The sequence below is a fragment of the Aethina tumida genome, chromosome 7 (genome assembly GCF_024364675.1).
Source record: "Aethina tumida isolate Nest 87 chromosome 7, icAetTumi1.1, whole genome shotgun sequence".
Classification (NCBI taxonomy): Eukaryota; Metazoa; Arthropoda; class Insecta; order Coleoptera; family Nitidulidae; genus Aethina; species Aethina tumida.
The window spans coordinates 16133423-16594425 of NC_065441.1; the positions used below are offsets into that span (position 1 = coordinate 16133423).

The 461003-nt window shown below is 31.0% G+C and overlaps 21 protein-coding genes and 1 long non-coding RNA gene across 33 annotated transcripts; 13 read left to right on the forward strand and 9 right to left on the reverse strand.

Annotated features, from left to right (window-relative positions):
• The first annotated feature begins 76034 nt into the window (after positions 1-76034).
• Positions 76035-76768, forward strand: LOC109609418 (uncharacterized). Its single transcript, XM_020026079.2, has 2 exons — positions 76035-76338; positions 76390-76768. The coding sequence occupies exons 1-2, from the start codon at positions 76152-76154 to the stop codon at positions 76632-76634; spliced, it is 432 nt and encodes a 143-aa protein (XP_019881638.1). The 5' UTR covers positions 76035-76151; the 3' UTR covers positions 76635-76768.
• Positions 76769-76806: 38 nt separating this feature from the next.
• On the reverse strand, positions 76807-127867 carry LOC109609380 (polypeptide N-acetylgalactosaminyltransferase 2). The gene is made up of 9 exons (XM_049969405.1): positions 127598-127867; positions 97058-97332; positions 82687-82785; positions 80121-80188; positions 79848-80035; positions 79162-79329; positions 78540-78710; positions 78330-78490; positions 76807-78272 (listed from the first exon to the last, which is right to left on the reverse strand). The coding sequence occupies exons 1-9, from the start codon at positions 127685-127687 to the stop codon at positions 77792-77794; spliced, it is 1701 nt and encodes a 566-aa protein (XP_049825362.1). The 5' UTR covers positions 127688-127867; the 3' UTR covers positions 76807-77791.
• On the forward strand, positions 83576-85531 carry LOC126266167 (glucose dehydrogenase [FAD, quinone]-like). Of its 2 annotated transcripts, XM_049969407.1 has the most exons (3): positions 83576-83869; positions 83926-84453; positions 84517-84628. In XM_049969407.1, coding segments are annotated over exons 1-3 (603 nt in total). In that variant the 5' UTR covers positions 83576-83796; the 3' UTR covers positions 84519-84628. The 2 variants fall into 2 exon arrangements, with proteins under 2 accessions (XP_049825364.1, XP_049825363.1); XM_049969406.1 differs by having other exon boundaries at positions 83926-85531.
• LOC126266168 (glucose dehydrogenase [FAD, quinone]-like) lies at positions 85818-87144 on the forward strand. The gene is made up of 4 exons (XM_049969409.1): positions 85818-86013; positions 86063-86278; positions 86334-86704; positions 86808-87144. Exons 1-4 carry the CDS (start codon positions 85842-85844, stop codon positions 86811-86813), a joined length of 765 nt encoding a protein of 254 aa, XP_049825366.1. The 5' UTR covers positions 85818-85841; the 3' UTR covers positions 86814-87144.
• Positions 88285-90347, forward strand: LOC109609379 (alcohol dehydrogenase [acceptor]). The gene is made up of 3 exons (XM_020026039.2): positions 88285-88476; positions 88526-88741; positions 88800-90347. The coding sequence occupies exons 1-3, from the start codon at positions 88305-88307 to the stop codon at positions 90242-90244; spliced, it is 1833 nt and encodes a 610-aa protein (XP_019881598.2). The 5' UTR covers positions 88285-88304; the 3' UTR covers positions 90245-90347.
• On the forward strand, positions 90809-92961 carry LOC109609429 (alcohol dehydrogenase [acceptor]-like). The gene is made up of 3 exons (XM_020026089.2): positions 90809-91125; positions 91183-91398; positions 91450-92961. The coding sequence occupies exons 1-3, from the start codon at positions 90960-90962 to the stop codon at positions 92892-92894; spliced, it is 1827 nt and encodes a 608-aa protein (XP_019881648.2). The 5' UTR covers positions 90809-90959; the 3' UTR covers positions 92895-92961.
• A 1224-nt stretch (positions 127868-129091) lies between the features above and the next one.
• LOC109609393 (protein fuzzy homolog) lies at positions 129092-130759 on the forward strand. The gene is made up of 7 exons (XM_020026052.2): positions 129092-129230; positions 129290-129411; positions 129461-129608; positions 129664-129789; positions 129846-130043; positions 130100-130299; positions 130352-130759. The coding sequence occupies exons 1-7, from the start codon at positions 129153-129155 to the stop codon at positions 130740-130742; spliced, it is 1263 nt and encodes a 420-aa protein (XP_019881611.1). The 5' UTR covers positions 129092-129152; the 3' UTR covers positions 130743-130759.
• A 74-nt stretch (positions 130760-130833) lies between these two features.
• LOC109609394 (KRR1 small subunit processome component homolog) lies at positions 130834-132069 on the reverse strand. Its single transcript, XM_020026053.2, has 2 exons — positions 131214-132069; positions 130834-131157 (listed from the first exon to the last, which is right to left on the reverse strand). The coding sequence occupies exons 1-2, from the start codon at positions 131988-131990 to the stop codon at positions 130900-130902; spliced, it is 1035 nt and encodes a 344-aa protein (XP_019881612.1). The 5' UTR covers positions 131991-132069; the 3' UTR covers positions 130834-130899.
• Positions 132070-136185: 4116 nt separating this feature from the next.
• On the forward strand, positions 136186-196586 carry LOC109609428 (lutropin-choriogonadotropic hormone receptor). Of its 2 annotated transcripts, XM_020026088.2 has the most exons (19): positions 136186-136457; positions 176693-176764; positions 181487-181558; positions 184027-184098; positions 186423-186566; positions 188726-188797; positions 189858-189929; positions 190185-190253; positions 190398-190541; positions 191799-191939; positions 192001-192066; positions 192171-192314; positions 192373-192444; positions 192744-193027; positions 193091-193474; positions 193526-194306; positions 194359-194631; positions 194982-195278; positions 195339-196586. In XM_020026088.2, the coding sequence occupies exons 1-19, from the start codon at positions 136270-136272 to the stop codon at positions 195604-195606; spliced, it is 3615 nt and encodes a 1204-aa protein (XP_019881647.2). In that variant the 5' UTR covers positions 136186-136269; the 3' UTR covers positions 195607-196586. The 2 variants fall into 2 exon arrangements, with proteins under 2 accessions (XP_019881647.2, XP_049826090.1); XM_049970133.1 differs by lacking the exon at positions 186423-186566.
• On the reverse strand, positions 196495-198651 carry LOC109609427 (uncharacterized). Its single transcript, XM_020026085.2, has 3 exons — positions 198375-198651; positions 197180-197298; positions 196495-197121 (listed from the first exon to the last, which is right to left on the reverse strand). The coding sequence occupies exons 1-3, from the start codon at positions 198400-198402 to the stop codon at positions 196903-196905; spliced, it is 366 nt and encodes a 121-aa protein (XP_019881644.1). The 5' UTR covers positions 198403-198651; the 3' UTR covers positions 196495-196902.
• A 1372-nt stretch (positions 198652-200023) lies between these two features.
• Positions 200024-319284, reverse strand: LOC109609423 (uncharacterized protein CG43867). Of its 10 annotated transcripts, none has more exons than XM_020026082.2 (16): positions 319077-319284; positions 296778-297654; positions 293375-293594; positions 213612-213674; positions 206535-206840; positions 205703-206044; positions 205107-205295; positions 204939-205053; positions 204583-204747; positions 204304-204527; positions 203975-204151; positions 203540-203920; positions 203287-203487; positions 201675-202026; positions 200761-201620; positions 200024-200706 (listed from the first exon to the last, which is right to left on the reverse strand). In XM_020026082.2, the coding sequence occupies exons 2-16, from the start codon at positions 296843-296845 to the stop codon at positions 200242-200244; spliced, it is 4128 nt and encodes a 1375-aa protein (XP_019881641.2). In that variant the 5' UTR covers positions 296846-297654; positions 319077-319284; the 3' UTR covers positions 200024-200241. The 10 variants fall into 10 exon arrangements, with proteins under 10 accessions (XP_019881641.2, XP_049826081.1, XP_049826085.1 ...); XM_049970124.1 differs by having other exon boundaries at positions 203257-203487; XM_049970128.1 differs by having other exon boundaries at positions 201675-201927; positions 204583-204756.
• Positions 240501-242256, forward strand: LOC109609426 (probable cytochrome P450 6a13). Its single transcript, XM_020026084.2, has 3 exons — positions 240501-241640; positions 241694-241945; positions 241998-242256. Exons 1-3 carry the CDS (start codon positions 240530-240532, stop codon positions 242159-242161), a joined length of 1527 nt encoding a protein of 508 aa, XP_019881643.2. The 5' UTR covers positions 240501-240529; the 3' UTR covers positions 242162-242256.
• Positions 255410-256071, forward strand: LOC126266307 (uncharacterized). The gene is made up of 3 exons (XR_007548723.1): positions 255410-255492; positions 255556-255815; positions 255878-256071. It is a non-coding gene; the product is annotated as an uncharacterized LOC126266307 (long non-coding RNA).
• A 472-nt stretch (positions 319285-319756) lies between the features above and the next one.
• On the reverse strand, positions 319757-321737 carry LOC109609402 (uncharacterized). Its single transcript, XM_020026063.2, has 2 exons — positions 321244-321737; positions 319757-320631 (listed from the first exon to the last, which is right to left on the reverse strand). The coding sequence occupies exons 1-2, from the start codon at positions 321561-321563 to the stop codon at positions 320250-320252; spliced, it is 702 nt and encodes a 233-aa protein (XP_019881622.1). The 5' UTR covers positions 321564-321737; the 3' UTR covers positions 319757-320249.
• A 206-nt stretch (positions 321738-321943) lies between these two features.
• On the forward strand, positions 321944-323623 carry LOC109609388 (60S ribosomal protein L10a). Its single transcript, XM_020026048.2, has 4 exons — positions 321944-322044; positions 322181-322336; positions 322832-323153; positions 323387-323623. Exons 1-4 carry the CDS (start codon positions 322040-322042, stop codon positions 323555-323557), a joined length of 654 nt encoding a protein of 217 aa, XP_019881607.1. The 5' UTR covers positions 321944-322039; the 3' UTR covers positions 323558-323623.
• A 5449-nt stretch (positions 323624-329072) lies between these two features.
• LOC109609401 (cuticle protein 16.5) lies at positions 329073-332407 on the forward strand. Its single transcript, XM_020026062.2, has 3 exons — positions 329073-329158; positions 330285-330476; positions 331701-332407. Exons 1-3 carry the CDS (start codon positions 329144-329146, stop codon positions 332307-332309), a joined length of 816 nt encoding a protein of 271 aa, XP_019881621.1. The 5' UTR covers positions 329073-329143; the 3' UTR covers positions 332310-332407.
• Positions 332408-333593: 1186 nt separating this feature from the next.
• LOC109609377 (dopamine D2-like receptor) lies at positions 333594-454433 on the reverse strand. The gene is made up of 8 exons (XM_049970201.1): positions 453477-454433; positions 348813-348922; positions 343853-344105; positions 342439-342701; positions 340589-340627; positions 338186-338356; positions 336210-336400; positions 333594-335949 (listed from the first exon to the last, which is right to left on the reverse strand). The coding sequence occupies exons 1-8, from the start codon at positions 453930-453932 to the stop codon at positions 335735-335737; spliced, it is 1698 nt and encodes a 565-aa protein (XP_049826158.1). The 5' UTR covers positions 453933-454433; the 3' UTR covers positions 333594-335734.
• Positions 350937-353712, forward strand: LOC109609430 (venom carboxylesterase-6). Its single transcript, XM_020026090.2, has 8 exons — positions 350937-351136; positions 351204-351370; positions 351965-352250; positions 352303-352824; positions 352880-353058; positions 353112-353268; positions 353323-353449; positions 353503-353712. The coding sequence occupies exons 1-8, from the start codon at positions 351100-351102 to the stop codon at positions 353675-353677; spliced, it is 1650 nt and encodes a 549-aa protein (XP_019881649.2). The 5' UTR covers positions 350937-351099; the 3' UTR covers positions 353678-353712.
• LOC109609375 (transient receptor potential channel pyrexia) lies at positions 360221-372935 on the forward strand. The gene is made up of 11 exons (XM_020026036.2): positions 360221-360390; positions 367516-367720; positions 368785-369012; positions 369068-369280; positions 369377-369490; positions 370461-370666; positions 370719-370842; positions 371098-371237; positions 372160-372433; positions 372535-372750; positions 372811-372935. The coding sequence occupies exons 1-11, from the start codon at positions 360361-360363 to the stop codon at positions 372852-372854; spliced, it is 1794 nt and encodes a 597-aa protein (XP_019881595.2). The 5' UTR covers positions 360221-360360; the 3' UTR covers positions 372855-372935.
• LOC109609421 (uncharacterized) lies at positions 385102-385707 on the reverse strand. Its single transcript, XM_020026080.2, has 3 exons — positions 385633-385707; positions 385495-385567; positions 385102-385446 (listed from the first exon to the last, which is right to left on the reverse strand). The coding sequence occupies exons 1-3, from the start codon at positions 385685-385687 to the stop codon at positions 385167-385169; spliced, it is 408 nt and encodes a 135-aa protein (XP_019881639.2). The 5' UTR covers positions 385688-385707; the 3' UTR covers positions 385102-385166.
• Positions 386125-386715, reverse strand: LOC109609419 (uncharacterized). The gene is made up of 3 exons (XM_049970208.1): positions 386656-386715; positions 386524-386596; positions 386125-386475 (listed from the first exon to the last, which is right to left on the reverse strand). Exons 1-3 carry the CDS (start codon positions 386708-386710, stop codon positions 386190-386192), a joined length of 414 nt encoding a protein of 137 aa, XP_049826165.1. The 5' UTR covers positions 386711-386715; the 3' UTR covers positions 386125-386189.
• Positions 389437-390088, reverse strand: LOC109609420 (uncharacterized). Its single transcript, XM_049970207.1, has 3 exons — positions 389993-390088; positions 389852-389924; positions 389437-389802 (listed from the first exon to the last, which is right to left on the reverse strand). Exons 1-3 carry the CDS (start codon positions 390045-390047, stop codon positions 389517-389519), a joined length of 414 nt encoding a protein of 137 aa, XP_049826164.1. The 5' UTR covers positions 390048-390088; the 3' UTR covers positions 389437-389516.
• Positions 454434-461003: the final 6570 nt, after the last annotated feature.

Here is a 461003-nt window from a genome sequence, read left to right on the forward strand (position 1 = left end):
TCTTTTTTTTAGATTAAATCCACCAATCGAGAAAATTTTTAATGATTTTAGAGACATTTTAATGAGATATTATATCAAGTCAAGTTTTAATTGCTATAAAAATTTCAAATCAATACCCTTATTCGTTCTACATATATTTCTGATGAATAAGTAATGCGAATCACCCTGTATATGTATTTGGAATAACTTATGTATAGAATATGGCAATTTTCTTATTTTAATTTACATAATGTGCAAATATACTAAAGAAAAATAAAAATGAGAAAGTGAAAATAATTTTTCATTTTCGTGAAACTGCTTATGACAATTTTACATTTCTTTTACTACATTAAGATAATTCTGTTAACCTTATTGTAATGTTTACAATATTAAAGTAAAATTTTTGAAATTACATGCTGAATAATATTTAGTAATTTATCTATTGTAAAATTTTCAAAGTAATGACAAATAAATGCATGTTTAATTATCAGAACAAAGCAGTCTAATCCGGATTAAAAATGAAATTAGTCCGAGATTCCGCATGGTATTGCTCATTTAATTGTAAATTCGCTTAATACAGTGAACGATAAACATTTATTTGCGAGGTCGTTTTCACCTTTAGGCCCGGCAAACAGACAGAACGGCCTGAACGGGCGGAGCATCCACAACCAGAATGATTGCCCTATTAAAATTTAACACAGCTCAATTATTAATAGGTTTAACTGAGACCTCCCCTGGCTTTCGAGCTAAGCACCGCTTAAAGCTCCATAATCGTAGACGCTCTAACAGCACACTAGCACACATAAAGTAGATCGTGCGTGAAATACACAAGTTTTAGCGGCTCCTGACACACTGTATAAGCTATACGTTTTACATGTAGACTGAATCTCTGATACTGTTTGACAAATATTGCTTTCACGCAACGATAATTCAAAATTGCTTATCTGCCAGCGATTATTAGAGAAAATCTCGCGTCGACAAACTTTCATTATCCACATTTGTTTGAACAGATTGATAGACGACCGCGTTATTGCTTCGAGGATTTCAATGTAAAAAATTATTCTTCCCACACAACCGAACAATTGTTTCTGTTTAATTTTTCAACAAACTTTTTAAGTAGTTTCCATTTAACATTTTCTTTCTTAGTCTTCCAATGCTGAGTTTCATAAAATTAATTTGGTATTCAACATTTTTTCATATTTTAATTGGTATAACATTTTTTCACATTTATATAATAGTTTTAACACTTATATTTTCACATAATTAACAAATTTATATTCAACAATATTTCTTAATATTATAATTAAATTATTTTTTTTGTTTGATTTTTTTCTGCAATAATCTAACATAATTAAATGTTTTTTATAATTATATTTATGTTATTTATTCCATCTGGCTAAAAGAATATCAAAATTTCTGGAAGAAGACCTTGACTTTCTTTTTCTATAGTTTAATTATTATTTTAAAAATATTATTTATCCTGGAACAATTGTTACTGTATAATATTTCAGTGAAGTTTATGTTCATTGATAAAACCAATTCCTATTATTCCAATAAACATCATAAAATACATTTGATATTTAACATTTTATATGTATAGAATATATCCAGGGCACTATTAAAAATAATTTAAACCGCCGTTATTACATTTTGTTATAAAACCGAACAAAACAATGGATTTGAACCGAATTAAATATTTACAGTCACTGATTTATCAAACCGCAAATAATAACTTGATGATACCTTTTCTGCAAAACCATATGTGATCCATTTAATCACAGTTCGAACAATGGATCAAAATTAATGAACGCGACAAAGAGAACTGACTGGCCAAGCAGTAAAATCGCAATCCGGCGTATAATACATGTACCAATGGAAATAGCGAAACAATCCGGGAAGTGTGAAATTAACTCTCACCCCTTTGAAGTGACAAATTATGTTTCCATCTAAGCGCGGTCGATTATTACTATTGAATTACACCCGCCAGCATACAGTCCTTATCCATATCCAAATGTTGCTACGAATTATTGTTTAAACACACACTGATTTTAACCGATACGGTCTAATAAGCCACACATTAATATTCATATGGAACTCTTGAATATATGCATTATGGCAGCCGACATGAATATTTATAACGACCTGTGCTTTTTAATATACATCGATTTTACTATTGGGATGCGTTTATTATTTAAAAATTTCGTTTATTGGAGAAGATTTACTGGTTGGCTTTATTTTTATGCGTTTTTGCGATTATTTCCATGTTATTTCAATTAATTAGTAATATTTGTGTTGCCGTAATTGAATATTTTATACGAAAATTATTAATTCTAGGCACATAAATGTGTTGCTGATTTAAACTTGATTGTTTATTTATTTATTGTGGGTTTAACTGATTATGGTTTATATTAAAGTTTTGTTTATTAACTTTCCAATGTTAAAAGTGAAGAAATTCGTATTATTATTCTTTTATTTAAAATTCCTTTTAAAAAATCCATGCTTTGAACGTAAAATTAAAAACTATTCGAATAATTAAATATGTACATATTTAAATATATGAATAAATCCTGTCTATAAAATTATAATTATGAATAATCAATATTTGAATTGAATTTCTAGTTTAATATTAATTAAATAATTTTTGCGACTAAAAATATAAATCGACAATAAACTATTTACATGAAGTAAAAAGTACTTGAGTAAAAATTCCCCTAGTACTGAGAATATTTCACATCCGCATCCGCATCCGTCAAATTGAATACAGTTTCGGAAACGGGGACGAGAACGTTGCCGGTAACACGTAATGTCTCCGCCTGTTACACACTTTAAATTGCTGTCGGTGCCGCACGTACATTATGAAAATTTAATAGTGCCGGACAGGAGCCTAAAAATAAAACGAAATTGGATTTTGTCACTTTATTAGCAGGCCACGGGGTTTTATCGCGCTTAACACAAATTTTATGTGTCGAGTGTCCAATTTTCAAATGTGACATCGATTCGATGCACTTATTTTACGATTCGAATCGTTTGATGGGAATCGAGAAGTGTTGATCTAAGAGATTTGTTACATTCGGAATAGCAAATAACTTAAAATTTTTAGAAGATATGATATATACTCATATGTAGAACAACAACATTCATTTTATTAAAAGAATTATTATTTTTAATTTAAATTAATTTTATAATTATTGTCATTAAGTTTTCGGTGGGACACACTGTATATATTTGTATTACACAATATAAAATTACAAGTAAAAGATATTATAAATAAATATATAATTTTAACTGAAATTAAATGAATTTAAACTATCACAATTTTTTAGGAGAACAATTTAATTCTTAATTATAAATGTATAAACATAACATTAGCTTTTTTATCTCTAAAATGTCTTATATTTTGTATAAATAAATATATTATATATAAAATGTCCTAATTAACCAAAATACACTTAATTGTAGAAACATGTGATTTTAATAAATATGATACAAAAACAAACCAATTATGTAAAATTTAATTTTTTAATTAAAACTAGGAGGTAAAAATTATTTAAATAGAACACAATAAATTTAATTAAAATTTCCGTAATATTTTATAAAACATTTTTTATGAAACAAATAAAATTTAATAAAAATATTATACAAAAATTTATATATTAAAAATATAAATTCATTTAAATGAATGATGCAAATAAATTTAAACTTTAAAATCAGGCCTTTTCCAAAGGAGATTAGAGTAATTATAAAAAAAATAAAATTAAAATATATCTACAACCATAAAACATACTAAATTGGTATTATAAATTGTGACATTAATTAAAAATTGTCAAGTTATACACCCCTATAATTAGACATAAATTATTTAATTGTCAATTTTTATTGATCGTTTTCAACAAAACTGGTTTTTATTGTACAATTTTAGGCTCATAAAAGTTAAATGCTCTAATTTCAGTTGCAGTGTTTAAAACAGGCCTGAAACCAGAAACTTATAAAATCAGTATAAGCCTGAATGGGTCTCATAAATCAGGTTTCAACGTAACAATTAAGAAAATCTCACTGTAAAGGAATCAAACGGGGCAAGAAGTTGCCTTATCAAGTATTTACGTACTTCGCAACATTTTACTTCTGTAACTTTTTTTTTGAACGCGATATAATTTAGTCGCGCCACGTAGTTTCCCAACTTGATTCTTTTAATCTCTCGAATCCATTTCATGGCTGGAAGTAGCCGAGAAAAACTAGAACAATATTTTTCTGCATGGCCTACAGTGCACGACACATGTAATTGTGATTTACATAATTTTTTTACCCATTCCAGCATTACCATATTTCATTTTGATCGTTGATTACGTCGGGACTTTGTAATTGGTATCGGATATGATGTTTCACATGTTCCAAATCCCAAATTACATGCCGTCAACTTCGTTCGTGGCTTTTTTTCCTATTGATGCATTATGCATAAAGTATTCCTTGTTATGGATTCATCACATAATGTTTTTTAGACTGGAAATATCGGAAATTCTGCGTCTGGCAATTTTTGTAGGAACGTTCAACTGTAAATAAAATATTGAAATTACAATTGTTATTCGCTTCCACATGTATAAATTTGTACTTTATTAATAAATATTTTTTTAAATGTTGTTGCTAACTTTGAGGGGTAATTTAACATGTAATTGTAATATTTGAGCAATTGTAACGGGTTACCGATGATAATTCAATCGGTATAACCAAAGTCTTTTTGAAAGACTCGTTACAACAGGTTAAAGGGAGCGATTTAAATTTTACACAAGATATTGATGAGGTTAGACTATACAATTCTTACTCTATAATTAATTTCAATATCACTAACCTTTGTTTTTGTTGAACAGATCTTCTTCAACTAAGGTGATGTATTACACTCAATACTCACACCTTTCACCAAACCGAAATATTAGATAATTTCTACTCACTGTTTTATTGTTCTTTAATTTATAGTTCGGAATTAATTAAAACTCAATTTTAATCAACCTAACTATATTAACAAAATAAATGTAAGAAAAACAAAAACAAAACAAATATAAATATAAAAATTGAATGATTTAAATTTACTCAAATACTTGGCAAAAAGGTTGAACTTTGACAAACAGTAAGTAAAAACAACTAAAAGAACTTCGATATTGACACTTGAAAAATTCGGGTAAAATCTTCCGAAATAAATGAAGTTTTATAAACTCGGATTCTAGGAAGGGGGTGAAGTAGGTGGTGACTTAAGACCCTTAAGAATCTGAATGTCTCCAACAACGATCCTACTTCAACCAATCAGATGAACTAAACAAATGTTCCTTTTCTCAACATTGTTGCCAAACTAATTTAAGAGTTTTTCTATATGAAGCCCTAATCTAAATAATAATAATGTACTTGGTCTAAAAAACCTTAATGCAATTCAAATTACAATACAATTCATTGTTTCAATAAAATTACAATTCTGATGTTATTTGCATAAGGAAAAACCATACAAATATTTTCAATCATTTAAAAATCAATTCATTAACTTAAATTTACCAATATCGTAAAAACATAAATAAAAAGAACAGAGTTACAATTCTCTAAAATTTCACGTAAGGGTAATATATTAAACCTTTTAATTAATTAATTTAATTTAAGAATATTTTATTAAATAGTTCTACATAAAGACATGTAGAAATCCAGTCATTTAAATTACGAACCATCTGTGCGACAACATCCTGGCACTTGATGAGGGTTCGAAAGGAAATCCGTTATGTTAAAAATCAAGTAACGTAGACATTAAGATAGGAATATTTTAAAATAAATTTTGTGTGATTTTACGACTATTTTATGGTTAACATATGCAAGATAAGTTTTATGAAAATCATTCAAAATCTGAAAAAAATACGTGAGCACCCAAACCAAGTGGTGGTCTAAAATCCTCCCACGAAGCAATTAAATAACGGTTTTCTAGCTCTGTTACACAGTCACTCGGATTAGTGTTAATGAAAATTGTGTAGTTAATACGTTTATTATTAAACAATATTTGAGCCGTGCATTGCTTGTAACATAAGTGATTGCTTCGTCGATTCTATCTCATCCATTTTAAATCAGCCGCATTATGATAGTACGCTATTAATATTGCATATATCAGCATACATTCAACACAGCGGATAATAATTTACAATTTAAATCCTTACAGGGGGTGAACCGATTGTGTTGCTTACACATGACCCAAATTGGAATTATTGTTCAATTATGAATTTGATTCGAATTCATGGTACATCCGACCTGATACCTAATTGTTAATTAATGACGGAATAAAAACATCAGACGAGTCGAGTGCAATCGATCCACATGCGGTTTGTTGCAATATGCAGGAACGATTTCTGGTTCGACGTTACATGAATAATCTTAACGTTACCCGTTTTTTTTCCAGGAAAAAGTACAAATAATGGAAATGCGACGGAACGCAATGTATGTGATTATGTCCGGAGTTTGCAATGGTGTTAACACTTTTAATATAAATGTAAACGGAAACGTAATTGAAATTTAAACTGCAACTGCTAAATTAGAATTCGATTTTAATTGAATTTTGAGTTTTCATTTCATTGCACCTCATATATCAGTCTAGGTACGATGCGGTTTGTTCTTATTTTAGTTAGTTTCGCACGAAATTTTACCATTTAACTGAAAATGTTGTTGCTCAAAATAAAACGTAAATTATTTGAGCTATTTTATGAGTACAAGTATGTACGGTTCTAAATTTTTAGCGGAAATGCTGCACAATTATTAAAAACTTAACGAATCCATACACAAAATAACTCATTTCAAATTAAAACTACGTAGCTATCTTTCAGTTCATCATACGGTAATAATTAGAACATGCTTTTCATTTTAAAAATACGTATGAACCACGAATTATTGGAATGCATGTGCCGAACACATTTCTAGTTTTAAGCAAAATATTTTTCAGCCAGACAGAAAACAATGGAGTTGAAACTTTTAAGATGTCTGGTTTTCTTATAAATTTCACCGACGCTAAACTCAATTTCGGGATATTAATTAAGAGTTTTAAGTTCGAGCTATACATATTGTTTGACGCTAATAGAAATTTAAATTAGTGCTTTATATGACAAAATTAATTAATACGATTAAAAATTTTCACACAAAAAACTAAAATATAATAGATGAGCCGGTTCGAAAACTTTTAAAGGACATCGATCGAAATAAATTTAGTTGTTTCTCCGGCAGTTTTATGCGATAATAAACCGGACGATAAATCTTATTTTATACACGTGGTGCATAAAACTGTTCTGTGATATATACCATCACGGAGTAACATTTTAATTAGTGGAATATTTTATAGAACATAACAAGGTCTAAAGTATAAACTGTAATTCTTACTTACCCTGCAGATTTTTTGATGGTTTTCTATAACAAAAAATGCAATATAATTAATTTTGAGTCTGATTTTTATAACATGAGGGCGTTTATTTTTGTGCCGCACTGGCCGTAAATTTCAAACAGGTGTAAAATATTGTGCATGGAAAAATTGTGAGTTGTTCAGAATAACCATAAATGTTTTTATAAAATAATTTATTAAATAAATTACACTAAAATTAAGTAAAAGTTTCATAACTTATGTACAAAATATGATATTTAATTAAATTAATTAATAAAATGCCTTTTAATCCACTTTAATTTGTTTTACTTCGTTTATAGTAAACATTCTTTTAGTTATAAAAAAAAACTTAAAAAACTATTAATTTAAAGGATTTTTCACATAAAATGATCTTTTTAAATTTTATATCATTTTTATTATTTCTTGACAATCAGTTTGAAAAATTTATATTATGATAATCTTTCGTGTATTTAATATATTATATATATTTATTTTTTATATTTTATTATACATAAATTTTATATTTTATGTTTTTCTTACATTGTCATAAAATTTTTACAACTTTTTTACGTTTCATATTTCGCATATTTATTATCTTTTAAAGATTTAAAAATTTATATTTAGATTTTTTTTCTATAATATAATCAAAAATGGATTTAACGATTATTTAGCTATATATTTTTTTATTTTATATAGATTTTTATTTGATACATTTAACATTTTTTATTACCTATTGAAATTAAGAACTTTATTTAGAAATTATATTTTCTATTTATATATTCATGTTTTAAAGGTTAACTCATAAATAATAATAATAATAATAATAATAATAATAATATTAATAATTTGTATTTTAAAGTTTGTCCTTAATCAAATTAATATATTATTAATATTTTTGAGATTATTATTTATTAAATTACTTTATTCTTTTACTATTCTCATATTTTATTACTTTTTTCTATATCTTTTATATTATCCATTTCACACATTTAAGAATTTTTGTGTTTTATTTTTGACAGTGTAAATTCATATTTTCTTTTTTTATTTTTTTTTAAGCGACTATAAAATTATATTTACATTATTTTTGATCATATAAATTCAATATATTTTTTACACTCCTTTATTTTAAATAAATTTGATAATACTACTTTTTTCTGTTTATTTATATTAATGTTTTAAAAATTTAACTATTATTAATAACGAATTTGTATTTGGATTTTTTTTTAATTACAAAATACAATTAATGTATTTTTGAAATATTTTGAAAGCTTTTGTATTTTACTTATATTTAACGGTATTTCTCAAATTTTCATTTTTTATATTTATAAGTGATGTTTGAAAATGTAGATGTTGTATTTTTGGTATTATTGTACTACACATTTTATGAAATTCTCACAATCATAGTTTTGACGTTTGTATATTGTTGTAATTATAAAATATAAAATTTATATCGGTAATTTTTAATGTAATTTCATTTTCTTTCTTTTTTTCAAATTTTACATACTTTTTATAATAATCATTAAAATAATTTTTGGTTTAAATTGAATAAATTTTCTACATTCTTTTAGTTTATATAGATTTGATAATTTTGTTTAGTTGTATCACATTTGAGTTATTTTCGTTTATTTCAATGGCTGTATGTATCATTAAAAGCTGCAAGTTAATAAAAACGAATATCACAATTGTAGCTGTAACATAGATAATAATAATAAATCGAAACCCATTCAATTTTTTATATTAATCAAAAATGTCAACAATAATCTGAAAAATTTTGTCATACTGCAGTGTTCAATTTACAATGTCAGGAGTACACAGAATATGTTTAGACGGTAACATTGAATCGGTAGCAACGGAAAATAATCCGGAGTGCTATTCTTACATCATTTCGCAAGATAGGTCCGTAATCCGATTGCCTGGGCCTTGGCAACATTGTATTCCCATTTGACAATTACATGTGAATCCACTCAATGTGTCTAAGGACTTGGCTCGCAATATTCGCAACGGACTCGACGTGTGTGTGTGTGTGTATGTGTTGAGAAATTTAATTCCTCCCCGTTCAAACTGCCCCGGCTACTTATTCGATACGTTCAGTTGAACTTTACAAAGCGATTAGAGTGGCCTTAACATGCCAACCATGGAACTGCTCAATAACCGACAAGAGCCTGTTTAACACCTGCATTAGAGTTTCCTTAATGTTGTTACGATGCATTATTAATAGATAACGTTAAATGTTGAGGTGAAACGTCCTTTTTAACATGGACTGAAGTTATAAAACAACTGGTCGTTTGGGAGATGTTTGTAACACTAACAATTCTCTCGTGTAGATGGGGGTTATTAGTTGTATTATCATTAAAAGCAATTTATTGGTAACTGTTGTTCGTTATGGAAGTTTCGCTTCTTACTTACTAACTTGTATGTCCCAACTTCCGGATTAAATTTACCTTTAATCTATTGACCTCAACATTTACTTTACCTAATTTCCAATCAAACTTTCGACATTCAAGTTTCACTTTGGCTGATAATTTTAATAAATGAAACATTTCACATTAATATAAAACAATATATTTTATTATGTCATATCACAACTTATCATAAAAGTTTTAGTATATTTGTGTCCTGGTTTATGCATTTATAATTTTACATACAATTTATTGATGTAAATTAATAACAAAACCTATATTTTACGTGTCTTCATTAACTAACTTTAATAATTATAAACTAAATCAATATATTCACTTTATAACTCATTAATATTCATGTGCACTTTAAAAATGAAACACAATAATGTCAATTCCAATTTGCTGAATTGCTGATTATGTAGATATACTAATAAGAGAAATGAACTAATTAGGCCAGATTTGTATATTCGGTAATTATATGCAAAACTCCCATAAATAGAATATAATATTACGTGTCACAATTTATATTAATAGAAAAATGAACTAGCCTATCAGGGACAGGAAAAAAGTCGAAAAATAAATTAATTTTTATGAAAATATCCTGTGTGATTTATTAAGTATTTTAGAAAAAACAAATTGAAAAGGGAAACTATTTTATGGCCGAATTATGGTTTGAGGATACGCGTGTGCGAAAATCCGCGACAAAAGATGTTCCGGCAGTCGCGGTACGTAAATCATTAGTTTTACTTTCGACATGGATGCGAAAACGCCGAGTGCACAGGTGTATTATCGCGGAGATGCCGGCGATACGTGATTACCACGGAAAAACACGGCACGAAAGAAAAAAGATCAATATCTTTGGCATGCATTTTCTTTATGTGGCCGTAAAGTTGTGCGAAATGTCTATAGACTGGAAATGGTTGGCAAGTTTCTTTAGAAATATAGGTATAAAGTTGTGTGTGCGGCTCGCCCGAGGCGGGTCACACACAAACTGGGATATCCTGAGACTTTACTCATTTTACCATTCAATTTAACAATGGGAAAGTTTATTGTTTGCACTAAAGCAAACCTACTGGAATTGAACAATAAGGAATCGGTGGGTAATTCGGAAATTAGACCGGGCGCTTTGTTCGATAAATAAATGGCGTGGATCACATACTTATTCACATCCAAATCTGCCATAAAATCAACTTCATAACTTCACCCGTTCAAGAAACACCGAAAAAAATCGTTTTATGTATCGTCATCAGGTTCTGGAGAAATGGCGAGGAAGTATTTGTTTCTGAGTGTTCCCAATGTGTCAACAAGACTAATCGCATATTCTTAATTTCCTGGAATTCAACATCAGTTAACAAAAATTATTATTTTACGTACTGCCCCTCTTCTTCTCTTATATGGAAGTGGAAGAGGACTTCTTTTGCATGGAAATAGTTACAGAAAGAACAAATAATCTTAGAGTCAGAACAGGTAATAGATAGACTGACAACCAGTTTTCAAGAAGTCAACGAACCAACATCAATTTAATAATTAAGTTTTAAGTTGTAGTTTTTCAGAAATTTAATTTATTTACTTATTAATATAATCATTTGAAAAAAGATATGAACACGTATATTCTTTCTTGTTCTTTTACATAGAAGTTGATTAGAAGATATCAACATGTTTTAGAGAAACTGCCCACAAAATAGTAAAAATGTATATTAATTTTCAAAAAGACAACAAATTTAATGAATTAATTCTGATTTCATTTATTATTAGCTTATATTATTTAAAATCTATTAACAGAAAATATTATTTTACGTGTTTACTTTCCCTTGCATGGAAGTGGTTACAGAAACACAGACCAACAGTCTTAGAGAATCAATGCAGGTAATAAAAAGACTGACAATCAATCTTCAAGAAGTAAACGAACCAATTAATTTAATAATAAAGTTTTAAGTGGTTTTCGGAAATTTAATTTATTAACTTACTAACAATTCACGTATATTCTTTCTTGTTCTTTTACATAGAAGATAATTTAGAAGTTATCAACATGTTTCAGAGGAATTGTCCACAAAATATAATAGTAAAACTGTATATTAATTTTCAACAAGGCAACGAATTTAATGAATTAAATGAATTTAATTGTAACTTCTGTCAGTTTTGGAGAGTGTTAACTTATATTATTTAAAATCAATTAACAAAAATATAATTTCCTTCCACTTCTCTAGCATGGAAGTGGTTACAGAAAGAATCAATAGTCTTAGAAAATTAGAACAGACAATTAATTTTCAACGAACCAACATCAATTTAATAATTAAGTTTTTAAACGTAGTTTTTCAGAAATTTACTAACATAATAATTTGAAAAAAGATTTGAATATGAAGTTAAAGAATTATCATCAATTTAATAAACCGATAATCTAATCTGATGATACAATGAATGGAAGAAAAATACGAATTTCCTGAGAAGCAGTCCAGAATATGGCAATTCAATTTAATAAGTTAATATTGTTTATTATATTACTAAGTTAATGAAATAATCATTTGAAAAAAGCTATGAATTTATGGCTGTTCCTTTCTCTTCCATTTCAGAGAAGTGGCTTCCGATGGAATCAGCGTATTTTAGAGAAATAGCCTAGAAAATAGCAAGACTGGCTATTAATTCCCAACAAATGCAACATCAGAACGTACAATAGCCTTAAATTAATATTTATGGTGGAACGGAATAAACACTGGCGTCTCACACAGAGCTCGATAATTTATTGAAGGAAGTTCCGTAACGTTTCAGCATTCGGAGCGCGCTAATTTTAAATGTATGTACATTCACAAAGAGTGAATGCGGTATCTGCAGTACTGGTCCAAGTGTTTTCCAACCCTGGATAATTATGGAAATATTTCGGAATTAAAATTCATAACAATATATTTGGAGCTTTGTGCGGCAATATGCAAAATGGTATCAGCGGCTCTAACGAGTGCAATTCCGACTTGGCGAACGCCAAACACGCCAACCGGCCGGACCCAACCGGACTGGACTCCATTGTTTTTCCGATACTGCCGTTTTCCAATCAACAAAAATTAAATCGTTTATCCGATTCCGTTTACTCCCCTGTTTCCTCTGTTCACGATACATGCCCACTTTTTTTACGAACTCGTCACACATTTATATAGACGTGCACCAAATTGTTTTTACAATTGTTTCCTCACATTCTTGCACACGACTTTTGTTTAGTTCAAATATCGTTTTATTTTGCACCTTTGATATTTTTATATCCGTTAAAATATGTACGTGTAGTTGGAGTAAGTTCAAACGGAATTCAATTTAGTATAGAATTGTATGATTTAGTTTTAAGTCAGTTGACAAATTCAAAAAATATGTTATGGTATAATTTTGATTGTTTATTTTAAAATTGATAATGAGTCTCAAAAAGCAAATTAAATAGTTTTTATTTTTTATCTAGATATGAAGAACAATATTTAGAATTTATATATAACCTGTTTATTTTTTTTAATAAAACTGCAAATTTAAATCTAGGTATGTTGCTGGTTAAATAATTTGTTTCCTGACATTCTCTAAAATGAGAGGTTAAATCAGAAAATGTCAGAAGTGAAAAATGTGGAATAGTTAATACTGCTAGATTTCAGTATTTTATCCACTTGCAAAGTTCAAAGTCTTTCTATTTTTAGAAGAGTTAAAGGATTTTATGGTACGCAATCTACATAATCTATCACAATATTTCTTGTACTTTATAATTTCCTGTTATTTATATTTTCCGGTTCGGCATAGCCTGAACTTTTTATTGAATAATCAATTTCTCATACAGTCAAGAAAACGCAATCACTCAAAACAGTTCAACAATAATACTGTTGTATTATTTTCTAAGTTTGACTAATGACTAAAGTGCATAATGTTGTTTCAAAATTAATCTGGTTTATCTTTAAATAAAAACTAATTAACCCCATTCGAGGGAGACTCGCATAATTACAACAGAAGTGCCATTGTTCGGACAATTTGAATTACAAGAATGAAAACCGATAAAATTACATACAAACTTGCGTGGGTGGATGATTTTGCGTTTTCTCACTTCCATTTAAATGTTAAGAGCGAAGAAAATGCGAGTTGATGTTACTCCCCCTTGCATATTTTCCATTCATGCGTTCGAACAATGGCCGAGAACATTGTGACAGACAGGAACTTTCTTTAAGTGGTGCTTTATAAAAATTAAAATAATTTTAATAACATTAATAATTTTAACTAGTTGGTTAGTTACGCAAAATTCTTATTAGGAGGTTTGTAACGCTACAGGTGCCGGTAATACCTTCGGGGGATGGCGGGTTATTTGTGCTAATCGTAATTACGGGGGGATGATGGTCCTTTTGACAGGCTCCCCGAGTCTCAAAACACCAGTTCTCAGGTGTTGTCTCGTCTGCGCTAATGGCACGCCGAACCGTTTCTAAAATTTCCCCCTTTCCTTACACACCCCCCAAAACACCACGGGTCCCTTTTTGTAATGTTAAAAATATTGGTTTTTGTTGCGAATTTTATTTTCCATTTGTCAATGTTTTCCGAACGGACAAAATTTGTTGTTTCGGATCACCGTATCTTAATCACGTTATACGTGGAATTAAAGCGGGAACAATTTTCAACTAAAAACAGATTACACGTTACGAAACCGTGTTGATGCGCATTTCATGGTAAAATGTTTTTGAATAAAGTGAGTTTATGTGTAACCGTTAAAAGGGTGTAGATAAAACAACCACAGATAGTTGAGAAGTTGGGAGATTAAAAATTTTATTGTAACCATTAAAAATTAAAGGTTACTATAGAAATTACCCACTAGATGTTTTTAAATTATTTTATAGAGTAATTTACTGTGTGGATTTATATATATTTAACAATCGGTTTAAACGTTGGAAACTGTGCTGTAAAATGAACAATATATCAAAATTAATACAAACACCGTGGTCTAAATAAACGATTAGTCAGCAATTAATCCCTTATGAATTATAATCTCTAACAATCAAATGTGTGAATTCGGTGTTAAAGGGAATGTGCACCTATTAATGCACTCAAATAATTAATGATTTAATTGCCATAATTACCTCTTTAATAACATTTTTTAAAGTTTTATAATTAATATACTTAAACTGATTAAAAAATTAAAATCTTATTAATATTATCGCTGTAACATTTAATGAGTTAAAAATTTAAATTAACTTTAAGCTTACCATATCTAATTTTAAATAAGATAAAATAGCAAAGTAGGATAAAATTGGGTTTGAAATATCAGATGTAATTGAAATATTTAAATTGAAATTGATTCACTTGGACTAAAAATAAATTGTCGGAATTCCGAAACAATTAAAAAATAATTGTGCCAACTTAATCTTAATGAATTTATTCTATTCAAACATTCGCAAGCCACTGAAAGTTTACAAAGGGATGAGTTACATTTTCTTTACGTTGTATTACATTATACTTATTTATTAATTTAATATGTTATATTGAACTCTCCAGATATTTGATTAGTTAATATTTGAAGCGAATATTCAACTTAATTGAACTGATTTTGAAATATTACATAATATTGATATATTGAGAATGAATGGATTCATCTAGATTAAAAATAAATTTCACTATTAAAAGTTTAAATCAACACGATTTAATGAAATCTCAATAAATCCATCTCTACAATCACTTCTACAAATTTATTCTTTTTTTCTTTAAAGATGAAATGTAACATTTTGTTTATAATTTTGTGACATATATTAAAAATATGAATTACAATTATCCTTCATTTTTGGTAAATTAAAAACTGTTATTATAAATCCGTGCTTGTATAAAACACGTTTTTTTTTCATGCAAAACTCTACCTTTCAGTTTAGATGTTAATAATTCCCAGTAATTGGTTATATAAATCATTATATCTATTTGTAACAGTTTAATTGGCATAAGCTGCATTTCCATATAATTTCACTGACCGGGTATTATAAAAATTTAAAGCATACAAAACTTTCAAAAATAATGAAAAAATAAAATTTAATTAATGTAGGAAATAATGAAAAATAAAAAAAGTACATTTAGTTATAAAATGTCTATATTATCTTATATTTTGTAATTAATTTAAAAAATTGTCAAATACATATATTAAAAAAAAAAACATAATAACTAAGATGAAATATTTAATGAGTATATAATAATAAAAAATATTAAAATTTTATGTTAATGTAGCAACGATTGTTCTACTTAATACGTAGGTATATTTAAATGATATTACTGTTCCTTTTTATAAATATAAAATTAGTTGAAATACACAAGTTGAACATCCTTAAAAGTTATAACACTCGTTAATGTAACAATATTATGTGCTCAATAATGTTGCTGCATTATTTTTATCTTTTTTATTAAAATTAAATACAAAAAATAGTTAATTTATGAAATACATGTAAGTTATTTATTATAATTTTATTAACAAAACCTACAACTATTTAAATATTTCTTTAAATATTGATTTTCATAATATTAAATGAAATTATAATTATTTCTAAGTAATTAAAAATTTGTTTAGCATTTATGAATTAAATGAATTGAAATTAACCTAACCTTGTGGGTTAATTAAAAGAGTGTTATTGTAAATCCCGGCAACTTGTACAAATCACATTTTTTCGCATGTAAAACTCGGTAGGAAAAACCCTTTAATTTAGCAGTTTTTCCTTTTAACAGATAGAATAAAGGATTCCTGAGTCGGCATAATAACGTAAAACGAAAGTACATGCCATTTGTTTTCGTCAGCGTGGAAAAAAAAATCACAGTAAATATAAAAAAAAAGGTTAAAAATAATTGTAATGCGGGCTGGAAGGGCAGGAAAAGAAAAAGTACGTTACCACCCCGAGCGTCTTTAGTCATAATACATCATTTGCTGTCACTTATAATCCATGTTATACGAAGAAAAATCTAAATTAAACTTTTTCGATAAAAACACTCCCCGTTACATCTATCAAACGTCGCTTACTATTTATTCGCCGATTCCGACGTTTAATAATGCCTTATTTTCGAGAAAAATCGTGTTAGCGTCAAGGATTCGTACACCGTAATTTGATCGGGGCATTTAAAATATCGTTTTTCATCTCCTAATTTATTATCGCACCGTAAACAACAGTTTTCCCCATCGAAAACATCCAGCCGCCCGACTAAAAAATAAACGTTTGCCGGTAATTTGCACGGGACGCTTCTTAATACAGTGTTTCGGCCGAGAATTCGCGGCGGCGGCCATCCAGAGCAATTCCGAAGGAAAATAACTGCGGCAACTAACCACAACTAAACAATTAGCGGTCCGGGGGCGGCTAATGAAAGAATAATACCCCCGCAAATTGGCGTGGATCGGTGGGACCCCGACTTTTATAAAATTTAACGTCGGAACATTAGTTGATTTCACGGGTCTTTACGTTCGAAATCTGTCGGGACCGCAATTTCGGCCGTGTATTTATGGACACGCTCCTTTTTTCTTTTTTTTTTTTCGAAAATCGGCGCGACGATTTGTACGTGAAACGGTGAACGCGTTTACTGTTTCAAGTTCCAGCAATTCCTCTAATTCCCGGTCCGTGTAATTTAGTGGATATTCACGCGTTAATCACGTCTGAAATTAACGTGTAACGTTTCAAAGTTTCGCCTGAACGCGACGATTTTTGAAAAGGTGGAAACGTGTCAAAGTGATCCGTTTTAGTGTGGCTGTTCCTAATTATTATGCGACTTCAAAAACATCATACGTTAACATGTAAAACATTGTATATTGTGGATTATGTTTGTGTAATGTCGTTTTGGACAACACATTCAAACACACAAAGCAGAAACATATGCAAATATACTTGTTTTCTTTTTACGACAATATGTTTCCAGTTTATTATCACTATTATCCCCGCCATTCATACAAACGCAGAATACAAATTTCACCAGCAAGATGTTACACGAACGTAGCATATTGTTGGTTTTAGTGAGACGATTTGCATTGAAAAGTTGATGATTGTGCCACTTTAAAGCAGCATTAAATAAATTATTAAAGAGATTTTTATTTTTGTATATATTTTTAAATAAAAATGATTTGTGTTTATCAAAATGTTTTTAATTCAGTTCACAGATTTGAATTATGTACAATTCTGATCTATGATTCCCAGTAATTAGTAAATCATTATATCCCTCATATTTTATATTTGAACAAAAGCTGCATTTCATAACATTTTTCATAAACAAAATTTTCACAGAAATCTGATAATATAAAAAATATAAAACACATTGAAAATGTAATAAATATTGTATTACATAAATAAAATTTTCATAGAAATATCATAATCCTGCAGGACAACAATTATTTATATCAATACATATAAACTCAAAATTAATTAGTATATATTATATATTTGTTGAAACAATGTAATATTTCAAAATTATAATTGATATGTATAATAATAAAATAAATAAAGTTTGTTTTTTGTTTATTAATAAAATGAAAAATTTTATATTTTTTTAATTAAATTTGTTGAAATACATAAAAAATAAAAGTTTAATAATAACAAAAGTAAAAAGTCTCATTAACAATACTTATTTAACATGTTCATTCAAATATAATAATTTAGTGAAGTTTTATTTAAATTAATTGTCTTCTTGACTTGTTCAATGAGGTAAAATAAATGAATCACCTTCACGGAATTCACTTTACATTATTATAATAAATTAAATCGGGTTTATTATTGGTAAAGTTAATTAAGAAATCCAGTTAGCCATACAAGACGTAATATCTTAGCTAAGTCAAATTAAACATTATCCAAGATTACTGGAGAAATGTGTTAAAATTGCAGTGATTCCGAGCTCGCATACTATTGGGCTTAAGGTATTTCAACCATGCATTCATTGTACTGATATTAAACATTTAATTATTGTTCAAATGTCCCAGATTCCAACTATTATATTATTCGAGAAGCGAGTTGCAAAGTATATTAGAATTTTCTGCATGGAAATAACTTACGTGTGATGCATTATGTAAATAGAATTCGATGGATTTAAATAAATGTTTATTAAAGAGCTAATTTTTTGAATGAATTAATCCATGGCAACAGAAAAATTTTAAACATTATGTATATAAATGTTAAACAAATATTATTTTTAATTAATAAAAAATATTATTCATAGAACAGATTTAAAAATAACAACTATGCAATTTTTTGTTATAATAATATTGTTTCTAATTTATTTGCGTAGGTCAAACAGATTTTTTAGTTTTATAAATTTAACGTTGAATTTTAATGAATAAATTTTCATCGTTAATTTTATTTCCGATAAGAACATGTTTTGTTCATAAATTGTATTATTTACGATGTGCATCTTTTTAAGTACACTATTTTGACAGTTCACAAAACTGATTTCAATTAAAAATTTATTTACTAATTCGACACATCAATTGAAAAATATTACTTATTATATGTTTTTTAAATATCTGAATATACGAATCTACTTTTGATTATAAAAAATAGTATTTATTATATGTATTATTTATTACAAATAGTTTTAACATACAGTTATGTGAATTTGATTTTCGGACTATTATTACACCAACATAAACATGTTTCAGTAGACTGTTATGTTTTAAATAAAGTTGATTAAAAAGGAACAATGGAACGTAACATAGTATAGTTGGTAAAATAACAATAATGGGGGTTAAGTTATGGTTGTGTTCGAGTTGTGTGGAGTTTCTGGGTGCGCCCCAGTAATAATTTAAACAAATTTCGCAGCGAACTGTAGCGTACCGTGCAGGGAAAATTGAATCAGCAATCTGTTTTATCGCGTAGGGAATTTCCAACAAAATAGGCTGGAACAAGCGGCAAGTTCATTGTAACAGGTAAAGTATGTTGTTTTAATATGTTTCCTTGGGTGTTTTAGTGCTTCAGCCGTCAGAAAGTGCTTAGTAAAAGTTGGAAACCCTTTATCTGTCGGGTTTATTAAATAAAGAAAGGCTTCGTTAGGCATTAGGGCACACTAGGATTATCACGTCGCCGATTACATCGCTTTTACTCAGCTTCGATTTCCTCAGTTCAGAAGACTTGCAGGAAGCAACAGGGCAACTACACACGCACGTTCGCGTTCCTGCGGGTGCGACGGAGACGCGACCCGTCACACTCGTCCGCACACTGCGTTTTAAACGCAAAGCTCCAGATCAATGCTTCATCCCTTCAATTTATATACATTGTGATCCACAATTTGAATACGTTTAAAAGTTTCGCCTGAGAAAATTCCGATGTTCCGAAAACCCGTCGCGACAACATCCAACCCGTTTTGATTACGAATTGCTCTTTTTATCTCGGATTCTATCAATGTTTATCGTACTACTTACAAATTTATATTCTATGTTTAAAATTAATTTATTTTTTCTTAAATTATTATTGTGATTAAATTAAAATTGATCATAAAACCTTTATCTAAATATACAATATATTAGATAATTGAGTTTAATCATATATAATCACCAATAGTTAGTCTATTCAAAATTGTATATCTCGTCTTTCGTTTCTGTTTATTTTAAAAATAAGTGAATCTCTTCTTATTTTGGTTACTATCTTTTGTTAATTAATTTCTGCAAATTAAGAAAAATTAAATTTAGTAACTTATTAATAATATTTTTCTGATTATTTTGACGCAATAATTTTTAATATAGTGGAATATTCAAATTTTAAGATACTTTTAATTTATATATTAAAAATTAAATTTTGTAAAATTAAAATCATGCTCTTTAGTAAATTTAATAATTTTTTATCTAATTTGTTTATTATTTACAAGAATCAACAATATATTTGACATGATTTCTAATATTTATAATTTCTAATATTCATCAATTAATTCGATTATTGTTATATATTGAATGTGTTATATTTATTTATAATATCTCTTACTTTTTGATTATTTTGATGTATCACTAATAATTTTTTAGATAGTTGAATTTAATTCATATTTAATTTTCAGAAAGCGTCATTTAATTGGAATATTGTGTTTTTATTTTGTTGAAACAAAATGATTTTGACAAATAAGTGTTATAAATTAAATTTTGTAAAATTAAAATCTTTATTTTTAATAAATTTAATAAATATATTACTATTTTAATATTTATTTTGAAGTTTCAATAATATTTTTTGTATACTTTTTGATTATCTTGATGTGTCATTAATAATTTTTGAGATAGTTACATAATAATTTACAGAAAGTATCATTTAATTGGAATATTGTATTGTATGTATATTGTGGTGTTTACAAATTTATATTGTATATCTCATCTTATTTTGGTTCTTATTTTTTGAAAAAAAAAAATAATTATTTTGACAAATAAGTGTTAAGTTATTGAGTTAGTTGAATTTATAGATAATTCTCAGAAAGCATAATTTAATTGGAATAATGCTTACAAATTTTTATTGTATATTTCATTTTATTTTGGTTCTAATTTTGTTGAAATCATTATTTTGACAAATGAGTGTTAAAAATTAAATTTTGTAAAATTATACAAAAATATACTTTAATTATAAATTTAACAAAAATACTTCAAATTTTTTGATTATTTTGAAGTATCAACAATATTTTTGGACTATATATATAATTTACAATATTCATCAATTAATTAGAATATTGTAATGAATGTACATAGTGGTACTTACAAATGTACATTATATATTTTATATTATTTAATATTCTTCATTTTTTATTATTTTGCGATCAGCAATAATTTGGTATAGTGATAGCTGAGTTTATTATGTACAATTTCCAATTTCAATGTGAATTTCGAGATACTTTTAATAAATTTTTATTGCTTCAGTATTTTGAGGTTAATATAAATTTTTGAGATAATGAAATGTAATTATGTACAATTTGCAATAAACTTCAATCAATTCGAAATTAGTAACAGCAAATAAACATGGAGCACAACTAATATAACATAACGAGATTAAACTTTTGAACAGAATACGTTGTAAATGTAAAATAATCAAATTTATAAGTGGGATAATAACGGTTACACAAAAATACTTCGTTATTCCAATTATACAATCAGCTTTAATTACGTATTCAGTGCGAATATAATTTGGCAGGATTTAGCATTAGGTGCAGAGACAATTTTAGTGTGGCAGAACGATAAATTTTAATTGTAATTCTGATACAGATAATGAAGCGCGATATATTAGACTGTAAATTTCGCACATTAACCTGTTCTAACGACTCTGCACCGCAGACGCACCAATCTTCATTTCCTCGTCTTAATGAGCAGGAGTTTACCAATTTTTTAAGCGCCTTCTACCGTTTACGTTCCACAAGCATTTTTGAATTACGTTAATGATTAATTACACAAAGTTGTGGCGCACTACAATTTTATACAAAGTGGTGTAATACATTTTGAGCATTAATAGACAACCGTGGTCGTAACGTTCGACGTTAAGTATGTTGTTGTTGTAATTATTAAGAGGGTGAGTCACAATGGCAGGTGTGTTTGTTATCGCCATCGAGGGAGATAACCGAATAAAACTGTCTATAAATGGATTTACAAGTCTATTTCGTGTAACTGCTGTTTGGTTCGTGCTCCATGTGTTAACTAATTAGGATTTTGATGTAATTACATTACATAATGCAATTTAGAACAAGGATATTTAATTCGGGTTGTTACACTCGTTTCGCCTCTGTTACAATAGTATCGATTACAATTTGAAATAGTGTGTAGCGTCATAGTTTGCTGTGTACCATTTTTGCGTACACACAAAGTGATGTACACACATTAATTAATGGACATAATTATAATTATGATCTTTATGCGCATAAAGAGGACAGAATGCAATTAAAAACACGTGCTCAAATCTCCGGGTAGAGGCAAAACGGGGACTAATGCCGCGTAATATTTTTAACAAAAGATTTCTTTTGACATGTTTGTCAAGGAGATAAATACAAAAAAATACATATTTCTTTCAGCCCTTGTTTCTTGTTTTTGTATTTCGGACGGGCCCAGAATTTCTAATAAGATCCAGAATCTTTGCAGACAGTTGCGGATCCACAAAAGAACGGCTTACGAAGTAGATTTATAGAATGGCCTAATGCAAATGCCTTGCCGGAAACAAATATTTAAACGTTTTATTTAGAGGTATTTGTCATTTTTATCTCCGGGCACATCTCTTTAACCGCCGCCACCGCCGCCACCGCCGCCTCGTTTCTTTTTGCCACCACATTTTATTTTTTAATTGTATTCGGGATTTATGAATTTATGGCTTTATTGTTTTAATTTATTTTAATTTTCTTTTTGTATGGCCGCAATATGGCTTTGCTGCGAACTGTTAAATAGTTTAGATGGTTTTATGCAGTTGAAACACGAATTTTGTTTATTTTTACACTCCAAGCGTGGCTTAAATTATGTAAAAACATTTTTTTTTTAATAAACTTCACCAAACAAAATCATTCATAAATAGCAAATCTGTGTGTACCTAACATTCTGTTTGTTACGTTGAATAATAAGTTTTTTATGTTTTTGTACAGTTAAAAGGGACTCACCTGTTTATACAATTTTGAATAAATGCAATATACTACGGTGACCAAAAATACCCGAAATATGTTTATTTAAAGTATTTTTTTATTATCCAAGTCAAATTGTTTAACTGCTTGGTTTTGTACTAAAATTATTCAACAAAGGTGTTCGATAAATATAAAACAATAAATAAGGAACAAGATCTATAAAAAACAACAACATTTGGTTGATACAAAATGTTCAAATAAGGCAGAGGATGTTTTGTAATGCGTCAGATGGGGAGTACTTTGAAGGCGATGAAATAGATTTTAAAGAATAAATATTTTATAAAAAGATTCCGGGTATTTTTCACAAACAGTATATTTAATTAATACTCTAACAGCTAAAAACAATAATTAAAATATCAAAAACTTAAATTAACACTTGAAAAAGTTTTACGTTTGACTAATTTTACTCCTTGTTAATTTTTGAACTGTACAATTATACCTTTTTTAGCTTTGAAGTTATTTTTATCTCAATTACAATATATAAAAGCATTAATTATATTAAATAGTATTTAAAATAAAATATCTTATTCGTTAATTAGACTTTTTTAAGTGCACCACAGGAAATGTTTCACATATAAACAGTGATTTCGCTCTTGGAATTGGTTGAAGGATGCTACCAATTTCATAGTTTAAATTATCTAAAGTTAATTGCAATGTGGAATGTATTGGCTATTACCATAATTAAACATTCCTGTTTCAGTGCATATCTTTCAGGCTGACAATGAAACGGTAAGTCTCTTTTGTAAATACAATTAGCGGTAAAAGGGAGCTTTAAAAGTGCTTATTGTTTGAATATAAACTATAATTAAGGTTATCTTTGTTGGTGCTTTGCTTAACTAGAAGCTATTTATGGTTTCATTTAAAGTTATCTTGAAATTCTTTATTTTTTCCTTATTTAATAAAAATTTACTGTGATAATAACAGTTTTCTAGCAGCTGAGACTTATTATTGTAAGGCTATTTACAATCATAATGATATTTTAATTTATTAAAGCGAAACATGTATCAAATTTATAATTTATACAAAAGTGTTTCTGTAAGGTTTGCACGACTAATACGGATTTCACAAACGATTTCAGCAACATAATTAAATTTTCATTTTAAATTAAAACAAGAATGTTTCTTTGTTATTAAATTTTTACCGTACAAATTAAATCTAGACCTTTATCAACTCGGAGCATTTCAATTCCTTTGTATTTAGTTTGTCGCAAACTTAATATAATTTTATGCAATTAGTTTTCTAAGTACGCCGGATTTTACGGGAAATTGAAAACATGGTTTAACATTTTAAATTTTAATTGACAACTTCCCTTTTTCTGGGTTGCGTATTTAGCATTCATGATTTATTCAGAATAAATAAATTCAGTTTGGATTCCTTTAAAATTAAGGGGCCGCTTCAAAATACGCCCCCTCAACAAATATATTTCAAATGGAAACAACTTATCTTTTATTCTCAACACTGTCCTTGTTACATCATCAGAAAGGGAGAAACTCCATTTCCAGATTAAAATAATTTATCAAACCAATCTTCGAGAATCAGGTAAAAACCTGCGCCTCGTTGTTACGGTATAAATACATTTATTATTAAGGTTAGTACACACGGTGGCGTGGCGCGACATAGAACAAACGGTTGCGCTGACTTTGATGCGAAAGAAAAACTTGGCAATAACATAAACGTCCATTTGCGGAGCCCGAGGCCGCGAATGTCGACCCAGGAATTCGGCGGAATAGGTCTAATTTATGATAATTGCCGGGCACAAATTAAGTGGCCCCAGGCAACCGTATTAGCATGCTGACCCTTCGGAGGAAACCCTGTCCTATCTCCTTTTCTTTTCTCGTTTCCAACTCCGAATTTTTGTTCGTAAGAATGTCGACCATTGTCTCCAGCTTTGTGTCTTGATTCTCGAGTAAAAAAAATGTAAAAATGGGATTAGAGTAAATTAGCATTGTTTTCTTCTTAAGTCTCTTATTGTGGTGATTGGAATTGATTTTATTTGGCTTAGTAACAGAGAAAGTGGCAAATTACATGTCATGTTGCAATCTAAACTGCTCCCTTCAACACGTGCACCAAATTTAAAAGCTAATTTGTAAATTGAAACGCTAACAACATAAATGTTAACTAACACGTAAAGCATAATTTTCCTTTTTGCTAATTTATGTTGATTTTAAAGTTTAACAGGAAAACGTTTTATTGGTTTCCTTCATTTATTGGCGCTATTTTCACTGATGACAAATTTACGAGTAGCATATTTTATTTTATTTTACACAGCAATCCTTTGTTCAATACTAATTAATTGATTAGCGATTTAATTGGAACACCATTTTACATAATCACTTGCTGTTCTTTATTTGGTATTTAATTTGTTAATGAGAGTCCTGACAAAGGAAAATCCTTTTCAACCAACCATTCGTTTTTAATTTCATACAAAAACATATAAATCAGGAGTGCAAATAACTTAAAATTTATATTGGTTACTTCCGTTTACTGGTGGTTATTTATTCTTCTTTCTATTAAAATTTTATGTTGACATGTAATTAATTGTCAATTACGCCACATCAAGTAAAAAATCCACCACCATACTAATAATGTGTAGATAATAATCAATAATATTGGTCCATGTTAACACGACATCAAAACACACATAAATCAAGAACGTCATGTGTGATTGAATTATTACACGTATATAAATTCGTCGGTTACACGGAAAAACTTTGTTCTGGCTCGTGGTTTTCGTAGTGGAAAGTTGTCGCATAATGGAATTAATAATAAAAGGGTATCGTTCAATTTTATCTGACAGGCAGGATCAATAAAGCAACAGGGGAAATTTACATGGCTAACATGAGATTAGCCCACAAATTGGACGCACACAAGCAAACATATTAGGCACAATCCGGTATAATGCAAGAACAATTTAAGCACCATTTTCGGTCGATATTTAGTTACCAAAGGAAGATGCCAATTAACATGTTAAATTTCATTAATTATTGGTCGCTTGACCAGGATAGAGATCAGTTTAAGGTGTAATAAGATCCACCTTTCAGCTTCAATATTGATATTGCTCGTCTGAGTAGGACATTGAAACAACAATTCTGTAGGTAATTAAAAAGTTTTAATTAAAGACACGTCAACATATTGAAGTGTCGTTAATATTATTTTCACAAGTGATATATTTTGCCAATTTTCAAGACTTGCAGTCCATTATTATTATTTTTACGAGTGTTTTGAGTTGGACATTGATGAAAGAGCAGGTGCAAGTACAAATAATGAAAAGATTATGTAGAGAAAAAGTCTAATTAACAAGAAGGGAGGACATTTATTTTAAGATGAAATCAACTTATGCTTCATTTGATCGTATTTTTGATGAAATTTATGTATATATCACACTAAATTATTATTCAAACATAGTTATTAAAAAGTATATAAACCAACGAATTTTTATGTTTTAAATTTTATTTCATTAATCAATATTATTAACTACTTTGAGGTATACATCTTGTCAATAATATTAAACATGTAAGGTATGAATTTTGGTGAGAAATTTAACGTACTACATTTACGGAGTGAAACATAGCCAGTTTCATCTTTATAATCAGTATTCATACGAATATATATGCAAATATCATGGTTAAACAAGGTGCTCTCTGAAAATTAGTCCGCACTTCCACACATGCGTTTTAATTTTAGCGACCGCAGAAATTAAACCCGAATCGATTCCTTTCAGTGAATGCGCCGCTAATATCATAATTAAGTTTATTTATTTCGCAAGTACTTCTTCCAGACATCAGAGTAATGGACCTTTTACGGCTAGACATGCTTTTCAAATGGCGAAATAAGTCATGTGTGAGCAGACGTACGTACATTTTCTTTTCAAGTACACTTTCCAATTTGTATTTAAAACAGCAATCGTAGTACATTACTCTTATTGCTACGTTAGCTATGGACCCTCGTTATCTTTTCGCTTTTACATTCTACTTTCGTGTGGCTCGAATGCATAATTTTGCACCTTTTTAATTAGCAAGTTGATAAAAAAACTCGTTAAAATTTTACCACAATTTGTTTTTTATCTGGCGGAATTATGGATATTGGTTTTGGGTTGGACGCAACTTTTTTCCTGAGAGCTTTCAATTTATTGGTGAAATTGACGATATAAACAAACACAATATGCTACAAAATTTTAGTTACAAAAATTAATAATTAAATTGCCCATAACACATTATGAAAAATTCCATAAAATCACGCAGAATTAGAGCTTAATTAAAAATTCTAATTAATTTTTCATCACATTTTAGCAGCATTTTTTGACATGCAGTATTAACCATTTAATAACCATATGAAATATTTTGAATGAAATAGTTTGGAGTTTTAAAATCAAATCCCATTACACACAATATGTAGTTTGTTTCAAATATATAAAATATATTTTCAGTACGATTCATTATAACCAGTAATTTGAATTTTTGCAGCTCTAGACGTCAGTTGATTAATACATTTTTAATCGGTAATATGTGTGTGTAAAATTTCAATCCCATATCAATAAAAATCAATTGGTTATTGAGTAAAAAATATGTTGAGATAGCATTTTGGACATCATTCAAATTTTCAAATGTTTTATCACTAAGAAAATATTGTAGGGATCCGAGGGACCTTTATAAGGTTAATAATTCATTAATTTATTCTGATCGTCTTACACAGTATGCTCTTGCATTGTCGTGTTGAAGAATAATGCCTTTTCTGTTAACAATCGCCGAATACTTTTCAACTAAAGATTGGATCACTCGATTCAATTGTTCAAAGGTCTGCATTAACAATTTGTACAGGTTTCAGCACTTAAGAGTGAACAATTCGGCGAATACTCCACCAAACACACAGAAGCGTCTTTTTGGAATGTAAACCCGGCTTCGTAGTACTTCGAGGTGATTCATTTGGAGAGAGCCACTGCCTTTTGATTTTTAAATTGTCATATAGGACCCATTTTTCATTTCCAGTCATCAAACGATCAAAAAACGGTTTTGTATGGCGTCGTTGAAGCAATAAGTTGCTTGTGATTGATCGGTTGGCTTTGTTCTTCGGACAGATTGTAGAGGACTCAAACACCTGATCTACTTATTTTTCCAATCCGCTGTAAACGTTCCTGGATGGTCGATCAAGCCACCTTGTAGGTAAATTAATTTTAAAAGGGGACAAGTTGTATTAAAAATTATTACAAATTGCATCAAACAGATTATTAAAAATTCTGTAAAAGTGTCTCGAATTAGAGCTTAATGAAAGTCCCCAATTAAAATTTTTATTGCGGTTTTGCAGCAATTTATATTAACGTGCATATAAGAAAATATTCATCATATCCGAACCGCTTCGTCACGGCAAACACGCTCGCCGCGCAATATTCATTTAAATTATGAACCCGGTACTTTGCAGGACTTAAATTAACTAAAACCTTGGGCGCATAATCAAAATTCCGTGCTCGAATCTGCCAAATATTGATCATCCATATTCGGGCAAGTGTTTAAAGTCTCCTGCTAAATTATTGAACCGGTCAGCTTCGGATAGGACTGTTTGAACTCACTAATGGGCTAATAATTAATTTGGAACGATCAAAGAAAAATGCTTATTCGAGGATAAGTTTCTAATGGATTATACTTGTGATTCAGTTCGTTGGATTAACTACAAATGTACATCACTAAAAATATTAAGGTTTGTCATGGTTTAATCAAGATTATTTATTAAAAAACTAGTAAGTAATTCAATAAACACTCATCACATTAACTGCAGAATCCATTAAGAGAATTGAAATATGCAAAATGGAATAAGTAATTGATCGTAAACTACTAAATAATGATTCCAGGTAAATTTCAGGTACACGTGCTATTGCCTGTCAGAACACCAGAAGCAAAATAAACCATGAACAAGCTGTAATTAAATCGTATAATTTATCACATTCCAGTTTCACTTCATATAATTTTTTTGGGGTAAATTGGGTTAGTGCCCAGTAAGACAATGATTGAGCTACAATTTCCGCATAATTATGGCACCGAATCGCCTATTATTTGTTGTGAATGGTAATTCGTTGTCAACTTGGGCTCCATAATTGAATCACACCCTTATTCAACTATAATTTATAGTTGTCTGGAACTTACAAGTAAACGCTTTCATCCCCTGTATAAGTTGCTGTAGCGTTTTCGGCACCGACCATTGTTTGACGCGATTATTAAAGCCACTCCAAACTCGTTGCCTTTATTAAACTTCAACTTATTTGGGTTCTATCACATTTCGACTTAACGATTTTCGTTTATTAATTATCCGGGGTCTGGACAATTTGCAAAAAATAAACACAAATAAAAATTTTTGATGTTATGAGTTATAAATTATTAAATTTAAACTTGATAATGTGTTGTGTTGGATAGTGTCCATTTAACATAACAATTACTTGTATGCGCAATTCTGGGCATTAATGACGGATTTGGAAATAAACCGAATGTTATATGAAGTTAAATTTAATAACAACCAATCCCGCATAAGACTTATTGTCTGTGAATAATTGTGATGGCGTTAACATTTGTATTCTAGTCATAACAGTAATTTAGTCGACATATTAAATTACAGAATTTCATTTTAAATGCACAGGGTTTGTTTATTGGACTTTCAGTTAAACTCATTTTGATACGAACTCATGCCATTTGTTTGTCAAATAAATTTGACCGAATCGACACAATCAATTATACCGAAATAATAAATAAATTCACTTAAATAAACACTGCTCATTATGATGTAACGCCAATCGTACGTTTTAAATTAAACATATTCGAATCGAAAGCCATGATATATTTATTGCCTCAAAATTACATATCAATAAACGAAAATGTTCAGTGATTTTGTCACAAGATTTTATACATTTAATAATTGCTAAATTACTACAATGAAATTTATTTTCATTGGAGCATAATTTTGAAAAATGTTTGGCCCCTGAAATTTAATATTGACGTGATTTAAAATTTAAATCAATTTTTTTTTAAATTAATTCATCCATGATTTTTAAGGTTGACGGGACAGATTTTATAAATTTATTTTGTTTTCAGTTTTTTATATGTTTAGAATCGGAATAATATTGATAATATTAAAATGTCTCAAAACACAAATTTTTCTAAAGTTTTTAATTTCTTTTTTTGAATTAAGGCTAATTCAAAATTTACAATAATTATCTATTATTTTAAATATTGGTTTAAATGAATAAATAAACTAAGAAAATACTCTAAAATTAATTAATTAATTAATTAAATTAAAAGCTTGGCATTCACCTTGAATTTTTCCTAAGCATAATTAATTATTTTTCAAATACATTTTTTTTAATAATTTTTATTACATAAAAGCCTCATTACGCTTTCAATATTTATATTAAAATTTCTATTAAGCTCTTTGAATTTGAAGGTAATTAATATTTCCAATTAAATTGAAGCGCATTCGCATTTTTATAATAATTTTTGAGCAGCTGCTTACTTGCATATAGAATAATGTATATTACATCTTTAGTTTGGTACTCTAAATGAATAAATGAAAATACTTAATACTCCAAAAATATTTCATCACAGATGTGTATCAACAAATGTATTTAATTGTAAATAATAATTAAAGCCAGTCAAAACCACGTACGTTGAAGAATTGGTTCAATAAATGTTCCTGTAATTTTCTTATTTATATCTATCTATCTGTACTTAAAGAAAGTGAAATTGAAAGAATGAAGTGGCCACCACTTTCTACGAATATGAACCCAATTGAGCTTGTATAAAATTACTTATCCAGATTAATTCGGTGCCCTTTAAATACTCCTATGAGTACTGCAGACCTACTACAGGCTGCAGTTGAAGATGGGAATGTAACAATAAAGAATTTCAGTTAAAACTATAGGTTTAATTTTAAAGCTTCAAAATTTATTGGATATATTATGTTTCCCAAAAGGTTTCAAATAATTTTAAACATATTTGGGAAGTAAAACATGAATAAACCAGGCAATATTAGTATCATTTGTAGTTTTGCATTCTTTGTTTACGACTTTAGATAATTGTAAACGAAGCAGCATCTTCTGTGAAATTGCTCAGCTTGTCGAACAGTGAATAAATAATATAAGAAATGTATAGACAAACCATTATCTTATTATTGTAAAAAAATCGCTTCCTTAATTTCTTAACGAGTATTTCAAAAAGACTTCAGGTACTGTTAACTGATTATTCCCTATTTGATATATGTTAAAACTCTTCAGGGAAATTTACAGACGAGGCGAAGGTCTTATAATAGTTTGATAACAACAAATTTTAGTTAATTTTAAATTAAATTATAACGTGGTGCAAGACTGAACCGAGGTTACATTTTTACATTTAATTTTAAGTAAGTAATTAATTTTTAAAATTTAATTTTGACAAAATATAAAAAAATTTAATAAAAGCTCTTGAAACATGCTGAAATACTTTCATTAAAGACAATTCATATTACATCTTTGATTTTGGCTGGATCTATTAATAATATTAGTTGTATAGACTGCACGGATTAAAGGAAACACTTAATCTCATAAAAAACGTCCCATCAAAGCTGAATATCAACGTATTTAATTACGAAACGAACATGTTTATAGTGTTCCGGCTTCGGTTTTTCGCGAGCATAATTAAATGTTTTCCTACGAAAAACCCCATACGGCACTCGAACCGTCCGCGTGTGCATGCATCGTCGTCTTAATGCGATTACGTTCGAGCGTGCATGTGTACATCTGCAGCTATCCTGAATTTCGCTCCGCTTCCAGGCTGGATTTCCAACGTAGGTAACCCTACGGAAGGAACTCGCCTTCTCGCAATTCAACAAGCGGCACAATAGAGCGGAAGACGCGACATCGTGAAATATACCACGGGGGCTTTTGCACTAAACATGATATATAATGTCTATTTTTAATTGTTTATGTCTGTGACGCAGTTATTTTCAACGTTGCGCCTAATTTTGGGACACAGTTTCAATGTACGAAATCAAATTTATTTTAATGGAACAAATACTTAACGTTGAATTTATTTGGCTTTAATAAAAAGGGATTAATTAATATAACAAATTTCATTTTATTTTATTTAATTTATTCGTACACAAAAATTGTATTGTGTATTATTAAAACCATATTTAACCAAATATTTAATTTAATTCAAGTTCAATTTTGTTCAGAATTTTTCAGCATTTATTAGTAATCCCAGTATTATTTTATTTTTATGTTTATTGGCATTACGAATCAGTGAAGAGATTTTCCGATTAATTAATTTCTAAACAAAGATAAATTTTTAACTTTTTTTTGAATGGTTGTGAAACGAAATATATTACATACATATATTGGAGTGGCCAGTTTATTTAGGCATAAGGTAATCGGTTTCAGCATTGCCGTTTGACAGAGATATATTACTCCATGCAGTCATCCATGCAAATGACCTTTCGATTTTCTGTCGTATTTCTAAATTACATCAAAAGGTCTGAACAGTAAAAAGTAACCTATAGTAAATTTATTACTTCTTTGTCCATTTATATTGGATTCCCCTTTTTTCTTCAGGTGGGTCTCTACAAAGTTAGATCAAGCCTAAAATTTCCAAGGGCCCAATAAAAATATCGGAATTTTTATTCATGAGTGAAGTTCCAACAAAATAAATTGTGAATATATTAGTCTTCATAATTATATTGAAATTCGCAAACTCGATAGTGTTTCAAACTTGACTAACATAAAAAGAATTTTGTATGTTGATCGAGTCCGTGATGGAAACAAATTCGCTCGGGAATAAAGTGAAACCACATGGTTTTAAAAGGGGGTTGGAGCAGAAAGTGGAGAGATAAGATCAGGTGGTGTATGCGATAGGGGCGGAGAGTGCGGGCTAAAATAGTGCAACATAAAGTGTATTAAATTGTTAGGCGGATACGGCGGCGATAACGCATGTACCGCCCCTGAATTGTAAGCAGTCTGCTTGTGCTGAACTCAAATCTACTCACATCAAAACTTCAAGAAAAATAAAACACCGCTTTAACCGTCTAAACAAATACTTTTCGAAATTATTAGCTATTGAGGAAATGAATTGCTAATAATCGTGCAGCGTGTTAACAGTTGTAGTTGAAATTGTATTAAACCAAGATTGTTAAACTACAATATAACGTAGAGATTAGAGTAGCAGGAATGCTCTATATAATTTGGAAATTAATATTTGCAAATAGAGGCCTATATTTGTATTCCCCCGTGCGAAAGCCAATTAGTAAGCCCGAAGCATTAGCCGTGGCACAGGTTACATAATATTTCTAATTGAACGGTACACATAATCTGGAATTTTGGACGGAACTGCGAAATGGTCGAATCAACGGCAGAATATCAAAACGCCAGTTGCAGCATCTCATACGCCACGTTTAATGGATCATATCCGGAAAATAAACAAACAATGATATCGGAGCGTCGTGATTAAACGATTTGATTATTTAATTCGTTGTACACACGGATAATCCACTGCTAACTAACGTCAAACAACCAATACCTCATACAAAAACAATCCAGAATTTGATACCTTTACACGTCTGTTTACTGTGAACGTTAATAATCAAAAACATATTAGCAAGTCGTTTTCGGTACTTAATTTTAATGACGGAAAATTTATACATTCTCTAAAATAAAAAAAAAACAATAAAATATGCGCAAGTTAAAATGCACGTTTGAAGGCTTAGCGTACCGGAATGCACAATTATCGGAGACACAAAACGTATGTAACCTTAACGAAGCTAATGTGGCGCTTTTATACACGGCAGCTCGTTAACGTACCAAACTGGCCAGGATTCAAATTAAACCGGCTAATCTTCCTCATTTCAGCCCAGTTTATTTTCTTCGCCGTCCAACTTTTGACGTCGACGTCGTTTTGCCATCGTTTGATATGCTAACGAATTTTTAGGTTTGGCTCGCGTTTTTTAATTAACGTGTCGGTTAATGAAATGTTACCGGCGAACTAATAGAGTCGTTATTTTTGATGTTAATGACGGTGTCGTAAGAGAAATGCTGTTTAATCCATCAAGTTTGGTTTAATGCTCGTGTTGGTTTTATTTTCGAAATGATTTATTGGTAATTTTTAGTGGCCTTTGATCAAATTTATATTTTTATTTTATTTGTAGGTTTCATCAAAACTTTGACAGTCGATTAGTTTACCTCTTCAGGTAAACTTTAATTAAACCATTCTTTATCTTTTCGTACTTCGTTATTAAATATCAAGGTCTAAGAAATTTTAGCAAATTAAAAATAATAATATATCGATAAAATATTATGATTATTAACTTTCTGTAATAATTCTATTATTATATTGCCTATATATATATATATATATATATATATATATATATATATATATATATGGCTACCTAAACACGAAAAATTTTCACGATTAATGGACTAATTGAAATATCACCAATTTTGATGCTGAAGAGTTCATTTTAGGCATACGAGTTAACCAAAGACTATCCTACTCGGAAACATTGAACAAGTTTGACACTTTAAAAAGAAAAATGTTATAGATAGATTTTTAACAATAATAACCCAGCCTTAAAACTTTACTAAAAGTAAATAAGGAAATTCTTGTTTTTTCACGAATAAATAGGATTTATAATCGAGTTGGTAGTTAGTTCAACGTAATTTTCAATTAAGTTCAATAATCCCTAAGCTGCATTTCTTATTATTGAATTTTATAAAAAATATTAATTCATCCCCCAGCTGTATAAAAAACATTCGTTGCGTTGGTATAAATGTAAGATTATGAATGCTTTAAAGATAGTTTAAGTTGACTAAGTGGCCGAATTTGTCACTTTAAATTTAAAGGATTTTTAGACATACGCATATTGAGAAACTAATCTTGAAACTTAAAGTTGCTTTTACTTTAAAGTCTACATCAAATACGGTTATGAAATTGACGATAGTTATATTTAAAGACAAGTAAATTCCCCCTTTTCGCTATTAAATAGAATTTAAACACTTACTCATTCGCCATTTTATTAAGCATAACTGCGCATCCACCATTTTCAAAAGCGCATCCACCATTTTTCAAAACGCATCGCCCAAAAATGTAAACATAATTAAGAGTACATAAAATATTAATTACATCGACTTTTTTATTGTAAATGTTATGGCTCACTTGTGCTAAATTATTCTGGAGTCCGCCGAAAAACGGAACGAGTAAAGCCTCAACGACACAACCGAAATAAAAAACAGTGGAACGCCGCCCCCCATCAAACCCTTGTAATTCGGCGCGAAGAGAAACCCCACCGTCGGAGATTCCGGCGACCTGATGCAATATTCAGCTGCGTCCGCATATCCCGGACACGGTTCTCCGTGCAGGCCGCATCCGCCACGTTTTTACGGACGCCAGTCGAATGCATAAAACATAAACGGGCGCGGGCAGTTTTATCCGTAGAGATCTTTTCATCCAGATTGTTATTGTATTTATATGGCCGTGGCGATCTGATCCCGCGGGCCGCATCAATTTATAAGCCGGACCATCGCGTACAATATGGCTGTGGATTTAAGTGAATCGAACTGGTTTCGGTTTATTTTTCGGGATTTTATCGGTGCGTTTTGCGATTACAGTTGCCGATTTTGAGCGCTTTATTAAGCGTATTGAATATTCGCTTACACTTATCGACTTTTTTCGAAGTAATATAAATAAATTATAGTATAAAAAGCTAATAACATATCAGGTGTCGAATTAATAGGAGACATAATGTTTAAAAGCTTCATTAGAGCTACAAATAACATTGAATAATGGCCACACATTGTAATATTTATGGGTGATCATAAGTGAGAAAATGCACGAGAAAATTGATTTAATGTTTACGGAGGCATCCAGTTTATGACCGTCATAAACGAAAAGTTACAGCATGTGAATATCATTTTACTAATACAGACATTCACTCTCATCCACTCTGTTGTGTGATAATTTCATTCGATGTGATAATATGTAGACAAATGTCCTCTTTGTAAACATATTAAATATTTTGAAACAGTAAAAACATCAAACACAAAATCTTCTTAATTGATTAAATTTATATTTATACACCCTACATCATAAAAAATAAATAAAATATGATGTGATCATTTAATAAGAACTAAACTGATTCTAGTCATATTAAATAAATTTTGATTTAACAAAATATTAATTTAATTCATTAACCAAAACCTTATAATTTAACAAATTTATATTTTTCAACATAGATAAAAACTAAATTAATTCTAATTAAATAATTGTATAGATTGTATATTTTATATTGTAACTACATATTGATTTAAGCGAATATTAAAATTAGGTAATGAAGAAAACTTTTTTATTTTATCAATTTTTCTTAACCTAACCATTTAATAAAATAATTTATAGGGCGCTTCTCGAAATTGATAAAGCTCAGCAGTTCTTGACAATAACTAATTCATCGATATATATCGAAAAGTTTTTATATAATGTGCGCGATATAACTTTTCTCATTATGGCCTTAGATTTGAGTGTGATTGATTAAACTCTGGAGGATCCGTTGAATCCCGGACTTGATCCGGTTTTCCACTATAATTTTATTATAAATGGTTTTCTCTTCCGCTAATCTATACAACGTTCAATCATTAATAAAACATGTTGTTTTCTCGTTCCTGTTTTAACAAGAATTTTGCTTATATTAACTCTCTCTAGTGCGAATTCTAAAAAAACATCCTACTTTATGACTTATTCAGATAAATTTTATTCATACATACAGGACATCTTAAGAAGGTTTTATTAAAGAGATGCAGCATGATAAGCAGAAAATATCAGTGTCGATAAATTTTGATCTTGCAATAAATAGGGCGTGTCGTAAATCTTTATTTGCGGCGAAATTTATTGTGAATATGGACCATGGAAAAGTTTACGAGGTGGTAAAATATGTTTATTTTCTATTCAATTATTAATTCTCACGGTGCTGAACTGATAGTGAAATACTGGAACGATTCATCAATTATCCCTTTGCTTATATTTATATTTGTCGGGTACAAATCGAAATTTACTGGAAAAATCAAGTTTCATCGAAAGTTTCTGTAAAAATTTCTCCTGTCGTAACATACACTTTGCATTGTTTTCTAATAAATCACTGTATTTAATAAAAGCAAAATGTAGGATTGATCACCCTTTTATACTGTGTTAACCTAATGGATTTTACTTCCCTCATAAACTAATATTGTTTTTGCTTGTTTTTCTTGTTCTGGTTTTATGTTCTTCCTGAAATACATACTGAAAATCGATCTTACATAAACATTTTACGATGTTGCATGTTAAAACATACACATATTTTATAAAAATATTTTATTTAAATGCGACATATTTAAAATTCTAATTCACTTGTAAAAATTGGCAAAATCAATCTGACATATTAAAAGTGTCTAATTTACTTCCACGTCAAAAATGATTGTCCATGTTGGAGGTTTTTATTAGGCGGATGTGTTTGATTGACATAAAATTCAAACATCACATATCAAAAAATCATTTATACAACTTTTGTTTTAGGCAATAAATTGGTTTATGCCAACAAAAATCTCTCCATTTCCATTTGTCAAAATAAATAGTCATTTTAAAATTCATCCACAATACAATTTTAGTTTTTTTATTGTTTAGTTAACTCTAAAAAATGTTTTTTCTTATATTTTTGTATACTAATTAAAATTAATAGTTAAAAAATTAAATAGTTATTAATGAAAAAATTGCCAAAATATGCATGCATTTTATATTTTGGTTAAATTTTATTATAAAATAATCAATTTTTAAAACTGGAGTAAAAATAATATTTTTTTAAAATTGTCAGTCAGTGATAAATTAGTATAACGTTTACTAAAGGGGTATGTACGATTGATCACTCCTTAATGTGATGCAAAACTAATGGTTTCCTCCATAAACTTACCTTTTTCTGTTTGTTTTTCTTGTTCCGCCCTAACGTCCTTTCTGAAACACGCAAAATCGATAGACTATAAATACAGTTTGACGAGGGAGCATTAAAACGCATAACACATACAGAAGACGATTCCGAAATCTCCGCACCAATATAAAGTTATATCGTTTATGTAAACCGACACCTTTTAATTAAGATTTTATAATCAGTCACCGGGTATATCCGGGACCCTAAAGTCTTGAAATTAATTCCCACAGGGTAGACTAATTAGTCAACTAAGTATAATTATTCCGAACATGTCTAGGCATAATATGGCTGCTTTACTTTCAACTGTAGTTCGATAATGATATCCTTACAGCATAAAAGCTTTTCCCTGTTTCACTTCTTACGAAACTTCATACACGTTGCTCTGTTTTACTAATTATTATTTTAATTAGTGTTTTCAAAACTTGATACATTCAAGTGTAAAATTAGTTCAGACAGTTAAAATTTAGCTGATCGAACTTGGATCAATTAATTTCAATCCGAATTTAATTACAATCGGTAAATTAATTATTTAATACATTACTGTTTTGATGTTTCCTGCTAAAAGACAGCAGGCTCACCTGTCAAATAACAAATCAAATTGAGGTAGAAAGAAGAAAGGTTAGTTAGTTACAAGAGACGATCTAAACGAATTATGACAATGGAAGGAGTGAAACTCTTGAAACGCGGAGATGAAAAGTTTGATAAGTAACAGAAAACCGAACTCGATGCCTTGGAGCGGTTCGCCGGCTGGAGATGAAAAATAAAAAAAGAAGTAACAGAAGAGCACGGGCCGCATTTATCCAAAGGAACTGTTTTCAGTTTAATAAGCCCCGATGCGAACAAAGCGTTGCCATGTAGATCTTCCGGTGTGCCGAATTCCAGCCACATTGTTGCAAAACGCTGGAAAGAATTCATGAGCGTTTTTAAAATGGCAACTAATTACTTAACAGATCCAGATAAAAAAAGCGGCCCCGTAACGACGAACAATGCGGCATTTTTTAAGAGAATGCCACCGGTTCTTTTTTTTTTTCAGCGACATAATTATGGTTTTTATTGCATTATTTGGGTTTTAATTTACCCCGCTCGGTTTTCGGTCATATTTGCTTACTGGCTATTAAACTTTCTACACATGATGATACTTTTTTGTCCACCCACCGCGACCGTAACACATGGGCATAACAATTACTGTTCTTGTCACTGTTTCATTTACTTCAAATTTTAATTTTTTAATTTGTTTGTCATAAGCATAATTAAAATGTCGCCACGTTTTTTTACTTGGCTAAATAAAATTAATTTTTATTATATTTCCTTAATTTATTTTAAAACTTTGTCTGATTCATAATGAGTTTCTACAAAAAATGTATTTAAGAATAATAAGACGAAATAAAAGAAGCAATATTTTTAACAAAGAAAAGAAAAAAATTCAATTCAATTCTCTGCGATATGGGGTTTTCCAAAACATCTTAAGGGTGCCGTAAGTGAAAACAGTCGTCTTGTAATCATTCTTTCATATTTTTCTAATATTTTCCAAATGATAATGTCTAGGAGAATTCCACAGCTGACCATCATATTTTTGAGATAGGTCGACTTTGGAAAATCATTTTGTCCTATCTTATATCAAGAGTTGTAAAGGTAAATTCAGGAAATTAAATTTAGTGACAGTTATAGGTTTAAACACAGTGTGTTCAAGCACAGATTTAACAAGAAATGAAGTGAGTATTGATTTTTCCATCTTTGAAATGATCTTTGGGGAATGAATCTTGTCAAATTAAAAACTAACGTATATTCAAGTTCTGGAATATAATTATTATTATCATCATTGAGTACAATAAATAATAAATATTTCTTTTCTAGTTAAATGTTTGCAATGAAAATAATTTAATTTAGACAGATTAAATTTAAATCTGGAAATAATTTTGAACGAAGTTGACTGAGTACGGTGAGTCTCAAGTAGGTTTTTCGAGATAAATCGAAAGTAAACTCCGATATATAAACTACTGAGGGCTGGTTGTCGTAGACGCTTTTTCACACGGTATTACAAATGTGTACCCGAGTCGTATTTAAAAAAGATAAACAGAATAACGTTTATTCCAGGTTTATTGAATTTGCTGGGCAAACAATTTTAAACGATTTACGGTTCGTGGGATAAATGGAATCCGTGAAATGAATACTCGACTTCATGTGAACATTAATCTGGAAAGAAGTTTAACTTAAATTTAATTTTATGTGTGCACACAATCAGCTCTTTAGAAAAATTTAATTATGCCACAAGTAAATTCAAATGTTTTCAATTATACGCAAAGAAAAATACAGAATGATATAAACTTTCTTTGTATTTTCTTGTTATTATTCGTCATAAAATACACTTCTTTTAAATTTAATGAACTCCTTCGTTGCAATTTTATCGTTAAAAATAAAAACAAAGAAGTAAGTTTGCTGTATTGTCAACTTCATAAAATTATTTTTGTATTACATATTGCCGAAGCTGAAGAAAATAAATTAGAATCCGATTGTTCCGCACGAAAACATGATGTTTCATGAAACATATCTGCTGTTGTGAAACATAAAGGGGGAACTTTATAAATTATCCTTTATTACTGTGGAAACAACAGTGCTTAGAATAAAGCAGCAAGGAACTTTTACGTTGGGGGTGAAAAAGAATGGGGCACATTCCTCAACTGGGAACAAGTGCCTGCAGAGTTACGAACCGATACGACGGTGAGCCGGTAATTTTATTTAATAGCAATTCTTTACAACGCATTGTTGGATCGTCCAGATATTCTCCAGGTTTTCACAAGGACATTTTTTATAAATTACAATCCGATCTGTTTTCTGGAAGTTTTGCGAATAGATGGAATGGTTGCAATTATTGTTCAAATAAGTTTTTCACTGCGAGTTAGAGTTAGAAAGGGGTGTGTTTAGTGTGGATTTATTAAGTGAGAGAAAAAGTTTTGCGGCCGTATTTTATTGTTGTCCTTTATATCTTGATTAAATTCACTTTTATTAGGTCGTCGGATGGGGTGGCGCTGGGTTAATAAAATATTTAACGGAATCGAAGGGATTGACGGCGACAAACTGAATTCGTAGCTCGTAATCTTTGTGACTGTACACACGAGGGTAATTGAGGACCCAATGTATATTATTATATTTCGAACCCTTCGCATTTTCTCCGTCGTTTCCGACTTGTCAGCGTTTTAACAAATGCCCAACGATTGACACTTGTCACTGCCGTTTCGCGATTTTTTCCTTATTCGCACTGGACGTGGAAATAACAAATTGAGAGGTTAAGGGAAAATTTCACCCCGATAAGGACTGCGTGTAATCAGTTTTTTTTTCTTTTCAATTATACCTTTTCACGCACATTTCACGTGATCCCGACCCCGGGAAATTACCCCCTTTACTAGAGCAACTAATTATTTTGACGGTATGCCAGTTCCAAATAGAAAAACCGATCTAGATCTGATGTTCTCCTTCTTACAATTTACTGGAATGTTGATAACTTAACTAGAAAACTATTAACTTAAATTTATATACTTTTCTCATATTTGATTAAGTGATAAAATACCATTTATTTATTTAATCATTTGGGCCGAAAAGTAAAGGTTTTCTTATTAAATGTTTTTTTAAGGTGAATTTAATTTTATGTTTAATTAGGTTAGAACAAACCAACAGATTTACTAAACTGGTCACAATGAAATAGGTAACATTTAAAATGTAAATACTTCGCCTCTTTTATGAGATAACCCTGTATAATATTGTAAGCATTATTTACACACTACAGTATATTTCAATGTTACAAAAAACTTATTTATTTATTTTTCAATAAATTAAATACAAATTAATGTTAAACACTTTTATTACGGTTGAATCAATATAGTTTTACAATTAATTACAATATATTTAATTAAAAAAAAAACAGCAGAGAAGTTTTAATAATATAAATTTCATTTAAAATTACATACAGTTAAATGTGTAACAGTTATTTGATCATTGAATATATTGTAATATTTATTTTATTCATATGTATTCTAAAATAGATATTTTATTAACCAGCCAAATTTTTCTTTAAAGTTGTAAAATTTTCAACATGTTGAAAATCAATCAGTAATATTTATTACACGAGCTTGTTGACATTTGTTATTTCCTGTCCAATTTATTAAATATGGTATATGGATAGAAAATATAAAAATAGTGCTTGAACTTTTACAGAAACATTTTATTGTTGATGATGTGTCACTCCTAGTGTAAATAAAGTCACTTGTGCTCCAACGTAATTTGCGTCGAAATTCCCGAGTCGTCAAACGAAACTATTTATCGAAGAACGAAATTGGACCGAGAGCATAAATAGCTTTACACTTAGGAAAATTAGCATGTCATGACAATCTCACATAGAACTGTGGTTATTCGACATCTGACAATGCACGACAATACGCGGAAACCAAACTTTGTTGATGTCCGTCAATTACAATACCGGATCACGGTACAAAGCTACATTATTTTAACCGAACCAATTCGCTAATTTGATGAGATCAAGCACAAAAGAAATTTCAGATTTTTGGGACCCGAAAAGATAAGTAGATTATGCTTTGTGGATTGATGGCATAATCCCTTAATGAACGTGTTCATAATTAACTTATTTCTATTAATGTTCAAAGCACCAACGGCAAAGTATAAATTTCGAAGTGGCAATGTTTCCAAACGACTTCCGTGAAACTTCCAACAACTCGCATGTGCAAGTTGAATTTTTACAAGGAATTCCACACCTAATTTCCTTCGTGCATTCGTTCCATATGTACGTCACTTCTTTCTCGCACTGTACAACTTTTTAAACAGGATTTCCAAAGTTTTAAGATCACGACTCATACGTGTGGAATGGCACTCGCAAAAAGTCACTCATGTTCCATCAGGATTTGCTCTTACGGTACGAAACATGATTATGCATGCAACACGGTTTGCCCTAGTATGTATGTTTGTGAAATAAAGTGGAATTCGACCGATTTATACTTTTATTAGGTCCTGAACAAGATGGTGTCTTCTTTATGTATGTAAATAATACTTTTTTTAAAATCAGAGACTGGACATTATCCGATTTTATTGTACATCTATGGTAATCCGGTTTCCTTGCTTGAAAAACTTTTTACCCAGTTGGTGTCGGCACAAAAAACCCTAGGGATACAGAATCGAGTAAAACAAATGATCTAAAAATATAAAGCCAAAACCTGATAAATCCGTTACACCATCTATGAATAATATATGCCCCATCCACATTTTCGGATCGATATTGGACCTTATTTTCGCTCTCGACGTCATATGTAAATTTCTAGGCTTTTAAGGCAACAAGAGCTATTATAAATCACTTTACATATTTCTTTCATTATTAATAAATTTCAAATTCACAGTGTATTTAATTTATCTAATTAAAACATTCCACAACCCACAGAAATATAACTACAACTTAACATCTAAACTGCGATGATAAAAGATAATAATAAAAATGGGAGCACATATAATTGCTTCTAGTCACAGAAAAGCTGACCTGAAAACTTCCACTGTGATCTATGTAAATGTAAATCCAGATACTCCTTTTATAAAAATCGATATATAGGTCACGTCGTGGGTTAAATTCCCTTTAACCACATATGTAATGAAAGGTTTTTAATTTCGCCATTGGACTGATCCCCCGAGCCTTTGCTCCCGTCTTAAATTTCATTCCGTTTGGAATATCAATGGAAATGTACGGTTATGCGGGAAAAGAATTTCCTGTATCGGTTTTATTCCACGTGTACGCCCTTAAATATAATGCAATATAAACTTAATGTGATTTGTCATTAGAGTGCATTCTTGTCAATAAATCACTTATAATAATTTACGGGAGCAACACGTGGATGAAATAAAGAAAAACAATTTGATGGAAGTAGGAAAAAGGACCTTTGATAACCATTAGCAGCGTCTTTTGACGAACAAAACCGACGAAGGTAGGTGAGAGGGGACGCCCCGTTTAGGAATTGGAAAGAATTCATGAAAGTCAGTTCTGATTGGCAATCTTACATCGACCAGGGGACTAAAATAACTCCATCGGATTCAACTCCATTGTTTACCGTACGAGACAATATTTTCAATTGCAGAGCTCGATGCAAGTTTCAATATTAACGTACAACATTTTGGATTATGGTATAAATCCAAACGTATAATCCCATAAATAGAGTCTGGTCATGTTTATTTCTGCATCCAGTTGCACGGGACCATTAATCCAACCTTGCAATATTGCATAATCTGCCACGACACTTTGAGCATAAGTCCTCAAACAAAGATACCAATCGCATCTCTCGTTACGTTTTAGAAACGAGAGAGTTCCGTGCAGGAACAGTTTGCGGCGAATGTGCAGCTTGTCTAATTTAATAGTATATCCGCGACCATCTTGATTAATAACCAGCAACTTCGTTTGACTGCCTCCGGTGCTGATAACTTTGACGAACGAAATCTGCGGACGATTCGTCTCTTGTTTATGTTTTATAACACCACTAAAACTTACGACCATAGGAAACTTTAAAACGACAGTTCACCTTTTTCAATTTTAAGTAGTTGCGAAGTTGGTATAAATGTGTGTTGCAGGCCTCCAGCGACCGAATGAGTGTAGGAAGTTCACTTCAGTTTTAGATAATTATCTCGGATTCACAAGTTTTGCCTTTCAAAACTTGAACCACTGGGGATGTTTGTTGCATTGTTTTTAATTTATTGATTAATTCCGATATGTAAGTTATCGCTACGGTAGTTTTAGACATGAACACTCAATTAATGTTTCAGGCAGGTTCAAACATCCAAACTCAGAGGCGCTTGCATAAATCAGTTTGAGTAAGAGCCCAAAGTGCAAAATATTTCACATTTGAAATATGAGTAGGAAACTGTAGCCTCGTGAAACTTTTATCTGGACCAATACATCTCGTATCGATTCAGTTTAAGTCTTACGTGCCTTACATGGGTCAGTATCTTAATCTTGTTACACGTTACGTCGATTTCGACATCATAAAAGCGAATATCAGTCAGAGCTTTGAAATCATCCAGCCAACGGAGCGCACCACATAACAAATGAAACGTAGACATCAAGCAAATATCTGATACGTAACGGGATATTCGAAGGTGCATCAAATTTACCGGAAACTTTTAACTGTATCAACCCGTAAAAAAACTCTGAGACTGTATTCGTGACGTTTAATTTTTATTGCTCCGCCGATTTCTATAGGTTTATTCCCGTCGGGCCATTTTTGAAATGAGACCGTGGAATGGAGCATCAAACAAATTCTCGGAGACATTTCTTGTGTTACGAACTAAGAAATGCTCGTCTCAGTTGCAGTAAATTTCGAATTTTGTAACTGTAATTAAATTCAGACATTTATCTTTGTCTAGTCTAGTGTAAGTTACTGAGTAGTTTAAATTTACATATGGCCAAACACAAGTGATTCCGCAGTGCACGTCAAGGATTTATCTTTGTTAAACAATTTCAATTTGTTCCAGATTTAAATTTATTCCTTTTAATTCTTCAGCTTCGTTCTGGAAGTATTCATTGATTTGCAAACAAAAAAATATTGGGAATTACGATCGAAACAAAGTTTGTTACAGTTAACTTTTGCATTATTCAAATTTACCCCGTTAAACGAATAGATCTGCGCCAGTACTTAAAGCGTACAATAAACAGTCAGTAACAATGAAACGGAATGTAACTTTTAATTTTTTATATTAATTTTTTTCTTTTCGTATCATTATTGTAGGCTTTTTTAATTATTTGCTTGTTCACTAAATACAGGTTTTAACGAAGTACAGGTTCGTTATTCCTTCATAATTTACCTCGATAAATATTTTAAAATTGATCAGTTGTAATATTTTAAAGTCATTAAGTAAATTAATGATCCTTCGCAATGTCAAGAGTTGTTTAAAGATAGATTAAAATGTAATACAAAACTGCTCTTTTCTCAAATTACTAATGACAAAAATACAACAGGTGTAGCAGAATATCGTTCCTTACTCAGTGATGTACAGAGGTTAAACAAACTGTCAATAATGTGGCAATTTCAACAAATCTTAGTGAAACATCGGGGTTTTATCGACGTAGGAGGCTGGTTTAGGATTTCAATTGCACGGCAGAGACAAAATACCCAACCCGTGGGATTGTTTCCTTAGTTTTTTCTACCACCTGAAGGCTACTTTAACAATGTGGTTACGGCGAACTTTCCCGTTACTATTGGTTTATTTCTCTCTTCAGGATCGGACTGGGCCCAACTCTTTGACATGCAGGGATAAACGCTTTGGACCTACGCAAACTCTATTCTTCTAAGCCATGCAAATTGAACCAGGATTTACTACTGAGATTTTGTTCAGTTTGATATAAAAACACTTCTAATTAACAGATAAAGTAAACTAGTTTTTGGATTAATTCACAACATGCGGGAAAATTGTAGTTAGCTCTAAACATTCGTTAACGACCCACGTTATTGTTATTGTTAATTTGATTCTTTTATTGGAGTGCTCAGTTCTCCCCGGACAATCCCCCTGCACATGTATAATTACCCACTTCTTTACGATATTGCACCGTTCGTGACGTGCCGAATTTACAACTCATACTTGGAGGCGGTGTTTCCCTCAGGTCATTCGGCCACTAAACCAACGAAGCGGTTAACATTTTAGTGCCCTTTTACTGCATCTTTCATCTTTCCTTCAGTCCGTGTATCCATCCACATGCGTCCTTCCGCATCGCATCGCTCACGAACGGACGAGTGTTGCCGTCGTGTCTTTTTGAATGTATATCGCATTTTCGCTAAATAAAGTGCTCCTGGAACGTTTTATTCGGTTGCGGCAAGAGGAATCGGACGTTGGCGGTCTGATATGCAAATTCGGATCGTTTATTTCAACGACACCGCAAAAAAAATTCAATCTGGAGCCACGCAGGAAATAAAACAACAACTGTTTCGTTCCGATTAAATAATTTTATATATTTTGTACATAAAATAACGCATTTTTTAATGTTATCTCTCTCAGTGTTGATGCCATTGTTATTTGGGCAAAGCTATAATAGGTAAAAAGTTGCAGCTTGTTACCTTTAATACTTGAACAACATAATGTTAAATGATTAAATAAGCAAGCCAAGCAAAACACAATGTTCAAAGCTAAACAAACACACTGATATTTACGCTTGGAAAATTCCCATATAATTATTAAATATTGTTAATGTCGTTGTAAACATTCCAGCTTTGTACATGTTTTAAAAATCCCTAAATAATTTGTACAAGGGGTAGTTGGACTCGGCAAATAATATGATTTTATGTAGTTTTCCATAATTTGTACAAGGGATAGTTGGACTCGGCAAATATATGATTTTATGTAGTTTTGCATAGTTTAGAAAGTTAAGTCACATAAATACATACAGTGATGGTCAAAAGTATTTACTCAATACTTTTGACCACCACTGTACATACGTAACAGTAAAAAATATCAAAACTGATATTTAGAAAAATAAAATGAATTTAAATTAAAATATTCAAGTATTCAATAAATTATTATATAATTGAAAAAAAATTAAATAAATAAACTATATCCAAATTTATTTCGTCTTAATGATATTAATCCATACTTGTGTCTGTACCTTACATATATATTTAATAAGAAAAAAGATACAAATAACTCTAATGAAATTAAAAATAAATTAAAATTTATTCCACCACTGTAGTAAAAAATAGCAAAACCAAAAGGAATTTAAATTAATTTAAGTATTTTACAATACGTTGTAGATACGTCTAAAGAATTATTATTCAAAAAAAACTGAATTTTAAATAAATAAACTATATGCAAATTTATTTCAAGTATATGATATTATTCCATGTGTCTGTAACTTTGACCACCACTGTACATATAATAGTAAAAAATATAAGAACACTGAAGAAAAAAAATAAAGTAATTTAAATATTTTGCATCTAATGAATTATTTTTAATTTAAATTTTACAACTATAGGCAAATGGCAAAAATGAAAACAATTTCATTAATTTAATTTAAATGCCATTATATATTTTACAATGTTTCAAACGAATTATTTAGAATACTTTGTTGTACTACTTTTTAAACTTTGATGTTAAATAAAACACTTTTATTTGACTTGTCTGTAACGATGAAAGTCCATTATTCAGTTCAGTTAATCTAGTATTAATTATAAATACTTGAAACAACAATATGGAGATTACTTTGATTAGAAACTCTTTAAAAAAACGTGTATATCCAAAAGCCAACCAATTAACCGTGTATTTCCAAACGTACAGGAAACGTCGAACACGCAAACCAGCAATTCCTCCGGCAACGACAGAACACACGCATCGATATTACAAAAAAAAAATAAACGTACTAAAAATTAACATGTTTTTCCCGGTGAACACACGTGTTTTATTTGCAATGTTCCAGGTGCAATTTAAAGCCAAGCATCCGTGGTTGTTGCCGAAAAAAAATCGGACGTTGCAGTGATTTATGTTTGGGCATCATGCTACTATCATGCAGTCTCATCTCCCTTTCTTTATGCATGCATTATTCAGGGCCCACTTATCAATATTGCATTAGCAGCGATTTGTTCACTTCGCGAACGATTTTCAGACACAGGAGGATCAATTATCGTGTTTGTGTTATTCTTCGGTTTTGCTGGAGTATGGGAAGTAATTAATGAGTGGAAACAATAACCGGCACTTATTTAGGTGTTTCTTGCCAGCCGTAATTTATATTCGTCTTATTATTCCGGCTTGTTCCGGACGTAAATCACAACCACCCATTCGAAATACAATTCTATAATTATCTCGGTTCCATGGCTGAATAAAAATTACGGATGTTTTAATATCTTTAATTAAATCGGTCATTTTAAACGTCGGCGTGTGATTTATCGTTGTTACGATTGCGTTTGAAACGTTAAGAGGTCGGACATGCCGAAAAATTCCACAGACGCCCGATACAGATGGCGGACGAACAATAAATACAAGTGCGACGGTGTAATGGAAAACGACGGAGCAATTATGAATTTTGTCTTTTGCTGTTTTGTGTGTTCTCTCTTCACAGTCCATTTTAAAGTTTCAAACATTTCCTAATCATTAACGACACACGAATATTGTTTCGCGTTTATATATAAGGGTTCTAATTGGTTCTGATAGGGAAAATAAAAGAGAATCCTGAGCTTGACAAATGATACGTTTAGTTTTAAATTCGAAATTGCTTGAATAATGTGACATGTTCATATATCGTAAATGATAAATTTGTAGTCGTGTCTGGTAATTTTTCAATGTCCTTGTAATATATCCTGTGACAAAAACTGAGGCGAATAACAGATATTTAATTTTATTAAAACCTCATTATTCGTAAAATAGGCAAAATAAAATACTGTTGTTTATGAAATACAATAATCCTATTGGTTTCTATGAAATTGCCTTTGTTGATTTAAACTTCTTAGAATAGATAAAATATTTTAATAATAATTTAAATTTTTCATGTAAATATTCAATATTCAATGTTCAATGTTCAATGTTCAAAGTTTAATGTTCAGTGTTCAATATTTAATGTTCAATGTTCAATATTCAATGTTCAATGTTTATTTTTCAATGTTCAATGTTTAATATTTAATGGTCAATATTCAATTTTAAGTGTTCATTATTATTATTCAAAATTCATGTCAGTTAAATATAGACTAAAAACGTCGAAATATTTTATCTAAAGGTCGCTCAGTCGACTAAAATTTATTAAAATGTTTATTAATATTTATCATTTTAATTTGCTATGAAAACAGTCTAATAAACAATTTCTGTCTCTAATAAATTTATAATTAGCAATAAAAATGTTTTAATTCATCAATGAATGTACAAGAATAAACGTACTGAGTGTATGAAACTGCCTTTGTCGATTTAAATACAGTGTTAATATATACAAATCTATTTTTCTATATAAACAAATTTGTTTCATAATTCAACAAACAAAAAACTTGTTAGAATGGTTAAAATATTTTAATTATAATTTAAATTTTTCAATGTTCAATGTTCAATGTTCAATGTTCAATGTTCAACGTTCAATGTTCAATATTCAATGTTCGATGTTCAATGTTCAATGTTCAATGTTCAATGTTCAATGTTCAATGTTCAATGTTCAATGTTCAATGTTCAATGTTCAAAGTTCAATGTTCAATGTTAAATGTTCAAAGTTCATTGTTCAGTGTTAAATGTTCAATGTTCATTGTGCAGTATTCAATGTCCAATGTCCAATATCCAATATCCAATGTCCAATGTTCAATATTCAATGTTTAATTTTCAATGTTCAATCTTCAATATTCAATGTTCAGTATTTAATGGTGAATATTCAATGTTAAGTGTTCAATATCAATATTCAAAATGTTAGTTAAATACAGTACAAACGTGATGATCTTTGAAATATTATATCTAAAGGTCGCAAAAAACAACAAAATTTATTAAAATATTTATTAATATTTATCATTTTAATTTGATATGAAAACAGTCTATATATAATAAGCAATTTATGTCTTTAATAAATTTATAAATAGCAATAAAAACGTTTTATTTCATCAGTGAACGTACAAGAATAAACGTATTGACTTTTCTATAAATAAACTCGCTGATTTTACGGTAGGGTGCGAGTACGATACTAATTTACACATTTCCCATTGATTTTTCCCCCGTGATAAACTGACAAGTCGTTATCCTTTGGCGTAGGACCGATCCAGGTTTTATGCCATCACTTATTTACACGAATTTATTATGAACCGCCGTGAATAATCCATCAGTTCAAAAAGGGAAATGTCCCGTTCTGTTCCAATTTTAGGCATCGTTCGACGGAGGCTGTGTATCACCGTTCCCCAGTATCGATATTTTATTACTGATTTGGGCCTTTAAATGTATGCCAGCCACCCGAAGTAGGGAACCATTTATCATTCAATTGGATTGTGGAAAAATTCGCGTGGTTTATAAATAGATTGGCGAAAGAATTTTTAAAAGAAATTACAAATAATGTGCATATAAATAAAGTAATTTTGTGTTTTAGCAAAAACTCGTTAAAATCCGCGTCCGTGCATAAAAATGCGACGCATTGATTTTGCTGTCGACTGATAAATAGGAGCTGGAAATTAAGAGCGTCAATATTTACTTTATAAATTCTGGAAAACATTGATTTCGAGTGTCATCCAGGATGTGGACCTGTCAGAACAATGTTCAAGCATGGATAGACTCGTTTTAGTTTTTTTACAATTTTCATTTAATTTGTGTCGTTGTCGTAATTGGTTTTAACATGTATTTTAACAGCAATATTAAGTTGAAGAAGTATAAAATTATAATGTATACAAGGAAAAAAATACATAATAATTTAAAAATTAATATATGGAAATTGAGTTATTTACTTATTCGTATAATCATTAAATATAGCTTTGTTTACCTTTAATAAATCTCTTTGTTTATTCATAATATACGCCTCCAACTTTGGATAAAACAAATTGCAATTTAAAACCTTGTACCTATCCAATATGTAGCACTTTAAAGCAGGAATAAACCGTCGGAGCATAATGAGGGTAGAAGAGTGGCACTTCCATCCTAATATTACGTACAATCCCTTTCAAAAACATTGAATAAATCAAAGCTAAATCTGACCAAAAGATGCAAATTTGTCCTTTAATTATTTTTTATTAAAAAAAAATTAACAAGTTGGTGAGAGTAATGAAATTTGAATCGTAATATTATTATATTTTAATTGTAATTATTACAAGACTTGTACTTGACTGTGAAACCTTTTAAATAAATAAACTCCGAACAAAACCACCAAAATCATAATTATAAAAGCAAACTGATAATAGATAGTTTTGCAGTGAAAAAACACAACAAAATGAAATATGCATTAGTTTTGTCCGGGAGAGTACCGAGTTGTTTAGTATTCCTTTGGCATCGAGTTCGGCGCCGTTTCGGCGCGGGACTTTTTATCATTCGCGAATAAAAGTCACGGTCGTAGGTAGTGGAAAGTAATCATGCATGTTAGAACGGGGGTTAAATCCCTTATCACTATAAGCTGCGCCCCGAGACTTTGTTGCTGTTGAAAAAAAAAAACGAAAGATTGTTTTGACGCACGATTCGTTTCGCGTCCTCACCACTCCGAAATGGAAACCGCAAATGTTTTTTGGCGTTGCCGTCACTGTTTTTTGTGGATGAAAGTGAATTTAACGAAACAATACAGCTTTAAAACGTCGTCATAATTTGTTGTAATTAGTCTAAGCGGGTAACCCCCAACAGACGTATTATTGTGCACATACAAGGAGGGAAAAAATTCGAATTTAACATCGCGTGTCTTTTAAAATGGAGTTGTACAGTTAAACATATGTAACATAAAGAATGTTGAATCTGATAATATCGTTCACATAAAAATGAATTTGAACTCGACTTTTACAACTTCAATTGGAATATAACACACGAAATGTACTGTCTTATATAAATACCACTGGAACCTTTTTATTTTGGCTGCATGAACTTCATGAAATATGAAAAAGGTCGTGCACTTAAATTTGAAGCAATGTTACATAAAGTTTGGGCAAAGAGTGTGAATCACGAATAAGTTGGTTCGATCGCTACAAAATGTACAAAACTTAAGCTCCTTTACCACTTTAAACATATCATATGGTCGCAAAAAATCTGTTTTACTCTGTATTGAAGGATTTTATTCAAATATTTTGTGGAAATGAATGGAAATGAAATTCGCAACTTTATTGTCGTATGTCTTTGTACTTTTGTCCTCAAATCTGCACACACCAGATTTATTAGGAAAAAGCAACAAAAATTTATTCATTTATTTATATTTTATTTTTATTCATTCATTATTTTAATTTGTAATTGAAATATTCATTATTGTAATTTCATTAATTAAATAGTGTATTTAATTAAATTTTATATTATTTATTAAAATACCACGAAAGTTTAATTATCGTTTCACGAAGATCTATATTTACTTGTTATTATCGAATTTCATGGAAATCCTTCAAAATACGTTATTAATTAACAGGAAACATTGCAATTTAATGCTTCCATGTATAACATAATAATGCTTCTGAGGTATAAATGAGTACAAAATAATTAGGACAACTCCGGAGTGCATACATAAAACTGAAAGGAAAGTTCTTAGTAATTATTAAAAGTATTTATTATCCCGTATTAATTAATGGAGGACCTTACAGACAATATCCTATTCACATTATTAAATTTAAAGACTATCCGAGAGAATAAATTTGTCATGGAGGTAATTTATTTGAAGGACTTTTCACGATTGTCAATATTATATAGGAGTTTACTCATAACCCGTGGTCCTAAATTAATTACAGTGTGGCTGGCAAATATTTAAACAGGACAGAACACACACAAGATATTGATCTCTTTATTCGTTGAGGAAAAAAGTGTTTTTAATTAATGAAGGCTTTCTTGCCGGTTTCTTGGTGATGTCCGGTGATTGCTCAACTAAATTTTGTTAAATTTATAGGATACGTCCATCATGAATGTGTGTCGAGTAAGGGAAATTGATTTTATTCATGAAATTCCGCAGCATTTGTGTATGTTTATTGACCTCCCTTTATTTGACCTATAAAAACAATCTGGCGTGGAGATCTTTATTCAAACTTTATGTATATTTAGATCGCCGTCCCGATTTTAGAAATGCCGACCGTGTAAAACATGTCGAACATTGTTTTTTTCAGATGTCAACGTACAGATTGGGATTAATTACACGTCGTTATGTTTTTAAGCGTTTTCAATTTATGTTAGTTGTAGTTGGAACAAGTTTTTCCGACAATTTTTTTTACATATTTTCCTCGGAATACAGTTAAGAAACAGTTAAGAAATCCACGTCGGATTTTCCGTTTGATGAGCCAGATCAAATATAAATTTTTGACATTAAATATGTATTGGATTTTGCCCCCAGAAATCCGTATCGAACCGACGTCGAATTTGCATCTATTCACTGCTTTTTTTCTCTACCTCACGTACATTTGTGTAATTCGAAATTCCAATACAATTAGATGAGTTTTTGCAATTCGAATGGCGGAACCGTTTGTTGGTGAACCGCAAGCCAATTATTCGTTGCCGGGCACGTTTCAACATTAATCAAAATTTTTCGGATGCGTTCAAGCACCAGAATGTAATAAGTTAAGTGGTGCAGTCGATTTAACTGAAAAAATACTTGCTGGAAAAAATCTAAACTTTCATTTGATGTTATTTTATGTTTGATAGAAGTTATGCTTGTTACAATTTTATAGCAATTAATATTTATTGTTGCCAATGTAAGTACAAACTATCAGAAGTGCGACAAGCTCAGTAAAGAATTGCCAATTCTAATTGATTTAATCTTTCAAATTTCACTTTATGTTAGTATACACGATATATTTGACGATCAAAATATTTTGTATTAAAACATATTGGTAAATAAATAAATTAAAATAATAAAAATAATAATAATAATTATAATAGATTTTATTTATGTCCAACAGAATAATCTTTAAATTAGTGGCAGAGCACTTGCCTAACATAAAACTGTAGTGATTAAGAGAAATTTTATAACGAACACTTTGATAAATAACACAATATAACACCTGCTCAAATATATTAGAGAAATTACTTAATATTAAGATGTAATTATTAAAATTAGACTTATCACCTTTTTTGAATACTGGGGTAATTTTGGCAGTTTTCCATATAAATGGAAAGATATTAGTTTTCAGGGACAAATTGAAAATAATTTTTAATGTATATTTGCAATCTTTGTTCAAAAATGCTGGTATCTGATCATCCCCTGCAGTCAATACTATTTAGTACATCAAAATACATAGTAAAATTAGATACAGATCAGAGATTTAAATAATATAATATTGAAAATATTTGATTGAAACCTTCTAAAAGCTAAAAAATCAACATGATTATATTAAAAATATTTCTATTCTGTACACCATAAACTAAATTACACATAACTCGAGTAATGTAAATTCTGAAATTTAACACATTTTATATATGTTTTGTGGAGTAATGTTTTGAAATCAAACTTGGAGTCATAAGACTCATTATTGCCATCCACACCTTACAAATTTGATAGGATTTTAAGTCTTAACAAAAGAAGGAATATTACATTGAGAACCTCTTGAAAAATATTTTTTTTCTGTCAATGATTTTTGACTATACTCTCTAACACATATTCATATCTTTTAAATATTCGTGAACATGAATTGAAGCACTTGCAAAATTTGCAACGTCCGTCATAATGTGAATACGGATTAACAAAATTTCGACGATAAAAGAGATAATACCAAAATGGTGTAAAGTTTGAAATTTCCACTAGAACGATAATGGACAGTAAAATTCAGTAAAACAAAAGAGCCGAAGTGATAAGAGTTTGTTTAGCCAACCCTTTAGTTGGGTAGCTAATATCCAGACACCATTATGAATACTTTACAGTCAATATAAACTAAACGCAGCAAAAGTGAAATAGAACATTTGGAGCGTGATTAATACCGTCCGTCAGTTTTTTAAACTGTTTCTAACTTATCATCAGACTTAAAAACAGATTTGTCAAGTCGGATAAACCTTTTCGCAGTAGTTTTAGAATTAATAATAAATAAGGTTTATCTCATACATTGTTACAGAAGCTAGAAACGTGATTTTAGTCCGTTTAAGCATTTATACAGAAATAATCTGTCCTTTGAGCCGAAATAAATTTATAACGAGTAACATTGACGTTCTGTAGGCGGAAACGAATGGATCCCATGATGGGTCGAGTGTATAAAAGAGAAACTTTAAAGGAAAATCAAAGTAGAAATTGAGAGAAACGTATAATAATAACTTCCACTTTCTTAGGTATTCGATATACCAAAAGAAATAGAACAAAGGCAGTGGCAGTGCACCTGATTTTGGGGCGACTCATAAATCTGAAAAGAAAACTTCCACGAATGCCCGAAGACATTTTTCCTCCCTCTTCACATATCTGTGTGTGTGTCTTTATTCAATTATATTTCTGTGGAACGAGTGGGAAAATTTATTACGACGGTGTAACATTTATAACACTTTTTACTCTGTCCCAATGAATGGTTCTCAAATTGAATAGTAAAGGACAATGTAAAAGTTGTGAATGAAGTTTCGTCCGTCATCTTTTAAAATTGATGCCCATAAATAGAAAAAGTCAGAAACAAAAACCTGTAGGAGATTTTTAATAGTCGACATAAAAAGCAAGTGTCGTTAAAAATATGATAAACCTTCATTACGGCCATTGTTCGCCGGTCGACAATAAAAGTAACAAAGTAAATTACCTTTACTGCGACAAAGCATTAGCAGTGCTGCCGTTTTATACGTCGTATCTTACGTAAGTCCTTTTTGAACACATGTTGCTCCGAGTCCGAGCCGAAACTTTTGAGCAGAATGTGCAATACATAATGTCGAGACGTTCGCTCTCATCCCTTTTGAACTCGGCATATGTTTAATGTCCTATAACAGGATGCCCGCATTTCTCTTGATGTAAATACTGAAAAATGAAGCAGCATAAGCATAAGCGTGTTTCAGGAAAAGTCTCGTTCTTCAGAACTAATATCTTACCGGATTCTTCCATACCGTTTTATGTACGGATTCAATTAATGTAATCCATTTTCTTTCTTTATTTAAAGAACCTTTTCAAATATTTTTCAAGATTTTTAATAAGATTAACTTTTTTAATTAATTTCCTCTCCTTACCTAATGCTATTAAATGTATATACCAAAACTGGTTTATCCAATAAATTTTAAGTATCTTAACCAGCAGATAAAGGTGATATTTGAACTGTGTAAACAAGAAAATACATTTTGTTAATTGATAATAGTGTGTTTATTTTATTTTTTTAATTTACATAATTTACCACTAAGATTGTTTAATTTTCGATTGTTAAACTTGTAAAACATGTTGACAAACCTCCTCGGGCCCGTAATTACAAAAACCACTGTATACAATTGCTATTCCGTTTACGTCTAGTAGAAAATCTCTCCAAAACGTTGTTTTTAAGGGAATAGAATTAGTTACAGTTTTTCATGATTTTCGTGTCTTCGAAAAATGGCACGTAGACATTTTTTCGCCATTTCATACGTGATCTAGTTGAGCTTCTGATTTATATAAAGCGCGTTCCGCATCGATTTGTACGCACAAAAAGTTTTCAAAAATTATGAACGTAATTTATTCCGGCTACACATGCAAACCGAGTAATGTTATTATGTTTCAAACTAGGACGTTTCTTTATTACTTAACCTCCTGTTTTTTTGCCATAAAACTGATATAAATATGTTTTACGAAAGGAAATTAACTGAAGGCAAACTTTTTAGTTTCAATTACTCCATTAAAATGAGAATTGTAATGTGATAAATACTTTAATAGGCATAATTTAGTTTTGATGTTAAAACAACGAGAGAAAAAGAACGCGAAACTTTTCTCATTTCAATATTTGCCTTTAAAACTTTTTACATCTATCTTATTCAGATTAATCTCAGTCTTAGGCTTCCCGTAATGATATGCAGGCTTTTTATTGCGCGAACTGTTCCATACAAACACGAAAGTTTCAAAGGGGAAATTTATGTATGTACTTCCATGTGTTTTCTGTGTTTGTCTCCCTGAAACTAAATCCGCGTCTCAAAAAAACATTTAAGTCACTGTATAATTAAGTTCACATCATACTTTGATTTATTACAAGTTTACTTAATAAATACTAATTTAATTATATGTTTCTGCAAAATTTATTATTTCAAAATTATTTAAGAATTTTCAACAACGTGGCCCTGAAGAAACGGTTTGGTCATATTAGGGTTAAATGAAAATCATTAGAAAATTTCTGCCAAATTGCGCTTTCATCATAAAAGTTGAAGAATGTTGTGTGCTAGTTTTAGATATAGTTATTAAAGCGTAGAAATAGTTCTATGTGAAAATTTAATAAAACCGCCCGGAAATGTGAGAAGCTGAAATAACACGAGTTTGAATTTCATAATTTAAGTTAATTAAATTTTCTATTATAATCACATTTATTTAATTCATAAATCATTTAAATATCTTATAACAGAAATATTTATTTATACCTATAAAATAATTTATTTTAAATTGGATATTTTAGATGATATGCAAAAAATAATAATATCCCTTTTATAAAAAATATATATACAAATGAAATAAAGATTTTTCAGAATGAACAGTTTACAATAAAAGAGTTAAAAACACAAAAAGTAATAAAATTTAACAACAATGTATGCGATCAATTCATCCGATAATTGAGGGGCTTCATTTCAATGATATAACAAATTGACTTTACATATTTGTTACTCGTTATAAATTGCTAAACATTTATTTTTTTATTGTTGCGGTATAGTAGTAATAAAAAACCTTGCTATTTTTATAAAACGTTAATTAAACATTTATTGTTCAAAACATTATTTAATATTAAAGGTTGTAGGTAAATCTTAATTAATTTGTTTAGTGTATAATTTGGATAACGTGATTACTGAATATTACAATATTCTGATTATTCAGCTCAATGTTAAAATAAATTAATTATTGTAGGTTTATCAAGTGAATACATAGGTCACTGAAATATCAAATATTTAATTATTTTAATAAAGGCTTAAACTAACTTTTACTTATTTAATAAACTGTGGATATCACAATTGAATTTTAAAACATATAAATAAATAATTATAAATAATATTTTTTTTATTAAAATTAAACAAACAAACATATTTAAATTAATATTGTGTTTTAAATAAATAAATAATAAATATAAATAAATAAATAAATAAAATGAATGAAGGATGAATCTGAAATATTTATTATTATATATTTAATGAATACATAGATCATTAAAATATAACGTATTTAATTATTTTATTATAAGTATTAATTAACTTAAATTAATTTATTTATTGAACAACATTTGAAGATCACAATGGAATTTGAAAACATATATAAATAAAGGTAATTAATTATATTTTTTAATAAATTTTTTAATTAATTATATTTTTGATTTAATAAAATTTATGGATGCGTCTAAAATATTTTTTAACAAATTAATTTTAATCTTTTCCTACAATCTAAAGAAAACTAATATTAAGTAATGTAATCATTTAAAATTTAATTATTTTGCTATATTAATAATTTTTTAAGCAAAGAAATTTTTATTAAAATGTTACAAATAAGTAGTAATTAAATTTTAAATTTATAATTAATAAGAAAAAAATAAATAAAAATAAATAATATAAATTTAATGAAACAGATAAAATAAAATATATTAAAAAATGGCTGTAAAATTTAAACTGCGCATTCGCCATTTATAATAACCTTTGCACCAAGATATCAAATAAATTCTTACCTTTTCCGACGTCAAATCCAAAAATAAAAAAAAAATGAACTCGAAAAACCCACCAAAAAAATCCCGTGGAGTTTCCGCACTGCACTAGTGTACGCAAGGCCGCAAAAATATTAGAATAAGCGTCGCGACGCTCACGCAACCACGCGAACGGAGCGAAGCTGCCGATCACGCGTCAATGTGCGAACTGCGAGTTTCAGCGCGATAAGTTGAAGCTGCGGCACGACGGCGCACGAAACGACGCCCGGCGAAGGACGACGGGACGACCGGATCCTGATTGAGAACACATGAATACGTAATACAATTATCCTTCGTAACGAGTCGCAGTCTTATTGGTTTTATGACGAGTTTTTGCTAATTTAGGATGCGAGTCATTAACAAATCTATGTTCCGGGGACGAACGAGGACGCCGTGATCTGGGGTTGATTAAGGAAGGACTTTCGGGCGCATTCGTCAACTTTTTAAATAGGGAGTTTCACAGTAAGAAATATTTACAGATAATAATAATATTAAGTTAATTAATTAATAAATAACAAAAATCTTAAAATTTGTGATAATCTCCTATCAAAGAAAAAAACATAATTTTAGAAAGTAATGCCACACTTTTTTTTGTTGCTTCAAGAAATGTATACAAGGTGTTTCTAAAATAATTTATCAAAATTTGAGGGCAGATAAAACTCGTCCAACAATAAAGGAATTTAAAGATAAAATATTTTATTTTTAAGTACATTTTTTCATTAACATATGTTTTTTAATTTTAATAAAAAATTTGATTAATGTCCTTTAATTATATGTTTTCAAGGTGATCTTCAAATTTCGTTATTTATTTTGAAATTTAATAAAATATTAATTTAATGTTAATTAAGCCTTTATTAAAATAATTAAATATTTGATATTTAGTGACCTATGTATTCATTTGATAAACCTACAATAATTAATTTATTTTATCATTGAGTTGAATAATCAGAATTTTATAATATTCAGTAATCATATTATCCAAATTATACAATAAACAAATTAATTATGATTTACCTACAACTTTTAACATTAAATAATGTTTTGATGAAAACATTTCATTGCAAATATATGTTTAATTAACATTCTATAAAAATAGCAAAGTTTTTTATTACTATTATACCGCAATAATAAAAAAATAAATATTTAGCAATTTATAACGAGTAATAAATATGCAAAGTCAATTTGTTATATCATTAAAGTGAAACCTCTCAATTATCGGATGGATTGATTGTTGTTAAATTTTATTACTTTTTTGTGTTTTAAACTCTTTTATTGTAAATTGTTCATTCTGAAAATCTTTTATTTCATTTGTACATGTTTTTATAAAGGGAAAATTGAATCAAAATAAAGTATTGTTTTTTGTATACAATCTTAATAAAAAATATCTTATTTAAAATAAATTATTTTATGTAAATAAATCAATATTTCTATTATAAAACAGTAAAATGATTTCTGAATAAACTAAATATAATTATAATAGAAAATTTAATTAACTTATTTTAAATTATGAAATTTAAACTCGTGTAATTTCGGTTTTTATTAAATTTTCACATTAAACTATTTCTACGCTTAATAATTATATCTAAAAATAGCATATAACATTCTTTAACTTTTATGATGAAGCGCAATTTTACAGAAATTTTCTAATTATTTTCATTTAACCTTAACATGTCCAAGTCATTTCTTCAGGGTTCCTAACGTCAAAAATTTTTAAATAATTTTGTTTATAATAATAAATTTTGCTATAACATGTAGAAGTTAAATTAGTATTTATTAAGTTCACTTGTAATAAATCAGTGTATCAGAGGTGAACTTAATTATACAGTGGCTTAAATGTTTTTGAGACACGGATTTAGTTTCAGGGAGTCAAACACAAAAAACACATGGAAGTACATACATAAATTTACCCCTTAAAACTGCATATCATTACCTAAGAAGCCTAAGACTTTCTAAAATAATTTATCAAAATTTGAGGGATAAATATGTTTCTAGAGTTTCTCCTGAAGAAAATACAGCCTATAGTGTATTCACATAAGTTGAAGTTTGAATGGAGTATAGTGTCATCTTTATGTTTTATTTAATTGAACAATACACAGTTGTACGACGATTCACCCCTTCAGCATTTATTAGTACAATCCAAGTAAATGTCAAATACCATGTTACTATAACAGTAAACATACGTGAAAATATTTATCTAATTTACCTATTTATTTTCTTGATTACTCTTAATTATAATCTTTTACCTATATTATATATACCAAATCAAAATTACAAAAAGTATTGCCATTTTATTTTCTTCGTGATTTCATAATTTCTAAATCTCATTAAAAATTCTGACTCTTGTAAAAAGAAACCGAACCTAATTCGAAATAAAGAACAACATAAACGTAGGATTAGGCAAAAATGGAAATATGATAACATCGTCAATGTCACATTCTTGGAGTTATGAACAATAAAGTAGAGAGACTGACATTCCAACATTCTTTTTTTACCTTAATTTATACAGAGGACGAAAATGGATGCATGTACTTTTTATTATAATTTGTCACGACACATTTTCTCTACAGCTTAATATTCTTGTGTTTCAGTATTATTAAGGTCTGCATATCGTTGCTAAGAAATTTAATACTGTTTTTCCATGTTTTTTGCCAGTTTACAGCTTTAGAATTTTAATTAACAACTCCGAATGTCCCCTTTTATTATTTGTAAAATGGAAAATCGTAAATTAACACTAAATCGATTTGTCAATTTTTTTGACAGTTTCCATTTTTTGCATTGTAGCGAGGATTTCCGTAAAATCAAGATAATTGTTTAACCGTCTGTGTCATTTATACCTTGAACAAAATAAATCCATCTTCATTTCGTGCAACACATGAACGTGATGCTATAATAAAATAATTACCATCTGTGATTAGATCTGCTTATTAAAGACCAATCAATTCATCAATTAACCAGCATGGAAACTGAGCTGTTGGATATAATTTAACAGTGCGACTATCGATGAGAATTTCTGTTTGTTGGTACGTGGTTTATTGTTAAGATTATATATTTATTGAATATTATTTAAAATTAATTTATTTTACGTATTTATAAAAATTAATATTATGTGTGCAGTTTAATCACCAAAAAAAGAATTAATCGGTTCATATTTATATCTATTGTATTGTATATAAAGCATTAATAAATAACATGCATGATTTGATAAATGTCCAAATATTTTATTATTTTAAATATGTATGTAGTTTTATGATTTGTATAAATAATAATATAATATTTTATATATTTTAATTTCTGAATTATTAACCAGTTTATTATAATTAATGAAATACAATATATTCGTAAAACAACCATCTATTACAAACTTTTATAATTCATAATTTTACTAGTAAACTAGTTAATTTTTAAACATGCCCGGAATCAATAACACGGAATTTCCTGCTTGAATTATATTTTCCAGTAAATCAGGACATTTCGCGTTTAGAACCGGCGTAACTTGTGTACCGTATCCAAATTTGATTAACCATCAAAGCATTTTTATCAATTAAAACCTCAAAAAATCGGTTTACATTCATAACATCTACAAAAGAGCATTTGATAAATGCAATTTTGCGTTTGTACTAATTATTTATGCCATAAATCACGCCCGTAATTTTATTATCGTTTTGTGAAGTGGCCAACAGTCCTTAAAAAAAGCCGGCCGAACGTTCGAACGGTGTCAGTATGACGAAAATTAAAGTTCAACTGACCGTCAGCCATAAATTCCGGTGTCGTTCCGTAATTACAAGCAATAAAAAAAGGCGGAATGTCCCGCGTCCCGCGGCGCACTCAATAATATCGTGTACGCAGACACGGCGGTAAAATAAAAGGACCACCCCCGTAAGCCGAATAGACCTAAAGGACTTTGGGGAAGTTGCCATTAAATCTGCTACATGCTGGGCAAATTTATTATCCCTTTAGTTATAGATTCAATCTAACTTGAACAAGTTCGCGGAATTAAATAAGTTCAAAACATGGGCAACAACGCAAATATTCAACCTGGCGATTAGAAAACTTTTGTCTCATATTAATTGTTACTTATTAGTTAATTCGGTTGTTCACGCATTAATTAATTTATTAGATTATTAAAAATTAATAAATTTGACACTTTATTTACAGTTAAATATTTAATATTATAAGTAAATCACGTCAAAATGTTTACAAAAATAAAAACATCGTTACATCGTATAAGTTTATGGTGAAACACAAAGTTAAGTGTCCCTGAAATTATAAAATTTAGGTATACTTGGTTATACTTGGTTCTGTAGCTCCTCAAAAAATTTGGTTGAGAAATAGTAAAGAAATTCCAGAGAATCTATGACTTCCAACTTCATATCTCCAAACCTAATAACAAGAATGTGAGATGTAGGAATGGTTCAGTAAGAAATCGAAAGTTATTTTGATTTCTAATTTGATTATAAAAAATATACAGATATCCACGTTTGTAAAAGAAAAATGTTATCAGCGTTTCAAATTTACCTAATTTTTTCTGGTTCTTAGTTGAGAAATTTTAAAGAAATTTATACAACGTTTAAATATTCCATGAATTCCCAGCTTATATCACCAAATCTAATAACAAAAGAATTTTGATTTCTTATTTGCTTAGTCAAAATCATACAGTTTTTCACATTTATAAAGAAAAAAAATTAGCAACGTTTCAAATTTGCCTAATTTGTTTTAGTTCTAAAAAACATAAACCTATAAAGAAATTTAAATTGCCAACGTGTTAAATTTGCCTAATTTGTTTTAGTTCTTCAAAAAAAATTGGTTGAAAAATTTTAAATAAATTAACATTTTAACAATGTTTAAATATTCCATGAATTTCAACCCCATATCACCAAATCAAATGCCAAAAATATGAGGAGTAAGAATGGTTCAGCAAGTAATCGAAAGGTATTTTGGTTTCTTATTTGAATATATAGAAATATACAGGTTTCACACTTCACACAAAAAATATTAACGTTTCAAATTAACCTAACTTGTTTTACTTCCACTTAAAAAAATGGTTACAAAATTTTAAAGCAATTAACTTTTAAACAATGTTTAAATATTCCATTAATTCCAACCCCATGTCACCAAACGAAGTGACCAAAATATGAGGTGTAAGTATGGTTCTGTAAGTAATCAAAAGGTATTTTTTACACAAAAACAAATGTTTTCATCCTTATAAAGAAAGGGTGAATGTATTTTGATTTCTTATTTAATTAAGAAAACATACAAGTTATCACATTTATCATAAAAAAGTTATCAATATTATTTAAAAATTGTGCTCTGAATTTTATACACAATTATATAAATTATATAAAACCTTTAAAAGATTTCTTTCTTCTTTTTTGATTGACAATTTGAATTTTCCTGTGTAATTTAAAAAGAAAGTTTCCAGTTTAAATAAAATAAGTCAATAGCTAATAACTTTAATCACAACATTTAAAAAATAAATAAAACTAATCTGATAACAATATTAGTAAAGAAGAAGAAGACACAAATCGTCTTCAAAGTAGAAAATTGCGCATTGTTTTGCGTTCCGCAACAAAAATGCGAAATAGGATGATAAACTACGGGCGATGCAATCAGGAAAATAGCAAAAACAAACGGGCATCAAGATGAAACAATTCATTATGTCGGTTGGTTGCCTGCCATCAATTGATAAGGTAGGTTCTCCGGCGTTCTCCCGCTCCCGATCTTTCCGGCCGCTCCGGCCATTGACAGGTAAGAGCCACTAGATCTGATTGATGTCTGCGGGGCAGGTCAGCCGGGGTATTACCACCGCCTTAAAAACCCTTCTTCCAATTAACTACGGCAGGTCACAACCCTCCTCCCCATTACACCACCAAATTGACGATCGACCACATATCAATCGCCGAAAATTTTTATAAAACAACCGGATTTTCGTGTTTAAAGTTCGGGGTCGGAAACAATAAGGACTTAAGCTAAACACGTGGCCCGAAATCCTACGGATCAAATAGTTGCGGCCGCACGGCGCAATTAAAATTGAAGTTTCGGGAAACTTGGGGAAATTCCCTGGCAATACATCAGCACGAACCAAAAGGACATTTCAAAGTGTTCCGGTATCCGTTAATCGTGAATTTAAACTTAAATACTAAACTAAAAGTGCTTGATTTATGTAACTTGTACGAGCATGTGAGTTTTATCGCTTTAACAAAAGTTACTGCCCCTCTCTTGTTAGATTTTAGGGTTTATTGAATGGTGGCCATTATAATTTTTATTGCGTCGCAACAACTAAAATAAGAGTATTATAATATACGTTAACAATAATAAGGTGTAACATTTAAATAATTAAATTAAACCATGCTGAAATTATTAGTTGTTTATTAAATTAATTAAATCTATAGATTAATTGAAATTATCCAGAACTAATAAATTATTTTATTAATATTAATTATCTTATTTTTGTTTTAAATTATTTTACGAATTGTACAAATACATTTACAAAATAGCATGTTTATGTTTGTTATGTCATAATTAATTAAATTTAACAACATTAATTACTCAATCGTATTTTGAATTCGCGTAAATGTTACAAAACTTTTAATATGTTTTTCATGTGCCAATTTTATATATAATTAGAAACATAATACACTAACTAAATGACTGTAATTTCCAAAATAAAAAGCAACTAAAATAAATGGAAACAATCGGAGGATTTGGTTACATTTGTAATATAATATTGAATAATGGGATAACAAAAGGAAACGGCTCGGGTATTTGTTATCGACTGTCATTAGGTATTAAATCAAACATGAAACAATGCATTTCCTATACAATAGATGGATTTGTTAGTTCGGTGTCTAGGAAACAGATAATTGTCACGATAAATATCCCACACTTGGCATTCGTTTGATGAATTAACCGTTCACGTGCCTCGTATTTTTTCATTTTCAACCCGTTATTCATGGCGGAATTTTAAATATTTTTTTTTTTTTTTCAGTGCGCTGAAATTACCTTGAATTATAAGTCGAGATTGTAAACGTGATTTATTTACGGACGCCACTTTATCACCTCCGTTATGGGATTATTTATTCTCACTGATACGTCGAGTTATCCTGCAAGAACACCTGAATAATATTATCCTATTACTGAAGCACACATAAAGTTATTGTGTTGTAATAATAATAATAAAAGTGGCGTTAAGCAGAATCACCAATAGGAACCGAAGTAGGAGCATAAAGAGCCTTATAAATATGCATGTGGCCGTAAAATCGGACCGGTCATATCACGGCAAGGTGGCCATACGGGGAAATTGCGACAGTCCATATACGACGTCATAACGTCGTCGGGCGTCCACTAATCATGCGACGCGCCATCCAAAATTAGCCTATCTCTCGCATAAACAAGTCACTTCGTATCACGGGCCGCACTCACTCTCGTAGTGTGCGAGAGTGTTCCCTGATAATTGATACATTTGAAATGGGTGCGACACCTCGCCATGTTATATTGGTTTATGCAAAATTTATAAACGGACGCTAATCCCTCTAATATACTTTTGGGGGTGTGCTGTTTTATTAATTTATGTCTGGGATCAACATTCACGTAGGAGTTTTGCTTGTGTTTTAAAGAGATGGAGCTTGTAGCATCAAGAAAAGTTTAATAATAAAATGTTGTAGGTATCCTGAGTCCTATGTCTTTAAAATATAAAAGAGATAAATGTTACCTTAACAATGATGATGTATTTATTCAAAATTTTAAATTTTCATTATAATATTCACAAATTGTGTGTGGTTTCATATTTATGGCTATATTTATATTAATTACTTTAACTTATAAAGTTTCTGTTTAATATTTATAATATAATTATTTTTTTAATATTATTTAATTAAATAAATTTAATTCAAAAAGCTCTTAAGAAATAATAATTTGAGATGTTACCTGTATGATAAAAAAGAAAGAATTTTTGTCTCCTTTTATTAAACTATCAATTTTCTAACTATATAATTTTCTTTTAAATAAATTTTCATCTAAAGCTCTTTAATTGTTTCTATTATAGTAATTTAATATAAATAAATATAGTAATTTAGTATAAATAAATTAATTTAATATATTTACAATATTTAAATTTAATGTATTTTATAAATATATTATTAAAAGTTAAAATACAAAATTTAGTATTTTAAGTATGTAGCTTCAAATTGTATTTTATTTATTGAATAAATGTCGATCAATTCAATATACTTTTATTTTTAATATTTAAATAACTTTACATACGGTATAATTATAAAAAAATGTTAACTTTTGAATAAATTTTTTGGTATCAAAAAAAGGTTTAATAATAAAATATGGTAGGTATCCTGGATCCGGTTAATTTAAAATATAGAAAAGATAATTATTACCATGTTATATTTATTATTATTCATTAAGTCATTATATTATTCACAAATTTTGGAGATGACAGAATATTTATGGCTGTAATAATATGAATTAATTTAAATTATAAAATGTGTTTTTAAATTTATTTTATTATTAAATTATGTAAATAAGTGTTCTTATTTTTTAATATTAATTAATTAAACCCTGTGAAGTTATCTCTGTAATATAAATGAAAAGATTTTTGATTACATAGTTTCCTTCACTATTAATTTTTTAACTTCTGTAAACTAAACTTAATTCTAAAACTCTTTATTTGTTTCTATTATAGTCATTTAAAAATAGTGTAAATTATTTAAGATATTTAAATTGTATTATATTTATAAACTTATTTCAAAATAATTATATAACAACATTTATTAATACATTTAATTTATTCTATTCTCAATATTTTAAATATATTATTTATAAATTTAAGTTTAATAACAAAATGTTGTAGGTATCCTGAGTCCCGTTTAATTAAAATATAAAAGAGATAGATGTTACCTCAACAATGGTAAATATTCAAAATTTTAAATTTAATTTACATATTTGTCATTATATTATTCACAAATTGTGAGTGGCTATAATGATATTAATTACTTTAAATTATAAAGTTTCTGTTTAATATTTATTTATTTACTTATTTATTAAATTTTTCATATTATTAATAAATTATTTAAAATATAGTTTTAATAATAAAATTTCTATTCAATATTTATTTTTCTCTTCAATATATAATTCTCTTCTTCTTTAATTTATTTTTTTTTTAATATTATTTTAAATCAAATTAATTAAGTAAACTTAATTCACTTTTATTTTGAATATTTAAGTAACTTTACACACAGTATAATTATAAAAAATGTAAACCTTTGATCATCTATTTTGTAGTAAAATTATGATACTATCTCTTTTTTAGTTAATTTTATTTTTATTGTACAATATAAATAAGCAACTATATCAATAAATAAGCATAAAACAAAAGAATAAATCCGATACAAATATGTTTTTAAAGCGAACACAACAATTATGATGGAGTAAAGAACATTCCATCAGAGAAAAGATTGGGAAAATACTGGTTCTTATAGGTTTAGAGTGCCTGAGGGTATCGTAAACTTGCGAAGGATTCGTTCTTGGTTTAATTAGTTTTTGTTAAATCTTATTTAAACATGATATAGTGATTAACTTGGGTTATAATAAAAATTAAGTTGAAGTCTGACTTAATTGTTCTTGCAGTTATAAAACCTCTTCAATTTTAAATTGTTTTTTTAAACTGTAGATTAATCATAAAAATAAATATTTAAAAATGTTGTAGTTCAACTTTTTACCTACTCCAATTAAACTGGTACAATATGAGAAATTTATTTTGTATTCTAAAATTTATTTGTGTAAACTTAAATTAAGACAGAAATGTATTCTTTCCGCATGTATCTTTTGTAGTTTTTTAGTTATATTACTTGGCACAAAAGAGTTAAATATGAAATTTAAAAATTTAATTGTATACTTCAACTAATGAAATATATCCATGACAATTATATTTTATATTCAACAATTTTAAATGCAATGTTTGTCTATTGATAATGAAAGTATTAAATTTATATATTGATATATATGATCCATGATAAAATAACCGATAAAAATGATTACTGCCCAATATATATTTTCGATTATTTATGTCCGCAATATATTCACAGACGAGAATTATTTATATGTTTATATTTTTCATACCGCCAATTAATTAGTTTTTCAAATAAATTTTAATCATAAATTTTTGCATCCACTATCGAAAACTGATTGCACATGCGAGCATTTCATTTAGCGAAAAATTAAAACACAATTTCAATTTTAAACTACACTAATTTTCGAATCAAGTGCATATATTTCATTTGTGTGACAGTATTAATAATTTATTTTTTATATTATTTATTAATATTTTTATGTGCATTAAATTTAATATTCAGTTATAGGGTAATTTAAATTAAAAATCACTTCTGTTTAATTAATTATTGATTAAAATTGTTTATGCATTAAATTTATTGTTTAATTTTACGTTAAAAATCTAATATTTTTAATATCTCAAGTCCAAATTGAATGCACACAGAGCCGCCGAAATATGTAATAAAATTTCAAAAGGTGTTCGAAAGAAGGTCGGCAATTAAACCGGGACAGCGAGGACGGATTGTGTCAGCGAAAAGTGGAACCGTGAAGAGATTGGCAGCCTGTATCCGCCGCTTGGACTTGCACCCGACCGCACCGATACAACTGACGGCCGCGACTTTCTCCTGCAACCGCCCTCTTTTATGCAAGCGCCTAGATCCGCCCGCGTCCGAAGTAAATTGTGTATCGCCGGTTTAATTAAAATGAAATAATTTATGGGCGGTGCGATGTACGCTGGCAGGGAGGATTGGAAAGTTCGGTACGGGGTTTTTTCGGTTTGTCGGAAGTTATGTGCACTAAATTTCGAACAGGAAGTCGGCTAAAGGGCATCGTTCAACTGTGTCTGGTGTATTTGCATCGGGAGCGCCCGAACACTCATAAATAATTGTCTTTCGGTTGTTTTTTTCTTCGCACCTTTAAATTGGCACTGGAAGTTCTTAATGATTTAATCACGAAACTAAATTTGCACACGAATACTCAGTGGCAGTTCAGTATTGTTGGATTTGCAATGGCGACATTCAAGCTGAACGACAGAAATTAAAAGAGACTTAAAATTAATTAAATCCATAAGTTATTCAACAAACAGGGACCAAAATCTCTTGTAATGAATTCCGGACTACAAGAGACAGGACACAGCAGCTTCAAAACAATTAAGTCGCTCGCCTTTGTGCAACTTGATGAATTTGTTGTTGCGGCTTGATTTATCTAGGATTATCTCTGAATTAGGTATTGTATTTTACTCGATTTCGCGAGCACACACTTCTAAACTCTATGGGCTACATTATTTGTCTACATTGCAGGGTGTATGTGTTTTGGGTGACAATAAAACATTGTCGAAATGACCGATCCTTTTGTATAAAATGAGAATGAGAGAATTTAATTATCCTTCGAGGTGTAATAAATTGAAAAACGGAGCATAACACTAATTAGGTTGGAATTCTGTTAAATGTTAATTAGGTTGTTTAGTGTAATATTAATGTTTACATGCCGTAGATAATTTCCTTCAACCCACGTAGTATATTATATTCTGTCAAAACAAATTAAAATCGGTGTCTGCATTTAACCACATTTACATATTCATTATAGTTTGTATTTATTTACGTGTTTAAATTTTAGATCTTTAATAATATTTAAATGAATTCAATTCGTTTATTAATTCATTGCGGAGACACTACTGACAGTGGTTTCTTAATCAGAGTGTCCTGAGAAAATATACATTAAAAAAATATGAGAATTATATTGTCCTTTAAAACAACATATTTAAGACAAGAGGAGTCATTATCAGGCTATATGCCACATGCCATTTAAAAACTAGAAAACTTTTAAGAGTAGCTGGGCACAGAAACATCAAGGTTGTAATGTTCAGCAATACCTGAGTGATAACGTCGAATTAGAATCTGAAGAAAAAGAGGTGTACAGCAACGACTCACTGTTACCAGTAAAGTGCTTTCATATGTAAGAACTTCTTTGGTACATGTTGTTACAATGTCTAGACAAATTTATATAGACCTTATAATTCGAACTATTGTTTAAACAAAACTCATTTTTGTATTTACGGACAACAATGCTCACCCATATCGAACCTAAGAGGTTCAGAACCTTCTTAGAGAAGGCAAAACTGAAAGAATGAAGTGGTCACCACTTCCTCCAGATTTGAACCGAATTGAGCTAGAATGGGATTAGTTATCCAGACTAGTTCTAACTTAACTACAGGCTGCAGTTGAAAAATGGAAAAATGGCCCTCAATAATATATTGATAATCTAATGAGAGGCATACACAATGCTTTATTAAAAAGCAGGGGTGGAAATACGAGAACTAAATTAAACTGTTAACTTATATTTTTATCATTTTTGATGATTCGTTGATAAAGCAGGTATTCTAGTATTATTTCTGTTTAACTTAATTATTTTCCATTTGATAAATGTTAAAATGTTTTAATTATGCATAAAATTTTAATAATAACGTTAATATTATTTAATATTATAGTATATTTTAAAATATTAAATTAAATTTTATGTGATGTAGCAGAAATTTTATTATTACCCAACATTTTAAAATAATTGGATATTTCACAAGTAATTTTTAATCCATCAAACAAATGAAACAACGTTAATGTAATGAATTAACGTACGTAGTGATAGCAGTTTAATAATGCAATCAATAAATTAGATGAGACTAATGAAAAATAAATAACATAATCGAATCGTCTTCGGGGTAGCAAACATTATTTAATTTCGCGCCAATGAATCTTAACAGTGACGTAGAGCGAGATGAAACGTGGGGAATAGATTGAATTAATACCTGAGTTATTAAGTCCCGACTCGAGTTTCCTTCTAGGTCAAATCAAATTTGCTACGACTCGAGATTTAATATCGCAACGTACGGATCCATTGTGAAATAATTGTAAACGGTCTTCCGAATGGACCAACATAAGCTCTGCCCATTAATCCAATTTGGATCCGTTTGAAATTATTTTAGTTTTAAAAGGGCGCAATTGAATCATTCATTTTTAACATCGAATCCCAGCGTCGACTAATTATTTCCAGTAGTAATCCAATTATACGGGACTAATTTTACCTGGATTGTAACGCGAATTGAACTCGAAAAATAGTTGAAAGCTGGCAAAGAAAAGTGTCCACGTAGAGCTGACGTTCGCTACGTCAATGCCTGTACGCAAATCGAATCACATTTTCCAAAGAGAAATTAAACCGTGACGAACGCAAAAAACGTTAATTGACGAGTATAAAATTACATATATCAAATTTCGACGACGAGTTTCTGAACTAAATAGGAGATTCCAAACGTGGAGCGGATTTTAGCGAACTCGAATTGTTTGATGTGGTGAAATTAAACTAGATTACAAATTTGCGGTTTTGTTTAAATTTTTATTATAACATTTCTGAAGGTCTTTCAGGTTACGGCATATTTAATATTGTGATTTTTTGAAGCCTAGAATAAATTTCCCGCAACGATTATAGAAAAATATGAAAAATGTCACAACAAATACTCATTTAAATACATATAATATTCAATTTTATTCATAGCCGAAGCTGAGGAGTATTTCTCGGGGAAGCTTTTATACCGAATCGAGGCAAGAATGACAGGAAACCCGTAACGAGATTTAAGTTGTGTGAGTAAATTCTTCGAGAGTAAATTCGGTAAACTTTGTTATCATCGCAAACTTTCAAATAAATTACCACACTTCAATAATGGCAGCGCTTACATTAAAAGACACTTAGCCCGATACTGGGACATGAAATCTGATTATTAGGTGACTGGCGGCATTTCCATAATTTCCAATTTAATTACGAACCAACCAACCGCAACAGTTATGACGAGTTGAGAGCGGCATTTTTGCCGACGCATCATTCCTATATTGCTAATTAATTTTATTTCCTTAGATTACGCTCAATATTATCCTTAAGCAAAATATTAATAATATTTTGAAATTGATAATCTTCTAAATTCAGTTCATTATGATAAAAGAGCTTTAAGTTATATTCGTTTTTCATAGAATTAATCATGATGATATTAATGCCAAATCATGATTAAAATTAATGAATCATTAGGACGCATTCGCCATTTTCACCACTTAGTTAACTTACCAACAATTTGTACATTTCACTAATAGTTCATCGGGTCTCACAACAACATTCCATCTATTCCCTTGATGGCTGTTCTGACTAATTAAGTTTCCATTTTCACATAAAGCATTAAGCCAGTCCACAATTAAACAATTTACAATATATATTTAATTAATGTTTTTGTTTAAACAAATTACTTACATATTAATTCCGATTAAATAAGTAAAATAGAAACTTTGACGAAAAATCTTATGTTTACCCTTTAAACATAATTAATAACAATGTTGTTTGTTCATGTATTAATTATTTCAAATTATGCAAATATTGATTTTAATTTAAATCATAAGCACATTGCCAATTTACTTCGAAATGTAATCTATAAATTTCTCATCTGGTAATCGAATTATACTAAAAACGTATACCCCCAAATATTTATAGTTAAATAAGAAAACTAATTCAATTTAGATTTACCTAAAATTTGGTACGTGTTGCAAACCTAAAATCGAGATTAGATTGTAAAATTATGTGATATATGGGAGTTGGAAACAAGTGGCCAGTTGCACCAATAGTTCAATCATTTTCACCATTAAACTACGATTAGGTAGCTGAAGTTCGGGAACTCCAGAACACTTATATTTCATCATGAGTCCTGAAGGTCCGTTTTAATAAAGATTTGTTATCCCTTTCCCTGGAACTGAGACAATCCAATTAGGATATAATGTGCGAATCAATAATTAACATTGTAAAACCGATTACAAAGTTTCTTTTGAATTTCCAGACTTTCATAAAACAAATAGATATGGCTTTAGTTATTGCGGTTTTATTTGCTGGATAAGCTTTATTGGGAAATTAAAGCGTCATAGATAAAGACATTAGAGTAAACTACACTTTGTTAAGTAGTAAACGCAAAAAGTTATTTTATTGTTATAGTAGTTTTCCTTTTTCTTAAATTCTAAATAACTAATAAACTAATAATTTTTTTTTAGTTTCTAGTATTATATATTTTTTTATATAACTATCGAATTATATATTTAGAAATAAGTTTGATTTATTGAATAAAACTTAATAGATGAGTTATCTCAATTAATAAGACATAGAGAAACTTCAAATATTAGTGCTTACAGAGTTGCCTAGTTTGCAGGTACTGACATAACTTATGGTGCTTAGTAGAGATGGGAATACCGTTTCCACAAAAATCACCCGCTCCAAGCGACCGCTCCACGAAAATACCGCGACAAAATAACGTTATTTTGTGGAGCGTTATTTTTATAACTATATCGTCTCCGAGTTCGACAGTATGTCGCGATGTATTGTCGCGACAATGCGATCCGTTCCTTGGAATCTCAGCGATTCCGAATGACTTGTTTCATAAATTTTTATATAAAATATATTAAACCAAAGATCTAAACTAAAACTGTGTTTAGATAAGGGCATGTACAGATTTTGAAAAAATCGCCTTCGAGACGTAATTAATGAATGGCCTCTAAGAGTGTGATTTATTTGTATTATATAAACAACACTTGGAAAGATTTTGGGCTTACGAACTTTTAAGACGTAATTTTTAATTTAGATGACTTGACTTCGATCATCTTACCAGAAGTGTACAATAAAACGAAAGAAACAATGAATAATGTAAATACAGTTTTAATTATAATCAAAACTTGTAAATTCATAAGTAATGTTTAATTTTTGTTATGTATTTTATTATTTTTAATTAAATTTTAAATTATTTTTTTTTTAAATAAATTTATTTGTTGAGTCATTGAGTTCTTTTATATTGGTAAATAAAATAATTTAATTTACAAAAAATGTTTTTTTTTTTTCATACCATGAACCATGGTGAACCTATAATTCAATATGTTTTGTTTGAATTTATTACTTTATGAATGTATTTTTATACCGCGAAGTATGAAACGGAACGGTCTGGAACGCGAATCGCAATACTACTCAGTACCTAGTTATTTCGTCGCTAGGAGCGCGACTAAACCGTTCCACAATATTACAGCTCCAAAATCGCGGTGTTAAAATACCGACACATCTTTAGTGCTTAGTGAAGTTGTCCAAAAATTTAAGTGATGTCGACTATTAACGTGAAGCTCAATGTTTCAGTATATTAATGTAGAATTCTGTAAATTAACATCTGAAACGTAAGCTCGGCAACAGACGTCGCAGAATTCCTTAATTGTTCTGTTAAAGCGGCCTCTACAATGTATGCTTAAAACTAAAGTAGTCTAACCTAAAAATTTGACAGCTGTTTTAATGTAAAATCAATAAATAAAAATAGCTTCAAAACAAGATATATTCGATTAATTTTCTTTGTGCAAAATGGTGACTTTTAACAAAGGTTCACCGGAAACTGACAGGTACGAACAATCTCCAAATTATATGGACATAAATGGGCCACCAGACATTGATGACAATGATGAGGAAGGAGTTTATGCTGGCTATGAACCTCTTGGTATGCAAGATTATGAAGAAATGAATGTGGAAAGTGACGAAGAGGAACACGAAGGTAATAACTTGTATTTTAATAACCCCATAATAAAACAATTTTATTGTTTAGACACGCAAGAAGTAAATAATACCCAGGATTCAAGTGTACCTCAAATAGAACCTATTGAAAATGAATTAATAAGAGAAGTTTGGTCTGCACCTGCTTCAGGTGATATACCATTAGATGAGAATAAAATTGATGAAATTAAACAGCTGATGAAGGGAATAACTTTGCCAGTAGGTTCAATGCCAGATTGGGTCAACAATGAGGAAATTGTTAATAGTTTAATACACAAGACAAAACAGAGTAAATGAATAATGATTTTAAGCAATGAGTGATATTTATTGTATATTAGGTTAATTGTAATTCTTAGTTTTAATAATATGTATAAAATATATTAACTAATTTTATTATGTATTATAGAATATTGAATAAAATGTCAAATATATTTAAGTTGCTTATTTTTTAATTAAATACAACATAACATATGATATATTAATTTATTTTTATTTTAAATTATAATACAAAAATTTTTCACATCTATATTTACAAATATATGTATCTATTAAGTACAAAATAACACGTATATACAAAAGAATTATACAACATGAATAATAAAAACAAACTATCATATGGAAGTCTTCATTTAAACATTTTTATTGTCTACCAAACATAATAATTTCAAAAAATTAAAGAGGTGCAAAATTGCGTCTAGATCAATATCTATCTTACACTAAAGCATTTTAAGGGTAGATATATTTTTCAAGGTTATTTTCAATAATAATATACCTGATTTTATTTTTTTATTCAATGGTTTTACTATCAATATAATTAGTTGCCTAAAAGGAAAAATCATTGAATAAAAAGGTTTTGGGAATATTTAACTGGTATTACTGTATACCCGTTTGTAGAACTTTTTTCGCAGATTTACACGAATGTTATGTAAATGTGTGGATAATAAATTTTTTTCGACTACAACACGAATATTCTCTAAAAAAATGTAAAAAATAACTTACATTAAAAGTATATCACAACTTGTATATAAAAAACCTATTTTAAATGAAACAACGTGAAAATGTCACTGGCCATATTGGCTTTGAGTATTATTTCGCTTATAACTATTTAAAATAATTGTGAGGAAAATCAATTTCAAAATTCCTTAATTAAAAATGACTGTTACATATTTCATATATTTAGCAAACTCATAATATGACATTAATATCTAGAAATAATATTACTGTAACAAATAGTTTCATGCAAATAGAATGTAGTTTAAAACAATGTCATTTTGGTTTGTACGGTAACTTTACAATTTTTTTTTGGAAATTATACAGAATATTTGTATTCTTCCAAAAAAAATCAAATCAAATGTCCTTTGCCATTCCATTAATATCAACCTCTAATGACTTAAAGCTAGATCACTGCACATCAGAAATGTTAAGTCTCAGTTTTCCTAAACAAAAGAGTAGTTTTATGATCTGCTATTCAATTGCCATCTTTGTGTCTCTAAATTACTATTGCATCTCTCCGCCGTTATACCCTTGACATCGGTATACCTCGTGTCCAAGCACAACGGATACCTGGAATGTCTCAAAAGACCGCCGGGCTCAATCATGTGCCATTTCTGGTTCTCCGAACCGTCGCAAATCCTCATCACAACCTGCGAACCCTTCATGTAATTCATAAGACTTAAGCACAAGTCGTGATGTTTAATCAGTCCACCGCTTGTCAGGCTCCATTCCTGGTTGCCTCCAGTGTGGTGACATTGATATAAACCGACACTGCCGTCCAGTAGGTGACCCATTGTGTCCAGGCAGTAAATACCTTGTCTCAATTCACCTGTTTTCGAAGCTGTAGAATGGGGAATGGATAGTTCCGGATATACATTTTCTAGGTACCATTTGAAGGATTTACATTTCAGCCGTTCTCTTAATTCCATTCGCTCTGAAATACTATACCCAACAAAATGAGTAATTAATTTGTTCTGTGGTTAAAAATAAAATGCTTACTCTCCAAATGGAACATTTTTAGCTAGAGGCACTGATGCGTAATAGAAATTCTTGTAGTCATCCATCCAAACTTCAGCAGCCCTTCTGGTATTCTTTGCGAAAACGTTTCCGCTTCCTCCTGGGAATGTGTAAGGATGTCTTTTTCTGAAGACGTGACCAACCTAAAAGCAAACCTTTAAGATACGATAAGTGACTGGTTAGTTAACGTACTCTGCTACACGGGATAATTTCTAAACTGCCTCCGCATTGCCAAACTCTAAAGGATATCTCCAAATTTTCGCCACCCCACACGTCCATTTTCATATCGTACTTGCCCAAATGGGCAAAATATTCCTTGTCTATCACAAATAATCCGCCAGCAATCATTGGAGTCCTTATTGCCTGATACAAGAAAAAAGAACATTATTTATATATAAATAATCCTGAATAATTTAAGATATCCTTTCATTTATATTTTAACCACTGAAAAATGTAACACATTATAAATTCAAATGTACTTCAGCCCCTCGTAAATCCGTATAGAATAGGATAGCAAGGCATTTGATCACAGTTTCAGGTGAATTTAACGGTTGCTGAATTCCAGCCCGAGTTAAAAATAATACACCCTCGCTCGGCAATTTATTTCCCCGAGTTTCCGTACACTTACTTTAATCTCGTTTGCGGCACCAATTAAGATTCATAATAACGACTCAGGACGATGTTACGAATCTCTTCAAATGAATGGTACCTCTACATGCTTGTCTATGTCATTTAATGAATATTTTTATGTAATAGAAAAACGTTACCAAATTGTACTGTATTTTTGTATTAACTTGTAAAACTTTATATTTACCTGAGTAGGGTCTCGTTGTCTGTTTTCTCTTTCGGCGTAACTAAGATATTCCCATTTGAAGACGAGATTCCAGTCGAACCCTCCCCTCAAATCTGCCGAAGCCCCAATGTACTGGAACGTGTCCATGCTAATCACATCGATTACTGGACAAACCACTCTGGTCGGATCCTGTAGACAAAAAACGGGACGGTATTCAGATAACTTAATGGAGGATGGGGTGGAAATGGATAAGGGAATGCCATGCTTTGAAAGTTGATTTTAGGTTTTTTCTTTACGAAGAGTTCGACGGATAAATTTTGCATAGATAGGAATTGGGGGAAGCTGAAGGAGGAATCTCATTAAATACGAGTTTGGGGAAACTATGGCGCATACGGCAAATATTAAAATTCAAAATTGCTTTAAAAATAAAATCTCCACCGAAACTGTACAATAATCAATATTGTATGTTACTCTAAAGGTAAATATTTGAGGCGTATTTATTTTCATGCTAGTACTTTTATTATTTTTGTTTCCGGGCATTATTAAAGATTGTATGATTAAAATAGGAAAAATATATTTCGATGTGTAGGTTGAGGTAAAGTCTCGCACAACCCGAAAAACATTTTAGAACGGCCTCACAAAAACCGAAGCTCCGAACCATCCATTCATCATTAAAAATTCCTTTTGGATGTGGTCGCGGAACTCACCTCCGCAACGCGTTCCAGAAGTGGTTCGAGCCAATCGACGTTGCACTCGCAGTGACTGTCGAGGAACGTCAGCACGGAGGCGGTGGCCGCGTCCGCCCCCCGTACCCTCGACCGCATCAGGCCTTCGCGCCGATCGTTCCGCAGCACCCGCACCTTCTGGATCTTCGCCAACTCCTCGCCGTCGGCCGCTGCAATGAAGATTCAGAAACATATCAGAATTTATCTCTGTTGTGCATTTTTAATGGTTGTACAATGCAAAGTATATGTACGTACGATTGTCGCTAAAATCGTCCACCAAGATGATTTCCTTGATGAGATGTTCTGGACTTCTGTTAAGAACGCTGCAAAAGAAAAATTATCTTTGTTACAAAAAACAATTCAGAATATCTATAAACAGTTACTGTCAAATTAAACTGACACAGATAAATTAATTTAAATCGCCAAAATGGAATTTAAAGAGTTCATTAAACGCATTGAAGATAATAATTTTGATATTGATGAAGCTTTGGCGTTGGCGTCAGCAAAATATAAAATAGAAAGTAGTGATGATGAATGGGAAAAACCAAAACCAAAACCAAAGCCAAAGCCAAGAACCAAAAACACTCAAGTTAGAATTACTGCATCAAAAAAACCCAAAACTGAAACTCCAATTGATCTCGAAGAACCCAATCCCAAAAGTGATAATTATATAGACTCAATCAGATGTTATCACAAGGGATTAATGACTCAGGTTCTAAAAGACGTACCGAGAATGAATATGAAACAACTCAGAAAAGCTTTAGTTCGCGACTCATCAAAAAAATAATTACATATTAAAATATAAATTTATAAACGTAAACAAATGAAATAAATTGTTATTGTCAGATTAACTGTCATGTTTTATGTTCGTGGAAAATTAGTTTTTTAACGATGGCGTCATTACCAAATAGGGAAGATAAATCGACTGTTACAAACGTTCCAAAAGACGATAATCCATTAAAAAATGATGCCAGAAATTCACAAGTAAAAAAAATTAAAAATATAAATAAATATTCTCATGGCAAAATGTTGGACGATTTAAAAAATATCAAGGATTATCATGACGAAATTATACTTAAAGTCATGCCAGGAGTGCCAAGATTGAACTTCGCACATGTAAGAAAAGCTTTGGAAGAAGACTGAGTTATGTGGAAAATTATTGTATTTTGTTCGTTTGTTTGCAATTTTATCTATGTATCTGTTTCAATAAATAATTTGGAAAAAGATTACTGTTTTTTTTTTCATTATTTATTCTAAACCTTTGACATTGACATATAAATGTCTTTTTTTCACAATGGCCTCAAATTTTAAAGGAAAATATAATTTTAATAATCCATTAGGAATTAAGAAAGCCCCAAAAGTTGAAAAAACGAAAACTGGTCCTAAAACTGTCAAGAAAAGACCAGGTGTTCCAAAATTAGTGAAGTCTCAGAATGATGTCGCATCTATCCAAGAAACAGAATTTATAAAGAATTTTGGAAGATATCAAGATGAATTATTGCCTGAAGTACTAAAAGACATTCCAAGAATGAATATTAAACGGTTAAGAAGGGCTTTTAACTCATCGATTGCCTTAATAACTGACATGAAATAAAGTTGTTGATTAAATATATTGATGTTTTGATATTTTAAACCATAAACAATTTGTAAATAGTATTGTCAAACAGTTGACATTATCGCGCATCAAGAATGACATTGCTCGAATTAATTAAACGCATTATTCACAAGAATTCCAAAACTAATTTGATTACTGATGAAAAAAATTCAGACAGAAAAGACGATGCGGCGTTTGTCCCTTCGCCCAATCCAAAAATTATTAATTACTTGCAGAATGACTTGCTCCATGAAAATGATGTATATTATCCTGACGTTACAAAATTTGAAGTACCGAAAGACATGCCCATTATGGATTTTACACAACTAAGAGCGGCCTTAATGGAAGTATCACCAAGAGATTAAACATAATATCGAGTAACAAATTATTATATTTAATTTACTATCCGCATTAAAGATTTATCTTAATTAACTTAAAGTTTTTCATTTCAGATATAATCTACCTTTAATGGGAAAAGTTCGTATTGTCGTGATTTTAATTAAAAGACATTGTAGTAGAGTTGCCGCTTAATACAGCCCGACGTCGAACTATTTAAAAACAATATTTCTTGCCTATCGATTAAATAATTTCGCACGATGGCATTATAAAAAAAGACCACTGCCGCCTCGGGCACGTAACTGTATCATTTTATACGAAAATAAACCACCCTAGTAAAATTTATGCTTGTCATGTCCGGACTGTACAACAGCATATTTCATATTTATTATTAGCCCCCGGTTTTCTCCTTTCGGTTTACTTTTCCAAATAAATGCTCCTTTTATTTGTATTAATGCCGGCCTTACAACTTCAAGATACTGTCATTTTTTTCGCTTTATTCCGCCTGTCAGATTAATGATCCCGGCGTGTTATTTAAGCCGCCCAAATGGAAAAATATTGTAGCCAATCGCTTCCTGCTTGACAAAGAAATGCCCGGAAAGAGTAAAGTGCCAGCGTAATACACTTAACGACTCCGAAAATCTCTAAAATAGTTTTCAAAAGGAAGTTTTTCCATTCATTTTTAAACAGAATTTTTTACGTTCGCTCTAGTTGAACAACACTTTTATAATTAAAAAGTTAAAAGGTAAATTAATAGTGGACATTTATAAAAATTCAAAAACACTGAACCTTTAGTAAGTTACACTGTGAATCTAATTGAATCAACTTTCACCGCCCTTTAAGGAATAAAAACTTAATTTAACTTAATTAAACTAATTAATATTTACTTACCTAACGATGGTACGCAGGAGTGTTGATCTAGCTTCATTATGGAAGGTTATAATGACGCTTGTAGCTGGCAAGTCTGTTTTCCAGCGTCGTTTTCTGCACCTGCAACGAAACTCAGGAAATTAACACCGACACTTCAAGACTATGGAGACTAGGAGTATGAATATTTATTTTTATAGGTACGTTTAAATGTAGAGTATGTTCCAAACCTTCCATTAATGGTTTTAATAACGCAAGGAAAGTTTTGTCATTACTAATCTGGAATTATTGGTTATTTTAATGAAACGTTCTTGCTCAAAAACAGGCACGTTTGTATGATAAATTTGTAAAATTATGAAACTTATCACTTGATCTGAAATTTAATTAATATATTAATTTGCTATTTTTCTATAAATAACAAGAATAAGAATCCACGAAAACAACTAGAACTTGCTTCAAATCCTATGAATTGCCTTTAAAACCAATTTAATTTAACATTGTTAACTTTTGGAAAGTTGGATTTTATTTTTATTGAAACTGAAATCATTATTATGGTCGTACAAGCGAAGTAAGTTCGAAAGAAGGAAATGCTTTGTATTATTGAATATATTAAATGATTCAATTCGTTGAACATAATTTCATTCTATGCAATTTACTAGAATACGTAGTAAATATTTATGGTAATAAACAACCTTTAAAATATTTTTAATTATTAGAGGATTGCTTCAAAAACATTCATTGCGATATCTATTCACAACAAAGCATTTAAACATGTGCTATTACGTTGTGTTGACAGTTCTTTTGTGCTGCATTTGTAGTGTTGCTTTGGAAAACGACATTCAAAAGCTTTTACATATTGTGCAGGCAAATATTGATCATGCCAATAACTATAACCTTTCTACTGACAATCACGAAACTCTGAAGTCTAATTCTACGGAAACGATAGGTAAATTTTCTAATTAATAAGACAAATTGAAAATAGCACTTTCAGAGTATGGAGAATTCCATTTTATAATAGTGGGAGGTGGTACAGCGGGGTGCGTATTAGCAAACAGACTGTCAAGAAATTCCAAGTGGAGAATCCTATTGTTAGAGGCTGGGGATGAGGATAACGCGTTTAGTGAAATTCCTGGAATGACGAAGTATTTGCTCAAGTCCAAGATGAACTGGGGTTACTACACCACCCCTCAAGCATCATCGTGTCAAGGTTAAGACGAAACAAATCAATAAATAGACCAAGATTTTAATTGATGTGTTCTTCAGGGATGATGGATAAAAGATGTGCGGTTCCAAGAGGAAAAGTATTGGGAGGAAGCGGCACAATAAACGATCTGATTTATTCAAGAGGATCTCAAGAGGATTATGACTATTGGGAGAAACTAGGCAATACGGAATGGTCTTATAAGGATTTGGAAAAGTATTACTTGGAACTGGAACTTTGGCAGACATACGGCAATCGAAATTATCACGGTTTCCATGGGAGCTTAAATTGTAATCGCACGAAGCCAGACTCCGTGTTTTTGACGAAGTTTTTTGCAGCTCTTGCTAAAAAAGGGCATCGCCAAATTGATTATAATGTAGATCCCAAGCATGGAGTATCAAGGACTGTATTCAATATTAATTTTAACAAAAGAGTTACTGCTTTCACTTCATTTGTTAAAAATATTACCAACAGATCAAATTTGATTGTGTCAAAAAACTCTTTAGTAACAAAATTGTTAATTGATTCAAAAATGAATAGAACAAATGGAGTAAAATTCATAAGAAATAATGTTACATACATAGCTATTTGTACGAAAGAAGTAATTCTATCAGCTGGCTCTATTAATACCCCGCAAATATTAATGCTTTCAGGAATTGGACCAAAAGAAGTGTTAGCACTTCATAAAATTCCAGTAGTGAAAAATCTCCCTGTGGGAAAAAACTTACAAGAACATCCTAAGTTCATAGGATTAATTATTAAAACGAATTTAACAGAACATTATGGAAATATGAGCGAGAACTTGAGGAAATATTTTTATGCGGCTAAACCTTTAACATCAACTTCACCCGAATCTATTGGATTTTTAAAGTTTAAACAAAGTCACAATGACACCCCAGAAATTGAGTATTTAATGAATCCCGCCGAAATCTATGACAATATTACCAAGTTTAAATATAATTTTAATAAAAATATTGATGAGTTTATGACAAAATCACTAAAAGAGAATGCTTTTGTTATTAATTTGATACTGCTGCATGGTAAAAGTAGAGGACAAATTACTTTAAAGTCCAATGACCCCAAAGATTTTCCTCAAATTAATCTAAATATGCTTTCTGTCGATGAGGATGTAAAAATTATTTACCGTGCTATAAAATATTTCATTGACTTGCTAAACACCGAACCTATGAGAAAAATGGCAGCAACATTACTTCCACCAAACACTATTTGCGGAAACTACAAGTCACTGTCCAAGAAGTACTGGTACTGTGTAATAAAACAACTAACAGTACCTGCCAATAATCTAGTAGGTACAACAAGAATGGGACTTTCATCAAATTATTCTGTTGTAAATCATCAGTTGAAAGTTCATGGGATAGAGAATTTAAGAGTTGTTGATGCAGGAATAATGCCAGAGATTATTTCCGGACACACTAACGCCCCGACGTTTGTGATTGCATTAAAAACTGCAGATAGTATTATATTAGAAAATAGTGTATAAAATTATTTGAATAAACATATATTTTATTGATAAACAAAAACATATCTTGTTAATTAGCATATGGTAATTTCGAAGTAAATAATATTCTAAAATTAAATTTATTTTAATTTATGGACATATGAAATAACCCACTTTTTACTAGGTTCTAAAATATCTGATTGTCACAATAAAACAGTGCTATACATAATTTATTTGAGGAAATAAAATAAATTAATGATATTATTGATTAGTTTTATTTATATTACAAAATTTTTTTATTTTTCCAGATATAATTATCAATTTCTTGACTTTTTACTTGTTGATATTTGGAACTATGCAATTGCAATATAGTATTTAATCAACACATATTTTTTTCAGTCGTCTTATCTACTTAAAAACAAAACTTTTATTTCATACAATCGTACATATGTAAATATGACTGGTTGCAAGCAAAATATGTGTTTTAAATTCAAATCCAATGATATACATTAACTAAGAATGTACCATAGTAAACTGTTGTTAAGTTGTTTGTATTTTACATTAATAAATACTGAAAATGAATTTCAGACATTAGTGAACTATGTAACAGAAAACATTAATGAATCCGTAACGTACAATCTTCCTATAAATAACAATGAGTCAGTTTTTACGAAAAGTGCTGAAGTTCAAGGTAAGAAAATTGATTTATTTAAAGAGGGCAGATTTATATTTCTTTTTAGAATATGGACAATTCGACTTTATTATTGTGGGAGCAGGATCTTCAGGATGTGTATTAGCTAACAAATTATCAAAAAATGGCAAATGGAAGATTCTTTTATTGGAAGCAGGAACGGATGATACAAATTTTAGTGACATTCCAGGAATGGCTCCGTATCTTTTAAAATCAAAAATGAATTGGGGATACTATTCAAAGCCACAAACTAGATGTTGTCAAGGTTATTATTATTAACTACATATATATCATATCATTTTCATGTATTTATTTATTAGGCATGATGAACAAACAATGTTTTATTCCGCGTGGAAAAGTTATGGGTGGCTCTAGTACCATTAATTTCATAATGTACACTCGAGGTAACAAAGAAGATTATAACCTATGGCAGCAAATGGGCAATGACGGGTGGTCATATGACGAAATAGAACCACATTTTCGACAATTAGAAAATTGGCAGACTTATGGAGATCTAAATTTGCATGGATTTGAAGGTCCCATCAATTGTAACAGAACTGCACCTGAATCAGCACTTAAGCAACCCCTCTCGGAAGCGCTTCTATCAATGGGTTTGAAAAAACTAGATTACAACGGAAAATCACAATTTGGATTTGATGAAGCTGTGTTAAATATCAATTTTAATAAGCGTGTTAGTAGTTCTTTTGGATTTATAAAGAATATTTTGTCAAGATCAAATCTTAAAATAATTAAAAATTCCTTTGTCACCAAAATTATAATTGATGAAATTTTAGGTGTAGCCGAAGGCGTGGAATTTGTTAAAGATCACGTTCGTTATAGATCTTTTGCTGTGCGAGAAGTAATTTTATCTGCAGGAGCTATAAATTCGCCACAAATTTTAATGTTGTCAGGTATTGGACCCAAAGAAGAACTAGAAAAACATAATATAAAACTAATAAAGGATCTCCCCGTGGGGAGATTTTTACAAGATCATCCAAGATTTGATGGGTTCGTGGTCCGAACTAATATTTCAGACACACGTTATAATTTAACAGAAAGCTTAAGTAGATACATTTCTGCGTCAAGACCTTTGACTTTAGCAAATCCTACTGAAATTTTGGGGTTTATAAATTTACAGTTCCAGATATAGAATTTATAGCCAGTTTCCAAGGAGAATATTCAGATATTGTAAGATTTGTTAATAATGCTGACGTCCAGTTTAAAAATTATTTAACAATGTTCAGTGCAGTTACTGACGTTAAAATTTATATAATTTTGTTACATCCAAATTCAAGAGGAAAAGTTACTTTGAAATCTAAAAATTCCGCTGATTTTCCTATTGTTGATACAAATTTTTTTTCTGACAGCCATAATAAAGATATTAATAATCTCTACAGAGCCATAAAATATTTCGAAAGGGTGTTAGAAACACCAGCAATGAAGGCGATTAATGCTACATTAGTTGTACCAACTGAAATTTGCCACAAGCATAAATTAAAATCCAAAGAGTTCTGGTATTGTATAATTGAATTCTTTACTCAAACGGCATTCCATCCCGTTGGTACTACAAGAATGGGAAAATCTTCAAATGATTCTGTGGTGAATAATGAACTAAAAGTACATGGAATCAAAAAATTAAGAGTTGTCGATGCAGGAGTAATGCCAGAAATCGTTTCGGCTCACCCCAATGCGCCAACAATGATGCTTGCGTCGAAAATATCGGATAAAATAATAAAAGAATATAATTAGTTTGATGATAAATATCAAAACTCAATAGAGTCTCATTTTGTTTATAATGAAAATGTTGATCAATATACATTACCTGATATTCTATCCATCAACGCAGCAAATAGTTGGATGTAGTAAAATCAACAATTTTTATTGTGGAAAGGTATTCAATAAATTGATGTAACAACAAATAAAATTTTTATTTGCTTTTGTTGAATGAATATTGAATTTTTATGTTAAATGTGTGTGGCACATTGACATATCGTATTCTGTTGAACCTCATAATTATTACTTAATAAATTTGATTAGTTTTATTTATTGCTATTATAAAATATTTTGGCTGGATTCCTATTAGAATTATTCATTCATGTTTTTTCACTTGAATGTTGATAAAGTTATTTGTGGAACTAATTATAAAACAATAATTAATCAACATTCTAGTTTTTACCTTATCTATTCAAAACCAGACACTTTTATGAATGTAATTATACATATATAAATATCGCTAGTAACATCCATAATATGTTGTATAAATTCAAATACTATCATAACTTCAGCTAAAAATGTTCTATTACAAACTGTTGTTGACTTGTTCGTGTTTTACATTCATAAGTACTGAAAATGAATTTCAGACGTTAGTGAACATTGTAACAAAAAACATTGAAGACTCCGAAACATACAATCTTCCTAAAAATAACAATGAATCTGTTTTTACGACAAGTGCTGAAGTTCAAGGTAACAAGATCGATTTATTTAAACAGGGTAGATTTATATTTCTTTTTAGAATATGGTCAGTTCGATTTTATAATTGTGGGAGCAGGATCTTCTGGATGCGTATTAGCCGACAAATTATCAAAAAATGGTAAATGGAAGGTTCTTTTGTTAGAGGCTGGATCAGACGACACAAAATTTAGTGACATACCAGGAATGGCTTCGTTTCTGCTAAAATCAAAAATTAATTGGGGGTACTATTCAAAACCCCAAACTAGATCTTGCCAAGGTTACACATTTATTAAATATATATGTTATCATATGATTTTAAGATATTTATTTATTAGGCATGGTGAATAAACAATGCCTTATTCCGCGAGGAAAAGTTATGGGAGGTTCCAGCACCATTAATTTCATGATCTACACTCGAGGTAACAGAGAAGATTATAATTTATGGCAACAAATGGGCAATGATGGGTGGTCCTATGATGAAGTGGAACCATATTTTCGACAATTAGAAAATTGGCAAACTTATGGAGATCTAAATTTACATGGATTTGGAGGTCCTATCAACTGTAACAGAACTGCACCTGCAACAGCACTTAAACAACCAGTTTCGGAAGCGCTTCTATCAATGGGTATGAAACAACTTGATTACAATGGGAAATCGCAACTTGGATTTGATGAACCCGTATTGAATATCGATTATAATAAGCGTGTTAGTAGTGCGTTTGCGTTTATAAGGAATATTTCGTCTAGACCAAACCTTAAAATAAGCAAAAACTCCTTTGTCACCAAAATTATAATTGATGAAACTTTGGGTGTAACCGAAGGAGTGGAATTTGTTAAAGACAACGTACGTTACAGATCTTTGGCCGCACGGGAAGTAATTTTATCAGCAGGAGCTATAAATACACCTCAAATTTTGATGTTATCGGGTATTGGCCCCAAAGAAGAACTAGAACAACATAATATTAAACTAATAAAGGACCTTCCCGTGGGGAAATTTTTACAAGATCATCCAAGATTTGATGGGTTCGTGGTGCGAACTAATATTTCAGACATACGTTATAACTTAACAGAAAACTTAAGAAGATACATGTTCGCATCAAGACCTCTCACTTCACCAATTCCTCTTGAAATTGTCGGATTTTTAAATTTAGATAAAAGGGGTACAGTTCCAGATATAGAATTTGTTGCCGGTTTTCAAGGAGAATACTCAGATTATGTAAAATTTGTAAATAATGCTGATGACCAGTATAAGAATTATTTATCAACTTTCAGTGCAGTTACTGATTTCAAAATTTATTTAGCTTTGTTGCATCCAAAGGCAAGGGGCAATATTACTTTAAAATCTAAAAATCCCGCTGATTTTCCTATTGTTGATCTAAATTATTTTTCTGATAACTGCAACAAAGACATTAATAAACTTTACAAAGCCATAAAATATTTCGAAAGAGTGTTAGAAACACCAGCAATGAAGGCTATTAATGCTACTTTAGCTATACCAAATGAAATTTGCCACGAGCATAAACTCAAATCCAAACAGTTCTGGTATTGTATAATTGAATTCTTTACACAAAGTACATTTCATCCAGTTGGTACTACAAGAATGGGAAAATTTTCAAATGATTCTGTGGTGAATAATGAGCTGAAAGTACATGGAATCAGAAAATTGAGAGTTGTCGATGCAGGAATAATGCCAGAAATCACTTCAGCTCACCCTAATGTGCCAACCATGATGCTTGCGTGGAAAATATCAGATAAAATAATAAAAGAATATGATGAATAACAAAAGCTGACAAAGAGTTTCATCATAAATGCACCTGGTATTATTCTTTTCATTACTATTGATTAAAATACCAAATAAAAGAATGTAAAATTAACAATTGTCATTATTGGAAGATACAAAATAAAATAATGGAGCAATATACAAATCTTTTATTTGCTTTTGTTAAATATATGTTAGATTTTTAATTTAATTATTTCTGCTTCGCTTATACATCGCATATGTATTTTATATATTAGTAATTAATTATTTTGATAAATAAGAACCATTTAGTCTTACGTTAAATATTAAATAAAATATAACTAAAAATTCAATCAATAGGAATAGCTAACAACTGCTTCATTACTTTCTTAAAACACTATAAAAACTTAACTAAATACTATCACTCGTCAAATAACCAATATGCAAATGGTTCTGCTTATCAGACCTGTAACACAAACAGTACATAAACTGATGCTAATTAACCATTTACTGTTCGTGTTCTACACTCATTACTAAATTATACACATGCCAAGACACTTTTTATATTAATATACATTTACGTAGTAGTAATTTAATAAGATTTTTAAAACCGTGAGTATTACAAATTAAGATATTGTTCTTGTCTTGTAGTAATTCGTACAAAGGTAATTGTTTATTTTTGTTTCTAATAGTCTAGATACTCAAAACTCTACTAAAAACTAAGCTTTTATTGTTATGTGTATCGAATATTGGAATCATGTTTCATACTATACTATTAGTTATTTTATCATTTGAAAACATTTCAAGTGAAGAATTAAATCAATTACTTGATTTGGTGCAACAAAATGTACAAGAAGCTGAGCATTATATTATGCCTTCAACAAACAGTGAAATGACTACGACCACATCAGGGAAAATCATTGGTACGTTACTTAATTAATGATGTTATTAAATAATTGAATACAATATTACATTTTAAGATATTGGAATGTACGATTTTATCATTGTTGGAGCTGGAACGGCAGGATGTGTGGTAGCAAATAAGTTAGCAGAAAATAAAAGATGGAGAATTTTACTGTTGGAAGCAGGAGGTGACGATACGGAATTTAGTGATATACCTGGCATGTCTCCATACTGTTACAAGTCCAGAATGAATTGGGGTTATCACACGACCCCTCAAATAACCTCTTGTCAAGGTATTTTGGTCATTAAGTACTTTGACAACATTTTTATTGTTATTATTTTAGGAATGATAAACAAACAATGCACTTATGTACGTGGAAAAGTAATGGGTGGAAGTGGTACTATCAACGGACTTGCGTACACACGCGGTAACAAATTCGATTACGACAGGTGGGCCGAAATGGGCAATACCGACTGGTCGTTCTTGAAAGTCGAACCTTTTTTTAAAGATTTAGAAAAATGGCAAACTTATGGGGATTTGTTGTATCACGGAACATCCGGACCTTTAAATTGTAACGTCACAATGCCGGATTCTCCATTACTGCCTCCTGTTTTTGAAGCACTGCGACTAAAAGGTCAACGTGAGGTTGACTACAACGGAAAATACCAGATTGGATTTTCCAGAACTGTATATAACGTAAACTTTAACAAAAGAGTGAGTGGGTCTACAATGTTTATCAAAAATAAAACGTTCGACAACCTGACAGTTTTAAAAAATGCGTTCGCAACAAAGCTTTTATTGAATCAATACAATAAAGCATACGGTATGGAGTTTATCAAAGGAAACACAAAACATCACGTGAAAGCAGCCATTGAAGTGATCCTTTCAGCAGGTGCCATAAATAGTCCACAAATATTGATGCTGTCGGGAATTGGACCAAAGAATGAACTCAATAAGCACGGCATAACAATTAAGAAAGTGTTACCTGTGGGTAAAAATTTGCTTGATCACGTTGTGTTTATGGGATTTAATGTCAGAACAAACATTTCACAATCTCGTGACAGCTTAGCCGACAATCTCAAGTCGTATTTAAATGCTGCTAAACCTTTAACTACCGGAATACCTGCTGAAACGATCGGGTTTTTGAAATTGAATGAAGGGAATAATGAACAACCTGATGTAGAATATCTCATAAATTTTGCCAGCGAATATGGAAAATTTACTCAATTTTTTGATAACGGAGACAGCAACTGGGTAAAGTATATGAAAGCGTCAACTTTGCCATCTGACTTTTTTGTGTACACCGTTTTATTGCATCCTAAATCAAGAGGAGATGTAACATTAAAATCCAAGAACGTTGAAGATTTTCCTAAAATAAACCCAAACTTTTACAGTGACAGTAATAACGAAGACCTTCAACTCATGCTCAAAAGCATAAAGTATTTTTTAGATTTATTAAACACTGAACCTATGAAAAAAATCAATGCTACTGTTTTGTATCCCGAAACTTTTTGTCACAACTACAACAAATATTCTGACAGTTTTTGGAAGTGCATGATACATCATGGAACTAGAGTAATGTTGCACCCAATTGGTACCACCTCGATGGGTACTTCGGATAAAAATTCGGTGGTGAATCAAGAATTAAAAGTACACGGAGTGAGTAACCTGAGGGTTGTAGATGCGGGTGTTATGCCTTGTTCTATATCGGGCCACACTAATGGCCCAACATTTATGATCGGCTTGAAAATTGCTCAAACAATCATTAAACAACACGCAGAATGTTAATGAGATAATTTGCACCTTCCCTAACGAGAAATTGTATTATCGCTGATAATAGAAAATAGAAACTGAAACCGCATTTTTTTTTGCTTGTACCCAAGGAAATTAAATTAATGTCAACAAACGTCCTCACTGCCATTTCTGAATAATTAGTTCCTCAGTTCACTGATACTTCAAGTGCACTTTCGTTTTAGGTATTTGAAGATTGTCAACTGACGAGACAAATATGTTCGTGTGGATCAATAATGTGTTGTCGCACGCATTTTTTTGCCATTAGTGAACAAGAATTTTCTACATTTATGTGAGATTAAAAATGTGTCGAAAAGGTTTCTCTCAATTACAATTATTGCGCTTTTTGTGTTACATTATTATTCCTGTGTGTAATTGAAAAATATACGTTGAAGTCCTAAAGTTTAATAATTTAATATTGTTAAAGGTTGTATGAAAACTATGCAGGAAAGTTTGCAACCTAATTTCATTTCTGCTGGTTAGTAATATGAAAACTAAATAATTTCTAACAGTAAAATAGCAAGGATTTACTTTTCCAACTAAGCCTTATACGGTGTTAGTTATAAGGATGTTCTCAAATTGCAAAATGAGAAAAAGTCACTGGATTCCACGAAGAAGTGAAAATTTCCAACACACTGCACAACGCCGAACACACATCAGATAAGTATAATACAGCTGTGTTATGTCCTCATCCACTGATTTATCTATCGATTGGAAAGAAGATACCCGTACAAGGAAACCATCTAGAATACAAAAACGAATAAACAAAGAAACTTTCATTGACCCATTTGAAACGGGTCTAATACGGTAGCGGATTAACTCGATAGACGCCGGCTGCGTTTTTATGAATCGGTGAAGTATTACCGGTGTAATCGCACGATTTTTCCTTCGAATCGATCAGATAAAACCGTATTTACACGGGTCCGATTTGTTTCCCTTCGTTAGTCATTCTGCTTGAATACATTTGGACCGTCTATCGAATATCTATAAGTTAGTTGTTCTGATTAACTAATACCTCCATCTGTTTGGAAAACTGCCAAAATAACCCCAGTATACAAACAAGGTGATAAGTCTAATTTTAATAATTACAGACCTATCTCTATATTAAGTAATTTCTCTAAAATATTTGAGCAGGTGTTATATTCTATCACTTATCAAAGTGTTCGTTATAAAATTTCTCCTAATCAGTGATAGTCTTATTAATTTAATTGAGAGTTTTTTTTACGTCAACTCCAACGGATTTAGATAACACACTTACACTGTATCCTCTGGCGTACCGCAGGAGTTTAACTTGGGATCCCTATTATTCCTTTTATTCATCAATGACATGTTGAGTTTGTTTTCAAACTGTAGTCTAGCTTATGCTGATCTGAAGCTCTATTATCAAGTCGACAGTATTAGCCCTTACTCTACAAAGTGATATTGACACTTTGGTGGCATAGTGTCAGAGTAACAACCTCCAGCTAAATGTAAAGAAATGCTTTATTGTAAGTTACACCAAACGTAAATTTCAAGTCAAATTTTCATACAACATAAATGGAATCTTGCTGGTGAGGAAGGATTGCTGTAAAGATCTTAGCGTTTTATTTGACAACGAATTATCTTTCGAGTCTCAAATAATGGAAGTTTCTACATCAGTTTCCAAGATCTTGGGATTTGTCTTATGAACTGCAAATAGAGAAATTCTTAAACTGCATTACAAACTCTGTTTTCTGCATTAGTACGAAGCAAATTGGAGTATTGCAGTATTGTCTGGAATCTCATTTACACTTGCCATCAAATTAGCCTGGAATCTATTCAACGACGAAGGTATTCCCTGCTCGTAACACCGATCACAATCTATTGCTGCAAGAACATTGAATGGACTCACTGCTAGTAAAAAGAGAAAAAACGTCAGCAAAGTTTCTTGTCAATATATTACATGGCAAAATTGACTGTTCTTATATACTAGCCAACATTGGATTTAACGTGGCAAGACTTAATTCCAGAAGCAGCGTTTCTTTCACCATACCAAGACTTAGAACCAATGTTCTATTAGAAAGCCCAGTTTTCCAAATGTGCAGAAATGCTAACAAATATTGCGATGATATTTTTAAAGGAAATAGGGAAAAGGAAATCAGTCTACAGTTTGACAACTCCTTTACATCCTTTAATTAGCTAAATCCACTTAACACAGATTAAAAACCACTGACCCGATAAAAGTAGCTGCGAGCCACTCATCACCCAAGACGATGAAACGTGGCGGTTTATTTACATTTAATCGGGACAATACACATTTAAAACAGCGTGAAACTAGATCCTGATCCGAAATTAAATCCACTCAACGCAAGCGGGCTCGCATTTCCCACACAGATACTCCGGACCAATTTCCCCAACTAAAAGCGAAACTAATATTCTGGGCGACGCTTTGTTTCCGTCTCGGACCGCGGGACAAACACAACGACGCGCGCCCGCTTACATACACAAACGTTGGGCATTGGAAATGAAAATTATTGTTGTAGTGTGGCAGTTTATCAACTAGTTACATATGCAGGTTTGAACTGTGAACTCGTCTGTGGAAGTTTGTTTGTTCTTGTTTTGTTTTGGGTGTGCCGCAGTCAAAAGGGGGTTCTCGTTCTTCATTCAAATGTTAAACAGTCGTTTGAGTTGACAAGAATTCTTCTAAATGTTTGGTCACTTTGCAAGTGATAAGTTGCTTCAATTAAACTACAAAAGCTGGAGAAAGCAAATTTTTTATCGCCTGTTCAATTGCCAACAAAACAATGGACAGAATCGCGTTTATTGTCAAAATAAAAAGAACGTAATCGACATTTAATTTCCATTAGTCATGAAATGGAGACTGGAGTTGATTGAATTATTTAGGGTAATCATGATCCTTTCTCCAAATCGAGACCTTAACAATCTGATCACGTTAATGTTAACGGTAGGAAATATTTTGGATTCGCTCTTTTCTGCACTTTTGCTTTCTAAGATTGGCTCTTCGCTGAGTTAAACAATGCGTTTTGTTCAGTTTTGTGGGTCGGCGAATTTTTATGTAATCAGGAAGTGCACGACATGAGAATTGGTGAATTCGTGTCTATTTATTTAACTTGGATTATTTTACATATTTTTGAAAGTACTTGATGAATAATTTAAATTATTGACAGTGCGTGAGGTGAGTTTTTTCGACAAATTTTATATTATGAAACTGTATAAAAGTGAATGTACAAATACGGAATTATTATTAATAATCAAATATATGATATTTTATGACACTTTCTCATTTATTTTTTTGTCATTAATTTCATTTTTTTTTTTTTTTTGAATAATAATATGATATTAAAATATCTCCCCAAGCTACAGTTATTGTGTTCATAAACCATTAATTAAATTAGAAGTTTGTGAATAGTTTTGTTCAACGTATTGTATAATATAAGTAATAAATTAAAAGAAATTATAATAAAAAATGGCAATTAAAAAAATAGTATAATAAAATTATTAATCAATCTAAATTAATTAGGATTAAAATTTATTTATTAGAATTATAAAAATTAAAACTAAGAAAATAAAATTATTTATTATGTACAGTAGTGGCAGAAAATAGAGCAACTTTTATACAATTCAAATAATTTTTGTTCGGGTTATGTTAAAAAAATGTATATTGAAAATTAAATATCCTTTATAAATTTAACAATTACATAGTTTAACAATAAAAAAAATAAAGAGTTTAATTTTACTGATGATTATTTGTTTTGTTATATTTGTATACAGATTGTTTATAATTGGTATAAATTATATTAGGGCGGTAGCAATTTGTATATTTTTAAAGTTGTTATACTTTCTGCCAATACTGTACATGACAATAAATAAGCATTAATAGATGAAAGCGTTATGTTACTGATGTTATTTGAGCGTCAATTCAGTGTTAAAAAAAGTAGTCTTAATCAACTTTTACGTTATTTTTATGCGCGTGTAGTAATTTAACACTGACCCAATTTCCACATTTTTACATTATTTCTTGTATCATCCGGAATTATTTAATTTAGTTTCGTATTTCTATTTACCGCCGCTGCATCAAAACCATTACCCGAATGCTCCGCAGCATTGTTCAGCTCGACATAAAGTGAAAAATCCAATTTTCATAAAATTTTTACGAAACAATTAAAGAAACAGGAACTCACATTCCGTTCCGTGTGTCGGGGATGTCCCGATTGCTGGGCAAACTATCGCTGGCCTCCTGGTTGAACCTGTTCCTCACGTACGGATCCTCCCCCTCCCTCAAGCCGCCCCTGCTGATGTAGCCCGACTCATCGAAGTAATTCCACGTCAGCCGGCCGTCAGTCGTCTCCAAACTTTGCAGGGCCATCGGAACGTTCGCACCGGGGGCGCCGCCCCCTACGTCCACATACGACGACATGGTCACGCCGTCTTTAAGTCTCAGAGCTCGGTTTTCAGTCTGAAATTCGAAAACAATTTAAATATAATAAATTATAGGAATGTACTATCTGATGTAAGCATGATCAATAATTATAGAAAATTGCTTTAGAAATCCACTATTTTGTAACATATCAATAAACAGTAATTTAGATCTTCGTGTTGAATTCTTGATACATCAAATAACAGACTTTCATATTTTTATTCAAATCTTAAGTCACAAAATAAAAGTACTTGAATAGTTGATTACAAAAATAGTACTCAATCACTATTAATAATCAGACTTGAGCGTAATTTACCAATGGAAGAAGTCTGAGCCAAAGGCATCAAAAGAAACAACCCTATTCCATTCAGTAAATCAATTTTCTGAGCGGCAAAAGTACGGAAAAGTGGGTTTATTAAAAATCGATCCTGGAACGTTCATTTCGTTGCCTTCGGAAAACTGCAATTAGCCTGTTTTGAAACTCAATCAGTGCATTCGAACTGATTTTAACTCGGTTAGGCATTATATGAACCCGAATTGACCGCAACGAAACTCTTTTTATTGTTGTAGAGGTACAGATGGAAAAGACATTTCAATAACAACTTTCCTGTTATCGATGCACATTTAATAAACAGGTTGAAATTGGTTCGTATTTTGTAAATTTTAGATGTTTTTGAAGTGCAAAAATGGTTTTATTCACACACCGTTTGTACCGAATATCTGAACGTAAACGATTTTGATTCTAATGGGCAATTACGTGAATAATATTGGTAATTAGAAAGGATGATGATGGTCAGTTTGGTTTCTAACACACAAAACGTGACTTAAGACGAAATATTATTAAAGCGCCACAATTCTAATTTATATCATGCAACCTGTGAATTGCGGAACTTTCATGTTTGCTGCAATCGATGATTAAAAGAGAATTTAAGTTTTTTTATTGTGGCATTTTGGTGGAAGAAAGTTTGGGGTTAATTAATTAATTTTTCGAATTTGTTACCATCTGTTCTAGTTGCGCAACTCGAGTAATGTTTATTTATTTGATATTTTTAAGAAAGTGTAAGTGACCATTAATCGATGTAACAATTTAACGATTGTTATTATGGATATTGAAAGTGCACATGGAAATGTTGTTTAAAGACGGAAATGAAATCGATTTAATTTATTGTCAGATTATTTAAAAGTATATTTACATATTTTTAGATTAATTTTCATCTCACCCTCATCACACAATTTACTCCTGACTGGTGACGTAAATTGAACAACTGAAAATTAAATTTCATCACAATTTGTTAATTAACGTCCAGGTATTCTTCATCCATGTAATTGATCCAATTAATGAATTTCAAAAGTCAATCAAGTCTCCAATTATTGTTTCCATGTTGCGACATGTCTACATCACATCATACGTTTGATTTTCATGTTTAACAGATAAATAATCGTTTATTACAGTTGAATGTCTCATTTATGCAATATTTCTACTTCTACAGATGAACCCGAAGTACATTCTCTTTTAATATTATAAATAATTTAAATAAGTCATATTTGCATACGCGTTTCTAAATCTTCATACTTCGAAAGGTAAATGATTGATTGATGTTTTAATTTTGTGTGACCTGGATTCATGCATTGTCCAGGATGTGTTGTTTGATATAGATATCAATGCATAGGTATTACCTAATATACATACCTGTATATAAAATATAAAACAATGTTAAAATATGCTAATTGGATAATTAGTGATGATTAAAATTTGCCGATTGTAATGTTGAATGTAATTTAATATAATTTACGTGAATTCAGTTTCGAAATAGATGCATCCTCGAGGGCATAGAATACTAACTAGTTGCAATATGTAAACTTTACCAATTTCAATTTGCAACATTAGTTAATTACAGATTTTGACATTTAATTATTTCGTTGCTATCGTTCAACGAAATTGTGTTTTTTTTTTTTGTTCATTACACATAATACTGGTATTTGGACTAATGGGCGCATCAAAATAATTTACTTTCATCGCTTGAATATGGTGGGAACTTTTGGCGTTTATAAAAAATATTATTTTTAACACAATTACGGCACAAACACGGACAGCACATAACAAAGTGCGAAGGATATGGGATTAAAATTTTAGAACTCACAAAACCGTTGTATGCATTTAAGTGTCGTCAGTTTAAGTTGTCCTGAAAATTAAACCGTCACAGAAGCAATATTGCTGCCATGTTGGTGCTTTACTGCAAAGTATAAACGTTTTATGCGAGAAGTTATGAAAGTTAAACAAAATAAATATTCGGTTTTGCGCTGAACATATTAATTATCTCCAGATTTGCATTTTGGCCATTCGCGGTGCTTCATGAATTTCGCTAATTAGGAGGAATCCTCTTATCGCCGAACCTCATTTTTTAATAAACGTGAAAAAATGTTGTCTAAAGAACATCTTAGCGTGGTGCTATCGATTATCTGTCGGCACGTGAGAAGTTCAAGTCAAAGTTGAATCGCAACTTTGTGTGATTTAGTAATCTGGAACAATCTGTTGTGATTTCTGAAGTCCGGACAAAAGAAACTTTTAACAATGGAAAAAGAACATGTTCCACATCATCGTGTAATTCGCCGACTACATATCGATTAAATTTGAATGAGTTTAACCACCCAGTACATATTTTATTATCACAGATCGGATGGATGGTTTGAAATTCCTTAGAGACACAAATTAATTGGGCAAAAACGTGGTAAACACTCGTTTCAGATTAATTAATCTTTCTGTAATCCGGAATATTGGGACTACTCCTTATGCGGTGCAAATTGTAATTTCAAAACGTTAAAATTCTTGGGCAACATCCTTTCATGGATCGATGTGTTTACCCAATTCGGTTTATGACATAAGTTAAACATGGTGCGATTATTACGCCGAGTTGTTTTAAATAAAGAAGAAGATGTAATATACATCTAATTTAGCACTTACTTTCTTGTGTCACGTTACAAGTTCCTTTGTGACCAACACAACAATACAATCAGACAATTATCATACTAATATGAGCTATGTTTCCGTTTATTACGTTTCTGGAGCACGTTAATGGATGTTGTGACACACGCCGATTTGCAAGCCCTCACTTTTGGTAAATGTTTGAAACGGGACGATTTTTTATGTGACAGCTGCGTCAGCAACTCCGATAGGGCGGAGTTCCAAGTTTTATACTTCGTGTAATATGTAAGGGAATAAATGTAATTCAGCCGTACGCGACGCACTGTCAGGAGCGTTGATAAATTGCTCTCAGCTTCTCAACAGTTTAAATTTGATACACAATTTTGTTTATCGACTGCACCAGTTTCTTGATGTCCTCGCCATCGTTCCCAGACGACTAAAATTGACGGCTTCCATTGCAAACTGTCTGTTTGGACAGGAAAAGTAAATTGGGTATTTTAATGGACTCCCTTCTTGTCGGAGTCTATAAGTTGCCTAAGAGTTTTAAGCTGATTTTGTAACTTATCCGATATTGTATTATGTTTCATCTAATTAATGATCAACATCATCAAACAACGAAACTATTTCGATCGAAATTCCGTTGTTGTAAACGTTTCCCTTTAGAAATTCGTGGGTGAATAGTTGCTAATGAATCCTTTTAAATTGCAGTATTCCACCGGCTCTATTTAAACATCCCATCCGCCGCCCCAAAAACCCTCGTTAATGCCGCAGATCAATTAAACAACAGACATTCGCAGGATAATCTCGTTCCTACGGTCCATAGCTGATCTATATTCGAACTAATCGCGTTCGGGTACATAAAATAGCTCCGGTAATCGTTTCACTTTCACTTCCGCGACTCGAAAGCAAGACGCCCAAATGGTCACGATTAATCTCGCTTTGTAATAATTTCATAACCGGAGGTTTGTACGTTCGGCTTACCGAAACGTGCTCTGAAACCGCTAGAGTTAATTAGTAGTGTGTTTTGGGCCGGTCTAATTGTACGATGATTTAAGACATTCGTTTAAATTCCCATCTACCGATAACCGGATTCTTTCGATACCCTTTCTGCGGCAGTGTGTGCATTTGATGGTTTCGAAGCGATTAGATGCACCGGCTCACCCATTTTAAGATTCCAAGTGAAAGGCCAGCAGTACCATTATACAAATATATTATACCATCTGGGCGTTCACGGATTTGCTCCGGCGAGCCAATTATTCAATCTAAATAATGAAGCGGTTCCCTCCAAGATGGTATGTGACCGTATGAGACCGTATGTGCTCGCTCATTTCAATTGAGCACTGAGAAATGCATTATTATATAACCGGGTGATGTTTGATTGGAATGCGCGGACGTGAGAATTGGAACGGACGATTGTTATAACGCCAGGAAAATAAATCACTTGTGAAAATGGACAATAAATTCCGTTATGCTGGAATTGTTCTTCTGAATTTAAATAATTTTAGTGTAATTAGACACCTTGGTGATTTTACGACGTGTTGTTGTGAATGATCAAAATTTTAAACTTCTACTTCTATATTAATATTAAAATATTTATTTTTCCTTTTTCTGTTGTTTAAATCAGGGTGCAAGGAAATGACATTAAAATTTAAGAGATATTAATAGAATAATTGATCCAGAATAAAAAGCTATTGGAAAACGATAAACTAACGTAATTGTTGGTGACTTTGAACACACCAGGAAATAATGTTGATTTACGATTTTCATATTACTAAAGTTATCAACGTAAGCTTTTAATAACCATCAATATATCGAGTAATTGTTTGGTTTATGTTAGGCATAAATCGTGCTTAAAGTTTATTTTCATCAGATAAAATAGACATTATGTATTGTTGTTACCAGTTATAAATACCCTTTTGCTTTGATATTAATAACAACACAAATTTAAATTTGTGACAATTAACTTAGCTTTTTGTTTAAAAATTAATCAAACATATTATGTCTTTAACAAAGTATTTATTATGCATTTTTAAAATATATATATATATATATTCACATGTAAAATAAAATTATATTATATCATTCCAGTTTTGAACAATTAAAACATTTTCATGAGAATTTGAATAATTTGAACACAAAATGTCTCGACCATAAAAGTAAATAAATTAAGTGTTAATTTATTTAGAAAATTAAATTATGTTGTATCATTATGTTGTATCAATAGTTATAATATATTATAAAATGTAAAATGTAAAATGTAAAATGTAAAATGTAAAATGTAAAATGTAAAATGTAAAATGTAAAATGTAAAATGTAAAATGTAAAATGTAAAATGTAAAATGTAAAATGTAAAATGTAAAATGTAAAATGTAAAATGTAAAATGTAAAATGTAAAATGTAAAATGTAAAATGTAAAATGTAAAATGTAAAATGTAAAATGTAAAATGTAAAATGTAAAATGTAAAATGTAAAATGTAAAATGTAAAATGTAAAATGTAAAATGTAAAATGTAAAATGTAAAATGTAAAATGTAAAATGTAAAATGTAAAATGTAAAATGTAAAATGTAAAATGTAAAATGTAAAATGTAAAATGTAAAATGTAAAATGTAAAATGTAAAATGTAAAATGTAAAATGTAAAATGTAAAATGTAAAATGTAAAATGTAAAATGTAAAATGTAAAATGTAAAATGTAAAATGTAAAATGTAAAATGTAAAATGTAAAATGTAAAATGTAAAATGTAAAATGTAAAATGTAAAATGTAAAATGTAAAATGTAAAATGTAAAATGTAAAATGTAAAATGTAAAATGTAAAATGTAAAATGTAAAATGTAAAATGTAAAATGTAAAATGTAAAATGTAAAATGTAAAATGTAAAATGTAAAATGTAAAATGTAAAATGTAAAATGTAAAATGTAAAATGTAAAATGTAAAATGTAAAATGTAAAATGTAAAATGTAAAATGTAAAATGTAAAATGTAAAATGTAAAATGTAAAATGTAAAATGTAAAATGTAAAATGTAAAATGTAAAATGTAAAATGTAAAATGTAAAATGTAAAATGTAAAATGTAAAATGTAAAATGTAAAATGTAAAATGTAAAATGTAAAATGTAAAATGTAAAATGTAAAATGTAAAATGTAAAATGTAAAATGTAAAATGTAAAATGTAAAATGTAAAATGTAAAATGTAAAATGTAAAATGTAAAATGTAAAATGTAAAATGTAAAATGTAAAATGTAAAATGTAAAATGTAAAATGTAAAATGTAAAATGTAAAATGTAAAATGTAAAATGTAAAATGTAAAATGTAAAATGTAAAATGTAAAATGTAAAATGTAAAATGTAAAACGTAAAATGTAAAATGTAAAATGTAAAATGTAAAATGTAAAATGTAAAATGTAAAATGTAAAATGTAAAATGTAAAATGTAAAATGTAAAATGTAAAATGTAAAATGTAAAATGTAAAATGTAAAATGTAAAATGTAAAATGTAAAATGTAAAATGTAAAATGTAAAATGTAAAATGTGAAATGTGAAATGTAAAATGTAAAAAATCAGGAAAATGTTATATTGAAATTTTGCTATTGATGGAATAATTTAAATAATTTTAACGAGCATAATAAATAAATTACTTGATTAATAATCAGTTAAATTTGTTGCGTTTGCAAAATTGTAAATTCACATTTAAATAACGAATTAAATTATTGTTTTAAATGTTGCATAATACTCAACTAATTTAGCTACTTAAAAATGCATGTACCATATTAATTATTTCCAGTTACACATTTAAAGCTTCCTGTTGTTTAAATAACGATAGAAGGAAATTTCATTAAAATTCGCCCAGAATAAGTAATAATATTGATTTATGATTTTCATATTACCAAAGTTGCCAACGTTTAATTATCATCGTCATAATTATAAAATCGACAATTGTGTTGTTGTTACCAGTTATAAATACTGGTTTACTACGTTATTTAATAAAAACACTAATTGGACAATTAACTTTGCTTTTTTAATTAAAAATTTTATATTTTCAAAAGGATTTGAATAAAATAAACAAACGTAAAATCATTTTTCTCCTATTTAAAAATAAATATGAACAATTAAATTTTTTTTGGTGAATTTAAATAATTAAACAAAAAAATCTCGTAGTTAGTGTTTCTATTTATTTTAAAATTAAATTAAATTACTCCATTAAAAGTTGAATAATTTAAATAACCATAAAAGTAGTTTAAAAAATCTCTTTCTATTTATAAAATATTATTAAATTGTATCTTTCACCCCAGTTTTTGATAATTAATTAATTAATTGCCTGGAAAATTGTAAGATGATTTTATATTTAAATTCTATTTTTGATGGATATTAATTTGTATAATTTTAACAAGCGTTATTAATATAATTAATTGATTCACGGTCTGTTAAATATGTTGCCGTTTGAAAAATTATACATTCGTATTTAAATAACGAATCAAATAATTGTTTTAGATTTATTTACTTAAAAAATGCTTTGATGATTAATGTCGGAATTCCGTTGAACCTACACAAATATTACTCCAAATTAGTTTAAAAACAAAATGGAATTAAATTTTATAGTTAATTAAATAGTTTATACCTCAAAATGATTACGTCTGGTATCAAGCGATTGAGGAGAAGCTCTGATTAAATGCCAGTCAATTGATGAAGAAACTGGGATAATCGATAGCATTCCTATAAACATCCCGCAATTAACCGCCCCGAAAGAAATGATGATAATTTAACCGGTAGCCCCGGGGCGCCGTTCGAAAATTGAAACGCCAGTAAACAAACTCGCTGTACCGATATTAAAGCCGTGGTGTGCAGTTCGGTAGTCGTTTCAGGTCATCTTTACTTTCCACACGGCGTTTAGAATATTGTCGGGTCGTGAAAGAATGTTCTTACACTATTTCAACCTCAACACTCTTTCCTGATGCCGTTGTGAATGTTAATTTATCACCGCAAATTGCACGGTTCTGCGATGGAACATCGCGATATGGATTTGTGTGCGGCTGATCGATCGTTTTCCACTTCCCATGTAAATTCATTCAGTAATGTAGGCCAATTTTGAGGTTATTAATTATTTTTTTATCGGTTATTGCTCTGATAGTTTGCATAGGTAAAAAACTGAACTGCTGTTTATTTGCGGAAGCAGTTTCACACGGAGGATAAATTCTAGCACTTAAACTAACAGACCGAAAAGTGGATTTTCTGAGCAACATGCTATAACGCATAACACGATAATTAATATCTATTAAAACGAAACAAATTATACTTTTATATGCATAGACGATCAATTAACTTACGTTGTGGAAGAAAGCACACTCGTGTATCATCCGGCCAGTAAATATTACATTAGTTTTTTTTTAAATATGATATTCATTGATATCATGAAAAAATTATAATAAATTAATTTGATAAATTAATTAATTAAGTGAAAATAAAATTTCTTTGAATCCAATTTTTAAATCACACTATTTCCTTAAAATTGTTGCTCAAATCAAAAATTTATGTTGTTGTCCAAAACTGGTTAGTAACAGCGCTTATAATTTTTGGAGGAAGAAGGCAAACTTTAATTCCCACGTTAAAATACCAATATTTTCATTTTTTCAGAGCAAATAAAATATATCTGCAACTGTAAGGGGAATATTAATTAATGATTAAAATATTTTAGAGTAAATATAAATAATCCAAATTTTTCAGTTATCACAAAGCAAGGAGGAAATTAACATACATATTTTCATCTAAAGCTCCAACATTCTTAAAATTATTAATCAGGCAGTCACCTGGAGGAAGAAGGAAGATTCTGTATTCCATATTCTAGACCAATTTACAGATGTAAAGCCAGTAAAAGTAGTTAATAAAATATTTCTTAATCTCCGTCCTTTCATTATTTTACGTAATTGTCTGGTTCTCTGTTCAACATGTATTTAAAAAATATTAAAGCAAATGATAAATATATCAGCAATTGTACTGGAAATATTAATTAATGATTAAAATATTTTAATGTAAATATAAATCATCCAAATTTTTCAGTTATCACAAAGATACAAGCTAATTAAAATACATATTTCCATCCAACCCTCCCACATTCTTAAAATTATTATTAATACGAAACAAATTATACTTTAATATACATAGACGATCAAGTAAATATTAGTTTAGTTTTTTTTAAATGTGTATTAGACATTGATATCATGAAAAAAATATAATAAATTAATTTGATAAATTAATTAATTTATTTCACAAGTAAAAATAAAATTTCTTTGCAATCTAATTTTGAAATCACAAATTTTATTCACCATTTCCATAAACTTATTGCTCAAATCTGAAATTTATGTTTTTGTCCACAACTGGTTAGGAACCGTACTTAAGATTCTTGGAGGAAGAAAACAAAATTCCCCGTTAAAATTTCAATATTTTAAACCAATTTATAGATGTCTTTAGGTCCAACAGAAATGTAGTGCTAAAAAATTTAGAGATAAAAGAGATGTTAACTAATAATACTATGTCTCATCAGATCTAATTAACCAATCTTATTTGTGTTTTTCTTTACACATTTACGAACGACTACAAAAGAGAACAAGAAAGCAGTAATTAAAAAACAAGCCCTCCCAATATTGTTTGCTACAAACTATGTTGCTGGACAATCCAATGCAGATTTGATTCAAGAGGTCAATATGTATTTGTGATAATTAAATAAGTAGTTGTCCTAAAGAGGAAGTGGTTAATCAGCCTTTGTAGGGACATGACACTTCTACTTCATTCAGGAGTTAACAGCGTATCTCTTGAATAATCATCTAGACATTCAGAAAACTACCTCATAAGGAACATTGTTTCATTTTTAATCAAAAAATAAAAATTTTAAGCTAGAAAAATATTTAATTAGAAGATAAAACATTACTTGTTGATTGATCAAACCTACGAAGAAATAAAGAGATCAAAATTAAATAATTATTTTAAAATTCTTCAATTTTGTATCAACTGAAATAAGAATAATTTTACAGATATTATTTATCTAGTCAAGTATCTAGTAAGTCTAAAATCTGCCTAAAAACAATTAAATCAGCGGTTAATGATAGTGACAAGATTACAAAAATTCAGAATATTTAAAAATAATCAAATAAATGTGTAAATTAATAAACACTAGATTGAAGTCAATATTCTTTTTTTTTGTAAAATATGAAGATCCAAATTATATAAAAAAATCATCAATTTAGTTCGTTATTTTTTTGTTAAAACAAGAGAACAAGAAAAAAGTATTTAAAGATCCAGTACTACTAAACGTTTTTTGCTACAAAATCTGTGACAAGACAAGATAACCTTTATGAATATTTTAAGGAAGAGGTCAATATGTATTCGTGATAATTAATTGAATTAATTGATTAATCAGTCTTGTACGTAAATATATGACAATTTTCATTTAGAGAAGAAAGCTACATAGAGTGAACATAGATATATACATCAAACAAACAATTATATTAAATTTCTTTACTCATAGCATCAATAGATTTTTTTATAAGTGATCCAGTAGGTGAGTTATGTGAAATAAATGTTAGTTTGATAAAGTAAACAATCTCCGAATTAAACGAAAATAATAAAAATAATAATAATAAAGTGAATAAATTATTAATTTGTTTCTCAATTTATTGTGGCGCCTTTATTTTTGAATCTAACCTAGAATAAATGTCAAATTTTAAATGCCAATAATTTACACAATTCTTTGGAAACTACTAATAAATTAAACCAATTATGAAATGTTTCCCAACAGTCCTTTTTGGATCAGCTTTTTGGGCCATCATTTCAGAAACTGACATAAACATTGATTGATGTCACCATTCATTTTTAACGCGGTAAAACGCCCATTGTCCAAACATCCTGCCCACAAAACAATGTATTTAGCGCTAAGGTCAATAATGCATACGACAGAAACAATTAAATTCTAAACACGACTAGAACTATGTAAACGCCAATTGTCATTCGGAATAAAACCATTTTAATGCCGGCGTAATTAAAATAGTAAATGGTATCGGTTGTGTATGGTTTCAAAATAGCGGCTAACTATGAAAAACTGCATACGAATCAAGGTGACGTTTACTTTTATTTCGCTCAAACCGGAAAACTGTTGTTTGCGGGAAGTCGACCATTTTTCCTGCACATAAATCAATCAGTGCGTTTTTTCTACTTGTCTGTTAATTATTGTCAAGTGCAACAGCATTCATAAATTGAACAAAACTACCACAATCAGAACAAAACCGTCATACCATTAAGTGATTACACAATAAACACCGGACTAAATATTCTAAATACATAAATGGTTCTCGGAGCGCCATTAAATTATGCAAACATAGAGTTACTTCATTGCTTTATTAAAGTAATAAGATGACTTTCTATTAATAAATCACGTTACAAAAGTGATTCACTTTTACTACTTGCACTGCTGTCTGTAACTTTCTTCGGGGTATTATACCATAAATATGACGTTGACCATTAACAAATCAACAATGACTTATTCCTAATTTAGCGTTGCGGTAGAAAATGTTTGTTTTTGTAAATTAACTTGTGATAAATAATTTAATGGGTGATGTGAGTGAATGTAATTTGCTGGACGGTAAATATTAACCTTTGTAGACGAGGTACCGTTACAAATGTTAAGAGGATTGACGTGAATTATATTTCACCCTTTGTTTGAACTTTAAATATTTTGCTCACCGACTATACAATAGAAATGCCACGAGTATATTTTAACAATTGCGGTGAAAATTAAAAATCGATATGAATTTTACGAGGATTAACAAATAGATATTATTTTCTAATGGTTTATAAAATTGGATACAAATAACCCGTATCAAATGAAATTTCAAAATATTTATTTTATGGCACAGAATTTATGAGCAGGATTATCTTTCAAGATGCGCCGGTTTTATGACAAAGCTGTTGCGAATTGATTTCATAAAATACCATTAAGTTGATTAAAAAAAATGTGTTTTATGGACGTTAAAAGCGTGTAATGAAACCGTAATTGTATAATATGAACACAATGCAATCTGATGACCAGAAAAATTTTCAATAACGCCTAGTTCATTTTCGCCCGATTCAAGCTTAATAGTACGCGAAACACGCCAAAAATCACTATTTAATTTGATTTATATTGTTTTACGTTCGTGTACATTTGTCAACAGGCCGGAAAAACTGCGCTGAAATAAATTTAATGTCGCACTAGGCTTGATTTAAATTAAAATGGAATGACAACAATACTTGGGGATTTATGGCGGGTACAAAACAGATACAAATTGCGTCAGCGTTTTGACTAAACACTTTTGGTGAGTAACCACGAAATGACGCTGGAATACACGATTTTTTTGGCAATTATCAATTAGTATGGTGCCTTTTTGGTCATTTTTAAAGCCGCAAAATGTGTATTTGTAAGGCATATAAATTTTTAAAAACATCAAAAAATGTCTTTTTTAATTTTAGCGTAAATATAAATTAATCAAAATGTTCACATCATCACAAAATTTTAGAAGGAAATTACAATAAATACTTATTTTCATATAGCTCTCCAACATAATTAAAATAATTCCTTAGTCAGTGATAGTCATCTGAAGGAAGCAGAAACATCATATATTGATCATATCACATTTGAAGTCGTAGGTTTAAAATGTATTTAAAAACGATTAAAAGAAATGACAAATATATCAGCAACTGTAATTAATGATTACAACTGAAATGGGAGGACCAATCTGTGATCAAGATAAAGAATGTTGAAATACACCATATTTTTAGGGCATTATCAATTAGTATGGCCATAATATATGTACACAAAATATTTTTGAAAATGTCGAAAAAAGTCTTTTCCATTTTAGTGTAGATATAAATCATCTAAATTTTTCAATTATCACAAAGCAAGAAGATAATTAAAATACATATTTTCATCTAACTATCTAACTTTTTAAAATTATTAGTCAGCCAGTCAGTCAGAGACTTGTTAGCTAGAGGAAGAAGAAAAACTCTATATTCCATATTTTAGACCAATTTACAGATGCACTCGAGTCCAGTATAACATATAAATATAATAATGAAAAAGCTAATAAAAGAAGTTAATAATGTCTTTTTAATGTCCACCCTTACAATACTTTACGTCATTTGGGGTTGTCTGTTTAATATGTATCAGGAACTGTAAAGGGAGTATTAATTAATGATTAAAAAATTTTAGTGTAAATATGAATCACCCAAATTTTTCAGTTATCCCAAAGAAAGAATATAATTAAAACACATATTTTCATCTAACCCTCCAACATTCTTAAAATTATTAGTCAGGCAGTGACAGGAATTTGTCACCTGGAGGAAGAAGGAAAATTTTGTATTCCATATTCCAGATCAATTTACAGATATAAATCAAGTGAAAGAAGTTAATAAAGCCTTTTTAATCTCCATCCTTTGATTATTTTACGTAATTAGTGGTTGTCTGTTCAATATGTATTTAAAAAATATTAAATCAAATGATAAATATATCAGCAATTGTAATGAGAGAATTAATCAATGATTAAAATATTTTAATGTAAATATAAATCATCCAAATTTTTCAGTTATACATATTTTCATCTCCCATATTCTTAAAATTATTAATTAGTCAGGTAGTAACAGGGATTTGCCAACAGGAGGAAGAAGAAAAATTCTGTATTCTGTATATTCTGTACATTGGTACAGTTTACATTATGTTTTTAAAAACGATTAAAGCAAATAATAAATATGTCATTTGCTTTAATTTGCAACTGTAATGAGATTATTAATTCATGATAAAATAATTAAAATCTTAAAATCGTCAAGGAAATATGCAAATTAAAACATCACAAAAAGAAAAAAAACAGAAATGAAAATAATAAATAATTTCTTTTTATATGTTATAATTGTTAATTAATTATATTTTTCAATTATATAGATTTATATCATGAATATGCATTACATACCGACATTATAATTTTATTAATGAAAGAAGTTCACTATTTAGTAATTATCCTAGTGTTCCTGTCAGGCCAATATTAACTTTCCGTTACAAATACGCCAAGTCAACTTAGTAAAGTTAGTTCATCAGAAAGCTTTTTAATTAAATTTTAAATTAATCACAAGTTTGGGTAGTATTATTTTCTGTATTAAGGAAATAAAACTATCGTGTCTTTGACAGTTTAAAACGAAACAAATCAATATTGATTAATAGAATGTTTCTTTAATTCACTAATGTTATAGTGTCTGAATACCCATACTATAATTTAACAACGGTAAGAAAGTAACGAAATTAAATGAAAGAACATGTTATTATCTGAAATTACTATTCGATATCACGTGCGACCAAAACTCGAAAATAATATTATTCAAACCGGCCCGAATAAATAATGCAGATGAACCCGATTCTGGGTTTGAATTTCTCATAGAAAATTAGATTGGTTTTTGATATATGGCTACTGTACTTTCTAAATCACGTGGTCTAATCTGATTAAACGGTTTAACTAGTTTCTATGTTCTTTAACTTACAATGTTTGCCAAAGTTTAATTCGGTGTGAAATCAAATGTATGTTTTGTTTAGATTAATTTTTAGTTTTAGCCACTATTCCTCGTTTACTAGATTTATGCGCTTAAACTTTAGCCTAACAAGCTAAAAGTTACAAAACCAGATAATCCCCGCAATCCTTCTTCGATCGATTAAAAGAAACCCTTCAGAATTTATTCCCAAGACATCCGATCTCTGGTTTTCGTATTGTGTTCAGGTATTACGATCATACAGAAAGGTTCAGCTTCACTTGGCAGCATGGCTGGCATATTAACATCAAATTCTAAAGAGTTTTATGATCGTCGAAGGAACGGTTAATTAGGGATGATAAATGCCAATCGAATCGTACTGAACCCAAGTTGAATAAGCTTGTAAAACGCCCGCAATACAACTAACAATCTCTTAATTACTGGGATAATTAGTTTTTTAATTATGACGGGGGAGTCGTAACTTTGGCTTTTGCTTAGTGGGTAATTTAATTTTATTTTCTCCGTCAACGAAAATAAAACAAAAACCTTCTTGAACTGCATTAATAATAATAAAAGCTTCGGAAACCGAAAACAAAATCATTTTTCGAACGGCTAATTAAATAAATTAATTCCAGTCGGCGTTATCCCCGCAGAGAATTCACGAAATTGCCTGCGAAAATTTAATCTTGCATTGTGATTAATTTTTTATTTTGCTCTGGCTGTCCCTTTTGCGTATTCATTTAAAAAGCGGGTTGCGGTTCACAAATGTAATTTCCCAGTGCTAGCTTTTTTGCCGATGGATTCGAAATTGCTGGCTACCAAATTATCGGTTTGCGGAACGGGATTAACAGAATTATTTGAAAATTTCTCGACCAACCGCACCCGAATTTATTTGGTCACCGGATCATACCTGAAACAAATTATTGGGGATTAGTGGGCGCCATACATTATCTAAAGTTCGTACACACAAACAGTAAAATGATTATCCCCTTTTTTTTTTGGGAATTTGTTTTCCGTACATGATCCTTAACGATATAAATAAAGGAGGATACGGATCCCTTATGGTATATTACATGATATAAGGGGCACATATAAACAGAAGCTCGAGGAAGTTGCCGCCGGTTTTTGTATTAACGAGGATGAATGGTTGTTGCCGGACAAAATGACATAAAAGAGGTATAACGTTGGCTCAAAGATGGTTTTAATAAAAGAACAACTTGACCTCTTTCTTTGTATACAGATTATGTTAACATATCTTTACGGTATTTTATAGTATGGCACTTAACAACTAACTAGTGCTGTGGATTTATTACTTTATGGGGGTTCGTTGTTTCATTTAGAAGTTAAATCACAATGTAGCTACATATTTTTCTTGTAAATGGCTTAAATTTTAAAGGTTTAAATCACATTTGCACGTAAATGACTTTTATGTTCTCAAGTAGTTCAGTGCAAATTTTTATACCTGTGTTAAGTTTAAAAATTTCAATATAAAACGAGGCAAAATTGTCTCATTATGTTTTGTTCTGTCGCGACTTTCGACGATTTTAGAACTATAAAACAAGACAGTTGAAGCGGAATCTGGATGAATGTTGCTTTAAATCATTGTAGTAAAATTTTGCAAGATTTAAGTCTTTAATAACGGCAGTTGTTTGCCTTAAATGCACGAATTTTCATCTCGTTGCATTCAGTCCCTATTAGAACAGTACAATTAAAGTCCGTTTATTGTTTCAAGTTTTGGTATAAAAGAAAATAATCAGGAGGTTTTTATTTCTCTTGAAAGTAACCATAAGTTTCCACAACATGTTGCCAACAGTCACTGTTCTTTGCAAGAGTCTTAATTAATTTTTTAATTCAATAAGCGTTGCTTCATCTGATTATTTAACTGTGGACGCTGATTAAAGATCAATATTACCGTTATTACACACACAACTGAATTGATGCAGAAATGAAATTATGTGAACAATTAAGGTTAAATTGAAAATTTTGTGCTGCATCCAAACGTTGCAAACCACGAAACCGCACACTTCTGAAAATAGTATATTTACAATATTAAATTATTTACTGTGTGTTCGTTTGGCCTAAAGCTACACTTGAAACCATATAATGGTTATAGTTACCAACCAACTGTTAATTTTATATTATGTTACATTGTTAAAACTTGTAAAATAATAAACTGAAGCACGTGCGTTTCGGTATAGTGAAGTGAATATCAAAGAGGTTTAATTTCCACATGAAACGCGTATAATCTCACTAGTTATAGAACGCTGAAATTTCAATCAGTAGTGCAAATAGTTTAAGCACCTTAATTAACTGAAATTCTTGCTCCAAATATTCCTTCAGTTAACACTGAATCTCTCTTCATCTATTGTTAGTTAAGTAATTTGATTTTCCCTTTAATTCCGTACGCTATGGGGAATGTTTGTTTTTGTTGTTGCACGTCAAAAATGCCTGAAAGTTTATTACTGGGAGCTCTGTGCTCATAACAAAGCAGTTGTTAATCTCTGCTGTAGCAGCTACATTTGAATTAAGAGTGTGAAAATGAACAGGTGCAGCATCTTAAATATTTCAGGTAGGCTTCATTTGTAAAATGGGTCACCAAACATTATAAGCTCCGTCCTTGGGAAACGCTTTAGATTCAATGACAAAGAAGTAATCCGGCAAATCCGCGTTAGCGGTTCAGTAAATCCCGGGCGAGGCAATCAGATATAAATATTTTTGTGGCTTTAAAATATATTCTATTTCTATGTGGTAAAGTAGTAAGTTCGTTCGGGTTTTACTAGAGGCGAATTTATTGTTGATTTTTTATTTTATTCAAAAGTAAATTTTATGGAGCCCGTTTTGGCCGTAACCAATTTTAATTGGAGTCCCGTGTTTTTACTATAGACACGGCGTGCTTTTTATTGACATGGATTCATATTGTGAATGAGCAAAACAGTCTGGCTGCATCGCAGGACAATTGACAAAGGACAAACATCAAAATAACAAAAAGCATCCCGGTATCAAAAATCACTTTTGCCGTGCACACTGCGAGTTGTTTTCGAGTGAAAATCGCTTTTTGTCGTTGCGTCGGGAACAAAGCGCACCCTTATCAAGTCACATATGGTCGCGTGCACAAGAAACAATATTGTTTCACGTGACAGCATCCGAATAAACAATTTTCGTTGGCGGTATTGAAACGGTGTGAGCTTGTGCATTAACGCACCGCGTCTCTCTATTCGTAATTAAGTGAGATGTCAGAGATTGCGGCGTTGGATTTGGCTGAGGTTGAGCACAGTTTCGCGCTTTATGTTCGCTTCCATAAATCTTCTGGTAAGGGGTTTTCGTCTGTCTGTAGCTGGGGGTTGAACTGTAATCAACTATGTGTTAAGCGGAAGTGCCTTTGTCAATTATCAGTGCGAAGTTTTTAAAAAATAACACTGTATCAAAACTGTTTTAATTTTGATAATTAGACTTAATCCAAATGGACTAATGAAGAGTATCATCATGCTGGAACTACATATTAATGTTAATCGGTTGGGTAAAACAACAGAGCTTAGAAATCTGTAGCCTATTATATCCAACCAAATGTTCCTGATGTCCAGATTCAATTATGCAGTATTGAAAAATGGATTTCAGGCTTGTATTCATTGTACATAACACAGATAAGACAGCTCTTAATGAAGGATTCTCCAAAGAAGAGGAGCAATAACTTTTAACGTGGAAAACATTTGCTCCATTCGTGCTGAAAATTTTTCTTCTGTTCTAAGAGTAGATACAAATCTTGACGTTTCGAATAACACTATTGTTCATTGAAGAAGTATCCCGCAAAATTTGGAAGGAAACTAGTGATAGATAAGCTCTATCAACCCTACTTTTAACATACATCCCTAACAACAGCCATATATTTTAAATTTATTAGGACTTATCAGCTTATTTTGGTCCATACTATTACATCATTAAATATTTTACATTCTTTATTAAAAACTTGTATAAATGGAGACAGAAAATAATTCATTAGAAATTGGAATGCACGCTTCAAATTCACCTAATTTGTTATGGTTTTTTTAAATTTCAAAAAAACTATTAGAAAATCTTTTAAACAATATATGAAAATTTTAAAAATTTTAACACCACCCCTTCAAAATCTAATAACAAAAATGTTATAGATAAATATGGTACATATTTGATAGTTTTAACAAAAAAGAATTCACTAAAAGCATGATCTCAGAATTTTATTTGCAATTCAAAAATATAGAAATATACATACAACATTCCTTTTGAGATAACGAAGTTGTTTTGGTGCTTTCAGTAAAAGTCACACTTTAATTGTAAAGAAACATACAAAATTTGGATATATTTTATTCAAACTACTTCCTTTTACTGAATGTTAGTATTTTTTTAACATTTTTTGATCAGATTCAGTAATTTCGTGGTGTTAGTAGGTCACACTGACAGCCGAACAATTTACTTCAACAACTGCTACATATTTATTAGCACTTTACATAGTTTCATTTCACGTTCTTTGAATCCCGTGAACTAAAATTGCGCACGTGTTGTCGCATTTTAATTGGACTTGACCGAATATGTAGATTTCGTTCTGGTCTATTATAAATTTGGTATCATTTGGAACTTTTATAATGTCGAATTAGCCTCGACATTAAATCTCACACACGTTTTACAAACACAATTGAAGTAAATATTTTCAGAAGCGACGTTTGCACAACATTTCCATTTGTGGTCGGAAAATACCGAAAACGTGGGATGGAACGGCGAAAATAAACAGCGCCAGATAAATATTTAAACTGATCAGAACGATTTAAAAGTCAGTTTTATCACCGAGGCCGTGTTCTTAACGCACCTGCGACCATAATGCATTTGCCACCTTCAGGAAATAGTTTTCCTAACAGCCAATATCGTACGACGTAAGAATTTCAATGTTAAAAATAGGTTTTTGTCTGGAACTTAATCTCCTTTCAATTGACGGCACAACACTGAAATTTTTATCAGACCAAACGGAAAATAGAAGTTGCGGACGTTCGGAATTACGCTGTCACCAGTTCAGTGATTTACCTTCGACTTTATGAGATAACCATTTTTGGAATTCATGCAGAATATCCGGATTCGTATTGGCTTTTCGTTGATAAATAGCTTACATCAGTGGCGACCCCACGTCTTTAAAATGATTCATCGCGTCCATTTTTTTTTGTCACCAGATAATGCGGATTCTAAAAAAACGTTTTTGTGTAATTGCGGTGGATAAAAAGCGGGAAAGTGCTTCCACTTTGATAAATTTAATAGCCCAATACAATAAAGTGGCAAGAAACTCGTCGAAAGTTTGTTGTCTATAAATATCAGCCTGAACACACCGCAGACAATATTACTTCCACACATCCGACCGGCAAGGTAAACACGTCAGCCGTGGAGTTTTTAAGGGCGTCCAGATAAGAAATTTATGCAGTTACACCACCTCCACTAAATTATCCAGAGACGGTATAAATTTAGAGCAGCCCTTACATCTTCACTTAGTTTAAATTTAATGCCGCCGCGGCTTCAACTGTGTGCACTTAACGCTCGGCATAAAAAAAAATAAAAGGAGGGAAAAAGTTCCAGGAAACGAACTGATAAGTACTTATAAATGCGTTTGTTTTCCTTCCCACTCCCGGGAATTCCGAGTTCGGGACGAGACTGTTTCTGCTTTACTTTCGGTTTGTTGCAAACCGACAAACTTTTTTCTAGTTACACTGGCTGTGGAGTTTTGCGGGAGTTTCACTTCATTTTATTAAATCAGTTTTGTATAATTTAATGTTTCTCTTTATTTACTGCTTTGGATTTTTTACATTACCACAATTTTATCAAACAAAAAATCCTTGTACATATGTTTTAATAGTTTCAAATCTTAAAGAGTAAAGTACTGTTTTAACAGCAATAAATTTAACATTCAAAGTAATCTATTAATCATTTCGGGGTCCCTCGAACCCAGTAAATTCGGGCAAAGTGGCTCGTTAATGTTCCCAATTAGTTTGATGATTAAAATCAACAAAACCGTTTAATGTAACAGTTTCTACACCAACGTCCAACACATTATATTTCCGTTTATGTGTTAATTAAAGACAGGGAAATCCTCGTCCAAAGGCACTAATTAAAAATGCCAACAACGAGAATAGCCAATTTTTTAATCCCGTTGGAAAGTTGAATTTTTCAAATAAAAATGTAATTTTCAGCAGATTACCGGGAGCTGCTAATTTATAACGCCAATAATTTTAACTGCCAACACTTCATGTTGTATCACGTAATTTATACAAGAAGATAATAACAACACTGGGAAAGTGAGAACTAATAATTCAATTAGCAATTAGAATTGATGAGGTTTTTGTCCTAGTTGTTACAAAAGACCGTAAGATAATCTAAAATTAACTATATTAAATAATCCGTGTTTCAAGGTTGTTGCAATACAATTCCTGTTTATGTGACGCGAATGAAACTTTCTTCATTTGAATAATAACAGACTTTTTAATGAATCACTTCGGAATTTGATTTTGATTAGGAATGCTGCAACGGTTTTGTCTACAACAAAATGACAATGCAGTGCGGTGACATAATGTGGAGTGCTTTCCAACATCTGGTTTAGAATTAATCTGTTTTAAGTGGAGACAAACATTAGAAGTAAATTGATCTCAATAATTAATAAATAAATCAGCATAATTACTAACGGTTATTTAATAGACAATAAGAATTATAAGAAGAACAATTTACATTAATTAATAAATTATTCCGACAGGATACTTTTACATTTACGTCGTCAGCTGAAGATAATTTTAATAAACTATAATTTATGTGAATGTGTGTCGTCACTTAAAGTTCAAATCTCATTTTTTCCCCCAGATTGGTCGTGTGTGGGACCGTATTAAGACACTGGGGTGGGTTTGACGTCACGTAACTAGAGAAGGTTATTTACGGTTCGTTTTGAACATTAACCCGTTGAAATGCGAGAGACGCGTAACGAAGACCGATCACACTTTGTCCCAGAAACTGGATCGCATCGAGATTTATTAGACTTAACAAAATGGATGCATGTGTTTTCGGTTCGCGTGCTGAGTTATGGCGTTTGTGACGCGATGAGATGTGTAATTTTCATTGGGAGTTATTAATTAATTAGAGCGAAGAGAATTCTTCTTCTCTTGTTTGTATCGTTTTTATCAATGTTCTGTTTTAGAAAATTAGTTCATTGAACAGGATTTCAATGTTTTATGTGATTTGTTCATAAAATTTATTATTACGAATTTGTGAAATTTTTTATATTCCTTGATTTCAACAGAAGGAAAAAGATAAAACAATACAAATCTTAACCACTTTAATAACATTTTTTGATAGAATTGATACATCAAGATAATTATGACTGTTCTATTTTAAGAAATTACTTCGTCTGCACTAGACTTTCATATTTATGGTACATTATATAAAAAAAAGTATTATTTATTGCTCACATTGTCCTTAATTAGTCCCAATATAATGATAAACATTTTCTGTATTCTCAGTATTCAACAAAAAGTAAAATCTAAAAGAATAAAAATATTAACCAAATAATTTTTTTAAAAAAAACTTAACAATTGGTTGAAACAATTATCACTATATTTTAGAAAATTAGTCCACACGTATAAGAGTTTTAATATGTATTATCTAATAGTCAAAAAAATATATTATTTCTTGCTTAAATTGTCCTTAATTAGTCTCAAATTTATTAATATTCTTTATATTCTCAGTGTTCAACAGAAAGAAAAATCTAAAAGAATACAAATGTTACTCAAATAACAATTTTTTAATCGGTTGAGACAATTATCACTATTATGTTTTAGGAAATTAGTTCGTTCACACAAAATTTTAATATTTATAGGAATTACTTAAAAAATACATTATTTGTTGTTTATATTGTCCTTAATTAGTACCAATTTTATGATAATGTATTCTCAATATTTATTTAGAAGGAAAAATCTATAAAAATACAAATATTAAACAAATAAGAATTTTTTAAAAGGACAATTAGCAGAAATAATTATGATTATTCTATTTTAGAACATTAGTTTGTTCACACTATATTTTAATATTTATAGGAATTAATAAAAATATTATTATTTGTTGCTATCCTTAATTAGTCCCACTTTAATCATAATTTTTTTTTATATTTCCAGTATACAACAGAAGGAAAAATCTAAAAAAATACAAATATTAAAATTAAAAATACTTAATTGGTTGAGTTAATTATCTCAGTTCTATTTCAGAAAATTAGTTCGTTTGCACAAGATTTTAATATTTATGGGAATTAGTTAAAAAAATTATTATTATTTGTTACTTATATTATCCTTAATTCGATTCAAATCTGTTATAACATTCTTTATATTATCAGTGTTAAACAGAAGAAAAAATACAAATATTGACCAAATAACATAGAAAATTAGTTCGTTCGCAAAATATTTTAATATTTATTATAATAAAAAATATTATTATTATTATTTATCGCTATCCTTAATTAATCCCACTTTAATGATAAACATCTTTTATATTTTCAGTATACAACAGAAGGAAAAATCTAAAAGAATACAAATATTAACCAAATAAAAATTTTTTAAAAGTACTTAATAATTGGTTGAGATAATTATTACTGTTCTATTTCAGAAAATTAGTTCGTTTGCATAAGATTTATGGGAATTAGCTAAAAAAAATATTATTTGTTCAACAGAATGGAAAAAACCAATATTAACCAAATAACAATTTTTTCAAAAAACTTAACAATTGATTAAGATAATTATCACTATTCTGTTTTAGAAAATTAGTTCGTTCGCAGAAGATTTTAATTTTTATGGGAATTAATAAAAAAATATTATTTGTTGCTTACACTGTCCTTAATTAGTCCCAATTTAAACATTTTTTATATTCTCAATATACAACAGAAGGACAAATCTAAAAGAATACAAATATTAACCAAATAAAAATTTTTTAAAAGTACTTTTAGTTGAGGTAATTATCACTGTTCTATTTCAGAAAATTAGTTCGTTTACACAAAATTTTAATATTTATGGGAATTAGTTAAATAAATTATTATTATTTGTTGCTTATATTATCTTTAATTCATCCCAAATTTATTATAAAATTTTTTTATATAACTTAACAATTGATTGAAATAATTATCACTATTCTGTTTTAGAAAATTAGTTCGCATAAGATTTTAATATCTAAGCGAATTTATAAAAAAATATATATTTGTTTATATTATTCTTAATTCGTCCAATTTTGTGATAAACATTTTTTATAAACATAACTGTTATCTTCTAGAAAGTTTGTACAAGATTTTAATGTTTATAGGAATTAATCAAAAAATGTATCGTTTGTTATCTACTTAAGCAGTCCGAATTTTTTAATTATACAAAAGAACTGTAAAAGAATATAAAACTGAACCGAATAAAAATTTTCTAAAATGGCTTAACAATCGGTTCAGATAAGAATCTGAAGGAAATTCGGGACAATAAAGGAAAGTAACGGATAACTCCCACGGAAAAAAAATTAGCAAGGCAAGAAATTAAATTAATTTGGTTCGTCGAATAAATCTAATTATTCGGACGTATCTTTCACGGAACCGGCAATAAATAAGGAGCTTCCTCTTGTTAAACAATGATTACTATGCGAACCAGTCGAACACAAAGCCCTCGCACATCCATAAGTTCATTTCCAGATTATATAAAATCTACACGGTTAATTTCTCATAAGTCTAATAATGGGAAACTGGTCCGTGAACAATAAATAAATTGTTTGTGAAAAAGCACCATCAATTGTTGGTTTTTGTGTGTATGAGGCAATAAGTTGCGCACCAAAGTGAAAGAAATGTCATAGTCCGTACTTTCTAAATGGTGAATTATTGTATGACCGGGTAGCGATAATGCATCTGGCACAAACGCAAACAAAATGCAATAGAAATATGATCCATCAAACTGAATTATTACCTAAAAATTGTACAATCGACATTACACCATGTTGGATCTTCAATAACTCGAGAATCGATGCTTTTGTACCAATCCTGCATTTTCTAACTAACTGTACTTATGTAACGTGAAATATTCAAGTGGCTTACAATTAAAGTAACAAATATTTAATGATTGCAAAACTCCTGTAAAATTCGTGTCGTTATTATTCTTTTTAAGTGTGCAATTAGTGTTTGAGTGCCCTGCATTTATATAAACGCAAGTGGGAATCCGTCTCGGATACAATTACGAGGCTGATAATGAAGTCTCACATCCACTAACCCAGTTATAATTTCAACAGAAAAAGAAACCAACTAGGAAGAACTGTTCCGGTATTTTATGCTCGTTGATAATTATCTGTAACGTATTCGACGAAATAAGTGAAAGATGGAGGCGTGTCGGTCAGAATTAATTCGGCAATGAAAGTGTTTTATGTTAATGATTATTTTGTGAATTAGTTTTTTCACATGTGTTTAATCCATTGAATTTAGATTAAATTGGCCAAGATTCACTTTTCATTATATTAAAATTTTATTTCCCATATGATAAATTAGAAAACAACTGTAAAAAATATATTTAATATGAAAGTATGACCTAAACGTCTTAAATTTTGAGATAAAAAAACTTTTAATGACTTTTTAATGAAATTTGATGTACAACTATTATGCAAATATATTTAAATATTAATTTTTCTCCGTAAAGAAACGTAGTACCCCAAATGTAAATTAAAAAATTGCTTTTTTTCATAATTATTATAGAAATAATTTTTTATTACAAAAATACAAAATGATATATAATATAATATTATCTAATTATTAATAGTAACTGATGTAATTTCCTTTATTGTAAAATTAAAATAAATAATTAATTATAAATTTTGATTCATACATATGCTAATTAGCATAAAAATATTTTTAAATTAATATAGAAGCAGAAAATCTGGTGTATAAATAAATTAATAATTAATTAGAGACAAAAAATAGAATATTTTTTGTGTGTTGTCCTAGTAAATAAATTAATGAACACTTCATCACCGGATAATTATTGATCCCATGATAAACAACGCCCGTATTTCTAATCTAATTAGCGTAAAAGCCAACACAACACGAAATTACGTTTAATAACAATGCATTAATAAATATTAAACCTATATTGTAACCTGTGTTGCTATTGTTAATAATATTAACGCAGGAATAAACCAATTGCTTTTGATTGAGTTTTAATTGGCATGTACCTAAATGAAGTTAAATAGTATAAAAGGGAGTATAAATGGTGAGCTGGAATTTAAAAATTTAAAAAAAAAATCGTTGTAAAAATGTAGTTCTATACTATAGTGTCACATTCAGGTTTTGTTTTAATGCAGCGAATGAAACAATGAAATTTTATTTTTTAGTAGAGTTCAAACATTTTTTTTATAAAAAGTAAATTAAAAATATGAAAAATAACCCTGCAAATTTTGCGCTGTTGATTTTTTATTTTATTCTGTCAACTTCCTGGCTTGATTATGCTAAACTGTTTGAATTGTTGGGCAGAGTATTTTAATCTCGGGCAAAACACTAAACTTGTTAGCTAAGTTATAATTTTGAATATCTAATAATACGCTTTTCCTGGTTGCCAATTAATTAAAAGAAAAAAAAAAGGAAAAAACAGAACTGAGGGACTTTATAATTGCAAAACGTTCTAATTGCATTTTTGCTTTTGTTTTAGACCTTTTAAAGTTGCTTCGGGTCTTCTACAACTTTATACCGAAGTAATTTTTAGACTGAACTAAAAATAAATCCAATTGGTAAAATTGAACAGTAAAAATAGTCAGACTACCGCTGGGACACAAATTTCCTGGAGTTGCAGAACCTTTAATTTACTAGCTTTGCGTGTTCTGTAACTTTTCACAGAATATTAACTGGACCAGGTCATTAATAATAATCATTTGTTTTCTCCCATGTAATTCTTTACCTAATTAATACAATTAGTTAAAAATTGACATAAAATATACTTATTGATATAAATCTACAAAGTATTTGTACTAGATTAACCTCCGGCATAAATTTATTCAAAACCCCAGCATAGAACAAAGAGAAGATTCATTGGACCTTTCCATTCGTGTTAATTTAAATGCGAAATCTAATATTCTTGAGTCACATTTTGCGTAACACTCGTTCTAAATTCAATCTTGTCGACGACCTTCACATTCATTCACCTGAGGATTCCGCCGTGAAACAGAAAGTTCTCTTAAATGTGGCATTTTTAAAACAGCCTACGGCAGCTTAAATGCTCTTTCTATATTGAAAACGTCCAGTTTAATGTGCTAAAAAAGCTAACAACAAAGAAAGTCCAATTGAACTGCTACGGATCCGATCATTAAAAAACCTTCGTTTTTAAAACAGATAATAATAACCCGCAGAATTTTACCACTTTCTTTTCCGCTTCGGTATTTTTGCGGGCAATAATTTCTTTGCGAAAATTACATCACGGTACGATTGGTTTTTGTTTTTCTCTGCCACCGTAAATGTAGTTCGATCCACGGCTACAATTGTTTCGGGCACCGGACCATTCGGAATAGAACATGCTGGTTTGCATAAGTGGGTTTTCCGCAACAGATTTTAATCACCGGTCATAGAACACGAACTGGTTATCTTAGAAAATAAAAATGAACTTTAATAAGAGTATTTTTATGTCGAGAATTCGGTCAGATTTACTTTCGTTCTTTTGTAATAAGTAATGCAATGCAAGAACCGTCTTTAATGTACACCATAAATTAGGGGAGAAAGCTTTACATTTTTACGAGATGTGATAACAAGTTTACTACGAAAATATGAAGCATTGAAAATCACATAAAATTTGTACTCAAGTTCTTAAGATGACATCAATAAATATATTATAAGAAGACGTAAAAGACCTGAGCAACAGCCTACAAGTATTTTTTTAATTTTTAATGTTTTATAGTCGTAAAGAACAGAAAAGTTATAAAACTGAAAATGCTAAGCCATAACAAGTAATATATTACACCGATAAAAAATTACTAACGTTAACTTAAGAAAATAGGTTTGTTTATAGAAGTAATCTGGCGTCACCGTTGTAAAAATAACAATATTAATTCTGCCATGACATTTCAAGTAAACAGTCACTAAGAACATTCTTTTCTTTAGAAATTACTAGTCTATTGTTGTGCCAAATTCCTTCGAAAATTTTTAGACACTTAACTGGCAATTTATGGTACAATTAAGACAATAGTGAAAGACAACATTTATTAATAGCCGTCCGAAAAACCTCCGCCAGAATATAATTAAAAATAATCACTTTCTCATCAAACGATATAGATTAGCGCGTTTTCCCTTTTTGGGTTAATTGCGCACCCAAATTAATGTAAATGTAACTCGTAAAACTCATTAAAAGAAAGTGTTTTTATCAAATTCAACTTTCATGCCGGTCACATTACCACATAACGCCGCCATAAAGCTTTTATTATTAAATTTTTAATTAATCCGATTAATTTATTTACTTGTTTATAATTGTGTATAATTTATTAATTAATAATGTTGGTTTTGGCTAGTAAGAATATAATATTTTTGATTAAACAGTTAAATTTATTTTTAAATTAATTTTATTTGTTTAACTGGACGTTATATTTAAACATACTTTCATTTTTATTATTACCAAATATTTTACAACAAACATATTATTTTAAAATCAAAATTAAAACAAAACTAACATAATTAATGCTTATATCAACAATAATCTTAAAAAGTCATCTGTTAAATAAACAGATGAGATTTTATTAAATATAATAAAAGCAACACGTGAAAGATAAATGAGTTATCAAGGTCGTTGTATTAAATAAATATACAATAGAATAAGTATGTCAAATATGAAGGTTAAATCGCCGAAATACATATGTTTTATTTGATTTTATAATTCACAAATGCTTCTAAAATTGTTGTAACAGTTAAAATTAAAATTTCCCGAAATGATTCACTTTTCATTTTATAACACGAGTTAGATATAAAATAAAATTGTAAAATCGCATGTTAAAAAAACGCTTCTGGTAAGAACAGATTAGAAATCTTGTTTGTGTAGTAATTAACAATTGTTGTCTAAACGGTCAAATAAAACTAACCTAGGACAGTTTCAGTTTCGTTTTTCGCCTTAAATTTCACTGGAAAAATCGATGTGTGTCAGTTTTTATATTTAATAAATTGGTTTTGTGGAAAAATAATTAATTATGTACAGATTTAATGGTTCTGAATTTAAATATCTTCGAAAATATCACTTAAGATCCTTGACATTTCCTAACTAAAATTATCATAGCAAACGATTTATATTCAGAAAATTATTTTGTGTGAACTATATTTTCTTATTATATGTTTAATCATTTTATTGCAAAATTATCGCAATACGTTGGGCCTAAATGAGATAAATAAATATTAAAGATTAAAAATAGAATGAGTGGGTTTTATTTGATATTCCCGAAGTGAGTCACTTTGCATTTTATAACACGAGTTAGATGTATAATATAATTGTAAAACAGAATCTTAAAAAAACGATAGTGTGAACAGTTTAGAAGTCTTGTTAGTACAGTGATTAAGAATTGTCGAAACGGTCAAACAAAACTAACCTAGGACAGTTTCAGTTTCATTTTTATCTTCAAACCGGGCGGAAAAAGTCGGTTTTGTGAGAAAATAAATAGTTGTGTATAAATTTAATAGTTAATTTAAATCCTTGACATTAAACTTATCGTCATCGATTAAGATTTAGAAAAATATTTTTTCAAAACTATGTTTTGCAGTTATATATTTAATCAATGTCAATTTATTGCAAATTTATTGGTATATTTATTGGATAAAAGTTAATTAATATTTTTTTTTAATTTTTAATGAGTTACATCTTTGCAAAAATAATAATTTCTAGTACAAGTATATAATATAATTATATAACATAGTATAAATTTAGTAATAAGTAATAAAATGTACTATAAATAACTTGAGATTGATTATTAGTCCCGACAAAATTCCTTACAATTAATTCAATAAATTCTTTCATGAATAATAATACGTTTGAATATTTGAGAAAAATTTATATTAAATTTAAAATAAATATAACAAAGTAAAACGATTCAAATTATTCACATTTATTTTATAGTTTAATCATATATTTTTTAATGAAGTTTAAAACTTGATGTAATATAAAATAATATAATTGAATTTATTGGCAAATAATCTGTACAACTGGATTATAAAATATGCAGCGAGATTTAGAAATATCTTTTATTGATAATCTGCACTCCAAACTAACAATATAAACAATAAATCAGATTACTATTTCAATGTAAGTACATTTAATATGTTTTAATACCTATTAATACAGTTTCAAAGATAAACGTATTGATGCTTTAGGTAAAATAAGTAAAGTTTAAATACAACTTTATATTAAATATAATTCTTCTATAAAAGGGAAAAAGTTAATATTTAAAATACTAATTTTTAAGATTTTGTCTTTCGTTATTGACGAGTAATATTTATTTAATAAATAATAATAAGCAATATGGAAATTTAAATAATATTTTAAAGTTTTGAAATTATTCAAGAGTCAAAACTGCCTAAAAGTACTTAGAGTAGTTTAAAGTTAAAAATTCTATTAGTTTCTTTAAAGTTTGCTTTACAGAATAATACAACTATAATAGTTCAGTTGTAAAACTTTGTACCAGACAAAGTTTTCATTTGTGTTAATTCCTTAAATATAAATTCACGTGTTACTGGCGCATCCGCCAATTTCATTTCACCCAACAAAAACCGGCGCAACTCCGACCCTCGCGTGTAAAACCACCCGCGTACACAGTAACCCCTAATTACAACGTAAACAAAACAAACCTTAGAATCGGCGGTCGTTTGCAGATAGTAAACAATAACAAACATCCACGACGCCGAGAACAGCAACAAAACCTTGACGTTCCTCCTCATCGTGGGCCACGCCGTACGGTCCGGACGCCAGTTACGAACAGAAAAACAGTTTCAGTAATGTGCGCCGGCAGTCACAGTCACAGTCATCAATGTGGAGTTGGGGCTGCTGCGTGCGCGAGCCCACCGTCGGCGCCCGTAAACAACGCGTAACTGAAACGCGATGGCTGAAAGCGACGCGGCTCAGACGACCACCGTCCTCCTTTCACCGCGGCGAAGAAACGAGACAGGAGATCGCCGTCGTATCGACGTCGCGAAACGGTCGCTCCGCCGTGTTTCGGAGGTTGTCGCCTTCTCCTAGTCCTCCCGTCAGCTGGGAAATAACTTTGTTTCTTATTAATCTGCTGACTTGCAAAGCAAAATTTTAAATATTTTATTGTTAATAATTATGTCATAACATGGTTTTCTCTATAATAAAATAGAAAAATAAAAAAAAATCTCCAAAATATGTTTATTGTTTAGCTTTTTTTTAATATTCTATTATTTAATATATGTTTAAATACATCGTTTTATTTATTTATTTTTTGTCATACCTAAATTTATTTCCTTCTACTTTAATATTCTAATACTTCACATTTTTATTTATCTATAAAATGATATATTTATTTATTTTATAATAATATGGTTACATATTCTTTTCAAATTTACAGCATACTAATGAGAAAAATTAAACAATAAAAAACTCTTTCTTAATAGTATATTTGTATGCATTTTGTAAAACACGTCTAGAATTACATTAACATTAACGACAATTTATCTAAGTGACATTATGAAAATCCCATGGAATAATTGTAAATCTATTCGTTGCGTGTTAATCACGGTATTTGCAATTAACGAATTGGCTAAACAAATTTACAACGTACAATTAAAACCCAAGGAGAAAATTTACAAATTCTGAAGGTGGTGAAAATGTCGAAACAGATTTACTAAAGATTTATTTGTCCCTTTTCGCTCCTGAAAATTATAGCATGACGGAAATTTGGCAACGGACATAACTGAAACATGAAATAATCAAAAGCGCAACGGTTAATTTGAATTGCATATCCTACGGAAGCCGCTAATAAACTAGCTCAATTACGTTGTGCTCTTTGCATAATTCTGAATCGCATAATTTACGACATATTGATTGTGTGGAAATTAAATCGACGCAACTTTGTGTTTTTTATGTTCACACGCTCTGACGACATCTATTTGAAAGCCATTGAACTAATTGTATTTTAACTATTTTTATTTGATCAATGTATTTAATTTTATGTTACTACAAGTGACAAATAAACTACAATATATTATTAAAGATGTTTGAAATAGTAATAAATCTTAAAAATTAAATTCCAGTCTGTGATTACTTTAAAAAGTTTTAAACTTACAGTGACAACTTGCGGCCGAATAATGTATTATTTACAACAACGAACATTAAATCTTATACAATTTATTAATTTTAATGAAAATTTTACTTTTCAATTAAAGTATGTCCGCTCACATTGTATGTGTTTCGTCTGGAAGCGGACTTCCAATATTTTCGCGTAAAAAAGGCAATACTGAAAGTGTTAGTAAATTTTAGGTTATGTTTACAAAATTGTTTATTTACTATTATTATTATTTTAGCTTCCCTTTTCCACAATAGGTTCATTAAATGGTGTTCATATGTTTGGGAAACCCATGAATTTGGAAATATTGAACACATTGACTGAGGATTATTCTGTTGCTTGGAAGGAGTTTCATGAAAGGTAATACCAAAATATTTTTTAATATTTGGTTGCAAATTGTCGTTTTTAGTGTCATTTTAATTGGAATAGCGAGTGGTTGCTCAGTTGAAATACTCACAAAACTTCTGGATTCAGTTTTTAATTCAGTTGTACTAATTGTTGGTTTGGATGAAATAAAAAATCAGAGAAACATTGAAAGATTGAAAAGAGAACTCAGAGTAATATCTTACAAGAAAAATATACTTTATAAATTATTAAATCATTATATTTAAGGTGGTGTACCCAGTAATAGACAGACTGTTAGATTCTTTAGATTGCAGTGATTCTACAAATAAACATTCCTCAGATTTAGTGGGACTTGCTGAAGTGATTTTGTGCCCAGAAAATCATCTCATTCAAGTAATTTTATTAATAAATTATTTTCTGATAGTTTGAGTGTAATTGTTATATTGTAGATTGTCTTGGACTCATTTACAGAATGTGTTGACTCAATGTTTAGCAGTATTTTAATCCATGGCAAAATTGCAGCAGCCACTGAAAGTTGGTGGACTTTACACCCAGATGAAATTAAGTTACTGGCTGCCTTAGCAATTACTGACAATTCAAACATCTCTAAAGATATTCCAGTATTTCTGCCATACAAAAGCCCCACAGTATGTTTTTTCTTTTTTATATTAATATTTTGTTCATTAAATTGCTTCTTATACAGGTTGCCTTCAGATTCATAGCTCTTAAACTAATATCAGATGTTCAGTTGTGCTGTTTGTGCGGCCCAACGCCGATTTTAAAGGACATCGAACATTCTGCGACACAATGTTTCAAAAGTTCTGCGGATATTTTAACTTCAGCGGTTCAGTGTCATCCTAGGAATTTCCCCAGTTCTTGCCAAGTTGACAATAGCATTTTAGGGTATTTACCAATCAAAAAAATATTAGATATTGTTGTAATAAATTGTTTTCAGGTTACTTCTCTTAAACACATCCCACGGCAAATATATGATGTCGAAAAACCCTCAACAAACAACATCAAAAAAATCGAGTAGTTCGCACAGATTGGACATCCTGAGAACGTTCCTCTATCAAGCTGTTATGAGTTTTCTAACAACTCAGGATTTTGAAATTGAAAATGGAATTGACGACCAAGTAACTCAGAAGGACAAAGAGAACAACGCCGAAGTGAATGTTGGTATCGAAACTTACTGGTGTTCTGAATATCATAAATGTCACGCCATGAAACTGAACGATAACATTTTATGCGTACTATATAATTCGTCAGTACCAAATCCGGCTATGAGAATGATCACTGAAAAAACTCTTAAGTGTTTCATTTCTGATAAACAGATTTGTTGGTAGAAACAAATTGATTATTAAAATATTAATTCCGTCCTTTCTAATACATGAATGTAATCATGTATTATTATGAAATGTTTTTATGAACAATACATTAAATTTTTATTATCTCATTTATATTTATAATAAAACATTTTATTACAACAATAAATTACAATTTTTATTTCTTATTAAAGACTTTAGCACCTTTTCTAGCTTTCATAATTTTATCCTTCAGAGCAGCAATATCCACTTTAGTATCATTATTTTTAGTAGATTTAGAAGTGGTGGGCTCCTCTGGCGGAATAAATGCTTGATTTCTCTTTTCCTCCCTTCTCTTGGCTGCCTCAGCATGTTTGTCATCTTTTTCCTTCTGTTTCTTAACCCTCTTTTGTTCTTTATTAAGGAAATAGTCACCTGTTGCCAATTCTTTATCAACCTAAAAATGGATAATTAGTAAATTCTGTAGCTTTTAAAATATTCAAGATTACATACTTTACTCTCAGTTTGCTGAGGTGGGAACGGTGTGTAGTCTTTTTTATCCTTCTTCTTTTTGGGTTGTTTCCTCTTGCTAATGTTCTTGTTAATGAACTTGGGCAAGAATCTTTCCCAATTTTCATTTTTCAATTTGGGGTCTTTAGCCAGTTCCCTTTTAATCATAAGTGCTTTAATATTATAAATAGGGTGGATATTCTTCATTGTATCCTCTACAATTTTCCTTACTTGCTGTAATCCCCTATATGGTCCCAAAGCAGAAACTGTTTGTCCTTGTACCAAAACATAACAATTTGTTAGCAGTTCTATTGATTTTAAAGTGCACCCATTTGGCCCTATAATTCTCTGTCTCCTCTTAACAAACTTTTCTTTATTTCTAGTTAATTTGCCTATTTTGATAATATCACAACCCACATCATCATTTAATACGCGTTTTGCCTGTTCAAAAGGTACACTTCTAGACAACAATTTAATCATATCCCTGGCCTTTATGATGATGTATGGATCCCATGTTTTTCTCGTAGTTTTCACAGTCATACTTCCCTCTACAACATCCAATTCCGCCTTAACATGATGTTCGTCCAAAGCTTTTTGTACAAGCGGCCAAACCTGTCGCAAATATTGCTCTCTGTATTGCGGAAACAGTGTAGCGAAACTGCTTTCTTCAATCAGTCCATGCGGGTTGTGTTCCGGTTTAAATTCTGGCACTTTTAATTCCCAGGCATTGTCGACTGGTCCTGTGTTTGTTTGTGATTCATCGTCGCTCGATCCACCCATTGTTTAAATTAATTCAAGGAGTTTAGTGATTATTAAAAGCACATGTCAGATCGACAACATATACTAAATTAAATTGTAGGTTAAATTAAACATGTTGCGGAAGAAAGTGTTACTAAAAGCTTAGCGCCATCTTTCGGCTCGATTAAGTTATTACAAACATTGCTTATTTTACAGGTAACTTTAATTTTTGAGGTTAGGTTAGGTAACCATTCGATGGATGTAGCGCTGTGGAATAATATAATTTAGTTTAAGTTATTAATATGCTTCTATTTATTTGGTATGTTATTTATTAAATATACATAATTAAAATTATAAAAAAAGAGTTTTATAAAATTAATTATTTATAAATGCTAATGGTTGTAATTATATAAATAATTTTTATAATTCGATTTGTATATTTTTGTCATAACAACAAATTAACTTAAAATATGTGTGAAAATATAACAAATATTGGTAAAGTTGCAGAATCGGTCACTCTAAGGAACATTATATAGCGCATGCGTCGTAAGGCGCTGATTTCGCGCTTCTTGAACATTTTGAAGTGCAGTGTTGTCGGTTTGCAACGGTCAAAATATTCGAATCATTTTTTATGGTTGAATTATTGTTGTGTTGTTGTGTATGTATTATACTTTTTATTTTTTTGGTAAGTATATTATTTCTTCTAATTTGATGATTATTGCTCATTATTAAAATATTATACTTTACAGATTATATTCTCATGGCGTTTTTAAAAACAATATATTATTCCTATTCTTCTGCTAATTACTTTCTTAATTTATTTGTATGCTCATTTAATATATTTTACTTTATAGATCTTTCTCATTTTTAAAATATTATACTTTTATTCCTTTAGTAAGATTATTTTTAATTTGTTAGCAGTCATATTTTAAGTTATCTTACATTATAGATTATTTGTGTGCTGCATTTATTATTTTTTTTTGTACAATCTTAATTTATTGATACGGGTCGTTAATTAATTAATATATTTTACTATATAGATAATTGTATTGTATTTAATTAAAAATGTTTTTAATTTTTATTATTTTTTAATTTATTCCAATTTATTAATAAATTTATACTATATTTGTATTGAACAATTTTTTTCGAGTTACATAGACCATGACTGTTCCTCGGAAGATCTGTTTCCATCGTACCTCCACGAATTCATATGGAGAAATAAATTTAAAAATCATAATATGTTTATGAGCATTTTAAATTGTATTAGTGAGCAATATCCAGTGGAATAGTTTTTTTTGTTTTAATTAATTTTTTTTTATTATAAAATATATAAATATATCTTTTTTGTTAATTTTATATTAATGTTGTAAATTTACCTAATTATTTAATAAAGAACTTTTAATTAGATAGTTAAACTACCAAAGAAATATAGAGTAAATAAAAAATGAATATACTAATTAATAAAGTGATTTGCCGAATTTTATCTCTTTTCGAATTCAACCACATAAATAATATAAGTCATACATGAAAAACATAATAAATTACATATATATTTTTCTAAAAATCATTTCTCTACATATTTCGTTAAAAATGAAATCTGGCAACTATGCTGTCTAAAATCTCCGAAACAGACGATTTCAAATCCAGTTGACGCATGCGCTACAAATATTCCTTAGAGTGACCGATTCTGCAACTTTACCCAAATATTAATTTAACTATGATTAGTACGTTTTTGTGTTTGTTACCTAACAGTGAAATCATTAGAAAAATAAATAAATAATAATATTCTCTAATTCTTTTGAATTTGGAAGAACTTATTTTTATAATGTATGATGACCAACTTGTGGAAGCACTCGAAAGACAATAAGGCAACAAGAAATGTTCATTATAGGTAACATGTAATAATATGTAATTTAATTAAACAACGATATTAATATTTGGGAATGATTTCAGATAGTAATGTTACAAGTAATTAAATTTAAACTAAGCCTCGAAAAATAAGTGTTAATATAAAACTGAAAACGTAACTAAGAAAATAGATTTCATGTTGGGAGCATGCTCACAAGTTATCTCTCCTGTATCCAACTAAACTGCGATGTTTTATTAAACGTTTTAATCCAATTAAAACAATTAAATTAAATAAACAAAACGATGTAAAATAACAATTAAGACAAAACAACCAATTAAAAATGTTAGAGTTGTTTAAATTCATTATTTGTATTCAAACAATGACTCTTTTTTTATAAATGACTTTAAACCTATTTTTAAATGTATCTTTGTTTATTTTCCTTTTTATAATTACAAGAATCAGTTAACAAATCAATAAAACAAATCTTTGTTTATTTAATTCTAATGTTTACTAGAAATTGAACAGTTTATTTTCTGTTTACTATCAAGAACGACGTAAGACGCACCCATTCAAAAAAATAAATGTAGCTTATAAAAAATATGGGCTACAATTTTTTTGCGCGATTGATTAAATTCTCTGTTTATTCATAGTCGTTTTCTTTTATTAGTATTGCTGAATAAACTTTTATTGGAAGGAAAATATAACGTACATTTCCATTGATTTTTACAAATCAAGATAAGAATTTATTTTGCAATAAAACATTGTTAAATTACCGGTTTCAAATTGATTGATTCAATGGTGTTTGTATTTTTTTTTATGATCACGAAGAAACGGGTAGGTAACAAATGATTAATGCCTGTGATTTATCCTTATCCCTTTCATTTCTAACACTGTCGGTTTCGCATAACTTCTTAATTAAAACTGATGTGCATATCTGCATTTTATCGGTCCGATAATTTCACGCATAGATCGCATGCTTTGTACAAGAAACGGCGGCAATCAATTAATTTAATGGGAATTTTTAATGTTTTTCACATCCTGTACATAATGCGTTTCCAAATATCCCGTTTGCTATATTAGAAATTGATTACGTCTCAATTTGCAAAATCAAGACTGTCGATTGAATAATGAAGATGAATTTTGAACGTTTGTTTAGACGAAGGGTGCGGATCAGAAATGAAAAATTGGTACCCGAATTCCGAACAGAATGTGGTAGGGAAAATCGAACGTAATAATTTAAAGCTTGCTAATAACCAACATGGGGTTGTTATTTCCTCGTTTCATTCCCTTAATGTCTGTATTTGCTGTTTTTAACCGTTTGAATGACATATCACGCAGGTGAAACATAAATGTGATAAATGATAAAGAATTTTTGATAATTATTTATTGATTTTTTATGGAAAATATACGAAATTTTTGATTTTTAATACTAACCACAGTAAAATTAAATGTGTGTTGCCCAAAATACATTTTAAAATTCCATTAAATTTCGGCTTAAGGATGGCCATAACTCAAGTTCAGATTACAAGTAGGATAATTTTCAATTCGATAACACTTAATTGCGTAAATCCGCGAGATCGGATGACTTCATTAATTTTTATTGATCCGGACATATTTCATTATTAAAAGTAGCCAATAAATAAATAATACGTGACGTTTTGGGGCCGTGCCGATATCCGCACGAAAGCGTCCAAAACATCGGTCCTCGTTGATGGTTGTCAACGGCGAATGGAATTTCGCATGTGCATCGGGCCCAAAAAGATCGACGGGACAAGATACAAAAGCGCAAACCTGCGAAAGCCGGTGATTAATTAAGTCGAAAAACGTACACGGTTTTTTTGTACACTTCTCCGAATTATCTTCGAAGGGATCAAGACGATAATGCCTGCGGATTTTGGATGCATCGGTGTTGGGTGCTAAATTTACGGAGATTCCCACGCCATCTTAACGGTATCTATTCACACGGATATTTTAATGATGGTTTTTATATAAATACTTAAATAAAATTGTACGATGAGACATTGTTTTATTTTGAGTCCGATACTTGAGCCAAATTACCGGTCTGGTGTTTATGGAAGGCGGTGATCACACTTAGAAAATAGAAGTAGAAGCTTTCAGTAACAGGATTTCAGAAATATTCATTGTTGAGCATGATGGCATAAATAGAAACTGTGATTTATGAGTAATATTAATATTGTTCCAGCAAGAAAATGGAAATTGGCGATGCATCGGTCCAGAGCGTTCCCGCATGGGAACGAAAGAGACCCAGGTCTAGATAGAGAAGAGTCGTTGGCAGGAGGTGCGCGTGGTGGTCGGTGGCGTGCCTCCTGCGAAACCGGTCGGGCCGCCGTGTGTCTCTCAGTCAGCCGACGACCGATGGCGAAAACATCGAGTTCAGTAGTCCGTGGAGCGCGGCGCGGTGCCCAAGACGACGACGACGCTGCGTAGAGTGCGAGAGTGCATCCAGCCAGCATGGTGCTGCGTGTCCTGCAGCTGGCGGCGGCGGTGGTTGTGGTGTGTGCCCTGCAGGACCAGCCGGTGCATTGTCCGATCATGGGGGCCGAGGGGTGCCGGTGCACGCAGGACCTGCACGAGTTCTACTGTCGGACCGCCGGTTTCAAGAAGGTGCCCGACGACCTGCCCTACACCGTCATCAAATTGTAAGTTTTGCCAGAATTATTTATTAATTTTACTATTTTTCAAGGAAGATCGCAAGATAAACTTGGAACATGTTCTTCTTTACGTTATCTATCATGAAAATAATGCGGGTACCGGTATCTTCTGTTCCTCAGATTGCGCTTCCAACAAAGTCTGGTTAAATTTTATTTTAATATAAATAAATATAAAAAATATTAATCATTTAATATTTTATGAAAATCCAATTTTTTCAATACAAATGGCATAATTTTTTCACTTATATATAAATACAATATAAGATTTGAATTATCTAGTAAGATTATTTATTATAAAATTAATGTATTCATTAACTAAAATTTAAAAATTCAAATAAAAAAAAAAAATATTTAACTTATTAAATTTAGTCCTTTTAGTAATTACAAATAATTATGAAAGACTTATATTTAAATAAAAATAATTATATAAAATTTTTCAAAAAATTATAATAAAAAAAAATAAAATAAAAATATTGAAATATATTAATTTTAAACGTATTTAAGAAAAAATAATAAGAATAAATATTGAATTTAAATAGATATGTGTCTTAAAAAAGTAATTAATTAAAATTTGCCTTAATTAAGGAATTGTAAAAGTAAATTATATTTTTTAGTTTTTTAATAAAATATAATGTTTTGTCATTCTTTAAAAATATTTGTAATTGTATTTTAATTAATTTTACTTTAATTATAATTATTGTTTATTAATAATATTTTGTTATTATATATATAAAAGAAAAGGGATAAAAGCAATTTATTATTGAGATTTTATAAAAATTCATGACTGAAATAAACTGGTATTATTTATTTAAAGGTTATTTGATTTTATATCGAACATATTTATTTAGATTTTTTTAAATATATATTTGTTTATGTAACTGTAAAATTATATTTGCTTATTTACCGTGGTTAATCATTTAATATATTAGTTAATCTTTCAATTTAATGTAATTATCACCTATTTATTTATTTTTAATATATATGTTTATTTGAAAATTTTCAATTTTCTTTTACTGATTACATATAAAACATAAACGATAATTTTTATAGCCATTTGTTGTTCCCACCATAAAAACACAAATTAACGATTAAGTCGAATACCTTTAGCACATAAATAAATTATTCAAATTGCACCACAAATTATAAATCAATTCAACCGCATCTGGCAAGTAAACATTGAAATCTATATTAAATTTTATACGCCAATTAAACAATAATTGATTTAAACTGATCAGTTTCCACATGGTGAAAGATGTTGATTATGGAAATTAGATTCATGTTTATGTGTTATGTTTCAAACTAATTATGTGAAAAAATTAAATAGAATATAAATTTCGAGTCGGATGTTTGGTGTTCGCAAGATTTTAATATATGTATCACTGTTTATATATACATTGGAGCGTTTGATTATTTTCTTGGGCGCCTGTTGAAAGCGGAGCATTAATTCTAAACTGGAGCAATTTGGAAATCATTATCATTAAAATTCACTCAATTAACATGTGTTGATTTTTCTAAAACATATTTTCACAGCACAAAATTCTTTTCGAATTAACAAAAGCACTTGACAGATCTTAGTGTATATTCAAGTTAACATAACAAAATGGCCTGATGGCATAAACAACGATTTTTTTCCGACCTTGATTTCCTCGGAACGGTCCATAATGTGCTCCAGGCCTCCATATTTTATTATCCTCGACGGCAGTTATTTTTAATGGGACCGAAGGAAAAATAAAATAACTGATCTCGCATCCTTTTTGAATCTAATAGTTCCTTAATAGTTAATGTAGACACTTCCAGAATGAACAGATATGGGAAATATGAATAGCGATAAAACTGGCTCGAGGAAATGTTTTCCTTTTCCAAGATAAATAAATGTAAATTGGCTCTATATTTGTTCCTTGAAGGCATTGTTTATATGTATTATTTCCTGAAATTGTGTCAGGCTTAATCAAATTATACGAACGGACCAGAAACGAAATTTACTTGGAACGGTAAACAAATGTACAATTTAATTTTTTGCAGTCTTTAATTATTTTGACAAAAGAAAAATTACAATCATTATTTCGATTATTAACTAGACGTAAAATGGTAATTTTTGTCCTTCAAAATCTTGATTACCATTCGATTATAACAAATAATGTAACGGTACGTTTAAAATGATATAGATTAGTAGTCTTAATGTTTCGGAATTATTTAAATTAGATAAAAAAATATCCATCACTGGTTGAAAATTAAGGCGGATTATAAAATGTTATTACACACTGACTAAACAATGTAAAATCTAACATCTGTTTTTCATTCGTCATGTATTAGAATTTTAAAAGTTTATTATTTTAAATAAATTATAGTGAAAATCGACATTGACATTGTAATGTACAACATTAAGTAGGTGTTCCTGACAATTCAAACCAACTTTATTGACATTTAAATTAATAGAACAAAGGAATAAATGTGACTGATAAAGAAAAGTTAATTTAATATTATTAATAATAAAAATACACTCCGAATTAAAAATCTAATTTCTTTACATTTCACAATTTTTTATTCAATTTTGGAGACTTTGTGAAAAGGATATTAAAAAATGGTTCAATAAAATATTCTATCAGTAATATTAATAAAAAGGTAAAAGGTAAATGAAGTGCATTTCTATATCTTATCGTGTTATATCTAATCTGAACAATATTTCCTAAAATTAATAACGAAAAAAACCGCCTCGTTCATTCATATTGGTGTAAATAGTTATGTCATAAAATGCCTTACAATTATTTTATTTGTGTGTATGACATACTTTTATATTTTCTAATTTTTATCATTAAATAAATATATTGTTATTTAAAACAAATCAAATTACCTCACATTAAATCCCTCAGATTATCTAAAATATTAAATTTGTACTCTTTCCATAACAATTTCACAACAAGACTCAAAAAAGAAATGCATCGATAATTTTAAATTTCGCCGACATTAATTTAATTACACGGTAGAATAATGAATATCGAACCCATTAATCTTGGACTTGCGGCGTCTCAATTACAAATCACCCAAATTGTGGGTTTCTGCAATTTTCTGGGACGCACCGATTTTCCCAGTTGATTGCGATTACGATACAGTTATCTCCATTAACTTTTGTAACATCTTATTTTTCAGCTTTGCCGAAGAATTTCTTTTTAATTTATAATTTGTCGTCTTTCTCTTGAATGATTTCTTTTTGCTGAATCCTTCTGTTACTGGTTTTATTGTGGTGAATTGAAATTAAATATTAAATCAAAAATTCATTTCACGGTGGCATTTCTCAAACACATGTTCAATGCCCAACGCCAAACTACTGAAATTGGTATAAGTAAATACACCGACAAATAGGTGTGACGTTTTATATCAATACATATTTATAATTCATTACGACGCCGAAGTCATTTACCTTTAGCTCCAAGGTTGAGTGCCAAATTCGGAAGGAAAAAAACCTTACTAGATTGAATGCTCTGTAATTTTGTGACACAATTATACACACTACAAATAAACATAATAAGTAACAACCAAACTTGCTTGATATTTGTTGAAAAAATTAAAATTTGAACCAAATGCTAATTTTTATTGTCTTGTGTATTGGATATGAACATGGCAAAGGCAACTTCCGAATAAATTAATTGCCTTAACAAAAATACAAGGATTGATATAAACTTGTAACACATATGGTGGCAGTGCTGCAAATTTGATACACTTTTATGCCGACTTTCAAGTAATTTTTTACGCAACTGCGTTCTTCTTATAAGTAAAACTAGTTTTCGCGACCTGACTAGTGAGTAAACGCGTTGCAGCAATATTTTTAGCCGGTCTGCAATAGAAAACGTTTCATTCATGGTTCTTGGGGATATTTATTCGGACAATTATTTTAGAATTACTTACCTTTATGTATTATGCCTCGTTACCAACTATTTTATGCAGAGTTAACATATTTAAATGGGCACTATGACCAGTTTTTATTGCACCAAAAATTGCCTGCGATAATCTATGGCCGAGCTGGTTAGACAACGGACATTTATTCGATCGTTCGAACGAGAATTTCCTCAAATAAGTTATAAAAGCTGTCTACATGAATCCTGCATTCCTGTTGCGCGAAATTTCTTACCAGTTACATTACAATATATTCTCAAAAGTGTTATTAGTTATTCAGGAAATGTCTCTCTAATGTCTTTGCAGTTATGATCGAAGGAATTCGCCTGAAATTCCATGTTTATTTCCAATCAGTAATGTTATTATTATAATCACAGACAAAAAGTAATTAATGTACTGTTGTCTTTGACGACTACAATTAATATTGTGCTTGAGTTGAAAATATTTCCAAACATTTCCATAATTCGTTAATGAGCAATACGAATTACGTTATTTTTGGCGGAGTTCATTAACTGGACCTCTTGCCGGGCGCATCTCACAAACGAGCGCTCTTGATGAGATACGCTGCGTCACACTTTGGACCGTGATGCGTAAATTTTTTCTGTTACAACTTGTATCGGCGAGAAGTTTATTTATAGACGTGGTTCAATGATGAACTGAAGACATTTCAATACAATAAACCGATATGTTTAAAGATGTATTATTTGATGTATTTAAGTTTGTAAAACGGTTTTAAGATTTTGACCAGAAATGGAATTGGTAAAAAATAACGTAGACTTGTGCACTTTATCATTTGTGCAGTAGCCAGAGTTGCGTCACCTCTTCGCCGTGCACTTGCAAGGAGGTCACACCAGAAATTGTAATGCAAATATTGATATGCAAATACCGGCTGGAATATACGTCAGACTGGCAACCTCTTCCTTCCTACTCAAATCGTACGTACAACCTTCTTATGCCCAATTCGTTCAATCAATCGACGACGTTATTCTAGGGGAATTATCAAAAATTAATTAGTTTTTCAAGCAATCAAAGAGGTGGAAATGACTCGTACACTGCTCCAAGTAATTAACGCATCTCTTATAATTTTATTAATAATTTTTTCTATTTAAGTATATCGTTTGTATTAACTTTGAAACACCCTCGTATATAACATATCTGGAACATTCTTGGGAGACGTTTAAAGACCATCCTAACCGTTCGAATAAATTAGGGGATGTAGGGTGTCTTCTATTCGAAATTTGGAAAGTTTTGGACCAAAATGAAATGCGACTCCAAATTTTGAGTATGAACAGAAGATGTGAGCTGTCATTTGTAGTAGTAGTAGTCATACTTCATATTAAGTTCAAATTTTTATTGGTAATTGTTTAGATTTGCAGATTCACCTATTTTTGCCGAAAACGACATTTTTCATATATTTTTTTAAGTATTTTACTCTTTGGTGTATTAAAGAATATGTTTTGATCAAGTAAAATAAATTAAGATTTCTTAGAGAAAATTCATTTTAAATTTGAAAAAATGCTAATTTTTGCGGTTTTTGTTGGAAATTTTTTAAAAAGTAGCACTTTTTCAGAAAAAAGAAATTGTTGATAACGATAAAATGTTTCATTTTTAGGTTTGATGAAGAATTTGTCTTGGTCAATTAAAAAAAATTAAAATTTCTTAGATAAAAATAAATTTTACCTAATATAACTTAACTGAACCTAACTTCACCTATTTTTTTTTCAAAAAGTATTTACAAAAAAAAAATCAATAACGTAATTTTTCAATTTATTATGAAATGAAATCTTAGAGAAAAAATAATTTTAAATCTAAGAAGTACTGATTTTTTCTTGAAATTTTTATGAACTCATTTCTTAATTCAAACTTTTTGTTTTTTTCAAATTTGTAAATACTGTAATAATAATAAGATTTTCAAATATTTATATAATAAAAATTATTTTTTCCAAAAATATATGATATAAATAGAAAAAACAACAAGCACCAACGGATTTCTGTTGATGATAAAATAGAAATTAAAGTGGAATATTCAAAATTTGAATTTTTTTTTCAATCAAATTTTTTTATAAATTACTAAAAATTAATAATAGGGTAATAGGGTGCTTTAAAAATAGTTTAAAAAAAAACCTGAGAAAAAAATTATTAAATTTAATTAAAATTAGAAAATTTTTAAAAATTCATAAAAGATGGTTAGGTTAGGTTAGGTCTCCATTTCTATTATTTTTTGAAAATATTCTTTTTTTGATATTTTCTGAAAAAAAATGGGGATTTTTTCAATTGATCAAGACAAGTTATTTATCAAACCAAAAAATAGAACAGTAAAAAAATATGAAAAAATTTTGAGTTCAGAAACAATTGAAAAAAAAATTATCAATTTTTAAGAAAAATGCTATTTTTGAAAATAAAATAAGTATATAGTATATAAAAAAATGTTTATAAAAATTTCAAGCAAAAACCGTAAAAATCGACATTTTTACTCGATCGAATAGAGTACAATATTTGAAAAAAAAAATTGTTGATAGGTCAATTTTTCGATTTTTTTTTGGCTGGAAATAGGGGAAGCCGTGATTCTAAATAATTACCTTTCTATTTTTTATATAATATTTAGAAAAACAATATTTTTAAGATTTTTTGTAATAATTATTAATAAAAACCTATTTTTAAATAAATATACAAAGAGTGTATATGTTTATTTTTCCCGTTTTCAAACAATATTAATTAATAATAATCAATTATTATTGTGTTAATTTATTGGAACAGAGTATTTAATTTTGTTTCATTGAATTAAATAATTTCAGTTATTCAATAGAATTCCTTTCTTGTTAGTGTCAATCTGGTCCAGTTTCCGGTTTGTTATAATGACAGATGAACAGTTTTAATTATATAGATGAAAACCGAACGATTCATTACTTTCTATAATATTTTTAACCAGTTCTTAGAACACTTTAATAATTGTCTTGAAAACAATATTAATCATCTCCGAATAAATCAACGAGTGAGACGCTTGAAGTCGGAGTAATTAGTGAAAATCGTTGAAAAAAAAAAACCACATGTATTTTACACCTACCTACAATAACAAACCTAAGCGTTTCTGAGAAGTAATTAGCTAGATTTATGTTTAAAAAACAGTGGAAGTCCAGAAAAGTTTCTATAAAATACCAAGATCAAATACGACCCCCTATGAATACGGTCAAGTGGTGGTTCCAGAGCGACACTTTGCGTGCGAAATAATCGTGTGCCAGTGAAAAGTATTCGTCCCACGTGTAACAGTGGCCCTTTTGAAACGTTTCCGGCCCTCAATCTGGACGAGATTTAAGTGAGGGTATCATTTGAGAAATTTTTATTGGCGAATAAAAGTTAAAGAGGCCGAAATCGTAAAAGGTCCGACTTACGGTTCGTTAGTTTTTCAAGGCAGCATTTTTATTGCCCGATTAAAATTGAAAAAAGCAATAATCTAGAAAAATAATGGGCCAATGAATCCCTTAATTAAAAACAATAAGAGATAAGATCGCGGGTTGTGTCGCATGGCGCTTATTGTGTCCTTACCGATTGCGATCAGCAGCTCGTTTAATATGGTTAATCTGCAATAAAATCAGCGGTACGTCAATAACAGAACATCGTTGTTCGCGCAGCCTTCGGGGTTTTTCTGCATGAATAATGCAGCAGGAGTGCACGAAGGGGTCTTTATTAATTAACGTGCCGTGCATTCGATCATACAATACAAGTTTCGTGGAGCTATATTTATGTAAATTGGAGGATGGAAAACAATCAGAATGAAATGTAACAAATATTGAGCCATTCAAAAATATCCTGCCATCAACATGTAAGATATTACGTTAATAAAGCATTCACTACTTGACAGTTGGTTCGCCATTTCCTTGTATCGACGATAAAAATTCAAATAACTCCCCATACAAAAACACAGTTGCATGCTGAAAGTAGAAAGTTGGTCCGGATGAGATATTTTACAGGAATGAGTCTAGACTCCGCCGCAACTATAACCGTCTGCTCGACCCGTCGTTCTTAGTCGCGGTTATGGAAATAATGAAATTTTCGCCAGTTAAGTGCGAAACCTTTGCACCAAACTTGTCGCCGCTAGAGACGACTCAGCAAAAAATCATATTACGGAGAGGTTAAGCTTCCCGTATTACTTCCAAGAGCTTGTAAATGCAATTCAGCCAATTGCACTCGCCGATCTTGGGAGTTTACGTGCTGTGTTTGTTCATTTTTTTTCGTTCTTTTTGCTTTTAAAGCACGATTTTGCCTTAACTGTCGAAAGTTATTCGCGGTGTTAACGATGCGACCTTATAAAATAATAATGTGCCATTTACTCCGTAATTGTTTCCTAAACACTGTAATCAACATGAACTTTCCAGTAATTGTACTACAAAGATACTTTAAACTTTTTCACAATACTATTGAAGTAAACACGCATTAAACCAGAAGTAATTGTCGGTTTCTTTACAGCTCGCGGGCATGTGATAAAAGGAGTCTAAAACATGTTTACTCCAACCCCCCAATAAAATCCAAATGAGCAATCCGACGAACTTCCAGCAATAAAAACGGGGTAAAGAAAAACCGCCGGAATGTATCATAAAAACGAATCCGTCGCTTTCATTATTATTGCCATTATTTTCAATTTGGCCTTATCATTGCAAAAATGCACCCCGCCATCAAACAGATGAGATTGCGGCGTTAAAAAATCCTGGAACGAACGCAAAACGCATTACGTTCTTGCCCGTATCATAATTTTAACGAGCCAAAGATAGAGGTTTGAATCATTGGGGACATACAAACGCAATGACCGTTCGAAACCTGTACGGTATTAATTAGAAACTGGACCGGCTAATCGTATACATATTGTTTTCGACGGCAATAATTTCGATCGGAGATTGAAATCTCCTAATATATTTACATGAAAAGTTGCAGATACGGTGGGTGTAGTATCGGTATCGGTGAAAGACATTTGTAATTCAGCGTGCGAGTCGAACTGCGATTGCCATTCGTAATCTATACTGTGTTTAAATTTAAAAACCTTGGCCCACAAAGAGTATCTAAGAATGTGCGCATATTGGAAAAATGCTATATGTAACAGTTACACAACTATTTTTTCTACATGTATCTATTTATCGATCTTGTTAATGATCAACTGATTGAATCTGTAAATCTGAAACAACATGTAAAATCTTCCTGATTTAATAACCAGTTTGATTTCAACAGTACTCGTTTTTTTTTCAATCTTTAATCTAACCTTATTTGTTATTTAAGGAATAGAAAAAAATATATAAAGTTATTCTCTTATGAAAAGTTATTCTAAAATTATGACTATTATATATGTTGAAGAAAATTTTCTCCAACTGTTAAGTTGGTCTACAAATTAAATTTAATATCTCTAATAAAAAATAAAATAAATAAAAGAAAAATAAATATAGATTATATTATATTGAAAAAAATTGTCAATGAATCAGTCTTTGAATACTTTGTTAAGATACTTCAGAAGTTGAACTCAATATATTTAAAATAGTAATAAAAATATAAGAAAAATTGATTGTAACTATTGCATTTTGAAGAAAATTTGGCTTTCTAACGAAAGTAACTTCAACATCAACTTTATTGAATTGGTCTAGAAATTAATAATTAAATCTAAAATTTCTAATAAAAAATATTATAGAAAAATAGAAGAAAAATGAATATAGACTATTTTACATTGAAAAATTCTTTGAAAGAAGCAGCTTTAGAATATTTTGTTAAGCTGGTTCAGAAGTTGAATCCAGTATATTTGAAATACTGATAAAAATAGAAGAAAAATTAATTAAAGCTGTTGTATTTTGAAGAAAATTTTGGCTTTCTAACGAAAATAATTCTAGGAATACTTTGTTGAACTGGTCCAAAAATTAAATGAAATATTTTTAATAAATAAAATTAAGTAGATGAAAACTAAAAACAAGTTATTGCATACTGAAAAATTCTCTAGACAAAGCAATTTCAGAATGCTTTGTTAAGCTGTTTGAGAAGTTGAATCCTGTATATTTGAAATACTATTAAAAATAGGAGTATTGATTGAAGCTGTTGTATTTTGAAGAAAAGTTTGGCTTTCCAACGGAAGTAACTCTAGGAATACTTTATTGAGCTCATCCAAAGATTAAATTAGGTTATTAAATTGTTTCAATTTTTCAATTTTATAGTATCTCATTGATCCAGTTCAGAAGTTGGATTCAGTATATGTATCTGAAATATACATAAAAATAGAAGAAAAATTAATTGAAGCTCGTAACTTGAAGAATATTTTGCACTTGCACAATTTTAGAAATACTAATAAAAAGAAGAACTAGGAGAACAATTAATTAAAGTCATTGTATATGAGAATATGAAGAATATATTCACGTTTCAACTCCGAAGTACTTGCTACATTGATCCAAAATGTAAAGCTGATATTTTTACTAATAAAACAAACTATAAGGGAAATTAACTGAAACTATTTTATTTAAATAATATTTTATTCTCTCAACGAGAACATTTCTAGAAATACTCTGTTGAGTTCATCCAAAATTAAAACGTTCTTGAAAAATAACAGAAAAATTTGAAACAACATTTCTCTTTTTTGTTATTAATATTTTAGGTTGTAAAGTCGCAACCTTTCAATACATGCTCATAAAACATCTTGCTTCTGTATTTAATATCTTATATCATGAAATTCCTGAAACTGTTTCTTATAGAACGTGGCCATTGAACTGTTTTAATTAATTCTCAGAGAAAAATTAATTAAACCCATGTGTACTCTGGAGAATTAATATTTCGTCCACAACTTCTCCAAGAAAAACAACAATTTACAGCAACAAAGAAATTTCGTGTGAGTTTAGGATTTAATTAAATTCGCTGAACACATAAAGTGATGATTTCAAAGTGATACACTTAATAATGGTGTTCATTGTAAAAAATCCTTCTTAGAAATTGATTTAAACAAGGCAAATTGGCTATAATGAACCATCTGTTGCTAGTAAAACTGGAGTCGACAAACTTTAATCGCATCTTTTAATGGTTGCGTTTTTTTTTTTGTTCTGGTTGGATTTTTAGTCGTTCTTCTCTGCGGGGAGCATAATTCACTATCATCGGACGTCGGGATGATGAATGAATCATTGAATTTCTGTTATTAGTATTGACTTTACGTCCGGGCAATATTTGTGTAATGTAATTAATGGTGTTCGATTCCGGGATGTAACTGGGGGGTGGGAACGGGACAAAATATGTTTTTCGGGATGTTTGGCGAGAACAATTCACATTGGTTTGACTAATCGTTGTTCGAATATTTTTGAACGATATTCCATTGATCATTCGTCATTGTTTCACCAGTTTTTAACATGAATCAACCATTTTAAACGGGCACCTTGTTTGAATGGAACCATAAACACGAATTTTTTTACAATTATTTTGGTTCATGGTGTGCGCGTGTACATAAAGGTACCATGTAGAACATATGTTCGGCAATAATAAATTTAACAGTGGCCGAATCCCAATAAATCGCCGCCTCTGCCGAGTTTCATTCAACTGAAAAATCCGTTATGGCGTTTTTGCAAAAATGAACAGAATAATCGACCTCGGCTTTGTTCCCCCAAACAGACATTCCGATCACAAAACCCGGTGCCTAATCCCGCTTAAATTACTGAAAATAAACACAATTTCGGCGGATTAGTTCCCGCTCGGATTCCAGTTGATTTCAGCAAACACATTTAATCAGATATAAATTCATTTGCACTGTTACGTTTGCTCCATTTCGCGTTTGTCCGGTGCAAAATGCGCGACAGGAATATTATTAGATATCCACTTAATAACCATCGGTACAATTATCTCTGCTGCACGGCCGATTTCATCTGACACACTCAAATGCATGGCACGTCAGTGTTTCACTGTTTGTTTGTGTTGGGTCCTCCAATTTCAAAAAGATATTGTTTGTAGTTTTATTTTTATTTATACCTGAAGTAAGTTGGAAAGTGAATGTATTTTACTTAATGTTATTTTAAAGATTGTTAAAATTACTAATCAGTCTAATACTTTACCATGTTAACAACAATGTATGTAATAGTTATAGATAACAACTATCAATCATTTTCAAATTGAGGACAAAAGCAATTAACGTTAATTTTTATTACACTCTGAAAGAAATCTTAACACATTAAAAAGTTTTAATTTGTTTTCTCTTTGAAAGAAAAATGAACTTTACTGTTCTCGTTTCAAATTAAATAAGACAACTTTTCATACAGTTTTTTTTTTTCAGGCATTGAATTAATAAATTCCTTCGCAAATAAGTTTCAGTGGAACAATCACATACATGTTCAGTATGTAAACTGTCTTTAAATACCCCTGCATATTTTGTATTAAGCTTGTCGATACCATATATATATATATAAAATCGGCAGCTGATTTGAATACAAATCGTGTGAATTTGCAATAGCAACGACTGAACTGAACAAACACAATCGTAAGACAATGAAATGAGTCTGGTGGATCGAAACAATTTGCAACTTACAGCTTACAAAGCGGAATATATTAAACTTTCTGAAAAAAACATAATAAGCGAAATAATTAACAAATTTCTCAAGATAAATTTAATTTATCAGGACTCGTTCAAACTAGTTTTTGAATTTTTTTGTAAAGACTTGCAGTTCTTGTATTTTAAATGATTGATCTCTAATCAATATGTAGGTGTGAACCTGTCACCGCACCGCTTTGGATGACTTAGTATCTTTTTGGCCTCCCATTGAAATCAGCCATTGAACTGAAGCCGTTTTATGTTAAACTTGACAATGAAAACATCTTAAGCGAAACGATTTGCCTGAGTGTCGCGAAAATTTAATTTTCCGTGCCAGCGGTAAAAATGTCACGATTTCTTAGTGCTATTTTTGGATTTTCGAAATCACCCTTGTGGCTAAAAATAATTCATTCAGATTCTTTAAATTCCTGTTAGATTATTCTATTTAAAGTAACAAGAAGGAACTAGCTTTTAATGCACTTATCGATACTTTGATAGATTGGTGTTTCAACACCTATAGTTAATTTCATAAAGTTTAAATCTCAATCGATCTGCGTCATTAAAAAATCCCCGAAAAGTACTTCACCTTTCCATCAGCATCGGTTAAATTGGTTTCTGCGCCACAATTTTAACGTTGCACAACAGTTTCATTCAGTAAATAGATGTTTTTAGATGTAACCTAAATAACTCACGTGTAATTATTGCGAGTCTTTTTATTAAAATGGTCACTCGCTTAAATTAAGTTAATAAATTAAATGATTTATGTTAAAAAGGAGAATTACGCATGATTAATGAGTCTAATTGCAAACAATTCGATTCTAATTCCCATAAAATTATGGTAATATTAATTGGTTAATTACTGATTACTTAAGTCTCAAGGAATAAGTGGTGCAAAAATTTGCATTGCATTCAAACAGTTTACACTTGTCGTTAAAAATATATAGATTTAATAGAAAAGTTATAATTGAACAAAAACAAACGATATTTGTCTGAACTAGAAGCATTTCGTGTTCAGTTGCCAACAAAAATATGAGACTTCCGTTGCACATTTAGTCAAAAAACTACCCCAATTTCAAGCACAATTAATCTCCACGGAGTTATCTAGTCGGAAAGGCAGGCAACTCAATTTGTGCAAGACACTCGAATTCTAAGACCTTTTATCGGCGCGACATTACGAATTGCCAAACATTACAGAAATAACATTCTTAATTTGTCTTCGTATTTTCGTTTTAAAGGAGGCGACCAATCCGACCCATGTAGGTCACGGCACGTCAATTTGGTGGGTCGTCGACGGCTTTATGTCTTTGTACTGGCAAACCGCACAGATACGCACAATAATTAGCCATTAATTGGCCACACAATAATTAGCAATTAAAATATTGCACATTCAACATAAATCACAGGAATGATCATAAAATTATATGGCCGATCATCGTTTTATGGATGTCTCAAAAATTATGTTTCTTGCCTAAAACTTAATTGTTTTATTGCGCTTGACGGAAGACGTTTTAATCAATTGGTGAGCCCGGCCGAAAAGCTTATAATCGCAAAATAACAAAATTAATGTACTCCCCGAGACAAAAAACAATCCGACTGTATATTTAGGCGGCCCATGACTAATAAATCCACTCGACAATAAAGGCCATCGAAACATAAAGAGGCGAATATGAAGGAACTCCAGTGTTGAAAGATTAACGTCATTTATTAAAAGAAATGATGGCGATGTTCACCGAGTATTACGGGGGATCTTCATGGATAAACAAACCATTAAAAACAAGAGATAAAAGGCTTTTGTGGCCCCGCAGGAATATTTTCGGTGGATTATTGATTATTTTTTTTCGGCTTTTGGCTTTTGGGGTTGCTAAGTGCAGACTAAGCTTAATAAATCTGGGTGTAATTTGCTAGCAAAAAAGTACTTTACATAATATGTAAATGGTTGTATATTATATTGGGTGGCAGCTTTTCGACGGTTTATCCGCAGGGGAAACTAATAATAAAAATCAGAAATTGACTTGATAATGGTTCCATAAATTACAAAAGATTAATATGGTATAGGCAAGTAACAGTGATATTTTAATATTCCATTTAGTTGTACCAGTTGTGCCCATTTATGGAGATGATTTTGATTAATCTAAAAATAGATAATTCTACAAAATGTGTAAACAAAATTAGCTAATCGCATGAACATCGACACCTGTCTAATAAAATAATTAACTTAGTATTTATGGAGATTCAAGTTAAATGAAAATATAGTCTCATTACAAATTTGTTAATTTTAACCTGGAAAAAGGTTTTAGAGAAAACACCATGGGATAAACTCGTTTCAAATACAACCAATAAATATATTTATATGAAGTCGTTCGTTTTTGTTGAAGTGTTGAAGTGCCGGTGTTTTCCCTTGAAAGATTAATGCCCCCTTGAAAAATTAATATCCGACTAAAAGAAGTTTCTCTCGTTGACAGGCCGACACGACAGATGGAAACATAATAAATTACAATTGAATTTAAATTTGAAAACGATTGGCGAACCTTGCGAATTTTCAACGTCCACCCTTCACCTTGTTTTTTATTTGCATTCGACGCGCGACTTTGCTAAATTATGCCGCCGCTCTTTTGTAGGTTACCGTTTATATGGCATTGTTATCCTTTACGCAATTGCGTGCAAATCACTTCTGTAAATTCCATATCCCATTAGCACTCTCAATTGCAACAGTTAACAAAGCAAAGGCGAAGTTATCACTGAAGGCAAAAACCAGACAAATCGATACGATTGTTAGAACTTCCGATGTGCAACTTCCTTTGACTGTCGTAAAAACTGGTGTCCTGTGTCTGAGGATCTGGTCAAACAGCAGTTTTCAATGGGTTTTTCTGTCGGGACTTTAAATCGGATCCTGACCGCTCCCAAAGAGTTTCAGTTGGAAATATTTAAGTTTCAGATTTCAACACAAGAAAATCTATTTTAATTGATGTTTTATGTCTTTGAAACTGTAATCATCCAATTAATTTCAATCTTTACAAGTTTCTAAAATAAGCATCCAGAACATTTATCATTACCCCGAGGCCTGAATAAGTAAAATATTCAGTTAATTACAATACGTCAACACAAAATCTAACAAGGGCGATTCATTCAAAAGTTTTCTACAACTGTTAACTCGAAACTTTTGTAAGTTCCGCGTTATTTCGCCAATAGTTGTTAAAACAAACAAATGAATTGACTGGGAGAAGGTACGATGCTCACTACTCGAAAACTTTCCCGTATATATTCCTCAAATTTGTCGTTTACTGCGAAAGTTTCGAATGACCGATAAGTCGTCCCCCTGAAACTAATGTCCAACTAAAACACAAAGTTTGAAGTTTAAAAATTATTTTTATCTTGGTACATTTGTAGTAACTGTCGGAAATATTCTTATTATTGCTATCGGCTTGCTTGAAGGTTTTTACACAGTTGTTTAACATGAATTGACAACACGAATCTCAATTATTAAAGAGATGCTTTAAAATTAAAACAGGCCCTCCAAAGATAATAAAAAGAAGAGAATTGATACTGGGAAATTGTATTCTTGGCGCTGTTTTACGAATATATATTGCAGAACAAAACGTGTCGAGAATATTCACATGTACTTCCAAAATTACATTTCCACGTCAAGAAAATATAGGCAATTTATATTTCTGGTATTTATTACGTTACAGCTACAATAAAAGGAACGACTTAATTCTTTAAATTTACTAAAGTGAGCAGATTTTCCAAGAAAATCTAGATAAAATCAACAATCAATTAATAGCATCAATATTTCCATTGTGATATGGAAGGCAATCAATCATGATGGGCCGTCAAAATCTGAACTCCTCAATCGATTCCCTTTTTCAGCGTTCACAAGAAAAACCCTGTGGTATATTTAGGAGGCGAAGCTGACCGGTCATCGAAACTGACCATTTATTATGTTTAATGCCGCGTTTCTTACAAACCCATTGCTTGTGCGGCGCTGATACATATTTATTAAGATTTTTAGGGCTTTGTATTTATGTTTTTTCTCGTTGGTCGCGTTCATAGTTGAAATACAAATAAAAGGAAAACACAATGGGAGAAAAAATGATACTGATATCGCAGCGTTTATTGGTAGAACCCCAGCCCATACAAAAATGTTAAGTAATAGAAAATTAATTTAAATCAAATGCATTCATCTAAAAGTCACTCTATTAACCTAGATTTTGTGCGTCATCTGATTAAAATTATATTCCGAATCCGAATTCGATCCTGGTATTTTTAAACAACCGAAGTTATTTTCCATCAAATGTCGACACAAATAAAAAATAATTTCGTTTGGTTCCGAATACGAATATAAACAACAGGAAGCGGAAGGCAAGCCAAATTAGCGAATTAATCTTGAAAACTTATCGATGAACTATAACTTGTCTATTTCAATAAAACAGGAAATGTATCTTCCAACCGGCGGATTCTCTTTATTGCTATTTTTTTGTGTTTGTTTTGCTCCACTTTTTCGTTATCGTCTATGTATTTAATTGAATCCGTATCGGAGTCAGGTTTTAAAACCACTTATTTGTTCCGGATTTTTGCGGGGGGTGTCAAATGAAATTACCTCCGTTTCAACTATCCGGAGTGATAAGATTTGGGGCATTGCATTTCTATAGTAAGTTTAATTTAATTGAATCGCAGCGGGTCAATCGTTCGAAAATGGGGCAAGGTTTTGCGTGTCTTAACCGATTTTCGATGGACTTAGTTGCAAGTGAAACGGGGTTAAAGGGAAGATTTGTTGCCTTTGTGGTATTGGATAAAATTTTGTTATTGTTGTAATTTAAATTACTCTAGACTTACGAGACCCACGTTGGTTAACATCCAATGCAAGGAACAAGGGTTTCGTGGGGTTGGTGCGTGGTTTTATGGTCGAAACATCGTCATAAAGTGGATGAAAAGGCCCCCAAAGTGGGCGAGAGTAGGCCACTCTTATTACAAAGGCAAGGAACTGACTTTATTTTTATGTAGTCTTAGACTAGACATGATAATAATATATCATCGTTTAATGTTTGAGTCTGCCTCAAGCGTTTCGCTGAATGAAATATGGATTGCGAAATACGCACACGCGTTTATTTACGTGATTCACCAGAAATTTTATGATAGTTTTGCCGTATTTCTGGTAACTGCTCTTTTTATTTTTGTAGTGTGCGTCCCAACTGATGTTTACATGTGTTTATTTAATTTGATTTTCAATGATATTTTCATTACGGATTTTATGCTAAAACTATTATTGTCTTAATTATTTTCATTAGATCAGGTGTTAAGAGTTAATTTTATTACCAAAGCAAACAAACAAAACAATATTAAAAGAATTTCGAAAGGCTAAGAGTTTAAATGAAGAGAGAGATGAAAATTAGGTTTCATTCAGAAGCAGAAACAAGTTGCCCTAAAAGGTAAAACGTCTTTAATTAGGTAATATTACTGTTTAAGACATTACCATCGCTTTATTTTGCAACAACATGGGTAATTATTGACCATTATCTTGTACCAAATCGAAAAATGAATACGCTTTGTCATTGCCACGCACATTTTATAGAGAGATTAAATAAATTGTTTAACTACAAATTAATTTTTCAACAGGAAACAATTCCCATCGAATTTATTAGTAAATGTTTGGAATAATTGCAACGGATGTAAAAAATCCTGCAGATTCGCAATCGTATACTTGCATGGGAGAGCGATAGATCAACGTCAAATTCTTATAAATCAACATAAATCCTATTTCGTTATCGCGATCCTGGTAGGGTAAATTTAAGACTGCGCTCTTCGGTTGAGCTAGTTCCATCTCCGAAATAAATTTCATATATTTGTCGTCAAAGGAGAAACTAAAACGGCGATAAGGTTTAAATTTAACTGTAGTTTAAAGTAGTGCGCCACTAAAATACATCGGGAGTTCATACGGACATTGTATGCAACTTTGGAATACAAATATCCTACAATTTGGCCCAGATTCCCTGTTACTTATACGAAGACGGTGCCATAAATCAATATGTGGACCATTTTTAACCACCCCGAAGGTAAATTTTAAGGAAGCAACATATTTATTCGACCTCTTTTATACGAGTTTGCTGAAGTTTTCGGGCGCACCTTTGATTTAGGTACCTGAACTTAACAAACACTATTTGTTTTTGGAATAATAAAAATAGTCACAAAGTTTTAACTACCTAGATTTAAAACAGGAAAGAGATTTAAAAGCTATCGGAACAATAATCTTTTCTTGTGTTAAGTTAATGGTTTCCAAAGAGGAGGAAATTGTGTTTATAAAAATTAGGTTATCAGAAAATATAAATTCTGTTGGTGTTTCTCTCGGCTAAAAATAGCACCATAAACACGGAAATAATCTTAGTTGGCACTGAATTATATTTGAACCTGCTGGGAAACATTTCATCGGCCTCATGTTCTTTTTCTTCTGGCCATGTCTTGGGATTTAGGGAGTTTAAGCTCACCGAAACTAAGAAAAACGGGTATAATAATAATAATTTTCAATCCTCGCTGCTACATTCAATTAAGTACAGTGCACCAACGAGGTTCATTTGAATAAAACGTATCAATAATTCTGTGTGGCGGTCCGAAAAGTAATTTTCTGAAAATTTAATATCGTTTAGGTAATATAGGTTCTAAACTATTCGGCTGGTGCGGCGTCACGCTGGAAATATATTCCGAGATTATGCTGGATAATTTAAAACGTGTAGGACATTTTATGAAGGGGATTAGCTTGTCCTTAATGCAGTTAAACTCCGGTTCTCAGGACAAATACTCGCTATGAGACACTACATTTATGTACATTTCATTTTGTTCACGTCCAAATTACTTTCAGGGATTCCTGCTGAATTTAATTTATTGGCTATTTGTTTTATTTACAAAGTATACCGGGTACAAAAGTAAGTCAGTGATGCTAACAACTTGTTTGAACGTATTTGGGGTAAGTAAATTAGGACAGTTGAACTTAATGAATACAATTTTACTGTTGTTTATTTTATTTGCACAATATATATGTTACAAAAGTAAATCAGTTATTCTAACTAGTTATTTAAATGTTTTAGGATCAGGTGAATTAGATCATACAATTTATTAACTTAAAAAATATTTCTTTATTAATTAATATTATACAATTTATGATCTGTTTATTTTTATACAATATATTAATGTATTGAATATATTATTCAGTTATTTGATCAATATACAAACCAAAGATTGTACAAAAGTATCTGTGATATTATCAAGTTATTTGAAGAAATTTTGGAAGTCTAGAATTTTAAAGATGAAGTTTGTTATTTCAATAGTTTTCTGTGGAATATAATTTATTGCCTATTGTTCAAAGTACCCTAACACAAAAGTTATCTTAAAGTAATCCCTTAAGTTTGATACTCGTGAACATAAACCCCTAAAAGCTCTATGAATTAAAATATTTTCTTCATAAATATCTCACAATGTTTATTTTATTGTCCGAATGAAGAATTGACCAGAATAATATCTTACGTTGTTGCCCACACGTAATAAGCACAGGCAAACAGATATTTTGACAAGTCACGATACACACAAATATAGTTATAATGATCTTTATCGTCGTGAATAATTTTCGAAGCCGAAACATACAGCTTTATTCACATGCACAGTCCGGTTCTTGAAACGCTGAATCACTTCTACCATCTTCACAGGGTCAAAATTTTTCATTTTGCCATTGAAACTAATTGACACTTCCAACAATTAATAAAATGAGGATGATATTAGCCCGAAAGGATTATTTATATCCGGAGGTATCAGATAAACGACCCGAACGGGCTAAATTCATCTAAAGACGTAAATCTATTTATAATCAACCCCCCATTCATGAGCCAGAATAAATTAACGTTACACACTGTCAACCACTTTTCCGGCAAACCCGTCTTTCATAAATTCTAATGCTTATTTTATCCGTTAACGAGCTGCATATTTTAACGTTGTGTTACATAAGTTTTTTGTCGTTATTTACATTAATTTTAAGCCAATCAGCCATGGGTAATTTATGCAGATTGACTGCATATTTAAATATGTTTAAAATATTAATTATTGTAATCCTAGTGTCATGAACTCCAATCAAGAGTTTCAAGGTTAAAGATGAAGTTTTTATAAAGCAAATGAAATTAAATATATTTTCCTTACATTATTGTGATGTTGGAAATTGGAATTCAAGACATACTAAACGGTTAGTCGCTCCGTTCGATTTTCCGAGCTTCGTTTGCATATAACCCCTAATCCGTAAATAAACTGTTATACATTCCAGCATCGATTTAAAGCGAATCACAGAAATATATGTGAGACGAATACTAAATATAGAAATTCAAAGGCCGCTTTGTCGAATACCGCATCTCAGACATCTTAAATAAGTCCAACAATAAAGAAACTTGAATCGGAAATTAATATATTCGTCTGTGAATTTCAATTGGGTAAAATTAGTTCAATATTTAAATCAAATTAAGTAACTGATATTAGACATTTCCAACAAAAATTAGGAAGTTACGAAAGCTTACTCGGTACAACATGTTTAAAAACCATAAAGGATTAAGTTCCTTGGGTGGAAAATGTAGTTTGAAAATTTAATTATGCAAATTCCTGAGCGTTTAACTTCAAATTTCACTTGCTAATGGAAACAGTGCTGTAATTTCAAATTATCCCACCCTCCTGTTGCAATTTTTTGTTAATAATTTAAACATGTGCGTTTATGAGTTTTGATTTCATTGACACCGACTTTCAATATTCCCGATAAAGATAGTCGTGAGTGGTCTGGTCATCATAACACAGATAAACTAATTGACTTTTAATTGTTTATCATTAATTAATGGAAATAAATTTTGTTCTGCAATGTGCTTACGTAATTGGTCGATTATTTTTGCTAACGTGACGGCAAGAAAAATAAAAGTTGCCCATTCACCGACGCTGACCATATTTAGTAAATTTATATAAAATAAAAATAAATTATTGGTTCAAGAGCGCTTTTGATTGCGCAAGACGCATTGCCCAATGATCACAATTTTTTATTACCCACAATTATCCGCGACAATGGGAAAGGACAAAGAAAGCGACGAATTTAACTCACCACCTTCGCCGGCGTTGCTGAGGTCACGGTACGAACGGAAAAGGTAAACAAAGCCGGCGAAAAAAGCACGTGTCAGCCTATTTTCCCGCACAAGATAAAGCAAGAATCCCCTGCCAAAAAAGACTTCCGTTCTGAATGTTTGTGGTAGGCTGTTTGTTAACCAGATATGTTTTATATGTTTTTTATGTTAAACTGATTTCAACCCAATGTGACAAATGGTTTTATTCCGCGGGGGTATTTAGGATATCCGAAGCTGCACTGCTCCTTTCTGAACTTGCAAATATAATTGTGAAGTTGCGGAGATATTCATTCCATCAATTCGTTCCTCAAAACGAAATATTGACATTTAGATCGCGGAATATGTTTGTCTTGCTTGTAGTGAGATGCGACCGGCGATATTCGATTGTGATAGAATGTAACGGTTCCCGTTTTGTACACAACCATGAAACGTTTACTTTATCTCGTGTTTGCTTTGTGTCTTCCGGAAATTTAATAAAGTTTACTCGGGGAATATTTTGACAATGCATTCAGGGAAACACCGATATAAATCATTTTATAAGTGGGAGCCTGTAAGATTTTATTCTACCCATTAAACCATTAAATATGCAAACAAGGACAATAAGAAATAAAGTCATAGGAGTGCAGAAACTAATTCAGTTGAACGGAGTAAGAAAATCATAAATTTGGAATTTCATTAGTCAGACTTTCCGTGATACTTTTATTGAGGCTAGTTTAAGGCTGAAATATGGAATGGGTTATTTACACGGAATCTCTATTAAAGCAATAACTTCTTGCCGGGAATGTTATAAAATTGATTTACTTGCACTTAAAACAGGTTATAAACTATGCATAAGATGCATTATTATTAATAGTTTCATATTTATGCTAATCGCTTTGCGATCAATTTAAAATTAATTAAATTGGATATTATAATAATGAATAATTGAACCGTTTTAATACACGCGTGGGTGTAACAAGATTGTTTTTGTGATGGACTGATTGTGTACTTTTCAACACACTGTTACCATGTAATTTTACCAGCGCAAATTACAATGGAGCGTTTAATCAAATTGCACCATTGTAAAAGTTCCAAAAAGGAACATATGCGAGTTTCCGCCATTTCTTTAGAGCAAACATAATAAGTTTTCACTTTCAAAGATTTCCAGACGCCAAAATAAACTTCAGACATCTACTTCGAAAGTGAATTACATGCTTAAGTTTTTTCAGCCAAAACTTTCAGACACAATGCACAAAACACCACAACTATTGACAGACGGTTGATTTAATCAAATGTTTAAATTACAATGTAAATAACGTAATGAGTTTAAAAGCATTTGGCCAGAGAATGAACTTTTCCGTTCGGGTCGTCGGGGAATAGGGATCCGTTCAAGTGGAAATATGCTTATTGAGATGGGATGAAAATAAAATCCCTTTTTTATCGGAGTTCACACTGAAAGGTGTCTTCCGTTTATCGGGGTATATTCAAATTAAACAATAAATTTCAGTTTTTCCTATCAGTTTAAGAGGTAAAGTTCATGTACCTAGTCGTTCTATTTTAAAACGGGTCATAAATCTGCATTTTTTTGAAATTCCTCACGTCAACAACATTCCTGAAACATCGTTGTGTATTAGTGGAGATTAAATCAGATGTAAACGCCACTGTTATTTTTCTGTCTAGCCACGAATCTTGCACGAACCCCCGAGAGTCATGCCATCGTTATCTGGCCATTTATGATCGCCGAAACAGTTTCGCACTTGTATTCAATTAGCTGTTTATTCGTGCCTTTATTGATTCTGTTGTTGGGCAATGTGTTAAGTGTTTGGTAATTTGTTCGACTGCACGAAACGAAAATAATGGAGGTGCACGTTCTTACTTTTGTCGTAGTTTTTCATTTGGGGTTTTGTTGGGAATGGAAAAGATGGCGGTTTGGTTTGATTTATACGTTTGAATACGTCCAGGTTATTTTAATACCAACAAACTGCAGCACTTTATCACTTAACAAAACAAGTAACTCTCTGCACCTGGCTCTTTTAAATAATTGTCGGGCGGTGATAACAGGCCGCCATTTATGGGCAAATAATCTGGCCATATTTATATTCAAAATAAAAATTTGCACGGCAAAATGCAAATGTAATATTAATTTTTATTGGGTGTTTTATGGTGGTTTTAATAGGGATATTATACTGTTTTAATTATCTCAATTAGTCTGTTTTATAAGTGAGTCTTATGCAAATCCACTTTGAAGTGTGTCGGAGAATAAATTGATATGAAATACCAAATTGTAATTAGTATTTTGGAATTTTTCTTATTTACATCATGTGGCAAATTAACTTTAATTCGATTTAGCAATTCCTGTTTTATTGATTCGTTTCTATGGTTACAGATAAAATTTTAACCCATTAATTTATCTGGTTCTAATTAGAAACTTTTTTGGTGTTAATCGAATTGATATATTTACTCCGGAAGTTGTTTCCTTATCGACTCACCAAGAAATTATCTCGTTATTTAACTCTTCTCTGTAAACAAGTCCGAACATTCTACTTTATTTAACAATTACAACTTTTTATTATACTGTAACTCTTGTTAAACACTTGTAAAAGTCACCATAATATAACTTAGTACCCACAACTGATTTTATAAGCTGGAAATTGCAATAAAACTACAAACGCTGAAGCAAAATAAATAATTCAACAATGTTACATGCATACCTTTAACGTATAACAATTATTATATAAAATTATAATGTTTTCTCAGTAGGTGGAGTAAATTTGCATATTAAATATGTTCCAAAAATTCCTTACAACTTGAGTATGATCTTTAATGGTCGATTTCGAAGTAGTTCATTGATTTTGTAAGTTGTTTAATGATTCTGTAAATTGCAAACACAAATTGAATGTTTTTTATTGATTTTTATTTAAAATGACAAGACATGTTTTTAAATTATCAGATTTTAATGTTAAATAGGTTCAGAGCAAGTTTTTAATGTTGTCAATAATTTCAAATCAAGTTTTACTTCTTAAATTTATTACACAACTTCAAAAATTGTGAATAATTCTTAAATTAATTTATGAAAAAATATTTTTAATGATGTAACGTCATTAAAACAACAAGAAAAATGAACGTACTCAAATGCTAAATATATAAAAGTTCTTCATGTAAAAAGCTACAAATACTTTCAGCTCATTAAAAACAAACCAACATAATAAAATGGTTATTCGAATGAACCCAATAAATATGATTTATGTATTCTGGCAAACTTTCTGTCACACATAAAAGATTACGTCGTTTGTCTAACAATTTTTTAAGCGAAAATAAAAGTGCGACATATTAATCCCCCCGGACCACACAGAAGCTGCGATCGAAACCCGTTTTTTTTTTTTTTAATCGGCTGATGGATCACTTTAATTACATCGACGTTTATTTCTGTGTTCGCAATAAAAATAAATTTCTATAAATATTATTCGATTTAATATCTGCGCTTTGATACGCATAAATTTTCATTTGGCGCGTCGCTATTTTTAATCCAACTCCAGACAAATTTTTAATACGTATGTGACTTCATAAACGTTAACACATGTGGCAGATAATACCGACTGAGTTTAAATGTTGCCCGTTTCCTGTTGCGGTTTACAAATTTTTAAATAACCTGGCGAATCATGTTTGTTTTCCCTTTTTTTTGTGACGGACCAACGTGTTATTTGTAAATTCTCGACTGTTTCTAAAACAAAGCTCGTTATTTGACATTAAACGCGGGTTATTTTCAGTTTCAGTACGGACATAATCATATTTCACAATCAGCATAAATTACATCTGAGAAACTGGGAAAATAAAAGTTACTTTTCGGGTTCTTGACGTTAGTTTATTGGTAATAAATTTGGAAAAAATGTGGATGAGAGAAAATGGACAAGAATATTTCATTGCTACATTACGAATTCTAAAAGCTTTCGTTCAACATAGCACCGTGAAAATAACCTTGAGTATTTTTTGTTATTGTTTGACTTATCGATTCAATGAATTTTAAGGGTTAAAGTAATTATCTATTGTGAGGAGAAGAAAAGAAATAGTTAATCTATTAAAAGGTTCTCCCATTAAATGACTTGACAAAAAATTAAATTACTTACTTAATTATTTCACTTTAACAGCTTAAAGCTAGAACAACGTTGAACTTTGTTAATTGAAAATTTTACAGTATTACCATATACTTTTGTGCCAAATATTTCTAAAAAAATATAGTTCACTGACATTTTTATTCTGTAACATTTTTTAATATTAGCTGACATAAAGCAAAGCTTAAATTTTACGATATCTTATAAACCGTCTTTACGACGCCATAAAATTAATATATAAAACTGCAATTTTTAAATTCACCCTTTTATTATCTATTACTGACTTTACTACATCCAACCAATTAAAAATTATGCACCGTACATTAATTTTTCAGTAAAAAATAATGAATGAAACATTCAGTAACATCATAAAAATGTGCAAGAATTAGAACTGTATTGATTGCTTTTACGAGCTTTCCTACTCGTAAAAAGCATCGTAAAAACTTCTAACGTGTTAAAAGCTTCAGTAAATAATCCCATTAACTAAGAAATAAAGACATAAAACTATACTAATTATGATTTTATTATAACCATCCAGATAAACACACATTTTGACATTTGTTTGTATCTTTGTGTAACACGTATATCTCACAAACTAAAAGGTCAATAAAAAGGTGTAGCAAACGATCTGATTGCGGAAGAGATCTAAAAGAGTAGTAAAAGTTGATGTTTACACGGATTTTCCTCTATTTTCCCTTATGTTTTTCAGATATGTCAACGTAGTTTTTTGTTTTAATGGTTCACAGAGTAACATTTTAAAGTAAAACTATTTTTTAAAATGAACTTTTAAAATTATTCATCTTAGAGTGGTTTAAATAAAATTAACCTGGCAAGTTAATTCCGGCGTGAAGTTTCAAAATGAAAAGGTGTGAAACACTATTCGTGCAACTTTCCACGTTTGCAGTTTCCTCTCCGGTTTTTAAACGGAAATGCAATGCGGAATACGAATTACCTTTAGCCCACTCCTTAGTTGTTGGACATTATGTTAGTTCTATAATTCCCAACAGTTGAAAGACTTCTAAATTCTTGTTGTTTTTACTTTAAAGTTTATTTCAACTTAATTAACGTTATGATTTGTTTTGCGCTTCCAGCACAACATAAAGGGTCGTTAAACGGGTGCATTCGATGTAACGAACGGAAACTCAGTTAGTTTAAAGGATAACCCACTTGAAAGTTAGGAAAACCGCTCGGTGTTTTTAGGCGTGAATGATTGCAAATAATGAGGGTCCTTTGGATACGAAGCGTCACAGTTCAGGGGGTAATTATAAAACCGATCCACGCACGAAAATGTCGTTTACATAATCTTAGACTCCCGATGTGATACCCGATCGTCTCAATCGAAATATTTCATCGGGTTATCGATTTCGAACCAACCCCCACGCTTATCTAAATGGTCCGAATAAATGTTATTGGATTATAATTTTGCCTTTACGTTGGAATTACGGATCGTTCGTTTTATGAATCGTAAATTTAATTATGGGAGACTTTCCGGTTTCCTGGCTCAACTTCGGACATGCTTTATTAGCTGAATCTAAAGTCGTTAGATACATTTTTTTGGCACTCCATCCTTTTGTGACGTTGAAAGGTTAGTGTTTGACTTGGAGTAAGTAATTGTCAATATTTACAACATTATCAGTGAGTATCAAGTAACAATCTACTTGAAACAGTATTTCTTTCAGTTTTCCTAACATGATACCTGATAAAACGTAGTAAATAAACTTAATCTTTAAGCTTTCGACCCAGAATAAAAATGGCAATATTATTTTATAAACCGTTCGACTGGAATAAATTTTAAATTATATTAAATTTACATTAAATAAAAGTGCAGATTTTGTTGTAGTTTGGAGTGGAATATTCAATTAACGAAAATGAATAAATTGCGTTTATAATGCGGCAACACGATAATAACATGTCCACTGTAACTTTATCTCAGCTACATGTAAATACTTTAACCGGCTGCATAATGTAAATTTATACTTAGGCGTTTCACGACATTTACTATTACGTTAAATGCTGTTTAAATATACCGTTTGGCAATTTTGCAACAAAAAAATCTTAATTAACGTTGACATTCATGTTAATGAATGGGATAAAGATTTCGTTTTTGGGGTGAGATGGATAACAATGGTTATAACTCAAAGGTAAATAGGGTAAACTGGTCAATTTGAACGCAATGAAGACCGTATTCACCGCCTTAAATCAAGCAATCTTTTTATTTAAGACATTAGAGCGAATACACTTACAAATCTACCAACAGCAGTGTAAATCACCCCGCTAATCTTCGCGTTGGCGTCCGCGTTTCGTCGGGGTACAAGACAAATCAAAATAAATGACCAGCATTATAAGTGTTAAGTTTAAAATATGATAGGCCTTTAGGCAAGGGTAAACTTTATGGGAATAATAAAAACAAATCGTAAATATTTTTCCTTGCTTTTTTTTTCGGGGGAATATTAAGATCTATGCGAAGTTTAACGTATGTTCGCACGTCTGATGAAGCTCCGATTAAATTAGGGCACGAGGTTACTGAATTGTGGTAATTATAGATTAATGTACGCCCATTTATTGTATCTGTATTAATCTAATGGAAAAGCGGAAATTGAAATTTTAAGATCAAAATTTATATCATAAGCAGTCAAAATTTTATAAAAAATATGAAATAATTGTAAAAAGTGAGAAAAAGCGAAGATTGATATTTTCCTAATAATTATATAAATAATAATAAAAATTGTGTATGTAGAAATTGTTATTTAGTATATCTGTTTTAAATCAAATTTAATTATTTTATAATTAAAATTGTAACATATAATAAGCCTAATTTCCTCATAATTGTATAAATAATTACACAATTAAAGTAAATTAATTTTATAGACAAATAGGAACTGAAAGTTTATAATTGATGTTTTTGTACATAACCTTAATGACAATATTTATAAAAGCTTGAAAAAGAAATATCTTTATGTGTTAAAAACTTTTTAAAACTACAAAAAAAAAAATAGTTTAGTTGTATTGACAATTTGATGGTCCGAAAAAGAGGATTGTCAACATCCTTATTTTTGGTCTTGTAACTTTTGAACAGAATCTGGCCCCATTAATGGCGAATTTAAGACCGGGCGGACAATTATTCACTTTTAACAGGACATTTGATTGAAATTTATGACCGCGACCGAACGGCATAAACGGTCATACGTACTGGATTACGTCGATGATATTTTATAAAAGGATTCGCGATATAGCTTTATGTGGAAAAGTTTTTATTGCATACGCTTATCTTGTTTCATGATTTTTATTGCCTTTATACGTACGCTGTTATTCACTCTCTGAGCTTTCGGTTTTGGACGCGATGCGTTTTTATGGGCTCAAACTAATGAATATAAATGCTACTGTTGCTTTTTCTTATTTATTCCAGATAAGCTTTCTTTCATCGGGTTTTATTAGATTAATGAACGTCATCGATGTACTTCGGCAACAAAAATGATTAAATCAACACTTGAAAGTAATTTAAAGCAGCCTTCAAAGTTGAAATTTACAGCCCTGTTGTTCCGGAATAAAACCAACGTTTAATTCAAGGGTTGAAATTCGTGGTGCACCGAGATCATAAATATTAATAGATTCAGTACACTGTACACATTTGGTATGCAAATCACTTACGGTTGCATCTGATGCCAACTTCTAGATTAATTGTTAATGCTTAAGCACTGTGAACTGCATAAATTGTATAATTATGTCTGTAATTGTTATGGGCGTTATTTTAAAACGGGCAATTATATTGTTAAGCGTAATTAATTCCAGTACTATGTTTATTATTATGCTGCCCTAAGGCATAAAATAACTTTATTAGAATGAACTGGCTACAAAGTAAACACTTCTCGTTTAAGTTTTGATGTGCCAGTAAAATATGTCGTTTGATTTTCTTACAATTCAATGTAAACCAATATCGTGACGAGTAATCGCAAACGTTTCAGTGAAATGACCGGTTAAAATATGTCTGATCGTCTCAGACTTCTCATTTTCTATAACTGCGTTAATCAAATTTTATTGGCCCGTAATCCACTAGTACCCATTTGGCATTATGATTATTGCCTGTCATCTTTAACTTTATTAGTTTGATTTCAAACTTCCACTTCTTGGTTTATTGGATAAGTTTTAAATCGATCGTGGAGTCGTTCGAGAAATGTATTTATGTGGAAATGGTTTCACGAACTCCTTTTTTATATCTTGGGTTTAATAATTTAATAGCTGGGAATAAATAAAACTTAATCGGTTCATGTGAGGTGTTTTAAAATGTCCTGTGAAGTTAATTTGTTTGCTACACAATTAACTCAGCTATTCCAAGAATTTTATCAATATAGTTAGTTGGCACGACAAAAACACTTTAGAACATTGACCTGCACTATTTTCCCCGATTTAACTTATAATATCTTTTCTTTGTGTTATCTAAAAGCTAGGTTCATATAACAAGCAGCCTTTGAAAAGATGAGGGAACGTTTTCGGATGTGTGCAGACAAGAAAGAAAACTAGCATGGACCAAGCAGTTAGAAGATGAACGGTCGGGCTTTCCTTTAAGCTTATTAGTCTGGTCTGGGGAAACGGCTAAGATGCATTGTCAGGGTAAAGGTCAGGATTATGTCGGACAATGTAGCACGACCATCCGAACGTTGTTAGATGTCTGCAAGGAGATAACTTGATTGGAAACGCTAGTTAAGCTCGGAACTATCACATATTGAACGGTCAGTCTGAAACTGATACGCAATATCCGTGACTTTTTGTTGTACGTTTAGTTTTTAATCACGTCATTGTTAGTATTCGACTGAGAGAGGAGAAGCGGTAAATCCTGGCGCGAATTTGAAGCGAACGACCCCCGGAACGTATCGTGATTTATGAATTTTTATAGTTCCACATAAAAACTACTCCGGGATTCCGGGATGATGATTTTATCAAACAAGACCTAAACAACGCGATGACGTCAACAAAAACTTTATCACTACTAAAGATTTTATGTTGGCTTGGGAGGGGTTGTTTCGATTCCAGACGGGGGAAAAAAAGTGCAAACTAAAATTTCGAGGCACGATACACGTTTTTGAACGTTTCGTTACACACTGACCCCGACTCGGACTCGAGACCAGACGTGCTGAGATCAATAATGGCTTTTAAGAGATTTTAGCACCACTATAACTGTTCCAATAAGAACACTAAACAAAAAAAAAATGACCAATTACGAGAGTTTTGTTTAATTTCATTATTTGTGACCTCATGGTTTTAAAAATATGTACCAAATATTAATTAATTAATATTTGATATATTCAAAAATGTATTACAACTAAATTGTTATCCGGAGCAATGAAAGGAATTTCCTGAATAATAAAAGATTGTCAAGATCAATCCTATTAAATAAAATATAAACTCCTTGAGTGAATCTAGGTAACTCCTAAGAGTTACTAGAAAATGGTGAGGAATGGCCAAAACGTATAATTTAAATAATTCTTAAATTTTGTTTATTAGACGTTATAATTGCTTTCATTATATTTAAAGAGAATATATTTTTATATAATTATCAATGATAATTATGAGGGAACCCAGCTGTTGGTCACGTTAGACTTTCCTAAATAATTTGTTTATCTGGGTTAATTAAAAAATAGTTAATGCAATCTTCTAGTAATATTCATAGACTCAAAAAATAATAATTAATGGGATCTAATAAACCATTTAAAAATAACCCAATTAGTTCAAATTCAAGGTAACTCTCTGATAACAATTCTGGCAAGACGTTTGAACTTGACTGCTCCGTTTCGTTTGACAATCTTTATAAACTTGCACAATTTTCTTAGCGTGTTATTATTAATTTCAGCTAGGTCAAATCGTTTTTGAATGATTGGCCTGAAGTGAGCCGGTGTCTCGGGCGATATTTCGGCGCTCGCCGACACTTTCTCTTTCATTATTGTCCATTCATTTAATTTTGCCCATAAACGACCGCGATTCACTGTTGTTCGACCGATTAAATTATTAATTGGACTGTTAAAACCGTCGCAAATAAACTTAAGCGGGTCGAAGTGGCTTTATTAATTGAGCATAAACGGGATTTACACACTGAATTTATGTTTCATCGTTTCCTAATTAAGTTTCGCTTGTCTAATTGTAAAATTTACGATTAATATATGTAAAATAATGAACAATAAATAAAAACACAGAATGAGTTCATAGTTACAAAATGGTTAGTGCCAGAGAACAGAATTTATTCCAAGTTTTATAAAAGGTAAAACGCACAATTATTTTAAAAATAACTTTCCCATTTGAATAAAACATTGTTAGTACATTTATTATATTGTTAAATAAACTAATGGACAATTTAAATAGAAATATATTAGACGGCCTACTTGTACTTTTTAATTGTTTCGTTCATTCACGAATTGAATCATAAATTTTAATAGTCTCGTACCGTCAAACTATTTCGAAATCAAAAGTAATGGATGCCGATAAAACACTATCATAATAAAAATTAGGGCGTATTTGGTTGATAATTCCATTCAAGGTAGTGTTTGTGAAATTGTATATCGTCACATTTTTATCCGCAAACTGTAAATGTGAAATAGAAAAAAAGGAAAAATAAACATGCGAATAAAAATTTGCATTACACGAAACAAGAAGAAGGAGCTCACATATTTGATAAGAGGGACACGGCGACAACAAAAAGCATGTGACGAGTCTTTCGAGATAAGAATGTTCATAAAACTTCCCCATCCCAGAAAGTGTCACACAGATATTTTATTACCGAAAGGACAAACAGTTGTGCCGCATTTTATTACTTGCAGGATATGTACTGAATTTTTGGCGATCGCTTTATTATTTTTTCCTGATATATGAGGAGTAAATTGAAGGATTTATTAAACCAAACATTGACGTTGACAGGGTTGAGCCCAAGGCTGCGGCTGATGAAAAAATAATAAACTTCTCGAAAATCTCATTATCGCCAGCCGCAGAATTATCAATTGATAGTAATTCCACGGGGAAATTTACACATGTAAGATTATCCAAATTAAGATTAATTAAACCAGGTCCGAAACCAAATGAATAATGTAAAAGTTTATTAATTAACCCCGCCGGACATAATTTTTAACGCGACGTCATTCCGGAAACGTTTTTTCATTATTAACCAGCTACTTTTAGTCAGTTATTAATCTCGTAATGTCATACATCATTCCGTGAACTTTCTGCTTGTTTTTCATGGAAACTATTTAATTGAGTTCAGCTGTTATGACATGCAAAACACATGTCACGTGTCCAATCCGTTTTATAAATGCGGACCGCCATTTCAGAAATTGTTTTCAGTGGAAAATTAAGATAGATGGTGGCTGGAATGAAAAAAAGCGATAATTATTTGCGTTATTATGTTAATTCGTTGCGACGGAACGGGAATGAATGGTTGGGTTATTTTAATTTTATTTTTGGACGCTTTTGAAGACGTTTTAATTTATGCCTTACGATGATTTTGTTACAGTTTAATGGAAGCAATATTTTAATAATGGAAAATCGAAGGTGTCCTTGTTATATATATTTCTCTTTTCTATTTGTGTTAACTCATGTTTGATCTTGTACATGACAGGAATACATCAAAGTAAAATGGATCATGAAAGCAATAATAAGAATCGTGACTTTTCGAGATATGGTTAAAGTAAATTTATTGCTTCGCAGGCGAAACAGATCGGATCTTTAAATGGATATTAGCTCTTACTTATCTTTGTTTAGTTCTGACCTATTTTTTCCCTGAATTAAATTAAAACCATGATTTTTTATACAACACACATACGGATATAAAGTAAATAACATTGCGACGTTATAGTTTAATAATTCACGATTTTACGGTCCCTTACAATAAAAGAAACAAAAATCTACGGGCTTAGTGTAATCTGCATCCCGGGCAGCAGAGTGAGTAGTGATTTACAATGTGAATGTGCGTAGATCCCGCGAATAAAGGGAGATTTATGATTTTGGACCTTTTTTCAATTTACAGATTTTATTGCCACTTCGAGTGTAATAATTATTTTTTTATTGTTTTATTGTTTGCTTTTATTCGACTGGAAAACTGCCGGATTAATTACCAGGGTGGTCTCAACTCTTCATATAAATCAAAGGCGTTGAAGTGGTTAAATTTTATACTGACAATCAAATAATATTATTTTCATTATTGTACAATTTTAACTGTACTAGAAGTTTTAATAAATAGGAAAAATAGAAATTAAATTGAAATAATAAAATCTAAAATATAGTAGCAAAATCTATTTTTAATTAAATTTTTATAGAATTTTTTATGTAAATTAATTATTGTTCTTAATATTATTGAGAGTTTTCTGTAACATATATAAACTATAATATATTTATTATAAATTAATTAATATATAATCTGAATGAAAACTTAATAATTTTATTATAGGAATTTAAACATAACTTAATATTCTCTGTAAGAACTAGTAATAATAATTCTAGACGAATATTGTTGTAATTTGCTTTATTGTAATATTGTGTATGGATTATTTTATAATATAATTGTAATTTCTGTAAGAAAGAAATTATTGAATAAAGTACTAAACAGAAAATAGCATTAGTATTAAAAATGAAGCAGAAACTGTGAAATGTTATGACAAATAAAAGCTAATATAATAATTATAAATATCATATTCAATTACTAATTAATATTTCAATTATTACAGTATTCTGAATGCAGAGAAAATTTCTGTATAAAATATCAGAAAATGAAAGTTCATTTAATAATTCACCAAAAATCAAGATGAAAATTGTTGTCATTGGAATTATAATTTTTTTTTTGTTTGTAGGAGGAATTGTGTCTATTACATGAATATGAATTATTGTAATATACTTAATGTAAAAGATTTTTTTGTGTAAAATATTAAAAAAATTGAATTTACTGTAATTATTGTCATATTTAATATATTATTACTATTATTTTGTTTTAATATTGGGCATATACAAGAGTTGAGAAAAATACTCAACAAAAAGCTAAAATAATAAACACATTATTTTATACAAACATTTATTATTTTAATTAATTTAATTAATCTTTCTTGTTAAAAATATAAAAAATAGAGGCTACTATACTACTGTGCCCAAAATATATCCAGAATCCATCTATTTAAACTACGCAGGTAATTGTTTTGTATTTTTTTCTTAGGTTCGTAGCGCCTTTATAGACATCCACGTTAAATTTCAATAATTATTCATTAATATTTGAAATACACTTAGTTTTGTACGATTTAAAAAGTGATTTTTCGATTTTTATAATATCTAAAATTATTCAACAAAGGAGTGCGAAGTTTTCGGAGACCAAGCTCAATCAAGAACAACATTTAATTGGTACAAAAGGTCAAAGAAGACGTTGAAGAAGAAGAGAGTCCCGGACGACCATCCATATAAACGGATTAGTAACAAGTCTGTCAAATCAAGGAAATGGTAGTTGCAAACCGACGATTAATAATAAGAGACCTTGTTGATGATATTGGCATATCAAAAGGATCAATGAATACCATTTTCAAAGATGTTGTGGGACTCAGACGCGTCTAGTTTTGATTGGTCACCAAAAATGTAATGTAGTTCCACAACCACCGTATTTGTCTGATTTAGCTCCGTGTAACTTCTTCTTAAAAGACTACTCCGTGGTTTCCGGAAAATGACTATTTGGAGTGCTTCAAAGAATGGAAGCATGAGGAGGGAGCAATTTGAAGACGATGAAATAGATTGAGAAGAATAAATAAAATTTTTCATTTTATAACAAGATTTCGGGTATTTTTTTGTTGAAGTCTAGGTGAATATTGTCGTAGCCTAAATTAAATCATTTTGAGTGTAACAAAAGTTTTTTAAAACCCTTATAAACGGAGAAGTAAATATTTTTATATAATTTGAGTTTTAATACAGCAGAAATTCTTCTATGATACTAAAGAATCTGTTGAAGAAACAAGAGAGCCTTCGTATGCTTTTGTCCAACTTGAGTAACTAAAGGATCAAGTTTCTCGAGATAAAAGTTGCGCGTATCCGTGCGAACAAAAAAACTTAACGATCAGGAGAAGCAATCCTCTAATCTTGATTATTATTGTCGCATCGACTGCAATTTGTAGACCGTCTAATGTAGTATATGTGGATATCATTATTCAGCCTTATAAAGCAAGCGAATCCAAGACCAACATGCCATGAATTAATGATACATAGCAAATCGTAATCTAACAGCTTTTAAGTAGACATCCTTAATTAATTTAATATGAGATGGCAGAACATGTCGTTGCGTATCGTGTTCGGTCCGCGCACCTCGCAACTGGAAATCATCATTATTATGAAATTCTTCGAAACGGCTCGGGGTCTCTGGAGTTTAATTTGTAAATGCCAATTGAAGAGCAAGATTCCTATTTGGCCGTTGCCATTTTTTTTTTTTTTTTTTCTTAACGTTTCGCGAAACGGCTCTACGTACCGTTTTTATTAATGAAAATAAAACGACACACGGTCATGATTGCATCTAACGACGGTGTGACTGTATTGTACGAAACGATGCGTGTGAATGTGCTCGAAAAACTGCACACGTTTAGTTTCATTGGCGTGACCATGGGGACATGTCCAAGAGCTCTATCAGTCGTTGAAGAAGCGGAAGAAGCCATTAGCAAAAATTAAAACAGACGATCCGAACTATCTTACTATCCGACGCACGTTTGTTACGTTTGCTTTTTAATTCCCCCGAAATCATCTATCACGTGATCCACGTTGTTTCCCTGTCTCTAACAGGGACCATTAATAAAATTGTCGCTCCCGATTTTCGTGGAAACACAGGAAATATGCACGCTTAATCGTGATTCAATTAAACGTGTGTAATGTGATTAATTGAGGCTGCGAAACGGTTTAATTTGATTACGCACGTAAGCGTGCCAACCGCAGAACTAAGGGGCTGAGACAAAACTAGAAACGATGCGTGATGGGGATTATTTGCGTTTTTGTGTGTTCAGCTTGTTTGGATTTAGATTTTGATGTTGCTAATCGCGTTAGGAAGTGAAACACGTAACTGACGACGAAACTAATTGGAAGAGAAGGAGGAAAGCGAAAGTTCCAAATGCACCAGCCAAAAATCCTTAATTTATGGAGTCACCATAAGGATGATAACAAGCAAAGTTTAATGTATGGGGGAAGTTGTGCCGTTTGACATAAATTTCAATAACCGTCTATCGACATATCTGTCCTTTTCGGGAACGGTGGCCCGGGTGGTTTATAGGCGACACACACTCACTCAGGTATGTGTCAATTCCCGAAGACCCTGGAAAACGGTGGGGCATGGATTAGGTGGAGATACAGCGGTGAACGGATATCGTCGCCCATTTATCATTCCCTTTTGTGTCCTGGCCAAGGACGACTGGCAGCAGGAAGAGGAGGAAACGAGTGGCAGGAATCAGGAAAGGTCGTTAACCACTGGCAAACCGGCGGATCCGTATCCCTACTCCACGAGAATCTTGTCGCAGATATGCAAGAACTTACGACACATCCGAATATGCGTGATATATTTACGCAACTTTACGCCCACCACTTTTGTTCTTGCAAAGTCACTCGACCAGTTCGTTCTGTCTACGACGTTTATTTATCGAAGGGTGGTCTATCTGACTCCAACAAAAATTGTCACGGACATATATCAAAATACTATTCTAACGATAGTTCTCACTTTATCACTTTGTAAAATTGTTTTCAAAATGTTTATATAAAAGCATGTGGTTATAATATAATATACTATAATATAATACACTCTTCTTTACTAGGATATGAATGCAAAGCTTTTACTATGATTTTTACTATAAAGTTTGTCTGAAAAATACTAATTTAAAAATACTTAGTTATAGTTGCTATACTGTATATCTAGTCCTGACATTTTAATAGTTGGGCTGAAAAGTGCGTAAGGCTAGCATAGAAAATATCTTTTTTTGATAGAATTTAATTTAATTATTATATTCGATACCATTTTTATAATACAATTTGTCTTTAGTCTCAAAAAAGGCTTCAGTCCACTCGGCTAAGTGTCGGTGGGACTCCAGTGTGAAATGATAGAGCCATGTTTCATCCATTTCACACATCGACACAAAAATTTAGGTTTATTACTATTGAACAGCTCCAAATACTGCTCAGAATCATCAATTTGTTGTTGTTTTTGGTCGATGCCCAAATACTCATTGACGATTTTTCCTTTGATATTTTTAGGGTCTCAGCTATCTTAATCAACTTCACTTTACGGTTATCCGAAATTATTTTGTGGACCTTTTTGATGTTTTCGTCAGTATCAGCCTCTTTTGGGTGTCCACTGCGTGTTCATCCTAGGTGCCCTTTTCGCCTCGTTTAAACTTAACAAACCACTTCTCAACGTTTGATTCACCTGGTGCAAAGTCCGAATAATGTTTATTAAACCATGCTTTGGCTTCAATGGTATTTTTTTCATCAAAAAGCAATGCTTTATTAATACAAGAAATTCTTTTTTATCCATTTTTTCAAACTACTGCTTCTCTCAAAATACTACTTTCAAACTAATAGTACGACAGCTGTCAAATTTATACTCGTGTCTTCTGAAGATTAGGGCTAACTGAAAATCATATGGATTTAATACTAGTAGCGCCATTTATGTGTCAGCCTACGAACTTTTCAGCCTACCTGTTATATTCTAGTATATTTTACTCTTTGTATTAGAATTGTTAATATATATTAATAAAATTATAACAAAAATATTTACAATAGTTAAGTCATTTTTACTTATTACTTAAGTAAAAGTTCTTATACTATATTATATACTAAATATATATAATTAAAATTAACTCGTTTAATCATTGTTCTTTAACTTTGCCAAGCATTTTTGCTAACGAAATTAATTTAGCATGAGAAACATAATTACAAAAGCTGGCTGGAACTGTTAAGATCCCATTTGAATAAGCGGAAGTGGCGTTTTTATCAAAAGAGAAAAAACATAATCTAACTCGAACGTCGCGACGTTCCTTATGAAATTAGAGTCATTAGCACGCACCGACGTGCGTCATAACGTGGCCCAGCTTATCGTTTCCGTTTTTCTTTTAAACCGCAACTTTTTCCCCGCCGCCGCATTCGTGTTATTACTTCATTCAATAAGGGGAGATGAAAGTTGAGAATGTGCGTGGGTGTATTAGGGCCCTTGGGAACGCGTTTCTGCATCTCGAACTGACCTTGAGGCTCCAACTGAATGGGAATTTTAATTTTTTAAATTGATATACGAAAACGTTTTATTTTAAGAGTTTAAAAAATCACTAGTTTTAAATATGGCGAATGCGCATAATTACACATTCTTGCATCCAAATAAAATTATTAAAATGTGTGGAATTCGATATATAAATAAAATATTTGACTTTAATCTATTTTGGACAGACACAAAACGATTTGGAACGGCAATTAAATCCGATAAACCTCAAATATTCGAAATAATTGAATTTCTAGTCGAAGTGACGCTTCCTGCTTTAATGAATTTTAAATCAAAGGCGAACGGTTCAGTAAATGTTTATGGTGGTCTTTACAACACTAAATGGTTGTTTTATTGCTTACATTTATCGATCTATTTATAACTATAATAATGTTAAAGCTCATCTGAAAGTAACGATAATAAGTGATTTTATATTTCAAGGAAGCGATATTTTAGCATTATCGGTATATATTTGTAAGCGTAGGTGGACATTTTTTATATATGACAAGAAACAATAAATCTTACCATAATCAGTTTCTTCAGTTTTCGTGATCGCATTAGCTCCATACCACCTATAAAAGTGACAAGGATATATTATTGACATCAATAGCGTTCTCGTTAAATGAATAAATGAATCCATTATGTTTTTCAGACCAATGTCAATGGCTAATAAACTTGCGAAGCCGTGTTTTTTTTATTTCTCTATTCCCATTTATGATTGTTGTCGACTCGGGAACAATGGAACATTCCTGTATGTTTCAAGTCAGTCATTTCAGCCTTTCATTTTTTGAACTACTTAAAAAATTGTATAGAATAATATCGGTTATAAAATTTATCGAGCAATTTCGCGAGGAATTAAGCGGCAGTTAATTACACTTGATTACATTTTCCAAAAATTTACTGGACTTTCTTGCGACCCGCCATTTCGCAGCGCCGACTTTCATTAAAAACGTTTGATTCGACTTTATGGCCGGTTTCACACATTTAAACACTGTAATTTGCTTAAAACTCTCTCGTTTAATAAATTACAATTTGCGTCAGTTTTAATATTGCAAAGGCATCATTAGAGAATTTATGTTAAGCAATTAGGCTTGAAATTAGCGGTTATCGCGCTTAAAATATCCCCCTCCCGGCTATCTGTGATAACTACCCATTAACTGTTGTGTACCGGACATTTATAACACCTTGCCATGTTGCAAAATGAAAATGTCCGTTTAATTTAATTCGATGTTATTAAATGTACAAATGTGCATGTTCTGTTCCAACCAAGACGCAAATTACTAGTAGTAAACCGTCCGGTTTAAAAAAAAAAATCAAAAACCGTCTTTGGCTGTGAATGCTGGATTAATATTTTGTTTTGTTTTCAGAGACTTAACGAGCAACAACATTACTAGATTGAATGAAAGTTCCTTGAGCCACTATCCACGTTTGGAAGAATTGTAAGTAATTTAGGTACAGTTTGAGCTAGTTATAGTTAATTAAAATACAAATCCTTTAATGATAAGTATCGTTTAATAAAGTTTTCAAAAGTACTGTGGGGTTTTATAGTACAGTTATTGAAGAAGTGTTAAAATTTCCTTATTTAGGCTGTACTTTCTTCCCGTTAAAAATGTTTTATTTATATTTTACTAATTTAATATAATTTTCAAACAAAATTAAATGTGTTATTTTTTATTGAAACTTTTGCCAATGCCCAAGAAATACTTGAACGTATTTCCAATCATAACATTTAACATCCCCTCGTAAAAACTCTCACGGAAACTCTCGTTTTCCCTCTAACAATTTGTGTTCAAGACGCCGCAAAAATAACTAAATCATCCGCATGAGTGCGAGACTAGACAAGAAACTGAGCGGTTTTCGTGCATCCGATCAGGCACAAAACATCGGGACAATATTCGTTCGACTTATGGGCTCGTTTCGTCTGATCCCCGCAAAACGATGAAAGTGAGAAGGTCTAGAACTGCAACTATAACTAAGTAATGCGTCTGCCGAGAGAATGCATAAATACCACAGTGGCGTACTTGTAATTATTTCATTTTTTACTTGGGTAAACCTAAAATAATATTGATTTCAATAAACAAATATTGGAAATCTTGGAATTCTATCTAACGTCCCAATAGAATATCCCGTTTATTATATAGGAAATCTTAACAATTGTTGAATGGAAACAGAACAGTTTACTTTGAATCCTTGGGGAAATGCTTAGGAAATACAGTTATCTTGTTCCCAGGAAAGTAATGGAAGCCATGTAATGGTGAATTTACACTGTCAAATCCTTTTATCAATATCTTCACATACATGCTGTCCTATTTAACTTCCACAATGAAATGAGCTCGGTTTAAGGGAAATTTACATATATACGGATGGCGTTAAAGTAAATACGCGCGTTTTATGCATGTTTGAGTAAAACTCTAAGAAAAAATCATGAGTTTTTGTGACGATCATGATAAATGTTTGTTCTATAAATACAAAATTGACACAGTTAAACATTTACGGAAAGAAACAAGTTAATCCCGAAATTGATGGAGTCGCACTCTGAATTTCATGGAGGAAACAATTATACATTTTGTGAAGGCCGTTTTTTGCGGCATCTCATTAATCATCTTTTTCCTGGGAAAATTGTTAATTACCGAAAGTTGAGGCTAATCAAAAAAGCGATGAGTTTGCGTACGAGACGGATATAAAACGGTGGGTGATCTTTCACACTTCTTAATCATTTTCGGTTATTTATTATTAAGGTTGTTTCGCAAAGTTCACGAAATTTAAATTATCTTTAAACCAATTTAAAGTTTGTCCACAATTATTAAATGCGTGTAATATTCATGAACTGCACATGTGTTACTAATACAATGATAATTGTGTAACTGCTGCAGTTTTCAAATGGCAAAATGTAAAAAGGATTCGGTTTACTTAAATAGGAATCAAACACCGAGCTTTTGCAGACGATTGAGTCATGTGGTATTTCACAAATCGACCGGTTTGCATTTATCAAATACAATGCAAATGTACTTTCATCTGTTCGAAGTCAATGGCGTCCGAATATTTGCTTTCGAAATTTTTATATCTCGATTTAAAAGTGTGCCCCTACGTCACTGTTTCCGATTGCATCTCATCCATTTGCTTCTGTTTATCAAATATTGTCTAGTTTCAGCACGGATTCAATTCCTAAAATTGTCCCCATTCTATTTTCGTGCACAAAATGCATTTCACGGTTGATTTTTGTTTGTGAAGGCTGCGGATAATAAAAGCCGCAAAGTTATTTACTGCACACAACGCAAATTGATCTCTGTTAACGTTTTATTTTTGGCAGGAGAAACGAGGCTTTGATGGATTTATCTGTCGTAAATTTATCCAACGTTTTTTAAATTGTGGCGAATGCGCAGAATTTAATTTACTTGAAATGTTTCATTCATTTATTTTTCTTAGAAGGAGACGTTTGGTAGCGAATGAAATAATGGTGTGATGTGCCAATAAATAATTGACTGTCGGCTTCCAAAGTTATATCTTTTATCGATTATAACTTAATCGCGACGCTTTTTCACAGATCCGTTTCTTAAAAAATGACCCTCTTCAACTGTCTGAAATTGACAAGTTGTATTAGCACTTCATTAATAACTCCACTTTCGCCTCACCACTTTATCTTACAGTTTCCCATCTTATAAAACAATAGAAAACAAACAGACCAGCAAAAAGATATTAACGACACTCAGGTTTTTTTATTAAACAAATTTGTCAATAGCGCGTATGCAAAGTACATAACGGTTTAATGCAAATGAACGTCTAAGAAAGTGGGTACAACGCTCCGTACTTACTTCACTTAGCCCGAAGATAGTGTATCTTTTCCTCGTTGCGATAATCACCTCTTTCCAAAAAAAAAGAGTGGCGGTAGTTGCGCCCCCGACCGTCGCAACAGTACTCGGGTGCAGCAATCCGAAGATAAAGTCCGCAGCCGTTGATTTTATGCAAAATTTACGAGCGGCTCTAATCTCGTGTCTAGGATAACTACGGCGATGTCTCTAGTTGCCGTTGGGATGTTCGGATGTTCCGGCGACTCCGGTTTAATATGGTTCTTCCAATTAACGGTGCAGACGGATCAATGCTACATTGACCCAGAATGTTTATTGAAATTATGGTAGAAAAATCAAATTTAATTTTCAACCAATAAACATTTCTACTAATTTAAGCAGCATTATTAAATCAATTACAATAAATTTGTAAATAGTTCTTTTATTGAAAATTTATTATATTAAGTAAATAACTACTATTTAAATCAATGAATTTTTTAAAATTAGTATTAAATTAAGTAGTTAATGGATTAAATAAATGACAAAATATGATCAAAAATATTACCATGAGTGTTATAAATAGTTCTATTAGTGAATAATTAATAAATTAAATAAATAATAAATAGTATAAAAAGTTATATCAATGACTTTTTTAAAATTTATTGAATTCTTCAAACCACTAAACATTTTTTTTTTAATTTATTGAATTCTTCAAATCCAAACATATAAATTAAATTAGATAGTTAATTGATTAAATAAATGAATATATAGTTCTTTTATTGTATAATTAATAAATTAATTAAATAACTACTTTTTACTTCAATGAATTTTTTAAAAATTATTGAATTCTTCAAACCGCTAATTATTTATATTAAATTAAGTAGTTAATAGAATGAATGAATGATACAACATCATCACGAATATTAGTATGAATGTTACAAAGAGTTCTTTTATTATGAAATTAATAAATTTAGTAAATAACTAATTTTTATATAAATAATTTTTTAAAATATTGAAATCTTTAAACCAGTGAACATTTATATTAAATAAAGTAGTTAATAGATTAATTGAATGAAAAACATCATCACCAATATTATCATGAATGTTAATTATGAAATTAATAAATTAAGTAAATAACTACTTTTTAAATCAATGATTTTTTTAATTTATTGAATTCTTCTAATCACCAAACATTTATATTAAATTAAGTATTTAATGGATTAAATAAATGACAAAATATCATCACAAATATTAGCATATCAAATAGTTCTTTTATTGTATTATTAATAAATTAATTAAATAACTACTTTTTATGTCAATGAATTTTTTAAAATTTATTAATTTTTTCAAACCACTAAATATTTATATTAAATAAAGTAGTTAATAGATTAAATGAATGGCAAAACATCATCACAAATATCATGAATGTTACAAATAGTAAATTAGTAAAATAACTACTTTTTAAATCAATGAATTTTTTTAAATTTATTGAATTCTTCAAATCACTTAACATTTATATTAAATTAAGTAGTTAATAGATTAAATGAATGACAAAACATCATCACAAAATATTATCATAAAGGTTATAAACAGTTCTTTTATTATAAAATTAATAAATTAAGTAAATAACTACTTTTTATATCAATTATTTTTTTAAAATTTATTGAATTCTTCAAACCACCAAACATTTTTATTACATTAAGTAATTAATAGATTAAATAAAATACAAAGCATCATCACAAATATTATCATGAATATTATAAATATTTATTTTATTGTATAATTAATAAATTATGTAAATAACTATATTTTATATCAATGAATTTTTTAAAATTTATTCAATTCTTCAAACCACTAAAGATTTATATTAAATTAAGTAGTTGACTAATTAAATAAATGACACAACATCTTCGCAAATATCATCATGATATTTATTATATATTTAATAAATCAAATAACTTTTCGAATCAATGAAATTTATAAAACTTGTTGAAGTCTCCAAACCAGTATTTAATAAATTAACTTTTTATAAAAACCGCAAACAGAGACAAAAAATCGTCGTTAATATATGTTAATTTTCTCCGAGATTTACCAAGTAATTACCATTAATTAGATTCACCGGCAATATTAAACCTACGTGCGATTTTATAACTCGAATGCGCGGTTAATTTCCAAAACAATTACACATTAATACCTCGTTTGCATTTTATAAATATCTTAAGCCAATTTACGGCCACACTGATAAATATAAAATATGTTGATCTTTATTATACGTTTAACATGGTTGTTGTGTGCGTTAAACAATTTTAATGCAAAATTATTTGTGAATATTTAATGTGCCATATTGTGTTTATACAACATGTTGTTTTGTTGCAGGACTTTATCGGATAATAAGCTGGAATATATTCATCAGAAAGCGTTTTCCAAGAACATTTATCTCAAACATCTGTGAGTAATACCACTAAAATAATTAAAGTAGTCTTCCATTTAAATCATTAGTTTGTTCATTCTGGCCGGCCAATTTGTTTTAATTTGCCCAAGACAACGTGAAGTCGGTCGGCCGACCGAGATGGCGAGGTGTTGTGCAGCAGGAGCCCGCCGCAAACGAGTTACGGTTGCAGGACGCTGCGGGAAGCTTTGTCTCTATCCGTCCCACTTATGAATTTATTATTTTCATATCTGCCGCTTCATAGACGTTATTTAGTGTTTATTGGGTTCCGCGATTTATTCACGAGCGGGAATTTATTAAATTAACTCGTTTACGGACGGTTTCTGCGATTAAATGTTGCCGTTAGTCAAGTTTCACGACTAGGGGAATATTTTCTAATTGCCGTTTTCAGTATGTGTGGACGACAGTTTTTTTGCATGCGCTGTTTTATGTCGAGTGTGGTTTCATGTATGGGTTTTATTTACTGCAACGCGTTCATAAAGGCGAGAAGTTTTCATAAAAATTAATGGTTATACCTAAAAATTCCTTGTATTACAAATAATAATAACCAAATATTTAAAACAGATTGCTAATAATAATTTATTAAGTATTTGTTTTTAATTTATTCAATGGATTTTGTTGTTTTATTGATTTTAATGGACTCTCTTGTTGGATAAATGATTGTCCCTCTACTCTAGTATAAGAATATAAAAAAATATAATCTACCAAAAACGATTCTTTAGAGTGGACTACTATTAAGAACTTGGTTTGTGATTTAATATTTAAAATGAAATACTAAAAATAATGTATGCTCTTAGAAAATAAATTAAACTTAATACATTTTGTAATTATATATCAATTAAAAAAGCTTAAAGTTAAATTAATGATGTTTGTTTCGTTTTTATTAATTTTTTTTTAATCTATTGGTTTTTGATTGATAATTTAAGTTATTATTCCTTTGGTAGAAAAATAGATTGTCATTGTTTAAAGATTTTCTGCAAACGTCAACCTAAAACATTCTCGTGATGAGGGAAAAGTTGGGGACATCACTATTTTATTTTAATAGACATTTTTTGAATAAAAAATCACTATATTATGAACCCTCTGTTTTGGAATATGTAAATCTTTGATGTTAAAAAAACTACCCAACATTTTCACCAGCAATGCACCATAAATTTTAATTTTATCCAACAGATATTTTAGTTTAAAATAAACTGGAATAAAATTTTATTCAATTGGTCTCTGAACCCATTAAAATGTACATATTTAATTATTTTAATCCCCAATATTGTTTCAATTCAATTTGTGGTGGAACATTTTAAAAATAAAACATAAACAAAACAAATTAATTATAATATAAAACACATTTAAAACCAATTCGTAACACTGTAAAATGAAACGAAACAACAAGAAAAAAGTGTTATTTAGGAAGTGACACTAAGACAGTAGATTGCAACGCATCCGCTCTAGTTGTCCCGGAATTAGAACTTTTAAATATGCACTCCGGGTACTGGGATGTTAATTGCGGGACAGCTCAATTTATTTGTTTAATGGCTTAATTAAACTTTGTTCATTTATTAAAAACAGACCGAGAGCTGGAACTCTATCGGGGCCATTGAGTTCACGGCATCCGTTGGCATACTAATATGGGCGAGTACAAAGCTCGATGCAACTAATTTCGATTTTAAACTGATATTAATAAACGTTGGAGTACTTTGGAAAGAACTGCCAAGAACATGGCAAAAAAATACATTTTATCCTTGCTACTGTGCAAAACAAACTTACCAAGGTAAAATTTCGAAAACCGTTCATGATTTCCTTTCAAAATCGTCTCGAGAACTATTTACTGAGGCAAAACATCAACAGCATCTCCCGCAAACACACATGCCGTTCATCTATCTATATTTACACCCGATTGATTTGATGTTTCGCCACGCTCCTTACCAGCCTTCTCCAGTATGTTAACACGTCATTTCTGTCAATAATCGCTGGTTTACGATGCACGGAGCTCCATAAAATTTCATCAATGTAGTATTGCACAAAATTTTATGACCGAAGGTTGGAAACTGCAATAAATTGTCTGATCGTTTCGTTCTCCTTCTGATATATTTTTATCCTTTGCAATAATTATCTCAACAGTTGACCTATTCGGGCAGTTTACACCCGATAACCTGAAGGCAAAAAACGGACTTCGAATCCGGAAAAAGGAACGTGGACGTCGCGACGACGTATCACAATAAATAACCCGACTAGCGGATGAAATAAATGAAATGGCGTAGCGCCAAACAGACCAAGTGAACGGGTTAAATCGTCCCTTATCGTGCTCCACACGTAAATGGGACAAAGAGCGACCTGCATCCACGAAACCGATGCAAAATAAATAAGGCGCCCTCAGAACTGCATCAGGCCATAATAAAACTCATTGATTGCGATAACGGCAATAAAACTGGCACATATTGTTCCTGACTGACGCAATTTTTATTTTCAGGTTACTCCAGAACTGCGGACTTGCGGTTATTCCTAGTGAAGCGTTGCGGCCATTAACTAAGTTACAAACTTTGTGAGTACAAAACACATTTTACGAGTTGCGCTAATAAAAGCCAATAAAAAAACCGGGCTCACTTACTTAAAGCTGTAAATATCGGTCTCTTCAAAAATATTAAAGCAAACTTTTATTCTTTACTGCGCCAGTTCAAACTACCAACTTTTATCATCCATTTGTGGCGAGCTGCACTTATTTCGCCGCAAACTCGATCCGATATCATTAAATTTTGTCTTTTTTTTCCACATACTTCCGTCGTCTTCTAGTCTTTATGGCTGAAAAAGTGCACGGCTCTTATCAAACAGTTGTTTAAAAAGTGCTGCATCGGATAAAACAAAATCGGGGGTGAATAGTAATGAGAATTAAAACAGACGCCGAGGGCTCCACTAAAAGAAAAAAACAAGCAGAAGGGCGCCACTTTAAACTTCCCCGTCTAAAGTGACTGGATGGCCATCAGCCTAAACAAAACTCCGTCTTTTGACTGTTATGAGACGAATTTGAATAAGTTGAGTTTTATTAAAAAAAAAAAGTCAAGGTGAAACTCGACTCTAAAATAGAGATTAATTGGGGTCACAAAGTTTATCTTGATTTTAAAGTTGTGCACGAAAAAATACCATTTGAAGTTTTGACGGGAGTATAAATTAAGGTTTTTTACATTAAACGATTTTAATTGTCAAGTTTTAATAACTTGTTAGCGTACTAAATAAATTGGATCAGGGATGATCACACTACATCAACATCATGTAATACAGAAACCAGCTTGTTAATTCAAAATCGTTGTATATGGAAGTGTTTGACACAATTCTCAATAAATAACTGAGATTAACGTGAGTTATTATTCTCTTATTGACTTTAATTATAAGTTCCAATTACCTAGATAAATCAAAATCGTTGCCCATTATAATTGCACTTGATTCGCCGTCATTACCGTGAATGAAATAACGTTTAATGGTTTTTTAATTAAATTCATAAATCATTTTATGATTTAATAAATTTATTAATGCTTATCATAATTGTACAATATAAACAAAATAGTTTTATTAAGCATAAATCTACCATATTATTGCTAATTGATTTGTTAATAATAAACATGCAACTGTATTAACTGGACACTTACATATTTATTCAAACTAATAAAGTAATATTAATTTCCATTCAGCATCAATCCTCAAGTTTTTAAATTACAGGTATTAAATAAATTAATTTTAGTTACTTATTGTAACTTCAACTGAGGAAAAAAATGTATTAGAGTCAGAATATAAAAAAAACCTAGATTTATAGTCCATATTAAACAAGAAGCAAACTTCTGATAAATTTATTGTTGGTTGAACACAGACGCTGGTAGAATAAAAGTTGTTGGATTATCATAAAATGACCGCAAGATTTTACTTTCAATGGAAAGTTTTCGTGGTCGCCCAATAAAATACCTTGAAAACTAGCTTAATAAATAAAGATTCGGCAAAGTATAACATTTGAATATCACGCATAAAAGTTTTGTGGTTTTTTCTAAATCGCTGTTTTCAGTGCCCTTCTCGCATTTAATCAAATCCTTTCACTTTCGGAGTGAAACTCCGTAGTTTTTATTGAATTTTCAGATAATAAAAGTTTGTTTATACGCCAGATAAGATTTTACAGCTTTAAGAGAGCTTAATAAATTTGTGTATTGTATCTTAAGAAATTAAATTTCAGAATAACTATCAACGTTTTAATAAAATTTTCTTACAGGTCCTTAAAAGTCTTTATTGCTACATAAAACGTGCTTTGGAGCCAAAAAAGTTTATTACTTAATAAATTCAGTATTTTATGTATGAAAACTTTTTTGGTGTTAATAAGCCAAACATTCGCATGGAGTCGTTTCGGCTAATTGTAATTGACTGAACCGCTCCTAAAATTGCCATGCATTACCTTCACATACACCAACTTATCACTATTACATGCCATTTCTGTACAAAATTGGAAGAAAATTTACTCTATTTATTTCATGATACTGAAGCCTTTAAAACATTCCAATTGGACAGAATTTTTAAAGGTTTCTTCTTCCAAATTGTCATATCACAAAATATCTGGACACAAAAACAATCAGGCCTATTAATATGTCACGTATCACGTAAAACTGCATGTAAGTGTTTTCGAAAATTACATTTTGGGTGTGTGCGTTTTGTGTATATGTTCCTTCACTTCGATGCTCATGATCCACTGTTGTCTGCGGCCAATTTCAACGTCCAACTCACCTTAAATTAATTCTGGGGCTTTGTAATTTCTATGAAAATTTGTGATTGGTGGGTTGAGACTTAAAATTGGTCACCTTGTTGTCGACACGCTTGGTTTTTGTTCGGAGACAGACACGTCGGCGGCAACGAGATATGGCGAGTGGATCGAGAGGCGTTCGAGCCGATGCCGGGGCTGCGCAGTCTGCGACTGGACGGCAACCGACTGCGCGCAGTCCCCACACCTGCGCTGACCGTACTTGCGCATCTCGAGGTCCTGTGAGTACAAGGACCCACCACTATGCACCCTTTCTTTCTCTCTCTTTTCTTTTTCGTTGTTTTCTGAGGCTGCACCTGTTTTAAAACTTCACGTAGCTGCCTCAGGATCCACACAATTGTTATGTTTGTTAGTTTCGAGTCTCGTTGTGTTTAATTATGAGCAGCATGTGCATCAATTTTGAAACACATGGCCTTCAACATAAAAAAACATCAGCCAAGAGATTTACGACTAACGATTAACTTGCAGTTAATGGCGATTTCTGCTGCACTTAATGAATATGGTTATTAAACGGTTGGCTAGTTGAATATATGATCGATTAGTTGGAGATTTACGAGCGTGACATCGTGAAGCTTAAGACAAAAATTGGTCTCGTTTGATGTCTTGACTGCGTGGGAGACTAATAAGATTACTCCTTCTCGGATTACCATGAAATACCAATTGGAAACTCAATATATTTCAACACTATTTCAGATTGCCTAATTAGTTTTCTTTTAAAACACATTTTTTTATTGTAAAACTTTTTGAAACCACACGCGTTGTGATGTCGTTCAAAAAACCGTATACACGCTTTATAAATCGATGTAATTGATACAATTATGTAAAGTAACATATGCAACGGAACGAGTTTATTTAATTAAATCACATTCGAGATAACGTAATTGTATTACATTTATCCCACATTTATTCGCTTTAATTAGGCAGATAACCATTTTCACTATAACTTTTGTCCTATTTTTTTTTTGTACTTTGACAGTGAATTAAAATTTGATGAAGGTTTAGTTTTATAATATGTAAAAAATGACCAAGTGTGCACTTAACTTAAAGGTCAACTTTATATTGCACCATAAAATAGTAGTGATAAAAGGGATCAGAAATGTAACTTGCGATTATTTTACATTCAGATAAAATTTACTTGGGCTCCTAATGGATACTTTTCATGCCAGATAAAAACGTCATAAAAACCAAGGTTTATGGAGATAAGAAATGAAAAGGTCCTTTTCTACATATTTATATAAAAATATCTGTTTATGGCTTCTTGAACAATACTATGAATTTAGTGGTTACAAAAGCTTCCAGTTTATTACTACAAAAAAGGGACAAACACCCTTTAGCATCATAATAAAATAATCTTTCAAAAATTTTGATATACAAAGAGAAAAAACATACTCCTTTAATCACTCCTTGGTAAAATATCTCGTCCTATGAATATTGAACATGGAATTCCGAGTAGAACTCGGTTCCCCTTAACAACATGTTCCACCATACCACCGAGGAATATAAGAAAAACACATCAAACAAGACCGAACTTAATAGCTTCATTTGGCGGCTACGTTTAAGGCCAGACTCGTTATAACTGGAAAAGTATTCTGCAATATTGGAAATGGCACTCAATTAGATTGCGTATCTTGCTACAGCGTTTTGCTACCGGCTAAACGATCACAATATTACCATGTAACTAGTGAATGCATGATGTTTAAGGTGATGATCTCTTACGAGGGATGCTCATTAATTTTAATGTCTATTAAATAAAGTACTTATTAGTTTATTGAAGTCGTTAATCAAAAGGCCAAAAACTCTCAGTTAATGAAGGACGAATTTATATTAATTAGGCGAGATATTGTTAATTTACAAAACATTAGCCTAGATGAAACTGGAGGTTTACTAGGTCAAACGGTGAATATCCCCAATCTAATTAAGGATGTTAATATATTGCATGATCAGGCGAAAAATGTTCAGTGTTCTCCGGAAATTAAAGTTTACTACGAATCTCTGTATTATACTTTGGACGAACAAAAAGTTTCTGACTTACTTTTTAAATTAATGAGCATCGCTTTTGGTGTTGTTTGTATTGTTACTAATAACATTTTAAAACATACTAACATATGTTATCATTGCTTATTTAATAAAATTACACTTTTTTACACAAAATACGAATTGGCAAGAAACACAATTGGCACTTCACATAAATAGTATTATCAAAATTATACAAAATTTTTATATTTTTTCAAAAACTAATCTTGCAGTACAAGTTGTAGTATTTTAGATGTATTGAAATAACATGTCCTTATTTTTAGATCAAATTAGATTTGTTATTTGCTTATTTTTAAACATTTTCCTGTTTTCAGTATATTGTAATAATTTATAATCCGTGTTTCAGGAATATTGGAAATAATCTGATTAGTAGTTTGCCTGTTGGTTCATTTCCAGAAATGGTCAGTTTGACTAGGTTGTAAGTATATTTAAGTGTATAAATGAATTATTATTATTATTATTATTATTATTATTATTATTATTATTATTCAGAATCTAGAAACTTTATTTGATATAAGTAATACAATTGTCATTAAAATTTTATAGTACCCATATAAAAATGTCCAGACTGTAAATTGCACAGATAATATTTTTGCATATTTAAATTGTCCCTTGTTCCTGACGATAAAACGAACAAATTTACATTAGCCTTTTATTTTTGCAACATTTTCATCTAGTCATAAATTACCCGTTGTTTATGCACACAAGTAATGACATGCCTTTTCCCTAGAAAAATATGGGACACCCGCTTATGCATCATAGTTTTTTACCCCATTCTCTTGAATATTAAGAAACATTGCACATAGCAAAAAAGTACCAAGAAGTGGAACGGGAGCGTTTTAAAGCAAAACAATTTGCATTTAAAATTTAAAGTTGTGTTCGTTGGGAACACTTACGTTTCATTAATCTTCTGCGGTTCAGTCAACCTTTAACTTAGTTAATGGCAACAAAACAAAGGAAGCCAACTTACACAATTCGGTAACGTGCATACAACGAACATGCAATCAACGTTTCATCATATTAAACGTGAACTAATATTCATGCTCATGTACTAAATTATTCACTTCATTCATAAGACAAACATGAACATAGCAAAGTCGGTTTAAATCTAAAAAATTAGGGTTGTTTCTCTGTTCCGTAGATTATTTAAATAATAAATTCTGCAAGTCAGCCCCAACAATTTATATTGTGTTTGTGAGGAATGTCCGGGGTTCTTATATAAAAAGACCGAGATTTAAGGAGACGGTCGTATCAACAAATGACTCGGTTTTCGAGACTGCCTCTTCGGGGAGACTGAGACGTTAAACCTCGTGAAAAACGACTCACTTGACTGGATCTTACCCAAAAGACCAGCCGATTTATCGATATCGTTTACAGTTCATGCCTCATTATTTATAATTGGGAGAATTTAATTTAAAACAATTACCTTTTACAACACGTTATCAGATTATTTAACTTTATTTGGCTGTGTTTTTCAGGTTGCTCAAGAGAAATCAAATCACGGAAATAGCGGAAACTGCTTTCGCCAACTTAACATCATTAAAAGTTTTGTAAGTATAAATTGAAGGGGTGAGAAGTACATGGATCTAAATAACTAAGTAGTTGTTTCAACTTTAATGCCGGAAATCTTTTTGATATTTATTTATTATACTACAAAAACCACAATCACGGAACAAACAAGTAGATCCCGGGGAAAAATTGTGCGGAAAAGTGGTTGGTTTAAAGGTCTCCAAAATGTGGAAATGAAATATAGTTGATGGTATTAAGGAAGTTTCTATTGCCTCATGTGTTTTATTTGTTTTCAGACAGTTGGACGACAACTTCCTGACACAAATACCTCAGGCCCTGACCAAGCTGCCCGACCTACAAGAACTGTAAGTTAATTTGACTTGTGCAAGGACTCAATTAAGTAAATTTATCATTCCGGTAAAACCCAGTTACAAATTCCGTTTATTATACAAATTTATAGTCAGCGAAACCAAAATTTAGGTGTAGAGTGAATAAGTTTGTGGTTTTAGGTCGATATCGGGCAACAGGATCAAGTACATAGCAGGTGGTGTGTTGCAGAAGACACCGAATCTCGCACTGTTGGAATTAAAGGGAAATCCTCTTTTCGGTGTCGACGCCCACGCGTTTTCCTTCCTCCCTCGTCTACGAAGGCTGCAAGTATTATGTTCCTTACCGTTTTTTCTTCATTTTTATAATCCCGAAACGAATATAAATGATGGTTTATTATACAAATTCCTTGACGAGCCATTCGTCTTATTTATATTTGGATTCGGGCGATTTATACAATTTTTATGTTTCTTTCATGTTTGCAAGAGGATTGTGATGGTAACTGAGTGTCCCTTGTAGCATATTCGAGTTAATTAAATCCCTAAAATTAGCTCAAACTGGATATTGTTAGATTTGATACGCCTACGTTGCGTGGGTTGAATGATAAAAGGGCTATTTTAATTTACTTAAACAATAATATTACGTCACTAACAAAACGTGTTTTATTTAATTTTAGGTAAAATCTTAACTTCTATTTTGAATTTTATTCTTTGTTGTTAAAAGTATTATCTCCCTTATAAAATGATAGTTTATAAAGAAAACTGAAACATTTTTCCTAGGAAATAAATGCATGCATTCAGTTAAAAATAAATCAAATTTAATCTACACAGCACTAATAAATTCAGAAATCACATTTAATGCTTCACGTTTCGTGGTAACCTCTCTTTGAACTGCAATATATCAAACAATTAAAATTCATAGCGGAAGATCTGCATATTTTATGGTCCAGGGTCGAAGGACACAAAAGTGCCATTAAACCACCGATAATAATTGAATTAGACGGTCGAGTTTAAATTAAATTAACACAATAAAACGGAATAAGCTCTGTGAAAACGGCCTCGATAAAATGACAAATGTTTTCCCCGAGATTTATCTCTTCGGACTCACTTTGGCGAATTTTGTTGGATTCTTTGTCGGGAACGATGGGAACATTTCCTGATGAAAAGAAAGTAGCGGAGGTCGGACCGATATAAATCTGTGAAATTACAATGCTTTATAGGAATTAATTCGTTACATTTTCATACAAAAGTTCTATTATGTACCAGTTTTTAGTCAGCTTCTTCCATCCCTAAATTTATATCATGTACGAAATTCAACTCTTTGTATAAGTATAATAAATTCTGTTATTTTTATTGTTCTGTTTATTCATACTATTGTATTGCAATAAACTGAACAAACCTGTCCAAAATAAAAAAATGACAAACACACCCAAAAGATTTATCTATCCAATTTACCGAAGATCGTTTTGAGGGAAAGATACGAACATTTAGAGATGAAAATGAAAGTGAAGGAGATTCGTCCCGATATAAATCTATGGGATTAGAGCGGTTTATCGAAATTAACTTGTTTCTTTTCTGGAACAGGATTCTGTCTGAGGCACGCGATTTGTCAACGTTCCCAAATTTAAATGGAACCACCGCTCTGGAAGTGCTTAGGCTCGATCGGGCTGGCATTTCCAGCGTTCCCATCACTTTATGTACCACGTGCCCGAGACTGAAAAGCTTGTAAGTGTTTTTTATTTTAGTGAATATGACAAAAGATTGATTTTAATGATATTTGTTTCAGAGACCTGAAATCCAACAAGCTAACTGTGGTCCCAGATTTAAATAATTGCAGAGAAATGAGAGTTTTGTAAGTTGGCATAACTCTTTTAAATTTCCTTATTGCTCCGAAGAGCTCTGAAATAAAGAGTAATAATTTATAATAATCTAATGTTTGCCTTTTCGTTCCCTCAGAGACTTGGCGAGCAATTACATCAAGTCCATCGAAGAGCGGCCTTTCCGAGGAATGTACCAAATGCACGACTTGCTATTGGCCAACAACCAGATCCAGTACATCCCGCAGGACGCTTTCTACAACCTGTCCAAATTACAAGTCCTGTAAGTGTTCCCTATAGAAAATTGATTTTGGAATCCATTCAACGAATTGTTATTTCAGCGACATGGAGAACAATCAGATATCGTTCATACATCCGGACGCCTTCCTGGCAATATCGAAAATTGAGGATCTGTAAGTATTCGACCGAGTTTACTTTATCGATCGCAATTACTTATTATTGCCGTTATTGGCCCTAATGTGCATCTAAGCGTTGGTTCACTTACATTGATTAAATTTCGACTTTCCTGGCACATTATGTGTCTCGGGAGCGACAACCCCCGAAATAAATTGCCCGTATAAATGTTCTTTGATTGAATAACATTGGCTAACGATATTTTATGGTCTAATTTTTATAAAGTTTTATCTTGTTTTGTTATGGATTATTACTTAACATTGATTAATTATATTGGTAATAACTTTTATTATTTCAGTAACTTGGGCAACAATGTGTTCTCTCATCTTCCATCAGCAGGACTGGAGCGTCTCTTACATTTAAAAACATTTAACAACCCAAATCTAAGAGAATTTCCTCCACCAGAAGACTTTCCAAGAATCCAAACCTTGATCTTAGCCTACGCTTACCATTGTTGTGCTTTTTTACCATTAATTCCCTCCAATCCTCCGCCCAGTGCCAAAGACATCATCGTCTTTCCAGACATTGATGAAATCGATTTAAATATCTGGAACAGTTCTGTAGACTTATGGCCTTCTCAACGTAAGTTATTAGCTTTTTTTTTTATTTTATCATTTATTATTATTATTATTTTTTTTTTCACAGAAAACATGAGTAATAAATTCGGCAAAAAGTTCACCGAAATCTGGGAAAACCTCCACTCCGACTTTACGTACCCAGGCAACTTTCCGAGTTACATGGAAGAGTATGCTGCGGAAGACGACCCCCTGTTACGCATGCCAGGAGATATTAACACGGGAATGCCGGGAAAAATTCAATGTCTGCCCCTTCCAGGTCCCTTTTTACCATGTCAGGACCTGTTCGATTGGTGGACCTTGCGATGCGGCGTTTGGATCGTGTTCCTGTGCGCAATGTTGGGCAACGGCACAGTTGTTTTTGTTTTGATCTTTTCCAGAAGCAAAATGGATGTTCCCAGGTTTCTAGTTTGTAATTTGGCTGCTGCAGATTTTTTCATGGGAATTTACTTAGGTAAGGTAACTTGTATTTCATCACAGGTTTTATTTATGAAACACATTTTAGGTTTTTTGGCAGTAGTGGATGCTTCAACTCTAGGCGAATTTCGAATGTACGCCATCCCTTGGCAAATGTCTCCTGGTTGTCAATTAGCTGGATTTTTGGGGGTGCTCAGCTCTGAATTGTCAGTTTATACCCTTGCAGTAATAACTCTTGAACGAAATTATGCGATAACCCACGCAATGCACCTCAACAAAAGACTCTCTTTGAAACACGCGGGATACATCATGATTTGCGGTTGGAGTTTTGCCATCGTTATGGCAATTCTTCCTTTGTTCAGTATATCTGACTACCGGAAGTTCGCTGTATGTCTACCGTTTGAAACTAAAGATGCTGCCAGTTTAACGTACGTCGTGTTTCTGATGTTTATCAACGGCGTAGCCTTTCTGATTCTAATGGGGTGTTATTTAAAAATGTACTGTGCCATACGAGGATCTCAAGCATGGAACTCTAATGATTCCCGAATTGCCAAACGTATGGCGTTGTTAGTGTTTACTGATTTTTTGTGTTGGTCACCCATAGCTTTCTTCTCGCTGACAGCTGCGTTCGGACTGCAGCTCATCACCTTGGAACAAGCGAAAGTGTTCACTGTGTTTGTGCTGCCGTTGAACTCGTGCTGCAACCCTTTTCTGTACGCTATTTTGACAAAGCAGTTCAAAAAAGACTGCGTGATGATCTGCAAGGCCATCGAAGAGAGCAGAGTCACCAGAGGCATTGGGCGGTGCAGACACAGTTCTAACTTCAGTAACAGACAAACTCCTGCTAATACTAACAGCTTAGCTGACAGGTATATTTCGATTGAATTTCATTATTTACTAATTCAACATTTAATTTTCAAGATCCTCTAGAGAAAACCAAAACCATCACGTGCCAACTTGCACGTGCAACGTTAAATTGCTTGGAGACACAAACAACCAACAACCTAGGGTGGATAGAAAAGCAAGAACTAGAGAGTGGTTGTTGAGCAAAGCACGTTGGTTGCTGTGTGTCCGGAGACCTGCAAGGCACAGGCCAAGGAACGATCAGTACACTTATCAGATTGCAGAGATTCAACAAAAGCAACACAAGAGGGCGTCTTCTGTTAGTTCCAGTGAAAACTTTTCCTCGTCCAGGTACGCGAATATAAGTAGAAGTATTACTTTAAATGTAAATAGGAAAAATTACATTTGAAATAAATTAATAATAAACAAAATTTGAGGAATTGGCATAATTTTAATGACTTACCGGTTGTAGCTCGAAAACTACAAACGGATATGATATAAAACTAGTAAGTTTTTTGTGAAAAATTGCAAAATGTAATAGATTTTATTCTTCTCCATTATTCTTATACTTCAATCAAATGGAATGTAGTGTAATGAGTTGAATTCTGAATCATATTGCATGTCATCAATGTCTTTCCTTATTCTTTATATTTTTTCAACATCTCATTTATAAATGAACACGCTTGAAATTGTTGTTGAAGGTCAGATTCGTGGAGGCACAATCATCATTGCAGCATCCCGCTGCGACTGCTAGATCCAAAGCGAAGAGCGTCCTCTTGGTTGGTCACGAGAAAGACGTCGCAAGACTCGAATTTGTCTAGTTCAAGGAACGATTCCTCCGGGTCGGCGACGACGGCCAGCACGAGCACGTGGCGCATCAGCAGGTCCAGCGGAAGCAGTGAGCCCACCAGGCTTAGGGCGAAACCCAGGTTGACCAGACAATGTGCCATACAAGACGAGAATGAACCTCCCGGGTCTCCAGGGAGACTCACTGTCAGGTAATACATTCTTCCATTTTAAAACTAACCGATGTACCGTTTGTGTGCGTTTACTTTAAGGTTTCTGACAACGATTCCGTCAGCTGCTGAGAACAGCATGCAACTGGAAGACGACCAGCAGCCGACGATTCTGGTGAGTCCTGTGAAGGAGAAGGAAGGGCCCTTGTACGCGATTCTACATACGCAGCCGGTGACGCCGGTCAGGAGGCAGAGTATCGTGACCCTGCATCCCATAGAGAGTGGCAAGGATCCAGCCAAGGACGAATCTAGTCAAAATCAACAGAAAAATAATCAGACTAATCATAAGGATGCTGGGCCGTCTAGGTAATAGTGACTGAGGCTGGACCCAGGGTGTGACTAAATTTGTACTTAAATTCGTCAGTTTTAACCATTTTTCAGTGTTATTCAAAAAATTAAAAGAAGAAGGTGTTATTTAATTAATGTTTATCGAAATTCTTGTTATAATGAAATGCTTGTTAAAATTGACGAACAATTTATATATAGAAATAATATTAATGTGTGTAACTAGGAATCTTACAAGTCATCAACAGAACTATTGACGTGATATTTCTGCAAATCCGAGAGAACTTGTCGGTTAGCTATACCAAAACACACCACTATAAAAAGTTATAAACAATTCCTAACTGTAGTATTTATTTTAATTTATTTTCTACCAATATTAATGTGAAAGATGTCGTTGTGCATAGAAAAAACTGCCAGGCGATTTGCTCAAAAATACGAGACAATATTTTGAAATTACATTTTACATTGTACATTAATTATCGTATATATTTGTATAAAATTGCAGGGCGGCAACTTTTGAACATAGATTTTGTAATTTTTTATAGTGAAAGTTTACCAAAATGTATATTTAAGTGAATATATTTAAGGGGCATTACAGTGTTACAGCAGTGAAAATGAAAAAAATTAGAATCCATTTATTCAATGTGAAAATTTTGATTTTCATAAAAACCCCGGTTTTTGAGCGTAATGACCTAATTTTTGTACATTTTATTTATTGAAAAGTTGTATATATACAAACTAAGAATGCGTGATATGTTTAGATGTAAGTCAAGATAATAACAATAAGTGATAATTACCTTTTAAAGCAAATATATAAAAAATACAGAAAATGTTATTTAATATTTATACATTAAAGACGTTCCATGTTATTTATAGGTTGTACGAGAGGAAAAAAATAAGAAAAATTCCAATGTTAATCATAGTATTACTATATTCTATTAATGTATACAAAGACTACCTCCTAAATACATACAAAGACTTAAATAAAATATACACTTAAAAGTACATGGATATTTTATGCTTTTAACGATTTTTCAAAATTTATAAGAAAATGACAAAAGGTAAGTACTGAAACAGAACCCACATTTCCATTTATTATTGTTATAATTTTGTTCATATTTCTATTTATATGCCACAGCAATAACGGTAGAAACCATTTAAAATCTATTCTTGTACAATATCCAATTATTTTTATGCTTTGCAAGCTTGAATCACATATTTGAAGTGTTTCACAGTTAATTTATATAAATAAAATTAATGTAAAACATTAAAAATTATTTTGGTACAAAATAAATTAAAATATAAAAAAATAAATATTTCATTAAAAAGAAGGTCTAGATGGAAGCCGCCCTATGGATCTAGATGTGGTTAAAGGTAAGGGGTTTTTGTTGATGTCTGTTGTGTTTTCAGAATCGATTTTGCTCAACATTAAGTCTCTGGTTCTTTTAAATTCTTCAAACTTTTTGTTCAGTAGGTTTAATTCAGGTTTAGAGGAGGATGTTGCTGGTGGGGATTCATCCACGTTATCTTCGTCTACTTCCTAGAAAATGTATTATTTGTTTTTAATTACTACTGATGGAAACAATTTGTATTATTACCTGAATTTCTGAAAATGTAACTGGTTGAGTTCTGTATCTGTTGGTGTCCCCTTTCCTTTTCTTTGGTATGACCCTCCTGTGTAACCTTGACATGGGTTCAGGATATATTGTATCCATAGCTGTAAAACACAAAATTGATATGAACTAATGTAAAACAGATTTAATATAACTAAATAAACAAGCTCGTAACTTAAAATGCACTTGGGTTTTATTCTACAAATAATCAGATTAAGAGCAATATGGTTTCTAAAACGTTTTAATTAAAAATAAATTTAGTATACGTAAACTTGAAATAAAGGTTTGTCTGTTTTAAAGGACCTTCAAATGTCAAAGTAATTATAGATGGTAAGATACAAACTATACGTTATAAAAAATAAGAAAAAATATTAAACTACTTATTTCGTTCTTGTTTTCATTTCTGCAATCAATTTTATTACAGCCATAAAAATTTATTGACACATAATCAAAAATTTATTTTTGAATGTTTATGAACCCGAAAATTAACTTATTTTTATTGCGTTATAATAAAATTTTGGAAATAAACTAAATTACGTTATATTTGTTAAATAGTTTGCTGGATTTTTTGAAAGTGAACCCTGGTGAACTATTTTAAAAATAAACAAAGTGCGTTCCACTCAACCAAACCAAAATCAAAATAAAACATGACAGAGTCATTTATCCCAATTACAAAAGAACCCGATTTTCCGTTTCATCTCCGTTGCTGACACATTTAGGCACATTGTTCAAGCTTTGCCAACATGCACATTTATATTTACTATTTTCAAATTTCAACACAAAAAAAAAGAACGTGACACGTCCATTCATTGTTTACATGTCTGTTAATAAACCTAAATTTAGCGCGCAGATTCATAGAATTTTTTTTTTGTTTTTGTATTTTATATTTCTCGGACGTTTGACTCATGAGTTTTAAGGAAAATAACTGTTAGCAACACTTGTATATTTAGTATAAACAATTTTATTTTTATTATTAACAGTGTTACACGGAATTGGAGCGTTTTTATTTGCGTGTTTAAACAGATGCCCGAATTTTATTGGGTGTATTAAATTAATGCGGTCCAAAAATACAAAAGTGTTTCACAACCGATATTAAATTTCCGCAAGTTCCAAACGTTGTGACACTCCAACATTTATCTGACATCAGCAAACTGCGTTTTCCACTAAAAAATATACTTACACTGAGTCGGAGAACTTAACGACGGCATATTCGGGCACGGAACTTAAACAAAACTTAAATAAAATACTAATTCACAGAGTCACCGATCACAGATAACACAGCTGTTCGCGTTTCACGTTCGCGGACCGACCGAAAGAATTTTAATCTAATTTTAAACCTTCTTTCAGGCGATTTTTCGGCCTACGTCCGCGTTTTCAGCGGTGCGCAATAATCGGTTTTCGGCGTTTCCGCGCCTCGCTCGCCGATTGTTGTTGGGACCGCCGCCGAACTTTGGTGCACTTGTTCTCTATGAAATATTCGCGTTACTATTGGCAACATGCTTGTTTATGTTCTATATTTGCGGTATTTTGCCCCCCGGCTATTTTCATCCGGTTCTCGCCACTCCATCGGACGTGTCAATATCTTTCGTTTTTTTGTACGATACAATTGTTTGTCTCGTTTGTATGTTTGTTTTGTGGCGAAGCGCTCTTTTAATTGTTGGGACAACGCCGTTTTATTTGTTTACTTGTGTGGTAGTATCAAATTACTTTTTCTAAATAAGTGAAATAATTGGTTAGTTGATATTTTCATTGCAAATAGAGCCAATGAAAACAAACAGTAAAACGAGAGTAAAAAGAAAATGTTATTTCAAATTTAAGTAAATAAATATGAATAAGAAGCAGTTCGATCGAAAGTTAAATTTATAGCATAACTTTTACTATATTTTATTATTATAACACATTTGAATGTCGTAAATTCAACCAGAAAATTAGAACGTAATAATTAAATGAAAAAATGCATTTTTTAATCATTATTTCAGTTAGATATTTTGAACATAGTCAAAATGCCACTGTAAATTGCGGTCCACTCTATTTCCTGCCATGGTCACCTAATTTTAGATAAAAAATAGTTTGTTTGCATGTTTACTTTCGATTTCTAATAATAGCCCATAATATAATTAATTATTTGTTCCCTCCTGTAAACATTTGTAACTGTACTTACTTTTAATCAGATTTACCATAATATTTTAATTTTCTTAATTTCCTATTTTAAGGGTTATATCCGAAATAAAAGGTCAAATTTAATTAAAAATCATTTTTTATTTCTTTCTTGTAAATAATAAATAATACCTAACATTAATATATCAAATGTATATATGAAAAAATTATCACTTGAATGATTAGTATAAAAATATACACCAAAAACTAAAAAATAAAAATAGTAAATCAATATATTATTTGATGTACATTTCTGAATGTTTATTTTAGTTAATCTCATATTGGTAACCTTTAAAAATTCGAAAACAAAGTACAGAAACATTATACATTTTTGGCAAAGTAATATAGTATAGAAAGAGATGGATTCACCAATGTTTTTAATATTGAAATCGTAAATATAAAATATTACTAAAAACATTCGTGACAAATTTATTTAAACTACAATTTCGTTTATAATTATTAAAAGAGACTAGTTAATTCACAATTAATTTAAAACAATTTCATTGTTCAATATATTATACTGAAAAAGTCAGTAATCGTTAGAATTCACTAAAATCAGATGTAGAGTGTGAAAAGAAACTATTTCATACCCTGTCTAACTAAAAGAGACAAAAAATTACATGAACAAATAAATAATCAGAGACGTCGGTAAATAAAATTTGTTTCTATATATACACATTCACATATAATCTATATTTACAATTATATTCGGTCACTGTGGCACAAAGAAAAGCATAAATTACAATAAAATAAGAACCAAACATAAAACCTGCCGGATCAAAACATGTGGAGGGAAGAATTCCTAAACGAGGGGTGTTTTAAAAGCATTATTATTGTGTCGTCCAGCAAATTTTATCTTACTTTTCGCACGTCACACACTCGGTCCTGTATCACGCCAGACCCGAGTCCACGTGAGTCCTGCGTTTCGAGTCCGTTCTCTGTATTGCGTGATCGGGCGTCGATTTCAAAATGTCCGGTTGGCTTTGATTGGCTATCGTTTGACTAATAATCGACTGGTTGACAACGGATTGGTTTACGGAAACCATTGTACCTCTACTCAACGTTCCTAGTAGTGGAGTGCCTGGGTTGTTCATTAGGAGATTCATATAATCAGCGATTAGGAGAGTGAGTTCTAGGATTTTAGGTTTGTTGAGGGCGAATATTAGTTTTTGTGATTGATGCTGGTCGTTTTGAGTAACAACTAACATGAAGTCTTCTTGACATCCTCCGAAGGTCAGGACACTTGTATACGGATACCGGACTCGTTGCTGCATTGTTGCTAAATCCAGAACTGTTATTGCGTCTTCACTCACCGCCAGCCAAATCATTGGAGATTCCTGTTGTCTCAGTTTGGCCTAAAACAGATCAAATTAGTACAATTTGAAGTAATTTACTAGAAATTATCCAACCTGGAAAAGCGTGGCACCGAAGAAAGGCCATTTCCTTGTGCACGTCAGATAAATCCTCACACAATCCAACTGCGTCCTCCCCTTCAAAGCTCTCCACTTCGCTAGCAGTTTAGCCTGCAACTCAGCGAGTCCGTCTTGGTTCAACTGATCCCTGTACCGATACGGATAAAACTTGTCTATAGCATTCAGAGCCTGATTCGAATGAGCCGTCAAGATTCCTTGCACGTTGTTAAGAGCCGTTAAAGTGTTATTCTGAGAAACTGGCGGGCTTAGAGTGCCATTTGCTTGTGACTTAGGAGTCTGGACTTGTGTGCTGACGTTCTTATTAGCCAAAGAGCAATCACCCATATCCAACTGAGCCATCAGACTCGCCAGTTCCAACGCCAGATCACGACTCAACGGGAAACGTCCCGAAACTATTTGCTTGTTAATTTGGTAACACAATAAAAGTCTTTCCTTGTCGGTTTCCAGTCTTGCGCAGTTCTTCCACCACATCCTATTCTTGTAGGTCAGTCTTATGACTTTGCTGTTTTCGAATTTCCCCAGACCTTTTTCTCTCAAAGCGATCTCCCACTTGGAGATCAGATCACAGAGTTTTGCTGTGGGATCCAGAGTGTGCTCCAGATCCCTTTCGATAGGGTCGTCGGAGAATATAGCGAAGCCGTTGGTCGTTCGACAGCCGATTTCATGAGCCAAACTATCCTGGAACTCCTTTATTGTCGTCGAGCCGTCAAAGCTGGTTATGTGATATGTGCCGTTGAGCAAATGTACTGGCATCGAATGCGGCAGCGAATGGTGTTGTGGATTTTTGAGCAAAATGCTTAGCACCTCCATACGAGAAGGCTTCAGTTCACGACCGCCTAAATCAAATACAGTTTGCAATGCAATTTAGCAACAACTAAAAGTAAACGTACCTGCCAAAATGGTCCTTTCAAGCGCTCTCTCACAATAAGCTGCATACTTCCCACATTCAGTACAATTGTCAGCATTCCTCTGTAGATGCAGTTTCAGAAACCAAAGCAACCTCGAGGACTTAGGAACAAACAAACTGACGGCCAGGGCCAACAGTTGCCAGCCCTGTAAAAGTGTATAGCTAGGGGGTCCTTTAGCGTCCTTGTGGTCCTTAAAGCACTCCTTATGCTCCTTGTACTTCTCTTCTTGGGCGGTCTGTATGTTCGAAAGGGAAATTTGTTGGTCAGATGTCGAGTTTATGCTCGGCGTCGTTTCGCACGTAAACAGACTCTGCGTGGCGCAAAGCAGCAGTTGCTGAAAAGAATTATTGGTGTTTCTCAACGCCCTGACGATATCCTAACTTCTGTTCCATATATTTTTAAGAAAGGGGGTTTTAACTAACCAGAGAGACTATTACACAAAAAGGAGGGTTGAAAAAAGAGTGTCTAGAGCTAACTGCATCAAACTCTCAAGCCTCGCAAGCGTGATGAAGTGATATGTTCAGTTTTTATTGGATTTGTGTCGTGATTTATGATTCGAATTTATTGTGTCCCTATGACATGGTACAATGAAATAAGAATTTGATATATTTGACATCGTTTGTTTTTATGAGTTATTTGATGTGTAAGAATGGGGATAATACACCCTAACCCATCCTAGATATAACAGGCAAATTTGTTTACCTTAAACCTACATTAATGAAAAAAATTGTCTTAATAAATATATTAAAGTTTGAAAATATATGTGTGTGTCTTGGATAATGAGAACAGAGAAGAAATAGAGCATTCACAGGCATGTTCCAGTTCTATTCTAAATGTTTAAGAAACTAAAACATCCAGTATAATATAAATAAATAGAAAAAGGAAATAAATAACATGAAACACCAACATTCTTATTCAATTGCAACCGCAAAAAATCAACTTCAACAACATGAAGACTGATTTTTCTGTGGTCGGAAATAAATAAAGATGAGATTTATGATACGCATGCAGCAACGATAATTTAACAAAATATTTTCGAAATTTGGGTAAATATTTTGTTAAATTCAAAAGCGAAACTAAAAAATGTGTTTATGTAAATATACACATGTATCCCTAAAATAAACCATATTTATACATTTAACTTGTTAGTCGGAATTATTTTTATTAGGGATTATTTTTTATGTTTTGTGAGTGAAATGGCAGCTTCGCATGTAAGTTAAAAACTAAACATAAATAGGATATTGTAATTATATAATAGTTTTTTACTAAAAACATTGTTAAAATTATTAATATTTCATTAATTATATGAAAAATAATTGATTAGTTTAGAAATCTTCCTTGAGAATCCCCTTATTAAATGTAATATTGTCATAAAAGCTCAACAAATGAAAATTATATAAACTAAAAAACTAAAAGCATGTTTTAATTAATATCAGCCACTATTTCAATACCTAGTAAAGTACTAAATTTGTCCTCGTAATTTATTAATTGGCCTAATTACAATATCCATGTACTAAACTAAAACGTATTGTTAAAGGAAACCAAATAAAAAAAGCCCACTTACGCTCTTCTTAAGCAACTTTTGTGTGGATACCTGAACTCCGATCTTCGGCAGAGGCACGTTCTTGCTGGTTTGCTTGATGAGGGCGCAAATCAGTTCGGCCTGCAACTCGGGCATGTCCAGACACTGTTGAAGCGCATTCTGAGCCAGAACGACGTGGTAATCTATGCCTGCTTGGTCCACCGCGGCCGACATGAACAATTGCAGGCACTTGAATAATTTTATTGCTTCCGCCTAGAAAAACAATTATAACACAAGCTTGATTTGAAAATCTTCGAATACATACCTGTAGTGTTTCCGATGGTAAGGTAGTTAACGGAAAGTATGAAGGTATGGCACCGTCTTTGGTACAAGGCACATGTAATAGAACTGGATGCCGCCACAAGACGCAGTTCGGATCACCGTCCACCTCCATCAGTTTGTGGATCAACTGTTCGTATTGGGTGCCGGTACTCGGACCGCCGCCGCTTGCTACAGTCAAATTATACAGCCACGCGTCCTTCTCTTGTTTGCCTGGACACAACAGATACGTAGGGCCCGAATTCGTTGGGAATATACCGATAGTTAGGTCCGGTTGTTCGGAATCTTTCTCCTCTGAGTCGGAGTCGGATAAGTGTTCTACCTCCTCCACTTTTGCGTCTCTCATGTTTATTTGGCCGTGAGGTGTCTAAAACATAACGAATAAGCTTCATGTATATGAATATAGCTGTAATCAACTTACTGTATCTGTAGGAGCTTTAAAATAAAGGAACATCTTTCCAATTAACACACACCAACATTTTTTCGCGTGACCATTTTTGACTTTCGTTAGCCAGCCTTGAACGGAAGGCTTGTTTTCTTCCTTGCTCAGTAACAATTTAGTTGCGTTTCTTCGTTGTACGTTTTGTAATATTCTCACCTAAAAAACATCAAGAATTAAAACTGAAATCTTATCAGATGTAGACAAATTGAATTAGTTTCTTGACAATCAAAGTATTAAGAGTCCATTGGTATCTTTGTATCAGATCGTTTATTGCAAACTTTTTAAGTATAATTGGATATTTTATTTACCCAGTCTTCCATAGCAGTCAACGAGTCAGCAGTTAGATAATAAGTTTTCTTTCCAGTGTCGATTTCGAATGTGTTTGATCCATCCGCTCTGTTTATCTTACAAACTTCGTCTAACAAAATCTGTCCCTGGGGTTTTCTGTTTATATCACTTTGACTTTTGTAATACGTTAGGACGCCGTTCTTTAGCACGAACCACTTTTTTCGCCAGGTTTTCAATTTACCACCTATTAAGATGCAAGTGTAATTATTTCAATTTTGTTTAACCTTCCACGTACTTACCTAATTTAGCTAAGCTTCCGCTCTTTTCCAAACTCTCGATACGTTTCGGACTGTCGAGATAAGAGGCTCTGAGCAACATAGATGATTCTATGCTGGTGGTGTCGCAGCTCAGAGCGTCCGGGGGCACGGCATAATCATCAGACATGCCCGATTCGAAGGACGTGTCTGAAACACCTTTGGGTTAGGTTAGTAATTAGGCGGAGCGCTAAATGGCAAGCAGACACGCGAAACAATAATTTTAGAACAGATTCTCATTTCGATTATAAAAAATAAGTCTTGAAAATGTAACATGCGACACAAGAATTGTGATTGTGTGTGAAATATATCATGCACTGTTGTATGTGTTGGTGTGTTACCTCTTGTTTTACTTTTACTAGGAGAGCCACTGCTACTCGACGCAGTTCTTTTTCCCGGACTGGAACCGGACGTATCTCCAGAACTTCTGCTGTGTGTATTCGTCCCATCAACCGCCTGAAGATGATTAAAGTTAAAAAAAGGTTTACTTGTATAAAAAATTAGCTTACAGTAGTGTTGTTGCCTTCACCATCGCTGGAATCGTCGCTGGAATCGCCGGTGAAAGGCATGGATCTGATTTGACTAGCTCGCCCTTTGACAGTGGCGTAAACTGGCACGGGGATGTCTTGGTAACCTGCTTGTTCTGGTCCAATATCGCTGGGGGTTGTCCCGGTTAATGTTAAACCATCAGCTGCCACCTAAATAATATTTTTGTTATAAAAGTAACAAGTAAAGTAATCAATTTAATAGATATCTAATAGGTTAATAATAGTTTTCTTTCGGGGTAGAAATGAGGAAACTTTTCGATAAACTACGTTCTTTTGTAGCAAAATCATTGTTTACTTCATCAAAACTATTCACATAAAAAGAACACTTGTTTCCAAACTTCGAATCGGTTTAGTTTTACGAGTACAACGGCAATTAGGCGCATCTGGCGCTAAACAATACGTAGTTCAAAACAGCTCGAACATCATGAATATTTATGCATCTTTCGGTGTGGCGACAGATGGTAGTGATCTAAAAATATCTATTTTTGTCCTTTTTTAAAGAGCCACTAGTGGAACGTTTATTTAATTCACTTTATAGTAGAACTGAAAGGTCTTACTTGATATATCCGATCCTCCCAGCTGGGGAACCTGTGAAGGGGAGGCGTGGGCGCCCTCGGCCACGCAACCTTCTCCCTGCTAGGTGTGTAGATTTCGGCGTAGTCGTGCGCTAGGTCCGGATCGCTGGCACTACTGCTCGGCACCCTGCCAATGCTCAGATTGTCGACCGCGGCCCTTAATTCGTCGGTGAGAGGATCCATGCTTGAGTTGCTGAGCTCTATGTTCACGCTCGTCACCAGCGTGCTGGGGATTGTCGGCTCGTACGTGCTGCTCGTCGACAAACACACGGACTGGTGGCGACGGTGCTTTTGCTGGCGGCTGGTGCTGGATGACGGGGGAATCTGCGATGAAAACAAAAGGAATTGTTTTACAATTTAAAGGATTATGGACTATTTTGAATTACTACCTACATATATTTATATATCAGCCAGGAAGTTGATTCATTAAAAATAAACAAAAATTTAATCGATATCAATTACAGATAACATAATAATTCCGCGACAAACAGTCTGATAAAATTATACTTATAAATATTTCGGGAAATATTGGAAAATCCAAATAATTTGATTAAATTTGAATTATTTTAAGCAAAGTATACAAGACTTTATTATAATTTTAGGATAATTTGGGTAATTGAAGTAATTTGAGTGAATGTTTAATTGGGATAATTGTGGTAAAATTTGTAATTAGGTTAATTTGAGTATTTTTTAATTGAATATTTATATATTTCCAGATCTAGCATACTTAGGATGCATAAGAAATGAAAATGTTATGGAGAAAGAAGGAAGATATTACAATCTACAAACGAAGACACCTTAGAAGAAAAGCTACCTGTCTGGGCTCCGGTGAGCAGCTCTCGCTGCGCCTTCGGTCTGCTAGCGCTAGATGATTGCGCAGCAGCTCCAGTTGCCGGTTGCACTTGATGTTCTGCTCCTTGAGCGTCTGGTTCTGTTGTTCTAGCTCGCGCAGCTTATTGGTGACCCATTCCTTGATCCTGGCCGCCTTGGCTTCGACCTGACGTGCGTCGTGCAGCCGCAGCTGACGCTGTTCCTCGACTTCACCCTCGAGTCGACTTATTTGGGCGGTGTTTGCGTCGCTAGCCGCCGACCATGCGAGCTTCTGTTCCATTATTCGTACCTAAATCGAAGAGGAAAACAAAGTGAAAAATGTTGTTAACCATCGCGTGTCACGTAGCAATGAACTGGGCAAATAAAAATTTCAACGTTCCGTAAAATTCTTGGAATTAAAAAAGTTTCTGGGTAGTGTCGTGTTCGGGGCGATTTGCCCCGCTTGAAAATGCGACGCCTCCAGACAAAAATAGTCGTCTTAGACTTAAAAAGAGTCGTTTGCCGCCGATTTATTTTCCTCTATTAATAGACAAAATAGAAATTGCCGTACAAATAAACGGGCGCTCAAGTGAGTTTGCGTATGGTCGGGCTCATAAAAAGAAATTTATTGGACTGTTTTTGTCATGGTGGAGGGATCGAGATGTTCATTTTCAGTTGATTATAAATCTTGAATGGAATTAAATGGGTTTAGTCAAACGATTTGGTTTTATAATTACAGTTGGTAGATGAAATCTTAAAAGTCATACCGTAAATTATGATTTCAACACACACAAATTAGTTTGTGTTAGGTATAAATAGATCTTCCACTCTCCAGATGGAACTGATGCACTTGAACATTCTCATAAGATTTCAAAGATAAGTGATTGATTAGATTGAAATTGATTTTTTAAAATTAATCAATGAAATTTAATAAAAATAACAGTAAAAAAATAATATTCTATTTTATATTTCAATCAGTTTTTCTTAAAAACTTTTGATGACGATACAAATAAGATAGATAATAATGAGTATTCTTTGCACATAAAGATATCTGCGATTTAAATAATCTTTTTTTACATTTATGAGTGTCAGTTTTAAGTAATCTTTAAGATTTTTTCATATAAACCGTTCACATATGTAATTATATGATTGATAAACTGTAATTCAATCCTTTAAACAGAATAAATCCTCCTACAGCTCAACCTTCTTCATCTTATTTTTCTATTATACAAGGATTTTGTGGAATTATCCTTTTTCTTCCTTTCAGAGTATTATTTCAGATGACTCACTACATCCTATACGTAATCCCTTTCAAAATTGCTTATAATTCACCAACGAGTATTTCATTTTAAAGTCAATCACACAAGTAAAGCCAAGCAACAAAGTTTCAGATGATAAGCTTTAAATCTTCATTCAACTTTGACGTCCAACATCAAATAAACAAAGAAAGGAGTTCAGTACCTAAAGCCATGATGCAGTCGTCTTTGAAACTCGAAGTGCGAAACCAACTCCCAAACACTGAAACTCCTCGGGGACAGACCAAACAAACCGAACAGTCAACGCCGACTGACTCCGTAACCGGTTGAGTGGTGCATCGCGACGAAAAACAAGACCGCAAACGGGACAGAAGGGAATGGAAGGACGGGCGACGCCACGACGTCCCGACGATGTCACAAAGGGAACTCCGAGTCCCCGGTCAACGGCTCCGAAAGCGTTCCGCACGTCGACTGATGTTCGAACTGTATATATCTGTCGGGGTTCACCCCTCAGTGCACGGCACACAAACACACCCGCTCTGTGTACTACGTAATGTGTTTAGGGGGACCGTTCATGTGGTGGGTTCGCACCAACGTCCATTTGCCATTAGTTTGGTCGGAAGGAACAAAGGAAATGGAACTCGATACTCAATTATGATTAAAACGTCAACAAAATCAAGTTGTTCGAATTAATCCTGCTTACTAAAAAGTTCAACAAACTTTATCCAACATAAACTGGAATGAATCTACACTTTCAATTTCGGTTACACGTGTCGGGCAATAAAAGAATAACTTTCGAACGTGCCTACAAGCGAACTTTCGTTTAAGGAACGATGTAACACGTTATTAAAACTTGTAAAAAAATAAAGGAAAAAGTCCCAGAGCGTTGAATTTACTCGAACCCGGGTTGCGACCGGGAATGTTAAGGACCCTGCCGAATCGAAGCAAGCTGGCACGTTGCCACATCCGCATCAGAATTCCGAAAACGCAAAAAGAGCACGCCGTTACTTTTATTTTAATTTATACCGGGCCGGAGGGGGTTGAAATATTGTCGCAGGATAACGCGAAAACGAAACGGAGGAAGTATTTCGCAACAATTTCCATTGTGTACTTGTCTGGGGTTTTATCTATTGTTAGTCTTTTGTATTTCAATACGTTCATCTCTTTTATTTTGTTTTTTAATGAAATAATTTTGCTTGTATACAGATTTCCACATATATCAGATACAATGTATGAAAAATTAAACATTTAGAGGAAAATTCCCAACATAATTCAAAATAAAACCATTAAAGTGACCAAAAAATTAACATTCTGGTTGTATAGAGATTTCCACAAATGTCAGATACAATGTATGAAAAATTAAACCTTTAATTAATACAATAACATAATTTATCATATCAATGATATTAGAAGTAGTCTAAGAACTTAAAATGTCTTCTTCTTAATCAAGTGAAGAAATAACATTTTTGTTCTCAATTCTCGTAAGTTAGGTCTTAATTAGTAAGTTAGGTTTAATTGCAGTAGTTATGAAGATATATAATTTTATAAGATATTTCTTTATCTATTGTGTTCAATTGAACAAAATTTAGAGAAGCTATTTATTCCAACTTTAAAAAATCATCCATATTTTCAATATATTGGGAAATTTCATACATCAGGCACATGGTTTAAGTTTGTTAAGTACTACAATTATTCGTCTCGTTAAACTGAATTATCTCCTTGTTTGTATGATACTTCGAAGATCCAGCATCCAGCTTCCAAAGTTCTAATTGGCAACTGACAAACATCTCTATTGAACAGCGAGTCCCTTTTGTGGTCGGTTTCCCCGTCATCCAGCACACCCCTCGAATGATTCATAGGGGGTTTTCTCCGCTTTTAATTCATTTCCACAGGCAGTTCTCGTATTACCGTTTAAATCCCGGATAATTGAATGAGAACACGAGACTAATAAGAAGCGGTTACTAATACGACTGGAAGCCATCATACTGAATATTAGTTTACTTGTGAGATAGTTGTTATTGGCCGGTTGCGGAGATAATCTCTTGCCAGACACAATTGATTAAGGGAAAGTCGGATTTGTAACTCTTAAGTCTTAAGCACAGCTATTAAGGATTTTACAATTTTTTGAGTGACATCGCATTTTCAGGCCACGTCCTCACATTAATATTCATTTTTGACGATTTCCAAAAAAAGACCATCAATCTTGTGGGAAAACGATGTCAAGGATTAAATAAAAAACGGGCATTGAAAGGATTTGATGTCGGTTCGTCGTGTGCGACAAACCCAGTGACTGGGGACGTGTCCCGAAGTAAATTTCGCTTCTCTCCGATGACAGTATCAAATGGTCCCTGTAACCCCATTTATCAAAACGATTGTAAATCTACTTGTTTGTCTCACCCCCGAACCTGGTCGATACTTTCCAGCGCGTCGCAGACGATTTATTATTGCTGCATACACAATACAATGTACATGTGAGTATGGGATTAATGCACGTATAAATATTTATGATTTGCAAGGATTCGCCGCGGCGTCATATCGTCGGATTTATTTTGATTTTTATGGAAATATACGCGACTTTTGTGATTTGTTCGGTCTGGCTTTTTGTATGTAATTATAACGAATGACAAAATGTGGGATTTGTTGACGTTATTTCAAAATCCAATCCTACTGTTGTGAATATACATACACACATATATTATTGCCATAAAAATAACAGAAATAACTCAATTTATTAAATTAAACATTCGAACCCATTTGATTGATTTTATGACTTCATCGAAATCAAAACATATGACCTAAATGTCCCCCTGACAATACACACTTTGAGAACAAAAGGCAAACGTATGAGTAATTTTTTTGTGTATCCTTTTAGGGTGACGCACTATTATTAATGTTTTCCACCAGATTGCAGGCAGGTTTTTAGCGGCGTCTGTTTGTGACGCATATTTAGGAGAATTTTCGTAAAATGCGGACACGTGAAGGGTTATTGTGCGTGGCTCCCTTTTTTAATCACTGTGTGTAATTAAATGAGTCATCAAAAATTGCGTGAGCAAAATTGTATTAGAAGTATAATATAATAATGGAGTAATATAAAAGAAATGGTATATATAAAAACGAAATTATTTGAAAGTGTATCTACTCTGGAAAGCAATTATTAGTGCCAAGGGTGTATTTTATGTTCAGACGTGAGTTAGAATTACACGAGAGACATTTGAAAATGTTTACGGCTCCGAAAAGACATTAAAAATGTAATTATTTATTTAAAAATACAGTCTTAAACTTAAACCACATAATTTTAAATTTTAAATGATGTTTTGAAGGGTCGAATCATGGGGAACAATATGTTGGAATTGCATTAATAAACGTCATTTATATTGATCATTAAACCTAGTTAAGAAGCCTATATACCAGTTTAAATTTCGTTCAATAAAATTTAAAACTTATTTATGGCATTTTAATAGTTTAATTATAAAATAACCCATCATTTATTATACTTTAATTAATTATATGTATACAAATAATTAACTACATGTTTCACAATTTAAAACAAGCATCATTATGGTAAATTAAATAACTTGCCCATAAAATAAAAGTAAAGAATATTAGAAGTAAATTATTTTGGATGCTGACCTTCCCCACGTTCACTATTATTATTCAATATACTTAATTCATAATAAATATAATAATAATCAACTAGATTTAACAACTAAAAATTTTAGGATATAAATTAAAAAAATTGTTTGATAAGATCTTATCTTACATATCGGAAAACATCAAAGAAAGACCATTCTGTATACATCTATGAATATAAAATGAAGCCCACAGTCAATATTTAAATAAAATATTCTATATAAATGGAAAAAAAATTCAGTGAAAAATTCAATAAAGCTCAAATAATAATGGTGTCCTTGAAACAATGTTTTGACACTAGACAGCAGGTGAATTCGAATTCCTTTTGTTTTACAAACACCATGTTAATCGATAATTACCAAATTTGGCACTAGTCGAGTTTACGACCTTTTAATCGATATAAAAAATAAATGGAGGAAGGTTAATTGTAGTTGCGACTTTGGAAATGCTGTTGGGGGGGATGTTGTGAAATATCCACGTGCTATTGTATACTAATATAATAATAAACTAAAACCACAACAAACACTTTGAGAGGCGCCGAAGAAAAGTAAACATCGAGAAAAATAAGGAGGCTTTAAGTAAAGATTCGTTGAATAATTAATAACATCTGAGAAGCTTTGTTCGTGGATGCAACAAAAGCGTGCGTCCAACAAGAAAGTTTTCGCCAGAACTTGTTGAAGCCGAAGAGACCAGGAAGTGAAAATTAAAAACTTTCCAAGCCAAAACAAATAATTCGACAGCGGACCGCAAAAAAACAACAATCGAATCCACACACACACACTCACACAGACAAGCAAAACAGAGATCAGAGCGAAAAATGCATCACTTACATTTTCCGGGATTCCCACCCACAGCAACACACGTTGATCGCGACGTCGTCCCGAAAGAAAACAACAGAAAAAGAAAAAATAGCGGCGGTCCCGGCGTCGAAATCGCGTCGCTGTTTCATCCGTCAGCTGAAAGACGCCGCCATGGCCGTCGTGCCGCCGCGGGATCGCTGCCGTCGCGACGGAAAATAATCAATAAGCGGCGGTCGGGAACGATAGCGAAAGTTGGGAACCGACCGGTCGCATGGCAACCCCTCAAATATGCGACAGGACCGGCGTGTCCGAAATGGGCGCATTCCGATTGCAAAATATATTTGATTTATTTATATGTTATTTATAACATTTTTTTATATATATTTTTTTGATCAGTAAAATTTCAAACTCAAAAATTATGAACAAAATAGAAATATTTTGAAAGAAAATCATTAATACAGAACGTAAATAATATTTTTTTTTATATTGTAACTTTTGGAAAAAATGTTTTTTTTTTTAAATTATTTATCGTTTAAAAATTAATAAAAGTAAATTTGACGAAAAACAAAAATGTTTATAAAAATATTATGGTAAAATTGGGGGGCAAAAATTTGTTATATAATTTTTTTTTTTTTGATTAGTAAAATTTCAATTTCAAAAATTTTGAAAAAATCGAAACTTTTGATAGAAAATCATTAAATTCATAAATTTTGTTTGTTGTTTTTTTTTTCTTTAAATTATTTATCGTTTAAAAATAATAAAAGTATTTTTATTAAATTTGACGAAAAACAAAAATGTTTATAAAAAAATCATGGTAAAATTGGGGGGCAAAAATTTGTTATATAATTTTTTTGTTTTGATTAGTAAAATTTCAAACTCAAAAATTTTGAAAAAAATCGAAATCTTTTGATAGAAAATCATTAAATTCATAAATTATTTAAGAAGATGTAATCATCTAATTATCAAATGAATTGTTTAAACTTAAAAAATATTTTTTTGAAATATTATCTGGTAAAATCATGATAAAATTAGGGGACAAACATGTTTTTATATATTTATTTTTTGAATAATCAAATTTCAAACTCAAAAATTCTGAAAAGAAATCGAAATCTTTTGAAAGAAAATCATTAAATTTATTAATTATTTAAGGACATCTGATTATTAAATAAATTGTTTAAACTTAAAAATAAATTTTTATTCTTTCTTCAGATAATTTATCAAATAATTACTGAAATATTATCTGGAAGGTAACTTTCATAAAAAGAATAAACTAAACTCGTTTATTTAATTTTTTTAAAAACGTTTCAGTCATATTGGATATTTTTGGATACGCCTCTGTGCCGTTGTGCACCCTTGAATGCCCTACAACCCCTGGTACAATCCTAAGTCACTTACCTTGTCCTCGGCCTCCTCTGCCCTGCCTTCGGCCTCGAGAACTCTTTGTTCCAGCTCGGAGAGCTGCAATAGAAAGAAAATCAAACATTAGCAATCGCAAATCAATCAAATTATCCCTTTTATGCCGTTGTGGTTCCCGAAAATTCCCCCGAAAAGAGAATTCAATGCCATCTCTGCAAGTTGGACGGAAATGGGATAGACAGTACGGGGGTTCGTGTGTAGAGGGCGCGGGGAGGCGTCGTCAATAATTGCTAATACATTGCAACAATTTGATTAACGCAACACACAATCGACAAGATTATGTATACAAACATGGTTAATTAATCGTTAATGTTGTGTTTGGTTCTGTTTGTCATGGGCGGGAATTATATAGTAAAATTTACGGAAACACTGGCACTATACGTATTGTGTGTTGCCTACCCTCAGGCTGTGTGCTTTAATTAAATTCGTCCTTTTCAATTTGCTGAAAACAAGTTCGGATTTCACAATGGTTTATTGTGTCGGGAAAAATATAGACTCCACAAAGAAGCTGCAACAATAACATGAAAGAGTTTTTGTTAACAAGTCATTAATTTTGTTTGAGTTCAAAATTACCATTATATTTTTAAAGTTGAGTCTGGCAGTTTTTTAATTATGAATCATTAGTGTAATATTAGTTCATAAACATTATTACTATATTTTCACATCATAGGAAATTAAATTAAATTAATTTATCGTTGAAATTAAAAACCAATGAACCATAATTAATTTTGCCAAAGGACTTGTTGCCACACGTGTTTGCAAACAGCATTTCCATAAATAAATAATAGAATTCGTTTAACGGAGCGGTAATTGAATAATTAAATTTTAAACCCAAATGAATGATGCACACACCACTGGTCTGGTGAAGCTTTCCACAGCACAACAGATTCCATTTTTTATTATTCGGTTACATTTGTGCATCAATCAATCGTTAATTGGTGTCGAATAAAAAACCATACACGTGGACGTGAATCGCATCACGGACGAACGGGAATCATGGTTCTTGTTCACCGGATCGTAATTTCGAAACGTGACATCCCGAAGAAATTTCTCAAATCGAAAGAGCCGTTGTCGAGATCTTGCGAACGGAGATGCGCTGAAATATTGCATTTTCATAGTGCCCGAAACGTAAAAAATGCCCTCGTGTTTCGTGTGCATGAGTGTGTGTGTGCGGTGATGTGTGTTCCTGAACATTTGTAGCAATTGACATGTTCTATATCACGCCACTCCCGACGGAATTGTCAACGTGTTGTTATTTATTGGGCCTCGGCGAATATCATACGCAAACGCGTCTGTCATATTGATAACACACACAAACAAACAAACAAAGAAAAAAAAACATGAAATAAAAACCGCCTACAACTGAAATTCCATTTTTTAACTCCAACTGAAAGCTCAACTCTAGTTATGTAATCGCGTTTTGTCATTTCGATCCGTTTTAACCAACAGGAATGAATAAAGCCACACGCAGAAGATTTTTACACATTTTTGTTTGCTTTCATGTTGTTTTTAGAGCATTTTAATGAGATATACGTGGAAAAAAAACGACAGAGTTAAATGAAGAATGAAATTTTAATGGGCACATCAATTTACTGGCGAGTTTCCACATTCTATCAACTTATATTATTATTTTAAGTCATTTAAATTGATGGATGCGCCCATAAATAAAAAGCCGTCGTGCCGCATGTTTATTAACAATATTTTACAGCGACATTTTCCATTAAACTTCTGATCGTAACCACTAACGATGCATCTAATAGTTCGTCCTATTAAAATACCGGCAAAGCGAACGGAAAAACGATGAATACGAAAAAACTGGCAATATGCCGTATCTATCTTAATTTAAATCTTTTCGCTGCACATTGTGGGTTATTAATAGCGGTATTATGCAGTTAATTATGTTTTTCTTCCTTATTCGACATTGATTTATCGGCGCGAAGTGTCTGGCATTTGCTTTGCCGTTGTACACGTAATTTTCTTTGGTTTGCGCTACTTTATTTGCCGCAGCATGCTATCGTTTTTCCTACCCCGTGCCACTGGCTGATTTAGACAGAAAATTAAATGTCCCTAATTAATTCACGTTAAATTTTTAATTTACCGTATATAAAGTTGTTCCGTGTTCGTCAGCATGTTGCAAATGTGACACGATAAAAACTACAACTTAGCAGGAATTTATGCAATACATGTATAAGGCATTCCAGAACAAATCTGAAGTTTTGAATAATTTTATTATTGGAGTATATTTTTGTACACTGTAAAAAGGGGTATATTAGCCTAAAGCACTGTAAAGTGATTTCTTGTTAATATTTTCTTCTAAACAAAATGTGGAAGTTAAATATTAAAAAAAGCAATATGTAATTTGTTCAAAATGTTAAATAATGTTATATCTTTTTTTACACTGTACATTAAATATTGTAAAATCAAGAAATGAATGTAAAAATTATTTTTATATTTTTCTTACTAAAAACAAGATATCTAACAAAATCTAATGTACAAGTGTTTCAAGTGTCAGTGATAAAAAATTATTGTAATAATGCTTTTAGAAGTTATTAAGAATATTTGCTACTTTCTAAAAATTAAATGAAAAATTATTTTAAAAGGTTTATTTATATATTTTTTGGGTAATATACTTAAAGAAAACAGTTTATTTTTATGTACAAGATCCTCAAAATAAGTTCAACCTGAATTATTTTAATGTTTAAAAATTATTAACGAGAAATTAAAAATAATTATATTTATATTTAATTTATTTCTGTGGTTTATGCTTTACAGATTAACTATTGTATTTAAAATATATTTCAAAAGAATTAGTAGTTATAAACCAGCTTTAGTAATTGTTGAAATGTAAGTGGAAAGTAGAAACTATCAAATTTTCAAATTAAAAACAATAAACCTATAAATTTGAATAAATGATTTTTAAAACAATTATTTAGAATTTAAAATTCAGAAATAGTGGATGAGACTATAATAGTCTTAGTTTTCAAAATAATTATACTTTTTTCCAAAAAAAAAAAATATTTCTTAAAAAACAGTCTAATTTATATAATTCCTACCAATTCACTTTAAAAAAATTAAATGTTTTAAAAGAGAGTGTAAAAAATGTTTACCTTGTTTAAATTGTTTTTTGAAAAGTGAACAATAAAAAACATTTTGAAAAAAATCGAATTTGATTCATTATTTATAAAGTAATAAGCAAAAGTAAGTAATAAAATATTTTTTTATATCTTTTTGTACTTAAAGGATTTGAAAGTCAAGAAATAAATGTAAAAATAATTTTATTATTTTTATCACTAGCAAAAAACTAAATGTTAAAAAAAAATCTGGTTTATTTAAAAAAAATATTATTCAGGTTTCAGTGATAAAAGGTTATTATAAGAATACTTTTAACAATTTTTTATGATGAGAAAACTCAAATCTTATGAAAAAATCCAGTTTAATTAATTATTTACGATGTTGTGGACAAAATTTGTTACTTTCTAAAAATTAAATGTATAAAGCATTTTAAATAGTTTATTTATATATTTTTTATGGGCAAAACAGTTTATTTGTAATTTACAGGTATGTTAACTAAAAATAAGCTCAACCTAAAGTTCTGATTTATTTTAATGCATTTATATTTAATTTGTTTCTATGGTTTATGAATTATAGATTAACTATACAAAATATTTCAAAATAATTAATAATTATAAACCAAGTTTAATAATTGTCAGTAGAAAGTACAAACTAACAAATACTCCCCTTTAACTAATTTTTAAAACATTTATTTAGAATTTAAAGCTCAGAAATAGAGGATAAGACTATAATAATTTTAGTTTTCAAAATAATTATATTTTTTTCTAAACAAAATTTGAATTTTGAAAAAACAAACTTAAAATATCTTTCTCTATCTTAAAAAGGAGTTTGGTTGATTATTTATAAAGTAATAAGTAAAAATAAGTCCAAAATTTTGAATAAATGAATTGTTTTGTCTTTTTGTATATTGTACATTAGAGATTTTAAAATCAAGACATAAATGTAAAAATAATTTTAATATTTTTCTCACAAGCAAGGAACAAAATATTCAAAAAAAAAAAAATAATTTATTTTCAAAAAAATATAATTCAAGTTTCAGTGACAAAAAGATGTTTTAAAAGTACCTTTAACAATTTTTTCTGTCAAGAAAAATTCAAACTTATGAAAAAAATCCAATCTGATTAATTATTTATGAAGTTATGGACAAAATTTGTTACTTTCAAAAAATTAAATATAGAATGTATTTTAAATAGTTTATTATATTTGTAATTTATTTTAATTAATTAATTGATTAATTTTAGTATATTTGTAATTTACAAGAAACTAAGAATAAGCTTAATGATAAATTCTGAATTAGTTTAATGCTTAAAACAATTTACAGTTGATTAATTAATTTTTAAAAAAGTTATTTAAAATTAGTTAATTTTTAAAATAATTATACTTTTGTGAACAATATTTGAATATTTTGAAAAAAAGTAGGTCATTACTATGAATTTTCACTTTCAAAAAAAATTCCATATCTAAAAAAAGGAGTGTAAAAAAATATTTGCCATGTTTAAATTATATTAAGAAAAGTAAACAGAAAAAACATTTTGGACAAAATTCAATTTGTTCATTATTTATAATGTAGTTAGTTAATTAATCAAGAAATTAATGTAAAAATAATTCCTCAGTAAAAATTTGCTTTTAAAAAAATATATTTAAAGATTCTATGATAAAAAATTAATAAAAAAAATATATTTTTAGCAATCCTTTTTGACAAGATAAACTTTTGGAAAAAAAATACAATTTGATTAATTATTTAAGTTATGTTATGGACAATATTAGTGTACAAGTATTTTAAATAGTCCATTTATATATTTTTTTGGTGAAAATATTTAGAGAATCCGAACAGTTAATTTATTTGTTATTTGTAAAAAAATAAAAAATGAACTTTTTTTTGTTCAATTTATTAAATGTACGACGGGATTTCACTTGAAATTCTCCATATATTAAAGTTTATCAAGATCTCGAGATTTATTCATTGTTTTTTATTATCTCTGAAGCACTACATCAAAATTTAAATGTGGTTTAGCAACGAACGTTCCCTAATTCTATTAGATATCGCAGCGTTCCATGCACACAGTTTGGAATTAATGATTTGCATCAATCATTGCAGAATGGGTCCGAATTTAAATCTGGATTTTAATACTCTCATTGTAAAAACGATATTTCAATATATTTTGATTGATGATGTTTGGTTTTCATTAAAACATCGCCGAGATAAATTTGATGCATTCGCTTTTCATGTAAAATATTATCGGGTTTGAATTTATTGGACTGTTTGTATTTTTGTGCTTGGCGGAATTTTTGCTCGTTTGTTTATGAAAATGGCATAAAATAGACATTCATATAAAAATTTCCAGCTTGATTAATCGGCCATTTCAATAATTTGTTGTTCAGCCGATGCTGTGACAAAAGCCATTAAATGCATCGATATAAAACATTAATTAAACAGATAAGCGTCTTTACAAACATGTTTATGCAGAAACAGTTAACGACTCCTTTGGTTCAAATGAGGTTGAAGCTAAAAGCGCAGATACCCCAATTAAATGAAAACATAAACCAGTATCTTTATATTTCGCAAAGTGTGTAATTTGTATCGGTATAACGAGGTTATTTGCCGAAGTCATCGTGCCGTTTATTTTTACTGGCATATCATGATCTGATAAATGATTATTTGATTAGGCGTGGGCCACTGGGGAGGCAGGGGCACTCCCCCAAAAATAAATACACGTTACTCCGTTTACCACCCTCTAAACTAGACACGATTCAATCAGATAATAATTCTTGTTGCGGGTTAGTGTGAAGCGGAATGTAACTGATAAATAGAAGTACTTTGCCGTAATTATTCCCACCACCCTCCGCCGGTCCCGAACTGATCCTTATTTAATTTTCGTCTAATGGAATTTGCGGTGGCGCGGCCGAACGTGAATTGATGCTAAACCCCGTTCTTTTAGGGGTCGTTAACATCTGGTTACTTTTTATTGACTGATAATGGAACTGGGGATTTGTTCCAGGTTTTTGCAACATTAAAAATTGGAAATGGTGGTTTATTATAGAAGAGGGTTAAATTTAATGCTCCGTACGTGGAAATAGATGGATAGTAGTAATCCTCCACGCATAGAATCACCCGCATTAGCTATGAATTAAATGGAATGGCTGGGGAATAGACAACATAGCTCCATGAAAATCTGCAGCTCCATTATATCGAATTTAGAACCAAGGGAGGAGGTACATGGGTTTCAGACTGAAGGTAAACAAAGGGTATTATTGTTATTGTAATTACCTCTGATTAATGTCTGTGGCACTAGATTACAGGAAGAAAATTATCATGTGAAAACGAACTTTTTTATGGCTGATTTTTCATTAGTGTGTGGTTTTTTAAAATCATGTAAATTAGTATACATGGAGGTACTTATTAGTGTAGATTAAAATATCCTTTCATATGAAATAATATAATACTTTAGAATTTTCTTTCCCCTCCAATTAAATAATTTGCTTTGTTATGTCTTTTTGTGTATATCTCAAAAACAAGGATGAACTTTAAAAATCCTTTAATATTTTCGAAATCTACAGATAATTTGACTCTAGAACATTTACATTTCGTAATTTGTCCAGATTTGTAACCTAGTGTGATTTTCTCACAAATATCGAGCTGTTCTAAATTAATGAACTGAAAGTTTGGCCCAAGACTAATATTTTACTTTTGTCCTTGGTCCAGACATTAAAAAATAGAGTTCCATGACCACGTGTTGCAGCGAGGAAAGTTTTCCAGTGTCCCAGGACCTCGTCGTCATCCCGGTCACGTCCGAGTCGCATGTTGTCCTTTGGCGAGGCCGCCTCTTTTGCAGCTGGAAACCTCAGTCAGTTTTCATGACAACGATAAAATAAAACAGTCGCGGCGCGCAACCGAAACCAGTGGCGGCCCTATGAATTTTTTATATCCGGTTTCTTAATATTGAGATCCTTCCCACCTCATAAATGTCGGCGGTCGGTGAATGTTTTACTTCAGTGAAACACTGATGCAACGGTCAAATCTGCACCTTGCAGGATGCAATTGGAATATAAATAAAGTTGAATTTTCATTTTGTATGACCGGTTCGTTCTTCATTCCTTTGCTAAAAATGTGGTTGGGAAACGTTCCTAAATGTGTGTCAAACTAGATACTGAAATATGAAAACACATTCATAATAAACCAAATTGCTGTGATAAATCTCAATTTAATCTTGACTGAGCTGTCTGCTTTTAGACAAATGGGGGGCGATGTTTCCTAGTAAATATGTTATTACTCTCGAGTCCTGTGGCAATTTCGACATCTGCAGTATAAAGATTAATTAAACAACACTAATTTGACACTATATTGCATTAATTGTGTGGAGGAAGGCGCATATGAGACCCATTTCCAGCGTCTCGAGCTGCAACTACATCTTGGATATTGTTTTATGCAGTCCCCGCATGTAGTTACAAAACCACCACATTTGTAATTCAATTTAATTATGGAACTTTCTCAATCAGTTTAATGTTCTACCTTAGAAAGCAATTGCTTTTTGCTCCGTTCCATTCAATTTCCCCCTCAGTTTTCTTGATAATTCTAATGAAAACCTTTAATAGCTTCATAACCAAAGGGTTAAATCTTGTGTAAACCTGATAACCCTGAGTCGTTGTTTGCAAAGAATGTATCTGGGACACCAGTGAATAATTAAATCATTTCCACACATGCCTCCCGTCACCGCGACTCATTATTTCCGAGAAATTTTCCCCGCAGGACGCGCCGTCGTTAATTACGTTCCCGTACCCATATTTGTTAATGGTTGTTCGTAGACGACGGAAATTTAGAGCCGGTAGGTTGCGCAACTGATATTTTATTCATTTTTATTGAAATAAAGTCGGGAGCTGGCAAAATAACTTGCCGGCGATAACATGTTTAATTTTCTAGGGAAATTAAAGATAAATATAGAGAGGGGTTTCATTACGACCGACCTCCCTGTACAAAACTGATTTTAAAATGGCAAACATAAAGTAATCATTTAAAGTGAAAATGTAAAACCGTAAAGGTGATATAAAATTATACTTCCGGTGAGTTCTTGAAGTGAGCGAACTATTTGAACTTTTTTACGGTTATAGGCCGTTAAAAGGTGCAATAAAACCGAAATAATAAAGTTTCCTGTACACAACGGGTCTAAATCAAGTCGTAACTCATAAACGGCAATTTTTCACTAAACGCAAGATAATAAAAATGATTTACTAACAAATATTTTATTGGGAATTATACAGAATTTCGGAATTTATCTTTAAAATATGACACTTAATAACTCAGTACCTCTTAAATTATTGTCTCTGCGAAAATATATAACAGCCGGTTTTTACTGTTTCCCTTTTACTATCGTAAATCTTAATTTAATGTAAAATGAACGGAATTAATGGTTACGGAAGCGATTTTAATGGAGTATTAAATATTTATAAGTGTACTACTAAATTGATATTTGTTTGTGAAGTGGTTGAAAACGAATAGTGGGGCAATAATCGTTTGGAAGCGTCTCATGGTCTGAGCCATTTCACCCACGACTATTGATTACTGGCCTAGTTTTAGAGAAAAGATGAGATTTTCCTGAATTATAACCGCCGCAGAAAACTTGGCTAACGTTTCCCAAAATTATGGTTTTGTCGTTCGAGAAATTAGTTTTTTGATTTATTGGACTTTATAAACAGGAGTATCTTGGAGATATTTCAATCCATTAACTCCATCTAGTTTTCAATGTTAAATCATTCTTTATCGTCTAAGTCGCTTAAATTAATTAAATTTAATACGTAAATAAATAAGTTAAGTGGTTAAATCATAATACATAAAAAACGAAATTTAATCAGTGATTAGCAGTCTGGAAAAACAATTTTCGTCATGAAGCTGCGTGTTTTTTATGCTTGTAATTAGACAGTTTATCGTTTCGATCTCCCAGAAAAGGGAAATGTAAATATTGTATAAGCAATATCTGTTTTGTATGTTAACCGGTGGCAAAATAAAGGGAATTTGTCATGAAACCATTTAGAAAATTATGGCGTGTCAAATGCTAATACAAAGAAAAACGCCAACTGTTCTTTGTTATGAAACTATGTTGTGGAAAATTAGTGGAAAACGCATAAAAAACTTTATTGCTAGACTCACTATTCCAACGAGAACGTTTCGTACCTGCAACAAAGAAAAAACAACAATTAACAAACAGTTGGATAAAAGTAATCTTTTTAAACACAACCGGAAATCTTATAACGAATAATTGTTAGGTTTTCCACTCTGGTATTCCGTGAACACGTTGAACTTCCTTCAAAAACAGAAAAGCGGAATCAATACCATCCAGATGCCCTAATAAAGACGGAAACGGTATATTGATTAAAATATCAAGTTACTTGACTGCTCAATTTAATACACAGCTTATGTTTCCTTTTACATATTTTTATTTTGTTATTAAATTTGCCTTTTCCAAGAACATAATTTATTTATCCCAGAAGAAATTTATCTTTACATCTAACAGAAATTGATAAAAAGTAATTGGTTTCTTAGAAAAAAAAAAAAAAAAAAATAAACGAATTAAAGTAATATCTTATATTTAATTACTTAACTATTCACTTCTTAACTTATGTTAATTTAAACATATTTTCATTCTGTTACTAAATTTGCCTAGCTGAAATACATAATTAAATTTTCAGCAATTAAAGTAAAATATTGATTTCTGGGATTCTAAAAGTGTTACCATAAATTTTCAAGTCAAGTTTTAAATGAAGACATTTTACTTATCTTGAAGTATAGATACTTCTTTTAGCACAAAAATAATGTTTTACAGTCGGGAAAGTCTGATGTCAGGTTTATCTGGCTGATATAATCGCTGTGAAAAGTTGGGAAGCGCTGAATTTTTGCGTAATTTATGTATTTTCGCGATAATTCACGGGCAACTTCCCGCCATAACTCGTCGCCTGAAAAAACAAGAGGAGTTTGTTACCTTCCGTCGTCTGTCCTCGAGCGAACTTCACGTTTCAAAGTTTGCCTGAAACCGTTGTTATTGTTGCTTAAATTAATTCCTGGCTTTGTTTTTGTTACTGAGGGGATGCCCCTATTTGTGTTTCTCTTGTTTTGTGTTACACAGAGTAACCAACAACACAACTTCAATCTAAATGAAACATTTCATACATAATTCCAAGTTCTAACAGGACTGTCTGTTCGATACACGTCATTCTAAATAATCGATTCCAGGCCGTGGCAAACTAGTAAATAATAAAAAACCCGAATCAAGTGATGGTCAATTAGTTACCTTCCGCAGCATGTCCTCGAGCGAGTCCATGTCGGAGCTTCCGTTGTTGTTGTTGCCCGGCTGCACCATGTGTGGATCCACCTTCGCGTCCAGCTCTCTTCCGGGTTCCGGCACTATTTCATCCCGCCTGTCGTCGCCAGTTTCCACCACCGGCTAAACGGTGCGGGCGCGCCCCATCGCCCTGCAGTCGGTCAATGATTTTCACAGGGTTCGAGTGTTTTTTGTTTTTTGCGGGGTTGCGTGATTTATGCGACCTTTTAGGGGCGGAGGGATGACCGCCGCGCAAACTTTGCGGGTGCTACCGAAGATAATATTTTATCGGGTAAACATTAATTGCTCGTCGTCATTAATAATTCTCGTGATTTGCTCCCCCGATTCGGGAGCAATTTAATTTAAATACACCGGATACCCAGATCAAACAATGGACAACATATTTGTCATGCACGAAAGGAATGTGGACAGCGATATCGGCGCTAATTTGGTTCCATTGTCCTTTGATTAATTAAACATCTGTTTGTGACAGGGGATGATTGTGCGGCAGGGGGAAAAATGATTTTCGTTCGGATTCCCTGAAAGAGAGTTGTTATTCCGCTAATGATCTGTCAGGAGTTTGATGAAACTATCGATGTGCCAAGTGAAAAAATTAAAAAAACACAATCTCCCCTTTTATAACACGACTGTTTATGATTTGGGGAGGCAAAATATCCAAATGGGGAGAACTATAATGGTCTTCTTCAAAGAGTATTAATATATTTGATAAACACTTGTGTAAACAGGTAACAGCATGAACTTTTTAAAATATCTTTGATAACGAAATTTAGTATTGAAAATTAATGAAACAGTGAAACAAAAATTACCTTTTCTGTTGTATATTTCTATATATGTATGTATGACGAGTGTTATTGATCATAAATGCATAAACAATGATTGCACGAACATTTTTACCGAACTATCAATATAATTAAAGTGATAGGTTTGCGTGGGCGTAGCTGCATTGTTTGCCGACGATATTGATGTTGTTTTGACGCCCGAGCAACGGATAAACAAGCACAATGGACGTTTTAAATCTATTAGACCGTTAACTCGATTAAATTTCAAATACACCGCCATAATCTGGCGTTATGGGGGTAGTGCGAGGTGTAATAATAATAAACAAAACCGGCTGAAACAAAACATTTACGGGTGGCACGTTGGCGAAACGTCGGAGGGTTGATCGATATCCGAGAGATAATCCCGCTACCAATTGCCTTCATGGTTATCTTCATATTAAGTGCATGTTAATGTTGACTTGATCGGATAATTAGCTCGCGCCGTGCAGACTTCGAGTTCACTAACTTTCGGGATGTATAACTTTATTAAGATGAATTTAACGGGGGCCCGATTCCAGATTTAATTATTGTATCCGATCACGAGCACTAATTATCTGATACCGATCTCTGGAAAAGTTCCGAGACGAAGTGTAAACATCTCCGATAACAATCTACACATTTCTGTTTAATTAAATTGGGGACTAATAAAAATAGAACTGTTGACATTTGATGTAATTAATTGAGTTGATTCCTAAATGATTACCAGTCGATTTTAGGCAGACAATTCAATTGTCAACATAATGAGCATGGCACAAATGTATCGACAATAATCAAATTGTCGTTCATTATTCATTGTGAGAACTCGATGAAAGTTCACATATAATATAAATGGTTTATCGTTCCACTTTTATCGTAGTTCTTTATTTATGGAAAAAGTGATTCGTTTTAATGCATTTTCGATTAAAGGAATAATAAAATTGTATGCTTCTTAGTAACGAGTTTAAATGTCATCAGTGTAAATGTTAAAACGTATTAAATATTAAAAGAATTACTAGGTAAATTACTAGAAATAATTTCCAGTGAGAGTTAATTTTAATGATAATTTCGTTTTATTTTTTGATCTCCCTTCTTACTGGAACAAACTTATAATAAGAATTCCGACTGTGATACAAATAGTTGAATTTTCGATTTCAGGACAGAAAAAGTAGGATTTTGCGTGCGTGAATGGCGGCTGATTGGTTATAGGAAAGAAAACTAATAATCCTATCTGGGATCAGTCCCTTTCATAAACTACCGGCACCACGAACCAGTCGCGCCCCTTGTCCCAATCCATTTAATTTAGCAAAAATCTGTTACCGTCGTCTGGCCTCGCACGGCATCTAATGCACCCTGCCAGGACCAGTTTACGGCCTCCCTATATTGGGACACATCCTAAAATTGCACAGTGTCACGACCTATATAAAAAAGGAATCAAACAACTATTTTCAAATTTGAATTTTTCCAAACATTTTTTATCAGAAAATAATTAATATTTATTAAGTTTTTTTTTTATTTGTTTAAAACTTATAATCTAACAAACTAAATAATTTATTTTAAACTTTTAACTTTTTAGGAACAATAATTAAATGAATAAATTTTTAGAATACCTATTTCCTGGTCTCTGTTATTTTACAAGTTTCTAAATAATTAAATAAATTATTTATATATTTGTAATTTCATGATTTAAATTCACACAAAAACTTTTTTTCTTTTCTGGAGAAATTTTATAATTTTTACATCATATTTGAATCAAATTAAATATTAGAAATAAAAATAACAAAATAAAATGTTTTTATATTTTTTCATATTAAAGAATTGTTATAGTAACTGCATATTTATAATTTTGTAAGGAAATTCTATAGTTTATTATATTTATGACAAATTAAATAATGAAAAAATAGTAAACCTTTTTTATATATATATTTTTAATTTTGAAATAAAAGTATTTTTTTGTATATTGTTATATTACTTAATTTCCTAATTACTGTAATATTTGATAATTATATAAATATTTATTATAATTATTTTTAAATAAAAATATTAAAGATTTTTAAAATTATAATATTACTCATGTTGAAAAAGAATGATAATTTTGACTGATGCCTAAATATAAATATAAACTATTATAATTATATAAATAAATAATAATTTTCCAATTTAAATTTCCATTCAAACCTTAAATTTTTGTTTATTTTTTGTACACCAATTTTATTTTTTTGGCCTTAACAAATTGTAATTATGTCAATTTTTCTTAATTAAAATAAATTAAATATTAAAAAGTACGCAAAATTTTAAGATATATTTTATAACTTGTATAGAATTGTTTTAAAAATTGATATTATTAACAACATTTTAAAAACAATATTCCTTTAATTTTTCGTTAAATTAAATAATAAAAAATTATATTATTATTATTATATTTTATTTATATATATTTATCCTTTTTATAAATTTTTTTTAAAAATCATCACAATAATTTTTAATTATCACATTCTGATTTGTATTTTTCCCGATGACCGGAAAGTGTCGTTTGTTGTTCCCAGTGTGCGTTTCAGCGGGGGTGCAGTCGGTGACAGAATGTGGGTCGGCCTCCGGCCGAAACTAATCAATATTTAGCCGAATCCGGTCCATATGAGCGCTCCGAGACTACTTATTTAAAGAATAATGCAACACTTCACCTATCCAACGTTCATCTCCTTCCTGTCCCAGGTTCGGTGTCCTGATTACGCGAACGCCTCCCGCTTTTTCCATGTCCCGCTAATATTAATGGTCTCGGCGCAAAGAAAAATTACTGCAGCTTTATACACTCAACAGAATTGAAAATAAACAATGGTTTTCGCGTTCTATTTTTTCTTGTTTCGAATGGGGCTAATGGATTCCACAGTTGTTGGCAAACAATTGGACCGAGGTCGTTAACTCAACTTCGATTTATTTTATATTCAACAATAAATAAATTTTACCTCGTTTACCGAGTTTAAAAAATTCAATTAAGTGCATTTATCGATTAGCTGATTGGAAAATTTGTTATGAATATGTATGATCATAACGCATGTAATCTTAATTTCGAGACTAATCTCGTTTCGATTTCGCATTTGAATACCCTTTGATGGCCTCATGGAATGTAATAGCCATCGGACTTAATCCCCCATGCAGTTACAATTCAGTACTGTCTATATTCAATATTAAACGAATCATGTTTGCTGTAATTTGGTTTTTAATGCCTTTCAAACTTAAACGTTTAACTTCCAACCAATTCCAACATTAAAAATTAATTTTAAAACGCATTCGCCATTTTTTAAAAAAATATGATTTTAGATTATATTAACCAAAAATAAACTATTAGGTAGGATATTGATATCAGTTATTAGTCGAGTAGTCAATTATTTAAATTTGTAGATTATTTCCAACTCTAACTGAAACAACATATTTTAATCAATATAATTATTTAATGAATACACTGAATCCCACCATCAATGTTTTACCTGTTTCAAGTTAATAAAATCGCAAATAAAAAACATTTATGATAGTTTCAAAAGTTTTAATCAGGAGAACTCCAGTAACGAAGTTAATAACACCCCCTCAACAATTAATAAACCACTCGAAAATTACCGGGCAATTTTTAATTAAAACTTCTTCAGACGCTCGAACTTCTATTTATGCACGCGAATAGATTTTACAACCACTCCGAAAATCGCCCGGCGAAAAATAACATGTGGAAAATTATTAAATTCATGCGTCTGGAAAACGTCGCCCGCTCGTCAACTTGAAGCTTTTCGCTGTTTTTCTTAAATCGCGTTTAAAGTTTTTTCTTTCTTTTTTGTTCCGAAACCGTACAAGGAAACACTCTTCGAGTGAAAACAGGTTTTCGCCGATTTTTTCTATGACTTGCATTGAATTTTATTGTGTGTATGTCGGAAACATTTTGCGTGAACAATACGTTTTGAATCTCGTTATGGATTGGCTGAAATTGAAAATATTACCGAGTAAAACTTACATAAAGTTATGGAAAAATATTAAATTCGTGCATAAAACAATACCGCATCAATAAGCGGGGCTGGTGACTTTTGTTGAAAAGTAATCGTTTCAGGAAATTGGTTTACAGTCTAATTACAATGACTTTGATTGTGCCGTCGTTTCGGGAATTTAATGTTCCTTTCATAACACACGGAATAACTATAATTTACGATCAATAAATATAAATACTGAACATTTTTTTTTGGGACCGAAAATTAATTAACCCAATCGAAACCAGAAAAGTTCCTCACCCGGTTGATTAACGTAAAAATCGAATGGCGATAGTAAATCACTCGCGTCTCTCAATTACCATTATTTCCCCGGTGCTTAATAAAACTCGCGCCTGCACTATTTTTAACGGGCGAAAAATTTAATTTAAAAATAAGTGCAGGAAACTGTGAGTGCAGTAAATTAAGTGAGCAGGAGTGTTATTTACACACGTGACAAAAGGAAACGGCATTTAAAAATAGTTAAATTGATGAAAATGCAGAAACGTATAAAAAAAGACTTTAATTTATTTGTTATCTGAGCTTTTTCAAATTAATTGTTTTAATTTGCCTGAAACATTTAAGCTTTGTGATAATATTAGAATAGAATTAGAATAATTAGGGAATTTGGGCGTGTATAGGATCGTTTTAATAATTTTACTTGTCAGCTAGGCTTAGCCAATTATGTCATGTAGTCACTAATATATATTAGACCAATGGGTATATAACTGTCACATTATTTTTCTTTTAATTTATTTTACTGTTTTACTAAGTGATTAAATAAAAAAAATTTGAACATTTCAACAATTTCACCAAAATAATGTTATTTATGATATTTAATATGTATCGTTTAAGTTTCAGCAAATTATGTCTATAGTATACCGATTGGAAAGTCTTTGGTACTACTGAATTTTGAGAGAGACAACATGAATGACAGAGACAGTAAAAGATTCCCACTACTAAGCAAATTTGGAGTCGGATCAAACAGTTTTCGATGGTAAAATACTTATATTAAATCAATTGTATACACAATGAATAAGTGTTGATTTACTCATTGGAGTGCACAAATAAATGTCATATTTGTAAATATCAAAGAGTTTTATAAAAAATAGTTCAGCAAAAGAATGTTAAAAGTTATTTTGTGTTGCCAATATTGAGATGAGTATTTTATTATCAAATTATTCTTCTAATTAATTCATTAAATAATTTATACTTTTTTACATTTTAAAACACTTAAACATTTAAATTTTCATATTTTTTAAGGAAAATTTACATCTAACACAAACAAAAACACAAAAATTTTCAAAAATTTCAATCCAATGAACAAATAAATGCCATATTTCTGTTTTAATTTAAACATTAACTGTCATTAAAGTGTTCAATAAAGGATAAGAGTATCAATATTATAAACATTTTTAAAAACTTTTAAGTTTTCATACTATTTCATATTGTTATTTCATTTTTCATTTTTAGATTTTTAGACTGATGGATAAAAATAATTATTTCATCAGTTTTAAGTCAAAGTATTTTTGTTCAAGACTTACTTCTGGTTAAAACCTGACATTTTTAAATTGAAAAGCAAACTTGATCCAAGGTAAAACACAAGCGAAAAGAAAGGACGTGTCGCCCCAGACATTGTGTAAACGGCGAATAAAGTAATGTAATATTTCCGAAATTACATTTGCGGGTAGAACAAAAAGAGTAAAACACATTGCTTTTCCATATTATGAATCGCTCTGGGCTTCGTGGTGGGAACGAATTAAAATCGAATTTGGTTCAGCCCAACTTTGAATTAAAAAATATATATTCCTTTCGGCGTTTTTCAACCGCAGAATTTAATTTAATAACAAAGACGTACGTGCCACAGCTACAGTCGTTAAATAAACAAAATGAAAAATTTTTATCAGAGTAAAACCATAATTTAACATAAGTAGATTATAATGTGGACGAGATGGGAAAAACAATTAACTTTAAAATTTATTTAAATTAGTGGGTGGCAGTGAGAAAACTTGTTCGGTCCCCCCGACAGAAAGATGATGTCAGATTGCAGAAAAACTCCGAACGCCCAGAAAAAACAAGTTGTAAACTCATTGTGAAAAGTTCTCCGTTCTCTTGAAAAATGCTTATCTTATCGCCAGAATTAATTCGAGTCGGGTTCTTTTCGACGCAAGAATTTTGGCCCCAGTTGTATGACGATAAAATTCGGGATTTAGCATTTGAACGCCATATAAAATTAAGATTAATTGACGGCGATTTCGCCAAGGTAAATAAATCAAGCCTCGAAACCCTTTGCAGCTCGCGGATCATGAATATCGAATTGAAAAGTTTTCGGGGGCGAAAGTTTTATTTCGGCAATTTAAAGAAATCTCAAGCCGAACGACACGCCGTAAATTCATTTTATTAATGATGTTTACTTGAACATTCACCAAAATTCCATTTGTTTGTTTTTTTTTTTTTTGATCGATCCACTTAAATGTTCAGATTTACAACCCCCCGTTAAGCTATGGTGATTTAAAACTTAATGTGAATTAAATCGGTTTTGAATGTTTAGTTTGCGTTTATTTTAACTGGTTGGTAAAACAATTATTTAACGATGGAAAGAATTCCTAATTTATGCAACTGAAACTGTTATTTTAATAATCATTTACAATTTATCAGTTAGTTTAATATATTTTCGAACGTCATTATAATTATGAAAACATATCACAATTAATTTAATTAATAAATATTAGTAAATGGATGTTTATCAATTTTATTTGACGGAATGTAAATTATTCTGATTATTTGATTTTATAATTAATATATGGAAATATCAGTGTTTACTAATCTAAACAAATTATTATCTAGTCTTGTGTTATTTATAAATATTATTTATTAATTGTAGTTAGTAAAATTATATCCGACATTTAAAACTATAAAAATATATACATATATTTTCATTTTTAAAAATCAATTTATGGACAATTTGCATAATTTAATTAGAAATATTAATTAATATATAATTGAATATTTTATATATTATTTGATTGTATATTGGTAAAATGTATAATAATTTTCTATTAAATATTTAATATGTGCTAGTTTAATGAATATTGAACATATAAATATTAAATTTAAATTTGTTGCGAACTGCCTGAATTAATCTTGCTTCTTGATAATATAGTTTTATAAAATAAAAATATATGTACATATAAAAATATTTTTGTTTAGAAAATAATCATTAAAATTAGCGTTAATTAAACAATCTATAACAAAAAATTCGAGAAAAATTTAATTTATAAATTTATTTGTTTTAAGAAACTTAAAATATAAAATTACTGTTAATTGATAAGATTCCAAAAAACTTTATTGTAAATAAAAGATTCAAAAAATTTATTTATAAAATTAGAATTTAATTTTGTATTTATTTATTAAGACAAATATTTTAATAATAATTAAAAATTACATATAAAAATATTTTCAATTAAATATTAATTATTAAAAAATATTAAATAAAAAATTCTCCGACTTTTTAAAATAGGTATTGTAAAATCTACAGATTTATTTAAAAATGTTGTACAAAAATGTTAACAGTGACTATAATATAATTGTTGAATAAAATATTTATTTTTATTTTAATTTATTTTCAAAGTTTAAATTCAAAAAAGAATTGATTGATTATAAAATACAATATATATATTTAAATTTTGGTTGATAGTATTTATATTACATATATTTTCACATTGTACAAATTGAGTTTTTGGTCATCCCCAATAATCACAATCATCGCAACCCAACAAAAACAAGAAATACAATCTCGAACAAATCTCACGTCATGAACAGCTTTCAGCGGCCCAGCTTCTTCGCAACCACCATACGCACACAACGAAAACAAAACAACAGCACCACCCCCAAATTCAAAAAACCCTCAAACCAAAAAAAAATTGTATCACGTCCGAAATTCTCTGGAACACTCGACGGCACGCCGGAAGTCCGCAGACGGCGTCGCGACGTCACGTAGCTGCGGCTTGGGAAGCGCGAAGCTCACTGGCCGAAACTTCAGCGTCGGGCCCGAAACTGAAAACGCGCGACGCGCCAAAATGACATGCGCCACACGCTCCCGACTTATACAAATCTAATCTATAATATCACCCATCACGACTCTATGACTGGCCCAGGACCACGCACTTGACAGAAAAAAGAAACCACCATCGAAGGTTTCCTTATTACACAATCGGTTTGGTGACTATTATGATATAGTCTTATGGAACTTTGCCATCAAAAATTAGAAACCGTTCTCTTTTTATTAATTTCCTAAATATTTTATATGTGACAAAAATTAGATTATTAGTGTCTAAAAGAAAAGATATTTAAAAATCATAATGATTTATTTAGAATTTTAAGGATGAAAAGTAAATTTTTAATAAAAATATATTTAACTTGCTATGAACATTCAAAAAATGCAACATGTAAACATTTTAAAATGAATTTTATAACAAATTATAATTATTATTAAATAAAATTCTATTAAGTAAGTTTATAAATTTAGTTTCTTCAGTGTTTGATCAAATGTGAAGATATAAAACCAAATTTCATTAATAATGGAAAACAAACAATGGACACAAATGTAAACATTTTTCCTACATTTTTGTACTTCCAAACTCATAACAAACACAAGTTTTATGATGGAAAATGTTTACCGTACAAATAACTCATACATCATAAACTTTAATAACTCCAAATGATCCTTATAAAGTTTGAACGCACACAAAACATATTCCATGAAGCAGACAATACTGCAAATGAAAATCGCAAAGTGCAGAGTTGCATAAAGCCATATAAAAAGGTGCTTAAATGCGTCGTCGCGTGTACTTAATGCTCCTACGCCCCCCCTATTAAACTTTCAAATTGCCAATATGCAGTATAATCTTCTTAAAACTGAAATTTTAAATGGCAATCCGAACAAAAAAAAATACATTTTAAACTTTCGTGGTCCACGGCAGAAAAGAGATAAATCGTCTGGAAAGTGACACCCCGGATTTAGCCAATTTCCTGATTGATAGTTTAAGTTTTATATATGTTCATTAATAATTTCGTGCCTGCAAAAATAATAAACCATCTTTACCCTCTACATGTTGAAATAAAAAAGTTCCCTCATAGACTTAAAACTATTTAACCCCAAGCTAAAGCCGTCCGGATCAAAAGCACACACACACACGAGACGGATATTACCCAAATTAGGTCGAATCGGTATTTTTTCTTGCAGCTCCTCGAGGGCGACGCCTTTTGATTTTTTTACGGCCGGAAAGCTCGTTACCGGGACATCAACGACTCATCAATTTTGCAACGGATCCCCACCGAAACTTTCCGGACGCTTTTTGCGTGTTTGCATAATTGATTAATGTCCGAACTGTTCCTTAATTGGCGGCAATTCGATGTCGAATCGAAGTACTGAACAAATTTCAATTTGAATAAAGAAAATCGAATAAAATGAACGTTTTATTTAAAGCACAACTTTGTGCTATTGTTCAAAACTAAACTGAAACAGTTTAGAATAAAATTGTCAGATTTATACACGTTTGAAACTTCATTGTTTAAATAATAATTACATTTAAAATGTTCGTTTGTACAAATATTCGAATTGTGTTCAATTTATGTTGTTCAGATTTACAAAAGACATTTGTGGGGGGAGCTTTGGATTTAATAATGTAAAATTCTAATTTCTCTAACACAATTTAAAATACGCTGAATATTCAACTGGCTAAACTCCTTTAGCTCTCCCATTCCATATTTTGTTGATTTTATTAATAAGAATAAGCAAAATTCGTCGGGAAATGTACAGTTTCATTATAAGATTATATGAAGCCTTATCATCGTACACAAAATTGTGACCCAGTTCCTTGAAATAATATTATCAGAGAGTTTAAAGCTTGAATATGTTTATTGTTCAAGACCAACATTTTACCTTGTTGTTGAAATCTGTACAGAAAACTTTCCACAGCAAAATTTCTAGTTCCAACAATTATGTGGCGAGATAATTAAAAGCGAAATCCCGTATTAAATTGAATCAAACACAACCGAATAAATTAATTAATTAAATTGTATCGCCGTTTAAATTAAATTGATACAAAGTCCTTAATTATTAATCGTGATGGTTGATGTTGTATCGTGTCCTTTTGATAACCAGATTGGGACACAATCCTATCAAGAGCATCTTTGGATGAATCGCGACCCAGTTAAGTGAGAGGATCGAGTATAGAGGCGTCGTCATTCAATAACTCAGCCCTAATATCTGTTCCCCATTAAAGGGCTCTTCGCATAATATCTCGAACACATTACGGCACTCATTCCGTGGAAATAAACAATTCCCTTTGTGTCCCCTTTTCCCGGCCGGTGAAGTGTAAAGTTTCGAATGGCGGGAGAGACACGGGAGCGCGGAGAGGCTCAGACGTGCATATTTCCAAATTAAATTTTAATATCTATCGCCCTCCTTCAAACAAGAAGACAAATAAATGCCAGTTTAAAACTTTCCAGTAACGAAACTTGCGAGTTTTGTGGGAAACAAAAGACGATTTTAAATTAGCATACAACAGGTAAGGGGTGGAAACCGACCCCGGCGGATACAAGGGTACGAACCACACAAATTCCACACTGCAAAACTGCTCACTTTATTTTATTGCAACTGCTCTTTATTAATTTGTTTTGTTTCCTGTTTGTATATTTTTCAGCCGGCTAATAAAAGTAGTGTTTTCAAATTTTATTTTATCGCGGAAATTATTCATTCTCAAGTTTTATTAATTTCACCCGTTCTGCGTCTCGTTGTTCCTTCGTGCTAATTGAAGTTGTGTTTTAATTTCGTTGCACGGAAGCAAAAAATGTGCATTTAATGTACCAACTTCAGGATTGTTAATCCTTTGTAAATGCGCTTTTTTACATAGCTGCAGGGTATTCCAGGAAGCTGGTGGAGGTTTGTTCGATTCACGTTTCCAGTTTTTAATTTTAAGCTCGCGATGATATAAAAAAATAAACTAAAGATGGTTTGCAGGGAAAATACTCACTCAACAGGAATTCATTGTTTTAAATATACCTGAAACAAAAAATTTATAAATGTTAAATTATAGCATTACAACTATGTTACAATTCAATACAAACTACGGAAAATAATTTAACACATTTCCAATTAGTTCATTTCAAAGTAAATTGAGAGAAAATTTTACAATAGTTTGTTAAATTCCTTTGTGACTTTGAAATTGTCCAATTCCCATTAGTTTGTTGGCATGATCAAATTACTACCGTGAACAGGCATTGACAGAATATTTCCAAACAACTCAGAAATCGCCACCCTTTTGTAACTGTCGTCCTGTCACACTTTAAACCCGAATAACCTCCCACTAGCTTCAATTACGACCGTATTTCATTCGATTTAGCGACATCCGCCTTTAAACACGACCAACCATAAATAGCCAGACGGGAAACATGAGTTGATTTCCTTTCGTTTCCCTTTTATCATCAAGAAGGAGGAGGATCAGGAGCCTGTGAAGTGGTCAAACTAACCGCACCGTTAACAGGTCTAAATGGATCGCGAGTGTCGGCTCTTTGACGGCACAACCTGAAAGCTTCTTGCCTTCGTTGACGAAGGTATTGCCCTCGGATTTTCAAACACCCTTAAATTCGACTACCTGTTGTACAACACAAATAAAATATTACTCGTGGAATGGAAATTTTCGGATACTTAAAGCCAAGTACGTTTCCAGCGTGAATCCGGATTCGGAGGTGCAAAAGAAGAATCGAAGGTCGTGGATCGATGCGCGGGGGGGAGTTGCGAAAGGGCGTAATGTCACGTAGGACGGCCTAAGTTATAAGATTACGGTTTCGCGTGCCCCGGACAGATTTAATTGACCACGTTCGCTATCAGATTGTATTAATTCTATTTAATTTGGGGCTTGCGAGCGATTCTAAACGCCGACGTTCGCCGCCCCCGTTCGCCCAGTAGATGTTGATAGTCGACGAATTATGTGTTTCGTATTAGCGTAATGGGATTTTTATTGCACCCAACCAGGTTACGGTGCAACTGCTTTTGTGTTTCCAGCCCCCGAAAAGAAATTTTGTCCTGGTTACATTAACGGCGAGTGCGGCTGGCGGCATCATTACATCTTTAATTGTGAAAAATAATCTCCCGCGACACCATAAAACGGACGGCCGGCGAAAATATATCATCCATTAATTTAATCTGCAGAACGCATTAAGCAAACAATGTGTTAGGTTAAATGCACCGGTGGAAACGTGGAAATGAAGAAGAAGTGATGAAAAAAAGTGCAACCTTCGGCTTTAATTGAAAACGTCCCTTTTCTCTCTCTCGACGGCAGATCAATTGATAGCGGGGACCGGATGGGGGAGAAACGCGTTCTCCCTTTTCATAATTAACCGCCTGCGAAAAATAACACCTACTGCAAGTCTATGATGAATTCCGGCACACTGCTTTCTATAGATAACGGGGCGATGTTAATTAATATCGGTGGGGGTGGATTTTTACACAATTGCCAATTTTTGATCGAGTTTCCTGGAACCATATTTCAAACGACACGATACATTTTTTTATATTTTTTACTTAGTTATATGAGTAAAATAAAATATTTAATAAATTAAACATTTTATACTTATCAGTGATTGATAATCACCATTTAAAGCGGACTTATCAAATCTTCCAAAAATGTTAATAATTAACATTTATACATATAAATACAGTTTTATCTGAAGAATTTGTATGTTAACATAAATATGTGAATATTAATATTAATAAAATAAGAAAATTGCCAAAAATCGATTATGATGCGGACAAAAATTACTTTAATATTGAGGCCTCCTTTAAACATGATTATTAAATCAGCAGTTACAGAAATAATATTATAATAAGAAAGAAAAGGCTTTCATTTATAAAAGAGAGTTGAACTGTAAATTGTATTTTTAATATAGAATTCAATAAGATTCGGGTTTTCCAATAAACGCAGAAATTTTATTACCGAAAACGAAATTCTATAAAACTTTGGTTGAAAGGCGAATTATTTTCGCAATTTAATACAATCGAATTCCCCAGCAGATATTGCAGCATCATCTCGAAACTTACTTATCGTTTGTTGTTTTTGCGCACTTTATTATTTTCGATAAGCTCTCTTCTGTATAAAACTTTTCCGAGGAGCCTCTTCCTCCTTCTGCGTAAATCCCTTAATCTCTTTATGATTTCTTAAATACTTTCACATGAGGGTGAATATCCGCATAGGGGAAATAATCGTGGTTGATCCTTTAGCCATTCAAATAACTACTATTTTACCACTTAAAACTGCCACAATTTAACTAGGGATAGATTGAAGAAGTGTTGTTTTTTGTAGAGACTTCATTAATGTGGAAGGCGTCGTAAGCACGGCCACCATATATTTCCTTTATATATTTCCTCTTATTTCGCACTCTTTCCACTTGTCTAAAAGGAAAATATTTATTGCATTTAAACCATATTTCTACGTGGAATGCGGACAATGGGCATATTTCAGTTCCAATCCGCCGTTTTTCAGCTCTAATCCCGATTCCTGTCCCTTTTTCAGCGTCCGTCCGGCGAGATAGAGTAATTGTATTTATTTAGTAAATTTCTTCGCGCCACGTCCGCACTGATTCACCATTGTGTCCGTTTTAAACTCCCCTTTTTTCCTCTCCCTTTCGGCTGGTCAACCCATGGCAACAAGAAAATTCTGTCTTTGTGTCAATATTTGCGGCTGTTTTGTGGGCTAAGTGCTTTTATGGACCACGATTCACTTATTTAATGCGCTTAAAAGTCAACACAAACAACGCACTCACGTTTTATTAGAAAATGGAGCGGCTCGGAACACTTCTAATATCTTTTAACAAGTTTTGCCTTAATGGAAAACTACAAATATTATATAAAAGTTACATAACATAACTATTAAAGTTTTATATAATTTTAATTAATTTTAGATGTCATGTTTTAAAAGATATCAACACAAACAACTGCGTACTTGATCGTTGGAACACACAAGTAGTTGCTGCGGTTCAAACTTGGTTGCGCAGATAAATCTTCGAGCGTAAACTGGGCCATTTTTTGTTTGTCCCTTTAAAATAATAACCGCCATAAATCGCCATTCGTCAAAAAAGGGAACGACGAACAAGGGAAAAAATGCTGGCAAGATAAACATGACATTCTGGGAGGCCAAGAACCCGTAAAACAAACATTCTTTATGCGGCGAACTTTTCGTACGGCGAACGGGTTGAAAACAAAACCCGGACGACCGGAATCGACCCGGATTATTCAAATGTTTCGACGGCTACGGTACGTGCACGGAAATTGAGTTGCGTTATTAAATATTGAAAAGCTCTTTTAAATTTAATAACTGTTTACACACGGTTTATGAATATTGGAACTATTTTGAGAGGGCCAAGCACCATGTTTATGTCAATATGTGTGGATGTTGACACTGTCTCTCGTCTTGTGTGTGTAAGAAATTGGACGATTGTTGGTTTAGACGATGTTGTTGGATTGTTTTGCCCGATTGTTTGTGTGTGAATTTTAAAAAATAAATACACCACTTACTAGTCGCATGTTTTATGCGATAAAGGTAAATGGAATTCAAAATATCTCAATTTTTAAATTAAAATTATTTAATATTGGGTCGTGATTAGATAACTAAAAAAAAACTAGTAAAATTAAAATTATTTATGATGCAACGGGTACATAACTTTAATCATGCTCAAAATTTAATTAAATAAAAGCCAGTAATTTAACCAAAACCGTAAAATTCGAATCCATTAATTCCCAAAATTACAAATAGCTGCAATGTTTATTGCATATTACCAGAAAAATTAAATCATAAAATACAAATAAACCGCACGTTTTGTAGACGAGCTTAATGGATATTTTGGTCCATAATGCGTTTAACTGTGCAGTATTTATCGTTTTGATTACGAATGGCGAATTAAATTTGCAATAAAAATTGTTGTCCGTTGTTTTATTAAAACAGTACCGCAGCAAAGTTATTAAATTCATTCATTTTTACAATTGACTGTCAACTAAATAATACACCGATAAATTGAGTATTGAATTTCAGAGAAGAAATAGTTTACCAATAACACACAATTTTTAATTATGGATTATTGTTTCAATATCCACATATTGGATATTTGTAAATTATTCACACTACCAAAAAAATAAATGTTAGCCCAAAACAAATGTTTTTAATGAAAGGAGATTATTTTGAAACAGTTAATTAAAAAACATCAGCCATTCATTTTGTGGGAAAATAAACATGTTATTAATTTTAACATTGTTAGAGACCGTAAATTTGAAAAAACGCAAACATCAAAGTACCACTTTAATTGCATTTCTAAGAACTGATATAAAATTGATGCCAACAGTACCTAATAATTTTCAAAACAATGTACCTTCAGTATTATTATGAAATAATTGAATGGTTTAGATAAACCTTATTTATTCTAGGGTTAAATAACAGAATATCCCATTTTCAAATCAATAATCCTCTTGCACTTCCACATTCATGTAATCTGAACCTTGACTGTGTGATGACAGATTATCTATCGCGCTCAAAAACAATAATAATTCTACACGATTTTAATCTGGTAACCTTCTGAGTCCATATATAAACAAAATATAAACATCAAACGGTCAATCGTCAATAAAGTACGAGTCTTGCAGAATGATTTTACTACTGGTAGTATCAGTGTTGTTGTGTTTGTGTCTAGCACTTTTGTGGTTCTTCAATAATGCGTTTTCGCATTGGAAAAATGAAGGACTGGAACATTTTCCTCCATGCATTCCTTTTGGCAACGTCAAAGATATGTATATAGGGAAAAAAGGTTTCGGAGAAACATTTTGGCATTTGTTCCGTGACATAAAACGGATGGGTTGGAGACATGCTGGCATCTACTTTTATTGGAACGGCTTGTATATGCCTACAGATCCAGTCATCATCAAAGACATTCTCATTGGTAGCTTCGACAGTTTCAAGAACCGAGGATTTTATATAATTAAAGAAGACCCTCTAACACAGCACCTTTTTAACTTGGAGGACACGAAATGGAAGAACGTTAGAGCACAACTGTCGTACTTGTTCACAACTGGTAAGATGAAGTGCATGTTGAACACGATGCTGCACCAAACCAACATTCTATCAGAAGTGATCGAAGAAGAACTGGCAAAAGGGGAACCAATAAGTGTTAAAAGCCTGTTTGCACGTTACACTACTGATGTTGTCATGAGTTGCACCATGGGCATAGAAATGAACTCTTTAAGAAATAAGAACGCGGAAATTCTGAAGCATGGCCATTATTTCTTCTTCAGAACTTGGAGTAAACTGAATAACACTATTGTACTTACAATTCCTAGGCAAATTCTACGATCTCTTGGTTTTAAAATTACACACCCCACTTCAGAAAAGTTCTTCAAAGATATGTTCAATGGAATCAAAGATTATAGAGAAAAATCCAATGATAACCGTAACGATTTGTTCGATTTAATGAACAAGCTTACGGACGAAAACTATACGAAACATCAGTATGATTTCAGCGGCAAAGACCATATGGATCCTTTGACGTTTGACGAAACTGTAGCACAAGTTTTTAGCTTCTATCAAGCAGGTTTCGAAACTTCATCCTCTACGATCAGTTTTGGGTTGATGGAACTGGCCACGCATCCCGAATGCCAAAGAAGGTTGAGAAATGAAATACAGACTGTGATGGCACGACACCAACATAAACTTACTTACGAGTGCTTACAGGAAATGGAATACTTGGAGATGGTGATGAAAGGTTAGTTGTTGATACAACAAACATTACACAAATTAATAAACTTTCCTTTGCAGAGACACTCAGGTTATATCCATCTCTTCCTTTGGTACCAAGAGTGTGTACAAAGGATTACACAGTGCCTGGAACTGATTTCGTCTTAAAACCAGGAACAGGGGTAATTATTTCAATAATGGGAATACACAGGGATCCAGATTTGTGGCCCAATCCACACGCGTTTGATCCGGAGCGATTCAGTTTGAAGAACAGGGATAAAATCGTTCCGTATTCGTGGATACCCTTTGGAGAAGGTCCCAGAATTTGTGTTGGTAAGCTTTTAGCACATTATCTTAAGAGTAAATTTTATTTTATGTTTTTCAGCTCATCGATTTGGTCAGATTCAATCCAAGTTGGGAATAATGACGGTTATTAAAGATTATGAAGTTGAACTGAATGAAAAATCTACTCCCTTAACCTTTTCTAATAAAGGATTTTCATTGGCGACAACTAAAGGTATTTGGTTAAACTTAAAAAAATTAAATTAATTAAATAGTAATAATTAATTTTGTAATTAGATCTGTTCAAAGTTTAACTTCAAAATTTCTGTGATTTTGTAACATTAATTAAAACATTTATTTAATTTATTATGAGTGTTATTAACCTCAACACTTTACGATAAGATGTAAAATATGTTTATGAAGCTATTATGGAAGATAAAATAATTTATGATTCAAGTTTTGCGTTTTAATTTGTGGATTCAAGTAGGTATTCATTGCATATTTTCAAATCTAACAATAATCTTTTCTTTTAAACAAATTTATTTAATTAAGGGAATAAATTAAAAACAAAGAATTGAATTAAATTTAGATTTATAAAAAATATACGATCATATTGAACTATGAACGATTACATATTTAAATTGCATTTAAATTTTATCTTATTTTCTATTTTATATAATTCTAACCTTGACTTTGTGACATAAATTATTACCAATAATTGATTTAAATTTATAGATAAACATAAACGTTTATCCATGAACTACTAAAATATCAAACTGCACCTTGAGTTTGAATATGAAGAAAAATGGATAAATTTTGTTATTTTACTTTCACAATTCATCTTTCCAAATCCATAGTAGTTTCGCACAACACCAAGAAATCATAATCGAACATATGTCGCAGCCGATGAGCTTAAAAGTGAATTAGACCATGTGTGCTGGGGAAAAAAGAACCATAATCGTTATCCGTCGATTTCCCGGTCCAGTTTTCTGGGTTAACAGGCCTTCAATTTGTATTGGTCGCTTGAATTTTTCACTAGCCGTAAACAGTTTCCAGTTAAATTTGTCGGAAGGCGATTTTCAATCTCGGCGCGCCCGAGGTTTCGAAAATATTATGTCGACAAATGGGGCCAAGATGAATATTGAGGGTTGGGTCAAATCAAACGGTGATTTTCGGATTTAATAAAAAAAAGCACACGTCGGAACATGTGCTTTGCTAAGTTGGGTCAAATTATTCATGTTCCGGTGTATAAAGCTGAAGTAATTTGTAAATTTTGTAGGGTTTATTTTCAGTCTGTTTTCGTGGGGTATAATTTTCCATGATTATTCTTTCAGAGGGCAAATCGTGCACAAATTTCATATTTATCTTTGATGTTTCCTTTTGATCAAAATATTTTTTTGACCTTTGCTTTGACACAAAATTAACTTGTAGGTATTGAAACGATGAATAGTAGAAATAAATATTCTTTTGAGACACGGAAAAGTGCGACACGTGGACCGTGAAATAAGTACGATCAGAAGAAAACTAAACAAACGTAAAGTCAACGTGGATTCAGCAAATCGTTCGGGCAAAACGGAAATATCGTCGCGGATGAGGACTTCAAACGAGTCTCGATGGGATGTTGGAACGTTACAAATTTTTTAGACGAATTAGTTCGGATATTAATTCCAGTTTAAGTTCTAGTCAAGTGGAAAAACGACTGAAATGCATTATTAGAACGTTGTTTAGTTTTCGACTGAGGTAACAATTTTAATTTGTGCTTACTAAAGGTAAAGAGAATGGTAAAAAGTAAACGTTTTTCAATTTCCTTATTTGAATACTCTAATACGATCCGTCTATTCTGAATGCAATGTGTACATAACGAAAATCAGTCTGAAAGTTCCGTTTACTTAGGATATTGAATATTAATATTGTATGCGTATTTTCGTAGACAAATAATAGTTGAGGTTGCTTGAAAATACTAAGATAATAAGAGAGTTCAGACCTATATTATTTTGACTCAGAATATCCTAAAGCGTAGTAAAAAAAACAAGAATAGTTTGTACTTGCATTGAAATATCGATAAGCTGTCTGAACACAATTAGGTCAGGGGTAAACTAAATGGATTAGAATATTGCAATACTATTTTGCTCGAACTTATCTATCCAAACAAAAAACATTGACAAAGAATTGAATAAAAATAAATTAAAAATATAACTGTCTTCAGCACGTTCAATTTTATTTACCCACAGCCATTTAAATGCGTGACCATTGTGTTTCCGAGCTTTTTTGCCTTTTTCCCCCACGTCATAATTTATAGGGTGTAACATGAAAGCTGCGGTATCCGTATTAACATGTTTTTCTTTTGTTTTCTCGTCAACCCTTATCGAACCGATCGCGTCATGTGCCACGATAAATTATTAAACTCACTTGGGCTTTTTAAACATGACTGTTGGAAATAAGCAAAAAGCAGGGCAGTAAATTTTATTTTTTTAAGTATTCGTGCTTCGCAATTTATACTTGGTTGATTAATCTCGTGCTTTTTATATAGTAATTATAAAAATGGGACGGTTGAAGGTGCAAACCTAGTAACAAAAACCGGAACAATAATGGAGGCCTATAAAAATGCTCCGGCAATAAACTGGTGTGATTGACGTGTACATGCCTGTTAATAGTTGCCCTGGGGCTGTTTTTAAACTTCCTACCGTCACTTTACGACCTTATAAGTAACGTATGTGGACACAACACCTACAGAAATTTCATTGTGATGAGTAAACTTACAACTCACATGTGTAAGGCCAAACCATGTCTAAATTAGGGGTGTTTTATGGGTCAACAAAGAAAATTAACCCGGAATAGAAACAAAATATTGTTTTAAACATGTACAGGCAATAATCCAAAAACTGAGTAATGAAATACTCGAGGAAGTAACGGAATTGGGTTCGGAACGGGAACTGCAGGGAAGTGGGGCAATAATGAAAATCATATTTCAGGGACTTTTAATTTTGGCCGTCGGACGTAATTTCGAATACTCGACGAATTATTTCGGGCTCTTCGACTCTAAATGTGTTGTCAAGATAATGTCAAGGATATATAGCCAATTAGACTCCTCAGGCATTATGAAAAAAAAAAATGTCGCAGGACATTTAGGCCCTCCAAATAAAATGGGGGGACTTTGATTAAATTTAAACGGTCATAACGTTTCGGATGATTTCCTTTTTGAATGTCTGGCCAAAAAATTACAGACGTGCTGCAATTCTTCGGGAGTTTCTTTTAATTGTTTGTCTTTAATTAACTAGCGGCTACAAATTTACTTTATTAAAGCAACAGGAGAAACGCTGTTAACAAGGAGGCGAATTTTTTCTTTTTCAGCCTTATAACTTGGAGGCTGTTGAAATTTAAATGGTGCCGAAAAGTTACACACTTACAGCGACATTAAAAGCTACATGTTTAACAGTCGTAAACGCTTCGTAATTTAAACGGATACCAGTTTCGCATATTTCGTCCCTTCATAAACGTTCCGACGTAGTCCGGTCGTAAAACCTAAAAATTGTTCGTAATTTCACATAACGAAATGGAACCTTTATCAGATTTCCGAAGCACTTATGCAGCGGGAGCGTCACTTTTATGTTTCCAACATCAAATCGATTAAACATAAAGTGGTCATTTCGTTCCTGCAGCCGCGACTGAAAAGCTGCTCCCGCTGTGCGAATATCCCTGTTCCGTGCTCCACTCTTTCGTTTAATTTCATTTGCATGTTTTATTTTTCGCTTGTGCAAACCGAGTTTTCTGCTTTAGATATTTTTAATTTATTCTATGTGGGAGAACGTTTCCAGTCTTGGGAAAGACCCACCTGGATGTTTGAATAGATGAAGTAGCAAAAGGGCAAGTCATTAAATCGTTCCACTAGGAATTTAATTAAAAATAAATCGTTCGTGTTATTTCAAAAAATTGAATTTTGATTATAAAGAATCACAATCTAGTTTTTTTATACAATTTACTTTTTACTTTTTTGATTAGAACGATTTAATTTTTAAAAAAATGATTATTTAAGGATTTAGCTAAGATAAATAAGATAAATTCGCTGTATAAAATTCCTAGAAATAAATGACAATTCCAATCATACTTTACGTATTACATTATTAAACTAAATTTGTATTAATATATTAACCTTGAAAGGTTATAAATTAAATTATATAAATATTTTATTTTATATTTTTATTTCAATAAAGATTGTAATTTAGTATTTAATATAACTACTAGTTTACATCGTGTGTTCCACCAGAGACAGTCAACTTTTAAAAGGATAAAGAAAACTTAAAAAACCTTTTTCGAAGGTTCAAAGGGGGTGGCCACCTCCGCCCGGGTAAATAGAGGTGAGTTAAAAAGTGCCCAGTTTAGGTTCTCCCTTCGAACTCTCCAAATAGATTTTTCTAATTTTATTAATTTATTATCCTTTCAAATATATGGCCTAGTTTTTAGTGGGACACACTGTATATAAAATGTTAATTACTATTCCTTATGTTAATTAAACCATTTTTCAAACTTTATAAGTAGATAATTATAAGATTAATTAAATCAATATTTTTAAATTTTTATTCTTATTTAAATGACCTCAATATTTGTCCTTATTAGAATTATAAACTAGAACAAAGACAGATGTTTGGATGTTGCTTAGAACGAACAACAGTAACAAAGTTGTGTCACATAAAAATTGAGCTGAAGCGTAAAAACGCGTCGCGAGAGTAAAAAAAGTAAAACTTTATTTGAAATTATAATAAAACTACAGTTTATAAGCCACTTTATAAAGTTACGACTCCATGCATATTTATGAATTCGTAGCAGTCCAAACCTGTTTCTGGAGCTTTTATGGCAAATGTTGAAATATTAATCGGAATCGTTGCGCTCATGCAGTTGCAGAACAAATATTCCATAAACCGGCAACTGCATTACGTGCTGCAGCACCCGAAAGATAAATACCCGTACTTACCGTACATTAAGTTGTTCTCCTCAACAAGTTCATAATTTAGATACATTCATTGCCCCGCGAACTTTAAGCTTTAGATGCCTTTGTTTTCCGCCAGTTTCTCCATCTGCAGTACGATAGCGAATGCGTTTAAACACTGCAGTCACGGATTCGGTTTGCTGGCGACTGTTATTCCAACGAAACTACGTTGCATATTAATCTTAACGAAAATATGCAGGCACGGAAATAATCTCCGGAATAAACTAAGACACACGTTGAAATTACGGGGGTGGCAATGAAATTATGGGGGGTATTAGAAAAACCCATTCGACGATTATAACAATACGAGGGAATCAGTTGTATAAATTATTAAATTAGCGTTTTATAAGCCGTAAACGCGACCGGCGAGGCAGAAGAACGGGGTGCGTCTTCGCCGAAGCGCCGGTACGAGCCTAATCCTTAGTGTAAGGGCTCCCCGGAGGTCCGGGACCGAGTTACGGATTTTATTCGGCCGACGCCAATGACGCGACGTCGCCGGTCGTAAACGTGCACCTTATTATTTTTGTATCGTCGGAACGTTTCCGTTTTATTCGCGGACAGATTTCGGGAGACAGATGAGCACCGGGGAACCGGACGCGGCATTAAACGCCCTGCATTATTAACGAACGCGGATCCGGGTTTATGTCGGATGGAATTGGGTTAAGCGATCTTAGGAGTGGCGTAGGAGTTGTGTTGATTGGAGTTTTCAATAAAGAACTTATTGATTCGTTTTAGTTTTTGTTTAAAAAAGTTTTGTTGACAAAATTAGATTTTAAATTTTTTAAATTAAAGTAACATTGAAATTAAAATGTTACGAACACAGATGAAAAATAATATTTAATTGAAAAAGTATAAATTTTCACGTTTTAAAAATATATATTAAAATAAAATTAGGGAAAAAGGAGTTAAAAATAGATTAGTTGATTGTTAAAACGTAATACGTTATTGACAATTTTTTTTTTTTTTAAGTTTGCTATTTTTGATGAACTTTCTGAAATAAATAGGGGTATAAAAAATATCAAAAATAATTTCAAGCAAAAATTGGGATAACTTAAAAAGATAAATTATGGCGCATCCACCATTTTTTGAAAATAATTTAAAAAATATCTAGGTTGGCATAATTAGCAGTGCCACTAAAATTATTTATATTGAAAAAAAAGGGAAATAAGAAGATAAAAATTCAGTACATTTAAACTAACCCCATGATTTCGGATTTGCAATGGAATCGAAAATTGAAAAATGAAATCCGATTGACGGTAACAATACTGCTTCGAAAAAAAAGTCCCAAAGACCGTCCAGCCGTTTTAATGCAGTGTAACATGTGGTTTTTACGCGTCTCCGTTATCCTTTTTATCGGTACGACGCACCGGATTGGGAACCGTGTGTAATCAGCTAATTGAAAGGGCATTATCCGTTTTTTTGCTGGATTTAATAACAGGATTAAGTTTTCGTGCGCCCGGACGATCCGCACACGGGTTGAATAATCCGGGAAACTGGAAACTGTGTGTCACTCGATCGGACGTTGTTTTATCCGTTGGCGTTAGAATTTTTGCGGAACTGTGACGGGGTTTAAAAGCATATTGCGGGTGGGTTTAAGCGCTTTTACGTTGAATGACAACCTTAAGCTTGTTTTAATTATCATTTAATATTCTGCCTTTAAAGCAAAAATTATTAATTGGCTATTTACCTGAAGCCGACAAATTTGGCTTTATGTTCTTTTTTTAGCGTTGTGTAAGTCGTTATAAAAGAGGAAACAAATAATATTTTATATGCATTTATTCACTGAAAACACGGAAAACTGTTGTTGAAATTAAGAGAAAAAGTAGTTGTCATGTTTTGGCAGTAGATTCTCCATTTGATTTTTTCCAAGTAATTTAAAATCTTTTACATCCTAAATCCCCGTCCTTGGGGATTCGAATCAGATGGAGCACTTAAAAGATTATATTTGCGCGTCCCACATTCCAACTGATGGAGGTTAATGGCAATGCTTGAACGTCTAGAAAAAAAAAACTACGTTTCGCTCTCCATACAACGTCAAAAACATAATCCGCTGGAGGATTATTCTGGAAAGATTATGTCCAGTTGGATGGCGCCGTGGGATTACGCATACTGGCTGAGCATTCAACGTACGGCATGAAAATTTCTGTGGGAATGGAAAATAATCAAAATTCAATTGTACGAAACAGTTTTGGCGTAAATGTAGACTGAGAAAACTAATTAAAACGCGTCTGTTTTTGACATTAAATAAAATTTAAAATACTGAATAATTTTAAAGTCATTTTTTTATTTTGATTTATTCTTTACAGGTTAATCAAGCAACTATAAATGGCAAAAAATTGGTGTATTTTTAAACGCGATCTCATTTTAAAGTAAGCACCGATTCGCGTGACCCGGAATCCTAACGGCGAGTTCCGAGCAACATTCATTCCATAATACACTTATACAGGTTAAAAACTTTATTTGTATGTACGGGATATTTAATTCGTTCGAATTAAAATATCCAGAACATGCGAGCTTGCCACTTGGCAACGTGGTATTATAAATTTCTATAATATTCAATTATATGAGCCGCATGTGAGCCACAAAAGGCTTATCTCTATTATAAATTGTCCTTGTGCAGATCGAGATGATTACATGCAATGTCTATACGTAAGAGTAAGTTATTTCGTATCGTGTACTTTGATTGACTAACAGTACAACAGGTAACGCAATTACAAAAGCATACCGTAATTAAGCAATCAAGCTACAACGTGTAATTACGATATGAATTTATCTTGTGCAAAATATTTATCGCTGTCCGTGCAAATAACTTTTTAGATTTGTGATAATCTACTATTTATTAGGTTCGTTTGAATGTGTTACGAGTAAACGAATTAACTTTTTTCTATTTTTAAAAGGAAAGTATATAACAAATTAATATTATTTTTTTATTTATTTTATAAGAAAATATTAAAAGAATTAGGTCATTTTTTGAAGAAATTATTATATTGTCACAAACTCTTTTTATATTAATTTTTAGCATAAAATTTTAATTAAGACAATTTATGACAAATTAACATCTGCCCATTTTTAAAAAGAATATGTAAATATTATAAGAAATTACTATTTTTCAATTTTTAGACAAATTAACATTTTTTTTTATTTTCAGAAGAATAATATAATTACTATGACAAATTATTACTAATTTTTCAATATTTAAACAAAAAAAAATTGTAAATTATGACGAATTAACATTTTTAGAAGGAAAATATAAATATTATGACAAATTACTAATAATTTTTCAATATTTAAACAAAAAATGTGTATATTATGACGAATTAACATTTTTTTCTATTTCTAGAAGAGAAATAAAAGTATTAAGATAAACTAATATTTTAGAAAAAAATGTAAATTATGACATTTTTTTTTCTATATTTAAAAAATATATAAACAATATAAACAAATTTATTTTTAATTTTTAGGAGAAGAATTTCGATTATGACAAGTTAATGTTAATTTTTTTAGCAGAAATTAACATTTTTTCCATTTTAAAAAGAAAATATAATATATAAATATTATGATTAACTGGTACTAATTTCTCAATTTCTAGTCAAAAATTATATGGATTATGATCAATAGACATTTTTTTATTTTTTTTTAATAAAAATTTAAGTATTATCACAAATAACTATTTTTTTTTTTTCTATTTTTAGATAAAAAATTTGTGAATTATGACGAATCATAACATTTTTTTCTAATTTTAAACAAAAAAATTTGACGATTGAGGGTGACAAATTATTGTTTTTTATATTTTTATAAAGAAAACATAAGTTTTAAACAAACCAATATTACTTTTATTTAAGGCAGATACTTTCGAATTAAAATAAATATTATTAATTTTTCTATTTTTAGAAGGGAAATAAAACTATTATGACAAATTACTATTAATTTTTCAATATTTACACAAAAAATATGTAAATTATGACAAATTAACATTTTTTTCTATTTCTAGTGGTAAAATATAACTATTATAATAAACTAATATTAATTTTTCTATTTTTAGAAAAAAAAAAATGTGAATTATGACAAATTAAAGTTTTTTTCTATATTTAAAAAATATTATTTTTTTTTATTTTTAGGCAGAAAATTTCGATTATGAAAAGTTTTGTTTTGTTAGCAGAAATTATGGTGATTAACAGATTAACTTTTTTCCCATTTTTAAAGAGAAAATATAAATATGATAAACTACTACTAACTATACATTTTATTTTATTTTTATAATAAAAATATAAGTATTATGACAAATAACTATTATTTCTTCTATTTTTAGATAAAAAAATTGTGACAAATTATTTTTTTTTATATTTTTATAAAGGAAACATAAAATTTAAACAAACTAATAATATTTTATATTTAAGGCAGATAATTTTTCTATTTCTAAAAAGAAAATAAAGTATTATGATTAATGTAAACAAGAAATTTGTAAATTTTTATTTTTTAAAAGGAAAATATATATAAACAAATTGATATATTTTGTTTATTTTTAGGTAGAAATTATGTGTATTACGATAATTTAACACATTTTTTTTCTATTTTTAGAGGGAAAATATAAATATAATTATGACAAATTAAAACTAATGTTTTTATATTTTAGCAGGAAATGTTTCATGACACATTTTTGTATTTTTATACTTAAAAATATGCATTTTTTAAAATAAATCTCTATAAACATATAATTTTATTAAATTTTTAATATTCTTATAATGAGTTGAATATGGCCATTTTCAATTTAATATATTTCATGACATTTTAGATTACAAAATGGACGATCGTGGAACTGCACCACCTCACCACCAACTTTATGGAGTTCCCGTTGCAATTTTTCCCGAGTTTTATTTTTATGACAGTGGGTAATAACGGTGCATGTACGTTCTGAACAGCTAGATTCGTCAAGTAGCCGTTATCGCCGTGTCACGGTGTGTGCTAAGAGGTTTTTATCTGTGACAGCGCGGTGAAAAATGTCCAAGTTAAAAGGTTTAATATCCAACGGCATGCCAGAAGACAACGATTAAAAGTTACGAGCCAGATAGGACGTTGACGACGAACGGGAACGCTTTAATGATTCACGGCACTTAACCTTCTTCTAGGTTTTTTTTTTTCGGAGTCCTTTCCGGCCCGCGCTTTCTTTCACGGAAAGCTCCTCTCTCTATGGACTGTCGCGGGTAATACAATTTAAAATAAAGTTGTAAAAGGATTACTCCTATTACATACTGTCTGTCTGCTCTTCGTTTTTCACGGTTTTCTCGATTCGAACTTTTAATTAAAATTGGGTTTAATGCCAGGGTTTCCTTTTACCATTAGCATAGGAAAACTTTTGCTTTGCCAGTGATATTTTAGTTAATTATGTCTTCCCAACTGCGAAGTAATTTGTACGGTAAATAATTTGAGTAATTAATTTGATTAAGTCTTTTTTTGGTAAAAGATCGATGACAATTTGGAGGCGTAAAGTCACGGTCCGAATGGTGAAACGCTTATACGGGATACAGTTATTTCATTGTTATGTAACGACGATAATGAGAAGTGCAGGGAGCAGGAGAGGAGAGCACAGAATACTGCCCTCTGAGGATTTGGCTAATGTTAACTAATGGATAGTCATTATTGAAATTTCTAGAGTGTTATTGTACGGAATATGCAGCCGAGCAGTGTGGTTTACAACGTTATATTGCGGACATTAAGTCGGATTTACCTGGGATACGCGCTAATTTAATATCGTCCCGGTCCTTTTCTTTATACTCAGTTGGTTAATCAACCTTACATTTAACAACATCGTTACTTTCAACTAAAGAGCCATTAATATCCAATTGACCCGTACAAGGTTTTACCATTAAACAAAATTTGTGATCAAAACAAAACTTTTTGTTTGAAATTAATTGAATACAACAAAACTAAAAAGACCAAGCCAGAAATTAAATAAACCCATGCAAAAACAAATATCGGTTTCGTGTCAGATTTAAATAAATTCAATTAAAATGTCAATTAATAATTCTTTTGTGCAAACTTACCGTTCGTAAAACACAACCAAAAACCAATTAATTAAAACCAAACAAACACGTCGAAATGTATTCGAAGTAAAACAACATTGATCAAATATGTATGCTGCCAATGTTTGTTATTTGAATTCGTAATAACGTTCTGTGGGGGGAGATTTAAAAATTTCACTGCATGTAGAAGTCAATTTGGGTACAAAACTGTATTTAACAATAAAATACTTACGGAGAGCTTAAAACGCTTTCCGCGTGGGGATTTATTAACCCTTGTTAAAGTGGAAAATGAGTCCATTAAACTGTCGTTTTACTATGAATAATAGGCTAGTTTTGCGGGGGACAATATTTATGGATCCTACGAAAAAATCTGAATTTTTTAAAACGATTACATCTGTAAAAATATTTTATATTAGATTTTCTGGTGAGTAAAAATTTTGATGGATTTACAAGAGTAATATTTAAAAGTAAAAAATAAATTTTAACTATAAACACCAAAAAAAAAAAAAAAATAAATAAAATATTATGAAATAAAATGAATGAAACAAATGTTAAAAATATTATAATATTTCAGACACACTTAAATTGCAGAGGTTGAAAATAGTAGTGGATGAAGTCCATTTACTCTAAAGTTAACAAATGTTAATTAATATCATCAAATTTATGAAGATTTCATAAAATGTACTTTGAACTGACAATATAAAATTAAAGACGTTTCTAAACTGTAATTAAGATAAAAATATAAGGTATTAAAAACCAACCAAGTATTATAAAACTTTCAAATTCTAAGAATCTGAATTTTTGAAAGTCTTCGACAGTAATTCGGGGACATTATGAATTTACAGACATTTATATTTTAGTTTTAAAATTATATTTTAGTTTGAAAATTATATTTTAGTTTTAAAAGAGTAATATTTAAAAATAAAAATTAAATTTTAACTATAATCAGTAGAAGAAAAAAGCAATAAAAAATTATGAAATATGAGGAATGAAAAATTGAGAGTACACAAGATTTAAAATTTAATTAATTGTGTTAAAAATATTATATTTCAGACATTTTTTTCTTTTAAATTGCAGAGGTTGAGAGAAGTAGTGGGTGGGGTCCATTTACTCTAAAGTTAATTGTTTTTTGATATATATATATATATATATATATATATATGTTCACTTTGAAATGAATATATAAAATTAAAGACGTTTCAAAATTGTAATTAAGATAAAAACATAAGGTATTAAAAATCAGTCGAGTATTATAAAACTTTCAAATTCTAAGAATCTGAAATTCTGAAAGTCTTCTACAGTAATTTGTGGACATTATGAATTTACAGACATTTATATTTTAGTTTTAAAGTAACTAGTTTAAAATACTTAAATACATCAGAATATTAAAGACAAATATTTATTTAATTAAGAAATGATTGTTGTTTATTTTAAATTAGTCCTAGATTTAAATCAATTATAATTTCTTCCGGTCATAAAAGCTTGTGAAGAAAGCCCACGTAAACGTAGCGTAAAAACATCGGGCCATTTTGCGGCCTCGCAAAAACAAAACCAATTAACGAAATTAGCGATAACGGGCTGCGTAAAAGGTGGGCGACATACGAAAAACAAAAATCCCTTGCACAACATTAACATTACATTAGGCATACCGGAAGAGGGCCCGGAACGACTGCGCACCGTAATCCAAATAGATTACAATTAACGGTAATAGGCAGAAAGTGTGTGAAGTGGAAAATCAAGTCCGGTCCCGGCTCCATCCAGCTGTACCCCTTTAATAAATACAACCCGTGTGACGTGTTACGGGTCCCTTCACGCGGATCTAACTGCACCCGTGGTGAAGGGGGGCGGAAATCAGGAACACGGTCCCGTTATGTGTCTCCGTGTGCACGATGTACACGCAGTTTTCTGGATGGTGGCGTAGTTAAAACGCTTGTAAAATTGTATTTATAACCCGGCCTGGTTTATGGGCCCATACGGTGTTCTTTTTTTTAGCGCAGCGGCGAAAATTGTGATTCTCTTTATGGTGGCAAAAACGCGCCCTTCATCACGTCATTCGTCCTCTCTCTCTCCCCCCATCTTTTTACTCTGTGTTGTATCGCATTTGTATAATTATTAACCGAAGGTACAATTCTCCTAAAACAGCGCACCAGAACATTTATCTTTTAGGGGGTTGAAACTCCATATACGAGCAGCATATGTACGAGATGGGATGTTAGCCGCAGTTAATTACAGTTAGTCGTCTTCACTAACTTACTTTGAATTACAAATGGCGTTAAATTAGTTCGGTCCTAATCTCATTCGATCTCGCGTTTAGAATGAAAAGTTCAGGTTGGGGGAAGAAGCAGCAGATATAATCGCCACAGGAACCGCATTATGTTAATAAGATTTTCGAGTTTCAGTTCATTTCCAGATTTTCCATGTTTATAAATATCACAAAATGCTGAAGCATTGCAGGAGTTAAAAGTAGCGGAGAAGTCCGTTTATTGTAAATGTAAAAAATGCTTTTAACTACTGAAAAATATGTGATTGTAGGAACTGAATACAAAAACAAAATTAATTAAAGTAAGATTACGTTTTTCAAGCTGAAACCCTCGGTATGTACAAATGTCTCCTTGCACCCTCACAGTTATTAGAGTTGGTGTTTCTCTTGTTTGCAGAGAAGGAGCAAACCTAACCGGTGAAAGGCATGCATTGTCCTGTCAGGATTTATCAGCCGAGAGAGGGCTAAACCAAAAGGACAACAAGGGTAAAACTAATAATAGGACAACAGCCCTCGAACCAACGGCGTACACTTCTCGCAACTACATTTATATTCATTAGCTGGTAATACCCAAACAATGCGGTTGACCAAAGAGTTAGATCTGGTCTCGGTCCCTCCGAAAACGCAGACGTAGGTGCAAAAGGGCGCCAGTGACCAGTTAAGTGATTATCCAAATCGGGTGCCGGGGATTTATCGATGTCTAACTAAAACTTATGCAGTTACAGGCGGCAGCTGATTAAAACAACTATTTACAACAATGATGGATGGCGAAATCACTAAACGGGACGATTAATCACGATTTTAACAGATTGAATCAACATTTCGGATAATGAATCTCTATTGCCTGCACGACGTGTTTTTGCGGTAATTAGAGACGTTGCAGGAAAGATGGATGGAGGAATAAGTTTCCGAATCCAAGCCTCTTTTTGGATGAATTAAAAAGGAGCTTAATTGACATAAATTAAAGTAAAGTAACCACAAAATGTGAAATTAAAGGTATACAAATTTTATACAAATGAAATGAAAATAAAAAATTAAAAGCTTTTTAAAATATTAAATGAAGGAGACTATATTTTTTTACTGAAGTATTTTTGGTTGAACAGCAGCTAACCCACAGTCAAAAACTAAGTCAAAAACGTTGAACACAAAATCTGAAAAGTTGGAATATATTAAATTGTTGGTGGATTCATTAGGTTGAAAATTTATACGAGACATTAGTTCAAGTGTTTTTCGTGTAACCCCAAATCAATAAAACAAATAGAACCGGACGCAAATGAAGTGATGCAGCGCTTTAAATTTATACGGCCATCTCTAATTTAACTTTACGGAGCGGACCCTTAATAGCCGTCTGTAATCAATGTTATTAGGTATTTAGTATTCACATTAAGTTGCCCGCCCTTTGCACCGATAAATCTTTGACAGGTCATATCTAGGAAGACCTCCCCCCACACTGGACGATTTATACGTTTAGTTGACCGCCGGTAATATCTCTGTTCTGGAGACTCGCAAATTGACAGGACCTTTGTCAAAATTATAGGGGGAGAATTATGCATTCATTTATCACCGATTTCGAAATTGTTCATTGGCTGTAACATGATCAAATGGCTGCGTTTATGTAATTTAAGGAAAAAATCAAAAAGAACACCCAGAAAAACGATGTTATAAAAACATCAAAGAGTGATTTTGGTGAGGTTTTCAACACACATATAATCGACGTGGAAATATACGACCAAGGCATTGTTACACATTTAAGAATTACAGCCTGTAGGAAAGAAGAACGAAGGAAAACTTTGATGTCGGAAAAGTTGCGACCGAAAAAAAGAGCACAAAGTGTAAAAAAGAGTATATAACAAGCTCGGCGCTTTTACAGTAATGGGATATGTAGCGAGATTCTGGAAAGCGAACGAACGCCCGCTGACAAAGTATGATTATCTATTGAATGCAGTCCGTTGCCGAGGCAGACGTCTCGAGATTTTTCCCAGAATAAACACCGACATTCGCAAAATGTAACATCACGTTATGTGTGCATTATGAAAAGGAATCCTCGGTTCGCACCTAAGAGCTGAAAACGGAGGAAATCATCCTGCATTTGTCCGGGAAACATTCCACGCTTATTTCATGTCTGCAATCTTCGCGACAAACGTCTTCAATTATGTAATTGATGGTTCAGATATGAATTAAATTAAATATTTGTTCCATCTAGACGTCCGAGATGAAATTACAGCAATCAATTACTGGGGAAAGTGCACAATATATAAGAAGTGAATGTGTGCTTTATTGTGGGGTCTTTCTGAGAACGCTTGTCCATTAATGTTGAAGACATTGCACAAAGGAAAATGACAGAGAATATAAGTAGTAAATCTATTCAAGTGTCCCAATCTGGCTTTAGCCGCCTGGATATATACGAGAATTATATCATTTCGAAAAACTCACAATTGAATTCGCCATGTGTGAATAGATTTAGGGAAGAGATTATTCCCGGATCCATAGGTGAAATACGACGGGCATGCCAAACGCCCGAACATATTTCACATATTTCACTGTTATAATGGCGCATTACATATCTATCCAGTCCGTCTACCAAAAGGGGTGCCAGACCTAATAGAAAATAAATTTTATTTATGAAGATATCTATCGAAATGACGCTATTAACCTCCCTCCCATCAGATCCAAGCACAAACATGTTTTCTCATGTCTTATGCAGTTTATATTATCTTACAAACACTTCCTTCCCTTGACTCATCTATAAGATTTGGAGTACAAAACCACATTTCTTTCAGTTTGCTGAACTTGTTTTTCAGTACGTTCTAAAACCTATAAGTTTAAATGAGTAATTCTATGATACTCCCGCAGTTCACCAACCAGACGCTTGAAGCACACATTCTGCATCCTTTCATGTCACTCAGACTTACTGCATTAACCTGTTACTTCCGATACGCGATGCACAAATTGGGATTCCCCGGCGATTTGCACGCCCAATAACCCCCTAAGTAGAGGGCCAGAGGCAATGACTCAGTGGGTAAGTGAACGACTGACAAACAGTGATTGTGACAAGCGCGGGGGAGATGTCGTGGATTTATCGGCGGTGTTCCGCGAACGACGTGCATCAGGGTGCATAGGGGACAGATTATTTGGATGGATCGGCCCGAAGAATTATTTATAACGGCGGTCCCGCATCTTAGCTACCATCTCGGAATTTATGGCGGCTATTTCGGGGTAATAGAGATTTTTCTGGGGGCCACGTTGTACCTGCACCTTTTTTTTATCCTATTATTTGGAGTGCCATTGAAATATATCTCGTTTAATATTTTTTGTATTTGCACATGAAAAAGTTTTCAAACCACGCCCTCAGACTGCAGTTTTTCCAGAAGCAATTTATTTATGTATTAGGAAAATACAGATAAAAGTATATTTAACAAGTTTGTATCCGGTTAATTTAAAAAGCTGTTACCCAAGTTTCGTTGTCGCTCATAAATATGTAATAGACTCAATAAAACTAAAAACAATATCGTCCTGTTCTATAATTCATACATGAAAGTTTTATTAACTAAAGAGTGGCGTGCATGAAAAATTTTTATTACCATTAAAATCCTTTTTATAATGCATACTAAAATACGCGGAATTTAATATGTATTATAAATTATATTCGGTTTATGACCGAGGTGAGCAATAAAACCATAATGAAACGTATTTTTACGAATTATAATAAAGTAGGGTTTTCTATTATGGCATTTTCCACCCTCGAGTCCTAAAAAAATCAACTTAAGTGGAATATATTAAAAATAAACATAAAGAGAAAGACAAACAAGAAATAGATTGAATATAGAGAAAGGTTTTCCTATGTGAAAAAGTATATTTACGCCACTGGCAGAATTCTTATGTGTACAGTATAAGAACGTTATCTTCCATAATGGATGGCTGGTCTTTATTCCTAGTTCTACTCATATTACATCACTTAGGGCGGTTTGTTAGAGTTTTTTTTATGATATCAGTCACGAAATTTAGACAATGTTTGGCCCGGAACATTGATTACATTTTAAACGAGACATAAATCAGATCATTTACTTTCGTGGAAATCGCTTTTCCGAGCGAGAAAAAACGTTTATGATTTTTTGCGCAGCGCCATAACTTTTTATTATCCACAAACACGTTCATAATGTTTTAAATTGTTTGTTAATTATTATAAAACGACTTTGTAGGGGATAAATTTGATTAGAGTGAAAACTACTTCTATTCCCCGAGCTATTATTTCGTCTATTTTCAGCAGACAGTTTCGGTCTTCCTATTAGTCGCTAATTGAAATTTAATTGTCTGTCACATTCACTTTTAATAAACTTGTAAAATGGAATTTCCTTTTTCATTATCAGTAATCCCGCTTTACTTTAAATACCGCCTGGAGCTTTTGTGTTTTATTAAGAGGAATTAAAAGTCTTTGACGTGCTTTCCTTAGCGGCTAATTGTAGTTGATCCATTGAAGGCCTTTCTTTGTAATTAAACATGATTCGACTCTTCATAGAATATTAATTAACCTTTTCATACAGAATTCTCATTGAATCTATTCTAATTAGACGTTAAAAAACGTAAAACTTTATTAAAAATGTGAATACTAAAATTGAAGGTTTGTTGAAGAAGTATTTCTTTGAAATTAAATATAATTTAACTCTTGGTCGAATATTAACAAGAATTATTAAATATAATTAATTGGCTGTTACAAATGATATTTCATTGATATGTTTCTTCAACAAATTTACAACGTTAAACAATAATAATATTTAATATCTTTCTTAAACTTACTGAAACACAAAGTTTTCTGAAGCTGTTCTTGAAAACCTTTCCCTATAATAATTTGATTGAAATACTAATCACGGTTTCCATAGAAAAATCTCATTAACATTAACGCAAATACTGTAACAAAAGTTTCCTGAAGTGGAATGACGACATTTACCTGTAATGAAAAAATTTTTCGACGAATTCTCATCAAGGTTTCCATGGAAATTTCTCATTAAACTATTCTAACTGAACGTAAAAGTTTTAAAAATGAACACAAATACCAAAATATAAACTTTCCTAAAAACGAGGTACTTGAAGACCTTTTTTAGTAATTAAATATGATTCGATACTGAATATTGATTGAGGTTTCAATGGAGAAATCTCATTAAATGTATTCTAATTGGACGTTAAAAATTCTAAAAGAGTTTTAAAAATACAAATACCGAAACACAGAGTTGCGTTGCGTGCTTATTTAGATTGATGGTCGATTGAAAATATTTATGAAGCCGTCCCCGCAGTCCCCATTTGTTTATGTTATTTATTCATCTCTCACGTGCGTCCCCTGCCAAAATGGCCGTAAATGACGCGTGGCTGACACGTGGAAATTATCAAAACAGGATTAAAATGTCCATCGTTGTTTTAAATTAAACGGCACAAAATACAAATGTGCTATTTTATAATAATAATTGGTCAATTAAATTGAATAATATTTAAATAACTAAAATTCGGATTTAATCCAACCGAAAGGACCAACGAACAAACAAAGCCGGGTTGAAATTTATTCACAGTAAATTAAGCCGGAGTGCGAGCCCGAGAAGTACGTCTTTTAATTATGAATAAATACAGTTTGTAATGGCCGTCGTTGCGTCACGCCATTTAAACGATAGACTTTTCCAAGGAGAAAAGTGCCACGGAGCAGATGAAACGAAGGACACGCACACTTCCTTAAAGGTCCTTAGGACTCTAACCACATCCTTTGGCGCCCCATTTACTCCATAACCCATCTGTTAATTACTCCCCCGGAATGGAAGCCTCGGCGGACTTCAGGGGGGAGGAAGTAACAGCCACGCACTTTCGCTGTATTAGTGCCTTGGAGACTCACTCCCGAATGTACACTAATTACGTTTAATTCGTGTAACTGTTTGAGCAAAAATCAAGCAACCCCGACGGCATTCTCTAAGGTACACGTTACAATTATTGTGCATCCCCTCGGAATTACTTCACCCCCGACGACAAGTTTCCACGAGCAAATTTGGTTAGACACAAACTAAAAGTGCTCTTAAAATGGTTTCCTAGTATTTTTCCGTCACAAGTACCGGCGGAACAATCGCGAAAGACCAACTGAAAGTTGGCCGGTTGCCAAGTGAGTGTGTGTGTTGCGGTAATTGAGTATCGGCAAAAGGGCTGTGAGGTGAAAATATTCTATTTATGACCTGGGGGGGTCGAAATTCTGACCGAAACTTTGCCGAAACAATGTATCGGAACGGTTTGCAACGCGGGGAAAAGTTCTGTCGGTCGGGCGCCGTAAGCCCTTGCGGGCGATAATGAATTGTTTAGTATTAAGGAATTTTGGAGCGGCGCCAAGACGCAGCGTCCCGCATCGTTGCGACGATAATTCGCAAGCAAAACTTTCAAATATCCGTTTAATTGAATCAATTGTTCGTCACGAGTTACAGTTTAACTTTATTTACAGTAAAAAAACGCATTAAAACCTTTTATCAACAACGCTTTCCGCACAGAGGCACTATCTCTAAATTTATTTAGTGTTTACACGGTGTGTATGGTATAACGTTTTTATCGCAATAACCTGTTACTTTACGAACCGTGACACCACATAAACATGAGGAACGTTCCGGGGGTGTCCCCGATGATTTGTACGGCCAATAAGTGGCGGATGCGAGGGTTGGAACCCACTATGCAATGAGTAAATGCAACTGAATGATTTATAAGTTTACGCACACACAATATTTTATATTAGTTTGTTTTGTTTCAGAGAGATTTTTAACAAAGCAACATATATTTCCAATATAACTTGATAACATTCCTAGTTAAGTTTAATTTAAATCAATCGTAACTAAAGTTTTCATAAAAAAAAATCTTTAAATTTACTCTAGTTGAATGTAAAAAAGTATTAGAACCTTTCAGATTATTAAAACAATTTTCTGAAACAGAGATTTCTAAAATACCCTTCTCGTCAACTAAACATGATTTAACCTTTCGTCTAATATTAATCAAGGTTTTCACCGAGAACCTATTCTAATGGGATGTAAAAAATTGTAAAATGTTTTAAAACTTAATAGCTACAGTTTCATGAACAAAATTTATTCAACAACTTTCTTCATGATTAAACAACTTTTCGTAGAATATTAATCAAAATTGTCATAGAAAACTTTCATGAAAACTAATCTAGTTGAACAGTTTTCTGAAAAATAATTTATAGATTACCTTTCTTCTTCAAAGTGGGCGTCAAAAATTGAAAATTCAATACAGCTTCAGTCTCTTGATAAGAATTTCTTCAACACTTTCAGAAGGATTTTTCTCAAAGCAGGATTTATATCAAATATAAATGGTGTCTTAATAACTTCCCACAGTTAAATTTAAATTAAATCAATTGTAACTAAAGTTTCCTGAAAACAATTTATTCAACACCTTTCTTTATTATTAAACAACTCTTTGTAGAATATTTATCAGTTTATTTATAGTTGAAAGTATAAAAGTTTTAAAACTTTTCAGTTTATTAAAAAAGTCTACTAAAAAAATAATTTCTAAAAGATTCTTCTTCTCATCTACATATGATTAAACCTTTCCAATATTAATCAAAGTTTTCACTGAGAATTTTCATCAAATTTGTTTTAAAGGGATGAGTTTCCCGAAAAATAAATGTTCAACATCTTTATAATTAAACAAGTTTTCTAAAAAATAATATATAAAACACCTTTCTTCGTAATTAGACAACTCTTTGTAAAATATGATCAAAGTTTTCATAAAAAATTCATTAAATTTATTAAATGTACTATAATTGAACGTTAAAAAGTATAAAACCATACAGTTTCCTGAAAGATAATTTCTAAAATATCTTTCTTCTCAATTAAACTCGATTTTTTCAAATATTAATTAAGATTTTCCATAATTTTATCAAATTAGACATTAAAAAGGGTTTCAAAACATTATACATATAATAAAATACAAACTTTCATGAAGATGAATTTGTTGAACGCATTTCTTCATACTTGGAATTGACTTTAATTCTTTGTCGAGTGAGGATTCATCAGCTTCCATAAAGAAGATTCACCGTGAACCTTAAAAATTGTACCATGATTTAAAGAATTATTAAAATTGTTGCTTTCCTAGAAAAATTACTTTTTTCGTAATTAATCATAATTACATTTTCCGTTTAATCAATGTTTCATTAAAGCTTTTCTAATTAATTGTTAAAACTGATATTATAAAGCTTTCAGAACTTAACATAACTTTATTTTTCTAAAAATATTTTAATATTTTTTACATATTGTTTCATTGTTAATCCTGATTTAATGCTTGATGGAATAGTAATCAACGTGTGGACAGAGACTTTTCACTGAAAATACAGTGAAGTACATAATCAGTACACAAAAACTTACATTTTCATCATCATACGATCCAATCATAAAAGTTTCATTACCTGAAACAGAACAAAATTTAAATTACAAACAAAATCCCCCGAAATATTAATAATTCTAGCCGAGAATTAATTGCTGAAATCCCAGCGTTCCCATTCAAAAACAAAACCCCATAAACTAAGTCAAAGTTCGTTGAACAATTTAATGGTCATCCCTGTCCGGTAACAATAACAAAATAAACTGTTTGCATTGTAAATATGTTAATTTATCTGACCGCAATAGTTCAGATAGTACATAAAATACGTTCCCGGGCCGAATTTTGATGTTTCACGAAAATTTTATTAATTTGGGGGATGACCCTTTGGAGCAAAACATGGTCGTAATGTATCCTGTTGGGATGCGGTTTAATGGTACGGTATGCTTTGTATGTTTTAAATATTCAAATTCATAATCCATTAGTTTGGATTAAATCTCGACAATATCGAGTTTATATTTCCGACAAACAATCGTAGCGGAACGGAAGTTTTAATTTCACCATAAACTTTACGGATCCTTATTCAATTTAAAGTTTAATTATAAAAATAAGTATTCTCACCTCAAACTTAAAGCTCAGTGAAAAATGAAAGCCCGTTCAGGAAGTTAAAGTCACATTAGAACTTTCCATTTTTAAGGCGAAAGCCGAGCAAATTATAAAGTTTGTTTTCTTGTTAGAATTTCGACTTGAAATTAATAAAACGCTTAACGGAATATTACACATTTGTTTGCGTCATAAAAATATTACAGATGAATTCTCAAACAGACATGCAGTGCAAACTTTTGCGACAGACATTATTAAAATTTTCCGGCTGAAAACTTCTGTTGCAACCTGTGTTTATAATGTCGTCCATGCATGATACAATGTTCCCGCATTAACGAATCGAAAAATATGTAGCATGCCAATAAATAACGGAGACGTCTTGAATCTGTTTTTATGCAAATAGCTTTCGTGCCCGGATGTTTTACGACTGAGCTATGCACTCGATCCGTGGACTAAGATAATTTGATGCATGTTCATGTCGATATTTCATCTGGGTTGCGCTTGAATATACTACTTTGCAACAATTTTTGTTAATATATATCTAGTAGCACTAAACCATACATTAAACTAAGTAAATATTTATAAGTAAGTGGTATTTTCCAGTTTTTATTCTCTATTAACAATTAATTGAAAGCTGTTTTATTTAATGTCTTTTAATTAATAACAGATAAATTAGTTTTAGAAGTACATATCAACTAATCTAACTAAAATATTTTCGAAAAAATTCGTAAAATATTAACAATTGCAATTGTTAAAGCTTTTCACAATTTTAAAGCTTTCTGATGAACTTTCACCCTTAATAAACGCTTTATTTAAAAAATGTGATTATATTATTGGTTTCATAAAAATCTAATTATTTATATGTAATTTTTAGTAAGGGTGAAATTTTCTAAAAGGTTTTACTGTACCATGTGACATTTTTGACAAAAATTTCTTAGAATATCAATTGTGATTGACATCACTTATTCAAACTATGCATAGTTCAAAAGACAGTAACTGCTTTCTGTTTTGGGTGAAAAGTGATACGTTTCATGAATTGTACCCTGTTGTCAATTTGACTTGACATTACGACAAAAGGGTGCAAAGTCTAAAATTCATCGAAACGAGGAAAGGGGAAGAGGGTTGGGCGTATCGATTGGCCCTATTTAAGTCACGACAGTGTCTAAATATGTGACATTATCTGGCCGTGTTTGCACAACGCCCCCCATTTAATATGACACCGGCTTATCTTGTATATACAGTCTTCAAAGCTACAACAGGGCCGTAAAACAAACGAACTAAACGCCCGTTCAGCATCTGATGTGTGTATAAAGACGTTTCGGATCCCGTCAAACTTTGTTCATTACTATTAAACCGGTTATTATAGATCTGTTTTATAACTTATGTGAGCCGGTTGACTAACTGGGGCGCAGGTTTTCAATGGGGATGGTTCTACAAATGTCGCTATTAAATTCATAATTAATTTCGTTTTATGACTTATAGCGCCGGCGTTAGTACGTATTTTGCCTGTTCTGAAGAGTGTAATTAAAGTGCACATATATTTCAGGGATTAATGTCTAACGATGCGAGGCTAAACGGGATAACATGATATGTTTGTTAAGATATCGTTATCTCCAAGCTTAATATGCCATACTAAAATTGTTATAATTGTTTTATGGCCATTTATTCATTTTATGGAATTAGATACAGGATTTTCCTTAAGATTTTATGATAAACATTCTCTAATTTTAACTATGAACTATTAAAATTTTTTGTTAATGTAAAAATGTTTCCTTATACATTCTGATTAATTTATTTTTCAATTATAAATATAGAATTTTCAAGAACATTTTCATATTTTAATGCATTCTAAAACATCTAATATATAGAGAATCAAAATATTTATTATTTTTTTTATTATATTTCTCATATTTTTAAACAATTCGAAAGTATTCTCATTTTAGTTGAAAAGGTGCTACTAATTATACAAATGAACTGCAATTAATCATAGATTTCAGATTATTTTCTGGCCATTCAGTGGAATTTCAACCGTTATCACGTGCATTCGACCAGTCTGCACCCCCGGCATTAATTTGATTGAAGGTTTACACATGGCGGGGGTTGCGTCGGTGTATAATGAGGCGAGCGTATGCACGGCACCGTCCCTGTACCGTCGATGCCCGTCCTGGTCCGTCTAATAGTTCGCCACCACCGACGTGGTATGCAATAAACGGCGGAATGTCCGTTCCGAACGGCACTTAACCCCCCAACCACCCCGTTCCTCCACCATCCACTTTCTAATAGATAATACGTCAACGTCCAGGTTGCGGGGTGGTTTTATAGAAAAAGCGGGGGATGCTCCGCTTTGCATTGTCGGAAAGGTTGTTTTTTAGTAATTAATGAGGGCAAAGAATATTGCCTCCCAAAAACATATAAAAACGAAGGAAATGTTCCATATTAGTAACCCAATTCTCGGAGCATTCCGGAACAGTAGTCAAGTGCTAAAGCGACATCGCAATAATTCACATCGGTAAGTACGGACTTCGGGAACGGTTGCGAGAAATTACGCAGAAAAGGAACACGGAACGGGAGAAATGCACGTGGCACAAATTAGTCAAGTTGGTACGGCATTTGCGAATAATGGCCGCCATACTGTCATACAGAATCGCATAAATAAGTAAATACGAGTTATTTCCGCGCGAACACATTTCATGCCGAATCTTAATAGCGCCCGAGAGTTATTTCGCCACTTCGCTTTGAGGGGGCGATATTTTAAATTGTCCTTCGCCACCCCGTACTACTCTTTAACGGGTATATATCATATTGTCTTGGAAGTGCTGCGCAATTCAATTTGGATCTGTGAAATTAATCCATTTCTTCATTCAAATCTTCTTTTGTTTAATATTTTCGTAACATTGTTTCCAGCATTTCAAAAAGATGGATTAAAAATATCAATAGGAAATACAATAATAATAAATATAAATATAAATAAAAGCATGTAGTACTTAATAGAACAAATAATTTCAATTACTTAATAATTAATAAAATGCATTTGTTCATTGATCGTTCAGTCTTCCAGAAAAAAATACATGATAAAAGATTTCTTTATTCAACTCTTCTCTTATTTAATATTTTCTTACCATTCTTTCCAACATTTCAACTCTTCCAGAAAAAAGATTTCTTCATCTCTTTTCTTGTTTAATATTTTCGTTACATTATTTCCAGAATTTCAGAAATATGGAGTAAAAAGATCAATAAGAAATAAAAAGCATGTAGTAATTAATAGAACAAGTTTCAATTACTTAATAATTAATAAACAGCATTTATTCATTGATCGTACACTCTTCCAGAAAAAAGATTTATGATAAAAGATCAATAAATGTAATATATAATAAAAAATGAATGGTATGTTTGATTATTTATTTCACTATTCCTTCCCTTAATGGAATACATTATATAGAATTTCCAAAAGAAACAAGAAATGTAAAAAGTTAAAAATAAATAGCATATAGAATTTGATAGCTAATAGAAAAAGCTCAAATTACTCAATAATTAACAAATGGAATAAAACTACTTCTGCACTTAATGACAGTCATTTCAAGCACTCATTATTAATTCCAACCTAGTTTACATCGACTTAACTGCTTCCATACGTTTACCAAGAACCAATAACTGGCACATATACAAGTTTACAAGTTTTCTAGTCGCATAACCAGTAAATTATACAACATATGAAACGCACGTAGACTCCGCAATTATAGATAATATCTATCGAACTGTTATGTGTGTCTATCTGGGATTTAATTGAATTTCATTTAACCGATATACGTTCCTCGCGTATCTGAGCCAAGATAACCATCTGATTCAATTTCACGGATCAATTCCAGACTGTTATTGATACTGATTATATCTCTAGAATTTTTATACATTACTTTTCTCTTTGGCGAGCGTTGTAACATTGTTCCAAAAATGCAACGCTAAAATCGTAAAGAGCAGCAGCAGCAGCAGCCTGGTGAACTAGATTCATAAGTGCGATGCATAAAACACGAAAACTCCCCCGGCTAAAGTTTTCTAATTTCGTCCGCTTCGGCAACACAAAAAACCAGAAAAAAATAGAGAACAGTAACTTTATTGGGACATAAAATAAAGTTCGAAATGAGCGGCTTAACATTGTGTCATTGTATATTGGATACTTAGCCGGAAGTGCAGCAAGACTGTTACTGAAACAAAAACAGATTTACAGCCCGGCTCGGAGCAATCGTTTCGTTTCGTGTTTTTGATGGGACGGCTGTAAAAAATGCCGCGTGGTTTGATTTGTGTGGGCCAGCATCGATTGGACCCTGTGGATATGACATTCGTTTTATGGGTTGGGTATTCCCAAATAAAATGGGTTTTAAGTGTTTTGATGTCAAGGTTTAAAGGGATGTAACGTCAAAAGAGTTGGTTGCTATTTGGCTCTAAAAACCTAATAGTTAGTAGTAGTAGTAGTAGTAGTTTAGATTGAGATTGTTATTGTTGTGGACATGAAAATTAGTTTCTGTTTAAACAGAATGGTGCCGGTGACAACTAATCAGTCAGACTGACGACCCCCTTCTTGCAGATGGTGGCGGTTTCGGAAGCGCAACCGTCCGGGGAACACCCGCACAGCTAACTAAGCTAAACTGCTAAGTGATTAGACTCGACACGTGCATGGCCCCGGGAGAGGAGATGGTGATTGATTGGACGCACTCGAAAAAAATGATGTAAGAATTTACAGTGCGTCCCGCCATTTATCTTTATTAGAAAAGGGGAAGCAATTTGTAAGCCGCCCAAGATTATATCGCTTATGTCGCAGTGTTCTAATCTGGGCCGCCGGTTTCTACGACCGCCCAGAAATATCATCAGCGTCGCCCTCATCGTCCGGGGAAAATGAAAATTGCAAGTCACAAGTTGCTTATGCAAATTTATATTTAATGACTACATATTCGCTGCGATATTGAATAACTGGCGAAAGTAATTTAAGTGTTTCACGTCTGGAATATTGTTATTCAAATTGTGCACCGTTCTAACGTCGGAAAGGGTGAAGCCCGTACAATGGATCCATTTGGATGGCGAGCGCAATTTGTTCATTTGCTGCGGAATTTATGAATTTGCCCGTTTCTGCGACGTTTTTAGAACAATGAGTCCATTACGTTCATGTACGTATCATTGCGTCACGTTTTGAATTGAAAACGATTCAACGTGCAATAAAGGAATAAGGGGGTGGTTTCTGTTTCAAAAACTTTAAATGTTGTAAAACTTATACAAATAATGAACCAAAAACATGCTTTATGATAAAAAATATCCCATTTTAAAACGAAATATTACCCCAAAATTATTTTTTTCACCCTCTATAAACAATAACCATAAGTTTTGTTCACGAGCAGCCATACACACATATTGCGACCCATTTCCATCACCTGTTTATGTGTGTTTTTCGGTCTAATGTAGCATTTTTTAAATCCCATTAGTTCACACACACACATTGTGAAAATGGAGGTGCGAATTTTTAGCAAGGCCGTTCCGAAATGTCGTTAGGCCTTGGAATTGCACGTAATACAAAACATTCCCGCGGGATATTAATAATAAATTCATCTTTTGCATGTTTACCCGTGTTTTTCCGTCAGAAATATGTTCCCGTCGTATTTTTGCATATTCGAGAGGACGAAGGGCTCGGATCCATTTTATTTACCCTTATAGATGGATGTTTGTCTGAGGAACGCATTAACTATTCAACGCCGATGCAGACTTAATGTTCGTGATGGAAAAATGTTATATATTTAATGTGCAAAACGATGCGTTTTCTTTGTCCGCATTTTCGAAACGTGAGCAACAGTTTTTTTTATTATTCACGTGCATCACAGACGGGGAGGATTAAAGCAAATACATCTCGCGTTTCATGAAGTGCAAAAGTCACGTTTGTGTCGTCTCGTTTTCTATAAATCTACAATGAACAATGGCTTTCACGTTTTACAATATTTGTCTCGGAGAGGAAATCAACTACACATTACTTGCTTGTGTGCAAACGAAATGGATTTTAATATGAAAGTTACACAAGCTTCAAAAGATGATATTTTATACATTTTTTTTCCTTTTGTAGTATTTGAAAACTCCAACAGTTTAAAATTTGAAATATAAACATCTGAGTTCTGAAGGGAGCCAAAAATAGAAATATCATATTTCAAAAATATTTAACCTTATTCTGATAAAAAGTCGTTATGAAGCATCTTTATTTTATTTTTTTCAACAAAAATTTAAAATTTATTTTAGAAATTTTAAATGAAAATTTTAAAAAAAGCTTCACAGTTAAAAAATTTTGATGTTGGTAGTTTAAAAATATTAAGTTTTTCAAAGTTTCCTTTAAATTTTGTTTTAATGATTACAAACTAATAATAGGTAAATTATTAAAAAGTTGTAAACTTATCAATCCTTTCAAAGTAATGTAACGCCACTGCTTTTTATTTTTAATATACAATATAATCAAAAATAATTAAGAAGATTGTAAAGTCAGACAGAAAACAGAATTTATTTTTTTTTTTTCAAATGTGTTCGTAAAGTATTTTTGTTTGAATTATACTATTTAAAAATTAAACATTCCTAAAGTTGATAGGCTCAAATATTGAAAAGCTTATAAAGTTGTCTGATTATAGTTTTGTTTTTCTCAGTTTAAATATAGTCTGTTAAACGAATTAAAAATTTAACAATCTTTAAGTTCACAGACCCAAAGGTTGAAAAACTTCTAACGACTAAAAGCTTTAAGCATTAAAATTTTAGAAATCTGTTCAATGTTAATCAGAGAATTTAAAACATACAAGAATATTATAACATAAAAGCACGGCAAACAATGATTATATATAGAAATATAAGAGAACTTCGTAATTTCGCAACAAAAACTAGATTATCTCATTGTTGCATGCAAATGTAGAAATGTTAAGCTCGTTAAGAAAAAATGAAAAATGCATTTGCGTATTAATAACATAATTCCCTTTTGCAACACAAAGTATTTTTTCTTGTAAAAATTATGCGCACACGTTCCGGCATAATTTAGATAAAAAAACCCGTTCAGTTCTGACAAACAAGCCGGGCATGTTGTCCAATGCGGCTTATTAATGTCTGTTAGATGCAGGCGCTTATAAATCATACCGATCCGACTTATGAATTTAAAATTTTCCGGAAAATTACATGCTAGTGTAAAACCACGTGCACTTAATCTTATCGATCGACGCTCGCGAGTAATTTAACTTCAGCATAACTGCAGTTTGTATTATGCAGCTAGACTAGATACAAATCATGTGTTATTTGTGACTTACAGAGACGGATTTTCATTTTTTTTTTTTTTTTTCATTTAAACAATTTTTTTAGGTTCTCGTTACTGTGTAAATTTTTGAATGTATACTGATGTTTTTAAATGTTTTAAATTAATATGAAGGCTCTATAAATTTATGGTTTTGCTACTCAATGATAGATGTCCCTTCAAAATATTTTTAATTTTTAATTAAATTTTAAAACACTTTATATTTTTCTGAGGCAAAAGTAACGAAAATGTTACGCGAGTATATAATTTGCCTTCATGCTAAATTTCATTAAAATTCATCAAGTAATTTTAGTGTGATACCCGCACATAACAAAAATTCTCTACAGACGCAATGTACATATATTTGGGATGGTATTTCATTGTTGACATTGTTAATATTATCCTATTTACGAAATATGTACACATATTGTGAACCTGTACGTTGGGAATCTAATCTTTTAATACGGCACTGTACTACAGATCCGTTGATTTAAACCGCCGCATTCGCCAAAGTACAGTGTTCAACTGGCAAAAGATAAACATATTTGTCGAAACTATAAATTACGGATTAATGTAATGCGCCCCTAATGACATGCGAATTATTAGTTTTATGTAAATCAGTTTCGTTACCAGCGGTTTCCGCAAATTATGTTAATTTATCAGACGGAATATCGCCTGTAGGCAATTCTCGATATGGTCGTGTAATAATTAATTATTAATATACATTGATCAATTAATCAAACGTTACGTTGCCGACGAGATAATTAATTTTATAATAATTAAAATATGAACATATAAAAATCCAATCATATAGAGTCATTAAGTAAAAATGAAATTATGAAAGCTTCAGCTTAAGGTATTTAGTAATTAGAACGTGTCTCACCTCAGAAAAGCTTATTTAATTGTCCACTACATATACATCCGTCTTACCTGAAACAGACCATAAAAAACATTAAAATAAATCAAAATTAAACCAAAACCATTTAACATAATCCCAATAACCGAATAAACCGTAAATTTCTTGGACGTCGCAAAATGCGATTTATCGTACATACATAAATCCGAAATACCGCAAAAAAATTTGCCCGTCTGGACGAGTTATGCTTTTTATTTTGTTGGGGCAATAAATCTCGTCCGAAAATTACGAACAATGAGGTATGAGTAGCAGTTAAACAATAATTGGCAATTACCTGCTGCGTATCGAAGTTTTATGTCTCGTTAAAATTCGAATTTTCTATTCTGTATTGCCGCCTGGATGTACGATTGAGGAAATAAATCCGCCCAATAAAATGTTTACTGTCGATTACATTACCGGAGCTTTCATAGTTATACCGTTGGCATCACTGCAGATCGATACGATAAAACGTTATCCGATTTTAAAAAGTCCAAAACGGTTTTTGAATTATTCCCCTGTCCTGTTTTTACAATGCTCTCGTTCCAATTGATTTCGCCGTGCCAAAACAAAAGAAATTTGTGCTCAAAGAACTGCTGCAATTAACCAGAAACAACAGCACTAAAACAGACAAAAAAACGGGATTTCATTAAGTTTCTAATTATTGTTTAATATTTTTACGGAACCGCCTAATTAAAATTTAGCATTATTTTCGTATTTCATTCGTCCTCCAGCAATTATCTACCTAATTATCTTCCGTTTACGTTCCCGGCCTTCAAAATTCCTGGCACGGTTACGGAGGGCCGCAAATTTAAATAAATAAAAAGAAGAAGGCATTTTTAATGATGCCGCGTTTCCGATACGATTTTTAATTAGAGCTTTCATTAATTTTAACTGTCCGCCACGCATAAAATTTTATTTCCTACTGCAGCGACTTGAAAATGAAAAGTAATAATCGGGTTTTATTGTCCGACGGTGAGTAAGTATTGTTTCGTTGGCGCGGACGGATACCAAATTAAATATTGACGGAATTGCCGCCCATTTACTGTTTTTAGTTTTATAGTGATGCGCCGTAAGTACGGCTAATTAATTTCTGTTTAATGTTTTAAAGCACGAACCATCGGATAATTATAATTATTGATGGATGCTGATAGCTTAACCGGAGCCTGTTTTAAAATGTAAATTAGTCAGAAATTTGTTTTATTATTATTATCCTTTTTTAGAAATAACCAATATTCGATTTAGTTCTTCGTCTACGTTCCCTAACAATACAGTAATAAATTCACAATCTCTAGATTTTAATTGAACAATGGCTCATCAAACTTTGTAAATTTTGTATAATATTAAGACGTTTGTGGTATCCACCTTTAAGATTCATAAACTTAAAATTTACATCTAAATATGTAGTTAAAAATATGAATAATCACTTGTGTAATAATGGGTGAATAAATTTGTAATAATTCAACATTTGTATCGCACTCAAGCTCCCCAGTAATTGTTTATTCCGTTGTTAATAACACAGTTATTATGGATCCAAGTTGGGGGGTTGAAAATTAATATTTTCAAATACTCCAGAGTCGTGCAATATGTAAATTCGAATGTATTAATTCAATGTAAATTAGTGAGGCCTAAACGTACATAAAAGAGTTTAATTTGGGGGCCAAAAATAAAAAATAAAGGAATAACAAAGGATATTATTTTATGGTAAGCATAAAAACAATAGGAATTTTAAACCGTTTAAATACTGAAATCCATTCAATTTTTTTTAATCTGACTAACTGTGAAATTGAAATATGTGATTAAAAAAAGCATCAATGATAGGGAAGTAAAGTACCTTATATAATGTGTTGAATGTGTATGTTTAATATTATAAAAAATTAAATTTAGTTTTGAAATAAAATCAAACATTCTAAGGGAAATTTAAAGAGGATAAATGATGATATAATATAAAACTGAAACAAAAATGTGCAATACAAGTAATATTTTCTTAATATTTCAAAATTTATTTAATTCATTATATAATATTATTTTATTTTATGTTAATTTTAAAAATAGAAATAATTATATACTTTTATATATATTATGTTAATTTTAAAAATAGTAATAATTATATACTTTTTTATTATTTTAATCATAAATTTAAAAGTATTTCTAGTAGGTAATATTCAAAAAAAGGTATCATCATTAAAAGATGATTTAGATTAGTTGATTTAAATTTTTATTAAAATCCAACTTAACAGTAATACAATGTATAAATATTATATGACATTTTACGCCCCCACAAAAAATATCAGCAGTTATTTAACCCTATACTTCCGAAGCATAGATTTGAGAGCATTTCTTCTAACTAAGCCGGAAATGAGTTTAAAGCTAATATCTACTTTTATTTGAAAAGTTGAGGGTTTACAAAGAAGAATGTCGTGTGAACGGAATCTCTCAATTATATAGAAGCTGAGATACAAATGACTAAAAAACTGACTATATATATTATTTTATTATATTATTACAATTTTAAAAGTGATTCAAATAATTAATATTTAACACAACACTTTCAAAAAATATTACTTAATTATATATTATTATAATTTTAAAATTATGTATTTCAAGTAAGTAATATCCAACACAAACAAACTTTTTTTAATAATATTAAACAATATTAATTCTAAATTCGAATATGTAATATTCAGGACAAATATTTTTTTCTTATTAATTTCAAAATATACTAAAATTATTATGTATTAATCAATAATTAATATTAAAGATTTCATAAATTGATTAATTAATTATATATTATTATAATTTTAAAAATAAATTTAAAATTGTTTCAAGTAGGTAATCTTCAAAAATATTTTCTTATTAATTTTAAAATATTAATAATTATATATTCAAATCAATAATTTTAAATTCAATAAAAATATTTAATTAATTATATATTATTATAATTTCAAAATTAAATTTGAAAATGTTTCAAGTAAGTAATATTCTGGACAAACAGTTTTTTGTGAGTAATTTCAAAAAATAACTTAATAATTTACATCTTTAATTAATTATATTATCATATAATTAAATAAATTAAAAGTAATACAAAAAATATATTATTTTTTATCATAAATTTTAAAATGAATTAATTAATGTGAAAGAGGCAAAACCAACAAAACCGTAGAAGACGAATAACGTAATTTAGTATAAGTAAATAATGTTCCCCGTGTAAGCGAATGTTGAAATTATTTTGTGGGTAACTCAGGGATTATCATAACATCATTCACAAGCAAATGTAAGTCGACGAGTTGACGTCAGAATTTTTCCACAGATAATAAAAGCGGGTTCGTTCGACGTTTCGAGACCAAGACGCAGAGATTTTCATTTAGTCCAAGTGCCGGTTACTGGCGACGAGATAGCCGCCCATATGAGTTGCTGTGCCTTCAACCGACTCCATCACTATTTTATTTTAGACGGGCGACGCCGTGCGCCGATTTGCATGTGAAAATTGAGCACTTTAAACTTATTCCCTGTTCGGTAATGTTTCCACGGATTTTTAAATCCGAAACGTTTTTATATTTATTTTCGTGTCGGGCGCTGATTAGCCCCCACTCCCGTTATGCCGCGATGTGAATAAAAATTCAAAAGGTTCACGGGTCGCGTTTGGTTTTCAACGTGGGGTCGTTACTTCCCTTTAATTCCCAAGAACCGGGGATTATTCTAGTTTTCTCATATGCACGTTCTATTTGGACAATATTATTCGGATGATTCAATTAAAATCCGACATTGTTATCACAAAAATGCGTAATTAAAATCCACATTCTCGACACGTAATTAAGCCGAAAATCGTCTCCCAAACGAATTTTAATATAAATTTTTTTCACGGTCCTAAAAAGTAAAATCCCCGGGCGAAGCAATGAAATTGTAATACATTCAGAGAGGGCTCTTTATAAAACGTATTCAATTAATCCGGATGTTTTTTTGATGGCCGAAAAAACGGGCGAAGGGGACTTAAATAAAAATTCCCAGACGCCGGGAGACGGGGAGATATATCTAATAAGACACAAAGATCGAAATTCGCAATAAAAATTTGCTAAACGCGTAATTTTGTTCGTTTTACGGACGAGATTTCCTTTCAATTTACATCTCACGAACGGCGAATCGCAATAAACACTTATAAAATCGTGTTCCTCGCCGGCCAGATAAGCATTGTAATCTTTCGCACGGAATATTCCAGCTGGAAATACTATAATATAAATCTCGGCGGGCTTCCGACATCGTGAACTTGCTTAATCGATGAACTGCCGGTCAGGAACCAGGCCATTTGAAACGGGGATTATCGCTAAAATACCACCGTGAACTTCGTTTTCCAGATTACTTCGCCATGGAAATAAAGTAGAATGTCTTGGCCAACAAAAACGACCATTAACCCTTAAATATAATATTATTCCTACAATCCCTTTTTATATTCACATCGAAATAGTTTAATTACCATGTTTAAAGGTAATTGCAGTTTTGTATTTAAAATACCAAAATTAATAATGACAAATAGTTCTTAAATTAAATAATATCATTTATTAAAGAAAACAAATATTTAAATTAATAATAAAAAACAATTACAATTAAAAGATAATTAATTGAAGATCTATATCTGGACACCAAAATTAAAAAGATGAGTAATTTTTAATGGTGAGAAACCATTTAGAACTATTAAAAAATCTTTAAAAAGATGATTGATAATAGTTCTATTTTTACAATAACAAAATTGAAAATCAAAAACATAAAAATTGTCATTTCTTTAATTAAGTTAAACATTTATTGAAGAAAGACTGTCTCACAGAAAACACTAAAATAAATTAGAACCATTTAAATATCTAAAATAAATATATTAAACTTTTATTTGAAGAAAACAAATTCTTAAAATTAATTGTGGCGCAGAAAAAACTAAAATAAATTAGAACTACTTAAATATCTTCAAAAAGGTAAATGATGAAGTTCTATATCCTGGAAACCAAAATTAAAAATGATAAATAATAATTAATGGTAAGTAAGTTAAATACAATGTTTATTAAAAAAACAAATTGGAAATGGAAAGAAAAGTACAATCATACTATTAGAAGATCTCTAAAAAGTTAGTTGATAATAATTTCTATATTTACAATATCAAAATTAAAAATCGAAAATATAAAATTTGTCATTTCTCCAATTAGATTAAATATTTATTGAAGACAACAATTTCTCAAAATTAATTGTGGCTCAGAAAAAAACTAAAATTAATTAGAACTATTTAAATATCTTCAAAAATGTAAATGATAAAGGTCTATATTTAGGTACCAAAATGAAAAATAATTATTAAAGGTGAGTTCTTATGTTAATTAAAATTCTTATTAAAAAACAAGGTGGTAAGAAAAGTACAATCAGAAACTATTTAGAACTATTAGAAAATCTAAAAAGATAATTGGTATTAATGAAGTTTTATATCTAGAATACTTAAATTAAAAATTGGAGAAAATATGTTCTTAACTTAACTTCTTAATGGGTGCGTACTAAAAATGATAAATATTTAATATTCTTTCAGTTCTTAAGTTAAATAAAATGCTTGGTAAAGAAAATAAGTTCTTAAAATCAATTGTGATACGTGAAATAGATTCAGAAACCTTTTAAAACCAACAGAAATAATAAAGTAGAATCTGAAACCATTAGGATTACTAGAATCTCTATCTTGAATATCATATGTTAATTAAAACACATAAATAGTAAAATTGTCTGATCCTAAATAAAAAAAATTAAAGAAAACAACTTCTTAAAATCAATTTGAACTATTAGAATATCTTGTCAACCAAAACCCGGTACTAAAATTCACCTGAGAAGATGAAAAAAATATATTGGATCATTCCTTTCCGAGATTAGAGTTTTAAAAAGGGATTGCAAGGGAAATAAATTGTATGCCTTTAAAAGTATTTGGATTTATCGTTTATCTACGCCTGATGGCCCTCTTATGCTCGTCCTGTCACTCTCGTTCCGAATTCTGCGATGGAAATGTGTTTCTGAAGGGTCGAACTTTTTTATGAATCTTCCCACTTACCTCATTCAAATGTGAGCCGGTATTTATGGTATTTTCACCTGAGACATAGAAAATTGAATTATAGTCAAGCTTATTTTACTTCCATTAAATCCTTCAAAGGAGTATATAATAACGTCGTCCATATTTAATGACTCGGAGATGTTACAGACAAAGATTCGTCTAGACGAAGAATATTAATAGCTTTAACGTACTTAAATAGAGAAGAAAACCGAGCCAACGTTCCATACACATGTACAGCAAAAGGAGCCACCCTCAGGGTAGGTTTAAAGTTACACAAAGCGTGGATTTTACCTAAATCAACAAAATGAAGCAGAAGATCATCCCACACAAAGGAAATTATGTTTCATTGCTTTTGCACGCCGTATTTGTGTTGGCTCCTTTCTGGATAATTACTTTTCTTTGTGCCGAGCAAGACGACGAATTTGTCAGACGTTTTAACTGCGGAAGACGTTTCATTTCATCATCACAGTTTTTTTTGTCGGGTGTTGTGACAAAGTTCGATTTGGATTAAGACAAGCGTTCCTGCTATAAAATTATCATTTTAATTGTTACATTTCTGGAACGAAACAACAAAGTTGGAGTGGCACTCCATCTCAAGAGTGCTTTAGGTTTATGAGAGCATTGTCAACAAATTAGAATGCGTGCCGAATAATAAACAAAGCGTGTGATGCGAGCTTTTTGTGTACACACTTCGCATCGTTCAAAATTGAATTTTTCAACAGCCCAAACAATTTTGTTTATCTTACGAAATTAACGGATTTTGGCATATTAAACTGGATGCCACTTATTGTCACTCTCTCGCTCCAACTTTAGTATATTGAATTCCCTTTGTTTTCCATCGAACCAATACACAACAATGGATCAGAACGTTTGATTCACTCACAAAACATCGAACGTCATTCTCCTCGACGTCGATTCCATTGTCTGCCGTCCGGAATAATTCCATTGTCGAGTTTCTGGATGCAAATGTAACAGGTGAAGACTAATTCGAAATATACGCAGCGAAGGCGCAGGCGACAAATATTAATAGTTAGAGGGGTTGAATGGGGTGGCTGTTCTACCTGAGTGCTATGAATAAATGATGGCATTAAAGATGGCGCCCGTCAACACTGCTGCCTTTCATCCCTGCCTCGATATTCTACTGATTCAATTTACGACTGAATATCAGGACTGTAATGAACTAATTTATTAAATTGAAGGCCGCTATTAATTACACCGGAAAGGTTTTTTCCTCGTGTACGTTTTGTATGCGGAAAAAAAGTGGAGGAGTAATTAATTGGGTAATTAATTGGGTCAAATAAGTTTCATCAATCTAATTAGGAAGAATCGGTGTGGAATTTATTGTGTGCCCCCTTTTCGGGGGATTATTTGCAATTGAAAATTTCACTAATCCCGCGGTTTGTTTGTTTGTTATACAATGGAAACGGGAGGAGATGAATTAATAAATCACGTCTCGAGGAATTAATCAAAGGGTGGAGAAATGTTTGAGAACGAATTTGAGTGGCGAAAATTTTTAGAAATATAAAGAACATAATCAGACCTATTTACTATGTAAATTTTTGGCAAATCAATATCAATCTTGTTACAGGGGAAGGAACAAAGCTGCTTGAGGTGCTTTTTATCCCAGAGTATTAACTATAAAACACATGAGCTTTATAAACTGAGATGTTATGATAATTATGTTTAATTAAAATGTGAGTAAGGGAACTTTAATCAAATTACACAGCAATTCTGAACGCTTTAGGCCCCACGTTTTAATTACAAGGAAACGCAACTAATTGCTCGAAACATTTTTAATTCCCATCACATCAAAACAGAAATTCTCTTCGAAACGCACACATGGAATCAATTTGGGGTAGCGGATGGGTGGTGTTCGTGAGTCCGGACCGTTTTTCCCGGACCGCCTCCTCCCCAAGCGATGGATGACAACGTAAGTGAAATGTCAACGGGCCTAAGTGAGCGAATTCGTCTTGGAAGGGCGCGGGAGGCCCACGCGGGGTCCCGCAGGCCGCCAGGGAAGGACCCAGGTGTTGCCAGCCACTTCGCAGATAGATTTGACGTCGGTTGATCCCCGGCAAAACGGTCATCACTCAACACTACAACTAATTTCTTTGCCGAGCAGCCCGCCTTCCCTGTTTGCTCCTCTTTTCGTCGTCGACTGAATAATATATGGGGCGAAGACCGAGATGATTTTAGCGGTGTTTTGACGTTGCGGAGGTGTCTTAAGTAATTGCCACATTGTTGCTTGTTGTTTTGCTGAATTTTCTGGATGTTTTGAAAGATTCTTGACATTATTACTTGCGATGTAACTTTAACCATAAACACAAATGCTTTTTCCTTGTTGATCTTTAATAGTTTACACGTTCATCGATGAAATAACAATGCTTTATAATTTCAAACTTATTTATCGATTCTTTACACTTTTCATCCTCTTATTTGGAAAGGTAAATTTACTGCACGGCAAGAAATTTCATCGTCGTCGTTTTTTCATTTTCTGCTAGATGCTTTAACATAGTTTGCACTTTTCAACTGAAGCATACAACGATAAATAAAACGCGTGATCTGCTGACGTTTATCCTAAAGCAAGTTTAATTTAAACACCTGGAAACTTTCGCGAAACTTTACCGGATAATATTCTAGTTTTTCGAAGTCCTATAAAAGAAAGAAATGCAATACTCGTAATACAATTATATTACCGATAAATTAAACGAGTCGCTTTAACTTTTATGAGCCGCAATACAGCAAAAATTTTTGCCTCATAGGAAAAGAATTTTAATCTGACATTATACGGTTTAATTAGCGAAATTTAACAAATGCATGGTCACAATCCGACAACTTAATAAGGAACATTCCTATGCAAATATTCCGAAACAATTTTATCATTTGGTCCGATACAAAAACCGAATTTTCACGCGATCATCCCATAAAAATATTTCCATGCGACATTTTTATGTAAATGTGATTCGGAGCCGAAAATAACATCTTAATAAAGCATTTCGACGAACGATTATTAAAGGTGGATTTATTTTGTTTTAATCGTAAGTAAAATAACCTTTCCTTTCATAAGTTTTGTAATTTAAGGCTCCCAAAGGGATGTTTAAATTGGAGTGTCAAGGATTGAGAATTTTATTTTAATAACGAGGTCATGCAAAGCGGACGAAGCGCCCCTGAAACATTTCCACACATATATAAGCCGTTCATTAACTTTTTAATAAGCGTAAATTTTTAAAGGCCCAATATTGTTTACAGCGCAAAGTTCGACCGTTAAAACTTTTGCCAGAAAATGGAATTCGTACCCGGTTTTCATTAAGGCTTTATTTTATGACGCTCATTCCACTCTATTAAGTAATTAACATAAAAATTATCTGGAATAAATACATTTTTGAGATGTTTCAATTGTATAGTTTTACCGTTAAAATCCGATTAATTTATAATCACAGGTTAGGGGCCAATAGAAAATAAATCCGGTCGAATTTTCGATACAAAAGGGTCAAAATGTACTGCATGCTAAAACAATTATGCCTGGCAACAAAACGAAATAGAAAATAATATTGCCCGTAATTGAATTTCCTGTACAAAAGTACAACTCGTTTAATGTGCCATGACGTTAAATGATTTTAATCAAATACTAATTTCCAAAACATGGTATTTCTGTTCAAACCATAAAAAATTGGATGAATATAATATATTATAAATAATCGTACTATTCAATTTTTGTTTTATTTTATGGTCCTCTCTGATAATTTTTCAAATGTGAAAATTGTTGTAGTACAAACAAAAACAATGAAAAATGTCGATGTTTGCTTTGATGTCACCGCAATTAATAAAAATTTAAATTGCCCATCATGTTCATTTTTTACAATTTTTTTCGGCCAATTGAAAATTGTTTACCCGACTAAAAACTGAACAGTTATAAATATCCAGTTGATGTTTATTCCCGTATTAAACATGGAAAATTAAAATCTGTACATTTTTATTAAAATTCCTGACGTATGAATTAAACATGTAATTTATTGAGCATTGATGGAAGAGCAACAGTGGTTTAATGAAAAAAATCGCCAGTGGCACGTTAATAAAATAGTCAGATTCGGACGAACGAAATTTTAACATTTTGGAAAAATTGTTAAATTGGTCGTGTAACGGAAATTGGGATCGTCAAATTTATTTTTTTCAAATGTTGCGGAAAAAGTTTCCTATTTACATGCGCAAAATACAAATATTTAAAAATTTAAATGTAAAAATAAAAGTTTCCATCAAACAAATTTTTATCTCAATTTAACTCAATTTTCTATATATTTAGAAGAGCTGCTTTTTGCTATTACAAATTACAATTACAAATTATATTCTGTTGTTAACATTAATAACGTTTTAATTTTTTTTCATGTTAATCAACTGATAATTTATTTCACAAGTCCATTAACTATATTAATCTGTGCTAGTTAGAGCAAATTTTCAATAATAGGAAAATCAATATCAATTAAACTTTAATGTAAATATTGCGTTAAATTATGATTAATTATAGGTATTGATCACATTTATTTATCATAATGTTACAATACATTACCGAGCAATTAGTTGTGCAAATTATCCTCATAAAAATAATTTTAAACCATATTTCCCGTGCTCATACGTAGATAATATTTGTAATTTACATCCAGGCTTGATTTGTTTATAAGATGCTGAGATCATTTCCTCAATTCATTTAATTCATATTAACAATGACTCAAACTTTCATGAACAAAATTAAACAGTTTACACTATTCAAACTAAACACAATTATCTCCATTAATCAATTAAAAACCACTCAAGAATATTGTTGAAAGTTTTTTGTTTTGAAACAAAATTTTGAAACGTCTGAATTCATTAAACAAACACAATTAGACAAGAACTTCCGCCTTTGAAAAATCAAAATCCCTCAAATATTTGCCTTTCATCAGTAAGTCGACCGAATTTCAATTAAAAAAAAAACTTTCCCCCTTGAAAAACGTCGGTGGCATTTAATATTCGTCGGCCTGTATTTGACTTGCGAAATGACAATTGGCACTGGATGTTTGCACGGCGAAAATTAATTCCACTTGTTCAAATAAAAGGATAACACCACCGTCAGAGGGTCGGTTCTCTTACATGGCCGACGCTGTTACACTCGACAAGGCGTGAATTTGACGCAACGAATCGATTCGGTCAACAGAACACTAATTAAGAGCTCGCCGGATTGACGGGACAGGTACGGGGTTGTGTGTGGAGAGTTTGTTGCAACTTGCTACGACAAGTCTGGAGTTTTGGAAAGTTATTAATTGTTATTTTCATGGAGTTAAATCATTTTACGATTAGGTTTGCATTCAAATGTTTAGGTAAATGTCTGGAAAGTTTAATGCGAAGTTTATTTTGAAGTTGAAGTAATTTGTATATGATTTTTTGTTGAGATAGTTTCTCTAATTGATGGTGGGTAATTTATACATACATCAGTTTATAAGTAACATTGCGAACAATTCTCAAAACACACCTGCTATCGGCTGTGCTGGAGCCAAATGATAAATTCAAAATTCATTCCAGACATCTAGTATAAATTTCCAATTTCAATAAACCGCGATGAGAGAGGGATGTTGCGTAACGCAGCCCCCGATAGATTTACAATATAGCGGGCATATTTAAAGTGTCAGCGGTGCTAAATTCCGATACACCGCGTATACGCATTGTGGCTCCACGAATAAAACATGAATATTTGATGGACGATTTATTATTTATGTATGCGTATACGTTTCCCATCCGAAGGGACATTTCCCCGCACCATATCATATTCGAAACCTTTCTCGGACCGAAAGGATGCCGCCTTTTTCTCTTTTTCTAAAATACACACTATAAAACATAATCCCGCCGCCGTACGTCATAAATTTATTGAAGTCTTTATCTGCGTGACAAATGTACCATCTAAATACAAAGGGATAAGTACCAGTGATACCTCATAAATATTTATGGTTGCATTCGGGAACGGTTTATATTTACGTCCGCCGTATTGACTTCACTTTTTGTCGTGGACTTGATGCTCATAAATGTGCAGGAAATTGAGATGAAGCGACAGATTTAAACTGGAATCTCTTTCCTAGTTTATTATTCACTCACCTCAAAATTACATCCATACTTTTTTGTTTTATATAAAAATATATTTAATTAAGTTTTTTAACTAGAAATGAACACTACTACTAAATATTAAATTGTTTAGAGATTTCTGACATTTTAAATTAATTGTTGGCAAAAATCATTTCCTTTTTCCTCTAGATTGACCTTCCATTTTTCTTTCTAACAACTTGTCGCAGGCACAACGTTCACATCAATGGTTCCACTTCAAATTTTGGTTATTCCTTGAAATGTTGCTAATTATTGCTGGATATTACAAAGTATTTTCTTCTATTTTTAGTTATTTATTTGTTTCAAATTTTATAGTATTTGTGTAATATTTAAAATTGGTTGAGTTAAAACTTGTACATTATAGACCCTTTAAAAGTTAATTTAAAAAAATCACATTTTTGTATGCAAATTCCGAAATTCCAAAGGAAAATTTAAACAGACATTACTGCAGTTCGGGTTTCCTCCGGGGTCCACTTCAGAATCAGTTTAATGCATCTAGTTTTCCGAGTGGAGAATACGGCCGCATTTGTCCAGATGAAGGGATGCACATAGCTCAATATAAAGGGAAATGAGATTTTTATATTTGTGCAAAGGTCGACTAATCCGGAACGAAGTCGCGCTGTTTACAGTCGAGCAGAGTTGATTGTTTTAATCTCGTTGAAGTCGGGAGAAGTCATATTTTGCCGGACTCCGAAGGTGGCCAACCGACCGGAAAATTGGTCTACATATAGAAGAAGAAAGGATCCGGTTCCGGTTCTGGATTTTTCGGTTGTGACGGGGATAAGGGGGCTTGTGCAGGTGAACCACCCGGGCTTCAGAACTTAATCATTTTTCGTCTTAAAATGGCCAAATCGTTTTTGAATTATTCATGAATTTAGGTCGAATCGGGATTAAATTAAGTCGATGCAAATCCGCGAGTCGTTTTGTTTATTTACAGCCCTACGTTCATTAAGTCATTACGGTGACGGGAGAGGGGATATGGAAATCGATAGTCGTCGCGGAAGGATGAGGCCTAATTAAAAAATTCAATTGCTTGATTCCGATTCGACCAATTTGCATACTTATAAACGACGGATTTTTATTTAATTTCTTCCCCGATCCCATCTCCAAAACCAATTAGCGCAGACAAACGAAACGTTACAGTCATGTTTTCCCTTGACGAATTTTGATCATGTTTGTCACAACAGCCAACTTTTGCTTCATTTCTTTTAAAATTAAAATTATTTAAAATATATTATATCATGTTAAATTATAAGCATATATTGAAAAATATTTGATTTTAAATAAACCAAATATCATATTTTCTAAATATTAATTCATTTATGTTGTAAAAATAAGTAAATAAATCATAAAAATTTTACTTCTTTTATACCTATAAATATAAAAAGTAAACAAAAATATATTAGATAATATTTTCTAAATATTCTATACTTATTTATTGTAGAAATGTGTAAGAATATTATAAAAATTTTTAATTCTAAAAATATCATAAATAAATAAAAATATATTAACTAATATTATATAAATTATATTGTAAAATAAATACGAATTTATAAACATTTAACTTGTTTACAGTTAAGAACATTACAAAAAAAGTAAATCATATTAAATCATAGTTTTTGTTATATACAGAGTTTCTAAATTTGTATCATGTATAAAAATAACAAACATTTGATTTACTTTTAAAACAAAAAAATTGAAACAAATTTATCAATTTAATAATATTTTATATTTTATCATACATTAAATTACATTAAATTGTATTAAGCACGCAAAATTTCTCAGAAACAGTAAGGAGAATTCAGTCTGACAAATAAAAAGTTTCATTCCAAAAAACCATAGCACAATGAAAAAGTTCGAAAAGAAAACTTCTGCGGCTGATCACAAAAACTACTCTCCGAGTACATAGAAAAATGCACCTGCTTCAGCAGACATTATTTTTTGCTTAGTCCGTATCCGAAACGTTCGTAACTAAAAACGGATAGGAACACGCATGTGTTTTTAATAGTCCCGATCACGATCGCGATTTACATAATGGGGATCAGGGAGAGCCGATACCGATGGGGACAAAATTCTAAACTGAACCGGCTGAACCGAAGATTTATCGGGTATTAGAAACGGACGGCCGATATAATAAATTCGTTCGGACGTTGCGATTTATTAATTCATTTGTGTGTTTTTCGGACGCGGGTGTTGCAATTTACGACGCCATTTACTTTAAAAATTGGTCCGTAAAAACAACCCAAACCGCAACGGAATTTAAAACGTCAATTATTCGTTTTATTGTTTTTTGAAAAATTGGTGGATGCGCCGCAGGAATTATTTCTATGTTCTCTCAGTCACGAAGACAAATAATAAAGATGGGGATTGCGGTGCGGTTATCAGAATTGAATCAAATAATATGGAATATTCTGCCAGTAAAATAACGATTCTTTCATATTTCTTGTCTTAGAACCATTACTCGGGAACAGTCGGCAATATTTATCCAGACAGTGTGAGTCGAACCCGGTCGGAAATTGTACAGCGGCGTGTTAAGACGTAAAAATTTTACAGTTTGAAGATTACTCTCATCAGCTTGTTACTCGTTTTATTGGAACGAATATTCTGAGATCCGCATAAAGCTAAATTGAACTAGTTTTGTTGTAGACATTTCAAAGTTTCTATCATGGGCATTTTATATTTTATATATTACGAAAATTTTAATATATGAATTTTAGTTTTACTCAGTTTATTTGTTTAATATTATTATTCGAAATAGTTACTTAAATAAATGATGGAAAGAAAAATATACGAATTCTCGATATTAAAATGTAAAATAAATAATAGGTTGAGTTGCTTTAAAACGTTTTATTTTAAACTTTAGTCTATTAAACTTTATAGACTGAACTTGAAATATTTAGAATTAACATGTTTTAAAAACTTCTGAAAATTTGAACTGAAAAATGGTGGAGGATAAAGGTAATTTTTCTAAAAAGTATGAGGAGAATTATTAAATCTCACTTTTTTAATATTAATCCATTTTATTTTTACTTTTCAAGAAAACAAATATAGAATTTATATACAATATTTATTAAATGTTTATACTCTATATTTGAAGTATTGTAATTGCTCTTCATTTTTCGTAAAACACTTATTGCTAGTTATAAGTGAATACAGAAAAAAAATGCCAAATTGTAGTAAAAATCTATTAGTGTAACGATGTATACTACTTTGATTATGATAAACAATCAATTGGTAAAATTGGTGGATAATGGTAATTTTAATATATATTTTATATTTTTTCATAAAAGTCGAGAAAAAATGAGAATTATGAAAGAAAAATTATTAAATTTGGATCAATACTGATAAAGTTTAACTTCATTTTGTTAATATGTTTGCTTTTCAAAATTCTCTTTCCTTGTCATATTTTTCAGATACATTAAAATTTTAATAAACCAATACAATAAAATAAATTAGAAAATATTTTTAAAACTGGTGTAAATTGTTGTAAGTCATGACTCATCCCAATCGTCGCCTGTCGTACTGTCTTCTTTTCATCTTATTTTTTGGAGGGGGCGTGCGCTCGCATTATTCTTTCAGGAACAATATCGCATTTAATTTTAGCCCGACGACTTCAACGAACTCCATTTGCATTCATATTTATGTAGGAATGCACTGGCGCAATGCATTCGCGAATTCCCCAGTCTCCGTCGTTCAAATTCATAATTTCCAACCTTTGTTCGTCGCGGAGGCGAATTGATCCGTGACACTGTTACCCGTTCTCGCGTTTCTGCACAGAATTACGTATTCTTCACTGTCCGGCAGATGATTTTTCGCGGTACGACGCTGCGAGATATTGGCGTCGGCGACGTCGGGACGTCTGGCGCCGGACGGACGACGGGAGGCGGTGTATCCTGCAGGACAAAAAAAACCCATTCGGCGGCAAATGCCAAATCGGGAACGTGCGGCCGAATACTTTTGCATAAGTTCGGTGCCTGGGTGTGGGAAAAAGGTTTTGGCGCAAAGCTGGGTTTGTGGGGAACGAGTGTCAATAATTTATTAGGATTCGTGAGCCAAAATCTCCCGATTTTACTAAATCTTTTATTTATTATTCAAGTGTGAAATGTGCCTGGCTAGAAGGGCTTTTTCAGCAATTTTTTCTATTGAAATTATCTGAAAATATTCTGAGAAAAATATTTTAAATTTACATAGGTAATTTCTGTCTCAAAATTTTCAGTTTTCAGTTTCCCTTTATTACTAGTAATTCTCCAGAAATGTAAAGATTCATAAAATATGAATTTCACAAAAATTTATTTTTAGGTTTTATACATATTAAATATTTTTGATTTTATTTTTCTTTGTACAATTTTTAGAAATAAATAGGAAAATAAAGATTTTACCTCTGTGTATTGACAATTAACATATTTTAAATACTTTTGAGAATAATAATAATAATAATAATAATAATAATAATAATAATAATAATAATAATAATAATAATAATTGATCTGAAACTAAAAAACGAAGAATACTTACTTTTACTCTCTAAATTTGAGATTTAATTTTTTTTCTTTTCCAGACATTCTAGATGTATTTAGATCTTTTCAAAAGTAAAAATTAAAACTAAAAAACAGAGGATAAATGACATTTTAATTCTTATTTTACAAGTTTTCTAAAAAGTATGAGGAGAAAAAGAATCATTAAATCTCACTTTTTTAATATTAATCCATATTATTTTTGCTCTTCAAGAAAACAAATATAGAATTTATATATATAATAATATTTATTAAATATTTATACCTTATATTTGAATATAAAGCTTTAAATATGTATATATATTTTTAAGTACGATATTTGTTTAATTTTCTTTTACCTTTAAATAATTTTGCATAAAGAATAATTATTTTATAGATTTTTATCTGTCCAATATTTTTAAATAAGTGCCAACTTAAGAAGAGTTTAAATTAAATTACAAAAATAAATAAAATAAATTGAAATCCCTCAAATGAAATTGAATTTTGGCTGACTAAATAATTAAATAGTTTTTTATATAGAATCGAACGAGTTTTGGTGGTACACAAAAAAACGATGAATCCCTTTTAAACTGAATAAAACAGTATTTTTTGTTATTTCCCCCGTTACTATAGATTTATAAAAAGAGATACTGGAACAAAGGACCATGGAAAGGCCGTATCGTTAAAATCCGATGCTGTGAAATTTGGTTCGCAGTTTCACACAGATGGTGTTTGAATATAGAGGGTTTTTACAATAAAACATGCAGCTAAACGTTTCAGGACCGGATTTAAGCTCCTGGTATATAATCGTAAAAGGAAATTTACAATTATACGACCAGAAATGGGGAAAAAATCAATTTCATACTTATGCTGCACAATCTAAATATTGAAACTTTTACGTTGATCAAGAAATTGTTTATTAATTATAGAACATAAAAGTTGCTCGTGGCCTTTTCAATTAACCTTGCCGTTTCTCAACGAGGTCGGAAAAAAGGCGAATCGAGTTCCATAATTAATTATTTTTGACGTGCAATCACAAAAGCTCCGTTCTGTTTGCGCGATCGATGGAATTTTAACGACATCGCCCTTTTTACACTCCATGAATAATTTCCATCGATACGTGAAATATCTCTTCCGCGTCCCAGCATCTTGTTGTCGCAAAGCAAACACATTCCTCGCCATTACCGGATTGAAATTTTGCATGAAACAATAAATAAGCCCGAGGGGATGATTTTTAATATGTTACAGAAGTGCATGGTGGTTTCGTTTCGTGATTGTACGGCAATAAATATGAATCAATCGCGGTCGTTCGCCTTAAATCGATGAATCAGCACGAATTTCATTTTCGTTTCGGGGGTACATATTTTGATGTTTAGTCTGGATATTGACTTATAACCTGGACGAGATTTATGATGCTAAGGGATGTTTCGGCGGTTTCAAGGAACATTTTAATCTCGCAGTTAACGTGAATCAGCAAAACACACGGATGGTTTCACTTACGGTCCGAAATTAAGATAGATTTCAACGAAACCACAACAACAATCAGATAAATATTTCGAAAGCGAATACGTGGCCCACAATCTGGATAACCGCGTTTACCTCCGCAGTTTTTCATCCCCGAGTTTGTTAATAAACGTAACGGCATCGATTATAGTCGCGGATGCCGCATGCAAAAACATTAAAACTTGCAGCCGTATCTCTGGCGTCCGAGCGCCAACTTTTCAATTAAAACTCGGCGGGGCTGTGCGCCACCACCCCCGCCCGGTGTTACGTACGACGCGATATTGTTTTGCCTTCCGACCGGAACAAGAAACACTTGTTGGTTGCGAACAAATTCGGATTGGTTTAATGGACCTCTGTGAGTAAGGACGAGTCCCCAATATAAATTCCAAAACTATATAATTAAATGTCAAAAATCACAAAAACCTGCACATGCATAATATACATTCTGCACCACCTTCACCCCCGCACCAATTAAAACAAAACAAAAATCCGCCAAAACTTGCACAAAACAAAGACGGAGCCATTAATAGTCGAGCGTCGCAATAAAGTGTTGAAATTTACGTCCCGACGTAAATAATAAAAATGTGACGGGGCGGTGGGTTCGTGGGGGTTGTAGTTTTGAAGTTGAGGCCGGCTGGAAATAAAGAGGTTTACGAGTCAAGTGCACTGAAAGTCGTTAGTTGCAGGTAATCGGATTGTGGGGCGGCATTTGTCTCGGGGGCGCGTATATTATATTTCCGGCGGTCGGTGCGCTTCCCATCCGCGTGGCGTCGCGACGCCGACCGCAAATTCAAAAGTGTCTCAACGTCTCTTTTTAGTACTTAATTTCGACTACGATGTGTTCACACTAATTAAACTTGGTTTATAACTTGAAATAAACGCAGTTCTTAATCAAATATTACTATTTTTGAAGGTCAAGAAAGTAGTTATTAGGGTGGTTTTTTTATCTTCTGACACTGAAAAATTGGTTCCTAGACACCTTTAAAAAATGCCTTCCAAAGTTGAGTTCTTAATTTTAATAGGAACGTTCCTCATCTCAATTTTTCATTTTTTCTTTAGTTTCATATGGGAAAATCCATATCTCGTCATTATTTGATCCTACATAAAATTTCTATTCACATTTTTTGTAGCAAATTCAACGCTCTATAAAAAAGTTATCTTACATTTTTTTCATGAATTTTACCGTTTAGAAGATATCGGAGGACAAAGTTTCAAGAATTCAACAAAAAAATTCATTTTTCAAAGATGTCTAGGAACCAATTTTTCAGCGTACAAATAAAAAAAAAATTTGGCCTAACTTGGTAGTTATATCTCGATCAATATTTAATTTAAACCATTAGAAAACTAAATATTCGGATTGTAATTAAGCAAACTAATATAAACTAAACGGGTGTATTTAAATCAGAACTAGTGCTCATTAAAACAATGGCTGATTATTTATATTCACTATATATGATTACTAGTAAATTAAACAACAAACACAACATTTGAACATGTACTGTCATAATTGGTAAACATTGTTAAGTTACCACAATTAATAACTGAAATATAGACATAATTAAAGCTTGGCTTAATTATACCATTAACTAAACAATTGATGTTTGGATACAAGTAAATTGAGGTAATTAATATGAAATTTACTCTCGACGTGCAGACTATTAATTAGATTCAAAATAATTTAAACCCAGGGCTAGTTAAAATATTCATTTGCAATTCAGGAAACATTTGCAACTACTGTTGATTAAAAAAAAAGAATAAATTTATATTTTTAAATGTAGAAATATATAACGAACGTCAGTTCGAAATAATGCGACATTAAAAATTAAATAATACATTGTGGTAATTTTATTTTTATTCTATATTTAAATTTAGTTTGTTTTATTATTAAAATGTATATAACTGTACCGTGAACTGTAAATGTATAACAGACATGAAGTTGAAATAATGTAACTGATTAAATATTGAAAATTATAAATGTAGTAATTTTATTATCGTTCTATATTTAATTTTATTTTATTATTAAAATGTACTGTATAAAAAAAATAATATGTAACAAAATATGAAGGGAAACATTTGTAAAATGACTGAAAGAAAATCAATCAATAGTAAATAATTTGAAATATGAAATATAATAGACTTTTAAAATGTTTCACAATAATATAATATTCTTTATTTAAATTATAACAAAATAACCAGTATTATTTTAATATATTATACTTTAAAAGCTTGGAATAAAAAATATTATTAGGAAAGTTAAATTTATTATTATAAATTTTGTAAAATTCATTTAATCATAAAATAAACACCTTTAGGTAAAGATTAATTAACATTTTATATCAAAAACAAAATGATATATTTTTATTTTTATTATTTTTAATTTCAGAAAACTACATAAAAATAAAAATTTAATTATTAGATGTTAAAATTATTCTTATAATAATTAATCTGTGATGATAAAATTTAATTCAATTTCTTTTATTGCAAAGGTTTAAGTTAAGTAAGTGCATGAAAAGAAACTGAATCAAAACCAGAGTGAAACACGATCCGATTCGGAAACACGCTCATTCTCTTAAAATACATTTAATAGGACCGATAAGATAAATTAAACGTAAGTGTCTAAATATAATTTAAACGGAATTCCGACGCATTGTAACGCGGATTAATGATAAACAAATTTTATGGCTCGTAATTCAACCACGATGATGACATCGGATTTATTACGATGACGCTTATAAAAATAAATCTTTTGCCGGGCGTTGATGTCTGCATCAGTCATCGGAGCATAATCCCCAAGCATAACACGACCAATTAGTGCCAACCGATTCCCATATGGATTATTGTCTGTTTACGACATCTTCCAGCTGGGTTCGATTACAAAGTATATTTATGCGGAACACTGACCTTTTCACGAAGCATGTCGCGAGTCCTTGTTGCCTGCGTCCTGCTCCTGTGCAACTCGAGCTGCAGCTCCAGACAACGTTCCTGCCAATTGACGGTGGGCGGTTGGGTGGATGAGCCACTCGGCCCTTGGTCCAGGATGTCGAAGGCGGCCAGAGGAGGCGCCATCTCCCTCTGGCGCCGCGGCAGCAACCTCGGGGATGACGGGGTTGAATGTGACATCCTAAACAACCAAAATAAACTATTGTTAAAAGTTGAATTACAAAAAAGAGGTGTGGGATAACGCAACAAACTCAAGGTTCCAACTAAAATTGAACGTAGTAAACATGTAACCACAGTAAAAGGATCAATTTACAATCGTTGTGTGCACACAATAAATATCGAAATTAAAAATTAATAGAGCCATAATATGACATCCTAAAACCAGTTTGATACTATTATCTCGTGTCCACAAGTCTCCACAACAAATTGATTGGTGTCGTTAACAAGATACTCAGTCGTATGTAAATTAAATAACGACCGACCGATTATCTCAATTATGACCAATTAGATTATTCAATATTTGGTGGTGTCTTTTTTCCCACCCACGCATCCAACCTACATTCGATCGATTTGTGTGCGTTAATTTGCGTGGCGTACGATCGTAACCGTAAAGATTGTAACGCGAGCAAAAGAGAGAAAGTGATGCAAATCGGCACCTGCTGCATGCACCGTCGCAAGGATTTACGACACACTTAACCATTTATCAATGTTAATGGGATATATCACCTGTGATTTAGGCACCGGCGTTGCGAAATGAATTATTGAATCGGTGCGGTCGGATGAGGATGATTCGGATGTGGATTGAAATTAAATGAACGGTTGCAGGCCAAGAATAACTGGATTTTGCCGTTTTCGTAATGAGGTCTTGACGTTTTATTTATCGCGGGATTTGTATATGGTTATTGTAAATGGGAGCCGTTTCGGTGCTGTAAACATCTTCCATGCTTTCTTGGTGCGGAGATGTCAAATGTTTAATTGAAATGTTGTTGGTCATTTAACATCTTCATTTATAAACAGAAAACAAATTCTTTTAAGTAATTGTAAAGGATTATAACACAAACAAACATTAAAATCTATTAATGAAATAGAATTATTTTGAAATAACAATTAGAATTTCTATTCTATTCTAAAATAAATAAAAAAAATAAATTTATTATCAGTAAAAAAATATTGTTGAAATAAATATAAAAAATTGATAGAGAAATACAAAATGGATAATTATTAATTTAATTAAAATATTATGAAGATATAAAAATATAATACTAAACTAATTATAACAGTAACAATTAAGTTTATTGTTAGTAATAAAACAGCGAAATTTATAATGTTAAATGTGAGATAAAACTAATAAATTTATCATTAGTAAAAACTATAAAATTGAATATGTTAAATTTGACTAAAAATATAAGTAATAAAAATTCTTAAATACATTAGCAAATAAAAAATAAAAATAAAAATTAAATTAAAAAAAAAATAAAGTTATCATTAATAAAATTGTAAAGTTTAAAATTTTAAATGTGAAATTCAAAAGACAAAAAATAATTAATCTATCTAAAAATATTATAAATATTTAAATTGTCCAAAATAATACTAAATTAAACAAAAAACTAGCTTATTACTAATATAACTGTAAAGTTTAAAATATTAAATGTGAAATACAAATAATTATTAATTTAACTACAAATATTATTATAAATATTTAAAAATAATGTCAAAATAAATAACTGAAAAGTTAAATTTATGATTGATAAAATTGTAAAATTTAAAATGTGAAATGTGAGATACAAATTATGAACAAAAATTATTATGAACACTTAAATATTTTTTAAGTATTCATAATACGTAATAGAAAAAACTAAATAATAAATTAAATCTATCATTAACAAAACAGTAAAATATTAAATGAAATTGTGAGATACAAACCATGAATTTGGTAATCTAACTAAAAATATTACAAATTATCCAATATAATAGTAAGTTAAATAAAAAACTAACTAAAAACTAAATATATTATTAGTAAAACAGTAAAATTTAAAATGTGGGATACAAGTTATTAATTTAACTACAAATATTATTATAAATATTTAAAAATTGTCAAACATATTAACAAAAAATATATAACTAACAAATTAAATCATTAATAAAATTGTAAAATTTAAAATCTAAAATGTGAGAACAATTATAACAAAATTTTAACCTAACTAAAAATTAAATACATTAATAGTAAAACTGTAAAATATAAACGTGAGATACAAATTATGTATAATTATTATTTTAACTATAAATATTGTTATGAATAGTTAAAAATTGTTTAACATTATAGGAAAAGTAACTAAGATACTAAGTTAATCATTAGTAAAACTGTAAAATATAAAATGAAAATGTGAGATATAAACTGTAAAAAATTTAGTAATCTGACTAAAAAAAGTTCTCTAAAATAATAATAAAGTATAAAAAAAATTAACTGAAAACTAAATTATAAAATATGGGATACAAATTATTATTAATTAATAATTTAACTACAAATATTATTATGAATATTTAAAAATTGTTAAACATATTAACAAAAGAAATATATAACTAAAAAATTAAATCATTAATGAAATTAAAATTTAAAATCTACAATGTGAGATACAATTTATAAAAAATTATTAATCTAACTAAAAATTAAATATATTAATAGTAAAACTGTAAAATATAAATATGAGATACAAATTATGTACAATTATTATTTTAATTACAAATATTATTTTGAATAGTTAATTAATTAGAATTTGTTAAACTTTAGAAAATGTAACTAAGATATTAAGATAATCATTAGTAAAACTGTTAAATATAAAATGAAAATATGAGATGAAACTAAAAATATTATAAATTGTCTAAAATAATAATAAAAAAATAATTTTTTAGTAAAGTTATTATAATAATATGAATAATATACAAAATATGAACTATTAACAATTTATCTACAAATAGTATAATGTAACCTAATAATAAAGTAAGTAATAAAAGTTACACTTTTCAGCAGTAAAACTTTAACAATTAAAATAATTAAAAATGATAAAATTAATTATAAATATTACAGTGAATACTTTCAAATTACATATTATACAAATGGAAAATATTAAAATTGTAATTGTATATTTTTGTTATTTATAAATAATTTATAATATTAAATAAATGAATGATAAACGATTTTAATTTATCTAAAAAGTTTGCCTTAACTATAAATAGTGAAAAACACGTGAGATCAAACATTTGTAGAATAAATTCGACACCGTTGAGTAGTGTAATTTCCTCAATAATTTATATGTAAAGGGAGCATTTGAAGCAAACACCAAAAATAATCATCAAACAAACTCACCTTGTCAGCTCACCCAGTCGCGTAATGGGATCGAAAACTTGACTCAGTCTCCTTTGATCTTCTGCCATCTTTCACTTCTCTTCCGCAATTCCGCGATTCCGCACTAAACACACATCAAACCGGCACCAACTGGAGTCCTGTGTTTTTCGATTTAAGTCACTTCCATTATAGTTCTTAAGCTTCACAAACGCAAACGTAAATTCCACAACTAGCAACAATCCGATAAAACAACGAACGGGCATAAAACTCTTATTATGGACATAACACACTACAAACTGCAACCGTTTAGGAGACCTAGGGGGGCTTGGTTTTCTTTCTTTTGGATGGAAGGCAGATCACAACCGAGGTTCACCAATTAAAGGAAAAATTTCGTTACGAAGCGCTCGCGATTCGGTTTCTCGCACGTTACGACGCTGGTCCGCGTCTAGAAGACATCTCACATCATTGCTAGTTGCATGCGATGGGCATTGACCTCGTCTTAGCCCACTAAGGTCGGCTGTTTATATTTTCTCTTTCTATCGCCAATGCGAACGGCTCCGGATGCGGCACGGCGCTTTTCGAAATGGTGCATCGAAATTTTTCGACTTCTCTCCCGCTCTTTTCGGGATTGCGCAACTTTTTCGGGCGTTTTGGCACCAGTTCTCGGCTGTTATTTAAATGTGTGTGTGTATCGTGTATATTTTTAAAATTGTGGTATATAAAATTCAACGAGTTTTTCTTAACAGAGATATGCAACGGTAATTTATAGAGATATATAATATATATAAGATATATGATTAATTAACACTTAATATTAAAAACTTTTTATTATACATATAATATAAATATATTTATTTTAACATGTTGAAGACATCTGGACGTTTGGGGTCTTTTGGATCTGAAACAAAACAACATATATTTAATCAGTCAGTCAATAATCAATGACATAAGATTAACAATTAAATGATGCAATTATTAAACAGTTTCTGGTAAAACCGTAAATTACATCATTGTTTTAAGTATTGTGTATCTTAAAGAGAAATGGAAACACCCACATAACACCTACTTTCTGCTGCACTAAAAGTCATAACAATAAATTAAAAATAAATGTGTATTCTTATAAATTTATTACATTACTATTAAAAATTATTTTCAATTTGTTCCTATCTATATGGAAAACTGCCAAAATTACCCCAGTATTCAGAAAAGGTGATAAGTCTATTTTTAATAATTACAGTCCTATGTCTATATTAAGTAATTTCTCTAAAATATATGAGCAGGTGTTACATTCTGTCAATTATCAAAGTATTCGTTATAAAATTTCTCCTACTAGGCAGGGTTTTATGTTAGGCAGGTCCACCACCACTAATTTGTTATATTTGACTCAAGATATAAAATCGTCAATAGATCGTAAAAGTCAGATGGACGTCATTTATACAGACTTTTCACGTGCGTTCGTTTCCATTGACTATGCTATACTGATACTGTTGATCTTAATAATGATCTTATTAATTTAATTGAGAGTTATACGAAACAGAACTTGTTACGTCAACGGACTTAGATCTCACACTTACACTGCATCCTCTGGCGTACAGCAGGGGTCTAACTTGAGACCCCTATTATACCATCAATAACTTGTTGAGTTTGTTTTTATGCTGTAGTCTAGCCTATGCTGATGATCAAGTCGACAGTATTGTACAAACCCTTACTCTACAAAGTGATATTGACACTTTGGTGGCATGGTGTCAAAATAATAACCTTCAGCTAAATGTAAAGAAATGCTTTATTGTAAGTTACACCAAATGTACTAAGAACCAGCGGTTCTCTCACCTTACCAAGACATAGAACAAATGTTCTACTAAAAAGCCCAGTTTTCCAAATGGGCAGGAATGCAGAATTTTTAATTAAGATGTATTATTTATTGTTGTCTCTATTTAAAGTTAATTCTGTTGGACATAAATAAAATTTGTTATTATTATTATTAATTAGACTATTTAACTGTTTTTATATTGACAAAAGCTGTAATACCTACATTTAATTGTTACAAAATAAGTAGTTCACAAATTTGATATTCCTGTATCAGATGAAATATACATACATTAATTACAAATGTTTCCATCAAGATTTACAGACGATAAAACTCCATTTAACCTTTAATATAAATGCATGTACAAAAAAATTGATAAAGCACACATCCAAATTAATTAGCGTCGAAAAATCATCATAAATATAAAAACGTATGTTAATTTTATGTAAATACAAATAGAATTAAAACCAGCCCCCCGAAAATGTTATAGTGCGTTCCGTGTTAGTTCGTCATTAGCATAATTCACATATCAAAAGTGAAATATTCATTTTGATTTTGTAGATTTATTAACACGTATAACACATTTGCCCGGAGTTTATTTGTAAAACAATTTTTTTTACTACCACCCAACACGGAACGATACTTTATTTTTGGATGCGATACGCATCTAATTGTTGCTAATGATTCAATTTTTTTTGGCAGCCATCCGACCGGCTTAAGATTCACGTCAAAAAAATGAATTAATTGCTGCCGGCGCCAAGTTGAGCGATATTTCAAACTCAAGAGACAATTAGATTGCGAAACTAAAAAAAAATTTCCAAAACGCCGCATTTAATATTTCTCCCCAAACTTTCGAATGCGGGCAGATAAAATTCCGTCGCAATCCGACTTGATATACCGACCTTCTATTTACATGAGTCGTATCCGGTTCCGATTTATCTTTTTTTTTTTGCTTAATCGAACCAATAATGTATGGCGGGGCCGGACTCCCTCGCTCCGAAAGCATCCGCGAACGTCCCGGCAAAAAGATCCCGTTTCTTGTTCTTATATCAAGGACCATTTATTATCGGGACCGGTCAGTGGGAAAAAAACCGTTCCTGAAACTCCCGGCATGTGACATTACGTTTCTCCTTCTTTGTTTTGTGCTTCGGAAAAGGCAAAAAATTGTTGAGTTATTCCAGGGGGAGAGAATGTTTAATTACAAGTTAATGTGATTTGTGTCTTTTATATTATTTTATATAATACTTATTTTGCTTAATCTTCACTCAAAGAGTAACCATCATCATCATCATCATCTCTGGTACAAATATATAGTAATGTTTGTTTGGTCACATATTTATATTACTAAACATTAACATAAATATTAATTTACTATTATTAGATGAAGAAGTGAATATTAATATTTTTGGTAAGTAATATTTGGACCTCCCTTAGTTCAGTTCTTAAATTATCCTTGATTGTCTTTGTCTATTTATGACATTCTTAAAAACTCAAACATATTTTAGGATCAATGTAGTTTCTTTGCCACACATTCTATTTAATGAATGAGGCCAATTATTAAAAAGTTTTTACCATATACATTATTATTATAATATATCTTATTATTAAAGTTGTGGGGAGTATTAGAGGAAAAGTAATAACAACAAATAAACAGTTACAACGTGAAAACATCCAGCTATAACATTGTATGCAGTAATTGGATGAAAAGTAGATAAACAATGGGAGATGTTTAGATAAGTGGCCAGTAAAATTTCGTTATGAGCATTCGGCAAGTGAGAATCATCCGCGACGTTTACGATTATATATCTTATATTTTTTTATGGGGCTTTATAGTTCCATAATACGTTTCGTGCTGTTATATTTATACGAGGCCATCAAGTAAGATACTGAGCAGGTATATAAACAGTAGCACGTAATGAGTTAACGTATCCCACCACGTCTTGAAAGCATTTTATAAAAGCGACTGTTCATTTTTATCTGCGCTTCCATCAATATTGCGCTTTAACGCTAGTTTTCATTAATATTTTATATGTTTACACTATACTTGAGACTTGGCTATCTGAATATTCATAACCGGCAATTTCCGGGTTATGCGCCAGCTATTTTAATGGCACTGCAGGATTTTACGTTTATAACACTATTCCACTGAAAGCCTAGATAATAAAATTTATTAGTGTGCCGGTAAATTTTATCGCGCATGTTAAAAATGGATTTCTGAAACTGTTTCTGTTGTGTAAGCACATTTTCATGTAACCTTCCGCGAAATTTACATGCTTTTTAAATTTAATGGGACTGTTATAAAAGAACTCAACTTCGAGCTTTTTAATAAAATAATTTTTGCGTATCTATTTTATTATATTTAATCTAAATGTTAGTGAATTATCTATCCAATTGACTCTTATAAATACACTCATGAATGAATAATGTTTCTGGGTGCAATTTGTAAGATAAACTTAAGGTCATTACATTATCAGAAATACATGTTTAATACACAGTAAATTTGAATATAAATTAAAATGAACTTTTATAAATAATTTAGTTTTGAAATTTTAATATCATTTAGTAGTTTAAACAACTAATTTATCAGTACATCAACTTATTTATTGAAAATTGTTGTTGGGTTATCAAAAACCAACGTTTAATAGTTGTAGTTCACATGTCCAATCAATTAATTATATTTTCTGATACACAATCTGGGGGACTGTTTAAGTATTCAATCAAGACGAGTAAATCGGTTTAAAAAAATGTACAAAATATAACTGTTATCCTTTGTGAAAAAGAGTAATATGAGGGAGAGAAAAAATGTTGGGATCTAATATATTCATCCGAAAAGTGGTGGGATAGTGAGGTGAAAGTTATTTAAGGTCTGCTGATAAGCGCGTGTATCCTAAAATCCCGAATTTATGGGAATGGGTATGACAAAAGGCCATTTTGCATATTATATGTCCAATAAAGCAAAATGCACAGATACGGCAAGGGCTGTTTTTGGCTGTTCCGAACCCGAACTTCAGACTATCTGCTCTGTTATATGTGTTCAATATGGTGAGTGTTGCATTTTCGATATGAGATATGTGGAGGAGATATATGAAACAATATTGGAGGGATGTCATTATGTTGTGTCTGATATCGACGCCTTTTCTGAAACAACTCTTCCACCCTCACACCATTTCCAATATACATTTTTCCACATTTTCATCCCGGGTTAATTATGTTTATCGTTTCCAAATATAAAAAAACGTCTGCTTTGATGTTTGATATTTACCGACCGGTATTGGGGAAAAGTTTGATACACTTTGTCAATTTCCCCGAAACACGCACCAGTAAACATTGTTATTCACCGAATGTAAAAACGAATGAATGTGGAAATGAGAATTATAAATTTAAAATTTGGAATTCCGCGCTTTGCCAAAGTTATATTGAGTTTGAAATTGATCCGATCAGTTTGCAGTTTCCAGACAAGACCCCGGGGAGCACATACTAAATGTTTGCAATTTCATATTTCACAGAATTATTCCCGTCGACACGTCTAACGCTCCGACGCTCCTCGAACGGGATGTTTCCTGTTATTTATTCTTCGCATTTCCTATAAATTGATGAATATTTTATACGCACAATCATACACGCCATACATTATGGATGGACGCGATAGTAAACCTCCGGCAAATTTCTGTTTTTATCCAATCGACAATTGTTTTATATTTTTAAGCATTTTTTTGTCCAGTTTCTTTACGTCATTATTCATTATTTCATGTAAGTTTATGTTTTTAATCACCTTTGATTCAAATTCTTCACATCATTATTCATTATTCTCTCCTAGGTAACACCTCGTGTTACAAGTCGTTTTTATTTCTTTTATCATCTTCAGTCGTGATTCTTGCTTCATTATTCATTATTTCCTTCAGGTAAAGTGTAACAAATTGTTTTTATCTTTTAACATTAAATTACCTATCTTTAATCCAGATTCTTCGTCTCGTCATTATTCATTACGTTCTTGCATGTAAGTGAAGTTCTTCTTATTTCTATTAAGATTGAATTTATCATCATATCTTATTTATTTGATAAAGATTATTTACTTCATTTACTCATTATACTCTTGTGGGTAACAAGTTGTTCACCTTTCTTTAAACATTAGTCGGGATTCTTCATTTTGTTGGCCATTATTTACCAGTAGATAACATATAGAGTATCTGTGCAATTAGTTTATGGAATTCAATTGTGGTATACGAAATCAGATGGCAGGCATTGAAATTCACCCCTGGCCAGGAGCAGCAGACAGTCGCGTTGTAATTGAATGGCATCGGAGGCACAGTAAGGCACAATTGACATAATGTATGCAAGGAGCCGAGGCCGTCGATGCATCCGAATGAGAGAGAACGCCTAAGGCATGTGTCGTGCATATTAAACATGTGTTTGTGACCCACGCCAAGATAAAGGCCTAATGCGCGACATCAATTTTCCGACGGCCCATGTTCAACTCTCTTGCCTTGTGTTATTTTGAAAGGCTGTCTTGTCAGTGAATTTGTCGCCCGTTCGGTTTTGTAACGTTGCTTGTTAACGATTAACACGATACTGTTGAGTTGGTTTCTTGTCACAACGAATTTCGTACGGGTTTGTTACTGGGAGCTATTTATGATTGATCTAGAATCACATTACGACTTTCAACAATGGCCAACTATGTTGGTATATTCGTCAGATGAAACATGAAAGGAAAAAATAGATAAGATACAATATCGGGATCAACCACCAAAGTAATAATTAAGTAAAGAAACAATACAGAAAACGTTTGAAAAATGATGGGATTAGCACGGTTCCGAAAACGGCCAATTATTTGTTTTCGACGGGATGAGTTATGAAAGCCGCGATATCCGCCAAGAATGGCTCGAAGGCCGTGCTAATGGAAATCGTCCGGGCATTATAGAACAAAGGCTTCGGAAATAATGGCAAAATAAATGATTCAAGATTACGAGGCGCATTTTTTTTTAAACCATTTTTTAACTGTGAAATTAAACAAGAGGAACAGCAACACCGAAATTCATCAATATCTCCGGCACCCGGATTACTTTTCCTGTCTGGGAAAATGCGGGACGTAATATTTTTTGTTTCTCCTTGAGAAATTATTAAATTTGTTGAATGCTACGGACGGATAATAAGCCGTCCGCCAGTAAATCTGCTTTTGGCTCGTAAAATTACTTTCTACTTTGTTTTAATAATTCATTTCAACTTTTTTACTCGTTCAACTGAATGTAACTTCACCCTTAAGCTAATCAGAGCTAGTGCTTTTTCTTAATTACAACATATTTAAATACACACACAACTTAATAAAAATTCATGAGCTCGTCAAGCAAACTAAAAATTCTTACGGTCCCTCTAGGTAATTTAATTTTTTCCAGCTCGCATCATGCCCATCAACCCCTTTAATGGCGGCACTGCAAGAAAAACTCGCCAGGCAGATCCGCACGATAAAAACCTCCCGGAATTTCGGGGCCCGTGACAAATGAACTGGGCCCCACTCAGCGGCAAGATAACCGATAGCCGTAATCGGACGCATTTATTTACCCGGAGTGCTTTTTATTTTTCCGGAATCCGGAACCGGGAACGGGGCTCCAGGTGCTTCCAGTGTGTGTGCGAAGCCGTCGAAATGGAGGCGGGGGAAACGAGAATGCACGACAACTTGCAAATTGAGATTCTAAAGAAACGCTCAACGTGAAAAATGACCCAGCGACGGTCGGATTTCAAATTCGCACTCAAATAAACTGTCCTTCAACGCTCGAATTGAATTTAGAGCTTCGAATAAACGAAATATCAATGGTTTACACGTTTCACTATCAAAACATCCGAACTACACCTTCGGGAGTTTCCTTCAAATAAACCTTAATGCCCCACACATTGGACTCACATACATAAATAATGAAAGGGTAGTGAAACTACAGATTAAAATGCAACGACCAACAGAAGTTTGTGATTGAAGCGACAGAAGTGGTTTATTGGAGCGGTAATTAAAAAACCCGGCAACTTGCTAATAGAAACCGTTTAAAGACTAAAAACAGCAGCGTTATAAACCGGACCCTCCGGTTGTTTTACCCAAAAAAAACTGTATATCGGGGTGAAACAGTGCAACGGCGTCCGCGCACATAAATAACCCGCCCCCTTTGTAGTGAAATAAATCCAGTGGCGAAATTAAAAGTGCCCGGCCGGCCAGAGCCGAAAGGGGTAGTCTGCGGACGTGGTAAAAAAACAGCGTTCGGGAGTGGATTTAATCTGCCACCAGACAGGGATAAAACACTTTTTATAAAATAAATTTCGTTAAAGGGCCTGTCGGTTTCGGGTGCAATTTGCACTTAAGTCGCCCGCCGTTGATTGCTTCCGGCGATTGTTCGTCACACGTCGCTACAGAGGCTGACTGAAGAATGCGTTCCAGTGTGGAGGAAAAAGAGACCGAAAGAGGAAGTCGATCACCCACACCACAAATTATACTTAATATAATTTTCAAAGACAATTATAACTATTTGTTCAGTCAATAGGGAAAGAAATTAAATCCTTTCGTGGAACTGATGGGAGTACTTTCACTATTCAATTTTTATTCATTTTTCCTATTAAAGTAATTCTTTTAATGAATAAAAAGACTCAAAAGAAAATAAGAAAATAAATATTTTTTCACATTATTTTAATTCCTCGATTGCTAATTAACAACCATAAGTACTTTAATTGACAAGGATTATCAGTTATAAGTATTTTTATAAATACTTATAATGGTTATGCAATAAGCAAAAATATATTTAAAAGTTTACTATTTATAATGACATTTTTTTTCTTTAACATACTTACGAAGATTACTGAAACTGCAATTTCTTCTTAGTATCTTCATCATTAAGGTGCTAAACTACTTCTTCTACATCTAGTAAATTAACTATGGCCATAAAACACCGGCATCTATAGTAAACCTTTAATCAAAAATATTGCTTTCCATTAACAATATTGCATTGCTTAACCTGCCACTTTTTTAAATGTGACAAAGATATAGTAAAAAATAATACGTCAGATTGTTGCAAATCTATCAGAACATCCGTTTTCTTTAACAGCATTGCTTAATCAGTTATTTTAAATGAGATAAAAACATATACTTCATATGTTAAATCATTTATTGATAATTTCATCATCTAACAAAACAATTTACATCAGTTTGATTGTCCTTCAATGGAATTAAAACGCCAGCAACCATTTCATTATTTATTAACAACGTTCTGAAAAAATTACATCCATCAGTAACAAAGATCGAAACGTTAAAGTGGATTTTACAGCTTTGGGGATTTATGAGCGGACGATACTGTGTCGACGCCAAGACATAACCTGACGTCAGGCGCACTTTGATTTACGAACTCCATCCAATTAGGACACGACTATTTTTACGAAATTATCCTCCACTGTAACGACTTAATGGAACTGACTTACAGCTGCTTGAATCTTGGCCGTGCGACTGTTCATCGTCCAGACGTTGCTCTAACCCACGTCCAGAACCGGACTCGTCTTTAATTTTTTGGATTCTATAACGTCATTTTTCGGCTAGAAGAAATAAAAGCAGTCAAATCACTATTAGATTAATATGGCAATAACAACAACTATTTTAACAGGCATTGAAGTACAACAGTAAAAGACAATGGAGGTGATAAAAACTGCGCAAGTCCAACTCTGAATCGAGATGATTTCTCGAGTCAACACATATATCAGTTGAACGGGAAGAAAAAAAACATGGTCGGAATAAGAACAAGAATATGAGCGACGTATATTTTAACAACTTCCGTTGAGTCCCGTTCTAATTTAAAATATTCCTAAATTACCGCGATGAGACGACACACAAGACTTGATACTTATGGAAGGAGATATATTGTGCAACGGGGACGGGAATTGAATCAACACAGTAAAACTGAAATACGTAATTCCTGTGGAAAAATTGCCCGTCTACGAACCTCACCCAATCCCAGAGTGGCTCGCCAAGGATAAAGGGAAAAACCGCAATGGCACACACACAAAAAAAAAAAAACTTAAAAGCAGCAATCCCATTTGATTGCTTCAGACTCTTACGACGTCTGAACTAAATTATGTCTCATTTACACTAACTGGGATGAAGTTTAACGGGGATGATATATTCTCGAAAATAAAAAGAACATAAATTCACCCCGGCAATTCTGCCACGACATGCACACAAGATGCTCGGGTGCTCGGGTTATATTTTATACTAAACACACGGTACATAAACCAGCTAGGTGATCATTTGTACTCATACTCGGAGGCACTAATCAAAAATAAAATTATTATGTTGCAGCAGAGGAATTCCATCAGTTTGAACAAATTTGAGGTAGGGCTTGATGAGTTATACACCTTTAAACATGAAAGTTTAAACCTGATTGTTATTAGCAACGACTAATACTTGTGAACAAAAGTAACCTTCATGACATTGACCAACAATTGTTATAGAACCATTTCGCAGTCTAATACAGTCAGTTAAGGAAGGTCAAAGGTATGTCAATTGGTTAAATAGACGCTCTCATTGCATTTATTGATATGGCAAACAGTAACGTCTTGGCAAATGTTCTCATCTCATCTCTATTATTATTTTTATTATTCCTAGACGACCACGTATTGATTTTGTTGCAGAATTGTTCCTTTGTCGTATCAAGGATGCAAAAATGTCGAACAAAATTTCATTTGACGAAGACTTGCTGAGGTAATGAATTTTTATGAAGGTCGGAGTTTCTGGTCTGGCCGAAAAATAAAAATGGTCCGCGACATTGGGGCAAACGCAGAAGTATCAGTAAAAAAAATTGTAATTTCTTGTTCAAAGCAGAGAGCCTGGTCCTTTGGGGCATAATTAAATTTAATTACTAAATGGGGTGTAAAAAACGACCTTTTATAAATTTATAATCCACCTTTAGGCCCTCTCTTACAACTTTTGCACTTAATATCCATACTTTAATGTCTTTGTGAAATCCAATTATATTAAAAACATCGATTTCCCGGAAAACGCGTTCGGGAATTATTAAAATTCATTAGATATTAAGTTTCGAACGTAAAATTTCAGAGCTTTTGATATTAAACTAAGTGAATTAGTAATTTACATCCGGGATGATTAAAGTTTCAAATATGTTTGCAGACTTCAATGGGAACACTTTTCAATGCGATATTAGTTTGAAATATTACAGGAATTTTGGGCGCGGCGGAATTTCGTCGAAATTAAATCCCGTCTGGATTCTTTTGTGCGAAAAATGTCTTGCAGAAAATGCTTTAGGTTCCTGCAGTTGGCGAAAGACAAAAACAAATTTCAACTATTCTCAAATAACTCGAATATCAGCGGAAAAAGCTGACAACCCTTGAAAATCTCGTCCCCCTTAACAACTTTAAGTATGGTGAATGATGATGACATTTTTGAGGTGTCATGTCATCTTTACGACCGGCCCAGACGTAAATGCTTATTAGAAACTTTTTATATGCAAAAGATTTATTAAAACGACTGTGCCCGATCCGTTGCCGGATCTTTTATTGATATTCACTGCTGCGAAAACGATATGGCGAATTCAATAAGGGCTGTCGTGCCGAATATGCTGCCGGCACCGCCGAAGAAGGTCCCCGGTAATGCGAGTTTAACACTCGCATGCCAATAATGACGGGCGAATCTCTCAGCCATACAGACGCGCACGGACACGAACACGCACTCCGCCGAAAAATACGTCCAACACGCCCGGATTTTTCTTAAAGCCGGAGGAAAATCCGACCGGGACGGAATAGGCGTGCGTCGTAAAACGGGCGCGTCATTATCAATAAAATTTACGGGGATGTTTGCCGTCATAACTTTTGCGGTTTTTTTAGTCTACAGATTTTTTAAATAATAATAAAATCATTTTGTTATGTTAAATAAAAAAATTAAACTAAAATCTGTAAATTAATGGATAAATTCAGATTCTTGATCAGATAATTTACAGTAATAGGGGAAACATTTCAACAAACTTGGGTAAAATTAAGGTGTTTCTTGGAGTAATTATTATTTTATTATTATTACTTATTTATCTTAACTATTTAATTGTTATTATTGATAAAAATTTACTTTGGTTCAATTAAATACACTCCTGGACAAAAGTTTGGGAACCCTAAAATTGAATTATTTATTATTCGAATAATTAATAAACAACAACATAATTTACTAAAATTACACTTCCATCTTCTGTTTAAAAGATTAATAAAAATGTTTCCATAAATTGTATCTATCTTAATTAAGATATTAGAAAGTGAAATAGAATTTTATTCAAAATTTATTGGTTCTATTAAATACACTCCTGGACAAGTGTTTGGGATCCCTAAAATTGAATTGTTTATTATTCGAATAGTTAATAAACAATGAATGATATAAGTAAAATTACTATTCTGTTTAAGAGATAAATAAAAATGTTTCTATAAATTGTATCTACTTAGTAAATTTTCGAAATACAATTTTATTCAAAATTTAACATTTTTATTTGGACATAAGTTTGGAAACCTTATTTAATAATTTAATTTTCGATAATCAAGCAAAAACAAATAGAAGCATTAATGCTGCACACCTTTTGTTCATGGAATCAACCAGTTTTCTCGTAAATTTCTCTCTAAATAATCTCAAAGATGTTCTATAGGATTTAGATCCAGTGATTGTGAATGCCATAACAAAACTTGTACTTTTTCTTCTTCGAACCAGTATTTTATGTACTTAGAAGCATGCTTGGGATCGTTATCCTGTTGAAACAACCATATTAGTGACATATTATTTGCCTACAGGTCGCCTTACCCATCATGTCCAAATAAATTAAATTATCTTTAATCTCTAAATAACAATAAATTAAATTTAAGGTATTTCCAAACTTATATCTTGGTAAAAATACTGGGTCTTTGTCTACTTCTTATAATATTTTTACCGAAGTAAACTTCACTATATACTGTGTATTACTTATATTATTATTTTGTATTTTAATATATAGAATGTTTATTTTAATATTATTTTTTACAATTTTTTGTCCAGGAGTGTATTCACAAATTAATTGTTATTTTATTTATCAATTATATATAAAATTCAAATTAGCTAATTTTACATTAAGTTTTTTTTGTTAATAATATGATTCAGCAAAGGCGAGTTTTTAACCACATTAGTTAAAAAAAAAAAACAAAAATTGGTTTAATGGTTGATTTATTTAAAAAAAAATTCTTAATTATTTACTTAAAAGAATCATTTTCGAATTAAAATTAGGTTTAATTAATCTAAATTTCATACCAAGATACCAATAAATTTGAGTTAATAAAGTTAAAAAATTGAGTAAATTACACCAACATCCATAGTTTTTACTAGCAGAAAATATAAAGTAGTAGTAAATTAACACATGAATAAATATTATATTAATAAAATGTAAAAATGTATTATCAAATTCTATTCCAGATTTATGTTAGAAAATTTTATTTAAATATTATCCATTTGGCATTACATATTGTAATTTAATCCACTGAATGAACGTAGATCTAATCCATCGATAAATAAATTCCATCGGGTAGATCACACATGCTGATGGTCCGTTCCTTTTACCTTAATAAATTTCCATACAATAAGGAGCGGCATTCGCAATATCCGACAATGAGATGGCCGCACCAGATAGCGCAAACGTTGTGCGTTCTCCCGTCCACCGAAACATGTTCCGGTGAATTATTGAGACATCGCCAAGGCGAAATGGGAACCGAAACTGGTTCACTGTGCCTAGATAAACTCCCGCCATCATCCTCCGAACCTTCTTGGGTCCTACGAGCTGTCTAATTGAAACAACCAATCAAGTGAGTGGCACATTTGCACCCGAATTGGTTATTTTTCGGCTAGATAAACTTTTCCAGCATAATAATCGAATATTTCAGTCGCAGCGGTCGTTCTGGCCCCGTTCAATTTTGTTAAATGAAGTTTTCGTCCGTCGCAAAAGAGAAGAACGGAAATACTAGTTTTTGAAGATACTTTCGGCCGAGACAATTAAATTCGTTCAGCCGTTTGCCCGTTCAAAGTCAACCCCCTTAAGCCACAAGCGATCCCGTTGATAATCGATTCGGGTAGTCGCACAAGGACTCTTAAAATTTGAATGCAACGACCCGAAAATATCTGGAACGCTTTCCGGCTTCAGGCAATTTTAGGCCTGTTCAATTCGCAAACTTTATCAGCTGTACAATGTTCGAGTGTTGGATGTATGTCTGGAGTAGTTTGTTGAATGTTGGCAATAACCTGTGTGATTTAAGAGCCTCTTTTGTACTCTTTGTACCGTAAAAAATGGAACACTACAAAAAGCTCAATTAAGACTTTTTTTTCATTAGTCCTCCAACACACAAAGGGTAGTTTTTCCATTATTATAAACCGTTCCGGGCGGAATAACAAACGGCTCCGTTCTCATCTAATAGTAGTTAGATAAGGTGGATGCCCGCCCACCCAGAATAGATCATTAGAAGAAGGGTAATTCGAACTGTGGCCGGCGCAACGGGTGGAAGCGAGACAGTGCCGGGTTCGGCCAGGCACAGGTCATCTGAATCCGGAGATGATCATCGTCGGCTAACCGGAAATAGGGTCAATCTACCGGTGCGGATGAAAACTCGGCCGTGTCGAATTGTCGGGGACCCAATCGCGACCGAAACCAATTTCAAATTCATTTCCTACGCTCGCAAATTCATTTCGCACTGATGAGAACTTTGTTAACTCGCCAACCGCATTAAATAACGTTTTTTGGGGGACATTTTTAACTTTTAAAATAACAATAAGATGAAACAATTTACTTACCTTACTGTTGAGATGAAACAGAGGTTGTATAGCGTGTGTCTATCATGTCAAACTTACATCAAAATAAATATACAGTACTTGTACTGTACTAATTTATTATGAAAATAACATTTAAATTGGTTTTACTGAGATTACTATATAGAGATGTTTTATTAAATTAACAGCAAAAGTATAAGACCTTGAAACAAAAAAGCGGCATATTTCAAAAATGAATAAATTAATATACTGGATCACAGGATAAATTATTATTTTACCCCAATAAAGGTTACAAGACAAAGTAAAACAGTATTAAATAATCATTCTAATAGTAATAAAATTATATAATTACATTATATTTTTATAGTTAATCGTATATTATTACACATATCAATAATTATTATCTGTGGTTTGTATACCACGAAACTTAATTTTTACCAATAAATAAAGCAATAATAATTTTTATATAGTAGTTCTGTGTTCATAAGTTTAAGACTACTACTTTTTAAAAAAGTTAAACACCTAGAAAGTAGAATAAATTGGAACTTATACAGTGAGGTCGTAAAACGTTGCTGTCTCTACTGGAACTGAATTTCAGCAGTCTATATTATTCACAAGAGATGCATGGAAAACATTTTGAAGAATTAGTTAATCATAAGAAAATAATAAGTCATACATAAAATGATTTGCTCCTAATTTTTGAATAATTAAATTTACCTCTCCATCATTTTCAGTATTATAGAAGACCTCTTTGGATGGGAACCATTTTTGTGGGATGTTTCCTTTAAAAAAAGCCAAAGTCATGATTATTTTACCCCAGTAAAGATTACAAGACCAAGTAAAAAAGAATTAAATAATCATTCTAATAATAATAAAATTATATAATTATAATTCATTTTTATAATAAACCATATATTATTACACATGTCAATAATTATTATCTAGATTTGTATACCACGAAACTTGATTTTTACTAATAAATAAAAAGTTTTATATTGCAATTCTGAGTTTATAAGTTTAATACTATACTTATTAAAAAACTAATATTTTTACTGCAGTACAGTCTACTTTATTGGTAAGAGGCGAGACATTTTGAAAAATTAATTAAACAAGAAACGAATAAAATCATACACAAAATGTTTTGTTTCCAACTTTTGTATAATTAGATTTACTTCCCATTCATATTCAGTGTTATAGAAGACCATTTCAGATGGAAACCATTTTTGTGGAATATTTTCCTTTAAAAAAATAGAGTTGAAATAGTTTTATCGCTATTGTTTTTTGGTGATAGCTTAATATCAGTAGACCGTGCAAAAATTTCAATTTTATTCTACTAAGTAATGAGATATTGCCTAAACAGAAAGTGGTAAGTTATCCTGTATATCCTGTATATAAATATTTAATATTTTCAACAAATATTTGCTAACGCTATAACCAACGCAAATATCAGTAATTTTAGAACTATTATTCCTTTGACAAATATATACAGAGTGCTTCAGATAACTTAAACTTGAATACTGTACATATTTCGATTTTTAAATTCTACATGTAATTATAGATAAAATAGCTATACCATATCCTATACCTAAACCCATTAGTTTTTGAGTTATTAGCGACATATTTCAAAAATGATTAAATTAATAAATTGGGCCACAGGATGAATAGAATGGAATAATATAATGGTAGGATGATTATGATTATTTTACCCCAGTGAAGGTTACAAGACAAAGTAAAAAAGTATTAAATAATCATTCTAAAAATAATAAAATTATATTATATATTAAAACAAATATCAATAATTATTATCTAGGTTAGTATATCACGAAAAATGATTTTCACCAATAAATATAAAGTTTTATATTGAAATTCTGGATTCATGTTTAATACTTATTAAAAAACTAATATTTTTCCAATACGTATAAAGTAGAATAAATTGAAATTTCGAGGACATACACAGTGAGGTCGTAAATCGCTGCTGCTTTTACTGGAACTGAATTTCAGCACAGTCTATTTTATTGGCAAGAGATGCATGGAAAACATTTTGAACAATTAATTAATCATAAGAAAAGAGTAAAATCACACAAAAAATGATTTGCTCCCAACTTTTGTATAATTAATTCTGTTGTTTCTTGGTGATGCTTAATATTTGTAGAATAAAACCGTGTAAAAATATTCTACTAGGTAATGAGATAATGCCTTAACAGAAAGTGGTGTGTCATCCTGTATACTATAAATATCCGATATTTTCAATAAATATTTGTTATCGCTATAACCAACGCAACACAGCTGCTTTTAAAATTTAATTAGTATTCGTGCTTTTGTCTCCCCCACTCTACTTAATTTAATTAGAGAGCGTTTAATTCGACAATTGGCTCACCTTTCGGGGAGGAAATCTAGGTGATCAGCGCTCATCTCGGCATTAAATCCCTCGCCCGAATTTTTTCAATTACCGGACTCGAATTGCCGTCATTACAAACAGTTGTTGACCATTAAAATGGAGAGGCATTGTTCAGTTCCAGAACGAATAAAGGCTTAACAAAATTAAGAAATTAGTCCGAAGCGGCGTGCCACTTTCAAAAACAGATTTCGCCTTTAGTCTTATTTAAATTTTAATAGCCGAAGCTCGCGCAACTTTCCGCGAGCGGTTTTATGTTTTTCAAGGGGGGAAATAAGATTTAGGAAGTGTAGATAAAGTCAAAATGAATAAGTTATAATCGGTTTAGTTAAAATTTAAAACAAACCCCGCAGTTTGTTTTCCGCAGTGTTTCGTTCCGGTTTCCGGCTGACTGTACCAGACGGAACAAAGCCGTTTATCAAATATTTAAAGTATGTGTCTAAATTGTATCGTTCGAACAATGTAGTGGATTTAGTGCGGCAAGTGGATGAGCTAAGGTCCCGTTTAATTGGGTAAAATTTTCGATTGGGTCCCCGCGGGTAATTTCGGCACAGGGCCCCGCACACAAAGTCGGTTCGGCAGGCGCGCACCCATAAAACCGGGAATGGAGTATATTACTGCGGGGCGGCAGTTACTTCGCACGGCAAGGTTTACGAGCTATGCAAATGGCAGTTTGACATCGATTCGGAAAGATATAGCGATATTATGTGCAATGTAACAATACTGTGTTGCAGATACACGGCAGGGCGGGTTGGCCCTTTTGCGCCGGGCACATTCGGAAAATACGAGCCGAATATTTACGAGCGGGTAGATTTTACATGAAATTTAATATTCGTTTTGCCTTTGCCGCCGCCAAGTTATGTAACCGCTGATACGGTCGCAGGGACACTAAATTAACTGCGGCTCGCACGCCCACCGGCGAATATCGCCGACAAAAAAATTGTTTGACTAATTTTAACAATCCATCTTCACGAGAGATTTCGTCTATTTAATTAAAATTCAAGGAACAATATTTAATGGTAATTTTCATATGGCACAAAATAATTCTAGAACATGCTAAACGTTTTATCAGAAGTTGACATAAAAACTAATGATGGACTAGTCCTAAATGTTATTTTTTTCACATTACAAAAATAAAATCATGTTATCTCTAGAGATAAACATATTATGGTTAGTAAACTAATACACAAAGAGACTACTTGACGTTTTAAATATGTATTCTTTGTAATATATTGTGTGAATTTTATTGTTAGACTATTTTGAGAACAAACAAATCGCCTTTCATGAATAAAACCATGTAAATAAGTTTATAACTGTACATATTTGCTCAAAATTTATCACTTTTGTCAACAAATACGATTCTCTAAATAATTTTATTCATAAATACGTTGACAAATCTCTTAAACAAATAGCATAAATGAATAAAAGTCTTACTTAAGTAAATTCTTACCAACATTTGATTAATATACGTTAAATAAATCAATTTAATTGTCTTGTCTGGGAAAACTTTATCAAAAATAACTTTAAAGCTTTCTAACCAGTAAATATACCTTTTAACTACTAATAAATAATTTGTTCGATTATTATTATTATTTTCTGAGTAGCAATTTAATAATTTAACAGGTTGTAAGATGTTTAAATATCAGTAATTTTAGAACTATTATTCCTATGACAAATCTTTTAAACAAAAAGCATAAATTAATAAGTCGTACTTATGTAAATTCATTACATTTGATTAATATATGTTAAATAAATCAATTTGATTGTCTTGTCTTTGAAACTTCATCAAAAAATAATTTCAAAGCTTTATAACCAGTAAATGTACCTTTTATCTTCTAATAAGAATTTGTTCAATTATTATTATTTATAATATCAAGTTGTAACAGGTTTAAATATTAGTAATTTTAGAATTCAACTAACTTAAACAACATAAATACTATATTTTTCTATCTATACCATGTCCTATACCTAAACCCATTAGTTTCTGGACATGGTATAGTCCTATACCTAAACCCATTAGTTTCTGAGTTATTATTTTTTTCCAAAAATTTTGACAGAATGGTCTAACTAAAATGTCTGTGAAACCATCAATTTTGATGCTATAAAGTTAATTTATTTTTTACGTACGCATTCATCCTATAAAGAAACCTTATTGGTACTCCCAAAGTTTATACAGGGTCTTCGTTATCTACGTTTAACTTTGTTCACCTTAAGTCACTAATAACTTTATTATTTTTAACAGACCATGCGATATGCCATACTATCAGTACACATAGGAAAAGACTGTTTAAATTTATTATAGATTTATTTATAACTTCAGTAAAAACTTTTCTATCCCAATTTATAAGCAAAAAATATGTAACTATATATATAACCAAGTTTCAATCAAAATCTTTCCACATTGTGATAAAGTTTACGTCTATCATTATGCGAATAATTTACAATTATTTAGATAATAGATAATAAAACGAAAAAAAAAAAATAATATCACGAAAAGTCTTGACGTAAATTTAAATTAATTTAACCTTATTGTGCCACTTGGATTAAAACAAAAAGACCCATAACGCACAATGAAGGTTTCAATACAATAACCAAACCCAAAGAGCGCAACCAAGAGACAAAAGGGCTCCAGAAGTTCGAGCTGAAAAAGAACACGACAACGTTAACAAGGCAAGCTTGGCTATGTTCATTTTCAATATTCCATCGAGTTAATAAAGCATTGTTTAGCAAATTGAACTGGTTTTATTGTTTCGAAAGCCCCATAAACATCTCGCACTCCCGCACCGCCGGTTGTTTTCTATGGCCCTATCGTCGAAATTACATTTAATCCATCAAATTCGAGCCGGAAAACAACCGAACAACCGTGGGTGTAACGTATCAACTCCGAACTCCAGTCTCATCCACTTAGGATTATCGATTAAGTGTGTACGTTGTTGATGTGTGTTATTGTTCGAGATTAATCGAAAACAAACCCGATTGTGAGAAACTTTCGAGTTGTAGCAGCCAAATTGCAGCCCAATCACTGAGGGTGACGAGCCAACGCGATGCAGTAATTACAGGAATTCGATTGTTGTGGCTAAGTTCCATTGAAATCGAATGCAGATTGTTCAAAGTTAAAGTTAGAAATTCGGACATGTATAAAACGCAAAGGTGCTAACTACCAAACTAACACAGAAATCTGAATCCGTCCCGAGAGGATAGCACGTGAACGAACGGCGAAGTGTATATCGGGAACATGTATTGATTCGGTCTGCGAAATTACAATGTGGAAAATGTTTTAGAGCATTTTATGAGCGGTTTAGCGGAAGGTGGATATTCTATTATTAAGTTTGAATCGCTCTCGGCGTTCTCCTTCGAAATTTTACGACCAATAAAGCGACTACAATTTGAAACACACTCCGGTCATGACGGTCAGAGTGCAATAAAAATTAAACGGGAGAAATTACAGATTATGGGCCAGTTTTTAAACGGATAAAATATTTACATCAATTTCCACCCCAGAATATTTTACCCATCACATCCATTTAAAGATATAAAGTATATATTTCTTCGAAGAAATTTCGTTTTTTCTTAAAACGGAAAAAAAATAATTCTATCTATAAAATAATAATTGTATATAGTGTCCCAAATTGTCAGTCTTTAGATGGTACGTGTATGTCCAGAGCAAATAGAAAAAAAGTGATTGAAGGTCAATGTTTATAAAACGTTGTTTGTCATAACCTACATGATGGCCTTAACAGTTTCTGAAAAAAATTATAAGAATTTATATTTTGTTCTCTTAAAAGGTAAAAGCCTTAAAAAATTTATCACCCAAAATAAAATCTCCATAAGATCAATTCAAGAGTTTTTTGATGCATTTTTTGTGATTCTCAATGTAAGGTTAGAAAATAGATAAAATTATATTTTTTTACATTCAATTACTCACCCAGAAAAACGATATCCGCAAGATTATGGCACTTACCATGAAAATATGATAATGTGAATTTATTGTATGTATATTAAAAACAAGTATATGAAAATTATAAGCCGAATATATATTGATATTGTAACTGAATAGAATATATTAAATAATTAGAAATGAAAGAATATTATTAACTTACGTTTAACAATAGATTTTTGTGTCTGCAATAGTTTTAAATGTCGTCTATTTTTCCTCTACAATTTAGAAATGTTCCCTTGACAAGCCATTATCTATTTCAATGTATTCAAATATGGGTAAGACTTCTGGTGAATAATTGCAAAAAATATATGACTTATTTGAATCCTATGGGAAAATTTAAATTACAAAACCTGTAAATTATTATTAGGGGACGGTTATTGGAAGAATACAATATTCATTTTAGTTTCCAGTTCGGCAGGTTTTAGCAATTTCGTTCGTTTAAAATTTGTAGTAAATAAATTGAATATTTTCCTTGGAACAAAATGTTATTCCATTCGTATTAGAACATCCTATTGGACAAAGAATGCATAAAACGGAACAAGAATCGAAACGATGGCTGCGCAAACTTTTTACGACGGTATTCGCAGCATTTTCCCTATTTGCTAAAGTAACAGTGATAAGGCCCTATTTAGGAAAGAAAAAGAGATCGGCTTTGCATATTGTCGTCGAGACAAATGATTGCCAAATAAAAGGAAATAAAACCAGTAAACCAGGAAAGGAGCCGAATTAAAGATAAAGGGAATATATTCTCTGGCAACATGAAATAAGACATGTTGGCATCGACAAATCGTACCATTATTTTTTTGATTTGCTTCCATGTATTTATACGTGAATCCGGATCAAACGTTGTTAAGTTAATTATGTGTAGAACAAACTGAATTTTATTATTATTCAGTGTTAATTAACATTTCCTTCACAAATCACAATTAATTAAGTTCGTTTAAAACCAGATGACAAAATTAGTTTCATTAACACCACATTTGATTGAGTTACTCCGTGATTTCTTCACTTATATTACCAGAACTAGCTGCGCTCAAATCTAATTATAAAATACATAAAAATAAATAAATTGCAGTTAATAATATGCATAGCATATTATTAAAATTTGTAAAACGAATAAATAATATACATGAATGTCACGGTGCGTCCGAAATTTGAATATGTAAATTCGCGACTGTAAATTTATAATTTTTGCTCAACTCAAAATTATGTTAAACCTGATGAATGTAGGTCAAATATAACCTCTTGTGAACTCCATAAACTTACACGGTGGTCACAAAAAATTTTTTCCAGTCAAACTAAATTATTCCCCGTAATTAAAATCGTAAATATTGATATGTCCGCAAGATATAAACAATGCAAGAGATTAATTAAACGCCACTTACCGAATAATGAGCAGCAGCCGTTTATAAATAGGCGCATAATAGTTGCGGATGGCGCGCCGTCGACACACACGCAATTAAAACGGATCGCATGGGTTTGGTGCGGTTGCGATTTAACAAAATCGAAATTTGTTGTTAATTTTTACACCACCCAGCACCGAGACATCCATGCTGATTTTCAAACTGGTGTGCGCGCATGCGTCAACAACATCTGCGATGGATTTATATGGAAAATGATCGCAGATTATGAGTATTTTCCATACTGAATAATGGAGGACGTTGCGGCGAAAAACCTTTCCCAACTTCCCCTGAAACTAGGCAACCAAATTACAGAGCACTAAAATTAGTTGCCTATTTAAATGATTTCATATTTGAACATTGCACATTTTTTTTAATTATTTAAATAGTTATTAATTAGTTACATGGCAATAAATTTATTTAATTTTTTTTCTGAATTAATACAATCAAAAAAGTAAATTTGATACTTTTAATCCTATATGAAATTAATCTAGTTGCTTTGGAAAATTGTTATTTGTTAATTAGTTAAACAAAACGTTTGACAGGTTAACGACGGCGATGAATCTCAAGTAAGTTTTTACATATTCCATAATAATTTTTTAGATTTTATACGAAAGTTTTGGCTTAACTTGCTTAATATTAAGAATTAAGAAATAAAACACTGGTTGCATAAAAAATATGTGTAATTTAAAATAAAAACAAATCACGGCAGTAATTCCTTTTGTAACAAAGGGCGAATTTACAAATAGATACAAAAAAGTATTTAAAATTAGTACAATCTGCAAAGAATCTTTATTATTAGAAGTAAACTAATGTAAATCAATCCACCAGCATTTCATAAAGAAATTAGTTCTCACATAAATTATTCAAGGATTAAAAATGCAATACACAAATAAAATGATACATACAGTCCTTCAATTTTCTGTGATTGTGTTAACAATAAGTAAAAGTTATTAACAATAATAGGATTTAAAGATTCAAAATTTAAAAGTACAGATTACTTAGTTGACAAGAATTTAAAAAAGTTAATCCAGACAGTCACCAGTTTAAATCTAAATCATTCGATACATCAGTCTTTGATAAGTGTACAATGTATACTGAATTCATCAAATTCTCGTCATTCAGAAATTCAATACTCCAACACTAAACAACGCGCAACTAAATGTCCATATCTGTGCAACTATCTAAATTGTCTATATCAATTTCATCAATTTGATGTTGATCAGGCACACAGTTAGCATTGTTATTCACATTCTCGTCGATGTTTCTGTTGTTCTCTTCCCTACGGTAGAGTCCTAAAATTTTTGGTGGAGGTTGCCACAATACCAGAGCGGTGCACGGCCGTTGCACTTTGTCCAAAAGGCATTGGGGCAAAATACTATCGGATTTCAGTTTACGCATTTCTTCGCACATGTACAATCTTTGTTCTTTCGCGCTCTCCGTTTCCGTTGATGATGACGCCGTTTCTGAGCTGATGTGTAGTTTTGCCATGTGTTCGGCCATTTTTTCCTCTGTTATGTGCTGTTTGCATTGTTGTGGCCTAAAGGAAAAACAATAAATGTTGCCAATTAGTCACAATATTCTGGTGGTGGTATTAATTTGTATTACAATATATTGTTTAAACTCTAGTAATGATTTAACTAAAAAATTCTTTATACACTAAAGAATTATGATTACATTTTTAATAAACTTTCACTTATGTGAACAGAATTGTTCCTTTATGTAAGGAATTTTTTTTTTATATTTTTATAGCACAAGTTTCTTCATCAAATGTGAAATTTCATGTTGACTTATGCAGCCAAATTGTTCAAATAATAATACTGATTGCTTAGTCTTATTAGAATAGTTTTTTTCATCCACATATTAAAAATATTACATTAATGTTTTGGTCTGATTTTGCCCTTAAGATCTTTAATCATTGTAGCCATTTTAAGAATTAAAAATTCTGATTGTTGATTCTTATCAGACAATATTAATTTACAAAAATTTTCACAATAAACACACAATTGCATCATAGTCAAATAAGGCCAGTTTTTTGCAAATCTCTAAATAAAGTTTTATTGAACATGTTTTTTTATTAACTACGAAAAAACCTTATGTTTAATAAACCAGCTAATCCAACTGCAGCAATTTAAACCATTTTATAACTTACGGAGGTGAATCTGTTTTTCGTTTACACCTCAAGCTGGTCGTCGTGGTGCCAAAGGAGCTGCCTATTTGAAATGGAAATTGGACCACTTGTTGTGTCGGTGGCTGTGTGTTGAACTGAAATGATCCTAAACCAGTCTCAGATCTAGGACAATTGTGGACCTGGGTAAATTGAAAGGTGTAAGGGTTGACGAACGATGGATTTTGTCGTACATCAGGCCAATTAAGGTTTTGGGAGTTCGGCGGCGGCGGATAGGTCTCATATCCGAATACGGATTGAGGATTTTGTAGGTTAGGATCACCTGTCATATTATTAGGAAACATACAACTGGTTTACGGTTGATTCGACGAACTGAACACTGTTTGTGGATAATTAGATGGTGAAATTGTTGAGGATCGAAGGAGTTCAGTGTTGGAACGTTGGTTTCGCGCTGAAATTGAATTTTGTTTACTACACTGTCACTTTTGGATGATCGTGTGTGTCGCTTTAACGGTGGCCTATAATTGTACTAAGGGAATCAGCTGTTTGCCGGCTCTAGAGATTTCTAGAATTTTCTAGTGAATCCTCGCTAAATTTATTTATAAAAATAAATATACAGTGGATATTTTAAAATTAGTATATTACATACATTAAACGACTTAAAGAATTTTTCTACGTAAATATTTATTAATAAATTTTAATTTTACTCAAATATAAGTTCAGCGCTACAGCGCATGCTCATGCGCCCCCCTAAAATACTATTTGCGGGCGCTGCGCCATTTCTTTTTCGTTTGTTCGTCGACGTGGAAACCTCGTCGCCATGACGTAAGTTTTGTGTTCTTAATTTTTCACAGCCATCTTCAACATTTTCAAACTTTTCATTTACCACCAATAACAATTAGTTATCATTTGTACGATTTGTGTGTATATTTTTGTATTAAATTGTTTTTTTAATGTACAGGTCAAAAGTATCCCGTGACACGTTCTACGAGTGCGTTAACGCCGTTTTGGATCACTCGAAAGAAAAGAAGAGGAACTTTTTGGAGACCGTGGAAATCCAAATCGGTCTGAAGAATTATGATCCCCAGAAGGACAAGCGTTTCAGCGGCACCGTCAAGTATGTTACACCTGACTAGAACTGCTTTTAGGTTATGTCCTTGTGTTACGATTATTTTAAATTACGGCCTGAAGACAGTTCTGGAATGTCAGGAAGTCCCCTTAAGAAGAAGGGGACGGACCTGCACCCAGGGTCTTTAATAAACTGGGGAGATCTTGACAGTTTTTTTAAATTGTCATTATCGACCAATTAATATAGGTTCTTGTACGTGCTATGATCGTCATCGCTGTTTCTAACGAAAGTGGTGAGTCAGATATGGCATGGTCGACATATTTATGTTACGTTCTGCAAGGATTCAGGGTTTTCGAGCCTATTAAATGACTTGTAAATTTAATCTTAGCCTTGCTAGATCAATTGTGTCAGTCCTTCAACTTTGTGGTGCTTCAAGTCACTGAGGTTGAGACTGACACAAACACGTTTTACCTTTGCCCGTAAATTTGAGCCCCATTAATTTACTTTTCAACAGTGAATCCTTATGACAATTTTCCCTTATAGACTAAAGCACATTCCAAGGCCAAAGATGCAAGTATGTGTGCTTGGTGACCAACAGCATTGTGATGAAGCCAAAGCCAACAATGTTCCCTTCATGGATGTTGAAGCCCTGAAAAAATTGAACAAGAACAAGAAACTTGTCAAGAAATTGGCTAAGAAGTATGATGCTTTCCTTGCCTCTGAGGCTCTCATCAAACAGATCCCAAGATTGTTGGGTCCCGGTCTCAACAAGGCTGGCAAGTTCCCTGGTCTTTTGACCCATCAGGAATCTATGACTCAGAAGATTGATGAAGTTAAGGCCACCATCAAGTTCCAGATGAAGAAGGTATGTTCTTTTTTCTGTTTTTTAACATTTTTTGCATCATTAAGCCAACAGTTTAATGTATTTCCTATTTTTATTGTATGGAATAATGATGCTAAATTATTTGCATTGATAACTACCGCTTTTACTAGGGTAACTGTGGCTTTAAACTTTGCAAACAGTACAATTTTATTCATGAGTTATTTTATGAAAGCTCTGCAGTTACATAAATTTAAAATATATCATTTTTTTATTAGGTATTGTGCCTTTCTGTGGCTGTTGGTCACGTGGACATGAGCGTGGATGAGCTTGTACAAAACGTGCATCTCGCCATCAACTTCTTGGTGTCTCTGTTGAAGAAGCACTGGCAAAACGTTAGGTCCCTGCATGTGAAATCATCTATGGGACCACCACAAAGATTGTATTAATTTACATTTTATACTATAACTTACGTACATTATCTGTATGTATGTAAATAGACGTTTAAATACAAATTTTTGATTAATTTGCTTGCTCCTAAACCTATGAAAATGTTGATCTAAATCACTTGGATGCTATTAAAATATATATATTAAGACGTGTAATCTGGGTTGCCTAATCATATAGCTTATAAATTGAGGAAACACTTGAAATTTAATATAAATCCCTTTGTTTTTTCAAAAGTGCTCTTGCACTACGAGCTTTGCCTTTGATTTTCCGCAAAACCTTGATGAAAACTCGCTTTCAAATACAAATATGAATATAGGCTTAATGGTTTTGACACAATAAAAGGAAAAGGCAATTTGGAGTGTTTAAGAGTCAAAGGAAAAACGGGTCTGTGGGCGGTCTTGGAAAACAACAGGAGGCGGCGAATTGTTGAACACCTTTAAAAAAATTCTGGCTCTATTCTGATTCATATACACATGTAAGATCAGTAACACCTGAAATTGAAGTTAAAACATACTTATGTGTCCTCAAAAATCTTATGACTTATTCATATCCATAAATAGATTTAATACACGCATTGAAAGTATGTTTACAAACATACTCGTATCTAAATGAAAGCAAATATTGAATGTGTATAGATTCATCAATACTGCAAATAAAAATTTTTAAATTGGCAATTTACAAACGACCACCTCATTAATATGACACAAATTCAAATCATATTTTATTGTACCCGTGATGATTAATATTCTCATGATATTTACATAAACTGTTTCTTTGTCAGAACGAAATTCCTTGTCGCAATTACTTCCAAGAAAGTATGGGAATTGCGTTAAATGCAGAAAGAAATTAATCGCAAATATTTGCTTTCTTTTCTGCAGCTTAATTACTTCTTTCCATAATTTCGGCGGGATTATTGTTTGTAATTGAATTTCCAAAGTGCGAGTTGCAGACAAATTTACATAAGAAAGGATGAATCTGTTTAGATAAATGTTTTCTTACGGTGATCTGAAAGTGACGAACCAGTAACTGACTCAAGTCATTAATTGTAATACCATATTTATATTAGAGTTGTGACTATATAGTATTTTTATATCAAAAGTAATGTTATAAGGACATAATGAAATACCTAATTTTTATTTCATTATTTCATGATGTTGAGACGTGATGTTGAAGTAATAACCATAAAATTAAGTTTTCTAAACAAAATTACTGTACTATTAACCGACTATTGTACCTTCAAATTCGTTCCTTAATAAATTTCATATTATAAATCATTTAAGTAAAATTATTTATCAAGACTTAGTTCCAATTAACCTAAAAATCGTCTCATTCTTTTAACGATAATACGTTGCCATTATATTGAAGGAAAGTGTAATATTCCATCTATTTTGTATTTAATACGGCGTCATAATTAAATATTTTTAACATGGTCTGTGATTCGAATGAACTATTCACTTGCTCACTTTCGAACCGGAATGGAAGTGTTAAGAAGAGACAAGTAGAACAAACCAATTTGATCTACATTCGTTTTTCAACTACCATCGAAAAGGAAAGTGTACACTGTGCTCCAGCATTTACATTTTATTCTTCCTAATTGAGATTTTTTTCTAATAATCCGTAAAATTCTTAATTGATTTTATTGATTGTTGGGTAACAATGTTAATTAATTACGGAAACTGTTTATTTTTATGCGTATAGTACTGTTATGTGTCATATCCGAAGTTAATGGAAATTATTAGAGTGTCTGGTTAATAAATAATAACATAAATAAACAAATCAGATTTCTTGGTAGTGTTCAGTCAGGATTTCACAAATATCATGGTCAACACAAATAATTAGAAGTTAATTATGGTATTTCTAAATGTTGTTTTCAACACGTTTTCTTAAATTCCCAATTTAATTGTTGACAATTATTATGCGTTTGTGCAATTCGCCTTCATGTTATAAATCTGTCTCTTTTAAGACCCACATTTTATTCATTAATGTTAAGTGTGGTGTTTTTGATGTCATAAAAATAAAACATTTATTTAGTCCTGAACTCTGTGTGATGTCAGAATTATTTATATCGACTTTCACGCAAATGACCGTAAGGTCCCATTATTTAACAATCCTTATAACTTCTGAAATTACAGAATCTTATTCATTAATTTTTTCACAGAACGACATTATTACAGTGTCCTAGATTTCTGTGAAATAAACGCCCGAATATCGGGTTACGCAACGATCGCAGTTCTTATTTCCATGTTTCAATCTTATTTGGAACTTATCAATTTACAAATAAATGGAAATCAATTTTCGCCAATTTTGTTTTCTTTGTTCGTCGTATAGAATACCTACACATGCAATAAGAAGTAATTTCGTTAAATACGGCCAGTAATTTATGTTAGTATATCATGATTTCATTTGTGTATGCACAATTTCTATGCATTTACATTTAACTTACATAATGCAATGCAATAACTTCAGTAAACCGAATAGAATTACTTCGAAGTAATCAAAACTTGGTTTCGTACTTTTTGTTACACGACGAATGCGTTTACAAACTCTTGATAGTTACTAGTCGTACATCTCAATTGTCAAAAATCATAAAAGAAAAGTTGTTATTGAATGTGAGCGTACACTCATTTCAAACCTTTCAAAAAGATTGCTGATGATAAACCAGAATAATTACTTCCTCGTAACCAACACCACGAAATCGTTTTAATAGGAAAACTTGAATCAATAGTATCTCCTAAATTAGTGTGAAATTACTACCTGAAAACTTTCAAACATAATTATGAAAATTTGATCAGCAAAATCGACGGGGATTTTCCTTCGGTTTTCACTTTATTAAACTGCTCCGGAATGACGTAACATTATGGAGTTAACGTTAACAGAGGACCGTAATAATTTTAATGCATAATAAAAACATAATATACCGGTAAACAATTTCAGGCAGTTATCTCTATTCACAAGTCAATACCCCGTCATGATTCGTTGATTAATACTGCCTGGAAAATATAACTTTACGGAAGTTACTCCGGTAATAACAATAGTGCATCAGGAAACTGATCGTCTCATCTTTCAGCTTCCCAAATTTTTCATTCAATGCTTTTTTCCATTTTTCACTGACTTCGCAAAATACGAACGTTTAGAAACAGTAGGAAATTCGAAACAATGAGACCACTTGAAGTCTGTGGTAAAAATTTTCTAAAATTAAACAGTGATGAATATCGAACAGAACAATAGGAACAGTTTGATTGGGAAACTGGAAGTTTGATTGTGTGCCGCAATTAACGGCATTGGCCGTATCATTGTTTGGAAATCAACGTATTTAAAATCTGATTTCGCCGTGGAAAATTCTCTCAGTAAAAACCGCATAAATTGCAATTTTTGCTTTTTTGCTGTCAACCCCCGGCCAATTTTATTTCCAATCTATGGGTGGGCGGATAAGTTTCCAGGAATTTTAGTTATTAACGAAGGAAAAAAGAATGCCGATAACATTTATGGAATTCAAATCCCATGTGAGTTTTCTTGGGACGAACGGACAAAATAACATGTCTAGCTTTTTCATGTTATTCCGCCGACAACACGGATCAATATACTTAAATATATGCAATTAAAATCGAATACAACCACAAAGAGCAACAATGAAATGGAAACTCATCAAACACTAATAACATTTTAAATCCCACCACAATTAAACCGACGTGTACAAATCAATAGGTGAAACTAAGTCGAAACATTACCAAAACCATCGCGAAAACAATGAAATCGAAATTACGCCCATGCGTTTCACGCCTAATTTTAATGACGGTGCTACAGTTAAGTAATAAAAATTTGAACTAATCGCCCTGACTGTATAATTACTCGCAAACACACATGCGTTGCGTAATTAAAATTTTGCACCGCCCGAATACAAATCCGGGTGAGCCGATTATTATTAGTTAAAATAAAAACGCGCCCCACAATTCCGAGACAATGACCTTTGGTTAGGCGTTGGGCATGGCAAAAATATACGCCCCAAGGTGTACCCCGAAACGGCGACTGTATCTTTAAAACGCAATTAGAAATTAGTATGGCAATAAAAAATGAGAAAGTACCGAAATGGTTGTAATTTGCGGAATGCTCAAAGGTCTCTTATCAACAAGAATTGACTAATCCAGATCTGTCAATCATTTTGAATAAATTTTAAATTAATACCCTGCGATCATAAGGCAATTAAATTGTTTTTGGGTGTTTCATTAAAAATTGAATTAATACTGTCTCCAATTAATATTTATAATATAACTAAGAAAAAATAATGAAAAGCATTTGAAAAATAAAATTTGATTTAGAATAAAATTTAAGATAAAAATTGTGAAATTTAATAATAAAATGTGATAAAATAATTAATATAAAAAACCTTTCTTAATTTTATAAATTTATTGCATTTCAATTAATATTAGTCTGTTAAATATTATTATTATAGCTAATAGTTCTTATATAGAAAGATAATTGAGACAATCCAAAATGATGTTACTAAAAATAGTTTCTCTCAGTAAGAGACAACAGAAAGTTAAAAACGACATTTTAACTAGTTGAAACTAACATAAGTTAATGATATAAACACTAATTAAAAATAAAATCGATTTCTTTACTAATTATATACTTTTATAATCCGTTCATCTCAAATTACAGTGAAAGACTCCATTCATTTCAGCCGGTATATTCAATGAATTCTAAATATTTTAATAGTTGTTTATATAATTTTAATTATAATAATTTGGCTCTTATCTAAGCTATATTAAAAAACTTATAGTATAATTTTGCGTTATATCAAGCAAAAATCTTTAGTGGAATTTTAATAGATTTTCATAAACAAACTTGAATTTTATGTAAAATGCTCCATTATGTATCGAAACTTTATTACGTGTTTTAATTATAAAATAAAATTTTTTAATTTTTTATATAAAAGTATACAAAACAGTGTGGAAATTGTGTCAAGAATAAATTGTTATTCGTGATCCCTATCACAATGTCCAAATTAAGCTTTTTGTCATAATTAAATTGCTTTGCATTGTTTCTTTTTAGTTTCTGACAAATTTTCCTAACAACTTATTGTTACAAAATAACTTTAAAATAAAAAATCTTTAAAATTAACATAAGATTTATGTAAGTTTTTGAATCTTTCATTTAATTTAGTGAAATTGGACGTTCACCATCTGTTTCGATCCCTACATTGATAAATTGATATTGAAACAGATAAATTGTTTCTAAAAATAAAAGCCTTTTAATTTCTTCCTCAATCTTGTATGTGTAAGTAAATTTAATTCAACATTGGATTCCATACAATTAAATTAATTACAATGAATCGTTTCAAGAAGATCAATATAATAAAAATGTTTGCTAAGTCCTCATTTAATGCAGATTAAATTTATGGAACATTTGAAGAAATCTAAAATAGAATACATGTGACTAAAGGGCGTGTAAAGCATGACTGTAAAGTACCACCAACGGAGAAAGGCGACCACCGAAGATTGCCCGGTATAAAAGCCACCGGTCGTCTGTAAAATTCAACATTCAACTCCAAACAAGAACCACAGGCGTGTAACAAAATCATCAACATGAAATTTCTTGCTGTGAGTATTTGTTAGGTTTAGTGACGTTATGGCCAATCAGTGTATCGTGCTTTGTGCAGTGAAATTCAGGATCCAAGGACTAAAACAGGATTGTTATTCCATTTAGTACAGTACTTTCTGGTAAATTGTTTCTAGAGGTTTGAATAGTTGGTTTGACACGGGGTGTTCATCCTGTTTTGGTATCTTACCCAAATTTTATTGCCAAGTACAAAGAATTTTTAATTTTAAAAACATTATAAAAAATACATTTCGACATTATTTGGTGTAAAATATATATTTTTATTTTTTGTAATATTTTTTTTTAATTTATGTTTAACTTAATATTTTGTTTTTTTGTATTTCTTTTATTTATATTTCTTTGATATTTTTAATCGCTGAGTCAAAATCCATTATTATATTGCTTCTGACTTTCTATTTATTGTTTTGTTCACAATAGGCCATTTTGAAGAAAAACTCGTTCAAATAATAATTAATACTGAAGCTCGTCTAATGCATGAAAACAACCGGAAATGTTACAATTTCTTTTTCCATTCAATCTGTTTTTGGTAACTTGCGTGCAACAATGTAATTATCATCCTTTTGACTAATCATAATTTCACTTTACATTTTCTAATGCACTGTTACCAAAGAGCAAATAATTATTATTCATAATTGCGTATTGCATGCTCTGATTTTATTTAAATAATGCTTTGTAATCATTTAATTTAATTTAAATCAGTTTCGTAAAAATTAAATTAAACAAGTATATGTAATTATAATAAATTGAATTTAATACACATTATTTAGCAAAAATCAATATGCTAATAATATTTATTTTAATCCATTAAATTTATAAACAATTTACCATAAATAACTAATAAATTACCAAAAGCACATTTATAATAATCGTATTATGCCACATTAATAATTAATGTTTTTGGAATAATGGAAATGATGAGTGTTCGATTGTTATGTTAATTATTATTGTATTTATATATTTTGTAAAATTGTTAATGTAGAAACGGCATATTTTCTAATAATATCTCTTGGGAAAACATCTGTTATTGGTTTAGATGAATGTCAACATCTTTCCCCATTAAAACGAGTAAAGAATGGCGATAAAAACGTTCTAAATTTTCTTTTTCAGTTCTCAGTACTTGTGCTCGGTGCCGTTGTAGCAGCCAAGGAGGGGAATGTCCAAGAAAAACGTGGAATCGCGCCAACCGCACAAATCTACAGCAAGCAACTATTGCAGGCACAACAGCAATATACTCCCCAAGTCGAATATGAAACCCAACCCCAACAAACAGCCAAAATCGCCATCCCAACTGTACAAAAAGTAAGTTAATCTTAAGTGTCCCACCCAGAACGTGGTAACTAGGTGAATTTTTTTAAAATTCTAATTTCACACGCGGTTCTAAACAATTTCTAGATATATTGAAGAGATGGAGCAACTCATAAATAAATTTATTTCCCGTCGGATTTCGTTTGTTCAATGAATACAGATAAATATTCGATCGGATGTACAAAATAAAATGTTAAATAGCCGATCTCATTGTTAATGCGAACCAGTTACTTTCACTGGAACGTTGAAAAGGAAAATACGGATTTGTAACGGGAGAAACAAGGTGAATGTCACTTGCTAAGATATGTCTTTATGCTCCCGGCTGAATTTCGTTTCTGGTACGTTTCCTCGTCATCTGGTCTATAAATTTTATCATAAATATTATGTAAATCTTTGCAGATTTTTATTATTCGTCGAGAGATTTATACGGCTTTGATAAACGCCCCTTTGTAGTCTTTTATGTTAATTTTTTAATATAAATGAAATTTTACTGGCTAATTAAAAATGATAAAGCCCTGAGGAGGCTGTACATGTTAGAGTGTAAATAATTCGGGCACATTTATTTAAAAAAGGACTTTGTGAAGTAGAGATACTTTTTTTAAAAGTTTTTACATGTATTGTTAATTTTAGTTAATTAATTAAAAAGTCAAGAATTGTTAAAATATTGTTGGAGGAACAAGAAGTCTTAATAAAGATAAAAAAAATTGATCAAAATAATTTCTAAACATAAAAATAAGTAATATTCTTCATATTTAAGAAATGATGTTATGAATACTAATTGGTAAAATTTGCGGGGATCTGATTTCTTTAGATGAAATTTTTCTACATAGTGATGAAGCAAATGGGCACTTAAACGCGTCTCCCTTTGGTGTAATAATAATACATCTTGTCTGGCGTTGGTATATGTGCGGACATGAACCGGGGAGCTTCATAAAGGAATCATTATGCAAGTAAACGTTTGGATGGTGTAATCAAGATTACATATCACGACAACCGTGATTATGAATGTACTTAAAAACGAGATATGAGTATTATCAAAATTAGCAGGCACCCGTTACTTGGTTACTCGGTTTCTGGCCTGTGGGAACACTGTTGACTTAATGCTTTTCATTTCTTTGTACCTGCCATTGCGAACAAAATGCCGACACCATTCTAATTTTTATTTAAACTGTAATTCAACATTTTTGTACATTAAAAGACTTTTATTTAATTTTTCAGTTTGCTTCTGCCCCACAAGTAGCTGTAGCACCTCACTACTCTTCAGCCGCTGAAGTATCTTCCTTCAGCTATTCCAGTCCAATCGTCCAGTACAACAACTTGGGTCTTTTGAACCAAATAGCTGGAAACTTGGGTAAAACCGCCTCCCTTCAAGCTTCCGCCCCAGCTTCAGCACCGGCCCATTACTCCGCCTCCCCAGTACAATACTCAGCTGCTCCACAGAAATTCGCCTACACTCAACCAGCCCCAGTACAATACCAACCACAAGTACAAAAAGTATTCGCTCAACAACCCGTAGCTTACACTCAAGCTGCTGCTAAAGTTGTACCACAACAAGTTGCCTATTCAGCTGCTCCACAAGTAACCTATGCTACTGCCCCACAGCCACAATACCAACAGTACCAAGTCGCTCAGCAATACCAAGTAGCACAAGCAGCTCCTCAATACCAGATTGCTCAAGCCGCTCCACAATACCAACAAGCTCAGCAGTACCAAGCTGCTCACTCCGTACCTCAGGCAGTCTATTCTGCGGCCCCACAATACTACAACGCCGCTCCACAGTTGGTGCAATCTAAATACGTTCAACCTGGCGTAACTTATGCCCATTAAATATTTTAATTTATTCCTGCATCTGTTGTAAATATTTTCCTGTTACAGAACAATATGTATTGTTGAATATGCTTTAATAAATATATTTTTTTTATTAAATTCAAGTAGTGCTTGGTTTATTGAGCTATTCGGTTGTTTTTAATTGGTCGTGTAAATTACACTTTACAATGCTGCATAATAACCGTTAAAATAGATTGGCAATTCACTTCGATACAGTTGAAAACAGCGGTGAAATTTGCTTGCTCACCCTTTATTCAAATGCTGGCGATTTTACTGAATTTGTATTTCGAGCACGAAAACTCGTTGTTAATCATAATTGAATTTTTCATTAGACATTACTTCATTAAAAGTTAGTTTTATGTAGTGGATTATTTTATAATACCCTCGGCGGTCTTAATTGCGACTCGGAAAATTGGGGAAAACTACTAGAATTTATAATTTGAAATGCATTTACGGTTTATTGACTTTAATCATACTGTTTATGAGTGCTTTGTTTGTTTCATTTGTTTATGTCTGTAACATTGTTTTTGCCCAGTTTTCCTTTGGGGGCATTAAAAAATGCAACTACTGACTAACGGTAAATAATTTAATGAATTTAATCTTTAGGGAACCGGTTGTCATTTCAATTTTTCAACTCTATTTAATCAATTTGTTCCTTTTGATTATTGGACAAACACATTGGTAAATAATTGATAATGGACTTACCTTCTTACAACCAAAAATATTAGTGGCACCTAAAGCAATATATTTGATAAAGGTTTTAAATCCTGATATATTGTGATATTTTAGTCAATTATTAAAATTTATATATTGGAAAACGATAAAATAGAGATAAGAATTAAATAGCATAAATAAAAACCATAAAATTGGACAGATAAAATTTATTCAGCTTTTTACGATGTAACAGGAACTAAAATCATAAAAGAAAATACACCTGATCTGAATTAGAAAGTTTTATTTATCGTTTTTAAACTAAAATTTATACACTTTGAGAAAAAAACAATAATAAAATCTCATAATATATGCTTTTGTTATATATAAAACTTTCTTTTTAAATTACGTATATGAATTTTGACTTACCTTTTTACAACTGAAAATGTCCGAAAATAAAATACCTCAAAATGTAGAAGTAACAAAAACTTAAAAACATAAAATATTTTTTACCCTTCTAAAAGAAAAATTCACACGTTTTACAACTTAGTAAAAAATTTGGGATCTAATAAAATGTCATAATATAATAAATAGCTTTTATTATACAGAAGATATACGCATTGCTTCCTAAATTGTCTATCATACATACTTTATAAGTTAGTAAGCGTAGGTTTTTGATTTACAAGGGATGGAAGTTTTATTTTATAACTTAAAAGAGAAATTTCACAAGAAATGGGGCTCAGTGTACAACAATTTGGAAAAGTATTCGAAACTGTTAAACACATTCTCGTGAAAATTGTCTTTTATAGGTTTCGTAAAATGAAGTAAGGTAATACTGCCATTTTTTTTTCATATAAGTATACACCAATTTTTATCTAGTTTATGTACAATATTTACACAGCTTAAATATTAACTCTATATTTAACTTTAGTATATGATGAACAGTAAACAATAACAAATAGATATTATTTTGTCTTTAGTGTATAACATGCAATACTATTTATGAAATTGGATAAAATTCAATCCATGTGATATATTAGACGTATTGGTATGTTGAAGATATGTTAAATTTCAATTTTGGACGCGTCCAAAAACAACAACTTGATTATTTTACCTCGATAGTCGTTTAAAACGCTTGTAAAGAGCAAATATTATGAAAACACTCTCAACTTTTTTCTATACTGACTAAAGCGTAAGCGGAAAAATGAGATACACAAAAGTTTTATTCCAAAACTTCAAACTTCGTCATATTTTTGTTTGGATCGACCAACCAAGCAAAATATTTTGATACAACTATTCAAATTGGTCAAGAAAATAGACGAAAACTTCACTAATCATTTTTATGTTTAAAAATAACCGAAGAAAATTATTAATGAACATCGAAAAAGTTTTATAATATTTTCTCTTGTGTTAGTCCTTCAGAATTGTAATAGAGCTTTAGAATATTATCTTGTTTAGTCTTTCCAGTGATTGTCGCACAAATTTTATCCAATTCAATCGATTCTTATATATACTATATAACATACACAACACAAAAACAATAAAAACAGGTAGTAAAAATTTACATAGATCACAGAATCATATATTTGGAATTAAACACTATTTATTTTTTGGTCGAGTTCAAACAATCCAACATAATATCTATGCTCTTATTTTACATTAGAGATCTATTAATTGAATAATAAAAATTGAATTATTTGAAACACTTCGACCCGTTCTAAGAATTATTTCGATTTGGAACTTACGTCAATAAATTCTGGCCCGCGCATTAGGCCTTAGCAAGTATTACACAAAAACCTTAGCAAGATCTACAGTTATGTACAGAGCTATACAAATATGTACAAAATCCAAATTATACGCGCAAGTTCCAAACCCACAACAGCAACATTAACTGGTATTAAAAACGCTAATTATTATCAATGGTTCAAGCTCGATATTTGCAAAATGTGTATTTTACTTAACAGTAATGAATTGGTGATATGTTTGCAGTAAATTCGGAATGTCTTTGTAAAATAGTTTGATGGCGTGGTGAGAACTGATCATGATTTAAACTAGGTCTTGAGCGTAATTAAAAGGAACAAAATTATTGAGCAGTTGCTCGTAAAATATGATGCATTTATTCGAAGACACACACGAAATGGGGTTAAAAATAAAACGATGTGTTCTTCAAACTTCACACGTAAATATTTACAAACGTCCTATGTACACAAATTTCCTAGAAGCACCAATTAATGAACAATATTTTCGACCCCATTTATGTAAATTATAGCCTATCACGTTGTTTTTATCAAAGCATATGAATTACCCTTATTACTCATATTTTGCCTGAAGTGCATTTCTCGCGATTTAAATCTTTGCATCACATTTTACCGGGGCCATCAATTTTAAAACAACGGGAACACAGTATTAAGATATATTTTGAAAAATCACAGCCACATTCATGAGAATCGAAACGAATATACATCACCGGTAAAATTGTGACCCCCCCGAGCACGTTTTAATTTAACTAAATCCAGACTGGGATGAAACGAAACCGAGGTTTGCCATTAATTTAAACAGTGGGTGTTTTCAAAAGTGTTATTAGTACAGCGACCAGATAATTTCAGCGAACAAAAGTCCACAGCACTTCATAGTTACATTATCACGGTCATTGTTTGAACTTCATACGTGAAACGTGGATAATTCAATGTCGGGAAATTTCGAAGTAACTTTTAAAGCGGTTTCATTTAATCCCCGTCGTTGTGTGCGCATTTAGCGCTGTCTAGAATGAAGGCCTACGGGCCAATGTACATAATCTTCTTGAACGCCTTCCTGAATTCCGGATTGAAGATAGTGTAGATGACCGGGTTAACGAAACTATTCATGTAACCGAGCCAAGTAGTCAGCAGGAATGCCGCCACTCCGGGCTGACAGTTCAAACTCAATTTACTGCACATAGCGTCCAGGATGTTGCAAGTAAAAAACGGGACCCAGCATATTAGGAAGACACCTGAAACAATCCGGAATATTTGCTCTCGCACGTCCGGTTTTGCTTGCAAGACTGTTTGTCAAGGCGTCGGGTAAAAAGTATGGAACAGTTTAATTGGCTCGTGTACGAGGGTCGAGTTTGTAACTCAACTGTTGATGGACGACTTGAACTATTAAGCTAATGTATTAAAATAGTTCACCTTACTCCAATTTATTGCAGTTGAGATACAAGTAACTGTAATTGCTTTTCTTACATCTAATTATAGTTTTAATTGTACATACCCAGTACAATGGCCAGCGTCTTGGTAGCTTTCCTCTCTTTCTTGGCGGATGATTTTTCTCGTTTCTTTCGGCTGGCTTTGTTCACTTTGTAGATGGTGAAGCGGGCTGCTGCCGTCGCTTTCCGTTCCTTCTTCGACCCCGTTGATCGTGGAGGCGGGGTGCTGTTCGCCCCGCTTATCGTCCTTATCGGCCTGGAAGTAAGATCACTACTTTTATGTTAACATCACATTTACTAATTTTCACTGAAAAAAATAATGTTTAAAAGTTATAACCTATGTCAATTTCTAGTGTAAAATTTATAGAATTCGAAATTATTATGATATAAAAACACCTCATCGAAGTATCTTGCCTGATTTTCTAGTAAATAATTCATTTGTTTTTGAGATAATTATGACGTGATATGAGGTGATTTTTTAGTAAGTTTAGAAAAAATACTTACATTTTCTTGACTCAGTTTTTAGTACATTATTTGAACGTTTTCGAGATATTATCCAGTCATTCTAAGGAGTTCTCTTTCGACTTTTGACCTCTGACTTTTTAAGTTGCGGCCATCTTATTATGTGTGAATTTTGAGACAAGTTTTAGGATATCGAAATATAAGTTTATACGAGTTTATAGGTGGGGGTCTCGCTTTCCAACATATTCGCCTAATTTTGACTAAAATGACTGGATTAATAATTTTGCATGCCTGATTTGTATGCATATCTCAACACACTTGATTAATACGACAATAGACAATGTTGTTTGTTATTACACTCTACTTGTACTAAATCATTGTCATAATATACATAATAGACAAGTGTAGTGCTTTCCCGGATCAAGATTAATCCTAACATTTGACCACAGCCCTGATCCTGTTGTCGATTAGATTTACACTCCTGTTTTATTAAGTTAATGCGTATTTGTGCAACCCACCAGAAAGATAAACAATTCAGGATAATATTTCAGTTTTAATAGTCTAATAAATATAATTGATTAAACTTACTCATAAATTTACTATAGTATTTTAATGAAGAAGCTTTGAACCATGATAAACTCGAACACTAAAAATAGAAATATTCAGGACTAATAATAGCCTGTAATTATCTCGCCATTTCTAATTACGCATTCAGCACATTGTACACGATCAATTAATTAAAGTAAACCAGTTATTATTAATGACCTAACAAAATTTGCTGAACATAACCAGTCACTGTTAATTATCAATTTCGATTGGTTAAGCTCAATTTAGGTGGTTCAGTACTAAGGGACCGTTCGATTAATTCAAGCTTACGAAAGGATTGTTATTTAAATATTTGTTCATCGTTACTTTTCGTCTAATGTTTACTGTTGGCTTGCCGCAGCCAAAACTGTTAATAACACCAAACATTATTTTGGCCAGGACCACGTTTGCCGCACCCATTTCCGTGCCGGAAGAGGACAATTAACAAAAATATTTGTTTTAAGCCGCCGAAAACAAAAACATCGTGGTATATAGTTCCTAATTTAATCAGCAAAGCAAACATGACCGTGTAGAGTCTTGTGCGTGCCGAAAACTGAATTCTAAACTTTAAATTAAAGTCCCCTCCGTTTTGAATAAAAAGTCTGGAGTCTCGCATTTCATTTGGCACCATTTATTTTGCCTGCGTTTTTACCGTATTATATTTCGTATACGGTTTTTATGTCCGCTATATCTGTGTGTTTTTATGTCTCCTCTGTTTCACATTTAAGCTTTTTTTCTTGGCGTGGAAAAATGCTGGAACGACCAACGATTTTACGCAGGTAGAGGTTTTCGCTCTCGCCCTGTTTGTTTTCTTATCTCCATTCATTGTTTAATTTGATACGTTTTTAAACATGAATTAATTTTCACTGAAAATATTGCTGATGAATTTTGTTTGAATACACATAATGGTTTTATTGATTTCAATAAATTATTAATTATTGAAATGTGTATAAAATATAAAGTACCATTTATTGAAATATAAATTAATATTTACCTGAGTTCGGTGTCGACACCATTTCGTTTGGACTGGCTCCTCTGCACGGACTGATTCCTGGGGCTTTCGAGGACGTTATCCTGCTGACTGGGTGCGTATCCTGAATCGTTGTTGCCGTTGGGGTCGGCCAGGTTCGGTGGTGATGCCAGACTGGCCACTACGGTCGATATGCTGAAACAAAATTTCCGAAAAAATTGCCAAAATTAGATAAAATTTTCACCAATTAATTTCCATTTATTCTGGACTTGTGTAGTAAACAATTCACACAAAAATTCAATATTTATAATAAGTAATTTGGGATTGCTATAATAGGAGTTAAAAATAAATATATGAAGGTATGTTTCAAAACTGGCATAATGAAATTATGTTTTATTTGTGTCATTTTAACAATTTTTTTCACTGTCTGACAATATAAAAATCTAAGAAATATGACACTTTTGTTTATTATGCTGGTTTCTTTTATTTCCATTTTCTCGTATTCTCTGTTGCATTTTTAAATCATACGATAAATTTGTAAAAAAAAACAGATTAAAGAATTGTATTTTCATAGTGTTATTTATTTATATTTATTTGTACACTCCCGATTTACATTTAAATTAGATTTTAATAAAAAGCACTAGATAGATTATAAATTAATTAGAAAAAAATATTTATATAACTAAATTCACGACTCTCCAAAAATTATTAATGATGAACACAAACAAAACTACGTATTATGGGAGGCAAACACCAATAAAACGATTTCATTGCACATTGTGGGTTCGTAAAAACGGTTTGATCCAAATGAGAATGTGAAACTAAAACGATTGTTTGTTTAAAAACGATTGGTGTGTTATATTGTTTCCATTGAAAGGACAATGATAAAAATTTAAAGGTGTAGTTATTGTAAATTAAGAGTCTAGTATTTGGAAGTGACAATTAAATAAATGAATAATTATTTGATATAACTACATATATTATTAAATTGATATATTATAATTAAACGTCAACTCGACAAAGTAGATAAATATTGAGATATAGAGAGAGTTATGGGTTCCCACAGAGTAATTAATCAACAGCCCTAAACGGGACTAATTTATTTGAAGCAACACACATATTCAAAGTCCACGGGACCATTATTATTGCTCGTTTGAGTGTCCGATGGTCCAAGAGTGAGACAGAGACGCACGTCCAACGTAATAAGATGCGTCCTCCGATAACCGATGCCTCTAATTAATAATCTCCTTGACTCGGACCACTATCTGCCGTTTCGCCGTTGCCCAGGATCTTAATGAGACCGGCATCCTCTGAATTTACCTAATCTCCCAATTCCCGCTATTTGTTTCTGGCGGGTATCGTTTCGGACCGGGCCAGGAAAACGTAGTATTGGTCGGGGAAGCTGTGGGAAAAGCGGGACGTGTCTTCATTAATTTACGAAACGGTGTTTTCTCGTATTTATTTCGTTTAATATTCATTGAAATTCCAAATTGGCATTAACAATTCCCTATTAAAACCTATCGAATACTCTGAAATAGCTTTCAGAGTATTCGATAGTTTTTTAATCATCCCCCATAAACAATTTACATTCTAGTCACGAATTACAGGAATTCAAACATCACCGCATGTATTTTTTTGTTAATTAACTAATGCATGAGCAATCGTTAGTGATTGAAATGGTAATGAATTTAAATTGGCTCAATCAATTTGAAGAACATCTAGGCCGAGATTATAATGCCAATTCAAGCCAATCGTGAAAAGCTCTAAAATAAAGAAGTCGATCGGGTTTTTTTTTATTGCCGCTTGTAAATTCAAGTTAATTGGGAACAGTGGATGAACGATTCATTTTTATATTCCAAGCGGTGTGTAAAAATTGCGAAACTTCTGTTAAAGACGTTTTTAATGTTTGAACTTTGAAGTATAAGGAGATTTAATATTTGAACGAGGTTTCTGCATGGAAGTTGTTTGGTTTTTGGCGACGTTTCAGCTAAATATTGTCAATTAAAAAAGTTCCAAGTCTGAACTTTAAAAATACTAGGCAAGGAGCTTCCATAAAATGAATACAATATGTTTATTTCTACTGCTTCAATTAAAACACGATTGTGTTGATGCTACGAATTTGGATTGAACATAAAAGACTAAACATAGTACAATAATAAATCGATAATAAATTAATGACATATTGTAGTTTGCTCTTAATAGAAGCATTCAAAAGTCACCATTATGATTCATAATTTAGATATTAAATGTGACTAATTAGTAAAACAAATTTATCTACTCTATTGGATAAATTGTCTATTGCAACGTGGGGTGTCTAATCCAGAAACAGAGTGATTGATTTACTGCAAATATACAAAGGGCTCATTCCTGAAATGTAAAAAAACTACAAGGGCACATCACAAAGGTTTCAGGATTCGTCAAACTTACATTTTGTCATACGACCCATCAGAGTTTTGATGCGTGTACCTATAAACAACAATATTAATTTGAAATTCTATTCGTCCACATTTCACTTACGGAAAATTAATTTTTGTTGGACATCGCGACGAGAATTGTAGTTAAATTGGAAAAACGGAATAACCCCGAAGCGGCAATGGTAAAATATTAAAATTTCATTACGTCGGTTAATTTCGCGTTAATTCAAACGAGCTGCATTTTTCATCAACCCGTGTAGTTTTGTTCAAATTTAAATTTTCCTCGATACAAGATTTTCTAGTTTAATTAACTCTGTTTATATGAATTTTTCAATAGATTTGAAATATTTTCATGTCACCAAAATGAAAAAGGCAAAATGGACAAATATGTGTTTATTTACACTGATATTTTTTTGGTCGAAATTGCAGATTAAAATTTAAAATTTTTTTATAGCCATGGCAATAAAATTCAAAATAATAATACAAACAAGTGGGAGAAAGTTCAGTTTCGGCAGTGCTGATTCGCCGAACATCGCACCATGGTTGAATACTCAATTCGAAATTCGAAGAAAAAAGGGGGAAGAATAAAGAGTCCGTGAGACGTGGAAGGGTAATTGGCGCAGTCTGTCATGTAATCTCATGCGACAATGGCGTCGGGTTTATTTTGGCTGCGAGTGGACCTGCTGATGGCACCGAGCTAAGTATCAATTCTGAGGTCCACCACTCCGTGGCAACGGCACTAACATGAAGCCCCTCGATATTAAAGCCGGCCAAATCGACATGATATATTGCCTCAATTTCAAACTAAATTGAAACTTTATTCGACGGAAAAATAGAGCTGGGTTCTAGGTAATTTTATAATTACGACCCGATCGTATATCATGCTTAACAAACAATGTTTTTGGGTGAAATGTTTTCGCGGTTTTCCACTAATTCGGAAAATGTGACGTATTAATTTAATAATAACGAATATCATTAATTGCATTTATTACAATTTAATAATTTAAAATGACAATTTGCCAGTTATAATATTAAATACAATTATATTAATTTTTATATTATTTTATGAAAATAAAAATTTTCACACCATTCATTTCAATATGTTAATAAAAATTATCAAAATGGTTTTAAATGCGTTACAAAATATTTTGGGATATTAAAAATTAATTGAACTTTTGGAATTATATCCTAAATTTTAAAATGTTCCCTAAAAACAAAATCCTAAAAATTAATAATTTAATTTTAACAGTGTGAATAATTTGTAAATCCATAAATAAAGCTCAATTATATGTTATTAAATTTCCCCAAAAATTTCAAAATAAAGCGCAAACATAACAAAGTTAACAGTTTGAATGTAAAATCTGGCCGTTTTGTTGACAATTTACCAATTTCCGATTGAAAACAGTCCGTTTTCAATGAATTTGATTGTGGGAAACGACAACATGAGCTTTATTGAATCGACACACTTTATTTTTGTTTTTAATCCTAATTGCTTAATTAATTGGTTTCGAGTGAAATTGTAGCACGATATATTTTTCCGAAATGGCACTATTTTGGGTCAATTAAAAGTTTACGGCTATATCGTCCACATTTTTTCGGGTATTTTAACAAAATTATGTGGGCGTATGACTGACATTCTCCATTTATGAAACCACTTCATAATGTACAAGGACGTGCTATAGTCCTCGTCGAGTCCCTTGATTGGAAACCCACTTATTTCCCCTAATAGCATGCAATTAGGCAACAATCGATTTCAACCATACACCACATTAAAGACCAGATTCCTTTGCAAATCGTCATTCCCTCTTTTAACAATTATCAAATGTAATTTCGAGAAAAAGTCTTCAAAGATTTGATACTTACGCCGCTTCCTCGACGACGGTGGCGAGTATGAACTCTGTGCTCTTGTCGTTCGAGATGACGTGACATTCGGCGTCGGGGGCGTCGTCGTCCTCGTCGCCGGATCCGGACCCGGTGTTGGTGGCCTGCTCCTCGATCGTCGGACCGAGGGCGGTTTCCGCCAACCGTCCCGGATTTGCCACGTTCTCGATCACGCTGCCCGGCTTGATCTCGCACGGCAACGGCTTGCGGTTCAGTCGCGACTGCATCGCCCTGTTTCGAAGAGCCTAAACAAGATGATCATTTAATAATTTGAGGAAATGGAATTTGGTTCTTTTTTAATTATGTATGTAAGTATTTAGGAGAAGTTTATTTATTTACTATGTATTATTGCTTAAAAGCTCTCTTCTGTTTCTGTTTAAGCTTTACTTCCAGACACTAAATATAAAAATGTCAAATTTCTAAAACTCCAAATAATGACAATTATTGTAATCGAGTATGAACTAATTTGAAATTATATTTTACGTAAAATAACTGGAACAATCTCTTTAATTGTAAAATTTATGGAGTTTGTCTTTGACAAAAGAAAATAAATTCCTGAAATTTCTTTAAAATCTCCTTAATTCTTTACTTAAAACTTCTCTTGTTTTACTTTTTCTATTTCTGTTCCCTTTAAGCTTTTAAAGGATGAAACGACTAAATCTCCACATCTATTACAACTGTATAAACAAGCACACAGTTACATTGGACCATGACAGTATCTTAAATGATTTTATGACGAACAAGATCCAATAATTCGTAAAATAATGAAACGGCAGATTAGTTTTACTTTTTTGAAGAATGAATAGCCATTTATATGATAATCAGCACACACCTTATCATTATGAGGACAAAATTCCGGGGATATATTGTCTATTGCTTTTTCGGTCTCGTGCACCCAAGGGATATAAAGAAAGTAATGAAAAAATGTATTATGGTTTCCTGCTGGAGCATTTCAAAGTAGATATATTCTAAAATTGTACATTTTCCGTAATAATTTAAAAAGTAAAAGCTTTAACATTTCAGAACATGTGAACGGCAACGTAAAATTTTAATGTGCACAGAAAGAAACTTCTGAAATCTGTCTGCACAGTCAAATACATTGTAACTAGCTGCCATATATAAAACTAAATGTATGTAAATGTGTATGATGATGTATGGATCCGTTGGGACTTTAATATTTACGATAACAGTCTAACGACATTTTAGGGAGTCGGTGTTTTGGATACATTTCCAGACTAATAAGTCCGCATGGAATATTACACAAGAAACTGATTTAAATTTATATTTATCTTGGAGACTATAAACACTTTTGTGTTTAACGTCTGGAACATTTATTTCTTCTGGTGGTTTTGTGTATGCTATTTAAATTGGAATAAGTTTTAATTGTTGTACTCACCCGGAATATGTTGTAGTAAAGAAAGACCATAATAATACAAGGTATGTAGAAAGAGGAGAGGCTGGAGTAGATGATGAAGTCGCTGTTGTAGAACAGGCATGCGTCCGCGACCCGATCTGGGGTGTTGTTCAGTCCCAGGACGATGGGCGACCCAATTGCCGCCGATATCATCCAGACCAGGGCGATCGTCAGCCAGACTCTTCGGTTATTTTTGTGTTTTGCGTACTTTATTGGTTGCGTAACGGCTATATATCTGGAACAAGGAGAAGAACCGGAGCGTAAGGGGTGCGAGTAATGACACGTAAAGGAAACAATAAACTTTACACAGTGGGGAACGATGCATCCATATGCGAGAGTGGAAATGTTGGCACTGTACGTTTTTTGACGACCTCAGCAAAATACATTTGTATAATCAGCTTAGGAAACTTTTTGTATTTTTAAAGGAAAATGTAACTTGACATTTAAAGTTTGTTTGGTACGTAATTAAATTTTCATCTTTCCAGGAAACGGATTAATTCTGTAGTATAATTAATTTAAAAAAACGCGTAGCCCGGGGATAGTGGAAACTTCCGACCGGAAGCGAAATAATTACAGAAGACATTCGTAATGAATTTCGTTCGTCATTTACTAAATTGTAATCGTCGAGAATGCAAAAAGTTCAATTCGGATGAATTGTTCGCCGGATAAGGACATCAATGCCGCATAAAACTGGGGATGATAAATGGAATGGCATTAAAGCCGCTGTTTTTAAAAACAAGGACTCGATTTAAACGTCAAAATGTGTATAAGAAGGTTTGTTAAAGTCCTATTGGAAATATAATCCGGTAATTTGTTTTAGAATGATTATAATTTAATTGTAATACAAAAAGTTTCCTGTATATTCTGATATAATTAATTATCATTTCCAAAGGGAGTTAATTAGTTACTATATTTATAGTTATATTACTGTGAATGTTTGGCATTATTAGTTTGTAATAAAGCTTAACTTTTGGTTACAATTTGTAGGTAAAACTATTCGAGGAGCGTACCTCTTCGGCGGCATTTAGTAGATAGCAATTTCTACATGTTAATTAGTCGATAATTGCCTTAACTCCAGTGTAAATTATACTAATAATATAGATAAGATAAACCTGCTTTATGAATTGGCACTGCTCCAAAATCATACAGGTGATAATGTGGGAGTTTATGGGAGAGACAGAAATGATTATTTTAGAGCTACTCCATTGCCATTTTGGGAATGATAATTGGATTGTGAAGTTAATTACTCGTGTGGATTAAGCAAAATATTAATTGCATTATTTTTATTTGATGTGGGGAAACAAAATTACTATTATTAGTAATTTACGATAAAAAGAACAGTAAGTGGATTATTAAAGAACACAATTAGTCCTGCAATTTGCAGTTAAAATAAGAAAGTCAATTACTCGGAAGATTATCTGGCGGTGGTGGTTTCCTTATTACAGTAAAATTAATTATTCGCGGTATCGCATCAGAATCAATTTACCGCGCGATCGTTAGGTCGCCCCTTAAAAATCCATTAACACCCCTAAACACTCTTTAATTGAGCAACACTCGATAATAATTAGATATCAGAGCCCGACGGATATTGTCATCGTTACCATTAAAATGGATCTATTTAATTTTAATTTTCTCACATGCCCCGCGAACATTTCGGATCGGGGGCATTAATGACTTCATTAGTATAAGTGACAGCCAGATGGAATCTTCACTAAGGCCTCCCCGGGCTTAATACTGAACGCGTACGTGCCTACAGGGTCGGAGTAAGTTTTGTTCTTGTGTTTCAACCGAAAAACTTTCCTATTAAGTTATAGAGGGATAATAATGACCCTTATAAATAATACCTGCAAAAGGGTTACCATAATTACGTTACGTAATTATTAATGAAGCCACACAGGGCAACAGATTACATTTTCAACTGTTAAGAACATATTAATATGTTTACGTCAAATATTTGCTTCGAAAGTTGCATCGTTGGGCTCAAGTGGAATCTTATGTGAGTTTATCAACGTCCAATTATCTACTCAAAGCAATACTGAGAAGCAAGGATGGCTCCTGGCTCTATTTATTGTTATCCTAACGAATCGACATGCAATTTGTAGATTTTAATATACTTTGGCACTGAATATTTTTTAATGATGTTGTGTTGAAGTTGAGTTTAAAAGTCGTATGCCGTTCTTGATTTATAACAAATCTATTTCCTTTTTATTATTTATATGGAACTCAAAAAGATTAAATTATTTTACTATTAAATAATGACATTTGTAGCATAAATACTAATCTTTTGTGTACATTTTTATAATAAATATGCCTATTATGGATATGTTTATGCTGAAATATCCATGGAAAACAAAAGGTAACCGTACAAAACAAATCCGATTAAAATTAATTCGTTCATAGCTAAAATAAATACGATTTAATCAAGATACAACTTTTTAAAATATCATTTGAAATGTATTTTGCATAAAGAAAATATATTTAAAATTAAATGCATCATTGTTAAATAATATTTTTTTTGTTATACATATTTTGTACATTATTCAAATTTATACTTAATGGCTTATTTACATTTTGTTTTAGAAATTTCTGGGTTTAAAACTGCGATTTTGAATTGTAGTTATTGAGATAATTTGATAAAATTTGTAAATTGAATGAAGATTTTAATAATTTAGTGCGGTTGAAAGCAATTAAATATCACTGGTAGAAACAGAGAAACCCCGGAGGGTAAATTAATCCGTATTAAGAAGTAGGTATGCACAATATATGCAAATTTCAATAATTACTGTTATTCCTTCCGTCTGAAACGATAAGGCTCTATGTGCACGGAACAAAAGCGTAGGAAGCGTTTCGGCATTTTCGGCATACAGACTAAATGCCGTAACAATTCAATCAATGAATCATGACCGGGCCAAATCTATTTAGTGCTCCGGAGATGCTGGATGATATTTGCTCGGGGATTCGCGGAGCTCGAATCGCACGAATATCATTTCTATGGAGGGCCGAAGGAGAGATTTCACATTTGCCTAGGCTAAGTGATTGATGAGCTTTTGTTTTGTATAATAATAGTGCCTTTAGGACACATAAGAATGGTCCGGGTTAATTGAAAACCGACCCCAAATGAATTCAAACTTATTATGCGCCCGATAAATACTCATTCCCGGGGATTTAGCCATAAATAATTTTTTCCCGTACACAACGGAACCTGCAAATTAACTTTTGAAATATTGGTCCTTTAGTCAATGGGCTGATACACAAAAAAACATCTCGTTAATCAATTAATTAGAATGAGTTAGGAAACTTCCGAAATGCACATCGTCAACAGGGAAGATACAATGCTTTGTAAATTCCATTACTTGGAATAATTGTTGTAGATCGGCGGGGTTATCCATTTACAATAGATGAAGTCGATGTTGAACATTGAGGACACTGTTTTATTGTGTATCGATATGCCATCGGTAGGTAATGTTCGACAGTAATTCGACTATTATTGGACTGTTAGATGGTTTCGAATTTAACTGTAATTAAATGCACGATTTCAACGTTCAATTGTTCTATGAACATGCTGTTTTACTGTAACGAATATAATTTAATTTAATCTGTTCCACCATATGTGCACATCAAAGCTTTGCTTACAACTAGATGGCCAAAATTTAAAAATTGTGTCTAGTAATGTAATTTAACCTGGAGCATAAATCAATACTAATATAACTTTAGATTGAAGAAGTTGTTCACATCAAGTTCAAGATTTCTATTTCTACTTAACTGATTAACAACCATTGCATTTCCCAGGAGGAGGAGAAGTGATATAAACTTAAATGAAAACGTAAAAATTGCACTTTCTAACAAATAATTAAAAATGTGACTAAAAATAACACAGTTTATGTTATTTTAATAGTAAGTAACGTCAACTTTGAATTACATGGTTTTATGTTTATCGTAAATAAATGCTGTATAATTCAACAGCAATGAAAACTATTTAATGCTCTTTTTTGTTTATTCTATTAATTCTTTTAAACTTTTTTGTTAAGCCATAAAATGTTTGTAATGATTAGTTTTGCAGTAAAATTGTTATTTTTGTCCTAACGACTTAATGACTAACATTTTGAAAGAACTTCACTAGACATATCCTAAGAAATAACAACAAAAGAATAGTCGAAAAAACACATCTTATAGTCACAAACATGAGAGTCTTAGGTTTGTTTACAAACACTTTCAACATGTGATAAAACCACTGTTCGACTGACTGGATTTATTACACAGTCGAAATAAACTTATATGGCAACCACCTTTTTCCTAAGTTTATATTGAGTAAAATATTCATATAATCTTCTACAAATTTTTCGGATGTCTTTTATATTTTAAGAGCTCACATACAACATACAGGCTTAAAGCACACATCAACTAATTAGTTATAGAAACACATTAATGAATTCAAGTCATTCAAACCCTTCAAACCAAAGCCTTCAATTAGCAGTTTGAAGCATTAGTCACGATTGCCTCCATGCTCAAGATGTTTATTATTTACGTATTCAAATTAAACCTCTACATCACACATCTGATAATGTTCTCAGCATAATGATGGCACTTTGAATTCTATCAGCAGTATTAACTCGCGGTATGTGTACAGGCTTGACACTTTAGAGCATGCCGTGTCTAATTGTTTATCCAATTACAATAGATACGAGCCATTGTCTATACATAACTATTGGCAAATAGGTATTTTATTGTGCAAACGGTTTAGTTGTTCTTGTGGTTATTTTTCGTAGCGAAACTGGACGAAACTTTGAAACCTGATTTTAGACGGCAATAATACGTTTCACTAGTATTCAGGTCAGTTTTATTAATTCTAGATAATGGAGGTAAATTCTTACAACTTTTCCATTACGGTTTTAGAAATAGGGGGATAATAGAAAAAGTTTTGCAGTCGATTTTTACAACTTACCGGTCTATTGAAATCGCTACTAAATTAAAGATGGACGACGTGGAACAAGTTACATCCATGGCTATGTAAAAGTCGCACACAAACCCTGGAAGTCCCCATGTACCATTAAACTGAAAATAAAAATAAATTATTAAAGCACTTTAGTTTTATTTCATCAAAGTTTAAATAAACGTGAGTTTCATTTTCAAGTCGTAGATCAAGGCAAGAGTTTATTTTTATGCGAGTATACGATTTCCGCAATTTGTTTAATAAACATCACTTTCAAATTTGCTGGCGGAAAAATAAAAGGGCCCTCAACAATTTACATTTTTTCAAATGAGTTTTCCTTGATTCGTTTTTTTCCTTTTGTTTACCTTACTTGGTATTTCGTTCGCGATCACATTCGCTGAAATTTCATCCCTTTTCAAACGAAACAGAAACAGTGCGGTCTGCTATTTGTGCCTAAAACCATTTACATTTAAATGTGATTGTGATAAAATAACAGAAATTAATTATTTGATATATTGCCTGTTTTGACAGGTTGAATTCTATTCAACAACTTCTTCAGAAATATTTAATGTGTTGTTAAAACAATACTGCTGGGAATGTCTAGTCAGTACTTCGGCGATTTCAATAGATTATCACGTAGACTCAGTCTTAAACTTGGAAAATAATTCAATCAATTCAGATTAAATTACTTTTAAAATCCCCTTTGATGATGCTTGTTCCCCTTTCTTCCAACATTGATTCAAATTTGATTTCATTCCAGTTTAAAGTTACGTCCACCGAATCCAATTCGGTTTTACTTCTGAAAATTCCAATTAAAACCAAGTTATAAACGTTCACGAATTCGACTAACTTCAGATAAATACGGGGTAACATCGATTTATTCGTGAATTTAGCAATTATCTTAAATGTTTGACCGTTTGAAATTTAATAAATATTTAAGTGGAAATTTGGTTATGAATGTGGCGGTTGTGGGTTATGTAACAAACGTGTAACAAGCATAAACCAGACTAGTTTTTGTTAAAGTTGTACACGTTCTGCTTTTGTTTCCAACAATTTGCCGTACCGACGAGAACACACACAAATAATTGCTTTGTGAAATTTTATATCTTTTTCTCAATGTAACATTTAAATTATGCCTCCAGTAGTTGTTTCGTACTGCTTCATAGAAATACGTAGAGGATTTCGTTTTGTCTAATTTTTATTTCTGTTATAACAACACAATTAAATTGTAACATGAGAATGTCTGAGCTTGCTTTCAACTATAGAACTTCATTTTCTTAATTTGAACAGAAATATACATTTTGGATATTGATAAAACTACTGCTGCATATTCCACTCAATCCACTTCGACGCGCTTAAAATCTAGAAGGCACTTAACACTGACCTTAACCTTTTTATATTCCGATGCAAATTGTCACATTGAAACTTTCAATCAATAAAAAGGCTGATAACTAAATGTAACCGGTCAATGAAGTCATAATCGTAAGGGAGTTGCCAATGTATTTAAACTTATATGATCACATATTGTAGAATTAATATCTACTACAATTAATATCTACATACAATGGATTTTTGAAATTTTTCCTGTACATAGTTGTTTGTAATACAATTATTCTGGTATTTCTTCTCCAATTTATGAAACATTTGCCTACAATGTATTCAAATATTTTTTATACACAAAGAACTAATTATTTCGATATTGACAAAAATTTGATTTCAATCCAAATTACAGAAACAAGATTATGCAAACATATTCGCAATGCATAAATTACACGAATACGTGAATCTCATTTACATAGATAGTAGCATAGAATGATTTAACAAAGATTGCAATGACTAAAATCAATACTAATAAATGGAAATATATCTCTTATCAAATTATTGACATTATAAGATTATTAACATATTTAAATATTTGTTGGGATATTTTTAATTTCACTTAACACTTCTTTATCAAATCATTTTGAATTAGTTACCTTTCAATTGCATTTTTTGATGAGACATATTTATTCCATTATTATCAAGTTGTTTTGGTCAGTGGTCAAAGTCTCAGGTATTTATTTTAATCAGTATAAAAGGAGTAATTTAGAATATCGTCCAGCCAACCTTCAACGTTTGTATGTTTTATCCAAATAATAATTAAATATATTTCGCAGGGAAACCAGTTTGCCGGTGGGAACCTTGGTTCATCGGTAAAGTTATTATTTATCTGTTATTCACTGTTTACATACAAGATAAGATAGTTTAATCCAGTGATGTCTCTGTTTTGAAGCAGTTATTAACTGTACGTTGCAAAAAAATGTTCCGGTTAATTACATTATTTGTTGCAACTCATGGTAAGAACTTAATTTATTACTGTCAGTTTTATTGAAGATAGTGATTGGTGTTGTTTGTTTATTTCAGTGGTTATTGGCCAAAATTTTGAAAATGTTATAACAACAAGACCAGAAGTTATAACTTCAGTTGGAAAAATTGCAGGGTATTTGAAAATTGCTGCTGAGGGTACCATTTATTCAGCATTTGAAGGTATACCATATGCAAAACCTCCAATTGGAGACTTAAGATTTGAGGTAAGTTGATGTATTTTTAAGTTGTTAGAAATATTATATAATGGAAAAATTTAAAGTAACAAAATCTAGAGTTATTTTATATATACGACTGGATTAAAGTTCAACAGCCGATTATCGTAATATAAAAATATAATAGGTTGATAATTCACTTAGACGTTGATAACATTATAACCACTTGTGTAATAATATAAATTAAATTTTTAGAAAATAAATGCACTGATTTTACGGTTTATACATTCAAACGAGTCGTTTCATTTTATTCCACCAGAATTATTGGCCAACAGTACTTTGCCAAAATTTTATAAACGTCTTAATATCATTTTAAGCCCATAATTTAAAAGTTCTCCATTTTATTATTTTCAATTTTTATTATGTGTATTTACAGTTTAACGATAACGTTATAATTGAATATGTAAATATTTTCGTGAATCAAAATTTACTGCAGTTACATTATAATTTTCTAAGTAAACATTGTACGTTCATATATTTGCCATTGAAGGGTTATCATATTTAAAATTATGCAATCATTCAGGTAATCTTTATCAAAATATTTGTTAATAAAAAAATATCCTCACGTACACTTGCTATATTCAGGCACCCCAAGCAGCGGAACCTTGGACGGGAACATGGAATGCAACAACCCTCCACGAATGTATACAACTTTCCCTAGCTACCTCCATAACGGGTCAAGAAGACTGTTTGTACCTCAATGTTTACGTCCCAAGAGAACAACCCTTAAGCATCGAAACTATGGACGTCATCGCTCATATTCACGGTGGAGGTTTCATGACGGGTTCGCCCTTCAGTTACACACTCCCTGATTACCTTATGGACAGAAACGTCATCTTTGTTACTTTCACTTATCGACTTGGTGTTTTAGGTAGGTTATACATTATAAATATCAACCAAAATATATGTTTTTAATGTGACAGGATTTTTGAGTACGGGAGATGAAGTAGTACCCGGCAACAACGGGCTAAAAGATCAGCAATTGGCGTTAAAATGGATCCAAGAGAATATCGAATACTTTGGTGGTAACCCAAATTCTGTAACACTAACAGGATTTTCTGCTGGTGCAGCCAGTAGTCACTTACATTACCTATCACCAACTTCAAAGGGGCTTTTTAAAAGAGGCGTTTCCCACAGCGGTAGTGCAGTAAATGCATGGGCATTACAAGAAGATCCTTTGAGTATGGCTCAAAGCTTGTCTTCAGAGCTTGGATGCTCAACTGAAAGCAACGTGGAGATGGTGAAATGTTTGAAGGAAAGACCTGCTAAGCAAATTTTATCAAAAACGATTAAAGCAGATATTATTCCTTCGCTGCATTTTGTTCCTGTTGTGGATGGAGATTTTCTTCCCAAATCGGCTATTGAGATTCTAATTAGTGGCGAAGTCCCGGATATTCCTTGGATTTTTTCCAATACTGCTCAAGATGGATTATTCCCTGGCTTTTGTAAGTTAAATACTACAATTATACGATAATATTTGGTACATGTGTACACCTTTAGTGCTAGCTGAACATTTGGAGACGCTTGACCAGAACTGGAATTACGCCTCTAGAGAATTGTTGCAATTCCACTCTAAGTATTCTCAAGAAAAATGGAACGAAATTGCTAGTGCCATTAAAGAACATTATTTAGGGAAAAATACTAAATTCAGTCTAGACAAATGGCAAGATTTCGTTAAAGTAAATAACATTAAATTAGACATTTAACAAAATTAATATGTTTTTCTCTTTAGCTTATAACTGAGAGATTCTTCACAGTGGATATTGAAAGAGCAGCTAAGCTTCAAGCTAAACATTCTAAAAGTTCAGTATACTACTATTATTATAATTATAAGTCCGATTCTACTTTTAGTGATTTAGTAGCTCCACATTTGCCACAAGAACTTAAAGGTACAATCCATTCAATGCATTTATATTTTATACTTTGATGTGTTGATATTTTAGCTATTGGTCATGGAGATGACATTCTTCAGTTGTACGGAAATGTTTTGCCAAATCATAAATTAACTGAAGACGATATTAAAATTAAAAATATTATGCTGGATCTTTTGACATCTTTCGCCAGTACCAGGTAAGATATGAATGTTAATTATTGGAAAATTTATAAATTAAAATTATTTTTAGTAAACCTAAAGTTTCCGGTGTTACTTGGAACCCAACGGAGTCAGAGGAGTTGACTTATTTAAACATCACAAGTCCTTATGAAATTTCAGTTTTAACTCAATCCACTATTTCTCAAATAGACTTTTGGAATCAATATGATCCTACAGAAAAAATTGTCATGAAAGATGAATTGTAATTTTAGTTTCAATATATATTTGTTCTTGTTAATAATGTTTGTTTTACTAGGTAACAGTTTAGATAATTTGCTAAGAGTTATTTGTTAAAGGGCAAAAACAAAAAAATTATCAATCTACTATGGAAAACTGTTTAAAAAATGTATTTCTGGATTAGTTTCTAATGCAAAACTCTCACCCCATAAAAACAAAACGTTTAAAACAGCTTTTATATAAATTATATTCTTCAAGATAAGTTATCACATTCACTTCATTTAAGGAGTGATTAATAGATAAGATGGTTGCTTGAAATGAAACTGTCATAAATTTATTAATCGTATTACAAAATTGATATGTTGCGGTTTACAGTTTAAAACTATTGTAAACGAATTTTCAATAAAAGTGTGATTGATGAGACAATCTATGAATAAGTAACAGATTAAAATAATTGATGAGAGAACTAAATTTTTAATTTATTAAAGTTTAGATTTTATGTAAATATATTATTAAATATTTTCAGTTGACGTGTACAGATATTGAGAGATATTGAATTTTTATCGATGAATCGGTAATGTATATTTGGTGTGTTAGCTTTCGTTTAAAAATGTATTAAAAGGAGAGATGAGAAAGTTGATGTATTAGAATTTGCAGGTTTAAATTATTTTATAATTGAATTTCTAACAATAAAGTGTGTGTGGTATAATAATATTGGAAAATATCAACGAAAAGAAATGTATTTCATTGTATTAATATTTTGATTTGATTTACGATGTATACGTCCTTTGATTTTACTTTATTCTTTCTAAGATGTTCAGAGAAAAGCATTTCCATTAAAGCAGAAGACTTCTGCAATATACATAATATACTCGAAGTGTTTTGTTTAAAATTGTATAAAGGTTGAAAGTAAATAAATAAAACAAATCCACCTGTTATAAACGTCCTTCAATCCAAATTCCCCTTTCTTTCATTTCCTCCCCTTTTTACCAAAAGCCACGTCCAACAAATTTCCTGTAATTCACAAAGCTCTCAACGTCTTCGACATCAAAAAGAATGCATCCATTTTAAAGTAAAAACACAGTACCGCATCAGTTTAATTTAAAAGTTGTCGGAAGGGCATCGACACTTGCATTGTGTTTATTATTCCGTTGGGTTGGAAAATTCGCGTCGCGGCTTAACACGGTTATTCACTTCAAGTGATAGATCTGCGTAATTCAGTACCGTTCCTTCCTGTTAATGCATGTTCCAGCTTCAAGTCGGGAGATTTATAACTGCGTTGGTTGTGTGACTGTGTCCAGGACCGCACCAGGCCAATCTGTCGACCGCGAACACGTCCGTGGGACACATACCGAAACTAATTTCAACTGGCATAAATACCAAGTTTCAGACGTACGAGCCCGAGTATTCAGAGCATCTGGCGAAGTATGAATATTTATCCTAAGTGTTATTAACGTGTTTAAACCGTTCGCATTGGGTATAGACTTTACATACACACTTGATCTCGTTTTATGTTGAATGTTTTAATTAATTGCGAATTTTATATGCCGATTTGGGTCCGAGTGGAATTTTATTTGGGTACGGACATAAACAAAGAGACGGGATTTATATGTTCGAATGACGGGAATTCTTATGGTTTAAGTGTTTTGTAAATTGAATTTTGTGGGATCTGAACAATTTATTAATTACTGACTCCTTTCAGTCTTGTAATGGATTCAAGAAAATATACACTGTTCATTGTCGAACGTAAAGGATGCTTTAAAAGAAATTTTATTTGATACTAAGACCATTTTCTCTCTTTGTTTGAGGCTTACAGTTTACTCTCGTAGCAATGATGATAGGTACCTCTAAAAAAAGCCATTTTTTCTTCAATTCCATATGGCAAAATCCATATTTCGTCACTACTTGATCGAACAGAAAATTTCTGTTTTAATTTTTTGTAGGAAACTCTTATCGTTTACAAGATATCGGAAGACAAAGTTTGAAGAATTTAAATAAAATTTCTGGTTTACTTCTAAACTTTATAACTCATAGATAAATAAATATTGTAAAATGCACAAGGTCTGTTGTGGTTAAGCGATTACTCTAACCATTCATGAGATTCGTATTTTAATTCCAATGCGTACTGATTTTAATAGTTTCTTAATAAATATTTTGAACCTATCCATTTAAGTCATCAATTTTGAGATAATTCATTATCAATTTCAGAAAAAATATAGTATTTTATTTAAGAAAAATGATTAAATATAACAGTAGAAAAGAGAAAGCTATAGAATCTAAAGAATCTAAAGAATCTAAAGAATCTAATGAATCTAAAGAATCTAAAGAATCTAAAGAATCTAAAGAATCTAAAGAATCTAAAGAATCTAAAGAATCTAAAGAATCTAAAGAATCTAAAGAATCTAAAGAATCTAAAGAATCTAAAGAATCTAAAGAATCTAAATAATCTAAAGAATCTAAAGAAAGAATCTAAAGAATCTAAAGAATCTAAAGAATCTAAAGAATCTAAAGAATCTAAAGAATCTAAAGAATCTAAAGAATCTAAAGAATCTAAAGAATCTAAAGAATCTAAAGAATCTAAAGAATCTAAAGAATCTAAAGAATCTAAAGAATCTAAAGAATCTAAAGAATCTAAAGAATCTAAAGAATCTAAAGAATCTAAAGAATCTAAAGAATCTAAAGAATCTAAAGAATCTAAAGAATCTAAAGAATCTAAAGAATCTAAAGAATCTAAAGAATCTAAAGAATCTAAAGAATCTAAAGAATCTAAAGAATCTAAAGAATCTAAAGAATCTAAAGAATCTAAAGAATCTAAAGAATCTAAAGAATCTAAAGAATCTAAAGAATCTAAAGAATCTAAAGAATCTAAAGAATCTAAAGAATATAAAGAATCTAAAAATTTAAAGTATCTAAAGAATCTAGAGAACCTAAAGAATCCAAAAAATTTAAAGAATCTATAGAATCCAAAAAATTTAAAGAATCTAAAGAATTTAAATATTCTAACGAATCTAAAAACATAAAGAATCTAAAGAATATAAAGTCAGTTGTTAATTATTTTAGTTATAGTTATATACAAGAAGGATTTTATGAAAAATAAAACTATCAACATTTCAAATTAAATTCTCAAATTCCCCAGAAGAAAAAAAAAATAAAAATAAACTTGTTAAAAAATATTAAATCACGATACTAAATTGTAATGAACAAAATTATTAAAAAAAAATATTGTTAAGAAATTGATTAGAAAGAAAGATATTCCGAAACAAAAGGTAAGACATGACTTAGAAACTGTTATTCTATCAAAATAAGCTCAAAATTTTATGAATATTTTAAAAATTCGTGATATTTATTAAAAAACTATTAAAATCAGTATGCATTGGTATACAAATCTTCAAAATGGTTAGAGTAATCAATCAACCACAGAAGACCTTTTCTATAGAGCGTTTAATTTCCTTCTAAAAACGTAAATAGAAATTGCAATCAAATAATGGTGATGATATGGATTTTGCCATATGGGATTGAAGAAAAAATGGAAAATTCAGATGACGAGGACTTTCTTATAAAAATTAAGAGCTCATCTTAGGAGAGCAATTTCAAAGATCAAAGATGTAAATACATTTGTTAATTTTATTTGTGTTTGTTATTTGTAGTCTTCCATGATTTTGCAATTCTACACATTAAGAATTGGGTTACAACTCTATTACTATGATATTATTACATTCTTAGATATTTCATTTAGCATACATATATTCAGTTTTTACAATTATTTCATATGACAGACAACGGGGATTTCTAATTATTCTAGTTTATCAAGTGACCATTTCTTAGTCCTTTTGTAAATCCTTACGGTACCCCGGTGGTACACTGCATAAAGAGTTTTACCAAATTATAAATTAACCAAAGATGATTTTAGATCAAGAATATTGTGTTGGGTCGTGTTTTGTAAACTGAATTTTGGAGTACTTGAAACAAATTTATTTACTAGTAACTCTGAAACTCTAAGATTAAATGAAAAGTGCTTCAGACAGGATAATATGGTAAGACAAAATTACTTAATAAACTTAAACTTTTCGAATGTCAAAACTTTAATGAACGCATAATTCTATCAAATGTTAGAATGTCAGATAGAGATTTTAATTAAAAATAAATAATAAACCAACCACAACGTTTTCAAACAGTAGTAAAGCAATTTTATAATTCTTGAAGTAAAATTTTAACAGTCACATGTGGACATTACCATTTTATTACCGACAGCGAAACGGTCCAAATAAAATACGTGCCATTAAACACGGTAAATCAAATTTAATCCTTTCAACACATACACCTGAACTTTACGATATAATATACACTGCGGTTTTGGAAACGTACAAACTCATAACGGGGATTAGAAATTTAAGGGAATAAAACCACTGCTGAAAAATCACAATCAACAAATGGCATTTTAATTTGCGAAACGTTCCTCATTCGTACACTTCTGGTATTAAGGTGGAAGACAATTTTTTAGCGAGGTTTAATTTTAAAAGTGTCCTGATAAAGTATTACCTGATGGTAGTTTCATTATGCTTTTACATGTTTGCTTGATTATAAGGAACACTTTCGGTCGACGATGTTTTTTTGTCACGTCTGATAAAAGTAGTGAAACGACCATCAATCGAAATTCGAAACAAATTTCGTTCCCCAAATAAAAAAGGTACGTGACGCAGAATAACGTGATCGCATATTCCCTTTCCGAATTCGAATCCTATTAATTCTCGCACGTTGTTTGTGACAAATAACAGGTCTTACAAATGATATCGAATTACAAATTCATTGCGAAAGCAATAACACAACGGGCTCGGTTATTGCGGATTAATCAAGCCCTGATCGGCTGTGCTAAAGCATAATCGAACCATCAGAACACCTTATGGTATTCATACGCGTCTACATGTTTCGCCTTACACGAAGCTGTTCTGTACAAACCCTGTTACATCGAAATTATCAGCCTTCAAGACGGAGGAATTTTGACCTAGTTTCTTTAAGCGAAATCTGGATGAGCCACTTTGCAAGATATTTATGTTAGTCTAAGTAATGATTCCACTTAAGAGCGTTATTAAAAGTTTCAAAGGGTGATAACATTAGTCACCTACAAGAAGTTTGCAAGGGTTGACTGAAACCGTTGCAGGCAACTAATTATAATTAAGATCGATAACACAAACTATGTGAATTAAACGTGTCAAACGGTAAATACGTTAACACATTACCCACATAAAATGTCAGATGTATAGTTCCATTACATGTGGGAAATTGCCCGCGGATAACGTAATATATCAAGGGATTTTAAACATATATTTACGCCCTCCGCAGTTATTGAATTCGTTACGATATTTGGAAATTATGCGGAACTCGGGGGAAATCTGTTGTTTTCAATTATGTGTGGTTCTGAGGGTTGTTCGTTGACAAAGGCACAATGGTATCCAGACATAAGATCAAGTAGATTAGACTACCATTATTAACATGACTTGAATATGTAAATATTAACACAACAGTTGTTTCGATGTCCGTTTTAAAGGTTGGGAAATATTAATTTTGCACCTCCGAATAATTTTCTAATTATTAACACAATTGTGCGGCAATTTAATTTTTTTTTCTTGTGTTTTTTTGTGGCCACAACAAATTACACACAGGCGGGGTTTTAATAAAACGTCAACAACAATCGAGACAATAAATTTGAAATGAGGGGTGGAAAAGTCTTTTAAATGACTTTAAACAACTCTAATTATATCCCATCTATTACTCAAAGTCAAGCAACATTAAATTTTGCTCGGGAGAAAGAACATCTCGAATTTTGTGTTAGAACAATTAAATTCTACAACGAAATAATATCTACAATATTAAACAAAACGAACTCGATGATTAATACCGAAAATCCAAGATGGTTGTACATTTTTTGCATGGTTAATATAAGAATTGTCTCAGAAAAAGAAGTAACATTGACAGCATGATGGATGATCGTAAGAATTGGGGATTTATCTTGAAACGTATTCTAATTAAGCCATCGCGACGTCCAATATTTCTTTTTATCGAATATGAAAGAATAACCGGAGAAATTGCCTGATAAAATCCATTTTATAATTGCGTTCGAGCTTTACTATAATTCCAGCGTGAATAAATTCAACTTGTTAAGCTTGCAATTTAACAATTTATGACCGAAATTGTCCCAAAACGCATTTTCGAGCCTAAATTAAAGTCAAAACGATTGATTGAAAATTCTGCTCGTGTGTTAAACCGAATCCGATCAACCAATTAAGCCCACTATTTATTCAAACTGGTTCTGAAATAAATGATAAACGAATCTCTATTTATCACCAAAATGCTTCGGTTAATATCAATAAACATAAACTAGAGTTATGCTTTGGTTACTTAAACTAGCAAAGTTGCTAAAAATAAAATGGTCATATAAACAAATAGGTTAGCAGGAGCGAACAATATATAAATCAGTTATTTTATATGAATGAGTCCGTGCATGCGTTAATCTGGTATGAAACATCATCATTTTACCAACAATTGTGGATTAAAACAGGATGTGAAGGTTTTAAAAAATAACGACGTGTAATTACGGTGAGAATCCATTTAGAATTGTTACCGTGTTGCCAGTGATCAGTTTGTGATTTCAAAGCGCTGAATATTTAAGTATTGACAAAGTTAGAGTGGTTAATAAAATGCAATTATCTGAACAATGACCTTAATATTACTCCAAAACAAAAAAGTAAGTTGTAATTAACAGAATCGATGTTGGGTGTTTGTATTTTTCAATACTAATACTAGAATGCTAGGAGGGAGTTGATAAATGTACCATTCAACTAATCTAATCTAAATGAAGTGTAATGTGAAAATCGATCAGAATTTATGCACATCACTGTTAATAACTAAATTATTCCACGGTTTAGATAAAGCCAGACACCATAAACTCAATTTATGTTTCGATAGGTCACGGTAATACATTCTGGTTGATATAACCCAATCAAAAATAGTTTATTATTATATAAGATTGAAGTCCGATTGATTTCAAGCGAAATTTGCACAGCAAAGCTTAGAAAGTACATCGGAGCTCTGTAAACAAGCATTTGGATTGCCTTTAAGTGCGGTTAAGTGAATCAGTGAATGTCGGGGTGTTAAATTTATCAAAATATTTTTGATTTCTCTGAAATGGATTTTGGACGGGATCCTGTTAAATTTAAATCCGAGCATTTCTAACTTTCCAATCTGCAGTTCATATAAATTATAATTTAGTACAAGGGTCAACTGGAATTCACAAACAAGTCCATTTTACTGACCCAAACTTTGCTTATACACGGCATAATTCAAATGGACATTTGCATAATTTTATAAGGTCAAAATCTACTTTTGAATAAATTTAAATATTGAAGATACTGTTGGTTGACAGAAACCGAGAAGGTGCCAATGTTTTTGACACTTTCTAATGTGTGGGCTTTCTGATTCACAAAATATAATTATGAGTGAGGTTTTTTTTGGAAAAGGTGCCTTTAATGGCAAAAATATGCAAAAAGCCTTGTAGGCTAGTAATTTGTAAATTGTAATATTTTGAGATGTTGGAACAGAATACTATTATATTTCAAAGTTATTACATGTGTTTTAATTTATTTCACCATATTATAAAATTATTTTGTTCCATTTTAATCTTTTAAATTTAATTAAATTGAATAAAAAAATTGTTTCCTGTTAGAAATAATTGTGAACATAAACCAACTACGTAAATCGGATATACTGAAGCGGTTAAAAATTTTTCTCTGTGAGGAATAAAATTTGTTTTAAATAGGATTATGTATGTGAAAAGCATTTTCATGATTTGAATTAAATTACACACAACGGAGATTTTGACCTGAAAAAGAGTACTGTTCAGTAAAGGACCGTTTGAACCTGCGATTTTAATTAAATCGTAAAAATTTCAAAAAATTTCGAAAAATCGAACGTTGTTTTAAATACCCATCGAGGGAAATGAGATGGATAAAACAAATTTACTTCTTTTGTTACTTTTTTATCGCGTTTTTAATCATCCCCTAATGAAGCTCCCATAAGTCTGGTTAATCCTGAATAATTTCCATGTAAAACGATTTTAATGGCTGCAATTAAAATAAAAATGTTGGAATTTTAGGAGTACAACTTTGAAGTCAGTGTTTCTAAAGAATAAAAATATCTTTTTTTGCTTGACTAAAAAATTGATACACAACTCAGATTGATTTGTTTGTTGGAGATTCGTTGACATGATACGATTGCGTGTATCCGTTTTGCGAGAGGGGCTTTTTGCGTTTTAAATTTGATCAGTTGGGCTTTAAACAAATATTACAATTTCCTGTTGGGGCACCGGTGCCGTTTGTTGAATGCAAATTACGCAGAAATTCACCGTTCGAGGACATATTGAAAGGTGTTTTGTATGCAAATGGGATTTTGCTCAATGGATGGCCATTAAAACTATTATGAAAGACCTTAGGTTTTAATACAGTTATACAAACAATATTTCCAATTCTAACGATCAGCTTTCGTTTGATGGACGCAACAAATTTTAAACTGCAATGTCTGCAATTTAACATGGAACGGACTATAAAATTTATGCAGAATACATAAGCATGAAAGCAAATATCCTGCAGGTAATGTCGAATATTCAACAAAGTTTAAACAAAAATTTTTCCTATTATGTTTGTATTTTTGATTGCAGCTGGAATTTATATTAATTTTTGATGAAAATAAATAATTATTGGAATAATTTATGGTAACATGAACTATTAATTAATAAGTGAGTCTCTTCATTGTTATTGTATATGTGGGAATAAAATACACAGTTTTATTGTTCCAGTATTATTATTTTAATAATATGGTTTCGATGTTTAATTATTTTCTTCACTGAAACCAATGAAAGGTTTTAATAAAAAACTACAAATTTTTAATTAACTTGAAATATGAAATCCCCTAAAATTAACAAAAAATAATATATTACGTATTGAAAAATTTAAAATCTACATGAATCTGTACAGGAAAATGAATATGTTAATCATTAGCAGTGTTCCATGGTTTGAAAATGAATCGTATGAAACGTCGACAATGGAGACAGCGAAAATGAAATTTCCAGTCAAACCGACAGAATATACGACATATTTTTGCATATTCCAAATAAATGCCGCTTGATTCATGCGTTTTCCAGGGAAATATTTCAACGAAAATGACTGTCTGACACGTTCCACTGGGCGGATCCCGCGGGAAGTGACTTTTCAAGTTCCGACGGTGTGATTTCACTAAACTCTTTCGACGCAAAATAAAAAAAAACATTCTGAGAGAGGCACATGTTTAATATGGACACCCTCGGCGGAGATATTAGTTTCGAGTTCAACATTAATTGATGTTAATAATTGCATTTAAAACTTAATATTTAAATTATATTATTTTTTTAATATATTGTGTGTGTTAAAAAATTAAATCTGTACAAAATTTGACAGTATTTTTTTAAGTAGATTTATATTTTAATTCAAATTGGAAAATTGACGGTTTCGATTTTAAATATGTAATTATAAATCTGGGATTTTATCATCATTTAGGATTAATATAAAAACTGAATAAATGTTTTTAAATTTAAAACATCGTAAATATTAACCTACACCTCCATATTCTAAATCTGTTATTTATTTAATATCCATTATGACATATAAATTATTAAACACTCATTAAATATGAAATTAATTCTGAAAATTAGCCCATTGTGAAAAATTCAAATGTGACCGGCCCGATATAAAGGCGTGTAATCGGTTTCATAGAGTAATTTCAGAAATCCTTCGTTTATTCTTTGTGAAAGTGAACCTCGTGCCGTATTTTAAAGAAGGGGGACGGTTCGGCGTCTGAAGAATATACGGACGAGCTAACAATGTGGGGTATCAACAATTGAAGCCCAAGGGTAATCGAATTTAACAATGACATCTTTCTAAGTCTAAAGGCCACACACTCGCCCTCTGCACCGACTGTCGGATGGGAAATCTCCTGCAACCAGCCTCCATTTTCCCCATTGTCGAATTAACTATTTACCTACTGAATGATATTAGATCCATCTTTTCACTCGGGTTCTCACAGAAGAGATTTCATTAAGATTTTTTTTATTTGGTTCCATTTTCTATGGTTCATCAATTTTGCTTGCAAAATATGGGAAAATGTGATTTAATTTCCCTCAGGGCGTTCATTTAAATGAGTTTCTTTCATTAACAAAAAGATCAATCAATTTAAATAAAAGTATTCATATTAATTAAGATATTAATTAAAAAATTAAATAAATCTTGTCTGTATACGTTTTTGGCAATTTAACTTTTGAACGATTTTAATTAGAAAAAAAAAAAGGTTATATTTAGAAATATATCACAAGCTTTGGTTGGTAATTTCAAAAGTTTTTATTACGGATTTTTTATAAGAATTCAATTTATTTCAGATAAAAACACATAAAAAGTAATGAAGCGAAATTTTATTGGAAAATGTTAAAGGTGAATAATACAATACTGTTTGGAGTTTTATTTTCTTTCAATAATCTGAATTCTAAAACCCTCAGTCTTAATTTTTATTCATTGTGGTTTGTCGTTTGTTTTTGATGAAGTTATTTAAAAATATTATAATAATAAGTACAAATTTATATATTTTTTATAATAATTTTATACTTTTGTAATAAAAGTTTAAAAGTTAGAAATTACTCCTTATATTGCTAATTATCATTTAAATTGTAACACTCCTTTTCGTTGCATTCACCAGATTTTAAATAATCAATCAAAATATAAGTAAAAGTTTAAAAATTAACTATAGTTTTACTTTTAAAACCTCCGTTTTTCCGTTTTTTATAAGAATCCAATTTCCTTTATAAATTATAAAATATATTATTGGAAAATGTGTTTCTACAGGCAAATAAAAGAGTTTTTAGTTTTTATTTTTTTAAAATAATTAATTTCTGTAATTTTTTATTAACACATTTACAATTAATTTTTATTTATACTTATACTATATATAATTATAAGCCTCTGCCACCACAATTAAACTAAAATATTTTAGAAGCTTCATTCTTTTGATACAAAAATAAAAAAGTGATGTTTTTGTTAGTACAACGCAAATTAGTCATGAAAGTAGAAATTTTTTTCAAAAGTGCCAAAACTGGTTAAAATTCAACAGGAAAAGGACACGACAAAACGGTCATCCAGCGTAACAACTTTAAAATGTCGATTGTCCCCACAGCTACGTGGCATAATTCATAAAACACAAGTTGAAAACAAACTTTTTATTAGCGAATGCAGCCACCATTCCAGTTAACCTCGCAGACAGGATCGGCCACTGCTCGAAAGGCGTTCAAGTGAACTGGAAACTTTCGGCAATACTTTCGGGCCGCAATAAAAGTTTGATTATTAGCCGGCGAGTGTTCGGAAGCGGTTTAACCAATGTTCGCCGAGTTACATCCAGTTTTCCGGAAATTATTACTACCCCCAGCGGAACACAGCCGTTTAAACCCGCCTCCCCCCTGACTAATTGAAATTAACATACCCCGGCTTCATACCTGCATGCGGACGGGAATTCAAACACAATTTGTATATTTATCATTGTAATGGATTGAGATAAACTCGCTGTGTGTTCTCAAAACATTAAAACAATGGATCTAAAGCAGAATATTTGATACAAAGTTAACTTTACTTATGATGCAACACATCAATTGCTAATTTGAATATGTATACTGTTTAAGCTTTGAAACTATTCCGGTTTTCTAGTTGATGTTTTAAGCTTCCCGTCAATTGAACGAATTGGTTGATGTATTATGCGTTACTGGTCAATATTAAACAACGGTTGAACGCATGTCACTTTACTACGATTTCACCCTCCGCTAAAGTTAATTAATTTCTATGTAATTAATTTACTGCGTATGTAAAGTGTGACAAAATGTAATACAGCGGAATTTGATCGTTTTTAAAGGGACGTGTTAAAATGAATTTGTTCGAAACTTTTGCGATTTTGTGCCCGGAACTTTTTATCGAATGAAATATTAACAATTGCTGAAAGTTTTCACATCATTGGTGGCTTTTATGTTCCACCTTTGGGCGAGATTAACACAAAATGGCGCTAATAAAAAGTCAGTTTACAACTTTGATGTACGAATTAATGACCATCAAATATATTTTTAAATTTGTACTTTTTATTGTTACTTTTCTGGAAACGACATAAAAGTTACCAACGTTTTACATTTTATCCTCTTTGATCCCATATAGAGTTTAATAAAAATACTTAAAATAAAAAATGAAATTTTAATAACGATTTCATCTTTTGTTTGTTCTCCCCTTTATTTTATATTTTCCAATACAACTTTTTATTTAATTTTGTATACTTGTCCAGAATAAATTAAACTGCTTTGAATTTGCAAGTAGAAATAAATCTGCCACTTAAATTAATCAAATATTTGACATGATTTCAATATATATTTTGCATATTTTAAATTGAATACGAAAATTATGCATAAAACCAAATTTTGATTTATTTACGTCGTTACCACGTCGGTCGTAATGTCTAAATACCTCCGACAAATATTTAAGTTATCAACATAATTTATTTTGTAATTATGTTGTAACTTGTTGAGAAGTTTTGCTACTGATAATTACTTGTGTCAACATGCAATTACTCTAATCCTAAGACCATTGTGTGGAAAAGTTGTTGGAACCTCGACAATTTTCAACACCAAATTACATCACGAAATATATATAAAACAAGATTACAATAAAAAGAAATAATACCTGATCAAAATCTTTTTCCTTGTTCATTACATTTAAAAACTCTCTGTTTTACTTTTTGTTTTGTTAATTTATTTTAGTTACTCTTGCATCGTTCAGTTCTATGCAATTTTGTTTTTTTCTTTCCCTAAAATTCACACACGAATAAAAAGAGTGTTACAAGCTTTCTATAAATAAATAAAACATTAATATTTAATGTGCATATCAGCTTTTGATCGGGGCGGCGATTTTCTTAATGACACTCTTTTCAAAGCTTTTTAATATTAAAATCTCGACATTAAAGTTAAAATCAATTTCTATTATTAGTGTTTCAGACACACAACAACGTTGAATTTAATACAAACGATAATTTTAGTAATCACAAAACGGGAACTTGTTATCGAAAATTGAGTTCGTTTTCGCGTGTTCCATGTTTTGTAACCTTGGGCGCAATAAGTTTAATGATATGTGTGTATTCGTGGTCAATTACAGTCATTTCAGTTTTGATTAATTGAATTGCACGTTTTGATTTCCTTGTACTCGTCCGTCATTTCTATGATAACTAAGTTATAACGTTCCCTTCTCGGTATCAACGTTAGAGTACTTATCTGTTGAATTAATAAGTAAATAAAATAATATAGATAATCGTGGTGTGTATATTGAACTTATCGCACCTCCGCATAAGTTTAATTAATCTTAAGTTATTCAAGATTATTTAAACCACATCCGCTTCCGCAAACACCAAAGAGATGGTGTTTCTATGTTGATTTTGTTTAGTATTAGTTGACAATTTAGTGGTCAAAGTGCGGTTAATATTAAATATTATAATGACATATGCGGTAATGGCATTTTTTTCAGTTGATCAACGTATTTTTAATTAAAATAAAACCGAACAAATCCATGAGTTGCAAATTGCCTGTTGAAACAAAAAAGGAAATAATAATAAAAACGTTTCAATAATGCAATTTTCATCAAAAAGAAATTTCACAGGATAAATTGTTGGTGTAACGCCCTTTGTGAACGGTAACATTTAACATGCTTTATGTGCAAAAAACGTTGACAGTCACAATTAACGTTGTTAATGAGTACGGTGATTTTTTTCACAGTATAATTCCCTGCACGAAGCTGTGGTCCATGGTTCGTACAGCAGCGTTTGTTCCTTCATCGACGCCAAAACCGATGTGAACCAGCGAGACGACAACGGGAACACACCTTTATTGCTGGCGGTTTGTGTACAACAGGAAGAGACTTACAACAAAATCGTTGCGATTTTAATTGAAAACGGGGCTGACGTCAACGCCACGAACAAAGGTAATTAGATTATGAAACGGAACTGTTAGAACTCGAGAGAAGTCCGAATAATAACGCCAAGGTTTTGCCACAGTTATCGTATTTTTGCATTGCGATTTAAGGACACGTGTAATCTTACGAGTGCGTAGATGCTTTTAATTGGACAAGGGTTCGAGTTAGCATTCCTGACATTCTAATTAACATTTTTGAAGTAGCAATGTAATCTACCTGGTATGACATGCAATTCTCTGACGATTTCTTTATAACTGCATAATATTTTAAACAGGAATTTGTTTTTTAATTTGGTAACGGACAGGTTTTAAATTGCTTTGTCTGGATCCAGGTCCGAACAATTATATCTCATCCTTTTTAACTTTGAATAATTTAAAACTGGAAATTAAACTGTATGAACAATGGACAAAGGAATAATCCTGGTGATTTATGTCACTTTTTGTTTGATTTATTTTGGCAATTATGCAAATATTGTGTGACATATTGTTTAAACCATCTTTTATAACACACCGATTATACGAGCGTTTAGTTCAGTGTATACTTGACTTCTTGCCAGTTTTCCTAATATTACGAAATAAGGCTTTCATTTTCAGTACCCAAAGGGCCAATGTTCAACGTTTAAGAGACAATTTCAAAGAAAACAATTGCGAAATTTCCTTTCGCTCTTTTGAAAGTTTCACAGGGAAAATAATGAAAACGTACCAAGCATTGCAGTCTGTATAAACAATGGACCTAATAATTACCTGGTTGGCTCACTGCATTTTCCTTGTTTTCTTGTTTGGTTCAACTAAATTAACCTACCTCTATTTTACTATGAATAGATTGAAATAAACCACAAGTACAACTGCTATATCCAACAAATTATACAATGAGTTAAAAGAATAAACAAAGAGCCCACTCTATAATTACATATACAAAAGCGAGCTACTTTTGTTTTTAACCATTTTGTATCATTAAAATTCAGTTTGTTATTTTACGGTGAGCATCTGAGGAAAAAAATGTAAAATTCACTTTTAAACAGACATCAACATCATACCCTTGTTATTTAAGCATTTCAAGTTGGTTTATTTCAGGTTTAACTCCGTTATACAATGCGGTTTTCTACAAAAGACTGGAGTCAATAAAATTATTATTGGCGGCTGGAGCATGGCTGAATACAGATCCAAGCAAATACGAACTGCACATCTTGGCACAACAAGGAGAAAAGGAAATTTTAAACTTGTTTCTCAAAGATCCAAAATGCACGCCCGACATGATCAACTTTGCCGATCTGAAAGGACGAACTGCCGTCTATTTTGCTGGTGATAAATCTGTAAATAATTCTAGTATTTGATCAAACCAATTCGAATGTTTTAGCGGAGAATTGCCATAAATCAACGCTCAAAATGTTAATCAAACACGGTGGTGTTCTAAATACCGAATGCGAAGACGGAACTGTTATAGAGACAATTTTTGAAGAAGTCAGTTCTCCCGTTGTGTTCTTGAAGGAACTTTTAGACTCCAACATTTCCATGCAAAAAATTATGATGTATGGAAAAGAGACGAAAAACAAGAAAAATTATATAATAGGTATATTTTCTTTTTTTTGTTGATAAAGCGTGAGAGATAACAAAAATATTTCTATATAAATGGTAGCAGCCTGGTAAATGTCTTGTTCTTTCACAGATTTCAGTATCCTGGCACCACGTCCTTCAGCCAGACAAATGACGGTAATAAGTAACTTGCTGGCTTCGGCCTCTGACGAGGAGAAGACAGAAGTTTTACAACATCCTCTCATTGGTGAGTATAACTCAAGGTGTATTATACTACTGGGTCATTTATCTTAAGCAAAAATATACATCTTGGATGTTTTTGCGGAAAACTTTAATCTAGGTCTGTATTAATAAAGATGGTATCTATGTTCACTGTGACTTTGACAAATTGTACAAAAAATTACCTTCTGCTTTTGGAGCTATTTTTGTAATATTACAAACGATTCTACAAGTTTTTAGCCTACAATGGGATCAATTATTTATAATCTTACTATTTAAGTTTAAAATTAATGATTATTTCTGGATTAATCAACAATATAAATCCAAACAAATTTTTGCTTAAATCAAAATTTGCATAATAACTCGAAAATGTATTACCCTTACTATAAAAACCACTAGAAGAGTACTATGTAAACAGTCAAACGAACTTTGGTTGCAATTAATTATTTGTGAATTTGCCAGACAGCTAACGAAACTATCCAACTTTGCAGTTCCCCACTAATTAGATAAAACAAAGACCCAAGAATTTATCACACTCCACTCCACTGAAAGTTTTTATAATTAAGAAGAATGAACTGAAAATTTTAACAGTGACTTGTTGGTTTTTACGACTGAGCAAAATTAATAATAAATGTTAATATCAACTGATCATTAGAGTTGTAATTGTTGTAGAGCAATGAGTTGATTAAAGAACCAACTTCAAACATCTTGCTGAACTGTCAACAGAAGACGATTGCGTATGTGAATATTTTGCGACCGTTGTATGTTTTACTGTTCACTTTACAGAACTAATTACCCAGAGTGGCCGTAACAAGTTTCAATTTACTTTGGAGAGTTGCAACTCTGCAAATGAGAAAATCTAATTTCTCTCTAAATCAGTTTTGTGTAATTATTGTTTGTTCGTAAATTTAATAGAGCAAGTGGCTCTTCTAATCTATACAGTTAACTTGCACATTAGCCAAATTCTGTGACGTCCGATAATTACTCGAATGTTTCAGATTTGTTTCTGTCGTTGAAATGGGCGAAAATCCGGTTTATATTTTATTGGCTGATCGTGATCCATTTTGTATTTGCTACGTCTATAAGCAGCTACGTGTTCCTGTTTGTTCATGACGTCAAAAATGATTTTCCGAAGTTACGAATCATCGCTATCTTCTCTCAATTTCTCACTTCCATGCTTTTATTGGGATACGGAGTCTTACAAGTAAGTTGGACGAAGTTTGTGAGACGGTAATTAATAAAACGAATGGGGTAAGTGTGTTTTAGTTAAGGGGAATCATTTCAGACGGTTTGAGATGTGGATGAGCATTATCAACAGTGTGCTGTCTTTGGTTGTGGCCGGTTTAGCGATAACGAAACTGGACAACGTTAACATAAAAGGTAACATAAACAACTCGGTTTGACAAGATCACGAGTTTTTATCGAATAAGATAAACTCGTGGTGTTTTTGTAGCTGAGCGAATAAATCGGAATAACCAACTGTCGTTAACTGCGACTTCTGACAAAAATAAACTAAATCGTCAAAGGGCTTCGGGCGCGTTTCGTTCCAGGAAATTCGTCGGCACGAAATTTACGGGGTTCAAACGGGAATTAGCCAGATGAAATTGCAGTAAGCAGTTGTTTTCTTATTTGTAGATTGTCCAAATTGGGTCCTTCACGTAACCAGTGTGGCCGTTTTGCTGGCCTGGATACAATTAATGCTGCTAATTGGACGATTGCCAACTTTCGGATACTATGCACTAATGTTCGCCGCTGTCTTGCAGAACGTTATTAAGGTAGGAGGCTGATTTTATTACGAAAATCGCCGTTGTAACGCATAAATCTCGGTTAATGGTATTGCTTACATGGAAGTTTTGGGAGTAATTAATCGCGAGGCGGGAAGTAATGGGTAATTTTCAAGTAATTGAACGCGTTTTAAACGATTTGTACATATTTGCGCAAGATTTTTCTCAGCATCTAACCGAAAAATTGCCCTAAAGTACACTTTTTAATAAGTCTGAAGGTTTTTTATTTATTTTGTAATCTTAAACCAGCGTTCTAACATTATAATTTGTTTACATATCTAGAACTTCACTTATAGACTCTTTGTTGATTGGCCACAGAGATGATTATTTGAACATGTGATGGATCAAATTATGTTAGATAGAAAACAAAAAGTTTCAATATAGAGGACGTAAAAAGGTCGTAAATAAAATCAAGTGGGTACGTTTTATTTTCATCTTGTCTTGTTTTGTTGCTTTTGTTGTAACACATGCTCACATTTAGAAAACATTATGGATTTCGACGTTTCTTTTCATTACTAAGAACATTTTTTATATAAAGACCAACCTTGTATCAACACTGTCTTCAACATAAATTTATGTGACTATTAAAATGGGATCCATTTCAGTTTTTGTCCTTTGAAAAGGAGGATTTTTTTACAATTAATAAATAACGTCGTAGCCATTAGGATGATATATGATAGGCACTTTATATAAGTTTTTAGTGTATTTACTTTTACTGTGAATAGTTACAACAAAAAAATGGTATATACATTTATCCTCACATTAAATAAATTTTGAATTCCTCCCTTTCAATTTACAGAGAAAAGTGGTAGTTTTACACCCTTCAGCTATTTGATAATAAAATAATTTAAAAAAATAGTACTTGAGAGAATGTTTTACGATGCAATAAAACGTAATGTGTAAAATTTTTTAGGTGCTGTTAACATTTTTATGCTTAATAATAGGATTCGCTCTCGCGTTTTCCATCCAGTTTCACGACTTCGTGCAATTCGGCAACCCCTGGCACGCCATTATAAAAACTACGGTCATGATGACTGGGGAGTTCGAATACACTGATTTATTCCACTCGACTGACAACAATCATCGCTTAACCGGCCCTACTCAAGTCATGTTCCTGTCCTTCATAATTCTCACCAGCGTTGTGTTGATGAATCTCATGGTCGGTCTGGCCGTTAGCGATATTCAAGGTTGGCGTGACAAAAAAACGTGATTAATTTGAATAACTTATTTGGGTTTATTCAAATTGTATTGTATCACATTTGTTTAATCTATTAATATTATTTTTTAGGTTTGCAGCAGGAAAGTTTGGCTAGAAAGTTGGAAAAACAAGCGGAGTTTTTAGACCAGTTGGAGGAGCTGGTTTATATAAAAAGTGCCAATTCGAAATTCGTCCCACAATGCGTTAATAATGTGTTCTTGAAACGACTCGTTATTCCTTTGAATTTTACCATCGAAGCAACTGCTAGTTTTCAAAAAAGAAATAATTTATCAAAAAGATTAATTGGTATGAGAATTCATAAAAAAAGGTAAAATATATCCTTTAATTAATATAGTTTTTTTTCAGATTCTATTGTTTGTATAGCTAAAAAAAGGAAAACAGAAGCATAAAACATATTTTTCATTTACGAAAATCAATTTTAATTAAATATGTATGTTTTATTGCTGAAAATAAATATTTACTGAATTAAGTATTAATTTTATTAATTATATATTACTGCACAATATAAATTCATAATTATAATAAGGTTTATACCACATTAAGCCTCCGGTCATGAGATTCGATATAGTGTACCAGATACTGTTAATACTATCTATATAGCATGAACATTGGTCGTAATAACTTCGTCATTACAGCCGAATTGAAGCTGTAAACCTTGGCCGTTGCCGATAATTTAAACTCAGGATGCACAAATATTTAATAACGAATGACGTATTGTGAACAACTCGCGGCAATACGCATGAATATTGGTTAATTACTCGATAAATTAATGAACAATTTGATGAACTTGCACAAAATTAAATCGCAATCAAAACGACAATTATTTTTGAATTTATAACGCACATTTCGGCATCGGTTTTATAATTTCATTGCGGTTATCGGTAATGCATTCTAAAGTTTTTCGGTTTTAATTTATGTTCTGTGGTGTTTCGGCATGATTTTTGGTTGTGCATTTTAGTTATTTATAAAGGATTAACGTTAATTTTAAAAAATATATATTATCCATCTGTTTGAAGTGATTTAATATTTGTATATTGAACCCAATAATCCAATTCATAACCGGACGTTGGCAATGTAAAGAACAGGGCAAAAAAGAGGAAAATAATAGAAAATAAAACAACAACGAGGAACATTCATAAATTTCTTGGCGGAATTTTCTGTAGGGTCAGATAAAGTCTTTATGTTTCAATTCATCGGACCGAACAGATAAAACCGTATAAAGGAATTTACACGACTCGCTTCGCCTTTTCAATTACAACTAAACCGTTTTTATTATTATAAACGATCATTTATTGTTTTAATTTTGTGAGAGGTATTTCTACTTTTAATATTTATTTAAAAATTGATTTTCAGTGCTAAAATCATGTAAACAGACTCGCAAAAGTAAATATTGGGTTTTTCCAGAGAGGACAGCTGAGCCATCACCGAATTCATTGGAATAATGTCCGTTTGGGGATTCACGATTCTTATACGTAAAACTGATCTCACGAATGGCTACAAAAACAGGATTCCTTTAAATACTTTTGTTAAATTTTTATCGAAACATCGCGATTTAACGGGCGATTTACGTGAAAAATAAAAATTTTGTGAAATTGTATTTTACAATAAATAACGATGTACATATTTCGTGCATAGTTTCCCAATCGGATTAAAGTCCATTTTGAGCTGTGTCGGCGTTACGTATATTAAAAGTTATTTTGCACTAAAACAAACAACAGCTGTTTATTTTGCAAAAGGCGAATAAACTTACGTCGAGGAACGAAACATGTTTACGAGCCAACATAAAACTTCTTTCGCAAATCAACTTTAATCTAACATATCGCATTCGTTGCACAACTGCATGTTGTTGTGTATTCAGTTCCTGATCTTTGTTACCAATGTATTTTTTGTTTGCAATTTCGTTTGGTGATTGCCTTTTAATTAACTGATTAAGGGATTTAATCCACAAAACTGTTTTGCAATAAGTACCTCAATCAATGGAAAAGTTTCATCATTTTTATTTAGTAGGTAATTAAATTCTTGGATGACTATTTCACTTCCCAACTAATTTTATTAAGATTATGAAAACAAATCTCTTTGAAACTTATAGTGTTGACTCAATTAAATTAAAATTATATAGTAAATTTTATGTTAAATAATTAGATGGCCAGAAAGAATGCAATAAACGGGAGTTTTTAAATTTAATTTTATGGTTATAAAGCTTGATTGTAATAAAGTCTCTAGCAAAATTATGGAGCATTTAAACTAGTTGTAATTTTAATTGCAAAGTTAAACATTTGATGTTTAATAATAAATATACTCTTTAATTAACTCAATCTACACCATATACCCAGAATAAAATGGAAGCTAATTAATAGTTGTTTGTATAGTTCATAAAAGTTAGGTCGAGAAAATAACAGTAAAGAAGACATTGTACAAAAAAAACCTTTTTGTAATGCCTTTAACCGTAATAACTTTCCTTTCCGAAGTTCACATTAAGTATTTTATTCATTATTCTAATAACCTTGTCATGTAAAAACTTTTTAATTAACTTTAAGTTTCACTTAGTTGTTATTTAATATTAATTGTAAAATAAATCAGTTTAAAACTAGTGAATATTAGAAATATGATTCAAAAATAAAACCTTCTATTTTTATCGTATAATCATAAAGGCAAATTACGAAAAGTCTATAAAATAAAATATACCATATAGTATGCTCAATTTTATACTTTATTTAACATGTGAACATAATAAACGTCACACGTTTTCATGCTTGAAATATGAAACACGTCCAACCTCAGCCGAACTGTTTGTTCAGCTTTCAATTAGATGCAAATCATAACAGACTAATCAGAATCTCCCCTATTAATTTTAAATAAATGATGCTCTTTATGATTCAAATAAATATTATTTTATTGTATTACAGAAGAAATATGATCCTTTCTCTAGCAATTCAATAAAACTTACTGAGGATGTTTTTACTGCAAAATAAAAAATATAAATGAACATTCACATATAATGGAAAGAAATTTACAAATTGCCTTGCAAAATTGGATTAGATATTTTAATAATATATAAATACATTTATGTAAATTAATTTTAATCATAATATAAATGTCAATGAAATAAATTATGATACACATTTATATTAAATAACTTTGTTTGTAAATGAAACAAAATTGTTTCTCCTATATTTGCATTAAATCAATACAATACAAATTAATAAAAAAATATTAAAATATTTAGAACCCTCCGAATGATAAAATTGTATTTGCCACTTGTTCATTATTAATATTTATTTACAATGTTCGATATTTGACTTGTAAAATTACTTTTTTGATGAAAATATTGAGTGGATAAATTTTTACAATTCAGCAACTTAATGTAATGTAACTTAATATTGACGAACAAAGAGGACAATCGACATGATTTAACCAATTTTCCCGTGTGTTTCCACCTCTATACCTTTAATAAATTATACACTACTGTCAAGTTACGTATTTTACAAATTAGATTCGTTAATGTGACTTATTTTACGGTCGCAATCCACTTATTTTTATCTGTTGAACATTAAACGTGTCAATTGACGTTAGAAGGAGCCGAAGTGAAAAATACTAGTGGCAGAAAATGCCATTTCACCGATTTACGTCTCTTTATCTTCGTGCGCAAAGTTTAACGTCTGCATTATTCGTCCGCATGAACCATGAATATTTACCCGGGACGAGTTAAAAAGTCCCTGGACCAGTTCCTGCAAAAGTTGAAGGATAAATTTCGGCTCGCCAGATCTAGGTAAACATCTGCATTTGCGTTAGAAAACTTACATCTGGGATTCGTTTTGAATTTATCACCCAAATTACTACAAAGCCGATCACAAAGTTTTGTTCTTAACTTTTGACGTAGCACGAATCAGCACAAAGTTTTTATTGACATGAATAATTATGATGAATGTGCCACCAATTTAAATTAATAATTTAATTGAACCAGCGGAATAATTTAGATTTACAATAATAATATAGATTAATTACTGAATAAATAAATACGATTAATGCAATATTAATTCAATTTATACTACAACAATAAATATGACCATTTATGTGACTACAAATTTTAAATCGTTGCTTATTAAAATGTTTAATCTATTTTGGCCACCATATTTGAATTAAATGGTACTAAATTAAAGTAATCATTTCATCATCGTTACACGAAAGATAATTTTACAGTCTCAAAAGTATTAATGAATATTCATTTACATGTTGCAGTATACTCAGCTGCATATTTGTATGTTCCCATATTTATAACAAATATTAATGAAAACTGTAAACTAGAGCAATTCCCATAGCGACATAATTTAAATTATAAAACGCCATAATAAATTTCCAGACGAAGGACGGAACCATTATATACAAATTTCTAGACAATAAAGTCATACATTATGTATTTGGGTAAGAGGTAAATACGAACAACCCACGCAACAATATCGTAATTGATCTTGACTTACTCTGTTGGATTTTAGGGTTTGCTTACCTGAAAAATTAAATAAAATCAATTAATAAATGTACTTAATTTATACGATGAAGAGTTGAGTAATTAACGTGTTTTTGTTCAGATTAATTAGATACAGTAAAATAAAATATTCATTTACAATGTCTTGAATTATGAAATTAGGTTGTAAATTATTTAAGATATTTTCCATATTTTAAAGACTGACAACAAATTTCCTCTTTTCAGTTCGGGAATAATTGATTGTGCCCATCAAGTGAAATCATTAATATAAAGTTGATGCGATTAAAATTGATGTTTAAAATTTCGTAATTATTTACTTTGAGATCGAAGTTATGAAGGCAGTCTTTAAAATCGGCCCAAAATTGGGCCTTACATTTTCATAATTAGATAATAAATCTGAACGTTATAAGACGGAAATTGTATTTCGGTCTTTAGAGAATTCCCGTATTAATCATTTACACTTAGTCTACCCTTCTAATCCCTAAAACTTGAACGTAAAAGAGCAAGGCGGGGGCTGAGATGGCTCCTACAAAGGCCTCTTCAAGAAACCGCTGTCACCTACTGGTACTTGCTAAATTAATCCATGAATCTATGATATCGCATCTACGCAAACCCTCATAAATACGAGAAAACCGTGAATTGTATTCTTTCCGGCGTCATGTATCTTTTTCCTTGCGGTCCTTTTTATATTGTGCCGCCCAATAATGCCGCTCTATGGATATAAAAATATAATTTAAATTCTATACGTTTGTTCCTGTATGCTTCATTTTAATATAAAATTAAAAATTGTTTAAATAAAAATTTGCATCCCAAAAATCAGTGGCTTAGTAATCTGTGTAATCTGAGGCTTAACGGGAATCTTTCCAACTTGTTTCGTTCTCGTATTTATTTTTAATTTCCATATTTAAATGACGCTCTTGAAACTCGACTTGGCTTCGATTGGAAACCGTTTACAGAAAATAACTGTATCAAATATTCGCAAGAGATTTCAAGTTAAAAACTTATTTTGCGATTTAAAGGTACGAATATTGTCGAATCCAGACGACAAAAACTTTTTATCAGCCCTTCACAAATGTCTAGTCAAATAATGTTTTACTTAGAATATATTGTTATCGATCCCCGAATTTTTATTAACTCACTGTGTATTCAGGGTTGATTTAAACTTTTACAGTAACTTTCTGATAACCATCGAAGTTTTTTGTCCACCTAACTCGACTATAATAGAGCATCAAGTTTTTATACATATGAATCAGTATTTTTATTAGGTTTTTAGGGGTAATTAAACTTTTGGTAAAAGTGGCGAATGCGTCCGTATGTATAAAAATGATGAATGCATTCACTTTGAAGAAATGGTGGGTGCGACACTTTGCATGTGTAATGTATACAGAATTTAATTGGGACCCATACCATACGTAATATTAATTTAGGAATGTCATAACTAAAATAGTCGACAACAAAACAATGATTTGAATACACATAAAAGCAATTTATGAATTCAGAGTACCGCAACTTTTTGTAAAAAATGGCGAATGCTAGGTATTTACAGAAATGGTGGATGCGTTCACGTTGAGAAAATGGAGGGTGCGACCCTCTGCATGTGTAATCTATACAGAATTTAATTGTGACCCACACCATACGTAATACTAATTCAGGAGTATCATAGCTAAAAATAGTCGACAACAAAACAATGATTCGTATACACATAAAAGCAATTTATGAAGCTCGTGTTCCTTGGCAATTGTACAAACAGATTTGGTACAACTACGAAATATTTATGAATGCAGAGACTCTTAAAATTAATCATAGAACAAATACAAATGTAAATCATAAAAGAATTTTGAGGGCTAAAAATAAATAATGAAGTGCAATTAATAAAGAAGGAATGGCAACAAACTCAACTAAAAGATGGCAAAAAAGAAGGGGTTAGTATAAAACCTTTGACTTCAATAATTATTCACATATTAGATTTAACTCTCTTTCATAATTAAATTACATAAGCATGGCCTCGAGGTTTTCCTGTTAATACAATGAAACAATTGAAAATGGTGAGTATATCCAGCTATGTGTATTATATCTGGAAAAGAAGATTTTTTTTCATTATGATTAATGAATTAGATGAAGTAAAATCAGAGAGCAAATTAATAAACGCGTATTAACTTCATTCGCTTTTTAGACTAATTAAAAATACGTAAAAATTAATTAACTCAATATTAATTAATCAAAAAGTTTTAAATATATAAAAGTGTCAAGGCATATTAAAACGGTAAACGTCAAAACTTTCACAAATATTAACTGATAAAAATTAATTGAATAAAGTTCAATATGGTGTTAAAAATTTAATTGGTTTCAGATGGATTTATTATTATTTTTTGAAATTTCAAAAATTAATTTTCCATTGTTAATATTAAAAAGATTGTTTGACTTGACCCTGTTGCATTCACCTTCGGCGCCCATCAAACGCGACCGATTTAACAACACGAACGTACAGAAAAGTTCAACGTGCATAATCGAGTTTTTAGCGTAACAGCGTTTTGTTTTGGCGTTGAATATTTATGGCACGTAAATTAGTCTCCTATGGCGTCGGACTCACTCTAACAGCCCCGCATAGACGACGACCCAGAGCGGGGGCAAAAAATAAGATTAACGCCCCCATTGGGAGAACTTTACGCGGATAATTAGGTATTTCATGGCTGACTTAGGGACCGTTGTGTGTTGCCGTCAACTTTTACCCGCTAAGTGCACTCAGATCTTGTGAAAAAAATCTCTTTCTGTTCAGTTGTTATAAAACTACTTGTATGATTTTAATACCCTTATTGTTTTAATATTAAAATTTTACGGAGCCGCATAATGATTTCAGTTACTTTTATGATGGTATTAAAGGATTATAATAAAAGTTTTAAAGGTCCCACAAATGTCAGAGTAATAAGGCGTTGAAATTTTAATAATGTGGCCCCATATTTAAATTTATAACATAATTAAATATATTTATGAATAAAAGGCACATTTGTGCGCATAAAATATATGAGAAAACGTCTTTATTACAACGCAATAAAATATTATATTAATATAATTAAAAAAATATCCATCAACGTCCGAAATACTTACATAATTCACGTTATATTTTATAGAATAAGAAACCACACAAATACACAAAAGTTAAAGATTAAATGCGACCATATAGAAACGGGGGAGAAAATTTAAACTAGTAAATCCAGAACAGTCATTAAAAACTTCTGATGCAGAGAAATGATAAACGACCTTCCTTGTTGGGAAAAGTGTGTAGAAAAGCTACGGGCTGAATGTTAAAACTGAGGTCGATATTCTCGGCGTGTTTCTAAATTTTGATTTTGTTATTTATTGTTATTAATCAACAGTGTTTTTTTTTATAATAAATTGGCTTGTTATTATTTACAAAAATTTATACGTTAAGTTGCTGTCGAATTTTGATTGATGTGTTTCATTTTGATTGATTGCGCATCCTTAAGGGATAAAGGATTTTGAAGCTACTTATTTGTAAAATATTTTAGTGAGAAACTGGTCTAAAAACAAGGTTATTTATTGCGGATAATTTATCATTGTATTAAAATATATGTGCAAATATATGTATTGTTCTCCAAAATGAACCAATCAACTTTGTTATTAATTAGTATGTTGCACATAATGTACAGCAAGTTTGTACTCCTAATATTAATCCCATTGTACTGATTTCAACATGAGTAACATATGTAAATTATTGGACTAACTTTATCATACGTATTGAAGTTGTGTATTTGTGTTTATACTAGCTGACACATGTATCACAAAGTATGATACGATAGAAATTATGTCCATTTATCATATTCCATATTTGTCATATTATCTGTAAACTACACAGTATGAATTATAGTCGTCATTTGTGTCTGTCATCGGTAAAATATATTCAAACATATCTACTTTAACGCTATTTGGACAAATTTCTCTAGTAACACATTTACAAAATGTTCCATGCATTTTTAAACTTCAGCACGTTCAAAAATGTATTAAAATTAATTGGCAAAAGCAAAGCACTTAGTTTCATTACCCAACAGATAAACAAGGGGAAAATTTAGGTTCACGTAAATTTCGTTGAAAAATTTAATTATCACTCACGATCAACAAGATAAAATCGCTTGAAAAGCTGACAATTCTGTGAAGAATTCCAACGACGCTCACTGATAAAAAATGCCAGTATGATGAATTTTTAATATTCGGTCGGTGGAAGTGTCGCTAATGGCGGGAATACCATTATTAATAGCGTATAAATGAGATCCAGAACGAATGGCTTAAAAAAGGAAGTTTTCGACGCTTAACGACTTCGCGTTCATTAACAAGTTTTGCACGTGAACAAATTATCGTTTATATTATAAACTTTTTTGAAATACCAATCCATTTTAAAAGTTTCCGTGAAAACGAAACAATAATCACGTGTTAGAAATGTAAGAAAATGTAGTCCGGAATATAGTACCACATTTTTATTTGTTAACATGGCCTTTTACGTATTTCATTAGGAATTATCCAACAGTGTGAACAAAGGGAACTTCAAAGTACTTTGTTTCATCCCGCCTATTCATTTTGCAATTTCTAAACAGAACGAAAACGTGACTATTATTAATCAGTACATACGAAAGTAATTATTTCTAATAAAATGTGTTATTTTGGAAAGAAAAAACAATAAAAAGCAATTTTATCTTAACCTTTGGCCCTTTTATTTTAATATGAAGGGAAAGTTTCAATTGAAAAAAGGAAGACGTTCAAAAAATCAATATTGTCTCCGGCGTGTTTTATTGATGGTCCATCCAGAATGTTTCCTTATCTGTTTAAGCATTCCGAAACGACGAGGGAACTTATTTGACAATCTAATATTGGGAAGGAATGAATGAAAAATGCCCCCGGGCATTCATTAAATCCCACGAAAATAGTGGAGACGAAATTCACGACAGTTAATTGTCCGAGGAAAAATGGCCATTCGACAATATTCAATTATCAACATTGAAATGGAAGGAAGTTAATTGAACAATAAGTGGCAAACAATATTAAAGTGTTATGCAGAGATAAATTAGGATTGACATTTCGTCCAGTTTTAAAAATAGTCCAAACGAAGTTAACGAAATGCATGTCCGGGGAAAAACGATCATTCAACAATATTCGATTATTAAGACTGAAATGCTAGGAAGTTAATTAAAAAACAAGTGGTAAACATAGTTAGTTAGAGTGTTATAAGTGATATGGAGATGTGAATTAGGATTGGCACGTCTTTCAGTTTTATCATTCACAGCTGGTGCATTAGCAACAAGGCAATATATTAAAGCCCGCGGCCTCGCTTAAACTAATTAGTTGACGGGACTGCAGGAACGTTTCTGTTTTAAAATTTTTAAAATTTCCACATGCACTTAACTATACCGGATTTGCATATGTAGGATGTGTGAAAATGTTAAAAAACAAAAGGTCCGTTTATTAGGTTATCTATACGTAGTTCTGTGTTGGACCGTAAGCATTTTTTTCTGGTAGTGTGGATTTGCGCCTTGTTTTGTTTTTAATTAAGTATTAAATGACATGGAAACTGGATTAGATAGGAATAATTTTTAATATATATTCAAGAATAAACTGTATATATGATCGAGGAAATTTCGAAACGTATTTTTAAAAGCTTTTATACTTTTTTAGTTAATTTTTAATGCAAACGGCTATAATGTTATGTTATCATTAAATTTTTAATAAAAATTTTTATACTTTCAATCTTTGTTTACTAAACTTTTTAGTGTTAGCTTTATTTTGGTTATTTTCGAAACAAACATATCAAATATTAGGGCCTAATTACATTTTTTGTGCTTTATTTATAAAAGCTTGGAATCTGTAATTGTTTTAATTTTAATTTCAATTTTGTAATGTTTAAAATAAGCTTTGAATTAAATTATAAATGAATCTTTTACTTTAATAAAATGGGGACTTGTTACAAAACAAATTATAAAAAATAATATATAAAATTAAATTTTATGTAGATATAATAGTGATTATTTTTTAAAGATTTTGATTTTTTCTTAATTTCAGTTTCGTTTTAAAACTTACTATAAATTATTTTACGGTATTTATTTGTAAATATTAATAAAATATTCCATAACTGTTATCCATACCAAATTGATTTTTATTAAAAAAAAAAGAATACACCAGAGTAATATTTGTAACAAGTAAATAAATATTCCATACTTTATTCCACCATTTTATTTAAATATTATTGTGTTTTTAAAATTGATTTACGAAACTTACATTTCAATAAATTGTACTTTTAAATTATTTTTTATTATATTTTTAATTTAGAAAAATATTTTATTAAATTGGATCTATTTTATATTCAATTATAATTTCGTTTAATATTTTTTATCAAACTGCAAATATTAAATTTTAAATCAAAATTAAATATTTTAGTTGCAGTTTTATTTTAAAATTGAAATAAAAATTATTGTCAGTATAAAGATTATTTGCGAAAACGTCTAACATGCAATTTTTTCGCCAGCCTTAAATTAGTGAAAAAACCAATAACTCCGCCAAACGGAAAAAAATCGCGTGATTCAATGAAAAGGTGAACGCAAATAGAACAGTTATGTTGATGGACCTTTTGAATGTGCATGACAAGCGGCCGGATACGTTATTGCACCAGATCCTGAACTCAGCATTATTGCGCCGCCTGTTTTACTTTTCAATCGGAAAGTAATTTCGCTGAAAATCCATAATTTATTACGTGGTGCAGGACAAAAAAAGGTATCTTGCGTGCACCTCGTTTCGGCATAAATTCCGAATTCATACATATATACATGTATGTATTTCAATATTGCACAAATATATTAAATCGGGTCGTATCACAGATACATGCGATCCATGTGGAACGTATTTGGAACCAATTCGACTGCCTTGAACCCGATCGTGTGTTTTGGATAGGTCTTTGATCTGGTGGAATTTCCTTTTTGCGTTCAATTTACTTGAGCTATTACTGTTTCTCTCTATACTGGTATGAGCGTTCTTAACTTTAAACTTGGCATAGTTATACGGGAAACCAAGTTAACAAAACCGCCTCTGTATTTACTACCGATAGAGTTCTAATATTTATGTCAAAATAATTATACTAGGGTTCATAAAAATAAAATTTAACCACAACATCCCTCGACAAAGTATATGGTATAAAGAAATTTGAAATTACTTTTAATACGCTATATACATACTGCTGAAAAATAAAATGGTTGCCATTCACTCATATTTTAATTTTAAGCTGCAGAGTTCACATGTGTAGTTTTCGATACTTGTACAGTATCATGATCGTAAGTTGGCCCATATTCTTTTATCAAACTTTTCCTTTCATCGTCTAGAATAACGAACACAAATTCAAATTTAATATTTTACATAATAAATTCGCGTCTTTTCAAAATCCGAAAAGAAATAACGAAGTTTGTCGGTATATGAATTTATTGACTCAAAACCGTCTTTCCGTTTGAATATTTTAGGTCTAATGTGAAAACTATTTGAGCACTGTTTCCAAAGAAAACTCTTACTAAATAGATATATTAGTTTCAAAGTCACGCAGAAACATAAGTTTATTAACAAACAAACCGATAACTCTAAAAAAATTCATTAGAAACTGAAAAAACATCAATGCCATTATTTTAGATAACTCTATCATAATATACGTATCTGCACAACGCTACATTTTTGCTATTTGTCGCGACTTATCTTTTAAAACCGTATATTTTTATGGTATCACTACATTAATGTAACGATGTGACGTTACTGGATAAAAATATAACATAAAGGGAAGTAGATAAAATAATGGCCTGTTTGATACACGAAGGAACTAATGGTGTAAAACAATATCACGTTGAAAAACTTAAAAAAGGTTTTAGGTTTAGCAACAGACGAATTCATGTATGATGATTTTGACTTGAAATCTTTTTAAACCACAAAAGAAATAACTAACTTGATGTAAATTGTAATAAATAAAATAAAACACATGTAATATGATTTTAATAAATTGTAAATTTATTTAAGCCCTAAGCAAATTCTTGTTCTCTCAAAAAAATTCTATGTCAACGCTTCATCTAAATAGATAGTATAAAGCAACAAAAGCAATCAATAAACTAAACAATAAATTGGAAATCATAATATTTATTAAATGTTTCAACAAATATTATTTTATATTTATTTATAATCATGTTTATTTTTTAAGAAGTCCATTGTCCATACAGTAAGTAAAATTATGAAGTGAGGGAAGATGATAAACCCTCCAACTCGAAAACGTATGTGTATCCATCCTGTGTTTGGTAACTTCCACGGCGGGTTTTGCCAATAAATGATAAAGAGTTTTAACTATTGCAGGATCATCTTTACCCCAATGATTATCCCCACAATAATATGTCTGCTTTTCAATCGTATCTCCATCAATTTTTCCTTCGTTGTATTTTTGGTTAATAGTATTTATGGTATTTAAATAGTAGCTAAAATACGTACGAATTAATTTAGTTATTTAGTAACCAATTACTTACTTTATCTCTTCATCATAGTAGAAGACTCGGTATTCAGGTTTCAGTTTTTTAGTTAAATCAGTTCCTCGTGCAGCTTAAATATCAAATAAAAATGTTTACACTTTCTTAAATTTCGTATGTATAATATAATAAACTTACATGTTACAAACACCTGCGAAGCCATAAATACAGCTAAAATAAGTTTATTCCACATACCGAATAAAATGAAATATAAACCGATGAGAATTGATTATATTCATATATGTAACATATATAAGTCATTAAAAATTATAATTGTTAAGAAATCGTTAAAAGACTAATTATTATTTTTTTAATAAACCTTCATATAAAAAAGAAAATTATAAAAAAGTTATATGTTCCTTATTATATCTGTAAAACATTTTAATTAAAAATAGGATGGCAAAAAATTTTAGGAGGTTTTATTTAAACTTATACCCAAAGCCGTTACCGAAATGTTCATACTCCAAAACTGTACTTAATGGAAAACAAATCTTCCTATAAATTAAAGGTTGTTAATATGGTAAACATTGATATTGGTTAAGATGTCTAATATAGTTCAATGTGAAAGTAATATAAAGAATCATTTGTATGACATATGTATAAAATAACAAAACAAAGAAAAAATAAGAATAAGTTGGGGTTTCATAATATTTATTCAATGAGAAAATAAATATAGATTTCTAACAGTACTGGATCTATTTCAATTTATCACGAAGTCCATTTTCCATACAGTAAGTAAAGTTATGAAGTGCGGGAAAGTCGTAAAGCTTCCAGCTGGAAAATATATGTGTATCCATCCTATGTTTGGTGATCTTTTCAGTAGGTTTTGCCAAAAGATGTCGAAGAGTTTTACTTATTGCAGCATCATCTTTTCCCCAGTGGGAATCACCACAGTAATTGGTCTGCTTTTTTAAGGTATCTTCGTCAATCTTTCCTTCATTAAATATTTTGTTAATCTTATTCATTGTTACTAAATAATATCTAAAATGGGTTATTGCATTTCAAGTCATTCATTACGTTATTACTTACGCTATTTCTTTTTCTCCATCCCATCCTCGATATTCAGGCTTTAATTTTCGATTTACCTCTGCCCCTTGTGTAGCTTAAACATCGGATATATTTTTAAATAAATATAAATTATAATTTGAACATGTAACTTACATGTAAAAAACAACTGCAAAGCAATGAACACAACTAAAGTAAGTTTAGTCCACATACTTAATACACTAGTTATTAAATGGTTGAAAAATCTGCTTATATAGTAAAATAATGGAACAATAATTGGACCAATAACAACAAAAAATATATTAAAAATGTAAAAAGAATAAGTATACTTATAATTACAATGTTTATTATTTTACTATCATATATATGTAAAAAAGCATAATTGACCTAGAATGAAACTCTATTTATTGTATGAAAATGTATTTCAATAATATTGTAGGTACTTAAAGGAATTAAATAGTACATATGATTAGCAAACACAGAAGTAGAAAAAATTTTCAACAAATATTATTTTATATTTATACTAATTCTCCAATCGTGTTTATTTATTAAGAAGTCCATTTTCCATACAATATGTAAAGTTGTGAAGTGAAGGAAGGTGATATGCCTTCCAACTAGAGAATATATGTGAATCCATCCTAGCTTTAGTGATCTTCTCGACGGGTTTAGTCAGTAAATGACGAAGAGTTTTACTTATTGCTGCATCTTCTTTACCAAAATGCGCATCACCACACAGGTTGGTCTGGCTTGTAATCTTGTCTTCTTTGATCTTTCCATCGTTGAACTCATTGTTAATCTTATTCATAGTTCTTAAATAGTATCTAGAATCGTTTGGTTTATTACAAGCCATTACTTATATAAATATTTACCCTATTTCTTTATAATAGTCCCAATCTCGATATTCAGGATTTATTTCTTTAATCAAATTAACCTTTTCTGCAGCTTAAGCAACAAATATATAAATTATTGAAATATTTTATTTTATTTAAGTATGTCTAGTAAACTGAACTTACCTATTAACCTAGCTGCAAAGAAAGAAACACAACCAAAGGGAATAGTGTCCACATATTGAATGCAATAAATAGTAAACCGATCTGTTCTACTTATATATCAGAATAATCGCATAACTAATACCCAAAAAAAAAAAGAATATTAAAAGAAGAAAAAATAATGAGTAGATATACTAATTATTATTTTGCAATTAATACTATAACTAAAGGCAGAACTATAACAATAATAATCAAAATTAATAGCTACCCTATTAACTAACTCTTAATTTATAGAAGGATGTGTTTCTAATTAAAATAGCTAATAATTTGTTTACTTTAAAAATGATCCAGTCAGTTTAAGAACTGGCTAAGTTTACCTAGTAACTTTAACAACAGCAACAACTATTAAATAAAAAAAGGATATTTTATGTTTTGGAGTATGTACATTTCGGTAACTTTTGTAAATATTTTTAAATAAAGGAAGTGTTTTTGCCATCGTATTTTTAATTAAAATGTTTTTTATACTTTTTCTTTTTATATAAATTTATTAATAGAAAAATAATAATTAGTCTTTTAACGGTTTCTTAACAATTATAATTTGTAATGACTTCGTATATGTTACATATATAAACATAATTAATTCTTGTCGGTTTATATTTCATTTTATTCGATATTATTGCTTTGCGGGTGTTTTTAACATGTAAGTTTATTATATCATACATACGAAATTTAAGAATGTATAAACATTTTTATTTGATATTTAAGCTGCACGAGGAACTGATTTAACTAAAAAACTGAATCCTAAATACCGAATTTATTATCATGATGAAGAGATGAAGTAAGTAATTGATTTCTGAAAAACTAAATTAAATTGAACGTATTTTAGCTACTAATTAAATATCATAAATACTATTAAAAAAAATTCGACGAAGGGAAAATTGATGAAGATACAATTAAAAAGCAGACATATTATTGTGGGGATAAACATTGGGGTAAAGATGATCCTGCAATAGTTAAAACTCTTTATCATTTATTGGCAAAACCCGCCGTGGAAGTTACCTAACACAGGATGGGTACACATACGTTTTCGAGTTGGAGAGTGTATCACCTTCCTTCACTTCATAACTTTACTTACTGTATGGACAATGGACTTCTTAAAAAATAAACATGATTGTAGATAAATATACAATAATATTTGTTGAAACATTTAATAAATTTTATGATTTACAATTTATTGTTGAGTTTATTGATTGTTTTTGTTGCTATTTAGATGAAGGATTGAGGACAAGAATTTTTTTGGGGCTTAAGATAGTTCCTACAATTTATTACAATCACATTACATGTGTTTTATTTTTTTTATTACAATTTAGATCAAGGTAGTTATTTTTAAATGAAATAGTTGTTCAATAAAGACAACAAACGTTATTTCTTTTGCAGTTTAATAAGATTTCAAGTCAAAATCATCATACACAAATTCGTCTGTCACTAAATCTGAAATCCAGATTTTTTTAGTTTTTCAATGTGATATTGTTTTACAGCATTAGTTCCTTCGTGTATCAAACAGGCCATTATTTTATGTACTTGTATTTCCAATTAAAATATAATATAAATACAATGGTCATATTTACTGATTTGAGCAACACCACATATACTAGTCCTCTTTTTAATCTTCTCTTCTTCAATCTTTCCATCGTTGAATTCATTATTAATATTATTCATAGTTCTTAAATGGTATCATATATACGTTTGATTAATTTTATGATATTAATTATATAATTATTTCCCTGTTTGCCATTAGTAATTATAACTAAAAAGACAAAAATATACTAGAATTAAACTGTTATAGTATTTTTAAATAAAATTGCAAAAACAAAAATGAATATCGAATTTTTGACTTCATGTTTAATTCATCAAAGGCAACAAATGGGATAAAAAAGTAAACAATAAATTGCAAATTTAAAATATTTATTACGTATATTAAGTGGTAACAGATATTATTTTGTATCTTAACATATACTTTATCCATGCTTACTTTTCTTCAGGAAGAAGTCCAATTTCCATACAATAAGTAAAATTGTGGAGTGTGGGAAGATGATAAAACGTCCAACTGGAAAATGTATGTGAATCCATTCTCTCTTTGGTGAGCTTTACAGCTGGTTTTGCCAATAGATGACGAAGAGTTTTACTTATTGCTGCATCATTTTCACCGAAATGGGCATTACCACATACCTTGTTCCTCTTTTTAATCTTTTTTTCTTCAATTTTTCCTTCGTTGAACTCTTTATTAATCTTATTCACAATTCTTAAATAGTATCTAAAATGCGTTTGATTTAATTTATAGTTTTAATTACATAATTATTTACCCTATTTCCTTGTTATAGTCGAGATCTCTATATTCAGGCTCCAGTTTTTCAATCAAACCATTCGTTTCTGCAGCTAATACATTAAACATAAAAATTATATATGAAATACTTTATTTTCAATATTATTGCAAGTAAACTTACATGTTAAAACCATATGCAAAGCAACAAACACAAATAGAGTAAGTTGAGTCCACATGTTGACTACACTGAATTGTCAATCGATGAGTATTGTGCTTATATAGCAACATAATCTAAATATAATTGACAAAGAAAGTATTTTTAAAAAAGTTAAAAATTCATAAATTAATACCGTAATCATTATTTTCCTATTAGTCATTATAGCTAAAAAGGCAAAACCATATATAAATATAAAACAGTATTTTTTATAAAATTATAAATAATTGCAATTAGGTAGCAAAATAATAGAATAATAAACAGTTTAAAAACAAAATGATAGCTGTATTATAGATTTTTTAATACTGGATACAAGTACGTCATAATAAAAGTAAGGACACAATTAAACCATAAATTTCAATTTCTAATATTTTTTAAGAAAGAAACCCAATCAATCTTACAATACGTTCATTATAATAATATAAAGATTTATTTTTAAGTTTCTCCATACAGTAACTCAAGTTGTGAATCAGTGTATAATCATTACTACATCAACTGGAAAATATCACCTTGTCTATTATGTTTTTGGTCATTTTTGGCGGGTTTCTTCAATATGAAATCAAAAGTGTTATATTTTGATGGTGCTTCTTCACCTAAATGACTATTACTATATATGTTGTATGTTGTGTGTAATTGGTAATATTATCTATCCTTGTCTAGTTTTCCTTCTACTTATTTATTAATTGTATTCATGGTACTCAAATAATATCTAAAATACTTCGACATTTATTATTCTTAATATAATTACTTTATTTCTTTATTATTTCGATAATTAGGAGTAAATATTTTAATAGAATGGCTCTCGGAAGCTTCAATATTAAATATTATTAGATACAAATATGACACAACAAATGTAAGAACTTCACAATTAAAGCATAAATTTAAATTTCTAATATTTATTAAGAAAGAAACCCAAATGTTTATAATAATAATAATAATATATTATATTTATATTTATTTAAGGTGTCTCTTTATGTTTTTAGTTTTATGTTTTGATGGGGCATCTTCACCTTAACGACTATTGCCACATATGTTTGTGTAATTGGTAATATTATCCTTGTCTAGTTTTCCTTCGTCCCAACAAAAGTAAGAACTTCACAATTAAATCATAAATTTAAACTTCTAATATTTATTAAGAAAGAAACCCAAATGTTTATGATAATAATAATAATATATTATATTTATATTTATTTAAAAAGGTTTCTCTCCATACAGTAACTGAAGTTATGAATCAATGAATAATCATAACTATACCAACTAGAAAATATCACGTTGCCCATTATATTTTTGGTTATTTTTTTGGTGGGTTTTTTCAATATAAAATTAAGAGTTTTATATTTTGATGGATCATCTTGACCTAAATGATTATCTCCACATACGTTTGTGTAATTGGTAATATTATCCTTATCCAATTTTCCTTCGTTGTATTTATCATTAATTGCATTCATGGTATTCAAATAGTATCTAAAATGTTTTGATTTTATTTATTAATATTCCTAATATAGCTACTTGCTCTATTTCCTTATTATTTCGATATTCGGGAGCAAGTATTTTAATGGAATGGCTCTCGGATGCTTCAAAATGAAATATTAATTATTATGTCATTAATATTGTAAAAAAACTTACATACTAAAAACATCTGCAAAATTACAAACACAACAAATATAAGATTTGTAGCCCACATATTGAATATTATATATATTGTAAGCCAAATATTTTACTTCTATAGTCAATTAATCGTAGAATAATTAATTGATCATTAATAACAAATACAAATTAACTATTTGTAAAACGCACAACATTAATTAGTGGATATCCTATGTCGATTATTATTAAAGTTTTATTAAAAATTATTTGCCGAAAAACAAACCATTATTGATAATGTGTATGTTTATCGTTATTTTTATATATCAACATAAATATATTAATAGAAATGATCATTTATTGCTTAAATAAGCATAACATAATATTTTTTTTAAGTTTGGCATTTGTTCATTAAGAAGGTTATCAATACAAAAACCATTATGAATATTTCGTTGCCCTAATGATATATTTGCGAATGAATACGCATAAAATAATAGCATATCAACATTCAAAAAATGTTTGGTAGATAAATAATAAATAATAGCATATGACTGATATTGTTTGTAACTAGCAAATACAAATTTCAAACATAGGCTGGCTTATGAAAATGTTTCCATAGCTGTTCACAGGCATAAACGCCGAGCAAGGCAGAAATCAAGAAGCGCTAGCAGAAAATATGGAAATGTGGCATTTACAGGTGGATAATTATGTACAACACTCGAGCGCACCTTTTGTATTCCCCATCCTTGAGATTATTTGCTTAGACGGATTCCTGCTGCAGAAAATGCACGGCAAACGAATTGTCTCCGTGCTTCCGGCCATATGGCCATGCCGTCATGTGTACGTAATTCTAGGAAATTTTATCTTTTACTTGATGAAAGGAGACATGTCAATTTTGACGTAAGCTATTTTTAGACACGATTAGCGTCTCAAAGCGATGTCAATGATACGAAGATGAGAAAAACTATTAGTCTAGATACAGTTTCCTAAAATTATTATTTTAATCCGTTTATATTCCAATGTTGATCAAAGATATCGCGAACTTAATACATTCCTTTTCTCTGGCTGGAAATGGAGGCATCCATGCAAGTAATTTGTTTCAAGGAGTCTACAATTAATGCACAGATTCCCCATTTTGCTTCCTCTGAGCTTATAATTCCCTCTAATTTTCCCTTTTCGCGATCTTAAACCAACAAGGAATATATAATTGTACAAAATCAATACATCGAGCATTCGTTCGAAGTATTAAAATATTGATGTTCTTGACATATATTAGCAAAATTCGTATACGCCATTTACTTGCAAATAATTATAACGTTGTCGACAAAACACACCATATAAATCTCACGTTTAAAGCTCCCGTGTTATTCGCAATTGTGATAATTATAAAGTGAGCCAGTTGCACCATGTGCACACATAAACTTGATGCAGGAACATTTAAACCTACACACGTACATTCATTTTCCCCATAAATAATGCAAAGTAGGAAGTATTTGTAAAGATTGTTTGCATTATTAAGCAACACATTAACTACAACCGCATCCAGCGTAAACGAGTGAAGAAGCATTCACTTCCAATCCTGTATCAATTATGGAAATAAAACGAGATGTGCCGGAGACCGAGGCATATAAATTATGCAATTGGAATTGTTGTGCGTTTTGCTTTGTGTTTTAAACGTTACAGAAAATTGTGTTTACTCACTGAAACGGTTTCAGATTTTCACCTACCTCCGGGAGACGAAAATTTTAATTACAAAAGTTATGAATAAGTAATGTTTTAAGTTGTATTAAATATATTTGTTATAGAACTTTACCCAATAAGTAATGTTAGAAAGAACAGAATGTTTTAAGTTTACAATGAACAAATCATATTCAGAACAGTTTGTCTGCTTTAATCCTGAAACGGGAATTTATTACAAACTTTCTTGTAGACGGGAACTCTTTTTAATTTCCCTTGATGTAATACCGTTAACGAAATGTTAATTAATGACGTTATTAACAGTATTTAAAGAAAAACAATACTTTAATAAAATTATATGATGAAATGTTTTTGTAATATTAAATGCACGTTTTACTTTGGTCATTTGTATTGTTTTTATTCGTGTTTAATATCAAACACGAGTAACATCATGCAATTATTTCATTATTAACATATTTTGTAGCACTTATAATGTTTATTTAATAGCGACAAACATTACACTTAAAATTGTTAATATTTACAGTACATTTCGATAGATCCAACAAAATGATACATTCAGATGGTGGAGATATTATGCACTCTCGTTTAATTGTATGAAATTGTAGTCGATACTTCCTGATAAATAATTACATCCACCAGTTGAGATTATTGTGGTGAAGAATTTTAACTGGTTTTTGTTGAGCGTCAAAATTAATTAAATGAAGAATTTTCAGTGTCAAAGCGAAATTGGATCACAAATTAATTGAAATTTAACCCATCTCATTATAACATAATATAATTTTGGCAAAATAAATAAAACTAACACATTATTATTTTTGATTTATTTTATTAATTATTTTTTTAATTGATTTAAAACAGAAAAAAAAACAAGCTAGTTGTTATTTTTTTTAATAATACTTATTATTTGTCCATTGATTAAATAATTTTTAACAATGTCAGTAGTGATTTTAAATAATAGAAAACAAATAATTGGGAAATGCACAAATTTGTATCTATAAATGTATAAACTCAAAAATACTTTCTTTTCTTTTGCATTATAATACCATTGATTTAATTATTATATTTAATTAGTGTGTTTAATCACCATTTAATTACTGATTAAATTCTCTGCAACTCCGAAATATCACTTTGTGCAATTAAAGAATATTAATTTTCCATTTAATGAATTCAAGTGAAGTTACACACTGTACGACTTTTACAATAGGATAATTTACAATAAAAATGTAAAAGGCTCAGAAAAAAAAAGAACGAGAATAAAAACGAAAATAGTTCTGGTGTGAATGAGTGGATTAACTTTAAGGGTTCCATTCGCATCGATTATACATCTCGCGACGTCTTAAAAACAGTCTAGCAATCGTTAACCCAAATAGACCGTGCACTAAACCCTTGGCCGAGAACCAGAACGACACATTCATCCAAAATAAATATTTGTCAACAAACCGAATCTCCATAGGGACCAATCAAAGGGCACATTAAACCGAACCACCCTGCCAATATCGATCGTTGTCGCTTCTTTTCTCCCGTTTCTCACTCATTTTCCAACGGCGAGACTGGTATACGACCTGCCAAATTAACATGCATAGTTAAGTGCTTATAAAAGGCCCGGTATAGATTTTCTTTTATCATTACATTGAGCGTGAAGTGCAGTCTTCTTGTGCGCCCATTGTTTGTTTCGTTTCAATTTCACGCCAATAAATCCTCAAGACGCTTTCACTTTACTCATTACTCCCGTTCCTATTCGAAACAGAAATTTTCCCCGTCGTTTTTTTTTTTAAGCGTATTGGTTTTATCCAATAGAAAGTATAAGATAGAAAAATAAATTAACCCAACACAAAAGAACCTTTATTCATTAAAAGGGAAATAAACTCCCACATAATTACTGAAATAAATATTTCTTGCTGCGGAAGTTCCCGTTGAACGGTCCCGAATTACGTTGGAAAATTGTTGTTTTACGATTTCTTACCTACTTTCTTAAGTACACGACAAAAGGAACGCATCAATAACTATTTCGGTGCTAGCTTTTAGGGCGAAATAACTCCGGCACATTTTTTATTTCTTTCGTCCGGACATTAAACGCTTTTATGGCGTTGTTAGATTCCATTCCCTTTCGCCAAAAGTGCACCGCCGGATCGCAGGATCCTTCAATTATACTCCTTTCTTCGGACTAAATATATTAACGGGGATTTTATACTTAAACAACAAGAACAGACTGTTGTAAAATTAATGATACAATTTATGGTTCATCATTACGTTTATCAAGAAGTACCGCTTTTGCAAGACTGCGAGAATATTAAAATTCATCCAATGAAAAATTTATACTTTTAAATTGTGCTTTGATATCTTTTTAATCGGTGGGTTGAGAAATGCGGAGGATTTATTCAATAATCAGACATAAAGTGATAAAGTTTAAAGGGAACGTGAAAAAAAAGTAAATCAGTGGTATTATATCGATAGAAAACAAAAAGAGTTCTTAGTACAAAAAAGTTTTTAACGAATTCTCGTTTAAGGATTAAAGTCTGAATATAATTTACTCATTACAAACTTAAAGCACACTTCACGTGCATTTTTTAAAGAATTATAGAATTGTAATTACTAAATTACTATTGCAATTTTACTAAAAAAATTTGGCTTCAATTTTATATACATTGTTTTAAATATTTACACGGTTCAAAAAATATATATACAGTTGGAACTATTTGCTTTTTTGCAAGCAAATATGTTACATATGTTGATCGATTCGAATGTATTCTGAATGTTTTATTACCTATTGTGAGTACAACATTTGTTATGAACGGTCATTAAATAAACAATACATATACTGTTATATGTGACTTTTGATGTTAAATATATCGAAACATTGACAAAGTGAAATAAAGTAATGCATGGTGTGATTGATACAAATAAAAGCGCTACATATAGCCAGAGTTAATCATATCATTAGAACATTTTATTACATATATTTCTTTAAAAGCTTAATAGTTCTATTACTTTTGTTGATGTTGTCGGCTACAAAATATTTATAATAAATATTAGGATTAAGGTTAGACATATATATTAGAGTGGGTCAAAAAAATCTATTATTTTTCTTTTTTCACTGAAAAATTAGTTCGTAGACACCTTTACAAAATGCTCTCCAAAGATGAGCTCCCAATTTTAACAAAAATGTCCTCCTCATCTCAGCCATTACTTGATCGTACAGAAAATTTTTACTTACATTTTTTGTAGAAAATTGAACGCTCTACAAAAAATGTGTCTTAAAATTATTTCTTACTATTTAGAAGATATCGGAGATCAAATTATGTAAAATTTAATAAAAATTTCTTTTTTAATATTATAAAATGCTCAATATATATTTTTAGGAAACTCTAAAAAGAAGTCTCCTGTAGTTAATCGATTACTCTCTCCATTTAGAAGATAGTTTTTTTAAATAAATATATTAAATTTATTCCTTTAAGTTATGAATTTTGAACATATTCATAAAAATTTGAGTTTATTTTTATAGAATAAGCTAAGTTATTATCTTACCTTTTGTTACGAAATAGATTTCCTTCCAATCAATTTCTTAACAATATTTATTTTGCTCATATCACAATTTAGTATCGTGATTTAATATTTTTCAACGAGTTCATTTAAAATGTAATTTTTTTCAAAAAAAAAAAAAAAAAATATGATTGAATATTTTTTGTTTGGGGAATATATATTATAATTTTGAAATAGACCAAACCATTCAAATTTAAAACTGTTTATTTAGTATTACACAATGGAATAATATTTTACTAATTAAAATATACAATACGTCATAATAATAAACAACAGAAACAATAGTGGCTGGACCATAAAATTTCTATGGCACACAATAATGGTCTAAACTAAGCCGGTAACATCGAAATATGAAATTACTGAAACGAATTTAAACGTAATACGCCATTATAATCAGCATATTCAATTCGTACAGCTCAAAATTCGTTTAACGCACCCTTTCCTCACATTTGAGCCGGTTGTTCTTTTCATAGTTCAAAGAACGGGCCTTTAAATTCCATTTCGGAACTTTCGTTTTATAATGTTTATGTATAAAATTCGGGTTACGGAGGCGTCAAATCTAGGCGGGGGATTTTAATGGTGAAGTTGTATATTCTGACTAAAGTGTCGAAGTTAGTTGGGGCGAAAGTTTGATAAGATTTCTCCGAAGTCTATGCGAGTTATCAAGCCAACATATGGGACGGATTATACTAAATTGCCAGGTATACGCACGAGCAAAAACATTTGCCCAGACGCACTTTTTCATGACGTTCGAGAAATTAACTAAATATTTAAATGGAAATGTAAATTCGGGCTTGGCAAAATATCCTGAACAATTTGTCCGTGAGATCACGTTTCGACCTGAACCGATTGGTCCATTAGTTCCCGCTGAAAATTTGCTTTTTAACAAATCACGTCGGTCCACGGACTATTTAGCCGAACTATTTACGTTTTGGACTGTTTCACCCGACACTAACGTAAATGAACAATTTCAACATAGAGTGGGCCAGAAACAACATCCATGTCCAACTGCGTTTTGTTTTGTTGGCGAAATTGCTGTACCATTATTAAGGCTCGGGCTCAAATCAAACATATTAATGTAGTAGAGAACAAAGGGTTTTATTGAAAATGCACTAACAATATTTACCCTGGATAATTCTCCAAAACCGTTTGGAAATTTCGAGGTGTATAACAGTAGCACCATATCAGCAAAATCATAAAAAAATTTCATTAAAAGATTTTAATCAACTCGACGGGAGCGAAACTAATATATTTCAAGTATTTTTAAAAAAATGCGGCGCAATTTTATTGAAGTTCATTTTATTGCATCCAATAATTTTTAACGTTACACCGTTGCTATCAGCATGGAACAGGTAAAAGAGTAATCATTCCAGTTGTGAATCTACTTTCATAAAGTTAACGCTGAGAATATTACGTAGCAGTGAGTAGAAGTAAATCTGTTTGAAAGTTTGTATATATATATAGATAGCCCACGTAAGTCGTCGCCTAAACCTTAGTCTTAAGAAAATTAAGATGCGAGATCTAAGTACTGAAGTACATTTTTTAGTTTAATTACAACTTGCTTGTGAATAAAGAAGACGTTTCGATACTATGGTACTGCACGATGCAGCCGATTTTTCTGATTCGTCCGTCGGATATACGTCACAAGGGACACATTAATATGTATTGCCTATTTTCACTTTATCCTCAAACGATGTTTGTGCTTCAAAGGAGAATTTTAAATTCCATAAATATCATTTATATTATGTTATTTGTCTAGAATATATTTTTAAAAGTTGTATCAACACTTGGAGAGGACAAAACTAATCAAAAAGTACTGTTTCAGTTAGATATAATTGAATTATTCCATTTTTTTAGAAAAATATTAACCTAATACAGAATAATAATTGATTAAAAAATTAAACAAAAATCTTAAAACATATATTGTCAGAACCTAATAATGGGTCAGACCCCCTCTTTGAATAGATACATTGACGCGTCATCTAATGGGATTATCGATATATTCTTGTGGTATCTTATCCCACACGAACAGAATCTGATGTCTTAGTTCATTAAGAGTCCATGGAGAGCGCCCTAAATGTCTTAAGCGTCGCCCCATCATAGCCAACACATTTTCAATTGGGGAAAGGTCAAAAGATCTGGGTGGCTAAGGCAGTAAATTCACATGGGAGGTTCAATGTAGTTCCTGATTTCTTCTTATGTAGGGATGAAAATAAGACTTCAAAACGTCATCCACATACCGCTGGCATACATTGCCACTAATGAAAACTGGAGGTGACCTGCCCCATAAGCAATAACACTCCACACCATTAAATCAGCACTGTTATGAATATGACCCTCCACAGCAAAGGAAGGATCACGTCTGTCTCCACGTCATAGTCTTACTAACACATGACCATTGATTAAGCAAAAGCGTGATTCGTCACTAAACACAAAGTAATTCTATTCCTTATCCCACTATTTCATACACCAGTCACTACTTTGGTGTCTATGGTTTGCTGGTAGAAGTAAGTTCAAAAAAGGGCGATAAATTCGTATACTTTGAACTCATCCTGTCCCTTAGGGCCAATAATCTAAGAAGAAGATCTTGTGGCTTTTTGGTAGGTCTTGGTCCCCCGGAACCTCTCTTCACTTCATGAGATATCTTAAATATATGAAGAAAAAAAAAACAAAAAAACAATAATATTTCAATAGATAGGTGTTGCATTCTTTTTTACAGTTAGTACATAAACAAATCATGAATAGGAATGAAATGGAGTACCCAAATTTGCAAACAATTTCCGTTTTACACGAAAGGGAAATTACATTGGCTGTCGATTATACCAATTAATTGAATTACTCCACACTTCTTAACGCAATTGAACTATTAGTTGGATTGAAGCACCGCAAAACCGTATTATTACACATTATTAACGACGGACACGAACTAACAATTAAATTTAACATGGGCACCATAAAAGAAGGCGAAAAAGTAATTAGTGACAGTAGTGAAAAATATTTTTAATTAACAATTAAATTCAGACATTGCGAGGGCCCCTAATGGATGCGTGGAACAGCTTGAATAGCACACGGCTTAATGAGTTGTCCCTTGTAATTGGACAGTGGAAAATCTAAAACAAAGAAATTTCCAAACCCGTCTGTCTCTTTGATGGAGATATCAGTGCCGTGACTTCCGGCGATACAACACCGGCTACGACAAATTAGATTGGCCCCGGGAATGATATTTTACGAATGTTGGGTTATTGAATAACGGAACGGATTCGATTTCCGTGCGATGGACCGGCTAGTTTAGGTTCGGGGATTAGCCAGAACCAAACTAAAAATAATACGGACGACATCCAAGATTTGTCCACCTCCCACCCGATCCGTGTTTTATGCTGAAGAGGAAAAATACAATTCGCAATGAGTCTTGATAAAAGGGAGATCGGACGGTGGACAACGATTTTGTTAGAAAACCTTCAAAAAGTTTCTTGTTTAAAGGCACTAAAAACTGCTTCAAGACATCATATTCTTACACTGTCACATACTTTGTATTCCCTAATATTATCTTTTTCATAACGTAACGTCTAATAAAATAAAGAAGGCATATGGCGTTGAGTTTCATAACATTACCCTTTTGTACTCGTATAAAAAATTATGTTCTATACAACAGACATTATTTTTTATGCGGAGCCATAGACAATATGAAGTTCGTGACTTTATAGTTTTTCTTTATTTTATAATAAATAAACTAGACACGATGCTGTAAACTGGTTAAAACGGACTGAATTTATGAAAAATTGTACTTTACGTTTTTTGTTAGCTACTATTCTGTCCGTTAATTTATCAAAGCAAATTGTTTTCAATTTATTTTATTGAATTTTGAAGCAGCATAAACAACACTACAATTTAATGCTTTTTTCGTGTAAAAGCGATTAAAATTTACAATTTGATAAAGGCGCGTTGTCCTAAACAACAAAAATAATAAAATTACTCCCAAAAATAGGTAGAGTAATTTTCAAAACCATGATTCATTTAGTTGTACCGGAATATTGCGATAAAATTGTTTGCTTGGCATTATAAATCTGAAAAACACAGATCTAATTTAAATAAATATTTCATTAAGTATTGTTTTAAATTTTTGAAATGTCAATTCGAATGATTCATTTTATTGTATCGTTTGATTTTAATTACTTGATAAGGAATGATTTGTTTCCACCATTAATTTATGACTGTTTGCTGATGTTTGACATGTTCCCATTTATTTTAAGAACCAGTCGATTTAATTTTTGTCTAAAATGAAGAGAATATTTTCACATATAATATACTTAGGTAGTTTAAAGAAAAATAGTTAATAAGATGATGCTGGAAACCCTGTGAAGAACCCTCTCAAATCAGAACTTGGGGTTTTGTAAAGGAGAAACTTGTAGAACCCGACATTGTACATTGTATATAGTTCATAAAGAATATAATATAGAAGGGGTCCAAAGACAATATAGGCAATATCCGGTGGATGTCTTGTGTTCAGCCGATGATAAGGCCCTAACAATGTGGCGGCAATAGTAATAGGTTCGCAGTGACCGGTCACCGAGTTCCGGACCTTGAGTGACGCGACTCCAAATTGGGGCCAACCGTCCGTCGGTCAGTTGAACGTAGGTCCGGCGACTTCCATCGTGTCGCACGAAATATCTGGGAAACGGGACGAACAGGGTCTCATTTGCACCCGGTACAGCCGCTGCATGTCGGACAGACATCACACATTATTCCGGTGGTGCTAATTTACATCGGATCCATTGTAGTCACTAGTTCGACAAAATATTTTATTTTTCATTATTCACACAAATCTTGTTTATAAATTTTTCATTTCCAGAAATTACTATATAATTCAATTCCCGGAATTTGAGTAATTTCCCGTAGCTTCCCATTTATAAATTTATTTTCACAGTCGGGCATATTTCAAAAGCTACAATTTTTTGTAGTTGTATTCGCGTAATGAATAAGCAAAGTTGTCAATCCAATAAAAAAGGTTCTTTGGGGATGCGAGTTGACACAAACCGGTAATTAAAAACATTCCCAGTCGTCCATTAAAAGTCCTACGCAGTGGCGGAAAAGATTCTGCTTAATTATCCTAAAGTTCTTTAGAATTTTAGTTTCCCTGTCATTATTTAATTAAAGCATAAAAGTATCGTTTAGATCCATACATAACCCCCACTAGAGGATGTGTAGATAGTATGCCATAATCAAGTTCCAAAAATGGCGAATGCGTCAGAAGAATGAAGAAAGTACATCTAAAAACTGTTATTTAAGAAAATTGTTAGCCTATGCAAACTAATTTAGATGTAATATTGATTTTTACATAAAACCTAAAAATATAACAAACAAGATTTAAAGCCCTTGAACTTTTTTATCAATAAAAGTTGCTCTCTGATAAAGAGAGTATTTTAATATATTGGGGATATTAAAATTCTCGCGGTTGTAAAATAAAAAAAACTTAATTGGAATTATAAAGCCTTACTTTTATAAAATATTATGGTACAACGACAAATAATAAAGAAGTCATTAATTTTAGTTACAAAACGTGAACATAATTTTGCATATCGATGCCAGTGTGCATAATATATTTGATATTATGCAAAAAAATGCGTACCAGCAAAAATATTGTTGCGATAAGAAAAAATTGTTTCAGTTACATGTTTTAGTACGTAATGAAGGTGTTATAATAAATCACAATACCCTGATAACTATAAATAACTGGAAAATATTAATAAATATATAATTTTATTGTGTCAGTTAATTAATATGTAAACTAAAATATGGTAAATCGATAAAAGTCGAATTTAAGTGTAATCAACAAACATAATTAAGGTTGATAATAATCAGAATATCAGAACGAAATCTGGAAAATTTGATAAATGGATGGTCTCTCTCACTCAGATAATAAATGTTGTTATCAATTTAACCGCCGCACTTTTTTCCGGGGGCCTCATAATTTCCCAGCTTCATGTCAGCTTTCCAGTATAAAACCGCAAAAGCAATAACACCCGTTGTTAATTTACAGTGTATATTTCTGTAACGGGATAACTGTAAATCAAATTTATATTTTACAGATATAAAAGCATTGAGTTATCAACACAGCCAGAAAATTTAAATAATGACGGGAAACATGGTCAGATTCTGTTTTTTTTTTAGGAAAATTATACGAATGAGTGCTTTAATTATCAGAATGAGAGCTATGTAAAATATTGCATAATATAGAATGGAGATTATGTAATAATGTATTTTCATAAAGTCTTTATAAGGTCGGAAGTTGATTAAAAGGCTTACACAAATCTGGGCTTATAAAATTAATTCCTGCAAAACCCAGATGTCACCATACTATATCATGTCTACACAATTTGATATAAATATTAAAGCCAACGTATACAATATCTGATTCAGAAATATACACTATACATTGAATACTGAACATTGCTAGTCTCATCAAACTATTTTATTATTATTATTTATTTCTTTAGTAATTAGGCGTAACTAAGTCAGGTAAGTATTTTTTTAAACAGCACAAATCCTTTTCAAATTACTGTTTTTTCAATTATTAATTAATTTTCTTCGCTTAGTAATAAGAATCATTATCAGGTTATTTTTACACACACATAAATGAAAATCCACAGTTAATGTCTTATGAATGGTATAACAGAGAGCAGCATTTAAGTGATTAAATTAAACGACCCGCATTACTATTGAACAACAAGTTGGCCAACATGTTCCCACTGGTGACTATCATACAATAGAAGTAAAACTTTGTGGTCCCATTTAAAGTTTTTGGTCATTGTATGGCCGGTTCGGCGGCCTATGTTTATGTAATGTGCGTGCGGGCCAAATACATAAACTTATAAATGAAAACTTTGCTTAACGGCCCATTTCTTTCTGCGAAAGTTTTTGAAAAATGTCAATTATTACGATTTATGCTGTTGATATGTTACACATTTTATTGACAAACTCTGTCGTTCAAGTAATAGTTCAATTGTAAATTAGGACAATTAATAATGATTATGACTCGAGCTAATCTATTTACACGATTGAACAAAAACTGAATTCGCCCTAATTAATTACACTTAAATATTTACTCATTGACTTTCCTTATTTATTCTTATCCTGTTAAAGTGAAAGCCTGGTCTATCGTTGTGAACTCGTGATTGATCACCTATAAACCGAGGTCTCAAGTAAGCCATCGGATGCGGCGTTTTAATAATTGATCCGTGGCAAAACTGGAAGCGGCAAACTAACAATAATCTTGCCACTTTAATGGGAGACCGACGTTGAGATAAAAAGAAAATAGATTAACAAGTGGTCGCAAAAGGATCTGACATTGACAAATTGTTAGGTGATTTCAATATTATTACAAAGTTATTTGTGATGTGTAATATCTACTATATATGATAGATATGTTGTGACAAGACTTATTCATGTAAGTTTTATAAAAATGCACTACGCATATTAAAACAGATAAAGGTATTATATCTAATATAAGAACTTTTCAAAGGACTAGTAGGATTAATACTTACCAAAATAAGTTTTAATGTAATCTCTTGTATTTGAGTTACTTGTTGTCAGATTCTTCAAAAGAAAGTCTTCTTTGAAGCCATTTACAGTGTTAAACGACAGATATATTAAAAATTAACCGCAAAATATGTTGTCAAATCTACAAAATCCGTTTTTTAGAACTAAAAATTTTAAAATAAATGGAACGTTGATTATTTTTATGTCCATTAAATACATAAAAATTAAAATAAATTTAATATAGTGATCATCTAAAGCTATTTAATGTAGGAAGAGAAAATTATCCACTTCAAAGACGCAGAGTGTATATAGTTGCGCAAATGAACACGTTTAAAATTGTGAAAATGAATTAAATTATTAAATTCCAAGAAACTAATTTGTAAAATTTCCAGGAACACCATTGAACATACACCTTTCTACATAGACTGTTTAATTTAATTAAAATCCCTATTAAACAATACATCATTCTAGGAATAAACCAAGAGCAACGGGTTTTTTATTGTTTTTTCCTGAATCACATCAATATACGAGAATTTCTCTATTCACTTTAATGCGATTAAAACGTCCGGAAATTAAATATTTCCGATTTTAAGTTCGTGAAATTTTAAACGTCAAGGGTAAATCCTGAATTCTGCCGTACTCGCAGTTTATATTTATTTTACAAGCTACTCCTTTTCTGCGAGATTTACGATTTATCTGTTTCGTATAAATTAGTCTCCTTTATTTATTTATAACACAACCTAAAGTTATTAACGTGACATGTATATGTATATATTTTGTGTGTGTGTGTGTGAAGCAAATATTTATATTCTAAATCACGTGTCAGAAAATTTCTTTACAGAACCATCGATGCGAATACATCTAGTTAAGTATTAACAAATTAAATAAAACCCTCCTCAATTCACGCCTCAAGATCCATAACAAAGTTACTGAAATAAAACTTCATCAACACAGTAAATGAATCAAATCCGAGCGATAAAGTAATTTAACCTAACTATCAATTATTCTATTAATTTATTGGCTGAATATGAAATGTGCCATTAAAACATTATGTGTCTGTAATTAAATATTGATTTTACATGGACAGGAAACCGGAATTAATCACCGAAAACCGTAGTTTTGTTATCATCTCTGAAAGCATCGAAATTTCAACGAAAATATTTGTGTTAAATTGTAAAATTGAAATTATTATATTTCGTTCAATAAAGTGATTCGATTTATGAATAAATTCAGGAACGTTTGGGGCGTTTACATAAATTTTCCTCGTGCTGCTCTTTAAAAGTAAAATACAGATTCAATGAAAGGAGAGGAATACATTGTGCGACCTAACTTCCGATAATGCCATTTTATACACTTTTGATGTATATCTACATTTCCAAAGTTAAAATTTACAGGCAGAGGTTATCAGTTTCGGAATTTATGGGTTACGCACCAAGAAAAATAAATTTAGTGAAAAAGTTGTGCACCACGCGCCCAAAAGTTTACCCTTTTCCAAAGTATAGCGGCCTTAAACTCGGTCAATTCCAAACATTTACGCATATAAGTTTTATTTATTTAGAGGATTAATATTTTTTTGTTCGTTATTTTTTTCAACAGGCAAAATTGTTGTCAGTGTTTTTTTACAAATAATATTTATATTATTCAATACCAACTACACAATAATTTGTTTTAAAAATTATTTTATTGGCTTTCTTATTTTATTTTGTTTGACTTTAAAATAAAGGAAAATGTTTGCATTGATATTGTGTTAGAAAATACTAAGAAATATTTTTAATATTTATTATTTTTATTTAAATTCATGATGTACAATGATAAATTTATTTAAAAGTTAAAATAATATTATGTTAATAAAACAATTGTATAGTAAATTATTAAATTTAAACAATTAATTGTTAATTAATTAACTATTTAAATTTATAATTGACCATTCCCAGAACTTTGTTATGTCGTATTTCCATAAAAATAAACCAATTAACAAATTGAAATTAAAATATAATAAAATAAATCAAAATAATAATAAATATACTAAATTGTATTAATGTTATACATTTTCCTTCCAATTAAAATAAAAATTCCGCATTTATGTAAATCTCCAATAAAAGTTACCATAAATATGAAACAATTTTGACTATTGAAAGGTTAATTAAAGCAATAGCAAACGAGTTTGGTCATAGACTGGCCTAAAATAAACCACGGTCGACCTGCATTTTGATTAAAAGTGACCGTTTTCAATTTGGCAAGGCAGGTCCGACTCGCAAATCCGTGAAAGAGTGCAAAAACAACATAACGTGGGATCAGAATTAATCTTGATACTAATTTGCATTCCTAATAAAAACGCGCTGCTTCACTTCGTACGTTTCTTTTGTTATCTGGAGTTGGCCGCCCAATTTATGGGTTTAATTTCGAAATTCGAACTATTCCCAGCGTGTATTTAACACGGTTTAAACGCCTGTTTTGCCAGAGTAAATATTTAACGGGAGTAATAAATAAAATATTAATTAAAGGTTTGTACGTGATGAAGCGCGCCTTTTGTGCCTTGTACTAGGTTAACGACAAAGGAATATAATGATGGATGTCAATTTAACAACTGGGGAATATAAAAGAATTAATGTTAGGGGCGCTTAACATGTTTTCTATCTTGTTTTAAAGGGGTAAAATAAGAAGTAATATAAATCTTTAATGTGATGTTCATAGGAAATTTTAAATTTCATAGAGTCGTAACAATGTTTAGACTTTTCAAATAAGCATTCAGTTCATGAAAAAAATGTTTTCGTTAAACAATATTATTTTACTTTTGAAAATATTGTTTCGAATTTATATAGGAGTTAAAATTTTATGGAATAAAAACATTATGTCTCAAATTTGTTAAAATGTTTCACATCAATAACGGATTTTAAAAAATATCCTGTAAAAGTAAAATGGAAAAATTCTGATATATCAAAATAGAAACAAATTTTATATAAATAAATGTAAATAAATAACAAAATTGATTACCCTTCAATGGTGGTAAAACACACCATGATACACTTCCCCATTATGTTTTTGCTGACCTAATCTATTTATGCCTCTTAATTCCATTTTCCTAAACACGAAGCGGATGCTACCTAACGTCGTTAAATACAAATTGTGTTGTCTAGCACACTTGATTAATGTGCACTTGACAATCTACCCCATGTTGCGTTATAAATCTGAAACTTTGGCAACCCCTGCGTTCACCGAAACAGTTGCCGTGCTTTTTACATAGAAATTTGCCTAGATCTATTATGTTAAGACGAGGATTTTCCTAAATTAATATTGATGGACTTTTGGGGACAGATATTTATTTTTTCTCTTATTCAACATTGATTAAAAAAGTTTTTTGCTGAGCATTAATTAATAAACTATTCTGCTGGAAAATTAAAACGGTTATTACTATAATAAATTAGTCAAAAACTTTTGTGGTAAATGACATTTTAAATAAAAAATGCTGATTATGGAAATTTTGATTTATGTGTTTAATTTAAAATTTAATTTAGATTTTTTGTGGTCAATAAACACATATAATAAAACTCAAATTTCATTGTTTTCGCAATCGCAATTAAAACAATTGAACAAATTTTGAACCATGTTTAAACACGAAATAAATATTAATTTAGAAACGTTTAAACAACCCAATAGAATAATTTATATTTTCAGTTCAAATATTATCTTTACAACTACGTATTTGTAAATTTAAATTAATAATATATTTACTCCTTTACTCGACCTAAATATTTCGTACTTTATGTGCAAAATCAAAACTTTGTATCCATATCCGCTTCAAACTTTCTAAAATGCCTCAACGTTGTTAAATTAAGATTTAATATTGTTCTTGTAAGCTGGTAGACTATTATGAAACGTTTTCAGTAGTTTCAGATTATACGTATTAATTAAAAGACATAGTTTTATCTTTTTATTATTATTATTTTTACACATTACTGAATCTGATAATATTCAATGTTTAAATATTAAATCCACTGCAAATGTGTAATGGGTAGCCTATTTCAAAATTAGCTTCAATTATGCAATTGTGTTAAAAAGCAGAAACAAGATATTCGCAATAAGCCCGTTTGTGCCTGTTAAATAAGGCCAATAAATAAAATCCAGCATAATTGCCAAAACTTTGATATAACGGTTGCAGTGCTTTCGAAAATTGGAAACCGTAACTTAATATTACAGGTTTTTTTCGGCGAGCTCGTTGTAAAAAAGCGTTCGCCAGGATGCGTCGTACATTAGGCAAACGCCGTAAATTAAATCGTATTAAATCCCGACTTAATTTTTAGGAGGGCCGGCTCGGTTGAGTAGCAGGTGCTCGAATTTACGGGCCTCCCATATTAGACGGTTAATAGGGAAAAGTAAATGATTTATAAGGAATCGCTAGAAAAAAATCCTCGATGGCTCTTTGAAAACGGCAAACGGAATAATTCGGCTAGTACAAACATTTTTTTTTCTCGTGTCGCAGATGCGATGCGCTCGGCAAATTGAAATTTTCGTGCTCCCCGAAGGGCGACTGTTCTCATTCTTGGCCGATGAATGTCTCGTCGATATCACGGGCTGATAATAATGAGAGCGCCGCCCCCGGAAAATTTATCTCGCCTAGAGGTGCATTATTGCCTGTAACACCCACACTATTTAATTTGCCAAGAGGGGACTTTAAGTATCTACCTTGGGAAATAATTAATTTAGACTTTCCTTAATATAAATCCATTTCCAAATAAATCTGCAACGACAATATCCATTTGTTTCATCATTAGTCTGGAGTGCTCTTTTATAATTCAGTATGTCCTCTAATAACAACATCCATTCAACCTTCAATGATTAGCCGGATTCACTTGAATTATTTTATTTTTATTGGAAATAAATAATAATAATAATATAGATACATATTTACAGCATATTTATAAAGTGAAATAAAATATCTATCGTAAAAATGTTGCATATTTTTAAGGGCCCATCTGCATATAAATTTCAGAAGGAATTCAGAAAATGTTAGATCTCAATACATCATTTTTCAATTTCGCTGTGAATGTATTTACAAATATGATATCTAACGAGTACAAGTGAAGCGGCATGTAACCGATAAGCCATTTCAATTCGCGCTTTTACAATTTCTACCCCGTATCAAGTGCAGTTATGCTAAATTCCAATGGTGAAACATAAAATATATTATTATTGCTTTATTTTTATGTTTATATTTAAAATATTTCATTAAACTATTTGCTTAGTAAATTTTTTAATATTGTTTAAATATATAAACGTATATTAAATAAATAAAAAACACAGAGAAATATGTACTTATTCAACAAATTGTTTCATTAATTTATTTTTATACTTTTTAAGCATGTAATTTACAAGAATATTAAATTAAAAAAAAAAAAACAATAAACCAAATTAATGTTTTTATATTAACAAACATGAATTTATTCATTACCTCTAATAATATTTTAGACAATTTAATTATATAAAAATCTAAAATTGTAATAAAAAGACACAAATTAATATTTTTAATTGCTTAAATTATTTTTTTTTTGTTTGTCTCAAACTTTTGTTCCGGATATTAGACACGAATTTTCTGCTTGTGCTTCTTAAATATGTTTTCTTATGTATTCAATTATAATTTTTGGGGTATTGTAATTTGCATAAAAATTAGAACAAAGTTGGGAAAACATCATAACTGTTTCTCTCTGTTATTTAATATTCCGCAGGGATTCGCTTATTTCGTTAACACCTGTGAAGTTTACTAATTATCTTTCATCCTTCAAGACGCAAAAACTTTCTGATACAAGGGAGATTCAAAGAGATAAATCGCTCATTTGTTTTTCAATTAAAATATTAATTATCATTGTGCTTGTTTACTTGTGTAAAAAAATATATGTATATAGTGGATTTTAAACAAAACATTAATTAAAATTTAATTATTAATTTATTTATTTTCAATTGTAGTTAAACTGGTGAAAAATTTAATTATATTATTGTTTCAAGATTAATTTTAATTATTTATATAATTTATATGTACAAATGAAAAGTCAACAAATTATATAAGTTTATTCAAATGTACCCATCAAAAAATACAATTGATTTCAAATTTAATTAAAACTGTAACAAAATTAATAAAGTAATACTAAATTTACTATAGGCCATAGCATAAGAGTTAAAGTTATATGAAATAATTAAAATGTTATTAGATCCTATCTATGTAATTTTAATAAGGCGAATGTACATAATATGTATTAGCAAGATTAGCAGTTTAAAACTTTCGCTACATATTTTACAACACACTGTGAAACTTTTAATATTAGTGTTATAAATCGTTGAAGTTTCATAAAAGTTGAAGACTGAAAACTTTCAATTTTTTCTTATTTTCTCTCATTTATGATAAATGTTTGCCATCAGATATTAAAGCGGCATCATTTATTTTCTTTTATATCGCCACTGTTTCTGTCACTAAAGCATTTCAGGTGTAGGAATGCAATGCTCGGTTTCACCACCCCAAAAATTTATTAATGATGTGATTACATATGAAGGCAATAACTTTTTTCGTTCCCCAAAAACAAAAACGGGGCGATTTCAATCAAGATTTATGTAGGGAAAAGTGACCCACCCGCACAAATCATCGAAAATGTATTTTATGCATAATAACCGAAGCAGGATCGTTCGAGTTAGGTCTGCAATGCACATAAAACGAGGAAGAACTCCACTCCCCGTTCTAATCCCAATTTGTAGATATATAGGTGGAAATTGTGGACAGTAAAAAAGGTCCATCCGCTTAAATGAGATGTTCTCGGCGACATTTCGACGTGCACAACTTTTTAAATTGTCGGTACTAATGCCATTTATCCGGATTTCGAAATTATTCCACCGGAACGATCCGGTGCGATGCACTTCGAATGTGACGCGAGATTTAATGTTTCGCGATTTATCGGCGGATAAGAGAAATAATGATTTTGACGCAAAAATTTTCACAATTCAATAAATAAAAACTGTCAATAAAATATAGTTTTACACAATTTTAGTTTATCGAGTGTAAATAAATGTATTAAACATATTTCACAATATTTTTACAGTTTTTCTTATGTAATAACTGAAAATGGAGTATTTCAATAAATATTTATGAAGGGTAATTTCGAGGGTGCAAAATATTTCCATCTTGTACATTTATGGAAATATAAAATATTGGTTTAACATTTTTACGTGCAAAAAAAACATTGTACCAAACTTAAAAGCCTACTCAACTAAGAAAAACACTCACAAAAGTCCATAAATCTTCTTCATAATATATTATTTAAAACCGTAAAACTTGAAAAAATCTCGAATCTCGAATTTGAGAGCATTAGTCCCGATAAAAACAAAAGGACACACATTAATATATTTTTTTTTTCAAGGAGCACATTTTACTTAGGCAAATCCATCAGCCATTTATAAACAGGAATGGAACTCTAAGGGTGTGTTGGGAAAATAGGGGGGAGAATTTAATTTATCTAAAATGTCAAACCGTTTTCCCTTTGTAGGAACACGCTAGAACATTAAAAACTGTTTTTTGCTCCGGCCCGACGCAGACCGCAAGGTATGAGTTTCAGTCGTTTCATTAAAAGTAATCGGAATATTTTCGTTGGATCTCCTTCACTCGGAGATAAATTGCTCAGGGCAGGTTTTTATAAATGATATATGAAATATTTCATTTATAACAAAAGAGTAAATTAACAATGACTTACATAAAACATAATTGGAAATTCACGCTGTCGATTTTTTTCTTGTTTACTAAAGTTTCTTATTACTTATAACGTTTCTGTTAAAAATAACATTTGTTTTCAGCACCCCTCAAGATAAAAAAGCCTTAAGCAGCATTTGGTATTTCATTTTTTTAATTTGACAAGACCAAATGTAGTTAATATGTGAGGCATGTTGTTTCGAATTTACTCTTGGGAGAATATATACATCATATAATCTTGCTGCGACAGCAGTTTATAAAAAATAAGAAAAGAAATTAGATTATCTGCATTATTTGAATATTTATAATTTTTTTTAGTTACGAAATGGGAAAAAAACTGCAGTTTACTAGTGTAAATCTCTAATTTCGTTCTGTAAACATTGATATTATTTTCTGTTTCCCTCTGTATAATAAACACTGACGATAAGACAAAAACTAAATAGAATATCTTTGTTTGTTGTAGAACTCAGTCCGTACGGGGGTTGGTGGCAACTTGTTGCTTTTACGTATAAGAGAATTGACCTCGTTTTCATATTTCATGGAATAGCTGAATCACACAAAAGTTAAGTCGTCCTTTCAGAAAATTTATTGCACCACGACGTCATTAAGTGCAATTTAATTTTCTACTTGTATCTTTCAAGACTTCATCCTGACGGCCGCTTGTTGAAGGGCGAATTTCGCTTCAAACCGAGATATATTTAGTTTTTTTCCTCCGAGTTTCCTTTTTGATGTCACATTCGTCTCACACTATCTTAATTAGAGAATATTTCCACTTTGTCAAGAGGATTTTTATATAATTGTCTACTTCCTACATGTGCTCATATTAAAACTGAAGTCTATCTTAACTTTTATACAAAAGAAATTATGTAATCTAATTGTTTCACCTTCTGCAGCGTTTAACTTACCTTAAAAAGATAAAACATCAATAAATTATGCAGTTTGGCAGCATATCAATAAAGATCTCCTCGTTGATTCAAGTACAAAATTAAGTTACGTACAAGGATATTTATGTAACAAAGCCGAATTTACATCGAGGGGAGTTTTACATCGATTGCGAAATTTCGCAACGCTAAAGCGCCAACAAAAAATAAATCATAAGCCGCTTTCCTTGTTTGATCTCAAGAAACGTAAAAAACCTCCTTTTATTATGTCACTCTTTATTCCTACATGTTTGAGCATTTAATGAGGCACTTTTTTATTGTTTCACAAATATAAATACGTATTAAATGAGAATTAATTTTCATCAAAACTTTTCAAATTAATTATTTGATTATCACTCTAACCTCGGCCTTATTTGGAATCGATACTCGTCCCCCGATTCCTCCATCACTTTCTCATCCCCTGGTATAGTGTCGTGAGCATATTGATCGAAGACCGCAGCGTGCGATAAAACGCAGCGTACGAAATGAAGGAATCAAGAAAATTATTAATAAGAAATTCCTACGTGGAATATTTGACCGGGAGCGACGAAAGGTGGGCGACATAAGCAACGCGCAAAATGGGGTGGAAAGTGAAACTCAACCGGTGTTAGATTGGGGCAACATTTAAAAGGATATGTGTGTAGGCGATTCACAGGTCGGCGTTAATTTTAATTAATATGACGGGGTTGAAAATTTATATCGTGTATTTTTGGCCTAAATGGTAAACATTCAGACCAACACACACGAATTACCCCGTGCATTTTTGGTTACCTTCAGATTATTATTCATTATGTTCCTTTGAATTTGAACAATTGGCTTCCATGTGGTGTAATTTATTTACCACCATCAATATCAGGAAACGAATTTGCGTGAAATGATACTTGAACCCGTGATCTATCATGCCATTAATATGTATGTAATTTAAATTTACAACAGTTGATTAGATGGTATTAGCAGATTTGCATATAACCCAAGAAAATTTGCTTAAAATCGATTATTAGTAAATTATTATTGGAGGATTGCAAGGTTACAAATACACTTGCCACCCTTAATTAAATCATGTTATTCATCAACTGCGACCTGGCCGATTACTGATGTGACAACTTCTTAATGCATATTCAAATCTAATTTAAGTTTATGCCAACAAAACCACTTGTTCCAACTACAAAACTGACAAAGGAGAGCAAAAGCTTTAAGCTCACTTCTAGATGTATTTTATTTTATTAATAGTTCTGACGTTTTGTCAATTTTTCTTCCACAAACCAAAAAGGCTTTTGAAATTTCACAAGTTGAGTAACATCTACGTCCACTAACTTTCTGAATTGCTCTTTCACCGTCGTTCGTTTTGTTATTGAAGACAATTAAGCACATTTGTTCCGTGGAGATTACTAGAAGTTGATTGTTTTAAAGTGACCCAGATTCCGTAAAAAAGCTAAACAAACACGCCCACCACCTTTTTATCCTTAAAGCACAATGGTATCGGGAGTGAAATCCGCCGCAGGAAGAGGATGATATCATGTGGAAAAACATTTACTCTATAAACAACGCGGAAAGTATGTGATGTTCGCGGTAATCAATAAAACAAACAAACGAATGCCAAGCGAAATAAATCACGGAGATCCATTTTTCCCAGTAAAAAAATGCGATCACTTAATGACTATTTGCACAGAGGGTAAATCCGTCGGATAAATGTGGTGGGCTATATGTTGCTGTTTACCCACTTACAGAATAAATGCGGTTGCTGAAAGTTGGGCTGTGGCTCTTGGATTATCGGATTTAAGATTATTTGTCTGTCACTTGTCAATCCCATGTTAAAATTTATGGCGGCCCTCTCTGTATATAGTTTCCGATAGATTTATATTTGTTTTAGGAACGGCCTGTCCGTTAGACATGCAGAAGTTGAAAAAGGTGAGCCCGCCCAATCCCTCATTGACAAACGCCAGACGAATTGACGGACTATTTGGTCCATCAACATATCATTCAGTTTAAAATTATGCAATTGTCCTTGAACTATCCACGACATAATTTGGGAAGAGTATGTAAAAGAGTAAGTTGGAACATTTAGTTATGCATATTCCTAAAGAAAGTTAATTTGGACTCATTAAACTTGTAAAAGTTTCCCACTTAATTGGATGAAGTGACGCAGCTCGTAGGGCCGAAATCAAGTGAAATTCGTTCCGTATCACGTTCGCTGGTTCTTCGGGCAATTTATCTTAGTTTATTAAAACCGCGGAAAACTATAAAATTAAATAGTTCCCCGGTATTTAATGAATGGTGACAGTGTTAAAACCCTATACGTGTTGCTTAAATAGATGTGTGCCGGTTAACTAAATACGACTCTGTTATTGGTCTTAACGTGGAAATTTATGAGTGAAATTTATCACTAAAACTGAACGTTTGGAGTCTTGCTCGAATTAAACCCAATTACCACAACAGCATTAATAAGACTTAAAGAGAACGCGGCGCTTCAGGGGGCGGATGGGGCGGAGTTCGCACTATTGCAAACTGAACGTGGATAAATTTAGATTCATTTATAGGATTAAGACAATTTGAATATTATCTTATAATAGACGGGATTAACGGTACGATTTGTTACTTCCCTCTTACACTAGGTTTAGTATGATATTTTTACTGAATATCGTTTCAATGACTTCGACGTCCCGGTTGGTATTCTTCGAGAGGGAACTTCAAAGTTCAAGATCAAATGATGTATTGCTTTTTGAATTCCGACTCATTCTTTTGCAATTCTAAAGTTGTAAACACAGTGGCTTTTGCAGATGCATGTTTATTTTCTGTTTCTCTGTTTGTCGGTGACTAATTGGTTTGTTTCCTTTGTTTTAATTTAAATCTATGAATAATAGAAATCAATTAATACTTTACTTAAGTAAATTACAATAACTATTCTAAGGTACGTCAATCAGTGGTATTAAAACTATTAATCATTAATCAACATACACAAGGCAAACAGAATTAATAATAATTTGATAAACCCCGGTTTAATTAATTTGCAAAGTTAGATATATTATTTGGATAATCTTTGAACATTAAATCATATTCTTGACTTAAGTCTGTAATTTACTATTAATAAATCATCACAATTAATTAAAGTGTAAAAATAATTCATAAAATCTTCCTTTAATCTAAGATGAACAATTATCAAGTGATTAAAAATGATTGATTACGTACCTTAAGGTCAATGTTCCTCCTATTTATAAAACGAATCCTCAATTTCACATCAATTAATGTCAACTAAAGTGCATCATCTTGATAAAATGTATTTAAAGCATATTATTTATTTATTATAGGAAGACCCATACAAAATTTTTAAAGCAAATTAGGATTAAAAACGCCTTAATATCTCCCATTCATAATTAAAAAAATTGCGGAACAAGCAATTAAAAAATTCATTAAATCAAGCTCGTGTCCGTTTCGATATTTAATTCAGCATTTTGAATGTTCGGGGTGCGAAAAGCCGACATTGAAAAGGTAAATTAATGCACAAAATTCTTGCATGGAACAATGCCAGGGCAGTTTATTATGTGCGAATCGAAGGCCACTTTATATATCCAGATCAATTTTGATTCACGTCCCCACATAAAATGCCGTTGAGGATTTATATTGACGTCCGTACAACAAACATCGTCTTTATTTATTGGGCGTTGTCAAATTATATTTGAAAACTGTTATTCATATTACGCTTGAAACGGCGGTCCTTTTTAATTTGGTTTTGCGTTGAATTAAAATTTGATTCAAGATGTATTTGGGAAATTTGAATGTCATATAATTAATATTAAGTGCAATTTTTCAACGTGATGAATTCCTAATTTTGATTTGAATAATTTGATGTCGACGCTCGAGACGTATAATCCCATTAATATTAAATGCATTTAAATAAAGATATGTGCTCACACTATGCATTATGGAAATGCTCATTTCTTTTAAGGATTATTCTTAATCATTTACATGTCTAATACTAAAACCGTATAACACATTCCGTACAATGATATTCAGTGAATTATTCGCAATTCCCGGAATTCATTCTTGCTGTTGCTGAATAAAAATCTCTTTGTGTGTGCACCTGAAATATATGTCACGTATTTTTAATTTCGCGATTATCTATGGCGACAGGCGCTCTATAAATTTATTTTCCTTTTACATTCGACGTGAAACTAGGACGTCGAAAATAAATAAAGGCGCGACTGAATTACAATTCAGCAGGCACATAAGTTATGGTCACACATACAATAAAAGTGCATTTCCATTCAGATAATTTAATTTAACTCTTCCGTTAATTATTATTGATCCTAACCCCACAACCAATTATACTTTCTAAAAAGAAAATTAAGAACTTGATATTAATTTATTTACAATCTGTTAAAATAGTTGTTGTATTACATGTGTGCAATTACAGTCAGCAGTAAATACAACTGTGTGTTTATTAGCAAGGTTTGATCCAATGTCTGTTAGATTAACACTAATCGAGATATAGACCAATTAAACCATGTCAATTATTGCGTGCTTGAACAGTCAAACAGTTACACAAATATTTACTGAAACGCCTCCTTTTTCTGTAGGAATTCTCGCAACGTTCCTTTTAAAGAGATATCGTTGATCTTGACCTTTGGCGTACGTTAACGGCTAAGAAATTGGATGCGCTGATGTAAATGTATGTTCCACGCTTACAGGATTTTTCCGCCTTATGTTTCCACTCGCGTTCAACTTTTTTCGATATGTGCCACTATTAAAAGTTATGTCAAATACTACGCACATCCTTTCCGAATGTTCAATATGGGTTTTATCGAGTTTGACTTTTGTCATAAAACCGAAACTTTCAACAAAATATAACAAGTGTCCCTTTTCTTTAAAACATCGTGTCAAGGAATTTGATGAAAGGAAGAAAATAATGCCACAGTAAATTGACGAAGTTTAGGGAATGATACGGACGCTTTAAAAGCAAAAGCAATTGTTGAAAAAAATCAATATTCACCATGACCTTAGTTGTTGCAGTGAAAACTGGAAAATCGAGGAAATCTTATAAAGTTGCTCGTATTCACTGACAGGATAAACTTTCGCAAAGTGCCCTAGTAATTTTATATAATAAACAACGAGAAATTACAAAAGTTTTAAAAACGGAACTCGATATGCTCTTCCAGAATTTCAAAAAGATAAAAGGAAAAGTTATAATTTAATTAAAAAAAATTGTTTTACATATCCACTTTCGCACAAGTTTTATTGATCATACATCATTCCGACGTAAATAACAATTTAAATGGAGTAAATATTTTATAGAAGCTTAAAACTAAATTGAATTGAATCATTTAAGAACTTATCGCATATATCTCATGAACTACTTTAAAGTTGAATTTATGTGGAAGTTCCTTGCATAAAATCGAACAAAGAACATATACTGCAAATAAAGTCGGCGAAAATGAAGTAAATGCAACTCCCGGAAACGACAGTAAAGTTTTTGATATGTTTTAAAGCTTTCACTTAAGGAGACATTTAATTTATTATCATATTTTAATTGTGTTGCTGGATTTTAGATAATCTAAACACCCCAAAAGTGATAATGAAAATTTATTGGCGAATCATGTAAATACGGTTTGCAGTTTTACTGTATCCTATCAACTTACCGATTTCATTACAGTAAAAAGAAAATGGCTTGTAGATTTTATCTTTGGATTTATTGCCCCAAACGGATTTATTCTTTAATTCAGAGAAAAACTATAAAACGCTTGTTTCGCCTTGTTATTCCATCTAAACGTTTCAAATTGTAAACTGATAATAAAATAAGCACAACTAGAATAAATCCTTAGATTTATGTTTTAAAAACGAATTACTTCCGTTGATAAACAAAAAAATGGTAAATGAGAAGTTGAAATGTGATGTCACTCAAAAATGTTTTAGTATTCAAATCATTTTCGTAATCAAACTGGCGCAGAAACTTTGACGTTCCCTCTCGTGTTATTTCTGCGGTGTAAAAACCGAGAGGGCTTTAATTATCAGAATTAATTACGAAAAAATTTCTGTTTCAAACAAGAGAACAATAGGAGAATATAAACAAGTAAAAAAATAAATTTTCATGCAACAGTAATTGCAAGTGGAAGGAATGCGTAACTCATATATAGTCGGAACAAAGCATTAATTATTTGACTGAAATTGTAATTTCAGTCAAATGCTTTGAATACTCTTGAGAGAAATTCTAGGAACACTCTTAGATTTCCTGCTTCCTAGAACTTGAGCAAAGCAGACAAGATAATATCAACTAATAATTGCGGCCACAACGTCTAATGTCACAACAAAAGCCTCATTGATTAAAATTCTATAATGTTGCAATTAAAATGTATAAAACAATATATTTTCATGTCATGTTCTACAAATTAAAGTTAAAAACCCGATTAGGTGAACAGACTACGACCCGCATTATCCTTTGGAAATTGGTCAGATGAAAATACAGGTTAAGTGAAAATATTTCAATTACAGGTCCCATTCTGGCAAACGGAAAAATTCACTCAGAATCAAAGCTAATTTTGTTTTATTTTCGTTTTGTTTATTCCATTTCTCATTATACGAGTCCTTTGGAACCATAAAATCTATTTAACTTGCAGCAATCAATTGTTTAAAATTTCAAAGCGCTGCCACTATTTATGTGTCGGAATTCTTACTTTGACTAAATAACAAGAACAAATTAACCGATTTTAACTTTGCCGAAGTTCAAACAAAAAACTCCGACCAAAATTCAAATTAAGACGCAGCCTGCTGTTTGAGTTGATGTAATTATTTCATCCCGTACGATCCCGATTTTATTGTCTTTTATTTGATTTTCCGATGAAATTTTACATTAAGGTATTTCGTAAATTGTCTCCAACTTGATCCGTCAATTAAATACACGTCAAGAAGTTAATTATTACTTCTCATCCGTCATCTTTTCAACATTTTAAAAAGCAGCATTTTTAAAAATTTGAATTTATAATTTATAAACACCTACTTACGGATATTTTGCTTCATTATCTTAATATTTTAATCATGTTAAGGTTGGATGATGAAGTTAATGAATTGGACGTACACGTTGAGCACAAATCCTTTTATGGGCTGTTAAGTTTTAATTAGCACACTAAAATTTATTACCTTTGTTACCGAAAGTCGGTGAAGCAAGATCAAATTTATATTGTAAATATTTGCAAGGGCAATTTCATCGTCCAAATGTCCACTTAATTTTAATTGTATTTGCATGGGCTAAATCTCTATATTGCATTTTCTTGTATTAAACAATACTTCCTGGTTTTCAGCGAAATGAATTAAAAGAGGATTAATTGAATTTAATCCCGGCATGAATATATTCTACACCCGAGGGATTTCGTTGTTTTTCGAATTGTAAATGAGGAAAGAATATCGTCGGATAATCAATAAAGCCGATTTGCCTAAATGGGCATGCAAAACTATTCCACATTGATGGTTTTTACTTTTTGCCAGTTCTTCAGCGCCACTCTCGAAAGTTGTGTAAGTCACTCGTATTTATATTTCAAAATTAAACTCTACAAAAGTTTGTGCATTCTTTTGGCGGACGGTTTTATTAAATTTTCCAATTTTTGATATTACAAGTGAATATTGATTTAGTCAACAACTGAAACTTTTGCTTTTAAAGAGGCGGATGTGGCAGTTTCACCTTTGAAAACCAGAATCATATCTTTTCTTAAACTTTATCAATTTACCGCTTATGACTTTCCATCCAAGGCTCACGCCGTGTTCATTTCAACTTGCATTGTTTCAATTATTGTCCAAAACTTTTGACTCGATGTAGTCGATCGTATCGATCGATTTAATATCATTTTGTGATTTGAGCTTGTAGTTCCTAACAGAGAGAAAAATGTTGTTCGTTTTGATGGCGACAGTTTAAAAGTCGCAGCCGCCTGGCGTTGATAAATAAATAAACAGTGAATGCTCCGCTCCCTCGGAAAAACGAGGAAAATCAATGTCAGAGAACGGAAAACATCTGTACGCAATCTACGACAGAATAACCTTTAAGAGATGTAACTAGATACTGGAAAGCTTTAAGCCAATTGCATCCTAATAAATGGTCGTACATCCTTTAGACCTGTGCAATATTAAGTTACTCCATTGACAGATGTAATAAAGTTTTACCTTGATTTCGAGCGGTAATAAGGGCAAGGGAACAGAAAATTAGGTTTAACCTTCAATAAAACCGGAGAGACTTAATAAAGACGTTATATTTGTAACGTGAGCGTAAAAGAATGTCCAGCGTTTTTGTTTGCACTTTTAGTCATTTGAGACATCCATGAAGACTCATTAAATTGGGAAAAAATTAATTTTAGATTATTGTTTGTAACCCAATATTATAGAACAGATCAATTTTCTAACAGTGATTAAGGAGCTGAGATTTTAACTTGTAATTTATTTTTGAATTACTAATCTGGGAATCGCCTAAAACACAGGAACTTAAATAAATGTAAATCCTGTTAAATGAAATAGTGATTAGATAGAATTGAATAAATTTCATTTTCCAATAACATAACGTCCAGTTTTAAAACGCAACCCTTGTAGCCCTCACATTAATCCTTACATTCCAATTATTATTCGATCTGTAACTAATAACTTATGTATATAGCTTTCCCATAACGTCCTAAAACGAGGGAAACAAAATGCCCGGTTTTGGATGTTCGGAAGGTTAAATGGATGTCAATAAATCCACGACCATAAACGTTAGTTCGGCTTCCCTGTACATAAATTGTGGTAATATTTCGCGTAGGTTCAAATCAAATGCGTTTAATTTTATTGCACGCACTTAAATTCGGACGACCACGTAAAAGAATCAATCAACTTAAATAAACATGGCATCTGCGGTTAACAGCCCAAATAATGTCATGAGCAAATACTTTGAAATATCAACATGTTCTCGCATGCAACTAGAATTAGTTGAAATGGAACTTGTTAATATGTAGAAATTTATTTCCGAATCTATTTGGTAAATTACATTGCGAATGTTACATTACTAAATTAAATTCAGTGTTTGCAGTGCCTTTTTTAATTTAAATAATAACTAATGTTAAATAAAAGTTTTTCTTTAAAAATAAAATAAAATATCACGTTGTGTTGTAGCAAACTTATAACAAATGCATGTTATACCTACACAGAAAATAAAGTTACACATAAAATGTGTGTTATGTGCATACATTCCTAAAACTATTCAATTATTTAGCGAAACGCGAAAGGGGTGAAAGAATTTCGAACGTGTATCAAATTGTGAGAATTTTCCAGGAAAATCAACTGGTTTAAAATATATGGGCACATTTTGCCGTAGCATCAAACAGCTGATTCTATTACTGGGTTTCGTATTAAACGGATTTTTACCTTAAATTGTGAATTGTGGTCATTTTTTAACTTGAAAAATAAATTGTAACGCGCCTTTCAAATCGCTGCCATAAGATGGCAAGAAATAAGTAAATTTTATAGTTTGAAACAGGTCGGACTGGAAAATATGTTAAGGTGTCCCGCATTGTTCCGTCGACCGAGTTTTTCCGGTACGTTGATGCCACCCCGAAAAACGAGATTACTTTATAGATATTCTTTTTCTGGGTGACTTTCCGGAAATGCGTCTCGGCTGGAATTCGTTAGGTATTATTTTCAAAGGCCCTTCCCAGTATAATCCCCCATGTCGCAAATATTTACCACACGAAAAGGTTCTTAAAGGAGATTATTGGAGTATCCTGCTCTGAGAAAGTGGTACACTGCAAAATGTAAACCACATACAATTCACTTTAGTAAATGTGCTTATAAAATGTAAGTAAAATTTTATTTTGAAGACAATTTGGAACCTCCATAATATTTTAAATATTATATTTAAGACATTTAAAGTATTCAGACCATTCAGAATATTCAGAAAATTTCAGAACACGTAAAATATTTACACGTCATAGAATATTTAAAATATTTTGAAAATCAATAGATATTTATAGATATTCAGAATATTTAGAACATTTAATCGATTTTTTGTTTAGAATTTTCAGAATATTCAGAATACTTAAGAAGATTAGAATTTTTGTATATTTAAATACAAGTTATTAATATTATAAAATATTTAAATTTATATTTAGTATTGAAAAGTATTTAGAAACTTTAGAGTATGTTGAATATTTAAATTGAAGTTTTAAGAATATTAAAGAAGTTAAAATGTTCAGAATACTTTTAAATATTATTTTATAAAAATGAAATATTTTAAATAATCTAAATGTCTCGAATATATTGAATATTTAAAACAATTAGAATGTTTAGATAATTAAAATATTTTGACTGTTTTCGTCTCCTAAAATATTCGTAAATTTATTATTACTTTTGTAATTTTATTGGTTAAATTTGGACTTATGAAAGTTGCAAATTTGAATATAAAATTCAGGTTACGACTATTGTAATTGTCGCGTCTGGAAGTCTGGATAAATGATGGAGACCGATAGCCTGTATCCACAATTTAAGCGCCTTTAAAGCTGCAAACTTCATCAATTCAAAACGTAATTGCCACTACAGCAACTTAACAACTCCAATTTCGCTTATATCTATCGCATTGCTTGAATATCGAGCGTCGAACTGTGCGAAATTTTCTTCCTGTCAAATCAGCGAACTGCAACGTAGTAAATGAAAGAGACACAAAAGAGACTGCTTGTTAACATATTCACTATTACTCCAATTAACGTAGTTTGTGCCGGCAATATTTCTTGCTTAATTTAATTGAAGCGCATAATGTTATTACTCTTCAATTGCACGCTAATAAAATTCATTTGCGTCGCATTCAGGTCGCACGTAAATCACGCATCAGCCATTCTGTTTTATTTTAGAAATGCGACACACCAACAGATTTTCCCCCTGAATGGAAATTGGTTGTAATTTTGTTGGTCTCAATTATAATATTCTTACCAGATATAATAATGGATAATTTTATGGTAATCAAATTAGCTGGCTCAATTTTGAAGACTTTGATGCTGGTATTGATTTTACTATAATGGAGTCAACTGATATTTTATTACGACGTATCAACATTTACGTAGAATGTTCAGTGTTTTCTTTTTGCTGCTCAAAACGTGCTGTTAATTTAAACAAACTTCCAACTGTATTAAAACTTTGAATTTCGAAATGACAAATGACTGATATTATGCACTTTTAAAAGTTTTGTGCATTAATGAAGCTTGTTGTCGAGAACAAGACTTCCAAAACTGGTGTTATTCATTTTCTTTGTGCATGACACACAGTTTTAATTTAATTCTTCGACGATGTAAATGATTAAAAGTGGCACGTTTGAATTTTATAAACTCCAAACGGAGTTTTAACGGGTGAGAATAATCTGTGCCATCATCAATTCACTTAGTCCGCATTTGGAACGTTTAGGTACGAACAAAAGGACGGGTGAAAAGGAGAATGTATCGCAAATGAGGTAATAATATATTATTCTTCCATTATGTGGTACAAACGTAAGCGTTACGCAATTAGGCCTGGAAAATCCTACACAAAAGAAAACCGGCTCACCTTGCTCTGAATAATTTATACACGGCACCGCGTTACCCGTTAAATTAAATATGAAATTAATTTAATTTAACTATTTCGCTGTCGTTTTGTGTCTGGTCCTGCGTAATTGTGTATTAAACGTCAACGTGCTTTGTTAAACGAGATTATCGTCCAAATTACGTTTTGGCACAGGTTATAATTTTCATTCACAACTTTACTCATTTACTTACAAAGAATGGGGTAATTATTTGTTAATTTTGATCCAACGAAATAAAAAATCTTATAAACTTTGATTGAAATGGATAATTTGTATGTCAAAAACAAACGCCGAACAAAGTTCAACGGTAAAATATTGCCCTCAATTAATCTAAATTAATGATTTGTTTTAAATTTTTCTTTTGACGGTATTCGTTTTTGTTTATAATCGTATAATGACAAATGATTTATATATCACAATGTTTAATTAATTGTATTTGCCTAAGGGGAGACAATTAAATATACAAAGACAAAGACGCTTAAATTTTTTCAGGAAATACAATATAATAATTTATAATTATTTACTGCATTTTTATATTTAGTAAAAGTTTTGGTTACCTCCTGATGTCTAGTTCTAGGACATATTCAAAGGCACATATTCGAACGTGATTTAAGTAAATACCTCTCAAATATGATCAAAACAACAACAAGAATAGAGTTTTGTTGTAAAATTTATTTTTATACGTTACATTGTATATTGCATACAGATTCAATTATACAGGAAACTTTTGTAAATAAAAAATTTCATTTAAACGACATTGTTTGGGAAAAAACCTTGTTGCTCATAAAATCAGTAATTCCCCAACAGTTTAACAAAGGAATTTTTTGCATTTTAAAAAGTTCATGACCCGGTAAAATAGAGTTGCACTTTTCAACAAACGATAAAAGAATAAAATAAATGTTTTACGCGGCAGTTAGAAATATCCGTAACAAAGAGTCGGTCGTTATGAGGCCTTTAAGTAAACAGAGAGCAGTAACTTTTGCTAAACCCGGTTCGATTTTGGCTGTAAAATTCGGATGCATTTCCCTTGTACCTTCCACCTTACAGAAGTTTTACAATCTATTCGTATTGTTCATGATTTATATTCCTAAATCTGGCAAGTGGAGGCACCGACTTTTACATAATTCAGCATATTCTTGGAAGTGTTGAGGTGTCTCGCTTATGGGGAGTGATACTAATATTTTTTCTTCGCGCATTTTAATACGGACATTTGCATAATGTTCCACTTGGAAAGTAGACGAATGAAACTGGCAACTCACCCGCCCAAAACCGACATAATTTATTTCATAAAACGCACCTTATTGACTTCTTCCGCATTAAAAAATATTAAAATTTTAGTTTAATAACTTAATATATCTGCTTTTTTAACACGAATTGTGGCAAATATAATATGTTATACTATTATATTATTAAAATATGATGTATTCGGCTATTTATATGTTTTTTATGTAGGTAATATACATATTTGATAAAGATATATTTTCTATGTATTAGTTAACCGAATATTATATAAAAATGGTATATTTTTCATTTCTAAATTTAACTGATATTGACATTTTTAAAATATACAAATGGAAATAAATAAAAATTTTCAATATATAAGGCAGTCTGGAGACTTATAAAGCATTTTATAAATATTAAGTAGAATACATCCTTGCAAACGGAAGTTTATTATTGTGTACACAAAATGCAAACTAAATATTATGATATTGCACAGAAGTTTTGGAAACGATTTATAATTTATTACAAAACACGACTCTGAAAATAAAACTGAAATAAATGTATCTTTTCTTTTTTCATGTTTTATTTAAAATTTTAATGGGTTGTACAAATATGTATGTAAATAAAATAATTTCTTTCTTTGTTTTATTAATGGCAAAATATTTAAAAATTAAAACTGTTCTGTGTAACATTATTGATTTTTATTTTTTAAATAGTTATTAATATATGAAAAAATTAATTGATTTTTATTAAAATCGTCTTAAATCTACACAAATAACACATAAAAATAAAATTGTTTTTATATCTGGTATTATTTAAATTATTTGAATTTGTAGAATAAATGGAAAATAGTTTTTAAATATTTTAAACAAATCGATCTTTTAAATACAATTTAACCCGTTACTACATATCTGAATATTAAAAAAATTACGCCGGATTTGTAAGTACATAAAATATGTATGCGTACAAGCTGCATTAACGTTTAAGCCGATGCATTAAATATTTGTTTTGAATTCGCAACAATCGATTTTGAAAAAACTGTCTAGAATTGAAAGGTCGAAACTCCGGGTGTACGTATTTTTCTCTGGGGAGGCGCGTTTCCGTTTTTATGCGGCGCATTACTCGGACCGCACAGGCGACCCCGTCCCTGATTAGGCCGTGACACGTCCAGGCTGTCAATTGCTCAAACCCCCACGACAGAAACGGCCGGACGGACAGAAAGCGGGACGCTTTTAGGACCGCCAAATCTTTTTTACCGCCTTTTCTTTTACGATCAATAGACTCCATGCACAACCTTTTACACCCTCCTTTACGTTCTCTTACACCAGAAACCTTTATGTGTGTTTGAACGAATTAAAATGTACGATTTTATCAACGTAAATGTTTAAGTTACTATTAAATTATCATACAATTAAACACGAAGGCTTTCGATATTCGGTTGGGCATTCAACTGGTCAAATTCATCAAAGATCATCAAACTTAGATTAAGCGACTGCTGTCCCACTAACAGGGCAAACGGTCGAGAATCTCGAGAATCGATCACTCAGGATGATGTTGCCGAAGATGGAGTTGCAAAAAGGTTACAGAGAAATTTTTTCTATACGAAAAAATTTATACTGAACTGATTTCTATTCTCCAACTCAAGTATTTCATGATTTATAGAATATTCAAGAAGCATTTTCCAATTTTATTTATTTTTTTAATTTTTGTGACTACATGAAGTATTTTTTAATAGTGCTATTAAGTGGCCCATTAAATAACATAAACCCTGAATAAAGTAATAAAATTGATTTTTACGATACGACACTGACAGATAATTAAATCACATTTCATATTTCCGAATAAAACATATAAATCGGGGTAAATTGCATCCTTTAATCAAACGACTACTTTATTGGTCTTGTAAAATGCACCATAAATTTAATTAAAAAAATGAATTGAGCGATAAAGTCGCGACACTCAAGATTATAGCCCATAAATTTAAGAGCTGTGGATTTTCTTACCATTCTGTTTTATATGGTCCAATTTTCAGACTTACCTAGAAAAAAACAAAACATTAATTAATATTTCTTCAATTTTATAAAATTAACTTCAATTTAACTCGAGTTATTGACTTTGGTAATAAGACATGTAAAAAGTCGTGCAAATAACCGAAGCTTGCTCTAATAGACATCCCAAAAGAATAGCGGCCCAATAAAACTCGAGAACTGGAAAAAAATGCGGAAAGTTTTTGGCTCTGTCTTTAAACAATAAAGGAAAGTTTAAAGTGCGTTCCCGACGGACGTCAGTGATATCCACATTTCAAATAGAAAAGTCTGTTTGGGTAACTAAATGATATTCACTCTCGCTGCCTCGGATTTTATGCAGTGCAAAAAATTCTGGTTAAACAGCCTCGAGAACAAATTAAAAACAAAAGTGTTAACCCCCTAGTTTTCTTTCAGCTAAACTAAAGTGCTCGGCAACAATGAACGGGCCCAACATTAGGAGTACACATTTAGTTCCTTGCAACAATACTAAAACTCTCACATTTGAATTATTAATTAAGCCCCGGCACTGTTTATATTTCGCGTTGTACGCTTTTGTTTTTGTGAAAAGGCTTAAGTCTTCACCGGGACTACACAATTAGGGCGGCTGTCGAGTTTTTAAAATTGCGTAAAGCGGATATGCCTCCGTGGAAAATTCGTTTTAATTTTTCATATACTCATTGTAAATTGCACGTGTCTAGACTTTTTAAATGATATGCTTTTGCTGAGTTCGTATCATTTCTGCTGACGTTTTGTCGCTGGCGATGCTTTCATAACAGGTTAAATGGAAAATGTTTGTTCTTAAGTCCTAATGTTTCCTGTTGGGTAAAGAGCAAGGAACAAAGGAGACTGAAGATCGACATGTGGTGGATTCACAGGTGCTCTGTTGTTTAAAAGTTGGTTTTTATGAAACGTTAGTGAGCTGACCTTAGGTAGTATTACTGTTTATTATTTTTGTTAAATATCGAATGGAAATAAATATTTAAATGTTATTAAAACAAAACATTTTGTGCCATTATAAATTATTTATTTTATTGTACTATTTCATTATATAAATATGCATTTTGTTTTGAAACGTAGATACGTTAAATAAATATATTTAAATAAAATGTTTGTGCAAATGTGACATATTTAATTATTATGTCCAATAATATTATTCTTTAAATAAATGTATTTGTTCCAGTTTTCAGAAATATTTATATTACGAAGGTTGTATGATCAAGTTTAAATTTTTCAACAATAGAAAAAAATGAATATCGATCAGTGATATTTTTCGATTTTTTATACCTGGCAATACATTCTGGATTTTTATGTTGAAAAATAAATTTTGGCCAACATTTTATTTTATTATCAAGATAAAGTACTTAACACACTCTAGGCGGGTAGCAAAATGATCCAAACTAAGTTGTTGAATTATAACAAAAAATAAGAGATAATTCTTTCAGTTCCGTATGTAAACCAATAGAGTAAAATTATCTCACCCCGCTTTTAAAGTAAGTACATTCAAAAAGGTAAAAATTACCCGACCATCTAACAATCAACAGTTCTCGAGACGGGTATTTTTACCCGACCCGTTTATAGTGTGTTAATATATATCTCTCGAATTGATGCGCATTCGCCATATTTGAAACTTTTTCAGATTTGGTGAATGCGCTGAAAATGAACGTGTCAATTTATATAATATAAACAATTGCAACCCTTTTTAAAATCAATCTGATTTTTAGTGTTTTAGAATTTTTATTGACGTAATAATATTTTTACTGGAATTCCAAAGATGCACGAGACCATTTTAATATTTTAACCGGAACTCAATGCGATTAAGCCTTAAATATTTTATTGGCCTACTCCAGATGTTCATGTATAAAATATTTGCACTCGTAAAACCCTCAATATGTATGGTTCGCCGTGTAATAATAATATTGACTTTTCCAACAAAAAATTTAATTTAGAGTGACCCTTTGATATTTAATCGTTATATTCTTTTGATGCTGTATTTATTTCGGCAATTTCAAAGTCCTTAAGGGCGAACTTGGAAGGAAAATCCGCAAGAATTTCTAACATTAAACCCTATTCATTCACTGCGCTTACACTTCAATGAAGCACATTTAAGAAACAATACCGCAAAATTGGATAGAAATTTCACCGTTCGCATTCATCAATATTCCCTTCTAATAATAAATTAATACGCTTTTAGAATCTACAAGGGATTCGTGATATTTTTATTTTCGCTTCCATTAAATCGAAAAACTGGTTCGTGGGAATGATGAGCTATTTTTATCTAGAATCTCGCCTCTTCATCGTACAATTGATTCATTTACATACATTTCTTGTTTATTTAACGTTGTTTTTACTTTCATTAGTTAATTTGGCCACTTGTTAACGAACTATAAATCTTACTTAATACGATCAATTGTCATGTAATTATGATGAAATGGTATTTCCATAATTTTAAAAATTATAGATTCTACATTTGTCCAGTGATTGATCACCGAGCAATAAATAAGCATTATCCATTTTAAAACCGTACACCTGATATTACATTTACATTTCCAGCGTAGTAAATCTGCATAAGTGTCAACTATCAAAATGCACCACGAAATGGACCAAGAACGTCGATAATCATAAATATGGCAATGAATATTTTTACAGTTATAGTAATAGCACGGTAGATTTATTGTGGTCCCGATGGAGACGCGTTTCAAGTTATGTATGTACGAGTTAAAGTTATTTCCAACGTCTATGAAATTTATGGAGGTTCTTCTGCATTGTTCTCGTTTTTTTTATTTATTACGTGCTGGGTAGCCGAAATTGTCACCGGACCGCCTCTTTCCACTCTTCCATCGTTAAACTTTTTCACGGGACGTCTAACAAAGCACGTGTGAGGTTTTATCTAATTATTTATTTACCGCGAGACCGGAAAATACATGGTGCAGCACTTTTTTGTCACCGTGGCCGAAATATGTTGGTGACGATTCAGCAAACGCCACTTAAAATGTGATAAATTTAAACAACTAAACGCGTTAAATTGCCTCATGAACTGGTTCATTTGCATTTGCGGATTAACGTTTGATGAGATCACCGTAAGTGCGATTAATTATACGAGAATTGAATGTAAAATATTTTTTAGAACTCAACGCTTCCGCTTTTTGATGTGGTGCGTATTTGTTAATATGATCTAATTGGCTTTGGGGTTCTTTCAGTTAACGTGTTTCATTTGCAAAATATACTAGTAAATTTAAGCTTATAAATCGTTAATGAAATTTTAAAATACATGGAAAAATGTTCAATAAATGCGTAAATAACAAATACAATCAATTATTTTATTATTTTAAAGAAGCATAAATGTCTTATTTGGTTATAAGATTGATCACCCCTCAAAAAAAAATGATTGATTAGGTAGATAATCTCTCTATATTTTTTTACCCTAATTTCAAATAACACAAAATGTGGTAGCAAATATTTTAATACCCTTGTATATGCGTAGCAGAGAAATTATTCCGATAGATTACCTGATAATACTCCGGATGGCATTTTGATATCGTAAATCACCATCTACATCGTCTCAACATACCGTACCCATATTATAAACTAATTTAGTATAGACACTGGAGCCATTTGTCAAACCGGATGACTTTCCTGAAAATTCAAATTGACCATCTGACGTTGTAAAAGATGATGCTTCCGATAGTTTTCATCACATTCAATAATCCCAAATAAATTAAATTTCCACTCCAAGTCGCCTTAGTGCAAATTTTAATTGAATCCATGTTGCCACTTAATCTGTGGTTAATTGAATTTTATATTCTATTTTAAAACTAATATCCTAACGAGTAAACAATTAATTTCTGAATTAACTGAATGTCGATCGAAAATTTGGAGCGCGGTCCTTTGTGGCAAACAAAATTAAATTGCTGGGTTCAAGAATGTTTTCTTCGATCCAATATAGTAAAAAAAGGCCGAACGTGTCATTTAAATATCGTCCCTAAGATTCTGGACCGGGTTTCCTCAGCTGAGCACAATTGCCAGTGAATGTCGCCATTGAAAATGCGCGAGAAAAAGGTTGCGTCACTGAATGGCATATATCAAAAATATCGTCTCGAAAGATTCAATAAATTATGATGCGGTAAAGTAAACAAGATTTGGAGGGATTCGCCGGTCCTTGATACATCTTTTTCAGCTCGTGGAATACAATCTAGATATTAGCCTGTGGTTGTGCGAAACTTTAGTTCGATTTAAATCGAGGGTAACTGATCCCGTTTTTTACTTCCTGTAACTTTTTTATATCTAATATTGACAAGGAAATGGAAGAAAAATGATCCCGTGTTTTGCATGTAATATCGTGTGTTTAGAGGCTCTGAAAGTTTAAAAAATATATAAATCGAATTTAAAGTTGAACTTTTTCAGGTTTTTAACGTAATCTTTTATATTTTCCCCCCTTAAAAGTTTCAAATATGTCAAGGAAATATATTAAAATGTTACACAAAAAAGTTCAATAATGAAACAAGTATATTGTTCAACATAAAGGCTCTTAATATTAACATTTGTTTCGTTTTTCATTATTAACTTGCCAAATATGTTCCAAATATACAAGTAAATATAATTTATTAAGTAAATAATAATATAAATAATAATTACAAATTTGAATTGATACAATATAGGAAAAAATAAATGGAAACACGTTGCAATTGCAAGTTTTTCTGAGTACTTCAAAGTGTCGATATTTAATCTTATTAACCGTTGATGGTTCACCTTTCCGATGTACTTGGGTCTTAACAAATTTGGGTGGTACACACAAATTATTCCCGTTGAACGTTGATTAAGCTGATATCGTTTGCTAATAGAAATTGAAAGCATCCACTCTAATTAGCCCTAGTAATTTCGACTACGTGCAGTCGAGCTTTAATTAAAATCTGTTAATAAAAATTGGCTTTTACCAACCGTGAATGGTGCCTTGATTTGTTAATTGATAAAAAAATTGATTTAGCTAACAATTGTTATTAATTTACTGTTGATTATTACTGTTTAAATAAAACCAAATCAAATAAATATATATTAACAATATCGACATATACATCAACTTTTCATTTAAACAACAAACATAAAAAACTAATTTTGTAAAATTGTAATTGTGATGAGGGAGGTTAAATTTAAATGAATAATTGTATTTTATTATCAAATGGAAAATAAAGTTTAATTAATACACAGAATCATTTCCAATAAATATTAATTAGTGCTAAATCGTGGCTTTAAACAATATTAATTGGTACTAGAAAATTTAGGGTTGTCTGCTTATAAACTTGTATCAATATTCAGGTAACGTACAAATTTACCCCGAATATAAATTACCCTCCTTCGATACTTTAACCTACTTTTACTGTGTTTTGCTTAAAAATACAATTATTGCTGTGATTAAAAGGTCCTTTTACAATTTTATTGTTTTTACTAAACTGCCAGGATTAACGTAAAATAAATTATTCATAAGAATCCGAATAGTTTTTTCCCTGGTAATCTAAAAGTGACTGGGCGGGACAAATCGGGAATATAAAGGCTCAGCATTAAAAATATGGTCCAAGATCACGAAGGGTGACAAATGTATGCATTAAACATTTCTCCAGCTGGTCTTACAAAACCATTTCACAGGTAATTTGCGCGCGGTAAAAAATTATTTTCGAAAGGAATCGAGAGTATAAGATGCGATCGGTCGGAGGGCGTTTGAAGACCGCACGTTTATTCTCCATAATCTCGAATGCATTTATTCAAGGACTGTCAATGTGGCGAACGTGATAAAAAACACATTTGATATATGGGTCCGTGTTCATGCGACTTTTCAACCCCGCACATTTTTGTTGGCCTTTTTAAACGACGTGGTCAACGCCTCGGGCATCTAACCTGAATATTTCAATTCCCCTTTCATATATTGCAACGCGAAAATACGTGTTTACTCAAGAAAATATTAAGAGGAAAAGTAAACATAAAATATGCTTATTCTATTTAATTTTATTAGTACATAAAAATATTAAAGGATGATATAAATAAAAATTATTTTTACTATACAGAATATAATTTTTATGGTTACGTTTGGTTGTAAATACACAATTTGAAGGAAATAAAATAGACATGTTCTTAAATTTATCTAAAATTGTATTAGTAAATACAATATATAAAGGGAGAAGTAAACTTAAATAATTATAACATATATTTATTATTAATTAATAGAATTTAATGAATATGATTTATATATTTCGTATAATAATAAGATATAATATTGAAACATAAAATTTATTCTACGTAATTTGTTGAAATTTATAAAAGTACTAAATTATATAGTGAGGATGATTAATAATTCGAGTAAATTACTATTATTATAACACAACAGATAATCAAGGATTAAGCTTGAATGTTAATTGTAAATATCAATCTCCCCTTTAATAGTGTTTTTAACACTCTGATAAGCATCAAATTATCCGCGAAACAGATCATTATATTCAGTTCAACCCCCAACAACAAAATAATTCAATTTTATTGTAATTACAGGCCGAAAATTTCTCATTTAAAATTATCTCAGGCATGGCTGTTTGCTCTAGTTCATAAATTAAACCGAGACAGTTTCAGTAGACAAAAGGTTTTTAATAAAATTCTAATAATAACGCGTTTTCTTTTGTGAGTGGCGAATTCGCGTGACTCGCAGGATTCGATATAACTGCTTGCGCAAGGTCGTTTTATAACTTAATAGTTCTGCTGGATAATATTATAATTAAACGGTGAAGGTTTTTTTTTACTTTTTCCACTCATTTGTTATAATTTATTAGCGGTAGTAAATTATGTCATGTAATTGTGTAATTAGTAATTAGTTTTGTAGCTTTATGCACGACATCCTCAAGTTTAAATTAAACCATCGATTTGTCCAAATTTATAATTAACATTATAAGTTTAAAACATCTGTTTCGTAGTAAAATCCCAACCAATTCAATTAGAAATGAACATTCGGCCTCGTCTGAAAATTATCACGGACATTTTGCCATTAACAACACACCGAAAATTCAAATGGATATTTTGATCGCGTCTCGCAAAGTTTTCGAGCCTTTAGAACTGACCTAATTGCATCTTACGACCACTACAATGTGCATTCGCAATTCCTGCAAACTAGTTACGATTGGATTCGTTGTTTGAATAGTCCGAACTTGTTCGTTTCTACTTTAACAAAAGCTAATTAAAAGATTAGGGAACTCGAAAAACTAACACTGACACTATGAGGTCAAGTGAGTTCAAATTTTAATATATTTAGTAATACTTTTGGCTGTACATTTTTGTTTAGGTAATCGTAAATTTTAACCTACAAAAAGGTATAAAAAAGAAAAACGTAAAAATATTTAAATAGGTGTTAGTATGGATTAAAGTATGCAGAAATATACAAGTGTTTCGTCTACACTTTCTAATGGCAATTGAAAAGTGAACTTGAGTTACATCATGCTGGAGCCTCATTTGTTACCAAAGGAATATTGGCCAAAATATCATCTGTTGAAGTGAACACAAAGTTTAATTAGAACCTGTTAATTGGTGCTAATAGATAAACTATAAAAAGGATTAATTTTCAATTCTTCTCAATATGAAATTAATTTTAAAAATCAGTCAATTTGTAATTTAATGATTTTTTTGTCAGTTTTATAATTTTCATACATCTAAATCTCATTAACACACATTTAATTACAATATATTTGGTGGCAGAGTATCATCATTAGAGATGTTAGGCGAGATACGGTTTCACGAGTCTTGCGTTACCAGAAATGTAAGGGAAAGTTTCGTACATACGAGTATGTGCTCAAAAGATCTATTTATATAACAGAGTGTAAGGGGGAGTTAAAACAAACATACGAAGTGTTTCAAGTTTCGAGTTGCCACTTCCAACCTAGTTTTATTATTCCAAACGAAACTTCAGAAATTACCCGAATTATTCAACATTAATTAACATCGAATTTGAATTAAGAGAGAAAAAAAATAAGCTCCATTCATAAACTCTGTGGATGTTCGAAGTAGTTTTTTTGCCTTCCAAACGAACCCCTATAATTGAACACATCAAAAAAGTACGTACGTAACATGCGATAGGTGTGTTGTATCGGCTGGCCAGACACTGCGTAATTGGAAATCTATCAGCGATAAAAATATAGCCGAAACATCAGTTGAACTTCGACATAACTTCGAATGATTCAATGGAGTGCGAAATAACCGGCTCCACTAATTGAATAACCGTATCGCGTCTGTTTGATTTAGAATCCGATACTAAGTTCTTTTCATTCCATTCATCCATTGCGGTTATTAAATTAATCGATTTAATTAATCAACTTTACTAATATATATATTATTTTATCCGTACGTAATCGACGGACAATTAAAAAAATCCGGACCACAAATTCGGAAATGTGCATTTCCCTTCGTGTTCAGCTGAAACTTTTTATTCCCTTCACTTGAAACTGATTTGATTTGACTTCAAAGTAGATAAGTTTGGCTAATTCCCAAGCAATTAGGTCTAATCCAATAAATGAGCTACTTGTTGATATAAGTGTTCATGCGAGATGCCGTTTTTATACTGCATCGAACTTGCGGAAATAAACTTTAATAATTTAGTCATTGAACTCATTTTTATGTTACAAAAACATATGTGAATTATATGTGGATTATCAAGAGAATCCTTTAAATAATTATTGACATAATGAGATTTACAAAGAGTAAATATAAAAGGGAATGACTAATCTAAGTGCGACCTCATTTTATGTTATATACTCTTGTTTTGGATAATATTATAGCCATCTCAACTTTGTTGTCAGATTAAACAGGAAAGTTTTAATTATGTATCGTATTTCCAATCAGAACTCAAAATGAAGAGAATAAAGTTATTTGGGGCTTAAACAATTATTTTAATTGTTTTGATGTTATTAACGTTAAAAACCTAATGTTTCAAATAAAACTTTATTCCAACTTGAAATAACCAACAAACAAATTTTGGGTAATAAAAGCTAATCTAAGTTTCATTTTAGATCTAATCTTAGACATCGACGTAGAAGTTAATCAAGTACAAAGACTGTAAACGAGCGAATAATTAACCAGCAACATAATTCACGATAAAGTTGATAATCCACAAAAGTGAAAGCTGCAATATATTATTGAATAGTTGAGAGTTTATCTCAGGAACCGCGACAAATTAATCGAGGCATCTGGAATACGAAATATCTTAGACGCGTGATAAAAACACGCCATCGTTCCACTGCTAATGAAACACATGCTACCTTAATAATTTTAATGAAACCAATTTTCTTAGGATGACAGCTAATTATGACGTACATGGAACGGGGAGAAACAAAGTAACAGCGTAACGCGAAACGCGGAGATGTGACTTTTTATATGGAGCGGAGATTACTCCCTCACATGCTGTTTTTTGATGCAATAAAAGCGTAACTAGGGTACTGGAATAATTTATTTATGGATAACGCAATTTACAAACAAATGTGCCTCAATTATTTTTGGCAAACAAGGAACGGTCGTTTCGATTTTAATTTTGGTCGAAAACATGTTTTAATTGGAATTTCAGTACTAGCTTGATCTTCTACATTGTTCGGTATTCCATTTTATTATTTATAAAATAAATATATTTTTTAAACGCATGTACTTATTAATTAAAATTTCGTGCAAAATTCCGTTAATAAATACCAACACAATATTTCTGAATAGTAAAAATTAATTTTTCCATATGCTGAACCTATAGATTTAATCTGTACATATTTATGAACTCAATTGTCACAGGAGGAAATAATTTGTTTAAAAAACGATTATCGTTCGATGTGAATCGACAAATTTAATTTCCATTTTTAATAGAACCAATATTATATTAATAATCCGATATGTACAAAGTAAAATCGGGTCAGTGCTTCATTTTAATAAATCCGAATTATTTACACATTTTATTTAAATGTAGTGCTAGCCATTTATATTTATTTAATAGAGCGTACTTTAATTTAGAAATAATAATTCATATAAAAGAATATTCTGATTAATATTTATTTTAAGTCTTTTTTATTTCATTTTGTTGAAAAGATACATTGCATTCAATATTCGTACTAAAAATGTAAACAAACAATTTTATATTTTAATGGAATTTTATTAATTCTCTATTTATGATTATCTATTAGTTGGAAACAAATAGGGTAAGATCAACTTGCATTCCTTGTGTAATTGAAGAACTACATTTGCATCTTTTGAAGTGCATAATTTGAATTTCTTAAATTAAATATATTTAAAAATATTTTCAATATGTTTTATTTTGTCCTATAATATTATTTGAATATTTACAAATCCCTCAAATTTAAATTTCAAAAAAGGCTCCTCACTCATATTTCTATAATCTTTGGTACAGTCGTGTTTAAATTTGGTATGTGTTATCCTAAAATGCATGCCTGGAATTCAATATAATGAACTTTTTTCATATTGTTAGAGTGGCGTAGATTCTGGAGAATTTTCCTCTTTGTCTCGGCCTATTTTCTACGCCACTAAACATTTTTCTTAAACTGTTGGGCGTTACATATTCTTTGCACAATTTGGAAGAAAAAATGTACCCATTATTAATATAGATCATCACTGTCGTTTTTAATATAATTCAGTTTTAATGTTCACTTTAATTTTCTTAAAAAAAGCAGAATTTACGTTAGCTATTATTTTAATTTTTGAGGGGGTTGTAATATCATTTTACAATATATCTTTTATTTAATTAGTAAAAACACTTGTTTTTATTAATACATTATATTTTTACATTAGTTTTTTTTTTTGTTTGTTATAATTTAAAAATATTTAGGTGTTCCCTAGACACATTGACTGTGGTTGTGCAGATATTAACAAAATACACCTTCACCAATAATATCAGCAGTTGTTTAACCCTATACTTTGGAAGCTGTAGATTTGAGAACATTTTAAAGACAGGTAATATTTTGCTGATGCAATTGTTTAGTAGGAAGCTTTCAACTAAGCCGGAAATGAGTTTAACGTTAATATCTATTGTCGTCTTGAAAGAAGAGGGTTCACAAAGAAGAATGCCATTTAAATGAAACGGAAGTTATATAGAAACTGAGATACAAATTTTTGAAAATGACTAAGACACTAAAGACAGACAATGTTTATTGTTTAGTCAACCAAAATTTGTAGAAAAAATAGTGGGATATCAAAGGCAAAACTTAGTTTATTTTTATATTAAATATAACGGAAATAAAAAAAAGTATTAACTGGATGAATAATTTCCTCTATTCGCAGTAGTAAACTTTAATATATAATAAAAATTTTGCCAAATACTTGTTTAAAGTTTTTTTTTTAACTTTTTCTCATGATCAAATAAATAAAGTTGAAAGGGGGTTAAACACCGTACTTCTACCTATTAAGTGATTTATCATTCAATTTAATCCAATTTTGAACGGACTCTTGACAATTTGAGCACCGCACCGCGTATAATGACGATATGCCGTGCGTGTTTGAATTTTTTATCGGCACAACATAAATAAAGACGTCTAGTTCATAAAACACGTATCGACGGAGCACTACGTCGATTTCCCAAGACATTTTTGCTAATACACCTAATGCGTAAAAAAGCGTATTAGGATTCCGCAGTGTAAAATATGTTTGACGCCTTCTGCAAGTGGTATGGAAGGTAGAAATTGATTGAGGTGGGCCAGGGCCAGGGCCGGGCCGGGCCGCATAAAATATGCGTCACACACAACGCGGCCCTCCGCGAAAAAATATAAGGATTCCCGAGATAAGGAAAATCCATTCCGGACTCAAATCCAAAGTTATTTCCATTATTAGTTCACGTCCCATTCTTGTCAAATGTACCAGAATTGCTTATTCCGGCCATCAAGCCAAATAAAGGCGCCCGCAAATTCGATTTTAAAATTCGCGTTACACTTCGGCTTCATTAGCCACGACACTTTAACGTCTCCGATACCGAAATATATTTCTGACGGCCTTGTACGTTAACTAACAACATTCCGATCCTCTATTTTTGACTCGATTGAATAATTACACCCTAATAAAAGGGATTTTTGTTACAAATCTTTAGAAATTGTATTTATTTATACATTCGTGCCTTTGTATGCTTAACGGTAATAGGCAGTTTGGCGAATTTATTGTTTGACAATGAAATTATAATATATTTGCGAAATGCGTGTCTGACAAACATAAATTCAATAAATACTGCGTCGAAAAAATATGTCTATTTACAATAAATGGGTCCTTAAGTAAAATATTTACATTGAATAATATTCACAAACGTGTTCAGTTCTGAACAATAAATTTATTTCACTTTTTTAACTGAAAAAAAAATTAAATTTTCTATTGATGGAAATTTCATATGCGAATGAATTCAATCACTTTATTATTCATTGGAATTTTTCATAAAAAATATAATTAAGACCGTAGGCAAAAACCAAATACATGAAGTTAATTATGCTACTTCACAATAGTTTTTCAATTCTGTTATTAGCATGTGATTTTCTATTCAACATTTGATAATCGTAGTAATTCAAAAGAATGTAACAAATTTAAAAATGTTTATGATGAAGTAAATTTAATTATCATATTTTAACGTAAAACGTTTGTTATTACCTTATATTTAATTAACACTGGTTATTTCTCATCACGAATCAAAAACGTGTTCAAATTGTCATTTAATTAGTAAAATTGATGCATCCGATAATTATATCATTGAATTAATTAGTCAGTATTAATTTTTTGACTTATCAAATCACTGTCATGGTAATTTAATATTTTTAATTTAAATTTCAGGATTCATCGTTATTTATTTTCGAAAATTGAATATAAAATTATTTAAAATTTATCAGTTTTAACGACTAGTGAAAATAATTAAATTAAAATTCGAAATAGATAAAAAAGTAAAAATTGCTACATGAAAACACATAAAATTAATAGTCGAAAGGTTATACATCAAAGTCAATAAAACTGTGTGTGTGTGTAACAAAACAAAGTACAATAATTCAAGACATATTTTTATTAAATAGAATTTAATATCAAATATTTGAGTAGTTATATACAATTATTTAATTGTAGTTCTATTCAATATTTATTGTCAATAAATATTCTAGAGTTAACAAAATAATTATGATTTATATTATGAGGATAATATTAAATTTTGTGGCTCTTGCTAATGAACACAGACATATTAATTAAATGTATAATTTGATTATGTTTATTTAATAATTAATGATGACTAAATATACTACATTTACAATAAATTATATATTGAAATATATAATAGTATAGTATGAAATTTACTCCGGTGAATTAGCAAATTTACATTTTGATTATATTTATTTAGATTAGATTGGTCAAAGCAAAATTAACGTATGTGTAGTATTATATTCAGCAAACGAAACAAATTTAAATTGTCATTAATTTTATAATAAATATTTTAATATGAAAAATCAGCAGCAAAAGTTTTCACGTAAAACAATACCATTGAATTTTAAAAAATTTCTCAATTAATTAATATTTAAATTTCGCCCACAGTTTCCACTTCGTTGAGTCAATCGGAAGGATACCTGCGAACACCATTAACGTTCGCAGACAAGGATACCGGGATAGATAATTGCCGTAGTTAGTCTGTTCGTGACACATGTTATCTGTGCGGTGCAGTCAAGACCATTCCGTCGTCGCTAAAACACTAGAAGCGAATGCATCCAAATAGATGCACCCGGATCAACTTCCGGTCCCGATTTTGAATTCTTAATGCGATTGTTGGGGGCGTTGCGGATGCACAGACGCTCCGCTCCATTCCTGATATTGATAGTTCAGATTAAGGCCGGCCGATTCGGGATGTTTTCAATCTCAAGGGGATTCAGGGATTGACTGATCGGTCCGTGAATTGCACTTGTGTGACGATTTGTGAGGAATATCGCAATTGTTTTCGGTTCTTTTCGATGGTAATATTCAGATTTAAACTTTATTTGTTTACATAAAAAGCTATTAATATCCTAAAAACCAATTAGAGTGACCTAAGTTATTAATTCAATAATATATATATATATATATATATATATATATATATATATATATATATATATATACACGTTATAAAAAGTAAAATCTTTTAAACATTTGTATATTTGGCACAAATTTATAAAAAACTCCATAAAATTTTGTTACGTAAAACGTCAAATATCATTTTATGTGAATTAAAAATAAATTTATATATTTTATCATATTTTTTATACATTGTTGAAATGAAAAGTTTTAATGCAATAAAAAATAATTTTCTTAAATATTACACCATTTGGTAAGATCCCATTTCCTTCTTCATGTAAAATGAAAGAATATTAAAGTAGTTTCTGTAAAATTTTAATAACAGTAATAAAATTACACCGTTGGTAAATGTAATTTCAGTAAAATTCTTATTTCAAACCACTCAGTTAGAATTATATAATGAATGAATAATGTATAAAAGAACTAAAATTACATTAATTTTAAATAATAGTTAGGATTAACAAAAATGTGTTGTTATTGCACTAAACTTATTATTAGATTATCTTCACATCTATAAAACATCCTAAAGCGTTTTATCATTTGCTTCTAAATCTGAGTTTATATTTAAAATTATGTCAATTTTATAATATAAAATATATTTTATAATATAATTTGGAAGTCGTTATTAACAAAACGAACTGGTATTAAATTTTAGTCCAGCTGTAAATGTGAAATAAAACTTATTTTATTATAAATATTATAAAATATTATATTACAATCAATTGACATATTTAAATATAAAACCTGTTAGTTTTTGTTCCAGATTTTAATGACCAGTTCTGAATGAAATTTTATTTTCCCTATTTTATTTGAGATATTACGTTTTTACTCATAGAACAACAAAAATTATATATAAAAAAATTGTGTCAGCAGTGATGGGAGGAAAACAGTGATAGAGCATAGCATAAAAACGTCCTGTTCATAAGTAGGGTGCAGATAAAATTTCGAATAAAACGTTAGAATGCATGTATATCTTAAGCTTATTAACGGGAGTAAATTGGACTTATAATTAAGCCAGTGGAAACAAGATTCAGGGCTACTTTATGGCAATATAATTAAAATTTTAACGTTTAAAGCACCGTACTTTATTTGGGGAATACCTGCTGTCTTAACAATATTTTTAATTGTGCGTGTTGTGGAACGAAGTTAATTGTTCAAAAAAACTGGTTAATTTAATCAATTGTTCCTAAGAAATTTGACGTTGATTAATGAAGGAAACGATTTGTGTTCCGACAAGGAAAAAGGCAAAGACAATTTATAATGGCATTTTTGAATTGAAAATTATTTTCAGGCAATTGTAATGTAACTGTGGGTTATAAAAAGTTAATTATCCTTTTCCATAGTTACATTACGTCCGCAGGAATAGCGTTAATTTAAAAATTCCACACTAAAAGAGATATTTCAAGGCATGGATTCAGGTTAAGTGAAATTAATTGGGACAATCCTAACACACAGTGCGATGCTAATAGCCATTAGCTTGATTAAATTCAACCATGTTTAAGTTCTACTGCTCTGCACTTTCAAGAAACACAAAATTATTTTTAAATTATATTAGACAAAAAAATACATATCAGAGCAGGAATGCAAAGCATCGATTGGTATCGATTTAATTAGGGTATTCGACGTAAAAACGTTGAGGCTATTAACAAGGACTAAAACAGAACTGTACGGTCGACATTATCACATCTTGTTTCATCAAAAGTTCGGATTTAGTCATTAAGGTCGGGCGCTTGGGAATCAACGACGCTTGAAACTGATAACGAATCTAATCAGGCAAAAAGTCCACTTGTTAAAAGATTGCACCGAACTTTGATAATAACATTTTTTTGGCGCCGCGGCCTCCGTCATAATTTCATTTGGTCATTAGCTGAATCGGGCTCGGTTTTCATGACGCGGACTCCATTCGAAGTTTTTCCCGTTCGGGCAAACGTCAGCGGGAAAAAATTACTTGTCGCAAGGTTTACACGGGAAATTAATTTAATCGCGTCTAATAATGCAATTAGCTTAAGGACGCTCGATTTTCGACGGAAGTTTAACAACGAGGTTAGGCGCTTTATTTAATTTTCCGATTTTTATTATTCGCCATTATATTCTTAATTAAAGTTTTTGCAACAAAATTTTAAATTGGTGGCGATTCAATTAATTAACATTGTTTTTTTGAAAACTTTTCAAAGTTTGACTTCAAAACAAAATGTTTTAATGTCCTTTATTAAAAGTAAGGAGTATAAAACTATAGAAAGTAGAAATTTTTAAAAACCTGAGATGATTAAAATTAAGATAATATATACTATTTTGTTCAAAAATTTATAACTTGATTTTTATTGTCACGTTTTACTTATAATTTAAAAAATTTTAACAAATAAATACAATAAAATCCTACATATTTAAAGTTTTGGTGGATGCGCATCAAAAATTAATCTTGAAATTATTTAATTAACTAAAATTCTTAATGTTTTAGAATAATAAGAGTAATAAAAATTAAAAATATATTAAATTTAAGACAATGTAGTTAAATGTGTTTCTATTAAGCAAGTTTATTTTTTATTGGTAATTAATTTTAAATATACAATTGTACGCATTTAACATATTTTAGGCTAATTCTAATAATATAATAATACATACCAAATATAAACAAGATTGGATTGTTATGGATATATAAGAAAATACAATTATTGAACTTTAAATTTAAGGGGCTGTAGCTTTTTCATGGCAAACTTTAGAAAAAATTTTTATTTAATTTTTCTTCGTTGCTGAAGACGTGTCCTAACTGTTCCCAAATTCTGACCATTTATTTTAAACACAACTTGAATATTTTTAAAATTAATCTTTTTTTCATAACTTTTGACATCTCCAATATTTATAGGGTTTCAAAATATAAAATGATTATTTATAATTATGGTGAATGTGTTCAAACATATTTTGTTAGCTTTATTGGAGTTAATTAATACCGTTTTAATTTAAACTTTTGTTTTATATATAATTTATTATTTTCCACAAAACCCTTTTACATTTTTAATATTAAACAATTTACAGTTATTGTGGTGTTTCATGTAAATAAAAATAATAAACATTAAAAATCTGGTGACTAACTAATGAATTTTCCAAAAATGTTTGTTAATTTAATATATTTATATACATATATATTTTACCTAATTATATTAATATAATGTAATATGCAATGTATGTATAAGTATTTCAAATAAAATAAGTAAGAAATTTAAAATTTACAATATTTATAGCGATTTTAGACCAATACAAAATACTTTCCTTTGGATGTATTTGTTACGGGCAATAATCAGAATTTATTGTTTAAAACCGATCAAGAAAAACGAAATTTACAGCCACGAATGTAAAAATAAATAGTTGTCGACACCAACACAAAACCAGCCGATAAATTTGAAATATAAGAACTATAATTCGAGCCATAAATTCAAGTTTCCCCCTGTGGGTCAGTAATTTTAAGTCCGTTAGCGGCATGAAAAGAGTCGAAGTGAGTTTGAACATGAAAATATCGCCTTGATTTATCTACCATCGGAATTCCACTTACACGTTAACATTTCCGCCATGTAAGTTAGACGCCGACACTGACAAAACCGATCATTTTCACGTAATTGCACTTGGAAACTTTATGCATTCGGTTTTACTTTATCAAAGTGCGATTAATCAAATTTCACATAAATTCGTTTAAAATCGCATCCACGTGCACGTGGGCTGGAAAAGAGAAGAAAACCTATCTGTGGCACGTGTTTAATGTAATTTATTAGTTTTGAAAGTGAAATAAGGTGTTTTGACGTTCCAATTTAAAAAGGTAAAACTGATTTGAAAAAGTTCGCTACAAACATCTCTTTTGCGGAGTTAGTTAAAATAAACCGAATAAATCTGTCTCGCCAATAAAAGAGGCCATAAAATATTCCTTTCACATAATCCGGGCCAGAAAAATCTAAAATATAGAAAACATGTACGAAAAAGTCGAATTTACCGAAATCCGCAAAATCTGCATATCACACACAATGTCAATATACATAAATTTATTATAAAAGGTTCTGATCCAGTCTGAATACCAAAAACTGAACACATACATGCGGCACTTAGATGCAATAATGGCAACATGTTACGTCGCAATATTTTACAAAATATTGCCTTTTATTACGGGAAATGTCTAAGTTACATATAAATGTCTCATTCTAGTTATCTTTAAGCAATCTTACTCAAAAGTTACGCCATTCCAATGCGAATTTTATATATGACATCCTTTTTTATTTAGCCAATATTCGTATATTCGTTTTATTCAAAACCACTTCTTGCCATACTTCAACTTTAAAGCCTCAAATTCAAATTTAATTTCTACATTTTTTTAAAATACCATATTTTTTTAAGATTTATCATTTTCTTTAATGTAACGAATTTTATCTATACCTTTGTCAAGTTCTTTTTGTTGAATTTTCCATTAAAACTCTCGAGTGTATGCTTTAAAAAGTAAGTAGTTAATCTCGGGCAATAAATTATTTTATGCACAGGACCACGTGAAATACGTACAATGCCAAATACGCATATATCATTTCGTGAAAATGATAAAACACGAACTGAAAAGAATTCATTTATTTGTAGGTCTTTTCCTTTTTATCGACATCTGTGATTTATACTGTTTAATATGCGTAACAAAATATAAATCATGTACGTCATTAAGAATTATTTACAAACGTATTGTTCATTTTCATTTTGTTTTCGAAATAAAATAAATTATTAACACACAAAATTGTTTGGTAACCTTTAACATTTGAAAATATAATATAAAGTTAATTGAATTTAGCAACTGATAAAAAATTTTAAACATTTTTAACCTGCTGATACATTAAAATTGTTTTTCATATTTATTCATAGAAAAATATTCTTTTTAGAGCATAACATTTTGTTACATATAATATTTTTGAACATTAGAGAGTGTTAATAACGCATTAATGCGATTAATTTGTTTTTAAAAATTGAATTTATTTACACAAACAAATATTATGTTTCAAATAATTAAATTTTATATTCAATAACTTTGTTTGGAATAAATGGAGCGAATAAAACTTTGGTCAATAAAGCAAACCATTTTTCTTCATTAACTATACAAACAATGTTAATAGCAGGGTTTATATCCAACCCATATGTGAAATTTCCTTAGTAATTTATTATATGTTTTATTGCTTTCACAATTATTATTACCATTATACATTATGATTTAACATCTGAAAAATTAGTTATAGTTATTTAATAAATCTTCTATAACTACCTATTAAATTTATATGCTATACTTTATACATATATATTTGGAATATAGTTGGAGTAAATTTTAAACTATTTCAGAAGCTTAAATTTGTAGACTTTAACTTATTTTATATTTAAAATTGAATTAAATATATATGTAAAACATATTTAAATTTCTGAAACCCTTTTTAGTGTATGTAAAATTGAAAACTTTTTAATAATTATATTAGTTTAATGACTTTTGTAATTTGTCAAATGTTTCAGACATCAATTATAAATTTAATTACAAATAATGTTTAGAAATTTGTTTCATAAAATCGTAAGTAATCATTAATTTTTTATCAGTAATAATTTTATTTTTAGTTTCGTTCGCCTGCGAAACTGATCCAATCAATTTCAGTTCGAGAGGCTGCAATAAAAGTTCTTCAAATTTAATATTTCCTCTAATTAATTTTGGTAACTTCCCAACTATTACGATCGATAAAATACTCGACTAGAAAAAACAAATTTTAAATTAATGACTTTAATAAGACAGATTAGTAAGTAGATGGCGAAGTGTTTAAAATAAGTTTATGTAAATGCGACACATGCACATTACAGAAGTGTAGACTGTAATGAAGTGCTCTCTACAACTCATTTACTTCTCGTAGCTGTGTATGATGACCCTTTGTCACGGTTGCTTCGATTTATGTCCGGCTCAATAATCATTGAAAATCACATCCCTCGACGTGTTCGGTGCAGGTGGGTGAGTGGCTCGGTTAAAAATAAACCGGCACATGAATTTATACATTCTCAATGTTTTTTTTTTTTCACAGCCGCCCGGTCCAGTAACACATTTATTCGTTGTTGTTTTTTTAATTAAAAAATATGCCGCGTAATTGGAGAAAAAAAATACAAACTCGTTAACATGGAGGAACGACTTTATTGCCGTGCTTCCAAAACCATTTTATTAGTGTTTCTACCGCAATCACACAATGCCGTCTAGGTTTTAATTACAGCAAAAATTTTGAAAAATTATTCGTGCATTCCGTACACAATATTAAATTATGTTTGTACATGTTTATCTATGAAGTAACTTATAATAACAATTTTCATAAATTATTATACACTAATAAACTGGGAAACACAGAAAGCAACTTAACCAGAATCATTAATTTTCCACTTGCAACTACGATCCTAATCAACTCAATTAGTTTAAAACGTCGAAATAGTTCTTGTATGTCCCTGTTATAGTTTTATTATACCTGCATGTTTAGATTATCATAATTTCATATTCAGGAATTGCTACACGCAATGCTTCTTGATATTACTCCTACACGTTTGATGTCAGATAAATACAAATTAAAGTACATAAAAAATACACTTTTTAAAGTTGTAGTCTTAGAATACGGGGTATAATTAACTAAAATATATTGGTTGTTAATATTAACCTTATAATGGTATAAAGTTATTAAGAATTCTATTAAACAAATTGTAATTTCCAAAATATAATTTTATAATACACTAACATGTAAAACGAATATCTATCAATATTTTAACACTTTTGTAATTTACTAGAGAGAAATTACACCAGCTTTAATAGTGAAAAGCCTATGATTTATACACATATCGATAAATCTGGATATCGATAAAGCCATTCTAAGGTTTAATTAATCATAGACCCTATTTAAATGTATAAATAGTTTCAAATTAGCTCGCATATCGATTTTATAATTAAAACTAAACAATACATTCATTATTCGACATATCTATTTATTCATCAACACACCAGATATTTTCATATTTGAAATATAAATGCTTTCGGCAGTAATTCCTGAACATTTATGAATCTAATGGTGTGTGTTTGTTCAATTCAGTTCCATTTTGTTTCTCTGAGAACGAGTGGTCTAAAAGAAATAAATAATATTATTTTATGAAATTACTTTCATCATTAATCGCCTCTTCAACATCATAATAATTTGAGAACTTGATATATCATCACTAATTTATTTAAATCACACGCAACATTAAATATATATATTAAAATATATTTCTTAATAAAAATAAAACTCTAATTAAAAAAAAATTAATGTCCAAAATAAAATAAAAGTTCATTACAATGTTACTTAGCGATCTAAGCAAAGATATCTTTGTTAATTTTACATTTTCATTATTAGCTAAGTCCTAGAAAAAGTTAAGCTTAGACTGAATTAGAATTAAAATTAATTATTAAATTATCATTTATACTGTCATATCTCAATATACATTTTTAAATAAACACTAAATTATTTACTAATTAATATTGATATAGTAATACCATAACTGAACCGATTTTTTTATAATTAATTATATTTATCAATTAGGCAATAATAATTTTTTGTTTTATTTTAATTATAAATTTCAATTAATTAATAATTTAATAATTATTAATTTGTCCTTATGATATGAAGTGTAATTTATAGTTTGCCAGATGTGTGTATCGGAAATCCAAGGAATTAGTTGTGTCTCACGAATTGTTTAATGTAATCGTGTTTATTTTATCAAACAAGCATTTATCAAGTCTTTACTTTGGTAAATACTTACTTAAATCAAATCCTTGTTTGGTCGATTAGAAAAATGGGTAAATCTTAGTAGGTATTACATATTTAGCATTTTGCTTTAAAGAAAATAGTGGAAGGCGAATATTTTCAACAAAAGGCATTTTCTTTGACTTATCAAAGCCCTTTGATTGTGTCCTTTGGGGAATCCATGTTGGTATTTTCGCAGGGCTTCTGACTACAATGTTATTCAGTTCGAATGTGGGAAATGCTAAATTTCTAGCTCACACAAATCAATTATACAGTATTCCAACAATTTTATGGAATTATTATACAGAGTAAACCGCAAATTTTATTTTGGTATTCCATTACATACTAATTAATTTTTGAGCAATTTGCGTCCATGAAAAATATTAACCATTGAATTTTATTTTGTTAGACAGATAAACGTTATTTTATCTTTTGGTTTTCCAATTTAATTTCCAGCTGGATCCTGTGTTCCTTAAATTGTAAGATAACATTTTTCTACTCCAATTAAAACAAGAAATCGATAAAAATGCAATTTTCAATCTTGACTCGATTAAAAATAGTAACAGCCTTGATGTTTTTCCCTGCATATTTCACTCGTAATTTCCCTCTTATTGACCTTAATTCCTTTACATGCAACATGTTTTAACGATAGTGAATTAATTCCCCTTGTTTTAAAACAATTATTCTTTGCTAAGAAAAGGAGGCTGTTTATAATACATTGTAAATGGAAATTTAAAAAGTTAATTAAGGCTCTTATTAAACATAATTTAAAGTTTATTCCATAGTGAACAATTTGCAAACTAACAAAAACACGACGGACTTCTGTCGTGACTTATAAAACGCTTATCTGAAACGGGCTCATTTTATTGAAATTTATTAAGTTTGCTGGTCATTTTGCATTTGTAATTAGCTATTGTATAATCAAAGTTCATCTATAATTAAAAAGATGCCCGTTTAAAACTGTAATTAATTAATTACTGTGAAATTACACTAAACTTTTAATTAACGTAATTATTATTACACTAACAGTTTAATTAAATCAAATAAAAAATTCAGTAATATTTAATTTCTAATGCAAATAAAATATAATTGCACAAGTTTCAAATTAAATAAATCATCTCCCTGCCGACATCCGTAAAAAATGCAGGTAAAAGAAGTCCTATACCTCATAATGGAGTTTCTTATGAGGAAAGTTTCGTCGGTGAAATTTCTATAGGACGCATTTGAATTCTCCAACAATTTCTCTCGATTTAATAAAAGTCGTCTCAATTTTTTTCGAACCGAAACCTAAATATTTCTGTTTGAAACTGTTTTCTCCCCCCATTTAATTAGTTAATGTTACGGAGTTTAAAATGTAGTCGTTCCACGTGAAGTGTATAGTGCGACAAGAAAGTTGAGAACTTTGTGAAAGTGTCGTTAAAAGACCTGACCACAATGCATCAGGAACTGAGTGAATGGAAACAATAAAACTTTTCAAATTAAATTCGTTCTGTGATTAATATTAAAACAAAACTTTGATTGGAAATAATATTGTGAGATCAACTTTGTTCAATTTGGATGTTTTTTTGCGTGCATAAATTAAACAACACTTATAAATTTCGGATTTCAATCATAAACTTGTATAAACATAATTTATGTGAGAGATAACTGATAAAGTTACAAATTGTTTGTTATTGTATACCTGAAATTTGTTGCGTAGCAGTTTTACGAAGTTAATTAATTAACAGATTCGAAAGAAAACTCCATCGATAGAATTACATAAATAATAAATTTTTATTCTTGCAGTTGAAAGTTTGCAATCGTACTTAATGATCCAAACAAAGATGTCTTTGTAAATTTTTTATTTCCATTAATAACTAAGCCCTAAAAAGTTAAGCTCAGACTGAGAAGTAGTTTTTAACTAATTAAATTATTCAAGAGGAAACAAGAGAAAATAAATGTTTAAATACAAAATAATGAATTTTAAGAGTTATTACTAGAAACAACAAAAGAGTTTGGATTATTTTTTATCGTTTTATTTTCATTTCGATCCGACATTCAAATCATTATTTTGTCAAATCTTAAATACATTTCGGAAATAAATTCAATATCTCATCTCAAATAAGATAATGTCAGTCACATCAAAATTTCATTTGGCATGTCTATAAATGAGTTTAGCTGACAGATGTGACACTTCCGTTCCAGCAAATCCAGAAATATCGTATCGAAGATTTATCAAAGAAATTATTATCTTTCAAATATCGAACGTGGGATAAAATTATGAATTCATGTTATGAAAAAACTTTGTGACCTAGTCATATTTTTTAATTTTGAGGAGAGAAAACACATTTAGTTCTACATTTGTTCCACTGTCAACAAAATTTGCATAATTTATTCAATAATTCGACTTCTTTCAGTGTTTTATCTTAATTTCCCCCTTTTGATCTTCAGATAAAACAAAGTTGTCTCGGCAAACAATAAAAAGATTGATTAAATAAAGTTCCAATATGAGTTTAAGTTTTCCGTGTCCATCGGCCGCGTTTTTTTAACTGTTTAATATGAAAATTTATCCGCTGTACCAATTTATGTGCCTTTTTCCATCAAGATTGCGCAATAGAGTGTATGATTTGATCGATGGAATTATATCTAGAACCGATTTCTAAAAGCATTTCGGTTTACATTGTAAATTTATGACGGTGGTGGTACAAGATGAATTGTTGTTCGTTTCGGGTTTTATTTTTTTGGTTTATCAATTTCCACTTATGTTTATCAGGAATAATGTTCTGAGGATATTTTCTAAATTGATTTAGATTTATCCAATCATTTTTTGCTTTTTTTTTCTCTATTCATCTCTAAAATGGTTGTGGAATTTTTCTCTTTTTTTATTTTGTTTTTTTATTATTATTTTAATAAATTAATTTTATAAATTTATATAAAAATGCCCAAGAAACGAAATAAATTTTCTGATTTACTTAAAGATGTCTACATTTTTATTCGTATTTTTATTCAGTTCAATAATTAATTTTCCTTTTTGATTATTTACTATTTTTTATTTACTTTAATCTGATTATGATCAAATTAATTAATCATAATGTCTTAATTTTATAAATTAATTAATTTACAAATTTGTTGATATATTTAATAAATTACTGTTTCACTGTTGTATTTTTATTCATTTAAAATGAATAAAATCAAATTTACTTTATTTACAAAATTTATTTTGTTTAATTTAAGAAATATTCACAATAAAACATAATTTTTTGTTGTAGTGTAGAAGTAAATTAAAAAAATTCTAAATTCAGATAAAAGTAAATACTTTTTTCTCTCAATTTTATAATTGAGATTATTGTTAATCATACTTATTTTCTCAATTTTCCACTCAAAACTCAATTATCAACTCAAATACTTTCATAAATATTTAAATATGTAGGAATATATATAAAGCTAAAATATCTAAAATATATTCCAAAGTAATATTTTTTTATCGTTAATACAAATATGTCATAAATCATAATTGATTAAGTACAAACTCCATTTTTGATACGCGAATGTCAATAAGTTTTATAGAATGTGTTTGATGTTCAACACAAAGCCAGATAATTTGAAGGATCAAGGTTATATAATATATAACATCATTTGTATCAATTTATTGAGAAAAAAGACTCTAAGAAACATTTTTCTCTTAAGTAAAGCTCTTTGTACATTTATTGTAGATATTTTAAAGTTACTTATGTAAAAAATGCCTCCTTAAATAGTAATTAAACAATCTGAGTGACATAAACGTTTAAGTAATTTGTTTGTTCACTTACCAAAACATAAACTGCAAACGGCATAACAACAACAGCGACTAGAAGATCGGCGAGCGCCAAGCTAACGATGAAATAATTGGTGGCTGTCTGCAAAGTCCGTTCTCTATAGACACTCAAAATAACCAGGACGTTGCCGAAGAGGGTGAAAATCGGAAACAGCACTAATATCAAGGCCCAATAATTCTTGTGTACGTCGACCACGTTCGTTTCACATGTGCCATTCGTTCCATTCAGTAGCAAACTGCAATTGAAGACCTGATTGTCGTGGTATTTGGTCGAATCGGATGCCAAAAGATCAGTCGGGAGACTGATCTTCTCCAAGTACTGACCAACGTCTAGGGGGGCCAGAATGTTATATAATTCTAAGGTGTTGTTGAGGCTGTCCGTTAGGTTGGAGGTGTCATTGCCTATCAGAAACCTGGCATCGCCGTCCAGCTCCATTTTCTGATTGTTCATCAACCTTGTCGACACATCAGGTTTTATCACATCTTAAAGCCGCGTCTAGTTAATAGTTACATCAATGATTTAACGGTACTTAACTCTAATCTTAATCTAATTTACAATAAATCTTATTGTTAGTTAGTTAGTCCACTAGTTATTTATACTTTGACACGGTTCTCGTGAAGGGATCAAGTCCAACACTCCGGTGTTCCATGGCACTGATCGTATTACGAATACGCGGACTCGATGCGACTTCGGGACCGACGCGTGCGACCTGGACGCCGGTTGGATGGTGTATGCGCCGCGACGCCAGGCTCCGGAGTGCGGCGCAAGGTACCGCCCTGCCGCGTCCGTTCGCCGGTCGAGAGGCGTCGAAATTTCACCTTTATCTTACGAATTTGCGGGCAGACGATGCGAGGATTATTCTAACGTCCGTGGGGTTATTTGAATTTTTCGCGGATGGGAAATTCGACAGCGCCAGCGGGGGGTCCGTTCAGTGAGGGGATGGACGGCTGTGATGGATTCGAATGGGACCGGAATGTGTATGGGGTTATCTAAATTAATTAGGTATGATTATTTTCCGGAAGTATCGATTTGCTATTAGTTCCGGTTATTGGCGGATATTTATTACAATTTGTGGATTCAAAAATAAATGATTTCAAATTATCTGGAAATATTATATATAAATATTATATTTAATTTTTTCTTTCACAACTTGTGTTTTTTTTAATATTAATACATTTTTAAATTATTTACAATTATAAAATCTTTTCTTTTAAACTTTTAAAAAACTAAATACCTGTGTTATTAAGAAAGGCAATAAGAATAATGTGTCCCAATGACTATATTTTAATTGCAGTGCTTTATCTTCCACAAGTAGGTGGATAAAATAAAGATCGAGAACAAAATCAGATTAGCTGGCTTTCGTTTCGCATTGACATAATAAAATTAAGATTTTGTATAAAACCAGGGGCGAATATTATTAAAAATGAGACGACATTTTAAATATAACTTCCATTAAATCATTTTTTTGTCGAATTCCCCCAAAAAATTCGCCTTAACTAAAGTAATTACTTTGCTGAGTTATTTATTTTATTTTCGAATAAGATTATTATGAGAGGTAAAATGCTTTTAACAGATTAATCTTACTGGAAAATTTTAATATTCTTGAATATTCACAGACGGTATACAATTAGCAATTGAAATTTTAAGTGAGTAGGGAACAAAAAATATTTGTCAATACGGTGTTGGTAAATGTGTAGTGTCCTCAATTATAAGTGGAATCAACACTGTCTACTGGAGAATATTTGTTTCGTGAAAAAGATGTTTGCATTTAACGTAAATTCAAGGTTGGTCCTGTTTATCTTTCAAACGGGTGAAATTAATCAAAAACTTAATCAAACGTCCCAGCAATTTATTACTTAAGTCCCAACTTTTTATATTCAATTTTTAAAAAGGGATTTTATTTACAAGTTTTTTAATTAACTTCACTACTGACGATGAATTATATTTTGTGAAATAAGGCTCCACAAATAATTAAAATATTTTTGTCACTAATTAAACTTAATTACAAAATCATTTTCGCTCAGTTTCTGCAATATAAAATAAATTAAATTTCTTTGTTCTATGTTCTTGAAGAGCTAATTTACACGGAAATAAAAAAAACAGAACAAAGCTGATTCTTCTAATTTTATCGTGCCACGTTCGCAATTTATCGGGTCCGTATTCAATCTAAATCTTTATCACTTTTCCTGCAATGGAATCCTGAAAGAAAACACCAGTGCTAAATATATAATAGACATCATGCTGCAAGATTTAGTTGCTCCGGATTTTCCCTTTTATTTATCGGCGATCACAAAAGCCTTTATAATATGTTTTCCGATGTTCAGATGAACATTCTCAACAAACCCTTTTTATTTTCTTCGAACCATTCAAAAGAAATCGTCGGGAGGGAAACGTTTTAGTGTGGAAATTTTCCCTCTAACAACTATTTGTAGGTTAAATCATACTTCAACTTTACTATTTTAACTTTCTCAGAAATTTTATTGAGCAATTTCAAAAGTCTTTACAACCAATTTATATTGTATAAAATCTTATGAAACTACTCTATTTAAGCCTTGTTATTATTAAATCGTATTTGAAATCATTTTATGAACCAATTTCATATTTAATTCTATGAAGTATACGATACATAATGTTCATTTAAATATGTTTTTTTCTCATTTTAAAGTCAATTTATTTATATAAAAAAGATAAATGATTTTCATCATTGTAACACGATTTCTTTATTAAATATTAGTTTAACAACTTTTTATTGGATTTTTGATATTAGAAAAATAAAGATATTCTGTTTTCTTGTTCGTTATTAGCAGTAAATGACATCACATGGAATTGTATTAGTAACAAGTCGAAAAAGAAATAAATAAACACGTTTCTCTCTCGGTCTGCAACACAAATTGCTTCCACGGACTGTGGTACATTAAGTAGCTCTAAGAAGCAGCATTTGCGATCAATTAAACGGTTCGATAACAGCTAAAGAATGGGTTTTTGGCTTATCTTGAGAACCATTAAATCTCTTAAATACGTGAAATCGCTGAACAAACGCATTACTAAATTAAAACGGGCAGCATATGTTTGAAACGACTTCTGTGCTCGTTCACAATGATCCGTTTTATTGAAAACTTTTTGTATTGCAATTGTAAGATTATAATGTACAAGTTAAATTGTGTATTTTGTTAATGATTAATTCTGGGTTGCAAACGTTCATGAAATCTGTTTATGTTAAATGCGCTTACAAATTGCTTATGTGTGTTTAATCACCAAAGCGTGTTGGTCAAATTATATAACCACAAATTTACTTCCGGCTTAGTTAACGAAATTAATTTTACATCAATCACTGATCGATATATTTAATCAAATTTAATCCAACGTATTTCCAAAATAAAATTTTTCCCCTGTTCATCCAACTCAACAATTCTGTCCGCTGATTTTGCGCCTGTGCATAATTAATTTTCTGGTTTTAAACACTGTTCATAATCTGAGCCTCGTACAACGTTCACAGGACCCCAACCTATTGAATGTTTTATGAAATCATAGTGGGTTTCGTCATGTTTCAGCCAAAAACCAACCATTAAAATTTGTTGGAAACTATAACAAAACCTCTTTATTATTTGTACATTAAGTAGCTTAATTTGATCACAAGAAAAAGAAAATATTTGAAATTTGTATTATTATTGGATAATTACATAAATCCATGTATTTTATACAACGATTTGCATAATTTTATTATTCGAGCTGCGGGCTGGAAAGCCATAAATTTATACAGGATTCAACCTCCACCTTGAATAAAATAATATTATACACGATACAATATCAAATCCTTCTACCCTAGTACGCCCCTACGCTAGTGCATATTCAATAAACAAAAAAGGATTTAAAAAAGCTAAAGAATTACTGAAATATATTTTATATTTTAAGAATAAAATAACCGCAGGAGCCAAAACTATATTTGGATATCTATATAAAATGTGCACATAAACAGTTTATAGTATGGAGTTAATATAAAGAGAAAATTAAGATTGTGGAAGTAGCCATGTCCAACATATGAAAAAAAATTAAAGATACGTTAGCAAATTAAAACAGAAAATCCGTATTTGAATTGTAGAGGACCCTCAAACTCTCCGACGATGCGCTTGTATTTACAATTCTTATCTAAGCCCGTATATCCGGGATGTTGCTAACTGCTTGCTTATCCTTTTGGATTACAAAAGGCTTTAGCGACTTCTGGCGATGCCAGCTTGATACCGACTCCACTATCATTGCAATGCCATCAAAGTCACATCCACACATTTCTTGTCTATTTTCCGTAATCTTAATCTGCATCTTTATTAAACTTCTCACTCCGACCTCTCTTTAACCCAACTACTCCATTTTCCTCCCTGCCTATATGATGCCTAATATCTCTTCTGGTAAGTGGGTTTCGTACTTTTTAACTAGGCTTGCAAAAATGGCTAATTTAAAACGCAACGAGCCTCTATTAAAGTCTGGTGCAGGGTACGAGCTAGAAACATTATCCGACACATTTTACTTCACTTTAGCTTATGTCAGATGAAGTGACGTCGACTTGAACAAATTTCTACCCTAAGGACGTGTTTAATATCAGATAACTGTTAACGATGATCGTTTGATTAAGTTTTTATGGTTAATTCAACAAATTCAGCTTACCTCATTTTACTTTATAAATTTGATTACTTTTTTTGGGGCCCCTTTGAACGTCCATCAATCTGGACCGGTGACGATTAAACATTATTAAATTAGAAGTGAATAAGTAAAAAAGAAAATTCTTCGGGCCGGTGGCATTTTTCTCGTTTTGTCGCACGTACAACATGTTAATAATAGTGAATTCCTCCAGTAGAAATTCCAACGACGTCGCCGTTCTTTTGTTAAAGGGAAAATGCAAAGGGGGAAGTACGTCAAAGAGTGTACGTGTTATAATTGACGGATGGATAAAGTGTCTGTTAATTACGGACCGAACTTCTATTTTGTAGGGGAAATTCACACACGTATTCAATTTATTACATTACACTATATTTGTCGACGGTTTGGCTAAATTTATATAAGTGCTCGGTCCTAAATAAACACTCGATACGTCTTTGCCAAAATTTGATCATTATGTCTGATTTTATTGCACAACAAAAGATACCTTGTGATCATGTAATTAGTGTTATTACATAGTTCTTAACAATACCTTGTTCACATTGCTCTAAAACTTTATTACATTATTATTTAGGGAGGGAATTATTTTGTATGCTGATGAAACAGCGTTTTACTGTATAGAAAAGTTAACTTTGTGATGAATGAGAACGGAATAAAAATTACAAATGAAAATTGAAAACGTTCCTTGTATTTTAATATAAATAGATTTTACTAAGCAGACATAAAATAATATATTTAATGAATCGTGAATAATTTAAAATGTAAGTATACAAAGAAAAATAACAAGCAGAAAAGAATAACAATATTCTACAAGAAATATTGTAAGAGGAAATGTACTTTCAAGAAATAAATTGCGTACAATTTAATCGAGTTGTCATTTTAATCTCAGTTTTATCTGAATAAAGCCTGATTTCGTTGGAAACACTTTGCCCAAAAAAGGATTCGAAAATTGTTCAAGGGAACCCTAAATGACAAATACATGGTCGACTCATTTCCTTATATCAACTTGCCTTTACCAACCAAACATACTTTTTATTAATGTTTCATGTTCACCTTTAAAAGGATCCAAGTGCCACTTTGTTTTAAATTGACAGTGGACAAAGTCGATATTTTTTCCTTCTTTTAAGTCCTTATCTAAACATAAAGAGTATTCAACTGTAAAAAATAGGTATTATTTGAATTGAACAAAATTAAGACAGTCTGCATGTGTGTATTAAAATATTTTAAAGCAAAAAACTATTATTCAAATTTAAAATAAATACGTTACTGTCGTTTACCCAGACTGTCTACAACGGTGTTTAAATATGCATTAATAAATTTAAATAATAATGTAAAAACTAATTGTAAGTAAATACCAGAATATTTAAGTTAATAAATTGGTATAAATGTATAAATACATTGCTGTGTACATGAATATTTTAAAATGGAGGCGAATGCGCCGGTTACAAATAATGAATCTTTACTATTACCCAATCCGCTTAAGAACAAATTACAAAAAACGTATGTATGTTTTATAATTTATGACTGTAAAACATATGAAATCCGGTGACTTTTATCCGGCCTCACGAAGCCCAGTTGAATTAACTATGTAAATTCGTTTCGCTACAAATTAGACTAATTAAAGCTCTTTTCAGTTCTCTTTTCATTCTTTATCACCTGCAATTAGCACTAGCAAGGATTACATCAACGTGAGCGCTGACTGAAAAGTGCCCATACAATTTAATTTTAAATGAAATTTCGTTGATGTTTATGTAATTAGTTTAGGCTGTTTTCGTTCGTATTACCTTTCTCATTCATACTTGAAATTGGATTATTTTATTATATTGCTCTTGAAACGAGGAATATCAGGTATTAAGTACCTGGTTATCAACTCGCATTTTCTATGCTGATTTGTCCGATTCTCTTCTAATTACTGGGTCTTAATAATACACATGTTACTCCTTTTATGTTGGGGAGAAAATTGAGCATAATCAATCGTGTGTAGTTGATGTCGGAGTGGAAATTAATAAATAGTTTGTTCGAGTACGGGCGTAAATTGTGTCCCGACCGTTGGCAGGATGACAGATAAATTAAATTAGAGTCAAGGTCGGGTATCAGATGAGGCACGCGGATCGAGTGAAATTTATGGATTAATCCATAATATGCCTCGAGTCTGGCGAGATGGGGAGCGACGTAGGCCCCGTAGGCACCAGCGATTACGTTGCGAAGACACCTGTTAAGGCCTCTACGAAACTAGTTTTAATACTTTTACGGCGACCCGATCCGGTTTCACGAACAACCGGATTTCGAACGTTCAAACGGGACCCATCTGTTTACACGAATATCGATTGCTCTTTCCCTCTTTTACCACTTTACACGACACACCTTAACCGTACCAAAAAAGAATTGATGTACTAAAAACGAAAAGAAAATCGCGTGCAATTTAAGGGGTTCCTTGTCAAAATTCGAACAATTGAATCGACAAAACTTGCCTCTGTCCTTCCACGAATATTTTGTTTTCGTAAATTACGCAAAGCTCTCATGCTCGCTGGCTCTCCTCAATGGTAAACACTTGTTTGTTTCCCATGCCCAGATGCTATACGTTCCTGCTCTAAATGCCCTTAAAACGTTTCTTTTTTTAGTGCCAAAGGTCAAATATTCAATCTCCACTGTTGAAAAAGTGTTTTGTTTTTTATGCTTGTCCTGAGACGATGACAAAGTTTATGTATTATTCATGGTGTACGATTGTTCGTCGAGAATTTCACGTGCATCTATAAATATTGTTCGTTCGACAAACAGGCATAAATCTTTACACAACGTCTCAAAATTTTTACCTGAACTGAACTGAATTTTATTTCATCGTATAAAATTTAAAGTAGCACATTAAAATTA

Bases quoted from the DNA above. Each gene is read 5' to 3' on its own strand.
- LOC109609393 (XM_020026052.2), top strand. From the start codon at position 129,153: ATGTCCGCTCACATTGTATGTGTTTCGTCTGGAAGCGGACTTCCAATA. The intron at 129,609-129,663 runs GTAATATCTTAC...ATTATATTTAAG, and splicing joins GATTGAAAAGAGAACTCAGA to GTGGTGTACCCAGTAATAGA. The intron at 130,044-130,099 runs GTATGTTTTTTC...CTTCTTATACAG, and splicing joins TGCCATACAAAAGCCCCACA to GTTGCCTTCAGATTCATAGC.
- LOC109609418 (XM_020026079.2), top strand. From the start codon at position 76,152: ATGGTGACTTTTAACAAAGGTTCACCGGAAACTGACAGGTACGAACAA. The intron at 76,339-76,389 runs GTAATAACTTGT...TTTATTGTTTAG, and splicing joins TGACGAAGAGGAACACGAAG to ACACGCAAGAAGTAAATAAT.
- LOC109609428 (XM_020026088.2), top strand. From the start codon at position 136,270: ATGGTGCTGCGTGTCCTGCAGCTGGCGGCGGCGGTGGTTGTGGTGTGT. The intron at 181,559-184,026 runs GTGAGTAATACC...TTTTATTTTCAG, and splicing joins AACATTTATCTCAAACATCT to GTTACTCCAGAACTGCGGAC. The intron at 194,632-194,981 runs GTACGCGAATAT...TTGTTGTTGAAG, and splicing joins GAAAACTTTTCCTCGTCCAG to GTCAGATTCGTGGAGGCACA.
- LOC109609420 (XM_049970207.1), bottom strand. From the start codon at position 390,047: ATGTGGACTCAACTTACTCTATTTGTGTTTGTTGCTTTGCATATGGTT. The intron at 389,925-389,992 runs GTAAGTTTACTT...TTAATGTATTAG, and splicing joins TTTGCATATGGTTTTAACAT to CTGCAGAAACGAATGGTTTG. The intron at 389,803-389,851 runs GTAAATAATTAT...AACGCATTTTAG, and splicing joins GACTATAACAAGGAAATAGG to ATACTATTTAAGAATTGTGA.
- LOC109609377 (XM_049970201.1), bottom strand. From the start codon at position 453,932: ATGAACAATCAGAAAATGGAGCTGGACGGCGATGCCAGGTTTCTGATA. The intron at 338,357-340,588 runs GTAAGTTTGACG...ATTTTGTTTCAG, and splicing joins GATGGGTCGTATGACAAAAT to CATATCGACCGTAGTGGCCA. The intron at 335,950-336,209 runs GTATGTACAATT...GGATTGTTTCAG, and splicing joins GACGCTGGCCATTGTACTGG to GTGTCTTCCTAATATGCTGG.
- LOC109609402 (XM_020026063.2), bottom strand. From the start codon at position 321,563: ATGTTTCCTAATAATATGACAGGTGATCCTAACCTACAAAATCCTCAA. The intron at 320,632-321,243 runs GTAAGTTATAAA...TTTTTCCTTTAG, and splicing joins CGAAAAACAGATTCACCTCC to GCCACAACAATGCAAACAGC.
- LOC126266168 (XM_049969409.1), top strand. From the start codon at position 85,842: ATGTACCATAGTAAACTGTTGTTAAGTTGTTTGTATTTTACATTAATA. The intron at 86,014-86,062 runs GTAAGAAAATTG...ATTTCTTTTTAG, and splicing joins GAAAAGTGCTGAAGTTCAAG to AATATGGACAATTCGACTTT. The intron at 86,279-86,333 runs GTTATTATTATT...TTTATTTATTAG, and splicing joins ACAAACTAGATGTTGTCAAG to GCATGATGAACAAACAATGT.
- LOC109609419 (XM_049970208.1), bottom strand. From the start codon at position 386,710: ATGTGGACTAAACTTACTTTAGTTGTGTTCATTGCTTTGCAGTTGTTT. The intron at 386,597-386,655 runs GTAAGTTACATG...CCGATGTTTAAG, and splicing joins TTTGCAGTTGTTTTTTACAT to CTACACAAGGGGCAGAGGTA. The intron at 386,476-386,523 runs GTAAGTAATAAC...AACCCATTTTAG, and splicing joins GATGGAGAAAAAGAAATAGC to ATATTATTTAGTAACAATGA.
- LOC109609421 (XM_020026080.2), bottom strand. From the start codon at position 385,687: ATGTGGAATAAACTTATTTTAGCTGTATTTATGGCTTCGCAGGTGTTT. The intron at 385,568-385,632 runs GTAAGTTTATTA...TTGATATTTAAG, and splicing joins TTCGCAGGTGTTTGTAACAT to CTGCACGAGGAACTGATTTA. The intron at 385,447-385,494 runs GTAAGTAATTGG...TACGTATTTTAG, and splicing joins TACTATGATGAAGAGATAAA to CTACTATTTAAATACCATAA.
- LOC109609427 (XM_020026085.2), bottom strand. From the start codon at position 198,402: ATGCCGTCGTTAAGTTCTCCGACTCAGT. The intron at 197,299-198,374 runs GTAAGTATATTT...TGTGTTTTACAG, and splicing joins GTTAAGTTCTCCGACTCAGT to CTATGGATACAATATATCCT. The intron at 197,122-197,179 runs GTAATAATACAA...TACATTTTCTAG, and splicing joins TTACATTTTCAGAAATTCAG to GAAGTAGACGAAGATAACGT.
- LOC109609380 (XM_049969405.1), bottom strand. From the start codon at position 127,687: ATGAGGAGGAACGTCAAGGTTTTGTTGCTGTTCTCGGCGTCGTGGATG. The intron at 80,189-82,686 runs GTAAGTAAATAT...TTTCTTTTGCAG, and splicing joins CTCCTGCGTACCATCGTTAG to CGTTCTTAACAGAAGTCCAG. The intron at 78,273-78,329 runs GTAAGCATTTTA...TGTTGGGTATAG, and splicing joins AAAAATGTTCCATTTGGAGA to TATTTCAGAGCGAATGGAAT.
- LOC126266167 (XM_049969406.1), top strand. From the start codon at position 83,797: ATGACGAAGTATTTGCTCAAGTCCAAGATGAACTGGGGTTACTACACC. The intron at 83,870-83,925 runs GTTAAGACGAAA...TGTGTTCTTCAG, and splicing joins TCAAGCATCATCGTGTCAAG to GGATGATGGATAAAAGATGT.
- LOC109609388 (XM_020026048.2), top strand. The intron at 322,337-322,831 runs GTATGTTACACC...TTTCCCTTATAG, and splicing joins CGTTTCAGCGGCACCGTCAA to ACTAAAGCACATTCCAAGGC. The intron at 323,154-323,386 runs GTATGTTCTTTT...TTTTTTTATTAG, and splicing joins TCAAGTTCCAGATGAAGAAG to GTATTGTGCCTTTCTGTGGC.
- LOC109609430 (XM_020026090.2), top strand. From the start codon at position 351,100: ATGTTCCGGTTAATTACATTATTTGTTGCAACTCATG. The intron at 351,137-351,203 runs GTAAGAACTTAA...TGTTTATTTCAG, and splicing joins ATTATTTGTTGCAACTCATG to TGGTTATTGGCCAAAATTTT. The intron at 352,251-352,302 runs GTAGGTTATACA...TTAATGTGACAG, and splicing joins TTATCGACTTGGTGTTTTAG to GATTTTTGAGTACGGGAGAT.
- LOC109609429 (XM_020026089.2), top strand. From the start codon at position 90,960: ATGTTTCATACTATACTATTAGTTATTTTATCATTTGAAAACATTTCA. The intron at 91,126-91,182 runs GTACGTTACTTA...TTACATTTTAAG, and splicing joins CACATCAGGGAAAATCATTG to ATATTGGAATGTACGATTTT. The intron at 91,399-91,449 runs GTATTTTGGTCA...TTATTATTTTAG, and splicing joins TCAAATAACCTCTTGTCAAG to GAATGATAAACAAACAATGC.
- LOC109609394 (XM_020026053.2), bottom strand. From the start codon at position 131,990: ATGGGTGGATCGAGCGACGATGAATCACAAACAAACACAGGACCAGTC. The intron at 131,158-131,213 runs GTATGTAATCTT...ATCCATTTTTAG, and splicing joins CTCAGCAAACTGAGAGTAAA to GTTGATAAAGAATTGGCAAC.
- LOC109609423 (XM_049970123.1), bottom strand. From the start codon at position 296,845: ATGGCAGAAGATCAAAGGAGACTGAGTCAAGTTTTCGATCCCATTACG. The intron at 206,045-206,534 runs GTAGCTTTTCTT...TTTTCATCGCAG, and splicing joins GCTCACCGGAGCCCAGACAG to ATTCCCCCGTCATCCAGCAC. The intron at 203,921-203,974 runs GTAAGTTGATTA...GTTATGTTTTAG, and splicing joins TTAAAGCTCCTACAGATACA to ACACCTCACGGCCAAATAAA.
- LOC109609401 (XM_020026062.2), top strand. The intron at 330,477-331,700 runs GTAAGTTAATCT...TTAATTTTTCAG, and splicing joins CCATCCCAACTGTACAAAAA to TTTGCTTCTGCCCCACAAGT.
- LOC109609375 (XM_020026036.2), top strand. From the start codon at position 360,361: ATGACCTTAATATTACTCCAAAACAAAAAA. The intron at 369,013-369,067 runs GTGATAAATCTG...CGAATGTTTTAG, and splicing joins AACTGCCGTCTATTTTGCTG to CGGAGAATTGCCATAAATCA. The intron at 372,434-372,534 runs GTTGGCGTGACA...ATTATTTTTTAG, and splicing joins GGCCGTTAGCGATATTCAAG to GTTTGCAGCAGGAAAGTTTG.
- LOC109609379 (XM_020026039.2), top strand. From the start codon at position 88,305: ATGTTCTATTACAAACTGTTGTTGACTTGTTCGTGTTTTACATTCATA. The intron at 88,477-88,525 runs GTAACAAGATCG...ATTTCTTTTTAG, and splicing joins GACAAGTGCTGAAGTTCAAG to AATATGGTCAGTTCGATTTT. The intron at 88,742-88,799 runs GTTACACATTTA...TTTATTTATTAG, and splicing joins CCAAACTAGATCTTGCCAAG to GCATGGTGAATAAACAATGC.
- LOC109609426 (XM_020026084.2), top strand. From the start codon at position 240,530: ATGATTTTACTACTGGTAGTATCAGTGTTGTTGTGTTTGTGTCTAGCA. The intron at 241,641-241,693 runs GTTAGTTGTTGA...TTTCCTTTGCAG, and splicing joins CTTGGAGATGGTGATGAAAG to AGACACTCAGGTTATATCCA. The intron at 241,946-241,997 runs GTAAGCTTTTAG...TATGTTTTTCAG, and splicing joins AGGTCCCAGAATTTGTGTTG to CTCATCGATTTGGTCAGATT.